This window comes from Lipophrys pholis, assembly GCF_963383615.2.
Source record: "Lipophrys pholis genome assembly, chromosome: 8".
Taxonomy (NCBI): domain Eukaryota; kingdom Metazoa; phylum Chordata; class Actinopteri; order Blenniiformes; family Blenniidae; genus Lipophrys; species Lipophrys pholis.
This window is the reverse complement of record NC_137630.1, coordinates 8,289,811-8,806,215: the sequence shown is the minus strand read 5'-3', so window position 1 is coordinate 8,806,215 and position 516,405 is coordinate 8,289,811. Positions and strand designations below refer to the sequence as shown.

The following is a 516,405-nucleotide window of genomic DNA, read 5'->3' as shown; positions in this document are numbered from 1 at the left end:
TCACCAACATCCAGATCCTCCTCCACCCCCACCCCCACTCCTGCTATTTTCTCTCTCTCTCTCTCTCTCTCTCCCTCTCTCTCTCTCTCTCTCTCTCTCTCTCTCTCTCTCTCTCTCTCTCTCTCTCTCTCTCTCTCTCTCTCTCTCTCTCTCTCTCGATGGATCCCTTCTCGCGTCATGGCTCCATGTTTCCCGACGTGGCCGTGGCGGAACAGGAGCGGACACACAGGTTTACATGATCTACACAGATATTGGAATATCTCCACCACCGGTTTACACTTAACAGATCACACATCCGAGCTTTGCAGCGGTTTTAAGTAGAAGACGAGAGTGGAGCAGGAGTGTGTGTGTGTGTGTGTGTGTGTGTGTGTGTGTGTGTGTGTGTGTGTGTGTGTGTGTGTGTGCGTGCGTGCGTGCGTGCGTGCGTGCGTGCGTGCGTGCGTGCGTGCGTGCGTGCGTGCGTGCGTGCGTGCGTGCGTGCGTGTGTGTGTGTGTCCCCTGCCGATCCCGGCAGAATGTGTGTTTGGTGTCGGATAGTGGCGGAGTGACGTTTTGGGAACGCTGGGATCCGGAGGAGGTCGGATACACGGAGCGAGGTGCTACAGGTGGAATTCCCAGTTCACTCGACAAAAGGGATTTTCACAAAAACAAGAATGTATGTATAATACTATATAAATATAAATAATACGTATAAGCTGATAGATATATGGATATATATATATATACACACACACAGTATATATATATATATATATATTTAAGAGAGCGAGACATGGTTGCGTCCATGGAAGCAAATAGCTATGAGTGTTGTATAATGTAGAGGATCTGAAGGCCCCTCCTCAGTTTGTGTGTGTGTGTGTGTGTGTGTGTGTGTGTGTGTGTGTGTGTGTGTGTGTGTGTGTGTGTGTGTGTGTGTGTGTGTGTGTGTGTGTGTGTGTGTGTGTGTGTGTGTGTCCCGTTATAAAAGACACACGCCGAGAAGCGTGCGAGGAGGCCTTGTATTTTTGCGACGTGTACAGTGTGTGAGAATATCGATGGACCACAAGGGGGTGTGAGTTCAGGCTCTGACGGGGGGTCTCGCGCAGGGAAGCTCTTCTCTGTCGGGTTTCATCTTTATTTTGGACCTGTGAAGTTTTATCAAGTGAAAATACACAACTTCATGTTTTTTGTGGATAGTAATTATCCCCAAAAAGAAAAAAGGAAAAAAAAAAAAAAGAAAAAGAAAAAAAAGAGAAATACATAAATAAATGTCTGGCTGGTTAGATTGCTGCTAAGACAGTTTGCGCCGCGCGGTCGGACAGAACCCGGCCGCCGGCGGTCGCCTCAGGGAAAAGTTTGTCTGACGATATTGTGTACTCTGTGTTTTGGGTGTGCGTTGCGTAAGCTTACAATCATGAGACAGAGATTGTTTTTTGAAGCTCTAGGCATCACTGTGATTTCTAATCATTACTAAATGACAGCATAAGGAAGCTAAACCAGAAACTTTATAGAAAATTACTACACGATTTTCATTCCTAATCTGATCGATTCAAAAGTCGCCTGATTGTACCATCCAGTAAGACGTCGGTGTTAAAGCCGGACACTTTTTCTTTTGTGCTAAAAACATTGATCCTCATCAGCCTTAAGTTTGGAGTTTTTTCAGGTCAAAGTGTGTATTCTACAGATGGTAGCAATATGAATATATATATATAGTTACAAAACAAAAACGATGGAATGAAATCCTACAGATGCTCTAAAAGCAGGGCAGCCATACCAAGCATGAGAAAGAACTTTTTTTATAGAGAAAACACAAGCCTCACTCTTTTTTCTCCTCACATTTCTATCATTTCAACACCAGCCACATAAGCGAGGTTTAGGATGTTAATTTCCGACATCACTACATATCATATCACCTTTCCGTTGACATGGTGCATGCCCCCCCCCCCCCCCCCCCCCCCACCCCCCCAGCCCCCACCCCCACCCCACCCTCTCTCACGCAGGCCTGGATCACCCCCTTGTGGACAAACTTTGTAAATACCACTTGCTAAGTCTGTACATAGTTAGAGATTAATGTAGGTAAAATACTAAGAAGATTCAACTGTTGGCGGCAAGACGCTCTGGAGATACGATGCTATATGCAATTAGGAGACGAACTCTTATGTTGTAGTTGACTGGAGTGGACAGAGGGGGCGCCGCTGCTGGAGGTACGGAGACGTGTGAGGGGATCGCCGTGTCCCGGTGCGACACCGACATCAAAACTTATCACAGATTGCGGCCATGCGCACCATTTTTTTTCTCTCATATCTTGGCACTTTGCCCAGATATTTAAAAACACACATTTGAAACACTTAAGAGACAAAGTTGACATGTGAACCGTCCAGAGTGACGAAGCATCAACCAGCGATGTTCATTTGCTCTTTCCCCTCCTTTCTACATACAAAGAAAAAAAATAAGTTGCTTTTATTTCATACAGTTTTGGTAAAGTCGCACCCTGACTGGTTTCCAGCGTTTTGGAAAATGTGCTTCTAATGCGGCTGCAGAGTATTTCAGGGGAGCCCTCAAGATTAAGTAAAGTTTTTGGAACAAAATAGCTTCAAAAATCCCCCGAATATTTTCAAACGGCCTCCCTAAAAGCATAGCGCCGACATGCAGCATCAAGCGCTTGTGATTTGACACCAGCCTCGCTGGTTGTGAATGAAATAGATGAACTTATGAAATAATTAGTGATTTAAAAAAAAACAATTTTTACATCTTATTGAGAAAAATCTCTTAAAGCAGAAGCTCTGGATGATGGTTTCTTTGAGAACCACTGGCCAGTCTCTTTAGTTCCCTGCCACAGTTATAAGCACCTTGCATTTGTGGGATGAGCAGCAGAGAGACGTCTGTGGGTTACGGCGTCGTTATCGGAGAGTGCTCGTCTCTGCTGCACATCCCGCAAATGCACGTTGCCCCGATGTGGCAGAGGGAATAAAAAAACAGAGTTTGAATAAAAACAGGGATGTCAAAGTCATTAAAAAAAAAGGAAATAATAAAATGATTGAATAATAACCTTGGATAACGAATCCAAAAGTAGATTCTTCAAAAGTGAATCACACAACAGAGAAAATCCAGAGATCTTAATAATAAGTTAGTTATTTAAAGCCTCCTTCTCTTAATGCTCTCTCAACAGCTCATACAGATGTGTACACACCGAGAACTAAAAAGCTAAACCAACGAGCCAATAAGAAATCAAACGAATTGGATCGTGCACAATAAAAACTCATCTTTCAGGCACTTTATGGAGTCGCGTGTATTTGGCAGGTGGATATAATGACTCCAGCTCAGTTCCACCGAGTCTTATTGAAAATGTTAATATTAGTAAATATTTAAGACGATGAAGTGAAGATTTACGGGTCGAGAATGAATGTAACTGTGAATCCATTAGAAACGCTCAGGAATCTTCCCCTTCCCCCAAGTATTTTGTACTTAACACCTGCATATTTAACAACAGATTAGTTTTACACTCATAGATATTTACCCTGATCGAGGTACAAATTCTCCACAGAAATGAAGCACTTTCAACATTAAGTCTTTTTTTAATTTTTTTCTTCAGGCAGGTCGTTTTTTCTTTACAAACATATCTTTGACGCGTTCGATATGTTTCGAAACACGTCAAAGGTGTGTTGTTAAAAAAAAAAAAAAACTACTTTCCTGAAAAGAAGAAACGTCATGTGACGTTTCTGACGAAGGCGGAGGAACGCCGTCGAAACCCGTCAGGGGTGTGCAGTGAAAAGCCCCACTTGTCGGATTGGACCCCATTAATCTGGAATCGACTCCAGTCAAACGTGTGTTGGAAACGTAAAGGCTTGTGGCTGTTTGACGTTTCCACGTCCCCCGGCGGCTCGGCCTCGGCCTCAGCGTCCCGTCTGTCCCGTCCAAGCTTATGGATGTATGTCTTTTCTCTCTCTGAAGTCAATCGATAAGCTTTTGACAATTATACAGTATATCTATAATATTTTCATTTTGGTGAACATCAGATTATTATTATTTTTTTTCCCCCTTCTTCTCTCTCCTGTTTTATTTAGTTGTTTTTTTTGAGATTTTTAATAGTGTCAGTTTGCTGTCTCACTAGCGCTTGGCTTGCTGCGCTGGAACCTTGTTTTGTTTTTTTCTGTTTTGTTTTTTTTAACCTGAGCGTAGAAACACATTCGCTCCCTGCCCCGCTGCCGCTCTCCAGACCCCCACCACCCCAACCCCACCCCCCCAACCCCCAAAGGGCCTTTCTGACAAACACTGTGGCCTCACTTGGACGTACCCTGTCTCTTTGTCCACCCTGGAGGGAGCGCCGCTGCGGCGGCGGCGGGGTGGAAGACGCTCCTCCTTTGGTTTTGTTTTCCCAGACGCAGGATGTCAAACACACTCAAGTGATCAGAAACTTACACTGCCTCAAGTGACTGACACAGGATTTTAGCCAATGGCAAACTGTTGCAGCAACATCGTGGGCGTGCCTCTTCATCCATCACAGCAACCATCTAACCACCTCTTCTTGTCTGCAATAGCCAATTTACAGCAGGATCTTTACTCTTCATAGCTTTAACTCAGCAGCCGGTCGAGCTCTGCTTCGGACTAAAAAAAAAAACAAACTGGTGCACCAAGGGCTGATGGGAGTGTGAGATTTCTCGAGGGGTGGGAGGGGTGGGGTTTCTCTCGTGCAAAGGGACACGTCACTTTAATGTGAAAACGCCAACTCGGGACGGGACCTTCGGGAGGAGAAGGCAGCGGCCCGCGCTGAGACGTCGCCTCTGAAACCCAAAGCGTGACTTTTAACCTTTCTCACTGCTCTCCTGTCTCGCATCGCAGCTCTTTTTATTTTCATATAACCGTTTTGTTAAAGAACCGTTGTCGCAGGACTTTGTTTTGTAACATCAACAATCATCATCTGCTTTTAAAGGGATGCCAGGGGGGAGGAGGGATTGAGGGGGGGGTTCAGAGGGGCAACACGTCCACCATGCTGCTTTGTTGGGTATCATTTCCCCTTGGATGTTGACAAGTTTAACACTCAGAGAACCCCTCAGCTGCCCCCGGGAACCCCCTTCCCCCCCCCCAGGATCCCCCTTCAGCCCAGGTCAGCAGCTCCACCTCAGTAGCCTTACTTACAGAACCTCGCTCAGCTGGAAAACATTTCAACAGATACCTCAGCCACTCACAGCTTGACGCTTCACGATAGCCTTTAAGGGAAGCAAACATGAACACACACACAGACACACACACACACACACACACACACACACACACACACACACACACACACACTACAACTCTCCTCAGCAACCGTTGCAGTGTTGTAATTTGTTTTGTTTTGTTTTTTCACCTTCAGTATACAGTTGTTGTACAAAAGGAATGTGTTGGAGTAGAAACGCAGTCGCCATGTAGGCCGGTCAGTATCCCAGTGGATCCCAATGTTTCCCAAATATTTAACCTCCGTTTCTCCCGCTTCACTCACCTCATCTCCCGCCTGGTCTCCCAGACGACGCGCCGCGTTGAACCAAACATACTACCTCTCCCTTCTGCACATATATAAATCTATTTTTTTGTTACAGCATGATTGTGTTTTAATATAAAACATCCATTTTTATTTGAACACTAACTCAGAAGGGTTCTTTTGTGTATATGTACAGTATGTTCCTTTTTATCTCTTTTCAAATGCTGGATGATTTCTTCTTCTTCTTTTTTTTTCTTTTCTTACCTCAGATCTCTTATGTAAGCCTACAAATCTTAAAAGTCATTAAATCCAGGGCCTCTCCAGTCCCGCGTTCTCACTGAAGTGTGCGAATTCTAAACACTGTGGAGTTCAGGCGACACTCACATGGCGGCTCAGGAAACTTAATGGACGAAGACAAACAGATGAGTTGAAGGAGAATTCCGACATTGTTCAGGATTGGCACGTTCGCTTTTGCAGAACGAGTCAGAGGAGATGACGAGTCCTCGTGTGATTAAAGTAGCAAAGCTTCGTATTTCTAATGATCCAGGATGTTTTCCTCACATCTCTTATTTTCTCTGCAACCACAAGACATTTGGTTTTATTATGAAAGGACTAAAGAATCAAGTGATTGAACCCTTTTTCTTCTTTTTTCAGCCGTTTCACCTTTTTTTTTTTATAATTTTTTTCCTTTTTTTGTTTTATTTGTTTATTTTTTCCTTCTTTTTCCATTTTCTTCTTTTTTACTGTTATTCTTTTTTTTCTTGTTTATTGCTTTTCCTTTTTCGCCTTCAATTTAGTTTTTTTTCTCCTTTTTCTTTTATTCTTTCTCCATTTCCTGTTTTTCTTTTATTCTTTAACTTTTTTCACTTTTTTTTTTTTTTTTTAACTTCCTGCAGCTTCTCATTTAGTCGTAGGGAAACATCAGGCATCGGCACGGACTTGTTCAAACTATCCAGCGTGAGCTCGTGATTTGAAAGGAGAGCTTTTATTGTGAAGGAGTGTGGCTGTGTTGAACGATGACAATTTGAATCTGATTCAGAGCAGGAGCTTTAGCTGTTCAACACCGTTTCCACTTCCTGCCCGCCGCTGTGTGAACGTCGCACTGACCCACGGTGATCAGAAACTTCAGCGATGGCGAACTCTTTCGAACTGGAGGCCGGCGCTCCGGGACGCCGGCAAACTACTCAACTGACAGGTGTTTGTCTCTGTAGAGCGAGAGACCAGATGTTCTCTTTCATCATGTCGGGTTTTTTTTTTAAACAGTTTTACTGCCGAATCGGTGCCACACAGTTACGAAAACAAAACCTCTGAGTGCAGCTTTCACAGATCTGGGATGAAGGTCGACTCCTTTTAACATCCAGCAGCGTAACAACCTAAACGGCTGTAAGTCCGATCTGAACTGAACACCCGCGGCGAGCTTCTGTTTCAAGTTTTCCGTGTGCTTTCTCTCGCTGCATCTTTCCGGAGACATATCGCAAGCGTTTGCAACATTGGGATCCCAATTTAGATGTCCTCCATACGAACGGCGTGTCTCTTCGTTTTTCCTTGCCGAGACTCACAAACACGCTGCCGTCTTGTTCCGACTCCCCTCGTCCTCGTAACTCGCTCGCTCAGCTTTCCAGGGGCCGCGGAAGGGTCGGCCCAGTGGGACAGACACAGCACAGATACAGAAAGACACAACATGGACGCAACAGGAAACGACACAAAGACAAAAAAGACACGGAACGATGCAAATGGACACAACGCAAACTCGGCGCCTAGTCCAAAGGACAGGACACCTTGATAAAAGACACAACATCTTGACAAAATATACACCACTAAAATAAAAACACAACATCAAGACAAAAGACACAACACCTTGACAAAAGATACGACACCTTGACAAAAGTCACAACATCTTGACAAAAAATACACCATCAAGACAAAAGTCACAACATCTTGACAAAAGACACAACACCTTGACAAAAGTCACAACATCTTGACAAACAATACACCATCAAGACAAAAGTCACAACATCTTGACAAAAAATACACCATCAAGACAAAAGACACAACATCAAGGCAAAAGACACAACATCTTGACAAAAGACACACGACCAAGATTAGGAGACACAACACCAAGACGAAAGACACAATATCTTGACAAAAGTCACAACACCAAGACAAAAGACACGCCACCAAGATTAAGAGACAAACACAAGATAAAGATACAACACAAACAATACCGATGCATAAGGACATGACACCAAGGCACAGATACACGATACAAATGTTAAAAAACACAATTACATAAGGATACGCCATGAACACTACAATACAAAAGGCCACACGCTGAGTACAATCAGACACGACAGAAGTTCTTGAGGTTTATTTTGAAAGTTTGATGGAAAGATTTTGTAAATACTGAAGCAGAGAACTTTCCACCACGGACCTACGACAGGATTAGAACGTACAGAGGTTTGTTGTTGTGAAACCTTCAGGCAACAGCCGCACTAACTCGGTCTGTTGTGTCTTTGACACCGTGGCGACCCTTCCAGGCCTCTGTGGCTTCCAGTCAAGCACGCCTTTCAAAATAAATGCTGTGAACGACACATCAAGCCTTCACCTATCGCAACACGTCAGCGAGTAACCGCTCCGACAATTATTCAACTTTTAACGACGCTTTTTAAAATAAAATCAAAAAGATTTTAAATGGACTCACGTGTCACGTTCGCCAGCGTGAAGAAGCTTAACGCCTGACAGACGAGAATCAGAAGTGAGCCCAGGTTTCTGAGCCGGGGGTTGGTGGGTGGGGGGGTGGTGGTGAGGGGGAGGGGGAGGGGCTCCAGACCCCCCCGGGGGGTCCGGAGGCACCGCCGGAGCCCCAGAAGAGCAGGCGTATGGACAGGAAGTCGACAGGAAGCAGACACCGCAGTCTCACTCTGATCGCATTTCTCTGCTACCTCTTTAAACACACGCTTTCTCATACACACTCGCACTTAATACACACACACACACACACACACACACACACACACACACACAGGCACACTTGTGTGCACTTCTTTCTCCCTCACCAGCAGTTTTTTGCCAATGATGCACTTGTGTTTTTCTGTCTAAATGCTCTGCAAAATGTGTGACGTCAAAAATGATCTGTCATCTGATTTTTTTCTTCTTTATCCGTTACTCTTTTGTTTTGTTTTGGGTTTTTTTGGTTTGTTTTTTTGTTTGTTTTTTTTCTTTCTCCCTCAACCCTCTAATCTCTATAGTCAAACCTGGATTAGCCAGGTGAACTAGAAACAAACCGATTTTTAATTCATCCAGTACATTTAGAAGAAGAAGAAAAAAAAAGTTTCATGTCTTTTAAAGAAAGGAGAAAAATAAAAAATCCTCAAATAAATAACATAAATGCACATATTGCTCAGTTGTACCTTGGTGTGCCTCGAACCCACAGCCTTATTTTGGGACAATATCAGGGGTTTTAAAACCAGAATACAGGACGATCTGTATACCACACTTTCATGGAGTTTCAGTAGCTTTTTTATTTTTGATTTGATTTGATTCCCCTCTCGCATATGTTAGCGTCTCCAGTGGTCGTGTCCCTTTTGTTTATCTGACGAACGGTAGCTCGCATGTGGGAGTGTTTCTGCTGGAATGTGGTTTATTTACTTTTATTTATTCCCCTCCAAGTTGTTCTATTAAAGTCTAGCAGGTTGAAAAAATGTCTAAGAAACCCAATGGAGAGAAGAAAAAAAATAATAATTGTTTTATATCTGTATTTAATTTAATTAATTTAAGATTTGAGAATGTCCAGCAGACTGTGACCTCCCGCAGAATTACCTCCTCCTCTTCCTCCTCGTCATCGTCACCAAAAAAGCGTAAAGATTTTTACACACTGAAGAGAATTATTAACCAAGTCCCAAGATAAGTAGTCGTTTTGTCCCTCACATGCGCACCGCCATGCAGTAAAACTCAGCAGACCTCAGATCACAAACTCCCAGAAAAACACTTTTGAATCGTGTCTCTCTTCGCCTCTTCCTTTTTCTTTTTTTCTTTGTTTTTTTCTTTTTTTCTTTTTCCTTTTCGTTCTTTCTCTTTGAAGTTGATCCATTGTACTTTGATTACATGCATTGTATGTAGTAAAAAAAAAAAAAAAAAAATACTGATAATGTTTTTTGGGGAAATCACAAATAAAACAGCTGTACATAATGATGCAAAACACTCCTGCAGTCCCCCGATTCTTCCTTTAAAAGCGCCGACATTTCACATGTAATAAAGCCAATATCATCAGCATTCTGACAGTAATAGACTATGTGTAATAACTGCAGCCAATACTGTAACAATACATTAATAACAAGCTGAAATGAGATAATCCTTCGTTTGAACCACACTGGAGGAATTTGCATTGTTACAATAAAAGAGTAGCAGAAGAATATGAACAAGTTTATGAAAGATTAAAAAACAACACTATATAAACAACATGATAACCATGACGGTATTTTATTTTCTTACATAATACTGTTAGGATACCAAAGTTGATGTCATCACGGAACAGAATGAATAAATGAATAATGTATGTTGCACACAAGGGAACAGTGATCGAATGTTAAATTGGATTTTTTTTGTGCCAATAGATTAAATAATAATAATAAAAGGTCTAATAGACGGCTCGGTTCTCATATTTTTTTATTTGAGGATAAATAATATGCAATTGCTTCGATGAGTTACATTTAAAACGGGCAAAATTGCTATTGGTCATTACTTCATTACAGCGAAAACTATCAAATACTCAGATTACTGGAGCTGGGATGTCATTTACAGTACGCAAACTTTTGTCATGCGAGTTGCACAAAAAAAACAAAAAACAAATTTGTATTATAAACATTTGTTATCAGAACGAATTGACACTTGTTTTTTAAAAATGTTTTTATAACCACTTTCAAATACTGTTTTTTTAAATCTAGATATTTTGATTGGAGGAATTATTTCGATCTCCTGGTGAGCTGGTTAGTACTTTGATTCCAGGATGAGGTCTCTACGGTCCTGCTCACTATTATTGGCACCAATAATAGTAAAATATCTCTGAATCAAGTGAAACAACTTTTTTCTGTGTTTGATTTTAAAACTATATAATTAAAAGAACAATTCAAAACAATATGACTCTTCTAATAAATTACTAATCCAAATCAGCTGTTATCATTTGTGCCCATGTGACATTGATTAACCAATGAACGCTGGTTTGTCACACGGTGAAGACTTGAAGCTGTCCGGACGTCAGCAGAGCTTTTCTCAGCAGATATCAAACCTCCAACAGGTGAAAGTTCCGTCTCCACACATCCTGAGCGTCACGTTAAGAGGTGTGCCGAGCAGAGGACCGTCAAGAACCTCCCTGCAGGAGAGGAGATGGATGAGTCTTCCAGGGTTGGTGAACATGGAAAAAAACATGTTGCTGCACGTGATGATTTTTTTTTTTTTTTCAGTTTCTGCTTAGAAAAAAAACTATTTTCTTTTGTTGAATAATTTTGCACCTCCAGTTAGAAGATTAATTTATTACACAGTTTGTACATTTCAAAAGAAAAAAAATGTTTACACATCACTGGGTCAATTTAACTCAACTGAATCTGTGGAATCAGCAATAAAAACTCAAGTTAGTATCTTTACACAAATGTATTGAAGTCAAAAATATTTGTTCAAAATACAAGATACCGTGATTCCTTTTTCATTTGGAAAGTGAATAATTTAAGTAATGTGAGCCAGTGTTTTTTAAATCCGTCCACACAACAAGAAAAGATCTTCTCTTTACTGTGTATTATTGTGTTTTTACGTTACCCATAAGCCAGCAGTGTTCCCAAGCGCCACAGAGAGGAAGCTATACAAAGAGGTACTAGTGGAAGAGGATTTTATTTTTCATGTAAAGAATTAAGGAAGTAGTTTAAACAAAGAACAACTTCTGCCAAAAGTTGCCTCCATTTTTTTATTGAAGTAGATCTATTGGACTATTTTGATCAGTGTCAATATCTCGGGTTTCTCTGAAGAAACTGTGGCACTGAAGCGACCTGCAAAGGCTTATGGGTATTTTAACTTGAAGATTGTAGGAAAATCAAATACTGAAAAATAGATGAATTTCACATAAAAGACCTTTTAAAGTTATGTCTGTAGAGCAGTTTGAACATGACTGAAACTTAGCAATGTTCAAACTGCTCAACAGACGTAAATTTAAAGGTCATAAATTTGGTTTGTTTAATGAACGTCTGAGACTTTTGGGTTAAAGATGGAAAAATGGACAGAAAAAAAAAAAAATCAGTTACGTATAAACAAACGTATATATGAAATAGTGAACGTTTATTACCTCAACGTGACGGCTGCAGATGACAGATTGTAAAGTGTCTAATTCTAATGATAACATGTAAACAAACAGATGAGTCAGATTAGGGTCCCATAAAAACACCAGACTAATTAGTTTGAATGAAATAAACTTGATGTATATCTAATTTAATAGGAGGAAATGTGATTAAGTGTTGAAGAAAATCTCAGTGGCGTCTGATTTATTGGCGATATTGTTGTTAAAGCAATGATAAAAGAAAACAGGTTGAATAGGACATAATTATTTTCTATAAACCAATAAATGTTTGTAGGTTTGTTCCTAATGTAGTGTCGGTTGTTATTCCTCAGGAAAAGGCTGGTCACTTTAATTTGCTGGACACATAATTGATGAGAAAACACTTTTACACTCGGTCATGTGGGGGAAATGAGCTCTTGCCTGCTCTGGTCACTAGGTGGCGCCATGAAGCAGCTGTTATAAGTGTACTTTACTTTCTGTGTGTGTGTGTGTGTGTGTGTGTGTGTGTGTGTGTGTGTGTGTGTGTGTGTGTGTGTGTGTGTGTGTGTGTGTGTGTGTGTGTGTGTGTGTGTGTGTGTGTGTGTGTGTGTGTGTGTGTGTGTGTGTGTGTGTGTGTGTGTGTGTGTGTGTAGAGTTTATGGCTGAAAACCGTGGAATTCCAACCACATTTGATGCAGACCTGATTAGAAACATATATACTCGTATTCAGTTGGATTTAAATCAGAATATCCCAAAATGTTTAGTGACGTGTAACAAAACTGAGGACTTCTGAGCTTTGATGACCCTGAAAATTAAAGATATACTTTATTAATTTAATGAAATATTTACCCGACATTTAAACTCTTCTAAACTGAACTTGTTGCTTCCACATCCTCCAAAAAGTGATTTAATCACACAGAGTCTGCAAGACAATTAAAAAATGTCCTCTATAGATCAGACCCCGCCCCTTTCCTCCATCGACCAATCCCTGCAAAGCAGGTTGTGTTAGTATAAGTGACGGACGGGAACGAGCCAGAAATAGATTTTCTAAAAGTTCTTTGGAGAATCCCGCAGACTGCTGCCAGTTCAGCCGTCATGCTCCCGGCGGCCCGTCGCGGTCGGACGCCTGCGTCCTCGGGCCTGAAATAAACTGCAGCGGACACGTCCACTGTACTGCGATTGTCGCGGTTTGCATAATAACGTCTCCCGCGTCAAGTTGGCCTCTGACCGCCGAGCCGAGGCTAATGGTTCCCGCCGCAGAGCGTTGATTGGCCATTAGCTCTCTGGCTTTGGCCGCTGGTATAATTGGAGGTACAGTTATGAATGAGACACAAAAGTGTTTCCGCCTCGTTAGCACACGTGTCTGAGACACAAAAGGCCCGCCGTGGCGAGAACACACATCAACAGTGCCGAGGGGTTCTGAGTCGCATCCTGCTCATGGTGGTCCGATGGTCGTTACTGTTGATCCAAGAACCCAAAACTTCACCTCAAACTGTGTTGCTCTGTAAAACCACTGCGTCGTCCACATACAAGCTGCAGTGCGTCTCCAGGTGTTTTGGTATAAATCCGCCTGACAACAGAATGAAGTAAAGTGGAACATCGTGTGACGTGGCGCCTCCTGGTGCACAAACACCGCGCCATCACCAGAAGACCACATCGCTTTTTGAGGACTTTGTGCTCGTTGTTGTTCATTCATCCTCTGGAGGAGGTAGAAAACTTTCACTGCATCATGACTGAACTCTCAGTCTCGCTGTAAAGTTCACTACTAAAACGTCACAATCAACACGAAATACATTTTCTTAACAGCGATTTTCCTTTATTGAAAAATTTCAATATTTTCTTTTCTTTCATCTTTAGGCTTTTGTTTTTAAAACGTCTTCAGACAATTCTTTCACATGCTCAGCAAAGTAGCCCTTCTGTGTGATGGTGCCTCCACCATGCTTCAGCAAAGGTATGGTGGACTTTCCTTTACGTTCATCAGTCTCTAGTCTACAGTGTTTCACATTCATCTATAGGACTGTACTCCAGAGAGACGGCGTGCGTTCTGATCTGGCGTTAACGTGCGTTTTTCAGATGATCCGATCAGAAGTGGCGAGCCCTGAAGAGGAGCTTCCACCGGATCTACTTCCTGAGGTGGTGTAAACAGACCCACTGTGGCTCATCTCCGACGAGTCATTGTGCTTTTCTTCCAGCAGAGGCGCCGTTTCATGGTGGTTCAGTGTTCGTTCTTCAGTACAGGATGAAAGTGGCACAGTCCAGCCTGAAGTGACGCCTCCCTCGTGGCTTTTAACCTGAACACACTTCACACACCGACCTTCTCCTGGGCTCCCCCTAGTGGAAAGTGGAAGAATCGAGCTTTCAGCCCGTCCGCCTGGTGAGGATCCTCGTCCACCAGCTTCTGCACTTATTTTAATGTGACTGACGTCACGTCGGACTGGCAGGGACTCATGTACTCATGTGAATTCTCAATATGGTATTCAAGCCTCTATTGCAGGACAATCACAGGCCCCGGATATCTTCAATCCTGAGTGAAGATCATTCCAACGTTGTGCGACATTCATATAAACCTCAAACTGAATTTCACTGAGATTTTTAACTTAAAGTTCATGTGCGACACACACTACCCTCTAACTTTCTGTGACTCCGAGAGAAAACTGTTGTTAATTGTCACTTGCTTTCACCCAGTAAAATGGAGTTTTAAAACTTCTCCACCGTCGCAGACTGCATATTGCGTTAATCAACACCAACAATAACGACAGTGAGGACCTCTGAACACAAACTGGACCTGGTTGGCACAGTTTCACCCAAAGCAAAGCCAAATTCTGGAGAACTGAAAGACGACGTTGGCCTCGTTTCTTGGTCCGACCCCAGGAGGGAGTCACCCCCAGTATTTCTCACTCGTCTCGTTTTCACATGGCCGCTTCCCGGCGCTGTGCAGCTTTTCCCGGTGAAGGAGGAGTGTTGCAGCGGGTGGAATTCTTGTGTCTTCAGCCAAGTGTCCGACATCCGCAGCTGTTGCAGCCGACAAATGTGGAAGGGCCCGGTATCACTTTTATATTCTGTGCTTCCAGTTTCTCACAGTTAATCAGGCCTGAGCTCACACCGCCTGTCATCTTTGCACAATAAATGTAAAATAGTGTAACGCGGGGGAAACCGCCCTGATCCACTCACGCACAACTCCTCCGAGGGAGCGACTCCCACTCCTTTTTTCATGCATCATTGAATATCGTTTCAACCACACATTCGTTTGCTGTTTCTAACTGTCTGTTACAACCTGTTTTTAATTTGGGAGTCTTTCTCTGCATTTGTGTGCGACTCCCACTGCCCTTCATTTGTGGCTTTTTGACTTGTTTTTCTTGATCCAACCCTCAAACATATTTACTTAAAACCCCAGGGTTTCTGTAGTCGATCAGACGCGCTCGCCATCTTTAGGAAATCGCACGAGATCCCATCTGAGGAAGCGATTCAGGGTGACCGTGGCCGGTTGAGAGCATCGCAACATGTTCCCAATCAGAGGTGGATTCGAGGACAGCATATGATTTCATGACGAGTTTTCCGTGTGTTTTATCTATTCTGGAGGGTCCAAACCGATTTAGAAGAGGGAACAAGTGGATCAGAAACAGGTTCATACGTTTCCTCGTGCCTCGGCCGTAACACCGATACAAAAAGCGAGCTCATCAGATATTTGGTGGTTTTTTTTTTCATTGTTTAAAATAAGGTAATCCCTAACTAAGACCCTAGTTGCAGGACATTTCCGAGGGAAAAGAGAAACCTTTCATTGCGTTGTCTGTTTACATGGCGATAATACTCGGAGCCATTGAAAACAGCTCCCACGGTGGAACTTTTTGGAAATGCTATGTCACCATGGAAACGGGAGGGAGAGCTCTCGACTGAAGCACCTTGGTATATTGCCGGCCTCCTCCACGCTTCAACAAATAACAGTAAACAGACCTGGTTTTCAAAATGTTGCCGCGTAAACGTGAATCTTTTCTGAAATAAAAACGATGCACTGTCAGTGTTGTGTGAACGGGGCCTGATCGATAGACGGAACTCTATTGTGTGTCTCTGAATTCACCTGCAGTCCAGCTTCAGTTGAACGGTTCAGGAAGAAAAGCTGCAGGATTCTGGGTTTTACTGTGTTACTGTGGAATCAGCTGATTGTGTTTGATGGACAGGCGTGAAAAGGAGAGGAGAACCCGACACCCGGGGAAGGAAGAGGTGAGGAAGACTGCAGGAATCACTGGGAGACGGGGAGGGAGAGATGTCAGGAGAAAACAAGAGGGTGGGGTGTGTAAAACAAGAAGGATCATGGGGTTTGCGGTGGGGTGGGGGGGCAGAGGGGTTGCGGTAACATTGCTGACGCACATGTGAAACATGGAGGGGAGGGAGGGAGGGATGGAAAGGAATCTCTGGCTGCGATCACCAAACCTCGAGACGAGGTCAGAAAGCCACTGGCGACATGATGCACACACACACACACACACACACACACACACACACACACACACACACACACACACACACACACACACAGTGGTACTAATAATGGTTCTAATAGCAGTTTAATGGCTGATAATCATTGATGGAGGGTAATGAAGCAGAGATGAACCCAAAATATCTCTCTCTCTCCCTCCCTCCTTGCCTCTGTGAAGACGTCTCCTTCCTTCTTTCCCCCACTGGAACAGCCATGCATGTGTGTGTTTATGAGTACATCCATTCAGACATTCACCAGTGTGATTCATGCTTTCTGTTAGTGCAGCCCTGTTTGACACTTTCTCTGAGTATTGTGCTTCACATCATCCACACATGCAGGCCAGGCTTCACCGATACTCTCATAACGTGTGTGTGTGTGTGTGTGTGTGTGTGTGTGTGTGTGTGTGTGTGTGTGTGTGTGTGTGTGTGTGTGTGTGTGTGTGTGTGTGTGTGTGTGTGTGTTCATTTTCCAAGCTGGTATGTGGATAAATAATGGATCTCACTGTTTGTCTGTACAGTATGCGTGTGTGTGTGCGTGTGTTTGTGTGTGCTTGCGTGTGCGTGCGTGCTCTGTCCAGTCGGAGCGTGGGAATGTGGTGAAGGATTTCTGTGGTATTTTTAATGTTTGTTATTAAATATTACCACAAGGGACCTGGACGAAACCCCAGACACTCCTCCTCTTGCTCTTCCTCGCCCCTCTTTCCCTCCTCTTCCTCCTCCCCCTCCCCCTCCCCCTCCCCCTCCTCCACCTTAAATAACAATGAAACCAAAAGCGGCTCACCACTTGGTTTAAATAAATCCGACACTTCAGGAAGATTGCAGCCAAACTGTGGAAGGTCTCCGAAGTCAAACTAACCGAGGTCCGGGTGAGAAGGTGAACCGCCTGATGACTAAAGCCAAACTCCAGAAACCTGAACAGCAGCAGAGCAGGGAAAGCCTCGTCATGATCAGTGTCTCTGCTACAGTCAGGATCGGACAATCATTCCGTTTTTACATCCTGGAAACAGGAAAGAGTGTCGCCTCCATGCTGGCTTGATCGCAGTCATCATGGAGTGATGAACCACCACATAGTTACGGCTAATAAATCTGAATTAGGAAAGGAAGCACGAGGTAGAAAACATATTATGAGAAAGGCAGCAGCTGAGACTCAAACACGGTGAGAACAGACACAATCATAAGCAGCAAAAACATTTTCAGTTGTTTTAAATCACACTGTGCATTAAGTGGTTCGTATATTTCCTGCTTCCATAGAGGAGGTCGTGTTTGCAATGTGCAAAGCTTTTGTAGATCTGTTTTACGTTCCATTTTATTTGCTGTCAGTTTTCTTATGTTGAATGAGTCTCACTTGGTTGTTTTCTGTCATTTTGGCCACTTCATGTTTCACCTCACCTGTTTAAGGAAAGATGTTCGGAGGCTTCCTAAAGGAGTTAGGGAACGGCGATCACATTGTTGTGACAGTCGGACCGCACTTCCACTTGGCGACGTAGTAATAATCCAACAGCGGCGACGGTTAGTGACGTCTGCCGTGGTGAAAAGACTACAAACTTCTGAAAATGAACTACAGAAAGCTCATTTCTAACTTCTAACACTTTCCCTTGTGGTTCTGACTGCTGATATAATCTCAAATATCACAAGGTTTGAATTGAAATGAAAGGAAAAGAGGCTACCAGGAACTAAAATGGCTGCCAGGTGAATAAATAACCGATCAAACTGAGAACAGCGAGAGGAGACCAATAACCAGGGAGGACAGTCCTCACACACTAATTATGTACAATTTAGGAGGAAGATTTATTCACAGACAAGAAGATATTGTAGATAATCTTAAAGAATTAACAACATCCTTTGCATGCAGTCCTTTCTCATGACACCAGATGGCGCTCAGCCCCGCCTGCCCTTTATGACCACTCATGGCTGTAAGTACTTATTTCCAGTATGTTAATGCTAAGGCATATGCTATTGAGTGCATATGGTAATGCTAGCGTGTATGTTAATCAGCATGTACGCAAAAGCTAACATGCAGGCTAACTTGCGTGTATGCTAACGGGAGTGCGTTATGCCCGGTGGTTGTGGCTGTCTTTTGACTGTGATCAGACGTGGACGCTCAAGCAACGTGTGAAGTTCTGAAGATGAGCATGTGCACTCCACTTCCTGTTTCCAGCAGGTGGCGCCACGTCCGAGTCAAATAACAAGGAGTCGGAGACGATAAAAACGTCTCGCATCTGGACTCGTCAAGTCCGACTCCAGACCTACAGCCGTGCGGTAAAATCATGTAATTCGGCACTCTCGCACGCATTAAGCATTAAACAGCCTTGAGGAGCGTGTGTGTGTGTGTGTGTGTGTGTGTGTGTGTGTGTGTGTGTGTGTGTGTGTGTGTGTGTGTGTGTGTGTGTGTGTGTGTGTGTGTGTGTGTGTGTGCGCGCGCGCGCGTGTGTGAGTGCTTGCACGTGTGTGTGAATGTGTGTGTGTGTGTGTTCTCACTCCCCCCGTCCCAACAGGCAGCCTCCATTAGCGATGAGACTCAGACGGATCCCAGCCGACGCGCACCTCCCGAACAAGTAATTGTGAATCAAGAACCGTTGAAAAGAAAGACAAAAGTAACCCCTCATTAGAAGCACAAGACCTGTAGCTACGTTTTGATGTCATTTCATTAACATTTGAGCAGGTTTAGTGGGTGAAATTTGTGCACAAAAAGTTGAACAGAATTATTGAGCAGGTGCGTCTCCTCTATCATTTAATAGTGTTTTGAAGCCGATCCGTTATTGGCCCTCAGAGGAGGCGGGATTCGGCGTTCAGAACTTTGACGGCTAATAAAAACAAAACCGCTCGACGACTCCAAATGATGTTCTGGATTATTAAGGAGGAGAGTCTCTTCTGTTATTTAATAGGTTTTTGAAGCCGATATGATATTTGCGCTCAGAGTAGCTAGTGTTTGCAAATATTATTTTGAAAGGCAAGTTGTGGACGTCCTGTCGGATTTAGGTCCGGGGTACCAGCAGGTGATTTGTAGGACTCGATGAGACAAACAATTGAGTTTTGGTTTGATCTCGCTGCGACATTCCTACGGGCCGTGGTTGCCATTTAAGTGTTTTTGGTGGCCGTTGTAGTGTTTGTAGGTGGCGCTAGAGAGCATATTTTGGTAACCTGGGGCTTCTTTTTTACATTTTCTTTTAATGTTATCCAGTGTTAATGAGCGTGCTAAATTTGTTGAGCATGTTTAGGGGGTTAAATGTATTCTCTCTCAGAGGTTGAGGGCCTCTGTTGGGTGAAGATCGTACTTTGAAAGGCAAATTGCAGACTTCCTGTTGAACTTAGGTCATGTGTATCGGCACATGATATTTTAGGTCTTGATGAGATGAACAATTGAATTTTGGTTTGAAATCTCTACGACGTTCCTACTGGCTGTGGTAGCCATTTTGGTTTTTCTAGGTGGCGCTAGATAGACATTTTAACACTGTGGGGGTTAATTTTTCCATTTCCTTAATTCTATCATCCTTAATAAAACCAACAGATTCAAAGCCTTACTTAGTGTTGTTGCCTCTGTTGTTTTAACTTTCTATTTTGGTACTTCAAAACACAATTTGTCACCTATTTAGGCTCCTATTTCCTAATTGGTCATCAATTCATCAAAAAGTGTTTTACCTGATTGGTCCATTGAATCAAAAGGAAAACAAGCATTTTATCTTGCATCATATTTAGTCAAACTTTGCTAACGAAGGATGGGTTTGTCTTGAGCACACGAGCCTCTCTTGTGAATCACGGTGGGAGTCGGAGTGGACGGAGAAAGCAGACGTTAAAACCAGATGGAGGGAGGATGAAGGAGAGTCGCAGCAGGAAAAGTCAGCAGTGTGAGTGTGAGTCCGATCCTCCTCTGCTCCTCCGAGCCATCTTGATGGAGTGACTTTCAGGGTGGGATTGGAACGATCTGCTCTCATTCTCCTGAATTAACCCCCCCCCCCCTCCCCCATGATTAAAAGTCATGAAATCATCAGTAGAAAAGTAAGCGACGGTCGTGATATTGACAAAGATCTCACTCTGTGTATAATCCCACCCTCAATAACCAATTCTGGATGATGTTCCACTTCCAAACATTATTGATTTTGGATTGATAAGCGACAAAATGTTATCAGAATAGTACAAATTGGAAACTTTTCACTTAAATGGAAGTCTGGGATCGAGGTCCTCGTATATAAGCTACAACTGTCATACCAATCCACTTATTTTTTTAATCTAATCTGTCTTTATTACCACTGCATTGCATACAAAGATGTGTTTTGATGGGATTAGCATTAGTGATTTCCTATAAATTGAACAAAGCCACTCCAGGTGATTAGATCCTCGTCGTCTTGTTTCCCCACATGAATATCAACCAAGTGTAGTTTTCTAAAACCGCCACAACAATCTACTTTTTCTTTCTTTCTTTGTATCAATAGCAGATCTTCTCATCTGCTGCTTCACTCTCACACTCTGTCCCCCTCCAGTTTCACATGTCTGGCACCACGCTCTGTTATTCTGCGATCGTAAGAAATCTGAGTTCAGCTTTTGGGTGGAGCGGAACAGATGGAAAGATTCCTAACATACAGTAAACATTTTTTTCAACTTACCAAATGCAGAACTCATTATGTTTTTTTTTTCCCCCCTTCTTCTCCGTAGCAGAGCTCCTCCGTCCGTTACCGCGTCCTTTCAACAATAAATGGACAGAAACATTCCTGCTGGATGTGACTTTATTAGATTGTTTTACTTTGATAATCCACCACATATTTCTGCTGGCTGACATGTCGGACACCTTGTGTTAGTCTGAAGCCCTACTGTCCAGTCGCAGTATCTTAATACTCGCATAAGAAAACTCCTGGAAACCACTGAAAGGTTTCTCATCGAAGTCACAGTCACAAAGTGCTTTTTTCTGATTTTATTACCTGGTGTGACAGAAGCGTCCTGGATCGTAGTTCTCGTTCACACAAAAACGTTTCAAGTGAAGTTTTGGTGTTTTGGTTTCAGAAGTTTACACGGCAACATTTGGAATACGCCGGTTGACACAGAAATGGCAGAAAACGGTGAAGTTGGTATGTCAGGCCAAGACTTGGCACTTGGCAAGACTCTAGGCTAGAAACATTAACAATGGCGAGTGTATTGACGTTAGTATGGACAGACTACCAAGTTGGATTGTCACTCCAGTGACGGTCTTCTATAAAACTACCGAGTCCCAGGAGAACCTGGACTGGGACTCATGACCTTCTGGACACCGCCATTGTTGTTACTGTCCATCTACTCGCACTAGTGAAGAAGAACTATTCACTACTGCAGTTTTTCCCCCCGTTTCCACGGAGTTGGAGTGTTGTCAAAAAGTTCCACCTCAAAAACCTTCCACATTTAAAAAAAAAATTAAAAAATTGCCATTTTCAGTTGCCCTGAGCAACATTGTTTTGAAAATGGACGCCCAAAACGCAAGAAAAGTTTTCCGTTTTCACTTGAAATATGAGAAAGTGGAGCCTTAATGTTGTAAAATCTGAGGAACTTGTCAAATGTTTTTGAAATGACTCCAGAAATCCTGAACCAAGCTGAAGTGATTGAAGATATTTGGCTTTGAGGCTGAAGTATTCTAAAGAGACTTAATTTGGTTATTGCTTTATAAGTTGGTTTTGGAAGTCTCTCTCTCTCTCTCTCTCTCTCTCTCTCTCTGTCTCTCTCTCTCTCTCTCTCTCTCTCTCTCTCTTATTCCCAGCAGCCACGGGGCTGCTGAACGTTGGGATCTCAGTGAGGGACAGATGAGGGAGCTTCCTTCGGTCTGTTCTTGTAATGAGATTATTTGATTGTGCCCAGGCGCGGTACACTCATGCCGACGGTATGTTGTTGGTCACATTTTCTTATTTATTCCTTCATTTCTTTCCTCGGCCGAGCTTGGAAGACTGCTGAACTGAATTAGGATAATTAATAAGGCAGTCCGAGTCTTCGTCCTTTGACGTGTTTTGACGGTTCTTCGTCCGTCTTTGCCAGAAACGCCATCAACGACGTCTCAATATGACGTTTGTGATTTTATGCTGTAAAAACCTTCCTGCAAAACACGTCTCGGTAGAGCGCCATCGAAACATCTCAACGGTATCGTTCAAAGATACATGTATACAAAGCAAAGGCATAATGAACTTTACTGAACCAGCCTGTTTTTTCTCAAGAATTGAATTTTCAGTAACTTGCACAACAGTGTCCCGAAAGTTTGACTCCTGACTGTCGTCCAGAGTTTCTGTGGTGCCTCAGCAGATGTTATTTGTATCCTCGGATTGCACCACATGGTTTACTTCCTGTCAAAGGCAGATACGCCGCAGATCAGAGGTCACGTAAACAAGGACTTTAAAAATACACTGCAGCTATTTTTGTGTAAATATGATGACTTCCAGTCCTTTTCTGTTGTCCAGAAGCAAGTGATGGAAATTTACCAGCGACCACGAGGCGACCCCGGCGCGTCTGGCACGGTGAACGTGTTTGTGAACATCGCAGACGGACTTTCTGGGTCATCCTGTCGCCGGGGATTTTCTCTTGTTTCTATCCGTCACTGCGACGTTCAGGATATATCTCCGGACCGCTTTGGAAACGACGAGTGTGACAAACTTTTGACGTCTCAACCCCGTCTCAACCCCGTCCCCTCCGTGTCCTTTTTTTACTGTCACCCAAGTTCCGTCTTTTCCCAACATCCTTCTGCCTCCAGGCTATCTTTTCCTCCTCTTCATCTCCTCTTTTTTTTTTTTTTTTTTTAAAGAAGCATGTGAGAGCGCAATCACGGAGACTCCAAGCTTTTCCGCACGAGCAAGCCAAATTTATCCTGGTGGTTTTCCTCGTGTTTATTTTGGGTTCTCTTGAGGGACGACATATCTGCGGGAAAACCAAACGGCCCGGAGCGGGTGCTTTCCCCTCCTGGGAGCATCATCCAGGCGCGGATAAAAATAAAACAGTCCTTTTTTCTCTCTCTCTCTCTCTCTCTCTCTCTCTATGCATGGAGATGGAATTAAGGATTGGTGAGCACCTCCCGAGGGTCCAACCCCCCCCCCCCCCCCCCCCCCCCCGCTCTAAAACACAGCAGACATCATCACTCATTTATTTCTTTGTTTCTTTTACATGTCTTCCTCTCTTCCCAGCCCGCAACAGTTTCAGTCTGGTCGGAGACACAATAGAGAAGCAGCGCTTCCATTCAAGCGAGCGCCATATTTAATGTCACTGTAATTTCTTTTAACTGTGCAATTAGCAGTGAAACATCCCATAATCAGGCAAACACTACTTTCCACTCTGTCTCCGACTTGTAAGTGACTATTAATCGCTGTCATCACTTTCAGAAAACCCTCCTTTTCTCTCGCGGCTGAACTCCGTGGCTGTCATTGTAGGACGTGTGTGTGGGTTGGGAGGAATTCTGGCCTCGGAAAGAAAGAAAGAAAAAAAAAAAAAAAAGAGAAGCCTCCTCCGCTCTGACTCCTGAGTTTGACCTGTGTTTAACGTGCTGTCTGCTCTGGCCATCTACAACTGCTGCTGCTGCTGCTGGAAGTGGCTGATCTGAAGGGGGGGGGGCGAGGGGGCGACCCGGGGAGACGGTGGTGGGCGAGCGAATCGTCTCCTTTCACGCTGCCGTCGTTGGCCTCCGTCCATCGGCTGTCGTCGATACGACGGAGGTCTTTCCCTGAGAAACCTCTGACCTTTGATAATTCATTCTTCACTTTAAGCGCTGCGACGCGAGTTTCCCAGCCAGCGCGGACTGAACGCCGGCCTCGCCATGAAGCTGTCAACACACAGAAAGGGATTTCTTTTTTTTCTTTTTTTTTTTACTACTGCGAGTTTTTCACCGGGGAGGTTAAACATCCTGTGTTGATGAAAATCCAGCAGCTGAATATTGAATATTTGAAAGTGTTCAACCCTGAACACTTCCACGTGCTTATGTTGCGACTTTAAGCTCTCCCTGAACTCTGCAGCTGGAAGCGTCTCAACGCCGCCGAGCAGCGTGAAGCGCTGGCCTCACACAGTCGGGCAAGCTCATCGCTCGCACATGACTCATCAGGCATTTTCGGAGCTTTCTATTATAGTGGCGAGATGGCTTGTGCGTGCCTGTGGAGAGCTGCATGCGTGTGTGTGTGATCATCTCTGTGAAGAGACTCGACTTGCATACAAATTGAGCGGATTTGTATGTGCGCACGTGTCATTAGGTTGTGCACGCGTCGCACACTCGAATGTGCGTACGAGGACGTGTAAATATCTGGCTTCTCGTCGGGTACACGTCTCAGTCTGCAGGATTTTAACCCCTCAGTGTAGATAAGCTGAAAATGATGACGAGTGTTTGTTCTATAAAAAGAGCTGGCAGAGAGAGATCCCCACCTGAGACGGAGGTGGAGACGTTTACGGGTCCTGGTAGGCTCAAATCGAGTCTGCACACCGTAAACATGTCACACTTAGGCACCCGTTTACACGACAGCATTTCTAAGTGGCAATGGAAAACTTTTGTTTTGAGTTTTGTTTTGAAAAATGGCTCCCAAGGTGGAACTTTCTGAATACGCTTTTTTTCTGAAACACTGCTTCCTGTGAAATACAATCCTGCTGCTGCTTTTCACTTGTGCAATAAATGCAAGTGGATGAGTATGTATGCAGGTGTGTATATGTTTACAAATATTTATGTAAGTGTATATATATAAAATAAATGCATAAAGTCTTAGATGTATATACCGTAAATGTATTTCTTTCTTTTTTTACTCTATTTTGAGATTTTGTTTAGATATTTAGGTTTGTCTCACCAAACTTTTTAGGTCTTTGTTTTATACCAGTCCAATGGCGAGTTTTTGCAACGAAATTTAATCAAAATATGCACCAGCTAGTGTATGCTCTGTTTGACAATAAAGTGGTATTCTATTCTATTCTATTCTACAGCGTATGTGCACCATGGCCATAGTAAATCATTATTCTGCACATGCACTTGGATGGACAATAACAACACACACACACACACACACACACACACCACACACACACACACACACACACACGCGCGCACACAAATTGTAGCGATATACTTTCTAACCTGTGTATACATCCACTAATTTTGTTACGAGCATAAATATAATTCCACTACACAAATACAGCGCAACCACCAACACACATTGTCAAATTATATACACTCACACAATTCTCCACACACGCGTTTTTGCAACTATAGCTTTGTTTTTTTTTCTTTCGTTTTTTTTCCTGATTCGTTTGATGAAATTACAGAACTATAGCTATAGTTTTATAATGTAAATGCAACACATATTTTAACCGTCTGTATCGATATAGTGATCTAAAACATCAAGGAATCTAATCAAGCGACCGATCTAACCTGTACCAACCTGACTTCGGTCTGCTCCTGCATGACCACATCAACTTCCTGTCGCTCAGAGTTTCACATATTGAGTTGTTGATCCGTTTGTATTGGCATGCATGACAGAGTGAAGATGTGTGACTAACGATGGAAAACACTAAACTACTTCAAAGAAATGCTTCCCCGCCTTTATTTTCTTCTGCAGAGTACCCCTAGATTGCATTTCTCCCTCTACAATCTGAGAATTGTTGAAACAATGCAGTGAAGCCAAGCACTTGCAGACACACCCACGTTTACAAGCAGGGAAACAAAACTCCTCTCCTCCCTGAGACACATACAGATATAAATATCTCTCATACTTGAGGTTTCGCATAATCACTTAAATGTGACCGTCTTGTTCATTATTGACTCGCCTGCGAGCAGCTTTATGTCCACGTCAGCGCTGACCACAGCTCTCAGCACTCAGCTGGGTCACTCTGGTTGTGGCGTGGACTCTGCTCCTCTGTCACCGAGACTAACAAGAAGCATCTGCACAAACACAAACAGATGTATGGACGGGGACGGGCATGAGGGTCCGCAGGAGAAATTCATATTGGGAACATGGTTTGGATCCTGTTGGCTATACAAATGGGTTTGTGTGAGGGCTGATTGGAACCAGAAACAAGGAGAACATAGAACCAAAAGACCTAGAATGGAGAAACACATTCAAGAGATGTGTGTGAGCCTTAAATACAGTTTGACTAAAGTGTTTAAGCAATAAGACCCAAGCTGTGATTTGATTTGACCACATACACTTGGCTGTAGCTCAAATTTGGAAGATAAGCGAAGTACTTTTCTACTACCTACTTACTTCTACTTATTTTCACTGTGCGGTCTGCTCTTCTGAATCATCATGTACACCCGGACATAAAAACTCTTTGCATCATTATTGTTATGCCAGTGAGCCAGGGTTAGTCACGGCATTAGTTTTATGTGTTTTGCATTATTGTCATCCAGTCAGAGTGCCTTTGTGTTTTATTCATTGTTTATAGATCTAGTAAAGTTGCCTCGGTTGTTGTTTCAGGTGATGTTTGGTTTGTTTGGTTGAATAATGGCTTTGGTTTGTACAGTATTTGGTTGTGAGTACGCGCTGAATATCGACATTCATAGTACAGATAGAGACGAGAAATGTTCTCACTTTACGATTCTTCATCATTCAACTGAAATGAAAGCGCCACATGTATCTCACATGGGTTACCAGAAAAGGCAGTGAAGGACAAATTGATCTGCAGTGTCAGTGAAAAATCTATCCAGCATCGTATTGTGTGGAAAGATAATCAAGAGAATTTTGACCAAGGAGAGTCATCAAATGTGTCCTTTATCACTTCTGGACTTCGAGCTCGCCAGCTCACAAAGCGAGCAGTAAGGATCTGAGACCACAGGTCTGTTATTGCTGTGACAGGTTTATTTATACCAGAGTATCTTGGGAAAGAAGCTAAAAGTCAAAAGTGAAAATAGCAGCAACTGCTCAATATAACCAAGCCAAAGAAAGTAAAGCAGTGGGGGCAACAGGGGGAGTCTGGCTGACACTCTGAATCTACCTGATGACTGAACTCTGCTCTCCAGGCTCACCCGAGGTGGGCGGACGTGTCTGACAGACCTCCTCACGGGGTGATACCATTCTAACCCAAGACTTCTCATGAAAGGAAACGACATACTTCAAAACTCGCTCAACTCTATGAATCATTCGGAAGGAATGTTCTTACTTTATACCCGGTGTTTGTGTTTTTCTGAACCTTTCAGCTGCTAGAACGTGACTGATCTGTGACTCGGATGAACATCAAGCAAAGGATTTATTAGCGTTATGTAATAACAACAACGGTGCAACACCCAAAAGGAACCTGTAGATTCTCCACTACTCTGAAAGAGTTTTTATTGTGTGGTCATGTACATTTTTATTTCATCAAATAGGATTTAAGTTTTAGAGTAAATCAGCCTGAATCACTGCCTTTCATGCCAATAGAGTCACATGGTAGGTGGAGACTCACTGGTTGGGAAGGCAGTGCTGTACTGATGAAGAGAGTTGTAGCAGACGAAAGGCACTTCAATTGTGTCGTACGATGGGGCAAGTGGTGAAAGCCTGAGAGTATTTATTGGACATGCATGGTGAAAGAACAACCAAGACCCAACAGGTCACAGCAAAGGTCTTGTGCCCTGCGCAGCAGACCAGTGGCTGGAGGCATGACAGGCCAATGGGTCTCAAAAAAGAAGAATGGGTACCACTGGAACATCAGGCACTATCGCCGCATTGACGGCCGCCCAGTACAAGACAGGCCCTGACAGAGCAACAGCCAAAAATGAAAGGATGATACTTTCACCCATCCAGGGGGGAGCGATGAAATCCCACTGCACACACATTCACAGACTTGATGATTGCGGAAATGAGAGCAAAAAAAAATCAAGAATGTAAGTCAGAAACTTCGACTTTTATTCAATCAAAAGATGATAAGAGAGCACTCACCCACCTCTGGAAAATATATGGAGCAGCTGTTTTGCTCCACATAGACCAGATGTGCTGTAGAGGGTTGGTAGGGTAGGACAGGACAGGACAGCCTTCAAGGCAGTGGACCACACCTCCAGACCCTCATGGAAGCTGATATCCCATGAGCAACAAAGCCCACCCATGGCCATAGCAATACCAGAACAAGTGCCAATGGTCCAAAACCCACAAGAACCCAGAACCCATCAGTCCCCCTGACATCCAGCCGAGGACCAATCCACACAGAAGCTTTCCTCCAGTCAAAGAAAGCCAGACCCCACAGGCCTGACCACACCTCAGACAAGTTTGGCCTCACCATCACCCTTGATTACCATGTTTTTGGTTTCTATTCCCAATGCTTACTCTAAGAGAGGTATCAGTATGCGACGTAGCCGAACCATTGGTCTTTGCCGCAGTATACTGTACAGTTTGGATATTTGCCCAGAGTACTTCAATGTTAGAACACCTCACGTTGAACACTTAAAGTTGAAGTCTTCAGTCTGTCGTCCAAGTCTCATCGCCATCCGATGAAGTGCTGACGATGCGTCGATATTGATCCAACTGTTCCATTTCCATCATTTCAGAGGCGGTTGCACAGAGCGGATGCAGACCTGATATTGAGCTCTGTCGAGTGTATTTATGTGTAAAACTACCCAGATCCCAGAGTGCGTTCTGGCCTACAGGGCTGTAATTCTGTGTGCAGTCAAAGAGTCAAGGTCCCCCGTCAAAGAGGAAATGACTTCACGAGACTCCACGGCCTCAGAAACGCCTGAGGGGAATGCCGGCATGCACACACACACACATACACACACACACACATGCACACACACCCTCACACACACACCTGCAAACCCACGCAAGCGTACATGCACAACAGGCTTTCCTCACAAATGCACAATGGCACACTGCAGGAACACGTGTATAGGTCCTTTAAATACACACCGTCTGGTCCCGTCACCTCAGAGGCTGAGTGCTGAGTGTGTTATTTGTTTTAGCGAGCCAGTGTGAGGGTTAAAAATGGAATGTTTCAGCTACATAAAACACTTCCTGTTTTGACGACTCCCTCGCTGAGCTGTTCCCCTGCCTAAACAGTCCCAGAGTGCCACATAATGAAGGCCTGACACACAGGGAAGCGTTGTGTATTTGTGTCAGAATAAACTGTCGACAACCAGTCACCGTCGTCCACTGCACAAGTACGTTGTGGACATTTTGTCCACCAGTTTGTTCGCCGACAAGAGGCCTTGTTTTTTGTTTGCGTCTCTGTACTTTGCCTGGCTCTGCTGAAAGTGCCGTGCTTCATTTGTAGTGTATCCCAGAACGCTCATATCCAACACTGTCACTTTCAGGAGATGTTCTGAAAATAGTCACGTCCCTTTCCTCGAGAGATTTTTTCTTTTTAGGGCGTATATTTTTCGGGGGAAGCCACAGCTCAGGACCAACATCTTGGTCCACCGGTCAGATTTCCGCTGGGCACCTAAGTGGGTCCCTCGTGTCAATAGAAAAGAAAAGTACTGCCAACTGTAACAGGCAAAACAGCTAAATGTGTCAACAGTGTCCCCGGTGAACCGGTGACTCATTCCCCTAAAAGTGCTAACTTAAATGACTTAAATCCTTGTTTTTACAGCTGTGATGCACATGCTAACCTACTAATAGAGTGCTTGATTTAAATGCCCATTTCTAGGGCATTCATACAAAAATCTTTTGAGAAAGAAGAAATTACATTTATGAAGGGATTATCAGAATGAGAAAGGGGGGATTTTATCTTTAAAAGATGCAATCACCTAAAAGCAATCCTGTAAAAGGTAGTTTTAGAGTTTTTTTTAAGAAAAGTACAGAAGACGGATCCTGCTCACCATTGGTTTAAATCTGAAATCGCAGAAAAAAGGGTCTTATTCTTCACACTGGCACCACTCTTTGACATTTTCAATTGAAAATGGAAAAATGTGTCATTTTGGGTGTTCGTTTACACTTTAATGCTTCCAAGGTGAAATTTTTTTTGTCAACGCTCCAACTCTGTCTCCATGTAGACACAGACAACACAACTCATGTATATACTCGACTACTTGTTCTCCCACAATAGCAATCCAACTTGGTGGTCGGGTCGTACCATGTCCAGAATGTCCAAAAAGTGCACTCACCATTGTTAATGTTTATGGCGGATTGTTCTCTGCACACATCTCTTTGTGTGGTTTCACTACGAGAACAACAAACAGCACAAAGTCACAGTCTGGCATGCTAACTCCATTGTTTTCACTGTCTCTGCTGTGCTCGAGCAAACGGACGGGAAACTTCTCTAAAATGAAAAAAAAACACAGGTTTTCACTTGAAATGTTGTCGTGTAAACGGGGCCGTAGACACGCTAACTGGTTGAACTGCTGGTGTTTTGTCCCACATGCTTATGCACAAGAGTGTAATTTAAAAAAAATTGTTTTTTAACCGCCATGGTAAGTGGCGATATGCACTTTTTCAACTTTACAGTATTTGCAGTTGACCTACAACTTCCCATATAGTCAATATTTTTATTATTATGATATCATATTATTTATATCCATGTTTTGTTACTTGAGTTACTTGGTTCCTAAATGTTCTTGTTTGAGGGGACCGTCAGCAGGGACAAGCAGGTTGAAGTTGCTGTACTCTGAAGTCCACTTGGTCCTGATGGACTTTCAGTGTCCCAGCACCATGTCTGGTCTTCTATGAGCTCCATACTGTCACCTCATCGGGACTGAGAAAGAAGACGAATAAACAATGGAACATGTTTAGGGGTTCAATCAGTCAAAATGGAGAGAGTGCTTAACACCATTAACTACACTCAGCAACTTTTAACAATTGTTCAAAATGTCTTTGCAATTGGAAAGATCCTCACCGCTGGCACCGCCACCTTTTTATGTTTCATTTTCACTTTTACATCGGTAATTATTTTAGTTTGATGAAACTACAGGTTGGAATTTAAGTTTGTGTGGTTTTTCTTCCACTATCTCTCTCACTACAAAGGACAGCTGTAAATGATCCAGACAGAGAAATGAAGACTGACTGTGGTTAGCGGAGAAGCTTTGGAGTGTTGAAAGGTGTCTAAGTGCTGGACGGTGACGAACGAGCGTTGAATAATCCTTCTGAGGCAGGAGAACATGAGTAGAAATGGTAGTAAGAAGAACAAGGAAAAGCATTTGAAATGACAGGAGCCTTCATTCCTTCTGATTCATCTGCAACTCGACTTTTTTGTTTGTAGTTTGCAGTACAATATTTTCACCAGTACACACACACACACACACACACACACACACACACACACACACACACACACACACGCTCTCTTCCTTTTCCCTCCCTTGTCTCTAATCCCTGCAGCTGTTGCTCTTACTCAGACAAAACCTTGTGTGTGTGTGTGTGTGTGTGTGTGTGTGTGTGTGTGTGTGTGTGTGTGTGTGTGTGTGTGTGTGTGTGTGTGTGTGTGTGTGTGTGTGTGGGTGTGTGGGTGTGTGGGTGTGTGGGTGTGTGGTGTGTGTGTGTGTGTGTGTGTGTGTGTTGAATTACGAAAAGCTACATTCAGAGTGAAGGAGGAGGAACAAAGAGAGAGAGAGAGAGAGAGAGAGAGAGAGAGAGAGAGAGAGAGAGAGAGAGAGAGAGAGAGAGAGAGAGAGAGAGAGAGAGAGAGAGAGAGAGAGAGAGAGAGAGAGAGAGAGAGAGAGAGAGAGAGAGAGAGAGAGAGAGAGAGAGAGAGAGAGAGAGAGAGAGAGAGAGAGAGCGAGCTGTGAATGAGAGGATGGGAGATGGAGAGGTGGAGGGGAAAATTCCCCTCCAGTTTCCCCTCCGAGAGAGGCTCCGTCTTCCCTTTCTCCCAGACCCATTGTGTTCCCTCTTCACCTCCTTCCTCCGTCCATCCATCTCCACATCCTCGGGGGTTCTGCTTTTCGGATATCACAAATCTATCAGCCACATCTGGCTCCATCGTGAATGTCAAGTGGAGAGTTGGCAGTGTGTGAATAATAGCTAAATATATAACAGGGGTATTACATCTCAGAACGGCGGCTGCGGTCTGGACAGAGGCCACTTCAGTCTTGTTCTGAGCGAACAGCCTGATAAAACATATTTGTTTCTGAACTGATGTTGCAGCGACACAAGGAGCAGCTTTTTTTCTTTGTCCAATCAGTTTTTTTTGGCTCGAAAATGTAAAAGAAAGAAACTTTAGTCACACAATTCGGCCACTTTGTACTTTTTCAAAACCACAGTGGCCCAGAAGATGAAGACCTCCAGCGCAGTTTCCAGTCAGCAGATTGTGCTCTTTGAAGGAAAATGCAATTGATTGTACATGTCAGTGGTAATTTACAACCCTTGTGCACAACTGTGCAGTCTGTGCAAACAGTTGTACATTATCTCTTGTGGTTTTGCAGAAACTTGGCCAAATCTGAGCAAAAATAGCTCGTATGACAAAAACTCAATGTGTAAATCAGGGCTCACCAACCACTGGGCCGCGGACCGGTACCGGATCATTTGGTACCGGGTCGCAAAATAAGAGTGAAAAAAACTATTTTGAAAATGTACATTTAAATTTCCGTTAGTCTGCATTGAGTTTTATTTTGAAAACGATTCACTTCTATCAGCACTTCAATCCATGCTGAACTCACAGTTTTTGTGAGGCCTTTTCATACGCCGTCGTGCCGGTCAGCGGAAAAGTTATGTCGCAGGAAAAAGAAAAGATTGTTGACACCTGGTGTAAATGATACGACATTAAAAAGATAATATGGATTTGCAGCAGGGGCGCCAAAATAACAGTATATCAGGGGCCGCATACAGCACAGTTTCATCTTGAGTGGACCAAATCAGTAAAATAGCGACATAATGACCTTAATGACCAAATTTAAACTTTAACGTTTTTCTTTGTTGTAGTGCAGTGTACACGATGAAAATGTCTATATTTTCACAAAAAAAAAAGAAATGATCGAAAATGACTATAATCTCAACATAAAACCAATTTTAATAAAACCTTCTGGTGCAAAATACAATCAAATGTCCCCCCCCAAAAAAACTTCTATAACTGTTGCATCATGTATGTTTTTACAAACTCACTCTGAGAGCACGGCTTTGAGGCTAGTTTGATAGCAACGAGGTAGCTAGCTTTTATGGTAGCATCACCGATATCTCCGCTCATGTCTCAGTGTAGTGTTGTGTCTGCTACTCTTAAAAAATTTGTTTAAAAAACATTGATGTTTTCTTTGAAATGGAAAAAGTTTCCTTGGTGGCGTGTTGGCCCGGATTGGAGCGTCCTGCGGGCCGGTTTTGGCCCACGAGCCTCATGTTTGGCACCCCTGCTTTATGGTTCATGGTTTATATTTCATGGGGATCAGCATGTTTTCAGCTAGGAGTAGCAGGTACAACACAAAGCTGACAAATGTGTCACTATGGACACTTTTAGTATCGACAAAAAGGATGCGCTCATAAAATTAAAAGTCAATTCACAAGCTGATCTACTGACTGAATATCGAATAATGTGTGTTCCAGGTCAGGCAAAAACACTGGAAGGAGGTCATACTTCAGCATACAAAGTGATTCAGCACTTCTTTTTTTTTTTTTTTTTTTGAAGTGATTCAGCACTTCTAAGAGATATTTCATCTTCCAGCTGGCTCGCCACGAGTTTTGTTCTTTTTCAGACATTATTGTAAGATATGTTGAGTGATTTGTCTCAAAGTGTTACTTCATGATGGAGCGTCTCCGAGATTGCTTTGGTTTCTTTCTAAATTCAGATTTATTTGCTGCAGTACTCTCACATGTATGAATACTTCCTCCACCAACACGCCCAGCTGCACATTGTTGTACTTGTGGGGCCTCAGCAGGCGGTTCGGTCGCTCCATGGTTACTGAACCCCGACCCAATGCAGACTTCAGCATGAGGATCCTCAAGTCATTAGGGACTAAAGGATGTAAACTCCTCATTTAAATGCTCCTGTTTGAATGTGATATTGTGGTGGTATTCTTAGCAAATCATCATCAAAACACAGAAAATTTAATTGTGATCTCGTTCAATTTAGCCCGCTTCAATGCGTTTCAGCTCCTCAACGAATGGCCCACTTCAAAGTGCTGTGCATGTCGCACATGCAAGTAATAAAGTTTGGTTCAATGCCAAACTAACTAATGTTTTTCACATTATACAATATTGTAATAATGTGGCTGTTTGAAGCCATGGACAATAAAAAAAAAAAAACCTCTTCTATTGGTAATTAGATCCTTTCTGTAAGTAATATGTCATTTTTATTTGTCTCACTTACACATACAGTGACATTAATTCTAAAAATGTGACTTTTAACGAAATTAGTTTGACATTTTTCATCTTTATCATAAATTCTTCTCACAAAAGAAAAATGTAGACGCAGTTCTTAAAGGAATCCCACCACACGCTTTACAAGCCACAGATTTATTGAACTGATTTATTCGAACATCAGACGTGAAATTGAATTTCCAACGTCACAAGAAAAACCTCCACTGATATGAATGGTATTCCCAACTTGCTAATGTGTTGCTGATGATCTAGCATGAAAAAACTAATCTAACCTATTATTTTGCATGACAAAAAAAAAGATATGCATTGACAATCTATAAACTTTTCCTTCAAGCACAAGCTTTCCTTTCAAAGGTAGAGAAGCTCATCAAAACCATCCAGTTTCCTCTTTGAACTTAGTTTGATCTATAACCAGACGAACATGTTAATAGACCAACATCTCCCACCGTTATTTTCTTTGCTGTAACACAAAGTAATGTGAAGCCGCTTAAAAGCCAAATTAGAAACATGGACTCACACATCCCCAGTTGCTTTCTTTATATTTCACAAGTTGTTTAGATAAGCTGTCATATTTAGAAGATGTTGTAGGAAATTATGTGTGACGGTTAAGTAGTTGTTATGGTTTACATTTAGTTTCTTGTGTTATTTTGAGATTCTAACTCTGTCTCTGGTTTCAGGCTTATTGGCTTCCCTCTTTGTGTCTGATTGCTGCTCTCCGCCCTGACGTGTTTCACCTGTGCCTGAGTGTGTGATTGTCTGCACCTGGTGGCTGTGGTATTTATTGGGGCTTTCCTTGTGGGTCGACCGCATGGCTTTGTTGTCTGCTTGCTCCTCCTTCGCTTTCCCTGCTGCTTCTAAAAAAAGCAAGGTCCTGTAACTTAAACGCTGGTGTCTGGCCTAATGAGTCCTTCCATAATCGGTGATCCTTGACAGTTGCACAGTGGCGAATCATTGGGTCCTGGAACCCCTTGAAGTAGCTTTAGAAATCCTATAGTCAGACCAAATGTTTATCTGCTGTGAGGAAGTTGTGATCTTGCCCACAGATATTGTTGAGCTTTAATAGTATTAAAGTTCCAATATCATACCGTTTTTTCAACAATTTCACATTAGTGTCAGAGATCCAAAAACAGTGTATTTAAAGTGTGTTTCCCCAAATCCAGCCTTGGTGCTGTATTTCAACCAGTCTAAAAGTCCCTCTACTGAGAACAGGCCGTCTCTGTGTATGTACAATCTATCCACGTCTACACTACGCCGCGCAGCATCAGGGTTGCCAGATTGGGTGGGTTTCAACCCAATTGGGATTCTTGAGGAGCCTGTTTGTGTTACTTTGTTTATTTGTTTATTTTTGTGTGCTTCTGGCATGTTCTTTATAATTCATTTAATAGTTGTACAGTTTCAACATGATTTTTTACAGAGGTTGAGATTTGAGCCAGTTTTTATTGATTGGGAGGGTTTTACTTTGTGTTTTGGCTGGAAACAGTGAGTCAGATCTGGCAACCCCGGATAAGACCCGAGTGCCATGCGTTAATGTTTACGATAGATTTAGAGTTTCACTGTGGCTCATAGAAACGCTGTTTTTCAACCATAGCACTTTGAACCACAGGCTGGCCCAGAAGGAGACGCTTGTGAAGAAGTTCAGACGGTTCGTTCAACATATTGTGTCTGAAAAGCTAATCTTCACCAGTCATCTTCAAAACCACATGTTAGCTCAACATAATGCCATTCATTTTCAAAAAGTGACGTCATCTGTACTTGCTTCTTCTCGGTTAGTCTTTCTTCAAAGCAGGATCTTAAAAGTGGTGCACAGGTGGACAACCAGTATTTGGCACGATGACATAACGTCCCAGAGCCTCTGCGGTCTCATTTAGCAACGCACCAGCAATTGCCTCTTTTTTTGGGGAAAAACATGTAGGAGTTCTAAAATGCAGGTCTTATTTCAGGCACATAATTATAAACCCATCAATGTTGGGATGAGACGACCAGAGGAACTAAAATGTAGACTTATTCCAGGTGTTGCACATGTGGCACATCATGGATTCCACAGCTTTTCAGTGAAGTCAGTCCTTTCTTTTTTTTTTTTTTTAAACGAGCACCAGACCAACAGGAAGTGGAGATTGATAAGAAACCACCAAACTAGGATTTTGAATGTGTAACTTCAAGGTTTGCAATCTTGAATACCAACTTTCAATGTGAAACAGGAAGTTCAGCACTGTTGTTGTTGTTAAAATTGTTCAAAAGTTTTAAAATGTAACCATGAAATGTTTAATGAAGAAGTTTAATGAACATGCAATGTTGTATTTAATGTTGTTTTATCTTTTTTCTAAAAGATTAATTCATAAAACAAAGCCTGTTTCTATCATGGGGTTGTCTTCTATTCATGGCCTTATTTTCATACCCGCTGCGATGTTGAAGGCAACGTAGGCAATCATCAACAGCTAGAAAATGAGAAAAGCACAAGATTACAGAAAAAAAAACATTAAAAAAGGTCCAGATCCAGACGGGTTGTCTCCAAGATGGAAGATCTCTATTCCCTCAACAGTTTTCCTTCTCAAAGACAAACAGTCAGTAAAGACACACGGAAACTTCCCGCAAGTTGCGAGAACTCAAAAAAAAACAATGCATGATATTGGAGCCCCGTTTACATTTTCAACATTTTCAAGTGAAAACTTTTAGTGCATTTTTTTGAAAACGCTCCAACTCCGTCTCCGTGGAAACAGCGGAAAATGCTACTCATCTGAAACGCGGCCATTGCTTATGCGCGCCATCGTTCTCCTGCACATGCGTGAGTAGATGGACAATAACTGTGTTTGTCTCTGGAGTGTCAGGACTTCCTGTCCATATTCTCCTGGGACTTGGGATTTGATACTCACCTGTAATAGCAGGTCTGCCCATACGAATGTCCGTGTACTCGCCATATTTATAGTGTTTCGTTCTCTGCTTGCATGTGTGTGGATTCATTACAAAAACAAACAGCACCCACTAGTGGCCTGGCATGCTCACTACATTGTTTTAAGCACTTCTGCCCTTTCTGTGGAAACAGACATCATTTTCAAAATGCTGCTGCAAAACTTTTCTAAAACAAAAACACAAAAAAATATGCGTTTTCACTTGAAATGCACTTCCATATGTCGTCAGGCCCTAAAGTGTTTGTGTTAGAAATTGGAGTCGCTAGTTAAGTAGCTGGGAAAGTTTTCTGAGAATCAAGCTGCTGTGTTAGAAATACCTCCTCGCCCTGGTTTTGCGCTGCGTAAAAAGCAGCAGAAAGAAGTTGGACACACTCAAAGTGTCACTATTTCTGTTGAGATCACCCACTGGTGTAATGACTGCAGCCACAGAGCTGCTATATAACCACATGTTATTTCAACGGCCTATATCAAACATGCACGTCACAGCCAGATGTCTGAATTCACACACACACACACACACACACACACACACACACACACACACACACACACACACACACACACACACACACACACACACACACACACACACACACACACACACACACACACACACACACACACACACACACACACACACTCAAAGCTCAGCTGGTGCATGTCCTGATTACAGTGTTGTTAGAAATAAAGCTGATACGTAATATTGAAGCAGGTTTTCTGTTTTGCTGTTCACTTCAGTTCCTGTTCCTTTCTGAGTTTTTAAAAAAAAAAAAGCATAATTTTTTTTAATGCGGTGATTTCCTACTTCACCCCTCTGTGAATGTTGTAAACAGTTGAAATGAGCGGAGAGGATGAAGTGTTTACCCTGCCTCCGTGAAGCTTGTATACAGGACTGGCAGCCTCGCGTACACACTCATGTTTGGATAACGCCCGGGTTTATTTATATTCAGGTTCGGCCATAACAACAAGCTGTTCAAACACACACAGAAATATGATGTGACGACGCCCCTCTGTGTTTTAATCTGATTGTTAGGATAATTCATCTTTACCCAAAGGTCTCATCTTTTCTGCTTTCTATTGTACACATTATGTATTTTTAAGTTAAATACGAAAAGAGCAATTTTAGTTCATTGTGTAATTGGGCTTGATTTACTAATATCCTGCAAAAACTGTGTTAAAGTATATAAGCAAATATATTTAACTTTTTGTTTGCATTTGTTTTGTGGGCGTTTACCCAGAAAAGACATCATCACATGCAAACATGTGCATTCAAATGAGTGTTTTGTGTGTTTTAAGACATATATCCAAGAGGGCAATCAGCTGGTGTAATCAAGCATATTGGATACCTCTGACAAATAAATTGATATTTGGATCATAAATAAATAAATAAATAAATAAACATATATTTTATAATAAAGACGAACAAAAGCTGTGGCGAGCCAGTTGAGGAAATGACAATAATGTCAGCATCTGTGTTCAAGGTTGTGTAGATTTGGTGTTGTATCAATATCAATATCATGCATCTTGTAGAAGACTGATTAATTAGTTTTCAGCGTTCACGCTCTGCAAATTAACAAATGACTGAATTTCAAAAAGTGTGATTTTTCACAACTTTTTCCAAAAGAATTGTGCAATAAACAACAATTAGAGCACTAATCATTTCATACCTGCTGGAATCCGGGTAGGAATCAAGGAACAATGACAAAAAAACCAACAGTTAACTAATTTCTCATTTTCTAAAGTGTTGCTGACGGGAACATGTGGTAGAAAAGCGGCTGGTGTAAGTTTGGGGGCAAGAGAAAGCACACTGGGATTTGTAAGAAAAGACAACTCTCAAACAAAACGATCAGTATCTACTGAAAACTTTGTATTAATCATGAGCATGTTGGCCTGATATCCTACTGCCCTAATATATCTTATAAAACTGCTCAAACCAATAGAGAATTGGGTAAATACCGTCTTGTAATACCAATTTGAGCCACAGGTTGATGTAGTGAGTCACTTTACTGCTAATTCTATTGAAAAGGAGCTCAAGGTAGGTTAGTGTGTGAAAAGAAAACCCTATAGTGGGACTCTATGCTCACAAGCACCACCGACTTATAGACAGGGTGACTTTCATATATATGAAGTAAAGAGCATCTTCCTTTTTGAAAACCATGTTTGCTTCACTCATGACGTCATCGAGAAATAAATGCCCCACATGCCTCATTAGAAGTAAATGTGCGGGGGTTGTATGGCTGCCTTGTTGCCCCGGTGACCACGCCCATGTGTGATTTGAACACATCCCTCCATTCATAACTCACCCTGTCACTCAAACGTTTACGGTCTCGGTGATCTGGTGCCCGGTGTCGGTTCAGCAGCAGAAAGAAGACGTGACCCGTGTTGGAGGTCTGCTGCCCGAGAGCTCAAAACCACACCACTTAACCTTTGCACACACACGCACACACTCACACACACGCATGCTCCTCACCGCATCCATTCACCGTAAAAAATCCTCCCACATGTGGATGCTATAAATTCAAACAGAGCCGTAAATTCTTGTGATGCACATTAGTGTTATAAGTAGAACTGTTCCGACTCCTCTGGGTTTGACACCAGATTTTATACGACGTTCAAGCCGTAATTCTCTCCAGAAAGACAGCTGGCACGTTAAATCGAGCGTGATATTGACGAGCCGTACACTCTGACATCTGCACCTCTGTTGTATTTTTGATAAGACTGGGCATCATTTAGGAATTACATTTCAGGAAAGGTTATTTTAATGAATCTCTCGACCTCAGGTTTCATTTCACTGAGCGTATTACTTTTGTCGTGCATGAAAATAAACGTTGAGCTGCTGTCCCTTTCTGTCCTAACGTCATTTGAAGCGTCGTCGTGGTAACCACTGGGGGCCTGTATCCTTTCGAATGGGGCGATAGAAGGATATACACGTTTTTTTTTTCCAAATATAAATATCATCTAAATACAACATGCAAATGTTTTAAATATAAGCAGATGTTTCTAATTTTTCTAGTGTGTGACTGTTCTAATAAGATCATCAGAGAACATTGATGCCAACAATTTAACGGTCAATTCCAGCCAATAAATTAATAATTTGGCTCATTGTTCATGGAATAACAACAAAAACTTGCCAATTGTGCAAGAATTTATTTAGGCTCATGTCAATGAATTATTACAGAGAGGAAGGAGCAGGAGTGATTTAAGAGAGGAATGATTTAAAATACAGTTACTGTTCATGTCCTGCCACTATTCATTTGCTTTCATATTATTAATGAAAATTCAGAACATGATATCACGAATGTATAACAGGGATAAATGGAAGACAGAATGTATAATTAAGATAATAAAAAAAAAAAAAAAAGCAATTCCTACCAGCCTTGTACATGGCATTTTCAATATTTCTATCCATGTGTTCTAAAAACGAGATTGCCATAACTGTAGTCAGTTTTCTAAAAATACACAACTACGATTACATTTCTTGGGTAGACTTTTTTCTCTGCAGTTTACTTGTGAAAAAATAAGTTTAGTGGATGAAACAGTAATGAGGATTTATTGGGGGAAACATACGATGCATCTCTCTTTAAACACGGTTGTGTTTTTTTAAAATGGTTGATTATTAGCAAGTTATTGGCTTTCTTCTTCTTCATTATCAAAAGTTGTTCACAACATATTATTTTTTAGAAATGTGCACATTGTTCATTTTTGTACTAAAAACCAAATGACAGTGATGTAACTCCAGCAAACATCCAGATTACAGAGCATTTTCTAGAACACCCTACTGGTGTTCATTCAGCAGGTTCGTTGTACGACTGCGTCAGAAAGTGTCGGTGCCGCAAAAACACGAAAATAAAAGTGTAGTTTGAATTTCAAAACAATCCGTGCAGCCAGACTTTCTCAGGGTTGACTTCAGTTAGTCAAAAACACCGTTAAGGACCTACTTCCTAAACCATGTGGCCTTTCAGCAGCTGTGAATAAAACAAGATGACAAAACAATGTGCGCAGCCTGGCGTTGGGTAGGAAGTGAGTGAGTGAGTGCTGGGAAGCCGGGGAGTATTGGATGTCAACGAACACTAACATTCTTTAAGTAGGTCGAGTAGAGAAGTGATTCTCAGCCTTTTCCATAAACCTACTGATGTAATGCTGACCTACAAAACAGCAGCAGCTGCTGGGATCAGGGGTCTGGACCCCATCACGTCTCCTCCTCCTCTTCCTCCTGCTCCTCCTCGTCCCCTCTTTGTCCTTTCCTTGCCTTTCCACGTCCTTACATCATTCTATCGTCGCGGCATTACCTCAACCAAAATGTTACCGTTGCCTAATCCCACTTTGCATTGACCACAGCAGCTTATTTGTCTTATACTTCTCCTTTTGGCTCTGCAGTTTTTCCTCTTCCGAACAAACAAACACGGATTTCTTTCCCGACTCGTGATTCTGCTGGAGCGCGGTGCGGTGTCGTGTTGGCTTGACCGTGTTGACTGAGGTTATTATCGTTGGAGATGTTTGGAAAATCTTGATTTTTTAGGTATACAGTGCGGGGCCACAGTGTTTACAGCTGGGTTTCATTGCAGTGGCTCACAGAGGAAGTCCTTCATCCAATCGAGTGGCCACAGGCTCTCTGGGTAGGAACAGCAGCAGCGAGCGGGCCAACATGTAGAAAACTTTTACCAGAGGTTACCTGCTGTTGTTCCATCTTCAGGAGTAAGAGAGTGAACTTTTCTTCTTTCTTTTTTTGAAAATCACATCCTACTTTTGTTTTTGGAGGCTCAAGGATACATACTGTATGTCTTTTCTGTACACCTGAAGCTGGACCTCAACCAAACGAAATTACCCGACACACTAATGAGACATAGTAGAAATACACCAAAAACAGAGAAGACATGAAACATATGCATGGAAGTCAAAACACACACACACAATGGTATTTATGGGTGTGTGTGTACTGCAGGGGTGTCCAAGCTCGGTCCTGGAGGGTTTAACTCTCTCCCAGTTGCAGCACACCTGATGGCTCGTTATTGGGCTTTTTCACAGCCTTGGTGATGACATCATCATTATTAGATCCAGGTATGCTGAAGCAGGGGAGAGAACTAAAACCTGCAGGACACCGGCTCTCCAGGACCGAGTTTGGACACCCCTGGTGTACTGGATTATTACGAGGTGATGTCAAAATATACTTCAAAAGCCCGAAGAAGGTCAGTAGCATTAGCAGCACAAATACCACTCTGTCATCCTCCATTGCTGTCTGTCGGTAGGGTTGGTGCAAGCAGGTAAATTAGGACATCAGCTTTTCTGCATTTTCTTCTTTTTGCTATGAAGACAGAGACGCTGTGCAGACACAACAACCCAACTCCAGGTACAAGACAATTATCTTTTTTTTTTTTCGATTTGCCCTGTGACTCCAGAGTGTACGCTGCCTTCACCCACAGTCAACTGGGATCCACTCCAGCCCTCTCGGCTCTAGACTGGATAAGCGCTACAGCTGGATGGACTTGCTCCTACCTTTGTTTACGACTTTGTTTAGCTTTTTTGTTTGGCCTTCGCCAACTGGTACATTTTGGATTTTGGCCCAAGAATTGGGGTTTTACCAACACTTCTGATGGCACCTGATTCTGATTGCCAGTATTGTCAGAGCTTTCAGTGTCTTAGTTATGGGGTAGTCAAGCCCAATTCTGCCTATCAGGACCAAGAGGGAAAACTCATGAGAATATCTTTGGATCTTTTTTTAGTTTTATAGAAAGAAAGGGACTTTTTTCAAGATATAACTAGTTATTACTGCACTGAAGTACCTAAACACGTAATTACTGCAGGTCATAATTTAGCTTTTTCAGTGAAACCTCGCCTCGTCTTTTGGATGAGTGTACCGAACCAAAGCATCCATCCATCCATCCATCTAGCCTTTCATCCATCCATCCATCTATCCATTCACCCATCCATCCATCATACCAGCTGACAATGGCGAAGGCAGTTTTCTGTGGCAACCAACATCGTTTTAGTGTAAACAAACAGCTGATGTGCCCAAAACGTTTACCTTTTTAACAGCAAATTTTGTCATTCAGGTCCTTAAAAGCACCAATTAAGCTCATATTTCTGGACAGTTTGTTGAAGGTAAAACCCCCACATGGACAGGTAGAACATGCAAACCCTGCACAGAAAGGGCTGGCCCAAACTCGGACAAACAACCTTCTTGCTGTGAGGCGAGACTGCTAACCACGAGCATATCTCCACATCTGATGGACTTTTCATCTAGTTGGACTTTTACCATTCATATCAGGCCGAAACAAAGTACAGGAACATGAATAGTGAACACATTTATCATAATAATATTTTGGGCAGGAACATATTTCTTTTAGTTGCAGTTGAAACCAGAAGTCCAGCTGACTGTGCCGAGCATTAGCATTAGCATTAGCATTATCCTAAGCTTTTTACACTGAACGTCTGTTTATCAGTAAAATGTGAAGTTGGAACTCGCCCCAGTAACATCTTATTTGTAGAAACGAGTAACGTAACTATTTTTCAAAGAGGTATTTATTAACTGTTTTCAATCACTCATGTTAGGCAAATGGCACAACACGGTCAAAAGGGTAAAGATGAATGAAATGATTCACACTGATGTGACAGTTGGCTAAATAGTAATACAGTGACTTCTCGGACAATTTTACAAAACAAAAGAGAATTGACCTCTGATTGGTCTTGCCTTTCTTTCAGAATCACCTCAGCAAAGTTCACATTCTTCACTTGGTAGAAATACATATTTCTGTCAGTGTGGATGAACATGTAAACTGCTTTTGGGAAGACCAACAACATATCACTGCAATTCATCTGTTCGCCACAATTTGTGTTGGCATACGAGCAGATATTGAACTACTCGTCTGCGATGTGTTGTTTAAACAAATACACTTCTGGATTGACGGTATCGAAACGCACATCAGGATCAAGTTATCAACATGAGAGAGCCAAAGCAACTTAAGTTATTAGCCACAAAAATAGATCCTATAAACAGGGGAAAACTTACATCATCTCTGACTTCTGCACCGCCAGCCGCCACCGTGATGAATCCATCAAGGGATTAAAAGAGAGGCCAGCACACCAGTGGAAACACAGACAGACAAACCCCATGAAATTAACCAGCACAGCCAGTCACTCTCTACACTCAAGGCCAGCACATCCTGCACCACCGGTGAAAATACCGACCGCCTTGAAACTTCAAGTTCATCACTCAGTTACATTCGCTGGAACAGGACCGGTGTGCTTTCATGTTGCCTCTTGGGCTGCGCTCGCCGTGCTCTGCTCCTGCAGCCCATCACTCTTTTATTATTCTCCATGCAATCTCAGTTCAGGGGAACCATGCAATCTCATCTTGAGTGGGCCGGACCAGAACAATAGTGCCAGAACGTTTGGCATTTAGTGCCAAAAATTGCTACAATCTCAACATAGAACCACAACAACATTTTCAAATGAAAAATGTTCATTTTTGTGTGTCCATTTAGATGACAATGGTGCTCAGAGTCACAGAAAACACAACTTTCTGAAACCCTCAAGGTGGAACCTTTTTAAAAAAACAACACCCCGACTCGGTCTCTGTGGAAATGGAGTAAAATGCAACTTTTCTGAAGCACTGCTACCGTGCGCCGCGGCCGGAGTAAATAGTTCATTTCTGCACTTGCACAAATAGATGGACAATGACAACAATGGCAGGACTCCCAGTCCATTTTCTCCTGGGGCTACGACTGTCTGCGTACTCGCCATTGTTACTGTCTATAGTGTATAGTTCTCTGCATGCATGTGTGTGGTTTCATTACAAAAACAACCACTGGTGCCTCCTGCCCTACTAACTACATTGTTTTCAGCATTTCTGCACTTTCTGTGTTGTTTTCAAAGCGTCGTTGAGAAAACAGCAAACGTTTTTTGAAACGAAAACACAAAACTGATGCATTTTTGCTTAATTCTTTGTTGCGTAAATGGAGCCTCACTGTTGTGTTGTGTCTACTGATCCTGAGAAAACTGTGTTAAATAGTCAGTGGGGGTTTTATTTTTCCAATTTGCTTGGTTTTATATTGGGCCTGTTAGGAGCCTCTTGTGGGCAGATTTTGACCCACAGGTCTTATGTTTGACACCCCTGATCTAAACTGAATGACCCACTTGATGTCAAATGAAAGTAAAACATTTTTTTTTAAAACAACTTCTCACTAGCATTGCTTCAATAATGATTTTATTGCTTAATATTTAATTAAGTATTTTACCTTTAACTGTGAAATTCTTTCAAGTCTTTAAGTGTTTTTAAAAGCGCTATACAAATAAAATGTATCATTATCATTATAATACTAACATTAAATGCAATTTGATTTCCAGAGTGAGACTAAGAATGTGATTTAAATGTTTAGTTTGCTCATCTTTCCTTCTGAAATATCATTACTCAATGTATTTAATCGGGGACATTGATTCAATTGTGCAATAAACAGAATTCAGAGGATTCCCCAACACTGACAATTGACAATCACATTTATTATAAATCTCTGCTCAGTGAATGAAAGGTACTTTATCAAATGTTTTTTTTGTTGTTTTTTTTTAACAACCATTCAGCCTCCTGTATACTGAACAGCAGCCCATCCATGACTCTGCACAAGGGGAGAAAATCCTAAAAGTTGGGATTCCCGCTGTGTATGAAGCGTCACTGCCCATCCAGTGAATGTGAATCGTACTTTTTGCTCAGGCCTCCGTCTTGTGTTTCTCCTCTCGACAGCAGGGCTGATTAGTGAGGCTTAGCAGGCGAGGCTGGTAACCAAAACAGAGGAGGGGAGGTGGAAACGCACGACACACAGCGAGCTCATAATCACTGCGTCCAACCGCTTTCCGAGACTTCTTTCAACGTACGTGTGCGTGAGTGTGAACAGGAGTCAGGGAAAAAGGTGTGTGACAGTGAATGTGTGCGTGGCTGCGGCGAAGATTTATGGTTTGAGGTTCCAGTGAAGCCGGAGAGGTGGCTGGTTTGACTCCACCAGGAGTGACGTTGCACTCAGCTGGAGGAAATGGAAGGTAACTATGGCCAGTGTGTGCGCGCATGTGTGCATGTGTGTGCGTGTGCGTGCATGTGTGTACTGTCGATATCCAACTACCCACCCCTCTAAAGAGACCTCGCCCTTGTATTCAGTCATTCTAATGACAAACACACTTTTGGAAACACACGCAGTCTTTGTCTTCATCTGCGCCTCGCACTGACGGCAACGCGCACACACTCCTTATGTTTGCCATGCATTCGACAGCGACGCGCTGCGTTTGTTTTATTTGGCCGAAATGAGACTCAGATGTGTTGAGCGAGTCCGATAAACAACCCGCAGCCAGCGAGATGCTTGATCAGAGTCCGTGGAGGAGAGCACAGAAATGACCCCTCGCTTCAAATCAAAGCAGACTCTTTTTTTCTTTTTCTTTTTTCTTTAATAAAGAAAATATTTGTCCTCGTCTCACTGCGGGACGTGCATATTGTGAGCGTGTGCTCCAGAGCGACCTGCCAGAAACAGGCCTGCAACCTATTTTTGGGCCCATATTTATAAGCTTAGGGAGGAGAGCACATGAGAGACCAACAATTCTTATCACATAAGGCTGATGAAGCGCTACAATCTGCATCTCCACCCTAATTTTTGTGATTTTGACTCATTTCTTGAGAGGCTGTAATAGAAACCTCTGCAGGGAGACCAGAACTCCAAACCTCCAACATGAGGCTCGGCTTTAAATAGTGTTCAGTGCTTTTACGACAGGACTCTGAAGCTATAAATTAAAAGTGTTGATGTAATTTAAAAAAAACAACAACTTGGTTTTCATCCCGAGCCTCAGCATGCTCTCCGTACTTTCAGGGGAACTCACAAAGAGACAGAAAAAGTGCAAATTCAGCAAATATGTCGCAATCACTTGTACTTATTCAGAGCTTTGCGATTTGAATTGTATTCAAAGTTTATTTCTGGTTAAACCCCTGTCCAGATTCGTACAGAAACCAAGTGAGAGATGCAGGTTGCAGGATGCAGATTTCCCAGCATATCTTATTCTTTGAACTTTTCAAGAAGAATTGTAAAAGAGAAAAAAAACCTGGAAAATTTTGGTATAAATTTTATGTGTGCTTGACGCTCGCTGCTGACTGGCCGTTTTTGCGGAAACTGTTTCCCTAAACCTTAACAAAAGTCATAACTTCACTATCCTCGTATTTTCCACCCATCTTGATGTGCTTTTTGTGTACATGCTCCCATTTTCACCAAAATCCTATCTGCTTTGACTGGCAAATCATTTTTTGCATAAATGTAACAAGAGAATCACTAAGAATCACATCAGCTGGAGAGCAAAGGTATGTTGTCTGGTGTTCGAGCAGCATGGCTGAGTGATCTCTGGAGTCATTCAGCTGGGCGCAATATGTTGCTGGTAGGGTCTCATCCATCCATCCATCCATCCATCCATCCATCCATCCATCCATCCATCCATCCATCCATCCATGCACCAGACAAATAATCCTTCCATTTTGACGTACCTGGTGAACCCGTAACGGGAGGCAGCCGGGTGGCATCCTAATCAGATGACCGAGCCACATCAACCGGTTCCTCTCAGTGTGGAGGAGCAGCAGTCCGACTCCGGTCTCTCCTGGATGGTTGAGCTCCTCACTCTATTACGAAGATTGACGGGCGTCACTCTTGCAACTCTCGCGTCCCAAAAAGTTCATGACGATAGGCGAGGGTAGGGATGTAGACCGACTGGTAAACAGAAAGCTTTGCTTTACAGCTCAGCTCCCTCTCCTCCACCACAGTCTGATGCAACGACTGCCTTGCTGCAGCTGCCTGTTTGAAAGTGTATTTAATAGAGTGGCTTTCACACATGTGTGCACACAAAATCATGTTGGTGCCTGTTTTTGGATCCGGCCTTCAGTGTTTGAACCAACATCTTAATTGGAGATCGCTGTCTTTTCATTTTGTTTTACTCTAAAACCTGCTTTTACTCAAACAACCACAATTAAGTTCATGTATAACATTTCTAAATGTCCTTCCGTCTACTTTACAGATTCATCCACCGCAGGGCCACTGGGGCTTGAGACAGATCCCAGGTGATTGTGGGTCACATCCTGAACAGGTCACCAGACCATCACACGTGTCCATATCCACACCTACAGGCAAATTCAGCAGATTGGAACAGAGAAAGCCCATGCAGACACACGGGGAAGATAATCTTTATTCACAATGAGCAGCTGACTGTCAAAGTTTTACGTTTTGGTGGACAAAGTTTTAATTCCAACTCAGCATTCTCAGGAATCTGAAAGATGAGTAAGATCATGGTTTGAAGATCATTATTGATCCCAGTCCTTTTTGTGTGTGTGTGTGTGTGTGTGTGTGTGTGTGTGTGTGTGTGTGTGTGTGTGTGTGTGTGTGTGTGTGTGTGTGTGTGTGTGTGTGTGTGTGTGTGTGAGCAGCTTGTTCTGTTCAACAACTATGGCCTAATCAGTTCCACACACACACACACACACACACACACACACACACACACACACACACACACACACACACACACACACACACACACACACACACACACACACACACACACACACACACACACACACACACACACACACACACACACACACACAGGTTGACCCTGAGGGGAGGAAATTGAATTAGCGGGGTGTAATGCAGCTCCTTGTGTGTGTAATCAGTGCAGACTAAAATACAGAACCATTGTAAGTCACTGCGGTCGGAGCCCGGAGAACCAGCGACCGCTGGGGAGGTGGGGGGGGGGAAGCTGCCCTTATCACTAGATATGATTACAGCTGGGGGAATGTGTGTGTGCATACGTGCGTGGTGAGATTGGCGTGGGAGTCATGGCTAACTGATTGCGTGGGGAATGTGTGTCCACATGCTTGTGATCTTGCAGAAAAAGTTGCCTTTTGTTCATCTCAATACACACACTTGTGCACGGTTGCATCCTGTGCTACAAACATTTTACCAACAGTTTTGACAAGCCATTGCCACAAATCCCCCTCAGGTCCTTCTGGATTTGGCGTTTTTACACCCTGCGGTAGTGAACAACAAAACATCAAGCATTTTCTGTCCGTCGTCTCCACTGTCATTGTTCAGCCCAGCCTGCAGCAGGCTGTGTTTTTTCCACTCTGCATGTCATTGTTTTCTTTTCTTTAGTTCCCTCTTTTCTTCGCTGTCTGTTAATTATTTTTGTGCTGGTATTTTGCCTCCTTCTTATATAGTGTTTCCTGCTATTGTCTTTCTCTACCAGGCTGGCTGCTGCCTCTGGATTTGAGCCAGCCGGTCCCTCCTCCCTTTAAATACACTCACATATCCATGACCGTGAACACACACACACACACACACACACACACACACACACACACACACACACACACACACACACACACACACACACACACACACACACACACACACACAGCTCTCCCTTCCTCCTCTTGGCACTTGTGAGAAAACACGAGAAAGTCAGTGATACGGCAAACCAACTGTGTGTGAGGGAGGGAGAGTCCACCAGTCAGCTCATAGGGGTTAATCTCTCTCTCTCTCTCTCTCTCTCTCTCTCTCTCTCTCTCTCTCTCTCTCTGTGTTGCCTTTTGTTGCAGAACCTCACTTTCTCAACACTTGGACAGAGGGAACCGATACCGTGCCTGTGTGTAATGTGTGTGTCTGTGTGTGTGTGTGTGAGAGAGAGAGAGTGTGTTGTTTGGAGCGTCCTCTTCACTCTCAATCTCTTTGGACTGAACTGTACATGAACATGACTGATGGGACTTTGTAGCACGCTGGATGTTCACGCCACAGACTGGTAAGGCAGTGCTCTGATTGGGTTGTTACTTGTGAAAGATTGCAGTGTGTGTGTGTGTGTGTGTGTGTGTGTGTGTGTGTGTGTGTGTGTGTGTGTGTGTGTGTGTGTGTGTGTGTGTGTGTGTGTGTGTGTGTATGACTGGCAAAAATGATGTCTGGAATGCAACAGGAAAACTCTAAGTGCGAGACATACACCTCTGCTTCTCCGTTTCTAAATGTCAGTGTTTTCCAGAACTATAAAAGGTGCATAACTTTCCCAGAGAGGCTTTTCTCAGTATTTTTCTCCTTTTTCCCCCAATCTCTGCTTCCCTTTCCTTATCCCCTCTCAACCTCCCTTAACTCTCTGCCCGGCCCAAACTTACTCAAGTTACCGGCTTCCTCCTGTTGTTATGAAGCCCCGTGGTTTCTGTGCAGCACTCCGAGGGCGCTCCCACGCTCTCCCAAAGAGAAAGAAAGGAAGGAAAACAGCGATAACCATTTCAGAGCCACAAAAGAAGTGGGAGAAGCATGCAGGGGGGTGAGAGCGAGCATGCACTCTCTCTCTCTCTCTCGCTCTCTCTCTCTCTCTCTCTCTCTCTCTCTCAAGAATCTACATGCATGCTTTTGTCCCTTTAACTCCCAGAACTTGGAAAAATGTGTCTGGATGGCTCCTTTTCTTTTTTTCCCCCCTTCTTCTTCTACTTCTTTTTTTGTTCTTTGGTTTGTTGGACACAAGCTGTCTCTCCTCTTCCAAAAGGTGGCGGGGTGGCCGAGGTGGTGAGAAAATTGGAAACAGAACCACCCACAGTGGAAGTGAGTCAGCCCCGGCATTTAGTGGCGTGTTGACTTTGGAAACGGCAGGGATTTCGGAGGGGTCGGGGCGCTGGAGGAATTGTCAAGGAAAAAGAAAAAGAAGATTTAAAGAAAAGAAAAAAATAGCCAGAAAGCATCATTTTGAGCATATCTTTGGATGAGGAAACTGTGAAGTAGAAGCTGAATTGTGGACAGAGGGGAGGGGAGTAGAAGCTGGAGTGTGTTTCTAAAGGGAGGGAGCGGCTTGTGTCCATCTGGGACAATCCCAAGTGCTGAAAGCTTCTCCACCCTGATCCCAAACATCTCCCCCCCCCCCCCCTTCCCTCCCTCTGTCCTTCTCGTTGCCTCTCTCGCTCGCTCCTCCTTCTCGGTAAAGTGCCAGTCTGATTGCAAAATGCATCCTACTTGTTGCATTTCTACTTCTTTTTAACAAACACAGTCTGGACAATCTTTGCTACTTTCTCCTGTGTGTGTGTGTCCCGGACTCCTCAACCACACAACTCCCACTGCCAGCATCGACTACAACAAAAAAATGCACTGCTTGTATTTGCGCGTTTGTGCATTCTGATGTAAGGGGAATGAGCATTTAAAGCCTCACCACGGCTGCATATATTATCCTACAAATACCAACGCTGCAGTGTTGCACATAGGAATTTGTGTTGTGTTCTTCCCTCTTTGCATATTTGAAGAACAACAATGTTACACACATTGCAATGGCATGATTTAAAAAAAAAAAAAAAGAGAGATGTATAATATAAGCAAAACTCATCAAAACATTGTGCAACTTGCAGTTTATGTACATTTATAGACTACAGTACTCAAGATCTTGTTGCTTGTTTGGTTGTTGTCCTGCAGCGATCACAATAGAAAATCTGAGTCAAGCAACACATTTTCTCCTCATCATCACCTATTGTAATCGTTTACTGGCTCGTTGGTGCATTCTGCAGCACCAAATCAAATCACCCACATCGAGGTCTGCCTCTCCTCTTTGTCTCGCCCTGCTCCTCTTACTCCTCATCTTCTTCCTCCTCTTCCTCCCCTCCTGTGTACCCAGCGATAAGGGAGGGGGGGGACAGCGACGGTAGCGCTTCCTCTCACCGCAGGAAGCAGGAAGTGCTGATTTCCACAGAGCTCTGCGTCACATGCACAGAAACCCCTCGTGTTTGCACGTAAAGAAGGATGCAGCTTTAGAGACATGGCATGATGAGCGAGTGTAACCTGACAATGACACCAGTATGCATCAGGGCTCTGCAGCTGTTTGGCTGGTCTTCATGGGAAAACACCTGAGGAGCTGCTCACTCTGTCTCTTTGACCTCTGGGGGTTGGTGCTCAGGTCAGAGGACGATTGGCTAATTACCCCTCTAATCACGGGTCTTGTTTTGTTATCTCCCCGTTTGGCCGGGGAGGCAGGGGGTGGCGCTGTCGAGCTTAAGAAAACACAAACAAGCATTCATCAGCTAATGGGTTCCAGTTCCTCTGTAGGGTGGGAGGGCCGAGCGGACAGAGGAGCTGGGGATGACTACATGTTGAGCCTTTTCACACATTACAGTCATAGTATGTGTATGTTTTTCAAATGTGTTTCAGCAATGGACTGACATCATCATCAAACCTATTTTCCTCAGAAGGTTGCTGTCACAGTATGTCCGTAACCTGAAGCAGTAACACTGAGAAAATTGCACTTGACTTAGGAAAACATTGGCTGCGAGCTGTCTCAAACTGACTGACTCACTTTTTTTACTTGTTCCAAGATAGTTTGAGGAGGATATTACTTTTCAGAGCGTGACGCACATGGTCCGAGCAACAGGAGCTCGCAGTGAATGAGCTTTGTGAGACTGAACGGGAGCTGAACGTTATGGAGAACAAGCAGGAAAACAGCCCACAATCTTGTGAGTCTTTCATGCAGTTTATGATCTTTAATGAAAGACATATCAAGTCCGTGAGTACACTGAAAAGAAATGGTGCTCAAGACAATAAAATGAGATGAAGCACATTTAGATGAGCATTAACACCATTGATTATTCTAGAAAGGCAAACAGTAAGATCTTTTTACTATTCATATAAAAAAAAATAAAGACTAAATAGATAGTTTATTTTCACGACAGTTAGGGTCAACAAGCAGAAAGAAAATTCCTCCAGAAGACACTGTCGGGTTATCCAGCATTGTATTGGATGTTGCTGAAGTCTTCTTTCTTTCTGAAGTCTTGAAGTGGCTCAATGAGGAAGTGGGAAGTGGGAAAGGTCCCATATCTTAGTGGGACATTTCAATCTATGAACCTCAAAACCAACTTCCTCAAAGAGATGAACACACACTGCCCAAAAAAGCTTTTTCTTATCTGATTGTCACTCGTGTAAATAGGCTTTCTGGTTATAGAAAGTTTGTGCGATGATGAACTTGTTTGTCTCTTATTTTGGACTTGCTCCGTGGCTGTTATCATCTGAACTGGTGAAAGAGGACTTCCTAACTGGTAACTATTCCAGTTCCCAGCTGCATGAATGCAGCACTAGCTACACATTTACCCTACTTCCTAAAATCTGAATAAATACTTGCCCTTATATATGATTTATATACAGTTACATATGTTTGTCTGCGTAAACCTTCCAAAACTAAACATACTTCATCATTTCTAGCTTCATACATCATCTACAAGTTGTTATTACATCATGCACAATATTATTATAGACCTGCCTTGTTTTGCAGAAAGTCTTGGCCTGCACTGAATACGTATAAACAAAGTAATGTAGACATGCATTCTCTGATTGTCATCAGTTTATCACAGTTAGTTTGGAAGAAACAGGAAGAAATGTAAAAATAAGCAAGTCTGGTCACAGCTGGTTTTTGACCTGAAGTTTCATTTAGCATTTTTTAACATTTCAAGCTGTACAAGCTTATTTCATCATTGCAGGAGCTAAATGATCACTCATTGATAATCCTGTATTGGTATCTTATAAGACACAAATAGAAGTTGCTCCATCTCATAAGTGTGGAAAACTTAATATTTTTATTCAGAGTTACACTTAAAAGTTTGACCCAGCTCTTCAGCAAAATACATGTACAGAAAAATAAGATGTAGAAGGTAAAACCACAATCCTTTCTTCACGGGTATCAGATCTCACCATCAGGTTATTGTCACCACAGTACGACGTAATGGGATTCTACTTGTGAAATTGTGAAATCAGTGACTCAAACTCTATTTTCTAAGAGAGATTTGAGCTAAATTTAGTCTAGTCTAGTCCACTAGTATGCATGCACGAATACATTTACAAATAATAAGAGCTCAATGGTTTGCTAAAGAGAGTCTGTACATGAGAGTAGTACTTAAAGATTGATGGAGAAGTGTTAGGGTACTCTTTTCCAAGAGTGGTGTCTTGAAATATTCATTTTTTCTTCCTTTTGTATACACATTATTCCTTATGTCTTGAAGTGTTTTGTTTGAAATGTGGAAGACAGAAATCAATGAGTGGCACCTGTATGATGGAGGAGTTGGAAATCAGTGAATGCAAAGTGACCTCGGTGAGAGATACTTAAAGTTTCGGGCGATTAGGGAAACATCGGAGATGTGAGCCTAAACCACGGGCGGGTCAGGGGTCGAGAGGGGTGAGGAGGTCAGGATGGGAGCCCAGCAGCTCTACTTAGAACAGGATATCCTGCGAGGAAAAGCCATCTGTCTCTCTTTCGCTCTCTCTTTCTGCGATTCCCACAGAGGGCACCGCGGCGAGGGGAGGTGTAACCTTTCACCGGAATAACCCAGAGAAAACATAGGCTCATCAGTCACCAATGACACACGGCATTTCTCCTGATTCTGATTACATAAGAGGCCATCCCGTGTTTTATAGCGTGTGATGATGTGTTCATTGTGTGTGTGTGTGGATCTGTTTTTATCCACTTCAAAGGATTCAGCAGCCAAGACAAACTCCCCTGCCGGGACAATGAAGTTTATCCTACTGTATCTTATCTTAACCAGACACACAGTGTGTAAAACTGATGAATCACCTCCTTCTGTTGTGGTTACAGTCTCACTAAAGGCTTGGAAAACACTGTCATGATACAGATACACAATATAACTTCTACCTGCCCTGCTAATTTTTTAATCGATTCACTAAACCTGTTAGCGGCTGTGCTATCCATCTTTGCCGGCCTGCAGGCAGGAAACTGTTTGGTTTTTCTAACAAATGTCTACAGTGGTTTGTAGAAACTTATCTAATGACGGGAACCAGCCAGTAATACATCATATTAGCATCAGATTCTTCAAAGCAAGATACTCTGTTTATATATATTTCAGCCAAACAAGGCTCAAAGCAGCACCTCTTCACCCAAACACTTTGTCCTCGGTCGTATTTAACAGTCAAAACTTGACTCATAAAAACAACAAAACAACACTGTACCATCACAGAAATTTAATCTTTTGGATTTGTTCAAGTGTTTATCTGCTTTATCGATACTTCACTGAAATCTGAGTCACTCTTATAAGTCTATTGGAATCTAGATACTCCACATTGTATAGTAGATCAATTATCATGTTGACTGGAGAATCTGGGCTTTTTGTACTGCTGCTTGCGGGCTAACCCCTAGCGTGCTACTTGACCTAGCAGGGAGTCGCCACACTTCAGCAGCATCTTTCTAAACTGTTTCCCTGCTTGTTGGCTTTGCCTTGGATTTGTTTGTATCCCGATCGCACATGATTTTATCCACTACAGTGTTCCTGCTGGTGCCTTTTCCAGTTGAGGTGACCTTCATCCTTGACTGCTCCAGAAAGGCAAAAGTCATGCAAAGAAGGTCAAACTGGAACTCTTCTACATCAATAGCAAAATACCTTATCATCCACTGGGCGCAATTTTGGTTTTATTACTGTCTTGGTCAAGGACACTTCCAACTTTGTCATGGAAGACAACTAACTCTACCAGCTGAGAAATATAATTTGCAAAGTATATTTAGAACTGAGAGAATCGGTACCTAGCCTAAATGGTTAGCTCAATTATTGTCATTTCTGGCCATCCTCCATCTGTTTTCGGACAATGGAGCCGATCCCAGCTGATTATGGGTTAGGGCAGGTACACCATTAACAGGTCACCAGTCGGTCACAGGCAAACGGGGAGACATACAACCACACACACATTCACTTGCATGGGCAGTTTTAGCGCCCCAAAGCTCAGACTTTGAATCAGGGACATTGTCAATGTGAGACAAGCATGCTAACAACTAACGTCCATGCAGAGAAGTTAATGCCAGTAGACCTTGGACATGTTGGCAGTCCATCACAGGGCAAACATGGCAATACACAGTCAAACACACCCATAGGAGTGCCTTGGAATCACCACTTAACATAATCGTTCAATTACATCTTTGGATTGTGTAGGAGTACCCTGAGAAAACACATGCAAACACTGAAAGAACAAAAGAGTGTGTCCCGAGTCTGTCATCGAACCAGGGTCTTCTCACTGTGAGTCAGCAGTGCAAACCACTGCAGCACCGGGTGGCCCAGGCCCACACTCAGTCGGCTGAGCACGGCTCAGGACGATATCTTTAGAGAGACAAGTCCATGCCAATGCTTTGCTTATTTATCAGAGACTGCAATTCGGTTTGTTTAAGACTCTCCAACCTTGCAGAATGACAGGTTACTAAAGTGCCAAGTAAACATCCACTTGTGCGTCCATGTGACTCCTGTTTACCCGCGCAGATTCACTTGTAATTGGGCATCCTGAGTCTAAACAAAGGGCCAAAGCTGGTAAAACGGTTTACCCCGAGGCAGACCTGTATGTGGGTGTGACAGCGTGAGTGGGATGCAGGAAATCCAGCCTGATGATGAAGAGGAGGTTATTCTTTTTGTTTTATCCTGACTGAGAGTTACTGTGGAAGGTCGTCTACTATCCCTTGGTTGGCTCTTCGATCGCCCAGTTTGCCCAGTAAATGTACTGAAGGGAAAGACGCCGAAGCCCAAGTTGCTCCAATTGCTATGTTTGTGTGATTGAATGTGCCTGAGCATGGTAAGAGTTTGGAGACTGCTCAAAGATGAAAATAAGTCCACGTCAGATAAGGAGGTATTTCTCAGCCTACTGAAGTTCCCCTCCTGCATCAGTTATGCCTAAATTGTCATTTTTCTCTCCATTACACTCGTTCGTAATCTGAATACATTCGCATATCTAAGGTGGGCGATATGGTTTTTTTTTTGTTTCCATCCAGGCACACTAACTTATTGTTTTTCCCACCGCCGGTTCATTGTGACACAGGCGAAGCCCTGAGAAAAGAAGAAACTCAGAGCGAGCGCGAGCGGCTGAAAGCGAGAGATGGGGAACGAGCGTGGAGCTATTTTTGGCCCGTCTGGGTGTTTCCTCCTCACACGCTCACGCTTCTCGGGCTTGTTGTTGTTCAGAGTGGTGGGAGTCAGAGGAGAGAGGTTATATTTGATTTGACTTTATGTGGGTTGTTTTTTTTTCAGAGTTTGCATTGCATTTTCCTGTGATTACTACAGTTTTTTCTGTTGTGTTTTGAACAACTTGCCATTCTTCCAAACATCCCGGGGGGGGGGGGGGGGGGGGGGGGGCGTTTAAAGGATCCTCCGACCTTCGTTATGCTCCCCTGATTGTGCTGACCTCAGTTTAACCAGATCAAATGACCAGAAGAGGCTGCACCTCTTTAGTTTCACCCTTTATCCCCATATTCAGTCTGGAGTTTGTGCGATACACTTTCAATACCTTGTGAAACGTTTCTTTAAGCATTGCTGCGCTTCGATTATTTTCCCCTGCGATTGCACATTCCTCATGGAAATAAGAAGTAACACTACTTGTTTACAATACAGCTCGGTCAGTGATGACTGCACACATGACACACACTCCCGCTCTGTTGTGGAGAAAGTCAGTCAACAACTCATTGTGCGTTCCCTGTGTCACCAAGGCTCTCGCTGTGGACGGGCCTTTTGTTCAGACGTCTGTTCACACAAGCATTCAAGGCGGAAACATTTAGAAAACACATCTTTAAAGAATGCACACCGACTTGGGAATGTTTAGATTTCCACCAATGACTGTTACTCATCTTGTAGTTGAATGCCACTGAATTCCCGTGCGATTGTTCTTTTTGGAGTCATGTTTTGTTGATAAATTGATTAGCATTTTAAAAATGTATTAATAAAGTATTTTTCATAAACAAATTGCCACAATCAAATGGTTGGAATTCCCTCCAAACTCATTCCAGCCATTTAAATGACGTTTAACAGGAGTTCCAGCAAGACAAACAAAAATTCAATTAACTTGCACTTTGTTTGAAGTCAATGGAAATGTCATTTTTAAATACATATATTAGCAACATAAACACAATATGAAATATCACATGTCTATTACACATTAAATGTTGATGAAATAGTACTTGTTTGCCAATTGTCACATTTTAACAATGTTTCACATTTTAGCTGAATGTTGCATGTGAGTAACACATTAGATACAAATATAATATTAACAAAAGCGTAAATATCAACGAATTATCATATATTAGCGACATATAACGTATTTGCAACATGGAACATATCAGCAACATACTTTACCAACATATCACATGTGTGCAACTAAGAAATTGGCTGAGAATGACACGATCAACTAACTTTAAATGGATAAATAGTCAATCAGAGTACAGGTACTTTAATCGGGATTGCTTTTCTTCTCAGCCTGGCAATGTGTTGTACGTTGAAGCAGACGATGTCAGGTCTGAGTTCAGTGTGGCAGTGCTTTGTTGGTCCTGTGTGGGGCGTCGCTGTCTCTGCACCTTCAGCCGCTTCGTTCTCAAACAGGCTAAATGTGTCACTCTCTGCCGCTGCACACCTCCTGCATGTTTGCTGCTTTAAATAACTCCCAAAGGTTTCTGTCTGTGTCTCGTGGTAAACAACTGACTGACACGAATCTGCCGAACACAGAGCGAGAATATGTTCTGGAATTAGAAAAAAAAAAAGTTGAATCTAGTTCAGCTGTGTGATTAACCACACCCTGAAATAGGCTCCTTCACTCTCACACACACGAATACTTGAATGCACAAACAGTTTTCATCCTCATTATATTCATCCTCTTTGTTCTTGTGTTGACTCAGCCTACTAAAGATAATGTCTCTTCCTCAGTGTGTACAACCCCCCCCCCCCCCCCCCCCCCCTTCTTTTTCTAATGTCCTCTCTCCTTCTGCTCCTTCCTTCTCTCCTCTCTTGCAGCATTCCTCACATTCCTGCTGGCTTCTTAAGGGGAAGGACCCCGCTGGCAGACCAAGGCAAAACATTATTACAGAGCTCTCCCTCCCTCTCCCTCCCTCTCACTCTTTTACTCCTCATTCCTCTCCGTTCACGTCCCTTTTCACCCTTCTGTCCCTCCCTTTATCGTTCAAATCCACATAAACTCCTTCTTTTCTCCCAGACCTGCAGTGAAATACTGAGACCACTGTCTCCCATAACTGCTGGAAATCAGGGTCATGCTATACTTATCAGACTGTCAGCACATGACTCATAAACCTTCACCACAACAAGTCCCAACTTCAAGAAGAGATTTCTCTTGTTTGGTATTTAGGACTTATTATTGGCCCCGTTTACATGACAAGTGGAAACGTACAACTTTTGTCCATATTCTCCCGGGACTTGGCCGTTTTATAGTTGCGAGTCACCCATAATACCAATCCAACTTGGTAATCTGTCCATGCAGATGTCCGTGTACACCCCACTGTTAATGCTTGTAGCATTCTGTTTTCTGCACACATGTGTGTGTTGGTTCATGACAAAAACAACCAACAGCGCCAACTCATGGGCTGGCATGCCAACTGCTATCATTTTCAGCGTTCCTGCATTACCATGTAAACGGGGCCTTTGTCTTCTCATATTTCATCCTGACCCGTCCGACCCGATCAGTCCCACAAAGAGCTTGTGGTGTCCATCTAAAAATAACACCATTTTGCATGCAAACTGGAGCATTTGACCTCATTTAAATGAGACCGATCTGCTGGAAACGTTTTTATGTTAGTTTGCTTGCGTTTGAGATGCAGTGACTGGATGGAGTGAGGAGCCTCTGCAAGTTCTTTCATATCCATAGTGTTTCTTATAAAGCTCCACCGGATATTACCAGTTATTTGATTTGATTCTATTTAAATAAGATAGTCCCTGCTGAAATACTGGTCAACAAAAGAATAACTGACATGACTATTTCAGGGATCTTTTAAAAATGTTTGTGACTTTCTAAAGAAGGTAGAAATAAACACATGGTGTTCATGGTTTTTATGCAATCAGTATACTAAACACAATAACACAAGCTGGTTTCAAGATTTTCTCAAATTCTACAAAATCATCATTCGTCTGAAAGTATCAAAGTACATTTATGTCATGAATTTACCTCAGGTAGGTTGGAAGAAATTCCCAAATATTGTCACTTGCCAAATAACGTGGCTTCATCTATTACACATAAAGTAATAATAATAAAAGATTTCTTGTGTGTGAGTATAAGTGCAATTCTAAACGCTATGGGTTCAAAACCATATATACTACGTAAGAAACCCATTGCTTCCTGATGCTCAGGGTAAAAGAGCATATATCAGAGAGTACCATAACCAAATGGTCCAAATCACAATCACTTGATTGATCGCAGAGATATTGCATGTTTGGAGTTGGTGTCCAGCTCTGGAAATCCCTGAAGTTCAATGTGAATGCTTTCCTTTCAGGATTCCGTTTTTGTTTTCTGTGAAGAATCACTTAAATGTTGTAGCAGAAACTCAATAGCTCAGCAGGTGGGAGGTAACTTTGCACAGTTGACCGCATCCTGCCTCGTGTAGGAGCTCCAAAAAAAAAAAAAAGCTTACCTACATCGGAATGGCTGCTTTTACATGTATGTGTGTTTGTTATGTATGCCAGTTGTCGTTATTAACTGCGTGTTTAAAGTTTTCTCAGTATTTCAAGAGACACACGACCAAGTGTTGATCCTCCCCCTGTGGGTGGCTGCCTGCTGCGCTGCTTTTGTGTCACCCTGTGGTTTTTGTTATTTTCAGCTCGAAACCGGATGTGATTCAGACTGCATGGTAGATTGTGTAATTGAATGGATCAACCACATACACACATGTGTGCACAGGCACACTGAACACATAGAGAAGACACACACACACACACACACACACACACACACACACACACACACACACACACACACACACACACACACACACACACACACACACACACACACACACACACACACACAGTTGTATAGTTCTGTACGCCCACGTACCGAGGGTTTCTGGGAACAGTAACCCCCCCCTGTCAGTTTATTTAAGAGGCACCTGAGGGTGAACAAGCAGCAGCACTCAAACGCTTCTTTGGTTTCAATATTGGTCTGAAACATCAGTCGTTGACCTGGCTGACGCTGAGATTTCCCCCCAAAAAAAGAATAAATCGCACGCACACATTCGAGCTGTGTGGAAAAAAAAAAAAAAACCAACAAACTCAACATCGCAAAGAAGAACGGTTGAAAGTGTGGAACAAACATTGTGACGTGCAAGAGACAACTTCTGACTCAGAAAGTTCATGAAGTTGGTGTCGCTTTAAGTCAGATGTGGACAAAAATGCAAATGCAAAATGGGATTAAGCACCTCTGCAAAGCAATATGACTAGAATGTATGGAGACGTTCAGCTTCTATGTTCACCAGGTGGTTGTGTTGTTCAGGCTGATATGAAGAATGTTAGAGAACACCAACCAATGCAATTATTTCAAAAATTGGGTTGAAAATTGGGGATTCCAACACTGGTATCTGTGTAATTTACACTTTTATACACGTTTAAAGGGCAAGTGACTGTATGTGGTTATAAAAATGTTTTCATGTTTCTTAAGAAGTAACCAATATGAGTTAATGACATTTTTAAGAAGATGACATTTCTTTGTAGCGCACATGAACCATGCAGTGTTGAAGACAAAAGCTTTATTTTGGACTTTCAGTGAGAATTTTTTCCCTTTTTTACAGATTATTTTTTTCACTACAAATTCACAAAGGCTGAATCATTTTTGCCTCGTTTCACCCTTTCAGAAACATTTCATTTAGTGCTTACTTACCTTTATTTTTTTTAAATGTCGCAAAACTAAAACAAACTTTGAAGGGTGAAAACACAATTTAAGTATTTATAGGCGTTGTCCGAAAATGGATTAAGCATCCATCCATTCATTTTCTATAATGTGTTATTACATTGAGGGTCTTCACACACACACACACACACACACACACACACACACACACACACACACACACACACACACACACACACACACACACACACACACACACACACACACACACACACACACACACACACACACACACACACACACACACACACACACACACACACACACACAAAAAGATGCATGGACAGGGAGAACACGCAAACTCCACAAGCAGACTCAAGCCCATTCAGCTTAAATTAATAGTAATGAAAATGTCGAACGTATGCATCAATAAACCAAATACGATGATCTGTGCCTTCACATGAGATAGTTTCTAAATATTTTGTCATATCCTTTAAATCACTGAGTGACAATGTCCTACAACTTTATTTGCAAATGAGGAGCTTGAATTTGAGTTACTGATTGTGTTTTTTGTATCTTTGAGGTTGGTCAGACTCTCACTCACTGGTTTATGGGCATCTGGTCAAATATGGTGTCAAAGTGGTATAAAAAAATTGATTAAAAAACCCCAGAAATGTTGGATAAGTTATCGTCTTACAAATTTTGGAAATCCCTCACATCCTGCACACATAAACCAGAGTTATATATTGCTGACTCATTTTCAGTGTGTATTGTTTGATTGCCACAAACTAATCCTGGTTAAGTTCGAAGTTACAAGAGGAAATGATCGACATTCCAAATATGGTCACAGAGTTTAGCAGATCAAAACGTCATCTAAATCCTTCAAAAAGCAAAAATGTCTGAAATGTTGTTGATGTATATTCAAAGGCTTACTTAATGTTTTCATATTAATATTCGACACATTTATATGCAATTTAGGTTTAGCAATGCAGTTAAAACTGATTAAAACAGGTTTCTTTCTTTCTTATAACTGCAATACGATTGTTGGATGATGTATTTTAACATGGCGAATATGACAAGCAGTGCGGCAGTTTGATACGTAAAGCCCCCATGTCCACCTGGTGTCAGGTTTGTTCTTTTTATTGTATTTTGGTTGATATTACACCAACAGTGAGTAAGAGACATTTTGGCAAAATATCTAAATTAATATTGTGGTTATTATTAGTCGTGTGACGCACCACAATCCTCCTCAGTCAACGCCAACACAAAGATTTAATCGTGTATTACGCGAAGTTCGTCATTTCATTATTTTTTAGTTTGGAACAGATCTGGGATTTAATAAAAAAAATTGTTTCTCCGATTGACGGAGAGAAAATTCCTTTGACGGCTGTTTAACTCATTTTTTAAATGGGGAACTTGTTGGGGTGGCTTACATCAGAGGCGCTTCTTGTTTTTTCGGAGTGATGTCTGCATTAAGGTGACGGCAGTAATGTGGGTTCAGGTTAGACCAGGTGGTCTGCAGCCTTCGTGACTAAAAGAGCCGTTTCTGTTACTTTCCACCAAATCAAATTTAACTGGAGCCGTTTGACACGTTTGACCTTTAGAATGAGGCTGACGCAGCTCCTGGAGTTTCCTATCGGGTTTTGATATATGAACGTAAACTGTGTCTTGTGTCGAGTGAAGTTTGAATGACTATTTAGGACGGTGAACATTTCATGATATTAATAGCTATTTTTTTTAACCTGATTTTAAAGAGTTCAGCCCTCCTTTTCAACAGTTTTTTCAACAGTTATGGCATTTTGTTCTTTTGGAAATCCTAGTCATTAAGTCTTAAGCTGTTTTAGCTTTTTTCTTCTTCTATTTTAATCATTAAATTTGTGCCTTTTTTTAAAAGCCAATTGTCAAAAGTCCTTTTGAAAGTGACTTTTTGTGTATAAATAAATTGAAAATAAGACAAAATCTTGATAAAAATCTTCAAGGTTTTATGGAGCCACAACAGGAGGACCAATAGCTCCATGTGGCTCCACAGCTGCAGGCTGCAGACCCCTGGGCTGGACCACGACCTTCGGGTCGTGACCAAAACGAGGCGATTGTGATGACTTTCCAAGCGTCTCACCCTTCGTGAAAGAGTGACGAGAGTGATATCCATTCAGAAAAGACTCCACCTGGAGCCACTCCTCCACATCGAGGGAGTCCGTTGAGAGGGTTTGTTCCGCCATTAGACTTGGGACGTTGAGACAAGGTCTTTCTGGGCTTCTCCGCTCCTCATGCTGCCATTGTGATCCCATCGACGAAACACAAAAACTTTTCTGAAGCAAAAACACAAAAATGACGAGGTTTCACTTGTAAGCTGGTCGTGTAAATGGGGCCCTATAGTCCGTGGGCCAGAGGCCAATATGGAACCATCTGGGTGGGCAAAGACGAGCATATATTTTCTGAAAGCGAACAGTCTCAGGTGTCTGAAAATGCATGATAACCTTGTCAGCTTGGTAGCTTTTAGAAATTACGTCTCGGCAAAGATCGGAAATGGTGAAAAAATATGGCGAACTGTGAAAATGTAAAACTGCAATAGCTCGGCATACAAAAGTGATCTTCATTTGCAATAAATGGCAACTTATAGGTTATTTCATATGGTCATGCTCTAAGGTCAAGGTCAATGTCAAAAAACACACAAAATTAAGGATATGACTTAATTTGACATGCTCCAGATACCACTACTGTAATCTTGAAGGCAAGGCTATGGGCTTTCAGGAAATGTGTAATATTTCCGATCTTTGCCGAGCTGTAATTTCTAAAAGCTACCAAGTTGAAAAGGTTATCATGTATTTTCAGACAGCTGAGACTGTTGGCGTTCAGAAAATATATGGTCGTCTTTGCCCACCCACTTTGTCAGAAATTGGCCTCTGGCCCACTGACTATTATATCTTGCTTATTTCACTACTTTACTGGTCTTAAAGTCACATTCACCTCAATTGGGAGAAATTAAAACTGAAAGACGACCACATTGTATTCCTCTGATTTACTAGATGTTTATTTATATTTTTATTGAGATTGCTCGACTGAGAGCGAGTAGCTCCGGAGTGCCAGGAGAGACTTTCACTGGTTAAAAGTGGGATGGTCCTGCATCCACAGTTAACTGCACACACAGGATGTGTTACTTCCTCATGCGCAGACATCAAGAGACAGCGGTGCGCAGGGTGGTCCAGACAACAGCGAGCGGTGATTTGTACTTGCCATGTCAAGAGAGCTGCGCGGGATTTACGGCCTTTATTCCCAGTGGAAAGCAGTAGGTGCTGCAAGCAGGAGCGAATTACAGAGCACACAGACGTATGATGGCCCCTCCAGTCTGTCATCATTACCAGGGTAAACAAATACAACCAATAATCAAAAGCATTTACACTGACATTTGGACTGTTAGTTTGACTGATTCCAACTGTAAGAGGCTGTCATGACTCAGGCTTGTTAAGATCATGTCAGCGTACAAAGGTGGTGAAAAGCCACTTACCTTTCACCACATCCCGGGTTTTATAGTAAGTGTTGGCGTCTGTTCTCAGTTGTAATGTAGTACAGTCTGTGGAGTTGATGTGTAACAGAGGATTATGGAACTTGGCAGGGATTTTGAACCAGGCAGAACTCAGATTATCAAACAACTACACAAAACGGGTTGAAACTATGAACAAATAAAGGTGAGGGGATTTGGAAACCCCAGGCTGTCGTGACTGTGTATGGTTGTAACACACAGAGAAGCTGTTTTTGCATTGGCTGAGAAAATCCCACAAATGCATGTTTCTTGTAAATATGGCACAATTTACATGGAATGTAAATAGGCTTTCCAGCATTATAGGATTTCTTGCCGGGAAGCATTGTGACAAGAAGGAAATCATCTACCAAACACACGTGTCCTTATCTTTTTGCATATTTATGGGAGAATCTCAAATATTATTGGTTACATCTTGATTTTTTTATTGTTTTTTTTTAAGTTCATGATTACCTCTTGTGCACCACACCGAGAAAACAATGATTTGTTTTTATCTTTTGATGCTTTTTTGAGTGGCGTTTGCTCTTTTGCTTTGTTTGCTCCCTGTGTGCAGGTGGATTTTCATTCCGTACTCGGTACTCTGTGCTGTTTCAGTGTGTGTGTGTGTGTGTGTGTGTGTGTGTGTGTGTGTGTGTGTGTGTGTGTGTGTGTGTGTGTGTGTGTGTGTGTGTGTGTGTTCTTTGCATTTTTTCTTTTTTTTTAATTCTCTATTTTGCCACTGAAAATGCAACTTTTTCGCCAAACCGACCCGGTCTTGTATCTGGGGACACTTAAAAAATGATCATTCGAACAGAGGATCAAGATTTACTGGACAGCAGCCAACAAAGCCATCACGAAGAACTGACTGATGACGGAGGCGCCATAGTTGAAGCTCACATAGTTGAATCCATTTAGACCAGAAACTGGGACAAATGGTTCAATTACATGCAGAAAACATTCACAAACAAAACAGAATCGATTACTCCTTAAAGACGCGGACAATAACCAACACGGCAGCCTTCCAGAGTGGAATGACTTCAGTTGAGAGTCACCCATAGTAACAATCCAAACAAACTACTAGTGGCCCAACGTGAAAACGTGGTGTCCAGCGTTTCTGACGTTTTGGTAAAGGGCGGACATCGTGATGAAAATGTTGCCCTGCAAACACGAAACTTTTCTGAAATGAAAATGCAAAAAATGATGCATTTATACTTGGAACGTTGTCGTGTAAATGGGTCCTGAAACCATGTTTTTCTGCAAGTAGAAAATATATATCTCACTCATGAACAGAGACAAACATGCAAAACAGTTTTCATGGCGTTCAGGATTTATGCGTGCTGCTTCAGTGTGCCTTTTTTTTTTTTGTCCATGCGGTGGGAATCTCCACGGAAAGGCCCGAGTGAATCCAGCGGTTCGTGTAACAGGAAGCGCCCTTTACCTTAAATGACATTTGGAAGGTGGTCTGGTGAAAACAGACTGCTGTTTTATCTATCAGTTATCCGACTCCGATCCACCGCACGGGCGCCGAGAGGACAAACCGCTCAGTACACGGCTGCGTTTGTTTTGCAACTTTGATTTTCTACCCAATAATTCTGCACCGCATGAACAATGTGCGCACAGTTTCAGTCCCATACATGACACTCTGTGTCGGTAATGGCCACGCGGTGTACTGAAAGTACGGCGCCAAATAAAGCTGTTATACAATCAGCTTAACAACATATGACATTGTTATTGAGCCTAAAGAAAGTATTCCAGCCATCTACTAAAGCTGGCTTTATTGCTAGAAAGTTCACTTGCTGGCTTTACTTGTGTGGAGAACTCAAATAAAGCATGTACATAATCCTAATGAAATCCCTATTGCAATGCTGCTCTTTAATGATTTACTGTTTACATTATATAATTCATCCGAGGGGACATGTAATGAGCACTTCATCCATTATTTCTTTTGCTCTTGAGTCAGGAGCGATTCATAATGGGACTATTTCAGTTGACACTGCGTTTTAATCAGTTGAGTTGATTGGATTAATCAATGGATCCATTCACATGTGCAGTGTAGCAATCCTTAAAAAAAAAAAAAAAAAAAATAATAATATATATATATATATATATATATATATATATATATATATATATATATATAGTTTTTTTTTTTGGTTTTTACCACTGAGGTGCAGTTACTCCCTACAATACTTAGGTCACAATTACAAACAGGCCGGTATTTATGAAAACTGACTCTTTTTGATGTACTTAACTCAACTGAGAACTTAAAGTACTCTTCTTATAATGCACACATCTTCCTCCTCAGCTGTTTGGTAAAGTCGTTTTCTAACCTATGATTATTTGAAGCAGCAAACGGTGTCGGAAAGCTAACTGTAATGTGTTTCTAAAAAATGCTAATGAATTAAACAACATTGAAATATCATGCAGGAGTGTAAAACACTTTTTAGTTCGGGGGCCACAAAAAGTCCAATTTCATCTTGAGCGGGACCGATCAGTGAAATAGAACCATCATGACCTTTACATTTAAACTTTAAAGATTTTTTTTGCTGTTGCTGTGGTGGTGCAGATGATACACAATTGAAATGCAGTTACTACAGAAAATGACTACAATCTCACCATAAAACAAATTTTAATGAGAACTTATAGTGCAAACTACCGTGAAATGTTCAAAATGACTTCTGAAGTCATTGCATTACGCATGTTGTTCTAAAGTCACCCTGACAGCATGGCTTTGAGGCTCATGCTAGTTTGATAGCAGTGATCTCAGTTTTGCAAAAGGTCAAGGAAAATTATGTAAGATGCAGAAAAAACAGGTTTATTATAACTCTAGTGATTACAATTTAGTTTGTTCAGTTCTGATTTGATATTAAACCAATATTATTTGTCCTCTTTTAAAACACAACTTAAAACCTACTTTTACTCACCAGGAGCCGATCTGATTTTATGTTTTATTGATTTAATTAAGTCCTTTTTATTCCTGTTTTAGTTGTATTCTATAGTTTTATTTCTTATTTTGTTTTATATCTCCTGAATTAAATCGTGCTCCTCGTGTAACAGCACTTTGTTTCAACCATGGTGTGGAAGCACTTTATAGTATCTCCTTCTGGGGGTCATTGGAGACCATTCAGGTGGTCCATGGGGCCCTTTGGGATGTTTTTGAGGACCTTGAGGTAGTTCTTGAGGACCTTCAGGTGGTTCTTGAGGATTTCAGGTAGTTTTTGAGGACCTTGAGGTGGTTCTTGAGGACCTTCAGGTGGTTTTTGAGGACCTTGAGGTGGTTCTTGAGGACTTCAGGTGGTTTTTGAGGACCTTCAGGTGGTTCTTGTGGACCTTCAGGTGGTCCTTGGGGGGCTCCTGATATAAATTCTCAGGGGGTTCAGAGGTTCATGACAGCAGGTGGAGCCACTTTCGTTTATTTACCACAAACTCCTTGAGGAACACAAAGTTGACAGGATGAGTTATATAAAGAGGGACAAGAAGAGAGGAGGGGGGTAAATAAAGCACAATGGCCGTGAAGGTCCTGTGGATCTATTTTTGGTGGGTCTATTTCTGTCGGCAGGGGGAGAGAGAGGCAGGAGGCGGAGGGGAGGGACCGGAGGACCGGAGGGGGGACGGACTTTCTTCTCCGGGACTCAGTGTCTTTCTGTTCCTCCCGAGAGCAGCAGCAGCAGCGGCCGTAACGGCTCTCGGTGTCTCCGTCTCCCCGCTCTGTCTCTCTCGGTCCCCCTCCCCGGAGAGGGCTCCTCTCTCTCTTCCTCGCTTTCCCGCGGGGAGCGCGTGATTCTCTCGGGATTACCTCCCGCGCGGGCGGACGCGCGGAGCGCGGCGGTGCCCGCGGGCTGTGGATCTGCGCTCGTGTCTTCCAGAGGTAGGAAACAGCTGGAGGAGGCTCGACCTGTTTGTTTGTGTTTGTATCAGAGGTAAAAGCGTGAAAAACAAACAAACAAAAAATAGTCACTTTGAACGCATATTATCACAATTAAACGCTGCTTCATATTTATTGTTTCTATGGGGAAAAATACAGAAACTTTAGATTTTTGTCTTTTTTACTTAAAAGCTTTTTGATTGACAAACCTAATATATATTTTTTGTATAATACTTGGCACTTTTGTTTGACCCATTTAGCCCAATTTTATCTTGAGGTACAGGTAAAATAGTGCCACAATACCCTTTAAATTTAAACTTTGATATTTTTGTTTGTTGTGGTGCAGAATATACAGGATGAAAATGTCTATAATCTTTGCACAAACCAAACAAAGATTAATACAGCCTCAACATAAAGCCAAGTTTAATGATATTTTCTGGTGCAAATGGTGAAATTTCCTACAAACCTCTCTAAAGTCCAAATATGAATTTGCTTGGTGGTTTGGAGCCTCTTGTGGGCCAGTTTTGGTCTTCGGTTTTTTACTCCTGTTATAAGGTATGGCATTTAGACACAAGGCAATTGACAGTGCTTTACAAGGAAATAAATGCAATACAGTAACACAAGGTGATTAAAAATCTTAACCTTAAGCGATAAAGATTATGAAAAACATTAAACCAAAGTGATTAAGAAAGGTATAAAATGGAGAATGAATAAAGTCAAAGATTTATTAGGATATCGATAGAGTTTATTGGAAAGCCTGAGTTAATAAGACCAGATTTAAATGAAGTGAGTGTGTCAGCAGGACGTTTATTCCACAGGTGAGGAGCCTAGGAACTAAAAGCTGCTTCATCTTGTTTCCTCTGACTCTGAAACACTTAGCAAATCTCCTCCTGAGGACCTCAGGGGTCTGGATGTTTCATATTCTACTATTAAATATGTGACGTATTTATGCCCGAGACCATTCAGCGCTTCATAAGAAGTAAAGTTTTGAAGTAGATCCTTTGGGACATTACCTTGTCATACATGCATTTCCGGCACATAAATGGCCCGAGGGCCACTTGCAGCCCCCCCACCTGTCCTATTGGGGCGCTCACTGTGACGTTAATGCTGCAAGGAAGAGCTGTACATGTGCAATATCGGTGTTGGCCCCTAATTTGCACAAACAGAGACGTACGTCTGCAGCTGCTTTTAACACAAATGAGCAGTTTTGTCATTTTTGGTCATTTTCGCTTTATTTTAGTTCTTCTGCCATAGGATGATGGGATTAAGTCGCTCCACAGAATAAAACATTTTGATAGTTGTGAAATAATTGCAATCACTTCTCTTTCATAATTTCAAGTTCGGTCTCTTTGAATATGCACAGCAATTAATGAATGCGTTTTGCGATGTGAATATTGCCAATGTTGATATCGCCATAACAATAAATGTGCGATCTGTTGCTCAAACCCTAATTTGATCCAAACATCAATTGGAGTTTAAATGCACTTTAAAGTGGCAAATTACTAAATGCAAGCTTTCTGATCCAGTGAGCTTAATTTACGTCCCGCTGGCAGCTTTAACATAGAACGGTAAATGACATTCGCCTGTTTTGCGGTTTTTAAATGTATTATTTTACAGAAAGCACTTACGCGCACACACTCACTCGCCACTGGGGACAGCAGATCATGCAAACATTTAACTCACATCGACTCACTTTGATATGTGCCCCGGGCGGGAAGGGGAATCGAAGACGCAGCCAGCACACATGCATAAACAGATTATATTGGAGACCTTTAAGACTCAGGTGCACTCCTTCACCACATTCTCTACCATTATGTCATGTACTCTGAGCTTTTCTGTGTTTCGTGGCGATGCAACCACAGCTGCCATATTCTTTAAATCGAGATCTGGGTCAAATATCAGAGCTGTGCTCCATATGTCGCCACAGCGGCCCGGACCGGGCCCGGCCGCAGACATCAGGTGGTGAAAACCGTTAACACACAGATTTAAAAGAGCACTTAGTCACCCTCAGCTTTTTCTTTTTTCTTTTTTAATCTGCTTCTGATGTTAAAAGTCTCTCTCTCGAGCAGTAAAAGAGTCAAACGGGGAGTTGGCATTGCGTCCATGAGCTCATGTGTGTTTGTGTTTGCTTCTTGCAGATGGACTCGGGACCTCCGGAGACTTCCTGAAGGCACACAGACAGGACGTCGTATTCCAAAAAGTGGCAGGTTGGACTTTTAACCTCCCCAGAAAAAATGTACCGAGCGGCAGCTCTTAACTGTAATAAGTAGTTGTGTTGTGGGTTGTTGGTAATATTTGAATGAAATCCTCCGAAAGAGAGGCCACGGGCCGTCGGCGCTGAAACATTTGTGTGGAAAAATGTTGCCAGTCTGCAGTCAGCCAGGCCCCGAGGACGGCATCCTGTCTTCTTTATGTGTGTTTTTTAACAGTTTGGGTGACAGCAGTTTTTCCAGCGCGCCGCTCTCTCGCTGAGCTGAAAGCTGCCGGATTGTGTGCTGTTAAAAGTACAGAACAGGTGTTGGAAAGATGTAACTCTGCCCTGCTTCTTTTTAAATGTGTGCTTTATTATGTGTCAGGCAGACCTACTGAAATGTGTGAAAAGCTCAATTTAAAATTGGTAAATCGATATTGGTATAAGCAATAACAACAAAGCCTCCTCATCGGGCCAGCATATAGTACAGTAAGGGGATTCACTTCACTTTTTGAATTTCACTTCCATTATTTTGTATATTTCGTCAAACAAGGCAGCTGAAAATACTGATTATTGTTATTTCACACAAGTGAAGCAAGCGTGCTCTCTAAACCCGAAAATACACAATGAAATCACGTCGTGTGAAGCTGTTAGATTTCACTGTATTTATCATTTCTCCTGTTTCCTGATGAATGCGTGCGTGAGATGTTGGGGTTTGACTGGCAATAAGTTGAAGTTGTGACTAAAAAAACCTCCTAATGTACGTGCTTGTGAGATGGGATTTCCCACTGCAAGTCCATCTTTTATGGACGTTGCACAGACCTGACCATATGAGATGATAGGAAAGTATCTGGATTATTAATGTTGGAAATGATCCAAAGTCTGGTTGACAAATGTGTTTTACAAAGAGAATTAAAGTTCTCAAAAGAAAACAAAGCAAAAAAAAAACCCATTTAAAATGGATTAAATAAGTTTGTTATATATGAGCTGAAACAGGTTCAAATATGAAGGTTTTATGGTGTTGATTTCTCTTTAGTGTCGTTAAATGCGGATCTGATGTGATAATTTGATATCATATGTATTTTAGTGAAATACCTCCTAAACACATTGTCAGGGGTTCCAGTTGACAGACTTCTTGTCTCACTGATTTAGTCTGACTCTGGAGGATAGACACAATAGTTATGTGCACAAAGTGCAAAAAGAAGGATTTTTATAAGAAACTGCAACATATACCAACCAGCGATCTCCTGATCGGTGTTGTGTATGTAAAACCCATCTCCACACAAACTATTAGAAAAGAAAATTCAAACATTGTTTGGTTGATGTTGGATTTCCGAATGAGTTTTTATCGTGAAAGTAGAAGTCAGATGGGTCGGCGTTTATAGGGCTGTGAGTGTCGGTTCCATTCCCTTCTTAAAAAGGTCTTTATATTAGATATCAGGCCATGTTTACATGACCATGTTTTCAAGTGAAAATGGAAAACTCTTGTTGCATTTTGACTGTTTACACAACAACGGTGGTCTGAGCCACTGAAAACGCACCTTTTCTGAAACGCTGCTGCTGCGCCTGCAATAATGAGATTCTAACTGCAGCAGATTTTTGGGGATTTGCAGTGTGAGAGACGTTCCAAAAGAAACCCAAACTGACTGTCTTCAACACAACCGTCGCCTCGGGAATTACACAAGCGCCACTCCGATAGCTGCTTTTTAAACCGCGATCAACACGTATCGCATTCGGGAGCGCTGCGTATGAGAAGGCAGTCACCGGGCCGCCGCTTTGTGAACTCTCTCCTTTGAGTTTAGATTAGCATTCTCCGCTGCCTGTGTGATCACACTGTGTAGGATTACAATGCATGACTCTCTGAATGGGAGCCGGCTCACGCTGTGCCAGGCTCCGCTGACTGTATGCTCACCAACTTTGTGCCCCGTGTGTGTGCGTGTGTGTGTGTGTGTGTGTGTGACATGTGTGTGTGTGTGTGTGTGTGTGGGTGGAAAAAAAAAAGAAAAGAAAAAAGAAAAGCCAGTGAGGTCATGGCCGCAGCCACAGGGGTCCGGTTACATGTGCGTTGTCCGGAGCAGGACAACCGACACTGGCTCTGTTTCCTTTTGTTTTCCTCTGTAATCTCTAATCCTTCCTCACACACGCACACCGATCTGCACACACGCGGCCCGGCTTCCATGCGTTTCCACCACAGAACATGGTGCCCGTGTGCCAGACGCGTCTAAATGTGTGTGTGTGTGTGGGGGGGGGGGGGGGGGGGGGGGGTCGACTGGCAGCGCGAGGTGGCAGCAGTGTGGGCCAGATGTGTATAACATGTGAAACCACCGTTTTAAAAGCCTGTCGAGCTCAAACAGCCCTTTAAACTACACAGGCTGCTATAAAAGACCTGCAGGCCACCGGGATTACATCCCACTTGTACTGCGGTGTCTTGGTGCGTCTGTAAATACCCCCAACCAAAGTTTTTCCACACATGAAAAACACAGTCTCAGTGTTTTTCTTTTTTTTTTTTTTTTTTTCAAGGGAGGGCGATATTTGAAGCACATTTTGTAATCGGAACACAAATCTAAGATGTCTGTATGACTGAACCCTCCTTCCTTTTTCAATTAAATTTTTTTTTAATATTTTGAGTACACATCTCTTAATTTTAATTTCTTACATTTCGGAAGATTTAAGCTGCCACCATTTTTGGCATAATGTCTATTTTTTTCCTGGTGTTTACGTCTGATGGGGGGTGACCCGGGGCGTCCTGGTCAGCTGCCCGATCGACCTCATCTGGTTCTACTCAATGTGGAGTAGCAGCTCTACTTTGAGTCTCTCACGGATGGTTGAACTCCTCGCTCTCTCATTTCAGCTCCGTCTATCCGCGATCTCCTCCGTTAGGTCACGACCCAAAAGTTCACGAGGGTGACGGTGGGAATGTAGCCCGACCAGTCAACAGAGAGCTTTGCTTTACAAAAAGTCTGCTCCAGCGACCACATTACATCACATTTTATACTTTTACTTCAAGATATTTCTCTTACTAACGACCTGATTTATTAGATATAGTGCAGACGAGCTTCCTATCTAAAGGGAGAACTTCCTCTACTGCACGTATCGCTCCAGTTCTGCCCATGCACCAACAGTAATCCCATCTATTCGGCTCGAGATGGTATTTGTCTTCCTGTTTACTACCCCGGTTAAAGGAATCTGTTGGCACATGCAAGTCATAAAACGAGTTATTTTCCGGCACGGTGAGTGAAAACAGCCAGGCTGGGATTACAAAAATAGGACCTTGTTTCAATCCCTGAACAAGTCTCTCCCCTTGCTTCATGAGATGCGGCGGCTTGAGGGGAAGATAACAACAAGCTTCATTGTAATCGCTGCACCGACTGCAGATCATGTATCCTCTTCCTGGTTGTGGTTTCCAAACAGAGGGGTCAGCTGATGCTGGTGCTTTGTTTCTTCTTGTCACTGCTTCCTGCTCGACTGGAGGAGACCAGAGAATGAGCAATGTCGAATCCTTTAAAGGTACAGTGTGTGAGCTGTCGCTAATGCCACGTCTGTGCATCAGGTGGCAGCAGTGAGTCACTTTGCTTGCTTTCATCCTGAGGATTTATCAGCTTGTAATGTCTAAAGTAGTTGTATTTATTATCTGCTGCTCCTTCTGTTGTTGGACTGAACTAGTCTCTAAAACGACTTATTACGGCCATCATATTGTTATTACAAGACAGGAACTCCCCGGATGTTTTCTAAGTGGCATCATATTGTTGTTTCTTCTGCTTTTTTTTTTTTCCCGCATAGTTTTGATTGTTCTTAACAAGCATTTCTTTATAGATAAAAGTGATTTTAATAAGTTCGCTGAAGCTAGCATTTACGAGAAAACAGTTCTCAATTCACGCAGGAGGACAGTGCAAAGTTTAAAAGCTACAAAGAAAATGGGTTTAAATAGTAGCAGATGTTACACAAGACTGACATCTGAAAAGTGCAACTTTTTGAAAACGGTCCGACGGTCCGGCATGCTAACATCATCATGTTCAATGTTGTCTTTTCGAAAAACCTTTCTGAAGCGAAAATGCAAAAATAATGCGTTTTCACTTGAAACGTTGTCGTGTACATGGGGCCTTAATCTCGTAACTATATTTCTACTGAAGTAGCCACTGTTTACTAAAAAAGAAAATACCATATTACCACAATGACTGCAATCTTATCATGTAGTTGTTGGGATATTTCACTGAATGTTACATTAGGACGGGTTGTCAAATATGGTTTTTAACGTTGCGATTGCACTTATCATTCTTTAAAATGTTCAACATTTTAAACTCTGCACTAAAACAAAGCTGAAGTTCAGACTTTTGGACTTGACTTAGAAACGTGTAGCTATGGTTTTTGCTTGCGTTTTACCAGTCCGGTGCACTCATGATCCCACCGAGATGAATGTATCTCCTGAGTTTTTTAGATTCTTCAGCTTGAATCTAAAATAAAACATCACAGTATACTGGACTAGTTGTACTGCTACTGTATTTTAGTGAACTGATGTATTATGGTATTGACCCCTGCACATGTATTATGGTGCTTTTGAAGTGTGCGGCTCATTAGAGCCAAGCCGAGGCGCAGACACAAGCTGTCCCGTCGCCGCGGTAGTAACGGTAGTAATAGTAGACGGCATTGAAGGAGGAGGCTATTTTTGACCAGGCTGAACAAATGGCTCAATTGTCCCTCCTCTAGGTGCATGAAATCACTTGATATGTCAGGGGGTAAGGTTATATAATACTCTCCAAGGGGCCCTGCAGGACCGTGTGTGTGTGTGTGTGTGTGTGTGTGTGTGTGTGTGTGTGTGTGTGTGTGTGTGTGTGTGTGTGCTGTTGTGTTTTTTGTTAGTTGTGAGCGTGAATGGAGCATAGAAACAGTGTATAAGTGTGAGGTAGCGCCGTCCTTAACATTTTATTAGTGTGTCAAATCAATTCATGTTATATTAACCTTTGAGCTGAAGGCTTCTCACTGTGGTCAGCCTGGGTAACAGCTCTGTTATTGCCCCTCAGCCGCAGCCGGTGAGCCCCCTCTACGGGGGTGGGGGGAGTCGGGGGGGTGGGGGCTCCCTCCTCGCTCTCGGTTTCTCACACTCACGAGCGCACGCACGATTCCAGCTGAAATTCACTGCCGTTACATTTCTGAGGCTTTATTCCTGCGGTATTTGGGAGGGGAAAGCCTTCAATTTTCACCCCCAGTCCCACCCACGGCTCCAGACCAGAAGCTTCAGATCTAAAAAAAAAAATGTTTAAAAAGTGTGACGGGGGCAAGTGTTGGATGAATTTACGATCAGAGCGTGGGCTCAAAGCTCTGCACAAATGCAGATTGACACTGTTGATAATGAATATTTCCAAAGTAATTTTTCCAATTCCTTCAAGCTGTTTTAGTGGCTCATTAGAGAAGGAGCAAGAGCAAACACACATGCTCAATCACACACTCATGCAAAGAGATTGCACTTTCAGTTGGTGTGCATTTCACAGGCGATTTGCTATGAGCCCGTTTACACAGCAGCGATTTCAAGGGAAAACGCGAAACATTTCGGGTGTTCCTTTACACGACAGCGGTGCTAAGGAGCCTCTGAAAACACAGATTTCCAATAACGCTTGGGCTCTGTCGCCGTGACTTTAGACTGTGAGAGCAAGCTGGAGGAGCTGGACTTTAAAAACACGAAAAAAAAAAAAACTTTTTGTCAAAAAGATAACTTCTTTAGTCAAGCAAAGTATTTCACATTTACTTGAAAGTCGGCATTTTCGCTCATTTTCCATGGTGTGAATTGTAAGAACTGGTGGGGGAATGTGCTGCTGCTCGACTCTCCCCGGTGTTATCTGGTTCACTTTCATGTGGTCAGCACTTCTCCCCGTCAGACGTCACATTAAACAGACGCCTTCTCTTCCTGCTCCTTCCACGCTTTGATGTTGTTTTTGTCTTTTTATGTGCGCCGGTTGCACTTTTAGTGGCGAAGTTACGCAGATGAACAGTCAGAAGGGCTCGGTGGCTGGAGTATGTCACGAGCTTGGGAAGAAAACATAACTTCTCTAAAATAGAAATAAATTCAGGCATTATGATTATTTGAAAAATACAAGGAAATTACACCCTACGTGTTAAAAAAAATGATAATTAACCAGTCTGACATCAATTTATCCCAATTAATAGCAGAACATTTTGAATTGGTGATTAAAAATCCCCAATTCGTTGCAAGGAAGTTGTACTTATTGTGAATCTTTTGACAAAAATTTCCATTTTGACTATAAATTCGACTTTGCAAAGCACACATCTAACTTTCCAAAGTACCGGTAACTTCCTAAATGATAATTTTCCATTTAATATTACATAATCCTTGTTCTTTTCCATTGTGGCTCGTGTGCAGATGTAGCATGTAGCCACAGGAAGCAGTAATGTATGAGGAGCGGATTCTCATGACTAATTAACTATTTGAAATCAAAAAAGATTTAAAAAAGTTAATGCAACTATACCAGCAGTAGTTTTATTTTAATTGAGCCAGCCTGCTCTTTGTGTAAATTAAAGTGGTGAAGGTGGAGCTGCTCTTCACCAACATGGAAATAAAGCCAGTTTAGGTGAATTTAAAGAAACTTCGCTGGCTTTTCATACAGCTGCTTTGTTTCAAATCCACTTTAAGAAATTAGAAAAATGTCAATAAAATCAATAGATGAAAAACTGTTTAAGAATCTGACCCTAGATTATGTAAATCGCAGTTATTTGAGATGACTTAATCAAACGGTTCCTGACCTGGGGTCTGTAGGTTTGTTTTTTGGGGCCTAAAAAGAATGATAGAATAGAATAGAACCTTTTTTGTTATTGTTAAGTTTACAATGATATTTGAAGCGAGAGACAGTCAGTGCAACAGTCAAAGTGAATATAATATAGCTTCAACCGAACCCTACGCGATTGTCAGACAATGGTAGGAAAGGAGAGAACAAACATGAGAATCCGAGTCAAAGCACTTCTTTAGTGATTCGACTGCATCTGTCAAAGGCCAGCGTTAACCACGTGTGTCGGTCTGGCTCCACTCCTGAACCAGACTCCTCGCTGTATTTTGATATTGTCTGGCCCGGAGCGCAGCCCGGAGGGACGATTCGGCTCGCATTCATCCCGGATCATCGAGGTGACTGAGGCTGACCTCATATCAGATGGCTTGTTGTGGGCGCAGATGTAACAGGAGCTCCTCTCATCTCGATGGACTCTTGACTTCACATCTGAACGTGTGTGTGTGTGTGTGTGTGTGTGTGTGTGTGTGTGTGTGTGTGTGTGTGTGTGTGTGTGTGTGTGTGTGTGTGTGTGTGTGTGTGTGTGTGTGTGTGTGTGTGTGTGTGTGTGTGTGAGATGAACTGTCTCCACTGACGTTTACAGCTTCAGGCTGATTTCAACAACTTGTAAGTAGTGGAGGAGGAGAACAACAACACAATACATGTTTATTTAGTGTGTGTGTGTGTGTGTGTGTGTGTGTGTGTGTGTGTGGGTGTGTGGTATTGGGGTCAAGGTTGCAGTCGAATTAAATTTGAGGTTTCAGCATTTCAGAAAAATCTTATTTCCCCCCGTTACCATGGAGACAGAGTTGGAGTGTTGTTGTTTTTTTTAAAGTTGTGTTTTCAGTGGCTCTGAGCACCGTTGTCATGTAAACAGACACTCAACTCAACGAAAGTTTTCAGTTTTCACTTGAAAATGTTGTCGTGTAAACAAAGCTTTATTCTTCCCCGTCAGCAAGATGGAGGACCCGTCAGGTGGGACCCGCTGGGTCAGGTCAATAGAAAGACCCCTGCAGAAGCAATCTGTGTTTATTTTATCAAGCCTTCGAGGTGTGTGCACTCTGTGTGTGCAAACTGATGGATTATGTCTAATCTGGTGAATGGATGGAGGGGGAGGATTCACATCTACGAGTGTGATAAAGTGAGGAAGAGAAGCACAGTTACCAAACGTAACACCAGGAAATTAAAGTATATGACCAGCTGCTGCTGGCAGTTTGTGGTCTTTATTGGTCCTTATTAACCAGATCACCACTGGCAGAATGAGCAGCAGCACTTTTTACACACAAGTAAAATGTTCAGACGTGGAGAAGCAGCTTGTTTTCAGTTAAAAAAAACAAAAGAAAACATCAATGAAGCATCACTGTAAATATTTGTGCTGCTGGAAGTAGAAACGAGACGAATTTGGAGTCCTACATTTGCGCATGGACATGTTTCCCCAATGGATTTGGATTTGTTCATGACTCCGTGTGTGTGTTTTTGGGAGCATGTGCAGGAATGTTAATGTCTTCTTCTTTTGTTGTTGGTGCAGACAGGCGAGTGTGACGACGCATATTCATGAAGCTGCCTTTCCTGGAACATGTTAACTTTTACCAGGGAAAGAACAGGAGAAATAAAGAGAAAACACTTATATTTAAATGTAAAAAAAAAAAATTTTTTTACATTTTTTAAATTCATCATAAGATGAAGTTGGCGTGAGAATGATGCAGATGTGGGAGCGCTGTTAGCAAATCCCTGATCGTCGATGTTCTGAAACCACGGAGGGAAACCGGAGCTCGTTCCCCCCGTTTGCGGATTTGGCCGTCAGCCACCTCCACGCGTTGCTTTCACTCCCCAAAATCTCCATGTGAACCGGTCACGGAGTCAAGCAGTGCAACGAGACGTCGCTTTGAAAACAAGCGAGCAGAAAAAAAAAGAAGAAAAAAAAAATGTTGCTCTGCTGAGATGCTCTGAGATTTGCAGGCAGAATTCAATGAGGTTGCTGTTCGCTGTCTCTCGGGGCCAAAAGTTCCACCTTGGCTTCAAAAAGTTGCATTTTCAGCGGCACCTACCACGTCAGCGCCAGAGCGACAAACAACAACAACAATGGACGCCCACGGAGTGCTTGCGTGAGGAAATCCCAATCCAAATCCCAATTTAGAATTTAAAAAAAGTCACTTGGCTCAGAACTCCTGGAGTGAAATCTTATAACGTCGGCCACCAGAAGTGGAAATATTTTTGGTATTGTTGCATTACGCTGTGGTCCTGACGTGAACCCCGAAATGTCGTATGAATGGAAGTCAAATCCGTCTGCGGACGCGCAATGTGGAATGTCATGACTCCCAGTTAATATTCTCCCGGTACTTTGTAGTTTTATAGTCGAGAATCACTCGGAATAACAATCCAACTTGGTCGTCTGTCCATACGAATGTCTATGTACTCGGCGTTGTTTATTGTGTTTTTTTTCTCTGTGCGCACGTGTGTGGTTTCATTACAATTTTGTTTTTTTAATCAACAGTGCCATCTTGTGGCCTGGAATGCTAACAAGAATGTTTTCAGCGTTTCTATTATTTTCAAAACGTGTTTTTTTTTTTTTCCTAAAACAAAAAAACGCAAAACGATGCGTTTCCCTCTTGGTGTATTGTAATCAAATTTGTAAATACACCTTTTCTTTGTGTGTAATTGTAAGTATGGACATGATATCTACTCCGAGTGTGTGTGACGGGTGTCGGATTACATAAACGAGGGAAAGCCTTTTGAGGTTGCTGTCGTTGACTGGCTTTATCTTGTGTTTGATTCACAGCGGAACTGGAGTTTCAATACAAATCTGACCAAATGAGAAGTGTAGTGCAGTTAACTCACCAATAAGTTGAAGCAAAAATGGATGTTCTTCGCTCCTTTTAATGATTGTAAACGTAGGATCTGCCTTGTGCGACGAACTCTGCTGTGTTGCATCACTGATTTGCTGAAAGGCATTTCCAAAATACTGGTTCCTGTCACATTCCTGATAAATGAAACGCTGCGAGTGATTGGACACTGACGGCGATGCCGCGTCACGGCACAAAGACCTCCGAGCAGCAGGATGTCTGCTGCCAATCACGACCTCTGAACTCCCGTAAAGTATAACACAGGGCAGGAAACGCTCTCATCGAGGGCCCCATTCTGCATTTCAGCAACGCCACAAAAACTCACAACTGTTTCCAGGTTCTCGTTTTGGTTGGATAAAGCATATTTCTTCAGTTCATAGTCAAACATTCAAGCAAAAAACTTTCTTTATACCTGCACGGCCCATCTATTTTTTTTTTTTTTTTTCTATTTTTATTTTTTCTACTTTAATTTGATCTTTGACAGATTTTTTTTTTCAAATTGTTTTTAACCATTGTTGAACTACACACACCATGGCTTGGGCTGTTGGTCCCGTCTTTGCATTAAACAATGTCGGTGACAACATTTTCAGTTCGATGAGGTACCAATGGCCCTCCGCCTGTGCTCATTGGACCAGATTTGCCTGCAGCAAGCTGTGAGGGTATTCCACTAATAATTGGTCAATCATAAAAATGTGACGAAATTATTCATTCAGGTTCAGGCAGCATCTGCAGAATTCTATGTTGATGAGTACAAACTGTTTCTGAGACACTGTTTCCAAGTTTCGGCCTGATGAAATACTCAGACAATTACTCACTGGACTCATAATGATGATATATGTTTTGCAGATAGTGTTGGTGTTAAACTAACTTGAACTTTTTTGAGAACAAGAGATGTTACGTTTTTACACAATGAAAAGAAGCTCATGTATTGTTTTGAGAATTTTATCACTCTCGGTGCACTTTTTCATAATTTCGTCAACTAATGGTGAAAAAAAACAACTATTTTATTTATGATATCCTGGTACTTTATTCAGCCCCCAAACAAATAAGTGTGATGATCAGCAAGCCTCGGTGTAATTTGACACCAGTCTCATCTTTTGTTTTCCTCCTCCTGCCTTTCATACGCTGTGTTGACGTGATCAGATGATCATATAAGGGAATCAGTTACAGAGTGTAGACCTGGACCAAACAGAGCGTTCACAGAAGTCACACTGTTGACACTTTTATTATGAAAGTCCAACATTGTAAAATCACCTGAAGCAAACAACACATAGTGACTCCTCTAAAAAGTTGTTGTGCTGGCCAGCTGAGATCCAATTTGTCGCTGACACTCAGCAGTCAGTTTCTTCCTCAGTTTATACTTCAAACACGCCAGAAATACAAGGCGTCGCTTTTCACCACGCCGGGAGATTTCTCTAAAGGAGTGAAACCACAGCAGGGATCGCAAAGGGCTGATGTGAGACGGGACTCTGCTCCTGAACGGTGAGACTCGACCGCCGTTCGCCAGTCAGGACTGAACACCTGGAGCCTCCTTCCTGACAGACGGAGGTATTCACATAATGAATGAGCCGCTCTGAAGTTTCCAGCTCCGGGCGAATTGCAGCGCCGAGTGGAACAGAAGATGACAGGGGCACAGCGGTTGTTTATGTAGCGCCTGTATTTGGGTTTGTGTGTCACTTATGTGACTGGATGGATTATTGACGAGGTGGAATCTGAAAGCACCTGTTCAGCTGAAGCGCAACAGGATGTAATGACTTGGATTCTTCTTTTACTATTCCACAACGGCGTCCGTAAATCTCCTGGAGACCAAAGTAGAAACCTGTAGTAACGTTGTTCAGGTGTGCTCCAGTGCATTCATTCATTCGCGATACCTGTTTTATAGTTAGTAATTGATTGGGGATTTTTAGTTACTTGTTATGACAGGAGTTACTGTGCTTCTAGGCCTCGTTTACACAATCGACTGGAATTTCTTTTTTTTTCCCCCATTTATAATAACGATGTAGTTTGCATGTCAGGCCACTAGTTTATCCGTTTTCCTTTATTTAATACCTGCACATGCAGACAGAAAACACATCAATCTTTCTTCGTTGCATTGACCCTCTGGGTGTGTGGTGCATGCGGGAAATGCGTAGTAAATGTGCACTTTGTTCGATCCGCCGTTCTTATTGTTGTCGTCGTACTTGCACAACTGCAGAAGAACGACTGAAGAAGTATTGCGCGTGCAATGCTGTGCATTTTAGCAAAGTGGCATGTCCCCCACAGAGAGAGGCGTCTTTCAGAAACACTCTGGGAGGGAGAGCATTGTTGTGCAGCAACAAACGGCAAAATAACAACGACTTGGACTATTTCCACTTGCAGTGTCGCTTCGACACAGTAGTGGAAGTGTTTCGTGCAGTAATCAGTTAATTGTCCATCACGTTTGTCATTATACTGGTTGTTTATTGCCTCACTTGTGAAAGGGAACTGCTTTAGTTAGTCATGACTGGGTGACCACAGGCTGGTTAGAAAATCAAGATCTTTTCTGCACAATATGGTGACTGAAATAAGATCAAGTCTTCTGCAGTGCGGCACGTTTCAAAGTCTATGAAAAGAGAGGTGGCTCACCTTTAGATTTGTTGCAGGTACACCCATGTGTTTAAAGAAAATGGCTTTTCTTTTGGGGCTCTTATGTTTTTGGGTGAACTGTCTCTGCGACTCCCGCATGAAAGCCTGTGAATTGTGGTACTGACACTCCTGCTCCCCAACAAGTTTAATGAGAAATACTCTGCATGGCGTCTGCCTGCCTGTTACAAGTCCAGCGGCCAAACCGAGTCCGAGTGAGGCCTCGTGCTCATAGGTTGGTTGCAAAGCGCAGCACAGATCTGTTAGCAGCAGTCATGACACCACTCAGACAACAGGACACGTCGTTCTGACCCAGCCAACGTCACACCCAACCACCAGAACTGGACGCAACCGGAATCAATAAATTGTCCCGTCTTTTCTATTCGACGTAGCTTCCACATATTAACATGGCAAATTAATATTTACCTTCCGAGGAATTCACCCCCATAGCTGCAGAGCAGGGCGGCGAATCATTGTGCGATAATGTTAAGTATCGTGAGAACAATATTATTTACGATAAATCATTCAAGAGTAGATGACGTTAACGTCTTTGTGCGCTGAGATGTGGACGTGTAAAAATGTTTGCAAACTAAATGTGATAATTTGTGATTTTCTCATTACGTCATCAGCTTGAGTTTGCGGTGCATGAATGGAAACGTCATTCACTGCACTTACCTCAGTGTTTTGCGATATGCTGATATGTCGATCATAATGCATTTTAATCGTATTTTGGAGGGCTACTTTAGAGTTTAATAGAGTTTTTTTGACTCAAGTCGTGCAGTTCAGCGTGCTGATGCGATGCCTTAGCATCTACCAGAAGTGAACTTTGACGTCACCGCACTGGAGAATATTTGGGAGATTTTGTCTGTTCAGCGCTGGAGTTTCACTGCAGCAATTAAGTGAAACGTTCCTGCAGCCTTTTTACACTCCATACTTCACTGCATGTTCGCTCGGTCAATGGCATCGATGCATTTATTTGCTGAAAATTAGGAAATATTAACGTGGAAATTTGCGTTTTGCAACACTACCCCTCGGTCACTTTTTCCCAGCAGCAGCAAGAAATTTGTTCAAATATAGTGGTTAAAAAAACCCTCAAAGGAAATAAGTCACCATGCCACAAAACACATGATAATGTTAATTCCACTTTAGCCTCGCTGAGACGACTTAACAGCGGCTGTCCAAAGACATTCAGACGCAATCAGCAAGCCGAGTGTGAAGTGAGGGGAAGGTTCTATGAATTACTTACTCATGTACTGAGCGAACTACACGTGACTGATGATTTTAAAAGTGCGAGTGGATTTTTATTTTGCCTGCACGTCACGAGAGTGCCAAATCAATCCGTGTCTTAAAAGTCTTCTCACATGAAGAAGTCATCCCGAGACACGTGGATGCTGGAGGCGCTGTCCTCACTTGGTGTTTTCTCTGGAGAGGGGTCACCCATAAGAAGCAGGAGGAGTGAGTGAGTGAGAGGAAAGAAGAAACTACATGGCCTGGATTAGATCAGACGTCCGCAGCCTTTTATCCCCCAAGTGCCAGATTGATCATAGTGAAGCCAAACACTTTAAGACACTTTTGGCCTTCAAAATAAGGCCCCATTTACGTTTTCAATTGAAAGCGGAAAACTTTTGTTGTGTTTTGTCTGGAGGTTTCGACAACGACGGTGCTCGGAGCCACTGCAAACTCAACTTTTTGAAAATGGTTGAACTTCAAAAAAAAAAAATGCTCCAACTCCGTCTCCATGGAAACGGGGTAAAATGCAATTTTTGGGAAAATGCTCAGAATCCATCTTTTCCAAAACTTTTTGAAAACTTGCTCTTGCACAACCCCAGTGAACAGTTGATGGAGTGGATGGATGATAACAACATGACTCCCAGTCGATTTTTCTCATGAGACTCAGTAGTTTTATAGATGAGAGTCACCGTAACAGCAATCCAACTTCATCGTCTGTCCATACGAATGTCCGGGTACTTGCATGTGTGTGTGGTTTCATTACAAAAACAACCAACAGTGCCATCTCATGGCCCGGCATGTGAACTACATTTTTTTCCGCGTTTCTGCCATTCCTGTGTAAACAAACAGCAATTTCAAAACTGTGTAACTGCGACACGTTTCTCAAACGAAAATTCAAAGACGACGTGTTTTCACTTCAAATGTTTTTGTGAAAACGGGGCCTTAACAAAAGTCTCATGGTGTCTTTCTTCGACGTGCTCAAATCTCATTTTTACAACTTGTTGCAACTTTAATCCACCATAAAGTTTCCAGACCTCAGGTTTAACACCACGTGGTTACAAAGACAAGATAGATGATTTATTCTTTTCTTCAGAAGTCAGATTAAAATGTTTTCTTGTAAAAGAAGAATCAGACTCTCAATTAAACTGTTTTATTACGCTCCACCTCAGCAGTTTTCCTGACGAGCACAATATATTGTAAATTTACAATGTACCTATGGACTGCAATCAGTAATGTTTTCGTGTTTGTCCTGTTGATTGCACGTTTAACCTGGTGTCGCTTCGTTATTCTTTCACTATTTTCACAAGTCTTTTGTCTAAAAATCTTTCATTCATTTCTGTTGAACTTGCCAAACTGATTCTTGTTAATATTTACATCACGTTGAAGTGTGAAGAGTCTGCATGTGCTGATAGCAAATCTTTGTTTTGCCCCTTCTTTTGAGGCACCGAGGTCTCCCAGAGTAAAGAGCATGTGATCCCAACTGTCAGTATCAAACTATTCATAGAGATCCTGTGTTGCACAAGTCTTATTTAGCAACCCTGTAGTTTTTTTTTTGGACTGAGTACACCCTCACATCCTACACCTTTATGCTTTGCTTGCTTAATAATCCCTATTTTCCTCTACACTAAGCACTGATGGGTATTAAAGTGAATCAGTTCTTAAGGAGAAATCTCCAGTAAGCCTTTTCTTGGAAAATACTTCAGAGGAAGTGATGACTTGTACAGATTCCAGATGAACACATCATTGTTTTCAGTTATTAAAGGAGTCAGCTGTAATCAGGAGTTTATTACAATAGTCACGGTCGTTGGGCAGACATGAGGAAACAAATGGCTCTTCCAACAGAAAGCAATGGAACAGATGCTTGGATGAAAGGAAGTCTTCTAATTAGGGATTATCTGTATTAATAGTGTTTATTCTGATGATATTTCAGTTTTGGTAAACTCATAAAGAAGCTTATCGGGCTAAATGGAGCGAAATCAACTTACTATCTTGCAAAAAATTGTGTTTATAATTATTAGCCAGTATGTTTGATGTGTTTTTAAATGAGGAATACAATTAGGTGACAAAAAATAAATAAATCAACGCAATCAAACTTAATTGTTGAGTGTGTCGTCTCCAAATCAGAATCTATTAATATAGATCACATGCAAAAAGTAAGACGTGTAATTGTCTCTAATCGTTCGAGATGAAAAGATCAGTCATGTGCAAAAAGTAAGTACAGGGCCAACAAATAATAGGCGTGAATGTTCTCTTCAGTTACTCAAACATCTTCTGCGCTGCACCCGTCATGCAGGTTATTCCAGCACAAAGTGCTTCAGTGTTGATTGACAAGGTGGTAATGAGACACAAGAAGTGAGGACGGAAAAACAGTGAAGACAAGACAAGAATAGAAACATAAAAAAAGAGTATGATTGAGTATTGAAATGTAGTGAAAAAAAACTAGATGAGTTTTCTAAGAGAAAAAAATAAACCATTTAACATGTCGCAGAAATAATGTCAGGTCATTAGTATAAAATATAACAAATAGAGAAATGTGGTTAAGAAAGAAAAAAATTAGTAAATGTTTATACTTTATTGACAACTGTGTTTAGTTTTGAATGTGGGTTATAAATGTATCTTTGAAGGTACGATATGGATAAAAATCAGTGCAAGTTCAGTTGACAACAACAAAACAAGTCATGGTTTTTTAGTGATTTTTGTTGATTTGCCAAAATCACTAAAGTTGCTAACTTACCAAAGCCTATCTAGTCGTGCAATGCGAGTTCACACCACCAGGTGGTGTATTGAGTTACCCACTGAAGCAGCATTAGGAATAATGAACACAATAGCTGGAGCTCCTGGTTACTACACTTGATAATCAGGTGCACACTTTCTACACACTGAACCTGACAGCAAATAAACCAAAAAGACGATCCAAAGAGGGAAATCCCTGAAAGCAGTCAACAGAAATGGCACAACATGGCCAGTCGATGTAAAATATTGGCATAAAATAAATTTAAACGTCTCTAACAATTCTTTAAAATCTCATTACAGACTTTGCAGCTTGTTACCAGTTCAACCTTTGGGATTTTTCAAGAGTTGTGCTGTCTTTAGTAAACAAATCATTCACAATTTATGAATTGAGTTGTGATTTATTTATTTTTAATTAATGGAGACATTTTGGGGTAAATATTTTTTTTCTCTAAAAGAACCTTACAATATAGTGTTTCCCAACAGATTCAAAAGATTGCTTCAAAGGAAGGCTTTGCCCCATTTCTGATTCATTTCCAAAAACATTACAGTGAAGCCAAACACTAATTTACACACCCATTCTCACGAACAGCAAAAAAGGCGAGGCCTTCAAAATACGATGACCCCAAGTTGGCAACTTTTGGCTTATTTAATGCAAATGAGACTGGTTGTGAGATTAGTTCAACATCTGTCCAATTTAATGGTGAAAGTGGTGCCACAGAATAATATCAGTGTGCATTCTTGCACGGTTGTTGTTGTTTTTGTAGAAATCCTGGCGGTCTCTCAGTGTATATACTACATGCTACATTCAGTGTTCCCAAAGTGTGTTTGGAGAATATCCATACATCCACCCATACATACACACACACACACACACACACACACACACACACACACACACACACACACACACACACACACACACACACACACACACACACACACACACACACACACACACACACACATACACATACACATACACACATACGCAGGGAGAACATGCAATCCCTGTTTCAAGGTCTTTCTTCTGAGATCCAGAATATTAAGATGGCAGAACTTTAAGTGTATTTTGTAAGTAAATCTTATTAGAAAACAATTAGAGAAACTCTTTCTTGCTGAAAGTGTGTAAAAAGACAGTCTAGTGTCGATAAAAACTACATTTAAGTGGACTTTGACCCCCATCAGCTCTCCTGAGCCTCCGACTGTGGCAGCCCAGCGCTCCTAGAAACAGAATGGCTCAAATGTGGGGAAGTAATTTCCTCAAGAGGCTTTAATGAAGTATACAAAATTCCAAATAAACAAATATACTTCTGCAAAGCCCCCCAAACAACTGAAATAGATGCAACCGCTCCAGACTGGGTTGTCAATAGTTGACTTAGTAGTTTTCCATGTTCCTATAATGGATGTTTTTGTAAGCAAGCGTGTGTTCATTACATTAGCGTGTTGCCTTCGGGGCCAGTGTTAGTCATTAATCAGAGTGGTTAATGGATGTCAGAGCACTCAGCATTCACCAATAGGTATAGGAACAGTCATTAGGACGTGTTTGAGGAGAAAAAAAAGTAGTCAGAGCGGCCACGCTGTGGCGTGTTTTTCATGGGGAGACCTATAGGGCTCATGGGCACTGCGGCAGTCACGTCACATCACGGGTAGTTTGGAGGAGAAGGGAGGAAATGGGAGTCTAAACTGAGCTCTTAAACAGGAAGCCACCCCGGTTGTCTCATTGTTGTGTTTTTATAGACTCAGCTTCCTGCCTGCTTACACCGCCCCCGTTGCTATGGCTGCGATCCCTGTTGTTTATGGGATGGACTGTAAAGATGCCAAGAGTGGCGAGAGTTGTCATGACAAGCCAAAGCGTGACATTTAAAAAAAAATTAAAAATCTGCTCAGCTCGTGGAGCAGTGGAGTCCCGTGGCGCCTTCAGGTGCCTCCGGTGGAGTTTTCCGGGATCAGATGGTCTTTCAAATCATTCATCATCTGTCATTCTGCACGTAAAAGCACTGATTTGGATTTTTTGGTTGTTTATTTTGAGCATTTCTTCCATTTTGACTTGAATTGCTGGCAGCGTTCAAACTAAGTTGGAAACACAGTAGGAAGACTTTTCTTACAGGATTCTGCAAGCAACAGTTACTGTGTGAAATCAACAGTTTGACAGAATCAACGACAGAGAGAGAGAGAGAGAGAGAGAGAAGAAAGAGAAGGAGTTAAAGAAAAAAGAGGATGTGGCTGACAGTAAAAGATGACTGGAGGGGAGTGGAGCTCTCTGTCTAATTATAGATCCTGCTGTGAGCTGGCTGAGGCAGAAGTGCTACTGGGGTTTTTCATAAGCCGGATATTTACAAGACAAACACGGGTATGTGCCTTCAACTTTATTTGTCTTTTCGTCCTCGCGTGTGCATTCACCGGAGTTTCTGCAGATGCTCAGACGTTGCGAACGGGAGGCGAACCGGGACGTCTCAAACTCGGGGGCGTGCTGTGCTGGTGTGACAAACTGTGATGATCATGTCGGGGATGAAAGGGAGAGACTGGCTGTTTTTTATGACCTGCATTAACTAACTGTCAACTGTGTTTCTGATTCGGAGGACCTCAGCTGTGCTGCTACAGTGTGTGTGTGTGTGTGTGTGTGTGTGTGTGTGTGTGTGTGTGTGTGTGTGTGTGTGTGTGTGTGTGTGTGTGTGTGTGTGTGTGTGTGTGTGTGTGTGTGTGTGTGTGTGTGTGTGTGTGTGTGTGTGTGTGTGTGTGTGTGTGTGTGTGTGTGTGTGTGCGTGTGTGTGTGTGTGACCTAACAGACAGTACTGGATGTTTATGGAAACTCAGTGAGGACTTAGGAAACCAGACCCATGCTGCATTATACATCAACCTTCCTCTGTTACTGTCAAACACACACACACACACACACACACACACACACACACACACACACAACGTAACAATAACTAATTTCTTAGCTCTAAATTATGTCTTAACCCATGAGTACATTAAACTTATCATTACTCTAATCCCCTTCGGAAAATTCCTTTTTCTGCTTTTACAGATCCTCTTTCTAGGATGTGGTTTGCAGCCACTTTGCAGCCAGTGGTGACCCGTCCACTGTGGGATTCGAACTTGTGATATTCTGATCCCAAGTCTGCTTTTATTGCCTCTACCCAACACTGCCCCTAATTTTTATAAATATATAATAATATTAATAATCATAACCATCATTATTATCATGTTGTTGTTGTTTGCTCTGAATTGCACATAAGAAACATCCTGAACGACCAACAGTTCTAAGTAGGGATACAACGGCTCTGCGCGGTTCAATACGTCCTTATGGAACACATTTGTTTTGGTTTTGAAATAAATTTAGCAATAATGCTTTCCAGGCCGCTGTGTGCATGTGTGTGTGCGTGCCTGCCCACAAGCCGAGCCAACCTGCTGCACTAAATCCCTCCGCCCGCAAGTTAAGGTCCGATCGCCGCCTCAATTTTAAACCGGGGCTTCAGTGGAGTCGGGGGAATTCTGAGACTCAGGTGGAGGTGCTCATTGGTGAGCCTGCAATGATATTTAGTTTTGAGTCTGTTCATTGTGATGAAGGCTGCCTCACAGTTGTGTGTGTAGCCCAGCATGATCAAGATGTTCTCAAACCTGGCCAAGTGGCTCGGGGACTATTTGGAACCAGAATGTGGAAGGGTCAGTTCTCTAAGGGTCAGATCAAACATTTACATCTTTATAAGCCCAGCATTTACCCCCCGACATCTGTGATGAGAAATACATCTGAATGAACATGATGAGCTGCTGTCTAAAGCTGAAGCTGTCAAAAGGGTTGCTGAAGTTTACATTCAGCTTAAAGTCAACAAAAGAAGACACAACCTGTTGCTGCACTGCTGAAAATCCAAGTACCTCAGAGGGAATACTCTCCAGCACGTGGTGGGGCAGTAAACGCTTGGGTCAGGGTCCTGGTGGACTGGTCATACAGGGCTCTTAGACTATTGATTCTCTGTGACAGTTTCTGAGCATGTGAGACACACAGGTTTAGTGCTGCCAGTGGGAAGTATGAACAGGAAAGACTCTACATTCTTGATTAAATGTACTGTCAACCTTTGGTCTCTGTTTTTTAAACAAATGCATCCATCTCATTTGTAATCCCCCCCCCTTGTCTTTTTCTCAAACTTTCACCATCTCGTTTACAACATTAACTCTCACATCTGTCTGTGCGTTTCCTCATCTACCAAACCATTACCGTAAAGACTGCAGACGCTGCGTCAGTTTAAAAAGAAGTGCCCCATCAGGTTATAAATCATAACCCTCTGTTTTGGCTGTCGGTAGCTCCGGGTCCACATGGGACAGGGTCCCGGTCCGGACTCGGACCGCGGTCCAGCTGTTAGTGACCTTCGGTCTCGCTCGTTTCAGCATCATACACCCTGATGCCACTGCAGCGTGTAGGTTCATGTACAAGTCATTGAACTGCTCAGGAAGCTGTCACAACATCAATAAATCATTGTTTGTACTAATGTGCCGCACCATGCTGGACCTTCCTCCAGTTTACTTTTGAACACCAACTTTAAAAGAAGTGGGTCTTTTTTTCTTTTTTTTTTTTACTTTTTCTTGGCTACACCAAAAACCACAAAAGTGCCAAAGCGTGACTCTAACGCTAAACAAAAAGCGTCAACTATGCGACAGATCCTCAAAATAGTGTCAAAGTCAGATGACATCGGTTCATCATAATATCCTTCTTGTTGAAGGTTCGGGGAACAAGTGGAGTTAGAATTGTGTGAAAGGTATCACGGTTTGTTTGTTTTTTCAAACAGTGGCATTTAGGACTAATCTGTTTCGTGAAAATCCATCCGTAGTATTTACTCATTGTCGCATAAGTTCGATGTAATGTATCAGGTAGCAATAGTTGCCTCGTCATGACCCACCCTGCTCTGCGCCTGATTGGCTCGTCGGCCCTCATGCTACGCAGTAAACACAGATTTAAACCAATCAAATCACTACAACGTATATCTGCGTATACCCTGGACTACTCTGGTTGCAGGTTTATATATAAGAACCCACCTACATCGCTTTCTCTTTCAAAGTGGAAGCCTTTAACTTGCACCCCTGTGAAAAGGCTTTTCCCGCCTCCAAATCCCAAAAACAACATTTGACATTTCGAGATAAGTTCAGCTGACAAGCTGAATGTTTCAAACAATGAATGTGAATGAAGAGAACATTTCTAGGTAAATACAGTCAGAGTGCCACGGATTCCTCTTTGGGGGACGTTTACAGGGTTTCCTGTTGACAGAGTTTGCTGCCATAATGTTGGGTGCTCTTGAGCTAACAGAGAGGAAGACCTAAAATGCACTTTCAGCATAAAGTTCAGATTTTTGGTTTGCTGAGAAGGAAGTGAAAAGTAGTAACTGTAGACTCTGGTATTTGATAATTGAGGTGTTTTTCTCAAAGTAACCTGGATGGAGCCTTCCGCTCTTTAGTAATTTATCAGGAAATACATTTTCCAGTATATATATTTTCAAATAAAGTCTTGACTTGCATGCGACCTTGAAATATCTATTGTTATAGTTCAGTTTTTTTCTCATTACTAACCTGTTACCACAAACCAGACTGATATTTACACTTCAAGACTATTTATTCTGCAGTACAAGATTCAACTGCATATCATACATTTCTAACATGAACGTCTCATTATTATTGAAAATACTGTGGCAAAGAATGACCAGATACAGAAAAAAACATCATGAGCATAATCTAATTACAGTCATATGAAGTTTAACTAACATGTTAAGTATGTAACCAGTGTTTGGTAAAACAATTCCTGTTGTTCACTTTTGGGGAGAAACTTCACGAACAGTTAAATTATAATTGAATCATCAGCATTTGAGTGGAATTATAGTTACTTTGACTTTTCCACACATACAGAGAAAACAATACATCATCAAGTGAGCAGAATTACTCCCTCCTTGAACATTTTCCCACAATTCCAGAGCCCTGAATATCACGTTAGATTCAGTCAATCTGGAAATTAAAAGGTTAAAATCAGGCTAATCTGTGCGCTTAGGTAAAGTCTGATAAATGTGCAGCCCAGACGCTGCATTTGTTTTCTCCACACGAACCCAGATGGTCAATCTGCAAACCTGGATCAGCAATTTTTAGAGACACACACACACACACACACACACACACACACACACACACACACACACTGATTGTGCATTCATACTTGCATTAAACCCCACTAAACACATCATGCTAATCTCATTACATAACGAGGTCAGCATGCACATACCATGCAGAGAATCTGCTCAACACACGTAGAGATTATAACATACATGCGAGCCTTCCCAGAGCTCCAGGGGGTTTTTCTGCCTCTAATTATGGTCTTAAACCATATTTTTCCCCATTTTGAGGGATCTCATTTACATCGCAGCCTTCCTTTTGTGCCTGAAGTAATAACAACTTTCAGACCCTGAGAGCAGTTGTTGCCTCTTAAAGGTGTAGTGTAATTCTGTAGCTATATTTGGATGTGTGACTAGACCCGAAGCGGAGGCGATTGTTGACTTTGTCCAGAGTGTGTCTTGTGTCACTTGTGGCACTGTGTCGTCTGTCAGTGCGCAGGGGAAAAGAAAAAAAACACTTGATCTGCATGTTTAAATCTGGTTCTTTTTTGGTATTTCTTGCTTTTTCTCTCCAGTCAGAATTAGCAGCTGTTTCTGTTTTCATTTCTCACTCTTTCAACCTCCACTTGTACTTGCTGAAAGAGAGAAACCTTTTGTGCATCCTTGCCATACCTGTAAAACCAGTCCTGACTAAGCTGTGCTCAAAATTCCAAATAAAAGAATAGACAGGGGGAGGAATCGGTGGTAAAGGGATTACCTTAAAGGCCGGGGGGGGGGGCAGAATGGACTCTCCGTCAGTCTCACACATGTGTATTATCTATGTGGAGATCATGTGTCTAATCTGGCTGATAAATCAGCACATTCCCAACGGTTTCCACCGACAGGCCAGAGGTATCGTACTGCACCCGTGGTGATTTCCATAATGACACACTGACACTCCCACACTTGCTCATAATCACATAAACACACTTGCACAAAGTAAACCCTTCGGTTTAGTTTTACCAGCTTTGTTTGAACAGGAGCTGGTTGTGTGGCGTCATTAAATTCAACTTAGAAACGTGTTTCGCTGTGAGATCCTGATGCACACAACACACAACACACACAACACACACACAACACACACACAACACACACACAACACACACACACACAGCAGCTGTGAGATTTACTTCATCGGTCCTGTAAAACTGATGATGTGTCGGCCCCTACACTCAAAACAATTATTTGTTGAGTTAATTTAACTTAGTCATGTCACACATTTCCATCTATTCAGATTAAGTAGATTGAATCTCTTTTAATCATGTTATCTGGACAACATGTATCACAATGAACCATTTAACAAAGAGAAACTCAATATGCTCATGTTAATCAAACATATTTCAAAATGAATGTCAAATTCAAAATGTGCAGATATGTTCTTTTTTCTGAGTGCAACACGTAAAAGTAATGACCTGAAACACAATACGAATGTTGATGCAAACTTAAACAGCCGGACTCTGGTGTTGTTCTATTTGAGGATTTAATCCAGTGGAAGAAGTTCAAAGGAAAAAAACCTTTTTTCTATACTTAAAGTCATACTGGCTGAGTGGGTTTTCATTTTTACAATTATACAAGAGTTCATGTAACCACTCACTGGACGGCACCGTTGCCTGGCGTCCAAAGAGATTAGGCCTGTTCAGTTTCATGTTCGGCTGCAGGACACCAAACTAAACTTTATGTCTCGGGTAGGAGACTCAGCCTGACAGTGGAGTGCTCCTTCAGTTTAAAACTATCTTGCATTTTTAACTCACTCTTTGATCCGTTTCAAAATCCTCAAAGTTAAAAGTCCACCTCAGAGTTAATTTTGTATTGTGTAGAAAATTAAAACTAACTCTCGTGAATCTTCAGATACTGATAATTTGTTATTGGTCGATATCGGCTTTCTCTTGGTTCTGTGTTTGTAATGTTGAAACACAGACAATTTGAGCTCTATTTTTAACTGAAATTGTTAATAACACCATAAATAAATGAGTCATATCTCATTGTTCTCAACAAGTTATGAAACACTATAAAATTACGCAGAACGTGTTTTTGCTGTTTATACACTCTGTGCACATGTGTGTATTTGTTTGTGTGTTGCTGTGCACTGCAGCTGTCTTTGTTTCCTTGTATGATCATGCTATGCTCCCCTTATCCTCAGAATAATAACTACATTATTCCATGCTGTCATTACAGAGAATATATACAGTTTGTGCACAAGCAGTGTGTGTTTGCCGAGCGATTCCTGTTATTCCAGCCACGGTCGGCATTCGGTCCGTCTCTCCGCGTTCGTACCTCCTAATATGGAGGAGCAGCACTGACACTGTTCACACACAGCGATGTCACATCAACCCAAACCAAGACGCTGGTGTCTGTGAAAGTCTCTTCGCTCAGCTCTTCTGGCCTTTCACCCATTTCCCGTGGTGCCGTTGGCACCGGGCCAAGAGTCGCTGAGTGACATTTACTGCAAGCGCCGCAGCACAAAGATGATGTCACGTGAAATTATTTCAAGGCCCGGCTCTGCGTGTATCTGAAGTTGGTTGGTCTGAGGCAGGTTTGTGCAATGGGCGTGTGCTCCTGTGTGCGCAGCTGTGTGTGTGAGCGCATGAATGTGTTGACACTGCACGTGCTGTGGATGTTTGTGAAGGTTGTGATGTGTGGAGGGTTTATTTAAGTGTCTGGGTAAATATATGTACACACATCTGAAGGTAAATGTGTGTCACTCTCTGCAGTGTCACCCGCAAGTGTGTGTTCACGATCATGTGTGGTTTGATGCATTTACAGTCTACAGCTGGGTTTCTGTGTTTGCTGTCAGTCGGTGTGCAGAGGCGACTGCGTGAGTGTGTCTGGTGCACCTGTGTGTGCGTGCGTGCGTGCGTGCGTGCGTGCGTGCGTGCGTGCGTGCGTGCGTGCGTGCGTGCGTGCGTGCGTGCGTCTGTGTTAGACAGAAACCATCCCCAGACTTTTCCCAAGCTGTTCCCTTCCTGGAGACTGTTTTTAGTGTCGGATGAGGCAATCGTTCCCATTGACTCAGCCGTGCAATGCAAATAACCCCAATAGCATGCAGAGAGCATGGAAATGTGTGTGTGTGTGTGTGTGTGTGTGTGTGTGTGTGTGTGTGTGTGTGTGTGTGTGTGTGTGTGTGTGTGTGTGTGTGTGTGTGTGTGTGTGTGTGTGTGTGTGTGTGTGTGTGTGTGTGTAGCAAGTGAGCAATACCTTGTGCGACACTGGTGCACGGCCGTTGGTTTTGAATAAGTACAAGTGGCTCAAAGATGACATAGAGACTCTAAAGGTCTTAGTTGGACTCAAATAAAACGAGCTTGTTTCCACCACCTATTCCCACACTTACAATCTGCAACTTAGTACAACTGTGGAGCGCATGTGCTGTATCAGCATTTCCGAAAAGTTGAGTTTTTCCCCGTTTACAGGAAGACAGAGCCGGAGCGTTTTCGAAAGGTTGCGTTTCCAGTGGCCTCGAGCTCCGTCATGGTGTAAAAAAACAAACACCAAAATGCAACAAAGTTTTCCGTTTTTCACATGAAAACATTGTTTATGTGAGTGCAGTGAAGGTTTCATGTCAGAGACGATGAGACCTGCACGTCAATGCAAATGAAGCTAATTGAAACAATCTATTTCAACATGAGTTATTTGATTCTGTGTTGAGATTCGATGAAGCACTTGAGCAGACGGGATTGGCTCTCCTCACTCGCTGAAAGCCCAAAACGATACTGCGGTTTTCTTTGCATATTCAAAGGCCAATGGAGTACGGCAACTCCATGTGGGGGATTTAATGATGCTTAGTTTCCTTTTCTCTACAGCCTCTAAATGTCACCAAGGCATATTTTACTAGGTATCTCTCACCTGTGGCCCTGAAGCCAATGCAGTGGTTCCCTCAGTGGGTTTCTGACCTTCCGACGCCTCTTCTCTCTCTCCAGATTCTTCAGTGGCGGTGCCGGTGTCGCACGCAGCCTTGTTACCCATGGACCTCAGGGTGGGAGAGCGGGGGATGCGCCCCGGTTCGGACACGGCTCTCCTCACCCCACTGCACCCGCCTCTGCTCCTCACGCCGTTCTCCGCACAGCCCCGCACCTCCTTCTCCCAACAGCAACTCCACCAGCAAATCCGGGTAATGATATGCAACATTGTCACGCTTTGATTTTTTTGACAGGTTTCGCTGTCATTTACATTTCCTGTGTTTCTTTTTATGTTACAGTTTAATATGGAGCAGAGGAGGCGAGAGCAGGAGCACCATGAGAAACAACAGGAGCTGCAGCAGCTAAAACACAAAGACAAGAGTCAACAAAGTGAGTACACACACACACACACACACACACACACACACACACACACACACACACACAATGGGCTGTCTATATGGGACTTTCCATGACATTATGCAGGGATGTGCAACTTAGATCGTGGTGAGCCCCACAAAAGTTTCAACCTCCACCAAATACTATTTAACAATGAACTGGAGTTACTAATTTTAGCTTCAAGAGGGAACTGAATGGCTGTCATTAAAACATTATGCATAGTTTGGATTATTTTCACCTTAAAATGCAATTTGTTTTTTCCCTCACATCCCCATTTGTGATAAAAAAATCTTTATCTCGTAAGATGTGAAAGGATGAGAAATACAAATCAAATGAAAATGAGTGGTCATATTGCTTTCACAAGCACTTTCTTTCTGCTTTTATATTTTTTTTTTTACCGCACATTGGCATTGACAGTGAGTGTGACTTTCACTACGTTGAAATATTAAAAGTGGAATCACCATTATAGTGAAAACAAGAACACCAAAAACTGAATACTAAAACATTGCAACATGGTTTATTTCACAATAAGGATAGAAATTGAGAAAAAGCTGGTGGTCAAGACATAAGTTGACTTGAGTTTTTAACATGTTTTGTATGAGCTACGGTTGCTATGTGTCACTTTTTTTTCCCCAGTCATCGTCTAGAAATAATAATTCAATTTCTTTGAATTTCAAGTTAATCAAATAAGTGAATTAGATCATTTGTTTCCTTATCAACCATTTTTTTCCCCACTGTGAAGCATCAATTTTGTGGGGTAGCAATCGGCCCTGCTTGCCAATTTGCTCGGCCCAGCCAATGATGTAATAATGGCCAATAACCTGAAAAAATGTAACATTTTAGATGTAATAAAGACAATAATATCAATACTTTTCATTTGATTCAGGATTTTCCCTGTTCCCGGTGAAGCAGAGCTATAGGGCCAAATATGGCCCGCAGGCCTTATGATGCCCGACTCTGGTCTAAAGCTACAGCTTGACCACACACACACATACACACACACGATCTTTGTTGGACCTTCCTCATTGATATAGGCTAACCTAACGTTAATATCGAACCCTAAGCGTTACCTCATTGTGACCTCAGCTCTTAAAACCAAACAATTAAACTCTAAAGTCATGCAAAGCATTCTGGTCCCCACAATGTTACGTTGGACCCCAGAAGTCTGCTGAGCTTTCGTTGTGTAAGCACCACATCGTACGATAAACAAGAACAGACACACACAAGTGGTGTTTTGATGCTGTTTAGGGATATTACCCTGACTTACATTCATTTCCTGCAGACTTGCCCTACACTCATCCTTAATTATAACTTGCCTTACTCGAAACCCTTCAACGTTAATCTAAGCATAACACTAGTTTAAAGCTAACATATCTTTACAGCAAAATATAGTGAAACTCTCACTATATCAGTGTGTAAATAGAGATTGGCCTTCACGACAGATGTAAATAAATGTCCACACACACTCAGGAAAACACACATCGAACTTCCACTTCAGTAACTTGTTACTACAAGTTTCCGTTGACATTCAAAGTAGTCTCTCTTTTTTTTTTTCCTCCCCCACCTGGCCTCATGTGAAACCATTTCCATGGCTTTGAAAATAATTACAGCTCACAGTCCTTAATCGTGGCCAGAGAGGAAAGTCCCAACATGAAGGGCTTGAGGTCCATGATCAGATGTGTTTGCTTTGAAATGGGAACTAAATATAACATGACAAGTGCAGCGACGACGAGCGAGTTAAATATAGTCCGGTGTCCGGGCGTATACAGTCACTGGGTCAATATTGACTCGATCACTCCCGGCACCTGCTGTCACCTCCGTGTGGCACACACACACACACTCACACACACACACAGGGATATAAGTAAACATACTCTCAGAAAACACCGCGCTCATTGTGTGTACGCTGTGTGGATTTTCTCATCCCTCTCCTGATGCTGCTCTGCCGTTCACTGGGTCCTCGTGTGGTTTTCATTGGTTCACGTCACTCGACCGACAGGCGCTGTGGCGAGTTCCCTCGTGAAGCGAAGACTTCAGGAGGTCATCCTCAAGAAGCAGAAACAGGCGGCGCTGGAAAGAACAAACTCCAACCCACTGACCGCTACTCCCGCAGCATACAGGTGAGGCAACCTACACACACACGCACACGCGTACACAAAACATTTGTAAAGCCAATCCCAGCTCACACAAGTGGGATTTATCCAATTCACCTTGAAAACACTTATAGAGAAAACATGCAAACTCTACATAAATAAGCTACACGTAACTTATGTACAAGAAATAATACAGATACAATTAAAGTAAAAGCATCCTGCATGCATTTACCTTCTGTACTGCTTCATCCAGTTTATTGTCCATTATTACTTTGTTAAGTATTGTTTTTCGGTGCCCGGCGCTACTGGGAATTTAACTTGTTGAAAACGGCTCCCAAGGTGGAACTTTTTGAAAATCCTCCATCTCCATGGAAATGAGGAAAAAAACAAGTTTGTTTTGTTTGTTTGTTTGTTTGTTTGTTTGTTTATTCCCCATTATCCTGTTCGGCAGCTTAGGCAAACAATGTTATGTGATTGAAAGCGTTTTGGTGTCAGAACAGTTTTTGCTCCTGCAACAGGAAGAGATTAGGAATCTCCTCCTGTTGCTGCCTTTATTGGAATCTGGCGTGGCTGCCAGACACGACCGTGGTATGAAAAACTACTTTTTGAACGAGACTCTCCGACTCCATCATCAAGGAAACGGGGAAACCCTTCATCATCTGTCTGTCCGTACGAATGTCCTTGTATCTCGCCATTGTTAAGGTTTATAACGGATTGTTCTCTGTATGCATGTGTGTGGTTTCATCACAAAAACAAACAACAGCACCCACTAGTGGCCCAGCATGAAAAATACGTCATTTTCAGAGTTTCTGCTGTTTCTTTGACAGTCTTTTCAAAATGTTGCTGTATAAGCGTGAAACTTTTCTGAAACAAAAATGCAAAAACGTTGCAGTTTCACTTGAAAGGCCATGTAAACAGGGTCTGAATCCTTCCCGAGAGATAAATTGTGGAGGGGAGTGCTTCAGGGATAAAAAGCCGCAGAGCATTAAACACTCATCATCTTTAAATCTGAAAGACTCACTTTTCTGGTATGAAGTGTATAAAAATTTAAAGGATCTTACTGATTTAATAACATTTCATGGTATTTTTGTCCTCGTTTCTGTTGGATACATCTTTTAAAATGAGCGTTTCATTGCTGCCATCAGGTTTTATTCACATTATTTCAGCCGAGGCGCAGGTTACGGGATGGATGTCGTGGGTTGCTTGCAATTTTGGAAAGAAAATCTGAATTAAAAAAAGTATGTATTATTGAGCAGAAGAGGAAGAGGAGAGATTATATATGTCTGGTTTGATCTGTGAGCTGCCATAGTTAAAGGAAGTGAATGGATGTTGTTGCCAAAGTTAATTCATGATTTAATGCAAATGCATAAAAATAAAATGCATAAAAGATCCGGGTAGAAATGTTAGATTTGATCTCCCCTGGTCACGGCTCATGTTCACACCAGGACAGTTTGTTAGAAAGCCTTTGTTAAAATGTGTGTTTGGGTGGTTGTTTTCTCAGAAAACAGGGCCCGGACTCCAGCGTGTCCTCCCAGGCTCTGCTCTCATCTCCGTCACAGCCTCCGCCCGAGGGTCCCGAGGGGACGCGTCTGCGCAGAGCAGGTGAATCATCGTAACACACACACACACACACACACACACACACACACACACACACACACACACACACACACACACACACACACACACACACACACACGTCTGCGAGGTGCTTGATTTATTTCAGGACGTCACTGTGACAGTTCTCCCATTGCTCTTGATTTCGTCAGCGTCCGAGCCCAATCTGAAGGTGAAACACAAGCTGAAGAAACACCTGAACACCCGCAGGAGCCCGCTCACCCGCAAGCAGAGCGCCCCGCCCACCGTCAAACACAGAGTGCCCGACACACTGGGTAACCTCAACACACACACACACACAATTATGAACTACATCTCTGCATTAAAGAGGTGAATGTGACTTTTGTTTCAGTGTTTCTCCTTCGTGGAGCCAAACTTTGTTAACTTCTGGCCGTACAGCTGCTACCAGAGGAATGTTCTTCCTCACGTTTCTCTCTTGATCAGTTCATAAAGTTGATGTGATTGCGTTCCGATGCGTTGCAGACTCGTCTCCCAGCAGCAGCAGCACGCCCGTCTCCGGCTGCAGTTCACCCAACGACAGTCTGCCCAACGAGAACGGACTGCTGCCCTCTGCAGGAGGCCTCTCCCATGAGGTGCGCGCACACACACACACACACACACACACACACACACACACACACAAAATCAAACTTGATTTCTATAGCACTTTTTATTGCGGGATGGTTCAATTCTAAGTGGCTAATGAAGCAATAATAAGAAAACACAAGAAAGGAAACAGAAAATACAAGAAAAGTAGTAGACAATGCATTTCAGTGTCACTTTAGAGCGATTATTGAAATTGAAAGAAATGAAACAGTAAAATGACAAAAGGAGGTCAAACTATGTAAAAAATAATCCTCCTGAATATTTTTAAAGCTCATAGATATACGTTAATGGAAAGGGGAAACTTGTGTTAAAATTATAATTAACTATTCTATTCTATTGTATTCTATTCTAAAAAGGAGATACAATAGAAATGTAAAACAAATCTAGTTAAAAGTAGGAAGACAACAAAAGAGCATATAATACATACAGAAAAAGAAAAATCAAAGGTAAATAATTACTTTAAGATGAATAAACTTGACATTTTGAAGAGGAAGATTCCCTTTTAAAAAGCGTTCAGAAGTTCAAAACGACAGCAGTTTCATGATTGTATTATCAAAGTTTAGCACAAGAAGAATTTTTAAAGATATTTAAAGAAGTTTTCTTCCTCTTCCCGCTGTTGCAACACCCTCCAGTATCTTGAGGGGCTGAAACACACGAGCCTTTTCAGACAAATAAAAATCCAGCTGTTCCATGTGCATGTGCTGTGCTGTAATGACATGTTTAAAACAATGACACCAGAGCAGCAGGACACAGTCTGTCAGATGTTTCTACATAATTCATTTAATCACAGAAAGGCCGAGCACAGCGTCTCTGTCACACCTGCCACAAACGTCTCACAGCTCCGGTTTCATCAGAATGATCGTTAGCGGTTTTAATATGAAGTGAATATATCTTTATCTTTGCCATGAGATTAAAACCATGGGTTGAATGTACCAACTCCTAATAATTCCGTCTTGTATTTACAGGCACAGAAGCTGCTGCTCAGAGATGGCACTTTAGCCAACTTCACCATCCAGAGTCCGTCCACACTGCCCACCATCACGCTGGGACTGCCGGCCAACTCCAGGGTAAACACTCACTTACACCTCCAGCTCAGTCCAGCTAAACCAGGCAACATTTCCCCATCCAGGAAAATCACCATTACAATCAAACTCTTTGAGAGATCAAAGTTGAAAAACTGTTAAATTTGTAAAAAAAAACATTACACAGTTTTAAGCATTCAGTTTCTCTGTGTATAAATGACATTTATAACACAAGCAGCACTCTGAAAGGGAATTAAAAAAACAAACATGAAAGTTTTCCAAAGTCAAATTCAGAAACAGAATAGTCTTTATTGTTTAACAAAATAACAACAACTTTGTAGATGCCGTCCATGAATGTGCCACAGTATAGATGCTGTATGTAAGAAGAGGTGGAAAGTTTAAAAGGGAAAAATGAAATGCAGAGTATGTGCTAGAAAATGTGCAAAAAGCACACTCATACAGCATTCGACTGTCATTATTGCACATTTTCATTTCAGGTGTAACGAGCTATTTGGTCTGATTATGGCAAAAGCTTTTTCTCAGTCTGTTAAAGTCCTGAATTTCACAACATTCACAGTGAAATGAAACAGCCGCGCGGTCAGAGCCAATCTCCTCACACAGCATGGAAAAAATTATTACGGCCCCTTTTACACTAGAATGATTTCAAATGAAGACGCATCGTTTTTGCACGTGCGTTTCTAGAACTTTCTGAGAACTTTATCCATTTACGCTGAAGTGGCAAAAAACTCAGAAAACAATGTAGTTTTCATGTTGGGCCACTAGTGGGTGCTGTTGATTGTTATTGTGACAAAACCACTCACACATGCGCGCAGAGAACAATACGATATAGACACAGACAATCGTATTGACCAACAACCAGGTTGGATTGCTATTCCGGGTAACTCAACTATAAAACTTAACTCATCCCAGGAGAGTATTGACTGAGAGTCATGACACTCTGGAGGCAAACATTGTTGTTATTGTTTGACTACTTGCACATGTGCAGAAGAAGTATTTACTACGGGCGTGATGCGAATGCGCAGTAGCAGCATTTGCGCCATTTAGATGGAGATAGAGTCATTGGGCAACTAGAAAGAAGGAGAATAAAAAGCAAGGCAACCGACTTAACTGAAGAAAACTAATGTGTGCAGAGGGAGAAAATGCAAATCCTACACAGAGAACGCCTCAAGCCCAGAATGTTTCTTTTGGTTTTTTTCCCATGCGAGTTCGAGCTCCAAGACACCATACAGCACCGAATTCCGACAGGTCGAAAATTTGGTGAAAATCTGTCATGTAGTTTTGATGTAATCCTCAAAAGCCTATAAAATGGATCGCCTCCAAATTGAAATGGACTCTTCCATAGCCTAATATTTATCTGCGGGGACAAAATACATGCAGTAGTTTTGAGGTAATGTTGCTACCAGACATACAGATAAACGGATAAGAAATATGGCAGACGTAATAAATAACTTCTCACAGATCTCGTGTCGTAGTTTACACGATAGAATTCTACTTCTGCTAAAATGTCGACGTGTGTGTGCAGGCTGAAGGAGAGCTGTCCTCTCTGAAGATGCGCCGGGTGCCCGTGGTCACCGCGGGGGGCACGCCGGTCTTCCTGCCCCTCAGCAGAGAGGATCAGGCGGGGCAGATGAACCCTCACCTACCCGTCATCATCCTGGAGGCCTCGGGGCTCGTACACACTCCGCTGCTCTCCGGTGAGACCTCTGACGAAGACTTTCTAATCCTGCAGATCGAAAATTAATCGAAAGGCGGAGCAATGTTGACTGATGGTAGCATTTCATTCCAGGTTCAAGCACCAACAACCTTAAAAAGTGTTTTTATTTTTGCACTTAACACATTTCAGAATCTAGACGTTTTTTACTTTTACTTGACTAGTTCTTTCAGTTTGACCTATATTTATACAGATAATCAACCAGAGAGACCAAGTGAAACACTCACAATGGAAAAAGTATTCCATAAATAAATACATATTTTCAAAATGAATGGACAAATAAATAATAGAAATATATGTGTGACTTTCACCAAAGTATTTTTATTTTTTTTTTAATGAAAATCTGAACTTCTACTTCAGTAAAGATTGTGACTTCGATCCATAGAGGTGGAGCTGCTTTATAAGGTTGAGTGAACTGTTAGAGCACCACCTAGTGGTCGGATTTAGAAAAATCATCTTTCTGCATGCGAAGACGGAAGATTAAGTCAGAAGACTGAGTGAGAATGACTTTAAATTATTGGTTCGATATGCATGCATTTGATCTTCTCTGCCTTCAAAGTGACATGTGGTTGAAATGTGCTTCATAATGGAAGTTATCTGTGCTAGAAATCTAGAAGTTAGTTTAATAGTGGTGAGCCTCTGCAGGAGGAGGAGAGTTTAGTGAAAGCAATTCTGAGGATGAAATGTTGAATTAGGATATTATCATCCCCCTCCAGCATCTCTTGGTTAATTTCTATGGCCTCGACACTCCAACACGTCACTGCGCGGTTTAAATCGGAGATGAAATGTTGATTTAACAGTTTCCTGTTAAGCTGATTCCGCTGCCTTGTGGCGTCGCGTTCAGTCTGGACCTGCACTGTGTGATCTGATGCTCTTTTTCTCAGTTTCAGGCCTGGACTCCGTCCCCCTGCAGTTTGCTCCCCAGGTGGACCACCTCTCTCCTGGCGGCGCCCAGCCCCACAAGCCCCTGAGCAGGACGCGCTCGGAGCCGCTGCCCCAGAGCCCCCGCAGCCTTCACACACACCTCCTGCAGCAACAGCACAACACACAGCTCCTGGAGCGGCTCAAACAGCAGACTCCCCTGGGAAAGGTGGGAACGCGCTTTGGTCACAGCCACAGTCTTTTCATCTCAGAGTTGCATGACGGTCTCTGTTTTTGTGCATCCCTGTAGCTGATGTCCAAGTCCAGCGAGAAGCCCAGGCTGCACCAGATCCCGTCGGAGGACATGGACTCGGAGGACGGGGGTGGGACGTCTCCCACCGAGCCCACCTATCACGGCAGGATGAGGGCGGAGTCTCTGAGGGAGGCGGAGCCGACGGCGTCCAAATCCCAGGAAGAGCAAATGAACCTGCAGCACGCGCTCATACTGAACCAGGTCTGCAGACTCTCCAGAAGATAGAGGGCAATTAAATCAAATTAAAGAAAAGATAAATCACAGGTTTTACAGATCATTCTTGAATTGTGGTAATTTTGAAAACATTTGAACCAGATATATATAGTTTTTCTTTGTAATGGAACAGAGTATGTGTAATGGAAATTACTATATTTTGGCCCAAAAAAATTATTACAGCTGAAAATGATAACAATCTCAGCATAAATTAAATCTTTTAATTTGAATGAAACCTTCTGGTGCAAAATACAGTGAAATGTCCAAAAAAAACAACTATAACTGTTGCATCATGCATGTTTTGACAAACTCACCCTGACAGCACGGCTTTGAGGCTAGTTTGATAGCAACGAGGTAGTTAGCGTTCATGGCAGCATCACTGATATCTCAGTGTTATGTCAGTGCTAAAAAACATGTTTTCTTTAAAATTTTTACCATTTCTTTGGTGGTTTGGTGGCCAGTTTGAAGCCTCTTGCAGGCTGGTTTTGGACCACAGGCCTTATGTTTGACACCCCTGGTTTAAGGTTGAATTATTAAACGCATGTATACATATTATTAATAATCATTTAGGGATACACACTTCTTGTGGGGTTAAAAATTTACTTTTTTTTTGAGGAGGGGGGGGGGATTCCCTCAGGGGGATGCATTTTCCCAGCATAGAACATTTTTTAACTCAAGATACTTGCTGACTAGGTAGGTACCAAAATAAAAATATTTATCTTACGACACACAAAAACATTGTAAAGTCTGTTATTGATCCACTATAGCTGAGACAAAGCTTGTGTGGAGTGGGAGTTTAGCAGAGGAGGGAGTTGAAACCACACAGGTGCAGTTCACTGGGCTGGCCTGTAGATGGCAGTGTAGCTCTGTCATCGCCAATGGGTGACGTGTGGTCATTTACAGTCTTTCAGGGAATCTGATCAGATAAACCACAAGGTCAGAGGTCAGGCTGTGTTGGGATGTATTACAAGATGAACAATGACTCTATAGATGTGGGAAGAAGAGCAAATTCGAAGGACAAATATAACAACAACTTTTGCAGTTTTTCTGATAATCAACATTAATTCTGACTTTTCTCATCATCTCCACAGTCGTTGCTATGGGAACAGCAGAAGCAGCTGCAGCAGCTGCATCGACAGATGGAAACCCTTGCCGTGCCCATGCTACGCGGCGCCGGCAGCGGGGTCGGGGGCAGCTTGGTCGTGCATCGCCCCCTGTCCCGGACCCAGTCCTCCCCGGCCTCCACCTCCCTCACTCTGCCCGAGAAGCCCCTGAGCCTGACCGCACAGGACGCCAGCAGCAAACCGCGCTTCACCACGGGTGAGTCAGACCCCGGTTAACAGCGTCACGGCGGCAAAACTTAGCAGCTTTAACCCAAATACAGAATCTCTGTATGGCGACAAACCACAATCCCATAAAATACCCAGGAAATGGTGGATGTTAGAGGTTAAAACCATCAGACGTAATGACATGTCAGAAAAAAGAAGCACTTAAGCCTTCACAGAAAGAAGAGAGGATTGTTGTGTGACTGCAACGAGATGTTTGCTGTTACTTTCGTGTCACTGCGTTCTTCTCACTGCTCCTAACAAGCTCTTTGCTCTTCTCAGGAAATGGTTCCGCCACACAAAAAGACATTAATAGCCTCTAGAATGTATTTTATGTATATGTATATATTTAAAGCACGAATGATGCAGATTTATCAATAAGTGTTCAGCAGATTGTACCGTCGCTTCACTAACGCACGGCCTCCTGGACATGTTCGTTCGGAGGTGGATCTGTGTTCTTTCATTCAAACCGCCCAGATTACTTCAAACTCCCAAGACTGTGGCATCCAGAGGATTTCTTAAGTTGGAGGTTTTCTCTGCGTGTCCTTGTGAGAAACAGAGCCATAAACTTTAATGAGTGTAATGCAACATCTTGTCTTTGTTGTAAAGTTAAAGCAAGAGAGTTCCTCCAACTATCCATCCGTTAACATGGAGTCACACTTTAGTCACTGACCCTTGTAGGTTTTACATTAATCGGAATATTTAAAGCTCTTTTTTGTTTTAGTCGTTATGATTCTAGCTAATAAATCATGCAAGTCAAAAATACAGTGTCTCAAAATATTACTAGATCTCATAAGATAGAACTGTACTAATGTTGGTCTGTGTGTGTGTGTGTGTGTGTGTGTGTGTGTGTGTGTGTGTGTGTGTGTGTGTGTGTGTGTGTGTGTGTGTGTGTGTGTGTGTGTGTGTGTGTGTGTGTCAGGTCTGGTGTACGACTCTCAGATGCTGAAGCACCAGTGTACGTGTGGTGACAACAGCAGCCACCCGGAGCATGCTGGGAGAATACAGAGCATCTGGTCCCGACTACAGGAGAGAGGACTGAGGGGGCAGTGTGAGGTACGACGCGCACACACACACACACACACACACACACACACACACACACACACACACACACACACACACACACACACACACACACACTCACACGTTGTAATGAATTGCATTATATTAACAAGTGTTCCACATTTTTGTAACAAAGAGCAAGAATAAAAAAACAACTCCCATACGAAGTCAGAATTAAGTTGTTCTGCATGTGTAACTGATGGAGGGTGCCGTATATACACGATCTGAATCTAAAGTAAAGACTGTTGTCGTGTCTCCGCAGAGCATCCGCGGCCGTAAAGCCACTCTGGAGGAGCTGCAATCCGTCCACACTGAGCGCCACGTGTTGCTTTACGGCACCAACCCCTTCAACAGACTCAAACTGGACAACCGCAAGCTGGCTGGTACGTCACACTTTTACCCTTTAGGTCTTTATATTTGAACGACGGGTAGAAGGCAGAAGGTTTGTTCACGGAAAAACGGGTGCAAACATGATACGTGCTGAAACATGATGAAAGCATGCAAAGCCGTCATTTGAAAACTCATGGTGATACTCTTAGTTAATACAAGTCACATTAATCTCATTTTTTATTTGTGTCCGTAAGAAGGCCAGAATTGCGATACAGAAGCATGTTGTCATCATCTTCTTCAGTCAGGATGAAGACATATTACCATTGCTCAGGACAATTATGATTGATTGCAATGGCCACACTGAGAATTGTTCTTATTTTCAAGCTTCTCTTATTTTCCTTTGTAAGTTTCTGAATGTTAATTGTGAGTGAATCTTCCCCAGGAATCCTCTCGCAAAGGATGTTTGTGATGCTGCCATGCGGCGGTGTGGGGGTGAGTAGTGAGAACGTACACCGCACAATCACAAGGGAAAGACAACACCGTTTCAAAGAGCAGCGAGGAGGACGAGCAGGAGAGGATTACAAGAAAAGACAGAAAATAAAGACGGGGTATTAGAGGAGGGAGAGAGAGCCGGGCCGGCCTGAAGCTGACGACGGCCTGACAGTCCGTGTCACACCGTGGCAAGTCAAACTAATGAGAACCGCGTGTCGACGGCTGGGGATGAAAGAAATGCCTCAGATTTGACTGTCCGAGCCAGATGGACAGTCATGAACCAACAGAGGAGAAAGAAAAAGGCACATATGGTGTCTGAAAGCCAAAATAAGCAGCTTTATAAAGTTACTGTCACTGTAGCACCACTGAATATTTCTATTAAATGAGTAACACTGTTGTGAAGTACCAGGTGCGTGTGTGCGTGCAGAAAACAGGATTATAATACAGAATTACAAGAAATAAAACCTGATTGTGGAGGAGAGGAAAGAAGCCCAAGGGGCTTATATGAAATCGTCCACATCAATAAAGAGTAGATAATGTAAGATAATAAAAAAAAAGAATCAAGGAGCAACAAGCAGAGGAAACTAACATACGAGTGAATAAAAACAGTCACAACATATCTACTTTGTACACTGATACTATTTGAACAGTGGATTTGTCCACAGAGTTCCAGAGTTTGGACTCAGGAAATTTGGGTTCCTCGTTGAGTCGGAGTGAATGTCTGATGATGAGAGGATAAAGTTGTGAAATGTGTTTGGAAGGTTTTGTTCATTATTGATTAATTTATTTATAAATATGCCTGTTTGTAGAGTATTGATAGATGAGATTGGTGAAAGTTAAAACTTTCCGAACTGTGTAGTTCACTCTTGACTCCTGGATTTATGAAATTATTCTTAAAAATCTCAAAAGTATTTGATGAAGTGGAGAAGGATGTGAGGCAGCCCAGACAATATTACAAAATGCAAGGCATGGAAATATTAAAGTATTTTACAGTGACGTTAGACATGAGGGTTTTTTTCTACTAAATTGAGTATTAATTTTACTTGAAAAGCCGCTAAAATCGTGATTATAAAGCAGGAGTGTCAAACATGTGGCCCAGGAGGTCAATTCAATTCATTTCAAATCAATTCAACTTTATTTATATAGCACCAAATACAACACAATCATTTCCCACTTTCACGGAGGGAAATCCCAACAATTCAGAAGCCGTAACGAGCAGCGAGTTCACATTAAGATTCAGAAAAGTTCATTACATGTGAACATTTGTCAGACTCTACTCTTTTGCACTTGTTGTCATTATAAATCATTATTTTTTTCTATAAATTGTACACATAATATAGATATATGAATATAAAGTGTAAAAAAGGTTGACAATTGAACACAAGACGTATTCTAAACAGGATTGCACGTTTGGATATTAAAACACTAATGTCAAGGTTATCTGATGATCCGAGTGCCCACAGATAGAAGCTGTTTAATAATTCAGCTCTGTGATGTCGTTCAAAATCTTTGTGATGTAACGAACTACATTTCTGTTACTACGACTCTTTTTCAATAAATTGCTTTTGACAGTTAACATCAAGAAGGAAAACACCAAAATGCCGTCCGTAGTGTTTGATGCATGGATATATCCTCCTTTTGACAGGTTGATAACGACACCATCTGGAACGAATCGCACACGTCCACGGCGTCCCGCATGGCGGCCGGCAGCGTGGTGGAGCTGGCGTTCAGAGTGGCCAAAAGAGAGCTGAAGGTGAGGAAAGACTGAACTTCAACTGTGTTTCAAAGAGCCGGACAGACGGAGGGAACGGGAGCACGAAGGCGCTCGCAGCAGTGCGTTTCTTCCCTCTGCAAGCGGAAACATTCCGTTAGAAATGTAGCAGAGAAAGCGCGCGTCGAAAGAGCCTCGAAGCCACTTCAAAGAAAAGAACTCTCTCTGTCACAACACGACCTTAAATGTCTTCCTTTTCCCTCCTTGTCGTGATTAAAACTCTGGGATACACATGACATTTTCTCCAAACACTTTAAAACTGCCAAATATAAACCTGATTGGTTGGAGTGAGGACGCGGATGCTGGCATGTTCGGAATAAAAAAGGGATCACCCCGTAAAGAAACCACTAAGCTGTGTGACATTAGGACGGATCGGGCGTCGGTCTGTTGTGAGCGGTGCACACTGTGCAGCACAACCAGCCTGCAGGCTCCTCCTCAAGCGACTGGAGGCAATGACTGGACTGGAGGCTTCGTCCTGCTCTAGTCTGATGTGTGATCATCATTAGTGGCTTTCCACTGTATTCCTTTGGTTTTGGGTTTTTTTCTTGAGTTTGAAGTGAAATTAAATGTACAAAAAAAAGGCATGAGCTGAATTTGCTTTAATAAAGTAACTACGTATTGGGAGGAATCGGGTGACACATACGTTTCGATGTCTTATAATGCATGAAAATATTGGACGCAAAGCGACATATTGTGCTTTGCTTTTATAAGAGTTTTGGAAACTGATGATAAATTCAGGAGAAATCCATTTCCACACACGTTTTAGTCCAAGCTACCTGTTAATTTCACACCCTCCATCAAACGTCAATGTAAACTGGCTGTTTTCCCTTTAGCCACCAGGTGGCAGTGTTGTGAGCTGACTGCAACCATTTCTTTCAGAGAAGAAATAGGAGGGACCGAAATCCAAATTACAAAACATAAATTCATTAAGAATTCTCCAGCTTTTTAACTACAGAACTACCTTTTTGTTTCATGTCAGCAAACGTCTGTATGGTAAATCTTCACTTTGGCTGTTGGTTTTCATGGCTGCTGAAACCTTAATTCTTCTAATTATAAGAAAAATCTGAAAATAAAATGATTGGAAATATCAACAATCCCTTTATGAGTTACTGCAAAGCCTCTAAGTGACAGAATAATGTTTTCCTCCTTCACACAGAACGGCTTCGCTGTGGTCAGACCACCTGGACACCACGCAGACCCCTCCAATCCACTGTAAGTGTGTGTGTGTGTGTGTGTGTGTGTGTGTGTGTGTGTGTGTGTGTGTGTGTCTGTGTCTGTGTCTGCGTGCGTGCGTGCGTGCGTGCGTGCGTGTATGTGTCTGTCTCAGTGTTTTCCTGTTTTCACTGCACTGTCAGCAGCTTCTTTGTAGAGGATATTTATGAAATGATAGTGGGAAGATGGATGAAAATACAGTGTGCGTGTGTGTGTGTGTGTGTGTGTGTGTGTGTGTGTGTGTGTGTGTGTGTGTGTGTGTGTGTGTGTGTGTGTGTGTGTGTGTGTGTGTGTGTGCTCATGTGTGATGTTTGCACAGCTTATCTCCTTTTTTTTCTGTGTGCACAGGCCCTTTCATGTGCTGAGTCGTGAACATTTTTGACAACATTTGCAGGACTGTACAAACATCACCTGAGAGCCAGTAAAAGAAATGATGCCAGGATTAATAGCTATCTATCTGTCAACCAAATATAAATGAAAGCAGGAAAAATCCATAGTTGTGGTGAATTCCAGCAGCAGTTGTCTTTTAATGAGCGTCTTTTACCATTGTTTTGTAAGCTTGGGCTTTTTGATTTATTACGGCTGCAATGAAGCAGCTGTTGGAGAAGTTATTTCACTGTATTTTGCATGAGAAGGTATCATGGAAATTCACTTTATGTTGAGATTTGTTAGTAGTTGTTTGGTTGTGTGAAAATATAGACATTTTCATCAGGTGCTCTATGCTCTGCACCACAACAAAGAAACATTTTAAAGTTTAAATTTAAAGGTTATTTTACCATTCCAGCCCATTCAGAATGGAATTGAGCTGAATGTGGTGATTATTCTCACAATATTCAAAACCACAATCCTGCAAAATGAAAGTAATGGTCAGTTTCCTAGTTCTATTCTAGGTTCTACAAAGTGTCTTGTTATACTTTCCTTTGTGATTTCAAGTCCTCAACAAGGTTCTGGACCCCAGGTTGAGAACCACGACTATAAAGAACCAATAATCCCATTGGGGCGCATCACTCATTCTAAGTTTAAAGAAATGTCTTGTCTATTTCTTTATATCTTCCAGTGTAATATTTGTTTCTGTTTCTATTAGGGGTTTCTGTTACTTCAACTCTGTGGCAATAGCTGCCAAGCAGCTCCAGCACAAGCTCAGTGTCAGCAAGATCCTCATTGTGGACTGGGTGAGGCATCGTGTTCTTCTCTCTTCCCTCGACTCATGAGGCCTGCTGCTCTAATGCTGCTCATACTGAATGGACATGTTGACTCTCTTTCTCCTGGCCAGGACGTTCACCACGGTAATGGCACCCAGGAGGTGTTCTACAGCGACCCCAGCGTCCTCTACGTCTCACTTCATCGCTACGATGACGGGAACTTCTTCCCCGGCAGTGGCTCGCCAGCTGAGGTGGGTCGAACTCAGGGATCTTCTAACTCAGTCGCCCCAATGAATAATATCACCCGTGACAAATCTGAACAAACCTTTGGGTTCAGGTGGGTTCTGGAGCTGGTGAGGGCTTCAACGTTAACGTGGCGTGGACGGGAGGACTGGACCCGCCCATGGGAGATGCTGAGTACCTCGCTGCGTTCAGGTAGGAGCCCAGTGCAGCTTAGTTTCCACAGCATAGCACAACCAGACGGTGAAAGTACAGGGATTAGCACCGTTACATGTTTCCCCTCCGCCAGAGACATTAGGACCCCGTTTACACGACAACGTTTCAAGTGAAAAACGGCCTCAGGTTTTTTCGCAGTTTAGTTTTAGAAGAGTTTTGTGTTTACGTGGCAAGGATTTTTTTGATGATGTCCGTTTACACGGAATTGATAGAAACGCTGAAAATGATGTATTTGGCATGCCAGGCCATGAGTTGCTGTTGTTGGTTGTTTTTGTATTGAAACCACACACACACACACACACACACACACACACACACACACACACACACACGCAGAGAACAATATGCTAGAACCATTAACGATGGTGAGAAACCAGACAATAATATGGATTGATGACTAAATTGGATTGTTATTACTATAAAACTATCAAGTCCCTGGAATATATGGACGGGTAGTCGTGACACTCTGGAAGCATATGTTGTTGTTGTTGTTGTTGTTGTTGTTGTTGTTGTTGTTGTTGTTGTTGTTGTTGTCGTTGTCGTTGTCGTTGTCGTTGTCGTTGTCGTTGTCGTTGTCGTCGTCGTCGTCGTCCATCCACTCGCACAAATCCAGTAGCGCAGTAGCAACGTTTCCAAAACGTTAAGTTTTTCCCCATATACAGAGACAGTCGGAGCATCAAAAAAGCTGCGTTTTCTTGTGTTTCCAGGAGTTGAAGCGTTTTCGAAAAAACCTGCAACAACAAGTTCTACGTTTTCACTTGAAATTGCTGTTCTGTAAACAAGGCCTAAATCTTATTCTTCTTAAGGGTCAACTGGGTGGATCCTGACCAGGCCTCTGTCTGGGAAAAATTTAATAATATCAAGATTAAAGTCAACATTGCGCTGTATATTACAAAACTCCGTGACAATAGGGGGTGATAGTGCCTTTTAATGTGAGTTGAATTTTTCTTTTTTTTTTATAAACATGCTCATTGAGCATTGCAAGACGCAGGTTCTACACATTCTGAGATGTAAACAAAAAAAGAATATATCCTTCTATGGAGACCCATTTGATGGGAAATTTTTCCAAATATTCAATTTTTATTGTGTTGGCTTAATGTAAGATTCTATTTGCTTCTATTTTTTCTTCATTTGACAAACACTTTTCGAGACCAAAAAAAGCCCAACTCATGACTGGATAGAGGATTTATTGCTTCCATCTTTGTGCCTGATTGCACAAAACACCTTCACATGTGTGTGAAGTAAAACATCTCAATACTTTCTGGTAGTAAAATGTCCTACATACTGTATTGTTAGGTGAATTCAATTACAGTACAAGTGATACCTGTGGCCTTTTTTTTTTTTTTTTTAATTAGATTTTGATCCATGAATGATGATTTTTACTATTAATGTGGGATTTGTTATTGTTTTCATGACGACAGGAGCATAAAACTTTCTAAAGGACAAAAATGAGTCATTTACTCTGTTGTTACATGCCAGTGGGAAGTAGTCCAGTACATATGGAAGAGAATAATCAGTCCAAAGTTGTGAAATGTAGCTGAAAACTCAACAAAGGGATACGTCTATTTCCCCGCCAGCACCTGCGTCCCAGCGTTTTATTGATCAGGATCAGGAGATTCGCCCTGATCACACAATCGTCTCTCATTTCCTTTCCACCGAGCCACAACAAACACGCTTGAGCTGATCAGAGGCCGGGCTCCACATCGCCTCTGACGTACTTTCTGGCCTAATTAATAATCCTTGTCATTTGGAGAGCATGTGTCTGGCGCTCCCTGTTTCCAATAACTTCAGAGGCTTTACAGTAAATGCTCTCCGCGTCGTGTGTTTGACAGATTGCGGACCGTTACTTCCTGCTGGTGGGTTGGATAATTGTCATTGGTGGGTGTTTAGCACCAATAAAGTTTCAGTCGTGTGGGCTTCGGTTGTCTGGCGCATCCAGCCCCGAGGAAACCGTGGCAACCACACGGTTACTGGAAAAAGGGGGGGGGGGGGGGGGGGGGCACGGTGGCGAGGGCGCAGACATAAAGGCGAAGGAGGGGTGTACGCACACACAAGAATGCAATATGTTTACGTGCAGTGCAAACACAACGGGCATTGTACACAAGCCAAGTACGCACAACCTCTCATGGAGCTTGCTTTGAGCTCGCTTTGAGGCGTTTTCACCACCCTGACCTCTGACCTCTGAGCTCCCTGTGGAGCACAGCGAAGAAAGACAAATTTTCCTAACATTAATAACAGAGTGAGAGAGAGCGTGTGGGGCGGGGTGGGGGAGGGGGAGGGCGTCCTCACTACTCTGTGTTTCTGAGGTGGAACAGATCAGCCTTCATCAAAGTGACATGTCCAGTCTTACCAGCACTTCGGATTCAGTCAGACGAGGTTACATCTGCAGAAATGTCCAATATTCATGCTGCTGCAATGAGAAAAACACCCAAATTGTCGCGTGCTGTATGTCCTGTAAGCAGTTTGGAGCCCCAAGCGCACTGGATTGTTTTAAAACCATTTACCAGCCGATGTCAAAATCGTTCAGACCTGTTATGATTTTTGCAGATTCAGTAGCTTCAGAATGCTGTTGGCGTCGGTACTTTGTTTTCATGGTGAGAGACCTCCCCAGAGTGTTGGACGCTGCCGAGTCTTCTGTGCTTCTGCCCGTTTGCACAGAGGGAGGTTTCCACCATCCAGAACTTGATTGATACGATAACAGGCACACAATGAATGCAGTTTGTTTCAGGACACAGTGGCGCTGAATCCCCCTCCTCTGAGTCTCTAACAGCTACATTAATACAAAGTATGCTCTCATATGGCCTTGTGTTGAGACCTGGACTCAATAGACGTTGTAAGCAGTGTTGTATTTGTTTCAGCGAGCCTGGAGCAGCAGCTGGGGAGAGTTCACCGCATCAAAAACCTGCACATCATTGTCTGCTCAGTGCTTCACAATAACTACTAATGTTAGCCGAGTCGGAATCCAGAAATTACAGCTGAACGCTATTGAAAAACACATTTCTCCCACCAAAGTAACACAAAGGGAAATAAATACACGGTGTGCAATTTGCATGGAAAGAACTTCAAAACATCAGCTGGCATTGAGGCGATGATGTTGAATAAAGAAGGATGTGAACAGAATACTTAAGTTAAGTTTCAGCCCATGAGAAGTCAGGTCACAAGACTGAGTTAAATCATTTAAACTGAAGGTGGCCAATGCACTGCCTGCGGGGTTTTAGGGAGGAGCCCACAGGCCACGATCACAAAGTAATAAGCATGAATAGAAATTGAGATTTAAAAAGGTTGATGAGCTGATCAAAATTAGTTTTCAAATCAGACTATTACCCCTCTTCTCCTTTAAGAGCCAGGTGCATGCGTATATTGGAACCTCTTTTCCAACATTGCTTGTTGGTGAGTTTAGGAACCCCTCAGCGTTCTCAGACTAGTTGAAGAATAAAGCGTTATAGAGAAGCTCAACGTGAGTGGACACACCCTTTCTTGCTGGGGCTGCATAATACATGGTAATGGAGGCATAAACATGCACAAAACACGTATAGTACAAAGACTGACTGAACATGAGCGAAGTCTGTTTCTAAACACTCTACATAAATGTTATGCAAATTCAAAACAACAATTCTAAATATGAAAAAAACAACAACAACAATTTGCATGATTTCTTCACAAAAATTGTACAAATAAAGTACCAATGAAAAAAACTTTGGATCAACTCAGAAAGAGGGAGAGCTGTGATCTGCAAGAATGAGATTAACGTCCCACATTAAGTGTTTGCGTCTATAGTAAATCATATCATTATCGATCCGCTCTATACAACATTATGTGTAAAAAAAAAAGCTCTAAACAAGAAGAAACCTGCAGGACCAGACTTTCTACACTATCAGGCTCAGAAGTGGAGACTTTCTGCTGGTCCAGTTGGGGTTAGGGGATAGAAGAAGAAAGAAATGATAGGACAGAAACATACAACAAGCAAACAGGCATAAATCAATATATTTCCACATTTTTAGTCGCCCCCAATACCCCGTCCCCCCTTCCACAAATAAAAGAAAGAAAGAAAGGAGTTGTGTGTGCCCGGACTGTGCGAGTTACTGATCTTTGCAGACCAACACTGCAGATGAACTTTCCATCTGCCCTCCAGTTGGGAGTTTTAATTATTTGCATCGCTTCTGTGTCTGGCCTCCGGAATCCAGAACAGTTAATTGTTTGAACGTAAAGAGAAAAGGTGCAGAATGAGTGGGGGCTTGTGTTGCATTCACAGAGGAGCATTAGTAATAAATTGAGCTGTTTTGAACGCAGGCTTCCTGTGGGAGTTCCTAATTATTGTTATGAATCGTGTGCCAGTGCACATAATCGCTTTTTTTCAGGCCTTAATGGGAAGCCCCTTTGCTTTTTTCTTCTTCCTTTCTTTCATGGAAAGTAATTAATAAAGTTCTCATCCAGACTGTGGAAAAAAAAAAAAACCCAAAGCCTTAAAGTTTTCGTATGGGTTGGACTTTGTGAGCCTGAGCTTTTTCACCTTATCCTTCACTCAAACCCCCCCCCACCCCCCCAACCCCCCCAACCCCCCACCCCCCATGCACTCTCAAAAAAATGTTTCCACCACCGCTACCAGCCCTCCACACACACACATTCTCACCCTCTTCCTGTCCTCCCCTGATTGATCTTTAATAAGCATCCCCTCCTCTCCCCCGCCCTCTCTGCAGCCCCTCCATCTTTCCATTAGCTTGTCGGTAGTTACCCTCTCGGAGGGGACCGCGGCTGCTTTAATGGCTCTACAGGGGAGGTGGGAGTCGGGGGTTTTTGCGGTTTTGTGTGTGTGCGTGCGTGCGTGCGTGCGTGCGTGCGTGCGTGCGTGCGTGCGTGCGTGCGTGCGTGCGTGCGTGCGTGCGTGCGTGCTCTCGATCCATTCTCACGTCGCTATGTCAGAGTTGGGCCCTCTTCTTCACAGACTGAATCGAAAGTCAACGCAAAACTGACACAATGACAAAAGAAAACTGTGTTTCTGGTTTCTGTGTTTGAGTTCGATGCGTTTTGTCTCTCCGGGTCGTCGTTTTCTCTCCGTGAGATCATGTTGTCCATCTGCATGCGGTCATGACAGCAGTATGCGTTTGGATATGCGAACGTGTGCTTTAAGATGTGTGCGTGTTTGTGTGAGTATGTGTGTATGGAGGGGGAGGGGGAGGGGGAGGGGGAGGGGGAGGGGGAGGTCCCCCCCCCCAGCAGAATAATGAAGGTAAATGGATCCCAGATGGACTTCTTTTCCTCTTTTCTCTCTGTTGTCAATGACGTGAGGAGAGTGACAAGCCTCTAATGGGAAACAGGCTCGCACGCTGCGGCTTTGAACTCCGTTGCAGAGTCGAGCCTCTCTCCACCTCCGGACAGCGCCGCTTCTCTTCCCAAACAACAATGGCATTTCGGGACGTTTTTTCATCTCTCTAAGTTCTCCTCCAGAGGAACAATCGCTCATTGTCAACACGGTTTCAGCCGAACTCTGGTTTCAGTCGTCGTGTTTAGTGATTTCTTTCGGACCAGATCATAAATATTTGTATTGTGCCGGTTAAGTGCCCGGTTTGGAAATCACCCAGTATTAGGGGCTTCCTTTGTGAGCCGCCAGATGAAATAAATCCAATTTCAGGTCAATCTGTCAGTAGCTCAGTGAGATTTGATTCAGCTGAAATGTGGGCTCCAGCTGGTTAGGACTTGAGCTGTCAGGAGTCGGATACGTATCACTTATGATTTGATGACTTATCTTGATGTAACGGCATTGTGAGCCTGGTGATTTTAGGCGATTATTAATCCAATTTTTTGTGCAGCTTAAACTGAGGAAACCAGATGCCGTAACTAAAACAGTATTTCCCTCTGCACCCACTAGGTGGTGTATCCTCCACTATTTCTTCCTGAGAGAAAGTGGGTGAGACAGGAAGTGAAGCGAAGACACACTCTCAGTAGTTGAAAAGAAACCAGACGCTAGTCCTTCAAATCTAAAAGTTCCTGTTTTCAAACAACGCTAATCATGATAGAGTTATAGTTTGGTTTTCAGCTTGTATATTTCTCTTTTCTTGCTGTGAACTTATATAATAACAACTTCACAGCAGGAAAAATAACCTCAAATAATCTACAAGAAATGAAGGAAACATTTAATGTCATGTTTAAGATTTAGACGTTTACTTAACGTTTTCAAGTGGAACTTTCGTAGCGTTTTGGGGGTCAGTTTATATGTCAACGGTGCTTGGAGCCACTGAAAAACTGAACTTTTTGACAAAGTCTTCCAATGTGGAACTTTCTGAAAACGCGACACGTGCACCGCGGCCGTAGTAAATAGTCCTCCTGCTTCTGAGTGAGAAGGATTCATTCATAACAATGCATGCTTTGTGTTATTTTTGCTCTCAGATTTTGCAGCGCTCCTGTACCTTTACTACCCCATCATCTGGATTACATGTGGAAACATTTTATTTCTCGCTTAAAGATACCGAGTGAATCAAAATGACAAAGAAAGACAGTTTCTTTAGGTGCTTCAGTGTTTTCAGCGCATTGTTCTCTGTGTGCGTTAGATGGTGTTATTCGTTTAAACGTCGTGTAAACGGGGCCTTAATCTGGATCATCGTCTTATTATCACGTTGCGCCACAAGACAGAGGAGTAAATCACTTTATTCTAGTGGTTTTCAAAGACTCAAGGGCCAAGGAGAAGCTTATTGTCTTTTAGGTTTTTGAGAAGAAATAATAAAAAGGAACATTTGGATTACAGCTTATTTTGTAGAAACACACGTTTTATCACTAAATATAACTTGAAGTGTCTTAAACATCAACGCTCAGAGACAGACAGACACTGCAGGGAAGCGCCGTATCGCAGCACACTCTAAAATATGAAAGTGACTAAAAATGATCATTTCTCCCTCTATATTCTCACAGATTCTGTAAAAAGGGTTCAATCTTACTGTGTCTTTAACAATCAAAGAAAGTTCGGCTCTAATATCTGTACAGCAGCGACACGGTTTTAGAAGTAAAGTTGTTTTGTTTGCTGCTCCTTCTTGTAAAAGTATTGTTTTTTTATGTCTCTGTTGTTCTATGTTCTATTTTTGTGTCCCATTATTGTCTCAGCCAAAGGAAACAATGGAGGCTTCAAACGTTTACGTGTCACAAAAAACACGACACATGTAATTTAATTGTGGGGTTTTTTTTGTCTACATATGTAACAGTGCGTTATATATGTCTATATACAGTATGTATATATATATATGTACATGCATGTGTAAAGTGATCTAATTTTGTGTTATTTTCAGGGTGTTGAATGGAATAAAAACTTTGTGTCCCTCCAGGTCCGTGGTGATGCCCATCGCCCAGGAGTTCTCCCCGGACGTGGTTCTGGTGTCGGCCGGCTTCGACGCGGCCGAGGGAAACCCCGCTCCTCTTGGCGGATACAAGGTCTCCGCCAAATGTAAGCACGATTCTCCACCGCCGACTGAACATTCTGTCCTGCAGGATTTGAAACCTCACAGCCTCAAATTTAGCAAGAAACAGAGAGTTGGCTTTATGGCCGTGTGGGTATTTGGCGGTATTAATAGATTATTGCAGCTTCGGTCAAGCATGCAATGAAGAAGAGGATTGAGCCGCTCTTATAGTAATTAGTGGGGAGGACCCACTCAGTAAAAATATACTGTGTTTTCATAAAATATTGGAAACTATAGAAAAACTCAGTACGATCCCCAGTGAAAAGGGTTTTCATGTTTTCATGTGTGCCTCAGGTTTTGGCTTCCTGACCCGCCAGCTGATGTCCCTGGCAGGAGGTCGTCTCGTGTTGGCCCTGGAGGGAGGCCACGATCTCACAGCGATCTGTGACGCATCGGAAGCCTGCGTCACTGCACTCCTGGGCTTACCGGTGAGGCGGATCGGAAAGCATCTACACCCACCGCTAAAGGCTTTATTTAGTTGGTTTAGTGGAGTGACGTATTTCTGCACCACGAGGATCTTCTTAAGTCTGGGTTTTGATATTAGAGTATCCACCCATTTATCCTCTAAAACTGGTGTGTCAGACACATTTTAGTCAGGAAGCAATTCGTACAATTACACAATTTCACCTTGAGTGGGCCGGACATTTTCACAAAACCAAACAATTACTAGGGAAAATGAGCGTAAACTCAACATAAAGCCAATTTAAATGAAACCGTCTGGTGCAAATGCAGTCAAATGTCCAAACATTTGTTTAAAAAATATATCTATATATTATTTTCTTTGAAATGTTTACAATTTGCTTGGTAGTTTGGCCAGATTGGAGCCTCTTGTGGGCCGTTTTTAGCCCACAGGCCTTACGTTTGACACCCCTGTTCTAAACCAACCTCAGTGTGGGTGATTCATGTTTATATGTATATATGTTAAGTCACTGCTTAACCAAGCCTTCGCTCTTAAAGAGACGTGAGATTAAAGTTGTGTGTTGACGTGTTTCCATCCTGTAGGACCCTTTGCCAGAGGACGTCCTCCTCCAGAAGCCCAGTGCGAACGCAGTCCGCTCTCTGCAGACCGTCATTCAGATACAAAGTGAGCAGATTTTTGGTTGATGAGACTTTTCTCCCTCTTCCATCAACTCCTCTGCCACGAGAAGCCCAACCTACTCAGAGTTAGCTTTGAGACCGTTGACATGCCTGTGCTGGTGTTTCAGGTCAGTACTGGCAGAATGTGAAGGCCTCCAGTGGATCCGTGGGTTTATCATACCTGGCAGCTCAGACCAGAGACTGTGAGGAGGCGGATGCCGTCAATGCGTTGGCGTCACTCTCCGTGGGAGTCCTTCCCGGCCAAAGGTACCCCAAAAACACTGATCATTGCTCATTATTAGAGTCATTATTCTGTCTGTGCTTTGACTTCTATAACATAATGTTTTACATTAGAGCTTCAATGTTTGTTTTTGATTTTGCTGAAATGTTAGAGATGGTTGGGTTGGGAATCGGGATCCACCTGCATATGGTAACATGTAGGGACGCACCGATACCACTTTCTTAAACTTCATCACTCATCCTCTCTTGTCTGCCTGCGGGTGATGTTGCTGATGACGTTATGTAAAACTCGCCGGGTTGTATCGAGGATCTTTTATGAGTAGTCCATACAGTATTTGACCCGATACTCGATACTGGTATCGGTATCGGTGTATTCCTATTATTGTGTGTTTCCTTCAGATAGGTGAGCTGTCACACAGAAACAGTTGATCTGTTAACACCGCGACCGTCCTTCATCCCAAGACTCTGCTGTTGTTTTCACTTTACTACTCCGGGCCATATTGGGAAAGCGAATGAAAGATGACAATCTGACTTGACGTTACACCCAAAGCACATCCGGGATTGATTAAAGAAGAAGCTCATTTGTTGCACATGTGCTGTAGTTTGCGTGCACAATATCCACTTTGACGATGTGGATGTGGACTCTCCCTAACACCACTAATGCTTTGGGCTTCACACTGGCATATTTAGACCTTTCCAATTCATAGCTCTTGTAAAGATTCCAACTAACCTAGTTTTGTTTTTTCCACTTTCAGCCTCCCAGATGAGCCGATGGAGCACGACAGCAACTCCATGTAGGAAACTCCAACCAATCACCTCGCAGAACTCACTTTCAGGAACCGGGCCCTCCTGCGCTGTCAGAGAACATGAAGGGGATGCATTCATGAATGCCACTGATCCCCCAGACCTGTTAGCCTTCCTCACACACACACACACACACACACACACACACACACACACACACACACACACACACACACACACACACACACACACACACACACACACACACACACACACACACACACACACACACCAACACAATGCTGAACCTCTCATATCTGCCTGTATGAACACCTCAATGCTGGCAACCACTGGGCCGAAGCCGGCAGCACTACCTGCAGCTGAGAAACCTTCTGAAACCTCACCAAAGAGCAATACAAGTCCGCGTTGATAGACTTCTCATGTTTCATGACTGACATATGTGTGATTGTGTTTGTGTGTGAGTTCTGAGGACCTTCCTCTTTAAGCACCAGCAACTGTTTGACTGCCTTCACTTTGCCTTAAAAAAAAAAAAAGAAAATGACATCAGGATCCAGAGGAAGGAGATCGGATTGTAAATTCTTTTCCCTCGTCGCTGCACCGCTTCACGTATCAGAGCTGAAGGACACAGAATGAACCCACTGTTGTGACACTGATGAACACCATCAGAGTGCATTTGATGGATATGATGCAAAAAAAAAAACCAAACAGCTTTTTAAACTTCCATAAAGAAGAGGAAGCAGTCAGGTCAATGTCTTAGCGATGATGTCATTACATGCAGTTTAACCACTAAAAGAGGGCGACAACGAACCGGAGGGGAAAGAACGAAAGACGAAGACACAACATGGACAACTGTGGTTTTCTGTAAACAAAGAAAGGACAATTGTCCTTTGTTGTTTTATTGCACTGTTCATTCCATAATGTGAACCATAAGAAATTCCAAAGCTCTGGGAAAAAAGAAAAGAAAAACAATTCCTCTTTGTTGATTATTTAATGTTTTTTTTTTTTTTTTTTTTTTTTTGGATTTTGATGAAATGTTGTTTTTTTCCCCCACAATTCATCTGAACTCTTATGTAAGATTGTCTGATTCTCATCGTGGACTCATAACAGCCGACATAGCGTGGGGTTGTATTCCTGTCCCGATGAAGTGAATCCAGGAAGTAGGCACGCTTTCTCCGAACAGGGTTTTGTTTTGTTTTTGTTTTTTTTCCTCCGCTGCTGTTCAGTGTCTTCACATGCAAACCTACACACACATTTACTCAGCAATGACAAACTCTTGACGCACCACTAGTATTGAATACTGTGTATTATTGTTTATATCTGAAACTAAAGGAGTGTTCATTCCCACGGCGGAGCCACTGAGGACCAGCGTTTTGTTGCGTACTGGCAATGCTGTTAATGCACTTAATGGACGTCACCCAAAGAAAACTGCCTTAAAACAACCTGCACTTGGCAATGGGACTGGAAGCAACACAAGGGACTCTTACTCTTTCAAGACAATGTTTTCAACCTGTGGATTTTGGGGGAAACGTCACACATGCAGTCTTTTTGTATGCCATTTGCTTTACAAGTACATTGACCAAGCCTGGTCATGAAACCTGGAAAAAAAAATCTAATTAAGGAAATAATGATTTGTGTTGGGGTTTTGATATTGGAGAATAGTTTTAGGAAGCAACTCATTTTACACTTAGAATTAGCACAGACCCCGCCACGGTAAAACAAAGAACTCATGTTGATCATTAACTTCAAGTGTTTGTTTGTTTTTGTTTTTTATCCACCCTGCTCTCGGAGTATAAAAGGGCTCTGCATTCCAAAACTAATTCAATCATGTTCCTTAGTTTGTAGGTTTTCTTTCTTCATCAACTCATCGAGCTTGTGTAAATCTTGGGTCGGTGCATATTTGGTGTGACCTGTCAGGCGACCTGATAATGGATCTACGTGGCAGCAAAAAGTATACATCGCTGTCTCTAGAGGGTCTTTAAAGGTACAGTATGGAGGAGTTCATCGATGTGAAGTGGTAGATGTGAGCTACTGTAGCGTCCAGTCGGACAACAGCTGTAATTACCCAGCTATCCCAGATCATTCAAAACCCAAATAACCCATAGCAGTATTAAAAATAGCCATAATGTGTTTAATATTCCATCTTATCCCATTTCAAAAAAGGACGGGCTAAATGCTGATGTGACTCTCTGTCCCACCATGTGGTTTATATTGGCATTGCATTGGTATTAGTTAGCTAATACCTAACTAACCCGACACTGGTGTATTGAATTAAGTATTTAAAAGTATAGTATCTTTTTTCCGAGGAAACAACTCATTGAATTCATAACTATTGAAAGACTATTGAGTCTTTGAAATCTGGCTTCTAGTCTGTCCTCAGTCCAATAAGAAGAGTGGCAGATTGAGTAGTGAATGATAATTGCTTACCAAAACGCAAACAAAATTCCAAAGAGCAGAACTGATGACACACTGGGTCACTATTGGTACACAATGCACAAAGGTGACCTTACCTAGATCTATCTTACCCCATCTTCATGGCTATTTAAATTCAAAGCACTACATACTGTACCTTTAGGATTATTTTGCAGAATCTTGACACTAAACTCTGCTGAAACAGAGAGCAATCGTTCTGTGTTTGACTACTTTGTCACTCTTTGTTTTGTTTTGATTTATTTCTTGCAGTTTTCAATACTGAGATATCCCATAGGAAAGCTTGACGGGGATTTAAAAAGACGCGTATTTTTGGCCTTTTGTCAGTAAATGCAACCAGCTGAAGTGCAGCATTCAGGTAGAAAACCATGTGATTGTTTCTTTTCACCCGACTCTGGGCATCGTCTGCCCAATAGAAGGCCTCACAGATGTTAACTTCCACTACAGGACAACAGAATATCCCAGCTGAAGATTCTCTCATTGCATAGCAAAGTTCCTGCAGTTAGTGGGAAAAAAAAAAAAAAAAGAAATGTGTGAAAGATTTGTTAAGGGTGCAATTGCTCATGTCCTTCCTGGAGTGTCTGTCGAAGTATTCTTGGCAGCATTGACACAACATGCTGTCTGTCTTATACAGCATGCCTAGCGGGAGCATGCAGTGTCTATGAAGGTGTCTATGAAGTTGTGTGTGTGTGTGTGTGTGTGTGTGTGTGTGTGTGTGTGTGTGTGTGTGTGTGTGTGTGTGTGTGTGTGTGTGTGTGTGTGTGTGTGTGTGTGTGTGTGTGTGTGTGTGTGCGTGCGTGCGTGCGTGCGTGCGTGCGTGCGTGCGTGTGTGTGTGTGTGTGTGTGTGTGTGTGTGTGTGTGTGTGTGTGCGTGTGTGCGTGCGAGAGAACGAGAGACAGAACGAGTGTGGCTGACGTTTCCATCTCGTCTGTGTCGGTCAGAAAGTGTAAATGACCTGTATCATATTCCCAACGGCTGTTTTTATTCCCGTGTCTTACATAGAGGCCGGTGTTGCCTCGACTCTTAATTCCCTTTATTAAAGATGTCGTTTCTACCTTTGTCTTAAAGAAAGACACTGTAAATAGAACCTCCAAGACCAAAATACACGTCACACGTCGTGCCTTGATGCATTCAGTAGTATGTGTATTGGTAACTTTCAACTAACTGGACTTAAAAGTAGCTGTGTATCGCCTAAACATGACTTTGAAATCTTTGTTTCATGCTATTTCTTTATTATTCTGTGTGCTATTTTTTCTTTCACATTTCTTACCATGTGTATGTATAGAAAGATTGTCTATTTTGTACTTTTTTTGTCTGTTCCTCTTGATTAAAAAATGATTTGCATTATAAGCCTGGTCTCGTCTTGCTTTTTTTTTTCTTCTAAGCATACCAATAGGAAAACTGATGTTAGTATATCCACCCATGAGTGAATTCAAAGACCGGTACAACCGCTCAGCTATTCCTTTCTCATTTTGGCTTAGTTATTAGGATGCTGAAAGAGTCCAGTGCTCACAAGGGACACCTGTTTCCATTGTTGGAGCTCAGGTTGTGGTCATCAGCATTGCGCCACTTACTGGTCTCCATCTTTGACGCCTCATAGAAGCACCTAGAAGCTTTAACTTCTTCAGCCGTTCGACCAACTGTCACTCATCTATTGGATCGGCCCACACAGACCAGTCTTTATTCCCCTTCTCTGCTTCTATGACTCTTCAACACTCGTGATTTTTTTTCTTTTTTTTTTGGTTCACAGTTTGTTTCTTCCTTGGACCACAGTAGATAGATATTGTCCAGAGTAACTGTTTAGAAGAACATTTGCCAGTTCTTATCTGGAAATAGCTCCGTTCTGCACGTGTTTGATTCCTTCCTGCTTGTGAGACACTTTAAATGTAGAAGCCTTGAGGGATGCATTCATTTGAACCATGAACACTGGAGCACGGAGAAAGCCAAGAAAGACAAAAATACTGCAATAGTCAAAATTTATTTTATAAATGATAAAAGACATCGTGACCTCGGTGCAATATATCATGTATCAAAGGCACTCAATCACACGCTGGTATTATAAAGACTGGGTTTCTTGCAAGATCACAAGTCGCAGGAGTCCAAATAGATAAGTCCGTTTCCCACGTTGCTTCTGGTGGAAACGTGACAACGAAGCCACGTTTGGAACACCGGGGCAGAAAGAGAAGCATTTCATGGGACAAAGCTGCACGTGTGGCGAAAGAAGAAGAGTAAAGCAGAGAAAGGCAAAAGAAGAGTTGCAGTTTTCATGCCTTATGGGCGGGTGGAGGTATCTGTCCTACCAGACACTGACAGGAATACAGTACCTCTTCGCTCGATCCCAATCAACCATCCTTGGAAAACCTGACCTGTTTTCATTATTAGAAAATCCACTAACTGGCTAACTCTCCATGTAATCTGTTGTCCAACTTGGGGGTGTGGAGACAGTCCCAGCCTACTCTGGGTGAAGGCCAGATACAAATCCATCACAGGCCAAACAAAGAGAGGCAGTCACACACACTTGTAATAACACTCAGCTCGGTTGGGGATAATCAACATTTTTTGAATGAGGGGATGGACTATAAAGTGATAAATAAACACTGGATGTCATTAGCACTGGTGTTGTGCAACATCGTCATCATCAAACAGTCACGTTTAACCTTTGACCCATTGAGAGCATTATTCCACTCACAACTTTCAGGGCTGGGTGTGATTCGAGCGGCCACAATGCATTTCATTGGACATGGGTTGTTAAAAAGATAACATGACGTAAGGGGCTTTTAGCTCTCGTGGCAAAAATATATGACCCTCGTTGTGTACTTGTTCGCTCTGACTTTCTGTGATTCCGGTCCGGGTGAAGCGGGTACAGATGGTGGATGGATGACCACTCTGACACCACGGAGGAGACAAGCGTCGCAAACTGCACCTGATTTCATGTCACTGTGTCCAACTCTGGCTGGACAGAGCGCGGAGGGGAAATGTTGTCCGTGGTGTAACCGCGCTCTGCATGGAGTGAAGAATTCTGGCACTGAAGCTCTGAGTCATATACAACGCTCTGGCACACGGAGGCTTTTATTTATCAGCCAATGAAACAGCAGGGCAGCTAAACCTCAAACAACCCCGGCAAGGTCATTACTGATCAGATCACACTCATTTATGCTGGAGCTCCACCACTGTCATCCGTGTGTGTGTGTGTGTGTGTGTGTGTGTGTGTGTGTGTGTGTGTTTGGGTGTGGATGTTAATTTGTGTGTGTGCATGCATGTGTTTGTGTGCGTGCATGCGTGCATGTGTGGCAGTGTCCACTTGTAAGCCTTCATATATGTCCTGAGGAGCTCATACTCGTGTTAAGGACCAAATGCAAATCACACTGTGTTTATGAGCCGTCTCGTTTTCATTGTTAACCATTTTCTTCAGTTTTGCTTTAATGGCTTTGCAGTTGAAGCTCGGAGCCACAGCAGAGATAAAACCGTGGCTCCCAGTGGCTTTAAGAACGAACTGTTCCTGGCTGACCAGGCGAAGGCACACAGACCTCTTAAAAAAAAAAAAAAAAAAAGAAAAAAGGGAAACATGAGAGACAGTTTAACAAGAGAGACAGGAGACAGAGAGGGTGTGGAGGCTGAATAAATCTGAGCATGTTTGAGGAAAAACACTAACAACAAGCACTTTAGGGAGACATTTTTTGTAGAAACAATCAAAACAACACAGATACGGTTCAACTTTGATGAGTTTTATTCCTGTTGAATTCCAGTCTGAACACACCTTTAAAATCAACATTAATCTATTGAGCTTCTCTTCTGCTTTATTTGACACGGAAAATCACACATTCACACGTAAGAGTGTTTAAGAGCCACAAATTAACCTAAAACGCATGATTTTGGATTGATGGAGGAAAACCAAAGAACCCCCCCCACACACACACACAGAGAACATGCAACTTTTAGAACGATTGTCCATAACCGATCAGGACTCGAACCGGGAACATTTGCCACTGTATAGTGGCAGAGCTTACCACTACATCTCTGCATGGCTCACCCACTGTTTCTCTCCTTTTTGATGGAACCACCCGAGGAAGCGTTTTGCATTCACATTTGTAATTTTTTTTTTTTTCTGAATTAACACAAAGGTTTTACTCCAGATTATGGAGAAGCCTCAAACTCTGTAAAAAATTCACAGCCGCTGATCTTCAACAATGTTTTAATATGATTTAAAAGTTGACACAAGCTATTCAACAACGGTTTATTGTTTCAATCTCATTCATTTGGAAAAACTCTTATTATTTATCCTTTGTAATCCTAATCCAGAGAAACTAAGTAAGTAAATTTAATATAAATTGTAATTATTCAGAAAAACTGAGACATTAATTAAACTTTTTTTTTAAATGTATCTCAATAATTTGGACAAACATGAAATGTTATTTTTGTATATTTTTTCATCAACTCACTAGAATAGAGACTAAAAGGTTATTTCCCACATGGATGTGTTTCATTAATTCAGACAAACTGAACCTTTAAGCTTTGTTTAATGTTTTGTTTAGAAAAACAGCTCGCAAAAAGTTACATTTCAATATTAATTCATCTTAATGCTGGAGAACAAAGCAAACCAATTAATTCTTTCTCATTAAGGAAAAGAGCTGTCAAATTTCAATATATTTCTCAAACATAAATGTATGTATTTAATTCAGGAAATCCCAGATCCACTCAAAACTAATCACTGGCTTATTTTTTATTTAATCATTTTTATTTGTTAATGCTGGAAAAATAAAAAATAAAGAAACACTGTGCAAAGCCATACTGATATGAAAGAGAACTGATATTTTCCTATTATTCTAATAAAACATTCATCCAAAACTGTAATTAAAAACAGCCCCACTTTTATAAATATACATATCTCATTCATTGAGAAAATGTATTTTCACTGTCTAATTTGCTGTTCATTCAACAATCTATATTTTGTATATTTTTATTTCACCGCTCCAATTTGTTTTACAGATTAAAGAAAACTTTATAGGTATGACAAAGCTCATTATTATATTTTCTTTCTTGTTCATTCTGAAAAAAAGAGCCTTGAGGTTTTTACAACATTTTCGGGGTGAACCCTTGTTAATTCAGAGCCAGTGATTTTTACCCATGTGAATGCAGTTCCCACCAGCATCAAAGTCCGTCCAGACGGAGTATGAAAGATGGTGAATGCGGGCATCAGATCAGCTTGATTGAGACGAAATGACGAACACGTTACCGTGGTGATCCCTGACAGACGCTTTTCAACCCGGCAGACACCTGATGTTGAGTACATCTGAAAAAAGAATAAATGCTAGGAACACTAATATTGTTCCCCGGGGTGGAAAACGAGACAAAAGTGGGAGAACAAGTTGAAATTTAATTCATGAGACTATACAGCAAAACGTATGTACTCCATTCCTCTGTGCTAGCCTAGCCTCTCTCATGCTACATAGAAAAACACACAGATTCCTTCCATTTTGGCCCAAAACAACATTCTTTTCAAATGTCAAGTGTCTTTTAGCATGTCGGTGAAGTTTAGCCTCACGAGACCACACTGTGCCGACTGCGGGACTCGGGTAAAAGACTTCACAAGAGCTGGAAACATTAGCAACCTCCCCGCGACATGCTAATGATAGGGTGCTGCTTTCTGCTGCATTTTGGCAATGAGGGACGAAATGATTTGTCATGGATGTGAGCTGGAACCCAAACAGCACGTCGACCCTTGTTCCCTTTCAAGTCTGTGTGTTTTATTTAAAGCTTGCAGGTGTTGTTCCTTTTTTTATGTATTTCTTTGAATCACTTTTGGCGTTTGTGAAATAAAAACTCTGTTTGATTATGTTAACTTGAATCAGAAAGCTCGATTCACGTTTTTATCAAACTCCAATACATTCGGAAAGGGGTTCTTTTTGTGCGTGCCTGCACACAACTGCACCTATGTGCAGTTTTTCGTGTATAAATCAGCTCTCACCTCCTCCATCACTCCCAGTGGGTTATGGGAGCCCAGCGGGGAGCCACATCAGCCTCCCCTTTGATGGCGACACGCATGATTCATGGCTTTTTGGAGGCCGTTTGTTTTCATTACTCCTCCTCGTCAACGTGCCGCCACTGTATCACCGTTTCGTGCAACGCAAGCGAATGTGGGCCAGAACGAGAGGAAAGAATTTTAAGAGGAGAGGTTGTTTTTTCTTTTTCTTTGGCAACAGAAGAAACAAAGGGGCTTGGGGTTTTTTTGGCGTATGGAGGAGAAACTTCAGGCAGGAGAAACGGCGGCTGCCCGTGGAAGCTTTTTTTCCACCGCTCTTCAGGTTCAGAGGTGGTCGGGGATTCATAAAATCTCTTGGAAAAGTAGGAGTTGGAAGTGTACGGAAAAGTCAAAGGTCCAACATGCCTTCATAACATCTAACTTTTGTCTTTCCACTTCTGACTCTAGTCCTCTGTCTTTCTATAGCTGCTGCTATTCTCCCATACCGTGTGCACGTCGTCTACTGTGGCTGATGGTGGGCACACCATCACCTGTCACAATGGTGACATTGGTGATTTGGCGAGTCAAAGCGAGAAAGCGGCTGAAACCAGCTGTCAAGCTTCACAACCTGAGAAAGTCGAGGGGTCGGAGGGCGTCAAGCACAATAAGCTGCGGGGTCACGCGGATGCTACGTTTCAGGACAGGGAGTCCCGGACCGTGAGGTCGAGGAACTGAATGGATGCTGAATGAAGACCAGCTGTGTTTCTCTCACCTCTCCTGATTTATGTAAACAGCACACACATGTCCTGAAAGACAGAACCTAACAAACTCACATCCAGCCCGAACGGGTTTTTGAACCGCAGCACTGACAACTGCTTTTAAACAAAGCAGAGCAGTAACGTCACAATATTCCTCTGTTACATCAGACGCACGGCTTGACGATAAGGGGAAGGTCTTGTGAAGCAGCAGTGAATTAAAAGTTTGAAAAAAAACATGAATAGTGGTAAATACAGGAGTCTACTGTTGAGCGGGCAGTTTGACCATCTCCTCAGTCTATGTAAAAATATTTCCCTGCTGTGAGGATTTCGTCATATTTAAAATCTCTTTCGAGCTAATGACCGGCAGACATCGTCGACCAGGCGCCCTCCATCCTCCAAACAGAGAAGGCATAGCTCAGTCTCTCGTGGGCCAGGTAGTTACATCCAGCGAGCTTGGCGTCCATCTCGTCACTCTGCAGAACCTGGTACAAGAAGTCAATGTAGCGCGATGCCAGCTTCAAGGTCTGGATCTTGCTGAGTTTGTCCGACGGCAACGTCGGGATAATCTTCCGCAGTGAGGCGAAAGCGTCGTTGAGGGACTGTGTCCGCTGACGCTCCCGTATGTTGGCGATGACCCTCTGTGCATGCGAGTCCTCGAGGGATGAGAGTCCTCCGGGGCTGGGACCGGGGACGGGTGACAGGGACGGGCCCGAGGACGGCGACCGGTGCAGCGGGCTCCTCTTGAGTTTTTTTGCAGTGTAGATCTGGATGTCGTTCCCTGTCTTGACTTTGCCGTCGTCTGCAGCCGTGGTGGGGCTGACCGTGAGGTGATCCTCCATGTGTGCGATCAGCTGCCGTTTTCGCCCGATGACCCCCGGCGTTGCGACAACGACCGGACAGGTGTTGGAAAGAGGTCTCCCCATGTTCTCCTCCCTGGAAACCACTCCTTCGTCAGGGTGGTCATCTTTCGACTGCTCCTCCTCTCTCATGCTTGGCCACGTTTTTCTTCAGTTTTTTTTTTTCTTTTCTTTTTTGCGGGACTGAATCCTGCTCTGAAGACCAGCTCTTCCTTCAGTTCGCCTCCCTCTCCATTTCCCCTCAGAGCGGCTTCTTTCTTTTCTGTTGGCGCTCAGAAACTCCCTCCACGATGTGCCTTCATTCAATCATCTGCTGTTCCAATTCTTTTACGGTCTCTCCACCTTGTCACATGTGAACTCAGCCCTGGGTGTTCAGATCACGGCCACCCTCCTTTGTCCACGCGGGTGGAAACCTGTCAGAGCCTCAGTGAGGGAGCGCTGCATTCGGCAAAGTACGCTCTCCTCATGTCCCGCTCCCACAGCAGCATGTGAGACAACAGCAACCTGAATCTGACTTCTTAAAGGCAGAGGAAGGCAAAGCCTCCAGCTGCCCACCCGTCTGACTCACCGATTGGTCTGTGAGGGATTTTTTTTTGTGTGTTTTTTTTTGGACAGCTGAGCTTAACACAACAGGAAGAGCAGATCCTGAACGATTGGTCGGATCAAAGAGACGAGGCGGGGATGAAGGTGTCTCGTACAGCCAACCAGATCGAACCGCTGTGACGTTTGCGCCTCCGTCTTAGAAGTTGCTCAAGTTTATAGGTTCCAGATTTCCCCCAAAGCACTACCACCACCCCTCGACTCCCGCCCTCAGCCCCTCGCTGCCATTCCCTGCGTCCCCCTCTCAGTTCGGCACAGTCATCGGTTGCTTTCAATAAAGTTCAGACAGACGGAAAAAAGAAAAGGTTCTCCAATGTTTTGGTTTCAGGTTTGAAAGTTGGACAAAGTTCATCTACATTTCCGAGCCTCATGGTGGATTTTTCTGCTTTATGACTATGAATTGATCATTCTTAACACACTTTCAACACTTTACCCTCCAGGCAGATGGATTCCTTCTTTGTTTAGTTTGTGTTTGTAACAATGCAATTACTACATATCAACCGTGAATTAAAGTGACTGACTTGTTTGTTGGGGTTTTTTTGTATGAAATATGACTTCTTTATGGAATATAAACAAAAAAAAATCTTATTTGGCAAACACTAAAATACAAAATCAGAATTTCTTGAGTAAATAATTAGATAAATTATAAGAAAATTTAAACAAAAAAAAAAAAATCTCCACAGAGGGTTTTTGTTTGCGAAACAACAAAGACGGAGTGTTTGATTTTACTGGCAGTGACTTGGCTGGAGTTCCTCAGCATAGACCTGGAGGGAGGAAAGCTTTGGCATTTAGTCAGCACTGCAGCACCGAGCTCTAATCACTGTATTAAGGAAAGAATGATCTGCGTGAATCAGAGGGAGGCCGGCGGGACAACCACTTACTTTCATCCAGGCAGACTACGTGGAGACACGCCTCGGTGCAGGTCCGATGGGGGTCTCCCACTCTCCTGGACGTCCCGCGGCCCTGCCCCGCCCCGGCAAGAGAAGAGTCTATTGTGAGCATTTAGCGTTTCTGTGATGAAGTGATTTCCTCCAGTGACGAAGCCGGAGTCGGAGTGGTCTTTGACAGTCGGGACACAGAGTTGGAAAATCTCTCCACTGAGTCGACTCATGGATGGCTCGTGTCCACAATAAGAAGAAAAACCTCTATTGTCTGACCATTCCACTTGTAAACACGCAAATGTCCGCCAACACAGACGGAGCATGTTTGTTCTAGTTTTTGTAATGTTTGCAGGGCCTGCACTTCATAACTTATTCCTAATGAACAATCGACTGCGTTACACTGAGGAAAAGTTGATTGTGACTGACTGGAACTGATGTCAATGGTTTACAAATCAAGTATTATATGTTACAACAGGATTCATGAAATAACATACAAAGAAAAAGTAAGTAAGTAGCTTTATCATTTGTTGCCAGCAAAAATGTAAAATCTGTTGATGTGCTACGTCATCAGGTGCAGGTAGCTTTATTATAACACCGCTTTATTATAACTCAGAAATAGAGTGGTGTTAAATAAATAAAATAGCGCATTATCTCATAATACGTCATTCACAATATACCATTGCTGCTTTTGTGGGTAAATAGCTGTACGATTTCACCTTTACGATTTCTAAATTGCTCGTGTTCACCTAGTTTGCTCAGGGCGCATTTACACAACAATGTTTCAAGTGAAAAGGTAAACGTTGTTGCGTTTGCCTCTGAGCAAAGTATTGCGTTTCAAATGCAATGTTTTGAGATTGATGTCGTTTTCATATTGGGCCACTAGTGGGTGCTGTTAGTTGTTTTTTGTAATGAAACCACACACCCATACGGACAAAGAACAATACACTATAAACAACATAACCATGTACACAGACATTCATATGGACAGACAACCATGTTAGATCGTTATTAGGGTGACTGTCAACTAGCAAACTACCACGTCCTAGGACAGGTCGTCATGACACTCTGGAGGCAAACATTGTTGTTATTGTTCATTGACGAGTGCAGAAGATCTATTTACTGACCGTGGTGTGCAAGTGCAGTAGCAGCGTCAAAAAAAAAGTCTAATTTCATCCCCATTTCTACTGAGATGAGTCAAAGTGTTTTCAAAAAGTTCCACTTTGGGAGGGTTTTCAAAAGGTTGCATTTTCAGTGCCTCCGAGCACTATGGTTGTATAAACGGAAACACAAAACTTGAAGACGTTGTCATGTAGACAGGGTCTTTGATTCTTTGCTGTCTTCACCCCCATACCCATATGAACACCCTATAAAACATGCATACACAGCAGTTCAGTTGTTTTGTTTTGTTTTGTTTTGTTTTGTTCTTTATTAGGTTCTCACAGTGCATGCTCGCGTTTCATTGCATAGTTCCACAAACTGTATTTGAGGTTAAAGAGTGATTTCAAGTCCATTTCAGTGTGTGTTATTCTTTGTCCTGTGATGGACCCGTGACCTGTGGAGGAAGCATCCAGCTTTCACCAATCGGCAGACGGATGGACGTACAACTGCTTGGCTTACATGCACGGAGGTAATTAGTTACAAAAGTAGTGGGAACACAGTGACATGTAAAATGAGTAACTGCTTCCACAGCTCAGTCAGACACAAGCATACATGTGGCCACATTAATACTAACACAATCAGTCTAGTGTTGAGCGACTGGAAATGTTTACATCAGAGTTATACTAAGAGTCCAGTGTGCCGACCTTGTCAGAATGGCCGAATCCTTTTCATCTTCTTCACTTTAAACAACAAACCATACGCCCACCCCCCTGTGGGGGATCGCACACCTGTGCTGGATCACTACTATTTACATATCACCGCTCTCTTAACATTGTTCCCTGCGTGCTGAAAATAAATACCTGCAAGTGATGCTGAATATGATATGTCTCGATATAAACACACGTACTGTATGTGTGTGAAGCGAGGGGAGGAGGGCGGGTCTTGTTCACAATGAGCGGTCTTGTAAGGGAATGGCCCCCCCGGAGTGTTGCTACCCCAGGAAAGAAAAAAGGAGGGGAAAGAACACCGGACCTAGTCTGTTTGAACTAAACGCTCAAATGAAGACTTAGCATAAATATTTCCACCAAGAGAAATGGGAGAATGTTATCACATGCAGAACTTACGTATACACACACACACGCACACACACACACACACACACACACACACACACACACACACACACACACACACACACACACACACACACACACACACACACACACACACACACACACACACACACACACACAGGTGCACCAGACACACACACGCATGGCACACACAATATCAGGGTTTGACAATGTGACGGGCATTGACATGTACTCTAAAAGGAGAGGATACACAAGACAGACAAGCTTTAAAACTTCATGGAGTCAGTCTAATTTTTCCATATCAGCGTTTTGATTGGAGATTATTTATGTGAAGTCCACGATCCGGCCACAAAACCAATAATTGTTGCAAAGATCGGTTGGAATTACACACGAGTCACGTGTGTTTTTCAGTTTCACTTTTGTTCCAAATCGATGAAAATCACACAAAAAAAATACATTATTATTTTTAATTAAAGCTCATAAAGACACTTACTAGTTACAGTTTGTTCTCAATTGCTTAGACACAGTTCGTGGAACAACTCAACATTTTCTCAAATCTTGACGCACAATTTTAAAAACTTGCACTCAACAGTACAAACATCTTACTTCTGGGTCCCAATCAGTTTTTACCCTCAGAAAATACACACAAGCTCACTGCATGAGTGTTTGTAAAACACAGGATGGATTAATTCAACATACTGCCACTAAAATGCCATAAATAGGATTTGTTTAAAGTATTTCCTTATTGAGCACATATCTAACATCATCATGATCTTGTCTCAGATCGGGGTCAGGCCGTAGTGTTTCATCAGCTTCACACATTATACCTTCTCTCGCCAGGCAGAGTGGGAAATATATCCTTGTGTGCCGGATCCAACCCTGGATAGATTCCAGAGAAAAATCCTCACAGGCCTTCACCATTGCCTCCAGGAGATTGTGCTATGTGTCGGGTGGCGGTCATAGACTCTCCACTGCCATGCTGGGAACGATTCCTCTATTGGATTCAGAAAAGTGGAGATGCTGGTGGAACAAGGAGCCTGAACCTGGGGTGGTCACTGAACCAGGTGTGAAGCAGGGCAGCCTGATGGAAGCTCATGTCATCCTAAGTGACAACATATTGGGCTTGCCCTGGTTGCCCTGGTTGCCCTGGTTTCTCCGGTTGCTCTGGTTGCTCTGGTTTCCCTGCCTCCCCTTCTGGTTGGAGAATGTTGCTGTGCAGCTGATCTACAAACTGAAGGAGTAGTGCAGTGTTGTATGGACCCAGTGTAACATGGCGGTGGCGGATGCCACTATTGCTAATGGCTGCACACGTGATGATGTTGCCTCCCCTCTGGCCTGGAACTTGTGCGGTTGCACACTGTCCAATTATGTTTCTCCCTCTTCCTCTTCCTCTTCCTCCTCCTCTTGCTCTTTCTCTTCATCTTCCTCTCTGTTGTCTCTCAACCTCTGCATGCTTGGGATCCATTGTTCCAAAGGACATGAACATGCCTCTCGTCTAGGCTCTATTTATTGAGCCCATTTCTGACTGCTGTGTTAACAATGTTTAGGCTGAGTTTACGTTATGATAACTTCAGTTAATTATATTGAGAGCATGTGTTTGCTGAATAAACACACCACTTTTGTGTAAGGTTTTGCAGAAAGAGTTTTGAATATTGGGACGTGTGTGGAAACAAATGAATTGTGTTTTTGGTTATGGGAATTGTGTGTGTGCTTCAGGGAATGACATAAAAGTTTGGCTTTTTGTACTACAGGAACCATGTTTTGTGTTTTAACAACTGAGAATAACTGTATTTGCAATAAGTAACTTGTGCATTATTTTCAGTCGTCCGTCCGGGAAGCAGCGCGACACTCTTCCTTTGGGTGCTTAAGAAAATTGTAACTGGTGAGATAAAAAATTTTTTTTAAATAAATCAGAGAAATAATAATAATAGTTTTGCTTTTAGCAACTTTAAAAAGATGAAAGTTAAAACTCACAATTCTTAACCAGCTTTATCCTTAATGTTTATTTTAGTGATGGATCCGTTGGGAATTTGGCTCGGAAGGGAGGGAGAGCCACTGGATTTCACTTTGACATTACTGCACATTTGTTGGCACTCTATCTTCTTTTATGAAAAGAAGGCATCAAGAAAGAGGAGACATTCCCCCATCTGTGAAGAGTCGAACTGAAGCCACGGTGTCTTTACCATTGCCTCTATCTGTGTTCCATTTATTGGCCACTTGATGGTGCAGTGCAGCAAATAAAGCTCTGTAGAGATTCAGCCGGTCAGTAAACCTCCTGAATGGAAAGCTGGACTTTTTATTGCTCTCAGATTCTTTTATCTTTACTGACAGACAGACACCATTACATGCCATTCAGCCTTGTCTTTCTCTTCCCTTAAGACTTCACTGTGTTGATCATTTTGTTGTTTGTTACTGTTGTTTGTGCTTGTTCAGACGTTCTGGCTTTGAATTCCCTTTTCAAGTCATCCTAGTTTTTCTCTTTCAGTTTCCTTCATACTACTGGGTCATGAGCAGTGTTGTAATTTTGTGTTTCAGTTTGTTCACCAGCAATCAGGCCCTGGGGTAGCTCGGCTAGTAGCGGTGGGCACTAGTAAGAAACAGGACACAAGAGCTTAATTTCCACTTTATGTTTAATATATTTAGTCACATGTCATCAATTTGTCCCATCGATCTGTTTTCAATTCAACAAATCCAAATTCTATCAAAAGAAATACACAACTTTTATCTAATGTCAATCAAGGGTGTTCAGTGCAAGGCCTGGAGGACATTTTTGATCGCAAATTCTATTAATATACTAAAAAAAAATGTGTGGCCCACTTCTAACCACTGTCAGAGGGGAATCAAGTTTATCATCTTGATATTAAAAGAATAAATAAAAAAATGGGAATACTTCAGCCATTGGGAAGTAGATCATACCCATCCCCTCCCACACAGTGACACATTGACAGATACCATCCACCATCATGCAGTCAAGACCCTTATACAATAACATCATGGCCTCCTCCATTACTGAACTGTATTTCAATGAGAGCAAAACAACACGCAGTGTGTTCTGCTAATGTTCAATAGGCTAATTATCTGGTCAGACAGCATGGACACCAATCACTCATCAGCAACCTGCAAAAAGCACAACATAGTACGATTCTACGTCAGTAAAAGACATACTTCATAAGTAAACAAAGGGAGCAGAGATTAGCAGCTCACCTCTCCACAATGCTCAAGCAAAGGAGGATGTGATAACAACCTCTCAAACAATAAATCAAAACTGTTGACATCAGCGTCGGGACAATCATCACTGCAAGCACGACAGCACCGAATTCAGCGCAGGTATAAACATACCATAATAAAAAGAAAATAGTTATTACTATACTTAAACACAATTTCAATTTCCAGCTTCTCCCTTCCCAAAGAAGGAATGAAAACATTGGTGGAAGGTAGAGCCCTGCAGGAATGGAAGCGGCACACAGAGCCATGAAGATCGCTGAAAGCCCGTTGTTGGTACATGAAATTAAAAACGCTCCTACAGCTGCTCCAACGGTCACCCCCAACCTTCCTACCAATCCACAGCGCCCTATGACTTCTCCATAGGAATCTGCTGTTGCACCAGCTGCAGCAAGAGTTACCCCGACTGCCCCGACCACCCCCATCAGAGCTCCTACAGTGGGACCTGCACCCAGCACAGGCAGAGCAGACTCTATCACAACTAGAACTGCTGCACCCGAAGTCACAGCACCAGCACACACTTTAGCTGCTCCTCCCCTTTGATAAAACACAAATAATGACATTCCTGCAGCAACCATCAGAAACTGAGAAGTTAGAACTCCAATGAAAATGTCCTCGAGAACAAGACTTCCTTTGTGTGTTTGTGACTGTGGGGCAACAATCGGTATCCTCGCTAAGCTGAACACTTCGGTTATAGCCAACATAAGTGGTAGATGGTTGGTGATAAAATGGACATATTCGTCTTCGGTCATCATTTTAAATACAGTAATTGGAATAAAAACAACCCCGAGTACTAACTTTGTTCTACACACAAGACTAATTGGAACCACAGAAAGTAAAATAGCTTGGACACCCCATGGAGTCAGGAAACACACTATGGGTACAACTGGGATATCAATCCAAAATGAAATGAACATCAATATATATGAAAGAAGCATTGTTGCTAATACTGGACAAATGAACAATGCTGTGATACTACCAGTTGAAGTAAATGCTAGAAAACCCTGGAAAGCTCCACCTAAGAGGTACCCAGTTGCAGTGATACCCATCAAACATCCTGGTCCAGCCAAAGCAAAAGCCTTCCCCATCGCTGTTTCACCATATTTTTGAATCACCAGATGATACACTGGCAGACCGACAAAGATGCCCACCACAAATGATAAGTTGGAAGTGACAAAGCCAAACACATTAGAAAGCACAGATATGTTAATCACTGGGTCACGAATAGGGAAGGAGTTGACTAATTGTTGCATCAGCATCTCGTTGTCAGCCAGAAGCTCCAGAGAGCGAAGCAGAACGACGGCTGTTCTCCCCAGCAGCAGACCTCCACCGAATCCCGACAGCAGGCCGATGCAGAAGACGGCAAAAGCTGCTGGAGGCCCTGGTGAGAAACAAGAGGTTCAAAAGTAAGAGTTTCAATCAGCGGTAGGAGACAGTCCACCCTTTAAACACTACAATCTCACCAGAGGACAAACATCGGGGTGGCAGCAGCCGTCTGTAAATCATTTATTTAAAATAAAAAAAATAAAAAAGCATTAGATAAACGTCATTATGCTTGATAAACAATTTTTTTTTAATTGATTGTGTTCACCTTGTTGTCCTGGTGGGTTCCTCTGAGGGTTCTGAAACATCACATCACAGGATTTAATAATTAAGAAAACCAGGAATCTATAATATATTACATCACACTGAATACAGACTCTCTCAATAATAATCATTAGATAGAACTCATCTTAAAAATAGGGCTATATAAAAGCTACTTAACCATTTTCTAACAATATATATACTATTTACAAAACGTTCAGGATATTCAGCTTTTGTTTGAAATTTCAAGATGAAGATAAAAAAGAAATGCACTCTAACCTTTACGGGTGAACTTAATGTGACTTTCTCTAACCTTTTGAATGCCCATGAGCACACATTGATCAACAGTATCTCGACACTGAAGCTTTAAACAGGTTTTCCAAAAGTAAGAGTTTGAATCAGCGGTAGGAGACAATCCACCCTTTAAACACTACAAACTCACCAGAGGACAAACATCGGGGTGGCAGCAGCCGTCTGTAAATCATGTATTTAAAAAAAAAAAAGCATTTAAATTTTTTTATTTGATTTCATTCAGAACAGTTTTTATTGATTGTGTGTTTTCGGTTCACCTTGTGGTCCCGGTGTTTCCCTCAGTGGGCTCTGAAACAATATATCACTTGTTGTTTAACAAGGAGCTTAACAACGAAATTCACAACGGGTGTTTGATCCATGAATGGACCAATAGATGTCCTGGTTCAATTAGAATTGGTGTTTAAACGGTCCTCCTCATTATGCTGTTCACATTTTGACATCATGAGACCAACACAACACCTAATAATTGATCTGCAGGTTCTCCACATTGAGGCTTAAAACAGGATGTTCTGGTGTGTCCACTGATCTTAGAGTGTCATCAGCAGGTTGAACAGAGTTACAGAGAGACTGAAATAGTCACGGAAAGACATGGAAGCGGACGGCTTTCAGCCACATCTCACACTGATCACCGCGTCATCATGAACAGAGCGGAAAATCAGATGTCCAAATCTTCTTTCGAAGCTGACACCAAGGAGTCAGCAGTGGAATTACCACTGGAAGTAAACTTACCTGTGTCCGAGTATTTCATGGTTTGTGCAGCAGCTGCTAAGTGACGACGGAATCAGCCTGGTTCTTTAAATTCTGCAACAGTCATTAGATGAAGGCAGAAACAGTGTGGCGGAGGCTCCAAACAGAGAAGAGTTTTTTAAAGTACTAAACTCTCAAAACTAGATTGTCGACATTCTTTTGTTATGACAAACTGAGTTGTCAGTTGAAGCGCTCCTGTGCAGCAGGATACACTTTCTTTGGTTTCTCGTTCACCTGTTACTATCCAAATGTTTTGGTTTTATATTTCCCTCTTATTTCTTCCATTTTTCTAGGGGAGTTAACCCTTCATATACTATTAATTTTGTGAATAAACATTCCAACCGTCAAATTGGTTTTATTCACAATTTTTATTTTCTTTTTTCACTTCTTAAGGCCTCAGTTTCATCTATCTGGTAAATATTTCAGAGAATTTGTGAACATCCTGGGTGTCTTTTGGTGGGGTTTTTTTTGGTGGTGGTGGTGGTGGGGGGGGGGGGGGGGGGGGTTAAAGTGTAACAGTGACTATAAAGATACAGAAAGGAGAATCAAATACAGCACGAGGTGATATACAATAGTGACTACAATAGTCTATAGAGGGTTCATAACAACATTGATCTCTGATGTCTTTATTTCATCATGTGGAAATCTTTGTGAACTTTGTGTCCATTTTTATACACACAAACATTTGGTAGATGAGGCTCTTGGACTCAACAATTAACCTTAAATGCATATTATTTAGGTTAAACTGGAATACTTAAAAAAAAACTGTGCAGGTGAAAAAGTTAAGTCAAGATTATTATTTACCATCCAGTTATCAATGTCTATCTACCTGTGGCCATTGTCCCAAATATGTTGAATACGCTTTCTTTTTCCCTGCAGTGTCAGAAAAACCAGCAGCCCAACATCAAACCAACCACAGGTGTAAATGCTAAAACTGCGCCTATCAAACATATAATAAACATCACACATAGATTGGCACATGTGAAATATGCCCATGTGGAAAGGAACAGAGTTCGAACAATGCTTAAAATGCTTCTTAACATGCACCCTGTGGTATCCTTGTGCACAAACAACACCAACGGTTTGAGACTCCAGCAGGTATTGTAGCCATGAACATCCCCGACAGATCACTTTGGGGTGAGGAAAAGTCACTATAGCTGCTGCGGCCGAGACTCCAAGCCTTCCTACACGAACCCTCCACCTTGAGAGTGCGAGTCTTATGCTCTACCACCTGAGCTAGCCGGGGGTCCCTCTCTGGTTCCGCTGTATAAAACGGCTCAATACTTTACACTGACAACAAGTAAATATTGTGCAGTTTTGTTCATGGAAACATGAATGGAAGATGAGATAAAATACGACATTTCATTCTGTAATCCTCACAGATCCACAGTATCAACTCAATTTCTCAGAAAAGCAAAAGACCTTGATTCAAGGTCACACTTAATGAATGACGGTCAATTAACTCTAAACTCATGCCACTACTATGTGGTGAGAATATTCTTTGTTAAATAAATAATTGTGTAATTATCTCAGGTCTGTTGTTCTTCAGCCAGCCACAGGTTTGGAACATGCAGAATAGAGAGATAAAATATCTTACAGTATTACTTGTTATTTTGTCTGCATGACATGGAGTTGGAATCAAGTTATAAAGTTTTTTCATTTAATAACATTCAAATTGTTAAACTGTGTTCATTGCTATTTTTATATGATATCCTTTGTCATAGAAACACTCCCACCTTTTTTTTTTTTTAACAAATCCCACTCTGTTAGTACTTATCATGGTGTTTGCAAAAAAATCCCCCTCGGCCAGATGCAGTGTAACCAAATCTCAAAACCTGACTGTAGAGATATAAAGAGGATGACTGAGCATCAGTTTATTCCCTGAAGATCGACACTTTCAGGTGAAACTAGATGCAGCAACATGTTCTCCTCATCAACTACACCAACAAACAAACTACACCACACATGCCGGATGGCCCCTTTCTTCATCAGTACTTTCTAGAACCCTGCTTCGTTTTGAGGGTTGGGCTCTTCACCCAGTGTCCACTAGTGATTCACCTTAACTCTAAATGGCCTTTTAGTGTTGAGAACAAGAGTTAGTCGAGTTGGGTTGGTAGGACATGTGCTACAGAACACCACCATGTGAGGGGTGGAGACATTGAATTGGTAATCGTTAATTCAAATCTATAGATACGGATACATACAACAGGATCAGACCGTGTTGCAGCAGGTGAAATAAAACCTCTCATTATCTCTCCATCTCCCGATGCTTTTGTGCCCCTCTGTGTCCTCCATCACGTGAATGACTGCTCTTGATTTTGAACTTGTCTCCTTCTATAGGTGTTGCTTGCTGAGGAAGAAGTATGTCATTTTTTCAGCTTTACATAAGTAAGGTGTCATGCTTCTGGCTCAACCGGCGGATTTGATTGTTTTCAAGTCCCTGAGTTACTGGTTTAATAGCCCTATACGTTTGTCAATGGGTATTTGGGCAAGACCCTGAACCCTCAAAATACTCCCAATGATCCACCGTTAAGCAAATTCCTATCTCTCTCAATTAGATTGTGAGGACGGGAAATGCCTATAAAACCAAGCAATAGACACATAAAACATTGCCACTACTAACAGAAAAATCAAAAAGACTGTACCAATAAAAGCACCGGCAATGGTGGTGGTAAAATACAACCATACTAAGAGAGTTACAGCTTTTACTGCACTTAAACAAATATTAAACCTCGACGCTGCACAATGCTTGTCTACAAACGATAACATTCCTGGGAGACAGAGTCCACCAGGAATCACAGCAGCACAAAGGACCATAAAGCTCCTTGAGAGTCCACTGTGGGTGCATGACGCTAGAAACGCTCCAACAGCTGCTCCAACGGTCACCCCCAACCTTCCTACCAATCCACAGCGCCCTATGACTTCTCCATTGGAATCTGCTTTTGCCCCAGCTGCAGCAAGAGTTACCCCGACTGCCCCTGCAACCCCCATCAGAGCGCCTATAGTGGGACCTGGACCCAGCACATGCAGAACAGACTCTATCACAGCTATAACTGCTGCGCCTGAAGCCAGAGCACCAGCACAAATTTTACCTGCTCCTCCTGTTCTGTAAGTTGCAAATAATGTCATTCCCATAGTAACCATCAGAAACTGAGAAGTTAGGACTCCAACAAAAAGGCCCTCCACTACAGCGCTGCTTGTGTCTGTTGGTGGCTGCAGGGCAATAATTGGCTGTCTTGCAATATTGAACACGTCAGTAATGATTAACATCAGAGGGAGTGGTGCATAAGTTAGTTCAAATTCATAGCCCATGCACGCAGCTCCACCCAAAATCATTGGAAACGAATCAACCACAAGAATAAGCTTCGTCTTCGACAACAATGCAGTTGGGTATATGATGACTAGAAATAATGGCGTACTCAGTGGTGATAATAGCCAGATGGTCATTGCCTTGGATTCTTCAAAGCAAAACTCCAAGATGGGAATGGCTGCTATGGTCCAGAGGCCGACGGCAACAATACCAAACCAGATAACAATATTAATGCTGGATGTTTTTAACAGAAACCACTCTAAAGCTCTACCGAGAGCACATCCTGTTGCAGTGACACCCATCAGACAAAGTGGCCCAGCCACAGTAAGAGCCTTCACTGTTGCGGTTTCACCATATTTTTTCATTACCAGCCTGTTCATGGACAATCCAAGAGGGATCCCAACAGCTAATGATCCAGTGGTAGAAAAGACACCAAACTTCTCAACCAACAGCGATATGAACATGTTGCACATGCAATCATTTTTGCTCCTTTGTGCGTCACTCTGTTTCCGTCCTGAAGGCAGGTCAAAGTCATGAATGTAGTTGTCGAGCTGGTCCATGAGGAGCTTGTTGTCGGCCAGAAGCTCCAGAGCCCGAAGCATGATGACAGCTGTTCTGCCCAGCAGCAGACCTCCAGGAACTCCCGACATCAGCCCGACGCAGAAGATGGTAACAACTGGTGGTGGCCCTGAAGACGGATGAACAGCTCTCTTAGACACCGCAGAGTATTGTCCTTTGCTGTTTTGTCCCGGAAACAACTAAACAAACAAATATCCTTCTTGGAGAATGAAGCTACCTTACCATTAGAGTGGACCAACAACATCAAACTTATTTCCCACTGCTGGTGAAACTTATGCAATCAACCTCATACTCATACTGTCAACTCTAAACTCACACTGACGCTGCATGGCATTCATCATCACACTAAGTAGTCACTTTCACAGTTAACTTCATCTCCCATTATCGCACCACACACATCTGAACTCAGCCATAACTGATACTCCCTTCATTTTAACTTCGCTGTATTCTGCCTTCACCTAAGAACACGAGCACACACAGGAGCGCTTTCAACTTACATGTGGAGAAGCATTGGGGCAATTGAGCGTCGCTGTCAAACAGAACACAAAAAAGTCATAGTAAAATATAGTTAATGGTACAATAGATGTGAAAAACATCTGCTTGCTGAATATTCTCAGTTCACCTGGAGGTCCGGGTGTTTTCCTCTGTTTCGGCCAGCATCTGGGGAGTGTCTGATAAAAATGTATAATGAATGGATTGATTTTATGTCCAAATCTGCATTTATATAAAGCTGTGTTTGGACATTAATAAAGAGTTCCATGAAGGATTAATGCAAATTCAATCCTAATAGGTATTTTCTCAGGGGCCTCCTCAACATTGCCTATCAGAAAACTTGTGGGTCCTGTCTTGAATCGCTGAATTTCCAAAACATTACGGTGAAGCCAAGTGGGCGCGCTCACTCACAACAACTCAAAATCAAAGCAACCAGCAGATTCCCAGGGCGGTTCTATATTTCAGACAGTGTTTTATTCTGCTTTCTAGTCTTTGACATGTACAATCTGCATTATGACAGACTGGAAGTTATATTAATGTCGTAGGGATGCACCCATACCACCTTTTTAAAAGCTGTGTACAAGTACGAGTACTTATCAAATCAGCATCTTGATATGCCGCACCTGTGAGGTGGGATGGATTATCTCGGCAAAGGAGAAGTGCTCACTAACACCGATTTAGACGGATTTGTGAACAATATTCGGGAGAAATAGGTCTTTTGTGTATATAGGAACTGTTTTAGATCTTTGGGTTCAGCTCATAAAAATAGGAGCAAAAACAAAAGTGTTGCATTTATATTTTTTTTCAGCGTATTTACACACGGCTCCAGGTGGATTGTAGACTATAGAACGAGTGACTGAGCTCACTGTGTCCAAACACATTGTATTCAAACTTTAATGCCCCAAATCCAGCTTTTCCTTGATTTTCATCCATTTGAATATTGGATCATACGAGCTGCATTCAGAATCTGCTGTGTCTGTGTGAGCTGGACTGGCTCCGCCCACACACGCTCATCCTGGGAAGAGGAGGAAGTACTTCTTCTCGTGGTGCCATGTGCCAGAACTTACAGTCTGTAAACTTTTGTCATGCTCGTTCATATTAAAGAATCAGCAAACCGTGGACATTACTGTGGACCTGTGGGCACATGACACCACAAGGTTGTATCAGGGAGTTTCACGAATATGGGTACTCCGTGTGTTATCGGACCCAATACCAGTATCGGTGCAAACCTATAATGTAGCGTTGTCCTATTCATTGAAGAAGAATATAATTTTCAGCACTGGCATTTCCATTCACTTCACCCTTTTTAAAAGAAAACAGAAAAAAGCTTTTCAGCCCAAACCTCAGTGGCACAGTAAAGCCTAAAAGAATCTTACCTGTGTCAGACTGAGTCATAGTTTGTGAAGCAACTCCCAGATGATGACACGGGTTAGAAAGATCCTTTAATTTCTGTGACATGGGTCTAATCAAACTAGTAAAAGCTGCCTGAAGTGACTGCTCAGGTGCAGTGCGAAACGATCTCTAAGGAGTGTTTATGGCAGATCAACACAAAACTGGAACTTCTACATTCTTGCCACATTTACTTTTATCAGTGATGATGTCTTGAGATAGAATAGAACAGAACTGGTGTCCTGCCCCGGCCCGGGGTAAGTGCGGCTGGGATGGGGGGGGGCGCGCTCCCTCGGGCATGGCACTCGTGGGGGGGCTGGGGCGCGGTGCTCCTTCTCCATTTGCTGTTGGATTGGTGGAGGTTGGGACACCGCGGTGGCCGGGTGGGGGCCCGGCCGGCGGCCTGGGGGGGCGAGAGTCATCACTCCCCCCCCGTCCCGAGTGTGTGTGTGTGTGTGTGTGCCCGTCTGCGTCTGCGTCTGCGTCTGCGTCAGGGGTGGGTGTCTGTGGGGGGTGGGTTAGGGGTTGGGTATTTCAATTAAAACCGGGGGGGAGGATCATGGGGCGGGTGGGATATGAGGCTCCTGGGGGTGTAGAGTTGACTGTCCTCCGACCGGGGCCTGCGCCGGCCTTCGCTTTCCTGGGTCTGGGGGCGGGGCTGGTCCGGGGCGCGGCGGCTGGGGCCGTCTCTGCCTTGTCGGGTTGGGGGGGGGCGGTGGGTGGGCCTGTTCCCGGGGGTGCGGCGGGACTCGCCGCCGGGGTTGGGGGGGCTCTCGACCCGCTCAGCCCGGGGGCCCTGCTCCGGCCTTTTCTCGGCTTGGCGGCTTGGGTCGGGGCCTGGGGCCCTGTGCCCTTTATCCTTCTCTTGTGGGCCCCTCTTGCCTGGGGGGGATTCCTCTCTGCATTCTCCGTCGGGTGCTTTTTGGGCGGGGACGTGGCTCTCTGGGGTGGTTCGCTGGGGTCTCCCCAGGCCTGGGGGGCTTCCGTCTGCCGGGGTGGCGGTGTCCGGGCCCGATGGCCTCGGACCCCGGGGTGTCGCCACGGGTCCCCCCACAGCAGTTCCGGTCACACCCAGTGGACAAACCACACACACACACACACACACACACACACACACACACACACACACACACACACACACACACACACACACACACACTTCCACTCCTCACGAAAGGTGCTTCTGAAGTTGCTTGTTCTCTATCATCATTTGCTCAAACTTTAAAAATCATGTTCCTCTTTTGTTGTCACCTCTTTGTTAATTCATGTTCCTGCTTCACGTTACTGTCTAGATAGAGCAGCTCAGGCTGGTTTAATCCAAAAACAGTTGGAAAATATTTGGATCAGTGTGATAACTGCAAATAATATATGTAGCACAACAAGGATATTGTATGTTATCCCCCCCCCCCCCCCCCCTCCTCCCTCAACCTTTTTTCTCTCTTTTCTCTTCTCTCTCTCTTTGAGCGTTCCCCCCTGGTCGTGTACGGCAGCCATGCCAACTTCTGACTCCGAAGGCAACAGGAGGAGACTCCAGGTCTCTCCCTGTTGCAAGACCAAAATCTGTTCTGACTCCGAAGGCTCTCAATCACATCATATTGTTGGCCCAAGCTGCCGAACAGGACAAGGGCGAAAAAAAAAAAAAAAAAAAAAAAGAATAGAACAGAACAGAACAGAACAGAACAGAACAGAACAGAATAGAATAGAATAGACTAGAATAGAATAGAATAGAATAGAAAAACGATTAATCCAGAGGGATAGTCTTTATATGTCTAATGTATTCTCGAACTCAAACACATTTTAGAATTGTGAGATATGCCAGATTTCCAAAAAGCTCCATTCTCATTGTCATCTTTACACACTAATGAGTTATTGACAATACAAGATTTTGAGCAACCCTGTAAAGAACTTTGTTCTGGGATTAATACAGTATTTTCTCTCTCACTCTCCTATCTCTATGTGCAATGTGGGACGGTTCTAGAATGTATTTGACTTCTAGAATGTTGCATGTGATTGAATGTTGCCTTTTCTATGTCTTTCTTTGATTGTTTAATTGTCAAGCATTGAAATGAACCCCCTTAAAGAGACTTCCAGAGAGTGGGCAAACGTCAATTAATCTTTTTGGTATCAGTGGAAATGTTGGATTAAAAACTGTAGTAACACTGTCCCCAGTCAATAAAAATGCTTAACGTTGTTAGTCCCATATTACCACAGAAGAACACTTGGCTCTCAGAGTGCTGCCCCCTGGAGGTTCCTCGGTTTTCTGAAGTAGAATTTGAGGCAGAGCTTTCAGCTGTCAGGCTCCTCTCATGTGGAACCAGCATTTGACTTACAAAAGCCAAAAAGTCAGTGTTGAGGTTTTTGTGATACAGAATATAGACGTAACAAGTGATATGCAGATGTCATGTAGAACATGATGTTATAAATGAGCCACAATCTTTTACCTCGTTCAAAAGAAGTCCTGTAATTAAAATAAACCCACTGTCCGCTGCTGCTGTTTCCCCCTGAAACACTCAGACCAGACCTGATCCTAACCCTTCCCCAATGAGCCAAAACTGGTGTCAGATTGTGGCTTCAGGGCCACAATCGGACACCAAAAACACAATTAAAGTTTTTGTATGAATTTCCTGGACATTGCATGGATGTCTTGTCTGGAAGTCATATGAGCGTCAATTAAAAAATAAATACATTTTAAAAAAGTGCGACTCCACTTGGAGTCAAATCCACATTAACATGCAATGGGCGGCTTATGTCTGTGTCAGTTTGGAGGAGAGCGGAGGAGCAGCCGGGTTCTATTTAATAATAAAGCAGCTTCACACACAAGAAACTCGTCCTGCTGGACGCTACAATAGTAACGCAGTGACTTGGAGTTGTCATTTTAATCTGAGTACTGGTTTGGAAATAGTGACACGTTAGATTACTCATTACATAACAGAGTAACGCATTACTAATTAACGCGTTACCAGCATCACTGGTGCTGAATATTAATAATACAGTTTATGGACATTAGCTTCAGACAGAAGCAACCACAGACCTGGATCAGCTTCCTGTTGCTGCTCCTCAGAGTCCTCAGAGTTTAAAATTGAGCAGCTGTCTGATTTAAAGGGACATTTAATGATGACGTCACAGGGTTAATGGAAGACGTGGGAAAGGCGATCACGTTGTGACAATCAGACTGCTCTTCCACTCGGTGACGTAATAATAATTCGACGGCAGCGCAGGTTAGTGACGTCTGCCGTGGTGAAAAAACAAAAACTTTCCAAAAATGGACTACAAAAATCTCATTTCCCCCTGTGCCTCTAACTGCTGATATAATCTCAAATATCACAAGGTTTGAATTGAAATCAAGGGAAAAGAGGCTGCCAGATCAATAAATATCCAATCAAACTGAGAATAGGCTGCACAAAAACTTTACTTTTCCGTGTTCGTTTCACAACATATGCATAACATTCATAGTTGAGATATGGGTTTCAGATTATTTAAAGTTGTACAAGGCATATTGTTGCATTGGTAACTTAACATGATCTGAACATTGAGGCTGCTTTCCTTAACTTATAGAGAATACAAACGGTCCTTAAACACTTCCGGGTGTTAAGGAGGATTGTGGAAAGGAAAGGAGATAGGAGGGATTATTCGGACACCACCTTAGTGTTTACTAAAGTCTAATGCTGAGCTGTTGCTGTGATTACACTTCCACACCAGTCTGGCGAATAAAGGTGATTAAAGACACTAAAAACATAACAGACACAAATCCTAGCTCTGTCTGTGTTGGATAACCAAACAGGCCATAACGATGGAGATCCTCAATAACTGTAACTTGATTTGAGGTTTCCAGATGATTTCCATCAGTTTGTGCTGACGAGCGATCTCCTCCTCGAGCTGGATGACAGTTTGTTGAAACACGGTGAATATTTCTCCAGCAGCAGCAGTTAGTCGCTCGTTGATAAACTCTCTCAACTGAACTCATTGTTGCTGCAGGAGATTAAATATTTCCTCTGTGAGACACGAGAACACAACAGAGTCTGACAAACTTCATGCAGCAGCCAAAGCTTCTTCTTCTCTGATAAACAACGCTTAGCCTCATACTGACATCTACTGGACACCGGCGGAACTGCAGGTTATTCCTCTCACCTGAAACAGTTGGAGCTCTTGTCCTGCGTATTTTACAACTCTCATTTCAACGATCATAATATGTGAGACATAAACATGAATTCAATTGTTTTGTAAGAGAGACAATGCCTTGAATTCCTGATTGGTTGTAAATTTTCCAGGATGCCAGGGCTAACTTTGAGAATCATAAGCAACCGTTCACCGTCAAAGTTATTTATAGAGTATAAAGCTCATCCACAAAATCATTCACCACAAGTTTGGGAATTTTTATTTGTCTTTGACTTTCTCATTAAAATTGGATCCCCTGTTTAAAATACATTTAACACATTTTCCAACGATTTTGACCAGTATAGATGAAACTGTCTTACAGGTGATTTTGGACAATTTACTGCTAAAACTATTTGGGTTTGAGGAATGGCTGAAATGTAATGTGTTGCGTGATGTCATGTTAATGACATCGCGATGTGCACTGATTGGAACTCTCTCTTGTTTCAGTATTACTACTGATAAAAGGAGTTTGGACGAACACCAAAACACCTTTCTTGTATGTTTCAGTCGATCGTTTCAAATACACCTTTTCGTTTTGAGAAATGGAGGACACGTCTTGGTGAATATAATCAGTTTCAAGTCAGGCTCCAGACATATTACATGTTTTTCATGCATTGTATTTCAGCAGGCATGTGTTGCAGTTAAAGAAAAAGTCTTTTTTTTTTTTTTTTTACGTAGAAAAAAAGTGAAAGATAAGAAAAAAATGTGATTGTTTAATAAACTAAAAAAATAACCTGAATAACAAAAACCAGTGGATTCATATCAACAATTGAGTTCCATTTCTTCAAAGTTCACATTTGCTCATAAAAGATTTTTATTGTCAAACTTTTGAAACACATAAAAAAAAAAAAATCAAACATTCTTCTCAGAGATTACATCATGCAACCAGGGGACAATTTGTCAACCTCTGAAGTTTAACACTGAAACCACATTTATTTAAATCATCTCATTTTTTTTGTGACAAACCAGAAACAGTCACAAACTCTGAACGGTTTATTTATGAGAGGGACAATTTGTTACACCAACAAGAAAACAAGAAACAAGAAAAGGGAAGGATTCCAAGGTCATTTCACATTTCTGCTCTGAGGATGTGGAACATTTAACCCCTCTTGCCATTTTACCCGTCAAGAGAACTGCAGTGTTTAATTATCAGCGTTGTGTACACCTTGCTCCCTCCGCCAGGGAGGAAGCTGCACTGAACGAGCTGCACAACATGATAAACAGGCATGAGAGCTACAATGCACTCACAGAAATGGGAGAGAATTTGTTGGGGAAAAAAAATCTATTTTATTACACACCAAATTAGAAGCACACAAACAAAAGTTCGACAACATTCCTGGAGCTGATGCAGACACATGGAACCAAATCACAAACGTATATTCTGGTCATGTGCAAAAATACAACCTTTTCTGGGAGAGGACACACTCAAATCTGTGGACACAAGATTCTTCAAACCGGCCAGGTCTTGTATGTGCGACACTTGAATGGCGTTATTCGAACCGAGGACCAATACCTGTTCAGGATTCTCCTGGCAGCAGCCAAAGAAAGCCATCACAACCAACTGGCTCATGATGGAGGCCCCGACTCACAAAAACTGCATTCTCACTCTGGAGAAACTTACATATAAGTTGAAAATACAAAAACTGGAACAAGTTGCTTATTTACAGGCAGAAAACAATAAACGGGAAACTCGATTATGACCCAAAATCAGGGTTTCTACAGTTTCCAACAAGTTAAATTTAAGACTTTAAGACCTTTTGAGATGACTTGGAACAGAATTTAATGCCCATTTCAAAGAATATTTCAGGGTTAGAACAAATTGCTTCCTAACGAACTGAGTGCAGTAATGTCACTTTCTTTGCAGCTTGGATTCATCTAAACACAATATGCAGCAGAAACATTTCTGACAACAAAACGGTAGTGCTGCCCCCTAGCGGCCAATTTTGTAACTATTAATCTTTCGACTAATTTTACGCTCAAACGACTAATTAAAAAAAAAAAAAAAATCAAATGGTTGATAATCATTTGTGTTCATTTTATTTTGAATACAACTCAAGGGCCAAAACATGAAAGCGTAAATTTACCATGACAAATATAAATGAACTATTACCAAATAAATACAATGAAGCAAAAAAATACAAATTTTCTAAATATATTGTGTGAACACACACACACACACACACACACACACACACACACACACACACACACACACACACACACACACACACACACACACACACACACACACACACACACACACACACACACACACACACACACACACACACACACACACACACACACACACACACACACACACACACACACACACACACACACACACGCTTATCATACAAAGACAACCATTGTTCTTCTGAAGACTTAATAAAAAGTACATATTATCTCACAGTTTCATTAATAATCAGAAGTTTGAAACACAAATTTTTAAATTTTTTTTTTTTTAGAAACAGTGGCATTATAAAACTACTCAATTTTGCGAAAATCCTTCCATAATATTTGCTCATTGTCACATAATGTCGGTATAATTTAGCAGTTGGTCGCAAATTAGAGCAGAAGGAGCACGGAGACATCGCTTCCTGACAGCCTCTACAGTTTCGATGCCAGGTTTGCTCAGAACAACACAGCCACAGCCAAAACCAAACCAGACCAACCAAAGTCCTGTGAGCTCGAACACTATGCACCCCAGGTGATTCACTCAAGGGTCCTCAAGGCTCTGAGGTGGGTGAATCCTTGAAAAGCAGCATGCCCAGATGGCGTCTCACCCAGAGGGCTTTCCCACCAAAAAGAACCAGGAGCTAGTTCAGGGCCGGTTCTTAAATGAGCACCGCCAAAGAACCGGTTCTTTTTCCATTGTCAATGGAGCCAAGTGAGAGTCACGTCATTGCGTTAGTCCTAAAACGTCGTACGTCACTGATTTCACCAGTGTAGCGCTCATACAGGAACGAGGAGACGGACTGTAACATCGGTTTCGTCCGGGTCGCTTCATCTAATTTGGCCTGAACCTCGGAAGAAGATCAAAGAGTGAGAAAACATTGCCTCTCCTCATCGCGCCATTTGTCTTTTTTCACATCCTTCTTGCTTTAGTCCGGACCCCCAGAGCGGCCATAGAGAAAAATAATAATGCGTGAATGAGCTTGGATATTGATTCAGACACATTTCTGGATGTGCCTGAATCAAATGCTTCAAGATGGAGGAATGGAGGTGGAGAACGACAGCCGTTTCCAATGGCAACCTATGTAAACACACTGATTAAAGTTCTCTTTCACATGAAGCCATTAAAAGGCTCGTTTCATGGCTAAAAAAAATCCAAGCTTTCATTTACAGTAGTCTGTAGTTTGTTTTGTAGTTGCCGATGAACCAAAAGTATCGCTTCATTGTAAAGAAGTTCTGTGGGTTAGAAAATAATAGTGGAGCGTCTCGTAGCGGAAAGCAGCTCGGCCTCATGCAGACCTCAGGCTGCGGTCAGAACGCGAAACAAGACCTGGAAGTGAAGTTAGTTACAATGTTATTGCGATGAAATGAGTGAAAAAACGACAATAGAAAACTGCTTCTAAATTCTGTATCAGACGCCGCTGACTGTGTGGCCGTGCAGGAGCTCTGCAGCACCACAGCTCCGCGATCACAGATTAAATTATCTCGTTCCCTCGGATTATTAACTTGAGAGAGCGACATATCATTCCCACGTGTTATTTTTTTCTCTAGAACCACTCCGGGGCTCCGTGTTCTCTGTAGATTTCAGAAAGCCGGTTCAGCGCGTCTTCCACCTCATAGGTAGCGATAACTCCAGCAATAACTCCGCCCCCAGCTGACGACGCGTCAGGCCCCGCTCTGGCCCAGCAACAAAGTGGGGCCAACTTAGCACTCGTTTAGCCCGATAGGCCGGGGCTTGGGCGGTGGAAAGAGAAAGAACTGGTGCTAAAAACGGCCCTGGTCCCCCAGAGTTCTAAAGCTCTGCAGAACTATCAGGTGTGTATAATGACATCTTCAACCCATCTCCAACACAAGCAGTAGACCTCTGGATTGTCAAGCCCAGCATCATGATTCCCGAGAGCAAATGCATCCACCTACATGAACTACAGACCAGTGGCACCAACTTCAGCAGCCATGAAGTCCTGACACACGTCAACAATGTGACTGGACAGCAGAGGCGCATCTGACAGAATGCCGTTTCTGGACCAAAGCTCTGAATTCAACACCATACGCCCAGGGAAGCTGAACAACCTTGGTATCCAGACTTCCACTTCCTGCAGGGCTGCTGCACTTGCCTCAGAATTATTCACCCTCTACACCAGGGGTGTCAAACTCAGATCCTCGTGGGCCGCAGCCCTGCACGTTTTCAATGTCTCCCTCCCCTGAATGTCCTGATGGTTCATCACCACATTCAGCACAAAGCCAGATAACGAGCTGATCATTGCAATCAGCTGTGTTGAAGCTGGGAGACATGCAAAACGTGCAGGGCTGCGGCCCTCGAGGCCTGGAGTTCGACACGTGTGCTCTACACCCACGACTACATGCCCACCGGGGACAACAGAGTACGCCGAGGACACTACTGCCCTGGGACAAATCACAGATACAGACGAGGCAGGATACCAGACTGAGGTCAAGAACATAATTGTCTACGAAGAGGACAATGACCTCATCCTCAGGAGGTCATCACTGATTTCAGGAAGAAGGCACCACCTCTCCATCAAAGGTCCTGCAGAGGAGATGGTGGACAGCCACATGGTCCTTGGCCCCAAACTGACAGCCAACATGAGCAGGACTGCCCACACTACTGCTTTGGGGATGAAGGCCCAACAGTGGCTTTATACAACACAGCCCAGTCACAGAGGAAGGCTCTCCAGAGGGTGGTTAAGACAGCAGAGGGGATCATTAGAGCGGAACTTCCTTCCGTGGAGCAACTATACATAGAACAATGCAAAAAAAAATAAACGAGAAAAAAATAAACCAACAAAATGATCAAAGAAACCCATCACCCGGGTCACCCTCTCCTCACACAATCTGTACAATCTGAGGAAAAAGAGGGCAGAGAGCATGTTTACACACAGGACACGCCACAGTCCGACTGATGGCAAACACAAAATAAGAAGCTGGCCTCACCGACAAAGTTCATGGTGCACATGTTCTTTTTAACTTAAACTAATCTTTAAAAACGGTTACAGTTTATCCATTGCATAACTTATTCAATGGTGTGTATATAAATCCATAATTCCTTTATGTGTATTATGTACATTGTTTAAATCAGTAACATTTCCCGTGAATTGGATAGGTTGTGATTTTGCACTCAAGCTGGACTTGCTGAACTTGAGGTCTTTCATGACTTCGTTTCTTTGTGAGTTTTCATGTGGCGAGTCCATGAACCATGTCGACTGAAACTTTTCCCACAAGTTTCACAAGAATACAGCTTCTCGCCTGTGTGAATTTTCACGTGGTGTGACAAATTTTTCTGAAAAACGAAACTTTTCCCACATGTTTCACAAGAATACGGCTTCTCACCTGTGTGAGTTCTAACGTGGCGCAACAAATTTTTCTGAGAAGCGAAACTTTTCCCACATGTTTCACAAGAAGACTCCTCGCCTGTGTGAGTCCTCGCGTGGCGTGACAAATTACTCCGCCCACCGAAACTTTTCCCACATGTTTTGCAAGAATACGGCTTCTCACCTGTGTGAGTTCTAACGTGGCGCAACAAATTTTTCTGAAAACTGAATTTTCTCCCACATGTTTCACAAGAATATGGCTTGTCACCTGTGTGAGTTCTCATATGCACCAACAAATTACTCTGTCGACTGAAAGTTCTCCCACATGTTTCACAAGAATACGGCTTCTCACCTGTGTGACTTGCCATGTGGCGAAACAAATTTTTTTCTGAACTGAAACTTTTCACACATGTTTTACAAGAAAACGGCTTCTCACCTGTGTGACTTCTCATGTGGCGGAACAAATTACTCTGTTGACTGAAACTTTTCTCACATGTTTCACAAGAATAGGGCTTCTCACCTGTGTGAGTTCTTATGTGGCTTGACAAAGTACTCTGTTGACTGAAACTTTTCCCACATGTTTCACAAGAATATGGCTTCTCGCCTGTGTGAATTCTCATGTGGCGCAAAAAACGTTTCTTTAAACTGAAACGTCTCCCACATGTTTCACAACAATACGGCTTCTCATCCGTGTGAATCTTCATGTGGACCAACAAATTACTGTGTCGGTTGTAACTTTTATCACAGAGTTTACAAGAATACGGCTTCTCAGTGAGAGTTCCTAAGTTCTGAGATACTTTTTTACGGACAATTTCACCAGATGTTTCCTCACAAAGAAGCTTTTCACCTTCAGCCTGCTTCTCTGACACAGGAACGTTGTTGTTTTTTAGCTCTTCTTGTTCCTCTTTGATCCGTGGAGGTTCTGGTTCTACTTGTTCCTCTTTGATCTGTGGAGGTTCCAGTTCTTCCTGCTTTAGACAGTTTGTATCTTGCTTAAAGATCTGCTCCTCTCTACAGTCATGGTCCTGTGGGAGCTCTGGAGGGACAAAAAAGTACAAGATCAAAGGTTAGTCACATTAGTTTGCTGCCTGAGATGAAGTGATAATGAGACGTCCTGCTTTCAAATGTTCTCAGGAGATGCCTCTAAAAAAAAAATGTCAACGTCCACAACTTCACTGGGCTGTCCATGAGGAAAGAAAGTAGTAATAGTTTCCACAACCCCGCCACCTCTGGTCCTACCAGATCCACAAGCAAGGCAGCAACGGAGCATCATGCCAACAGGCACCCCTACCAGGACAAGGAAAAGGCCACACACACCCTCACCCCCCACCTGCAGAGCCACCGGACACCCAATAGAAAATAGTAAGCTATGAGCTGGGTAAGCACAAGAAGAAGAAACACCAAAAAGCAGGGCGATGTTAGAAAGCAACAAGAGATGAAAGAAAACTGAACACAACGTCAGCCAACATGAGGATGAATCGATGGAGAACATTTACAGCTACGGGAGCACAGAAGCGCTGCGAGTTGGACTTGCCACCATCACAGAAAATATAAATGACCTCAAGGAAGAGCGCGGACAAGAGATTATTATATTTAATAACTAGAACTACACTGGGTAGAGCGCAGACTCTCACCAATGCAAACTTTGTTTGTGGAACTGAGTTAGCATCGCAAGCATGTTAGTCGTTAGCTCATATCGATGCTAAGTAGGTGAAGTAGTAACATCACTGTGTGAAGGGAGCATCTCCATGGCAACAGACGCTGATTCCCGTTAATCGCCTCCATGAGGTGCCTCTCATATGCTTTGTATGGGAAATTTTTTCGCAGTTTTAGATTTATTTAGAAACTGTTAGCCATTAACGTCGGAAAATCTCATGGATTGGTCCTTAAATGATGACAAATCATCCCCGAAAATTCATGTAATTGAGATGAGTAGTTTACAAAATTAGTAAAACGCACACATGCAAACCAATAAATAAATGCACACAACGAAAACAACCTTCTCAGCCCAACTTTCTTCAGCAAAGGTAACTAATTGAGGACTGAGGCAAAGGGAAAAATTGCCAACCTGAGACGAGACATCCATTGCAAGCTTGCGGAGAGCAGCACCGAGCTACAGCGGGTGAGCATGGGCAAGGCGCAGGAGCACATGGCCGAGATCGAAGAGTGGAAGACGGAGGCTAGTGATGTGTTGCTGGTGTTGACGGAGGAGACGCGAAAGATGCAAGTTAAAACTCACACAGGAAATCGTTATTATGGTATTGTAACACAATTTACTCAGTTACTCTCGTTCCTGGGAGAAACTAATCTGACTAATGGTGGCATAAAATGTGCTCAAGGCAAAAGGAATCAGACACCACTAGCAAAATTCTGGATCCACTGGACCAACGCATTGAAAACATATGAAAGTGCCCGGGCGGCAGCACAGGGCATGAAACTCTTCGACTTCTTTTGTTTACAAAATAAACACCATGATCAGACTGGGAGACATTGAGTCATTAAAAGCTGGACACGTCTAGACACTGAAGACGTTATAGGTGTAGAGAGGGGCCATCATCAAGGATAGAGATTCCCCATTCACCCTCCAGAAAACGAGCAAATTCCCCATGTGTGGAAGTTCCTGAAGTCTTTGGTTTGTTCTGTGTTCTTAAAGGTTCTTGTTCATGAACTGCTAAAACTGTCTGGGAGCAAATCAAAATTATGATTATGAACAGGTGATGAAAATGATTTTTTTTTTTTATGTAATTTTTTTTACAGGAAATCTGTCGAGACTCGCGCATGAAGAGTCAAAAAGGTATGGCTACAGGAACCGAGATTACAGTACAGGAAATGAGTCACAACATTAATAGGAAATACAACTCAGACGGATTATGAAAAGAAAAATTAAGATAAAGAAAGAAGGTATGATGTTGTGAAGGGAAGACTTGAAAAGGAACCAATAACATTGATAAATGTATATGCGACGCCAGAAAGTAACAAATACTCTTTCAAGTCCTTGTTTGATTCCACAGACTTAGAAACAGAGGGAATCGTTTGTCTTGGTCAGAAATCTAAATGCTGATGTGAATCATAATAGAGATGCGACGAGACTTTAAAGAACAAAAACCTATTTAATGAGATTCGTAAATATCTCATCGGACAAGATTGGAATGATCGATGTATGGCGACACCTAGATCCTTTCGAAAAAGATTTGACACATTATTCAGAAAGGGAATGATGATAGTAGCTGAAAGTGCAGAAGTAAAGTCACCGGTTTATTGTATGTTGTTAATATGTGTCAAAGTAGACCGTTTATCTTTTCCTGTATACGGTATATTTTTCTTCCTTTATTTTCTGCGACCACAGCGTGGCAGTAATGAGACACCTGAGGATTTCTGTAAACCGAGCATGTGCAATTTACGCAAGCCCGTTATTGGCGAAGAACACAAGAAGGAGGACAGGTTTGCGGTGAGGTGGTGGAGGTAACCATGGTAGTTTACCTTAGTACTTGTAACTGTCAGCTTGTAGGTAAAGATATCCTGAGAAGAGCGGACATCCTGTACTGAGCAGTGGTTCTCCTGCCCCATCTCTCACAATGCAGCGTTCATCGCATGCAGTAAAATGTAAGTGCGCACGCTCAGGCTCTGGCGGCATTTAATTAGATCACGTGATTTTTATGCCAAGTGGGGCTTGTAGCCTCAAGTCCCACTAACGTCATTTCGAGGCTCAGAGCTGATTGTCAGGCACTGATTTAAGCACTGCTTCACAGAATCGCAGCGACTCGTCACAAACACCAGCTTGTGAGCAGCTCGAGCTAACAGTTGAATGAATTAGGTCCAATATATAACGGGGTGCAAGTTCAGAGGAGAAACTGAAGGTTACTGGCAGTGAACTGTGTGATGTGATGATCAAGACCATGTACACGTTTTGCATTTATAAAACTTCACCGGTGGTCTAGCAGTAGAATCCCCGTATACAAAACAGCAGATCCGGGTTCCACTCCCGACCTTGATACATATATTTTGTTCTCTTTGTCCCTCTCCTCTTTATCCCTCTGATCTGATTTCTCAGCTCCATCCCTTAAAAAAAATTTTAATAAATGTGACCGCCATGATGTGCTGCTTTATATTGACTTTTAGTGCCATTGACACCTTGTTTCTGTGCACTGCACTCCGTGGCACGGAGGCGGTCTAAAACTTGTTTTTTTTCCTTCATAAAAAGCATAGAAAAGGAAATATAACCAGACCCGCAGATGCTGTCAGATCTTAAACCCATCCGCCACCACTAAATGTGGATTTATAGATGGTTTTATACAGCTCAAAAGAGTGACGTCGCGGGGAGGATGTTTGTGCACCAGCTGGACTCCGCCTGTGGACAGGCGCGCATGCACTTGCAGCTCGGTGTGTAGGATTTTACCAACTATAAAAGATAAGATTGAAGGGATACAGCGGCATATTTCTTCCGCGCAAGAGTATCCGCCGTGTTATTTTGCTGCCGCCAAAGCCGCTTGCGGGAGAGCGCGTTATCACCACATGACTGAATCCTGCCTGCTGATTGGCTTCTGAGGCACCTCATGCAACACTCCATTTCCGTCTGTGACTTTGCTTTTCCTTTAAGAGATAGTGTGAATACTCAATACTGTAAAATTCCACATCGTCAAAACAACATTCACAATGATATTGCAGACCATATATATCATGCACCTTTATCCCTGACTCACATTCATGTGTTCATTCACACTTTTTTATACCTATTCGATGCAACTTGATTTGAGGTTTCCAGATGATTTCAAGCAGTTTCTTCTGACGAGCAATCTCCTCCTCGTACTGGACGATAGTTGGTTGAAACAGGGTGAATATTTCCACAGCAGCAGCAGTTAGTCGCTGGGTGGTCAAGTCTCTCACAGAGTCCTGGGAATTGTCACTTTCACCATCAGTAACAGTCACCTCAACAATATCCTCCTCCTCTTTAATGTGTGGAGCTTCATGTTCCTCCTGCTGCAGACTGGAGCTCGTCTTCTGGTTACCAATGTGTTGCTGTGGACTCTCTGGAGGGAAACAAGACAAAAGTCACTGATGTGGTGGATGTCAGTGTTCTCACCAGCACATATCACTTGTGTAGTTGACACTGTAATTAGGGCCGTTACGCTGTCTATCAGTTCAAGGTGACGGTGATTATGTGTCGTGCGCACGGATTTCCAGCAGACCGATTCACCTGCACCATTTGCTCCCGTGTGACCTCAAAAAGTAAATATTATCATGATTTAGTGTTTCCTCTACATTAATTTAGGAATAAATTCATGTATGCGTAAGCAGCCTATATAAACGAGGCCCCGGGGCACTCAGCCGGGCACCGGGAGCATCATGTATCAATAGGAAGATGCTGAAACACTCCTGACAGAAATAAACAATAAGTACACACCAGTTATTTAGTGGCACGAGTCTCTTTATTCTACATTACTTGTGTTGTTTTTGAGGTTTATTTGAACCAGGAACTGAGCTAAATAAATCATTAAACAAAAAATACCAGGTATCCAGAAGGGATAAATAACGCGATGTTCAAAGGGCGGAAATAACTATAGGGGACAGGGTTAAACACAATACACGCTACAGTATTATTTATTATGTACTAATTCATTTATCTATTTATTTCCACAAGCTTTCCCTTTAGCGTCACTCAGAAACTGTGACTTTAGACTTTCAGGTTGGGGAGCGGTGGAGCGCTCACGCGAGGTGAACGGAGCATGCGTACTTGGACGCCTCATGTGAGCTTCAAGAGCCGGTAACAGCTATGAGCACGAGAAGTGCGGCGACTCGCGCCAATAGGTTCTTTTAGCCGCTATTCGCAGTCGCAACGCGGCTGCATTTCCTACAGGGCGACTAAAGTGAGTAATGTGGTACATTTATACAGATGCGGTTATAAGTAGCAGCAGCAGCAGCACCTCAGTGATACTTCGGGTTTCCTCTCTGCAGCTGGACGGCTGGAGCAAGAATGACTCAGTGAACCGTTAACGAACGTGATGATTCACCGTTCAGTCAAGTGACTCGCGGGTTTTGAATGATCAGTTTAATCTCGAACATCGCTTCCGTAAAAGCTGCACAAGCCACGGTGATGAGAGCATGCTAGCTCCGACAGAGTGAAAATACACGACTTCTTCCGTTTCCAAACCGCACAAACCAAGTTTTCTCTGTTTGTGATACAGATGTGCTCTTGAATGTTAAAGTTTTCTGCTTTAAAATCTCTCCTGTTATTTCACTGTGAACAAGAACTGCAGCTGCAGCCTCACTTCACTCTGCGAGCTTCAAAACCAATGAAACGATCCTCCACGAGTCACATTCATGTGTTCATTCAGACTTTTCCATACCTGTTCTGGGGGACTTGTTATGAAGTTTCCCGCTGATTTCCAACAATCTGAGCTGACGACGAATCTCCTCCTCGAGCTGGACGACAGTTTGTTGAAACACGGTGAATATTTCTCCAGCAGCAGCAGTTAGTCGCTGGTTGATAAACTCTCTCAAAGCCTGAAGTGAACTCATTGTTGCTGCAGGAGATGAAATATTTCCTCTGTGAGACACGAGAACACGACAGAGTCCAACAAACTCCAAGCAGCCTCCAAACCTCTTCTTCTTCTTCTACCCTCCCAAACAACGTCCAGCTTCATACTGCCCCCTTAGTGGACACAGACGGAACTGCACGTCATTCCTCTCACCTGAAATAGTTGGAGCTCTTGCATGAATGGACCGTAGCATATTTTACAACGATCAACTAATTATCATAACCCGTGAGACATAAACATGTAAGGAAATATTTTGTAAGAGAGACAATGCCTGAAATTTCTGATTGGTTGTTCATTTTCCAGAAATCCAGGAATCATTTTGGAAATCAAAAGCAACCAATCACTGTCAAAGTTATAAACTGATATAAAATGTAAAGCTCATCCCCCCCCAGATTATCATCCATCAATCGTAGATGTTTTTCCCCAAGAATTCCTAATGTTTATCGAGCAAACATTTCATAGGAAAGGATTCCTGAGATCCTTGTATTTTCATTAAGTAGCTCAGCCTAAGTTTAACTACGAGTTTCCAAAGACATCTCTCCTCTTTCGACCAGCAATGCAGATAAAGGAGTGGTACGGAATGCTTCACGATAAAGTCTTAGAGCTTTCGATTGTACTGTCTCTAGTTTGGAGAGTACTGAGGGGGCTGCTGCTCCATATTCTATGCACCCATCATCAAAAATAGCTTGAATCATTGCTCGATTGATCATAATCAGTGATTCTCCATCTGGTCAGTTCCAACCACACATCTAAAGGGGGTTAATTACCTTTTCACACTTCACACACATCTTTGCAATATGTCCACTCCATGCCCGTCTTTCGTCAAACCACATTCCTCTCCTAAGAGCCCCACTATATATTTTCAGTTTTTGGGTTGGAATCTTCACTTTGGAACTAAAAGTCTTGATTTCTGATTCATTGGTTGATATTTTAAATCCACAGTCATTATTCCATTTGACAATGTTATCCAACTCTCTTTGGGTTTGACTCAGATTATAACAGAAGTTTCTTCCCGGCTTCCAGGGGGCTCCGTCATCTGAAAATAGAGACAGACCATAATCTTTCCCGACTGTGCTAAACATTCCATTAAATGGTAAATAGATTTCACTTATATAGCTTTTCAACTGTGTGAGCAGCCCCAAAGCTCTTTACATCGTTATTCACATTCACAAACTTGCTCGTATGTTTCAGTCGATCATTTCAAATATAAACTTTGAGAAAAGGATGACATGTTTCGATGAATAGAATCAGTTTCAAGAAAGGCTGCATATTTATTACATGTATTATTCAAACATAGTATTTCAGCAGGCATGTGTTGCATGTAAGCAATAATATTTTCTCCTATCTAGTGCACAAAGTGTGGAAATTAAATTTTTTTTAATTAAAAACAAAAAGAAACACTGAATAACAAAACGCATTGCATTCATAAACGTTTTAATTGAATTTCTTGAAAGATCACATCAGCTCATAAAATACTTTTAATGTCACATTTTTAAAAACACAAAAAACATCAGTCACGTTAGAAATAATAACTTTTATGTATTCCTCTGAGATTCAAAGATTTAAACAACCAGGGGATTGTGCAGTTCAACCAAATGGAAATCACATTTATTTAAATATTCTCATTTTTTGTGACAAACCAAGAACAAAATATTTTCCTGAAGCACAATTTCAACATTGGTTAAATCAGTAATGTTTTCACCAAACTGAATGATATCTTGTGATTTTGGGCTCAAGCTGGATTTCCTGAATGAGTCATTCAAAACTTCATCAGTGTGAGTTTTCACGTGGATCAGCAATATTTCACGATGACTGAAACTTTTCCCACATTTCACAAGAATATGGCTTCTCACCTGTGTGAGTTCTCATGTGGTTCAACAAAGTACCGTGTAAACTGAAACTTTTCCCACATGTTTCACAAGAATACGGCTTCTCACCTGTGTGAGTTCTCATGTGGCACAACAAATTACTCCATTTACTGAAACTTTGTCCACATGTTTCACAAGAATACGGCTTCTCACCTGTGTGAGTTCTATTGTGGACCAACAAAATACCGTTTGTAGAGAACCGTTTCCCACATGTTTCACAAGAATATGGTTTCTCACCTGTGTGAGTTCTCATGTGGACGGATAAAGAACCATGTGCAGTGAAACTTTTCCCACATGTTTCACAAGAATACGGCTTCTCACCTGTGTGAGTTCTCATGTGGCCCAACAAAGTACTCTGTTGACTGAAACCTTTCCCACATGTTTCACAAGAATATGGCTTCTCACCTGTGTGAGTTCTTATGTGGTTCAACAAAGTACCGTGTAAACTGAAACTTTTCCCACATGTTTCACAAGAATACGGCTTCTCACCTGTGTGAGCTCTCATGTGGCACAACAAAATACTCCGTTTACTGAAACTGTGTCCACATGTTTCACAAGAATATGGCTTCTCACCTGTGTGAGTTCTTATGTGGTTCAACAAAGTACCGTGTAAACTGAAACTTTTCCCACATGTTTCACAAGAATACGGCTTCTCACCTGTGTGAGCTCTCATGTGGCACAACAAAATACTCCGTTTACTGAAACTGTGTCCACATGTTTCACAAGAATACAGCTTCTCACCTGTGTGAGTTCTGATGTGGCTCAACAAAGTACTGTGTACACTGAAACATTTCCCACATGTTTCACAAGAATGCGGCTTCTTATCTGTGTGAGTTCTCATGTGGCACAACAAATTACTCCGTTTACTGAAACTTTGTCCACATGTTTCACAAGAATACGGCTTCTCACCTGTGTGAGTTCTCATGTGGCACAATAAATTACTCCGTTTACTGAAACTTTGTCCACATGTTTCACAAGAATACGGCTTCTCACCTGTGTGAGTTCTCATGTGGCACAACAAATTACTCCGTTTACTGAAACTTTGTCCACATGTTTCACAAGAATACGGCTTCTCACCTGTGTGAGTTTTCATGTGGCGCAACAACACATGGTGTACGCTGAAACATTTCCCACATGTTTCACAAGAATACGGCTTCTCACCTGTGTGAGTTCTCATGTGGCACAACAAATTACTCCGTTTACTGAAACTTTTCCCACATGTTTCACAAGAATACGGCTTCTCACCTGTGTGAGTTTTCATGTGGCGCAACAACACATGGTGTACGCTGAAACATTTCCCACATGTTTCACAAGAATACGGCTTCTCACCTGTGTGAGTTCTCATGTGGCACAACAAATTACTCCGTTTACTGAAACTTTTCCCACATGTTTCACAAAAGTTTTTCTTCTTATCAGTGAGAGTTCTTAAGTTCTGACATAATTTACGTTTTTTACGGACAATTTCACCAGATGTTTCCTCACAAAGAAGCTTTTCACCTTCAGCCTGCTTCTCTGACACAGGAACGTTCTTGTCCTCTTTGATCTGTGGAGGTTCTGGTTCTTCTTGTTCCTCTTTCATCTGTGGAGGTTCTGGTTCTGCTTGATCCTCTTTGATCTGTGGAGATTCTGGTTCTGGTTCTTCCTGCTCTCGACAGTAGCTTGTTTCCTGTTTAAAGATCTCCTCCTCCCTACAGTCACGGTGCTGGTGAAGCTCTGGAGGGACAAAAAAGTACAAGATGAATGGCTAGTTACATTCCTTCTAAAGTTCCAGCTTAAAAAAAAAAAAAAAAGGGACTCAAGTCGATAAATTCACAACTTTCCTATAAATTTCAAAAATAGCATAGAGTCATTAAATAAATGCTTGATGTGCTTTTTCCGAAAATGTTTTGATGTCATAAGCACTTTCAAGTTGTAATTGTTTTTGCTATGTTTTGTTGGTTACATTCACAAACAGTAAGATTGTTTACAATTTTTACAGATACGCTGTGAAAGCAATATAAAGTTTAGCCATAATTTCAGACAGTGAAGGTACATTGTTAAAGTTCTGGCTATTAGTTACAGTTGAGAAGGAATATTTCCTTGGGGAGAAAGGAAGATGTTGTGTTTACTAAAGTGTAACGCTGAGCTGTTGCTGTGATTACACTTCCACACCAGAGGGGGCGCTGTGTGGTTTAGTTGAAGTAGAGAGTGGATAATAACAGTAAGTGCATTTGGAGTTACCAGTCTGGTGAATAAAGGTGATCAAAGATACTACAGCATACCAGACATAAACCAAACACAGCCATAACGATGGAGATCCTCCACGACTCACATTCATGTGTTCATTCACACTTTTCCATACCTGTTCTGTGTAACTTGATTTGAGGTTTCCAGATGATTTCCAGCAGTTTGTGCTGACGAGCAATCTCCTCCTCGTACTGGACGATAGTTGGTTGAAACAGGGTGAATATTTCCACAGCAGCAGCAGTTAGTCGCTGGGTGGTCAAGTCTCTCACAGAGTCCTGGGAATTGTCACTTTCACCATCAGTAACAGTTTCCTCAACAATATCCTCCTCCTCTTTAATGTGTGGAGCTTCATGTTCCTCCTGCTGCAGGCTGGAGCTCGTCTTCTGGTTACCAATGTGTTGCTGTGGACTCTCTGGAGGGAAACGAGACAAAAGTCACTGATGTGATGGATGTGAAGATTTTACAGTGAAGGATGGATGAGACAGGACAGGCTGCATTTAAAATACAAACATTTGGAAACAAAAAGTCTCGTTAGATTCTCTAAGCTCTGAAACGTTAGCGAGAAGTTTCCACTTTGACGTAGTTCAGACAGAATTATTTTTTCCAGCAACACATGAACGCATCAATATGTTAAAGATTTACCGTAATGTCTGTATTATAAGTGCACGCCCAAAAAAACTACACAAACAATTCACGTTGGCTGGGAGTGAATGGAAATAAATTACTTCTTCCATTTGGAAACTAGGGATGTCCCGATCACACTTTTTGGCCCCTGATACCGATCCGATTTTTCAGAATTGAGTATCGGCCAGTACTGATACTTTCTCGATCTGATACTTACATTGCTATTACAAAGATACTCAATAGTCTATTTTTGGAGAAACTAAGATGTCTGAAGCGAAAAGCACTATTGGCAGAAGCTTTGTTCAGCTAGAAATTATTGTAAAACTCACTTATTGAATCAAATTCTTCTCAGAATGACTCAAGAACTTATTTAAACTTTATTCAGTCATAACAACAAAAAACCCAATTACACTCTGCAGTCTTGTATCTTATTTATGTTAACTTAAACAACTTCACCTGGATTTTGTGGCAAATAAAAAACATTTAAAAATGAAACCCAGTGAATCAGTTTGACTAACATATAAACTATAAAAAACTACAACATAAACAGTATTCAGTAAAGCCAATCAGAAGAACCCAATTCCATTTCAAAGTGTCTTTGGCTGGTTGGGTTGAAAATAAGTTCTAAAAAAGTGCAAATACAATAATAAAAAGTAAATAAATGAATCTTAAACATAAATGCTCTTTAGCTGCAATGTAACTTCTTTATGTATTCAATTTCAGTTTAACTTAAAGGGGACATATCATGCTAAATCCACTTTTTTAGCCCTTAAATGCATTTTGTTGTATATTTAGAGTGTTTAAAAGTACAGAAAAGTTCAAAGTAGTCTCTTCAGGTGCTCCGTTGATATCTTTATATTCTGTTTTGGTCATATTTTGCGATCGGTTTCGATTTTTCTATTCTCTATTACGTTTTTTGAACAATGACGTCACAATATTCGCAGCGGAACTGCCAAATTAGGACATCGACACTTCGAGCAATCCGCCATTTTTGTTTCTCGCTGCGATTTTGTAGTCCAACCGAAGTTACGAGAGGATAAGTCGAAATGTTCGGTTGTTGGATGTAGTAACCCACAAGCTTCGTTACACCGTCTCCCAGCATCAGAACCTTTTCGAAGTGCCTGGTTGAGTTTTATTTTTCACAGAAATGTACCCACATCTGTGGGTAAGGTCATTTTTGTGTGCGCGAAGTACTTTAAGGACGACTGCTTCAGCAACCTCCGCCAGTATAAAGAAGGATTTGCCGAAAGACTTCGTCTGATTGAGCGGTCAGTTCCTTCTATCTATGGAGACGACGAACAGAGCACTTCGGTAAGCTGTATATAACGCTAAAAAGTGTGATGATAAGACGTCCCTGTCATTGTTTTGTTAGCATTAGCAGTTGCACCGTCTTCATATGTTAGCGCTGTGTGCTCGTTTTAGATTATAATGTAACTTCTGTGTTAAATAGTCGTTGTAATACAGGCAGTATTGTAGTAGTGGGCATGGATGGAGAAGTTAGTGTAAATATAGTAACACACCATTGCGTTACATCCATATGAAGACGTTGTTCTGCAGGTGCATCATCGTCATTTTCATCTCGCTCCGCCGGGTCCGACTCTGGCTCCAACATGTATGGCTGGATGGACAAATCTTCCCTTGTTGACATTTTGTAAATAATGTGTGAATATAAAGTTTCTGCGCCGCTAGATAATTGTATCTGTTCTATCAAACTACAAAGATGGCCGAACAGGGTGGCGTTGAACCGAGTGTCACCTCTGCAACCTGGAGAGGAGGAGGGGTATGAAGTGTCTCATTTGCATTTGAAGAGACCGCCCCAAAACGAGTTGCTCTCAGAAGCGCATCAGAAAAGGGGTAGAAAAGGGGCCTGTGGAGCTCTAATAATGAGGAATTCAGACCCAAGCATTGCAGTTCCGCTTTATATAGACCACAACTGTATGATTTATATGTAAAAAGGAAGGATTTAAAAGCATGATATGTCTCCTTTAAAGCAGTATGAGAGGTTTGACCAGAATTGTCACAGAACATTTACATTTCAATGTGAATTATAAACACTTAATTCCACTTCGAAGTGGTAAAACATGTTTGACAAAAGTAGTCTTAACATAGTTCTCTCAAAAACTTATTCAGAATACGATCTTTTTCCTCCCTGGCCGTCTCCCAAAAAAACCTCCGTCCAAACCTCACTATGAACACGGCTCAACACGAGGCTTCAGGGCATGTAGTACACATGCCAGGCCTTTAGGGGCGCGGTGACTCACCAAACAACAAAAACGCAGAAGAAGAAAGACCACATAGAAATTTAGAAGTAGACTCCTGTACAAAAACATATAAACCACTATATATAACTCTAGTTTTATAGGTCTGTGGCCACGCTTGACGAGCAAATCTGGTGCTTTGTTTTTTAATTATTGTTTCTAAATGAACCGTTCAAGGGATTTGCATTCCCAGAATATTTGTCAGTTGAGTCCGATATCTACCGATCGGATCGGGTCATCCCTGTTGCAAACAGCACAAACACAGCTTCCTCTATTTGTGATACAGATGTGTTGTTGAATGCTTAAATTTTCTGCTTAAAATACTCTCCCGTTATTTCACTGTGAACAAGAACTGCAGCTGCAGCCTCACTTCACTCTGCGAGCTTCAAAACCAATGAAACGATCCTCCACGAGTCACATTCATGTGTTCATTCAGACTTTTCCATACCTGTTCTGTGGAACTTGTTATGAAGTTTCCCGCTGATTTCCAACAATCTGAGCTGACGATCGATCTCCTCCTCGAGCTGGACGATAGTTTGTTGAAACACGGTGAATATTTCTCCAGCAGCAGCAGTTAGTCGCTCGTTGATAAACTCTCTCAAAGCCTGAACTGAACTCATTGTTGCTGCAGGAGATGAAATATTTCCTCTGTGAGACACGAGAACACGAAAGACTCCAACAAGCTCCAAACAGCCGCCAAAACTTCTTCTTCTTCTCTCCTAAACAACGTCCAGCTATATACTGACACCGCCTGGACACAGGGAGAACTGCAGGTTCGTCGTCTCACCCGAAATACAGTAGTTCAAGCTGTTTAATGAATGGACTGTCCTGTGGATTTTACAACTCTCAATTCAATGATCATAATCTGTGAGACATAAACATGTAATCAAACATTCATGCTTAACCTCATATAGAATGTACAGCTTATCCTCAAAATCATTCATTAATGATCTGGAAAATTTGATGTGTCCCTCACTTTCTCATGAAAATTGGTTTCCCTGTTTACAGCATATTTAATACATCTTTGGACAATGTTGACCAGTAATGACGAAACTACATAGTGATTTTGGACAATTTATGGCAAAATAACTTGGGTTTAAGGAATGGATGAAATGTAATGTGTTGTGTGCTGTCATGTTAATGTGACATCTTGACGTGCACTGATTGGAACTCTCTCTTGTTTCAGTATTTCTACTGATTAATGAGTTTGGACGAACACCAAAACACCTTTTTTGTATATTTTAGTTAATCGCTTCAAATAAACCTTTGTTTGAGAAATGGATTACATGTTTTAAGTAAATATTCAGTTTCAAGACAAGCTCCAGACATATTATATTCCATACATTTTTCAAACATTTTATTTCAGCAGGCATGTGTTGCATGCAAGTAAAAAAATTTTTTTCCTGTGTAGTGTAAAAAGAGTGAAAAGTTAAATTAACCAATTCATATTGAATCAAAAATAAATAAACACTGACTAACCCATTGGTTATATCAACAATTTATTTCAAATTCTTCAAAGTTCACATCTGGTCATAAAACATTCTGTGTCAATGTGTATTCCTCTAAGATTCATTATACAACCAGGCGATCGTTTGTCGGCCTCTGTGTAGTTCAACCAAACGGAAACTACATTTATTCAAACGTTCTCATTTTTGGTGACAAACCAGCAACAAAACATTTTCCTGAAGCACAAATTCAACACTGTTTAAATCATTAGTTTCCTTCTAACTGGATGATTCCTTGTGATTTTGGGCTCAAGCTGGACTCCCTGAATGAGATCTCCCACGGAGTCTTGCATGACTTTGGCTGCATTAACACTGTCAGAGTAATGTGACACTATTCACATTTCTTGCTCTTATGTGGCACAGATCAGATCTGCTTCTGGACAACGTAAACATTCACATGTGGAAATAAATCAGATTTGTACCAGATATGTACCAATGTGACGGCTGTGTAAATAGGGCTGATCAGATTTTGTACACATGGCATCTCTAATGTCATCAATCCGCTATCACCTAGCCTATTTTGTCACATTGTGAATGCGCGGTAAATAAATGAGGAACACGGAGGAAATTGCAGCTCAGTGGTCAGTTGAGGTCACATGTCTTCTCGGTGTTTGGAAAGAGGATGAAATAGATGCAGAAGATGCACTTTGGGCCGTTTTCCACTTCTCTTCTTCAAACTCCCAGCAATGTTTGATGAACGTCTCAGGCACCGCGACATTAGCGTCAAACATACGCCACCATGCATGGTTCAGAAGTAGCTGGAAGTTTTTTATGTTGAGACGGTGGGGGGTGTCGGCAGCTGTTCAACTAAAAACGTTTTTAATAGTAATTTAACTCAGTTTTAAAAGCAAGCATTCAGTAAAGTAACTAAGTTACTTTTCAAGAGTAACTAGTAATCAGTAATCACATTATTTTGGCGTGTGTGCAAGAGCATTCAGCGTCGATGTGAAAATCACTCAGAGGAGGCGGGGTTTAGTAGCGGTCTCACCAATCACCGATCAACACCAGAGTGACTGACATTAAATTAAACCAATCGACGTCATTTCATGTCCGAGACTTGGGGCAACTTTTAAATGGCCCCGAGCTCGGTGATTTGGATAAAGTCTGTTCTGGTTTGTTCTTGCGTGTTTCTACGAGATGTTGAGGAGAATGCAACAAGCCGTGAGTCTCTGATTATTGACTCTGTTACATCTCTTCTAATTTACCTGGTTGAAAGGAGAAATTTGGCTGAAAACCTAAAGGTCAGGTTCAACTTTGTCTGTTATAGTTATTCTTAAATGCACACAAATAGAAATGTGTTCTGAATTGTGCAATTGTGTTTAGGTTTGTTAATGTTTATAAAAGTTTAGATATGCTCATATTTATTAATGAGGTTTGTTTCAAAGCATCCTAAAAACCTTTGGATAAAGGTTTTTAAACTTGAAAAGTTTTGCTTTGTTGTGTACGTGTACGTGATGGAATTGTCTGGAATTTTGAAAAATCCAACAGAGTAAAATGAAAATTACTACAAACTCAACATTAAGCCAAATTTAATGAAACATTCTAGGGCAAAATACAGTGAAATGTAAAAAAAAACCCAACAACCTATAAATCCCACATAACCACCATTTTGGGGACTGGATTGAAACAATTTGTGGGCCGGTTTTTGCCCACGGGCCTCATGTTTGACTCCCTGTAAAGTGAAAGTGACACTTAAAAGGAGTCAGTGCAGAACAGTGCTGTGGGCGGGCTGCCAGCCGTCCACTCATTAAGGGGTGTTAACAGTTAAAACCTCTCCGTGCGAGACGATTTGTCCACTCAGTACAGGGTGTCCACTCTTATCTGGTCCCCTTGTCTGAGGTTTAACTGTACACATATTTTAGACTGCTTTTAGCAAGCCGTGCACTATTTCTTTTGGCCGTCTTTGGCCATCCAAATGATGGCTGGACAGCTCGCTACCTACAATTGTGCCTGTTCCCAATAGACGCGCACCCCCGAGGCATGCACTTGCGCATCTATTAGGAACTATACGGTAGATTACACACGCGTTGCTTTCCCGGTAACCATTATCTTCACAGCAAACTGTAAGCATAGGTTGCACACAGATGACACTTCAGTCGCATACTGTAACGTAAATCTCTGCCTAGCCCTCTTTAGTTGTAAGTGGAGACAGAATTTTTCTAAATCTCCACTGAGGACATGGTTTTGGAAATCCTCCTTTGCGGTGACTCTTAGCTGAGTTTATGTGTAAATGCAAGGCCCAAACGCAGACCAGTATTACCGTGTCGTGAAATACCTGTAAACGTGGCCTAAAACTGTTGTCTCAAATTCTGCTAACACAACATCTCATCTGTGAGTTCTTGTGTGGCGCAACATAGTACTGCGTACACTGAAACTTTTCCCACATGTTTCACAAGAATACGGCTTCTCACCTGTGTGAGTTCTCTTGTGGCGCACCAATGCAGAGTTTACACTGAAACTTTTCCCACATGTTTCACAAGAATATAGCTTCTCACCTGTGTGAGTTCTCATGTGAACCAATAATTTATTATGTTGAACGAAACCTTTCCCACATGTTTCACAAGAATGCGGCTTTTCACCTGTGTGAGTTATCCTGTGGCTCAAGAAAGTACTGTGTATACTGAAACGTTTCCCACATGTTTCACAAGAATATGGTTTCTCACCTGTGTGAGTTCTCATGTGGACCAACAAATGACTCCGTCTACTGAAACGTTTCCCACATGTTTCACAAGAATATGGTTTCTCACCTGTGTGAGTTCTCATGTGGCCCAACAAATAACTCCGTCTACTGAAACGTTTCCGACATGTTTCACAAGAATACGGCTTCTCACCTGTGTGAGTTCTCGTGTGGCGCAACAAAGTACAGTGTAAACTGAAACGTTTCCCACATGTTCCACAAGAATACGGCTTCTCACCTGTGTGAGTTCTCGTGTGGCGCAACAAAGTACAGTGCAAACTGAAACTTTTCCCACACGATTCACAAGAATATGGTTTCTCACCTGTGTGAGTTCTCATATGGACTAAGAATTCACTCTGTCGGTTGTAACTTTTCCCACATGTTTCACAAATTTTTTTCTTCTTATCAGTGAGAGTTCTTATGTTCCGACATAATTTACGTTTTTTACGGACAATTTCACCAGATGCTTCCTCACAAAGAAGCTTTTCACCTTCAGTCTGCTTCTCTGACACAGGAACGTTCTCCAAACTCACTTTTTCACTATGAAATATGTTGATTTCTGACAATTCTTCTTGCTCCTCTTTGATCTGTGGGGGTCCTGGTTCTTGTTCCTCTTTGATCTGTGGAGGTTCTGGTTTTTCCTGCTCAAGACAGGAGCTTGTTTCCTGTTTAAAGATCTTCTCCTCTCTACAGTCATGGTGCTGGTGAAGCTCTGGAGGGACAAAAAAGTACAAGATCAAAGGTCAGTTACATTACTTCTACAGTTCCATCTAAAAAACAAAACAAAACTGGGACTCAAGCCATGAAATTTAAAACTTTCCTTTAAATTTCAAAAATATCATACAGTCATTATATTAATGCTTGATGTGCTTTTTTCGAAAATGTTTTGGTGTCATAAGCACTTTAAGTTGCCATTATAGCTCTTACTTTTGGTCCAACATGATGACTTATCATTGTTTTTGCTATGTTATATTCGTTGTATTCATAAAGAGTAAAATTGTTTACAATCTTTACAGATACGCTGTGAAAGAAATATAAAGTTTAACTGACAGTGAATGTACATTGTTAAAGTTCTGGCTATTAGTTACAGTTGAAAAGGAATATTTCCTTGGGGAGAAAGGGAGCCGTGTTTATTAAAGTGTAATGCTGAGCTGTTGCTGTGATTACACTTCCTCACCAGAGGGGGCGACGTGTGGTTTAGTTGAAGTAGAGAGTGGAGAAGAACTGAGTATATTTTGAGTTACCAGTCGGGTGAATAAAGGTGATGAAAGATAATAAAACATAACAGACACAAATCTTGCTTTTGTCTGTGGTGGATAAACCAAACACAGCCATAACAATGGAGATCCTCCACGACTCACATTCATGTGTTCATTCACACTTTTCCATACCTGTTCTGTGTAACTTGACTTGAGGTTTCCAGATGATTTCAAGCAGTTTGTGGTGACGAGCAATCTCCTCCTCGTACTGGACGATAGTTGGTTGAAACAGGGTGAATATTTCCACAGCAGCAGCAGTTAGTCGCTGGGTGGTCAAGTCTCTCACAGAGTCCTGGGAATTGTCACTTTCACCATCAGTAACAGTCACCTCAACAATATCCTCCTCCTCTTTAATGTGTGGAGCTTCATGTTCCTCCTGCTGTAGACTGGAGCTCGTCTGGTTACCAATGTGTTGCTGTGGACTCTCTGCAGGGAAACAAGACAACGGTCACTGATATGGTGGATGTGAAGATTTTACAGTTAAGTATGGATGAGTCAGGACAGGCTACATTTAAAATACAAACATCTGGAAACAAAAACTCTGTTCATTTCAAGAAAACTGACAATACCTGTGGGGGCTATAAAATAAATGAGAAAAGTGTCTGGATACAACATTAGATTCTCTGAACTCTGAAACGTTAGTGGTAACTTTCCACTTTGACGTGGTTCAGACAGTATTGTTTTTTCCAGTAACACATGAACGCATCAATATTCTAAAGATTTACCGTAATGTCTCAATTATTGCCGCGCAAAGAAAAAAACTACACAAACCAGTCACGTTTGCTCAGGCTGATTTTAAATAAATAACTTATTCTATTTTAAATACAGCACAAGCACCACTTCCTCTGTTTGTGACACAGATGTGTTGTTGAATGCTTAAGGTTTCTGCTTTAAAATCCCTCCTGTTATTTCACTGTGAACAAGAACTGCAGCTGCAGCCTCATTTCAGCATGCTGGCTTCAAAACAAATAAAACGATCCTCCGCGAGTCACATTCATGTGTTCTTTCAAACTTTTCCATACCTGTTCTGTGGAACTTGATTTGAGGTTTCTCGATGATTTCCAGCAATGTGAGCTGACGACGAATCTCCTCCTCGTACTGGACGATAGTTTGTTGAAACACGGTGAATATTTCTCCAGCAGCAGCAGTTAGTCGCTTGTTGATAAACTCTCTCAAAGCCTGAACTGAACTCATTGTTGCTGCAGGAGATACAATATTTCCTCTGTGAGACACGAGAGCACAACAGAGTCCGACATGCTCCATGCTGCCTCCAAAGCTTCTTCTTCTCTGATAAACAACGTTCAGTTTCATACTGACACCTACTGGACACATGGGGAAACGCAGGCTGGCCGTCTCACCTGAAAGCGTTGGGACTCTTTTACAAACGCACTGTCCTGTGGATTTTACAACTCTCAGTTCAATGATCATAATCTGATACATAAACATGTCATGAAATATGTAAGTACATTTTCCATACACATGACAGAAATAATTTTGGGAACCATAACCAACCACTGCCAAAATTAGAAAGTCACATAGAATGTAAAGCTCATCCTAAAAATCATTTTTGGATGAAATAATAATTTGACAATTTTTCTTGTCAATTGTGACCAGTATAGATGGAATTATCTTAATGGTGATTTTGGGCAATTTATGGCAAAATAACCTGGATTTGAGGAGTGGATGTAATGTAATGTAATGTGTTGTGTGAATTCATGTCATGTTAAGTGACATCCTCGTGTGCACTGATTGGAACTCTCGTTTCAAGATTACAACTGAGAAAAGAGTTTGGAAAAAAAATATATCTTGCTGGTATATTTTAGTCAATTTTTTAAAATAAACCTTTTATTTGAGAAACTCGGCAGCTCCTCGTCTTCTGGAGTCTTATTATCCATCTGAAGCTACAGCCAGAGCTACATTCAGAGCGAGTTGTACAGCGACATCCAGAGCTTCCATCCAGACATCAAAGAATCATTGAACTCAATGACGAAAGAAGCGTCCAGTATGAAAGAAATTGTTGCAGAACTTAAGGGACTCAAAAAACTGTTGAGTGAAAGAGATGCAATCATAACACAGCTTCAGCAACACGTGGATGATCTGGAACAATATTCCAGGAAAGATATCTGGCCTGGAAACAAAGCATCGTTCATATGCAAAAGTTGTGGATCATCAAGGAGCGACAGGGAGAAAATGCTCCACCTGTGGTGGAGCTGTGACTTTTTGTCAGCCTGGCGTGTACTGAAGAGAAATCTAGGATTGTTCTTGTTTTCTTCTATTAAGAAGGAGTAGTAGGCATTTCGGGTTTTGCAAAGGGATTTTTTATAGATTAACAAACTCTCTCTCCAGGCTGTTCGAAATACTTCCGAGTTGAGTACCATTTCTTCTCCAATTTTCGTGCTGATTCCTTTAAAGTTCGCAAATTATCATTAAACCATGGAGCTATCCTCCTCTGAGTTGTTGCTTTTATCTTCAAGGGAGCAATGGAATCAAGTGCGGAGCGAAGTAGGGCTGCTGTTCCATCTACAACCAAGTCAACCTGGGTAGGGCTGATGGTGTGACAGCTGTTTACTGCTAGATCCATGGATAGAATTGAAATCAAAATTGATGGGAGTACTTCCCTGAATCTAGCTACAGCATTGTCTGATGGATATCTCTTATATTTCAATTTATTTTCAGGGGCTATAAAGCCAGTTAATGTCAATTTGAATGATATCAGAAAGTGATCTGACAATAGAGGGTTGAGGGGAAAATCAGATCTGTAACATTTCTTAATGACTTTGTGGTGCTATTTTGCTTTATTTTGTGATTGTATCTAAATACTGTACAAATGGGTAGATGATCACTAATATCAGTCATCAAAATCCTGCTCATAACAAGTTCTTCATTTCTATTTGTACACATGTTGTCTATTACATGCTGTATGCTGTATCTATTTCAATCAATCCCTTTATTTTTACCTAAAGATTTTTTTGACACTTTAGATAAAATGTTTGGTTCGTTTATTTGGGGTGCGGGGTCTCCGAGGGTCCGGAGATCGTTATTCCAAAGATGCAAGTTCAGCAGTGGACTTGCCTTACCGAACTTTGAATTTTATTATTGGGCAACACACATTCATAAAATCCATTTTTGGATTGATTGTCCTCATTTAATTTGGTGCGAACTGGAAAATCAATCGTGTTCTAATGCATCGTCTCTGCCTGCTCTTATATGCTCCTCTCTTCCATTTAAAGTCTCAAAATATGTTAAAAGCCCTGTTGTGCTCAATATCTTAAAGATTTGGTTTCAGTTCAGGAAATATTTCAAATTTCATGTGGTATCTCCTCTGGGTCCATTGTGTAGTAATCACCTGTTATCCCCCTCACATATGGATTCCGCTTTCTCAGCATGGCGTAACAAAGGTATACATTGTTTCCTTGATATGTATTCAGATAGTACTTTCAATAGTTTTGCCAATTTGTCATCACAATATGATTTGCCCTCAAACCATCTGTTTAGGTACTTCCAAGTAAGACATTTTATTTCTAACTCTTTTCCTGCTTTTCCCGCTGTACCCAGGTATGGGAAGATCTACTCACATTTAAGACGCCAAGTACAGGGGTTATCTCAGTAATGTATAACCGAATACTGAACCTCCGGGATCACTCCAACTCAAAAACGAGAGCTGCATGGGAGGAGGAGATGGGTCTTCAAATTGATGAAGATTGGTGGGATGGGGTGGTGAGTAGGTCAGGCAAGGTCTCATCTTGTGCACGGCTGCCACTTATCGAGTTTAGGGTGATACACAGGGTTCATTTTTCAAAATTAAAGTTGTCTAAAATCATCCCAGAGTTAGAGGACAAACGCGACCGTTGCTCAAACTCAGTGTCATTTGAGTCACATGTTTTTCTTTTGCCCACGCCTGCATAACTACTGGTCCAGTTATTTTCATATAATGTCCACCATAATGGGAGTTGATTTACAACCCTGCCTATTTATTGCTATTTTCGACATGCCTGTTAAGCCAACACAACTAAATCTGGCTCAAAGAGAAATTATAAATTTTACTTCTTCAATTGTCAAACGCCGCCTCTTCCTTCAGTGGAAATCCCCCAACCCTCCCTCTGTATCACAGTGGATTACAGAAATCATGTTCTTCCTTAAACTTGAGAAGATTAAATACACAATGAGAGGGTGTACTGATGACTATACCATATTTAAATTACTGTGTGGAAATTTGGCATGTAAAACTTATACACAGCCACTGTTCATTTTATTAAAAAAAAAAAAAAGAGAGCTCTGAAAACAATGTTTAATATTAGATATATTCATCAAACCCACTATGATTCAAATGTAAGTCACTAAAATGTTATGATATAATTATAATATATAATAATATATAATATTTGCCAGGTTTTGTATAAAGCCAAGAAAGAAATATTGCCAATGAACACCCAAGAAAGGTTTGAAAAAAGAAACCTTCCAAAGCAATGGAAGGAACTGTCACAGTGATAGGAATTACTTTATGGAACGCATAATTGTACATTGTAAATACTGTACAAAAAATGTACAAAAAGATCTCTAAAACTGTAAATGTTTAGAAAGTTGGACATTAACAAAATAACAGACGGATGTAAAATGATTGTAAGTTAACAAAGGAGCAGATATAAGACTGATTCTCTTCTGCTCCTCTTCATTCAGACTGTGCTGGAAGTTTTGTAGTGGGAGTGTTTTTTTTTTATTTTTTTATTATTACTTTTGAATGAAAAAAAAAAATCAATTTAAATGAAACATTCTGGTGCAAAATACAGCGAAATGTCCAAAAAACAAACAAAATAACCACTATGCTTGGTGGTTTTGGGGGCTGGATTGAGGTATTTTAGGGGCCGGTTTTTGCCCACAGGCCTCATGTTTGACTCCATTGAGGTAAAGTGAAAGTGACACTTAAGAGGAGTCACAGTGCAGCACCGTGCTGCGGGCAGGCTTCCAGCTGTCCACTCATTAAGGGGTCCATCCATCCATCCATTTTCTCCCGCTTTTCTGTTTCCGGGTCGCGGGGGTGGCAGTCTGAGCACTGTCACCCAGATCACATTGCACCGATTAAGAACCTTTTCTGCGGTTGGTGAGCCCACGGGAAGTCATTAAGGGGTGTTAACAGCTAAAACCTCTCTGCAAGACAATTTGTCCACTTTTATCTGGTCCCTTCATCTGAGGTTTGACTGTACACATATTATAGACTGCGTCGAGAAAGTCGTGTATTATTTTTTGGGCTGTCTTTTTCTAAAAATTTATGTCCAAATTACAGCAGGACAGCTCGCTGCCTAAAACTATGCACGTTCCCAATAGACGCACAGAGGCTTGCACTTGCACATCTATTAGGAACTATAATCGGTTTCACAAGCGTTGCTTTCACGAGACACATTTTCTTCACTGCAAACGCTAAACACGGGTCGCACACGGATGACTCTTCAGTCCCATATTGTAACGTAAATCTCTGCCTAACCCTCTTTTGTAAACTGAGAAAGGCTTTTTCTAAATCTCCACTGTGGCCGTGGTTTCAGAAATCCTTGTTTGTGGCGACTCGTAGCTGCGTTTATATGTAAATGCAAAGCCCAAACACAGACCAATACCACCATGTTGTAAATACGTGCAAACGTGGCCTGAAACTGTTGTCTCAAATTCTACTAATACGGCATCTCACTTATGAGTTCTCATGTGGACCAATAACTTACAGTGCTTAATAAAACATTTCCCACATGTTTCACAAGAATACGGTTTCTCACCTGTGTGAGTTCTCATGTGGTTCAAAAAAGTATAACGGCGACTGAAACTTTTCCCACATGTTCCACAAGAATATGGCTTCTCACCTGTATGAGTTCTCATGTGGACCACCAAATTACTCTGATGATTGAAACTTTTTCCACATGTTTCACAAGAATATGGCTTCTCACCTGTGTGAGTTCTCATGTGGCGTGACAAATTATTCCGTTGAATGAAACTTTTCCCACATGTTTCACAAGAATGTGGCTTCTCACCTGTGTGAGTTCTTATGTGGACCAATAACTTACTCTGCTTAATGAAGCTTTTCCCACACGTTTCACAAGAATGTGGCTTCTTAGCTGTGTGAGTTCTCATGTGGCTCAACAAAGTACTGAGTAAACTGAACTGTTTCACACATGTTTTACAAGAATACGGCTTCTCACCTGTGTGAGTTCTCATGTGGCTCAGCAAATTACAGTGTTCACTGAAACACTTCCCACATGTTTCACAAGAATATGGCTTCTCACCTGTGTGAATTCTCATGTGGACTAATAATTCACTCTGTCGGTTGTAACTTTTACCACAAGTTTCACAGTTGTATTTCTTATCGGTGACAGTTCTTAAGTTCTGACATAATTTAAGTTTTTTACGGACAATTTCACCAGATGTTTTCTCACAAAGAAGCTTTTCACCTTCAGTCTGCTTCTCTGACACAGGAACGTTCTCCACTCTCACTATTTCACGATGAAATATGTTGATTTCTTTCAAATCTTCTTGTTCCTCTTTGATCTGAGGAGGTTCTGGTTCTTCTTGTTCCTCTTTGATCTGTGGAGGTTCTGGTTCTTCTTGTTCCTCTTTGATCTGTGGAGGTTCTGGTTCTTTCTGCTCTAGACAGGAGCTTGTTTCCTGTTTAAAGATCTGCTCCTCCCTACAGTCAGGGTGCTGGTGGAGCTCTGGAGGGACAAAAAAGTACAAGATCAAAGGTTAGTTGCGTTACTTCTACAGTCCCAGCTTTGAAAAAACTGTCACTTATAAAGTTAAATTGAAAACTCCAATTCAAATTTCATAAACATCGTTCAGTCATTAGATTATTTCTTGATGTGCACTTTTAGCTGCTGAACAGCTGGTGGATTAACAAAGACTTTTTGGCATTAACTTTCTCTCATAGTGGCACAACCACCTCTAGGGTCTGGACCACCACCTCTGCAGCTGGATGAAGGACTTCCTTTCCAACAGACCACAGAATGTGAGACTTGGAGACCTTGGTTCTGTTTCTTGAAAAAAACTGGCTGAAAAGACCAAAGAGTAGGATACATATTAAAGACATACAAACTCCACACAGAAAGGACCCGGCCGGAATTTGAACCCGGGACCTTCTCGCTGTGAGGCGAGAGCATTTACCGTGGAGTCGGGACGTGGTGAGTGGAACATGTATTGTCATATCACATCAGATCTCCCGTCTTTATTCTGTCGTCTCCCACTGTTAACTGATATGGACACATTCACGTCACCTTGATAATCATTGTTGGCGTCTCATCTTCAGATTCCTCTGAAACTGTTGCTCTTTTGATCATCAAGATATGGAGCAAATCTCTCAAATGTGACTTCACAGCTTTCCCACAAACACTCTCCTACTCTTGTTCTTCTTTAAAGAAGTCTTCAACTTCCACTGAACAGTCTATGTTAGAGAATATTTTTCTTTCTTCGCTGTGCTCTGCGTTCATCACTGTGTTTTGAGCCTGGTTTTCGGTGAGAGTTCTCGCCGTGATGTCACAGCCAAGATGGCAAAGGTTGAGAAAACTCGCCTTTTGTTGCTCGAGAAGCAAGAGTTAAATTCACTTCATTTTCGTAGTTGTTTAGTAAAGGATGAAAGCAGTATGACAATAATGTTTTCCTATTGCTTTTTTCGAACATGTTTTAGTGTCATAAGCACTTTAAGTTGTAATTGTTTTTGTTATGTTTTGTTAGTTAAATTCATAAACAGTAAGGTTGTTTACAATCTTTACAGATACGCTGTGAAAGAAATATAAAGTTTAACCATCATTTCAGACAGTGAAGGTACATTGTTAAAGTTCTGGCTATTAGTTACAGTTGAAAAGGAATATTTCCTTGGGGAGAAAGGACTGTTTACTGTTTACTAAAGTGTTATGCTGAGCTGTTGCTGTGATTACACTGCCACACCAGAGGGGGCGGCGTGTGGTTTACTTGAAGTAGAGAGTGGAGAAGAACTGAGTATATTTGAAGTTACCAGTCTGTTGAATAAAGGTGATTAAAGGTACTAAAACATAACAGACACAAATCCTGCTTCTGTCTGTGGTGGATAAACCAAACACAGCTATAACGATGGAGATCCTCCACGACTCACATTCATGAGTTCATTAACAATTTTCCATACCTGTTCTGTGTAACTTGATTTGAGGTTTCCAGATGATTTCCAGCAGTTTGTGGTGACGAGCAATCTCCTCCTCGTACTGGACGATAGTTGGTTGAAACAGGGTGAATATTTCCACAGCAGCAGCAGTTAGTCGCTGGGTGGTCAAGTCTCTCACAGAGTCCTGGGAATTGTCACTTTCACCATCAGTAACAGTTTCCTCAACAATATCCTCCTCCTCTTTAATGTGTGGAGCTTCATGTTCCTCCTGCTGCAGACTGGAGCTCGTCTTCTGGGTACCAATGTGTTGCTGTGGACTCTCTGGAGGGAAACGAGACAAAAGTCACTGATGTGGTGAATGTGAAGATTTTACAGTGATGGATGGATGAAAATGGACAGGCTGCATTTAAAATACAAACATTTGAGACAAACTGTCTGCTCATTTCAAGAAAACAGTAGCTGTGGGGTTTATAAAATAAATGACAAAGGTGTCTGGATACAACATTAGATTCTCTAAGCTCTGAAACGTTAGTGGGAAGTTTCCACTTGAACGTGGTTCACACAGAATTGTTTTATTCCAACAACACCTGAACGCATCTAATATATTCTAAAGATTTACCGATATTTCTCCATTATTAGCGCGCACAGAAGAAAATACACAAACCAGTCCCATTAGCTCAGACTGAATGTAAATAAATGACTTCTTGTTTGCTAACAGTTAAAACACTGCTTCCTCTGTTTGTGATACAGATGTGTTGTTGAATGCTGAAGTTTTCTGCTTTAAAATCTCTCGTTATTTCACTGTGAACTAGAACTGCAGCTGCATCCTCATTTCAGTCTGCGAGCTTCAAAACCAATGAAACGATCCTCCACGAGTCACATTCATGTGTTCATTCAGACTTTTCCATACCTGTTCTGTGGAACTTGATTTGAGGTTTCTCGATGATTTCCAACAATCTGAGCTGACGACGAATCTCCTCCTCGTACTGGACGACAGTTTGTTGAAACACGGTGAATATTTCTCCAGCAGCAGCAGTTAGTCGCTGGTTGATAAACTCTCTCAAAGCCTGAACTGAACTCATTGTTGCTGCAGGAGATGAAATATTTCCTCTGTGAGATACGAGAACACAACAGAGTCCAACAAGCTTCATGCAGCCGCCAAAGCTTCTTCTTCTCTGATAAACAACGTTCAGCCTCATACTGACACCTATTGGACACATGGTGAACTGCAGGTTAGTCGTCTCACCTGGAAGCGTTGGGGCTCCTTTACGAACGTACTGTCCTGTGCATTTTGCAACTTGTAATTTAATGACCATAATCTGAGACATAAACTTGTCATGAAATATGTATGCAAATTTTCCAGACACATGACAGAAATAATTGTGGGAATCATAACCAACCACTGCCAAAATTAGAAAGTCATTTAGAGGCACTAAATGAAAATCTTACGCAACAGAAGTGGGATGCAGTTTATGTAAAAGATGTCAACGCAGCATATAACTCTTTCAATGAAAAAGTAATAGAGTTGTATGATAAAAACTATAAAATCATATATTACCTCAAGAAAAAGGAAGATAAACCACAGATCACAAAAGGGATTATAATTGCTTGTAAAAAGGACCATCTCAACCGATGTTTTATAAAAACTAAAATAAAAGAAGCAGAAAACCGATATAAGAAGTATAAAAGTAAATTAATATGGATCATCAGAAAAAGAAAAAAAGAATATTATTGTGAAAAACTAAATGGGAACAGAAATAACATGAAGGCTACATGGAGAACAATTAACAATTTTATTAAAGAAAACAAACTCAAAAGCGCATACCCAAATTATTTTGTCAAGGATAATCTTGAAATATAAGAGAAAAAAATTACAAATCAGTATTGTATATATTTTGCAAGTGTAGGATCGACAATTGCACAAAAAATACACTAAATAATACATAAAACAGAAAATATAATTATATATTGTAAACAGTATATTTCCTGATAATGTGGAAAAGGATGATGAGGTTCAGACATGATGATCATGATAAAACATATTTGAAGTAAGCAAGTAAATTTTATTTATAAAGCGCTTTTCACAGATAAAATCACAAGGTGCTGTACAACAAGGTGAAACTAAAACAATAGCAGCAACATCACACAGTGGATAATAAAACATATGTGACTTTAAAACACCAGGAGCCACATAATAAAATAAAATAAAAGTTAAAAGACAATTTAACTGGCCGTTATTCTCGAAAATTGACCGTCCAAATGATGGCTGGACAGCTCGCTGCTTAAAACTATGCATGTTTCCAATAGACGCGCCCCCATGCACTTGCGCATCTACTGTATTAGGAACTATACAGTAGGTTACACAAGCATTGCTTTCAAGGGACCCTTTATCTTCACAGCAAACTGAAAACATGGGTCGCGCACAGATGACACTTCAGTCACATATTGTAACGTAAATCTCTGTTGACCCCTCTTTAGTTGCAGACAGAGTTTTTCTAAATCTCCCCTGTGGCCGTGGTTTCAGAAATCCTTGTTTGTGGTGACTCGTGGCTGCGTTTATATGTAAATGCAAGGCCCAAACGCAGACCAATATCACCGTGTTGTAAATACGTGTAAACGTGGCCTGAAACTTTTGTCTCAAATTCTACTAATGCAACATCTCATCTGTGAGTTCTCATGTGGGTCGACAATGAACTACTCTGACTGAAACTGCTTCCACATGTTTCACAAAAATATGGCTTGTCACCTGTGTGAGTTCTCATGTGGCCCAACAAAGTACTCTGTTGACTGAAACTTTTCCCACATGTTTCACAAGAATATGGCTTCTCACCTGTGTGAGTTCTTATGTGGTTCAACAAAGTACCGTGTAAACTGAACCGCTTCCCACATGTTCCACAAGAATGTGGCTTCTCACCTGTGTGAGTTCTCATGTGGACCACCAAATTACTCTGTTGACTGAAACTTTTCCCACATGTTTCACAAGAATACGGCTTCTTACCTGTGTGAGTTCTCATGTGGCTCAGCAAAGTACACTGTATACTGAAACTTTTGCCACATAATTCACAAGAATACGGCTTCTCACCCGTGTGAGTTCTCATGTGGCGCAACAAAGTAAAGTGTACCCTGAAACTTTTCCCACATGTTTCACAAGAATACGGCTTCTCACCTGTGTGAGTTCTCATGTGGACCAACAAATAACTCTGTTGACTGAAACTGTTACTGCAGATTTCACAAATGTTTTTCTTCTCATCAGTGAGAGTTCTTAAGTTCTGACATAATTTACGTTTTTTACAGACAATTTCACCAGATGTTTCCTCACAAAGAAGCTTTTCACCTTCAGCCTGCTTCTCTGACACAGGAACGTTCTCCACACTCACTATTTCACTATGAAATGTGTTGATGTTTTTCAGCTCTAAGTTTATAGTTGATTCTGAGTCCAAATGTTTTTTCACATCGTGGCCTTCAGAGTCATGAGAGAGGAGCTGCTCAGTGTCCGGTACTTCTTCTGGTTCACTCTGGTAACTTTGCTCGTTAATAGAACGAATCCACAAGGTCTCACTTTCAAACTTCAGTACAAGTTGTTCTCCCTCCTGGCTGGTACCAAGTTCCTCATGCTCATCATTCTGTGGAGGTTCTGGTTCTTCTTGTTCCTCTTTGATCGGTGGAGGTTCTTCTTCCTGCTCTCAACTGTAGCTTGTTTCCTGTTTAAAGATCTCCTCCTCCCTACAGTCACGGTGCTGGTGAAGCTCTGGAGGGACAAAAAAGTACAAGATCAAAGCTCAGTTACATTACTTCTACAGTTCCAGCTTAAAAAAAAACTGTCACTTAAGAAGTTCAATTGAAAACTTTAATTCAACTTACAAAAACATTGTTCAGTCAGATTATTTCTTGATGTGCACTATTGGCTGTTGTTTAATAACGGATGACTGCAGTATGACAAAAATATATTATAATGGGAATACCTGTTTGTTCTATTGCTTTTTTCAAGCATGTTTAGGTGTCATGAGCACTTTAAGTTGCCATTATAGCTCTTACTTTTGGTTTAAAAATGAAAACTAATCATTGTCTTTTCTATGTTATGTTAGTTACATTCATAAACAGTAAGATTGTTTACAATCTGTACAGATATGCTGTGAAAGAAATATTTGAAGTTCTGGCTATTAGTTACAGTTGAAAAGGAATATTTCCTAAGGGAGAAAGGGAGATGTTGTGTTTACTAAAGTGTTATGCTGAGCTGTTGCTGTGATTACACAGTTATCAGTCTGGTGACTAAAGGTGATTAAAAATACTAAAACATAACAGACACAAATCCTGCTTCTGTCTGTGGTGGATAAACCAAACACTGCCATAACTCTGGAGATCCTCCACGACTCACATTCATGTGTTCATTCACACTTTTCCATACCTGTTCTGTGTAACTTGATTTGAGGTTTCCAGATGATTCCCAGCAGTTTGTGCTGACGAGCAATCTCCTCCTCGTACTGGACGATAGTTGGTTGAAACAGGGTGAATATTTCCACAGCAGCAGCAGTTAGTCGCTGGGTGGTCAAGTCTCTCACAGAGTCCTGGGAATTGTCACTTTCACCATCAGTAACAGTTTCCTCAACAATATCCTCCTCCTCTTTAATGTGTGGAGCTTCATGTTCCTCCTGCTGCAGGCTGGAGCTCGTCTTCTGGTTACCAATGTGTTGCTGTGGACTCTCTGGAGGGAAACAAGACAAAAGTCACCGATGTGGTGGATGTGAAGATTTTACAGTGAAGGATGGATGAGACAGGACAGGCTGCATTTAAAATACAAACATTTGGAAACAAAAACTCTGCTCATTTCAAGAAAACTGACAGTAGCTGTGGGGTTTATAAAATAAATGAGAAAAGTGTCTGGATACAACATTAGATTCTCTGAGCTCTGAAACGTTAGTGGGAAGTTTCCACTTTGATGTGGTTCAGATAGATTAGTTTTTTCCAGCAACACCTGAACGCATCAATATTCTAAAGATTTACCGTAATTTCTCCATTAGTAGCGCGCACAGAAAAAAACTACACAAACCAGTCACAATAGCTCAGACTGAATGTAAATAAATTACTTCTTCTATTTGAAAACACTGCTTCCTGTTTGTGATACAGATGCTCAGTTGAATGCTGAAGTTCTCTGCATTAAAATCTCTCCTGCGCAGCCTGAGACCGTCTTGTGACGGTGCTCTTATGCAGATGTGAGTGCCATCAATGACACCAACAGCACCAGGGAAGCCCGCTACGTCCATGAATGCCCGTTTGTTTGCCTGCAACGAGTGAGCATCCAACGGAAAGCAAATAAATTGCGCAACAATGTGGGGCTGTGAAAACGCTGCAAAGGTCTGGCTGATCACTCTGCTGACAGAGGGTTGGGACAGAACCAAGTCATCACCGCTGCATCTTCCCTGTAGCGAGGTATCTTAATGTTATCACCTTCATCTCGGGCGTTATTGCGTTGCTTCATTGTGTCGGTGAAGTAAGCTCATCCCTGACGAGGTCGACAACAAACATTATTCCTGCACGATCGAGCCGGCAGCGTGCCATTAAATCGTTGTCGTTAAACCAACGGAGAACGTATTTCCTTCTTTCCGCCATCTTGTCTGTTTAAGAAACTCTTACGTAGGCTTCTTAAAAGTCCTCCTCACTACTTTTAGGTTTTAGGTTTTTCACCTTGGGAGCACTCTTGACATGAAATAATTTTTGTTGAAGAAATGCTTCCTTATCTTAGGAAGGAAAAATTCTAAGAAAAATCTTAAATTTCAAGGAAATCTAAGATTTCTTTTTTAGTGACGCCACTAAGAGCGACTTTTTGCCATAGGATGCTTTGTGAATACGGGCACAGGTGTATCATCAATAGGCTTAATAGCTAAATAATAGCTTAATAGCTTAATGAATGTAAATATTCTATTGAGAACCACTGGGCAGGTGAAATACTTATGTCTATATACTGTGTGTGTGTGTGTGTGTGTGTGTGTGTGTGTGTGTGTGTGTGTGTGTGTGTGTGTGTGTGTGTGTGTGTGTGTGTGTGTGTGTGTGTGTGTGTGTGTGTGTGTATAATACTATACATTTTTAATACAGAAAGATTTTTGTAAAGTAGAACTACGGAGTATTTGATAAGTTTTACTTCTTCATGCCCATACACATATGAGGTATGTACTTGTCTGTATGTTTATATGTGTGTGGGTATACTTAAATATGAATTATCTATTTTCTCTGAATATATTTTCATCAGGTATAATTTATTTATATTATCATCATAGGCTGTGTATATATGTATTTGTATGTGTGTATATGGATACTGGTAAGTATGTGATTGTACACATGTGACGTGCCGTATGCCTGAAATTAATTCAAATTAAATCTAGATTTTGCTGATTGATAACTTGTCTGTTGCATGTATCTTATATATGGGTTTATAATGTATTCATATAATTTTTTCAACTTATTAAAATGACTGAGTAGTGCAGTAATCCTTCTGCTTCATATGTGTGTGTGTGTGCGTGTGCTGTGTTTTAGAAGAATCAGAACATTCTATTATTTAGTCCACTATAAACATCAAAATACACCAAAACATGTGTCCTGTATCAGAACTACATGATGTTTGCAGGAAAGAAAACCAGATGAAGATCAGTTTAGTATTCATAGAGTTATGATGGATTAAAGTCGCTGACAGTTCATTACTCCTGCCAAGCAGATGAGCGGACGACCGGACCAAGATGGCGGCGCCTGCGCTCGCCAGCGCCAAGAGATGGTAGCGCTCGATGCGGCGTCTACTCTTTATTATGTCGATGGAAAGAACTACAAGTTTCCGAAAATGGACTACAAAAAGCGCATTTGGGTTTAATATGATTAAAAGTTGTTCAAGGCACATTATTGCTTTGGTAACTTACATGACCTGCTCCCTTTTTCCGACATCATGAGTTTCCCTGAACGCTCGGATGAGCGACACGCTCATCCGTGGACTATCTTTAAATGTTGTCGCCGCTAGGACTTGTGGGGCAGCATGAGCTCGCCTCCTTTGCGAAAGGATGCATCAGTGGTTCCTAAGCTAAAGGAGGCTCTAAAGGAAGCAACGAGCCTCCTTTCCTTTGCTTATTGAGAATTCGGACAGTCTTTATCATGGCCGCTACACAAAACACTTTCGGGGTTAAGGAAAAGTTGATTGATCAAGAGATAGGAGGGACAATTCGGACGTACCCTACGTGAACATAAATGACTTATTTGAAAACAGCCCAAACACCACTTTCGCTGTTTGTGATACAGATGTGTTGTTGAATGCTTTAAAATCTCTCAAGTGGTCATTTTCACTGTGAATAAGAACTGCAGCCTCATTTCAGTCTGCCAGCTTGTAACGATCCTCCGTGACTCACATTCATGTGTTCATTCACACTTTTCCATACCTGTTCTGTGGAACTTCATTCGAGGTTTCCCGATGATTTCCAGCAATGTGAGCTGACGACGAATCTCCTCCTCGTACTGGACGACAGTTTGTTGAAACACGGTGAATATTTCTCCAGCAGCAGCAGTTAGTCGCTCGTTGATAAACTCTCTCAAAGCCTGAACTGAACTCATTGTTGCTGCAGGAGATGAAATGTTTCCTGTGAAACGGAGTCCAACAAGCTCCAAGCAGCCCCAAACCTCTTCTTCTTCTTCTATCTCAAACAACGTTCAGCGTCATACTGACATCTACTGGAAACAGGGGGAACTGCAGGTTAGTCGTCTCAACTGAAAGCGTTGGGGCTCTTTTACAAATGCACCGTCCTGTGCATTTTACAACTTCCAATTCAATTATCATAATCTGAGACATAAACTTGTGAATAAATATGTATACAAATTTCCCAGACACATGCCAGGAATAATTTTGGGAACCATAATCAACCACTACCAAAATTAGAAAGTCATATAGAATGTAAAGCTCATCGTCAAAATCATTTCTGGACCAACTAATATAGATGAAACTATCTTAATAGTGATTTTGGACAATTTACGACAAAACAACTTGGATTTGAGGAATGGATGTAACTTAATGTGGCGTGTGATGTCATGTTAAGTGACATCCTGGTGTGCTCTGATTGGAACATTCTCTTGTTTCAAGATTACAACTGAGAAAGGAGTTTGGAAAAAAAAACATCTTGCTCATATGTTTTAGTCAATTGTTTAAAATAAACCTTTTAATTGAGAAACTCGGCGGCTCCTCGTCTTCCGGCCTGGCCTGGGCGTGCTGGTATGGAGTGACTTGGAGAACTGCTCCGACCCGCAGCAGTCTGATTATACCTCCAGAGCTCATTGTGCGGCTACATCCAAATCTACATCCAGACATCAAAGAATCATTGAACTCAACGGCGAAGGAAGCGTCCAGTATAAAATAATTTGTTGCAGAACTCAAGAGACTCAAAAAACTGATGAGCGAAACAGATGCAATCATAACGCAGCTTCAACAATGCGTGGATGATCCGGAACAATATTCCAGGAAAGACCATGTGATGATATCTGGCCTGGAAACATCGTTCATATGCAAGAGTTGTGGATCAAGAAGGAGCGACAGGAGAAGATGCTCCACCAGAGGAGCTTCGTACTCTTGAACAAGTCGTGGACTTCTTTCAGTAAAAGGACTCACCATCCAACCAGACACTATATCAGCATGTCACACTATTCCACACAAAAACCTTAAGGTCAAGCCATCAGTCATAATAAGGTTTGCGAACAGGAAACACAAAACTGATCTTTTGAGACAAGCTAAGAAGCTGAAAGGTACAAAGGTCTATGTCAATGAGCATTTGACGAAATAAAAAAATGCAGACATTGCAAAAGAAGCAAGACTGCTAAAAAAAGCCAAATCATATTGTAGCGACATGAACAAAGAAGGAACAAATGCAGTGCAAGTACAAAGTATAAATGATCTCACAAAATATAAACCATCAGATTAGTAACATAATGTCCTTGTTTGTTCAGAAAACAATAATGTGACATTGTCAGGAAAATTAAAAACTGAAATGAATTTTGAAAAGAAAACATGGAAGAGGAAGACAAAATCTATGACATTGATACACGTGTAAATAAAAATATATTTAATGTTGCAAACACCTGTGAATATTCTAATGAAGCATTCAATGAGAAAAACATAGAAGATGATACTATATCCATTATCCACTTAAATAGATGTCAAGTACATTTTCAAAAATAGACTATAAAAATAAATTTTGTATTATATGGTTTACATATATGAGTGAGGTTCAGATGGAGGGATATGATCTCTATCCATTAAACAGAAAAACGAGAGGAGGAGGAGTTGCGTTGTTTATAAATTCAAATCTGAAATGTAAGCTGATTAATGAGATGACTGATAGAAGATATAGTAATAGAAATGATGACTGTGGAAATAATATCTACAACAGCAAAGAAGACATTGGTAAGTGGTGTTTCTAAACCACCGGAGTCTTGTGCAGAGTTGTTCATCGATAGAATAAACTTAAGATTTGAGAGGACAAAAAATAAGAAGCAAATCATATGCAGAGTTTTTAATGTCAATTTAGAAAATTAGAATGAACAGAAAACAACTGACTTCTTGAAATTCAATGAACAGCATGGTCATTTTCCCTCTGATAACAAAACCAACCACAATTACATGTCAAAGTGCCACTGTAATAGACAACATATTTACAAATAGAAAAGAAGAACTTATGAGCAGGATATTGATGACTGATATTAGTGATCATCTACCCCTTTTTACAGTATTTAGATACAATCACAAAATAAAGCAAAATAGCACCACAAAGGCCAGATGAAACAGATCATTGAAAGCCCTAGAGGCACGAAATGAAGATCTTCAAAAACAGAAGTGGGATGCAGTTTATGAAAAAGATGTCAACTCAGCATATAACTCTTTCATAGAAAAAGTAACAGAGTTGTATAATAAAAACTGTAAAATCATATATTACCTCAAGAAAAAGGAGGATAAACCATGGGTCACAAAAGGGATTAAAATTGCTTGTAAAAAGAAGGATCATCTCTACCACTGTTTTATAAAAACTAAAATAAAAGAATTCTTTTTTTTATTAAACAAAACAAAATCAAAAACACATCCCCAAATTATTTTGTCAAGGATAATCTTGAAATATCAGAAGAGAAAAAAATTACAAATAAGTACTGAAAATATTTTGCAAGTGCAGGATCTACAATTGCAGAAGAAATACACGAAATGATACATAAAACAGAAAATACAATTATAATGTAAACAGTATATTTCCTGATGTGGAAAAAGATGATGAGGTTTAGACATGATCATAGTAGCTGCGTTTATATGTAAATGCAAAGCCCAAACGCAGACCAATATCACAGTGTTGTAAATACGTGTAAACGTGGCCTGAAACTGTTAAATTCCACTAATACAGCATCTCACTTGTGAGTTCTCATGTGGACCAATAACTTCCAGTGCGTAATGAAACATTTCCCACATGTTTCACAAGAATACGGTTTCTCACCTGTGTGGGTTCTCACGTGGACCAAAAAAGTATCATGCCGACTGAAACTTTTTCCACATGTTCCACAAGAATACGGTTTCTCACCTGTATGATTTCTCATATGGACCACCAAATGACTCCGACAAGTGAAACTTTTCCCACATGTTTCACAAGAATGTGGCTTCTCACCTGTGTGAGTTCTCATGTGGCTCAGCAAATTACAGTGTGCACTGAAACACTTCCCACATGTTTCACAAGAATACGGCTTCTCACCTGTGTGAGTTCTTATGTGGACCAATAACTTACTTTGCGAAATGAAGCTTTTCCCACACGTTTCACAAGAATGTGGCTTCTCACCTGTGTGAGTTCTCATGTGGCTCAACAAAGTACTGAGTAATTTGAACCGTTTCACACATGTTTTACAAGAATATGGCCTCTCACCTGTGTGAGTTCTCATGTGGCTCAGCAAATTACAGTGTACACTGAAACGCTTCCCACAAGTTTCACAAGAATATGGCTTCTCACCCGTGTGAGTTCTCATGTGGCTCAGCAAATTACAGTGTACACTGAAACGCTTCCCACATGTTTCACAACAATACGGCTTCTCACCTGAGTGAGTTCTCATGTGGCGCAACAAAGTACAGTAAGCACCGAAACTTTTCCCACATGTTTCACAACAATACGGCTTCTCACCTGTGTGAATTCTCATGTGGACTAAGAAATCACTCTGTCGGATGAAACTTTTCCCACATGTTTCACAAATGTTTTTCTTCTTATCAGTGAGAGTTTTTAAGTTCCGACATAATTTACGTTTTTTACAAACAATTTCACCAGATTTTTCCTCACAAAGAAGCTTTTTACCTTCAGTCTGCTTCTCTGACACAGGAACGTTCTTGTCCTCTTTGAACTGTCGAGGTTCTAGTTCTTCTTGTTCCTCTTTGATCTGTGGAGGTTCTGGTTCTTCTTGTTCCTCTTTGATCTGTGGAGGTTCTGGATACTCTTGTTCCTCTTTGATCTGTGGAGGTTCTGGTTCTTCCTGCTCTAGACAGTAGCTTGTTTCCTGTTTAAAGATCTGTTCCTCCCAACAGTCATGGTGCTGGTGAAGCTCTGGAGGGACAAAAAAGTACAAGATCAAAAGGTCAGTTACATTACTTCTATAGTTCCAACTACAAAAAAACAAACAAAAAAAAACCTGACAAAAATGTTTATAATGTGAATATTTGTTTGTTTTATTGCTTTTTTGGAACATGTTTTGGTGTCATCAGCACTTTAAATTACCATTATAGCTCTTACTTTTAGTTTAAAAATGACGACTTATCATTGTTGTTGCTATGTTATGTTAGTTAAATTCATAAACAGTAAGGTTGTTTACAATCTTTACAGATACGCTGTGAATGAAATAAAGTTTGACCATCATTTCAGACAGTGAATGTACATTGTTAAAGTTATGGCTATTAGTTACAGTTGAAAAGGAATATTTCCTTGGGGAGAAAGGAAGATGTTGTGTTTACTAAAGTGTAATGCTGAGCTGTTGCTAGTATTATACTTCCACACCAGAGGGGGCGCTGTGTGGTTTACTTGAAGTCGAGAGTGGAGAAGAACAGTGAGTGTATTTGGAGTTACCAGTCTGGTGAATAAAGGTGATTGAAGATACTAAAACATATCAGACATAAATCCTGCTTCTGTCTGTGGTGGATAAACCAAACACTGCCATAACGATGGAGATCCTCCACGACTCACATTCATGTGTTCATTCACACTTTTCCATACCTGTTCTGTGTAACTTGATTTGAGGTTTCCAGATGATTTCCAGCAGTTTGTGGTGACGAGCAATCTCCTCCTCGTACTGGACGATAGTTGGTTGAAACAGGGTGAATATTTCCACAGCAGCAGCAGTTAGTCGCTGGGTGGTCAAGTCTCTCACAGAGTCCTGGGAATTGTCACTTTCACCATCAGTAACAGTTTCCTCAACAATATCCTCCTCCTCTTTAATGTGTGGAGCTTCATGTTCCTCCTGCTGCAGACTGGAGCTCGTCTTCTGGTTACCAATGTGTTGCTGTGGACTCTCTGGAGGGAAACAAGACAAAAGTCACTGATGTGGTGAATGTGAAGATTTTACAGTGATGGATGGATGAAAATGGACAGGCTGCATTTAAAATACAAACATTTGAGACAAACTGTCTGCTCATTTCAAGAAAACAGTAGCTGTGGGGTTTATAAAATAAATGACAAAGGTGTCTGGATACAACATTAGATTCTCTAAGCTCTGAAACGTTAGTGGGAAGTTTCCACTTGAACGTGGTTCACACAGAATTGTTTTATTCCAACAACACCTGAACGCATCTAATATATTCTAAAGATTTACCGTAATTTCTCCATTATTAGCGCGCACAGAAGAAAATACACAAACCAGTCACATTAGCGCATACTGAGGGTACGTCCGGGAAAGTCCCTCCTATCTCCTTATCTATCGACTTTACCTTAACCCTGTATATGACGTCACGGGGTTAAGGAAATGTGTTAGAAGTTTTCCAAAAGGAGGAGCAGTCGGACCGCGCTTTCATTGAGTGATGTCATAATTATGCGACGGCGGCGCAAGTAAGTGACTTCCGCTGTAGGTACCAGATCTGTCCGGGCTACCAGATCTGTCCGGGGCGGGGTTTGAACCCGCGCACGGTGATGACGTTTTACATTATGATTGGCTATGATGGCTTCTCATTTTAACTGGCTGTTTTTCCCGTCACAGTATGAAGCTACATTAGCTTTATCTATCTATCTATCTATCTATCTATCTATCTATCTATCTATCTATGATCCAGCCCGTAATGTAGTTTGTTTATATGGAGTTGCCATAGATCATATTGTGTGTGACCTCTTTGACAGGCGCAGGCACGAACTCCGCCCCGGACCGATCTAGTAGCCTGAGCGCATGCGCAAGCCCCGCCCCTGACAGATCTGGTACCTACACCGCCATGGTGGGGGAAAGAACGGCAAGTTTCCGAAAATGGACAACAAAAAGCGCATTTCGGTTTTACATGATTTAAAGTCCGACATCATGAGTTTCCCTGAACGCTCGGATGAGCGGGTCCCTTTAAATGTTGTCGCCGCTAGGACTTGTGGGGCAGCATGAGCTCGCCTCCTTTGCGAAAGGATGCATCAGTGGTTCCTAAGCTAAAGGAGGCTCTAAAGGAAGCAACGAGCCTCCTTTCCTTTGCTTATTGAGAATTTGGACGGTGACTTCTTCGATTTGAAAACAGCACAGACACCACTTCCTCTGTGTGTGATACAGATGTGTTGTTGAATGCTTAAGTCTTCTGCTTTAATGTCTCCTGTTATTTCACTGTGAACAAGAACTGCAGCTGCAGCCTCATTTCAGTCTGCGAGCTTCAAAACCAATGAAACGATCCTACACGAGTCACATTCATGTGTTCATTCACACTTTTCCATACCTGTTCTTGGGAACTTGATTTGAGGTTTCTCGATGATTTGCAACAATCTGAGCTGACGACGAATCTCCTCCTCGAGCTGGACGATAGTTTGTTGAAACACGGTGAATATTTCTCCAGCAGCAGCAGTTAGTCGCTGGTTGATAAACTCTCTCAAAGCCTGAACTGAACTCATTGTTGCTGCAGGAGATGAAATATTTCCTCTGTGAGACACGAGAACAAACACAACAGAGTCCATGTGGCCTCAAAAGCTTCTTCTTTTCTGATAAAACAACGTTTAGCCTCATACTGACGCCTACTGGAGACAGGAGGAACTGCATGTTCTTCTTCTTCTTCTTCTCATAGACATAATAAAGACTAGGCGCCTCATGACTGGGAAGCGACACGTCAACAGCGCCGCCATCTTGGACCGGTGGTGGTGGAGGCAGGGGTGAATGAACATCGACGATGGAAAGAGGTACTCCTCAATCTCTAAGTAGAACTATAAGTTGAATTTTGAACCGATTTCCAAACAGTTAGATTTTTTAAAAACGTCATACATGTAACTACTTTGTTTGTGTGCATTGATGTGCAGTATACACTTTTAGTGTGTGTTAATCTGCACTTGACACTTTGTTTTACTGGGCTGTCATTCATGTGTAATTTATTGACAGTCTTTTGTAATTGCTGTGAAATAGGTGCAGTCAATAAATTCAGAATTTCTTCAGTGAGACAGATATCGTGATGTATTGTAGATGAAATGTCCAGCCATATGCCTAGAAGAAACGCTGTATTGTAATAATACTGTTACCGTGGGCCAACAGGTTACTGGCTATACTCAGCCGTAGTAATCGTTATAATAATAATATCAATAATAATATAAGAATCCAGTAACTATAATACAATAATAAAAACTATAATAATAATAAACAGCAATAGGTAATTATAATAAGGTAATATAATATATAGCAATAATAGCACAATGAGAATACTAGTAAATATAAAATAAAATAATAATATGAGAATATAATAATTGTAAGCATAGCAATGACAATAATACTGTAGTAGTACAATTATACAATAGTAATTGTCAAATGCAATGTATAGCCATAGCCCTAAGCAATAATGTCAATAATAACCTGATCAGATCTGAACGTTTTCTGGGTTTCCTTTGTTCTATTTACGTCCCCATGTCCCAGCTCAGTCACCAGGGAGGAGCTCGGAGTAGAGCCACTGCTCCTCCACATCGAGAGGAGCCAGCTGAGGTGGCTCGGACATCTGTTTCGGATGCCCCGCTCCCTAGAGAGGTGTTCCGGGCATGTCCCTCCGGTTGGAGGCCTCGGGGCAGACCTAGGACACGCTGGAGAGACTATGTCTCTCGGCTGGCCTGGGAACGCCTTGGGGTCCCACCGGAAGAGCTGGAAGAAGTGTCTGGGGCGAGGGAAGTCTGGGCATCCTTGCTTAGACTGCTGCCTCCGTGACCCGGCCCCGGATAAGCAGAAGAAAATGGATGGATGGATGGATATTTACGCCCCTCTCTCTCTCTCTCTCTCTCTCTCTCTCTCTATATATATATATCATGTCTGACTCTTGTTATAAACAAACTCCATGAAAATTGCTTGAGAATTGACTGATTTATGACAACTTTAATAGTGTAAGCGCATCATTCCTCTATAGATGTAATGAGCTGCAGGAGCGATTGCCACCGGTCCAAGATGGCCGCCCTGTAAACGCAACGCTCTCGAGGGCGGCGGCAGTAAATGAGGCGTCTACTCTTTATTATGTTTTCTTCTTCTTCTCTTGCATTTTGGGCAGGCTGGGCGCCATCTAGCGCATTGCTGCCTTTCCACTTGTATTTCTTTGCTGTATCCATCATGTAGAATCCAAGAGCACCTTAGATCCTGAGGTGTAGATTGCTACTGCAAATAAATTCCCACAGCGCCGCCGCTACTTCGTTCCTCTGTAATTCTGGACCCAGTATTGTCTTTATTGAAAAGGTTGTTAAGCCAATTTCCCCAAGTCTTTTGAAGAGACGTATTCTTTCATGCTTGTACATATCGCAGTTCATCAGAATGTGCTGAACAGTCTCGTCACTTCCACACTCACACAGACCTTTTTTTTTTTTCCAGTAACAGCCAGATCCGGGGCCAGACCAAAGTGTCCTAAAACTATCTTCTTGCGCTCTAGACCAGGAAGTTGCGCTTTCAAAATAAAAGCGCCAACACAAAAAACAGGAAGTTGACATTAGCAGAGTTTTAAAAAAATTAACTCGGGGGTATTTATACAGATAATGTAAACAGTATATTTCCTGATGTAACCCATCTTTCACCTTGTGAGTAGATAGGGCCCTGAGCTCTTTTGTATTATTTTAGAAAACTCAGTAAATCATGATATTAGATTGGGTTAATGGAAAACTGAAAACACAATGAAACAGTAGCAATAGACTGAGTGTAAGTGATGAATGTTTGTGGATTTTAAACCCTTGAAATCCAGTTTCATCAAACAATGTAATACAGGAATCATATTAAAAAGTGACCAAATAATGTCTTACTTTATTAAAAACAAAAACTAAAATTATGATCACCAATAAACAACACAAAAGGCTCGGCTAAACCAGCATAATAAAAGTTCTTCAAATCAAAATAATCCGGCAAAATGTAAACACGGGTTGCACACAGATGACACTTCAGTCGCATACTGTCACGTAAATCTCTGCCAATCCCTCTTCAGTTGTAAATGGAGACAGAGAGTTTTTCTAAATCTCCACTGTGGCCGTGGTTTCAGAAATCCTTGTTTGTGGCGACTCGTAGATGCGTTTATATGTAAATGCAAGGCCCAAACGCAGACCAATACCACCGTGTTGTAAATACGTGTAAATGTGGCCCGAAACTTTTGTCTCAAATTCCACTAATACGGCATCTCACATGTGAGTTCTCATGTGGCTCGACAATGTACTATTCAGACTGAAACCTCTTCCACATGTTTCACAACAATATGGCTTCTCACCTGTGTGAGTTCTCATGTGGTTCAACAAAGTACTGTGTAAACTGAACCGCTTCCCACATGTTCCACAAGAATGTGGCTTCTCACTGTGAGTTCTCATGTGGACCATCAAATTACTCTGTTTACTGAAACATTTTCCACATGTTTCACAAGAATGTGGCTTCTCTCCTGTGTGAGTTCTCATGTGTTCCAACAAACTACTCTGTTGACTGAAGCTTTTCCCACATGTTTCACAAGAATACGGCTTTTCACCTGTGTGAGTTCTAATGTGGACCAATAACTTACTCTGTGCAGTGAAACTTTTCCCACATGTTTCACAAGAATGTGGCTTCTCACCCGTGTGAGTTCTCATGTGGACCAACACATTACTCTTTTGAGTGAAACATTTCCCACATGTTTCACAAGAATATGGTTTCTCACCTGTGTGAGTTCTCATGTGAACCAACAAATAACTCCGTTGACTGAAACTTTTCCCACATGTTTCACAAAAGTTTTTCTTCTTATCAGTGACAGTTCTTAAGTTCTGACATAATTTACGTTTTTTACGGACAATTTCACCAGATGTTTCCTCACAAAGAAGCTTTTCACCTTCAGCCTGCTTCTCTGACACAGGAACGTTCTCCACACTCACTATTTCACTATGAAATGTGTTGATGTTTTTCAGCTCTACGTTTATAGTTGATTCTGAGTCCAAATGTTTTTTCACATCGTGGACTTCAGAGTCATGAGAGAGGAGCTGCTCAGTGTCCGGTACTTCTTCTGGTTCACTCTGGTAACTTTGCTCGTCAATAGAACGAATCCACAAGGTCTCACTTTCAAACTTCAGTACAAGTTGTTCTCCCTCCTGGCTGGTACCAAGTTCCTCATGCTCATCATTCTGTGGAGGTTCTGGTTCTTCTTGTTCCTCTTTGATCGGTGGAGGTTCTGGTTCTTCTTGTTCCTCTTTGATCCGTGGAGGTTCTGGTTCTTCCTGCTCTAGACAGTGGCTTGTTTCCTGTTTAACGATCTGCTCCTCATGGTGCTGGTGAAGCTCTGGAGGGACAAAAAAACGGTCAATCAAGAAGTTCAATTGAAAACATTGCTTTAAATTTCAAAAATAGCATAGAATCATTATATTATTTCTTGATGTGCACTTTTAGCTGCTGAACAGCTGGTGGATTAACACTTTTTTGCTTCTCTCATAACTTCCTCTCATATTGGCACAACCATCTCTGGGGTCTGGACCACCATGTGAGTAAATGTGTTGACAATATTGTGAGAGTGTATATTTCCAGTTGTTATACGTTTACAGCGTTGTGACTGTCGTTCTACTTGTATATTATTACGGAATAAGAAACGGCTTTGAGGCTTCCAGCTTACCTGTTATGCAGTATGTAGTTTACCTTCAGCTTATATTCATCTTACTAATCAATAGTACTGATATGTGTAATATATCAGAAGCGATTTGTGTTGTTATTGACAAAGGTATTCCTGTTTTGTTGTTTTTTTAGAACTTTTTATCTACCCTATTTTTTCTCGCTTAACATAGAACACAATCTGAGACAAGACCAGTGATGCAAAACACAAACAAAAGAAAATAAAAATGGACAAAACAGATTACATATATTGCATACATTGCTGCAAATTTCCATTATGATCCACATGATACAGTTTAATTATAAAGAGAAACACACATAATAAACAAATAAGAATAAATAAATAAATACATAAATGAATAATCAAAAATGGGACTTTCCTCTTCTTTCAGGGCCTGTCTCCCCAACTTGAAGTTCAACGATAACAGCTCAGGTTTTTCACCTTGTCAGGTATTTTCCAACCATTCTCCATCTCCGTAGTTGTTGCAAATTTTATCCCAATATCCGTGTTCTATTATGGTGTTAGTTTCCAGTTGCCATTTTTCTTTAATATTATAAGTATTCTCTCCACAATTTGACACGAGCCTTTTATAAAGATGGGAAACATGTTTCCAGGAATGAAGTCATTTTTCCGCGATGTTAATAAAATATTGTTCTATACTGTTTGGGTTTTTGCCAATTCGTTCTTTATCTTTATGATTCATCATGTAGTGCCTAATTTGCAAATATCTGTAAAAGACGTTGGCAGAAGGTCAAATTGTTCCTGCAGTTGGGCAAAGGACTTTACGTGTACGTCTTCAAATAAGCGATTAAAAATAATGAGACCTTTTGCCGCCAATCTCTTGAAGCCATGGTCCAAAACTGAAGGTGGAAAATCAACATTGCCCACTATTGGCATAACTCGGGCAATAGAGCCGCTATCTTTAAACAACTTTTTAACTTTTATAGTATCTTTTATCCATTAATTTCCAATATTCATTCTATTGACATATTTCATATCCAAAAATGGTAGGACTGACAATGATACATCCTTAACTTCACCCTGTTCTATTTGGTTTCACTTTGTCTCCGCCTCTCCACTGATCCGAGTCACAACCGCTGTTAACTGAGCTGCCCAATAATAAAGTTTCAGGTTAGGCAATGCCAAGCCTCCTTTATTTTTTAGGTAAATTAAGAATTTTAAGTCTAATTCTGGGTCTCTTGTCTTGCCATATAAATTGAGAAATTAATACTTTTATGGGCAGCGATTGGAATAAGAACAGGAGACGAGGAAGCACATTCATCCTTACGGTTTCGACTCTACCAAACAGAGACAGGAGGAGGACTTCCCAACGGGTCAATCACTCCTTACGCATTTAAGTAACTTATTATAGTTTGGTTCAAAAAGTTTTGTGGTTTGAGGTGTTATAATAATTCCTAGGTATCTAAATCCCCGTTCAGACCAGTGAAATGACACTGTCGTTCAGTTGATTTGGCCATGTCCCTGTTCCTGTCTCTTGGTCACGTTTGAATCTTGGGACACAGGCTGCTGTTGTGGGAGCTCAAGTTCATGCAGATCCTGCGGTAACGGAGCGTCATGTTCAGAAACTCTTCAGACGAAAGCAATAGACATTTTTCACGACAACCGGAAGTAGCGTCAAGGAGCTCGGTCACTTCCTGTTTGTGCCGGTCTCATTGAAAATGGACCTTACCTTTTCACCCACGCTCCTGAACTTGCCAGCGTTATCATTCGCTGATGCGGAGGCCATCGCAGCAGCAAATACACAAACAAATAAACTTGAAAAGGGGTATAAGTTCTTCCATGAAGAATATATCCACAGCTATCAAGGTAAGAAAAGACGTAGTTCAGTGAGCTAACCGCTAGCTACAACATATGATGTACATAAACATGGTGATTAAGAAGCCTCATCTAGTCTGCTAAATTATTTGAGGTATTTATTAGAGGCATGATCTACACTTTTAAATGATATTTTAACATTCTGATGTGTTTGCTATTATAATATGGGAAAGGTATGATGATGCCAGATGTTCACCTTGACCCTGCTTTGCTTCTGCATGCTTCTAGTATCAGATATTGTGGAGGGACAGGTAGTGGTCAGAGCTAGATGCTTCAGGTCCATGAGGAAACATGAGGAACCTCACAGACTGCAGGTTGAAACAGTCAGAGAGTCGCTGGGCTCATGTTCAGTAGTTTGACTTCCTGTTCTTCAGCTGTCATAGATGAGAGCTGAAGAACTTTCATGTACGATGGAAAACTCCTGTATGACTGAGAGCTTACTATTTCTCTTCTGCTGCTCTTGATTCTATTACTTGATTAAAGCTAATTATGTTTTAACAAGTATTCATTTCTATATATGTGCTAAAAACACTTATCTGTTTTAGATCTCACTGGGTGTTGACAAGCTGAGTTGTTCTCTTATTCCTGTAGTTGTGCAGCTGGTAAAGGCTTTTACAACCATGTAGTTGAACTCCTTTATCAGACTGAACACTACTCCCAGCTCCAGCTGCCAACGCTTCCTCCTGCACTGACCTGCACAAGTCATCTATAAAGATGCCACAGACCAAGAACACAGGTAAAAAAAGAAAAAAAAAAAGTGGAACCATTTTCCTTTTTGTAATATCATTTAGTATGTGACAATCTCCTTAGTAGTTTTAACAATTTAAGTAAAAACCTTAAAGGAGACATATCATGCTTTTAAATCCTTCCTTTTTACATATAAATCATACAGTTGTGGTCTATACAACGCAAAACTGCAATGCTTGGGTCTGAATTCCTCATTATTAGAGCTCCACAGGCCCCTTTTCAACCCCTTTTCTGATGTGCTTCTGAGAGCAACTCGTTTTGGGGCGGTCTCTTCAAATGCAAATGAGACACTTCATACCCCTCCTCCTCTCCAGGTTGCAGAGGTGACACTCGGTTCAACGTCACCCTGTTCGGCCATCGTTGTAGTTTGATAGAACAGATACAATTATCTAGCGGCGCAGAAACTTTATATTCACACATTATTTACAAAATGTCAACAACGGAAGATTTGTCCATCCAGCCATACATGTTGGAGCCAGAGTCGGACCCGGCGGAGCGAGATGAAAATGACGATGATGCACCTGAAGAACAACGTCTTCATATGGATATAACGCAATGGTGTGTTACTATATTTACACTAACTTCTCCATCCATGCCCACTACTACAATACTGCCTGTATTACAACGACTATTTAACACAGAAGTTACATTATAAGCTAAAACGAGCACACAGCGCTAACATATGAAGACGGTGCAACTGCTAATGCTAACAAAACAATGACAGGGACGTCTTATCATCACACTTTTTAGCGTTATATACAGCTTACCGAAGTGCTCTGTTCGTCGTCTCCATAGATAGAAGGAACTGACCGCTCAATCAGACCAAGTCTTTCGGCAAATCCTTCTTTATACTGGCGGAGGTTGTTGAAGCAGTCGTCCTTAAAGTGCTTCGCGCACACAAAAATGACCTTACCCACAGATGTGGGTACATTTCTGTGAAAAATAAAACTCAACCAGGCACTTCAAAAAGGTTCTGATGCTGGGAGACGGTGTAACGAAGCTTGTGGGTTACTACATCCAACAACCGAACATTTCGACTTATCCTCTCGTAACTTCGGTTGGACTACAAAATCGCAGCGAGAAACAAAAATGGCGGATTGCTCGAAATGTCGATGTCCTAATTTGGCAGTTCCGCTGAGAATACTGTGACGTCATTGTTCAAAAAACGTAATAGAGAATAGAAAAATCGAAACCGATCGCAAAATATGACCAAAACAGAATATAAAGATATCAACGGAGCACCTGAAGAGACTACTTTGAACTTTTCTGTACTTCTAAACACTCTAAATATACAACAACATGCATTTAAGGGCTAAAAAAGTGGATTTAGCATGATATGTCCCCTTTAAGTCTCGCAAATCTATCCCCCCATGTCCCACGAAATTGCTCACCTGTCCCTTTATTTGTTTATTTCTTGTAAGGGGATCCATCCTGAACCTGCCAGTGAGGTGGTGGTGGGAAACTGATGTGTGCAGTCCACGGTGTACAGAGCTTACCCAGGTGTCATTTATTGGTTGGTAATGTTTTTATGCTTGTAATATTTCGTTTGTCATAACTTACTGTGATTATGTCACTCATATGTTTGTAGGACCACTTCCTGATGCCGACATCCTGGCATCAGGAGAAAAACTATGCCACCTGGAGTCCCAACCACTCATAGCTCTCGTTTTAGATTTCCTCTCAACTTCAGGATGGCCACACAAGTCTGAGGCGTTCACACACATACTACTGGCAGAGACAGGGTCACCGGATTGGAATGGTGCGACTTTGTCACTGACACGTTTATAACAATAACTGTTGAGGGAGTGTGGCTTGATAAAATCGTTCATTGACCAGATGTAATCAAAACTGGACATGTTTTACTTCAACACCATTAATGTGTAAAGACCCTTTTGTCACTTTGCGTTTTGAACATTAAATCTCAAGTTGTGTGAATCACTGTAAATAGTGTCTAGCATGTCAGCAATAAGCTGCTCCTTCATGCCCACAGCCACCCTGAACAAGAACATTAAACCTCATCAATCAGAGGCATTCTGGGGCAGGGCTGAGTTCAGGCGTCATCTTCAACTGTCTGTGCTCTGGTCCAGTATATGAGGCGGGATGCAGATGGAGCAATGGACTCCCAGCAGATCCGGAATACACTCTCAGATGGCAATTTGGTGTAGAACCGGATTTGCTCATCAGAAACACCATAGCGACTAAAAAGTGTGGGAGACAAATCCACTTTCTCCAGTCAGGCTCCCAACTCCTTAATAAATTCAAGAGCTTCACCACCCCCACAATCCACGCCCACTATAGTAGATCCTTATCTCTGGAAACCATAAAAATTAGGGTTGTGGTTAGGTGGTGGCCTACATGCCACGAGCTAGATTAGAGTTAAATTGGCTTTCAAAATAAACCCCCCCCACATTTTTCAAAATAAAAGTCCTTATTTCAAATTTAAATTTGATCAATATTTAAAAGGTCCAGAGGCCATGATTAGGCCGACCCCAATGGGCCAGAGGCTAGAGTGCAAGGTCCCGACCAAGGTTACTTTTCATAGTTGTTTAGTAACAGATGACAGCAGTATGACAAAAATATTTTATAAGGTGAATACCTTCTATTGCTTTTTTTCAAACATGTTTTGGTGTCATAAGCACTTTAAGTTGCCTTAATAGCTCTTACTTTTGGCTTAAAAATGACAACATATCATTGTTTTTGCTACGCTACGTTTACAGACACGCTGTGAAAGACATTTAGAGTTTAACAATCATTTCAGACAGTGACTGTACATTGTTCTGGCTACTATTTACAGTTGAGAAGGAAGTAGAGAGTGGAGAACAGTAAGTGTATTTGGAATTACCAGTCTGGTGAATAAAGGTGATTTAAGATACTAAAACATAACAGACAGAAATTCTGCTTCTGTCTGTGGTGGATAAACCAAACGCAGCCATAACGCTGGAGATCCTCCACGACTCACATTCAAGTGTTCATTCACACTTTTCCATACCTGTTCTGTGTAACTTGATTTGAGGTTTCCAGATGATTTCAAGCAGTTTCTTCTGACGAGCAATCTCCTCCTCGTACTGGACGATAGTTGGTTGAAACAGGATGAATATTTCCACAGCAGCAGCAGTTAGTCGCTGGGTGGTCAAGTCTCTCACAGAGCCGTGAGAATTGTCACTTTCACCATCAGTAACAGTTTCCTCAACAATATCCTCCTCCTCTTTAATGTGTGGAGCTTCATGTTCCTCCTGCTGCAGACTGGGGCTCGTCTTCTGGTTACCAATGTGTTGCTGTGGACTCTCTGGAGGGAAACAAGACAAAAGTCACTGATGTGGTGGATGTGAAGATTTTACAGAGAAGGATGGATGAGACAGGACAGGCTGCATTTAAAATACAAACATTTAGAAACAAAAAGTCTGCTCATTTCAAGAAAACTGACAGTAGCTGTGGTGTTTATAAAATAAATGACAACGGTGTCTGGATATAACATTCGTTTCTCTAAGCTCTGAAACGTTATCGGGAAGTTTCCACTTTAACGTGGTTCAGACAGAATAGTTTTTTCCAGCAACACCTGAACGCATCAATATTCTAAAGATTTACCGTAATTTCTCCATTAGTAGCGCGCACAGAAAAAACTACACAAACCAGTCACAATAGCTCAGACTGAATGTAAATAAATGACTTCTTCTGTTCATCTGTTTGTGATACAGATGTGTTGTTGAAAGCTGAAGATTTCTGCTTTAAAATCTCTCCTGTTATTTCACTGTGAACTAGAACTGCAGCTGCAGCCTCATTTCAGTCTGCGAGCTTCAAAACAAATGAAACGATCCTCCACGAGTCACATTCATGTGTTCATTCAAACCTTTCCATACCTGTTCTGTGGAACTTGATTTGAGGTTTCTCGATGTTTTCCAACAATCTGAGCTGACGACGAATCTCCTCCTCGTACTGGACGATAGTTTGTTGAAACACGGTGAATATTTCTCCAGCAGCAGCAGTTAGTCGCTGGTTGATAAACTCTCTCAAAGCCTGAACTGAACTCATTGTTGCTGCAGGAGATGAAATATTTCCTCTGTGAGACACGAGAACATAAGTGTTCGAAAAGCTCCAAACAGCCTCCAGATCTTCTTCTTCTTCTCTCATAAACAACGTTCAACGTCATACTGACACCTACTGGAGACAGGGGGAACTGCAGGTTAGTAGTCTCAACTGAAATACAGTTGTTCGAGATTTATGAATGGACTGTCCTGCGCATTTTACAACTCTCAATTCAATGATCATATTATGTGAGACAAACACGTAATCAAATCATTCATGCATTTTTTTTTAGAAACATGTCATGAATAATTTTGGGAATCTTAACCAACCGCTGCCAAAATTAAACTTATATAGAATGTCAAGCTCCTCCAAAAAAAATCATTCAATAATGATTTAGAAAATTTGATGTCGCTCACTTCCTCATTAATATTGGTTCCCCTGTTTACAGCATATTTAACACATCTTGCAACAATTGTGACCAGTATAGATGAAACTATCTTAATGTTGATTTTGGAAAATTTATGTCAAAATAACTTGGATCTATAAAAGTCATCGGCTTATCAAAGTCATTGCACACTTGTCCCAGAATTTAGACACGATTTGATACCATTTTTGTGTACCTGCTCCAAACGGTGCGGGACTAGTGTCGCGCCGAAATTAGCGCTTTGGAAGAATAATAATATTATTAATAAAAAATCAAAAAAACGGCAGCCTCGGGATAGTAATATTTGCACGTTGCCTCTTAAAGAGACAAGCACAAATAATAAATGATACAGAATCAGACCAGTGTGACATCAGTTTGGGGGGGGGCCGCCATACTTGGGCCATTATTGTTCATATTATAAATGAATGACTTTAGAAAAGCATTGCATAGATGACAGAGTGTTTTATTTGCTGCTGACACCACCTTATTTTACTCAGGGAAATATATACAGGAGACAACAGAAGTAGTAAACGAAGAACTCAAAAGAATAGAACATCGGTTTGATCAAAATAAATTAGTTCTCAATGTTAAAAAAACTAAATATATAATATTCAATGACAAAAAAACTGTGTTAATGCATCAATAAAAATAGACAGGATGGACATTCAAAGGGTTAAAGAAACAAAATTCTTAGGAGTCACCATTGACGAGGACCTCAAATGGAAGTCACATATAAATCAAATATTCATTCATTTTCTTCCGCTTATCCGTTTCCGGGTTGCGGGGGTGACAGTCTGAGCACTGTCACCAGATCACAATGCACCGATTAAGAACCTTCCTGCAGGTGGTGAGTCCACAGGAAGGTCACACCTGGCGTGGGACACGAACCCACTACCCTGAGATTGTGAGTCTCATGCTCTACCAACTGAGCTAGCTGGGGGACTAGGATAAATGGTTAAATCCATCACAATGTTCCATAATGACAGATTTTCTCTTAATATATCTTCTTTACTCACTTTATACAACACAATTACTATACCATATTTAGCTTACTGTGTGGAAATTTGGGCTTCGACATGTAAAACGTATACACAGCCACTGTTCATTTGATAAAAAAAATGGCTCTGAAAACCATGTTTAATATTCAATATATTCATCAAACCCACCATTATTCAAATGTAAGTCAATAAAATGTGATGATATAGTTATATTTTCCAGGTTTCGTATAAAGCCAAGAAACAAATATTGCCAATGAACACCCAAGAAAGGTTTGAAAAAAGAAAAAGTCACTATAATTTGAAAGGAACAGACATCTTTAAAAAACTCAGGTTTAATTCCAAAGCAATGGAAGGAACTGTCACAGTGACATTAGTTTATGGAATGCAGTTCAGAAAGAAGCAAAAGAGTCAGGAACTCTCCTGGAATTCAAGAAACACATCCAAGCTACAATGTTAAAAAATTCAGAAAATTAGATTTGGACATAAATAATGTGAAATATTTGATTTGAACAAACATGAAAACAATAGTTTTGTAATTTTATATTGTAAATCATATAAGACTGGTTCTCTTCTGCTCCTCTTCATTCAGACTGTGTTGGAAGTCTTTTTTTTTTTTTTAATTATTACTTTTGAATAGAAAAAAAAAAGTCAACTTAAATGAAACATTCTGGAGCAAAATACAGTGAAATGTCCAAACAAACTAACAAACTATAATTCCTACATAACCACCATGCTTGGTGGTTTTGGGAAGCATTTTGCAGGCCGGGTTTTGCCCAAGGGCCTCATGTTTGAGTCCCTGTAAGGTGAAAGTAACACTTAAGAGGAGTCCCAGTGCAGCACTGTGCTGCAGGCAGGCTGCCAGCTGTCCACCTCTCTGCAAGACAATTTGTCCACTCTTATCTGGTCCCTTCATCTGAGGTTCGACTGTAAACATATTTTAGACTGCGTTGAGAAAGCCGTGCACCATTCTTTTGGTGGTGTTTTTCTAAAAATTTATGTCCAAATGACAGCTGGACAGCTCGCTGCCTAAAACTATGCATGTTCCCAATAGAGGCGCAGAGGCTTGCGCTTGTACATCTATTAGGAACTATATGGTAGGTTACTCAAGCATTGCTTTCGCGAGACCCATTATCTTCACTGCAAACACTAAACACGGGTCGCACACAGATGACACTTCAGTCGCATATTGTAACGTAAATCTCTCCCTAACCCTCTTTAGTTGCAAAGCGAGAAAGATTTTTTCTAAATCTCCACTGTGGCCGTGGTTTCAGGAATCCTTGTTTGTGGTGTCTCGTAGCTGCGTTTATATGTAAATGCAAGGCCCAAACGCAGACCAATACCACCATGTTGTAAATACGTGTAAACATGGCTTGAAACTTTTGTCTCAAATTCCACTAATGCAACATCTCATCTCAGTTCTCATGTGGCTCGACAATATACTACTCTGACTGACACCTTTTCCACATGTTTCACAAGAATATGCCTTCTCACTTGTGTGAGTTATCATGTGGACCAACAAATTACTCCGATTACTGAAACTTTTCCCACATGTTTCACAAGAATAAAACTTCTCATCTGTGTGAGTTCTCATGTGCTTCGACACCGCATTCCATCGACTGAAACCTTTCCCACATGTTTCACAAGAATATGGCTTCTCACCTGTGTGAGTTCTCTTGTGGACCAATAAGGCACCCTTCGTATTAAAACTTTTCCCACATGTTTCACAAGAATATGGTTTCTCACCTGTGTGAATTCTCTTGTGGACCACTAACTTACTACTCGTAATGAAACGTTTCCCACACGTTTCACAAGAATATGGCTTCTCACCTCTGTGAGCTCTCATGTGGTCCAAGAAAGAATTCCCGGACCCAAAACGTTTCCCACATGTTTCACAAGAATACGGCTTCTCACCTGTGTGAGTTCTCATGTGGCGCACCAAACCACTGCGAAAAGTGAACCTTTTCCCACATGTTTCACAAGAATATGGTTTCTCACCTGTGTGAGTTCTCATGTGGCTCAAGATACCCCCCCTTTCACTGAATCTTTTCCCACATGTTTCACAAGAATATGGTTTCTCACCTGTGTGAGTTCTCACATGGACCAACAAAGTACTACATCGGCTGAAACTTTTCCCACATGTTTCACAAGAATATGGTTTCTCACCTGTGTGAGTTCTGATGTGGGCCAACAAATTACTACATCGGCTGAAACCTTTCCCACATGTTTCACAAGAATACGGCTTCTCAATCTGAGGAGGTTCTGATTGTTGTAGTTTCTCTTCGATCTGTGGAGGTTCCGGTTCTTCTTGTTCCTCTTTGATCAGTGGAGGTTCCGGTTCTTCTTGTTCCTCTTTGATCAATGGAGTTTCTGGTTCTTCCTGCTCTAGACAGTTGCTTGTTTCCTGTTTAAAGATCTGCTCCTCCCTACAGTCAGGGTGCTGGTGGAGCTCTGGAGGGACAAAAAAGTACAAGATCAAAGGTTAGTTACATTACTTCTCCAGTCCCAGCTTTGAAAAAACTGTCACTTAAGAAGTTAAATTGAAAACTCCAATTCAAATTTCATAAACATCGTTCAGTCGTTAGATTATTTCTTGATGTGCACTTTTAGCTGCTGAACACCTGGTGGATTAACAAAGACTTTTTTGCATTCACTTTCTCTCTTAGTGGCACTTGGGGTCTGCAGCGAATTTTTTTGACCAGACACTGGTCCAGTAATCATGCAGTTTTTACTGCACCGAAGCACATTTTACTGGACCGAAGTAAAGTCTGATGAAAATATTTAACTACTCCCCAAGTTATTGTTTATTTGCAAAGCTATAAAGAATAAGACTTGTTTATGGTAATATGAAGTTTTGGAAGCAGTAGGGAAGCACCGATCCACGTTTTTTCATTTCCGATCTGATCCCGATATACAAATTTGTATATCTGCCGATACGATTCTGATACCAGAGCTCTGTTTGCTTTAATATTATTATTTTCATTATTGTTGACTTTAAATGAGGCTGTAATAAACTCCTCTCTACAGGCAAGTATGAAATGCACAAATGTATGCATGTATTCTCTCAAAAGGCAACTTGAGGTTAGTATCAGGTCAGAAAAGGAAGCAGAACAAACTATTTTTGTTACATTTGGACAATGTGGGGGTCTGCGTGATATCATCATCTCATAATAAACTAGTCCTATCTTTAAAACCTCAGAATCACTTTATTAATCCCTGCGGAAATTCTTTAGCAACGCAGCACAAACAGCGGTGTTTTTAACACAACACGAATGATTGGGACTATTTGCTGGGAGTTTAGCGTGGAGTAGGACGCAGCTTTACGGAGGTGAGAATGGACTGCTACAGCGTGGAGGAGCTGCTTTTCATTGTTTTGATGCTGCAGTGAGCGCCGTTCTCCTCTGCGAGCTGGCGTTTTAAAACGGTGACGTCTGTCGGCAGAGCGACCGCCTGGCTGAACTACGGCTTTGCAAACATCTATGTCGCTGTGTTGCTTTGCGGTGTTTTGAGCATAAAATCCATCCAAAGAGCGACATGTTGTCATGAAAAGTTGGATAGCACAGTGCTACTTCTCCAGCCTGCTAGCTGGCTGCAAACTGTGGAATGGATTTACTGACTAACTACTTCGCATCTCATTGAGACTCTCCTCCCTTCAGGAAATCCAGTCCACAGTTTGCAACCAGCGAGCAGAGCAGCTGACAGGGAAACACTTGTGGAGTCATTTCAGCAACAGTTAAGCAAAGACAAGGCATCATGGATCCGAAATCTCCGCAGGTTGGATCGGAAATTTCTAATTTTGCATTAGTCCCACGGACTAGCCATCGGAAATGTGTAGCAGTCCGTAGAAATATGTACTCGTCTCGGACTGGCGTTAAGATCGACCCCTGGGTAAATAAAAAATTCGGACATGAGACCGGTTTTAAGAGGATATTAACTGGACCAAGGGCATTTTTATCGGTAATGACCGACTGTCCGACGTATTTCGCGATCACAGGGTCTGGACCACCACCTCTGCAGCTGGATGAAGGACTTCCTTTCCAACAGACCACGGAATGCGAGACTTGGAGACCTTGGATCTGTTTTTTGAAAAAACCTGTCTGAAAAGATCAGACCTGAGAGCACACTGGACAGCGTCTGTTCAGCACTGCTCTCTGACAGGATCAGAGTCATGAGGCCACGGACTGAGAGACTAACTTTTCTTGCTGGGTGTATACTTACAGACCTCAGCATGATCAATGCAAAAAAACATTTAATATCAATAGATAAGACAAATGTTGTGAACCTTAACATTACAAAGGATAAAATGACATATTAAAGATTTACAAACTCCACACAGAAAGGACCCGGCTGGAATTTGCTGTGAGGCGAGAGCGTTCGCCGTGGAGTCGGGACGTGGTGAGTGGAACATGTATTGTCATATCACATCAGATCTCCCGTCTTTATTCTGTCGTCTCCCACTGTTAACTGATATGGACACATTCACGTCACCTTGACGATCATTGTTGCCGTCTCATCTTCAGATTCCTCTGAAACTGTTGCTCTTTTGATCATCAAGATATGGAGCAAATCTCTCAAATGTGACTTCACAGCTTTCCCACAAACACTCTCCTACTCTTGTTCTTCTTTAAAGAAGTCTTCAACTTCCACTGAACAGTCTGATATGTTAGAGAATATTTCTCTTTCTTCGCTGTGCTCTGCGTTCATCACTGTGTTTTGAGCCTGGTTTTCGGTGAGTTTTCTCACCGTGATGTCACAGCCAAGATGGCAAAGGTTAAGAAAACTCGCCTTTTGTTGCTCGAGAAGCAAGAGTTAAATTCACTTGATTTTAGTTGTTTAGTAACGGATGAAAGCAGTATGACAATAATGTTTTATAATGTATAACTTGTTTGTCCTATTGCTTTTTTCGAACATGTTTTAGTGTCATAAGCACTTTAAGTTGTAATTGTTTCTGCTACGTTTTGTTAGTTAAATTCATAAACAGTAAGGTTGTTTACAATCTTTACAGATACGCTGTGAAAGAAATATAAAGTTTAACCATCATTTCAGACAGTGAAGGTACATTGTTAAAGTTCTGGCTATTAGTTACAGTTGAAAAGGAATATTTCCTTAGGGAGAAAGGACTGTTTACTGTTTACTAAAGTGTTATGCTGAGCTGTTGCTGTGATTACACTGCCACACCAGAGGGGGCGACATGTGGTTTACTTGAAGTAGAGAGTGGAGAAGAACTGAGTATATTTGAAGTTACCAGTCTGTTGAATAAAGGTGATTAAAGGTACTAAAACATAACAGACACAAATCCTGCTTCTGTCTGTGGTGGATAAACCAAACACAGCTATAACGATGGAGATCCTCCACGACTCACATTCATGAGTTCATTCACACTTTTCCATACCTGTTCTGTGTAACTTGATTTGAGGTTTCCAGATGATTTCCAGCAGTTTGTGGTGACGAGCAATCTCCTCCTCGTACTGGACAATAGTTGGTTGAAACAGGGTGAATATTTCCACAGCAGTAGCAGTTAGTCGCTGGGTGGTCAAGTCTCTCACAGAGTCCTGGGAATTGTCACTTTCACCATCAGTAACAGTTTCCTCAACAATATCCTCCTCCTCTTTAATGTGTGGAGCTTCATGTTCCTCCTGCTGCAGGCTGGAGCTCGTCTTCTGGTTACCAATGTGTTGCTGTGGACTCTCTGGAGGGAAACAAGACAAAGGTCACTGACGTGGTGGATGTGAAGATTTTACAGTGAAGGATGGATGAGACAGGACAGGCTACATTTAAAATACAAACATTTGAGACAAACAGTCTGCTCATTTCAAGAAAACTGACAGTAGCTGTGGGGTTTATAAAATAAATGAGAAGTCTCTGGAAACATTAGATTCGCTGAGCTCTGAAACGTTCGTGGGAAGTTTCCACTTTAACGTGGTTCAGACAGAATAGTTTTTTCCAGCAACACCTGAACGCATCAATATTCGAAAGATTTACCGTAATGTCTCTATAGTAGCGCGCACAGAAAAATACACAAACCAGTCACGTTAGTTGAGACTGGGCGTAAATAAATGACTTCTTGCTTGCTAACAGCTAAAACACCGCTTCCTCTGTTTGTGATACAGATGTGTTGTTGAATGCTGTAATGTTCTGCTTTAAAATCTGTCCTGTTATTTCACTGTGAACAAGAACAGCAGCTGCAGCCTCACTTCTCTCTGCGAGCTTCAAAACAAATGAAACGATCCTCCACGAGTCACATTCATGTGTTCATTCACACTTTTCCATACCTGTTCTGTGGAACTTCATTCGAGGTTTCTCGATGATTTGCAGCAATCTGAGCTGACGACGAATCTCCTCCTCGTACTGAACGATAGTTTGTTGAAACACGGTGAATATTTCTCCAGCAGCAGCAGTTAGTCGCTGGTTGATAAACTCTCTCAAAGCCTGAACTGAACTCATTGTTGCTGCAGGAGATGAAATATTTCCTCTGTGAGACACGAGAACACGACAGAGACCGACAAGCTCCATGTCGCCTCCAAAGCTTCTTCTTCTCTGATGAACAACGTTTTGCCTCACACTGACGCCTACCGGACACAGGAGGAACTGCTGGCTGGCCGTCTCACCCGAAAGCGTTGGGACTCTTTTTACAAACGCACTGTCCTGTGCATTTTACAACACTTAATTTAATGGCCATAATCTGAGACATAAACGTGTCACGAAATATGTATGCAAATTTTCCAGACACATTCCAGAAATAATTTTGGGAATCATAACCAACCACTACTAAAATTCGAAAGTCATATAGAATGTAGAGCTCATCCTCAAAATCATTTGTGGTTGAACAAATAATTTATATATTTTTCTTGTCAGTTGTGACCAGTATACATGAAACTATCTTAATAGTGATTTTAGAGAATTCTCTCTTGTTTCAAGATGAGAAAGGAGTTTGGAAAAAAATGTTTCAAATAAACCTTTTACTTGACGAACTCGGCGGCTCCTCATCTTACAGCCTGGCCTGGGCGTGCTGGCAGGGAGCGACCCGGAGAACTGCTCCGACCCGCAGCAGTCCAATTATACATCCAGAGCTAATTGTGCGGCTACATCCAGACATCAAAGAATCATTGAACTCAATGACAAAAGAAACGTCCAGTATAAAAGAATTTGTTGCAGAACTTAAGGGACTCAAAAAACTGTTGAGTGAAACAGATGCAATCATAACACAGCTTCAAAAACTCGGGATGATCCGGAACAATATTCCAGGAAAGACCATGTGATGATATCTGGCCTGGAAACATCGTTCATATGCAAGAGTTGTGGATCAACAAGTAGTGACAGGAGAAGATGCTCAACCAGAGGAGCTTTGTACTCTTAAACAACAAGTCCTGGACGTCTTTCAGAAAAAAGTTATCAACATCCAACCAGACACTATATCAGCATGTCACACTATTCCACACAAAAACCTTAAGGTCAAGCCATCAGTCATAATAAGGTTTGCGAACAGGAAACACAAAACTGATCTTTTGAGACAAGCTAAGAAGCTGAAAGGTACAAAGGTCTATGTCAATGAGCATTTGACGAAATAAAAAATGCAGACATTGCAAAAGAAGCAAGACTGCTAAAAAAGCCAAATCATATTGTAGCGACATGAACAAAGAAGGAACAAATACAGTGCAAGTACAAAGTATAAATGATCTCACAAAATATAAAACATCAGATTAGTAACATAATTAAAGAAAATTAAAATCTGAAATGAATTTCAGATTTTCAGATTCATTTCACAAAAAATGATTTCTGCCCACGGCCCTCATGTTTGACTCCATTGGGCTAAAGTAAGAGAGTCAGAGTGCAGCACCGTGCTGCAGGCAGGCTGCCAGCTGTCCACTCATTAAGGGTGTTAACAGTTAAAACCTGAGAATCTGAGATTCGACTGCACACATATTTTAGACTGCGTTGAGAAAGCCGTGGACTATTTTTTTGGCTGTCTTTTTCGAAAAATTATCGTTCAAACTACAGCTGGACAGCTTGCTGCCTAAAACAATGCATGTTCTCAATAGATATGCAGAGGCATGCACTTGCGCATCTATTATGAATTATACGGTAGGGCACATACACGTTGCTTTCGGACCCACTGTCTTCACAGCAAACTGTAAACACTAGTGTCACACACAGATGACACTTCAGTTGCATAGTGAAACATAAATCTCTGTCGACCCTTCTTTAGTTGCAGACAGAGCTTTTCTAAATCTCCACTGTGGCCGTGGTTTCAGAGATTATCGCTTGCGGTGACTCGTAGCTGCGTTTATATGTAAATGCAAGGCCCAAACACAGACCAATATCACTGTGTTGTAAATACGTGTAAACGTGGCCTGAAACTGCTCTAATTCCACTAATACGGCATCTCACTTGTGAGTTCTCATGTGGACCAATAATATCCAGTGCGTAATGAAACATTTCCGACGTTTCACAAGAATATGGCTTCTCACCCGTGTGAGTTCTCATGTGGTTCAACAAAGTACCCTGTACACTGAACCATTTCCCACATGTTTCCCAAGAGTATGGCTTCTCACCTGTTAACCTTCTGAATCTACATTTGAAAGTTTTGTTTTGTTGTGTATGTGTACATGATAAAATTGTCCATAATAGTCATCAAACAGTTTGCAATGAAAATTTCAACAATTTCAACAAAAAGTCAATTTTAATGAAACATTCTGGTGCAAAAAAATACAGTGAAATGTAAAAAAACAAAGACAAAAAAACTCCTATAAATCCTATGTAACCACCATGCTTGGTGGTTTTGGGGGCTGGATTGGAGCATTTTGCAGGCCGGTTTGACTCCTTTGGTGTAAAGTGACACTTAAGAGGTGTTACAGTGCAGCACAGTGCTGCGGGCGGGCTGCCAGCTGTCCACTCATTAAGGGGTGTTTACAGTGAAAACCTCTCAGTGAAAGACGATTTGTCCGCTCAGTACAGGGTGTCCGCTCTTATCTGGTCCCCTCATCTGAGGCTCGACTGTACACATATTTTAGACTGCGTTGAGTCGCACACACCCGACACTTCAGTCACATACTGTAATGTAAATCTCTGCCTAAGCCTCTTTAGTTGCAAATGGAGACACGGTTTTTCTAAATCTTCACTGTGTCCGTGGTTTCAGGAATCCTTGTTTGTGGTGACTCATAGCTGCGTTTATATGTAAATGCAAGGCCCAAGCGCAGACCAATATCACTGTTGTAAATACATGTAAATGTGGCCTGAAACTTTTGTCTCAAATTCCACTAATGCAACATCTCATCTGTGAGTTCTCATGTGGATCCACAATGTATTACTCTGACTGAAACCTTTTCCACATGTTTCACAACAATACGGCTTCTCACCTGTGTGAGTTCTCATGTGGACCAACAACTTATTATGTTGAATGAAACCTTTCCCACATGTTTCACAAGAATGTGGCTTCTCACCTGTGTGAGTTCTCATGTGGACCAACAAATTACTCTGTCGACTGCAACTTTTCCCACATATTTCACAAGAATATGGCTTCTCACCTGTGTGAGTTCTTATGTGGACCAATAACTTACTTTGTGTAATGAAGCTTTTCTGACACGTTTCACAAGAATACGGCTTCTCACCTGTGTGAGTTCTTATGTGGATCAATAACTTACTTTGTGTAAGGAACCGTTTCTCACATGTTTCACAAGAATACGGCTTCTCACCTCTGTGAGTTCGCATGTGCTGATACAAAGTAGTCCGTCTGCCGTAAGTTTTCCCACATGTTTCACAAGAAAACGGCTTCTCACCTGTGTGAGTTATCATGTGGGCCAACAAAGAATCGTTTACAACGAAACTTTTCCCACATGTTTCACAAGAATATGGCTTCTCACCTGTGTGAGTTCTCATGTGGCTCAACAAAGAAGAGCGTACACTGAAACTTTTCCCACATGTTTCACAAGAATACGGCTTCTCATCTGTGTGAGTTCTCCTGTGGCGCAACAAAGTACAGTATACCCTGAAATTTTTCCCACATGTTTCACAAGAATACGGCTTCTCACCTGTGTGAATTCTTATGTGGCGCAACAAAATACAGTGTACACTGAAAGTTTTCCCACATGTTTCACAAGAATATGGCTTCTCACCTGAGTGAGTTCTCATGTGGACTAATAATTCACACGGTCGGTTGTACTTTTTACCACACACTTCGCAAGTTTTTTTCTTCTTATCAGAGAGAGGTTCTAAGTTCTGACATAATTTACGTTTTTTACAGTCAATTGCACCAGATGTTTCCTCACAAAGAAGCTTTTCACCTTCAGCCTGCTTCTCTGACACGGGAACGTTCTTGTGCTCTGTGATCTGTGGAGGTTCTGGTTCTTCTTGTTCCTCTTTGATTTGTGGAGGTTCTGGTTCTGCTTGTTCCTCTTTGATCTGTGGAGATTCTGGTTCTTCTTGTTCCTCTTTGATCTGTGGAGGTTCTGGTTCTTCTTGTTCCTCTTTGATCTGTGGAGGTTCTGGTTCTTCCTGCTGTCGACAGAAGCTTGTTCCCTGTTTAAAGAGCTGCTCCTCTCTACAGTCATGGTGGTGGTGGAGCTCTGGAGGGACAAAAAAGTACAAGGTCAAAGGTTAGCTACATTACTTCTTCAATTCCAGCAAAAAAAAAATTAAAAAATCAAACCGTGAAATTAAAAACTTTCAAAGTTTCAAAATAGCACGTAGTCGTTACATCATTGCTTGATGTTCACCTTTAGCTCTTGAACAACTGATGGATTAAGGATAAATTGTTTGGATGACATTTTTCTGGGAGATATATGTTCACCAGGACTGTTCCGTAGCCATGGGTACCTTTCACATTTCAACTGGTATAGTACCAATACCAGTGTAACCAGTGTAGTATTGTATATGGACCCCCTGGAAAATGGACCCAGGGTCCATATTCCGCAGCGGAATATGAAACCCCCTACAAAAATTTCCTTATAATAAATGCTCTTGACTAGGAAACGGACGCCCCACACAAGCCCACCTCCAAAAAAACACATTTATAAACATTTGATTGTATTTTTATGAGTGCTGTCAATCGATTAAAAACAATTACTAATTAACTGCACAATTTTCTGTAATTAATTGCAATTAATCGCATTTTTTTCAACTTAAGCCTGAAGCTTGTAATCGATATTTATGGAAAATCATGGAATTAATGTAGACTCACATGGACAAGTATATTTCGGTTATTTATATACAAGCATATTCCAATGCTTGCTTTTAGCTTTGATTGAACTCGTTCTATCCAAGTTAAGCTAAAACACAAATATCCACAAAGAGATAATATAACAAAACTCAGACTTAGTGCAGGTCGAACAATTTGAGAATTTGAATATTTATAGAAAAATGTTGTGAACTTGCTACATGATCAAAGTTGCAACAATATACAGGTACATCTTTGAATACAATTTGAATATCATGAAAATTTCAAATATCTTATGTCACTCATTTTAGAAAGTCAAACCAGGCTCATGACACAGAGTGAAATATTTCAAGCCTTTATTTCTTGAAATGTTGATGATTATGGCTTACAGATAGTGAAAACCCAAAATTCAGTGTCTCAGAAAATTTGAATATTGTGGAAAGGTTCACTTTTGGAAAGTCATGGTGTCACACCCGAATCAGCAATACCATGGAGAAGTCATTTGACTTTTCTTCCTCTAGATACCAAAGAACAGTCAATTGACTCACAGACTTTCAGCTAACACCTCACCCTCAGCTGTTTGTTATGTAAACAAGGCTAATACTGGTGCACCACAGGAGGGGGAGCCAGGGGCAGATCAGTAGGGCATGTTTTGTTTTTTTCTTTGCTGAGGTTTGTTGTATGTGCCATGAGTAATATACAAAAAAACAACTGTGATTTATTTACAATGCTTTTATTGTACTTTCGCTAAACAAAACAAATAAAACAAATGCCACACATATTTACAATTTTAAAAAGCATGCATTATTAGGATCGTGTGTGTGTGTGTGTGTGTGTGTGTGTGTGTGTGTGTGTGTGTGTGTGTGTGTGTGTGTGTGTGTGTGTGTGTGTGTGTGTGTGTGTGTGTGTGTGTGTGTGTGTGTGTGTGTGTGTGTTGAGCGTGACTGGCATTTCATCACTCATTCAGGAGTCTGCTTGGTCGGCACATACCTGGCATTGCCATGGTATCTCCCTTTTACATTGGCCACATGTGTATTTGTAGCATTCAACACATCGTACTGTGGCGCGATTGTTCTTGCATCGATGGTTGACCTGACACTGAGCCCTTTTACCAGGGCTAGGTGTGGGAGGTTGTTGCTGAAGCTTTTGCTCCTTGCATGCTTTCTTTGCACCCACATGAGAGTTAGCCAACTCTGTTGCTAGCTGCACCAGGAAGTCAACCCGTCTCTCCTCCCTCCCGGAGCATTCTTGATAAAGCACGTGTGCATTTAGTGCAGCCATGTCAATCATGTTGTAGAACACGGCGACTGGCCATCTCCGTGTTCCTGTGCGCACACTGTACTCTCTGACCATCTGGTCCATCACATCCACGCCGCACTTTGTGGTGTTGTATTGGGTGATGGTGTTTGGCTTCCTTTTGGTGGTATCCTCAGTCTCAACCATGCTGTGCATGCTGCTGAGAACGTAGACGGTCTTCTTCCGTTTTGGTGCATATACTGTCAGCGTGGCACCAGTGGTTGAAAACACCTAAAAATAAAAATAAATTGTCATTTCCACAGCACTTTTACACACTTGGAGGTGTTGGTGAAACAAAGACCTGCAACATACCTGAGTGGTGAATTCATTGCGATCCGTCTGTCTCGCTGACTGAGGAATTTCCCGGCGAATCTTGTTGACTGTGCCGAGGATGGTGGTTTTCCGGCTAAGCAGTCGTCTTGCAAGTGACAGTGATGTAAAGAAATTGTCAGTGGTAACAGCTCTGCCCTTGTCCATGAATGGTTCCATCAGCCTCATCACTACACTCTCGGACAGTCTCTCCCCACTTGGTTGACTGGGGTCCTTGCCAAGATATGGGAGGACATTGCAGATGTACTTGGATTTCAAGTCACACGCCACCCAAAATTTGATCCCAAACTTGTCAGGTTTTGTTGCAATATACTGCAGAAAAGAGCAGCGAGTCTTTGATGGGAAAAGTTGTTCATCTATAGTGATGTGTCGACCAGGGTTGTAGGATGCTATGCAGTTGGTGACAAACGATCCCCACACATTGGAAATTGCAGCAAACTTATCAGTCTCCGCTCGTTCACTCCGCGTGAACATGTCATCAAAGCGTAGGTGTCGCATGATGTCTTGGAAGCGGTTTCGGGGCATAATTGCAATGATCCGCGGATTTCCCAGGTTTGCTGACCAGCTGTCACACAGTGATGGAACCTTGGTCACCCCCCGCAAAATCATGATGGCAATAAATGCCATTAGTTCAGGGAGGGCCATGAACCAATCCACCTGCTCTGTTTGCCGTGCATGCTGAATAGTCCATTCTTGAATGGTACGAAGCATGTCCAGAGTGATAAAACAGAGGAAGCTCTGAAGGCGACTCCCGATACTTTTTCTGGCCTTAGCCGTTGGCTCTCCATCTGCAGCGTACGGTTTTATTGAGGTGAAGTTGAGAGGTGTCCCCACCTGTTCTTCACGCCACACTGTGCCGTCTTTTGCCGTCTCGGTCGGCTCACTCCCCATCCGAGCTCTCTTTTGTGGTAGCGGAGCAGTCTCCTCATCTGCATTGTGAACAAATTCAAATTATGAGCAATGGGAAAGTCAAATGATATCACAAATTCATGCATAGATGCTAATAATAATTCCAATACATCTGAAATACACTTCTTCTGGATCTGAATATTGTCTAAAATGTCTTCCTAAATAAAAAGATACAACAGCAGAAAAAATATCTTGCGCTTCAGATGGAAAAGTAGAACCAAACAACTGGAAGAAGGCCCACACTCAGAAGCAAAATGTTTGAAATGGAATCTGAAATAGGAAATAATATGAATTGAAAATAGGATGTTTGGGAAATCTAACCTGACAGCTCAGAGTCCGAACTCGGCTGAAGGATTACGTCGTCTTCATCCGAGTGAGAATCTTTTGCTCCGTTCAGGATCATTTCCAACGCCTGTTGAGTGTTGAGTCTTCTCTGCATCTTTATCCCTTGGAGAGGAGGTTCATCCACCACAAATGTTTTGAGGTCAATGAAGTGGTAGGCTATGAGTGAGGTATTTATCTAACTCAACACAAAAGATGCTGAGATAGGTCTAATTTGAGAGCAAGCCACATACAATAGGCTAATCAACGATCTCTTTTTGTGCTGCAATCAGTCAATTGAGCCACAAACAATAGAAAACTGCATTTTTTTTGTTACCATTTGATTAGCCTTTATTGAAATCAGGAGAACCACATTGAGATTACTCACCTCTTTTAATACATAAAAAAGTTTGCTGTGTCTTATATTAATTCTAAATACAAAAATATTCTTAAAACAAATAAATAGCACAAAAGACAAATAGATGGAAACAATAAAAAGTACAGTCGCAGAGAAAGACAAAACTATAAAAGCCACCAAATACTTAAATATAAGTTAGCTAAAACAAGAACAAGGTTAGGTATGTGTTTACATGTGCTGTAAAACGGCCCTAAACTTGCCCAGCATGACAAACTGAGTTTTAAATTTTTTTCTGTACAGCATTCCATAAACATGGAGCAGAATACATAAAGGCTTTTTTTCCCCAGTTTATAATGGATGGTCGGAACTGTGTGTAAAAACAAGTCTTTAGACCTCAGACTGTAGTTATTCCTGGGACACATTATAGGTTATCACACACGCAAATATTCTACAATTTATTGCTGAGATTTATTGAGTGTGCTAAAAGAAGCTCTGAGCTTTGCCCATCCCCAAACACTCCAAAACATCCAAGGTGTGAAAAATTCCAATGCACCTCCCCCATGTTGGGACCTCTCTATGCAAGTCAGATTCTCATTTTCACTCCCCTGCTGATCCTCAGGTAATGTCCTTTCATTTGTAAATAGAGTCATTTGACTTAGAGCTGGGACTTAGAGGAAGTCTGAAAAATCATGGGTCTCCTAGTGTTAAATGGTCTCAGTCTGGGTCGGTAGGCTACACAATCATGGGAAAGACTGCTGACTTGACAGAGGTCCACAAGACAGTCATTGACACCCTCCACAAGGACGGTAAGCCACAAAAGGTCATTGCGAAAGAAGCTGGTTCTTCACAGAGTGCTGTATCCAAGCATGTTCATAGAAGGTTGAGTAGAAGGAAAAAGTGTGGTAGGAAAAGGTGCACCATTCAAGAATTTGGGGGAGCTTCACAGGGAGTGGACTGAGGCTGGAGTCAGTGCATCAAGAGCCACTACGCACAGACCAATCCGAGACATGGGATACAAATGTGGAATTCCTGGTGTCAAGCCACTCCTGAACAACGTCAAAAGTGTCTTACCAGGGCTGTGGAGAAAAAGAACTGTTCAGTGGTCTAAAGTCCTTTTTTCAGATGAAAATAAATTTTGCATATCATTTGGAAATCAAGGTCCCAGAATCTGGAGGAAGAGTGGAGAGCCTCAGAATCCACGTTGCTAGTCCAGTGTGACGTTTCCGCAGTCTGTGATGATTTGGGCTGCCATGTCATCTGCTGGTGTCGCTCCACTGGGTTTTCTGAAGTCCACAGTCAACGCAGCCATCTACCAGGAAACTTTAGAGCACTTCATGCTTCCTTTTGCTGACAAGCTTTATGGAGATGCAGATTTCATTTTCCAGCTTGACACCTGCCCACACTGCCAAAGGTACCAAAAGCTGGTTCAATGACCGTGGTGTTACTGTGCTTGATTGGCCAGCAAACTGGCCTGACCTGAACTCCAGAGAGAATCTCTGGGCTCTGGTCAAGAGGAAGGTGACAGACACCAGACCCAACAAAGCAGATGAGCTGAAGGCTGCTATCAAAGCAACCTGGGCTTCCATTACGCCAGAGCAGTGCCACAGGTTGATCGCCTCCATGCCACGCCACATTGACGCAGTAATTCATGCAAAAGGAGGCACAACCAAGTATTGAGTTCATAGACATGAACAAAATATCAAGAAAAGAAAGTAGAAATAACTTGTATCCCTGTTTGATTTGTAAATTAGACATGAGCTCCAATACATCTGCCTGAACAGCCTCATAAAGCCACTGCTTCCTTTTGTTTTGGTCTGGGATCATTTCCAGCATGTCAGCAGCAACACAGTCAAATCAAAGGTGCCGATCCCGTGATGCTCAGTGCTGAAAACGGTGCTCATCCACTGGGAAATAGCCGATCAAATAAAATAACATATTTGAATGAAATCTTGGGTGGGGGTGGGGGGGGGGGGGGATACTCCCTTGAGGACAAACTAGAACCTAATAACTTGCCAGACAGTGTCACGACCACCAGACTACAGTGGCTGCATGTGAAAAGCACAGTCGTATCAAATTCTGGACAGTGAATTACTCAGTTTGATCTGTTCCATGCAACCATCGCTTCAAATTTAATTTTCCCTCTGTTGAAGTCCGACACTGAAGCAAATCGGCTTCTGTGAGTCAAATCTTGTGTTCTCAGTGTCGATATGGAAGGCTTTATGCTTTCTATTATCTTTAAAACCAATTCTTCAGTCCTCCTCTTCAGCTCCACCTTTTTTTCTGTACGTCTTAAAAATTTGGAGGCACACGGAGCGGTGACATGCCGCATGAACGGGGCTGCACGGAGAGGGTCGACTCCTGCTACTACAGGGAGAACTGGCTCGAAGCGGCCAAGCGTTCATATTGACGTCGCTTATTGATCCTTCGATGTCTGCTCTTCCCATCATTGTGAAGCACAATTCACCAAGCGTTTTGTTCACCCACTAATAGGAGATGTGAGCTGGGATTGGACCGTCGTGAGACAGGTTAGTTTTAACCCATTGATGATGTGTTGTTGTAATAGTAATCCTTCTGCGAGGGCAGGATGCACCCTAGACTGGTTGCCAGTCCATCAAAGAGTAAACATACATAGACAGACACCACACACACTCACATTCACACCTCGGGGCAATTTAGGGTCACCAATTCACCTCACATGCATGTTTGAAAGAAATGGGCTACCCAGAGGAAACACGGGGAGAACATACAAACTCCACACAAAATAACTGTCAACTAATTCATCAAGTCGTTGGTTCATAACAGTTTCTTTACTGTAAGCAGCCCGTTTTTGTGAATTTCAACCATTGTTTTCTAGCAGCTACCACAGTGTGGCAGTAATGAGTTGTGGTGTCTGTAATCTACCAGCACAGAAGGAGCCAACAGCCAATAGTAGGCCTTGTTTTGCATCACATGCGCAACAGCACAGTCAACGCTTTCAGCAAGATGGCGGAGGCAGTTGGTGAAAGGTCCAAGAAACAGGAGAAAAGAGATGCATGAGAAGAGAAAACTTCAGGAAAAAAGTCATCTAAAGTGTGGGAGCACTTCACACTAAATCCACAAGAAAGCCGTGTGACCGCAAACTGAGAGAAGGTTGAGACGGCAGTTTAAATTTGTGTGCATTTATTTCTCATTAAGCATTAATCAAGCTCATTTTGTCCCTTTAGAGCAGTTTTAAAGAAATTATATGAATAAAATGAACAATTCTCTTGTGTTTTGCTTTTTCCTTCATGAAATAATTTTTTTACAACTTCCCTCGGCAAACAAAGGCAAAAATGTTGAGCTAAGACAATATAAAAACAACTAATTGAATTATTGTAAAAAAGAATGCACAAATCAAACAATTAGCAAAATAACTGTCAGTTGCAGCCCTTGATGTGATTTCACTTGAAACGTCACGTAAACAGGACCTTAGTTAGACTGCAGGTACCTTAAGTGGACATTATATTCTTTATTTTTGCTTAAGAAATACTTGACTTAAGATTGTTTTTACGATGTTATGTTAGTTACATTCGTAAACAGTAAGATTGTTTACAATGTTTATAGATACGCTGTGAAAGACATTCAGAATTTAACAATCATCTCAGACAGTAAATGTGCATTGTTAAAGTTCTGGCTACTATTTACAGTTGACAAGGAATATTTCCTTGGGGAGAAAGGGAGATGTTGTGTTTACTAAAGTGTAATGCTGAGCTATTGCGAGTATTATACTTCCACACCAGAGGGGGCGCTGTGTGGTTGAGATTGAAGTAGAGAAAAACAGTGAGTGTATTTGGAGTTACCAGTCTGGTGAATAACGGTGATTATAGATACTAAAACATAACAGACACAAATCCTGCTCCTGTCTGTGGTGGATAAGCCAAACACAGCCATAACAATGGAGATCCTCCACGAGTCAGATTCATGTGTTCATTCACACTTTTCCATACCTGTTCTGTGTAACTTGATTTGAGGTTTCCAGATGATTTCCAGCAGTTTGTGCTGACGAGCAATCTCCTCCTCGTACTGGACGATAGTTGGTTGAAACAAGGTGAATATTTCCACAGCAGCAGCAGTTAGTCGCTGGGTGGTCAAGTCTCTCACAGAGTCGTGGGAATTGTCACTTTCACCATCAGTAACAGTCACCTCAACAATATCCTCCTCCTCTTTAATGTGTGGAGCTTCATGTTCCTCCTGCTGCAGACTGGCGCTCGTCTTCTGGTTACCAATGTGTTGCTGTGGACTCTCTGGAGGGAAACAAGACAAAAGTCACTGATGTGGTGGATGTGAATTAATGAGAAAAGTGTCTGGATACAATATGAGATTCTTAATGGGAAAACTTAGAGGAAAGTTTCCACTTGGATGTGATTCAGACAGATTGGTTTATTCCAGCAGCACCTGACCCTATCAATATTTTGAAGATTTACCATAATGTCTCTCGTATAAGTGCACACAGAAAAAATGACACAAGCCAGTCATGTTAGCATATTAGCTCAGACTCAGTATAAATAAATCACTTCTTCCATTTCCAAACAACACCAATGCCGTGATCTGTTTGTGATACAGATGCTCACTTGAATGCTTAAGTTTTCTGCTTTAAAATCTGTCGTTATATTCACTGTTATTTTCACCAACTATGTAACTATAAAATTATGTTTTAAAATCCGCCGGCTACTTTTCGCAAAATAAACACACGATCAAGTTTTAAAATCCGCCGGCGACTTCACACTGTATAAAGTTTCCGCTAAAATGTCGAGAAATGGCGGCGCACTTCTAGTTTGCGGACGAACTTCCGGTATACAGGGAGAAATGGCGGCGCTCTCGCTCTCTTGTTTGCGGTAACGTGGTTTCAGAGGTATTTTTTTCCAGCAACACCAGAACGCACCAGTATTCCAAAGATTAACCGTAATGTCTCAATTACTGGCGCGCACAGAAAAAAACTACACAAACTACTCAAGTTTAGCACGTTAGCTCAGACGGAGTGTAAGTCAAGGACTTCTTCCGTTTCCGATGCAGATGCTCAAGTTGAACGTAAACGTTTTGTTTTACAATCTCGTTATTTACACTGTGAACCAGAACTGCAGCCTCATTTCAGTCTGCTGGATTCAAAACAAATGTAACGATCCTCCACCAGTCACATTCATGTGTTCATTCAGACTTTTCCATACCTGTTCTGTGGAACTTGATTTGAGGTTTCTCGATGTTTTCCAGCAATGTGAGCTGACGACGAATCTCCTCCTCGTACTGGACGACAGTTTGTTGAAACACGGTGAATATTTCTCCAGCAGCAGCAGTTAGTCGCTCGTTGATAAACTCTCTCAAAGCCTGAACTGAACTCATTGTTGCTGCAGGAGATGAAATATTTCCACTGTGAGACACGAGACCAAAACGGAGTCCAACAAGCTCCAAACAGCCTCCAAAACGTCGTCTTCTTCTCTCATAAACAACATTCAGCTTCACACTGACACCTACTGGACACATGGGAAAACGCAAGTTATTCATCCATCCATCCATCCAACCATCCATTTTCTCCCACTTATCCGTTTCCAGGTCGCGGGGGTCACCCAGATCACATTGCACTGATTAAGAACATTTCCTGCGGGTGTTGAGCCCACGGGAAGGCAGGTTATTCATCTCATCTGAAATACAGTATTTCAAGCTGATTTATGAATGGACTGTCTCATGTATTTTACAACTCTCAATTTAATGATCATAGTCTGTGAGACAAAAACATGTTTTCAGATATTTTTTAAGAGAGACCATGAATGGAATTTCTGATTGGCTGTGAATTTTCCAAACACATGTCAGTAATACTTTTGGGAATCATAAGTCACCATTCACCATCAAAGTTAGAAACTTATAAAGAATTCATAGCTCATCCACAAAATCGTTCACTAATAATTTGCAAATATTAGGTGTCTTTGACTTTCTCATTAAAATTGGCATTCCTCTTTAAAAGCACATTGAACATATTTTGAAACAATTTTGACGAGTATAGATGAAACTATCTTAATGGTGATTTTGGACAATTTGTGGCAAAATAACTTGGATATGAGGAATGGCTGAAATGTAATGTGTTGAGTGACGTCATCCTGGTGTGTACTGATTGGAACTCTTCTTGTTTCAGGATTACTACTGATAAGAGTTGGATGACCACGAAAACAACTTGCTTGTATGTTTGCCAATCGTTTCAAAATAAACCATTTGTTTGAGAAATAGCTGACGTGTTTGATGAATATAATTTTTTTTCAAGACAAGCTCAAGACGTATTATATTCCATACAGGTTTCAAACATTTTATGAGTATAATTATTCTATCATAACAGGAATGTGTTGCATGTAAGAAAAACATTTTTTCTGCTATGGAGCATAAAAACTGTGGAAAGTTAACCAATTCATGTTGAATAAAGAACAAAAAACACTGAACGACAAAAAACATTGGATTATATCAATTTACTTCAATTTCTACAAAGCTCACATATAAACATAAAATATTTTTCAATGTCACATTTTTGAAAACACAATAAGCATCTTTCATGTTATAAATAACAATCAAATGCATTTCTCCAAGAATCATTATACAACTGAGGAATCGTTTGTCAGCCTCTGTGTAGTTCAACGAAATGGAAATCACATTTATTTAAATCTTCTCTTTTTTTGTAACAAACCAAGAACTAAACATTTTCCAGAAGCGGTCTCAACATGTTTAAATCAGTAACGTTTCCTTTAAACCCGATGATTCCTTGTGATTTGGGGCTCAAGCTGGACTTCCTGAATGAGATCTCCAACAGTGTCTTTCATGACTTCAAGTCTTCGGCTGCATAAACACGGCCAGAGAAATGTGACACAATTCCGAGTTCTGATGTGGCACAGATCAGATCTACTCTTGGACAACACAGAAAGGAAAAAGTCACATGCATTCTGACATTTTAAAATTGGATACATGCCTCATTCATATGTGGAAATAAATCTAATTTGTAGCAGATATGTACCAATGTGACTGCACTGTAGATCGTGCCGGTCAGATTTTCAACACATTGCATCTCTAATCTCATCAAATCTGCCATCATCTAGCTTATTTTGTCACATGACAGTGAATGCAGAGTAAATACATGAGGGACATGGAGGCAGTGGTCAGTTGAGGTCACATGTCTTCTCAGTGTTTGGAAAGAGGATGAAATAAATGCAGAATAAGCATAAGATAAATTTTGGGCTGTTTTCCTCTTCTCTGCCTAAAACTCCTGGCAATGGTTGTTGAACTTCTCAGGCACCGCAACATTAGTATTAAACATCTGTCATCATTCATGGTTCAGAAGTAGCTTGAGGTTTGTAAACAATATAAGTATGCATGTGCAATGTTTCTGAAAGTGTATGCAAGTGTAATTCACAGAATAAGTCACTTTATAAAATGGAACCGCACAAAAAATAAAATAAATTAAAAAAAATCTGATGGAGGATTTACAGTGTAAATAGTGAGATTTTAGGTGGCGCAACAAATTACTCTGACTGAAAACTTTCTTAAATTCCATGGGAATACGGCTTCTCAACTGCGTGAGCTCTCATGTGGGCCCACAAATGACTCCGTCTCCTGAATATTTTCCCACATTTTTCACAAGGAGATGGCTTCTCAACTATGTGAGTTCGCTTGTGGCCCGACAATGTACTTCTGTCACTGAAACATCTTCCACATGTTTCACAAGAATATGGCTTCTCACCTGTGTGAGTTCTCTTGTGGCTCGACAATGTACTTCTGTGACTGAAACATCTTCCACATGTTTCACAAGAATATGGCTTCTCACCTGTGTGAGTTCTCATGTGGCACAACAACGTACTGTGTTGAGCGAAACATTTCCCACATGTTTCACAAGAATACGGCTTCTCACCTTTGTGAAATCTCATGTGGACTGACAAATTTCTTTGTTTCCTGAAACATTTCCCACATGTTTCACAGGAATACGCTTTCTCACCTGTATGAGTTCTCATGTGGCGCGACAAATTACTCCGTAAAGTGAAAACTTTCCCACATGTTTCACAAGAATATTGCTTCTCATCTGTGTGAGATTTCATGTGGTCCAACAAATAACTCTGTCTCCCGAAACCTTTCCCACATATTTCACAAGGATACGGCTTCTCACCTGTGTGAGTTCTCAAGTGGACCAACATTTGATGGCGTTGAATGAAACCTTTGCCACATGTTTCACAAGAATACGGCTTCTCACCTGTGTGAGTTTTCATGTGGCGCAACAACACATGGTGTACGCTGAAACATTTCCCACATGTTTCACAAGAATACGGCTTCTCACCTGTGTGAGTTCTCATGTGGACCAATAACTTAAACCGAGTAAAGAAACTTTTCCCACATGTTTCACAAGAATACGGCTTCTCACCTGTGTGAGTTCTCATGTGGACCCACAAATGACTCCGACTCCCGAAACGTTTCCCACATGTTTCACAAGGATACGGCTTCTCACCTGTATGAGTTCTCATGTGGTCCAACAAATAACTCCGTCTCCCAAAACGTTTCCCACATGTTTCACAGGGATACGGCTTCTCACCTGTGTGAGTTCTCATGTGGACCAATAACTTACTCCGTTGAATGAAACTTTTCCCACATGTTTCACAAGGATACGGCTTCTCACCTTTGTGAGTTTGCATGTGGACGAATAATTCACGTTGTCGGTTATAACTTTTACCACAGATTTCACAAATCTTTTTCTGCTCATCCGTGAGAGTTCTTAAGTTCTGACATAATTTACGTTTTTTATAGACAACTTCACCTGATTTTTCCTCGCAAAGACGTTTTGCAACTTCAGTCTGCTTCTCTGACACAGAAACATTCTTGTCCTCTTTGATCTGTGGAGGTTCTGGTTGTTCTTGTTCCTCTTTGATCTGTGGAGGTGCCGGTTCTTCTTGTTCCTCTTTGATCTGTGGAGGTTCTGGTTCTTCTTGTTCCTCTTTGATCTGTGGAGGTGCCGGTTCTTCCTGCTCTAGACAGTTGCTTGTTTCCTGTTTAAAGATCTGCTCCTCCCTACAGTCAGGGTGCTGGTGGAGCTCTGGAGGGACAAAAAAGTACAAGATCAAAGGTTAGTTGAATTACTTCTACAGGTCAAGCTTTAAAAATACTGTCACTCACTCACTGTCGTTAGATTATTTCTTGATGTGCACTTTTAGCTGCTGAACAGCTGGTGGATTAACAAAGACTTTTTGGCATTAACTTTCTCTCATAGTGGCACAACCACCTCTGGGGTCTGGACCACCACCTCTGCAGCTGGATGGAGGACTTCCTTTCCAACAGACCACAGAATGTGAGACTTGGAGACCTTGGTTCTGTTTCTTGAAACAAATTGGCTGAAAAGATCAGACCTGACAGCACACTGGACAGCGTCTGTTCAGCACTGCTCTCTGACAGCATGAATCTTGTTTACCAGTAAAAATCCATACAAGCCTTATTGTTTAAGCTGCTGGGTTCAAAGTGTGTGAAAAAAGGAGCTGCTGACAGTCCGGAAATTACGAAAAGTTCCGGTACGCTAGAAAAAAAGTGCCGGTACGCTGAGGGGTAAAATTTAAAAGTGCCCGCACTGTTGCAACCAATAAAATACGTCTATCTTACCAGCAGCTCTCTCCAAATGTTTTTTCCATACCTGTTCTGTGTAACTTGATTTGAGGTTGCCAGATGATTTCCAGCAGTTTGTGGTGACGAGCAATCTCCTCCTCGTACTGGACGATAGTTGGTTGAAACAGGGTGAATATTTCCACAGCAGCAGCAGTTAGTCGCTGGGTGGTCAAGTCTCTCACAGAGTCCTGGGAATTGTCACTTTCACCATCAGTAACAGTTTCCTCAACAATATCCTCCTCCTCTTTAATGTGTGGAGCTTCATGTTCCTCCTGCTGCAGGCTGGAGCTCATCTGGTTACCAATGTGTTGCTGTGGACTCTCTGCAGTGAAACAAGACAAAAGTCACTGATGTGGATGTCAGGATATTACAGTGACGGATTGATGAGACAGGACGGGCTACATTTAAAATACAAACATTTAGATATAAAAATCAGCTCATTTCAAGAAAACTGACAGTAGCTGTGGGGTTTATAAAATAAATGAGAAAAATATCTGGACAGAACATTAGATTCTCCGAGCTCTGAAATGTTAGTGCAGGGGTGTCTAAACTCAGTCCTGGAGGGCCGGTGTCCTGCATGTTTTAGTTCTCTCCCTGCTTCAGCGTACCTGAATGTAATGATGATGTCATCACCAAGAAAAAGCCCAATAAGAAGCCCCTCATTGCAATCAGGTCTGCTATAACTCAAGTTATGTTACCCACATTCTTTTCAACTAAATGTACTTAAAAAGAGAAATAATCAAGCAACCGATAATGGATATGAGTTGCAGTAATGTTTATTGAAAGAGCCAGAGTGAACATGAATAGTGTCGCCATGCCAAGCCAATAATAATGGAATGTGACCGTCTGTTTACAACACTCCATGTCAAGTTGTGACCTGCGTTGAGGCCTGTCACGATATCAAATTTTGCTGGACCATAAATTGTCCCAGAAATTATTGCGATAAATGAAAATATTGCCGTTTTGATACCATTTTTCCACTAATATATTAATAATGGTATAATAATGCAAGTATACCCTTTTATAGATAAATAAACTTTCATTTCATAAGAATATTTAAAATTGGAATTGTATTTTGAAAAAAGACATTGTAAATATCCAAAATAAATAATCAAAACAACCTCTCTCTCCGCTTACTCCTCATGAGGCTCTCATGCTGCACTCGCCCCGCCTCCCCACACCAAAGTGATTGACAGGCAGTGTTGGGAAAGTTCAGTTTCTACATGAACTAGTTCAAAGTTCAGTTCACAAATTTTAATATGAACTAGTTCAGTTCATAGTTACAAAAATAAACTAGTTCATAATTCTTTGTTTTCAATAAGTTGCTGCGAGTCGAGTCGTCCACCGTTCCAAGCATGTTAAAAAAAAAAAAAAAAAAAGGCGAGGCTTGTCGTACGGAAAGTACGGTAACCATACGAAGATAGTATTAATCGTGGAGACAGAGTCTCATGTAGTGCTGCTGTCTTTCATTTGTTTTTTTCGTGATGCTTCGCATTTTGATGACGTTTGCGGCGGTGCGACGCTGGTGGCAGCTGTTGCCAGATTGGCTGTTTTCCCCCTACATGTTTAGGCCCGTTTACAGTGTGCCCCAACCGGGTTTTCCACGGGAAGGCTCAGAAATCTGGCAACTCTCTAAAACAACATTAAACTGGTAAATGAAAAATTATCGAGCCTGGCAAACTTATCGAGCTCATTCTTAATTATCGCGCAATTAATTGATTTATTGATTATCGCAACTGGCCTACCTGCGTTATAGCCCCGCCCCCTTCGTGACGTCTCAAGACCCCAATGTTGCCGCCTCAGTATTATCAGTAACTCTGAAATGAGCTGCAGCAGCTGAATGACACACACAGACTCACATGTTCATCAAACAAGGACATACACTCACAGAAGGTCATATCTTTTAAACTTTATTGTGAATGTGCTTAACAGGCGTTCGCCAGGACAGCTATCAAGCTCCGTCGGGTTTCTAACACCTGCTATTGTAATGAGTAAAGGCCCCTGCATACTCCCTTTTTGAAGCCATAAGAACAAGAAAATTCGGCAGTGACGCCAGCCGCTGAAAAAAAAGGTTTTTCGGCAGGAATGTTCATACTCCGATAAGAAGCTGCCTAACTCGGAGGCCACGCCCCCTCACTGCAGCCACACGTCTGTGATGCGGCGTTTAAACTTTTCACCTGCACAGTTTATTTCTCGCCTCCAGTGCTTTCAGAAATACATTTCTCTGAACTTTTTCAGTGATAAAAGAGAGCGTTTTTGTCCAAGCGCCATGTTAATCCGGTAATAACTACAGAAGCTGACCGCTGTTCGTGCGTTCAGGTGCGTCATGTAAAAGCCTGCACTCCGACATTTTAACGAGCTGCGGCGCTTGAACTGGAAAGCATGCGCAGCACACGGCAGTGCAGATGTTTCGGCAGTGCGGCTCCCACATAGTTCGGCCAGGGTGGTTGGCACAGCCGAAACAAATTTCTTCGGCTCTAGGGAGCTGGAAGAAGGAAATGACGTAATTTCCTTCGGCCAGCTCCTTCTGAAAAAGTTATCGGAGGATGAACATTCCTGCCGAAAAACATTTTTTTCAGCAGCTGGCTGACGTCACTGCCGAATTTTCTTCTTGTACTTATGGGTTCAAAAAGGGAGTATGCAGGGGCCTTAACAACTGACGCTAAAGGAACTTAAAATGGTCACCTGTTAATATGAAACACCGGCCCTCAAGGACCTAGCTTGGACACCCTTGCGTTCGTGGGAAGTTTCCACTTTGACGCGGTTAAATTTTTTTTTTTCCAGTAAAACTTGAACATATCAATATTCCAAGGGTTTACCGTAATGTCTGTGTTCTAAGCGCGCAAAAAAAGACACTAACCAGTTTTGTTAGCGTATGAGCTCAGACTGAGTGTAAATAAATCACCTTTCTCCGTTTCCAAACAGTACAAACACCGTTCCCCCTGTTTGTGATACAGATGCTCTGTTGAATGATCCTCCATTTCTTCTCCATACCTGTTCTGTGTAACTTGATTTGAGGTTTCCCGATGATTTCCAACAATCTGAGCTGACGACGAATCTCCTCCTCGTACTGGACGATAGTTTGTTGAAACACGGTGAATATTTCTCCAGCAGCAGCAGTTAGTCGCTCGTTGATAAACTCTCTCAAAGCCTGAACTGAACTCATCGTTGCTGCAGGAGATGAAATATTTGCTTTGTGAGACAAGAAAACACAACAGAGCCCAACAAGCTCCATGCAGCCGGCAAAATTTCTTCTTCTCTCATTAACAACGTTCAGCGTCATACTGACACCTACTGGACACATGGGGAATAGAAAATCCAGTGTATAGACATAATAAAGAGTAGACGCCTCATGACTGCTGTCGCCCACTAGAGCGATGCGTTAATTGTGCATTAACACACACTAAACAAAGTGTATACTGCACATCAATGCACACAAACAAAGTGCATACTGCACATTAACACACACCAAACAAAGTGTATACTGCACATTAACACACACTAAGCAAAGTAGCTACATGTATGACGTTTTAAAAAATCGAACAGTTTGGAAATCGGTTTAAAATTCAACTTATAGTTCTACTTAGAGATTGAGGAGTACCTCTTTCCATCATCGATGTTCATTCACCCCTGCCTCCACCACCACCGGTCCAAGATGGCGGCGCTGTTGACGTGTCCCTCCCCAGTCGCTGAGGCGTCTACTCTTTATTAGTTCTATGAGTATAGGCCCCAGTCTTGTGAATAAAGATGATTCAAAATACTAAAACATAACAGACACCAATCCTGCTTCTGTCTGTGGTGGATAAACCAAACACTTTACGGCTTATTATTTTCAGAAATCCATTTCTGAAAACCGTATTTCTGGAGACCGCATCTTAGCCAGATGCTTGTTGAGTTTGCGCTCTGTGCAGCTGCCAATGTTTAAGTGTTTGTGGCAAACACATGAACATTTATGTGTTTATGGCAAATATACTGATATATCTTACGTTTCTCTGTCAAAAACACTTCAAATAATCCACCCAAATGTGTCAAATATACTTTGAAATATTGGGTTAGGGAGGAACATAAGTATTTGAACACCCTGCAATATTGCAAGTTCTCCCACTTTGAAATTGTGGATTTCAAGATTTTGAGCAACAACCTCCTTCCCTCAGTCAGAACATTGAAGATGGGTCATGGCTTCCAACATGACAATGACCCAAAGCACACAGCCAGGATAACCAAGGAGTGGCTCTCTAAGTAGCATATCAAGGTTCTGGAGTGGCCGAGCCAGTCTCCAGACCTAAATCCAAAATAAAAACTTTGAAGGGAGCTGAAACTCAGTGTTGCTCAGCGACAGCCCCGAAACCTGACAGATCGAGAGAAGTCCTGCGTGGAGGAGTGGGCCAACATCCCTGTTGCAGTGTGTGCAACCCTGGTCAAGAACTACAGGAAACATTTGACCTTTGCAATTGCAAACAAGGGATTCTATACCAAATGTTAACACTGATTTTCTCAGGTGTTTAAATACTTATATGGCGCAGGAAAATCCAAATAAATTATTCCAAAAAATCATACAATGTGATTTCCTGAATTTTTTGCCTGCGGTTCCATCACAGCTAATCTTAGGCCGTAGAGAGAGAATGACTTCACACAGAGAATAACACACAGGCACACAGTGTTTATCTTCTTAAACAAAGTTATTTCAAAGTTCCAATCACACACAAACATTTAAATTTACCCCCAAAAGAACAAATAAGAAATTAAAAGAACATAAAATCTGGCCACAAGAAAGAGTTGCTGCAGCTTTGATCCCTTAATTTAGTTGTCCACAACTTTAACTCAGTACGAAAGTCACTTTTAGTAGGAGCCTTCTATGGAGCTGGAACCAGGTCAAAAGGTTTGTTCCTTTGAAAAAAAAAATGTGATTGAAAATTTTTTTTTAATTAAAAACACTGTATTCAAAACAAAAATAAGTGTATGAAACGTTTTTTCACTTTCAGATCATATTTTTTCAGGTTCAAACTTTTGGCCCTGTTCTGGCATGGGGGCGTGGCTTTCACTGAGAGGGGCGTGGCTTTCACTGAGAGGGGTGTGGGATTGTGAGTGAGATTGGGAGTTACAGTGTTGCAGATTGTGTTGCCTTCAGGAACAGTGGGTACTTTGAAATATGTAACTCAATACTCTCTATACACTGTATTCACCCGATAGCTGTAAATAACGTTATGCTGAGGAGACAGATCACTTTTACAGGCGAGTTTGGACAATTCTTAGCAATTGTCAATAAATTAAAAAAAGTTAAATATTACAGATTAATTTTAACATCCATGCTTAAAGAAACAATATTTCCCATTTCCACACAAGATTGTGAATGCAGCGCAGTATTGCTGATTATGATGGTGTCCTCGTCGGACCAACCTGCTGGCGTGCAGTGAAGAAATACAGATACAAATATAAATAGCAAAAGGGACAGTGGAAATCATCCTAAGTATCGTAATGCTGAGTAACATTCAGGAAGACGTTTTTAGGTGTCAATGCAGCAAGTAAGGATAAGCTTTGTATGAACTGGCTTCATACTATCATACTATCACCAAAATTATATATAAAGTAAAAAAAGTTTTCATACACTTATCTTTTATTTTGAATAGTGTTTTTAATTTTTCAAAATTGAAGCTCAAACCTTGAACATTCAGCTTCAAAAATTTTTTTCTTCAAATAAACAAACCTTTTGGCCTGGATCCAGCTCCATAGCCTTCTCCATCACAAGTGATGGAAAGCTCTTACTACAGCAGAATGTACAAGATCCAAGTCTTCGTTGAGAGTTTAGAGTCCAAGTACGTAGTCCACGCCCACAGTCCGCCCTGGCCATGGGAATTGGTGCGGAGCGGGTGAACATAGCGGTTCAAGGATACGACGTTTCACCGGTGACGTCTCACGTGGATCAACATACTATTCTGAATGAAACTTTTCCCACGTTTCACAAGAAAGTGGCTTCTCACCTGTGTGAGTTCTCATGTGGACCCAAAAAGTATGATGCCGACTGAAACTTCTCCCACATGTTTGACAAGAATACGAATTCCCACCTGTGTGAGTTCTCATGTGGTTCAACAAAGTATCGTGTGCACTGAAACTTTTGCCACATGTTTCACAAGAATACGGCTTCTCACCTGTGTGAGTTCTCATGTGGCGGAACAATGTAGAATGTACACTGAAGCTTTTCCCACATATTTCACAAGAATACGGCTTCTCACCTGTGTGAGTTCTCAAGTGGACCAATAACTTACTCTGTTGAATGAAACCTTTCCCACATGTTTCACAAGAATATATCTTTTCACCTGTGTGAGTTGTCATGTGGACCAATAACTTACTCTGTTGAATGAAGTTTTTCCCACATGTTTCACAAGAATAAAGCTTCTCACCTTTGTGAGTTCTCATGTGGTTCAACAAAGTACCATGAACACTGAAACTTTTCCCACATGTTTCACAAGAATAAGGTTTCTCACCTGTGTGAGTTTTTATGTGGCGCAACAGAGTACAGTGTACACTAAAGCTTTTCCCACACGATTCACAAGAATACGGCCTCTCACCTGTGTGAGTTCTCATGTGAACCAATAACCTGTTTTGTTGAATGAAACTTTTCCCACATGTTTCACAAGAATACAGCTTCTCACCAGTGTGAGTTCTCATGTGGCCCGACAAAGTACAGCTTGCACTGAAACTTTTTCCACATGTTGTACAAGAAAATTGCTTCTCACCTTTGTGAGTTCTCATGTGGTTCAACAAAGTACCAGGTACGCTGAAACTTTTCCCACATGTTTCACAAGAATACGGCTTCTCACCTGTGTGAGTTCTCATGTGGCGCAACAAAGTACAGTGTACACTGAAGCTTTTCCCACACGATTCACAAGAATATGGCTTCTCACCTGTGTGAGTTCTCATGTGGACCAATAACTTACTCCGTTGAATGAAACTTTTCCCACATGTTTCACAAGAATGCAGCTTCTCACCTGTGTGAGTTCTCATGTGTCCCGACAAAGTACAGCTCGCACTGAAACTTTTTCCACATTTTGTACAAAAAAAACGCGTCTTACTTGTGTGAGTTCTCAGGTGGACTAAGAATTCACTCTGTCGGTTGTAACTTTTACCACAGATTTCACAAATGTTTTTTTTCTTATCAGTGAGAGTTCTTAAGTTCTGACATAATTTATGTTTTTTACAGACAATTTCACCAGATGTTTCCTCACAAAGAAGCTTTTCACCTTCAGGCTGCTTCTCCACACTCACTATGTCACCATGAAATCGGTTGATTTTTTGCAGCACTTCTTGACCCTCTTTGGTCTGTGGAAGTTCTGGTTCTTCTTGTTCCTCTTTGATCTGTGGAGGTTCTGGTTCTTCTTGTTCCTCTTTGATCTGTGGAGGTTCTGGTTCTTCTTGTTCCTCTTTGATCTGTGGAGGTTCTGGTTCTTCTTGTTCCTCTTTGATCTGTGGAGGTTCTGGTTCTTCTTGTTTCTCTTTGATCTGTGGAGGGTCTGGCTTTTCCTGCTCTAGACAGTAGCTTGTTTCCTGTTTAAAGGTCTGCTCCTCCAGACAGTCATGATGCTGGTGGAGCTCTGGAGGGACAAAAAAGTACAAGATCAAAGGCCAGTTACATTACTTCTATAGTTCCAGCTGAAGAGAGCTGAAGGTGGACATGTAACAGAAGGCTAAAATTAGGGCTGAAACCACTAATCAACTTCATCAGTTAAACTTCCATCCATTCATCTTTTATCTAGCTTATCCTCTTCAGGGTTGCTGGAGCTGATCCCATTACTGGGATCGACTCCTGCAGGCAGAACTGGCTTGTGGCGGCCAAGCATTCATAGTGACGTAGCCTATTGATCCTTCGATGTCGGCTCTTCCTATCATCGTAAAGCACAATTCACCAAGCGTTTTGTTCACCCACTAATAGGAGATGTGAGCTGGGATTAGACCGTCGTGAGACACGTTAGTTTTACCCCACTGATGATGTGTTGTTGTAATAGTAATCCTTCTGCGAAGGCAGGATGCACCCTGGACAGGTCGCCAGTCCATCAAAGAGTAAACATACATAGACAGACACCACACACACTCACATTCACACCTCGGGGCAATTTAGGGTCAACTCCACACAAAATAGTTGTCCACTACTTCATCAATTTGTTGGTTCATAACAGTTTCTTTACTATAAGCAGCCAGTTTTTTTGTTTTTTGTTTTTAACACTTCAACCAATGTTTTCTAGCAGCTACCACAGTGTGGCAGTAATGAGTCGCGGTGTCTGTAATCTACCAGCACAGAAGGAGCCAACAGCCAATAGTAGGCCTTGTTTTGCATCACATGCGCAACAGCACAGTCAACGCTTTCAGCAAGATGGCGGAGGCAGTTGGTGAAAGGTCCAAGAAACAGGAGAAAAGAGATGCATGAGAAGAGAAAACTTCAGGAAAAAAGTCATCTAAAGTGTGGGAGCACTTCACACTAAATCCACAAGAAAGACGTGTGACCGCAAACTGAGAGAAGGTTGAGACGGCAGTTTAAATTTGTGTCCATTTATTTCTCATTAAGCATTAATCAAGCTCATTGTGTCCCATTTGAGCCGTTTTAAAGAAATTATATGAATAAAATGAACAATTCTCTTGTGTTTTCCTTTTTCTTCATGAAATACTTTTTTTTTTTTTAAACTGCCATTGGCAAACAAAGGCAAAAATGTTGAGCTAAGACCATATAAAAACAACTAATTGAATTATTGTAAAAATTAATACACAAATTAATCAATTAGCAAAATAACTGTCAGTTGCAGCCCTTGATGTGATTTCACTTGAAACGTCACGTAAACGCGACCTTAGTTAGACTGCAGGTACCTTAAGTTGACATTATATTCTTTATTTTTGCTTAAGAAATACTCGACTTAAGATTGTTTTTACTATGTTATGTCAGTCACATTCGTAAACAGTAAGATGACAAGGAATATTTCCTTGGGGAGAAAGGGAGATGTGTTTACTAAATGGTAATGCTGAGCTGTTGCTGTGATTACACTTCCTCACCAGAGGGGGCGCTGTGTGCTTGAGTTGAAGTAGAGAATGGAGAAGAACAGGGAGTGTATTTGGAGTTACCAGTCTGGGCCCGGTTGTTGAAAACTGGGTTATCGTTTCACCAGCCCTTAAATACGTTTAACCGACCGTAAACTTTAACAGCACTTTGTTGTTCAAAACTGGGTTAACTTTAACCGGGTGTTATCTTGACGTTAAAGTTAACTGGACCTCCGCTAACTTTTTAACAGCGTGGTTCATTCTCACCATGGCGTTCACTGGCAGCGCTGTGTTCATGATGCCAGTTCAACAAAGGAAGGATAGGGTGCACCGTTGACTTAACTTTGATATCAGTCATTACTGTAATGAAGAGTTACGCCTCTATGGAGCTCCGGAGTGGCCATATTAAAAAAAAAGATTTTTTTATAAATTATATATATCAAAAGCGTGGAAATTAGATAATAATTAGTAACCTAAAATTAATAACTCGAGACACTGACTTACTATCAGGTTCGCTCATATTATAATTTATCACCAATGCCGCTTCCATCCCGTCATATTTGCTGTAATGGAGCTTTGAGATCAAATAATGCGGACCACATTAGATAGTGGTGTTTTCTAACCAAAGCATATGAAATACAGACATGATAAACTCACCTTGGTCGAAATAAAGAGGATCTAATTCTAAGCAGCTCCAAATCACGTATTCCCTCTTTACCATAAATAAATGAGGCTGGTGCTTATTTTACAACATTTGGGCATTTCATTGTGAATTTCTGCTCCTTTCACTTTATTTCTGGACGTGTCTGAATCAAACGCTTCAACATGGAGGAATGGAGGTGTAGAATGATAGCACGAAGCTCCACAGCCGTTTCCAATAGCAACCTACATAAACACAGGCTGATCGACAATAAAAGTTCTCTTTCACATGAAGCGCCATTAAAAGGCACATTTAATGGCAAAAAACGAATCCAAGCTTTCATTTACAGTAGTATGTAGTTGTTTAGTCGTTACTAATGAACCAAAAGTATTGCTTTATTATAAAGAGGTACTGTGGAGCATCTCAAAGCGGAGAGCAACGCAGCCTCATACAGACCTCTCCCTTCATGAATCTCGCGGCCAGAGATTAAATGATCTCGTTCCCTCGCTTTATTAATTTGAGGAAATGACTTATTATCTCGTTCCCGCACGTTATTATTATTTTTTCTCTATGGCCATAGTCTACTTTCTATATCGTTCTCACAGGTCAAAATTTTAAAAAGATGCGTCATCCGATCATCCAGCTCAGTTTTCATGTTCCACTTTAATATCCTGGCAGCAGCGTAGTTTGTCATGTTTTATGGTCGTTTTACAGACCAGATAAAAACACTGCGCTGCCGTCCACCACAACGTTTAAGACAAAACACGGAAGCACAGAGACTTGAAAATGGGCGGAGCCTTGGGCGTAGTGGCGTCAGGGACATTAACCACTGTTGTTAACCTAACAGTTAACTTAGACAGTGACGTTAACTAACGGGATGACTAACCATGTTTTACATAACGTATATTTAACAGTTGGTTAGCTAACGGCGGGTTAAGGATTTAACCAGCGTTTAGGGCTTAACCCGTGGTGAACATAACTGAGTTTTGAACAACCGGACCCTGGTGAATAAAGGTGATTAAAGATACTAAAACACAGCAGACATAAATCCTGCTTCTGTCTGTGGTGGATAAACCAAACACTGCCATAACGCTGGAGATCCTCCACGACTCACATTCATGTGTTCATTCACACTTTTCCATACCTGTTCTGTGTAACTGGATTTGAGGTTTCCAGATGATTTCCAGCAGTTTGTGGTGACGAGCAATCTCCTCCTCGTACTGGACGATAGTTGGTTGAAACAGGGTGAATAATTCCACAGCAGCAGCAGTTAGTCGCTGGGTGGTCAAGTCTCTCACAGAGTCCTGGGAATTGTCACTTTCACCATCAGTAACATTTTCCTCAACAATATCCTCCTCCTCTTTAATGTGTGAAGCTTCATGTTCCTCCTGCTGCAGACTGGAGCTCGTCTTCTGGTTACCAATGTGTTGCTGTGGACTCTCTGCAGGGAAACAAGACAAAGTCACTGATGTGGTGGACGTGAGTTAATGACAAAGGTGTCTGGATACAACATTAGATTCTCTGATCTCTGAAACGTCATTGAGAAGTTTCCACTTTGTCGTGGTTCAGACAGAAATGTTTTTTTCAGTAACACCTGAACGCATCAATATTCTAAAGATTTACCGTAATGTCGCAATTATGAGCGCGCACAGAAAAAAACTACACAAGCCAGTCATGTTAGCTCAGACTGGGTGTAAATAAATCACTTCTGCACTTCACTCCGTTTGCAAACAGCACAAACACCGTTTCCTTTGTCTGCGATACAGATGCTCCGTTGAATGTTGAGGTTTTCTGCTTTAAAATCTCTCAAGTGTTATTTACACTGTGAAAGAACTGCAGCCTCACTTCACTCTGCGAGCTTCAAAACCAATGAAACGATCCTACACGAGTCACATTCATGTGTTCATTCAGACTTTTCCATACCTGTTCTGTGGAACTTGATTTGAGGTTTCCCGATGATTTCCAACAATCTGAGCTGACGACGAATCTCCTCCTCGTACTGGACGACAGTTTGTTGAAACACGGTGAATATTTCTCCAGCAGCAGCAGTTAGTCGCTGGTTGATAAACTCTCTCAAAGCCTGAACTGAACTCATTGTTGCTGCAGGAGATGAAATATTTCCTCTGTGAGATACGAAAACATCACAGAATCCAAGAAGCTCTCAGCAGCCTCCAAAACTACTTCTTCTCTCATAAACAACGGTCAGCTTCACACTGACACCTACTGGAGGCAGGCGGAACTGCAGGTTAGTCGTCCGACCTGAAATCCTGCACATTAACACACACGCGTTTATGAATGGACTGTCCTGTGTATTTTACAACTCTCAATTCAATGATCATAGTCTGTGAGACAAAAACATGGATTAAAATGTTTGGCAAGAGTGACAATGCCTGGGATTTCTGATTGGTTGTAGATCTTCCAGAAATATGCCAAGAATAAATTTGGGAATCATAACCAACCAGTCAGTCAAAGTTAGAAAACTCTGACTTTCCCATCAAAATTGGTTTATGTTTAAAGCACATATAACACATTTTGAAACAATTTTGTATAGATGAAACTATCGTAATGGAGATTTTGGACAATTTATGGCAAAATAACTTGGATTTGAGGAATGGATGAAATGTAATGTGTTGTGTGATGTCATTTTAAGTGACATCCTGTTGTGTACTGATTGGAACTCTGAGGATTACAAGTGAGAAAAGAGATTGGATGAACACGAAAACAACTCAATCACATCTGGTTATAAAAGACTTTTAATGTAAAATTCTTGAAAATAAAACACACAAATAGCAGTCGTGTTAGAAATAAAAATTAAATGTATTTCTCTAAGACTCATGAAAAAAATATATATATTGCATGTATGCAAAATATTTTCATCGATACAGTGTAAAAGAGTGAAATAAAATGAACTAATTCATGTTAAAAGAAAAAACTCAATAAAAACCATTGGATTATGTCAACAATTTACTTCAAAGTTCGCATCAGCTCCAAAAAGATTTTTAACATCACATTTTGTCGTGTTCAAAGTGAAAATCAAATGTATTTCTCCAAGAATCATTATACAACTAAGGAATCGTTTGTCAGCTTCTGTGTAGTTCAACGAAATGAAAATCACATTTAGTTAAATCTTCTCTTTTTTTGTAGCAGATATGTACCAATGTGACTGCACTCTAGATCGTGCTGGTCACATTGCATCTCTAATCTCATCAAATCTGCCATCATCTAGCTTATTTTGTCACATGAATAGTGAATGCAGAGTAAATACACGAGGAACATGGAGGCAATGGTCAGTTGAGGTCACATGTCTTCTCAGTGTTTGGAAAGAGGATGTAATAAATGCAGAATAAGCACAAGATAAATTTTGGGCTGTTTTCCTCTTCTCTGCCGAAAACTCCTGGCAATGGTTGTTGAACTTCTCAGGCACCGCAACATCTTAGTGTAAATAGTGAGATTTTAGGTGGCACAACAAATTACTCTGTTGACTGAAAACTTTCTTAAATTCCATGGGAATGCGGCTTCTCAACTTTGTGAACTCTCATGTGGGCCCACAAATGACTCCGTCTCCTGAAAATTTTCCCACATTTTTCACAAGGAGATGGCTTCTCAACTATGTGAGTTCTCTTGTGACCCGACAATGTACTTCTGTCACTGAAACATCTTCCACATGTTTCACAAGAATATGGCTTCTCACCTGTGTGAGTTCTCTTGTGGCCCGACAATGTACTTCTCTGACTGAAACATCTTCCACATGTTTCACAAGAATATGGCTTCGCACCTGTGTGAGAATTCATGTGGACCAACAAATGACACCGTCTACTGAAACGTTTCCCACATGTTTCACAACAATACGGCTTCTCACCTGTGTGGGTTCTCATGTGGTCCAACACATAACTCTGTCTCCCGAAACTTTTCCCACATATTTCACAAGGATACGGCTTCTCACCTGTGTGAGTTCTCAAGTGGAACAACATTTGATGGTGTTGAATGAAACCTTTGCCACATGTTTCACAAGAATACGGCTTCTCACCTGTGTGAGTTTTCATGTGGCGCAACAACACATGGCGTACGCTGAAACATTTCCCACATGTTTCACAAGAATACGGCTTCTCACCTTTGTGAAATCTCATGTGGACTAACAAATTTCTTTGTTTCCTGAAACATTTCCCACATGTTTCACAGGAATACGCGTTCTCACCTGTGTGAGTTCTCAAGTGGAACAACATATGATGGTGTTGAATGAAACCTTTGCCACATGTTTCACAAGAATACGGCTTCTCACCTGTGTGAGTTTTCATGTGGCGCAACAACGCATGGCGTACGCTGAAACATTTCCCACATGTTTCACAAGTATACGGCTTCTCACCTGTGTGAGTTCTCATGTGGACCAATAACTTATACCGAGTTAAGAAACTTTTCCCACATGTTTCACAAGAATACGGCTTCTCACCTGTGTGAGTTTTCATGTGGCGCAACAACACAGAGTGTACGCTGAAACATTTCCCACATGTTTCACAAGAATACGGCTTCTCACCTGTGTGAGTTCTCATGTGGACCAATAACGGAAACCGAGTAAAGAAACTTTTCCCACATGTTTCACAAGAATACGGCTTCTCACCTGTGTGAGTTCTCATGTGGACCCACAAATGACTCTGTCTCCTGAAACATCTCCCACATGTTTCACAAGGATACGGCTTCTCACCTGTGTGAGTTCTCATGTGGACCAATAAGTTACACCGAGTAACGAAACTTTTCCCACATGTTTCACAAGGATACGGCTTCTCACCTTTGTGAGTTTGCATGTGGACGAATAATTCACGTTGTCGGTTGTAACTTTTACCACAGATTTCACAAATCTTTTTCTGCTCATCCGTGAGAGTTCTTAAGTTCTGACATAATTTTCGTTTTTTATAGACAACTTCACCAGATTTTTCCTCGCAAAGACGTTTTGCAACTTGAGTCTGCCTCTCTGACACAGAAACGTTCTTGTCCTCTGTGATCTGTGGAGGTTCTGGTTCTTCTTGTTCCTCTTTGATCTGTGGAGGTTCTGGTTCTTCTTGTTCCTGTTTGATCTGTGGAGGTTCTGGTTCTTCTTGTTCCTCTTTGATCGGTGGAGGTTCTGGTTCTTCTTGTTCCTCTTTGATCTGTGGAGGTTCTGGTTCTTCTTGTTCCTGTTTGATCTGTGGAGGTGCCGGTTCTTCTTGTTCCTGTTTGATCTGTGGAGGTTCTGGTTCTTCTTGTTCCTGTTTGATCTGTGGAGGTGCCGGTTCTTCTTGTTCCTCTTTGATCTGTGGAGGTGCCGGTTCTTCCTGCTCTAGGCAGGAGCTTGTTTCCTGTTTAAAGATCTGCTCCTCCCTACAGTCAGGGTGCTGGTGGAGCTCTGGAGGGACAAAAAAGTACAAGATCAAAGGTTAGTTGCGTTACTTCTACAGGTCAAGCTTTAAGAAAACTGTCACTCATAAAGTTAAATGAAAACTTTAATTAAAATTTCAAAAACATCGTTCAGTCGTTAGATTATTTCTTGATGTGCACTTTTAGCTGCTGAACAGCTGGTGGATTAACAAAGACTTTTTGGCATTAACTTTCTCTCATAGTGGCACAACCACCTCTGGGGTCTGGACCACCACCTCTGCAGCTGGATGAAGGACTTCCTTTCCAACAGACCACAGAATGTGAGACTTGGAGACCTTGGATCTGTTTTTTGAAACAAATTGGCTGAAAAGATCAGACCTGACAGCACACTGGACAGCGTCTGTTCAGCACTGCTCTCTGACAGCATGAATCTTGTTTACCAGTAAAAATCCATACAAGCCTTATTTTTTAAGCTGCTGGGTTCAAAGTGTGTGAAAAAAGGAGCTGCTGACAGTCCGGACATTACGAAAAGTTCCGGTACGCTAGAAAAAAAAGTGCCGGTACGCTGAGGGGTAAAATTTAAAAGTACCCGCACTGTTGCAACCAATATAATACGTCTATCTTACCAGCAGCGCTCTCCAAATGTTTTCATTCACGTTTCACAACGTTTTCAGGGCCAGATCTCGTTCAAACGTCACGCAAAAATGGCCGCGCCCAGCGATGGTGTGATCCGTTGGTGATACCAAGTGATGTTTGCCGAAATAAACTTCAAAATATCGTCAAAAAAAAAAATCACTCGCTCGTTCGGACAAGGTGGGTTGATGATTCACTTGCCCGAGCGAAGCTCTTACTTGCCCGAGACGTTCGGGCAAGCCTTAATGTTGAGCCCTGATATGAACACATTCCCGTCGCCTTGACAATCATTGTTGGCGTCTCATCTTTAGATTCCTCGGAATCTGATACTCTTTTGATCATCATGATATGGAGCAAATCTCTCAAATCAGAGTTCCCGCGGTCCCACAAACACTCTCCTACTCTTGTTCTTTTAAGTCTTCAACTTCCACTGAACAGTCTGATATGTCAGAGAATATTTTTCTTTCTTCGCTTTGCTCTGCGCCCATCACTGTGTTTTGAGCCTGATTGCTGGTGTCGGTACCAGAGCTGTTCGAGGCGGGGGTTGATGACGTGGCTCATTATGATTTGCTGTGATGAGGGATGGGGCCGATCCAATCCAGTATCAGTATCGGGTTCCGATACCACCATAATTAGGGATGGGAATTAATACGATTTTTCCGATTCCGATTCTATTTTCGATTATGTTCTATATTGATTTTTTTATTGATTTATTTTTTCTAAAGGAGAATTAGCAGGTAGATTACTAGGGGTCAGAATTGATAAGATTTTATCAATCCTCCTAAATATTCCTGAGTATTATTTTGAGGGGGAAAAGGGTAGTTTTACACAGTCTTCTGCACCAAAAGGAACAATTTTATTTTTTCCAAACATGAAACTTGAATTATAATTTTTCCCTTAAAAAAGAACAGTCAAATGTGTATTTGCCTTCATTGGATGCCCCCTGGAATTTACACTTTTTCAAATTTTGCGCTGTTGACAAGCTAACCCTCTCTGGGAGGTCGGAGACTGGAGAGGAACGTGGAAGTGACCTACCAGGAGGAACGAGTTCTCTCGGTATCCAGGGAATGCTGTGTTTTCATATTGTGTTGGTGCTTTTTTTGAGGGGATATTCAACACAGAATGATGTAATACATCGACATACAGTAGTTATCCTCTACTAGATTGTGTATGTCTACACAGCAGACATACTCTAGTCAATCGTTTACTACCGTATATGGTGTGAAAACTAAAGGATCACACATATAGTGAAGATCTACTAGCATATGTCTATGCTGTCGTCTTGTTGGAGCAGACATTCACTACACGGGACAGATTGACGGCAGAGTTAATTTATTAAAGGTCCCTCATTAGTCCTCAGACAGGACATTTCTTCACCAAATGGACCGTCTTCAGCAGCCACACAGTGTGGTGCTCAGGAGGAGGTGATGGAGGCCGTGGGCCATAATTCACGGATCGGACATTTCCGATCCAACCTGCGAAGATTTCCGATCCATGAAGTCTCGTCTGTGCTTTACTGTTGCTGAAATGACTCCACAAGTGTTTCCCTGCCAGCTGCTCTGTTCGCTGGCTGCAAAATGTGGAATGGATTTCCCGAAAGGAGGCGGGTCTCAATGAGACGCGGAGTAATGGGTCAGGAAATCCATTCCACAGTTTGCATCCAGCTAGCAGGCAAACGTAGCAGCACTGTGCTATCCAACCTTTCATGACAACATGTCCGCTGTTTGGACGTATTTTTCTCTCAAAACACTACAAAGCAACACAGCAACGTGCAATGTTTGCAAAGCCGTTGCACAGTGAGGCGCCGCTCTGCAGCCAGACGTCACCGATTGAAAACGCCAGCTTGTCGAGGAAAACGGCACTGACAGCGACATCCAGACAATGAAAAGCAGCTCCTCCACGCTGTGGCAGGCGATTTACACCTCTGTAAAGCTGCATCCCACGCCACCGAAAACCCCCCGAAAATAGTCCCAATCATTAGTGCTGGAAACACTGCTGTTGGTGCTGCGTTGCTAAATAATTTCCCCAGGGATTAATACAGTGATTCTGAGGTTTTAAAGATAAAACAAGTTCGTTATGAGATGATGACGTCACGCAGACCCCCACATTGTCCAAATGGAACAAAAATTATTTGTACTGCTTCCTTTGCTGTCCTTATTTGTAGAATATAAAACCTCCAGACCTCAGAGGTCCTCAGGAAGAAGTGTACTCAGTGTTCCTAGAGTCAGAAACACACAAGCTGAAACAGTTTTTAGTTCCTACGCTCCTCACCTGTAGAACAAACTTCCTGAACACCTGAAGACTGCCGACACACTCACTTCTTTTAAATCAGGACTTAAAATATTCATATTTGCACAGACTTTTGAATAAAAAATAGTTTTCACTCACTATATTATTTGATAAATCTCTTACTTTATCTATTCTACTTTTTATGTGGTTTTGAAAACTTTTTATGCCGTTTTTAAATCCCCTGAACTGACCACAACCGCTGAGTATGGCGAGAGAGTGTATTCCTAATTTAAACTAACTCAAACAACTAAGACACCCGGTTCATTTGGATGAATGACTCATAAACCCTTGAGTCAGTTTAAGTAGTCAGATTTCCCAATAGTATCCTGAAGTATCCTGTTTTGTGCCTCTCCCTTTTACATTTTCCTACTAAGTACTGCAAGTAATAATCAGTTGTGCTTTTCGCTGCCTGCCACTGGATTTTCCGGAAATTCCATTAGTCATGAAGTAAATGACTAGTAGTTATGCATTCTCAGTACCAGTGATGCCGGTAACGCCTTACTCCCATATGACCACTTTTTTCAGTAGCGAGTCCTCTCACGCGTTTCTATTTCCAAACCAGTAATCAGATTAAAGTGACTTATCCCAGTTACTGTGCGTTACTATTGTCGCATCCCGCAGGACGAGTTTCTTCCCTGCAAAGCCGCTTTGTTATTACACAGAACTGACCCGCTCCTCCATTTCCTCCAAACTGACACAGACACACGCAGCGCGTGCAGTCTGACCTGACCCGCCCCCTTCTCCACTCTCAGCCAATCACAGGCCAATTCGCTCTAACGGTGCGGTGCATTCAGGTAACACAAAAGAATGGGAACAAACTAACGTCATCAATAAACCTTAACTTCGCAATCAGCCCCCCCCTTTTTTCAATCAATCAGTCAATCAAGCAATACCAGAAATAGTAAAATTCTGAGTCAGATATAAAAACAACAAAGATTGAAGGTCAAAGTTTCTATATGTATCAGCAGGAGGCCAGGCAGTGATCAGAACTGAGTTTTTGGTACAACTGGTTGTGAATTTTATGTCAAGATCGCTTTACTGATGACTTGTACTTTCAAAAACAAGTCATCAGTAAACTAACCAAGTTACTTTTTAAAGGAGTAACTGGTAATCAGTAATCACATTACTTTTTAAAGGTAACTTTGGCAACACTGCTCAATACTGAATGTCTGCTCCAACACTCTTTTCAATCAAGGCTTAAGACTTTTCTGTTTGCTGCTGGGTTTTAATGGAGCGCTTATGTGGCTGTAAAGAAGATTTTAATAATGGGTTACTGATACTCCACAATCTTTGCGTTTTATTAAGATGTGTTGTATCTTAATAAGGCTAAAATAATGTCACTTTGTTATTTGACAAATGTTGTTACGGCTATCAGGCGGTGTCTCCCCTCCTCCTGCGCAGGTGCCTTCCTGGGATCGGCTCAGCATCCCGAGGAGCCAGTTGGAAGATCATAAATACCAGATAAAATGAGTGGTATCCAGGACTAAAGATAAATATTGACTGCAATTTATTAATCCCTGAAGGGAGATTCAGGGCATGATGATAGATTTATTTTTAGACGTTGATATTTTCCCATTTGGTGTAAAAATGGTCCCAGACCACAGCAAACACTTCCGTTAATAATGACAACCACACAAAGATGACTACACGCACACGAGCGAAAACAATCTTTTTTCAACACGGAGTTCTCAAAAAACATTCCGTCCACACGTCACTATGAACACGGCTCAACGCGAGGCTTCAGGGCATGTAGTACATATGCTAGGTCTTTAGGGGCGCTGTGACTCAACAAATACACAAAAAACGCAGAAAAAGACGGAGCACATAGAAATCTAGAAGTAGACTCCTGCTCATAAACTTCTATATAACTCCAAGTTCTATAGGTCTATGGCCCTGCTCTTCCTCCTGCTCACGTCAGTAGCTTCTGCAGCTCGACCGGCGCTTGTAGTCCGTGACTGTTGTGGTTATTAGATGACATTGCAGACCTATCATTGTTTTTGCTATGTTATGTTAGTTACATTCATAAACAGAAAGATTGTTTACTATCTTTACAGATACACTGTGAAAGACATTTAGAGTTGGAACAATCATTTCAGACAGTGAATGTACATTGTTAAAGTTCTGGCTACTATTTACAGTTGAGAAGGAATATTTCCTTAGGGAGAAAGGGAGATGTTGTGTTTACTTAAAGTGGAATGCTGAGCTGTTGCTGTGATTACACTTCCACACCAGAGGGGGCGCTGTGTGGTTTAGTTGAAGTAGAGAGTGGATAATAACAGTAAGTGCATTTGGAGTTACCAGTCTGGTGAATAAAGGTGATTAAAGATACTACAGCATACCAGACATAAACCAAACGCAGCCATAACGATGGAGATCCTCCACGACTCACATTCATGAGTTCATTAACAATTTTCCATACCTGTTCTGTGTAACTGGATTTGAGGTTGCCAGATGATTTCAAGCAGTTTGTGGTGACGAGCAATCTCCTCCTCGTACTGGACGATAGTTGGTTGAAACAGGGTGAATATTTCCACAGCAGCAGCAGTTAGTCGCTGGGTGGTCAAGTCTCTCACAGAGTCCTGGGAATTGTCACTTTCACCATCAGTAACAGGTTCCTCAACAATATCCTCCTCCTCTTTAAAGTGTGGAGCTTCATGTTCCTCCTGCTGCAGACTGGAGCTCGTCTTCTGGGTACCAATGTGTTGCTGTGGACTGTCTGCAGGGAAACAAGACAAAAGTCACTGATGTGATGGACGTGAAGATTTTACAGTGAAGGATGGATGAGACAGGACAGGCTGCATTTAAAATACAAACATTTGGAAAACTGACAGTAGCTGTGGGGTTTATAAAATAAATGCGAAAAATGTCTGGACGGAACATTAGATTCTCCGAGCTCTGAAACGTTAGTGCAGGGGTGTCCAAACTCAGTCCTGGAGGGCCGGTGTCCTGCATGTATTAGTTGTTTCCCTGCTTCAGCGTACCTGAATGTAATGATGGCGTCATCACCAAGGTTGTGAAAAAGCCCAATAAGAAGCCCCTCATTGCAATCAGGTGTGCCATAATTCAGGTCAAAACTTAAGTCATAGACGTATGAGGCTGCCGGTTATAGCTTAGCCATATTCTTTTCTACTCAAAACACTTAAAAAGAAATATAATCAAGCAACTGACAGTGGATATGAGTTGTAGAAATGTTTATTGAAAGAGCCACTGTGGACATGAATAGTGTCGCCATGCCAGGCCAATAATAATGGAATGTGACCTTTTGTTTACAAACACTCCATGTCAAGTTGTGACCTGCATTATACCCTCGCCCCTTTCGTGACGTCTCAAGACCCCAATGTTGCCGCCTCAGTATTATCAGTAACTCTGAAATGAGCTGCAGCAGCTGAATGACACACATAGTCTCACATGTTCATCAAACAAGGACATACACTCACAGAAGGTAATATACTTTGAAACTTTATTGTGAATGTGCTTAACAGGCGTTCGCCAAAACAGCTATGACCCTCCGTCGGGTTTTCAACATCTGTTGTTGCTCGCAGTAACAACTGACGCTAAAGGAACTCGGTCACCAGTTAAAATTGTCACCTGTTCATATGAAACACCGGCCCTCAATGACCGAGCTTGGACACCCCTGTGTTAGTGTGAAGTTTCCACTTTGACTGCGGTAAAAAGATTTTTTCCAGTAACACTTGAACGCATCAATATTCGTAAGGTTTACCGTAGTGTGTGTTCTAAGCGCGCACAGAAATAAATTACACCAACCAGTCATGTTAGCATATGAGCCCAGACTGAGTGTAAATAAATCACTTCTTCCGTTTCCAAACAGCACAAACACCGTTTCCCCTGTTTGTGATACAGATGCTCTTTTGAATGCTGATCCATTTCTGCCCCATACCTTTTCTGTGGAACTTGATTTGAGGTTTCCCAATGATTTCCAACAATCTGAGCTGACGACGAATCTCCTCCTCGTACTGGACGACAGTTTGTTGAAACACGGTGAATATTTCTCCAGCAGCAGCAGTTAGTCGCTGGTTGATAAACTCTCTCAAAGCCTGAACTGAACTCATTGTTGCTGCAGGAGATGAAATGTTTCCTCTGTGAGACACGAGAACACAACAGTTTGACAGACTCCAAGTCACCGCCACAACTACTTCTTCTCTTATTAATAACGTTCAGCCTCATACTGACACCTACTGGACACATGGGGAACTGCAGGTTATTCATCGCATCTGAAATACAGTAGTTCAAGCTGTTTTATGACTCGACTGTCTCTTGTATTTTACAACTCTCAATTTAATGATCATAGTGGTCTGTGAGGTATAAACATTTAATCAATTATGTATGTATAATGTATGTATTTATGCCAGGATTAACTATTTTGGGAATCAACCAAACAATCACTGCCAAAATGATAAAGTTGTATTGAATGTACAGCTCATCCACAAAATCATTCACTAATATTTTGGCAATTTTGCTTGTCTTTGACTTTCTCTTTAAAATACATTTTCCTGTTTACAACATACTTAGCACATTTTGCAACAATTTTGACCAGTATGGATACGACTTTCTTGATGGTGATTCCGGTGTGCACTGATTGGAACTCTCTCTTGTTTCAATATTACAGCTGATAAATGAGTTTGGATGAACACCCAAACATCTTACTTGTATGTTTTAGTCGAGTGTTTCAAATAAACTTTTTGTTTGAGAAATGAATGACATGTTTTAATGAATTTAATCAGTTTCAAGACAGACTCTAGACATATTATATTACATAAAAGTTTCAAACATTTTATTTCAGCAGGCATATGTTGCATGTCAGCAAAAATATTTTCTCCCACGTAGTGTAAAGAGTGAAAAGTTAAATGAAATTACTTTATTCATGTTAAATAAATAAAAATGAATAACAAAACCCACTGGATTATATCAACAATTTACTACAATTTCTTCAAAGTTCACATCTGGTCATAAAAGATTTTCAATGTCACATTTTAAAAACATACAAAAAGCATCAGTCGTGTTAGAAATTAAAATGAAATGCATTTCTCGATGATTCATCATACAACCAGGGAATCATTTGTCAGCCTTTGTGTAGTTCAACCAAATGGAAACCACATTTAGTTAAATCTTAGTCAGTCTCAACAGCAGTTAAACCAGTAATGTTTCCTTTAACCTGAACCTTGTGATTTTGGGCTCAAGCTGGACTTTCTGAATGAGATCTCTGGGCTTTTCCACCGGAAAGAACCAGGTGGTAGTTCAGAGCCGGGGCCAGACTAAGCAACAGCTCTTTGTCTTTCCACCTCCAAATCCCCGGCCTACCAGGGGCTAAAGGGGTACTATGCTGGCCCCACTTTGCTGCTGGGCCAGAGCGGGGCCTGATACGACATCAGCTGGGGGTGGAGTTATCGCTGGAGTTATCGCTACCTACGAGGCGGAAGAGAGGTTGAACCGGCTTTCTGTAAACTACTGTGAACACGGAGCCCCGGAGTGGTTATAGAGAAAAAATTTAAAATAACGCGTGGGAACGATATAATAAGTCGCTCCTTCAAGTTAATAATACGAGGGAACGACATAATTTAATCCACGCCCTGGCTCTTGAGAGTACTGCCGTGCTCCTCCACCGTCAGTCAGCTGCGTCGGATCTGTAATTTAGAAGCAGTTTTTCATTGTCGTTTATTTCACACTTTTCATGGTAACATCATTGTAACTAACTTCAGTTCCAGGTCTTGTTTCGCGATCTGACCGCAGCCTGAGGTCTGCATGAGGCTGCGTTGCACTACGAGACGCCCCACTATTATTTTCTAACCCACAAAACTTCTTTTTAATGAAGCAATACTTTTGGTTCATCAGCAACTACAAAACAAACTACAGACTACTGTAAATGAAAGCTTAAGATTTTTTTTAGCCATGAAATGAGCCTTTTAATGATTTCATGTGAAAGAGAACTTTCATCTGCGTGTGTTTACGTAGGTTGCCATTGGAAACGGCTGCAGAGCTGCGTTCTATCATTCTACACCTCCATTCCTCCTGATGAAGCATTTGATTCAGACACATCCAGAAATGAAGTGAAAGGAGCAGAAATTCACTTTGTAATGTTGAAAAATAAGACCCAAGCTTTCACACTTTATTTATTTTTTTACCCCTATGGGCACACATCTTGATTTGAAGATTTGGCTATGATTTCCTATTTAATAGGTGGTGCCCTGTGTTCAGGGAATCATAACATATGCACGTGTGATGTTTCTGACATTGTAAGAATAACTGCGAGAATCAAATATGGGTCACTTGATAAAACACATTACTGCAATAACAAAAATAAAAATATTGATTTTTTTATACATAGATAATTTTGACCGTGGTAGTTTTTGTGAAATAATTTTGTTTCTGTGTGCAAAGTACTCATGTTAGTTTCCAAAATAAAGCTTGGATATTTGGAAAAGTTGTGTTAAAAATTCATGGATCTATTCTTCATTTACACTGACCCGCAAATACGCCTGGTTCAGAGCTATTATGAGAAAGACAAACCTGTAGGGGGCAGTGTAATGAGAAGCATGAAGCCATGATAGCCAATCAGAGACCTGGAAAATACACGTCGCCACAAATGGCTGGAGTCACTTACGTTATTTTTTTTTTTTACAGAGCAAGGTTTGTTTGTTTGTACCAATAAAGAAGCAAAGCTGATCCTAAATGTGACAGTAGAATACAACGGAAAATGTAAAAACAAGTGTTTCTGGATATACACAAAAACTACAAAAATAAAACTCATGGTCTGGAATCATCACAGTTACAGCGTGTTGTCCTGGGTCGAAGGTAAAGACCTTACATTTACACAAAAACAACTAATTAGTCTTAGGTCGTAGAGAATGAATGACTCCACACAGAAAACAACACACAGGCAAAGTATTTATCTTCATAAACAAAATTGTTATTTCAATGTTCCAATCACATAGAAACATTTAAATTTCCCCCAAAATTAAAATGAAAATAAAATAAAATGTGGCCAGAATAAAGAGCTGCTGCAGCGTTGATCCATTAATTTAGTTGTTCACAACTCAGTAGTAAAGTCACTTTTTGTAGTGGCCTTCTCCGTCACGAGCGAAGAAAAAGATCTTACAAGAGCAGAACGTACGAGATCCAAGTCCTTATTGAGACTTTAGATACCAAGTCCATAGTTCACGCTCACCGTTCTTCCTGAAGAAACAAATTGGAGGGTGGACATAGCGCCTCCTCATGTCCGTCTCCCTCTATTGCAGTAAATAAAAGTTTCAGACACCACGCCGGAAAATCCCCTGGTCTGGACCTAATTTCCTTATTTCACAGAATACTAACCTGACGTATGTCTCACTCTGCAGCAATCATGGAGAGCAATTTTTCTAAAGAATCGTAAGTGTGCATCACAGTGCAGCGAGGCCGCCATCTTAATTACAACAGGCTGAACTTAACCACGCTTCCTTCACAATTCATTAAAGCACCTTCTGTAGAACTTTTAAAACATCTGAACAATCTATACACAACAGCAGTTAGTATACATTTTATATAGTGAACCCTCACGCCCTTCCTGAGACAAACAGTGTGGCCAAAACCTTCAAACAGGATAAAAGACTTGACAGAAGACAGTGTATATGACCTTACCTATTACAGTAAATAAGTTTCAGAAACCACGCTGCATTTCTCGACGGCTGTCAAGTGTCGCAAAAACAACAACTTAGATATATACATATACAAAAAATAAAAGACATATACAAAAAGCAAGTTCATATTACCTTGATTACTTATTTAATACAGAAAAGATCCTACTAATATATCCTACTAATATAATCAAATGAACTTGTGCATGACATATGAAACGCATGAATTTCTAGGTAGAAATTTGAGGTAGGTTACACAAGCATTGCTTGCACAGGACCCATAACCAGCAAACTGTAAACATGGGTCACACGAAGATGGCGCTTCTGTTGCATATTGTGACGGAAATCTCCACCTACCCTTCTTTAGATGCAGAGACAGTTTTTCTAAGGCCACGTTTACACGCATCCAGGTTTTTCAAAAACCTATCTCCCCCTCTATGTTTACAAAAAAAATATTCATTGACATCGACCTGCATGTGCACCCGGTTCAAAGCTACTATGAACTATGATGCCAAACCTGTAGGGGGCAGTGTTACGAGAAGCATGATGCCAAGACAGCCAGTCAGAATCCTCGAAAAAACATGACTTCACAAATTGTGACGTAAATCTCCTCCTACCCCTCTTTAGATGCAAACCGAGACAGTTTTTCTAAAAGTCCACTGTGGCTTTCACAAATCATCAAAACAACAAATGCGAGGCCCCAATGCAAACAAATATCACCATGTTGTAAATACCCGGGTACGTATAAACGTGGCCTGAAACCTTTTGTCACAAATTCCACTACTGCGGCATCTCACCTGTGAGTTCTCATGTGGACCATTAACTTGCTCGGTGTAATGAAACCTTTCCCACATGTTTCACAAGAATGTGGCCTCTCACCTGTGTGAGTTTTCATGTGGAGCAACAAATTACCCCGTTTACTGAAACTTTTCCCACATGTTTCACAAGAATACGGCTTCTCCCCTGTGTGCGTTCTCATGTGGACCAATAACTTACTCTGTGTAATGAAACTTTTCCCACACGATTCACAAGAATATGGTTTCTCACCTGTGTGAATTCTCATGTGGATCAACAAAGAACAGTGTACACTGAAACTTCTTCCACATGTTTCACAAGAATATGGTTTCTCATCTGTGTGAGTTCTCATGTGAACCACCACTTTATTCTGTTCACTGAAACTTTTCCCACATATTTGACAAGAATACGGCTTCTCACTTGTGTGAGCTCTCGTGTGGACCAATAACTTATTATGTTGATTGAAACACTTCCCACATGTTTCACAAGAAAATGGCTTCTCACCTGTGTGAGTTCTCATGTGGACCAACAAATTACTCTGTTGACTGCAACTTTTCCCACATATTTCACAAGAATATGGTTTCTCACCTGTGTGAATTCTCATGTGGATCAACAAAGAACAGTGTACACTGAAACTTCTTCCACATGTTTCACAAGAATATGGTTTCTCATCTGTGTGAGTTCTCATGTGAACCACCACTTTATTCTGTTCACTGAAACTTTTCCCACATATTTGACAAGAATACGGCTTCTCACTTGTGTGAGCTCTCGTGTGGACCAATAACTTATTATGTTGATTGAAACACTTCCCACATGTTTCACAAGAAAATGGCTTCTCACCTGTGTGAGTTCTCATGTGGACCAACAAATTACTCTGTTGACTGCAACTTTTCCCACATATTTCACAAGAATATGGCTTCTCACCTGTGTGAGTTCTCATGTGGCTCAACAAAGAAGAGCGTACACTGAAACTTTTCCCACATGTTTCACAAGGATACGGTTTCTCACCTGTGTGAGTTCTCATGTGGCGCAGCAGAGTACTGTGTAAACGGAAACTTTTCCCACATGTTTCACAAGAATGTGACTTTTCATCTGTGTGAGTTCTCATGTGGACAGACAAAGTACTCTGTCGACTGAAACTTTTCCCACATGTTTCACAAGAATACGGCTTCTCACCTGTGTGAGTTCTCATGTGGACCAATAACTTACTCGGTTCAATGAAATTTTTCCCACATGTTTCACAAGTATACAGCTTCTTACCTGTGTGAATTCTCATGTGGACTAAGAATTCACTCTGTCTATTGAAAGTTTTACTACAGATTTCGCAAAAGTTTTTCTTCTCATCAGTGACAGTTCTTAAGTTCTGACATAATTTCTGTTTTTTACAGACAATTTCACCAGATGTTTTCTCACAGAGAAGCTTTTCACCTTCAGCCTGCTTCTCTGACACAGGAACGTTCTCCACACTCACTATTTCACTATGAAATATGTTGATGTTTTTCAGCTCTAAGTTTATTGTTGATTCTGAGTCCATAGGTTTTTTCACATCGTGGACTTTAGAGTCATGAGAGAGGAGCTGCTCAGTGTCCGGTACTTCTTCTGGTTCACTCTGGTAACTTTGCTCCTCAATAGAACGAATCCACAAGGTCTCACTTTCAAACTTCAGTGCAAGTTGTTCTCCCTCCTGGCTGGTACCAAGTTCCTCATGCTCATCATTCTGTGTAGGTTCTGAAATACGGTCACTATGAAATACGTAAATTGTTTGCAGCGCTTCTTGTTCTTCTTTGATCTGTGGAGGTTCTGGTTCTTGTTCCTCTTTGATCTGTGGAGGTTCTGGTTCTTGTTCCTCTTTGATCTGTGGAGGTTCTGGTTCTTTTTGTTCCTCTTTAATCTGAGGAGGTTCTGATTCTTCTTGTTCCTCTTTGATCTGTGGAGGTTCTGGTTCTTGTTCCTCTTTGATCTGTGGAGGTTCTGGTTCTTGTTCCTCTTTGATCTGTGGAGGTTCTGGTTCTTCTTGTTCCTCTTTGATCTGTGGAGGTCGTGGTTCTTCGTGGTCTAGACAGGAGCTTGTTTCCTGTTTAAAGATCTTCTCCTCTCTACAGTCATGGTGCTGGTGGAGTACTGGAGGGACAAAAGGTTCAAGATTAAAGGTTAGTTACATTACTTCCTCAGTTCCAACTTTAAAAAAAACTGGAACTGAAGCAGTGAAATTGAAAACTTTTTACATATGCACAGGCCATATTCAGGTTTTTATTTGCTATATTTCTCGCTTCACTTTAAAACAGATTATTTTGTGCAAACCCATCAAAGACAATTCTGATTAAAAAATAGCTTAAATTAGAGGTTTTAATGTAACAAAATGGGTAAAAAGAAAGGGGGTGAATACTTTAGCAAGGCACTGTAGAGCTTCTGCTCATGCCTGAGTAACATACATAGCGGCCTCCGGAGTGGCATGACTCCCAGTCCGTATTCGATCTTTATAATAGACATTGATAGTTTTATCGTTGACATTCAGTTGTCATAGCATCCAATTTGTCATCTGCCCCTACGGATGTTGGGTACTATTGATTGGGGGTAACGTTGATAGCATATTGTTCTCTGCGCGCATATATACAGTATGTCACAAAAGTGAGTACACCCCTCACATTTCTGCAAATATTTAATTATATCTTTTCATTGGACAACACTGAAGAAATAACACTTTGCTACACTGTAAAGTAGTCAATGTACAGCTTGTACAACAGTGTACATTTAGTGTCCCCTCAAAGTACCTCAATACAAAGCCATTAATGGCTAAACTGTTGGAAACAAAAGCGAATACACCCCTAAATGTAAATGTCCAAATTGGGCAAAAATAGCCATTTTCCCTCCCGGGTGTCATGTGACTCGTTAGTGTTACAAGGTCTCAGGTTTGAATGGGGAGCAGGTGTGTTAAATTTGGTGTCATCGCTCTCTCACACTCATACTGGTCACTGGAAGTTCAACATGGCACCTCATTGCAACAAACTCTCTGAGAATTTGAAAAAAAGAATTTTGAAGGTGTAGGGGGTTAGTCTGCTGGTACTCAGACCATACGCCGCACACTGCATTAAATTAGTCTGCATGGCTGTCATCCCAGAAGGAAGCCTCTTCTAAAGATGATGCACAAGAAAGCTTGCAGACAGTTTGCTGAAGACAAGCAGACTAAGGACACGGATTGCTGGAACCATGTCTGGTGGTCTGATGAGACCAGGATAAACTTATTTGGTTCAGATAGTGCCAAGCGTGTGTTGCGGAAACCAGGTGAGGAGTAGAAAGACAAATGTGTCTTGCCTACAGTTAAACACGGTGGCGGGAGTATCATGGTCTGGGGCTGCATGAGCTTCCGTCACTGGGGAGTAACAGTTCATTGAGGGAACATGAATGCCAACATGTACTGTGACATCCTGAAGCAGCCCATGATGCCCTCCCTATGGAAACTGTGCTGCAGGGGAGTTTTCCAAGACGATAACGACCCCAAACACACCACCAAGACAACCGCTGCCTCGCTAAAGAGGTTGAGGGTGAAGATGATGGACTGGCCAAGCTTGTCTCCAGACCTAAACCCTATTGAGCGTCTGTGGGGGAAGCCTCAAACGGAAGGTGGAGGAGCACAAGGTCTCCAACATCCACCAGCTTCGTGACGTTGTCATGGAGGAGTGGAAGACGATTCCAGTGCCGACCTGCGACGCTCTGGTGAACTCCAGGCCCAAGAGGGTTAAGGCAGTGGTGGAAAATAATGGTGGCCACACAAAATATTGGACACCTTGGGCCCATTTTGGACATTTTCATTTAGGGGTGTATTCACTTTTGTTGCCAACAGTTCAGACATTAATGGCTGTGTATTGAATTATTTTTAGGGGACAGTAAATTTACACTGTTACACAAGCTGTACACTGACTACTTTACATTGTAGCAAAGTGTCACTTCTACAGTGTTGTCCAATGAAAAGATACAATAAAATATTTGGAGACATGTGAAGGGTGTACTCACTTTTGTGACATACTGTATATACTGTATATATGAAAAGTGCCACCTTGTGGCCTGGCATGATAACTACATTGTTTTCTGCGTCTGTGCCGTTGTTGTATAAATGCAAAAATGTTCTGAAAAGAACGTGTAAACGTGGCTCTTGTCTCCTCCAGCAACGTCCTCAACGACACCCCCAGGGGCTGGGTCATCGGTCCACTTTAAAACTCTTAAACCACGTGACTGCACTCCCATTCATTGCACTAAACATATATACAAATTTACTATTTTTGAGAACAAGTAATGACGAGACGGCCTACAGAGAGGCAGTCCAGGTCCTCACATCCTGGTGTCTGGAACAATGACTTGCTCCTGAACACCGGCAAGACATAGGGACTTGTTTCTGACTTTAGAAGACAAAGGACAGGAAAACAATACATACCAGCCTGGTGATCGGTGATTTCCAGCAGTTTGTACTGACGAGCAATCTCCTCCTCGTACTGGACGATTGTTTGTTGAAACAGGGTGAATATTTCCACAGCAGCAGCAGTTAGTCGCTGGGTGGTCAAGTCTCTCACAGAGTCCTGGGAATTGTCACTTTCACCATCAGTAACAGTCACCTCAACAATATCCTCCTCCTCTTTAATGTGTGGAGCTTCATGTTCCTCCTGCTGCAGGCTGGAGCTCGTCTTCTGGTTACCAATGTGTTGCTCTGGAGGGAAACAAGACAAAAGTCACAGTTGTGAATATTTTACAGTGATGGATGAATGAGGCAGGACAGGCTACATTTAAAATACAAACATTAAAAACACTTTTTGAGGGCAGGGCAAAAATTAAAATCAACTAACAATGGTCTGTAACTGACAGCCTGAAAAGGTAAATCATCCCTTGTCCACATGTTTAAAAAACAAAACAAAAAAAACCTGGATAAAAACTTCTGGCCACAGCCCTTAATGGACCCCCTTTGTAGAGATTCGAGTCAGCTCCCTTTGTCACCTCCTGGATTGAATCAGGTCATCATCACCTGTCCACATTATGGACTTCTGGACCAACAGCAAAGGCAGCTGATTCCAGGTTCTGTGGTCACTGATATGTTAAAATAAGGAATAATGTGTATTGATTATCTTTAATTAATTGTTAAATCTATAGTACCTGTATACGATGGTGCTGAGGACTGGATCTCTTCAATGCAGCCTGGACCATTTGTTTTTTTTAAATCAAATTTTGATGGTCGTGTGTGATGATTGGTTTGATGATGCCTGTTAAAGTATTTCAGGTTATTTTGTAACACGCTGATGGAGACTTGGATCCCAGTAGTCAGACTGGCATGTTTTGTTTTAAATATATTTGATTCAGATTTGATGCGTGTAGGGAGGTGATATATGTTATGTGCTGATATAAGGTAAGTAGGCGTACAGGCTTGTAGTAATGGATGTAATTTGAGTATATGCGCCTGAATGCGACTGCTTTTCCATACCTGTTCTGTGGAACTTGATTTGAGGTTTCTCGATGTTTTCCAACAATCTGAGCTGACGACGAATCTCCTCCTCGCACTGAACGATAGTTTGTTGAAACACGGTGAATATTTCTCCAGCAGCAGCAGTTAGTCGCTCGTTGATAAACTCTCTCAAAGCCTGAACCGAACTCATTGTTGCTGCAGGAGATTTCCTCTATGAGAAACGAGAGCGCCACAGAGTCCAACAAGCTCCAAACAGCCTCCAAAACTTCTTCTTCTCTCATAAACAACGCTCAGCTTCATCCTGACACCTACTGGAAAGATGGGAAACTGCAGGTTATTCGTCACATCTGAAATAGTTGGGAGCTCTTTCATGAATGAACTGCACTGCGTATTTTACAACTCTCAATTAAATGATCATAATCTGTGGGACAAAAACATGTATTCAATTGTTTTGTAAGAGAGACAATGCCTTGAATTCCTGACTGGTTGTAAAAGTTCCAAAAAGATGCCAGGAATAATTTTGGGAATCATAATCAACCTATCACTGCCAAAATTAGAAATGTATATAGAATGTAAAGCTCATTCACACAATCCAAACAAATTTGACCAGTATAGATGAAACAATTTATGGCAAAATAACCTGGATTTGATGAATGGATGAAATGTAATGTGTTGTGTGATGTCATGTTAATGTGACATCCTGGTGTGCACTGATTGGAACTCTGTCATTTGAGGATTACAACTGATAAATGAGTTTGAATGAACACCAAAACATCTTGCTTGTACGATTCAGTCTATTGTTTCAAAGAAACCTATAGTTTGAGAAATGGATGACATGTTTTAATGAATACAATCAGTCCCAAGACAGGCTCCAGACATATTAAATTCAATAAATTTTTCAAACATAGCATTTCAGCAGGTATGTTTTGCATGTAAGCAAAATCATGTTCTCCTATGTAGCATGAAAGGAGTCAACAGTTAAATTAACTAATCCATGTTAGATTAAAAAGAAAAAAGAAAACACTGAATGACAAAATCCATTCGGATTGATGTCAAGATTTTACTTTAATTTCTTCAAAGTTCACATCTGCTCATAAAAGATTTTGATGTCACATTTTTCAAAACACACAAAAGCAATTGTTCTAGAAATAAAAATGAATTGTATTTTTCTAAGATTCATTATGCAGCCAGGGAACCGTTTGTCACCCTTTGTGGAGCGCAACCAAATGAAAAACCACATTTTAATCTTCAAATTTTTTGTGACAAACCAATAACATTTTCCTGAAGCAGTCTCAACTGTGTTTAAACCAGTAATGTTTCCTTAATGGAATAAAGTTCATCGACAACTTCAACCCGTTCTGGATCTGTAAGGACCGCTTCAGATCAGATGGGATTCATCCGAATATCACTGGATCCAGACTGCTCGGGATGATACGCTCAAACAGGAGCATGACGATGACCACCAAGGACGCTGGCGCAAACAGAGACTCAGCCTCCACCCCTCCTCTCTCCTGTGCTCTTGTGAAATCTTCCTGTCGAGCAATATTTGCAACCATCTACAGACCACCCAAATACAATGCAAACTTCTTTCACGACTTTAGCAAACTGCTGTCTGCTGCATGTATTGATTATGAGTCAGTTGTGGGAATGGGTGATTTTAATATTCATTGTGATAATCCAGAAGATAACAGCGCTAAGGAACTCCTGAACATCCTCGAAAATTTCAGATTTTTCCAGCATGTGACAAATTCCACACACAACAAGGGTCACATCTTAGACTTGGTTATTTCCAAAGGCCTAAACATTCCTGAGGTTGTGGTGAAAGATGTGGCTGTTTCTATCTGAGTACAAGTACAAGAGTCTTCAGCCAGACATTCACCTATGATGCTCTTAGGATATCTGCCCCTAAGTTGCCTTTCAATACACCATGTTCAACATTCTAAATACTTAACAGATTTTTAAGCGTTCGATGTAAAGTATTTACAATATACACAAAAAAATAACACACACGATAAAAAAAAAGAAAGATAACCATAAATTTTCATATTTGCTCAAATCAAATATCTAATATCTCATGTTACTTATATTCAAATCTAATGTCCGTACTTTTTTTAACATTGCTGATTTTACGTGTTTCTTGAATTCCAGGGGAGTTCCTGATTCTTTGACGTCTTTCTGAAGTGCGTTCCATAAACTGATTCCTGTCGCTGTGACAGTTCGTTCCATTACTCTAGAGTTAAAGCTGGGTTTTTTATTTTTTTATTTAAAGATGTCTGTTCCTTTCAAATAATAGTGACTCTCTTTTTTCAAACCTCTCTTGGGTGTTCATTGGGAATATTGTTTTATTGGCTTTATACAAAACCTGAAGAATGTCATAATCAACTATATAAACAGGTCAAACCCCAAATTTCCACACAGTAATTTAAATATGGTATAGTCATTGTGTTGTATAAAGTGAGGAAAGAAGATCTGACTTTATGTAACACCGTCACCATCAGCGCCTCACTGACCCACCAACAGCATCAGGTGAGGCGTGAACTCGGGTCAGTGAACTCTCTGAGACCTGTACCAGGTTATTCAACCTGTCCCTGTCCACAGCCACCGTCCCTGCCTGTTTCAAATCAGTCACCATTGTCCCTGTCCCCAAAAACAACCTCACACATCAGTCTGAACAACTTCACGCTCGTTGCTCTCATCACGGGTGATGAAGTGCTCTGAGAGGCTGGTCTCCCGTCATAACAAGGACGACCCCCCCCCTCAATATTCGACCCCATCAGTTTGCCTACAGGACAAACCGATCCACCGAAGACGTCATCACCCACCTGGAAAAACCTGGAACGTATGTCATTGATTACAGTTCAGCTTTCAATACAAATATCCTGGACATGATCATAAACTGCTGGACCTGCACCTCCCCCCCGCCACATGCGCATGGATAAAGGACTTCCTCACTGAAGGACCACAGGCAGTGAAACTGGGCTCCCACCTGTCCTCCACCCTCACCCTGACCACCGGCTCTCCACAAGGCTGCTTACTGAGCCCTCTCCTGTACGTCCTGTACACACATGACTGTGTATCTTCCCATCCGTCCACCTCCATTATCAAATGTGTAGACGGCACCACCCTGGTCGGATTCATCACAGGACGGGACGAGACGGCCTACAGAGAGGAGGGGGAATATCTGCCCAGTTGGTTTTCAACCAACAACCTGCCGTTGAACACCGCAAAAACAAAGGAGGTCATTGGAGACTTCCGCAAGACCAGTGGAAAACGCCCCCACTCTACATCAATGGGGATGTAGTGGAGACACTGACCTCCTTCAGATTCCTGCGAGTCCACATCTCAGAGGACCTGACCTGGTCTACAAACACTGAGGCCGTGACGGCGAAAGGCCAGCAGAGGTTACACTTCCTAAAGATTTATCAGGAAGAACAAACTGAATCAGAGGCTGCTGGTGTCCTACCAATCCACCACCGAGAGTGTACTCACGAACTGCATCACTGCCTGGTACGCGGAGCTCGGCTGCGGACAGGCAAACCCTGCAGAGGGTCATAAACACAGCACAGAAAATCATCGTCTGCCCTCTCTGGAGGATATTGCCAGCTCCAGATGCCTGAGAAGGACTACGGTTACCCTTTTAACACATTTAAACTTCTATTAATGTATTTATATTATGAGTACTTTGATTACATGTACTATCTATTTTATGTGTACCTTTCCACATTTTATTTTTTGATCCACAAGAGAGCAGCATCTATAATTTCATTATAGATGCTGCAATCTAAAATAATCATTATATTATGCATATAATGAAAGTTAAGTCTATTTATCTAATCTATTTAATCCGGCTTCTCACCTGTGTGAGTTCTTATGTGAACTAACAAATTTTTCTTCAAACAGAAACGTTTCCCACATGTTTCACAAGAATAGGGCTTCTCATCTGTGTGAGTTCTCATGTGGCGCAACAAAAGACTCCGTGTATTTAAACTTTTTCCACACGTTTCACAAGAATGCGGCTTCTCATTTGTGTGAGTTCTCATGTGGACAAATAAATGAGTCTGTTGGCTGAAACCTTTCCCACATGTTTCACAAGAATATGGCTTCTCACCTGTGTGAGTTCTCATGTGCCGCAACAAGTTTTTGTTTAAACTGAAACTTTTCCCACATGTTTCACAAGAATATGGCTTCTCACCTGTGTGAGTTCTCATGTGGACAAATAAATGACTCTGTTGGCTGAAACTTTTCCCACATGTTTCACAAGAATATGGCTTCTCACCTGTGTGACTCCTCATGTGGCGCCACAAAGAACTGTACTGACTGAAACGTTCCAAACATGTTTCACAAGAATACGGCTTCTCACTTGTGTGAGTTCTCATGTGGACCAACATATGATTCTGTGTAATGAAACTTTTCCCACATGTTTCACAAGAATATGGCTTCTCACCTGTGTGAGTTCTCATGTGGACTAACAAATTGTCCTGTCGGTTGTAACTTTTACCACAGATTTCACAAACTGTTTTCTTCTTATCAGTGAGAGTTCTTAAGTTCTTACATGATTTACGTTTTTTACGGACAATTTCACCAGATGTTTCCTCACAAAGAAGCTTTTCACCTTCAGCCTGCTTCTCTGACACAGGAATGTTCTTGTCCTCTGTGATCTGTGGAGGTTCTGGTTTTTGTTGTTCCTTTTCGATCTGTGGAGGTTCTGGTTCTTCTTGTTCGTCTTTGATATGTGTAGGTTCTGGTTCTTGTTGTTCCTCATTGATCTGTGGAAGTTCTGGTTCTTGTTGTTCTTCTTTGATCTGTGGAGGTTCTGGGTCTTCTTGTTCCTCATTGATATGTGGAGGTTCTGGTTCTTGTTGTTCCTCTTTGATATGTGGAAGTTCTGGTTCTTGTTGTTCCTCATTGAACTGTGGAGGTTCTGGTTCTTGTTGTTCCTCTTTGATCTGTGGAGGTTCTGGGTCTTCTTGTTCCTCTTTGATATGTGGAGGTTCTGGTTCTTGTTGTTCCTCTTTGATCTGTGGAGGTTCTGGTTCTTGTTGTTCCTCATTGATATGTGGAGGTTCTGGTTCTTGTTGTTCCTCTTTGATATGTGGAGGTTCTGGTTCTTCTTGTTCCTCTTTGATCTGTGGAGGTTCTGGTTCTTCTTGTTCTTCTTTGATCTGTGGAGGTTCTGGTTCTTCCTGCTCTAGACAGTGGCTTGTTTCCTGTTTAAAGATCTGCTCCTCCCTACAGTCATGGTGCTGGTGGAGCTCTGGAGGGACAAAAAAAGTACAAGATCAAAGGTTAGTTACATTACTTCCTCAGTTCCAACTTTAAAAAAACTAGGACTCAAGCGGTGAAATTGAAAACTTTCATTCAAAGTTCAAAAATATCACCCAGTTGTTACATTATTGCGTGATGTTTACCTTTAGCTACTGAACAGCTGGTGGATTAACGATTACTTTTTGAAGGTGGTATATTCACTGAACTTATAGGCATAACATTCTGTTTTACTTGCTACCTGAGATGGAGTGATAAGGGACATTCTGCTTTTCAATGTTCTCACTAAATGCCCCTACAAAAAACTTCAATGTCCATAACTTCATTGGGCAGTCCATGTTGGAAAACAGTAGTAATACTAATAGTATTAGTAATAGTAATAGTAATAGTAACAGTAACAGTAGTAATAGATAGCATACAGAGTCTGTTTTGCATCCAGCTCTCTGACAGGATTCATCATGAGGCCAAGGACTGGGAGACACTTTTCTTGGGTTTATACAGGTGTGGCATATCAAAGGTGCTGATCAGACAGTATGATTATTGTACAGGTGTGCCTGAGGCTGGCCGCAATAAAAGGCCACTATAAAATGAGCAATTATATCTCACAATACAATGCCAGAGATGTCACAAGTTTTGAGGGAGTGAGCAAGAAATTACCAAGGGACTGAATGTGCATTTCTCTGCCATAAGACCTCTCCCAAAGGCTTTTCAGAGATTTTGCCTCACAACCGCAGCCCATGTGTAACAACCCCAGCCCAGGACCTCCACACCCAGCATGTTCACCTCCATGATCGTCTGAGACCAGCCGCCCGGACAGCTGCTGGTACAATCGGTTTGCATAACCAAAGAATTTGTGTACAAACTGTCATATACCGTCTGAGGGAAGCTCATCTGCATGTCCGCTGTCCTCATCGGGTCTCCACCTGACTGCAGTTCGTTGTCCAAACTACTTTCAGTGTGCAAATTGGCTTTCACTTTGGAGAGGTGCTCTCTTCACAGATGAATCCCTGTTTTCAGTGTACAGGACAGACAGCAGACATCGTGTATGGCTTCGTGTGAGTGAGCAGTTTGCTGGTGTCAACGTTGTGAATGGTCTGGCCCATGGCGGCGGTGGAGTCATGGTCTGTGCAGGCGTATGTTATTGACAATTGGCACAGGTACATTTTATTGATGGCATGTTGCAGCATGATAATCATGGCCCAGGATCTATTCTGTACACAATTCCTGGAAGCTGAAAACATATTGGAGAGGAGCGAGCCAACATTCCACAGTCCACAATCAATCCCCTGATTAACTCTTTGTGAAGGAGACGCGTTGCACTGCGAGAGGCAAATGGTGGTCACACCAAATATAATGAAACTGCACATTTTAGACTGTCCTTTTATTGTGACCTGCCAAAGACACACCTGTGCAATAATCATACTGTCTCATCAGCGTCCTGATATGCCACACCTGTGAGGTGGATAGATTATCTCAGCAAAGGAGAGGTGATATTAGAATACAGATTTGGACCCATTTGTTAACAATATTTGAGAGAAAATGGTATTTTGTGTACATAGAAAATGTATTTAATGCATGGGTTTTATATAGCGCTGTTCAGGACACTCAACGACGCCGTACATTGCATTATTCATTCACTCCATACTGGATGCTGGTAAACTAGCTAGGGTAGCCACAGCTGCCCTGGGGCAGACTGCCAAACGTGGCCATCGGCCCCTCCGACCACCACCAACCACTCTCTCTCATGCTGCATTCACCCATTCACGAATTTGAAAAGTATGTTGGAGTTCAGCTCATGAAAAATAGGAGAAAAAAAACTATTGTGCTCATATTTTTGTTCAATGGCTGTTTAAGATTAAGATCTGACTGATGAAGGAAATGATTGAATTTTTGTTTTGTTTACAACCATATTGCACAGTATCTCAGTTACTTTCCTACTGGTTGATGTTTTTTTATTTATTTGGGAGGTTCGGAAACTGACTCTGCAGTTCTGAGTTTCGATCTCTTAATTTACTGAGTTTACTCAATAAATTAATAAGATACCACACAAACACACACACACGCATTTCTTTATTTATATAACCCCCCCCCCCCCCGCCAAAAAATAATAATAAAAATAAATCACTTGTTTCAGTGTGAGGGTGATTCTCTAACCGCTCTACACTCTGTTGCGTTACCAATATTATAAAGAAACTACCATTTCACAAAAAAAAAAAAACGTAATGCTGTGCATAAAATGTGCTCTAATGTGAGCACACGGGTCGATTCAGGAAGGAATTAATACAGTAACAAACAAAAAAATTCTAATCTGGGCTGGAAGACTCTCCCAACTTAAATTATATCAAATCATTCCTGCCTCAATGTCAATGAGGTTTGGAAATAACGGATTGTCTGTTATTTCCAAACCCCATTCCAAATATGGTTGCTCGTAGCTGCTTCAGGTGGGAAGAGACAGTAGAAACTCAGGGTTTCCTCTACAAAACCTGCCAGCGAGCAAGTTGTGTTCACAGAGTCTGTTACCGTGGTGACTGACCTCGAGCTTAATTAATCTCTCTTTCTGGAGTGGAAAACTCAGAGTTTCTCTCATTTCAGGGTTAACATGCTCTGAGTTTTCACAAAACCCGCTTTCTGGAAAACCCCCCAGGTGGTTGTCGGTTGTCATGAATACGACAGACCGTGTGTGTTGTCATGGAGACGAAGTGCACCTCACGCACAGACAGAGTGCAGCAGTGAGAGGAAGAAAACAACACTCCAATGGGTGTTGTAGGGCTCGAACTAATGGTTGCTGTTTGAGAATCTAGAGACGAATTTAAAAAAATATCACCCCGAGAGTGCCATCGGGAACTCATGGAATTACTGTGAAGGTTTCATGTGTGTGCGATCATGTATATAGGAGTGAGTTCAGACAAATATTTAACATACATTTCAGACGGTGAATTTGCAGAGTTCTAGTTATTATTTACAGTTGCGAAAGAATATTTCATTGGGAAAAAAGGAAATTGTTGTGTTACTAAAGTGTAATGCTGAGCTGTTGTTATGATTACACTTTCAACCAGAGGGGGCGCTGTTTGGTTTAGTTGTAAAAATAAAACATTAACCAAACACAGCCATAACGATGGAGATCCTCCACGACTCACATTCATGTGTTCATTCACACTTTTCCATACCTGTTCTGTGTAACTGGATTTGAGGTTTCCAGATGATTTCCAGCAGTTTGTGGTGACGAGCAATCTCCTCCTCGTACTGGACGACAGTTGGTTGAAACAGGGTGAATATTTCCACAGCAGCAGCAGTTAGTCGCTGGGTGGTCAAGTCTCTCACAGAGTCCTGGGAATTGTCACTTTCACCATCAGTAACAGTTTCCTCAACAATATCCTCCTCCTCTTTAATGTGTGGAGCTTCATGTTCCTCCTGCTGCAGACTGGAGCTCGTCTTCTGGTTACCAATGTGTTGCTGTGGACTGTCTGCAGGGAAACAAGACAAAATAATAATTTATTTATTTTTTACCCAATAAATAAATAGCTTTATAAATGTGTATCATACAAGCTGCAAAAACCACAGTCACTTTAGCTCTGGCTGAGTGTGATTTATTTACATGTTTGAGGACACACCTGTTCTATGGAACTTGTTATGAAGTTTCCCGCTGATTTCCAACAATCTGAGCTGACGACGGATCTCCTCCTCGAGCTGGACGACAGTTTGTTGAAACACGGTGAATATTTCTCCAGCAGCAGCAGTTAGTCGCTGGTTGATAAACTCTCTCAAAGCCTGAACTGAACTCATTGTTGCTGCAGGAGATACAATATTTCCTCTGTGAGACACTAGAGCAAAGTCCACAGCCTCCAAAGCCTCTTCTTCGCTCTCAAACAACGTTTAGCTTCATACTGACACCTACTGGACACAGGTGAAACTGCAGGTTTGCGGTCCCACCTGAACAAGTTCGAATTATTTTATGAATGGACTGTCCTGGGTATTTTACAACTATCATTTTAAGGATCATAATCTGTGAGATATAAACATGTAACCAAATATTTTTGAAAGAGAGACAATGCCTGGGATTTCTGAATGGTTGTACATTGTCCAGACAGATGCCAGGACTAATTTATGGAATCACAAGCAACCTGTCATCGTTAGTTAGACACACTTATGGAACGTAAAGCTTATCCACAAAAGCTTCCATCAATGATTTGGAAATTTTCATGCGTCACTGACTTTCTCTTTAAAATTGGTTTTGCTTGTTTACAACACATCTAACACATTTTGCAAAGGTTTTGACCAATATAGATTATGCTGTCTGAATTGGGTTGATACAACAATTTACCGGCAGAATAACTTGGATTTGAAGAATGGATGAAGTATAATGTTTTATGTGATGTCATGTTAAGTGACATCCTGATGTGCAATCATTGGAACTATCTCTTCTTTCAGGATTGCAACTGATAAAAGAGTTTGGATGAACACCAAAACATCTTGTTTGTGCAACCAACGAAATCAGAAAACAGGACAATCCATTCATAAAAGAGCTCCATTTCAGGTGAGACGAATCACTTGCAGTTCCCAAAATGTCCAGTAGGTGTCAGTATGAGGTTTAATTTTTTTTTACAAGAGAAGAAGAAGCTTTGCGCTGTTTGGATCTTGCTGGAATCTGTTGTTTCCTCGTGTCTCACAGAGGAAATATTCCATCTCCTGCAGCAACAATGAGTTCAGTTCAGGCTTTGAGAGAGTTTATCAACGAGCGACTAACTGCTGCTGCTGGAGAAATATTCACCGTGTTTCAACAAACTATCGTCCAGTACGAGGAGGAGATTCGTCGTCAGCACAAACTGCTTGAAATCATCTGGAAACCTCAAATCAAGTTGCACAGAACAGGTATGGAAAAGTCTGAATGAGCACATGAATGTGACTCGTGGAGGATCTCCATCGTTATGGCTGTGGTTCATTTTAAGCACCAGACTGGTAAATACATAGACATGATGAATGAGCTCTGACTTCCGGTAGTGGCAAAACAACAACAAGGAGACAATATAGTGAAGGTTGCTGAACAAATCACTTTTCAAAGGGTTCATCCATCACATTTCTTGTGTTTATATATATATGTGGAAAATAATCTGTACCCATGATAGCATTTGTTCATTTTACGGTTTTATATCGAAGCATATTAAAGCGATTGTCATATCGTTGACGAAATAAATGAACTGGCTTTCATAAACTTTTAATTTTATTTTTCTTTATTTGTGTTTCTTTATGTAAGGCGTCTTTGCCTGCCCCAAAAAGCGCTATGTTACTTTGGTCTATTATTATTATTAAAATAAATGATTAATGACTCTGAACTGTTTAAGAGTCAGAGGTAGATGGGCAGAGCATCATTGAACTGCTTATGACAGTATTTAGTCCTGTAATGCACAGAGGTCAGGGCACTTCAAGCATTCAAATTGTCCAAAAAGGCATTTGTTGTATGGTTGTATGAGGCTATTGTGAAGCCTCTTTGTGGAGTGATACTAATATTTATACACGTGTGTATTTATTGTTACATGAATATATGTATATGTCTATCATATAGTGCATGCAAATGATCTTTTACATGAATAACAAGTATATTACACATTATTGACTTATTTTGACCTTTTTGGGATGTATTTAGCAATTTCAAAGACTGACACAATATAATAGCAATATATATATATATATATATCATATAGAAGATGAATGGTATTGTTAATACCCAAGTTTAATTATTATTTTATATAAATAACAATACATTTAAATTTAAATAGACATCAGCTTTTATGAGAGGTTTTCCCTGTGTCATATGTGTATTTCAGCTGCTTTGATTGTCATAAAGGCAATAAATGTGTTTGTGTTCATTTTTCATTGTTTATGTGTTAAATTGCAGTTAATATGATGACAATAAATGTGAGGTGTGAATCCTAATTGCACTGAACCTGAGCTTCTGGCTCATTTTTGATGTATTAATAGAGCTGTCGAGAGCCAGGTGGGTTGTAAAGACATTGTTGCTGTACTTTCTCTCATTGTAACGGTGCTGGCTGTGACTTTTTGCCACTACCAGAAGCCAGCACCCATTTGCCATGGCGGCACTGGCCAGTCATATTGACTGTGCAGTCTAGAGTTTATATACATCTATGGGTAACTCAAAATACACTCATTATTCTTCTCCACTCTCTACTTCAACTCAACCACACGGCGCCCCCACTGGTGTGGAAGTGTAATCACAGCAACAGCAAGCTGGTTTGCCTTTCAAGAGAAGAAGATAGTTTGGCGTTAGTCTCTCCAGGGATCATCAGAGATAGGGATGAATGATAACTATCTTAACTCTGTGTGTGCGTGTGCGTGTGCGTGTGCGCGTGTGCGTGTGTGTGTGTGTGTGTGTCTTTATATCCATATATGACAGCAAAGGTACCTCAGGATTGATTATTAATCCTTTAGTAGCCTCCAACGGTCCCTCTCTCTCCTCCATACCTTTATTGAATTTCAGAGTTCATCTCCTCGTAGTTTCACTTGATGTAAAACAGTCAGTCTTGTCCGTCAGTTCTCCACTCCAGGTGCTGGGATACTTTTGTTCCGAATATTATCCATAGCTATTGCGGTGTCAATGAATTCCATTTCCTTGTTATAAAAAAAATATCCCGTAGTGGACTCTAGGAATTCTGCTCCCGTCGTCGTGAAGTTGTCCCCCCCCCCGTTGCGCGGTCCCACCACAGAGAGTGCGCTGAAAATGTCGACGGGGTTATGAACAAGTAGCCGAGCTGCTGGCCGCGACTCAGGCAGCCGTCTGAGTAAAGCCTTGAGCCTCCTTTCTCTGGGCCACAACTTAAACTTTCTCATTCTAAACAGCAGTGTGACAAACTGCTGTTCTTGGCTAGAAAATGCATCCTGATGAATATGGTAAAGGATAAACCACCAGCCGTTACACATTGGTATAGAGAGAGATTTCGGGTCCTCTGTCATGAAAGGATTACTTCTGAGAGGTGATGTCAGGTATTTCACAGACATGTGGTCTCCTCTGTTCAGCTATTTACCCAAAGAATTGACTGAACTTGTGAGGAGGGGGACGGTATTACATGAGGTGGCCAAACCCATAGGGAGCTGACAAATAAGTATCCTCCTCCTCTATCATTGTGTGCTCTACTATCAATATAATTCAGCTGGCTTTGTGTCTCGCTATCAGGTACATATTAAGGTTGGCTGCAAAGGATCTTTGAAAACTGATCACAATACGTATGACTATGGCTTCAGGGTGGGGGTGGGGGGATAGCTAGATCTCAACTTGTATTTATAGTATGACATAGTGCGGTGGCTGTATTTCTTTTTTTTTGTCACTTACCCATTTATTTTCATTTTCTCTCAACTGCAAATTGATCTAAACCATTAATATGCCCTTAGTTGTTTTGGTTTGTTTTTCTTCCTTTATCGTTTTGCAGTGTGATACAATGGCATGATGTGCAATTTTATGTTATTTTGTTCATTTGTGAATTTCAAAAAACTACAAAACTGTTTTTTTTTTTTTAAAAAGGGAGAGAACAGCAGCATCCAGCTCCTGCTGAATCTCCTCTCCTGTTACTGAGAGGAGAGTCTGCACCTCGTTAGACCGTGATGCTGTTCAGCGCAATGACGTTTCAATAAACCAAGTTAACAAAACAACCAGTGTGTGCAAAGCGGCGTATGTAATCAACAATAGGAGGGTTTACAGCCGATTAAATATTTTTGATATTGTGGGCAAGTTGCAGGATGTGAACAGAATGAATGAACAGTGAACAGAATGCTGGGTGAATATGATGGAAGATAAGTGAATATACCACCTAGAAAAAGTTAATCCAAAAAATTCATTATTATTCCACCAGCCGTTGTAATGTAACGACTGTTTGCTCTTTTTGAAATTGGAAAGGTTTTCAATTTCACCGCTTCAGTCCCAGTTTTTTTTAAAGCTGGAACTGGAGAAGTAATGTAACTAACCATTTATCTTGTACTTTTTTGTCCCTCCAGAGCTCCACCAGCACCGTGACTGTAGAGAGGAGCAGATCGTTAAACAGGAAACAAGCTACTGTCTAGAGCAGGAAGCCCCAGAACCTCCACAGATCAAAGAGCAACAAGAAGAACCGGAACCTCCACAGATTAAAGAGGAACAAGAAGAACCGGATCCTCCACAGATCAAAGAGGAACAAGAAGAACCGGAACCTCCACAGATCAAAGAGGAACAAGAAGAACCGGAACCTCCACAGATCAGAGAGGAAGAAGAAGAACCAGAACCTCCACAGATCGAAGAGGAACAAGAAGAATTAAAAAAATTCAGCATATTTCATAGTGAAATAGTGAGAGTGGAGAACGTTCCTGTGTCAGAGAAGCAGGCTGAAGGTGAAAAGCTTTTTTGTGAGGAAACATCTGGTGAAATTGTCCGTAAAAAACGTAAATTATGTAGGAACTTAAAAACTCTCACTGATAAGAAGAAAAACATTTGTGAAATCTGTGGTAAAAGTTGCAACCGACAGAGCGAATTCTTAGTCCACATGAGAATTCACACAGGTGAGAAGCCGTATTCTTGTGAAACATGCGGGAAAAGTTTTAGACAGTGCAGTTCTTTGTGCCACCACATCAGAACTCACACAGGTGAGAAGCCGTATTCTTGTGATACATGTGGGAAAAGTTTCAGTTTAAAGAAAAACTTGATGCGCCACGTGAGAACTCACACAGGTGAGAAGCCATATTCTTGTGAAACATGTGGGACAAGTTTCAGCCAACGGTGTCATTTGATGCGCCACAAGAGAACTCACACAGGTGAGAAGCCGTATTCTTGTGAAACATGTGAGAAAAGATTCATTTCAAAGGAAAATTTGATAGTTCACATGAGAACTCACCGGTGAGAAGCTGTATTAGATAAAATAAATAGATGACTTTATTTGTCATTACATGCATAACATTATGAAATTATAGATGCTGCTCTTTCGTGGATCAATAAACGAAATGTGCAAAAGTACACATAAAATAGATAGTACATGCAATAAAAAAGCTCATAATATAGATACTTTAATGGAAGTTGAAACGTGTTAAAAAGGTAGCCATAGTCCTTCTCAGGCATCTGGAGCTGGTGAGAAGAGGGCAGCCAATATTCTTCTGTGCTGTTTCTTTGTCCCTCCAGAGCTCCCAAAGCACCATGACTGTAGGAAGGAGCAGCTCTTTAAACAGGAAACAAACTACTGTCTAGAACAGGAAGAACTGGAACCTCCACAGCTCAAAGAGGAACAAGAAGAGCTGCAAAAAAGTCTACACATTTCATAGTGACCTTGTGGACAATGTTCCTGTGTCAGAGGAGCAAGCGGAATGTGAACAGCTTCTCTGTGAGGAAACATTTGGTGAAATTGTCTGTATAAAGCAGAAATTATATCATAATTAGAACTGTATAAATCAAATTGTCATGTTTATGTTTTGGCTCACATGAGAATTTACACAGGAGAGAAATCCCACCTCTGTGTCACATAATTCATTACTGATGTGTGCTCTCACAGGGACATGGCGTTCTCTATAGGCCCGTGAGAATTCTCATTCAGGAGACCCAGCTTGTGCTCGAGTTCACAAGGCATCATTTAGTTCAAAGACAACATCGATAATTGAGACAATATTGTGCCTGTGCTTCATCATACTAACGGCTTCAACAGTGAACATACAAGAACGCTTGTAATGCCTTGCTTTAGAGTGGATTTCGTCTTGACATTCATTTAGTCAACACAGAGGGGTGTGATCGCCCACCTCACTCTAACCCACGGTGCCACAGTCAACACAAAAGTCCAACTACATAAGAAATCCAAAAAAGATATAAGACCGACAAAAGAACAATAACCAGCAGCAACCATGGCAACGGCCCAACAAAGTCCCAGGAGGCATTTCCGATGTGAACTTTGAATTAAAGTATAATGTTGATATGAATAAAATGTTTTTTCTTATATTCAGGTTTGTTTCGTTTTTATTTAACATGAATGAGTTCAATTTAACTTTTTACGCAACATAGGAAAAGATTGCTGAAACACAATGTTTGAAAACTTTTATGGAATATAATGTCTGGTGGCTGTCTTGAAATTGATTATATTAATCAAAAGGAAATTGTTTTTGTGTTCATCCAAACTCCTTTATCAATTGTAATACTGAAACAAGAGAGAGTTCCAATCAGTGCACACCAGGATGTTATTTAACATGACATCACTCAACACATACATTTCATACATTCTCAAAGCCATGTTATTCTGCCAGTAAAAAAAAAGAAATGAATGTTCCAAAATGTTTAAAATGTGCTGTATACAGGGAAACTAATTTTTATGAAAATGTTAGAGACACATCAAATTTACCGAATCATATGAATGATTTTATAGAGGAGCTTTAGATTCTATATAAGTTTCTAACTTTGATGGTGATTGGTTGCTTTTGATTCCTAAATTATTTCTGGCGTACTTCGGGAAAACGTACAACCAATCAAAAATTCCAGAAAGTGGTCTCTTTAAAAATATATGATTACATGTTTATGTTTCACAGAATATGATCATTGAAAATTGAGAGTTGTAAAATACGCAGTACAGTCCATTCATAAAACAGCTCTAACTATTTCAGGTGAGACGACTAACCTGCAGTTCCCCCTGTGTCCAGTAGGTGTCAGTATGTTACTTAACTTTTGTGAGAGAAGAAGAAGTTCTGGCGGCTGTTTGGAGCCTGGCGTACTCTGTTGTGTTCTCGTATCTCACAGAGGAAATATTTCATCTCCTGCAGCAACAATGAGTTCAGTTCAGGCTTTGAGAGAGTTTATCAACCAGCGACTAACTGCTGCTGCTGGAGAAATATTCACCGTGTTTCAACAAACTATCGTCCAGTACGAGGAGGAGATTCGTCGTCAGCTCAGATTGTTGGAAATCATCGGGAAACCTCAAATCAAGTTACACAGAACAGGTATGGAAAAGTCTGAATGAACACATGAATGTGAGTCATGGTGGATCTCCATGTTTATGGCTGCTTGATTCATCCGCCACAGACAGAAGCAGGATCTGTCTGTTATGTTTTTCGTATTTTTATAGACTAGTAATTCCGAGTACATTCATTATTCTACTACATTATCTACTTCAACTCAACCACCCAGCGCCCCCTCTGGTATGGAAGTGTAATCACAGCATTTTACTTTAGTAAACACTAAATCACAGGAGTGTTAAACTTAAAAGGAAAGAAATGTGGAAATATAAAGAGAATCAATAATACAAAAAATATACAAAGGTAGTCACATTATTTTTTTATCCTGTCTTTGCGTATTTAATTTTTGTCAATGCTTCTCCTGTTTTGTCTGTCTTTTCCATTTCCTTTTTGTCATTGCATTTACTCAATGAGTCAAGCCGTCTGGAAAAGACAAAAGCAATACAATGCAAATCAGCAAGGGCTGTGGGTGGGTCTTTCTGTTCAGGGTGACTAGTCGATTTATTTCCTTTTTAAATTTGGTACTCCTGTGATTTCATACATCAATAGTAAACAGTGAACAGAATGTTCTGCAAATAGGAGAGAAGATAAGTGGATATTCCACCTTGAAAAAACTAATCCCTAAAAAGTAATCTTTAATCCATCAACTGCTTAAGGTGCACATCAAACAATAATGTAACGACTGTTTGCTATTTTTGAAATTGGAAAGAACGTTTTCATTTTCACCGCTTCAGTACCAGATTTTTAAAGCTGGAACTGTAGAAGTAATGTAACTAACCATTGATCTTTTACATTTTTGTCCCTCCAGAGCTCCACCAGCACCCTGACTGTAGAGAGAAGCTGTTCTTTAAACAGGAAACAAGCTACTGTCTGGAGCAGGAAGAACCAGAACCTCCACAGATCAAAAAGGAACAAGAAGAACCAGAACCTCCACAGATCAAAAAGGAACCAGAAGCGCCGCAAAAATTTTACATATTTCATAGTGAACGTGTGGAGAACGTTCCTGTGTCAGAGAAACAGGCTGAAGGTGAAAAGCTTCTTTGCGAGGAAACATCTGGTGAAATTGTCTGTAAAAAATCTAAATTATATCGGAACTTAAGAACTCGCTCTGAAAAGAAGAAGGTAATCTGTGAAATTTGTGTTAAAAGTTACAGCCGGCGGGATAGTTTGTTGGTTCACATGAGAACTCACACAGGTGAGAAGCCGTATTCTTGTGAAACATGTGGGAAAAGCTTCAGTGTACATTCTACATGGTTGTGCCACATGAGAACTCACACAGCTGAGAAGCCATTTTCTTGTGAAACATGTGGGGGACGTTTTACTAAACGAAGTAGTTATTTTGCCCACATGAGAACTCACACTGGTGAGAAGCCATATTGTTGTCAAACATGTGGGAGAAGTTTCAGTGTAAACAGCACTTTGTTGTGCCACATGCGATCTCACACAGGTGAGAAGCCGTATTCCTGTAAAACATGTGGGAAAAACTTTGGTTATCGTAGTTCATTGCTGAAACACAAGAAAACTCACACAGAGATGAAGACATAAAAGACTCTTGGAGATTTAATTCCCGGAAGTCCAGCTTGAGCCCAAAATCATAAGCAGTTGGGCCTTGTTCACACTGCAGGGATGTGTGACCCAATTCAGATTTTTCACTTACAGGTGACCCATATTTGGGGAACCAAATTCTTTTACCCTTTAACTTTGTTTATTTCGTACATTTTGTGCTTATGGCATGTTTTCCATAACACATATAAAAGATTTATGGTTTTAACATGATTACTACATAAGCTGAGATTTGGGCTGATTTTTATGAGGTGTCTGGTTTTTACGTTGTTTCGGCTGGAAACAGTGAGCCACATCTGGCAACCCAGGCGCTGACTGGCGTGCCATGCGTGAATAGCGTGCTCAGTGTAACTTCACGCTGTCTTCTGTGCATGTGATCTGGTGTCCAAAACCGTTTGGGCCGATCACACAGCAGTCTGATGGCGGTCACCTTAAAAATGTAATGTGAATGATAGTGCCAAAAAAAAACCCGGATCCCAGCAAAACATCGTAATTGTGCATCAAGACCTGCAATGTGAACGTAGCCTAAGGTCTACAGCAAACATAACGCGCACACACACACATTTAATTTTTGATATTCCAGTATCCTATAGTTTTCGTAAAGCACTGACAAAGGAGGCTGTATTGGCTTAAAGTGTATCGATCCACATTGTTTTATAACAAGGAGACGCAAAGTTGTATATTACAATTCAGACAGAACAGTGTGGCACACACACACACACACACACACACACACACACACACACACACACACACACACACACACACACACACACACACACACCACACGTCCAACCAGCCAGCGACTCACTTGTGCTAGCCATTTTTAGTATGACTTCTCAAAGTCACAGCTTTCTTCTGTTTGGCACGTGGCTAATTCACATAAATGCACAGGGCTGACTGGCTCCTCTTGACAGGAAATAATTGTGAATAAATGTTTTGAATTTTGAATACTGGACATGGTGAGCTTAAAAATATTTTAGTGACCAATAGTGACAAGCAAAAAAAGTTTTGTGTGGGGGGGGGGGGGGGGGATCTGAGACACTCTTTCAAATTTAGCTTTTGAGGATTTCAGAGGGTCTTATAGATTAATTGGGAGTGTCGGGTCCATAATGATTCCTAGAGAAGTACGTTTCATTTGTTTTTGTAACATGACTGATGTTTTTTGTGTGTTTTGAAAAATGTGACATTGAAATTCTTTTATGAGCAGATGTGAACGTTGAAGGAAAACAAGTAAAATGTCATGAATCCAATTGCTTTTGTTATTCGGTGTTTTTGATTTAACTTGAAATATTCATTCATTTAACTTTTCAGTCTTTGCCCTAAACATGCCCAATCTCATGAAAATTTGCACACACGTCAGAAGTGGTGAAAAACTTTGTGGTTACTGCACATGTGTCTGGTAAAAAAAAATTATTGGAGGATTGGATTGAACGTTGGACCCTCAGAACTTTCAGCTGAAATCATTTTCCCCTGTTGCCATCCCTGTGTCTGTTATAAAATATTATTATATTGGTGGACAACAGACAATACCCTTGTTGATGCTATATTTATTATTCACAGTTATCACATCGATCAAATACTTTCCAACTGTTGTTAGATTAAACCAGCCTGAGCAGCACACTATAGATATTAACATGGTTTTTGAGCAGGTACATAAATTAGTAAAATAGCAACAACAAATACAGAAGTACATGACTTTGACAGATGAACAGATGATGGGGGGAAAAAACAAGCAGCAGCAGCACTGCTAAATATTTCCACAATGTTTGACGTTGACCCTTATTTGAATTGTACATCAAGTATTTGGCTTAATACCAAGGTTTGTATTGATTAACTTCCCTTCTTGTGGAAGGAATGAGTAGATAAAGGATTGGCACCTCACAGGATCTACATATATTGTGGGAATGTAGTTAACTCATTGTAGGATCGATCACAACACTATGAGGTGGGTTGAAGTCATATTTGCAAATCTTGCCATGCTTTGATGGGTGTTGGATCATATTATCGGGACCCAAAAGCAGCAGATTAAGTCAAAAATGATTTTCAAGATTTTTGGGGGGAGGACTGGATACTTGTAAATATTACAAGCTGCCATTCAGCTTCAGTGAGAATAAAGCTCTTTTCTCCCGGAAAGGTTAATGAGAAAGAGACTTAGGAGTTTCTCTTGATGACGGACTGGTAGAAAACATGTGTGCATGGTTGTACGCTATCAAGAGCCCTAAGAGTGAGACTGATGCAGTTCAAACTATCACATCACTTCTGTTGGACACCACGTAGATTATTTGGGTTTTTAAGATTCAACATTTTGCTGAAAATGTAAACAATTTGATGGTAATTCATGTGATGTGGTCTTGTTCACAAGTCCAGCTGTTTTGGATGAAGATACATAACTACATGCTTAACTACATCAGTATTGGTGTGATTTTGTAACTATGGTGTCATTACCTGTATATATATTATTATATTATATTATATACCTTCCACTGTCCGCTGTTCCACTGGCTTTTACAGCAATAGGTAATTTAAGGTGAGGAAATCACCACTGCATGCTTGTACTTAAATTCCCTACTGTCGTGATATAATATCACTGTAGCAGGAACTTATATTAATTCATAAACTCTGTTTTGGTTGTTTTATTTATGCATGCATGTACTTGTTTATGTTTGATCAGCGCTGTTTAAGCTCGTCTGGGCCTTTCGTGGTAACTGTAACTGTGATATGTCATCCACAAGGTTATCGTCTGGTTCTAGAACACCTTTTAGTTCAGGGGCCACAAACAGCCAGGTAAAATAGTGTCTTTAAAACCTTTAAATTTAAACTTTTACGTTTTTCTTTGGCGCAGAGTGTAAGTTTTGTTTCACAATTACTACCAACAATTACGACAATTTCAACATAAATCCAATTTTAATGGTGCATAATACAGTGAAATGTCCCAGAAACATCTGTTATAGCTGTTGCATTATGCATGTCTTGACAAATCCACCCTTATAATATGGCTTGCCCTGGTTTAAGGTAAAAAGTATTCAATGCATGTATACACATTGTTAATCATTATATGGAGACATGCAGATGTTTTGGCCTTCTGGCAGAGAGCATCAGCACCATTAAAGATCAAGGGGTCAGGGGGATGCATTTTCACAGTATAGAACATTTTTGATCTGAACATACTTGCAGACTAAACTGAAAACTTTAAAGCATTATAAAGTCTGCAATTATCCAATTTAGCTGAGACAAAGCCTATTCAATGTAGCATGGCTCGGAACAGTTAATAATGAGCGACATTGGGCTAATTCTGCAGGTCCAAATGTCACTGGTGATTAAGTTGCTGGTGTTGTACAGACTATCTTTCACCACCTCTTGGTATTTAGGCAGATCATAGTTTACAGTCTGTCTTACATTTGTCATTCTCATTAATATCAAAGAATTTCCAAACCACTGATTCACGGAGTTGTTGTGTCAGTGCTCTTTGTACAAGTGTGAGCACCCCGTGCAGTATCGGACATCCCTCATAAGTGGTACAGAAGATAGATGGATGGATGGATGGATGGAATAGAATAGAATAGAATAGATTTGATAATTTTTTTGTATGTTCAGGACTTGCAGAGAAATAAAAAAAAACATTTCTTTCAGATGGTGTTAGTTACCACACATCTAAAGATCATTAAAATACAATATAAAAAAAGATAACATTATAAAATGAATATCAATATGGGCAGAATATGGATATTCCATATTCCAGCCATAGTGAAACATGACCTCACACGTGTCACCTATTCTTAAGATTATTTTTTTCAGGTCAATGTTTTCTTTGAAAGGTTTTAAATAGGCTCAGTGGTTTCCTGTGCCTGATAGGAGGCTCTTGCGGGCCGGTTCTGGCCCACGGGCCTGGTGTTTGACTCTTCCTCCTCATGTGGACTCTCCCGTCACTCCCAGATCAGATGCTGAGGCAACTCAGTCACATGTCAATGAGCTCTTGAAGGTGAAACTGCCTGACCAATGGGAGCCTCGCAGTGAAGCTGACAGCCAATCAGAAACGACGCGCGTCCAGGAGGCAGCGTGCAGCTCAGTCGCTCTTTAAAACTGGACTCCACGGAGTTTTTTTAAGTTTTACTTTAAAACTAGCTCACCTGCAGGGAGACAGCGGAACCTTTTTACTTCTAAACTGCACCCAAACAACGAGTAAGTACTCACGGTCCTGTCACTACCGGCTTCTGTTGATAACGCCGCTTCTTTGTGAGGCATTTCTGTGGCTGTCTAACGGAGTTGTCATGAGTGGAAATTTACCGCGAGTCGGTGAATAAAATAGCATGATTACAACCGGCTTCAGTAATGAAGGAAACCTGCTGTGAGGCCCCGTTTTCTTCATCATTTCAGCCTCGTTTTGAGTCGCTCCATCTCTACTCCATAGTGTGACTGGCAGTTCTGATGACGTTATCATAAACAAAGTTTTATTATTCATCTGATACAGATTGATTAGGCCCGTTTGGAATCTCTCTCTCTCTCTCTCTCTCTCTCTCTCTCTCTCTCTCTCTCTCTCTCTCTCTCTCTCTCTCTCTCTCTCTCTCTAACTCTCTCTCTCTCTCTCGTAGCTGAGATATCACTGATGCTGCCATGAAAGATAGCTCACTATCATGAGCCTCTAAGCCCTGCGTGAGTTTGTCAAAAACGTTGAATCACATCACAGCTGTCGCAGAGTTTCTTAAGAACATTTCACTGTATTCTGCACCACGAGGTCCCATTAAAATTGGCTTTATGTTGATTGTTGTAAATTTTTTGTCATTAATTGTTTTGGTTTTGTGCGAACAAGGTAAAACTTTGCTTTTTGTTACCTCAGTGCAACATGAAAACTCCACAAACGATCCACGACGAACTTCCTGAGATACATATAGATATGCTACGCATGCTTCTTTGTCATGATCATATAATTAACTAAGTGACGTGACAAATGGACCTGGACACTTTCCTCGGCCAGCTGATCCACATATTGGGCACAGCTGCCCTAAGTGAAGGAATATTTTTTTATCTCATATTGCATGTTTTTAACGTCGAGCTTTCACGGCAGCATCACCAGTATGTCAGTTTGGGTCTCAGTGTTGTGCTGTGTCCGCCACTCTTAAGAAATCTGAAAAGAAAAGTACAAAACAGTGTTTTCTTTGAAATTTTCACCATTTGATTGGTGGTTTGTTGGGCCAGATTGAAGCCTCTTGCGAGGCGGTTTTGGCCCAAGAGCCATATGTTTGACACCCGTGTCACAGACAAAGACAAAATGCCCAACGTGATACCATACCATGAACTTTCGTACTATGAGGACTGAGAAGGTCAGTTTATGCTCATTGAGCAGCAACAGCAGCTCATCCAAACATGGCTTTGCATTCAGTCTTCATCCCTTTGCTTATTTCTGTGGTGGAGTCGAGGAAATCTGATGAGGACATCGGTGAGCCTGCAGATTCTCTGAGAGATCCTTTTTAAAAGGGGAGGGTGCAGCGAAGGCAGTGAAACAGGGTAGCCGGTATTGTAGCTCACAACGAACCATGCTCTCGCTCCTTCAACGTGAGAGTTTTCAGTTATAGCTTTCCTGTTATACTAGAGTTGAACACGTAACATACAAGTGTGTGCATTCGCTGCAGAAAGCTTGTGCAGCAATGATGACTCTTGTTTTCAGCTTAGAATGACAGCGCTTTCCTGCTTGTCTTTATCAGTCTTAAAACAGAAAGAAAAAAAAAGAAACAAACACAAGGTGGTGGAAGCTAAACCCGATTGCTTTCTTTCCAACGGAGGATTCATGGAAATCCCAAAAGTTGTCGGAAACCTCCCCCCCCTTCTTTATATAAGTGCTAAAAGAATGTCTGAGCAGATGCTGGGATATCTGTGAGTCTCGTAGCTGTGTACATGAACTGAACAGGGGTCACTGGGTGGGCACCGCCTATTAAAGGAAATGCTGGTGCAATACATCTTCAGCGTGTTGACTGCAGATGGGAGAAAGACAAACAAGAGCAGTAAGACTTCACCCTCGCCGTCATTTAGTTTTGCTCATGTTCGTCGTACACTCTGTGTGATCAAATAGTATTTTGTTATCAATGAAGGAAACGCCGTTCTTTAAATTACATAGAGCTTTTGCGTTTCCTGCCCGAACCAGGGTTTGGTTCAAGAGAGTCTCCACCCCTGAGCCTGGTTCTGCACGTTTCTTCCTGTTAAAGGGGAGTTTTTCCTTCCCACCGTCGCTGATGCGCACTCATGTAGAATTGCTGTGTTTTTCTCTGTATAAGAGCCTTGAAGTGACTGCGTCGTAGAAACCACCTGAGACCTTTTTCCAGACGTTGCTTTGTGAAGTTGTCTTTGGGAAGGTGGGTGTGAGCAGAGGAACTGGAATTTACTTTCATTTTGGTCTGCTTTATATATAACCTCTGTCCTTATGGCTAAAGAATTTCCCTTTGGTAAAACGCTGCGGTTTCAGTTTTCTTCAGCGCCGAGAACCGCTGAAGAGTTTGCAATTTGTGCGTGACTCCTGCTGTAAAGTGAGAGATATTGATTGTTTCTTTTATTATTGCGCTTACAGAATTCTGAGAGCCACTCTGGCATGTTTTGTCATCTTGCTTGAGACACACCATGGATCCAGCAAGCATTGGTGAGTTGAAACACACTGCGAGGAGCTGAATGTCAGACTTGAACAGTAGTTTATAATTTCTCAGTCATGCTTTCTAATACCGCTGATCATATTTTAAAACAAATCAGTCATGAGCAAATGCTCTTCCTTCTTTAAAATCTCTTTGTTCTCTTTCTATCAGACATCCCTGAGGAGCTTGAGGTTCCAGAGGAAGACACCGGCACCACCAGGTGAATTAAAGACTTGGGGATGCACCAACACCGATACCAGTGTCGTGTCAAAAACAGTGACGTCACGTGTCAGTGGTTTGGAGATTGTTTAATATGACAAACGTAGGACAAGACTCTAAACTCTGATCTGCCAAATAGAACAGGTAGTGCAAATAAATAAATAGTGCAACAGCAGACTACAACTACAGACTAATAAACACCAGTAATAGTAACAATCTGATAATAAACCATGAATCAGATATAAATACAACAAAGAATGAAGGTCAAAGGTTAAAATATGTATCAACAGGAGGCCAGGCAGTGATCAACAGTTTTTTGCAATACCGGATGTCATTATAATGTTGAGACGTGGGGGGTGTTGGCAGGTGTTGTAAGTGACTAAGAAAGTTACTTGTAATCTAACTTAAATTACTTTTAAAAACAAGTAATCAGTAAAGTAACTAAATTACTTTTAAAGGAGTAATCAGTAAACAGATTACTTTTTCAAGGTAACTGTGGCAACACTGTCCGTACATCACCAGCAGTTTATTCACCAGACACATTTGTACCAGCAGCCCGATGTTGCTCGTTCGTTTAACTGCTCAGTACGTAACTCCGGGTTGTGCTACATGCTACATGCTAAAGAGTCTGGGCTCACACACCAGCGATGCTACATGCTAAACATCATTAAAGTATGACTGATACACTCATTAACAGCGAGCTCAGTCCCTCGGCTACAGTCTACAGTACTGTAGAGTGTTGGCTGCTGGAGGTGTGTGTAGCGTCGATGCTTATTCGCAATTCAGTTGCATATAGAATATGAATCAGGTTTATTGGAATTTAATAAGGGCTTGTATCGGTACTCGGGATTGGCAAGTAGCTAAAGGTTTAATACTCGTACTTGTAATGGCCCTTTAAAAAAGTGGTATCGGTACATTTCTACTAAAAACTAAATTTCATGTATGAAAAACAGTGCTTGTCTGGTTTGGTAACTGAATGTACTTTTGTGTGTGTTTTCAGACATGGACTGCATTCCTGTCTGCACTTCTGTAAGTTTCAAGTGTTTGTTCCTGAGCTTCCATAACACAGTGATGCACGCACGTACGCACACACACAGCAGATCTTGCATGGGCAGGCAGAGGAATAAACAATGTGAGAGGAGAAACTTCCTTGTTACTAGAAGAAGTCTCAAGCAGAAAAATACAAAGAGTTGGTGGAGTATGGAGGTATTATTGGTGAAAAAGGTTTGTGTACTTGTAAAAGGGAATTTGTAGTCGTGTACCGTGAGTTGTGTACCTGCAGAATTATTTTGTGTACCTGTAGATTTGTTTTGTGTACCTGTAGAATTCTTTTCTCTCCACAAATACAACACGCCACTTACAAGTCACAAATTCTTAATTACAGGTGCACAAATCCTGTTTTACGAGTCACAGATTAAAAATGCTGTCATGCTGATATTTTTCCTCCAATTGTTGCAGTACATCTGGTGAAAAACATATTTGTGCACAGTGGTGGATTTGGCTATGAGTTATGTGGGCAGTCGCCCAGGGCGCAATCTGTGAAGGGGTGCACCACCCACGAGAGGCGCGGGTGTCCGCCCAGTGCGTTAAACAAGCCAGCTCCGCGACTGCGTAAATATGTAAGGCTCCACACACACCCCAGTCATTCTTTCATCAGCCGATAAACAGTTCACATGCTCCAGATTGTGCCACATCCAGAGAAATGCCATAGACTTGGGCAGAGAGGAGGATGCGGCAGGGAAGCGAATGCTGTCACGCCGTATAACGCATCAACACGCATCACAACTAATCCACACGCTCCGTTGCGAACTTCAGCGAGCCTTGTTATTCTTGGAAGATTTTTTTGGCAGTCAAAGACGTTCCATGAATATCAGGAATTTCCCACACTGATACACCCATTTAACAACCTTATTGAGATGGGGAAATGATATTCGTAATTCATCGTGCCAATATGTAAACACACCTGTACAGCTGACTGAAATGAGATTAGTTTCCTTTCAGTTCAGGAGTAGAGTGAGGATGGCTCGTTCGGGCCTTTATGTCTTCCAAGACATGCGTAAGCGCAAGCTGATTGCTACAATTCAGTGTCGCAGGCTACTTACACAACGTTTTCAAGTGAAAATGCCAAACCTTCATTGTGTTTTGCTGAGAAGATTGTTTCAGGTGATTCTTTATTTATTTTCTTTTAAAATTTTGGAGTTCAGAAACAAAAAACACTGGTAAAGACCCTTAAAGCATGCCTGAATACATCTGAGTATTAAATGTTTAAGTTTGACGTAAGTTGTTATTAGAGCTTAGTGGAGCAGCGGGGAAGTTGTTCGAAGATTATTTTCATTCTTTGTAGATAGAAGTGGAACATTTCTCAGTAGTCCCCTTAAAATCAGTGTTTAATACACTTTTTGTGTGCATTTAGGCGGAAGTCATTGATAGGATGGGAGAGATCCAAAGCTATTACATGACAATATTTTCAAGTGAAAGTGGAAAATTTTCATTGCATTTTGAGTGTCTGTTTACACAACAGCTGTGCTCAAAGTTGTTGAAAACGGCTGCCAAGGTCGAATTTTTTGAAAGCGCTCCAATTCCGTCTCCATGGAAATAGGGGGGAAACACAACTTTTTGAAAACACTCGGGGTTCATTATGGGGTTATTATTGTTGCAAAACTATTTGTCTATGCGTATGGAGAGTTGTCTGTCCGTACCTCAGTCTCTCTGTCTGAAGTTAGAGTTATCAATGTGTGAAAGAATTTGTCAATGTGAACTTGAATCTGCAAAAGTTGTTTCAAAAGTTGTCTGTCTATGCCCTATCCCCCAGGCTCATTGGGGACAACTTACATTTTTACATACACCTGGAATATGATATTTATAGAAGGCACAGCAATCGCCTCACTAATTATAAAAAGTGCAAAATTATTGCTATGTACTGACAGCATGCGGTCGGGATTCCATCGTTGTCTGCACCCCGTCCCCAATGTCGCATACGCTCAATGAGCAAAACAGCCAATTGTGAAACCACGCGACTCGTAACTGGTGAGTTGTCTGTATTTTCAGCACTTGCAATCGAATGCGTAGACTTTAGCTTTTTTTTTTACACATTTGAAAACTATTTACAGACAGACAACTGTTGCAGATTCAGGTTCACATTGACAAATTCTTTTCCACATTGACAACTCTAACTTCAGACAGACAGATTGAGGTACAGACAGACAACTCTCCATACGCATAGACAAATAGTTTTGCTACAATAATACCCCCATAGTCCGTCTTCTGCACATGTGCGAGTAGATGCACAAAAAGAACAATGTTTGCCTCCCGACTGTCATGTATTGTCTGTAGTCCCCTGGCACTTTCAGTTCAAGAGTTGAGAGTCACTGGAATAACAGTCCAACTTGGTCGTCTGTCCGTACGAATGTCTGTGTACTCGCCACTGTTGTTGTTTACAGGGCATTGCTCTCGACATGCACACGCGTGATTTCCTTACAAAAACAAATAACAGCACCCACTCGCGGCCTTACTTCAAAACTACCTCAGAGTTTCTGCCATTTCCGTGTAAACAGACATTGTTCTGAAAACGTTGCAGTGTAAACACGACACTTTTCTGAAATGTCATCCTGTAAAATAGGCGTGCTTGTGCGTAGACGTTTCTCGTAAGGACTTATTAACACTTACATTAAAGAGCTTCTGACACCATATTCCATGTTGATTTGCCAGTGAAAGGCAAAATTGCCTTGATCAGATGCCCCCTGGAATGTTTACACATTTACCGTTTTTTGAATTTTGCACTGTTGAAAAGCAAACCTTCTCCGAGAGGTCAGGGCCTGGAGAGGAACGCGGAAGTGACTGTTGTGGTGCTCTTGTTTTTGTTTTTTTTCGAGGGATTTTCAACACAGAAAGATCTGATACATAGACATATTGTAGTAGACCACAACTAGATTGTTTGTCTACACAGTAGACATACTCTAGTAGATCGAATATATTGTGTGGACTAAGGGCTTTACACATTGAACGATCTACTAGCATATGTCTACGCTTTAGAACGGAGCAGACATTCACTACACGGGACAGACTGACGACAGAGTTGATTTATTACTGTATTAGTCCCTCATTAATCCTCCGGCGTGAAATGTCTTCAACAAATTGATGGAGGCCGGGGGTCTCGCTCAGGGAGTCACAGTGCAGGTTATTTGAACTGTGGAAGTAAAACGGAGTATCGTAGGGAACCTGCACACTCACAAGGGGAGAACATACACACTCCACATAGAAAGGCTCCTGCCGGGATCTGAACAGGAACCTTTTTTGTTTTTTTTTAACTGAGACCTTCTGGCTGTGAAGCGAGAGGCTTAATGTGGAGTCACTGTGGAGTCAGGACATCGTGAGTGGAACATGTATTATCACATCACATCAGATCTACAGTCTTTGTTGTCTCCCACAGTAACTGATATGGACGCATTCTTGTCGCCTTGACGATCGTTATTGGCGTCTTGTCTTCAGATTGTCTGAATCTGCCGTAGTTGCTGGGTTGATCGTCAATATTCCCCAAAATCTGTTGAGTCTGACCTCCAACGATCCCGCAAACACTCTCTCATACTCTTCTTCTCTAAAAAGATTGAGGAGGTTGAGAAAGCTCGATGGGCGGAGATTGAGAATCACGACTTAATTTCACTTGTTTTTAGTTCTTTACTAGCGGATGACGGCAGTACGACAAAAACTTTTTATAATGAAAATACTTTTTTTTTTTTTATCGCTTTTTAAAAAAAAAAAACGTTTTTGGTGTCATAAGCTCTTTAAAATCCTGTTGTGCGTAGTAACAAAAAAAAAAATAAATAAATAAATAAATGAAATAAAATAAAAATCCTGTTGTGCGTAGTAACTTACTCAACGTAGATCAATCAGAGTATGGGTGAATAGCCCCTGGGGGTGGGAAGTTGGCTCCAACCATGCCTGGCCGAGCCTTCGCTCTTCCTGGTCTGGGGGAGGTACTGGTCCGGGGCATGGCGGCTGGGGCCATCTCTGCCCTGCCGGGTTGGGGGGGGAGTGGATGGACCGGCTCCCGGGGGTGCGGCGGGCTTCGCCGCCAGGATTGGGGGTCTCTCGGCTTGGCAGCTTGTGCCCTGTGCCCTGTGCCCTGTGCCCTTTATCCTTCTCTTGTGGGCTCTTCTTGCCTGGGGGGGATTCCTCTCTGCATTCTCCATCTGGTGCTTTCTGGGCTGGGGCGTGGCTCTCTGAGATGGTTCGCTGGGGCCTCCCCGGGTCTGGGGGGGCTGCCGTCCGCTGGGGTGGCGGTACATGCCCCCCCACAACAGTTCCGGCTACATCCAGTGGACAAACCACACACACACACACACACACACACACACACACACACACACACACACACACACACACACACACACATTTCCACTCCTCATGAAATGTGTTGCTGAAGTTGCTTGTTTTCTGTCATCCTTTGCTCAAACTCTCAAACTCATGTTCCTCTTTTGTTGTTGCCTCTTTGTTAATTCATGTTCCTGCTTCATGTTACTGTCTAGATAGAGCTGCTCAGGCTGGTTTAATCTAATAACAGTTGGAAAGTATTTGGATAAGTGTGATAACCGCTAATAATATATGTAGCACGAACAAGGCTATTGTATGTTATCCCCCACCCAATCTCTCATCTATTCTCTCTCTCTTTGAGCGTTCCTCCCGGGTCGTGTACGGCAGCCATGCCAACTTCTAATAAAGGCAGCAACAGGAAGAGAGTCCAGGTTTCTTTCTGTTGCAAGAGCAAAAACTGTTCTGACACCGGAAGGCTCTCAATCACATCATATTTTTTGCCCAAGCTGCCGAACAGGCCAAGGGGGGAAAAAAAAAAAAAAAAAGAGTATGGGTGAAGAAGCATTTTTATTGGGACTGTTTCCTACAAATGTGTAGATGAAACGTAACTGTTGTCGGTGTCATTCAGTGTCTAATGAGATCTGTCTGTCTGTCTTCAGTCCTGTCGGGAGTCACCATGTTCTTCTTCGGAATGATGTTAGGAGTTCCTGGCGGTCTGCTGCTGGGAAGAGTCGCGGTCGTTGTGCTTCGGTCCTTGGAGCTTCTGGCTGAAGACAAGCTTCTCATGGATCACTTAGAAAACTACATGAACACCATCAAGGACTATGATATTTACATATCTGAGAAAATGAACATGGCACCCAGGAGTGATAATGTCCACATGTTCAATGTGTTCATATCCATTTTGGCCGAGGAGTTTGGTGGCCTCATCGGGATCTTTTCTTCATTTATAGGGCTGGCTGTTGGATCGTCCATGTATAAGCTGATGATGAAGGAATCTGATCAAAGCGATCGAGGGAAGGCCTTTTCTGTGGCTGGGCCACTTTGTCTGATGGTTACCAGTGCAGTGGGATGTCTTCTTGGTCTTCTGTTGCACATGTATCTTTCCATCACTTTGACTGTCATCATATGTTTCTTTTTTGTCCAGTTTGCGATGGGGTATTTTTTCATTCGCATGCAGTATTGTGGTGGATGCGGTATCTTGTTAAGCATGCTTACAATCTGTATCTTCTCTCCACTGAATACGCCCATGGTCGTGTGCCTGATGTTTCTCCTCACTTTTGTGTTCCAGTCAAAGTTGAATCTGTCTTTGGCATTGATTTCAAAGACGTCACCCATGAGGACCTTTGCAAAGTCGTGCGGCTTCGACTTAATCATCACACCGATATCCCCTTTTCTGATCATAACTGATGTGTTTAACTTTGCAAGAAAGCCCATTGTCATCTTGCAGCAAGCAAACGCAACGAGCACAAGCAGCGCTGCAGTGGAGGGCATTTTTGTCGGCGTTCTGTCCACTCTCTTCCTGATGGCTGCTATAGGAGTGTCGCTATTCTCTTTTGGGGAAATTAAAGGAGAATATAAAATCTGTGCTGGTGCTGTGACTTCAGGTGCAGCAGTTATGGCTGTGATAGAGCCTGCTGTGCCAGTGCTGGGTGCAGGTCCCACTATAGGAGCCCTGATGGGGGTGGCAGGGACAGTCGGGGTGACTCTTGCTGCTGCTAGGGAAACAGTATTTCGTTTTGGACAAGAGATCGACATGTTTAAAATTGTGGGAGTGCTTGGAGTGACAGCTGGGGCGGTTGTAGGAGCATTTCTAACTTCATCTACCCACAGTGGGCTGTCAGCTCTCTACCTGTGTCTGTCTACTGCAACAATTCCCATTACACTATTCCTAGCTTGGATGAAGATGATCCTGAAGAGAGGACATGCATGGCCAGTAATTAAAATATGTGTTTACTTGCTATCGGGGGTGCTTTCTGCAGTTTGGGTATATTTCACCATCCCCATTCAAGGTGTAGTAACTTTGATCGCTTATTGTATTGTTTCTAATGCAGCAGGTTTTGTGCTTTATTGGATTTCTGGTGTTTTTGATTTCTGGGGTCTCAGTTTCTTGAGGTATCAGGGAAAATATGAGAGTGGCCCATCTTCTCCAGAGGACCAGAGTAGTAACCAGATAAATCAAATCATACACTTCTTTTCATTGCACAACATGGCAACAGGAAAACTGGACATTATGGAAAACGTGTACACCGAAGCCGGCAGCAAGCTGGTTCACTTAACCCAAGGTCTTCGGCAACGACTGCGTTCATCTGGAGGCAACAGAGCTTCTGACTCCATGTAACATAGACGTGGCCAGTGCCAAACTTATCCTGCAGTTTTCTGCAGATGAATTTTGTTACAGCAAAAAGCCAAAAAGCAGCGTTCAGCTGCGTCACACATCAAAGAAGTCGATCTGACCTGGAGTTGAGAAGATGGTGTTTGAAACATATATTTTAATGTTGTTTGCAACATTTTTCGGTCTTTTCTGTGGTATGTCTTCAGTTTTTGTTTGATGATTTGTTGGGGTAGATATCATCCTAAGTCAAAGGGCTTCCCATTGTCTCAGAGGCGGGAGCAAAAGACAAGTCCAATATATTCATGATTTGTTTCTATCATCTACCTTGGCTAAAACCTAAATGCACACTGAATGTATGACAATCGTTGAAACTAAGCTTTAATTGTGTTTAGACGGTATTAGCTGCAGAAATACTCATGAAGCACGTCTGAGCTCCTCGCTCCATTCCTGGCATTACAACTCTGCAGTGTGATTCAAAACCCGATAACAAAGAGACACGAGTCTCAATGAGAGCACCAGAGCAATTGTTGAGCCTTTCTAAAATCCTTCTGCAGGTTTGTTGAATCTCAGATATAAAGACTGTGAGTCACTGACATACATTTTGTAAAGGTGAATGATTTTGTGCTTTACAAACAAATGTGTGTAATGGCGCTGAATGAACCAGAGAGAAAAATGTATCTATGTATTTTAATTTATGTTTCCAGACAGAGTCAGTGACCAGCCTGAAACTATGTTTCTACTTTGAATAAAGATAGCAGGAAAACAATTCACAGACTTTTGTTTTTATTAAGTATATTTCTGATCACTAAAGAAGAATTTACTTGTCAAGTCAACTAACAAAGAACAACACTCTTAGCACAATTGATAGCTATTTGTTCTGAATAATGTCCACAACAAGATGCATGTTTTAAGAGTCATTTTATTGCTTTAATCACAATGTTCATGTTTTTCAATTCTTACTAAACATATTCCTTTAACTTCTGCAAGTGTTTACCTTGTTTAAATGGCGACGCCAGACTGTTACCAACGGCTTCCATTTTTCTGTGCAGGTTAATGACAAAAGTGGTTAAAACTCTAACAAATGGATAGTTCTGGTTCAGATGTGTAGCCTAACCGTCACAGTATGAACTAGTTTTGATCATATTTCAAACTGCCTGAACTTTTCTGGGTTCGTGTCTAGATTTGTGAGGTTCATCACATATTGAGCAGAGACGCCCTTCATCATCAACGGTTTAGGGAGGACATTTGCAATTTGGAATTTTAAAACGGTTTGCCATTTCTCTGCAAACTGACCTATGTTCAAGCTGGCAATAAGATCTCATATCCTTTTAGCTGAAGTGTTTTGTTTTTCAAGCTTCAGCTTGTTGAAAGCCTGTCGACACATGGATTTGAACCTGGTCACATACTTTGAGTGAAAGCCCAGCCCAATGAACCACCAGTGGCAATGTATGTTTTCATAGATTCACCCAATGAACCGATTTTAAAGTTGTTTGCACAGTGCATGCACTTCTCTGCTTTATTTTAAGGGTGTTACCCTCATGGGTTTTTTCAGTGTATTATATTTGTGTCTGTGAGCGCCTTGTCCAGCACAGTTACCGATCATCATCCTGTTCTCAGTGAAAAGGAGTTCTTAAAGAGACATTGGTGTTCAAGTGCTGATTTGTGAACGTCAAAGCTGTGTAACGATTTTGCTGTGACTAAAATTTTAATCACTATAATTCATTTGGATCAGACAGCTGTGCAGTGCTGTTCCGTATGTGGTCACCAGGGGGCGCCAGCTGTAAGACACGTCTGAAATACCACGGCCTGCTTGTTTATTGAACACAAACATGAACGTTTTGTGCGTTTTCCTGGAATAAAGAATGAATAAGAGATGATTGGGAAAAATAACATTCACATTCAGCAGGTTCACATGGAAAAATGACACAACTATACCATAATTACATGCACTTAAGTACAAAAGACCGTATGGAAAGTAGATGTGTGGAAAGTAGATGTGGGTTTTCATTTATTATAGTGAGACTATAGTTCAGTTGCTTGCTTTAAGAGACACATTCTCTCTCTCTCTCTCTCTCTCTCTCTCTCTCTCTCTCTCGCTCTCTCTCTCTCTGTATATATATATATATATATACATTTTAATTCAGGATCGATACCATCATTAATATTACAGTCGTAGAAACTCTTCAAATTTCACAATGACAAATGCCTCATGTGGGCCCACATGCTGTGAAACAAGGACACAGGATACGGCACCTGCAGGTATTGGTTATTTTGGAAACAGTGTTAGTCACCACTTTCAAATGACTGGGTGGCTACTTTTACACAAGGTTATTCACCTTCACTGACATGCTATTGATTGTATTATTTTTGCACTTGTTCTTTGCTTCCTAGTTGACCTTGACGTCCAAATTGAGAGGACACACGAGTTGCCTCGATAAACCGTAAACAGACTTAAAGAGGTGGAGAAGTTTCCTCCTTCACTGGTTGAAGACAACAGCAGACTTCAGAGCTTTACTGTGTGTTTGATTCAGCAACCTTCATTTACTGTACATGGGAGTCATAAAAACATTACTGTTCAGCCTATGCAGCACAGGCCCAAAGATACAGAGTACCAAAATCTGACAAGTATATTAAATAAACATAACATGCAAAATATAACATACAAAACATAAACAAGACATTAAAAAGTCTCAAAGAGACAAAAAAATTACCACAGATGACGACAAGAAAATGCTAAATCACCACAGAGAAAAAGGAAAAGGCAGTCAATGACCACAAAAAAGTCAGATAAACTGAAAGCAAAGCTACCAAATAAAGTAACAGAATGGATACGCAATGAAATACAAACAATCATGTGAACACAGAGAATAACCACGAATAAACATTAATCAACCACAAAGATGGAAAATGATCACAAAGTAACAGCATGATTGGAAAAGGGACAGATGAACTTGACGGCACACAAAGTAGCAAAAGTAAAAAAGAAAAAAGACAATAAAAATTTTTTATTCAAAATCATCACTTAAATGTCAATGAGACACACTAAAATGTGAAAACACGCTGGGATCGCATAGAAATACCAAACAGAGATAGAAAATTACCAGAAAGGGACAAAAAAAAAATCAATGTAAACACACCAAATGTAACCGCAAATATCAACAATTTACCACAAAGAATCAAAGACGACCACTATTTATTTCTTGTTATTATGACTTATTCACAAAATTATCAAAACATGTAAAGAAAAATATCATTGTTCACCAATTTGACCCCTGGATGTTTCATGTTGAAGTTCACTGGCGCCCTCCTAGGGTAGGCCTGCCTCACTCCGTGAAAACCACTGCAATATAGTCACTATAGAGCCCCATTTACATCCACATGGTTTTAAGTGAAAACGCATAATTTTTGCAATTTCATTTAGTCGTATCAAACTAAGAAAGCTCAGGAGAATATGGACTGGAAGTTATGACACTCCATTGTTGATATTGTCCATCTACTCAAGCGTGTGCAGGAGAACTATTGACATCGACAACGGATTTTGTTGCCCTGAATGAAATTGTCTAGTTGAATTGCACAAGTTGACCACAATGCACTCATATAAAGTGATTTTTTTGAGCTGATTGACAGTAAAATCTAAGAAAAAGTAATACTAACTTAACTTGTGCAACTTTTTTTTTTTTTTTATCGCATGCTGCATTTACACATGACCTAAAAACAATGGTTTTCAGTGAAGAAGAACTTTGACCTGCTTGTCGGTTTGCTTTGAGAACTTGCATATTTTTACAATCAACAGCAGCCCCTATGCTGGCACTAATTCCCATCAGCACAGACAACCGGGCCTCTGTGAGAGGAATGTTGTCCTGTGCATGTTTGTGGATGCACCTCCTCCCGTCACTCCGGTTTGGTGCGTACAGGAACACATACCTGCTGCCACTGCAGACTCACCTGGAGGTTCCGTCGAGGAGAGGAGCGCACGAGAGGCAGCGGGATGCCAGGCAACTTTTATTAAGAAAAAGCAGGACGAGAGAAATTACAAAGAAGAAGAGAAGCCATTGATCTCATCACCTTCTGTCATGTCTTTGTCGAGACCAGAGGACCTGCTCAACTACGAGCTGACCTGTCCCATCTGCCTCCAGCTCTACTCCGATCCGGTGGTTCTCCCCTGTGGGCACAACTACTGTCGAGCTTGCATCTACAAGTCCACCGACTTCACGGGGGTGAACAGCAATGTGCTCCCACGCTGCCCGGAGTGCCGCACTGAGTACCAGGGTGTGGGTTCCCTGCAGAACAACTTCAAACTCTCCGGCATCATTCAGAGTTACCAAGCCGCCGTGCCACTGCAGGACCGGCGGGCCAGCGACAGCGAGCCGGGTGCGTCGACGGGGAAACTCTGCGACCACTGCATAGACAACCAGACTCCTGCGGTGAAGACCTGCCTGAACTGCGACGCCTCGCTCTGCTTGAGGCACCTTCAGAAGCATCTGGAGAAGGAGACGTTCAGGTCCCACAGGGTGGTGGGGCCAGACGACGAGCCGGGGGTCGACTGCTGCCTCGTCCATAGGCGGCCCCTCGAGTACTTCTGCTCAAACGACATGACCTCCCTGTGTTCTTCATGTTTTGTGGCGGGCCTCCACAAGAACCATGACGTTCTCACCTTCAGTGTGGCCGAAGAGGAGATGAGACGAGCTCTGGAGAACTGCAACAAGGTAGTGCTGTTTTGAGCCATTGTGTTTGTTTGCTCCTCACTTGAACATTAACTCGCTATACAGAGAATACGGAGAACCAAAGGATTTTGTGGGGTAATAGTATTTGATAGGTTATAGTTCCATGTAACATTGAAAACATTGACAAGAACTGAATTCAATCGGTTTCCTGAAAGTCAAGCATACAATTTGACGTACCAGGAAAATACCACAATTTTATCAAAATATCGGAAGGAATCATCCAAAGGGAAAGAAAAAAGAATATTACAAAAGTGTTTATGAAGAATACAAACCTGAAGCACCAGCTTTGAATTAAGTCGTTGACAGCAATCTGGCTCCCTGCCAATTGTCTTTAACACATGCAATGACTGACAGGAACAGTTTACTCACGCCTCACATATTGCGTGAAAGCTCTTTATCCCAGGTGGTTGATTCCAATTTAGGAGTTTTAGTGCAGATTACAACTGCCCAAAGTCTCCCTATGAGTTTAATTCATTCAGACACATGGAAAAGGTTCAGCCATTGCATGTTGGCCAGAAGCTGCTAAGAAGAGAATCCATGATGAAATTCTTTTGTGGTAAAGACAAAAGATTGAAGGAATGCTGTTTACAGGTGGTTTCCAGCAGGCTTCACCTGACAGAGAACCTCCTGCAGAGGACGGCGGAGGAGCAGGGAGCTTCTGAGGCAGTGGAAGACAAGCTGGTCAACAGGGCTGTCATGCTCATGGACAGCATGGCTGCAGTAGTGGAAAGGTAACAATCTACATGTGACACCACCTTTCAGACGCCATGAAACATTATTTTCTCAGGCAGCGTTCACAGGAAGGGTCTGAACCAAAGTACCAGTTCTCCAAAAACTCAACTCTTTGTATAATTTAAGAAGACACTGAAATAGAGCAGGGACTCTTCTATCACAGACATCAATTACAATCTGAGGCCCTGTTTACACGACAGCGTTTTCAAGTGAAGAGAAAACTTTCTTTGCATTTGTTGGAGGGCTGTTTTCACAACAACGGTGCTCGGAGCCACTGAATACGCAACTTTTAGAGAGGTAGAAGGTTTCAAAAATGCTCCAAGCAACTTTTTGAAAATGCTCGGGGCTCAGTCTCCTCGCAGACCCTGGAAATGCTATTACTGTGCACCACGGCCGTAGAAAATAGGTCTTCTGCACATGTGCGAGCAGTAGGACAGCAATGGCGGCCTAATCCAACTTCGTCGTCTGTCCATCTGAATGTTCATGTAATTGCCATTGTTAATGTTTATAGCACCCACTCATAGCCCAACATGCTGACCACATCTTTTTCAGTGTATCTGTCCTTTCTGTATAAAACGGGCATCATTTTCTAAATGTTGCCATGTAAACGCGAAACTTTTCTGCAAGAATAACGCTAAAATGATACGTTGGGTCTGAGATTGTTTCAGTCCAAGTAATACGGCTTTCCTCCAAAGACCTGCTCATGAACTTGAGCATAGGTGTACGTGCATGTGGGCCATGGACTGGCCACCTCCTCAGAGCGTATCTTGTCTTTTCAGTGTGAGCTGGGAAGGGATCCAGCCCAAGAAAATATAAGATGAGTGAAGTAATGAATGGATGCTGGATGGAAATATTTTACCATACATACACGTTTGCTCCCAACGTTGGCTGCAGTCTCACAAAACTGCCATGAAGTGAATGGCAGTTATAATGACATACAAGTACCAGAAATATTACAAAACAATTCCTAGGTTATGTAAGACCGTTGAATTGCGTAATGCTCTTACTAAGAGATTTAATACAGGGTTTCTCGATGGTGCTCTCCCTGTGTGAATCCTGTGCCATCTGGGTGACAACAGGCTTTTGTAGAGGCATGAAAAACAGACTCATGAAGTGACGAAAATGAAAGTCAAACCACAGCACACCCACAGTTCTCAACAGTGCATCTCGTCTGTCTGCATTTTTAGATTTCTGGTAAACCTTTTGTTTGACAGTAACACTGGCTGTTCATAATTTTTGAGGAAACACTACGATTCGGACAGTTGTTTGTCAATTTTTTTTTTAAGCGTTAAGCATTGTTTGATTGTAAAAAAAAAACCCAAAAAACAAAAACAAAGATTCTGTTTCAGTGAGTATAATTTGTGAAAGTGTGCAAACACAAGACAATGAAAAATAAGCACATCAAGGACTGGAGAGGTCTAAACAAACCATAGACAGAACATGACGGTTTCTGGTATACGTTTTTATCGCTCAGACCTCTGTGGTACAGTGTTTCGGCACAGCAGAGCCCGGAACTACCATGCTAAGCTAACTGCTTTGATAACAATAATGACAAGCTCATACATATTCAATATTTATTCAGAATATACCTTAGAAATACTAAATGATATGTGTAACTTTGACCCGCCCTACTCGAATCGGTGCTTCTAGACATGGCTGATTCGCTTGTTGGAAGAACTCATTAGATGACTGTACCCACTTCCTAGAAGCGTATTGTTCACACCAGTAGTTGGCAGGCTGAAGCATTCCAATGGGCACAAATTGTGCCATGAAAATTACTAGCAAAATATCACACCACCAGCAACAGCCTGTAATGTTGATGCAGGATGTTATGCTGTTTTTATCTAAATCTGGCCTCATGATCTCAATCTTGTACCAGTCAGGCAGGCTGATATTTATCCTGTAGGAGCCGTTGCTACAGTTTTTAGCTGTCTGGAGTGAACCATCTTTGGTTTTCTGGTGCTGTGAATCATCTACTCTATGTGTTGTTGTACTATAATGTAATGGTACCTTCACACCAGGGACTTGATTCGATTGGGCTGGGAATGCCTTCACACTTTCATTTGCTTTGGTGCACTTCCTCCCTGGAATTTCCGCAGTGAACCAAACTGCTGCGACAAGGTCATGCAGTTATAAAAGCTGTCCTCCTGGACAAATGCTGAAAAGGAATTTAAAAAGCACGGGGAAGAAGAGAATCCAGCTCATTTATTGACAACAAAAAATGAAAATCTGCTCGCTTTACACTCCTTCCGAAAAAAAACCCAGGCCAGCAAACAAAGGTACAATTTAAAAACATAATTAGCCTTGTGGGTAGCCACACGGAACAGCAATATACAGTCATCTTACCATATATTGATAAGTGTCTTCGCCTTGTCATTACTGCCCAAGAAACATTTTCTTATTTTCTCTTTGTATTCCTGAGCTTCTATGGACCAGCTTAGTTTTTCCTGCTCAAATGCTCAATATCACTGTCCTGGGTTCACTTCCCGTACTTGTCCTCCCAGGTAGTCCGGAGGCATTTCCAAGACTGTGAATGAACTGCACCAGAGTCCAACTGCAAGTAAACCGAGACTCATGTTTGCCAGCATACCATATCTGCTTGTTCTATCCGCAGACTATCTGATAAAGTCGGCTTGAATTGGAATGATCTTCTGCATGTCTTGAGTTCTTGTTCCCTTCTGTCATCCGAAACCATTCTCCTATGAATTCTGACATCAATAAGATGTAGTGCAGAATGTGTTAAAAGCAAAAACTCAGAGAGAACCAGATGTGAAAAGGGTCCATTACAGAATAAGTGGGCAAGGTATGGTACACAAGGATCCAAAACATCAGGCAAACATATTAAAGAATTGAACCCAGGGAGGACAAAGCACGGTCGAGAACAAGGCTGAACTCAGAAGACAGGACGATTCGTACAAAACAGGTGGTAGAAGGGAAAAACCGGCAAGGATAACACTTTGCTTACATGCACACAATGAGTGAAGAGTAGTGACACAGAGTTGACGGTAATCAAGGAGGAGCAACCAGCAAACAAGGTCAGGCAGTGGGTGGATAGGACGAGAAACCTGAAACAAAAGGCGGTAGCAATGAATTGAAGCGTATATGATATAAAATGACATCCACAATGGCACACCCAAAGAACTGAAACTCGCCGTATGCTTTGATTTTGTCTGACCTTTCTCTGTAAAATACTTGCTTGTAAGAAAGCAAAACAGCAAGATACTCAACAACAATGTCATACAAATCACTTCCTTACTTATTCCTCTTTGTTTTCTTCATTCCCACAAGCACTTGCCATCTGACTCTACTTTGTGGAGTTTCTTTTGCTTCGCGCCACGTAAGCAATCCCTTCTCCGACTCAGACGTTCTTGTGCGTCTCCAAGTTTGTCGGGGTCTCCCTTGTGTGATTCCCCTGTGGGTTCCCCTCAAGGGCCCTCTTGACCGCATATCCATCTGGCCTCCATAACGTGTGGCCTCATTACTTCCTTTACCAAACAATGGTGTCAGGGAGTGAAACGAGACGAGGCTAAACGAGATGCTGGTCTAGGCAGAAGATAAAAACAAGACCAGTAAGTCAGTGAACCCTCTTTTAATCATGGTTTTCAGATACAAAGAGCGTCTGAGCGTGCTTTTGGAGGAGGAGCGAGGGCAGCGCAGGAAAAGCTGGCAGCTCAGTGTGACGGCGCTGGAGGAGCAACAGCAGCAGCTGATGGAGGCTCACAGGAGTGCTGCACAGACCCTGAAAGAGATGGACACAAGTGCCTTCATTCAAAGGTATGACATGAAACTGTAGTCGAGTAATTCACAAACTCTTTTTGCTTTGTGTGGTCTGGAGGCCATGTGCAACCCCTTTGGTTGTCTCTGCCTGGCCTATGTGACGCCATTCAAAAATTAATCAAAGAAAAAATTGGCATCAAATTTTGCATGCAATATGGCTGCTTTCCTTTTTTTGTTGTTGAAGCCTTGTTTTTTTTCCCCGCTGTAAATAAATCCTACTTGTATACTTTGCTTCACCTATTTTTACTGTGTTAGCTGGTGAAGCTAACATCATGGCTAAATCGGGGGTTGATCAAGGCAGACTCAGGCCACGTATCCAGGTATTTAAAAAACTGTAATATTTCTCTGCATTTGGGCCTTAAATGCAGCTATGAGTCATGGTCGTGAGAACTCTGGCCACATTGAAGATGTAGAAAAATTCTGTTTGCATCTAAAGGTGGGGATAGGCGGAGCTTTTCCAGGATTCTGATGGGCTGTTATGGCTTCATGCTTCTCATTACACTGCCCCCTACAGGTTTGCCATGCTCATTGCAGCCCTGAACAAGGTGTCTATGCTTCCATGTCAATTAAGATTTTTTTGTAAGCATAGTGGGGGAAATATCTTTTTTTACAAAAACCCGGCCACGTGTAAACGTGGCCTGATGTAGACAGTAGAGATGGTTTTTAGGGGATTAAAATACTCAAATACAGAAGTCAATGGCTGGAAGGATTATATTTGAATTTTTCCAATAACAGACAAAACTTGCAAATGAAAGAACTGCCTGACTCAGAGTATATTGGTTGCCTATTAAAACCATATAATATACTGCTTTAAATGTTTTCTAGTATCTTCAATGGCCCCTTTGTAAAAAAACAAAACAAAAAAACCCCACCTGGAACACAGGAAAATTATAGGAAGGCTAATGCCATCCTTTCCGAAAGCTCCCGTCTCCTGCGTGATGCTGAGTTCCATTTCTTTTTGGTGATTGGCTTCCTCGTATGAAAGAAATACAAACACTCCTTTGCCCTAAAGCAATTTCCCTTCTGAATTCAAGACAGGGTAGGAGGAGTCACATCTAAATCAATATTATGTGGCTTCTCACAGGTAGGCAGGAATTTATAGTATGCACCGAAGGCCCTTTAATGATTTACAATTTTAGAATTGATTGGCTGCTTGGGTCGACGGATTTAAATTTATTTTACAATTCTATTTAATCGCTGCCACTGACGTGGTTTCAGCACACTGTTATCCTATGGAATTACAGGCGTGCCAAAATTAAAAGGAAATAAATGTGGGAATATAAAGAGAATCAATAATCCCAAAAATATACAAAAGTAGTCATATTCTTTTTCTATCTTGTCTTTGCATATTCCATTTTGTCAATGCTTCTCCTGTTTTGTCTTTGTCTTTTCCATTTGCTTTTTGTCATTGCATTTACTCGATGAGTCAAGCCGTCTGGAAAAGACAAAAGCAATACAATGCAAATCAGCAAGGGCTGTGGGCGGGTCTCTCTGTTCAGGGTGACTGAACTTTAATGCAATGACAAAAAGCGAATGGAAAAGACAAAGACAAAACAGGAGAAAGCATTGAAAAAATGGAATAAGCAAAGACAAGATAGAAAAAGAATATGACTACCTTTGTATATTTTTTGTATTATTGATTCTCTTTATATTTCCATTTATTTCCTTTTAATTTTGGCACTCCTGTGATTCCATATTATCCGTCACTCTTGGATTTATAAATGATGTATGCCATGCATGTATGTGTGTTCTTTATGTTTTATATTTCGAGACGCAAATAAAAAGTGAAGAACCTCTTTGTGTCTCCAGGTTTATACGGATTGAACAAAAGCTGAGAGACGTCGTCACGCTCACTATTCCCTCCACGGTCCCCTCAAAGGCTTTGGTAAACACCAAGCATCTCCAGGTGGGACTCAAAACCCAAGACTTCCGCTGTGAAATGACCCGCCTCATAGAATCTCTTCACATCCTCCTCAACCCCCTGGAGCTCACCTTCAATGTCTCCACTGCCCACCCATCACTGCTGGTGTCCAATGACCGGCGCACCATCAAATACAGCTCAGTCAAGCAGGTGTACGTGGAGAACTCGGAGCGATTCACGAGCGCACCTCAGGTCCTGTGCAGCCAGAGCTTCCAGAGCGGCCAGCATGTCTGGCTGGTCGAAGTGGGGCCTCAAACCATGTGGTCGCTCGGTGTGTGTTACAAGAGCATCCCCCGCCGCGGCGACCACAGCCGCCTGGGCCACAACTCCGTTTCCTGGAGGATGCAGTGGAAAAATGGCAAGCTGACGGTGTGCCAGTCCTCCTGTAACGTGGCTCTGGGGGAAGTGATCAGTCAGCCAATCAAGATCGAGGTGGCGCTCGACTATGAAGGCGGGACGCTGGCGTTCCACAGCGTGAAAGAGCGCAGGGAGCACCTCCACACATTCAGGGCCGTGTTCAAGGAGCCTGTGTACCCCGTGTTCAGTATTCATTCAAACACACCAGAGTCCTGGATCACTCTGCACAGTGGCATTTAAACACTATTCTATTTTGCTTGCAATGGCATTAGCCTTGAACTTACGTTTTACCTTCATTCTTTCTTTAAAATAGCATCAAAAATTAGGTTTAGGCTTTTGAAATCAGCCTTTTGTTTATCCTATGCTAAATATACCTAATTATATACAACAGTTCAACCTTTTTGTGACCAATTTGTGCATAACATGATTTATTTTAAACCATCATTGTGAATTGAAAGAAATATAGATAAGGGTTGTTACTCTGAATAGTTGTTGGGACGGGTGTTATTTTTTAAGGATTACTAGTGTTTGGACCATTTGGACCACTAAGGCCAAACATCTCCTGATTCCAGTCGGTCCACCTTGTTGATGCATTGATCTTGAAAATACAAAACAAATATTGCAAGTGATATTGTTTTATTAAATCACTCTGTAGAAATGGTGAAATATGAGTAATTGTGGTCGGTTTGCAAGAGACTTGATTGTATAATTCCACATAATGGTGTATCTTTAAACTGACTTGCAAATCTTGTAGTTTTCAATGTACAAATATTTTAAAGAGTTCTGGGATATGATGATCAGCTGCCTGAAAACAGCTAAAGTCAACTTATAAAATGTAATTCCATAAATGAAACATTTATCATGCTTCTATTTGAATATCTATCAAAATATCGTGTAGATGGTGTAATTGTTTTCTGTGTACTGTATATGTGTGAACCCTAACTACAAATAAACTTACATCATTAATCTGTGTGTGTGTGTGTGTGTGTGTGTGTGTGTGTGTGTGTGTGTGTGTGTGTGTGTGTGTGTGTGTTTGGCTCTGGCAGGCCATCATTTAAGGCTGTCTCAGGATGACTCCCGGATTGCCAGGTTTGTTTATAAATCCGTAAAAGTAAACGACGCTCCTTTTCGAACTGACTGCAGGCATTTAATTATTTCATAAATCAGGTTATCAATTATCAAATTCAATTCTTTGTTTTAATAATCGGTTACTAAGACAAAAGCCCATGGGTTTTTTACTACCGCGCGGATGGGGGATGCTTTAACAACTACCTGGCAACCCGCATCTAATCTGTCACATTGTGTCATCGGACAGGACACTAACATTATTTCATGTTGGTGGTTTTATTCTACACACGGTCCCCTCAAACACTGCCACTTCTCATCAGGAGACATGGGCTCAGGAGAGAGCACGACCAGGAAAGTGTCCTTCGGTGTGGATGATGAGGACAGGGTCAGGATCCTCCGCGGAGTCAAGGTAATGCTAATTTAGCTTAGCGTTTGATAAGCCGTGCTCACTTTAATGTCACGCCCCGAGCTGGCCGGCTGTTTCTACACCAGAAGTGGACCCGTCGGTGTATTCCCGGGTCGTATACCGCCTAAAGGGAGCAGCTGCTGATGTGAGGGAGGAGGTGGAGGGATGCAGGGGCCAGGACAGGTTGATGAACGAGCCGCAACAAGCGCCCGTGTCTTTACACTGTCAAACTCCAGTCAGAAACATGTGCAAACAGAAACACGTCTTGTTTAATCGCAAAATAAGCACATGTACCAAATAATTAACAACAATAATTGACCCGCACGGACTTTGGATAGATTCGGCTTGCACATTCTTCACAAATAAGGAATAGTTTTTAAATAGAAATACACATTTATCTGCTGCTTTATGGCGTCTGCTAGCAGGGTTAGCAATAATGCGCTCAACTGGCAATCGACAGGTAAACTCTGATTTTAAGTTTACCAAGTGTTGATTTAAAAATGTCAGCCGGCCGAAGGATGTCAGGTCAATAAAAGGACTGATCAGCACGAATGTCGTGACTACGTGAGAAGTAGTTGTTGATGAAAAAAGTTTTATTCTTTAAATTTGTTAATTTCAAACAGGGTTTGGTGGCTCTTGACAGTGCTGCCTTCACGTGCTGGAGTGCGTGTCGGAATCTTCAACGTAGGCGTGTAAATCATAACATTAAGGAGCACCTTTGTAAAATGAAATGAAAATAAAGACATATATTAACACACACTTCCTACTGATACGTTGTCTACATTTGATATTTTGTCAGCCAACAACCTGAAAAGACTATTACCAGACTTTTCGGCGTTTATAACAATTCGTAGGCAATAATTATTATATTTCCCACAGTAGGTGAAAGCACCATAATACCTACAAACGCAAACTGTCAAACTTTTACTTCAAATCAAGAGTTTGTTGTTATCTTATTAGTGGATAAGGAATATAATTAACCCTTTTCTGTTTTTGTAAAAGCTCAAGGGCAAAAGAAAGAAACCAATGAAGAATCTTAACTTTAAATCCTTTGTTTTTGCGGTTGTGGTGCCTGCTGTGAGTCATAGAAATGTTGAGTCAGTGAAGGCTGCCTGCGCTTTTTTTTTTTGTTTAACTCTTTGTTTGAACGCACATATTTTACTGCCTTGTGTTTCTCCTGAGGCCAAAGTACTGTCCTGTTTTGTTCTGTCACAAAAATGAATCGCTTATGAATTAAAGTAATATGCATTTTATGCTTTATAGCAGAATATCAAGCCATGGCATGAGTTCCATTTTTTTTTTGCTTTTTCTAATGTTTACTTCTTCTTTGTGAGCAGCTGTCGGAGGATGTTCTTGAGAGGATGCGAGGAGTAGCCAACATTGCCCCAGAGCGCACACCGTCACCAACATCCAGCCCTCAGAAAGACACAGGTAACACGCGCGCACACACACACACACACACACACACACACACACACACACACACACACACACACACACACACACACACACACACACACACACACACACACACACACACACACACACACACACACACACACACACACACACACACACACACACACACACAGAGGAGTTTTTCATTCATTGTGCAAAGTATGGCAGTATTCGATGTAGCAGGCTGATACTGAATGAAAAATACAGTAAAAATAACTTATTTCAATAAAATGTTCACGTTTTCTATATTAAACTTCTAAATGGTTTCCAGCCTGAGGAATAGACAAAAAAAATCCACTTATATTTCTGAAAACAAGAAAGCCTTCCATGTTAAGAATAATTTCACCAGCAAACATAAACATCCTTTTCGGAGTGAAAAAACCCCCCCATTAGTTTTAGACAATGGTTTTTTTTTATTAAGAGGTGCCTTTAGCAATGGCAGTGAGGGTGTTTTTTATGCTGCATCTTTTTTTTAGATACAGAAGAAACATTGATTTTGAAGGTTTACATTTTAAATTTCTTGCATATGGATCCACATCCTTTTTGAAATACAACAAAAAATTGCAGACATGCACTTGAATCCCTTTCAGTATTGCAAATATTCAATGCAATGCGACTTTTTGTAATTTGAAACCAGCTTTTTTGTCTTGTAAAGTTACTCTGCAGCAAATATACCTTTACTGATATTTACTCATCAGGAATCTATACCAATTCTATTAAAAAAAACAAAAAAATGAAGCAAACCAAGCCATTAAACTTTCCTCCAACAGCGATGAGGTCACTGACATGCAGGGATTTGTAATTTGACACCTGCCCCGTCATTCGACTACCTGAAATCTGACAAACTCTGAACATTCCCACCATGAGACACAACTGGAAAACACAAAGTGAGACCAGACTTTGGGGGTTTTGGAGAACAAGGTGCTTCGTTTCATTTTATGGAGGATCTTGGTGGGATTTTTTCATCATTTACTCTGAGGGTGAAATTCTGAAATTGAAATTGTTCCACTGCTTGTTGCAGATTGGTGAATCTCAGCGTGCGGTGGTAACTACTTTTCCAGCCTGTAATTGCCAATGTCCCCACTTTATCAGGGGGAGATTTTGGCTTGGCGAATGACAATAAATGAGTTTAGGAGGTTTCATTCTGTCATTCATATTTAACACAGTGCCGCAGCTATATTGGAATTCACACTGTGTGAATATAGTGTATCTGCAGCACATGTTTGATGCAGCTGTTCGAAATATTAGTAACAGTAGTTTCCTCTGTCTTTCTCTCTGCTGACTCAGGTACGTCTCGCTCAGGCTCGCTACCCCAGAAGAGTCCGCAGCACCGAGCCCCCCCGACCCCCCCGCCGGGGAAGCCCGCCTCCAACGCCAAGGAAGAACAGAAGAGGTGGGTCAGACTTCTTTTACACAGAGGATTGACATCTATGCACACCGGGACACACCCCTGTGATGAAGCCACATGAAGTCACCATCATCCTTTAGAACGGAGAGTCAAACATAAGGCCTGTGGCACGAAGAGGCGAATTGTAGGAATTCCAATGAAACCTTCCACTTTCCGTCATAGTTTTCTGAAGAGTAGTAGGCATAAAACAACACTAAGGCCGGTTTACATGACAACATTTTCAGGTGGAAACGGAACACCTTTGTTACGTTTTTGAGTGTCAGTTTACCCAACAATTACGCACGGAGCCACTGAAAATGCAACTTGTTGAAAACGGCTCCCAAGGTGGGACTTTTCAAGAACACGTTGACTCGGTCTCCATGGAAACGCAATGTCTCTGAGAAGCTGCTACTACATGTGGGCACCACGTCCGTAGTAATTAGTACTTCTGCACATGCGTGGGTATATGGACAAGAACAATGGGGACCTTCAGAGTGTCATGCCTCCCAGTACATATTCTTCTGGGACTTGTTAGTTTTGTAGTCGAGAGTCGCCCGGAAAAGCAATTCAACTTTGTCGTCTGTCCTTATGAATGTCTGTGTACTCTCATTGCTATTGTTTATAGCTTATTGTTTTTTCGCGTGTGTATGTTTTCATTACAAAAACTACCAACAGCGCCAACTCCTGCCTCGGCATGTTAAATACATAGTTTTCAGTGTTTCTCTGTGTTTCCATAATATATATAAATATATATATATACTATATAACGCTGTTATGTTGGAAGTATGACATCAGTCAATAGGACTGGGGTCAGCAACTTTTATGACACCAACTTTTGTTTTTTTTAACTTTAATGAGGCAGACAGCTTCTAAAGTGCCATATATAGTTTTGATAAAGGTTCTGAAACTGTATCCTTTGTTGCATTTGCATGACGTTTCAATTACAATTCAGCATGGTGAACATTTAATCTCACCTGATTTTGTACCTGATTTTAACAGCATAAGTCCTCATTTTCAAATTTCTTTTGTTTTTGTTGACTCTTTCTAAAGCAGTTTTGCACATTTAGAAACTCGTCATTTCAGGGTTGTTTTTTTTGGGCCGTTTTATCTTTTTCAACTTCCCGTGGGCTCACCACCTGCAGGAAGGTTCTTAATCGGTGCAATGTGATCTGGGTGACAGTGTCCTTTTTAAAAGACTGGTGTGGTAAGTTAAATATTTATTCACACATAGTTTTGTGAAAGCTTCATGGAGCCCCTACAGAGAGGCTAAAGAACCACATGTCGCTCCAGGTTGCAAACCCCTGGACTATAGGATTTAATTATTCCATCACATGTGCATCAAAGAGGATGATGACCCCCACAAATATATTGATCTTTGAAAATCCCCTTTTTATGTGGCTTTTTTATCTTGATCTCAGATTTCTGAGAAAATAAGTTTTCATTTTATTGCATAAATATGTGACAACACTGCAGCATCACTGGCACTCTAACTAAACTAAGGGTGAAAATAGTTTACTGTCTTACTTGTATTCAAAGGTGTTGCTGTTTGAAATGTGGCATGATGCTGCCACCATGTGGATGAGTGCGGTTATAGCATTTAGCCTGAAATCAGAAGTATGAGTTGCAAGAACGATTATTTATTTATTTATTTTTGTGTGTTTAAGGTTCGAGCGGCAGCAGAAAATGCTGAACGACGAGCTGGCTAAAGTGGCACAAAGAGAGAGGGAGGAGGCGACAAAAGCCATGAGCAGGGAGAGGGTGCACACACGCAAGGAGGCTGAGAAGGTCAAACAGCTGGTGAGCGTGCACACACACACACACACACACACACACACACACACACACACACACACACACACACACACACACACACACACACACACACACACACACACACACACACACACAGACGCTTTGCTCCTCAGTGAGTCTGAAAAGGCTGCAGAGTTTGTCTTCCTTTCGGATGGTTTCAGGACTCTGCAGATAGAAGTGGAATATTTCTCAGTGGTCCTTTAAAAATTTTTGTCTAATACACTTTATCTGTGAGTTTAGGAAGAAGTTAATGAATGCACGGGTTACATCTAATGATGAAAAATTTGTGTCAGTAAGAAGAACAGAATGTAATAATTTGCAAATCTCCTATATTTTATTTTCATTATTAGAACATTGACGACAAACATTTTGCCAGTTCAGAGAACATGTGAGCAACATTTTGACCATTATTTTTTTTTATGTGTCGCTGGCCCTAAATTCAATGTGTGGCAAGAAAAGAGTGAAAAAGTAATGTATAAATATCCCTCCAAAACAAATTCGGCTGCTGAGGTGGTGAAGCTGATCCCAGTCCTGCAGAGGGCAGAAATGGACAGCCACACATACTGTTATTCATACCAAGAGGCAGTCTGGGGGATATCTTTCTACTGTGGGAGGAAACCAGGATCAGAGTCCATGGACTCTGGAAAGCATAAAAACACAACAAACACCATTTACAAAAAAATGATTCTGTTGCTGAAGGTTGTCCTGTTGCTGATCAGGATATCATGGAGGGCGAGAGACATTGTTCAGGATGGTCCTCAGTTTGGACTGGATCCTCCTCTCTTAGGCCAACTGTGCAGAGTCCATCTCCATCCCCACCACGTCACTGGCCTTTCTGATGAGCTTGTTGAGCCAGTTGGTGTCGGCCACCATCAGCCTGCTGCCCCAGCATGCAACAACAACTAAGTAGAGAAGTAGTTCCCCACCACCATACCCTGGCCATTATAGACCCAAAATATTCATGATGATACACCTTTAATGTGAACGCTCAAATTTAGTAGTTTCGTGATGAATTAATTGCTTGACTCAACTATTTTTAAAACATACAAAAATGTTATACCCCTTAAAATCAAGAGGGCATCCTGAGCTGCAGATAGTTCTGCTGCCAACCAAGTTGGCGTCTTACATGTAGAGACGGACGGAGTTTCATCATCATCTACAGTCATTGTGTTCTATGGTCTGCAGATTCAGATAAACAGGAGACATCTCTATTCTTCAGGGAAAATGTGGCCCTCGGACGGCGCTGCATTAAGACCCGGCATGATTTCTTTTACGGATATCACTGCAATGGCTCATGAGCACTTTTCAGAAGTCACTTTGAACACAGTCCAATGTGCAATCCACAAATGTTAAAGCTGGGAAAAAAGAAACTCTATGTGACACACCGACATATTCTGTGAAGCTCATTTAAAAAGGTCTGTGTCAAAATGGAAACCGGTTCCAGCTTGTTATTAGCAGACAGTTCAAACGTCTGCTTCTCTGATGGTGGCAGGGTTCATTACTGCCTATGGATGCAGCAACTTACACATCTGCAAAAGGCTCCAGCAATGCCGGTGAAGTACACAGAGGTTTTAGAGTGGCACCTGCTGACATCCAGACTTCCAGTCCGTCCAGGAAAGTCTTCCATCGGCTGTGGCCACTGTTGACCTGCGGGAGGAGCTGTTGTAGTCTTCATGCGGCGCCGAGGTGCCTATTGACTTCTGGTCTGGCACTTTTCACTGAACACTTTGAGGTTTTACACGAACACAAGCGATAAAGCAGAGTAAAAGCGGATTAATTTGAGTGTCTCTCAGTCGAGGGTGGAAGATAAGTTTAAGTAGGGTCAAGTCACGATTCAGTCTGCTGAGTTTTTCTGCGCCTGAATCACACGCTGGAGCATTTTTGCGCGGACGTAAATTGGTTCTTGGGATTGTGTTTGTAATTTCCATGGTGATACTTCCACATCCTCCCTCTTGCTCGTCCTCCTATTTTCGGCCATTACATCCCTGTTCTTCCTCCTATCTCCCCCGACTCGCTGCGTTCCATTTGCCTCATTTCTTTCTTCCCTCACTCCAACCCCTGCCCTCTATCTCTCACTGTCTTTCTCACGCTCTCACTCTTTTATCCCTGTGCATCACTCCCTCCTTCCCCACGTTGGAACATGTATTATCGACGGAGTGCAAGCAGTAAATTGCACCCTGAGAGCTTCCAGGAGCTGGAGTTAGGAGCTGTGTGTGTGGGTGGGTGGGGGGGGGGGGGGGGGGGGGGGGGGAGAGAAGGGAGAGGTTGTTGCCCGTTTCACGTGACTTCTCCTCACCCCGCCTTCCACCCATGTAGAGATGTGCTGTAGCGCCGGCCTTATCTCCACTCCGGCATGCTCCCACCGCTAATAGGAAGCTGCTGGAGGGACATCGTGAGCAGAATGACCGGCTGGGCTGTAAAAGACCTCCTGATGCTCAGAGCTCCTAGTAATTGCCCCCACCCCCCACCCCCTTGTGCTATGAATACATATATGCATAAAAACGTCAAGTGCAGATGGATTTACTCACATTTTGTTTTTAGCTGGAATGAGATTTTTTTTTCTTCCCCCCCTGTGGTGGAATCAGAGGGGCATGATCAACCATCATCTACAGCTCTTTGTAGTCTACAACCCACGCAAAATCACCATATAGCCAAACAAATTAAAGGACTGTTATTTGGCGGTGTTGCGCGTATGTTTGAGAGCTGCATGACACCTACACAGTCAGAGCTGTGCACTGCATTTGTATTCTGAAAACTCTTGGAATGGAGACACAATTTGGAAATACTACAATGTAATGCCAACACCCGGTTAAAATCCGACTCAGCCATCGTCTAGACTTGCTTAATACAAATATAAGATCGTGTTGGGTAAAGCAGATCTCTGAAGACGTTCGGAGAAACGCAGGGTACAACAATCTCAGTCTATCACAAGGCTGATGCTTATTCACACACACACACACACACACACACACACACACACACACACACACACACACACACACACACCCACACCCACACCCACACCCACACCCACACCCACACACACACACACACACACACACACACACACACACACACACACACACACACACACATCCCAAAAGAGATCTCTATCACCAGTAAGCCTGACACAGATGTTTTTGGATTGTGGGCGACCACACAGGGAAAATAAGCAGAAAGGCCTCAAACATGGTTCATAGGAGGATCATAGGATTAGGGCCTGACTTATATGGAGTTTTTGGGGCTGATTCGTATGGAATAAGGAATTTCGATAACTGACATATTGGCTGATTCAATCTTTTTTAGTTTTGGGGTCCAAATACTTTGATTAGTCATGACATATGTTGATTTTGTCACTATGGTGACGACGGTGACGTCTGGTCAATGTGGCAGCAGCGATAAAAGCATTACAGCCGACTTAACGCTCACCCACGGTACTTTAAGGCTGTAAACAGTTAGAATTATTTTCCTTGCCTCCAAGGTCTTTAAGCCTCGACTTGCCAAAGTTGCAATATAGTGACAGGGTACTTTACTTGATAAAACTCTCCCTAACTCTACACCTAGCGCCAGATCTTGTTACAACAATCTACTGCTACCTGGCTAACATACAGGGTTTTAAAATCTGGCGACACTAATAGGTTTGTTTCTATTCTTTTTTTTTTCTCTCGATAAAACAAGTGGTAAGGCTGATAGAGAGACCGCAGGTAGGATCAGGGTGAGCGAGAGTAAAGATAAAGACTGAATTACTGCAGAAATGCTGAGTTTTTTCACTCTTCATAGAGTGATTTATCACGCATTCGCTGATTCTGACTCTGAAGGGGGATTTGTTTCTCCTGAGCTGGAGGATCGTTCCTCCACTTACCAGTTACTGGGCTACTTTTTGTTGTCGATTTTAGTTTCCCGGCAGTGCAAAAATAGTTTTGTCGTTGTTCGTTTTGAAGAAAGGTTCAATAAAATTCATTTAGTTCATTCAGTATTTTATATTTATTTTGAGATCATTTTCATTGTTTTTTTAATAGAGTCATAAGACTTTTTAAAATAAAGATAACCAATGGATCATTCAAAAAAGATCATCTATAGATTATTCATTAGAAAAATAATTGTTTGGTGCAGGCCTAGAATCTTGACATTTTTTTATTAAAAAAATATGAAATGCCTGCTTTTGAACATGCAGCATATGAAAACTTTGGACATGAAATAAATATTATGTGCAACAAGGCATTAAACCTCCGGGAAATAAAATAATCATGCACACAATTACAATCCTTTTTTTAAACAGGGTTAGGGTTAGGGTCAACATTTCTTCATTGGCTCCTTTGGGGGCTCATCGATGTTACCAGTAATAGTGGTGAACACACTATGGTGGACAGGAGAGGTACATCCTACCAAGGCCTGACAGTCCTGTGTACCCGGACACTTTCTTTGATTGTGCAATTTGACCCGTTGCTTCCTCATAAACATCATCATGTTAACCTATGACGTGCTGCCTTTTGTTGGTTGTGTTTTTTGCAACTTGCTTGTTTGATCCCTGGCTGAACGGAGATGCACGAATATTACAGACCAATCGTAATGATAACCTTCTGCTTGTCCATTTTTACTAACTTTTACCTCTTGTTCAATTGCCCCTATGCAGTATATCCCACTTTTTTAGCTGGTGCCATTGTGGCGACAATGAGTGAACAAAAGCCATGATGATACAAGCAGAACTCGTAATGTCATTTACTTCAATCCTGTTCATGATTGTTTGAGAGTAAATATCTCACAGAAGATTAATCATCAGCTTAAAGACTCGCTACTCAAGAAATGCGAAACGCCTGTGCCACGCCCACTTGTGCCCTTTTAATGACTACAGGTGTAATTTTTTTTCTATGTCCCATTATCTGGTTGTTGCTATCACTACAAATGTGGAGCAGGAGCGAACTGACACAGACCCCAAAACAGAGTTTCTAGTCCGGTCTACTTGCACTTTAGTTCATGGTTTATTTGAAGAAAGCAAAAGATGAATATCTTTGTCCTAGTCGTCTGTCTGCTGGTTTGTTCGTTGGTTTGCTCAGAACTGTGTGCCTTCCTCCTACCCCTTTCTTCCGCTTCCTGTCTCCTATGCCCTCTACACATACAACTCGTGTCTAATTACTGCCACCAAGTGTCCAAATCCTGAAACAAAAAATATCTAATTAAACTAAATAACCTGCCAACAATAAGCATAAATGGCTTCTACAATATTTTCAATAGTGTGTTTGGAGTGGATCACCTGCTTTTGAATACTGGCTACCTTGGTTGGTGTCATGGATACACAGTTGGCCAGCTGTTCGGGTGCGAACCAGCTTACATTTGGCAGGTGGCCCGTTTTAATTTCACCAGAGAAAGTTTGAAGACATGACAGTGATGCAATATCGTAGAGAGCAGATAGGAGAGGGGGGGGAGAAAAAAAGGATGAGGAAGACTGAACATATGAGAAGATGAGAAATGGGAGCTGACAGCTGATTAAGCATTTACTAAGTAATTGGGAGCAAGAAGGATGTGAGGATGAAAAAGAAGTGACTGAACATTTTGTGAAGGGTTAGGATGAGGAATGAAGAGAAGGCGGGAATGAATGGGAGTGAAAGAGAAGATGACACACGTTTCCTGTGGAATTGAACTGAAGGGAATGAACCGGCGGCTGAAAAAGGAGTTCTTCACAAGCGATTTAACATTTCCTGGGGGACTGGGGTGGAGGGGGAAGAGAGGGAAGGAGCCACTGTTTGTAAGGTTTCCTTCTTCCTCAAACAGAATGAAATGCCGAATACAGATGATGGTGCATAAAAATGGCGTTGCAGGATGACTAAACATTTTGCTCCATTGAGGGAAGTTTAACAAGGATGACAGGAAGGATGAGCGGGGACGATAGGAGGAGTTGACAAAATACATTCTCTGAAGGACATGGAGAAGAGCAAGGAAAGGCAGAGGGATGAAACCGTATTGGTATCGAAGATGAAAATGATCAAAAGAAGAGTGAAAAAATGTTATATATAATCACTTCTTGCCAACCACGAAATGAAATGAATAAGAAATGTATGTAAAATGAGCAGATATATAACCAAATGTCCATCAGTATATTTGGTTTCATTTAATTTCAATGGATTCTCTGTCCAGTGTGTAAACTTCAGCTCCAGAATCATTTGGGCTTCTGCGAGAGAAACGGCAGATATTACTATTTCCTCTGCCAGCTGTGTGTCTGGTTTACAATCACAGATCCTGTTATCGCGACAACTTTTCACCTGAAAAGCCTTATTTTTGAGTTTTCGTTTCAAAAATGTCTTGAAAACGATGTCCGTTTACACTTAAACGGCAGAAATGCTGAAAACTATGTAGTTTTCATGGCCACTAGAGCGTGCTGTTGGTTGTTTTTGTAATGAGCATTTATATGGGGAGACAAAAAAAGTGGATTTCTTTTACGGGTTGCTCTACTATATAACTACCAATTCCTAGGAGAATACGGACTGGGAGTCATGACACTCTGGAGGAAAACGTTGTTGTTGTCCAACTGTTTGCACATGTGCAGGAGGACTATTGACTATAGCTGTCGTGCACATGTGCAGTAAGAACATTTCCTCTGTCTTCACTGGAACATTTTCGCGACTTCCCGACCACAAAGACAGCCAGAAGCTACGGAGCGCTGTTACTGAACATGTGCACCACCGCCGTGGTAATTAGTTCTTCTGCTCATGTGCGAGTCACAAACATGGGGCTTCTCTCGGAAGCGGCATGACTCCTAGTTTGTATTCTAGTTTTCTCGTCAATATTGATATTGAGACTTACCCCTAATAGCATTCAATGCGTCATCTGTCCATAAGAATGTCGGGTACTCTCCATATTGTTAATGTTTATTGCATATTGTTCTCTGCACACGTGTCTGGTTTCATTACAAAAGCAGCAACAGCGTCTACTAGTGGCTCGACATACTAATCACTTCGTTGTCAGTGTATCTGCCGCCGTCGCGTAATCGCACGCTTTCAAAGTGTTGTCACTTGGAACGTTGTATAAACTGGGCCTAAGCAAAGGTTCTTGTCTTTGTGAGTCTCCAACTGATACACCTGTATTGTTTTGTGTCCAGTGCCCATGAATGCACTCATGGATGTATTGGATTTAAAAGAGTTTTGGTTATGAGTATGGATGAGACATTGCTGTTTTGAGGCAATGGAAAGTGATCGTGCTATTGACCCAGTTGAACCAAGTGATAAGTCGATGGATTGTCATTCTTTTTCCTAATTTAAGGATTAAGACAGTTTTTTTTCCTCTATAAAAAGAACTTTTACTTTTCTGCATTGATCCATCCATCCATCCATCCATCCATCCATCCATCCATCCATCCATCCATCCATCCATCCATCCATCCATCCATCCAGCCCATACGGGCTTGTTGACTTGTTGACCAATATGTTCGAAAAAATAAACTTGCACAGCCAGTAATGATTATTACTTTATTATGATTAAAGTACTTTTTTTTTTTTTTTAAAGAAAATCCGAAACGCACTTTTGTTTTATATGTAGTTTAGTTTAAGAAACCAGCTTCTCATTTGGTCAGTGTGATTATTTTTATGGTAGGTTTATTTCTACAATTACAACCTACAAAATAAGAAAAAAACATTTAGAAAAATTTAGTAGTGATAATTGTGGCCTCTGGTTAAAGAATTTAAAAACAGATATTTTGATCAGCCAGAATACGAAAGGTACTGAACAAATGCAATGTGCAACTGTGATCCAATTATTTTAGAAGAAAATGGACTTTACATGGGGTTCTGCGTCTTGCTCAGGGACACGTTGACATTTGGACAGGGTGAGAAGGGCGATTAACCCCCCCCCCACTGACTGAGCCACAGCCACCGTTCAACCAGGGTGAAAAAGGCTTTGACCTCTGCAACTTTATCCATTTTGTGCACAAAATCAGTTCTTTCTTAATACAACTTAAACCTGTTGCAACATGGGCACATTACCACTCTTGATTAAGAATCGGACCAAAATGGGTAAGGACTCATTTATAACTGAAGACCTGTCGAATTTCAAACCGTTGGTAGTGCAGAAGAAGAAAGCCGATGATGGGACAGAATTAAGGCGCCATTTTATATAAAACATTTTTATTCTATTGCACTGTATTAATCAGTACTGGGAGCCACTGAATATGTAACATTTTGAAAATGGCTCCCAAGGTGGAACTTTTTGAAAATGCACCGAGTGCATCGCTGTGTAAATGGGGGTTAACGCAACTTTGTGAATATGCACCATCAGGGTGTGGATGGTGGAAACGCTGCTACTGTCCCTCCACACCACGGTCGTAGTCAGTAGTTCTTCTGCAGATGGGGGAGTGGAAGGACACTAATAACAATGGCGGCAGCAAAAGTGTCATGGCTCCCAGTCCATCTTCTTCTGGGACTTATGGTTTTAAAGTTAAGAGCCACCTGCAATAACAAGCCAACATTGTTGTCTGTCTGTACGAATGTCTGTGTGCTTATCATTGTTAATGTTTATAGCTTATTGTTCTCTCCATGTGTGTGGTTTCATCACAAAACCGAACAACAGCACCCCCTTTTTGCCCAACATGAAAACCATATATTTTTCAGGAATTCTGCTATTTCTGTGTAAATGAACATCGTTTTGAAAACGTTGCAGTGTAAACGCAAAACTTTTCTAAACGCAAAAACTACAGAGAAGAGATACAGAGAAGAGGACAAAATACAAGGTGTCGAGTTCAACCTCGACTAAATAACGGACGAAGTCGCAAGGAGAGGGGAGAAAACGGTGCCACAGGTGACTCGGTGCTTCCTGTCTCTTTGTGTGTGGGTGCAGCTCTGAGTCACAAGTCCGACAGAGATGTGTGGCGTCTGCTCTTCAGTCGCCTCTTTCTCCTCTCCGCCTTTCATTCCCTCCCTCATTTCCTCCTGCCTTTTGTCTTCGTCCCAGTCAACGGCCCGATCCCTCCATTCCTCCGGCCCCCGTTCTTCACCCCTCAGCCACAGCCCTCACCCGTTGCAGTGCGCGCCATGAATAGTCTTTGTTAACGACAAATCTTCTGCAGATTAATTTCAGACTGAGTGAGGGGAACGGGAGAATGGGAAGAAAGGACGCCCGTAGAACTAAAGGGCTAAAAGGGATTTTCTCTTTTTATAATGTATTAATGGCCATTTGGAGCCTGTTGAAAGCAAAAAGAGGTTATAAGTCACATTTGCATATGGTGAATTTCTCTCTCTGTCTCTGTGCTCCCGCAGAACAATTAGGGAGCCTATTTTATTAGCTGCCCTTTAACTTCCTCTGATGGAGCTTTGGCTGATACAAAATGCCATCCGTGCTTTCCTCATTCTTTGAACACGCCTGTAAAACACGTGTGAATCAGCAGCATCTTACTTGGATTTAATGTAACAGAGGAGGGGAAAGAAAGATCAGTTGGTTAACGTTTTTTTTTTTATGTTGATTTACATTTTTTTTTTTTTTCCAGTTTTTGTTTCAAAAGGTGTATTAAACCTGTGCTGTCAGAGGTCATTACCTTGAACCAAATTACAATGAGTTTTTCATTTTCAAACCAAACAAGTGCATTAAGCCTGCTACACACTGTGCAATCTTAATTCAATTCAACTTTACTTATATAGCACCAAATAAAACACAGCAATGTGAGTCAGCGTGATTGCGCAAGAAAAATAAATAGTGAGCGTAAAAGAAACTCACCAAGTTTTTCGTTACATCCCATAAAAATTTATTTTGACATGTTTTGCCATTGTAACTGCCAAGCTTCTATTTGGATTTCGCGTCAGTGTTGCGCAAATCAGTACATCATTTCATACTGCATTTCTATTGGTTAGTTAGTTAACGTAGGTCGCAGCAGCGGTCACCATCACCCCAATTTTCTGACACTGTCTGAATTTGATCACGAGTTGTCTTTTGTGGCACAACCATGACAATGACTGTCTTTGAACCGGTGTGACGTAGGACCACTGATTCAGAGCCAAAACCAAAGATATCGCCATGATTCTCTTTCGTTCGGGCCGGGCGAAGATCACACAGTGTGTAGTGGGCATAAAAAACTAAATGCTAATAACTCACTGGTTGTGGAGTCATATTCATATTTTAAGCTATAAAAAGTCAATACTGAGCAGAATTACAGAGTGGGAAGTGGCATTTGACCAATCTGATCGTTTATCGTTAAGGGTTGCTACAGTTTTTCTTTCTTAAAGCCATCAAACTTTCCAGAGGTGCAAAGCTTTGGCTGAGTTGTCAGGTTTTGTTGATATTCAATATCATTGGTAATAATAATCCATTTTGTGCAAGAGGCTGAAAATTAGGAACTAATTTCATTGAAGGGTAACTTTGTTGGGAAAGTCTTTCTTCGGAATTGTCTATTTGTAAATTATACCTGTCTCAATTGATATAATCTGAATGTGATTGACTCTTAAAAGAAACAGCAAAGATAAGCAATGAACTTGCAGGATGCAGCAGACAGATCTTTATAAAGGTGCATGTAAACCAATGCATCACAGGTGGTGTGGATGAATGCTGATGGTAATGTTCATGCTACTGACTGTCGGGCATCTTTCATGTTGCTGTCAGGAGGACTCACTTGATAAACAAGGTACTGAAACCCAAACAGGAGTTAAGTGAAATGGTAACAAAGCGGATCCTCACTGGAAGTTACAGCTTTAGTTAATGCTGAAGCTATTCGCCAGCTTGGTCAAGCAGGACAAGGATGGTCAGAAAGGATTCATCTCTTCAACTGTTTTAAAGCAGAATGTAATGAGTTATTGTCTCGTTTTTGCCGTAACAATCATATTGGTAGAAGTTGTGGTATAGCAGATTGTACTATTAAGGGAGTCAAATTCTCTGCTTTGTTGTTATTTGATTAAAATTTTGATGCATTTTGTGATGGTCCAACCACAAAACTCGACTATTCTTTATAGGTATGAATCATCCAAGCCTCGGGTGTAAAACTAATTTTATGTCGGGGGGCAACTGCCTCAGTGACGTTTGTCTTTTGTGCCATGTTTGCTGCTCTCTCTAGAATAGTGCGATTCCCATTCAAATGAATAAGGAGTCACTTTTAATAAAAAAAAAAAAAAAAAAAGTCAAGGTTTCCTTAGTGGGTTTGTAGCCGGTAATTCTACCCCTACAATGGTTCCCAGAGTGTTAAGCAGTGATTGTGAAAAATGGGTCTGAGTGAGTTTGGCAAAGGCCAAAGTGTAATGACTTCACGACTTCGTCAGAGCATCTCCAGAACCACAGATGGTGTGGGAAGGTACTGCTCTGCAAAAGTCAGCATCGATTAAAAGTGGCAAACCAAAAAGAGGGTTCCTGAATGCCCATCCGTCCTCACAGCTGCAAACTTGTAACTTCACAAATTCAGTGGTTTATTGTAGTTCCGTCCATGTCAGAGCTGTTTTTGCAGCAAGGCATGGACCTAACATTATACGTATGTCAGAATGTTTTGGCTCAACAGAAGTTGACACTGCATTGTGTTTCCATCTTTTAGTCCAACCTACAGTCTTTCTGACCTATTCAAGGAACCACACAAGCATGAACACATAATGAGTGGCTTTTCGCTTTAGAAACAAATACTAAGACTTTATAAGCATTATTCTGTTGAGGCAATAATTTCAGATTTTTCTTAAGCAAGGAACTAAAGGTTAGAGCATAATTCATCTCAGGATAAGTCATTTAAATGGGAAAGCGCTTGAAAATGCCTGAATTCACCAATTCTTCCATTGGGCACTAGATGGCAACAAAAGCATATCCCATCTTCTACTGACTTTCCACATAGGTGAGAAGGTCTGCATTCCTCTTCATCTTTACTACTTTTATACCCATCCTACACAGAACCAAGGCCAATACCAAGTCTGAAATCACCTCAATGCAAAGCCAAATGTTAGTGCACAGGACCCCTTTAGCAACTAGTTCTCACCAGTCACTTCTACGACACACTTTCGTCACTCCCAACATTTACATTCTTTTCAAATTGGACAAAAAGTGGCATCTTGACAGGAAAATTTTGCTCAATTTATTGATTGCTCAAATTATTTTGCTGAAGGAAGTAGACAAAAACATTTTTAGTATTTGCTTGGAGAGATTAAACCTACAAAGTTGGTCAAGAGGTTTATCAAAGCAAAACCAGTGTCGGTTTACATGCTTGGAGTTCCTGAAAACAGCTCCCAAGGTGAATCTTTTTGAAAGTGCTCTGTCTCCACGTAAACAGCAAAAACGACGCTTTTCTGAAACGCTGGTACTACACATGTTCAAGTCCTCTAATAAATTGAACATTCTCTACATCATCATCTGGATCACATGTGGAGACACATTTCTTACACACCGATCCCGAGTGGATCAAAATGACAAAAACAGTTTAAAGGTGCTTCAATTTTTACAGCGCACTGTTCTCTGCGTGCATACACAGGGGTTTTATTATACAAAAACAGCACCCACTAGTGGCCCAACTTGAAAACTGCAGTGTTTCCAGTGAGTTTGCCGTGGTTTTCAAAATGTTTCTGTCTAAAAGTGAAACTTTTCCAAAATGAAAATTCAAAAATAATGTGTTTTCACTTGAAAAACTGCCAAAAGATGTGATAGGTCACCTCCAGAATTAAGAGGAAGAGACTTCATTCGTAATAGTGTGGACAAGCTACAAGACGTTGAGTTCAGCCTCGACTAAAGAACGAATGAATATGTGAGGAGTGGGGAGAAAAGCCTGAATAATGCTGTGTTTCAGGTATCAGTTCAGGTGTGCTACAGAAGACGTGAAGAGATGGATGAATTGTAGGTGGTGCTGTTACCCGATGTTTCACTGCTAAAAGTAGTGAGTCTACAGTCCCATCTGGAGTTCAGACCAGGGAACAAATTTCCATTTTGTTGTGTACTGCCTTATAGTTTTGCTTTGTTCCAAACGAATGTTCAATGAGTTATTGATAGCTGTTGTGAAGTTTTTTTAACCAAGACGTTCAATCTTGGTTTGGCTGTAGTTGTTGTCGTTATTATATAATCATTCATCATATTTGATCATCAAACTATTGGAAACCTTTTGTGCTTGTGAGCATGCAAGGCAGTTTTGGTACACCTTGTTGAGGTCTGCTTCAAACCTCACTTGCACTGCACCAGAGTACAAGATTCATATTCACACCTGCTGTCTTTAAATTCAACCGGGTTGACTGAAATATGACTAAAGGGTTTTGTGTGTCATTGGTGAGTTAGTGGCCAAAACAAGAGAGACTGAAATGAATCTGTAACACGAGTCCAGAATGAAGGTAAGCGGAATTTTCAGTAAGAAAGTCAGCTGTTAAAAATTCCAAACAATGAAAATACTACACACAGATTGCCAATCTCCTCTCTGAAATATCCACATTTTGAAACAACTCAAACTATTGTCCAGAAAAGTCAACCTGACCAAACACAATCTGAGGTTCTTACTGATTATCGGGTGGTTTTCTGACATTGAGACACTTCTCCCAAGCAAGAATACGTCGACATCCCTGGTTTTTTTTTTTTCCCTTTCTCTCATTCTCTGGAATGAGCCAGATGTTGGCTCTGATTGGCCAAACCTGCCTCGCTTGTTTATAGCTAAAACTATGTAATCAGTTGGAGATTCTCTGCTGATGGAGCGACAGTTTTGCTTCTCTCCCTACACACTCAGGAAACTCATTGAGACTTTGCTTATGGTTGCAAGAGAAACAGCTGTGTTTATACACACACACACACACACACACACACACACACACACACACACACACACACACACACACACACACACACACACACACACACACACACACACACACACACACACACACACACACACACACACACACACACACACACACAGAGGAGTGAACCAGACTGAGGCAGATGGGACATGCTTCATTATAGCAATACATATGAGCTGGTGAATTGCTCGGTGTTTTATCATGTACCCCTCTGACTGCTTATTTAGTCAGACATATGGTAACACACTGCTATTATGTCGTTTAGATGAGTGGGAAAAAAAAAAAGGTTAAATGAGTTGTGCAGCAGGCAGGTTTTGTCTTGAATATCAATGCTTTCACATGCTTCAAGCTATTTCAACATTATCACTGAATGCATACCGAAGTGTCACATCTTGCATGGAAAACTGTTTCGCAAAGACACTTTTTAACCAACTGAGGTGCCAAAATTAAAGTAGCTCCATTTTCTCATGGGTTTTCAAGATCTATGTTCCAGGTATTTGTTGGAACTAGCCACATTTTACAGGATATGTTGGCTACTTGTTTCTTCCTCACATTGAATCTAAGATGCCAAAAATAGTGTTTTGTAGAGTTTTTCCCATCTGCTGCAAAATGTTTGGATATTTAAGATAATCTTTGTTAAAATAATGGGCATTTTGGGGGCAGGACCTCCTCCAATAAAGTGAGTAAAGGTTCTTCAATTACAAAAGTTTCCCTTAAATTTGGTTGAGCAGCTGCAACTCCTCCAAGATGATTTGAATAACTCAGATAAAAGTTGTCAAAGATGAGGCCCCTGGTCCATAACTGGCTCACAAGAGCTTCAATCCAGCTCCAGCAAGAAAATTGTCAAAGAAAACATTGATTTAAAAAAAAAAAAAAAAAAAAAGAATTCCTTAAGGGCAGTTGGCACAACACAACACTGAGACCCGAGCTGAGATATCGGAGCTGTTGCCATGAAAGATGGCAACCTTGTTGCTCGTAAACTAGCATTCGTCTCAAAGCCATGCAGTCAGGGTGAGTTTGTAAAAACACTTGAAATGCAAAAGCTCTACTAGTAGTTTTTGGACATTTCACAGCATTTTACACTCGAAGGTATCATTAAAATTGGCTTTATGTTGAGATTGTAACAAACAAAAATGTTCAAGTTTTAACTTAAAAGTTATTATTGCACTGTTTTACTGGTCCGGCCCACTCAAGATGAAGTTGGGCTGTATGTGACGCTATACTGGAAAGTGTTGGACACCCCTGACTTAGAGGGATAAGTTACTTTATGAATGTGGCCTTGATGGTAGTTAGGTAAGGTAGTTGCAATTATTTGTGTATATATTGATTACCACACCTGTTTAACCCTGTCTTTTCATCTGAAAGTACTATAAATGTACCGTCATATTCAACAGATTTTTTTCCCTCTTGTTTTAAGATAAAAGAGCATTTCACTTGTAATGTTGATGTGCTAACTTCCTGTAGTGATAGTCTTTAATGGAAAAACAATGAATTTCTCCATATTTTTGTTTCATGATATTGAAAATGCTCTTGACAAAAGAACGTTGCAACCGAAATCCTTGAGGAATTCTTTCCACAGTATTAAAGGTATATATATATATATATATTTATAGCTCATGAACAGTTAAGGTAAGAAGCACTGGCTGACGAAAGGGATGGATAGAAAGGAGGTCGCTCAGGAAAGCAAGGAGATGGAAGAAGTGGAAGGATCCTGGAAGCGGAGAGTGATGGCCTGGATAGAGGAGGAGGAGGAGGGGGAGGAAAAGGAGGAGGCTGAGGTACTGATAAGCCTGCGGTTGTATCAGTAATTGTAATCTGCAGGAACTGACATGGTTGTGCATGTAAAGCTATTAGTTTGTCTGCGTGCTCACAAGCTGGCTGCAGGGGCAATTCGTGAAGTAAGATAAGCTGAATAAGGAGGCAGAGTAAGTTTGGATTAGTCCAACAAACTATACAATTAAATAACAGGTGCATTGTTATCCTGTCATTAAATGCTTAGTATACGTATAAACCAACTAATTTAGCCACTTTAAGAGCTGGTAACACAATGCTGGCGCTGTTGTATTTATTCTGCCCAATATGAAAATATCTCTCATTAAAAAAGCAGCAGGTTAGAATCCACTCTTCCTGCTCTGCTGCATGTCATGTGTTTGTATTTCTTTGTCTGTTTTCTGAGATAATGTAAATTCAAATTTGAAAGATTTAAATCTTTGAACCCCAAATGGATGGGTGAATGTGTTCCCACAAAAATCAGGCTGCCGTCTTCAACGTAGAAGGAAAGCCGTTGAATAGCATGCATCATGCGCATCATGTTTTCCTCCTTGAGCGAAGCGGCAAACAGGAAGCTTGTGAGAGGAAGGAAGGTGGAGATAGAGGAGGAGAAGGGGCTAGTTGCCCATTTCATCTCCTCCTTCTGCGTCTGGCTGGTAATTATCAGTCGGATTATTATTGAGTGCTAATTTATTGTCTCGCTGGGAGCTATGTGTTAAATAAACGTGGCGGAGTAAATAAAGCGAGGGGGAGAAAGAGGGAACGGGCAAACAGGCTGCCGCTGCTATCAGATGGCGACACAGCACAGGGGCTGCTCACAGTCAGGGAAAGAGTGAGTGTATTTTTATATAAGCCTCTCCCAGACGTACTCATGAGCCCAAACACTAGTAGTTCTTGCCCATGTGCTGTGCTGACAATCCATTGGACTGTTAACAGTGCGTGTGTTGAGGCACTCTTCACGTGCTCCTCTTGTACTGGATCACGAAGCTGGCCCACAGTAGCTGATGTCCTCTGACACACTGGCTAAGAGCTCAACCAGCTACCATCTGTTGTTCCCACAGCTCAACCTCAGAACCTGCAGCATGGCACGAGCGCTGTAGAGCCGGGAAAAATATCGCCTTTAATTGATTTATGAAGAGTGGCACATCGGACATTTCAGTATTATTGTGTTTGAGGTTGATTGGTGACTCAAATAGTCTCCCATGTGAGTTTGTCCTGTGGTCTGTCCCAGTCGTGCCCTGCGTTCACCCATAGTCAGCTTGGATTGACCCCAATGCCCCACGATCGTAGCTTGGATTTAGTGGAATAAGAGATGGCTGTTGTGGTGCCTACTTCTGGTTATGAGGGTCTGATAACCAGTCATCTGCTTCATTGAACCTTGGGTCGTGTGTAGTGGGAGCTCGGTGGCTGTAAGAGGTTCACAGGGTACAGCCAGGACATTTCACACACATTACCTGGCTAAGGAGCCTTTCACATTGGGATAGTCCAGGACTCGGTTCACTTGGGAGAGAATGGAGCCGAGAATTTTCACAACTTCATGTGGTTCAGGTGGCGTTCACGTTCACATTTGAAACCGGACAAAAACCGTGCCAAAATTAAAACAGCTGCTAGTTTGGGGAGGTGCTGTCGCCTGAAACAAACACTGACCAGAGAGGAAGTAAAAAACAAACACGGCTCATTGATTGTTCCGGACCGAAACTGGAAGTCCCGCCGCTTAAACCCGTGGTGGTGAGTCTAGTGAGCTCATGGCTAATGGGTAGCCACAAACAATTGCATTATTTAGTCTTCAGACCAGATATCAATGCCCGGCTTTTTCATTACTTCTTCCTCACTAATACTTCTTCACCACTCCATGTCTGGCCGCAAGATATTTTCCAACTTTTTCTTTCTGCGCCTAATTCTTCTGATTCGCATGGCTCGCTTTGTTTGTTTACTACCCAGAAGGCATTGCGCACCCCACTCATGTCCTCTCTCCCCACCCACTAGAAAGATCGTTTGTAGAGGAACCGAGACCCATGTTTTCAAGGGGACCAGATATCTCTTTTTTTGCTCCGGTTCAGAGTTCTCATTGCCCAAACGAAACTGAAGAGAACTCTGGTCCAGGTCAAAAAGGGGAATGTGAGCACGCCCAAAGAGAGAAAGACAATCACAATATTGCGGGTCCCCAATTAACCTGAGAGATGTCTGTGGATTATGATAAGAACCTAAAGAATACCTTCACATACACAGGGAGAACATGCTGAAGGAAAGGCACAAACCAACTTCTTTTGGTTCTTTGGTCTTCTTTTAGTGTTACTGTGAGACTTTACCTGACCTGCTAACATTGTTTGTTTACCAAGTAAAATAGCTGAATCTCTTTTTAAGGTAAACTCAATTTGAAACCGTTAGCAAGAGGAAGATGCTCTATATCCTATACGTTGCACTTTTTGAAAGAAACAGATATATGAAGTAGTGAAAGTGAAATGAAGCAGCTTCAATAAAGCTGAGAAAGACTACTAACATGGTGGCAGCTCTTAGAAAGCCAAGCTAGTTTAATTTAAGCCACTACATGAGTAATTTATCTCAGCTTTAATGATACAGCTTCCTAGTTGCCTGAGAACTGTGTTAATTCAGGATACATAAGGATTTTCTTCTCTCAGTAAACCAGAATTTGGGGCAAATGGTAACAAAGTTGATCATAACTTGAGAGAACAGTGTCTGAAAATTCTAATACTGAAGCCAACAGTTTTCTCACTGAACAGGAGAGAGACCTTGTCAAAGGGTATAAAAATTAATCTTTTGAACTGGCTCACTGTTTAAAGCTTTGTTCTCGATCTCCTGCAGTTTTAATAATAGTCTGATAAGAATACTTAAACCTACAACTCATTAACTGGACGGATTTGATGCTCTGTCACCCCCAGTCTTCTGCTCTAAAAGGGCAAATCAATGAAAATCAATGTAGAGTATACTGGTTCAACTTGCCATTCTTGTCTTAACTCTGCTCTTTATTAATTGAGTTTATAGTAATAGACCAACGTGTCATAGCTGTCTATAATAGGAAACTCAGCTATCACCTCTAATGAACGGCCCTACTGCATTCTGGAAGCCTGTGCGACGTGGGCAGCTGTAGCCAACTGCTGGAGGACACAAGAAATGGCCAAGCAGCAGTGAAACAGCACTGACTGCTTTCACATGTGCCTCAAAACTCATCAGTCTGGTTAAAAAGTCCTACTTAAAGATGATTAGGATGGTGGTGGAACGTCAAAATATACTGAAAAAGATCAAGATTTGTTCCTGGCCATTTCACAAAGTGACACTGCGTGTTTATTCTAGACTTGTTAGCCAACCAAATTCTATATTTCTTGATTGAATTCAGGGTTGCGAGGTGCACTAGCTGGTCCCAGCTGACCATGACGAAGGCAGGATGAAACCCTGATGAAACAGAGAGACAGTTGGTCACACTCACATCTACACCCATGTTCATTTAATTGTCACCATTTAACCTCGTGTATGTTTTTGGGTTTTGGGATATGAAAACCCATGTCAAAGTATGAAGCAGTTAGGTTTGATGAGTCCCTATTTTTGCAGTATAAATTCCATGAGCCAGTCCTGTGTCAGACTTCACATTCATCCAGAGGACAAATAAGGAGGGTAAGCTGCAGAAGCTGATTGTTAAAAGGGCAGCTGTTTATAGACTTCTGGATCACAGCAAATTCATGGGTAGTTGATGAGGAGGGCGAAGTGTATGAGGAAAAGGTCACAGGCTGCAGAGTTGCTGCTTGGAAAACAGTCAAACAAAGCCAAGTCAAGAAGGTGGAGGAACTTTGCAATGAGTGGAGGCTTAAGTCATAGCCTCATCACATTTGAGTTCAAAGAATGACCAACATTCTCAGCACAAACACTCCTTAACCAGAGGCAGAGCTAGAACAGTCTTACTTGGCCTCGGCAGTAAAAGACTGGATTTGGACACTGGAATAGTGGAGAGGCTCCCAGTCCAAGGTGTTTTAACTCCTGTAGAGTCTAGTCAGTGAGGATTTGGACCGTCATCTGTTGCGGCTGCTCAACAGTGTTTTGACTCGTCCAAAGTCTCCAAAACAGTTTTGTAGCTCTTCCTGTCTGTTGAAAACTTCATGGAGATGTTGTGCTCCCCGTCCAACAAATCTCCTCAGAACTGTTTTGCTGATGTTGGTATCTCTGAGCTGTGCCTGGCTGACTGGCCTGATCTGAACCCTGCAGGGACTCTGTGGGCTGCTGTCCAGATGAAGATTAGAGGCACCAGGGCAATCCAGATGGGTTGAAGACTCTTATCATAGCAATTCATAATACCTCGGCAGGTCCATGTGCCATGACTTGAAATATTTTTTTCACGCCCCTGCTGCAGTAGTTGTAAAAACATACATTCTGTTTACATATACATATATAATATGTTAATATCACTCACGTTTTTCACAATTTTTTTTAATGCAACATAAACCACAGTTTCAAAATCTGAACTTGTTTATGGTCTTTGTTCACAGTACACAGGTCTGTCAGGTTAGATCTGCTAGTGGTAATCTGCATTCCAGTACTACCTGCTTCAGGGTTGAGTTGCTCGTGAGCCTCCAACTGGGGACAGTGAGGTGGGTGGCAAGACACCCTGATGGATTTAGGAGCTCTATCAAGAGCTATCAAGTGGCGTTGGCTGGGAGGAGCAAATGACAACAATACTTAGTTTTGGATAGATGGAGTTTGAAGCCTTGTTTGGTCCTCCATCTAGGACAAGGAAGGTCTTGATGTAACGCCTACAACCCGAGGACCTCGCGGTCACCATCCAGCATGCTAGGCCGTGGCAAAATAACCTTGGGTGTAAAAGGGTGGGGACATTTCTAGTTTCCATTTTTACAAAACTCATCCCAAAGGACATGTCCACACACGTCAACTGTTCACGACAGAAACCGACTTGTCAATCCCACATTGGCTTATTCAGTCACGAGTGCCCCCACAGCCGATGGAAACTACCACCTTCATAATATCCGTAAAAAATCCAATCAATCCAATGAAACTGCCTGGGAAACATAGAAAACCTGTATTTGAAGTTGTCCTGATGTTAAACTTACTATGCTATCACTAGTCCAGCCTTCTGGAGCTGGAATTCGGCTGAATGTGGCCTTTGAACTGAAAAGATTTTGACGCCCTCGTGTCAAGCTGTTAGCTGACAAAAAAAAATCAAGACTGTTAAAAAAAACTAAAAGTAGCTGCAGGTAACGAGGGCAACTGTGGGAACCGCATCAACTTTTCTCCAAGATTCCTCCCGTCAGAAGTTTCCAACACAAATCTCTTCTTCCTCAGTGTTAAGACTGTGATTTTTGTTTTGCCTTCTGTCGTCTTTTTTTTTTTTTTTTTATCCCTTCCTGTTTGTTACCTGTAAAAACCTGTTTTCTCTTCTCCCATCATCAACCTTCCCTCACTTTCCCCTGGTTGATTTTTCTGTCTCACACATTTACACACTTCCCTCGCCTCTGTGTGGATGCGTCACACCTCTGGCTGTGTACTCAATTGATTCATATGCAGAAATTTTCCCGGAGAGGGAAAACTGACGATGATACATTTGTAAGCTAATCTTCTGTTTTTGCTTGTGGCTTGCAGCTGCTGTTTTCAATTACTCTCCCTGCTAATAACTGTTTGTTTTCCGGCACTTATTTACATTTCCTATGTATCTGACCTTCCACTTATCTTGAGTATTTTTTTCTCTCCCCATTTTCATCACGTCAGACATATGAATCATTTCTAATTCAGCCATTTAGGCTACTTTTTGAGACATATTCCCCATACGCCATTGTAGGTCTGCCCTAAAACGCATATGGATTTATGTAAATTCCTATATTTTCAGCGCATAATATCTCTTTTAACTGTGACTGAAGTGAAACACCTTTGGCGATAATGATTCCACCTTTCATCTAAAGCACAGCTCTCCGTATCCCTGTGATTTTACACGACTTTGCGGCTGAGGATCTCAGCAAATTTAATTTCTTTTGTGGTTGTTTTGATACATATAAAGTAATTGTGATTCAGATTCAGTATTGGAGAGACAAAATATAAGAAGAAAAAAAAAAACATTTTACAAAATGAACAAATGGACAGCTCTAGCACTCTTTTTAACAGTGAGATTGAAATGGCTTGGCAGGGGTGTAATTGCGAGAACACTCCTTTGTACTGGTGAATTTAGTGAAATCAATTTCTTTGTCAAACTTGAACAAAACAAGCGTTGCCGCTTTGTTCCCTGGGCAATTTTGGAGCATCTTTGTAGAGGATACAACTAATATAGAGTTTAATAAAACACATTCTCATTAGAACAGAATGGAACTTGGAAAAATTAAAACACATTAAAACAGACATGAGTAATTGGCAGTCCGTGGGCTACATGCAGCCCCCTTCCCCATTCTTTGCAAGCCAAAAATGAATACATGCCTGGTTTCACAGGTAACGAGAGGAGAAGAGGAATTTTGGAACATCTTTTCACATGGCAATACTTGGTGATTGCAGTTTTGTTTTTCTTTTTGTTCATCCTTTCATGGAAAGTGAATGCCGTGTTCCACATATTTGATTTGTTACCAGTCTTTAGCTGGTTGCCTTTCTTGAAACAACCAGAGCCATTGTAAGGTGAGGGCCTTGTTCAGGAACCCACAGTTATGGCCTGTTGGAATTTAACTAGCTTACTTATCGAAAATCCAGGCCACCACTGACCCAGCAAATAAGTCACAATTTACATTACTGAATTCAACATTGTATGGAACAATTCCCAGGTAATCCCAGTTTAGTGGATGTGGATACTGAGTCTGTAAGATCTTCATTTGGATATTACTAAATACCTGACAACATACAGAACCAACTCTGTGTGTATGCTATTCTGACAAGATGTGCCAGAACTTCCAATGTAGATTGAAATCAATTGGGGAAATAAGAATTAGTCAAAGACCAGCAATGACAGGAAGACAAATTGTCTACTAATGCTTGAAAGAAGCCTTGGTGTCAAGACCACATTTTCAAGGTCTTGGTCTTGACTCTGTCTCGGTGTCTTAAAGATTTGTGGTTGCATTGCGATGTTCTGATTTTGAACTGGACTAAATCTTTAAAGTCTTGGTCTTGCCTTAGGTCCTGTCCACACGAACCAAATTTGTCTTTTTTCTCCCTGTAGTTCTTAAAAGGTTTCTAATCCACACGAGAAACATCTGCGTTCACGCGACACCATAAAAACTGCTCAAAGTGATGTAGTACATATGCCAGGACTATAGGTGGCATTGTAATGCTGCCACAAAAACACACCAAAAAACTGAGAGGAAGCCACAGAGCATGCAAAAACGGAGAAATCAACAAATCCAACATATCGCTTTATTAAAGCAACTAGCAGCTCAATCTGGAGCATGTATTTCGCAATTGTTGTTGTTAAGTGACGTCGCCGAGAGGGCTGGGGGGTTATCTGGTCGAGAAGTGCGGCAATGACATTTTTTTAGCAAATGTGCGTCTTGCCCATCCACACATCAAACCCGAGGTGGCATTATTAAAATTTTCAGACTTCTCAAACGCCACGCCATGTGGATGATCGTGTGGACAGGGCCTTAGTTTTGGGATGCTCTGGTCTTTGTTTTGTCTCGGTCACAGGGTTAGTCGGTCTTGACCACAACACCGCCGTCTACACTTATAAGAAAACCAACAATAAGAGCCACATGTAATCAGTGGCTCAGTAGGGAAACGGACAGAATAAACAGGAGCATGTGCGCTTCAGTCAGTATGTGCGTCTTGGTGTTCCTATGTGGAGATGCTGTGTGTAAAGTCACGGCTGGCTGGCTGTTATCTACCGTAGACTCACAGGTCCCTGGAGGTACACCGGAGGAGTCATCTGATTCACTTGCAGTTTCTTCTCTGACTGCAAATTAAAATGGGACATACACGGAGAGGCGCAGATAGGAAGGAGAGTTTTTTCTTCCTCCTCCCCCTTTTTTTTTTTTTTTTTAATTAAATCTGTTCTGTTTCTGCTTAATCCCCGCCAAACAGATACTTGTCTAACATATAAAATGAACACATGAGCAATTTTCAGTCTCTTCCTTTCACCTGCATTAACATGCACCAGCTGCAGCTTTTCAGCCTGACAGTGGGAGCGTCTCTCACATCAGAAGCCCCCTCGCTCTTTGTCTCTCCTCAGTTAAGGTCTGTTTATGAAACACAGACGATTGGCTGTGATTTGATTTGGCGTTCAGCAGCCCTGATAATTATGATGAATCTTCCCCTCGCTGTGCTGTGCGCGTGCAGACACTCTTCACCTCCGTTTGTGCTGTTCTTGCTGCTTTTCAGAGCCACTGTGCTCTCAGTCAGACCTGCGATTCGAGAGCTGAAAAACACATTGATTGGCGTTAATTTACTCGGAGCACCAGATGTGTAGGATTTAGTACATTAAGGTACTTCCAATAGCGACAGCCTGTCACTCTCAGTGATACTTTACAGTGATTACGTATTTCTACATTTTGAGTTCCCTTACGTGACAAAAGCGCCCATCTGGCGTTAAAATCAGCTTAATGAACTATGTGTGCTTTAGTAGTGTACGTAAAGTTATGAATATCACTCAGTGGTGACACTATTGGGGTATTTAGGAAGGTTCCGATTGAAAGAAACATTTCTAAAAAGCATCGTGCTAAATTCCCATTTCATCAACTTTTTTTTGTTTTTGTTGTAAACACAACCATTCAGAATAGCCTGATATTATGTTGCTCTTAATGCTGCCGAAATAGTTTGACTATGTGAAACATTTAAAGGTGGCCTGTTGTATTAAGCACCAAGAGGTTGGCAACAATCGTCAAGAATCCAAAGTTAAGGATTAGTGTGAAACCAAAAACCAAAACACTAAATGGTATTGTATTATAACTGAAACACGAATATATTGCATTAAGTAAAAAAAAAGTTGTGTTTGGTTGATGATTTTTTGTTGTTGTAAAAAGACGTCTTGGCAATAATCCGGTAACAAGATTTAACACGTTTTAATGGGTGCAAATCATCAACTCAGTTCTGCTGCTCATCCCACTAATGCATGGTCATTGCAATTTGTGCATCATTTGAAAGGGAACAGAACAGGCATTTCAATATTATAATATTTAAGAATTATTATAAAAAGAAATAAATGACCAAACCCATTTTCACTTAACTTTTGTGCGTAGTTGTAATTGGGTATAATATTGCGATAACATGTCTTGTATAATATGAAACTTTTCACATTGTGGCAATGAAATTCACAGTAAGTATGTTAATTAAAAATAACATCAACTCATTTTTACCCTGACAAGCCAGTTACGGACCAAATAAAAACAAAACATACTTGATGTTGGAATTGATTCGAACAGCTAACACATTGTACTTTTTTTTTTCCCTTTTCTTTTTTTTTTTTTACTTTTATAACTATCAGCAACAATGCCAACAACGCCACCAGATCTGAAAACACCGGCTTGGTGTTTACTCCACTTCATAGAGTAGGGAGTATTGCAATAATCAAATTGTTGAAATTAATTACAACAAATCCCTTGTTGATAAGATTTTAAGTGTCTGTGTTGTGACGTGTCTTAGAGGAGATCATATCTCCACCTTTGTATGAGAAAACTCACAGATGAACAGGAAGATTCTGCGTGTGGTTTCTCGGAGAGATGCTTTCACTCATCAGGCCAGATCTGGCTATGGGATTGGTTTTTCCCATCCTGGTTTTACAGGGCTTTATTAGTATGAGATTTTGTTCAAATATAATAATAGATTACCGTTACCGCCTTATAATATGACACCATTGCACTTTTTTTGTTAGTTTCTGCTGTTACAGTATCACACTTTTGTAAATTGCCGTTATTGTCATAAAAAAACGAATCCAATAACTAACTATTCTGTATGCAGTTCTGCCAAGCTGCTATTCAAGCTTACAAACATCAAGAAAGCCCAGCCACAATGAGTCCCCAGTCATCCTGTCAATTCCTTGAACTTTTTGATTATATTCCTCAACCTGTGAGAGTGTAGGTTTCTTTAACCTCATGAAATATGCCACTTCATTTCGTATGAAAAACACTTTTATGAAGGCAAAGACTCATTGAGATCATTCTCAAAAGCAATTCATTGCTTTTGCTTGCTCCACTTCAGTTCACAGGTAGTTCTTGCGGTTATGTCTTCCTTAGGTAAATGATGGTCATGCACCAAGTAGATTAGGATCCGAGGTCCAGCAGAATGCTATGAAAACAATGGAGACCATGCCCCTTGGGTTCTCCCTGTACCACATATTCGACTTTGCTTTTCAGCAAACAAGCATTTGTCAATTAGTGTCAATCTTCGAGGCCAACCTCCAGCTTTTATTTCAGCACCAGGAGCTTGGTAGTGTGTGTACAGAAGCCGAGAGACTCTGAATCCAACACAGCACATTTGGCTTTATTAATTTCTCTGGGAGTTAAGTCTACGTGAAAGCTTGGATCTTCATAAGTACTATGACATGATAAATATTCCTTCATATTCATTACAAAACAACCCCCTGCATTGTTTATGACCATATGAATATTCAAGCTTATTGTCAGCAAATCTTTCCAAAATTTGCAAATGGAGGCAGAATGTACCTGAGGCCCCATTTCCACCATGTTTTCGAGTGGGAACCAAAACTTTCTTTCTGTCTGTTTACACGACAACGGTGCTTGGAGTCACTGAAAATTGAAATTTTGGGAAAATGTTCCATCTCCATGTAAAAGTTGAAAACTGAACTTTTCGAAAATGCTACAACTGCACATGGACGCTGCTGTCACAGTAAATAGTTGTGTCCATGGACATGAAGTATTCATTCCTAACAATAAATGCCATGTGTGCTGTCCACTCATTTAACAGCGCTTCTCAAATGAAGTGTACATTTACAACAAAAACATCTGGATCACATGTGGAGTAACAGTTTATTTCTTACAAAGGAAGTACGTGTGGTGTGGACCAAAACAACGAAGAAAGACACTTTTAAAGGAGCTTCAATGTTTACAGAGTACTGCTCCCTGCGTTTATATAAAGGAGTTTTTATTATATAAAAACAGCACCGACTCGTGGCCCCGCATGAAATCAACATAATTTTCGGCATTTCTTCCGTTTCCTTAGTAGTCGGATATCGTTTTCAAAACATTGCTGTCCAAAGGCGAAACTTTTTGAAAAAGAAAATTCAAAAACAATGCATTTTTTAGTTTTTTTTGCCAAACGTTCAGATGGTTAAGTTTATATAAATATAAAAGTTCAGCCACCACAATGTCTTTTTATTTATTTAAACATTTTTTAAGCCTTCACCCCCTTGTGGATTTGGACATTTCTGACCCTTTTGCCCACTGAATGACTGATATTCCTTGGATTACCCTTGCTAGATAATAATCACTGCATACCTGTATCACCCGACAAGACCTCCAACTGACAATTTGTCTTTTTTTCCAACGCCATACCCACCCTCATGTTTGTCCATTTCTCCTGCTTCCAACATAACAATGATTATCCACCCGATGTTTTATGTGTCCCATCCTTTTGATAGGAAGTGGAAGAAGACAGTAGCTGTTACTTATACAGACCTCAGGCATTAGACACAATTCTGGACTAAAGTTATTTTATTGGTGGCTTTCAGATCAGGTACTCTGGTGCCTTTACACCCAAAATCCATAGAAAATAATGTGACAGACTGAAGAACAAAAAAAACCCAAAACAACCTAAACAGTTTAGCTTGTGGGGGACTTTTGATCTACGTTTTGATGGCAAAAGTTTGATAGTCTTCACATAAATAATGAGAGGGCTCTGATGTAACACTGCCAAGCAGACTGCGTTCTCTTCATATGAGCTGTTTCAAACGCGATTGGCCCAGAATTTGTCGAGCAGACATGGAGCCTGTTTTTAAGTTTTAATGGGCAATCAACATGTGAAGCTTCATTCTTGCCGGGGTAGCGCTGCTCTGTTTGACAGCATGTAACTGGTGCATCTCTATTCAATGGTTCATTCTGAAATAGTTTTTAGAGTTTACTTGATGCGATCGTATATGTTTGATGGGCTGTTCAAGGAAAAGTGCATCATGTAGCTGCTCATATTCTTGCATAAATTCACATCATAAAATATGCATCTTTAGTATTTTCGAGTCAGTTTCATAACATTTGGTTTGCAAAAATCAACATGAAGGAAAGTTTTGTGAGTGTTTTACAAATTGGACCTTTCAACCTTGAGTGGAAGATTGTTGGTCTCCTAAGACTGCACACTCATTAAAAAGATGATTTTGCCTATTGATATTTTTGGATCTTCCAGCTTCACCGTTCGGAATGAAGCATGCCAACCCTTTGACAGGCCAATGTTGTTTTTGCTTTCATGTTTCGGGAAATTGCTTGGGAAGGTTTGCCTCTCAGTTTTCATAAAAAGAGAGATTCATCACCAGTTTTTTTTCCCCCTCAAGAAACCAAGGTAAAAATGCAGCTCATTCTTATGGAAACTTTCAGTGTATGTCGAAAGAAAGTGTTCAGGGAAGGAGATAGAGTGTCATATTGCTAGTTTTAAAGGGTTTATTTTTGGTATTTTGTGCCCTAGTTGGTCAGTCACAGTAGAGAAGAACTTACCTAGTCGAGTGCAGTAAACCGTAAAGGTTTGTCATTAACAGGACGCAAACTGGCAACTTGCTTCTCTGAATGGAACTTTGGATTTTGGGTTTTCTTGTAATTTTAGAATAAAAAGCATTGAGTGGTTGAGTCTTGAGTCCTTGGAGGGATCTCTATCAGTCAGTGTAGATCCTTTCTTTCACTATTATATTATAGTGGGGCTATACACTCACTGGCAACCATATAAGATACGCCTGTTTGTCTGCTTGTTAACACAAATAGTATTTTTTTTTTCCATGTGCCAAAGCTGTTCATAATTACTGGTAGAGAGTGATCAAAATGGTCAATTCCAAGGTAAAAGCTCCACTTGACACCTAGATATTATGAAATGTATGTATTATGTATAAGGAATTACATGTCAATGGAAGTGGCATCGAAAAAAAAAATGCATTGTTTGTACACATTTCCAAGCTGGAGTAAAATTAGGTGGGAACGGCACAATGTTGCCAATTTTGGTCAAATGAACCTCCCTAAAAAATAGTATTAAAAGCAAATGTAACCACACACACACACACACACACACACACACACACACACACACACACACACACACACACACACACACACACACACACACACACACACACACACACACACACACACACACTTCATTCTTGACTCAACATTTATTGTGTTTTTCCTGATCATGATGTCGCCACAGATGGAAAATATAACCACACTGTCCAACATACCAAAACATTTATGCACACAACACATGCAAGTTATTCCGTGCCTTTCAAGCGCGGTCAATGCGCTGTCAATTGATTTTCTTGCTTTTGTGTGATGCTATAATATCAGATGACTGAACAGAAATGAGATCCGTCATCAACACAAGAAATTTCTTTTGAAAATGACGTGATTCTCTGTGCTTCTCGCGTGTGAATTTCCTGTCTGGCTCGACCTCCTCCGCACACCTGGATACTGCTTATCAAGTGCCGATCTTTGACCTGCTTCTGGAACATACAGTATCTGAATCACACAGTGGTGGAAACAGAAAGTGTTGTCTAGATCCGAGACAATGACCATGGATCACTCTAACTGCAACAATGGATCTGCACTTTGGGGGTTAACTGTACGTTTGCCACGACTCTGTTATCATCCCTTCAAATGCCAACGTACAGTCAGAAAATTTTGCGAGGCTCTTGTGCCCAATGGGGATCTGTCAGATTCTCTTTTATCGTTGTCGTTCCTGTTAAATACATTTCCACATGGCTGACTTTTGCTCCTCCTTCATTGATTACCTGCTCTTCTGAGAGGTTTGTGTCAGTTGGTATCTCACTGTTTGAAGTAATTCTTTTGATTTTCTGACGAGTACCTGTGCACAGTATTGCACACTCGATGCTGCTGTCGGTGTGTTTGCGAAGTTTTAGGCCCCGCTTACACAACATTTTCAAGTGAAAATGCAACACTTTTATTGTGTTTTGGGTATCTGTTTACAATGGTGCACAGAGCCACTGAAAAGGCCACTGAAAACGCTTCGACATGGAAATGGGGGGGGGTGCTATTTTTCAAACTCTCAAGCTACTGCGCATGCGCATACGCCGTAGTAAATAGTTCTTCTGCACATGAGTAAGTAGATGGACATTAACGATGTTTTCCTCAAGTGTCATAACTCCCAGTCCATATTCTCCCGGGGTCTTGGCAGTTTTATTGTCAAGTCACCTGTAAAGCAATCCAACTTCCAACTTGGTTATTTATCCATACAAATGTATTCATGCTAACTACACTGTTTTCAGTGTTTCCCCTGTGTCCGTATAAATGGAGATCTTTTCCAAAACTTTGCTGTGTAAACGCCAAAGCGATGCATTTTCACTTGAAATGTTATATAAACGGGGCTCAACCTTAATTGTCTAAATTTAGCGTAAATTTCTCGCATAACTGATTACAGTTATTAATTGCAGAAATGTTACCGCCTCTGGTCGCTGCTAACCCCAACCCTGTGCTGTGTTTGAGCTGTAGATCTTTACTGTTTGTGCTTTTTCTCTCTTCCCTACATCTTTCTTTTTTTCTTTCTTTACCCTGCTTTGCTTTTGTTCTACCCCCACTGCCCTTCTCCATTCTCTCTGTCCCTCAATGCCTCCAGTCTGCAGATGAGATAGAAGAGATGGTAAGCTTTTATACAACCTCCACAAGTCGCCCATTGTTTGGCTCATCTGAGTTTTGCCTTCTTTTAAAAGTACATACTAGATAGTTGTGAAAGTAAAATACCTCCAAACTGCCATGTTTGAGCATAAAACTCCACCTTGAATCAACTGAAGTGAAAGCCGACTGAAACCTCTCTGTTGGTCCCTCCATTGTATTTCTTTCCCATCCATTCGTCTTCTTTTCTTTGCTGCTTCTTCCTACATGGCCATTGGATAAATGTTTTGCACATTACAGCTCATGAACAGGATTTTTTTTCTTTCTCTATTATCACCTTGTGTCCCCCCCCCCCCGTCTCTCCTTTCCATCCACTCATCCTCTCGCTCTCACCCGCTTCCACATGTGCATGTTTTTTTATGAGCATATGTGCACGCCTGGCTGTCATCTTCAGTGCTTCATAACTGCTTGAAAATAACACGATCGCAGGCAAGACGGGGGTGTGTGTCTGTGTGTGGCGCAGACATGAGCGCAGTGGATTGATGGGTACAGATGGATAGATGGCTCGGTGAGTTGAAAGATCCAGGTGGAAAGCAGGTTTGATTTCAGGGTTGTGGCTTTCTGTTTCTGCCAGGGGAATTCTTATTTTATTTTTTTGTATTTTCTAGACTTTATGGCAGCAACCCAGAGCGAAAAAAAAAAAACTGACAGAGATTTAGAGGGTGTGTGTATGGCCAACAAAAATCTGTTTGTACAGGCAAGTTGTTTGGATTGGATTCACTACATTTCCCATGAAAGAACACATTCAGATTTTGGTTGCAAAGTTCATTCTGAGGTTATAGTAAGATAATTGGCTCGGTAAAAAAAAAAAAAGTACAGTAAAATAAATAGCTTATTTTCATATGTTCAACAATGTCACTTATGGACAATTTGTAATCTTATAACACAAATTAAACGTTAAATGAGAAGAGATTTACTAATGAGAGCTCGGAAGTTGAGCCATGTCCAGCTCCGAGAGTCAGCTCTCTGGGTGAACATGCAATTAACTCATAAATCAAAAGCAATGAAGCAAAGACAAATAATCAAATTATCAATAAATAAAACAATGCTTCAAGGGATCAACTATCACATTTCTTTGTTTGGTGATAGTGTATTTAGTGATGCTGCGAGGCAGTGTTGTTATCAGATCATTTTTCTTTCCAGAGAAAAAAATCAGTGCAACAGGAAGTCAAACTAAACTGCATTTACAGTAGTGCTTCCAGGTAGTGCACGGGACTAACGATGGCCGATGGCAAGGCAGGACAGATTGACCTAAATAGCACCATTCAGACACAAGGCAATTCACAGTGCTTCACAAGGAAATAAAGGAAATATATTAAAACAGCAATGAAGAGTTAATGAAGATAAAGGTCATAAAATAAGTAAAATCTATTGTTGATTAGAAAGTGTTTTAAGGCCTGAATGAGAAGAAGTGAGTGTGTCAGCAGGAAGTTTGTTCCACAGGTGAGGATCATAGGAACGTGTTCACATTCCCCGAGTTCTCTTAAGGGAAAAAACATTTCGTTTGGGCGACGTGAACACGCCCAGGAACTCTGAACCGGATCTCACGAGCGATCTCTGGTCCCTTTGAAAACATGGGTCTTTGTTCGTTTACAAATGATCTTTCTAGCGGTTGGGGTGAGAGAATGGGGGTAGAGGATGTGACGTAGTGCGCAATGCATTCTGGGTAGTAAACAAACAAAGCTAACCGCGTCAATCAGAAGAAGCAGAAGCAGAAAGAAAAGAATTGGGAAATATCTTGCGGGCAGACGTTGAGTAGTGAGGAAGAAGTAGAGAGAAAGTAGTACCAGTTAGCCACAAGCTAATGATCCTAGCCACCACGGGTTAAAGCGGAGGGACTTCCGCTTTCAGTCTGGACTATCAATGAGCCGTGCTTCTTCTTTACTTCCTCTCTGGTCAGTGTTTGTTTTAGGCGCCCCCGAATGGGCAGCTGTTGTAATTGCGTGACATTTTGATCCGGTCTCAAAAGTGAGTGTGAATGCCACCCGAACCAAATTAAGGTGTGGAATTTCTCAGCCTCGGATGTTAATTGTATCAATTTAACATTTTTCTTTATTTCAGAATTTTGAAATTGAAAAGACGACAGTAAATGTGCTAAAAAAAACAAAAACACAGTTAATTGAATAGAGTAGAATAAGAATGTACTTGTCATTATGTGGATGGTTGTCACGGGTTCAACAATAAGAATCTGTTTGTTCCTTTCCCCTTAATGTAATGGTAAGGCTTTAGGTTAAAGTATTCAGAAAATTTTTTGTGATAACGTGATACAAGACCAACTGGAGACAATTTTATGGACACATCACAGTCTTGATTTCAAAGTACATCTGTTTCTTTGATGGTTAAAGTAAATTTGTGACACCCTGTCTCCACTTTGGCAAGTGAAACCAATTACCAGCCTTTAAAGTAAAACTCTGTTCTGCCAGCCAAAACATGCAGTTGAGGAAATTGATAATGCAATCTGCTGGTTAAATCAATTCACTTTGAGATTCCGGGTCAATTTTGGATTAAATTGGAGACCGTGGTGTTCTGTTTCCTCTCAAATTCAATGATGGTCTGGCTCGTACACTAAGGTGGAGAAGAAAGCCAAGATGCTGGGTGGTAGAGGATTGGAGCCATCTGCCAGGCCAAACTTGCACCTTTACTGCCGAGAAAAGGGAAATAAAGTCAATTAAGAAAAGCCACAAAACACCATGTCCTCATCATCATCCCAGTATAGCCACATAGAACTATGTTGGCACCCTTCATCTTGTCCTAATTGACCGCGCTTTATATCATTGCCGGGTTGTGGAGTAAAATTTCACTTAATTAAATGGCTTTCGAGCTAAAAATAGAATATAAAGCAAATGCAAAGTATATTTCTTTACTAATCTGCTTCACTCTAGTGAGAAAATCCTGTTTCCTGTTTAATCCAATGTGTGTGTGTGTGTGTGTGTGTGTGTGTGTGTGTGTGTGTGTGTGTGTGTGTGTGTGTGTGTGTGTGTGTGTGTGTGTGTGTGTGTGTGTGTGTGTGTGTGTGTGTGTGTGTGTGTGTGTGTGTGTGTGTGTGTGTGTGTGTGTGTGTGTGTGTGTGTGTGTGTGTGTGTGTGTGTGTGTGTGTGTGTGTGTGTGTGTGTGTGTGTGTGTGTGTGTGTGTGTGTGTGTGTGTGTGTTCTCATGCAGGCTCAGCAGCTCCAGAAGAAAGACTTGCAGCTAACAGCACTGGATGCCTTCTACAAGGAGCAGCTGGCACAACTGGAGAAGAGGGTACACACACACACACACACACACACACACACACACACACACACACACACACACACACACACTCTTAATTTTTGTGATTCTAATGTTCAATATCTGTTAAAAATGTTTACACTTAAGTGTAAAGTTTTATGATTTTTTTTTTTTTAAATGTGTGGTTGAATCTTTTCTCTTGCTGTTTTACCTTGCATACCGTAGTAACCCTTACATTCAATGCTTCATGACTCCCTCTGCTTGGTAGGAGCTTCTTTATGAAATTCGGATTTGACCTTGGAGAATAGCAGGCTCCACTTTGACTGTTACAACTGTAAAAACTAGAACATAACGTGCTCAGGCTACACCGTAAGGACCGTTGGAATAAAATAGAAATACCTAAAGATGTAGAGCAGGGACGTCAAAGATTTCTTCCTGTGGGACGATATCGCAAAGTGTAAAAATCACAAATTGTTTCAATGAGGTCAGTATCTCCACGTTCGCACAGTCTTTCCTTGAAGGGCTCATTAGTACTGTTGTCTTCTAAGTTCCTTTTACTGATTGCACATGAGCTATACTGCACATCACTGCCCCAACAGGTCGACAGTGGTATTACTCTGTATGTCTTGCATCTGCAAACTTCCCGGAAACAAACCAAATTCCATCATGTTAGAAATGTAAAAAAGCTTTGTCCGTATCATCTACGTATTCGCATCAAACATAATTAGTAATTCCTCTGCACTCTTTTTTTTCTTTCTTTTTAACGTTTAGATGCTCTATCAAATTGGTTGTAGTGTATGAAGTTCTGATACTCCTGAACAACTGGTATGGTAGATTTTGTGGTTATTGGACTGAGAAAAAAAAAAAGAAAGAAATTATGAGCTGAGTGGCTCATTTTAGGAGTCGCTGATCAATATAAAAAATGCTAAAATTGACTCTGATCTGACACTGCCAAGTCTATCATGACATCCCTGCTCGTAACTTAAATAACGTGTGCAGAGACAAATTTTGGACTACGACGAAGATTTTCTGCCATTTTGGAACTCCTTTGCAACTCCTGTTTGTGCTTTGTGTCAAATCTTAAAGATTTGATAGCCTAAAACTTTAGCCTGTTCCAGAAGCCACAATAAGCTGATAGTGTCATCAGCTTTTTTTTTTTGTTTGGTAAATGTGACGTTTGGGATTTTTGTATCCAGGCGTCCCCAATCCTGCTCAGTCAGGCCATCCACTAAAGCTGGCGGACAACAAGGTCTTTGTGTCATTTCTTTTATCTCCTTTCGTTTGGCAATTCGCTGGCTGTCCGGTTTGAATAACAGACGAACAAACACACGTGGGCTTAAATCACCCACAGCACAAAATCTGTATTCTAATTACCACGCAGTCTGCCTAACTAAACATTTATTACCTCAACGAATGGCCTCCACACAAACTTGAGGCATGCGCGCACACACACAGGTCTCGGTGTCAGATGCCCAGCTATTTGTGTTAGTCTCATTAGTAACAGGTTGGGTTTGCAGAGGGAGCAGGAGACTGGCAGGCTGGCATACGGGTGGCACAAGCTGTGTTTACCGTTGAGCTTAGGATGTTTGAAGACAGACCTCCGTGTGTGAGTACGTGCATGCGCGCGAGAGAGCGGCAGTTCTTATAGGCTGCATATTCAGGTGCACGCGTACAGTGTATGTAAATTTCTCCGTCTATCTGCAGGCTTCTTGTGTTTGCACACTGCAACAGACGCCACATAATACCCAGGTCTGTTTGCTCAAACTGTTCCCAGTGCTGGAGGACCGGGTTGCAGCTGAACGTGCCGAGACGACACGGCACGCCAAAACTTTTAACAGTGCTCATTTCAGTTATGTCACCCTTTACATTAACATACGTCGTGGATGTAGTACAGCTCCATCCAGCTACATATTGGATTGTATGCTCAGAGATAAAGATTTGGATTATCTTGTCACTCAAATACTTGACAATTTCTACACGTCAAATTCTGATATGGTGAATTCTTTCAGACACATTCCTTCAGTTTCAAAAGTACAATTAAAATAGTGTAAGTCCTGTCTTGCAGCACCACTGTTGTGCAGTCGGTGGCGATAGTGAGTCAGTCGAGATTCAAATCCACCTTAGTTCCTGATCAGCTTTTAATATTTGCTATCGGTTTGTGAACAAAGCCGGCTTTATTACTCAAAACATTAACATCACAACTCATGAAATGGATTTGTTATTATATTGAGATCAGATTGCAAAACTTGGTAAAACTTTGCTTGAAAACTTTACATTTGAGGTAACGCTGTTATCTGCTATGTGGCACGAGCAGCAGTAAACTTAAAAATGTTAACTTTAGATTTGTGTTGTACTTGGCTGGTCATACTGATTTATATTTCTAAATAAAGTGGTGCATACCACCTGGAACCTCTAGAAGTCACTGTATATCAACAGAAAGCTGCTACAAGTACCACAGAAAAACCTCCATTACTACTGTATTTGACTGATAGTGCAAGGAAAATGTCTCCAAGCATTATGGAATGACTTGAGAAAAGCAGAGAAACTGTTACTAGGATGAAGAAAACAAAGAAGGCTGATCATGGGTTAAAAGCACCACGGCCAGAGCTCAGGAACCAATCCACAGAAGGTTCTGGAAAAGAAGCTGCTGCACCAGGATTGTCGACGGTGCAGTTACATCTGGACATAATGAGAGAAAATGTGACTCATCGTCTGGTAGACACGCATTTCTGCTTCGATAATACAAACACAGCTCATCTTTTTGGAGTGTCCACATAGGTTTTATAAACTGGGACCAATGAGTCATTGCGTGAACATGACGTAAACGAGTTGTCTGCTTCATCTTGCTTTCTTATGAACTACAGTCAAACCAGACCAGATTTGGATATTGTACAGACTGCGTGACATATACTGCTCTTCAGAAGATCCCGTTGCTTTGAATGCAAAGTGTAGGATCTTTCCCATCTCCACACGAAGTACGTTTTTACTGACGTCTACTCACTTAGAATCCGAATCAGAAAGATTTTATTGCCAGGTATTATAAAAGTGTAATATTTTACAGTACGGGGAATTTTCTTTGGCGTGAGGGGCAAAACACAAAAGTAAACAGAAAATCAGAAAGTGCAAGAGTCAGAAAAGAGGTAGTCATCTAATTAAATTAAATATGTCAACAATATCATGTGTTGGTGGTTGATGGGGGAGCCAATTCGGGGGAGTTGGGCCACTATTCATTAGATTGCGGTGAGAAAGGAGTTGTTTTTGTGGTGTGAGGTCCTGATTCTGATGGACCAGAGCCTTTTGCCAGAGGGGAGGCCCTGAAAAAGTTTGTGTCCAGGATGAGAGAGGTCAGCTGAAGATGGCTGCCCACCTCCGGGTCCTGGAGATGTACAGCTTCTTAATTTGTGGATTGTCGTCTTCAAGGAGTGCAATTAGTATCACTATTAACTAAAGAAAACTCACTACATCACACACCGATTCTAATACAGGTAAAGTTGTCACTCCACCACAGCTTTCTCAGTTTTTGATGAGGCCCTTTGGGAAAAGTTATCACTCCTGACGTAGATTGCGACGTCTTGTGGAACAAAGTGGTATTACAGGACGGGGCACTTTGGACCTATTTGGCAAGTTTACCAACTTCGGTAGAAATCAAGAAACCAGAACTTAAGTACACAAAAGCAAAGCTATATTTTGAATTGTTTTGGATCTCTTGCAGCCATTTTGCCTTTAGTTATTTTGTTATAAGTTTACCTACGTTTTTGTGTTTTAAAACTTTTTTGAGTAAGTCCTTGTTAGCCTGTGTATTGTGACTTTTTGTCTTTAAGATGATTTGACTGATTTTCTGAGTATAATTTTTTGGAGATTATCAATCATAGTATAGGCTTTCCCTTTACTACAATGCTGCCCAATGCGCAGTAGACCTTTACTCCTTCTGTTGGTTGTATAGATCTCCACTTACCGGGTTAATCTATCTGATAAAGCTGCATCTGCCATTTCCTTTTCTCCAAAATGTCAACAGCATTCATGAAAATCAGATGTAACATTTAGGGAAAATAGAAGCATACTTTTTGTTCACTCCACAAGAACCTTTCTTTATTATCTCTTTAATTCTTTGTCTTTTCCTCTTTGTTTGCCACTCCGGCGGTCTTACTCTCTCCCTCTCTTTCACACATACTCCTGTCATAGTGGAGTATAGTTGGAAGCCGGTGGAAATAGAGCGTACAGAAGGAGATAATAATCCTCCTCCAACTCTGACAGGTTGCTTGACAGGCTGTCAGCAGGGGCCTCTATGTAGCGCTCCAGAAATATCTACACACACTCACACAGCTTTACTCCAAATGATGCCTGTGGCACTACCTTTATTCCTGTCCAAGCAGCAAGACAAAGGAGGATTTTTGAGACACGCACATTTGTATAGCAAAATACCCCTCACTCTGACCCCAGCCTAATGTAAAGCTTTGTGTGTCAGACTTTTGTTTAGCTGGTTCACAATTGTTTACTTGGAGGTTCAGTCTAACATGACTCCTACCTCATCCTCTTTCCCACTGCATGATGGCATACACAGGCATACGCACATTGGCAGATTTAGTCCAAATAATGACACTGGCTGTATTCCAGTCCAAACGGTAAGATTTTAAAGATTTACACATTTGTGTAGTAGCGGTGAGAGATAGCTGGAGGATTTGCTGGGAGGTGTCTTGATTGATGTTACATACAACATTAAGTGTTTACTTTATTAAAGACGCTACAATCCCGATGCATCAGAGAACAAACCACGTGTAAAGAAAACAAAAAAAACCAACAGCTAAGAACAGTAGTGGGCTAACAGATTTCATGATGAAACAGAAGAGCGTGATGTTTGGAATGGTAGATGGAAAGTTTCAGAATAAAAACTGTGATTGGAAGTGTTATAGTTGAGTCACCATTATAGCAATCCAACTTTATCGTCGGTCCGTAAGAATGTCTAGTTATTGTTAAGGTTTATAGCGTATTGTTCTCTGCGCGCATGTGTGCATGGTTTCATTACATAAACAAACAGCAGCACCCACGAATGGCTCAATATGACAACGGCATCATTTCGAGCCTCCCTGTGGTTTATGTGTAAATCATTTAAAAAATGCTGCCGTGTAAACGCAAACCTTTTTCCTAAATGAAAACACAAAAACGATGCGTTTTCATTTCAGATGTTGTTGTCTAAATGGGGCCTCAATTGACATGAGTTTTAATGTGTGTATGGCTGAAATTTGTGTCTGTGTGTGTCTTCTCTGTGATGGGCTTTTCACCAAAAAGAACCAGATACTGGTTCAGGGCCGGTGCCAGAGCCAGTTCTTAAATGAGCACTGCCAAAGAAACGGTTGTTTTTCCATTGTGAACGGAGCCAAGTGAGAGCCACGTCATTGCGTCACTCCAAAACGTCGTACGTCACTGATTTCACCAATCAAAGAGGCTCTGTAGATTTCAAAATGCCGATTCAGCGTCTCTTCCGCCTTGTAGGTAGCGATAACGCCGCCCCTAGCTGATGACGTGTCTGGCCCCACTCTGGCCCAGCCACGAAGTGGGGCCAGCTCAGCACCCGTTTAGACCCTGATAGGCAGTGGTAATACAACAACTGGTGCTAGATATGGCCCAGTCCCCGAACTAGCACCTTGTCGGTTTGGTGGGAAAGCCCCCATAGTGATCCACTAAACTGTGCCTAAGAACGCTTACATGAATTTCCTGGAGGTTTAATTGAGCATTACCTTTAACTACTTCTAGTTAAACCCTTAGGGACCATGTCTTCAAAATTTTATTCACTCCTTTACATTAAGTGGGCTACTTCTTCCCGCAATATGGAGGTTTCCACTTACTTATATTCCCACCATATAGGCAATTATAAAACAAATGCACTCGCACAGGATTTGTATGTGTCCCAGAATCAATGGGACTCTGCCAAAGATTTGATCAGCCCTTTAGTTATTTATTTATTTACTGAAGTACCATATTAAAAAGTCCACTTTTCTGCTGCGCTGCACTTTTTTATGGAAATACATACACTCTTGGCCTCGTGTAGACCAAGTCAAAGTTTAACACTTTCATCGTGCGTGCAGCTATCTTCTCAATATGCTGCAGCAAAAGCTTTGGATCTGCTTATTAGTTTAGCTTGTTAGCAGCGTTTCCACTGGAGGCTGTGCCCATCTAGAGATGAAGATATGAATTTCATAATAACTTAATGTTACTAAACATTTCAGGGTTGTGGGTAACATGCCATTCGCCTCATTATTATTGTTTTCTTTTTGGGTGGACAAAAAGTGCTTGTGTGTGTTTCTCACTCATGGTAAACAACTTGCAATATTTATTAAAGTAAGTAAGATGCCAAATGAAGGCACTGTGAGTCTGCACTATAATTCTACACTGGATTCTTCAATAATATGGTTGAAAAAGTATCGTGAACTGTATTTTCTATCCTTTGCCTACTGTGTAGCTCTTGGGGAATTAAAGCATGTTCAGTGAATACCCGAAGGCCTATTAAACGCTGATCAGTACGAAAGCAGAAGGATTTTTCTATACATGCAAAGTAGCGTTGCACAATATATCGCAAACTTGTAGAAAAGTTCAATTCACAAAAATCTTAAACATTTTAATGGATGGACAGACAAACAACAAACCTCAAGGTAGAAAGACATTAACAAAACACAACTTTTCAGAAACGCTGCTACTGTGCATGCGCACCACACCTGCATGAGTAGATAATCAATAACAACAATATTTTCCTCCAGAGTGTCATGACTCCCAGTCCATATTCTACTGGGACTTGGTAGTTTTATAGTTGAGTCACCCGAAATAACAGTCCAACTTGGTCGTCTGTCCATACGAATGTCCGATAACTCCAATTGTTTATCTTAATAGCGAATTGTTTGCTGCGTTTTTGCGTGTGTGGTTTCGTTACAAAAACAACCAACAGCACCCACTCGTGGCCTAACATGAAATCTGCATTTTTGCCATTTGTGTGTTAACGGAAATCATTTTCAAAACGTTGCTGTTTACTTTCCTGAAACGAAATTGCAAAAACACTGCATTTTCACTTGAAATGTTGTCGCGCAAACGGGGCCTGAGGAGGATGATAGAAGGATAGTGATGGTTGGAGGTGGCACTGATGTTATTGATAAAGACGCACAATTGGAATCAGCATGGTTGGCAATAATGTATTTAAACAGCTCAAGAAAACACACAATTACTCTTTGAACCATTCTGCCACTTTTTGTTTGCTTGTAATCATCACTGTTGAATGGCGGTAGGCGTCCCTGCTGTTTGTTTGTATCTGTAAAGTTGCAATGCAAAATAAGTAGATAGGTATGGATAGAGCCTTCTGTACGTCTTCTGTTATCATTACTAGAGTTTTTTATTTTTTTATTTCCAGAGAGCTTATGGATGAGTTGCAAAAGTAGTAATACTTCTGATGATCTGTGGGGGCAGTGTTGTGCATTGTTCATGTGTGACCAGCGAAAGGTACAAATAAGACGACCTAACTTGGAAGACAACAGAAATTTAAATCCCTGTATGACTCTAGAAATATATTGAATCTTACATTTCGTCACCTTCTTAAAATAATTGCCTAAGTCATTTTTTGAGAAAAAACTTTTTTTTGCCTAAATCAACTTCTTATGACGCCAACGTCCTCAGTTAAACAGATCATAATCTGTTGTCATTATCTTGTTGAGTTAAAGAATTTAAAAAATATCATACATTTAACATATGGCTCAGTTTTTTGTGTTTCCTGAAAAACTTGAAACAATGACTTTGGCAATTATTTTAAGAAGGCGACGATTTGTTGGGTCTCGCTGTAAAAAGCACCTAGAAATTACTGTGTTGGATTTTGGGCTGTACAAATAAAGTTGAATTGAATACAAGCAAATCAACAAGCAAGCAACATTACCTCAGGTGGATATCTTACAAAGAAGCTTCAAATGACTTTGCATGACAACATTTGAAACACACGTAGACATTTACAGTGCGTATCCTGGAGGTGGACAGAATTATGGACAATACAAATGCAGACTTTGAGTGTATACTTATTCATATCTCACATTGGACATGAATGAGTTTCAAGGAGCTACAGAGGGAGTAATTCGCTTTCTTGCTGTGCACGGCTTCTTGTTGTCTGAAATTAGAATGTTGCATATAATTGTAATTGATTTTTATGGATGGTCTATTACTTACTGTATCTGTTTCTACTGTACATGTGTTCATCAAAATCCAAAAATCCATAATTTACAACATCTCTTTGTGTGGCGTACCAGTGTGACCTATAGCATAGCTTTAAAAAAAAAAAAAAAATTACATTTTCATGCCCCTTCCTCCAGCAACACCTGTTTCACAATAAAAAGTTCCTGCTTAATTAGACAGCATCCTTCATACCGTGGTTATGGTAATGGCCATTATCCTCCAAACATTCTCCAAACAGCTATACGTTATGACTCGTTTAGGTCCCTAAGTATTATTGCAAATTAATACAAGCAGTACTAGTAAGATGGTAGCACAAAAAAGGCCATTCAGTGTAATTTAGGCCAGACTGTATCCAGATTATCTGCAAAACCTCATCTGACTTCAAAGTAGACTAAAGAATTGAAGACTTAATGTGGAGTAATACCTGGACACAGTCATGCTGTCACCTGTGTGTACCCCGGGGTCGCAGCTAATAATAGCAGTTCTAAGTCGGAATGATTCACCGGTCATGTGTTCCATTAGAGGCTTCGAAAACCCTCCAGGAGCTACAATACTAGACAAGATTATTAGACATGAAGACAAAAGAATAGTGCTCAGATTGAAGGGGTTCCACAGATTTAAGCAGGACAGAGAACAAGACGCAGTAGTCAAACACACACAGGCCCACGTGGAGCTTCGGGTCAACAACGTGAAACATGAGAAATTCCTCTGTGTTGTTCAGTGAACACTGCAGCCGCTGTCAGGTCAGAGTCCGATGTAGTGGGAGTGTGTGTGTGTGTGTGGGTTAAAAGACTCTTACAGTTTGATCTAAGACTCGGGAGTTTGTGAGTTGCACTTTTTGTTTTGCCACCTACCAGCGTATCCGTATGTGTGCATTGTTTTATCACAAAGTGAACTCGCGTTCGTCTGTGCACGTTTTTAGCCCATATGCAACAACCTCACTGAAACCCAACCGCAGCCTGTGCGAGAGGCTCCACGTCCTTAAACGAGGCCCGCAAGTTCACATCTCCCATTTTCAGGAGTGGCTTTAACAAAACAGCAATGCCTTAATGAGGCAGCGGTGATAGAAATAAACAGAAGGAAAAAATAACTCTACCTAATTGCCTTTGAGCTCACCCTCGACTCCGACGTTCTCCGAGCACCAAATTTAAGAGACGTGTTCCCATAGTTACAGGGTAGCTGTAAACATGTGTAGACAGCTGGGGAAATTAGCAGCAATCATCATCAGCGGGGAAGCAAAAATCTGTTTGGCTATTCATGACTGATGACTGCAAAGTACAGCTGTCGCCACCTTTTCACAGCTCGTTGGCTCGCCGAGGATTTGGCTGCACTGACCCCCCCCCCCCCCCGGGGGAATTCTGCTAATATTTTGGAATTTTGGAAGCTGGATGGACATCTTTGTAAACAAAAAGGCCCTTATTCATTCAACTTCCCTCCTTCCTATTCCCCTTAACCCGCATCACATCAATTTGGGCCAAGTACGTGGAGATTAGCGAAATGAAAAGATGCTCCAGTTGTATATGACTTAAGATTGGAGATTAGACTGATGCATGAAAAGTCAGGGAGTGAAAAAGTCCACGAGACTAATGTACAAAAAGGGTAAGCAGTTATTAAAACATTAAGGTTGCCTTTTACTTGTACCGACAGCCTTCGACAGTGAGTGGCACAGGTTGAAAGCCGTATAACATGTATTCAATCAGAACCGGTGTGTGAAATTTGCTTGTTTTTAAGAAAATGTTGTACTCCAACATGTAAGTTCTACATTGGCTTTTTAAAAGGAACTTTTACGTTTGTGTTGTTGGCTTGTACTTGCATTGTTGGCTCTTGCATTTGTGTCGTGTTTGTTTCTTATGTTTGTGAATTTCACAAACATAAGGAACTTTTACGTTTGTGTTGTTGGCTTGTACTTGCATTGTTGGCTCTTGCATTTGTGTCGTGTTTGTTTCTTATGTTTGTGAATTTCACATTTCTGAAGTTGATCTTGCATTGAGATAAACCTTCTCAGCCGCCTTAAAAAAACCCGAATGCAGTCGTAGCTTGAAGAAAAGCTTTGAAGAGTGATGGTATCAAATAGATTTTTGTACTTATTTCTGGGTTGTCTGGGTTTTTTTTTTTTTCCAGGAAGTATTTTTTTTCAATTGCAGTGTTAACTATGGTTCATGATTTTGTACGTCTTCTAAAGTAATGATGGTAATGACTGAGTGTATGTGGGAGTGTATTTGATCTGTATAAAAAGATCAGGGGGTATCTTTGAATGACTTAAAAAGGAAGTGTTGAACAGAGGGAACAGGGCTGTGGTGACACTTCAGTACAAAAATGTCAGATTACTGAAGATAGTGCTGCTGGATCAAAACTCTACGGTAAACGGACCTTATTGCACTTGGGTTGCCATGGCAACGAAAAAAATACCACACATTTCTCCATTTTTGAGAATGATAAAATGATAATTTGTCCTGAAATGAAAGTGAGTTGTTGTGTTGTTGATGTTTTTCATGTTCTTTTACTTTACATGTTGATACTGGAACTGATCCCAGAGTGTGTGGGCAACCCTGAGCTTTAGAAGATAAAATTATATAAACATGTCCATATCCAGGAAGTGAAACTCACTCGCAGCCTGTTCTCAGCTCATATTTTTATGGCCTCTTCAGCAAAATGCTCCCAAATGGACGTAAGGCTAGCTGCACCTGTAAATGCACCTATAGCCAAGTGCAAAGTGCAGCTCGTAAGGTGCAATGATGTAATAATAGAGTAAAATCCTTTCATGACAGCAGCATGTCACACATAACTTAACAGCATCTTTACTGTCAAAAATATTAACATACGTCCTATTGTTATTGTAGATCAGTCACCAAACCTGAAGAGTCTTACTGTGGGGAAAGGAATTGTTGTGGCGGAACCAGATGCTACCATACCAATGCACCAGACACATCAGAAAACAAATGGTGTGGAAATTGGCTCAACACAGCTGTATGTGTGTGTGTGTATAAATGCACATAACCCATGATCTCTGCCTTTCCATATTTTTATTCTTACAATATTGCTCATTGACACATCAGCAATAATATTTTTGCTAAACAACAAAAAAGCATGATGGTCACAGTACTAATTAAACTTAAATGGTTGAAATGGCTAAAGCAGTCAAAATGGCTGCAACACATTTAAAGGCTAAAATAGCCTAAATAAGTAAAACTGGCTCAAACTGGGAAAAACACCTTCGATGGTTAAAAAAACAAAACAACCCGGAAATGTGTAAAACTATTGTAACTGATAAAATAGCAGAAATGCCTATATTATGGCTAAAGCAGCTTTACAGTTAAACAGGTGTCATTGCCAAGAAGGTTACAACAAAAGAAATATCAACAACTTCAACTGCTACAATTGCTAAAATGGCTATAAATGCTATAATGGCTAATACTGCTAAAACGATTTCCAATGTCTAAAACCATTTCAGTGGTTAAAACAGCTATAATGGCTCAAATAGCTATAGCTACATGAATGTCTAAAACGACTACAATGGCTAAAACAGCTACAGCGGCTAAAACTATTTCAACACCTGAAATGACTAAAACTGCTGAAATAACTAAAACGGCAAAAAAAATAAATAAATAAAAAGACATTGTTAAAAACTGTTGAAATGGCTACAAAATCAAAGCAATGGGTCCAACCGCTACAATGACTAAAACCAGTGAAATAGTTACACTGATTAAAATGGCAAAAAATCGGAAAAGCTTATTCCGCTTAAAGCGCTACCAGCGGGCCGTAACGGTCGCAGACGTCTGTCCTGAATCTCACCCGATTCTCTGACGGCTCCACGGACGGGACAGAGGACAGTGCGCCGCTCCATCCACACGGCGGTTCAATCAGTCCTCACACACACCGCCGGGGTCCTGGCACGTTGCAGTGCGCTTAAGGTCCAGTCCAACAGAACACACAGCTCCTCCGGGATAATTTCAGGGCTACAGCGAATGTTTGAAATCAGTAATACATAAGGAGCACTTGTGAGGACAGTTCCTCCGGAATCACTGCAGATGCCACACAAATGGTAAAATTGCAGCACTTCTCGGCGCAAAGGCAGACGTATTGATATGCAAATGTTATTAATTGCATGTGTATGTTAATTGATTGCAAACTGCGTGGAGAGTTGCACTCTGAAAGCGATGTGTACAGCAGCAATGCAAATCCACTGTGATCTAAATTTGACTTGAACATAAGTACACATATGGCATTTCTGTAGGAACTGCAAATCAATATTTGTGCTGCACCTGGACTCTTTCATACTTTTGTATAACTATCAGAAAAGGATAATGAACACACCCCGAGGTACACTTTGAAAAAATTTAAATTTGATGATTAATTTGCACATTTAATTCTTTCACCTTCCTCCCACAGGCCATATGATGCTTAGGCTGTATTTGCAAGGCTGCACAATGAACTATTTACAAATTTTTATTTGTCAGAAACAAGTGAAATGTTTGCGTAAATTGAAAGAAACCACAGTCTCCGAGCACAAAAAAACCCAAAACAATCAAAGTGGTCCACAATAATCTGTTAATTAAAAATAGGAGATTCTTACAGTGACTGCTGCCCACAGCTACTGTATGGAACGCTCAGTTCATTAAATCCCTGCAGCCATCTGAAGCAGCAGGACGGATATGTTGATTAATCTACAGCCTCCAATTTGAGATGCCACGCCGGCCCACGTTTGTCTTTACCGCATCCGCTGTGTTTATCTTTCCCCAACTACAATCAAACGCAACCAGGCTGCGAGAAAATCACCACACACACACACACACACACACACACACACACACACACACACACACACACACACACACACACACACACCAGTTTACTCTAAAGACAGATCCTCTGCCCATTAATGTTCCCGAATGATTCAGGATTATATCTAAATTTCTTCATCTTATTTTGAGGCTCAACATGTAGAAGAATGTAATATATATATATATATATATGTATGTAACAAGAAAGATATGTACAACAATTAAATTGTTAAAATTAGACATTGTTATTTTGGTTGTTATGCCAAAGTTTGATGTGCACATCTTCCATCTCATGTGCTTAAACCAACAGTGTTTAACACTACAGTTGGAAACCTTTCTCAATGTTGACTCTGTAATTTAACTTCAGCCTCAAGTTGATCTTTTTGTATACCATAAAACCACTTTGCAAGTCTACATACAAATAATGTGAAACTATTTAAATGGCAAAGTATCAGAAGTATCAATATTTTGAGTTTTCAGCCCCAAATCCTAATACCGCATACATCTGCTTTGGAGCAATAATCATGTTTAAAAAAAAAAATAATAATAATCACAATTTGTGTAGTTGTTATTCCTACATAAACTGAAGATTCTCTGTACGCAAATTGAGGCTGAAAATTCAGAACCAATTTTAAACTGATAAAAACATAAATATGCTAGAGAAACTTCGATCACTTAACTAAAGAGTACAATAAAGGAACATAAAAATCAGGGCTTAGCTTGTAATGTTGGCAAGCTTTCCAATTCTCTGTATTTTCCATACAAACCGAGCTCTTGAGGTTATCATTGCTGAATCACTCTATTGGTAACAAACCTGTATGAAGGCCTGGCAGCGCCTGTTGATGTCATCTCAGTCGTTTGTATTTATTTAAACTATTCCACTATAATAACATGCGGTTGTTGATGCATTTTCTTCACATTTTCCTTCAATGTTTGATTATTATGATCGGCAGTAAGGGATTTTCACGTATTTATTAGGTCGTGCTTGGCAAAGTAATCCGTTGTGCTTGACAACGGGCAGGCAACAACAATTTCTTTTTAGCATTCTTAGCCACACTTCAGTAAAAAAAAAATGTCATTGGTGTAGTAATATCTTAAAGTAAATAGAAAGACCAGTCCAACAGCCACTTGTAATATCTCCAATATGAGCATTTCAAGTGGTTCTAGCATCACTTGCAGTTTCATGATATACAACCATTTTTATAGGACGTCAAAAAATAAACAGACGATGAAGTAGGGTGGGTTTACTTCAGCTCCTGGTGGAAAGGCAGGTGTGCTAAAGCCTAATTTATACTCCAATCGCAAACCTTCTTCATAGAGCCTCTGCGTTCCCCATCGCGCACTCCAACAATGTCTGAATACGCGTCGAAGCAGCACAGGACACCAGGGCAAAGTACCCGCCTGTCATTGGTCCACTCTGCGACGTCAGGTTGAGGAACTCTGCACGTGATCCAGATGATCGTGTAGTAAGTGTACACTTTAGGGGCAGGGCAAAAATTCTGGATTTGGTGGCGTCCACAACGCTTCACACACCTCTGATAATAGCCAGCTTGTTGCTCACCGGCGAAATTTGCAGCGTCACCGACAGTCCTTGCGTCAAACTGGTTCATCTGACCGGAGAATAAACATTACCAATGGGTTTCATGCGGTTTTGTGACCGATCTACTACCGACCGAAGTACTTCGCCACTTCACTACTTCACCACTTCACTACTAAAGGAATTGCATTGAGGCTACACACTGCCCGATGCGTACTGTCAACACAATAGTATATATTCGCTTTAAAGCAACAAGAGAGAAATGCTTGTTAAATTTCCTGCCATGAAAAAACACCTCATCTCCGTGAGGTTCTGTATCTGTGGAATTCAGTTTTTGTCCTAACTGTTCTCATAAACGTGCTTATAGCTTCTGTAAGTCGGACTGCGACGTGTTCCATCGATGGTTTTTAATGGGATTTTTTTTAAAAATTCTGACATTTTTATATTTATTTTTGTAAACCTCTTAAAAAAAAACGAGTTGCAAGTCTGTAAAGCAGACTGTAAAGCAGGTAAAACAGGATCAGCAGACACTTGATACTTTCAGATAAAGACAAAAAAACCAAAACAAACAACAACAAACCAACAACCCCTTAAGATTACTGTTGTAGTGCCCACAGCCTTCACTGTCTTCGGCCGTTCTGATTTGTGCGTCACACATGCTCACGTATCCATCGTAAGTCATCAAGACAAACAGTAGAGTTTCCCATCGCTCCCTCCTCTCTGTTATCCTGACCCAGCAGCTCCTTTATTCTTCTTTCACACCCCTCCTCCCCTCCCCTCCCCGTGCTGGTTAAATATTTGGGGGTGGATCCCCGGGCACTGAAGGACCTAAGCTGGGAGGATCAGCAGAGGAGAGGCTGCAGTTGTTGTGGATTAGCTGCTTGTTTTATCATAATGCCGCTGCCTGCTCGCTCAGGCTTCACAAGCTGCAAAGTCAGAAATCACGATTATTTTAAAAATGTTTGAGTAATGCAGTGCACCGCCGCTGAGCTTTAGATTCACTAAATAGACGCTGATGAGTACACAACCCCCCGACTTTTTGCCACATACTTGGACGTTTCATACTAAGGGAATGAGTCTAAAATGAAATGAGAAGTGAGGAAGCCTGTGTTTGAACACTCAAAGTTTTCAGTCTGGAGGAGAGGAAATGAATGGAAGTCTTCGAGAGATGAGGGATACATGACCGTACAGAGGGTTTAGGTGTTAGTATGTGGTATGCCAGTTTAAATATAAATTATGACAATACCGGCAGGTTTGCATAAAAAGGAGGAAACTGCTTATCGGCCAGTGTTAAAAAGTGATAAAATTATCTGCCTACTGAACCCTGAACCTTTCTAATTAACAGGCTAGATCTCTTCTGTTTACTGAAGTTTAAGTGTAAAAAGAGCGATTTGTGGTCTCACTGGTGCTGAGTGCAGTATTTTATTTTTTTTTTTGTTCCCTCTTTCCCCAAGCTGTCAAATTATCACCATAAAAGTTTTACTTTAATGATGTGTTAAAAGCTTTATACGGCGAGCGAGTGCGTTTCGTCTGCTCTCTTCTGGGGTCTCCACAGCAAGTCTTGTGCATGTTTGATTTGGCAGTAGAAGCTTTCCGATGGTTGCCCTTCAGTATGGAACCTTTTAAATGATGGGTTAAGGAACTTACAGCTGTGACCCATCTGCAGTGGAACCAGCAAACATCTGGTTACAAGTTGTTTTACCTAAACTCTAAACCACCACTCTCCATTAAATCTTTATATAGAAAGCTTCTTAAAGACTCAAATTTCCTATAGGGCCCCATTTAAATGACAATATATATATATATATTTTTTAAGTGTTTTTAAAGATGGCGTAGTAACAAGTTATTCTGCACATGAGTGAGTACATTGGCAATAACAACATTGGCAGCCTCCAAGTGTCTTGACTCCCAGTCCATATTCTTCTGGGTAGTTTTAGGGTTGACAGTCACACGTTGGCAATTCAAACTTGGTCGTCTGTCGATACGAATGTCTGTTTACTCTCCATTGCTCATGTTTATAGCGTATTGTTCTTTGTGCAGATGTGTGTGTGGTTCAATTACAAAAACAAACGGCACCATTCACGAGTGGCCCAACATGAAAATTACACTGTTGGAAGCGTTTCTGCCATTTACGCATAAACGGACAAAGTTTTCAAAGCATTTCTCTTGGAGCGTTAACGTGTAAATGGGGCCTCAGAACTACTTGCTGTGTTTACATCGTGACTTTTTTCTCACTCTGAGTGAATCCTCTCTGATTGAGGGATCAGATTGACCTGTTTACATGGACCATAAACATTTTTACGCCACCACCTCAGATCTGATTGTTTTGGTTTCTTTTTCAGTCAGACTTTCCAATCCAATCATAAGTATTTACATGACGTGTCAATGGGACTCATGTTTAATCACATTACATATTATAATGGTTCATGTAACTGCAGATTGCCATGCTTCTTTATGGTACAAAATACATCCAAATGAACTCATTATACTTAAACATTTACTAACAACTATTGTGGTTTTTTTGTATTTTCTTCTCTCTTGTGTGTGTAAATGTCTTTAGAATCTGGAAAGATATCGGGAGAGCAAAGAGCAGTTCCACGAAGCTGCCTCAAAGACGGAAGCAAACATCAGGTGAGACACACACACACACACACACACACACACACACACACACACACACACACACACACACACACACACACACACACACACACACACACACACACACACACACACACACACACACACACTCAGCCTTTATTAAAACTATAATTTACACCCAATTCCACTAATCCCGAAACAAAGGGTTGTACTCCACACTTGGCACAAAACATGTTTTAGCTTTCGTCAACTCCGGTCTCTGGTTTAAGTTTTTGTCCCAGTCTGCAGATGTTGGTCCTCGAGAGTCTTACTGTTACACACTCAAGTTGTTCACAGTCTAGTGTGATAGTGGAGATAAAAACCCAGCATAGCAGCATTCACTGTGTCGTTTAGTTAAAAGTTCAACCTAAATGTATGAACTTTGCTTTACTTGAGATGATTATTTTGTCATAACAAAACTCTTTATTTCTCAGACAGGAGCAGATGTCATTTGTTACCTATGCTTGAAAATTTCTCGTCTATTGCTTATTGCTTATCTGCCCTGCCATTTGATAATGCTTTGATAATGGTTCATTGTTTTCTGGATCTTTAAGGGAAACAGAACGAGAATTGTGACTGTTTTGATCCACACACCACGCTGAAAAAGGAATGGTTAAACACTAATGGTTAAATAGGATACGTTCGGTTGAGATTATCGGGGCAGCTGTAGTTTGGTTGGTGGAGTGGTTGTCTCTCTGTCGGAAGGTTACAGGTTTGATTCCCCATCTCTCCCTGTTCACATGTCGTAGTGTCTGCCATGCAAAGTTGAGCACTTTGCATGGCAGCTGCTACCATTGGTGTATCCGTGCATGTGTGAATGAGTGAATGTGATTAAGAGTGTAAAGAGCTTTGGGGTGGAAAGGCACTATATAAGTGAAATCCACTTCAATTCGTATGGAAAAATAGCAATATTGAACTTCAAATGCATCAACATCATTATCATCATCAGCATCATCTCTGGGCTTTGAAATAAGGCACCAAGCATATTATTTGCTATAGATTCACATAATGTAAATAAGCTCTCTTAACATGGCTAAAGGCTATTTGCATAATCCCATGAGCCGCAGACGTTCACCAGTTCACACATATGGACGTGCATGCACTCAAAGGAATAGGGGAAGATAGCAATCTTGTCCTTTCCGAATTTTTCAACCAGTTAAATGCAAACATTCTCCTGAGCCCACTGAGTAATGTGATAAATGTTTTAAATTGGCCACTTTAATTGAGCCAAATTTCACAATGCCCTATTTTCCCATCCTCTCTCCTCACTGTGGACTTGTAATGAGCCACAGTCGGGGAAAAGACAGCTAATTATTGCCACAGCAGTCTGTAAAGGTGTAATTTGCATCGGAGTCTAGACCTTGATTTGCTGCTAAATGGCAATTGACAGCAAAACTAAGAGATGCAGCCATCAGTGGGTAAGGACGAAATAACAAAAAAATCTTTATGTACTGTCCGTCCTTCACTGTGTTCTTGGCCCTGAGGCGGGGATTTAGCTTGTGGCTGGTGTTTGTGTTGTAAAAGCTTATCTGTGTTTTTCCCAATATAGGCATGATTTTCAATTTCAAATGACTATTAATGATTAAAATGTGTCTTGTTGCCAATGCGGTTCCAGTGTGACTGCCAGATTTTGAGAAACGCCAACATGTCTTTGATCTTCAGCAGTGATGTAGACCAGGTGATCTTACCTCTGGGGAATATTTTACAGTAATACCTCTAATCCCCTGCTCGTCAGGATGTTTTGTGTGTGGAAGGGCGAAGGAGGGTATTCCAAATCCTGGAGTGTTTTATCAGAGGAGATAAAAACGACGCCAGCTTCCTGTATGGAGCCACTTTTATGGTCAATTATATGCAGTTCTTACTGGTTTTAGAAAGTGGATTAGACTCTCATTCATGCTATAAGCTAGTCTAACCCTGACCTCCGGGGAATTCGGTAGTGTTGCTTAAATGAGTGGATTAAGCCGTGAGAGGAAAAAGGTATGTTTGTGTGTCTCCTAAATGAATGGGGAGGATTTAATGACAACCTGCGTACATCACTGAATCCAATGTTTCAATGGAAAGGAACTGTGGTTAATTTTGTTATTAGCACCTGTGTGGTTTCCTCTATGACAACATACAACTACCTGCTTTGAAAATTGAGTGCATTTTATCATAACCATTTGCCAGAACTCTGTTTCCCAACCAGGATCTGGCCGGGGTTTAGAGGGGGACTTAAGGCTTTGCCTTTTGTGTGGTTGTCAAAGTTAGATTCACACATGCCAAACAAAGCCATCATGCCATTGTCTTGAAGTCCAACAGTTCAATCCCCATATCACCCTGAACATGTGTCAAAATGTCCTTGCGCAAGATACAGAACCATAAGTTTCCCCCAATTTTGCACCTTGTGTGTCAGCGATCGCTACTGGGTTGTAAATGATTATGGCAGTAAATGCGGAGATGTGACTTATCGTGTAAAGCGCAACACAAATACAAAAGCTACAAAAACTGGAAACACAACCGCAAAAGTCACATCACAAATGCAGAAGGTGCAAAACATGCAACAAGAGTGCAAAAGCTGCAAGACAAATTCAAAAGCAATAATAGAAATGCAAAAGTCACAAGACAAATGCAGAAACAGCTGCACAAGTAGAAAAGCTGCAACATAAATGCAGAATGAGAAACAGAACTGTTGTTTTGGTGCGTAACAGGTACTTAAAACATTTCACAGCACATTCTACTATGCAGAATTGTTTGTGACAAATAAAAGACTTAACTGGACTATGTTGGGATGTTTTGAGGACGTCACACCGAATACTTCACCACTGAAACCTGTGACAAACACGGATGAATTGACACAGTGTAAAGATGGGTTGTACTTTGGAAGTCGATAACAGTTTGAAGTCGTTAAAGTGGACAGAAAGCTGCAGCAGAAAGTGCCATACAGAAACATTTTCAGGTTCCCAAACTATTGAGCCATCTATGAAAAACTTTAGATGGACCTTAAAGTTTCTTATTCAAAAGTATTTGGGAGAAGTTTTTTCCCAGTGCAGTGCTGTAGAACAAAGCCACTGTAAAATAAGATGTGGATGACTCCTGCCCCCTCCACGCCGTACTCTGAGCGAGTATGTGTGTATACATGCTGGTATGTGTGTGCATGTGTTAATCCTGTTTAATCCTTGGAGCACAAACGTGGCTTTGGCTGGCAGCACTCTGGCCCTGTGCTCTCTGGCTTCTTCCACCGTGTCATCGTCCGGTCTGTGTGTGTCTTTGTGTGTGTGTGTTTCTGTGTGTGGCTGTGTGAGAGGGGAAAAGGAACGAGGAAGAAGAGAGCAAGACGAAAGCCTGCAACCTGTAGCACACTAAAATGTCATATTCAGTGGAGCATAATAGAGCAGCCTCAGTAACTTTCCCATCATTCTTTCTGCCTCTCTCTGTTTCCCCTCGCCTTCTTTGTTAGACCCCTCAGACTTGCCAGTTACAAATGTATGTATTTTCTTTCATCCTTTAGAAGTTTTGTGCACACCAGATTTCAAAAAGTTATTCCCTCATTTAAAAGGACAGTTTTTGAGTGAATTACATGCTTTGCTTCTCCTGCAACCAACTATTTCATGGGAAGAAGGAAGTCGATGTATAAAAATGTCAGATATCAATCAAGCAATCATGAAAAAACAAACCATAATCACTATTGGTAGTAGTAATCACCAGTAGCCATGAGCGAGGCTAAACAAGGCCCAAACATTTATTTTTCTAGCTATTATTTATTTTGAGCTATAAAAAAAGAAAGAAAGAAAGAAAGAAAGAAAACAAAAATAATCTTGAAATGATGGCAACAAAAAAACCCCACAAAAATCTACCTATTCTTTGGTTTGCAGTAGGTAAATACTAAGAAATAGGAAATTTTCAAATTCCAAGTTGGGAAAAAACACCCAAATGTTACACTTTCTACTTGAAAAATGAGAGACATATCTCTAATTAGTAGCACTTGGGCTTCTACATGAAGATTATGGTTCATGATTGACATACTCTTCTTACCCACTTTTAGTCAGGTGCGTCCATATTAGCCAGGCTTTGTTAGCCGAGCCTTCTAGGTTTCCGAGCTCCAAAATAAATAGCAACACTGAAGTTGATGTGCTGAAATAATATCAACCTCAGTAGTATCATTGTATTTGTGGGTTCGCTGTCGTGATGATGACAAGGTCAGTTCTGTAGGTCATACAGGAACTGACTTGTTAGCCTTTTGTCTGTCAAGTTGCCCCTCCGAAACTGTGTATGTGCACTATGACCATAGTAAGATGGACAATAATAACAATGGCTGCCTCCAGAGTGTCAAGACTCCCGGTCCTTATTCCCCTGGGAGTTGGTAGCTTTATAGTAGAGTCACTGTATTAGCAATCCAACTTAATCGTCTGTCCACACAAATGTCCACGTACTCGCCACTGTTAATGTTTATAGTTTATTGTTCTCTGTGCGTATGTGTGTGGTTTCATTACAAAAACAACAAACGGCACACACCAGTGGACCAAAATGAAAACGACATCATTTTCAGTGTTTCTGCCATTTCCGTGTAAATGGACGTTTTCAAAATGATGCAGAGTGAATGCAAAACTTTTCTCAAACGAAAATGATACGTTTTCACTTGAAACCTTATCGTGTAAACGGGGCTCAAGTCCCACGTGATGGTTTTCGAATCAATGTCATATATCCAGCTCATCTTGTTTACCAATACTTGAACACCCTATTCCCAAATATTCACTCAAATCCTCTTCAGAAGGCCCCAGGCTGGACAACATTGCTGTGAATTTAAGTGGTTAAGTGCCACTAACTTAGGTGCTACCAGCATGTCCTGGGACCACTAAGTCTTATCCAGTGGTTCTTTCACGAAATCAGTGCAGTAAACAGAAAACAGCTGGAAGAATCAGAGTATAAATAGACCCTGAGTTCCTGAGGTGTCACCAAAACTCAGTTGAGACACTTTATTGATTTGTAACAATTTTATTAATCGATTTAATCAATCTGTTGAGCTTCTCTTCTTTCTGTACTGCCACTGCAGCCTTCTTGTAAGCTAGTAAGATGATGGGTGGACAGATAAATGAATGGAAAACTTCGCATTCACACAGGAACTCGCAGTAACCATGAATTTGGCCAGAGCATTGATTGATTCAACAAACCGCTCAGGTTCTGAACAATGCAAGTATACAGCTATAATCTTTGTTATAGCAGCCACGGTACCTTTCAGTCTACACTAATAAATCTCCCATTGATTTTTGTATGTAGGAACACGCAAAAGCTTCAGCAGGTGATCATTTACTATGCCTGACTGAGAGTCACTGAAAGTCGAAGTCATATAGGCTTTTTTTTTCGTCAGAGTCAGTTAATAGCTCTGGAGTGAATGAAAACAGATTTGTGCTATAGTTCATAGCACCGCAGGTTTATTGCTGGAGTTTCACATGTGCACCCTCTATTCATCAGCGCCATAAAAAAACGAAGACAATCTCTTCGCAATAGATTTTGGCTGCAGGCTGCCGTTGTGGAAGTGGCAGGATCGCTACACTCAACATACATCCACTTTGCAAAAGATATTTTACCAGTTGCTCACTTGACAGGTTCCACAAAGTTTTGCACTGAAGAAGCAAACAAACGTGTGGATGCTAACAGTTGTCTTTTTAGTCGAGACACATTTTGTGCTTGAAAGTGTGAAGAAAGCAGTCAAGGTACTCTTGCAGAGTTTCCCGTATTAGGATGAGAAAGACAGTTGGAGGCAGACGAGACAAGAATCCCACGTCAGTTCGCTCAGGTTGTTTTCCAAGGCATTTTTAACAAGGCCTGCTGTCTGTTACAGCAGTACTCAGACTAGTCTTAATAGCCACCCTTTGTCAGATATCTCCCGGCCTACGAAGATCACTCAGCAGTAAGACTGGGGAAACAGTGACAAGCTCAAGCAGGAGTCCAAACTGAACAGTAGAGTACTGGACTGTTGACGTACTGGGAGACAATAAACAATGAAAAACGCTGTCTGATTGACCAAACTTAAAACAATTTTGAAGCAAACCTGGTTTGAACTGAAGGGGTAAACTATCAAAGCAATTGTCTCATGGAAATGGTAAAGTGGAGTATGCGGGAGATTGAGATGGTTGTCAATTGAATTGTTGAGATTTTGATGAGTCTTAGGCCTCGTTTACATAACTATGTTTTCAAGTGAAAATTCAAAACAACTCCATGTGGAAGGCATAGACGCTGTTATTGTGCTGTGGTAAATGGTACACATGTGCGAGTAGATAATAACATGACAATAACAACAATGGCGGCCTCCATAGTGTCATGACTCCCATTCCATATTCTCCTGAGGAGTTTCAGAGTTGAGAGTCACCCGAAATGGCAATCCAACTTCCTTGTCTGTCCATAAAAATACTTGTGTACTTGCCATTGTCAATGTTTATAGCGTATTGTTGTCTACACGCATATGTGTGTGTGTGTGTGTGTGTGTGTGTGTGTGTGTGTGTGTGTGTGTGTGTGTGTGTGTGTGAGATTTCATTACAAAAACAAATGGCATCCACTAGCGACCCAACATGAAAACTGCATCATTTTCAGAGTTTCTGTCGTTTCCATTTAAATGGACATCATTTTGAAAATGTTGCCATGTAAACACAAAACTTATCTGAAAAGAAAATGCAAAAACTATGTGTTTCACTTGAAAGACGTTGTGTAAATGGTTTCTACATTGGAGAGCAACAGAGAAAAGGTGATTTTTATAGTTTGGGCTCGGGCCGTTCTGGTCACATCTGGCCTCCTGGTTATAGAACTTCTAAACTCCTAAACTTGCATAGAGACAATACATGCTTCTTTTTTTTTAATTCCCAAGAAAGTCTCATGTTTGTCATCTTTTTCTTGTAAAAATACCAGATATGACACAACCCTGAGATCCACCACTGACCACTTGATTGCAGAAAGATGTTGCAGTGAAAGCAAACCACCTCTTCGCCAGAGAAATTACATTGACATCTGAGCCATACTGTGCTCACTGAAGTCTGCAGAAAAGACTGCCTGAGAGGTGACAGTCTGAAGAGAGTCACTAGAGCAAAAAGGCTTTCTCATCCTGCTTCTTAAAAGAACGTTGAGGTTCTTCATACTAGGTGTGTCCTTGTCAGAGTGTCCTCCTTCTTCTTGTAACAAATGTCTCTAATATCACCACCATTGTCCTGTGCAACCACATTTAAACACTTCAGGTTTTATTTAGTCTGGCTCTTGTTCTTAAGTCAGTTTACTGTAATTTCCAGACTACTGAGCAATTTAAAAAAGAAAAAAAGAAAGGTCGGAGTTACATGATGCACCTGAACGCATCACCCATGTGTCGCTGGCATGAAGCTCGTTAACCCGTAAAAGTCCATAAATTAGCCCCATCATGATTAAAGCCACAGGGTTCAAAGTGTGTCAAAAAAGTAGCAGCTTATAGTCCAGAAATTACGGTATTTAAAAACCTGAATAAGTCTAAATAATACCATACTCTATCCTGCTGGGATCACTACCTTACCGTGGTGGAATAGTTTGTCTCTCATCTCAGCTGGACTGTTATACACCTGGTAGGGCGGCCCGTGCTGGACAGGTCGAAGGGTAGAGACCCGACGAAGAGTGGTCCTCTGGTCTTCCAGCTTGGGGGTTGGGCAGTGGGCTAATAACCCGCTCCTATAAAACTTGTGTTTTACAGAAACTGAAACCAGCTTTGCCTCCGCAGCCTTCTGTGGCGAACCCTTAGGTACAGGATGTTAAAAAATAAGAACTTCTTGTTTGATGAAAAGTTAAAAGTCTTATTAGCCCAAAAAGTTACGTTTATTCAACAAGAAGTGTAGTAAAAAAAAAAAAACTTTTAATATAATATACTTTTACACATTTGTTCTGTGTGATTATTCTTGCTTGTGTGTTCTTCAATCAACTCGTGTCTTAATGGATTTTTAAATTTTTTTCGGTGATCCGTGCGTTTAAACACAGTGATGTCTTGCGATGTTGTTCCTACCAGACTTGAATAGAAATCAGTCAAGCAAAATGTGGCTCAGGGAAATATTTGGTGTGGTGTATTTCTGTCAGAACCTCTGCAGCAACGTGGAAAGAAAATATGTTTACCGGTTGAGGTTCGACAAAGGACTGAGGAGAAATGAGAAGCTTTGAGAGCAACGAGGCTCTCCGCCTTCACTTCAGCGCTTCGAGAGACAAAGTGAAGTCTGAGCATTGTGTATCGAGGGTCCTCTCCGGTTGCAGGGGTGATAGGAGAGAAGAGACGGGAGAGGATGAGTGAAGGAGTGCACAGATACAAGATAGGGCAGACGAGGATGTGTGCCCTCAGTCAATTGAAAAGCTGTCAGGGTGCAGGTGCATACAAGCTACAAGCTGCAGATAAGAGGCAACCCTTTCTCTCTAGCTGTTTTTGCTCCTCACCTCTACACCCCCCCCACCCCCCCTCTTTCTCCCCCACTCTTGTTATCATCTCCCTGCTACACCACCGCACCGGTATTAATCAAACCGGTACTGGTAAAGCAGCCTGTTCACGAATTCTGACCCTCTAACATGCCAAATGCCATGTCCTGCTTCAGTAGATAAGGATGGGCCTGTTTACCTCACCATCTCTCAGCGTCTTGAAGCTATAATATGGAACTTTTCTACACTAAAAACCCCAAATCTGAGGTAATTATTGTTACCTGTCTACCTCCATTATCATAAATATTTTCAGCTTTGTTTAAAACGGACAAGTCAGTCTTGACAGCTTCAGTGGTTTGTTTTGGGAGCTCGTTCCCATGTTGTCAGCCTAATTATATTTTTGGTTACACTTTGTGGAATACATCTCAGATAAATGATAACACTAACGCATCATGGCGTTTTATACTAATATGTATTAGTGAACTTTGTTGTGACCCGAATATCTAGTTTAAGTGGTTTGATAATTAACAGTGATAGCCTCGAGTTACAAACTGAACAATGCTCTCAATTAAAACAAAAATCAAGAACTGGAATCTTTTTATAAACTTATGAATTTGTTAAAAAAAATATATATAATAAATGTAATGAGAATAACAGTAAGCAATCCATTCTGAAAAGCCTTTTGTGATAGCTGTATTTTTTTTCTGTGACTCATCAGTTTTCTCTCCACAGTTGACTTTCCCTTCTTGTTAGGTCTGTTACATCAGGGTCAAACATTTGACAAGCCAGTCACAAGAATCGAAGCAGGAAAGCAGAAAATACCCATATTTGAAGAGAAAGCACTCTTTTCAAAAAGTTTTATTGTTGCATCCTTCGATACTTGTGTTCATATTTCGGGAGTCAACGTGGACAAAAGTGAAATATATACCTGTAAAGTGTACCTGAGTACAGCAGCAAAGTATTTATACCTGCGTTACTTCCCACCACTTGGAATAATGCAGTCAGCACTGTAACTCACAAAGCCACACACCGTCCGGATCCTGCAGAGTCAATTTTCTCACGTAATGGCAGATTTTCCTTCATTTTCCTTCCTCGGACGCATCTTCCCTGTAAGATGCTAACAAGATTTTTTAATTACTGGTCTAAAACACAGTACAGATACCGGCACTTTGTAGTTGGCAGGACAGAAATAAAATAGCGCAGAGGACAAACAATGCTTCACATGTATAGCCAAAGCCATTAAGAAAAACACAAAAACATCACTCTTAACTCCGAGGGAGGCATGGTGTAGAGGCGATAAAAGCATCTTCCTTATCAGTCTCGTAGCTTTGCCAGAGGCTTTTGTAGTTGCTGGTGTGTTTTGTGTCTTTCCCGTTTTCCAATTTCTCGCCTTTCATTTCTCTGCCTCTCTTTGTCTTGGTAAGCCGCGTGGTCCACAAGTCTGAGGCCTCCGCGTTCCCGCACGCCTCCGCCTTTGGGCTGCCGGAGATTAAAAATAATGGGCAGCGCCATTAATTAAGCAACTAATCTCGCTGTTTATGTTTTGTCATATTTACCAACTCGCAGATGCATGCAAAAACTTACAAAAAAAAAAAAGACTCCTTCCACACATGGCGAAAACCACATGGCTCCAGAAGCTATCCTGAATGAGGATTTAACAAAAAGAAGAAGAAAAAAAACCTTTCCCACAACTCTTCCTCTACCCGTGATGTTTCCTCTATTTTTATTTATTTTTGTAAGCTCTCAGTTAATATTGTTGATTTAAGACCTCACCTTCAATTTGGTGGAGCATGTGGACAGAGCTTTAGCTTCCGCTGCAGCCGAACCAATTTTCTGCTTCAAGCGCCTTTAATAAACCACGTAGCACTATCGGGAGGCTTTGGCTTCCCTGATGAAGGCCATTTATTTCCAAATTAAAGGGGAGTTCCTTATCTTGCGTGGCCCTCAAACGGAGGGGGAGATAAAGATGGCGCGCTTCTACGGTTGTACCCTCTGTGTCGTTAATGTGCCAAGAGAAGAACGGGAGGAGGGGGAGGGGAGTGAAAGAGTTGGAGGAATACGAAAAGAGGGAGGAAGCGATTTCAAGAGCAAGATAAAGCGTCGTACGATGCGTGAGGTGGAGCAATCTGATAGGCAGTTATCCTTTTCATCGTCAGTGAATGCGTCGTCCAGTCGCTTTCATCGTTTTATCTCCTTTGCTTTCCTTTGTGTTTTACACTTCTTCTCTCTTCCCTCTGTTCATTTCCCTCCATAACCTCCGTCACCCGCACCCGGGAGAACTCTGTGGTTACATCCATGATACTATTCGCCAAAGTGTGCCTCTGTGCCGGTTTCGCCGTAAATGAAACGACGGGGTCAACCCATCTCTTTCGCCAGTCAAAGCTTGTAATTCGGCTTTCAATTAAACCTGGAGAAACCTCACGGAGAAACGTGCCGGAGTAGTGAACGCGCGCCGCTCGGTGTTTACGGTGTGCTACAAACGTGTGAGTGAGCGTCCGTGCCTGCGTGGGCGCACGCGAAACTCGCCCGTTTCCGCTTCAATCAATCAGAATCTATCACGGCGAGGCGCCGAGGCAAGCCAGCCTGTCATAGTTACCAATCACACAGACAGACAGGCGCAAGACAAATTATAACACAGCCCACATATCAAATTAAGCACGGCTAATTCAATCTCTCGAAGCACACTTTTCTGCTGGATTTGATCAGAATGATCCTACCCACTCAATTAGCTGTGATCTCGCGCTAATTGCGTGATCCGTGATGAAGCACGTCGCGCGCGGCCCACAGGTTGTTAAACAAGTTGGGTGGGCGAGAGCAGATGTGAATTGTTTTTCATCTCTGTTTCGCTTTCTTATAATCAGATCTCATCATACTCATTTCATTTTCTTTTTTCTTTTTTTTTTTTTTTGCCTTTGTTCTTCAAGACACAAAATCCCGAGAAAAAAAAGTTACAGGCTGCTTTATTATGTTCACTATATATGCCGTGTCGTGCCTATAATTTACATTTGAATCGACTTTTAGATATGATACACTGTCACTAACAGTCTTAGCCCTAACTCTAACCATAGTGCCAAGTTTTTTTGTTTAGAGAATCATTTTTTTCGCCAACAGTTTTTCCACCATATATTCTAACTGTAATGTAAACAATTCAGATAAAAACTACCTATATGATAAGCTGTCAAACCAGTCACATCAAGTGTTATAGGTAAGACACGCTCAAGCTATATACTATATACAGGTTCACAGATAATTAAAAAGCCTAAGCAAATTCTATGGATTCTTCAAAGATGTATATTTTAATTTGAAGTATACCATTCATCAAAGGTTTACTACTTGGTGTGCATGACAGTTCATCGCTGCTTTATTGGACAGTAAAAACCCAAATATGCTCCTATAGTGCATGTGAACTTGTACATGCATTCCCAAAAGTAGTGGTAGTAGTACTGTCACGCTCCCATCCGTCTCTTTTGTGGGTGTGGTTGTTTATCATTGTATTCAGTAGAGGGCAGTGCGGGATAACTTTGGAAAAACTGCAAAAAAAAAAAAGTATTTGTGTCCTTATTAGTATTTAGGATTTAGTCTGTATTGATGCTTTGCCTTAAGTTGTCCACTTTGTGTGTGAAAACTTTACACATCTATACTGCACAACAGTGCCCCCACAGATCATCAGTGGTCTCACTCTGCATGCTACACATTCATAAGCTTTCTGGAAACGTAGCCAATTCCACACGTAATGTACGTATCAGATTGTGTGTTTTGCACCAAGCATATTCCAAAGTAAAAGAGAGAGCGCCATAAAATGCTGTGTCCATATATAAATATATGTGATTGACAACTTTTGTACCGCTGCCACATGTAATTTCAGGTTTTTACACATCCTTAATACTGGTTTTCTAATTCCAGAACGACACTTTTTTTTTCTGTTGTTTTTTTGTTGTTGTTGTTTTACAAGCACAATAATTCCATCTTTCTGTGTCCTCGTACGTTGCAGAGCTCGTAACACGGAGCCACTGTGTTCCGGCCTGCAGGCCCAGATTCTGTCCTGCTACAAGACCAGCGGAGACCGGAGCCTGGGCTGTTCGGACCTGGCCAGAGAATACATGCAGTGCATCAACGCTGCAAAGAAGGTGAACACTTTCATTCGGTACAGGACGCTCGAATTATGACGCCTGCCTTCATACTTTAATAACAACTTTGTTTTAAAAGTGTTCGCGACAACAACAATAACCTATTTCACATGGCCTCACGAAGGATGTTTGGGACATGACAATTCAGTCTGAGTGGCGGCTTTTGAAGTTTTCAGCAGAGAGACATTTATTTTGTGTGTGTGTGTGTGTGTTTTTTTTTTTTTTTACAACAGCTCTGTCTGATGTAAAACAAAGCAATTCCTCATCTTCTCCGCATGTTCTCCAGATTATTCAGAAGCAGATCGGAGCCAAAAGAGAGAGGAGAAGAACTCAGATTGATAGGATTCGGAGTGCTGTCACTTCAGGTTTTTTTTTACACGCAGAAAGCTTGTCATTAAAAACAGCTTTCAGAGTGAATATCTGATGTAAAAACGCTGAAATCCCAGTTCCCCAACAAGTTTCATACCCATATTTCTTTTCTAACAATACTGAAAATGACACCTTTTGAAAAACAAAGATGCTTTTTTTTGTGTTTTTTTTTTTCGTTTCTTTTTACAGGCTGCTACGAAATGAGTCCTCATTCGGGACTTCACCTTGTCACTGTGCTAATTTTAGGTCGTTTGCAGGCACAATATTGTTTAGAAGTGAAGGAGAAGAAGTAGAGCTGGAAAAGTCAGCTTAAAGACAGCTATGTTTCCCCACACACCATTAATGACATTATTTCATGTTTTAAATACTCATTAACTCACATTTATACATATGTATGTCATCATCATAATTGTGGGGATGGAATTAAAAGATTTATTTAAGTTTTTTATTTAGGATTTAAGTTTATTATACCCATTGGTTTTTTTTGTAAGTTATCCACCTCAAATCCTAATCTTTTAACGTCACAGCGAAGAGGAGGACATGCTGTGGTATGAATCATATGTTTCCTGATCATCCTATATTATTTAATTTCAACCTTGTGGTAGTTTATCAAGAATGACGTATTTCAGAATTCATCACATTGTGTGTATAAACAGCATAACAAAGGAGGTATAAACAAGGGAGAGCTGATTACCAGCCAGCTTCAATGGTGGAAAAGCTTTCAGCAAACGAATTGTTTACACAAAGACTTCACTGGAGAATGAAAATTTAGAAAAATTTGACCCCGTTTACACAACAATGTTTCAAGTGGAAGTGCATTTTCGCAGTTTCATTTCAGAAAAGTTTCGTGTTTACGTGGGAACATTTTTAAAACGATTCATGGCAACGGCAGAATCGCTGAAACAGTGGCGAGTACACAGACAGTTGTATTGACCGACAACAAAGTTGCATTGTTATGGCGGGTCAAAACGTTGCGTTTTCCGTGGCTCCGAGCATCATTGTCATATAAATGGACTCCCAAAACACAACGAAAGTTTTCCGTTTTTGCTTAAAAACGTTGTGTAAATGGGCCTTAGTGAGATGATATACCCTGTTTTGAATGGCAAGCAGTATCCTGAGTAGCACTACCATTGCATCCTCTGCCTGAAGCCTTCCTCTGGACATGTTTCTTGTCTTTGCGTAGGCATCCTGAGTTAGAAAGTCTTCTTCAGCATCTTCTTGGAATCCCAGAAATCCACACCAGAGCTGTGACCTTTACACTCTCGCTTGTGCTCGACTGGACTCACCATTGTAACACAAGCCAAAGATGAGGTCCTGTGTGCATCACTGCAGCAGCTACAAATCTGCAGGAAAAGAGGAGGAGGAGAAGCTGGAGGACAAAGTAGTGGAAGCCCACACTTCCAAAGTTTGTGCAGCAGAGTGTATATAGCTGCTCATCATGCCCCCGTGTTGCTCTGGCTCATGCTGGTCTCTGCTCAGGAGTGCCGAGGCTTCTCCTGGAATACAGCAATGCAACGTGTGATAATCAGCTCGCCGAGCTTGGATTCCTCTGCTGTGGCGTCAACACGTGTAGAGCTGCATGTGTTTGAACCTTCACGTTTCCTCCCATAGCAACAAGCTAACATGCGCACACACACACACACACACACACACACACACACACACACACACACACACACACACACACACACACACACACACACACACACACACACACACACACACACACACACACACACACACACACACACACACACACACACATCGTATATATAACCAGAGCGACGCTCGTGTGTTTATATGTGTATAACAACAAGCAAGTAGTCTTATAAGAATCGACACTGTGTGTGTGAGAGTGAGAGCGAGAAAGTTCCCCCTTTGTATTAGCTGGTGTGAGATAACGAGCAGTGAAAGGAAGACTCTTTGAAGACAGTCTTTAAAAGACTACAGCAGATCATACACAATACGACGTGTGTGTGTGTGTGTGTGTGTGTGTGTGTGTGTGTGTGTGTGTGTGTGTGTGTGTGTGTGTGTGTGTGTGTGTGTGTGTGTGTGTGTGTGTGTGTGTGTGTGTGTGTGTGTGTGTGTGTGTGTGTGTGTGTGTGTGTGTGTGTGTGTGTGTGTGTGTGTGTGTGTCACGTTGCAGCCCGCTTTAACCTACACATCAATGTCTTTCCTCTTGATTGGCCCCCGAGGCATCTGCCTGACTTTCACCCTGTAAATTTGAAAGTTTAAAAAGTTCTTCCTCCGTTTTGTGCCTTTAAAAGCCGTCACAGTTAGTTTTGTTATCACCCGTAACTTTTTTTTTTTTTTTTTGTTCCCTTCCAATGGAGTTCAAGCTTCAGACGTCATGAACTTCAGGAGTGTCATTAACTGTATGGACCAAGGTAACCCGTAGTACCATTTAACTCCACAGTCAAGCAGTAGTACCAGGGTTAGCGAGGCAGTGCGTGTGTTTCAGAAAAGTTGTGTTTTCTCGCCGTTTCCACGGAGACGGAGTCAGAGTCAGAGAGTCTTTGAAAAGCATTTTCAGCGGCTCCGAGCACTGCTGTCGTGTAAACGAACACTCAAAACACACAACAGAGGTTTTCAATTTTCATTTGAAAACGTAAACGGGGCCTTAAAAGTCGACCTCTCCGTTATAGACAGGCTTATCTTAGCTTTACACGGGTTTGTCAAATGTCTGTCCCCTGGCTTCAAAATGAGAGGTTTTGAACCTCTCCCGCAGCGGTGCATTCAGGGCCTGCTTCAGTCACGATGCATTCAGGATTCTTTAAAATACAGCCCAATAAAAACGATGAAATCCAAAATGGTTTTATATATATAAAAAAAGAAATTACCATCACAGGATTTAAAAAAGCATGCACATAAATTAAGCATTAGTGATAAGTGGTGGGATTTCAAGAGAGTTTTATAATAACGGGTACCGGTATATTTAAGTCAAGTTAGCTGATTAGAGACATGAGTGCAACCACGTTTTTCTTTTTTTTCCATATAAACATTAAACTTATTGAAGTGTAAATGAGTCCAGCAAAGTGGAGGAAATATAGGCTGGTGTAATGATTTGACTGCATGTTTATCATATTAAACCTCTCCTACATCTCTTCTATTCAATTCAGTTTTATTTAACTAGAGCCAGTTAGGAATTTTTCAAGTAATTTGGATCTAAATAAAACATAGAGAAACCCAATTATCTCTGCAATCCCACTTCTGTACAGAACAGTGCAAAGACAACTCAGATAGTAAGAAAGGATAGAAATAAAAAATGCTTATTCCCACTCTTCTTTTGAACAGGGTACACTGCAATCTGCTTGATTATTTTCTTCCTATCCTTAGTTTTTCACCGTTATGCACGTCAAATGAAATATTTTACAGTTTTTTTTCCCTGTTCTGTACTTGAAATAAATCAAATTAAAAATATCTCTATATTTGGTCAGTTCCAGCTTTTTCTTGTGAAGCTCATCACTTTCCAAATAAAAACACATTTGACAAAGGACGCGAGTACCATGTGTTTGGATTGTGAAGTTTAGCCAATTTCAAGTTTACATATTTTGTGTGTGTTTTTAAGATACAAATGTAAAAAAGTAGGTCTTAAAATATCCTTTAACTTAACCTTAATGCCCCAATAAAGGGATAAGAAAGGCTGATTACTGATAAAATATGCAGTCAGTCCCACAAAGCAACAGAGGTTACATTTCACTGCATATTTAGTCAAATCAGCTTTGATAAAAACATGAAATAACGGAGGGTCTGCGAAAAGACTTTTCATTCCTGAGCTTTTAACAGAGTGAAAGACTTGATTGGAACCGAGTTTGGGCCTGATCCTGTTTCGTCGTCCCACAGAAGCGACTGTGATGTGTTTTGATCAGTGTCGCAGCGGGTCAGTGGACAGGGCTGCCTATCGCAGACGTCGCCCCGCTGGGCGCCAACCGCCAACTCTCCGTCTTTGTGTGTGTGTGTGTGTGTGCGCGCGCGTGTATGTGTGCGTGTTCACGCGAGTGTGTTTGATGGCAAATGAGGGGAGGATCCCACAGAGAACGGAGGAAGACGGCGCAGACAACTTCCAGTCATTATCCTCTGGGAGAGCCGAGTCTGACGCAGCCACGCACCGCCCAGGGATCCTCCAGTCATTTATCTGCACGCACGCATGCATACCAAAACAATGCGCCCGGTGGGATTCCCAACTCTTCACAAGCGTACAGCAAAAAAGGAGGAGGAGGACACAGTGTTAAAAAAAAAAAAAAAAAAAAGGTATGAAAGACATTTTGAAAAGTCATCTGGACAAACCTCGGCAGATACAAACTCAGAGGGAAAAAGGAGGCATTAGCAGAGAAAACCAGAGGAGAGTTAATTCAGTCTGTTGCTGCGGTGATGCGTGTGCAGCTGCTGCAAAGGAGGTCAACTAAGACCTGTGAAACTTTAAATGCTGTTATTTTCCCGTTAAAACAAAGAGCAGGTGCTGAGGCAGACTCGCACATACACATCCGAAGCCCTGCTGGGGATCACAGGCGTGCACAGGCTTAGACTGACCAAGTTAAAAGCTGCCCGTCGGACTGGAAAGAGCAGGAGGAGATCAGACTGCCGACTCCTCTTCACTTTGAAAAAGTTGCAGCGGAAATTAAACACGCAATAATGGAAATAACTTTTATTTTACATTGATAAGACTTCACAACATTTATTGTTCCAAGGTTCTTCACCAGCGGACCAAATTAGATCACAATAAAAAAATACTGAAATTAAAAATCATGCCAAGCACACACTGAGGACCGTGTTTTCAAGTGAAAATGAAAAACTCTTGTTGCATTTTGAGTGTTCGTTTACCCAACAACGGTGCTTGCAGTCACCAAAACGCACCTTTGTGAAACGCTCCGACTCCGTCTCCGTATAAAAGGAGGAGAACCGCTGCTTTTCGGAAACGCTGCGATTGCACATGCACGAGGGGATGGATAATAGCAACAGTTTTCGGCCTCCAGAGTGTCATGACTCGCAGCGTGTCGCCACGGACAAGGCTCTGAACCCCCAGCAGGTTTAACCCGGAAGGGGTGAGACTAGAACCAAATCAAATGTGCAGATCACATGATCAGCAGGCGGAACACATTGATTGGGTCACTCAGATCCGGCCTCCGGTTTTGGCACAAACAGCATCTTGATTTAAAAACAAATCTTTCATATGAAAATAAAACGTTCACAATGATGTCTTAAATCACTCTCGAGTCATCAGAAGTGTCTCCAACAGTTTGATCACTAAATTATTCTCAGAATCTTTTTTCGCAGCCTACTTTTTTTTTTTTTTTCTTCTGTTGACACGCGTCAATGAATTTCCTTTTTAGCCTCCCGAGTGGGGCACTCACGTCGAGTAAAAATTCCTGCAATTATGTTTTTGAATCGCACGTGCTCATCACAAAGCAAAAAGCGCAGACCATTTCAAGATGGCAGTACCTCCACAACAATAGCCGAAGCAGCAGTAATAGTTGCTTACTTTGTAATGAAAGTGTAATTGGAGCTGGAGGGAACATTGGAAGGAGCTGTGGTTGGAGTCAATGCGACGGAGCCTCCGGTGGAACTGGATGGGGACAGTATAGCGTTTTTTTGTTGTTGTTTTTTTCTCCAAACACTGTTGTGGCTCATAATGGCCGTGCCTGTTGTGCTGGAGCATGTGCCTCGTTTCCACGGTGTGCTTAGTGTGATGGTGCGTTTCCCCGTGGATAGCAGACTAGAAGATAAAGGTGGAAAAGAAAATTGTTTCATCAACTTTTGATAAGTCCATTCTCCACCAAAGACCCTGTTGACAATGCTGATAATAAATCTGTATCTGTTGTCGATCTGAATGCACACTGGCTTTCGCAAAGCCAGTGAATCACAGCAGTATAAAACCTAATATTGATTTCTTTTCTCTTTTTTTTCCTTTTACCTTCAGCTTTATTGTTGATTGAACAGGACTCATGCCGGCACAAAGATCACAGCGGCTCAGTCACTGCTGTTAGATAACAATATAGACAAACTGAGGAAAAACTCAAAAGGAGAGGCCGCGGACAATGAGTCGCACTGGAAAAACAACAACTAAAAAGAATACAATCTGTCGACACACAGGGTTTTAGAGACCGCCAGATAAAGGTGGTAGATGTGAAAGGCCAGTGAGAAATAAACAGAACGAACTAGAAAGGCATTTGGAGGTGGAAAAATGAAGAAAAGAAGAAAAACTGAAAGACGTTGTGAAGTGGAAGATCAGGATTCTTGTAGGCAAGATTAACTAACCCGAGACCGAGACCTTGAAAACTTGGTCTTAAGACCATCTTGAGTGCTACAAGATTAAAAATCGGACCAGATGTTGGTAGCTAGAAGCTTGAGCATTGGTTTTAAATTAAAGTTTTTCATTTGATTATTTTTTTTAATTATTATTTTTGGGGAGTTACAGATCTGCAAGGAGATTACATTTTCCTCAGCTCCACAGGCGATCCACAGCTCAGGCGGAACAATCTGACCACAGGACAACTTTTAGTCTGAATTCCACAAATTGGACTTTTTATAGAACAGTGGCAAGAAAAAGCCATTGTTCAAACAAAGCCAGAAGAATTCCCCTTTGCCACAAGCCATGTTGGAAGCAGCAAACCCTGGACACACCATCCCCATTGTGAAACATGGTGGTGGCAGCATCATGCTGTGGGGCTGCTTTTCTTCCGGACGGACAGGGAGGCAGCGGTACTTTGACACATCACTGTAAATGCGTCGGTTTTCCTGCCAGATGATTGGACGATTCGTTATTTGCATGAATGAGTAGTTGGCTGGTTACAGTATTTTTCAATAACAACATTTAACAAGAAGTCATAAACAAACAGGATTTAACAGAAAAATTCAAAACGGGAAAATAATATTAGCTAAAGCAAGAAAATAAAACTTGATTAAAGGAGGACGGTCATCAGAGGTGGAGGCAGATGATTGTAAGGAGAGTTGACGAGAGGCGGAAAGTATTGGGGTAAGATCCGAGAGAGAAGAAAAGATGGTGAGAGGAAGGTGAAGATGGAGAAAGGAAAGGTGGAGCAGAAAATCATGAAGAAATTAGTAGAGAGAGAGAGACAGAGAGACAGAGAGAGAGAGCGCCTCAGCAGTCAGCACTAATGAAGAAGAATGAGGGGTTTTAGCTGCTTGCTAGACCTGCTGCTGACCACTCACACACACACACACACACACACACACACACACACACACACACACACACACACACACACACACACACACACACACACGCACACAATTTCCCAGCTGCTCACACGTTTTCACTTAAGCATGCACTCCTCAAGTTTTGACACAGAATTTATCAGGCGAGCAAGCGCCCGAGCTCCATTCACCTCATTGCCATGCGTGAATAGATATTACAAAGTGTCTGCTGGCTTTCTATAGACCAGGCCTAATTAACAACCACAGTTTCTCTCAGTTTTTGTATTTGTTCACAGAGAAATCATCTTAGATTAGAAACTCCGGCAAAGGAGTGCCACATCCGGCTTCTAAATTAGTGTAGGTTGCTTCTAATTGGGGCTAAAGTCTCTGCAGTGTTTTCAGATCTCCTTTCAAAACGGCAGAACTTTTCCACAAAGTTGACGTACCGTGGAGCAGACGGTGCTTTTTATTCTCTTCACTCTCGTGTTTGTGCCTCTGTAACTTCTTGCCCACTAGAGAAAACCATATTAAAACCTTGCATCTGGTGGATGTTAAATCCCTGCAAATTGCACAGTCTTTTCAAAAAGGTGACATTCATTTGGAGCACTTTTAGTTTTTTTTCCCTCCCCCATTGACTTCTTCCCTATGTGCAGTTGGTTGTAGATCTATTTGTGCCTCATTAGTTGGGACTGCCTACAGACCAACAAAAGGAAGAAAAAAAAAAAATCTCAAGGAAACCTTGAACTTTCTCCACCGCGGCTTGCGTTTGAATAAAACTTGACAAAGATGCGACAGAACGCAGTGCAGTGTGACGTGACAGTGGTTTGTTGACCAAAAGTTTGACTAGCGGTGTGTTTTTTCCCCCCTCCATCTGTAAATGGAGATCCTGCAATTGTGGGGAGTGAAAACCCTAAATCTTGTCTAATCTTATGTTATATTGTCAGAATTCCTTTGTACCCATTCTTTTTGGCGCATTTCTACTACAAGCCCAGATCGACGGAAGTCAGACTTCAAGGGAATGTAACACCTGGATTCATATGATGGTCAGAATATGCTTATGATCACCTGTTTGGAACATCCATGCACACATTCTGCACTGCTAAAGCAGGAAAAGTAGATTTATGCATGCTCAAACTCTTTATTTTTTACACAAGCTTTACAATCGTTTAAGTACTCTTTTGAGTAGTCTGGTTTTCTGAATTGTAAAACTGGCGTGGATTTGAGCTTCTCAGTTTGAGAACATTCCAGAGATTGTTGGGCACAGCAGCTCCTGTCACCTCCTGAAACTCAACACATTTGGCTCTCTCACTGAGGCGTCTCACGCCGATAGAATGCAACAGGTCTTTCGGTGTAAATACACGGGGGAACGCAATATGGCGTCTTAGGAGCTGAAGGCTCACACATGCATGCAGAGAACAAGAGGCCATAAACATTAACAATGGCGAGAACACAGACATTTGAATGTACAGACGACGAAGTTGGATTGATATTACTGGTGACTCTGAACTACAAAACTACCAAGTCTCAGGAGAATATGGACTGGAAGTCATGACACTCTGGAGGCCGCCATTGTTGTTATTGTCCCTCTATTTAATATGGCCGTAGTGTGCATCCACCATAGGAGTGTTTTCAAAAACGTTTTGTCTTCCACCGTTTGGTGGCAATGAAGTCGGTGTGTTTTCCAAAAAAAATCCCACCTTGTAAATATCGGTTCCTCAACATACGTGTGTGTACCGTCTGCGCCATATATCATCCAATACGACGATCTGTATGGTTCTTGATTCCAACGGTTTTGCATCCCGTGGGTTTTGAACTGAGACCACTTCTGAGTTTGTGCAGTCGATGTATTTTTGCCTGTTTACATGTAAGCTGTAGCTTTTCCCCGTGAACTCGCAATATCTGTACACATAAATAAAACCGAGGTCGTTACCGAAGCATGACCCAGCCAGTCAACAGTCCAGGGGTGATTGTGATTCGCTGATTGTGTCGCAATTACACCAACGGCTGATTGTGAACATGGAAACACGCTGACTTTTAAAGGTGGAGGGTGGTTTGTCCGCGGAAGGTCCGCACACATGTCGCGCTGTTGCCGTATGCAAATGTTTGGCTTTCTAACCGAGTGCGAGCCGTCATGATTTATTTCAAGCATGGCTGATTTTTATGAGCTGAATTTGTACAAGTGTTGACTGCAAACATAATGAAGACTGCTGGTAGCTGGAGAGAGAAGACGGGGGTGGGGGGTGGGGGGGATAACACAAACAAACAGCAAAAGTAAAGTAACAGCAAAGTAATTTAATGGGTTCTGCTACGCTAATGCATGCACTTGGAGTTCTTTGATTGGCCTGTTGCACGTTCGGAAAATTTCAGGCATTTTATCAAGTCCGGCGGAGCATTTTCCTCACCGTTTGTTTCATGTCCGCCTGAATTCTCTGGAACATTTTCTTTCTCCTCGCCAAAGTGTCTCCAAGTGTGTGTATAAAAACGTATATCTGTCTTGCACCTTTTACCCTCTCTGGTTACTTTAAATGCGCGTACGCACCTTGCATCATCTAATGTTATCGCCCGCTGTTTATAGAAAAGTTGCTTTATTTTAATTTGGTTGATACAAATGTTTGTTGGTTTGTTTTTGCTTTCGTCTCCTTTTTTTTAATCTATCTTTAAAGGATTTCCATTCATCTGTCAATTTAGTTTCTAAGCCTCTGCTTCTTTTAAACCAACACCTTTCATCTCGCTCCTTCATCTGTCTGCTCTCCTTGTTTTTTCCCTTCTGTTTCTTCCCCGCTCTCTTTGTCTTTCTTGTTTTATTCCGTCTTGTCTCCTATCTGTTTGGCTTTTTCTACAAAAAACTCTCCCTTTTATTTATTTTTTTCCCCCAGCCTGCATCCTTCATTTCTCTCTCTCCGCTCCACAGTTGACTTATTGATTTCATTTTCATACTGTTGGCAGTTGTCCCCCCGTCATAAACCATCAGCGATGCCTCCTTTCAAGCCGGCATTGATCACCGCGCCGCCAATCACAACCGATCTCCAGCAAGCGTCATTATCTGCTTCTCGCTCTTTCTCTTTTGTTGTCCGCCTGTCTTGTGTGGTGCGCTCCGTGGGCTATATTTTTTTAATCTAGCTGCTCAAGACTCTGGTAAAATAACAGCCCTTTACATTTAGGTGTTTAGGTGGTGATTTATGCTGCTGCCTTTATATTTTTCTTCCCTCCCTCAGACATTGGCATGCTGTGAAAAACACCTCGTTCAGTCGGGAAGCGAGGCCCTTTCGAAGAAAACTGCCATCACCTAACTTTCATGTTCAATCACAACCTCACTCACTTTTCAAAGGAAAAACAACATATTTAGTCACCATGTTTGTGGGAAAACAAAAATCAATTCAATTGTAATTAGTCCAACTTGACCATAGTTTTGCGTTAATGTAGGCTGACTTTTAAAGCTGTCGATGAAGTAAGATTGCGATTTTTAAAGGTTTTCCCGATGGTATGACGACAGCAGTGGACGAGAACCTTCGGGGTTTATGCGTTCGGACCATTTCAAAGCTTTGACGGTGACCCTACACCAAAAACAGTACCAGTAAAGAAGAAGAAAAAGAAACAAACCTTATTAATCCTCTTAGAAATATTCCTTTTTCCACATTTATCCATCGGTGGATGCATTGGGAAGCCACCTTATGGCGCTCGAGGGAGTTGATGGGGGTCAAGGGTCACTCTCAGGGACCTACAGTAGTGACCTGTCTGCCATGGGATTCAAACTTGGGAACTTCTGATCGCAAGTCCTCTTTTCTAACCTCTAGAGACACTGAGGATTGATTCCAAGCCTCACACATGCAAACATTCATCCTCTATGAATTCAACGAAACCAAAATGTAATCTGGTTTAATACAATGAAATCCAAATGTACTGTTTCGGCTTGCTGTTAAGAGGAGTTATTACAGTTGAAAAGAACGGTTATTTCTTTTCTCTATACGTAGAATGACTGTTGGTGCTGGATGATGATGGGTATTTGGACTTCTTTGTGGTGTTTGTATTTTCTCCCTCCATTGGTTTTCTGTGCGCAAGACAGTTTTCTACCACCGTCCAAACGCACGTTAACTGGCGTCTCCAGTCTTTCGGTGTTGCACTGTCCTGAGTTGGTGTCGTAGATGTACCGTCCCTTGGCCAATGTCAGCTGGGATGACCTGCAGCACCAAGCTGCATAAAGGAGTATAGAAGATGGATTCATTTAAATGTAAAATATATTAACATAGGCCCATCAAGCCAAGTATCAGTAGTTCTTAATGTTGGAAATGTAATGATAATTTTAATGTGGACTCTTATTCCACTTTTAAGCTACTCGCAGTGAGATAGCATATTGCCGAACTGAACCTGTTGAATCCTGCATAGAAGCTTTGGAATGTGGTAGAACGGGAGATCTACATATGAATCTGCTGAAGCCATGCAGTGTAATCATGTGAACATTTGCCAAAATGTTAAATGGCTTTAGCATTGTTCAATCGGTGCCAAGAAGAGTATGGACCAAAATAGATCGTCTCTGTACACAACGGGAGCTAATAAAGTGGCGGGTTATTTAATTAAGAGGTACAGTGTGGAAATTGTGTTGATCGTAGTGCTAATTTGTGTTTGGATGCTATGGCAACAGAGTTATTGAAACTTTAGTGCCACTAAAGTCTGAGTCTGTTGACTGGGATGAGATGGGATTGGATTGGGATCAGACTGGATAGAATATAATGAAATCGATTCAAATGGGATTAAAACAGATTTCATTGAATACAACTGGATTATAGTTGGATCGGATTGAAGAAATGCACGGATTTGATTACGGCCGGATAGCTTTTTATGGAATTGGACTGGATTGAATTGATTTAGACTTTATTAGATTCACTCAGATCGGATCACATGTTACAGTGTGAGGGTGACAAGCTTCTCTGGTCATCTATCTATTATCCTCCTAATTCAGTTTACTTAGCTGCTGCTTTGCCCCTGTACAGACAACAAAGGTACATATTTCTTTCCTCTAAGTCCTTGTTCTGTCTTACTTTGAAGTTCCTCATACTTTCGTGACTCTCGCTTCTATCTGTCACACCTCGCTCCCCTTTCCCTGCCTTTTGTTGCCCTGCAACGAGCAATCGAACAGCACATCAAACTGAACGCGCAGCCTCCGCTTCCTCTTTCATCTCTCCGGTGGCCCCCGGTGGCCCTCAGACGCCTCAATGCTTTTAAAGCAGGGAAGGGTAGGTGGGGTGTAAACCGAGAGGGCAGATGGTGGCGGGGTGGGAAGTGCAGTTTGAGGTCGCTAACAATTACCTGATGAGAGAGGCATTTTTTTTTGCCAGCTTTTGTAACCACACGCTTGCTGCAGCCTGACCTTTCCCCATGCCGCCACTTCTGTCGGCTTGCACCATCAGACCCCCTACTGCCTCTTTCTACATTCTCCCTCAGGGAGGAGGGGGGGGGTCCCGATAATATTCCAACACAGCTCTATATTGTGTTCTCTTGAAAGCCACCTGGGCAGCATAAGCAATTGACACTCTAAGTAGTTTTATTTTTAAAAGAATTTTTAGGAGAGGGGACAAACCACAGCAATATTCTGGTCAGTGTTTCTTCACCCCCTCTTGTGCGTGCTTTGGAGGAAGTTTGGTGGACCTCAGACCACCAACTGGGATAAGAGGGGACAACCGCAGGGTTTTTGTCACCTCAAACACCCTGCGGATGTGGAACAGTCCACTTTCTACCAGCTTCTCTTTTTTTGGCCCTGTTGTCACTCAATCTGTCAACCCTCACCCACCCCCCTCTCCCCCCACCCACCCCACTTCCTCTTTTTCTTTATGATTTGAATGCTGCCTTTCCTTTGTGATTGCTCTCCAATTCACACCCAGTACTCCTGAGAAGATCGATGTTTTTTTTTTTTTTCTCTCTTCTTCTCTGGCCTTTTTGTAAATAAATAAATGCCAGTGTGTTATTGTTTGCACCCAGAGCTACGTTGACAAGTTGACTTTCATGAGAAACTTTGAAAATTGCTTTTTTTTTTTTTTTTCTCCCCCCGCATCGTCGTATAGTGCAGGCATTTCAATGTCTTTGTCTTGCAAATGTTCCAAAGACAGCTTATTATTTGTCTTTTCCAAAGCAAGGACCTGTGAACTCTTCGTCTGTGGCGTTTCTTCTGGTCTCATGAATATCACATCTTTTTCTGCGTGTCTTGCTGACTTGCAATTAGCCCGCGTGTGGGACCTTTTCAGTTTAGGTTGGCTTCGTACATTATAGATTTTGTGCAATCTGAGGACGTTTGTGCAGATGGTGGCAAACTCATTTTACCCTCTTCTACTCACTCCTTTATCAAGCATCTACCTCAAAACAAAGTATAGTCAAGAACTGCAGAAGAGAGGGTTTTTTTTGACTCGACGAAACTTCTGCCAGAACTCAGAGCAAGCAAGTCGGAACAAAGATTATTGGACACTGCAAACAATAAACACTGGGGGAAAAGTCGCGAACAAATCAATGTGACTAGCTTCAATTGAAGATCTGAGTTTGTACTTTCTGTTTTGTGCTTGTGGAGTTATCTATCCAGTGCTAAGTGGGGCCCATTTATAGGCAGTTTGTTTAACTTTGATGTGATCAATACCTAAACTCTCTTAAATTACTTAATTTGCGTACTTACTTAGGTAGACGCACTGCAAAGGAAGAAGCTGCTTTATCACAATGTGGGGTTTTTTGACATGTCAGAGCAAATTTGGCCACACTTACCTTATTTCATTGCTTGAGCATCGATTGGCTAAAGGATGCTTTCGGGAAAACTCCAACTCATGGGCCAACGGCGGGGTTGTAATGTTTTTTCTTTTGTTTTTTTAACTCTTATTTAGATGTTTATACATGCATTTTTATAGTTAATCTCCATTTTTTGCCAATATTTAGCTGGTTTTTCAAGCCACACCAACTTTTTCTGCGTTCGAATACTGTTTTCATCGCCCTGTGGCGTGCAGTTTGTCCACTTTGTTCTTGTGGTTTAACAAGACATCTGTAGTTTTTCATCAGTAATAGTATCAGTACGGCTCAAAAGTAAGGATTGATTCAAGACAGTTTGATTTATTGAGTGTGTGTGTGTGCGTGCGTGCGTGTGTGTGTGTGTGTGTGTGTGTGAATGTCTGACTTGCATGCAAGGGGGTAACGCAGCCTCCAGACCGGGGCCCATGTGTTCACAGCAGTGAGTCAATATCTGCTCACAGGTATTTCAGATGCTTCAAAACAGCCAGCACATCCAGTGCATAACAGAGTTGCTGAGTGTTTACACACCCAGTGACTTCACTGCCAGATTCACTGAACTCAAGAGCGGATAAGTGTGGAGTTGTTTTCGCTGCGAACCAAAGTTCTGCAGTAGCCGTTTTTATAAGATTTTAGTTTTGATGGATAAAATTGCAGGCAATTAGATACTTAAATTTTATTTAGGAAATTAGGACTGAAGACAGCTGCAATATAGCAAACTGTAGATGTGTGTTAGATCTGAACCGATCTGATGAGGGTGTTTCCTTTTCATTAAACCTGTAAAACTATTCCCACACAGTTTTACAAGCGGCAGCAATCTAGAGAAATTCTGTTTAACAAATATTTTTCCGTTTTCTTTGTAGTATCCATGATAGCAGAAGAAATATGCGATTAAAACACAAAATCCAGGTTTGTTCCGCTCAAACATTGAAGGGGGGGGAATGGAGAACCATTGGCCCCCATGAGTTCATGTTCATCAAACATTAGTGAAAATGACAGCTGAAGCTCAGACTGGCAAACGATTTCTATGCAGCAAGTTTAATTTCACAAGGAGGGCCGCAATCAAGTATTTAGAACTAAGCTTGACTTCATTTTGTGCATGAGTAGCCCTGCAATATGTCATTACTAATCATCATGACTGAATGAGTATTAAGGTCTCTCCTCTGCTTGTATCACTGTGGTACATCTTTGGACGTTTGGCTAATGGGAGCGTTTTCTCCTCCAGTTTCAGTATTTTGGATGGAAGTAGAGGTGAGGTGATGGTTTGGGCAGCCTGAAATGAACTCTGTTAGGGCAGCCAGTTTCCTCTACATTCCCCTCCATCTCCATCCCTCCATCCCTCAGCAGCTGAGTGGTCAGGCCTATCAACTGCAGAGTCTCAGACTATCACCTGGGAGCCCCAATTGCCTGCCAGTCATCAGATAAAATGGATTTCCAATTGAGTCAAGGCTCCCGGGCTGGGCTCTGCAAAATGGGGAGCAGTCAGACTTCTTCTTGTGCTCTTCTGCCACTCCTTTCCTTTTTTTTCTTTTTTAAATTTGTTTTTCTCTTTCTATCACCTACAGTGTTCTGCCCGTCGTTACTTTTCTTCCCCTCCTTTTCATCAGTTTTTTCACTCCTTCAGTGTGATCTGCTGGCTAAAGGCACCTAAAGTGAAAATACGCTCATTGTAAAAGCTCACAACACCAGTGAGTTGTCTGGTAGGCAGTGTGATGTCACCTCGGCCACTATTCACCGTCGTTGAGGTTTTTTTTTTTTTTCTGTGGAGGGATCTTCAATTAGACCAACAGGTGAGAAATCCATCAGTTTTGTCCAGGTGAGTCGTGTGGTGCTACAAGTTGTTGTTTAGTTTTCTTAACAGTGGAAGTGCACTGATCACCTTTTCAGGGATTCCTTTAACTGCAGCGCTTAGTTGGTTTTCTTCTATAAAAGATTGTTATTAAGATGACTTTGAGTCGAATGTATGGACGCCTGGATGGATCTAGTCCTGACAAGTCTACACAAACACTGCTGGTGGTTTTCACGTTTACTGACAGTGAGTGCACTATAAGTGGTTTCTTTATTCTAATACACACTTGCAAAAGAGATTATTAATCTCAGTGTGTTTCTCCTGAATAAATAATGGCAAATGAATGAAATACTGTTCCCATTCCAATTCTTTGAGTTTCAATCACGTCTGAATTTTTAAAAGCGCATATGGAGTTTCAAGTCTCAATTTTCCCAGCCCATTCTGACCTAAGCTCATCACTCTTTGCTATAAAGGTTTATTTTTTAATATCAACCCTGCCTTTGAAGAGTTGGTGTATTTTTTTGCATACAATTATTGACTGTTTATGATTAAAAATAAATTCAAAAGACTCGACATGAATTCATAGAGCTTTTGAATGGAAAAGCCTAAAGCAGTGTATATTTCTTACAACAACATTTCCAAAAACCTCCACAATTGTCTCTAAACTGTCTTCTTTGCGGGCATTTCTCATGTTGTTGGCATTCCGTCACTCATCCTCAGATGGGGACATTGTGGGTGTTAACAGTCCAGCAGGAGGAGGGGAAAGAGAGTCTAAAGGCGCAGAGGGTTCGAGTTGATTCGAGCCACGAAAGATGCAACCTCCAGGAAGGCAGCCCATCGCTCCCGTGATGACGGGTTGGTTGAGCTACCGAGAAGGTGGAAGACTGCATCATTTGTTCTGTCCTTTCTTCTCTGCCTTGAGCACAGAGTGCAGCAGCCACTCCACCACTGTTGTGCAATGGTGGAGCGGTAGTTGTAGGGCACTAGAGACTCTTTTTCGTCTCGAGGCTGCCCTCAGGTGAAATGTCTGAGACAAAATAGTTTGGAATGTGTTCATTAGTTGTTGTTTGTGTTTAGTTTATTGTGGGGTGACAAGGATGTTATGTGTGGAGTACACTGGCCAGTGACTGCGAGCAGCTCAGTGATCTAATGGTGGTGGAGAAGCCAAATTGGTGCTCTGCTACTGTATTCTATACTTGCTTTATTCAATCCAGGGTTGCAGGGTGCTGGAGCAAATCACAGCCGACTTTGGGCAACCAAGACTGGTCACAGTCCATCACAATCAGGCAATTTTAGAGCAACCAATTATCCTCAAACACAAGGTTTTTGGAGAAAACTGGACTACCCAGCGAAAACCCACGCATACACCGGGAGAACATGCAAATTCAACACAAAAAGGACCCCAACCAGACTCAAAGCAGGCATCGCACCATGAAGAAACTAACTACCACACCAACATTCAGCAGAGGTTCAACTCTCATTCTAATATATTTGGAAAACCTCCAAAGAGGTCTTTTTTCATTCGCTGTCTCTTTCATATACATAGATTTCCATATTATAAGAGTTTCTTTATTTTACTTTGAGGTCAAGAGATTTAAGATATATAATTTGAGGTATTTGATCTGCTGTTACGAAGTCAATGACAGGTGGTGCACAGTTCGGTACATGCTTCAAGAGGTGGTTACTATCCTCATAATTAATCATTGGCATGTCCTGGGTGTGGGGTCGAATTTGTGAAAGTGCCACCCTTCAATCCCCCTAAAAACTCTGCATCGCTGCATCTTGCCATTGCTGTTATTAAAAATTTATCAAGCCTTCGTAAAGATGCAGGTTTACGTGCAGGACTGACAAATAACCTGTTTCAGATTATCTGTCTGAGATGAAGAGACGTGTTCAATACTGTATTAACTTATTGTCTGCAGTTAGTTTCTATTGTGCATTGCCCCTACTGTGGAAAAGCAACTGATCCCTTAGCCACTTCTCAGTGTGCATATAATTATTATGTGTCATAAGAATAACGGAAAGAAAGTGCTCCAATGGTTCGAGACTTATTTTCATTAATCAACAGCGTAACTGCTTTCCTTTGCGTCAAGAAAGCAACATACCAACCAATCTGCCTGAGAAGTGAGCGTTTCATGGTACTACTCTTTGTACTGGCTGAACTGTGGAAGTTGGCCAGAGATAAATGGATGATAGAGGGAGATAAAGTGAAAAGATGCCAACATGAAAAAGAAACACACAAATAGGAGGAGAAGGAGAGGCGAGCAGAGGAAACCGGTGGGATTGGATGAGAAGACAGAAGAGAGGAGTTGTATTGATCCCCCCCCTGCTCTGCGAGTCTCGCTGTGGTTTTAATGGTTTGAGTTTCACAGCTGGAGTGAACTCTGTGTTGCTGAGAACAGATGCCACGCGCTCTCCACACACGTGCCTGTACAGTACAGACGCACACACACACACCGCCGTCCCCGCTGGCTTCAGGTCAATGCACCCCAGCCTTCAGTCAATTGAGCTCATTGCGCCGTTCCACATGGGCTCGCCCTGCTCGCCCTCCTCGCCCTCCTCACCCTCCTCACCCGCCGCTGTCCAGCCTTTGAGGCCGAGTCGGCCCGACCTGGATCAATGTTTGTTTGTTTGTTGTTGTTTTTTTCTTTTTTGCCCGGGCAAACTGACGCGACCTCACTAAAGATTTCGAGTTTGCTTATTTTGTTGACAAGGATTGAATTAATTCCTGTAACTCTGGCATCAAAAAAAACAAACTTAAGAATCATCCGAAGATACAAAGTTGAACATAAATTAAACAGACAAACAGTTTGTAATGTCATAGCAAAGCAATACTCAACGTTTAGCCCAAAGCTAATTTCTCAAACAGTTTATAGCCTCACAAAGCAGCTGGCTTGGACTTAGAATGGTACTTTGCAGAGTACCCATCCAAACAACTGATGTTTCTATTGCATAAAGATGACAACCTGTTGCTTTTTTAAAAAAAAATTTATTTTACCCAGTATACTAGAATTTCAGTATAAAGCTTTATCCTTTCAAAATTTACTTTGAAAAAACACCGGGAGTGTAGTGAGTGATGCTAATGCAACATTCAAACATTTGGAGACCATTAAAAAAAGTAGTTTTTTTTCCATTAGACCGTTCAAGATGTTCAACATGAGTCTTGAGCTGCAATGTCCAACAGCATCCAGCTGATGTTTCTCTGTAAGAAAAGTGTCAAATCAAACCTCAGATGAGTTCCTTCTTCAGTACAACTCAGGAGCCGCATGTTAGATCTAGACGACCCTCTCATATTAAGATAATAAAGGTCACAGATAAAGACGAGCATCTTGCGCTTCTATAAGTCGAGGCCTTGATTTGAGCCTGTTTAGGTGAGATAAAAGAGGAAGTGATGTGAGACCTTTAGCTGGACCGGGTCAGCAGCCGTGCAGTAGCGTTCTGGATCAGGGACGGCTCGTCGAGGCATGCGAGCAGGGAGCTGCTGTGATGTCGCTGGCGTGAAATGAAAGCATCGATACAACGGACCCGTGTTTGCTGATGTTTCTCAAATGAAAGAACCTGGATTCTCATGATCTTCCCTTTACAGAGCACATGGCGAGAAACGCCCATATAATTCCTGCGCAGCTGTTTGATAGATACATGATATAATAGTGAAAACCCATCCTGCTCAATATATTGTATGCACAACCACGTGTTTTCACCATTAGATAAATGACCAGTCACCTTCCATTGAATACTCCTACTATTACTCTCTTGGTCTTGTCGAGACCGCCTGTTGTCGTGTCCTTGCCATACCATACTTTTCTTTTCAAGTTTAGAGAAACAAGCCGGTGGGCAAAGCTGCAGTGTAATTGGCTGATTTTCACTGCAGTTTGTCGACGTTTGAAGGTGTTAATTCATGGCGGCCGTTTCTGGTGCGAGCACACAAGGTCAAGCAGCTCGAGATCTCAGTGTCAGACCTGTTGTCTTCTTTCTGAGACAAGGTGTTGCTTGGGTTTCAAGGCCCTCATTGATCTTCGGTTGAAGGATGGAGGTAGCAGTCTTTGGATCAATTGCTGGGAGCTTTTTTCCAGAATAGAAGGCAGCCGGGCCTGATGGGCTGCCGCTACAGGATCTTGGAGGTGAAAGTGTCTTCTGAGAGGAACCGAAGCGCTATCACCTTCAAAAGAAATTCCACTTGTGTAATGGTGTTGGGATTATACTGGCTATCATGTCCGCCGTCACTTACACTCATTCTGCTTAGTGAAAAACAAAATAATTGTGGGTTTTGCGCCTTAACGTGGATAGTGGGCAATTTAAACTTCCACATTCTCCTCCAATACGAGTTCAGGTAATGAGGACCATCTCCTGCCCTTCAGGTGTGTTTAGTGTGCAGTGGATGATTTGCACCTTGCAGCTCTTCCATCCATTATGGCAGCCTCGAGGCTTTCAGTGCGGATTGGGCTGATGTGGAACAGCAGCAGCAGCATCTATTTATTTGACTCTTTCATGGTCGAAAACATTATTTTCCTCTGTTGTGCAATATACAGATGGAAATTTGTGCTTGTTTAAGGTAGCATACAATGATTTTAGGAATGCTACTTTTAATAACATCTGGACTTATCTTTATTGGAAATCTAATTGTCTATTCGTGATTGAAATGATGACTAATGATGGCATTTTTCATTGGTTTTGCTTCCTGAGGTTTGTGGCAAATGTGCAGATAATGCCTGATTTACTAGGAGTGGTCCAAGGCCCCATCTACACGACAACGCTTCAATTTTGTCTTTCAGAAAAGTTTCTTGTCTACACAGCAACGGTTTGAAAATGCATAAAGGCTGACGCCTTTGTAGTTTTCATGTCGGGCCACTAGTGGTTGCTGTTGTTTGTTTTTATAATGAAACCGGACAATAACGCGAGAAACATTAACAATAGCGAGAACACGGACGTTCGTATAGACAGATGAGAAGGTTTGATTGCTATTGCAGGCGACTCCTAATTATAAAACCACCAAGTCCCAGGAGAATATGGACTGGGAGTCATGACACTCTGGAGGCCAACACTGTCCATCTAGTCGCGCAGAACAAGTACTTATCAAGACCACAGTGCACAAGCGTAGCGGCAGCTTTTCAGATAAGTTGCGTTTTGCTTGCCTGCACGTAGAGTTTTCCAAAAGTTGCGTTTACCAGCATTTTCAAAAAGTTCCACCTTGGAAACCGTTTTCAAAAAATTGCATTTTCAGTGACTCTGAGCGCCGTTGTCATGTAAACAGACACCTGACACGCAAAAAAGGTTTCTTCACCTGAAAACGTTGTGTAAGCAGGGCCTCAGTGCTTTGCTGTCATTGAAGTGGACGTTCTGCTGAGTTCCCACACAAAGGTTTGGTGTTCTCAACGGATTGTATTTGCTTCATTCGATCCTTGAAACACTGTCACATTTTCTTTATTTACTCTGGAAATTTGGGTTTTATAAACGCAGAGAAATTCGCACGTCATCGCTTGTCTTTTCAGGAATACTTCTCATTGTGGTGTTGCTGGAAACGTGTCAGAACAACGGAGCAGACACTGCTGCCTTTTTAGCCGTTTCAGTGATGATAGTAAATGCGCAACATGGCCTTTTCCACCTGCGCATGTAACCAAAGGACAAGTGATCTCGTCTGAAAGGCACGACTGCAGCTCGACATAATGTCAAAACACTTGAAAATGACTAATGACAAAGTCAGCAGTACCAACTTTCCTCTCTGAGGAGGTTCACAGATGAAGAAACTCTCGACTTGTTTGTCTCCCCTTGTCCTTTGTTATGAGGAGTTTCAATGTGAAAACAGTCTGACAGTTTCAGCTCCCTCCATTCCAGATAAACTCTACTGTTAGCACGTCTGACCTTTCGGTTAATAGTGGCAAAGTGCACTCAAAACTTGGGCCGTCTTTCTACTTATGGGCCTCTCAAAGGTCAGAAGGTGTGGCAGCCGTGCAAATGGACTAATTCCCTCCGGGGTTTTTTTCACTTTGTCTTTCAGAACCTGCTGATCAACCACGGATGAAGAGTGTGAGGAAAAGGGTATAAGCGTTTGTTCGACGTAGGCACTAAAGGCGACGCTTGTTGCCGTTTTGATTTACGAGAGTTGAATTTGCTGTTGGCATGCCTTGTTTTTACAACCTGCTTCTTTTTTTTTTTTCTTTTTTTTTTTGTTTGCTATTTATTTGCAGTGTCATGTGTTAAAATTCAGATATTGTTCTGCGCTGCCGCTTTCTAAAGAGAGGCTTTTGAAATGAAGCAGAAACGAGCGAGTTCCTTTCGGTGGCAGTTTGAGTCGGTGCACTTTCACATCAGTCAGGAGATCAGCGTGAAGAAGTTCTAGTATTTCGGATGCATTCAAGCTCACTGCGAGATGCTCCTGTGAGGCGTTCAGGGTCAGTCCGCCATCTCCTGAATGCACGAGTCAGTCTTTACGTCCAAACCTCCACTGCTTTTGAAGGTATGTAATGAAAGTGAGCTGAATGGAGAGCGCAAGGCCCGGCCGAGGTTTAATCTCTGACTGAAAGAACCGATTCAGTTGTTTTTCTTTTACACTTCGATGGTTTTGTATTCTTTTTAAAACAGCACAGGACTCAGCTCAGGTAATCCTGGCCATGACTTCAGTTTCATATGACCTGCCACGTATTATATGATTTTATTAAACCGTTCATATCCTGTGACTCATGTTTCTGTACTCTTTATTTCAAATGGAAAACTTTGCAACGTCTTTGGCTGCCCATGTAATCGTGTGCTTTTTTCACTTTTAAGATCTCAAGTACATTTTCTTTTTTTTCGAAACAATCATGCACAACTTACTTTGAATGTTCGCAAAACTTACAACTGGAACTGAAGGTTATAGCTCAACTTTTCTTTCTTTCTTTCTTTCTTTCTTTCTTTCTTTCTTTCTTTCTTTTTTAAAGAAGCACTTGTATTGGTTAGTTGTCTGATTTTCTCCCACAATCCAAAGAAAACTAGTGAATTTAACTTGACTTTCGATATTTCTCTGTTGAACTGGTGGTGGGCGATGTTCCCGACCTTTCACCCAATATCAGCTGGGATTATTTTCAACTCCCTCAATCATAATTTAGTTAATTCAGATATTGACGATAAATGTATGAATGGATTCAATTAACTCTTTTCTCGGAAAGTAAACAGACACGGTCACTTCTGGCTCCTTGTTTCTTTAAAACACATAACTTTGGATGACATCCAGTAAGAATTATAGCCTATTTAAAGTTTTTGTTTTTTTCCATTTCACTATAAATTGTGAAAAGCAATGTCATTTTTACCAGTTTTTCACTTTTTTTTTGTTTTAATCAAAACATTGATTTATTTATTTTTAGAATATCTGTAAAGTTGCAAACCCCCAATAAATTGTTACGACTTCAGTATCTTCTTCTAGATTTATTACTGTATATCTTGGTGCTTCCTTTCAAACATGGCTTGAAAAGTGGTGAATAATGAACTGGTTGTTTAGGCAACTTACTTTAAGCGCTTGAAATTGCTATGAAGCCTTGACTTGTTATTTCCTTATATTGTCACCTGCACGTGATGCTGGTGTCAAATTACAAGCACACGACTACATATCGGCACTGAATTAGCCCACTTCAGACAGTATACTGTGACTTTTCTTTGACCACATTGATTGATATTAAATGCATATACAGTATATTACAATAAAGTTGGTTTAGTTTTTATGACAGAAGGCCACTTTTAGACATTAAATAGAATTTCCACATTCTCTCAAATATCTGTCACACAGAGGAAGAGGCCAGATAAAGAGCTTCCCCCACTCGCAATACCATCTTAATTCTGACTTCACTAGACCATTGGTGCTTGGAAGACTGCGGAATTTCATAAAACAGCAGGAGGTGTGTTGGTAAAGACACACAGCTTTTTAAACAAGACCTGGCGTTAAAGGGGCCGCATTATGAAAATTTCACTTTCTAATTGTTCAGTAAGTACTATGCGTCCCCATTACCTGGGGATGAGGCCCCATAAGTGACAAAGGTCTGTCATCTCTCTTACTCGCTCCAACAAGCAAATCAGAAATCGGACCCTGATCTACATCATAGAGGGATTTGACCAATCACAGCCTCGGAAAGGCTCTCTCTTTGACCCTCCCACCGGCAGTGCAGCGCTAAACATGGCAGTCTCTTCATCTGACTGGATAAAGCCGGGACCTGTGCCAACTGTCCGTTGCTCAACTACAAACCTGGCAGCTGTAAGTTATTTGATTTTCTTTTGCTTTCATGTGCAGCTAGGGACTTAGTATGATAGTCCTTGTAGCATTAGCACTGCAGCTAATGTAGCTAAGTTTGTGTTCTTGATGAATATCAGGAGACATTCGAAATGTGTGATGTGCTGCTTAAAACATGCAGTTATATGTGGAGCAACAGGTTGAATAAATTCAGTGTGAATATCTGAGACAGTTCGCTTCACAGTTAGCAGTAGCTACTGTTAGCTGCTTGGTAGTAACTACTGGCAAAACATACGATCAAACTGCAGAGTCTGAAATTCTTCAGGAGCTTCTCCTCCTGGCTCAGACTGGTTCAAACTGGTTTGGTTTGGTTCGGTTTGGATTTGGGGCAATAAACTTTGAGTACAATGTTTTTGGATGTATGAGACGTGTGTGAAATTCTTTAAAAAGGGTATGATATGAGACCTTAAACATTTATTTTGGGTGATCCGATCACATGTGGCAAGTCCTGACGTCGACATTTTACGCCTCTCCGGCTCACCACCATTGTTTTATTACCTCTACGTCGCGTCCACTACATGGCCAGCTGTGCAGTTATGAGTCGTCCAGTTTAAGACTGTATATCTCAGACCAGCGCATTCTCAAACGAAAACAAAGCTCACACTGACCTTTACGTATGACCAATTGTCCTGTGACTCCACCGTCGTGTTCACACTAGATGGTCAGACGTGTCCCAGGATATGTTGCATTTATTTCCATTGCTTTTAATCTGCCATGCAGCCTGTTGAGATTACACAGCTCGTTACCACAACTGAATTTTGACAGTTTTTTTTTTTTTTTTTTAAAGGGGTTTCTTCTTTTTAGGCTTCAGATTTAAGCTTTTTCTTTAGTCGAGAGCAATTTAGTCATCAGGAATGAGTTTGATCTCTCTAAAATATTTCCTTTTTTACAATATTACACACCACATAAGGGAAATAATGGCGATTCTTTTTTAATCAAGGTAATAATGTAAAATACAGATGATTAAGAATAAAAATGGTTTGTGCAGGATTAACAAAAATCCTGGTTCGTGAAGGAGGCGTTCTATGTTGAGTACATATTAAGGTACATATATGTACCATGCAATGTAGAAAATAATAAAACAATTGGGGGTAAAAACCTGACTGTAATAAATATAACCCAAATTCATAAAAAGTTGGAATGGTATGTAAAATCCAAATGAAAACAGTTTTTTTTGTAATGTATTTTTCCCCCCCACAATAGAACATAAACAGCATATTCATTGTTGTGAGTAAGACGTTTTAGCGTTTCATGAATAAAATAGGAGCTGCCTTTATATCAGCTGGCAGCAACACATTTCAGAAACATTGAAAAGAGCCATGCTACTTTTATTTAGCGCCCTTTCTTTTTGGAACAGGCTGCTCATTCCACATATACCCGTCCCAACTCATAATGGAGATGGTTGGTTTTGAACTACTACTGAAATGCATTAAACCCCCCCCCCCCAGTCTACCACGTTTAAAACAGACACGATCATAAACGATGCAAATGTTTTCAGACACTGTAAATCACATTGATTGTGATATATTGCACAAGCTCCTCCCAGTACTTTGTACTATAAGGTGCCAAATACCACAGTCATTTCAACACACGTGTCTAATATTCCATATTCATCAAGGAAAATGTGCTAAAACGTTTGTTATTGTGCAATATCAAGTTTTAAATGCTCTGATCCGCTGTTGGCAACGCAGGAAGTTTCCTCTCATCACGATCAAGGCTTTATATAACTGCATAGCAATTAAATGGATATAGAGTTTGAATGAGAAACTATCCGAAATCAAATATCGGACATTTTTGTGAACTTTCTTCTAACAATTAAATGTTAAGCCTTTTCCGTAGCCGTCGGGAAGTAAAGTGTCAGTAATTAAAATGAGAGAGACCATTGTCCTCAGACCCGACCTGCCTCGAACGCAGTGAAATGATGTTGGACTGAAAGAAGGAAAATGTTTTTCATGGGCGAAAAAGAAATGTGAGGCTGCGGCGGAGGAATAAAAAAAAAAAAAAAAAAGAAATCCTTGTGTTGAGCAACGGCGAGGTGTACCCAGGTGTGCAATAATGTGTTTGATTGACTTAATGGAACAAGTTTGACTCAAGTGGCTACGATTCCTCTGCTCTGGGTAATGCTTCCTGAGTCTCGGCTCTAAAAATCTGTAGTGAGGCTGCGGTAATTGGCTTGGAGCGTGGCGCTGAGGCTGCCAGCGCTCTGCTGCTATGCACCTCACACACACACACACACACACGCACACGAGCGGCCAATCTTAATAAAAGAAATGACACGGGGGTGGTGGTGGGGATGTGGTCACACAGATGTTGCTACGGTAACGGCGACGAGCGAGGCCCGTGAGCGTGTTAGAAAGGAGAAGTGAGGAAGACGACGTTCGACGCATTCAAATGCGCGCTCGCTCTCTCCCTGTTGATCCCGTGTCATACCCAATTACCACTGCGGTGAGGGGGAAAATGAGGTGGTGGTGGGGGTGTGTGTGTGTGTGTGTGGGGGGGGGGGGGTTGTTGGATGAACACAGAGGGGGGAATGTTTCAGAGAGGTAAACACCCACGCTTGTCATTACAAGGAAAAAGGTTATGGCCAAAAAATAAATAAATAAAAATCTGCAGGAAGACACATTGCAGATATCAACACATTGGAAACGGGCATTTTACTAATAGAATAGTTCTATACAAAAGAAAGTGTGTGGATTGTACAGTATTATTATCTACATTAACGTGTACATGTTTTTGGCTTAAAGCCAAATGAGAATACAAATATTTCATGTTTGCAAGAATCTAATGTAACCAGTGTTAGTTCAAAAGTAATGTTTGTAATTCATTATGAGATTAATGAAGTTCCAGAGCTGCCCGACTCCAAGGAGCTGCAAGGCTGCTGTTGGTATTACTGTAAATGGACTTTATTTAGAGAGCGCTTCTCCACCGCTTGAGCCGTTCCCAAAGCCCTTTACACTGCTAATCACATTCACACACACATTCACACATGGAGACGGCCGCCATTCAAGGCGCTCAGTCCCTTCCGTCGGGAGCAGTTTGGGGTTCAGTGTCTTGCTCAAGGACTCTTCATGTGTGTACTTAGGGGGAGATGGGGAATAGAACCTGCAAGATGCCATCTCCAGGGAGAAGTAGCATTGTTACTCTTTCGCCAACCTTCTGTTCACTGGATCAATGGCACCTCATCGGTCCTGATCAAACTCAGGTCCTCCTGACTCAATTGTCCAACTGTAAGTAGCATTAGCATTAGCATTAGCCGGCACCCACAATAGTCCTGATGCCTGAGCAGCATTAAGAAAGACATTACTTTGTTTTTGCTGCATTGGATCATCTCTCATGTCTCTTCACGTTTAAGAAAGAACTAAAGAAAAGCCCCTTTTAACACTTTTTCCAAGGAGAATCTCATCCTCTTTTTCTGTTATTTCATTTAATTTCTTACAATGTTAATCACTTTTCTAATTGTAAAAGTGCGAGAAAAGTGTCAATTATTATGACTGTAGCTTGTAGTAAAAACATTAATAGTAGATAATGAGGCAGGTGTCAAATTACCAACACGTTCTCCTGCATTCAGTAATGTCCGGCAAATTTAGTGGATATTTGTGAATAATCCTTGATAACAAGCTTTTCTGAACATGAAAACAAAACACTAAGATTAGTTTTTTAATTAGTTTCCTTTAAAGGTTCTTACACTAAGAAGTCTTCTGGTAAATAATGTTTTTTTTTTTTCTCTCATCACTTTTAATCTTTTCATATCTATATATCTCGAAATATAAAACACAGAATGTTGTATTTAATATTAAAAATGCTTTTATAATCTCATTTTGAGTAGCTCTTGTTATTTTAGTTTATGTTTGTCATACTTTATTCACCAAAGTAATTAAAAAGAAGTGGGAACCATGGAGACGTCACGGCAAGAAAGTTTTGACATTAAGAAAAATAAACTGACGTTAAATGTCAATATAATTCTAATTTGCTTGTAAGATTGTATGAGATGGTTTTTCTTTTTCTTTTGGGGTGATGGTAACGATGTTCCCACATGTTGGCCTTTGGCCACATTTGGTTTATTCAGATGAAGATACAATATAAACTCCGGGCCCGAGGCTTGAAGACGTATGGTCGCCCATGGCATTTCCGTTCGTTATGTATTATAGGGAGTAAATTAAAACCGGGAAATATACTTAACCACTTGGTTATTTGCCAGTCTCCATTATGAAGAATTCACCCTTTCAGTATACACTGCTGGGTTTGTGCTGCGCAGTGGCATCGGAAGGGGGGGGTTGGATTCCTCAAAATTACATTTGAAAATGTGAAATAAAGTCCCATTAATATTAATAAGAATAGCTGTGTCTGCCAGAGTTTAGTTTCACTGTAAGTTAGAGACCAGAGAGAGAGGGTCCACTGAATTTTTTTTTTTATAGGCAGTCTGGATGAACTCCAGGGACAAAAACAAGGGGATCAGTGATGCAACGCAAAGCTTGGCGAAGGGAGCAAAGGGGAAAAACAAAAATCAATCATTAAAGAAGGGATAAGCAACGTTTTTCATCTTAAACTTGCTTTTAGAACTAAATGTTATGAGAACGCATTTAAATAAATACGCTATATTAGATATCTTCTTCATACTGTTCTTTATATTTTTTATTGTGTTGTTGTATTCTGTGAATTTACGTGTGTCTCAATGGTGCTTTGTGACTAAACACACCTTACCATTAGTGCTGCTATCTCAGATAGAATAACTTCTTATTCTTCCATGCGTGACGATGGCACTCAGAATGGCCGTATCACGGACAGAGTTGTGTTCAAACGAAGACTTGACAACTTACAGTTAAAAAAAATAAATACTATTTCACTTTGGCGTCTTTTTAATAACTGCTTTTACCACAAAACCTTAGGAGTTACCCTTACAGATGAATGTTTTATATTGGTATTGTATTGATATTGTATCTCTCATATATGTATCATACCAAATTGCATTGGTACCAAATCGGTGATGTATAGATACTGTATTGGTACCGCTTTGGTACTGTATCGGTATTGTATTGGTAGCGTATCTGTATTATATTGGTATCATATCAGTATGGCATCAGTATCATATTGGTATTGTACCTGTGTGGCATCTGTATCATGTTGGTACCAAATCAGTATCGTATAGGTATTGTATTGGTATCGCATTGCCATTGTGTCAGTATCGTACCATATTGGTACCATGTCGTATGATATCAGTATAATTCTGCCACTGTATCTGTATCATATTGGCATCGTATCAGTATCATATCAGTATAGTTCTGGTACTGTATCTGTTTTTATTGGTACCATCTCTGTATCGTATCGGTATGACATCAGTATCATATTGGTATTGTATCAGTATCATATTGTTACCCTATCGGTACCATATATGTATAAAATTGCGACAAAATTGATATTGTATCGGTAACAAAGACACCAATCATGGTTTTACTTGGGATTGGATCAGATGGCGGATCAGTGGCGTCGCACATCACTAGTTTTGAAAGGAAACAAGGTATAAACCAAAATGCATTACTCAGTGTGAGACAGAGTACATGCTAAGTTTGATCATCGAGTTGATTGCATGACTTTTACTCTTGTTGCCGTAGAATTGGAGGCCCAGCTTTACTTGTGTTTGTGAAGTACAATTTATTTGATTTGTCATGTCCTGTCTGCTGGTGAAGTGACTCTGAGAGAAGATTGGGTTTGATCCGTGCCCACTGTGATCAGAATGGTTGAGCAGAAGGAGGGATATGTAGACCAAAAGGAGGGGACATGCCAGTCTGCACATTTCTTTTCAGTTTAATGAAAGCATGGCCCCTGGAGATATAACTTCCTGTTTTGAGAGGGCCCTAAACTCAGAATTGCCAAGTAGTATCAATAAACTGTTCAAAAACGAGTTTTACGTCCAATTTCTTAAAAAAAATAAAAACTTTGTTCTACAGTTTTCTCACTGAATGTAAAAATAGGAAAGTAAAAATCATTGTGTTGGGTTTTGGGGATTATATTCAATTGTCTAAGGAGTCTTTAACACATACAATCATAAAAACAGAGCAGTCAAACAAGTGCTTTGTCTATTTTCTTTCCAATTCTTTGGGTGGGGGGAGGGGTGAGGGGATTCGCGAATGTTAAGTTAATGTAAAGATCAGAAAAGTAAAAAGGATTGAGTTACTGATGGGCGAAAGATAAAATAAATACATTTGAAGAAGAACGAGAGCCATTGCGATCGTTTCATAGAGTTTAGTGGCAGCCAGTGTAGAGATTCCTGTGATAAAGAAACACAAACCGACACAGTGAGTTATAGACCTCATTCAGGGGCTTCAGGTTCATATCTGATGCACACGATGTGATAGTTTAGGCTCTCTTGAATGTTTGAGTACATAAAACGGAAGCAGAGGAAATTCAGTGTTAATAATCGAGAACGACGCTCCGCTCTGTTTTATATTTGGATACAGAAAGATGGTTGCATTTCTTCCAGCCCCTTTTGGCTTCTCGCCCATTTGAAATGCAAGACGCCTCCCCCAGCCCCCAACCTACACACACACACACACACACACACGCACACACACACTTCTATTCACCTGCCACAGGGGAAATCAATGAGTCTTTCTGTTATCTCCCCCCTCCATCAGATTATCAGAAACACTGACATCTATTAGCCCGACACTCCATCTGCTCAACACTTGTGCACGCGCTCTGGAGAGGCCTTCCTCGCTACCCCGCCGCCGATTAAAGACTTCCACCCTTCTAATGCCATTAAAAGGATGAGAAGAGGAAGGTGGCTGAGGGGAGGGGAGGGGAGGGGGAGGGGGGGGGGGGGGAGCGGAGCGAACCGGGGGCAGGCGGAGAGCGGTCTGCTTAACCTCGGCTGTCTTGACGGAGCGGGCGAACGTTCGCTGCGAGAATGATTTAATCCCTCTGTAGTAGCCTGGATTAATCCTGCGATTTATCACTGCCTCTCTTTCTTTGGGCCTTGCTGTCAGTTCCTCTTCCCTCTCGTTCCTTTCTTCATCCCCTTTTTCTTTCTCTGTAATGCGTCTGGTACTGAGTGGCTTAATGCTGTTTAATGTGGTGGCTTCCCTTTATCTGCCCATTGTCATTATTCTCTCTTAGGGACAAAAGGGGCTCCAATAGTGGAGCCTCCACGGAGTTAAAATGGTCCTGACATCAGTGTTGGTTAAAAATGAAGGCTTTGTGAATCCAAGAAGAAGTGCTGTGGTATTTCATAGGCTTCTTGTGAAAGATTTCAGCAATGCCAATTTTGTGCACTGGGTGTCAGTGGTGAGTCATTTCTAGTTCAGTTGAGTTGATTTTTAACAACTTAGTGCTTGATCTACTGAGATCCTGTATAGAAAAGGTCTACATTGGGCATTGACCTGCACACACTTTCAGTTTGTGTTCTTTTTGCCGGCTGATCAAAGAAGCAGAACACAATGAGCGACATAACGTACAAATGAGGGTATTGAATTGAAGTTTATGTGCTATATGCCTGCTACAAACAATTGTTGACAGAAAAAGTTGACAGCGAGCTAAACTGTACGACCTGAATGTAACAAACTTTGGGCATGACAGTGTGCAGATTGCACAATGAAAACAAGCTGAATCGCAGTGACGATGTGCGTGGGTCGGCGTGATTGGACAAGAATAAAATGTCATCCATTCACAAAAAAAGAAACTAGCGAAAAATGAGCGGAGCCTTGCCCTTGTGACATTCACGTGCTTGGGGAGAAATCCCCGAAAGGTTTTTGTTTGCATCCCCTCGTACATTTCTGCATTTTGCCACTGTAGTCGTAAAACATCTATTTGGGTTTAGCGCCAGTGTCGTGCTGATCAGTTCGTCATGTCATACTGCATTTCTAACGGTTAGATCGTTGACGTAGGTCGCAGCAGGAGTCACCATCACCCCAAATTTCTTGAACGAGTCTCACAGTGCGACATAAGACCACCGATTTAGAGTCAAGACCAAAGATATCGCAACGATTATTTCAAGATTGTGATCTGCTAGAAATGATATTGCTTCCATTTTCCATTCAACTTAGAGGGATCGCACGCAGGGATAAAATCATTGTCAGGTTTAGGCTACGGACATTTATTAAATCTGCAAGAAAGAAGAAGACAACAAGAATGAGCTTTTGATTACTCGAGGAGAAATGGCTAGGAGTGTGCCCAAGTACACCTCCTATCCACTCTGCTCCCAGGCCATTTCTCCTGCATTTTTATTCCATTCAACAAAGGGGAGGGTTTACAGGAAACATATCATAGAAACAAACATTCTGTGAGCTTTAACAGTTGTATCGACTATGAGTACAATCAAAGGACATCCCCCGCGCATGGGACCTCGAGAAGGCAGCTGTGTGGATAGCGCGGCTCATCCTGCTTATCAGCTTTGGTCAGGTTGACCTGCTCAGAAAATATGATTAGTGAGCAGTGCCTCAGAGGCGCTGTTTAAGAAAGAACACAAGGAATATAACTGAACTTGAACATGAATATAATTAAGCACGGATATGGCAACTATATATAAAATTACTCTAACAATCATATTGCACGTTGTACATTTATCTATATCTTAAACTTCCTGATTTTGCGTCATCTGACAGACACACCTGATATTCAATATTCACGACGACAAACATGCTCAAACGTGATCCTCAGTGCGCCCTGTTAGTAGATGAGGTGATGGCTCGTTGGAGTGCGTTGTCTTTTAATTGACGATTGCAGGTTAAATTCTTTAAAATTATAGTGAAGCTTTTTAGATAGCCATGGGTAAATCAGGGGGAGGAAAAAAGTGCTATATCACAAAACTTTATATACCGTTTATATCAACCTGTGAGTGTGCTCAAGATCACGCTTACTCCTGTTTTTTTTTTTTACCGTCAAAGCTTTAATAGTTCCTGAGACATATGCCTAGTATTTTGCACAAATACAGTCTGCAGTGGTGCTCTCAGAGTGAGTTAGCAGCTACAGCAACTCTTAAATATATTAGTGTCAGATAAGCTGCAAGTCCTAATTTTGCACACACTATGTGACAATTACCCTCTCACTACACCACCTAGTGGTATAAATTGGTATTACAAACAGAAAGGGATTTGATCATTTGTTTGAAAAATTATGCGACTGTTGTTTTCTTGCTTCAATATGTACTGTATTCATACGTTAAACAGTAACACAAATATGTGATTCTCAGGTAATGTTTATCAAAGTTATTGTCTTTGCTTAGCTCGTCTGCTTGCTGTTGTATATGCAAACATCCACAATTGGTGCGTTAAAGAATTGCTGTCAACTGTATTCAGTCGATATAAGCATTAGGATCAAATGTAAAACTCAAAACCTGGTTAACCCCGACAGCAGTAAATATGAGTAGAGAATGCTGCCTAATATTGGCCTAATTGTAATCAATACGTTCAGTAAATGATAAAAGATAAGTCAAGATGTCAAGAAGTTCCATTGACTTTGAAGCTAGCACTAAAAGCACAAGTGGTCACTAGAAAGAAAATATAAATTGCTATGTTGAATATATATGTTTAGCCAAATACTGAGTTTATTGTTGGTTTTAGTTGTAAGTTAAATCATATATATTCATATGCTTTATTTGTACGTACATATATTTCTCCAGTATAAATAACACTAAACACATTATTACTTGTTATTTTGCCATCAGAGTTCCCATTTGAACTATTATTGTAGTGATTGCTGATGAATGACCTCAAACACAACTGTACTGACACGTTGTTTGTATTAAGCCGTGCATGTAAAAATATACTAAATACATTTTGGCTGAACACATTCAGACTCTGACTCCACCGGGAACAAAAAAATAAATAAGTGTATGAAGGTTGAAGCAGACAAAAAGAAATCCCTCTAGTGGACCGGCCAGTCTTTTCGAGGGCAGACTTAACAGTCTGCCTCAACCTGTAATTGTGGGTCACTTCAATGCTTAGAAGCCTTTTAAGACAGGTGACATGCGTCCCTCCCTCGAGCCTCTCCACAATCGGATCTGGGGCTGTTGGAGATGTTGTTTGTGACGGACACGTGGGCCAACGAGGGGAGACCGCTCCTCGGTCCACCATCCTTGTTAAATTTGAACAAACGGACTTCCACTCACCCACTGTCAAAACATTTGCTCTCTCGGCTGCTGTCAGGTGGCTCACATTAAATGGCATCTGCCTTGTTATACGGTTCAGACTTGTTGCCTCCTTATTAAATGCATTTTTTTATTTTTTATTTTTTTCTGCGAATGATAGAATGACATGAGCTCAGTCCACCGGCTTTGTTAAACTTGGCCTGGAGAGCGTCTCTGGGTGAGGATGCTTTTCCCAAAGTGGCCACAGCACATAATTCAGTGCATTTCATCCATCCATCCATCCATCCATCCATCCATCCATCCATCCATCCATCCATCCATCCATCCATCCATCCATCCATCCATCCATCCATCCATCCATCCATCCATCCATCCACCCGTCCAGAGTGCCAGTGCTAGAACCAATCCCAGCTAAGTATGGGCGAGGGCAGGTCACCAGTCCATCAGTCCTAGAAACCCATACCTGATAAAGTCGTCAGTCACTCCATCATAGCACTCTTCAGTTTCGGTTATGTGTAAATACTTGGTTGTTATTGTAAATATTACAGTAAGTGGCTTAAGGAATACATTATTCCCCTGCTCTCTCTGTGAGCTTCTTAACTGTCAAGAGTAATACACTTGAATCACTGTAACTCATTACATTGGTCACTGGGTCAATCTGCCACTTGGAACTACTTTACTTTTCATCATACACATAAATCATCTCAATTTGTATAATAATTTATCAGAATCTTTGAAAAACCCCGACTGTAGTGCTGATAATATTATTCTGTCTTCAGTACTCGGGGTGCGTGTGCACGTCTCTCAAAGACTACCAGGACCAACTATTATTCTTTTTGATGTGTGTGTGCGTTGGCGTGTATAGAGAAACATGCCTGGGTCTTTACATGTACCAGTGTGATCAGGTTTCACAGGGATAATGGTGCAGGAGCTTCATGGAAGGGCGATAATGACTGCAGTCCGTGTCCACCATGATGACCCGTGGGGCTCCACCTCATTACAGCCACATCTTACTTTGCATTGCATCACGTGCGTTGTGGGTGTATAGGTGCATGTGTGTGAAGCCAGGTTCTACACCTTGTTAGTAAAAGCAGAAAGAACAAAGTCGGTTGAAATCATATTTTAATTAAAGGCAACTCACTGTTGGTGGGTCTAGTTTAGTTCTGGATTTAGAAACGCAATGAGTTGGATGACCACCTCCAATTATTTCAATTTCTGTGGATTAAAGACTGTAAATTAACTTTTCACCCTCTAAATGTTAGATAGGACACAGAGAGGCAGACGCTGAAGCATGGTCTGGACTTTTAGAGAGAAAAGAAACATATAATTAGCTTATGAAATACCAGGGGACGTACCCAAGCCAGTTGGCACCGAACTAACGGTGTCTGACGAGTCGGCGTGTTTGGCCGGAGCTTTTGGATGCCGAACAGTGCGTGGTGTTGAATTAACAATGTTTGATGGGCCCAGAGCGGCGTGTTGTCAGGGAAAAAGTCCAAGTCAAAACACATGGGGAGTGTTTTTAGGTATTTTGCCCTGGTGGATCTCCAATCTCTCTTTTCTGTTGTGTCAGGCATCTTGTAGGCCTTGTATTGGATTCCGGTCTAAAAGTCAAGAAGTATCTTATAACCCAAATCCTTTTAACACTCCATTATGTCAGTTTAGCTTTAAAATGAGCTAGACATTTTTTTTTTTAACGCGTTAATTTCTTAGTATATAATAGAGGTTCGGCTCAAGTTTGTCTCCAATGGGAGAAATTCGACTTGGATGAAAAAGAATCCTGCTTATACAAAGATGTTCTAAGTAACAAAAAAACAAAGCAAAAAAAAAAGCACAGATTGTTAGTGAATAAAACACGTCAACAAGCCACGTCTCCAGCCTTGATCTTCTCTCGTGCAATGTCTGGCATGATCGAAGGAAACCAACAGTTACCGACATTTGTTGTATTTGCATATGTTACAATTATGTTTGCTAATAGAGAAACGTGATACTGGATATTTACCCAAATCCGATACGCCGATATATTTAAAAGAAGATATTGCAGATTACAATGCGGATACCAATTTAATCCGGAGTCGGCGGATGCGTCGGTGTGTCGAAGTCATGTGTCCACAAGAACTGTCAATTTCCCGCTTCCCGTTCAATGTCTTCGTGAAACGCACCACTGTGCATGTTGAGCTGCGTTGCATCAGAGGTGTCCTGAGGTCATTTGCATAACGTTGAATCCAGCCAACTTTATGCAAATAAGGCGCAGGGAGCGGAGGTCCGACGCACCGTGCAACTTTCGTAAGACATCTGAACTAGCACGAGTGGAACCACAACGAGGACGGATTCAGCAACTGCGCAGCCGATGTCTCACCTCGAATGTTTTCAGTCCTACTTTTCACTGAACTGTTTCATGAATAAAAGAGAAAGTTTGTGACCGAGCCGCCATCTTGATTTGGTTTGAACTCCAGGAGCCGACAGCCCCCGAGACGACGCGTTCAGGCGCAGCACGAAACTCCGAGCCGTGCTACATGCTACATGCTAAAGAGTTTCGGGGCTCACACGCCAGCGATGCTACATGCTAAACATGACTAAAATATGCATGAGACACTCATTAACAGCGAGCTGGCGTGTGTGTACGCAGCACACAGCGTAGATGGACGCTACGCCCTGCGTTGTGACGATATTGTGCATGCTGAGTTGTTAATCCATTTCACTTGAGATGCTTCACTTAAACTTGTAGCATCAGTATTGTTACTGGACATTGCAAAGCCCCCCCCCCCCCCCCCCTCCCTATCAGTTCAGTAACATCACTGAATGCAGCATTTTAAAAAGGCAAAGAAGTGAAAAATGGAGAAAGATTAACTGATGTGTTGGAAGTATCGCTAACATGTGGACAATTACAAAAACTATGGAATTTAAATCACAGTAATACTATTGGTTTAAGTCCCATCTGTGGGATTGACCTGGAGGTCTCAACAACAAGAAGACGACAAATGAGTCAAGTCAATAGATCAAAAGGTTCTATTTCTGCATTTCTCCATTCATTCCTGAAATGAAAAGAAGCTTGCATGTTTCATCGGAGATGTTGTTTCTTATCAGTTAAAAACTGCTCTTGATCACAGACACAAAAACACTTTGTTGAGTCCCCAAAATCAATGAAAAGAAAAAACAGATCACGGCTGTAACACCAAATAAGAGACATTATATTCCAGCACCTGCGTGAGGCACTTTGTGTCCACAAAACAGGATTTTGAGACGCAGTCTTTATGATAGCAAATTAATTGTTCAGATTTTTAATTTATTTTCAGTTTAGCAGAAGAAAAAAAGAAAAGAAAAGAAAGCTGATTGAATCTCACAGTCATGGTTTATTCCTGCAACACATGTGTTATTTTTTTTCTTTGAAGGACAGGTTACGAACGCTGGTTTTTCCTCCTGAACATGTAAAAAGCAGCGATTTGGCTGAGACGTCCCGCGTTACTGTTAAAACTCCACTCTTTCGTCTTTTCCCTCGTTTGAGTCACAGTTTGCACATTAGATAAATGAAAGGCATGAGACCGATGTGGAAATAACTGAAAAGTCCTTTCATTTGAAAGAAGAACGCAGCATTGGTGGAAATACTCTTGAAATCTGCAAATATCACGACTTTTTTTTTTTTTATACTTCCTTTTCCCTTCTGAGGCTTTTTCAATGTGTGCTTTGTTTGATTCCTGTTTGTTTTTAACACAGGCTCAGCAGATTTTAAGTTTCTACTCCCTTTGGTGTTTACATGGCGATGTTTTGAAAACGATGTCCGTGCCATTGATGGGAGCAGTTTTCAAAAAGTTCCAACCACTACTGTCATGTAAACAGATGCCCAAAACACAACAAAAGTTTTTGTGTTTTCACGTGTAAACGGGGCCGAATTTGACAAATTTTGCCGCATATGATTACAAGTCTCATTGCATTATCTGTAGATAATGGACGCGCATCCATGACTCAACGTTAGCTTGGATAAAACTAACTCGTTTAAAAACTTTTATAGAAGATGAGCCTTTTAGCGACACAATGATATTGACTTACAAGTTGGATGATGGTAATGTTAGTTATCTGTAATGAGCAATACATTAACCTGTCACTCCGAAGAAGGTTGAGTGTTTTTTTTTCATCGCAGCTTGCGCGTGGGTCCCATCCCACAACAGACTGACTTTAACCAAGTTATAACACGTCTCTCGCACCTGGACTGCTTGGACGTGTGAGCGTGTTATCCGTCTTTCACTCTTGTCAAACATCATCAAGCTCCAAACGGTTGTAGCTCCATCACAATGTGACATGTGTCTGTACAGCTGCTCGCCGCATCGCGCTTGTCAGTCTCCGGAGGCCTTTTTTTTTTTTTTTTTTTCAAAATCCTGCAAAACACTGGGACGCAGCGCGGGGTAGCAGGAAGGTCGAGAAAGGACTGAGGCGAGAGGAGGCTTGAGAGGAAGGCGAGAGAAATCTCGCGTTTCGCTGTAATCACAAATTCACAGAGAGCATGCATTAGAGCCTTCAGAGTTCCCCGCGTTCCTCGGCTGAGGAAGGACTTCAACCCCGACGTGATAATTGAAAGGTTCAGCGCACCTTTACTCATGCACTGTGACACATGGATTGCCGGCAGATCAATAGGAGACGGGTCTCTACATAAATGAAGGTGTTAAAACACTCACATTCCCTCCTTAGAGGCTTTATCAGACTGGATCAAAGATGTAGCGCCGCTGTCTTTCTGCCCTGCAGATATGCCTCGGGAACTCTTCTGTTATTTGTTTTGATGTTTTATGATTCTTGCAGATATATATATATATATATATATATATATATATTTTTTTTTTTCCAGGCAACAGTGGACAATACAATCCATATGTCTGGTCCCCATTATGGAGGCTTAATAAATGCCCGATGTCAAACACTGCTGAAGAATTTCATCATCTGGAGAATCGTCTCGTCAGTCTGGGAAAAATCCTTGACTGGCGCAATGTTTCTGTCAGTCTCAAGCATGTGACCCGGAGAACGCCGCTCGCAGCTGCTTTGCCTTTTCTGCTCTCTGTTAAATCAGAAATGGATCGATGACTCCGATTCCCTGATGCATGCGACATGTATAGAAAATGTGCATTATCTGTTGGTGACATTCGAGATGTCGTCAGCTTCAGTGTCACTCTTTTGCCTTTCCACAAAGGCCCCAGATCACTGGCTCCCATCTTGAATGAGGAAATAGGGGATTTTTTTTCCAGGAAAGTGTCTCCTAAAAAAAGTGTAACATAAAAAAAAAATTGCACATTAATAATGAAGACTTGGTGTAGGATGCAGCAGAGACTCTCATTATCAACAGTCTAAGGTTTGATGTCCACAGATTTAATGATGCTTCCTTTTGATCCTGAAATACGTCTCTCTTCCTTCTTTTTAATGAGAACTCTATTAAATGTGTTCACGCATAAAAGCGGCAACTAACTGACCCTGTGACCCCTACGTAGCATTTGACTTGTTATCCAACCGCAGCTTTTAAAGAACTGGTTTAATCTGATGATTTTCAGTTAGCACAGAGGACTGAGATCGTGCGGGGGGGACTGATGTCCTACGTGTTGCTACCGGCAACCACAGAGATGTATGAATTAACTGTCGACCAGAAGCCTTGACACCAACAGTCATCAAGTCTTTTGAAAAAGTGATGAAGCCAATGCCGCAGGTGGGAGGAGTTTTTTTTTTCTCCTTTTCTTTTTAAGGACACACACACACACACACACACACACACACACACACACACACTGGATATTTCATTTTATACAAGTCTTTCATGCCTCTTCATGAAGGCTACCTACATGTCATTGCATTAATAGAGAAATTGCACGTTTGCTTCACTGAAGCAGACACCAGTGGTTTGATGTGCTGTCACCTACTAGATAAACCTGGGACGAATTACAAGTCTAATTCTTGTTCAAATCTTTATGACAAAGAGGCGATGTTGATTAAGACATAATGCTACAACACTCCGTGGATTGAAGTTTCCCTGTTGTGGTCTGCAAACATTAATCATTCCCGGCTATGTTCGCCCACTTATTGTACCAATCTGCGCAATGGAGGGACCCCTAGTGGGCACATTAGTTATGACAAAGAAATTGTGGTGTGGTGGAGTGAGACTCAGTCCTAATTTCTACGATAATGTTTAAAGTGAAAATGCATAGTTTTTGTGTTTTGTTTCCTAAAAGATTTACGTTTTGAAAACAATGTGTTTACATGGAAACAGCAGAAACTGTGAATGTGATGTAGTTTTCCTGTAGGGCCACTAGTGGGTGCTGTTGTTTGTTTTGAACTAAAACCACACACACACACACACGCACGCACGCACGCACGCACGCACACACACACACAGAGCACAATAGACTCAACATAACATAACACTAATACCTGTTAACCGTAGCTTTTGGTGAAATTTATAAATTGTGTCTTTCACTTTGAAATGTAGGAATGATTAGTGAGTTCAGTGTTCAACTAAGGGTTGATACTCCGAGTGAGATGAAATCATGTATGGCAGATACCCTCGAATCTCCCACAAGGCTGGTGGCAGATATGCTCACTTCCATAACTGGATCCAAGGTGTTCCTCACCTCACTCGTCCATTTTTTTAAGTTTCACTTACCTGACTATGATATGCACTATGTATCTGGCTACACTATGCTCACCGGTTGAGGTAAACAGAGGTGCCTGCGCTCTGCAGTGATTGGTTGCCAGGTAAAGATGACTGAGCGCCGATGCTCACGCCAGTAATAAAACCTTGTTTGATTGCAGCACATTACCAGTCATTTCTTGCTTCCTCCTGTTTATCTTTCAGCGGACAAAGAAACCTATGAAATACCAGATTTGGTGTCTTATGAATGTAATACTTAAGAATAAAAGGGGTGTATTGTTTACAGACGTCTGGAAGAGCTTTATTTGTGTTTTTTGCAACCTTATGTTGAACAAAATTATTAGGTCTAAGTGACATTTTAACCCAAACATCAACTAGGTTCCAAAGTTCAACTCACCCCCAGAGACGTATTAGCAATCGTTTCTCATTGGTTTATAAGTATATTTTTTTTTATTAAAGCCAAAGCTTCTTGAATTTGTTCAATTTTGGTGAGAATCCAGAAAATACCTTTAAAAATATGCATATGCTCCATCAGCTAGGCTCGCTAGTCTGGTCTGCTTGGAGATAGGCCTCTCTTGGAAATGAATATTTTGTCCAATAATAAAAAGAACCAACATTGGTTTGTCTTTTTGCATGCGTAGCAATCTGAGAGGTATCGAATTGGTCCTTCGTATCAACACAACAACTTCTCCACAGTGCCCAACATCGCTAGTTAACCTTTCAAGTGTTTTCTGAATTTTGTCATTGATTCTCTGATTTGAGTTTGAAGGAAAATAGTCAGTGGGTTGTGACCTAGCCACTAGGTGTCGCTAAGTCACATCACACATGAATGCAAAATTCCCTTTCTAAAGGTTTTCCAACAGGAATATGCGTCGTCATACCTGGGAGTGACGCAACAGAAGTGAAGAAAGTATGTCCTCTCTCTCCCTGGCTTGTGTTGCTCCAACCAGCCAATCAGAAATCAAACCCTATATCGTGTCATCGGGGGTTCAGCCAATCCCAACCAAGGTAGGCCCTCCCTTTGACCCTCCCACAATTAGGCAGCTCTGCTGTGGCACATGGCCCCACGAGAGTAAGTACTTCCTCCTCTTCCCAAGATGGGCATGTGGGGGCGGAGCCAGTCCAGCTCACACAGACACAGCAGATTCTGAATGCAGCTCCTATGAGCCAATATTTAAATGGAGGAAAATCAAGGAAAAGCTGAGTTTGGGTCAATAAACTTTGAAAAAAATGTTTTTGGACCAACAAGACTATGTAAAGTGTTGGAAAGCTGTGTAATATGACTCCTTTACAACATACTAACATCTCATAATAAATTATTAATATGTGTTTTTATTTTGGTTGAACCTGCTCCATGGCGCTCGCCTAAAAACAGAGCATGACATTGTTACTACTGGGAAAACCTTTATATTTATCCTATAAGATAAATTGGTTTAGCTGGGTCCGATTTAACAAGAAGATAGTGGAATATAGCCTCTGCATACCTGCACCCTAAAAAAAAAAAAAAATCAATTATTAACAAGCAGCCAGGAGCCAAAACACCTATTTATTTGCTACCAGCCAGTCTCATGCTCCCTGAAACTGCCCCCTGGACATGTCATTATTTACCCAATTATACCAAGACTGCATTTTTTATTTCACTATATCCACAGCTTTCAAACCAAGCCCTACTTAATGATGTATGACAGTTTCTGGGCTGGCTCCCGCAACGGTGACTTGATTGGCAGAGAAGCACTTGACACAACACCGACAGGAATATCACTCCTGTTCACCTTTCGCCGGCAATCCCCAGTTTTATCGCTCAATTTCTTTGTTTGTTTGTTTGGTTTCTGATGTTCTCCTCACTCAACATGTGTGATCGTATGAAATCTGCGGGGGAAACTATATGTCCATTGTGGGCTTGTTCATAAGTTGTCCCGTTTTAGTGAGCGTTAACTAGACGCTCGAGGTATGGTAAATTTTTCACATTTGGCCTTGATGCTGCAGTTAAGCAGTTAATCATGCTGGGATTCACTTAGTTAAAAATCACATTTCAGACAAATATTCTACATTAAATTTCTGGCATTAAAAGAAAAAACCCTGTGGGAAGAATGGCTTTACGATTTCCACACTGGCCTTCTAAATTTGTGTGGGCCGACTTAATTGGGGCTAAGTCCTATCAAAACCTAGAAGTGTTTTTCTAGACTAACTAGAGGTTGCCACGGCGACACACCAGTGGGTAAGAGAGGTCGAAAACACAATTGGAGAAATAAGACAATTTCTTTCAAGCTGGAGACACAAAACCAACTTCAAAAACTCAATAATGAGCATCTTTTTTTTGTTCTTGTTTGTAAACATGTTTTGGAAAATTTTGAATTTTGAAAGTTAATGTGATGCCGTGACTGTTTTCTCATCTGTTTCAAAGTGTACCGGCATTAAGTCAAGACAAAAAGGCTGGAAATCACCCAGAGGAAAGCGCTGGAGATGAGGCCACCAGTGTGTCCAGTGTTGAACCAGTTATTTCAAAATAGGAGCAATTATACCTAGAAGTTATTAAAAACAAGTTATATTCCTGCATCTATGATTAACAAAAAAATGTGGTTGATGCTTTAAATGGAAATCAAAGTGCAGCGCGATCGGATAACCTCACTAAACTAGAAGTAATAACAGATTTTACCAGTAAAAAATGTTGGCCTACCGTGAAAAAATATCAATTAAAAAAATTACTGGAGTACTTTCCAACCTACTGAGCTAATTAGCTGTGACGTGGCTGGCTATAAAAAGAACACTTTAAGGAGGAAGAGTTTCTCGGAGGTAAAACTTCCGCAATATGCAAAAAGTCTACCTAAACAATTTTTAAACATTTGAGGCAAACAGTATGTAAAAAACACAATGATGCCCCCATTGACAGTTGTTCATGTATGAGACGAGTCTGTAGAAAGTTAATAGAAAAGAAAATTAAAGTTTCTGACTAATTCAGGCCACGTTTACACTGGGTGCAACTTTTTGAAAAAAGTTCTGAAGGTGGAAATAGGGTCAAACGCAACTTTTTGAAAATGCTTCGACTCCGTCTGGGTGGAAAAGGGGTAAAACACAAAGTTTTTGAAAACCCTCCGTAGAATCGGAGGCAACCGCAACTTTAGGAAAACGCTCCGACGCCATGTAAACGAAGGAAAACTCAACTTTTCAGACACTCTGCTGCTGTCTTCTGCCCATACAAATATCCGTGTTCTCGCCATCGTCAACGTTTCTCACATACTGATCTCTGCGAGCATGTGTGTGTGTGGCTTCATTATAAAAACGACCAACAGTGCCACCTCGTGGCCTGCAATGCTCACTACACGTTAGCCGTTTCTGCTGCTTACGTGTAAAACGGACATTGTTTTCAAAAGATTGTCACATAAAGACAAAACTTTTTTGAAACAAAAACAAAGAATTGATGCATTTTCACATGGAATGTTGTTGTGTAAACGGGGCTCAAGTTTCTTCGAGGTTTGTAGCTGATGGATGTCCGGTGACGATTTGCAATTTCCTGTCAAACTGGCAAAAAGTGACTTTCTGTCGTCTCTTTTCTTGTTCTGTGTTGAACTGTCTTCAACTCTCTTCACAAAGATATGGCTGTTCTATTTCAATGGTGAACATAGTTTCTCTACAAAAGAACTTAACATATGCGTACATGTGAATACATTGTCGGAACGATCGGTAACGTAACCTTTTTTTTAATGGTTTATGAAGGATGAGCCACTGTTTGCAGCCCAACTACGTCAAAAGATTTTCTTTCTTTGGGTGACAGTATGTGACCTTTGCAGTGAAGTAGCGCCAGGACACGACGCTCAATCACCGAGATGTGAACACGGAGCAATGGCGACCGTCGTAGAGAGCAACTGCAATAATGAAAAAGGTTAACAGCCGAGTGAGTGCCTTTACACTCAAGGTTTTTCTTATTCCTCCTCGTAAAAACTGCAAGCACAGATTCAGAGAGCACTCCTCTATAAGTCTGCCGTAAGCCTCGTCACATAATCCAGCCAAAGTGGAGCAAAACCCAGCTGATAATTTCCAGTGTTGGAGGAATGCAATTTTTCTTTCCCCTCCCGAAGAACTTTATTGAGTCCGAAGTAAAGGAATATATTGGTTTTTCCACTCAGAGGCTCAGGCGCAGCCAGACTTTACATTGCGCTCTGTGATTGGATCTTGCAGCACACATCAGATCTGTTGGCAAACAGCCTCTCCGCAGAGCTTTAAACATCGCAGCAACAACAGAACATCCTTTTTTTTCTTTCCCGCTCTGAGGTGCATTGTCCCACAGCTGAAATGAATCTTTTAATTATTTTGCATGGAAGTCCTTGGTCTGGTCCGCTGTTGAATTATTGAACATGCTCGGGCCTTTTCTGCTTATGAGGAGCGTAAGCTGAAAATCTCCAGATCATCGCTGCTTTCATCCCATTAGTTCCACTGATGCTATGAAAATGAGTGGGCAGCTGAGACCGAGGGGCGTCGCCGATGGAAATCAGCATTCGTTTTTCGCCGTGCGTTCGCCAACAGCTGGAAGTGCAGCTTGATTCTCTTGCAGATTCTGTGAGGTGCAAAGTTTCCAGGCAGGAACTCCAGCAGCAAGTGTCATGTTTTGCTGTCAGAATCAAAGAGTAAATTGAAGCACTTTAGTGTTTTCTCACTTAACAACACCTCTGGCATTGCACCGCCGCCACACACAATGTTTTCAGGAGGGTTTTTTTTTTTGCCGCTGCAAACGAGCATCCTATCTATTTTTGTTCTGTTTTGTTGTGTTTTTGTTTTTCCTCCGATTTCACTTTATTACAGCGTTATCTATTTATTACAACTCCAGAAAAAGTTAGGAAGTTGTGTGAAAAGAGGAGGCAGCCGTTTGCAGATCGTGTAAAGCCCAACTTCTAAAATTCAGTTGCTACCATAAACCCAGAGCACATGCTGGGCTTTGCACATTTACATTGGTCATTCCAAACTAGTTCAAAACTCAGCTAAATATCACTTGAAGGACAAATTCAAAACCAGTCCAAAACCAGCTTCATACCAGTTTAAAATGAGAACTTCGAACCAGTTAGAAAACCGCTCAAGACAAGTCAAAAAACCAGGTTCAACTCAACTCGTACGGGAGAATATCACATCTCCCCTCAGTGGAATTGATCTGTGGGGTAGAAGCGGCCGGCCAGGTAAACATGCAAGACGTGATTGGAAAACCAGGATAGTGGATCCAGGCAGCCACCAAGAACACCCCCCCCCCATGTTTACCAAGCCTGGAAGCAGAATAACAACCACAAGCTGGCCACTGGGGGGACTCGGCAACTCAAACCCCCAGAGGAGGGGGAGGTGGGGAGAGGAAGCAGAAGCCTGACGAACATGAGTCAAACCGTCCGTCAGTCTGGTGAAATCTCACCATCAAACCCCACAAGGTTTGACTGCAGCGAGTCCATGAGTCCATATCAGTGCCTGCACTTTGACGTTTATGAACTCATTTGTACCTAAATAATACCGTCAACGACCAGGAAGTGTGTGAACCACTTGCCTCTTTGGAATTCCTTTCATACATAACATGTTCGCTGAGAGCATTCATTCTTTCTTTCTTTTTCCAAATGTCGTATAAAGAGGTACAAAACAATTATTAAAATCACTTATATTTAATTTACAAACAAAAACAAGTTGAAATATACAGTGTAAATTGTATGCAATTTGAACGGTATCACGTGTCTAACGATGCCTCCTGGTCCAAAATACAGTGAAATATCATCAAACCAAGTCAATCTTTGTGCGGAACCTAGTTTTTCCATGTTTTTTGCAAATTTGATGCTGATGATGCTTTACTTTTCTTCATCACGCAGTCTAATGGTCCGGTTTGGTCCCTATCCACGACACCACGTGTCATGTGAAATGTGAAACCCTTTAAGCTGCCCTTACGTGCAGAAAAGTAGCTGTATGAATAAAACCTGACTGACTGATGATAAAAGTGAAGGTGCCTGATTCCCGTTTTATGAGTGGTGTGACTCACAGTGGAGGCCTGCACACAGTGAAACCAACGATAGATGGCAGCCTTGGCTTCGGTTTACTGCTCACACACACACACACACACACACACACACACACACACACACACACACACACACACACACACACACACACACACACACACACACACACACACACACACACACACACACACGCACACACACACACACACACACACACGCACACACACACACTGAAGCTCGTCGAGCTGCATTTCTCTGTCTCTCACTGCCTACCTGACAGACTCCTGTGCTCAAAGGAAGAGGAAGAAAGCATCAAAGAGGAATGATTGAAGAGGACTTAAAGAATTTAACCTCAAGGTAAAAACAGAACAAGAAAAAAGTAATCAGAGTTCATTCAAAGCTGATTAACGGGAGTCTTTATCCACTCTGAACGCCTGAGACGTGCATGTGCAGCATCCTGGAGGCAACCTGGAGGCGACGGGCCGATCATTAATCACACAAGGTTGAATTCACAAGATGAAATTACTCAGAATCAAACCTTGACTTTAATTTAAAATTGATCGATTTGGATTCTTCCAAATTAAATATGTAAATATTTTTTTTTCAGGGTTGACTTTTTGTCTTGAATTAAACCTTCAGCCCAGATGCCTTCAACCTTCTGCTGCGTGTATTATTCCTCCCCTTGGTGTGTGGTGACGAAAGGGTGGAGGCGGAGGACAAGAGATGGGAAGAAGAGGCGAAGGTGGAGAGGTTTGACCGAGGAGAAAGACGGAAGAGGATTAGAATGTGCACCAAGTGAAGCTAAAATGTAGAAAATGATTGAAAATTGATTAAAAAAGCAGTTTCGAAACGATGAAAAAGAAAGATGAATAGGAAGGAGGAAGGAAGAAGGAGGAAGATAATCAGCTGTAATGTGACATACCTGCTGGTGAACAATTTAGTTTTGTATTTGTGGCTATTATTGTATTTTCACCACTAAGTGACTAAGAATTATGCCTGATAAATAAACCTGGGAAAGAGTTGTGTGTAAGATGACATTGAACAAAGGTTGGGTGGAAACTTGGACTTCTGTGGAGGTCCAGGGCTGAATATCAATCAAATTTTGTTAAATATTATGAGATGTTTTTTTTTTTTTAATGACATATTTGAACCTAAATACAGTAACTTAGTGATATAAGGTCCCTTTATAGCTAAGAATCACTACATTATTCAAAAATCATTCTTTTTTGCAATGATGTCACAGTTTGAGGGGGAAACGTGTGAGTTTGTTTCATGGTATTGGGAAGAAATTGGTGTTTTTGGGTGTCCATCCAAAAATTATTTTAAGAGGAGGGGGAGGGTCGGGGGGTTCTTAAGAGTAATATATTTCCTTTTCTCATTTCATTTTTGAACTGACAAATTAGATAGATCATAGAATAGAATAGAATGGAATGCCTTCTATTGTCACTTGTACTAGGTACAGTGAGATTAAAGAGATAGGTCCATATAATTAATACCACCTGTGTGGATTCTGCAGATATAATTCCTCAGCATCTTGGAAAGGAAAATCCTCCTCTCTGCTTCAGCATTTCAACGCACCAGGATGAGTCAGAAAATGACGAACCAATCAGAAGTTACCTTTCAAAACGTATATACCACATGGTATCAATTGACCAATCACGTTTACTCGTTACTGGGCATAATACAAAACCGGAAGTCAGTTGCGAGTTGTGTACTCGAGATGACAATTCGCTGTATTTCTGGGGAAAAAATATGAATTCAGGCAAAATTAGACGGTGACAAATAGTTATGGCCATTATACACATATTTCAGACGGCTTTCAGAAACACGTCCGCAATTTTTTTTGACCCTCACAACAAAATGAAGGTTTTCAATTTTCTCCTGAAAACGCTAATGTAAATGGGGCTGCAGAGCTCTCCACACAACACCAACGATTTTAACTGTAATCAGCCTTTGCAATAGCGCCTATCCATATTACATTAGCTTCCCTTTCAAAAAACGTTCTACATTTTGCATTTTTTCTGCTTCAGCTGCTTTTTTATGCTCGTATTTGCTTCTTAATGTCATGGCCTCCATAAAACTACTTATATCAAGAATAGCGACCATTGAGATTTTAAAGCATCTTCCTTCAACTAATTGAACTATCACAGTAAGATATAAGGTAAGAAATATTTGCTCCAATGTCAGACTTTTTATCGTTTTCAGATAAAAAGTTCACAATACATTAATTGGGGCTTGCTATTTTACTGTTATTTACAAATTCTGATTGCATAATTGGTTGTTTCTGTATTTTATCAGTTATTTTCACATAATTATAAATTTTTTAATTTTAATTTTAAAAATTCCTTCAGTCTATTCAAATACCAATGAAACTATTGGAATAATTTTATGGCTTTTATTGATTTATTTTCTTTAGTTTTTGCTTCAGTAAACATATTTCAAATTAGATTTACCCTCTTGACATTAATGAAACTTAATAATTTTTCTCACAATGGCATGCAGACGGAAGATGACGCTGATTACATGACTAGTGAGTAACTTTCTGACTTCATTAGATAAATAATTTGCAAATCAAATAAGTAGTTTTTTGAGTAAATATTTTCCAGTAAGTTACTCTGGATAAAACAGGAGGGTGGTGGGAGGTAAAGGGGAGCTTCACTCCTCTGTGTCTGTCATGCTTATGAAACACCAAGTGATGACCGCTGTGATTCACTACTGCTGGCTGCAAACCAGCCAGTGTGTGTGTGTGTGTGTGTGTGTGTGTGTGTGTGTGTGTGTGTGTGTGTGTGTGTGTGTGTGTGTGCGTGTGTGTGTGTGTGTGTGTGTGTGTGTGTGTGTGTGTGTGTGTGTGCAGAGGGGGCTCCTTTTAACAGCAGATTTGCTCTGACATGATTCATGGCGACCTGCCTCCAGGGGGGGGCATGAGGGACACGCGGGAGCTCGTGAGCCACTTTCAAAATGCTTCGAGTTCACGAAAATGAGAAGAGAATTTTTATGTTGGATTTTAAAGTCCCGAGTCGTCGTCTTGCCGCCGCACCACCCACCCCCATTTTTTTGTGCTAAACACAATCAGAGGTGCAGTAAATGTTATGATGTGTAGTTGTGGCAGGGGTTGAAGACACACACACACACACACACACACACACACACACACACACACACACACACACACACACACACACACACACACACACACACACACACATACACGGGGGTGGGGTGGGGTGGGAAATGTGTATATTGAGGAGGAAACACAGTGCTGTCATCTCCCATCCACATCCACAGCAGTGGACCCCGAGCCACACAGCCAAGCAGCCACTAATGGAGGCTTGATTGACAGGTAGGGACACACGGACCATCGCTGTGACTCACTCACTCTCCCAAAGCCGTGTGTGTGTGTGTGTGTGTGTGTGTGTGTGTGTGTGTGTGTGTGTGTGTGTGTGTGTGTGTGTGTGTGTGTGTGTGTGTGTGTGTGTGTGGCTAATGGAGCCAGTGGCTGCAGGTACACAGCAGAATGGATGAGAACATCAGGGGGTGTTGTCTGCCGGTGTCCTCACTGCAGCCTCATGCACTTTGGTAGAAATGTACGAAGGTTTTAGGAAAGAGTTCGTCCTGCCTTCTTTTGGTGTTTGAGTCGGGTCCATTCTGCCCATTTCGTCTCTCTAATCACACAGTTTGAGTTCAGTTTAATCATTGCTAAGACCTAAATGTTGCATGCAGGATTCAACTATAATTCATGTACAAATAAGTGATTTATTTCCCTCGTGTCCTCCGACTTGTTGAAAGCTTACGATTTTCCGTGGCAGCAGCCTTGCTGATGGAAATTTGTTCTCGGTAGCAGGTGAAGTTTACAATGCATGAACCTTTTTTTTTTTTTTCTCTCCCCAAATCTATTTTCCTTAATAATAAATTCAGATTACCCAGGGCGATAACATAAAAAAAAAAAAAAATGTTACCATGCCAACAATATACCTTCTGCAGAAAGTCAATGGTGGAGAAACTGGAAGGTTAGAGTTTGTGTGAGACACTGATTGGTGTGTGAGCTCCTTGTATAGCAGCCATATTCATTATTAGGTGAATCTGTGAGTCATCAATCACAATGAGACTGTTGAACAGATCAAAATGCACCAAATCAACAATAACAGTCCCAGTCAAAGCTATAAGTGAATGGGATAGGGTTTAAAAGTTTTTCATACATTCTTAATAGCTTGCTTTATTGTAGTTCTTGGTAAGGATATATTGTATTTCTTTTGTGAATAGCCTCGTATCTGATTGTTGTTGTATGAATAAATTTGCCTCGCTTTACATTGTGTCACTAGGACAGTATACTTTGATGTAGTGACTCTCAACTGGTGGATCACGACCCAAAAAGGGGTTTCTGGTGTTTCCTATGGGTTGAAATAGAGCGCTAAACACAGCATAAGAAAATAAAGAGCTAAAAATGTCAAATCGCAAAAACTGGAAAAAAAATAACCCATGAGAACTTGTGTGAAGGAAATATAAACAAAAAGCCTAGAATTGCTGGAAATGGCTGAAAGGGAGAATCTGGTAGATTCGATTGGTAAAATAAAAAATGGTCCAAAACAATTGAAAAGGACAAACCAATTCCAAATGACAAAATTGTTTAAAACACTAAAACGATGTGCAGGAATGCTTAAAGAAAAGAAGGCAAAATGACCAAAATTTTAACATTTTGATAAAAGGTGAAACTACTATATGAAACCACTGCTACAAAAATAGCTAACAAACTCATAAGATGTTTTCTGTTCCTTAATAAAACTTCAACTTCAAAGACACAGCAAATGCGCTGCTTTATCTTCATTTTAAAAGTTAAACATGCTTTGCGCCTCCAGATAAAAATGTCTTGGTGGAAAGTGACAAAAATTGCTCTTTTGATGAAAAAAACAACAACAAAATGGCAGTCATGACGATCACCTGGAAATGTGATCATTGTTCCATTTTCATTTTAGAAAAGTTCCACAATTGCACAGCAACATTCTGAAACTGATTGCCATATGCATGAATGTCACATAAGCTGAAAACACTGTAGTTTGCATCCCAGGCCAGTAGTGGGTGCTGTCCTTATAACAACCATCCATGTATGCACACAGAGAACAGTACAACGTAAACACTTAACCTGGTTTCTCTTCATCCACCCAGATTCTACAGCAGAACGAAACGTGACCCCATGTAAGCAGATGGAAATGCACACTTTGTTGCAGAGGAGTTGTTAAATTAAGAAATGTGAGCAGTTCCAATACTACTTGGGAATCCTCCAATGAAAAACTATTGACTATACGTGTGAATGTGAGCATGCGGGGGTTGTTTGTCTCTGTGATGGACAAACAGCCTTTCCAGGGTGTTACCTGCCTCCTCCCATAGTTACCCGTGATCAGCTCCAGTAAACCCTGAACCACCCTGAGCAGGACAAAGTGGAATAGAAGATAGCCGAACGGATGAATGCGTGACAAAAAGGTTCTCAAGGAGTGATGATGGCCGAAACCACTGAGGTGGGCTTCGGTAAAAATACTTTGTTCTGGTACGACGCTACTTCGAAGACGCTGACCAGGTGTGGAAGCCCAGAGACCCCCAAAATTTAACCCATATCTGAGTACTTAGAGTCAGTAGAGGGTTTGATGGCTGCCATGACCCTTATAAGCAACCCGCTACAAGACAGGTGAAATTAAAGGTGGTGCCTGTACCTGAAGGCAAAGACACGGGGAAAGAAAAAGGTCATCTGATCGTCTCTACTCTTTTCTTGACACGTTTCTGTTTGAGAAAGGCTCCGAACGGCCTCGCTACCGGGGTCGTCTGGGCCCTGGTGTGATCAGACCAAGTCCAGCTAGTGGCTACGGCTTTGAAGAGCAGCCTAATAATGCAACCTCTTGTTTGGGCCCCGCAGCTGCTGTTGTTTGTCTTGGCAGCCATCAGAGGTTGAGGAAGAAAGCGGAGCCGTGAGGTTTTAAAACGTCCCCGAGTCACATTTTGTGCTCCTAGTGTGTGTGTGTGTGTGTGTGTGTGTGTGTGTGTGTGTGTGTGTGTGTGTGTGTGTGTGCACGCGTGTGAATTTTGAAGCTTTGACTTGTCAGAGTGCTGCATAGTAAGTGATGGATTTGGCTGGAGCCTGCGGCGGCCACGTCACGGATTAGAATTATTTTTTATTTTTTTAGTCAAACGCCAGTTTTGACCGAAAACTTTCGGGGTATTTTCACGGCGTTCCATAAATCCTGTGGTCTCCCTCTTAAAATTAACTGATCCGCAGTCTGTTTCTGTGGCGTTTGCGCCGTTTTCCCTTCCTCTCAGCCTTTTCCTGCACTACGTTGAGGGTCACTCTGGTGTAAATGAGAGCATTGTTCCAGAAGGGGAAGGCTGGCTTTGCGGAGAGGATTATCTGTCGGTGTTGAGCTGTGGGATTCAGTTTCTTCTGGCGTATGAGTCGGTCAGCGAGCTGCATCACTAAGCTTGTTATTATTGTTTTGGGAGAAGGAGACTTCAGAGTTCTGAGGGGAGGAAAACATGGAAAGGAAGCAAGGAATTAAGAAGGATATAAAAAGTCGGGAAGGGAGAGAGGAAGCAGTAAAATAGAAAATGAAAGTAAACCGTGCAAAGTTCCCGGCTAAATTACAATTTTTTTTTACTTTTATTTCCAGCTTTCAGTATGAGGACGGAAGGACAAAGATGAGCAACTGCAGAGGGAGAGAAAAACCACTGCATCTGCAGAAACTGTTGTCGGACACAGGTTTTAATGGGGAGGAGGGAAAATGCTGAGGCGCAGGGTTTTTCTTTTCCTTCTACAAATGAAAGTGGAATGAGAAAGTTGAGGAAAAAGCTCAGTTATCTCCTTCTGAGCAGCAGATGAGCGCGGACCGTCGCACAGAGCTACATGACTCCTCCAAGGGCTGAGAGCTTCACGAGATAGAAGACTGAGTTCAAGTGTTACACAACCCACTATACAGTATTCACCCTCTCTGACACTGCGTCAGGTACTTTCTCGTATGGAGCTTTATATCTTCTCCAACGCAAGGAATTGCTTGTGAATTCCAGTACAATCTTCAAAATATCTGTTATTATGATGAAAGTCTGCACGATCTAGACGTAGAGTCGTACCAAAGCTTTTTTTTTCTCCCTCTTGAGTTTTATCTCTTGGATAAAAAAAGCTTTAAAAAAGAAAAAAGGCACAATGACTAAAATGGGAAAGAAATGCTAAAATGGCTAGAATTGTTGAAAGGGGAAAAAAAACAAGCTTCAAAATGAATAAAAGAAAAACAAGTAAAAAAACTCCTCAGTAAAGAGATAAAATGCTTAAAATGACTAAAATGTCCTTCCTTCCTGTGGCCATCAGACTCTATAACTCCTCCCTGTAATCAGTGTGTGCTGTGTTTTGGTTAATTTCATGCTTTCTGTGCTTATATTATTCACAATTAAGCCTTGTAGATAGTAATATTTGAAAATTGCTCCTGTACCTATACCTGTACCTGTACCTGTACCTGAACCTGTACCTGACTCACCTCACTCTTCTTCACTACATGTGCTTGTTTATGCCCCCTGTATTTGGCCCATTGCTTCTATCTGCACCCCTAAACTGTTGACCTGTTGACTCTGAACTGTGAACTAGTTTCTATTATGATCTTATCAATTGAATATTGGATGCTTATTTGTTATAAGCATGCCAGCTATAGCTGACTCCCAAGTCACAGTCACACATATTTCAATTGTTGAGGGAACAAACATGATTGGCAATACTAATATCAACATCAACAACATTTTCACAGCAAAGAATATTTTATTCTTCAATGAAAAACATGAATTATGTACAGATATCCAAATATGTGTCAACATTTTGGAAATGAAAAATTAGATAGATCATAGGTCCCTGGGATTAATACCACCTGTGTGGATTCTGCAGATATAATTCCACAACATCTTGGAAAGGAAATTCCTCCAAAGGGATACGGCACTTTGAAATTCAGATTAGTTGGTCCAGTAGCTCTATAGATAAGCAGCAAGGCAGCCGTGTCTTCATTCAAATCTGGACAGCAAAACTCCTCTGCTTCATTATTGAAGGCATCAAGATGAATGAGAGAATTACGAACCAATCAGAAGTTGCCTTTCAAGAGGTATAAACCACATGGTATCAATTGACCAATTGATACCATTACGCACATTACTGGGCGTAATGCAAAACTGCAAGTTGGTTGCTCGTTGTCTACTTGAGCCATATATTTGCCGTATTTTGGCCGATTTAGACAAAATCAGACAGTGACGAGCAGTGCTGGCCATTATACATATATTTTAGACGGCTTTGAGCAACCCGTATACAATTTTTTCGTCATTTTTTTCCAAAATTTGACCATCCAAGTCAACCAAGAAAGTGCTGTAGCAACATACTTTGCAAAGAAAAATACAGACATAATATCCACCTTTATGTATATACACGGGGTAATATGGCAGGGATGCACAGATTTGATTGCACGGATATAGCATTACTTTCATATCTCATTTTGGAATTGTTGTGACCTGTTGATCAATAAGGAAGGATAGAAGCATTAGTCCCATGGTACGATGGAATAACAAGGAATGGAAAAACCAGGCTGCATGAAGGATCATTTTATTATTCACTCCCACATATTAGTCGGATAGCAACAATAATAACAGCTATAAAATACTTGTTTCACCAGGCTTAGTTGGTCGTACGAGGATGAAAGGAACTTCAGTGGAATGTGGATTTATAGGCCGTACTCCATAAGGTAAGGAAGGATCAGAGAAATAGAAGAAGAACAGGGATTGCATGTTCTCCCTGAGCGTCCGTGGATGGATGGATGGATGTGTAACCAAGATTAAAATCCACAAATTTGGCCCAGCGTTGTATTTCCCCACACTCCTTTAAGTCAGTGAAAGCACCATGACAGTCACGTGATTTCAATCACCCAATCACATCCCAACAAAGTCCTACATAAGCTGCCCTGGCTTCTTCCTCCTCAGTGGTGTGGGAGAGCAGCCACAGGAAGAGCAGCCACAGGAAGAGCAGCCAAAGGAAGAGCAGCCACAGGTCAGTGGTTCCAACCAATTTTACGTTTATTCACACATTTTGCACGTTTTTCTTCTGAAATGTCACGGCGGTGCTGCTAGCATGCTAATGCTAACATGAGGGCTCATGACTTTGTCAATGTCCGTTGATTTAGTTTTTATTGTCCATGCGATATGCTAGCATGCAATTGATTAGCATGCCTCAGTCAGCTCTTTTTGCCCACAGTCTGTGCAGCTTGTTCTTTATTTATTTATTTTCTCCCACCTTGTCGGACTGTACTGCCATCGTGCACATTAAACTCTGGACATTTTGTGCTGTTGGATCGCTCCTCTTGAACTAATATCTCACGCGGACATTTGCCACTCTAATCAGTTTTCTCTTGGTTGATGTTGTTGAAATTGAGCTGTGCACTTTGACAAATGCCGCTACTCTTGTAAATATTTGGTTTATTTTTATTTTGTTCACCTTATTCACTCAATGTATTTCCACTACAACTTAATTTTTTGGTTCATTGTCTTCATTTACTGCTCCTGCCCTCCAGCAGCCGAGCTAAGACTTCTGCTGTTTGCCCAGTGGTTATTAACAATCCTCTCTTGTAATAACCCCTTAACTACCTGGTATCAACTAAATACATGCTACAGATGGGTGGATAGATTACAAACCTATATTCGACATATAAAGCCTCTTTACAGTCATATGCAACAGTTACAAATTAATTTTACCCTTTGAACACCAACAACCATGCTACAGTCAACGTCATCCGAAATCACCGTTCTTCCCTAGTCTCAAGCTCACTTTGAACTTCAGCAGCTCATCTTTACCGTGTCCACATGTCTAAATACACGGATTTGGGATTGGTAAGACTAGAGTACCACCTTCAGGACAAAAGATTGGATAAAAACTACCTGAATCTGAGTGACTGTATTGGTAAATTAAGAGAAAAAGAAGCGAAAATACAACGGTTGTTTTTGGTGTCTGAAGCATAAATGCATTTAGTCTCATGGAAAAAGCACAACAAGATGGGACAGATATAAAAAAAAACTGTAGTAGGTGAGAAAATCAACTGCAATCAATTAACGGAAACGTAATTATCAAGGTTTGTCAATTTAATACTTTTCCAGTTTTACTAATTATAGGAACTGACTTTGTATCTTACAAAATAGCATTGTGTTAGTGCTGTTCATTTCTGTTACCGTCCATCATGCTAAATAAAGCAATCAACTTTTTTCTGCGGAACTGCCCCGATGTAGTTCCCAAAGCTAAATGTTCTTGATGTGTCAATGTGTGCGCGTTCATTCTAATGACAGATAATGTTTAGCCATGTGCCTCAAGCAAAACCTTAGCTCTCCTCCGAATACATGCTCTCTTTCACGTGGCCGCTACCAACCAAACACCTGAAACACACCAATGCTTTCCCTGCTGAAAACTTGTCCCTTCCCGAAATGCATGCGTGCTTAATGTTTGCTGGCCGGCCTGCTGGTGGATTCCTCGGGCCCGTCCCCCCTGCCTGTCAACGCTTTGACTGAGGCTGCTTCAGGTACTGTACTGCACTGTGCTGACACTGATGGTTTGGTTGTGCACATCCCATGCACTCAGGCTGAAAACTCAACCTGGCATTTTCCTGGAGCTGGATCGGAGGCGGGGGAGACGGAGCACTCCCGTACTGACAGGCAGATCCACAGCCCCGTTACTTATGACACAATTTTATCAAGGAAACTGCTGTAAGGAGCTGATGCTGCTTGGAAACAATTAGAGCCAGATTTATTTCCTGTCTTCACACCGAACCACCGGTGTCTATAATTTTCTGAGTGTTGCTTCCTTCATTCTGGTTTGATGTGACCTAAAAACAGTCACTTCGTGATGGATTTATAGCTGAGTCTACTCCAGTCAAAGGTAGAAGCTACAGTCATCATGACTATTTTTAAAATCCAGTCCTTTTTATTAATTATGTAAACTGTGAGGATCCACTATAGCAGTATCAACCTTTTTCCCCTAGAGGCCCAGCAAGACTCCACACAAGGTTGTGGACCCTCTGTCAGATCTCATGACAGTGAAGCCAAACACTGGTGGACACGCCTACACTCACCAAACCAGTCTGCTCTGGATTGCAGGTCAAGGGAGCCGAAACTGGCCGGCCAGTAGGTCTATTCCAGTTTTCCAGCCTGTGGAGTTTCAAAAAGCCCAAATTGAAGGACATGTTTCTTTGACTGTATTTTGCACCAGGCAGCCTTGTTGAAAAGGGTTTTATGTTGCCGCTGCACTTATTACTTTTTAACATTGTACAAAGGGAGACGCATGAGATTCCAAATCTCACGTTGTCTCTCATGTTCCAAGTTCTGTTTACACAACAATATTCACAAACTGTTTTAAAGCTGTTGCATTTTGGTTGTCCGTTTAAATGACGATGGTTGGATTGACTGAAAACACAACTTTTTGAAAACGGCTCCCAGGTGGAACATTTTGAATAAAACCTCTGTAAACGGAGGAAAACTCAACTTTTCTGAAACGCTGCTTCTGCTCATGCGCACCACGGCCATGGTAAATCGTTTTGAACGACTGCATCTCTCCACCTAACCTTTACCCAGCGCTTTAATAAAGACACCCTTTAATCCCTGTGGTCTTTACAGTCTTCCCCACATTGATCCATGACATGTTTCATACTTTATTGGTCCAACAAATTGGGCTGAGTGTGTCTGAAATGGCTTTGACTGTTCCCTGTTCTGGGTGTTATCTTATTGTGGTTTTCTTCGACAGCTTGTGGCTCCATCATGACATCAGATGCTACAAGCAAGGCGTCATTCTGAACCGAATGTAAGTGTTACGACTAAAAACTCCTGAAGTAGCATTTTGAGGCAGAGTCTTTTTGAAGCAGGAGTGCACAAAGGTTGATCAACCTGTGGAAAAACTCAATATAGTTATCTGAAAAACAACGAAAAAGAGAAATTGTTCATGTGAATAAAATGTGTCTTTGTGTTCTTCACATCTTTGATTGGAGGACGTATTATGGTCTCATTTTGCTGACTCCTCATCTTTGTATTCAACCAAATCCAATGTTCATCTCTCTGCTATATAGTCTTGACGGTGTCCTCAGATCACCCTATATCGTCGATATCCTCACACCCATAGCATCCCATTGCTATCTTCTTCCCCATCCTTTCATCCCCTCCGCCTCTTTCTTCTTCCTCTTCCTGCACACCGTCTCTCTCTCTAGTATTAATCACAGCATCTCCGTCTCGCCACCGGGGAAATCTCCATCGCAACTCTTCACTTCATCTGGAATTAATGCAAGTTGTCGGAGAAGGATGGGAGATTCCGAGCTGCCAAGAGTGGAGAGTCGGGTCATGAGGAGAGGATGCAGGCGGAGAGAAGTGAATAAACTCCTTACGTTGGCTATTTGTATGCAAGGTGTGTTACCCTCTCGAGGAAAAATAACCCATGCAAAATTCAAAAACTAGCGATGCTTTATGTGACACACGGCGGCTACACGGAGCCATTTAATTCTCGTGATTTGTATTTTCCGTGGCTGGAAGGCATTTGACTTCCAGTGAGAACCAGAGTTGGTGTGCAAAGAGGACTGGAAGCAGAGGAAATTGGTTACAGAGTGTGAAAATAAGAGCTCAAAGAGGGAACGAAAGACGATAAATGCAATAAAAAGCCCGGTCGAGGTAGATTAGAGTAGAAAATGAAGGTTTTGGGTCGTAGTCCGGACCCAGCCTAAGCATATTTTCAGTGGAGCTAAATCCGTCTTTTTCCTCACGAGCATCAAACCTTCTAACTGAAACTCAAGTATCTTTTTTTTTTTTTTTTTTTTTTTTTAATTTCTTTGGAGAACTTTTCTTGTTTCCTGTGGTGGATTGATCGTCACCACAGGAAATGACAACAAACACAGTCATCTATTCATGTTTCCAAGTGCTTTTCTCTGTAGTACCTTCTGTCCTCAAATGGCACCGTTAAATATAATGTGAAATATGGTTTAAAAAAAAAAAAAAAGATTTTCAAACCAGGGAAGGGACTTTGAGCCAACAGCATTCTCATATATCAGCCTTCTTTTGGCAAAAACAAGTCCTGTTAGTCTCACACACGTCGAGCTGATGCTACACTGATGTCTCATTTTAGAACAACATGACGAAAATGTAAGAGACTAAGACTCAGAGGTGATTTAAAAACAGGCTCAGGACTGGTTTTTTTTTACCTTATGGCTGATTGTAACAGCGTAAGCTTCAGTTTGTCTCAAGCAAAAAATACTTATTGACAGGCTTACAGCATATGGTAATAACCAGGATATTAAATTCTTCAAAAACTAAATATTGCATAAAGATCAATTCCTATCGGAGTGGAATATTTTTGGAAAAAGACAAAATGACTAAGTCCTCCCATGTCGAGTTAATAAATAAGAAGCTGGGATAAGCTGTTGGAATTTGGCTTTGTCTAACGGTACATCTATCTTCTGTAACTGTGTCATCCAAATTAAGCTCATGTGAGCCGAAGGCCATGAGGAGGATCGAAAGAAGACGTCTGTCACAAGACAAATACAACAAGATGGACAATTACTCAAACACAAAGGAATACATTTGCACTCATATGAATAAATTTTAAGTAAATACTGAGAACTTTTGTTGAGAACTTAGGTAGTTCAGAGCCACTGAAAATGCAACTTTTTTAAAAGCAGCTGGAGGAAGCAGCAGGTGGAACTCTTTGAAGAGACCTCTTCTCCTTGGAAGTTGGGGGGAAAATGCAACTTTTGGGAAACACTCCTATTGTGCATGTGCACCACGGCGGTAGTGAATAGTTTTTGTGCACATGCGCGAGTAGATGGACACTAACAACAATGGTGGCCTCCAGAGAGACACATGCAGAGATCAGTATGCTATAAACATTGACAATGTTTGTGTGGTTTTATGATATAAAAACAATAACACCCACGAGTGGCCTTGCATGAAAACTACATTGTTTTCCACATTTGTGCCATTTTTTTTGTGTAAACGGACATCGTTTTCAAAACGCTTAAACATGAAAATATTCTAAAATGGAAACGCAAAAACGATGCGTTTACATCGACTCGATCCAGTACAATGTCGTAGTAACACCGAGCTCAGCCTTTGTCTGTGTACTGTGTGTGCTGCTAAAATAGCAGTTATTCCTCTGACCTCTTCTTGACACGTGATACGAGTTGGTGACAGATTGTAAACTTGAGACAATAAAAAGTGGTTTCACTATCAGCAGAACCTTAGTTTAGACTAAAAGGTGCAGGCTCGTCTCTTGGTTGTCCCTTTTGAAAGACACTAAGCAGGTGCAACATATAGCTACATGTGGATATTTATTGTTCGACACACATATGAACAAACATCCCATCATTCATGTTTTACTTAAACATCTTCCAGAACAGAAGTTTGCAAATGTCTTTACCATTTTGTTTTGTTTTTACTTTTCATTTCCTATACACTATTGCCTTTTTCTAAATTTGCCCTTGTAATGCACAGAGGTGCAATCGCTCCTGAAGGCAATGGGGGGATGACAGTACTGGAGTTAATTTACTCTATCCGCAAAATAGTTCTTTAAAAGGCTAAGAATAGCCCCGAAGCCCCACTTCGCATTTATCCAGCAATTTCCTACAACTTTCTCATCTCGATTAGGCTGAACTGAAACCAACGCCAGTTGTTATTGTGTGAAAGGCCACTTCACCTTCATAGTGCTAACATAGGTAGATAAGACACAACTATGAGTCACAAAACCACCCAGAGAAAGACACAAGGAGAACATGCAGAACATTCCCAGAAAGTGCAAAATCAAATCTTGGTTCTCTTGCTTTGAAATATAACCACACTGAAAGAGTTTGCTATGTCAAAAAGTAGACTTGTATAGTATGCACAGTGTAAAAAAAAAAACATGGCTCAGAGTGATAATCAATGACTTTTAGAGATGGTGGTCAGTGGATTCTGTTATCTCCAGAGGGTCGCTCAGGTGTTCACACGTTTCAAATTCAGAAAGAGTTGCAAACAGATGTGTTCATGTCGCTCTCTAATTGGGTAGCCCACATGCATTTTTCAAAACAAATTGTTGAACTACTCCTTTTGAAGCCAAACAATTCATGGGGGTTGAGATGGCAGTGGAGTTTGGCAGCTCTCATGAAAGATGCAATCTCCGAGTCCCGGGTTCAAACAAACAAAGAGTGGAACATAGCCTACAGTATATTAGGATTCTGCTAATGTTGCAGCTTGTGCTGTCTTGCTTCAGGCTGTTGCTTGAAGGCTTTGCCGGCTGCAGAGTCTCTCAGTCTGTCCGTCTGTCTGCAGCCCCCAGCCGGCAAGAACTAAGTTTGACCCACATCATCAGGAACAGAAGATGAATAATGAATTACGCAGACAGCCAACTAGCCATCCGCAGAGACGCGCAGCCAACCTTTCCGCCTGTCAGGAGGCTTGTCAGCCGGTCGGACCGCCGCGCAGCTGGCCACCGAATCAACAAGCGAGCCTGTTGGTCAGTCGTTCAGCCGTGCTGCCCGCAAGGCTGGAATTCAGCCAACCAATGACACCCCCCCCCCAACCCAATCAGCCAGCCATCCAGCCGGACATCCAACCTCGCAGTCATCATACCCCGCCAACTGCCCACCCCCCACCCCCTCCCGCCCGCCACTGCCATCAGCCAGTCCAACCGGGATCTTCATCAGCACCATTCACTTCACCCTTTGCTCGGTCTTCCTCACTTGTTGTTCACCCGCCCCTCCACCACCATCATCGACTGACCCCTCCGCCACCGACTGACCCCTCCACCCTCCGCCCAGCCGGCGCGCCCGTCCGTTCCCCTCGTTCTCCTCTTGCTCGTGTGGAAAAAGGGCAGGCCTGTCAGAAGAGTTTAGCCACAAAGCGTTGTTTCCTCCCAGGCACCGACAGGGTCAACTGACCTCGGCTGTGTATTTACTGTGAGCAAGAGATTCATTGCAGAATGATCTCACAGCGGCTGAGTGTTTGACAATTTCATTTTTCTTGTATTTCCTCAAATCAAAACACTGAAATTAACTTAAACGTGACGGGGTTGAAACTGGTCGAAGTGAATTGAAAAGGTCTCCATCTTGAATTTCCTGGGTGCGAAGACGCCACTCAGTCTCACGCCACTTTTCATCCTTCAAGTGTTTTGATCAAGTCATGGAATTATTATTGTAATCCGTTTATTTTAAAACCTAAATTTTCAGTTCATCATTATAATTTAACATGTCAGCATGCCACAAGTCGCATCACATACAGTTTCTGGGTGCTGTTTCCAGGTGATATCATGGGAGCCACGACTTTTTTTTTTTTTTTTTTGCGGAAACATGTTTAATCTTCATCATACATGGATATTTTTAGGTTCTCTTAACGGTACCAAGAAGAATTCAACACTACACACATAATTCCCATGTGACGTACCGTTTATTTTCCGTCTGTCGCACAACCTAGCAACCAACAACTTCACCGAACCTGCTCACATGTCGTACTTAACTGTTTGATTGAAAAGACAGATTTAAAAATAAAGCATTTTCATCCATGTAAATATTGACTTTCATGACGAGTGCTACAGTTTAGGATTTTGTATAATCTGTGTAAATACTTCTCACTTATAGAATGGACATCAGTTATTCATGTCTAATATTCAGGTATTTGCTGTTCTGTAACAAATCTAGTTCAAATAACAGATTGGACCAATTTGCAGAAAAATGGACGACTCTTCAAATGGACGGGAGCAGTAACAATAATTTTACTCAACAGATTAAGTGTAACACTCGGCCAAGTTTTGTAATATCAACGACATAATGACACCACTCAGATTTCATTATTATGGTTTTATTCTCATCGTAATATACTATTGACGCAGTGATATGCAATATAATATTGTTATGATGCTGTTTCGTATCGTGCTTTTGAAAAACATTATTATTCTCATCACATTTCCTTCCATCTATCATCCATCCATCCATTTTTCTTCTTTTCAGTCACTGTTCAGATTGTTCCCTATTGAATTGCTTTGGAATGAAAAGCATCTTTCCTTTGGCGAATCTTCTGAATCTTGGTATTTTGAAAATGTTCTTGGTCGTTTGTCGATAAAATTATTTTATAAGTTCTGAAAGAACTGTAAAGATATTCAATGTTGTGTGACGTTTAGAACATTTACGACAAGCATCAGCATATTATCTAAACACCCAAATACTTAAAGCATGCCTGTTTTTAAAGGAGCGCGTGTGGTGCTAAGGTTGACCAGTTTTCTGCTCTGGATTCTCAACCAAAGATATAAAACATTTAATCACAAAGAAAACCATAAGACGACACTTGTAGAATCTAGGGCAGACAATCGAAATGGTCTATTTCTCTTGTTCTGAAGGCTTCTGCTTTTGCATGTTGGTAAGAGTGGGTGTGTCTATGTTTGGCTTCACGGTAATGTTCTGGCACAATGAACTGGATGATTCACAACTATTAAACTATCAAGTCCCAGGAGAATACCGACTGGGAGTCATGACACTCTGGAGACAAACATTGCTCTTCTTGTCCATCTGTTTGTCCATGTGCAGAAGAAATATTTACTCCAGCCATAGTGCACACACACATACACACAGTAACAGCATTTTCAAAAAGTGGCATTTTCAGTGGCTCTGAGCACCGTCGTCGTACAAACGCGTTTCAAAACGCAACAACAGTTTTCAGTTTTCTCTTAAAAATGTTCTTGTGTAAATGGGACCAAATAGGCGGAGGCCTCGGGTGATTAAACTCTTTGGGTGTTTTTATTCATTGTTAATGCACCATAAGACCAATGGCGAGGCTCATTTATTACTGTGACTAATCATTACACTTCCATTATAAAACCTTCTTGTATTTTGTTTTGCCCAATCTTTCTTTTGTTTGTGTTTTTGCTCCATGGATAAGAGGGAGGATGCGACGTTCTAGGACTGCCAACAAAAAAAATACATCAACCCTCCAGCTCTCTGCTGCAGTTCATCTATCAGGGAAGATGTTGCCACAGAATCTGACAGCAATCTATGTAATAGCTGTCAAGAATTTATTGTCGACCAAAGCGGTGGAACAAATGTGTGACTGACCGACCGACTGACAGAAACACTGCTGTTCCTCTAGTCTTCTTTGCAGCCGCTGCTATAAATAGGATGAAGCCCAATAATTAAGTGGTTTGGCTATTTGGAATGTAGTTCTGAAGCTTAGACATGTTGAGGATTTCAAGAAGGAAAAAAAATAAATAAATAAATAAAAAATATATAAGCTATATATTAGTGCTGTCTAAAATAACGGGTAAATTCAATTAATTGATTTGAAACGTTTAATTGTTAAATTTTTTTACCGAATTAACGCTGTTTTGTTTACTTCTGGTTTTTTTTTCTCTACCTTACCGGAGCAGCATGTGCAGCGCCTCTGGATGCAGCACCCTCACAACAGAGCAGCAAGTGGAATAATATAGAAAGTTTCACTTTAAAAAGTTACCTGTCGGCTGATTGAGAAAGTGAAAGTCATTAGCTTTACTTTGAAAAGCCGAATTTAACGGCCACAGAAATAATACTGCAGCAAAACAGAAGGTTGCCATGTTGGCTGACCAGGAGCCACCAAACTGTTAAAACTGGAGGACATACTAGCAGGTAAAATATTGATTTCTCCTCTTTCTCTCTTTCCTTGGCTCTCCTGTATACTGTGTGTGTCCTGCTCTCTCACTCTTTCTCTCTCTCGTGCGCGCGCTCGAGTGTGCTCATGTGTGTGCGTCTGTGTGTGTGTGTATGTTACAGTATATTATTACCACTTTGTTCATGTAATAAGTTCACAACTTTGTTTGTAGAAATATTCAAATTCTCTAAGTGGTGGACCTGCACTCAAACAAAACCCAGACTTAATTTAGATGTGTATTCATTTTTTGATTTATGTTTTTATTATTTTGCTAATCTTGGAGAGGAACTGTTTCACGTAAAGGTGGGATTTATATAGGTTTTACTTCTTCCTACCAAATTTCAGACATGTTCAATTAGATATTTGTGATTGGAATTCTATTGTGGGCCGGCCAGATTCCGGATCGGGCCAAATTCCAATCTGAGTTTCGACACATATCCAAACATGACAAGTTTGAGAAATGAAGTACTTGAAGAACACTAAAGGACAGCTGGCTTAGCGTCTGAAAAAGACTTTTGATGCTGCTGTATCATGACTGACTATAATGTAATTATGAAGATGACAAGTCCTTTACGCGGTGGAAACAAGGCTGATGCGTGATTCTGTCCCATGTGCAATTGATTCTGTGCACCGCGCCGTGCCGGGATGCGAACCCGAGCTCAAGTCAAGCACGTCCCGGCTAAATTGCATAAGAGGCTGAGCCGCCTTCCGGGCAAATTAAGCCCCTGTGTCGCTCTGGCCGCTGACTGTCCCAATCCTCCGCTGCCTTATTCTGTCGTCTCCGTCCTCCGCCCTGCACTTTCTGTCCTTTCCTACAGCATGTGCTCACGCAGCCGAGCCCAGCCCGGCTGAGCCGGCCGGGTCCGCCTGCTCGCCCTGATAGTTAAAGCTTTAATAAAAACACCGTTTGGAGGATGAGAATTGAATTTCATACTTGGACGCCCCGACACTACATGTGTTTCTTTTAAATAAAGAAAGGAGAGCGAGTGGAAAGAGAGAGAGAAAGAGAGCGAGAGAGCGGAGCTGCGCACTGCCGCTCGGCCAAACGGTAGATATGCCGAGGCTTTTCTCATTTCTCTCCACATTCCTGCTTCCTTAAGCTCAGCCGTGCGCCCGCTCTTCCGGTGGGGGAGCCGGAGGGGACATCTGGCTTGTCAATCACAACCGTTCCACACCTTTTCAAGATAAAGCAGAAGGCTTCAAGTCCTTTCACAAACCGGCTCTCAGATTTATTTCCTCCCTCGTTGTCTCCCGCTCTCAGCCAATATGACTTTCCCAGATACTGGCGGTGGGTAAGTGTTCCCCGCCGACGCGCGGCTGATTGTGATTGACGGAATTCAGTCGGGTTAAGTGGTTGTATTTTCAGCTCCACATTTGTGCTTCGAGTACACGCAGTAACAACTTCATACGTGAGACAAGTGACTCGCGGCTCTTCTCAGTGTTCGTTCCCAGGGACGTTAATAACTTTGAAATCTGCCCTCGTACCTTTCATCACACACTCATCTACCTCCAGAGCAATAACCACAGTCAATGTTGCCATTGCGCTGGTTTTTAAACAGTTTTCTTCAACATATTCAGCAACAAGTGTCACAAATCTACGGTTCTCTATTTCAGGGAAAACATATGGGACCTTCATTATGGCAACCGCAACAAACTTTATGTTAATGATAATATGTTTAATGTATTAAATGCATTGCTTGGCTTCAGTCAGAAAACAAATATCAAACTGAATTTGAAAGGAAATGCAGTTCCACTCATATCTTATGTGATTTCATTAGGCGAAAGTAATCATCTTTATGTTATAATCAAGTGACATAAAAAGAAATTTCCTTTCCATTTGTCACTTGTGTGTGACATTTTGTCGTCTGCTTTTACCCGTCCCAAAGGATCAGGAAGTCAGTGTGAGATCATTCAGGGGTTTGAGTGCTCAAGAACCCTCAGAGGACTAGTTGATATCACTTTTAAACTACCCAACATTTAGTGACAAGCTTGCTTTAATTCTCTTTTGACTACCGCCACCTCCAAACATCAAATCTGCACCTGTTATGTTAATGCACATTTCATTACGGTAATATTTCTTGTCACTACTTAATGCTGTAACAGTTGACATTCTTCAGTTGGAGTCCTGCAGCGCTCCGTTACTATTTCACTAAACTTCTGTTCAGTTGGAGGAGACCCTCATTAATTCTGAGCTAAAACATCTGAATGTCAGTTTTAATAAGAATTGGCCTGTAGTCACAGTACCTGTAAGGCATGAGTAGCCTTCAATAAGCATTAACCTGCCTTTCTTGTCAAAGCAGTGAGATTCTATTTCAGACCCCGTTAACATGACAACGTTTCAAGTGAAAACATGATGTAGTTAACACGTAGGGCCACTAGGAGGTTCGTTTTTTGTAATAAAACCATACGCACATCTGCAGATGTTTCCATTAACAATAACAGTTCAGACATTTACATAGACAGACGATGAAGTTGGATTGCAATTGCTGCTGACTCTCAACTATGAAACCAAAATTCATGCCACTGAAGGCTGCCATAGTTTTTATTGTTCATCTTCTCACTCGTTTGCAGTGGCAGCGTTTTCAAAAAGTTGCGTTTTCAGTGGCTCCGAGCACCCAGCTGTCATGTAAAATGGACTCCCACCACAGTACGAGTGTGTTTTCCGTTTTGACTTGAAAACGTTGTCGTGGAAACGGGGCCTCAATCTTTAATCAAATCCTGAGACTGAGTGTGTCTGGGTATTTCTATTCAGGCTGCTTAATATATCCTGCATGCTTTTATATTTCTCATATTAACGTTCAGTTGTGATGTGCCCAGATTTAACAGGAAAAAAAAGCTGAAAAAAAGTGGGGTTTTTATAATCTATACCCAGGGACCAGTGGGTGTTACAGTAACCTCGGTGTAGGTTGATGAAGCTTTGCCAAATAGACTCTTGTGACTTTCGGCAGCCATGACGAAGGAATGCGGCATCTGTCATAGCTGGGGTGAAAAAAGAAAGACAATTGTTTCAATAAACAAACACAACAAGAAGAAAAAAAATCATTTGTTCTCTTGTCATTTCCATTTGGAGATCTGTGAAAAATCCATTTCCAGGCCGTGTCTGGCGGGATAACTACGTGTCAGGAACGTTCTCGAGCGCCTCGGATGCTCCTGCCGGCTGGGTTTGTACTTCTGCAGATTGGATTGGTGCAGATGCAGTTGCAGCAAAAGGCAAAACATCGAAGTTTGAACCAAATTACTGGAGAAGACAGCAGCCTCCAAAGGAGATCAGTGGTGTCAGTTTGCATTTACTTTGTTAAAGATTTGTAATGATTATAACGCTGGAGCTGGGTAACTCTCTGCCCTCTTGAAATAACTTAAAGGAGTCAAACCTCTTGGAACGCTGCTTCGTTGACTGAATCTGGTGTGTAAATAATCATGATGTTGACCTCAGACCCCTGTAACTGACCCAGTGTTGATTTCTCTACTCTGCCTGACAAGAGCTCACTGCATCCCGAACACATGCCGGTCAAAGAACGCAAGATCAGTCTGCTGCTCCTCCTGCAGGGAGCTGCCCTCACATATCAAACCAGGCACAAACATAACTAAAGGAGATATACTATTTCAGTTAAAAAAAAAAAAGAAGCTTTGCAGGCTCTCCCAAACATGTCCAAGACACCTCAATAACAAGCACCATAATCACAAGTATTGGCAGGAAAATAAGTCAGACCCTCTGTGCAGATATTCTGTCGGATATTGTGTACTCCAGTCGTTGTGCGTTATGCATCACAGATGGAAGAGCAAGAGGAATCGCTCAGTTTGAGCTGCAGCAACAACAACAACTGGGTGAAGTTATAGGTTGCATCATTTCAAATAACCTGAACTCAAAAGATTCGGTCGCCTTCTGCTTTAAGTTTTACTCTTTACTCAATTTAAGAACCATGCGATTGGCTGTGCATGGGCACAAATGATATCAGTATCAACAGTATCAGCTGATACTGGATTGATGAGATAATCGGTGGCTTTTGAAATTTGGGATGATGATCACCCTCACAAAGACTGGAACCACTTCAATAGCCCACTTTCCTCAGAGGTGGAGACTTTCTACAGAATCAGACTCAGAGGTGGCAGCTTTCTGGTGTTCTGGTTGGGGTTAGGGGTAGAAAGAGAGAAAGGCACTGAGACAGACTGCATGAAAACAATAGAGTTATGACAAAGTCGGTTACAGATTATGGGGAGGAGTTACAGACCCTGGTTTGTTTAGCGGGTGGGGATTGTTGGGAGGAGCTCCAGACCCTGGTTTGGTCCGGGGGTGACCCGGCAGGAGCGTCAGGCCACGGGCGTTCAGTTCCACTGTCAGAGATCCTGCATTCCTACGACCGGAAAGCAAATTGACCACAATCAAAAATGACAATGGGAAGCAAAAACTACTGATGCTATTAACAATTTAATGATCCACAAGTGAGCTGGAATTCCTGCCGTTAAGAGACGGCTAAAAGGAGGACGGAAATGAAGAAAAATGCCTGGTGTGCGTGCGTGCGTGCGTGCGTGCGTGCGTGCGTGCGTGCCTGTGGCAGATATCATGGGGGCATGTGGGCCCTAATCGAAAATGGCAGCGTTGTCTCCCATTCCATTTGAAATGTAGTGCAGAAAGACAGTTTTTAAAGTTGCATGCTGTCTCAGTCAGGAGAAAACCTCTTAGCAGAGCACCACGTGCACACGCACACGCACACCCGAGCATCTCAGGCAGTCCCATCCAATGCTGACCAAGCCGTCATGGAAAAAAATGAATAAATGGATGACATGTGGCATTATTTTGAAGACATGGAGGGAGGGGGGGCTACCTAGGAGAAGAGAGTGGGGGAGAAAAAAGATTACGAGATAGAAACAAGAGTGAGCGATTGTCAAAAGAGGGGATGGAGGAGGAGGAAACTGGTGACAAATTGCAAATGCTCCCTAGCAGCTCTGACTGACAGACCAATCATCTTGCCAGCGCATCTCGAGGCAATGCCTGGCTGACTGTTATTAATTGAAATGTGATTGGAGGATAGAGGTGGTGGAGGGGTTTGGCCACCGTGCTCACATCTAATCCGCATCAGAGCAATTAATAAAGCACCCGCTCCCCTCCCACCCTTCCTCTCATCAGCGCTGATATTTCCAATGGTGACTAGAAATTAAAAAAGCAGGAAGAAATAATTGAAAAGGGATAATTCCGCATGGAGCGCTGGGGGGGCGAGTGATGGAATTGGTAAAGGAGGGATTAATTTGTGCAGCCATTCACTGGTCGGCCCAGGAGGGTTTTTCTTCTTCTTCTTTTGGGCAAATTCCTGGGGGATTTTTTTTAATGGCCAAAATCTCCTGACTCACTTTCATTCATTGCATGTCCAAAGCAAAGCAGAGAGAGGATAGAAAAAGGAGAGACAGTCTCCAGGTTTATTAACCTTCTTCTTTCATCATGCTTTAAATTGGCAGCTGGTGTTAGCAGAAGTACTTTGCTAGATTATGTTAACTTCAGGTCCCAAAGTAAGGGCTATACTTTTGCCTTCTGCAAAATGTTAATAGATTATCTTGTACTAATTTGATCAGGCAGGTTATTTGGCTGCTGGATGCGTAAGTCGAAGGAGTTTTATAAAGTACAGGATGCATGAGATTATCACAATACAGCCTTGGTATGTGCTTTGAGTTTGTAAAGATCTTCTTGGAGACATACAGTGATTGGAATAATTTAATATTTCATAAAAAATAAATTGTTAATTGTTTTTAAGGATATTTCACTGGTCAGTTTTCAGTAAATACACTTTATTGTCACAAAAAAAGACATTAAAACCATTACGTGAGATATGTTTAAAACAAAATCTGGAAAAGTGTAAAACTGATCAAAACTACTTCTATTTTTAATGATGTGTAGCGTCGAAATAGGTTGCACTTGTCACTGAAAAGAATTATACAATGGTGTTGACACATTCACTAAGTCCTACTATGTGATGTGTTACTACCAACAAAGATGGGCAACACAAATCAGTTTAATGATCGCTGTCAATAAATACGATATCACAGTGTTTTATAATTGATCGCACTTTCCAAAGAGAAACATCCATTGGTCGTCTTATGGACGTCTTTTCCAAGTCAAAGAGAAATCACGAGACTATTCACCTTGTGAAGAAAGGCCAGAGGCCAAGGAGCACAGCAGAGCTGCTCTGCTGCTTTACTCTCCACAGCCCGAGACGCAGCTAAAAACTCCGCCATCACCCAGTGCAGGCTGAGACCTGACATATTCCTGATCTCTGAGACAACAAAGCAACTCATCCTGCTGGGGGAGGATGGAGGAGGCTCACGAGAGGAAGATGGAGAAGTACCAGGAGCTGGTGGAGGACTGTAGGAGGAATGGCTGGAGGATCAGGTGAATATCAGCGGAAGTGGGCAGTCAGGGATTTGCCGGCCAGTCTCTGAGTTAGGCCTTTGACTCCGAACCGGAGAACAGCCACTGTGGAGGCTGTGGAGGAGAAAGCATCCAGGTGGCTCTGGCTGAAGACGGGTGAGCAGTGAGCGCAGTAGAACGCCACTTCGACACAGGCTGAGTCGGGTCGCCTGGAGGAGAATGTCTGTTGTAAGACACCAAACACCCAGGGATTGCAGGAAACGACACAGTTGATGTGTCCGAGGTTGTGGATCAGGAGATGTTTCTATATTCTTGCATCAGCTGCCAATCACCTTGAGTCTCTGATAACATGAACAAGGTTGTGTAGGAAGCTTGGAGCTTTCTGCTGCAGTCTGCTGGCGTGCTCCCGAAGCGAAACTTCTCAGCGTCATTGACAATTTTTGGCAGGCAAATGGGATCCAATTCTAAAGTGACCCATATCTGATCTGTTTTGTGAAAGTGTGAACGTTGCAATTCCGATTTTTGCACACTGGACACAGGCCTGGGTCATATGTGGTAGCAAATCAGATACATATCTGATGTCTGTCTGACGACGACCACGGTCTGAAAGGTCAAGACGCATGTATGCGACTTTCACGTCATTGACGTGAGACAGAGATTTAGTGTCTTGTTTTGAGAGTTGCGAGGACAGACGCTGACAGATGCATTCAAACGTCTCCCTTGACAAGTTGTGGATGAACTCTGCGTCACGGGATCTCCTCGTGTCACAGTCCCACCGCTCCGGACTCCGACTCCGCATCCACTTGACATTAAGTCGCCGTAACATTAAAAACTGAGGTCTCTTCTTTTCTCAATCTTCTTCCTCTTTCCCTCGTCATTTTGGTCCCCCTGCTGCATCCCCGCAAACATAATCACTGTGTGACAGACTTGAAAAGAGATGCTGGATTTGACTGTTTTATCTCTTTGTCATGGAAAACTGACTGACAACTAAGTTGTTTATTTATTTATTTATTTATTTATTTATTTATTTATTTATTTATTTATTTATTTATTATTTCAGTCTCAAGTAATTGCAGACATTTTGAGAAAAAAATTGAGCCCGTTGCAAACAGCAATGTCTCGCATTGGTTTGTCCTCCACTGCAGCCTCTGGCATCCTGGGAGCCCTGTTTCTTATACGACGCTTCAGAAGACTCAAATCCCTTTCTCTGTTCCAGGTAGGAAGTTGACGAGATTAGGTGAGAGGGCAACCTCACCGTGAGTGGCAGCTTTTATTGCAGCACAATTTATTAGATGTATTATTTTTCCCTTAGAAAACAAATCTTTTTTGTCAGTTTCACCCTGACATTCTCCATCTCGCGGAGAGCACTTGTTCCGTGTAGGCACGCAAATGCGTGAGCACACCTATTGCTGCCATCTCAATAAAAATGACTCCTCTATTGAGCATCGGCTGTCATTATAAGCAAAGCTGCATTATTGTGAGCCTCCGTATAGCAGCGCGTTGGAAAAAGAGGCTCTGAAAGGACTGCCGCACTACATAGAAAAGCCATAGAAAACTTAAGGTCTTCGTTCTTTCAGTGCAACCTTGGCCCTTTATATTCAGCGAAAAACTCCAACTCCGAGACCTCAGAATCTGTCTGTCATTTGAAAGTAGTTTTGAAAAAGATGTGAAGGAAAGTAATGCTGGATGGAGCTCAATGGGCACCAACGCTTCACAGGCTTTCAGAGTTTGTTTTGGTCTTTTAAAGCACTGCTACTATCAGGAGATTTTTATTTTTTATTTTTATCGATTTAATAGAGGGAAAAAAAAACCTCTTTTTATTCTGAACAGGAAAGGACTAAGTATATTAATACATTAACTTTCAGAGTGATCATAGTCGCTAATTGCCGATGCTCACCACCGATGCAGCGTGGAGTGAAAACTGAGATTTTAGGGATCATTTGTCTACAGGCCCTGTTTACACCAAGTGAAAATGCAAAACGTTTTAGTTTGTGATTCTCAACTACGAAATTACCAAGAACCAGCAGAATATAGAATGACACACGTTTTCAAAGAATTCCACCTTGGAAGCCGTTTTCTAAAAGTCGAGTTTTCAGTGGCTTCGAGCATCATTGTCGTGTAAACGGACAACCGAAACGCAATGAAAATATTTTGTTTTCACAACTAAAGGGAGCCTAATAGTCTCTTAATTTACATTTCTTTACCTTAAAAAAACAAACATTAAGGTAAAAATAACCCCCACAATTGTCGAGTTCTGTGGGTGGGCTGTGTTCCCAGCGAACGAGCCGGTGTCTTCGGGGTGGGAAGATTGGTGAATACTCAAACCTGTGAAGACTGAAAGTCTCTGAGCGGGTCACACTGTTTCACCCGATGCTTCACAGCCGAAGATTCATCGGAGCAGTTCATGTCTCTCAGTAACAGGCTGTTAGAAAAATGTGACACCTACACTGGCAAATGAAAAGACGGATAGTTAAACTCAGTACTGTGACTTGGAGCACTGGGCAGGTTTCACTGTGGGAAATTTTTGTCTCGTCGAATCGAGATTTATCAAGTGTCTTTAAAAAAAAAAAACACCCCAACAATACATGTATTGTACAGGCTGCAAACGTATCGGCAAAATACATGTGCTGCAGCCTTGAGTGGCTGCAGCCAATCTCACAGGGACAATGGGTGTCGTGTGGAGATAAGAACAGATTGGAACACAATGTTGTGCGCAGAGAAGAATGTGATCCATGTTGGTTTGGTTATTTGTATCGTTATTTACAGTCCTAGGTTTGATTGTTTTGCAGGTTTCTGGTCTTTGTAGTCTTCATATTTAGATTCCACAACTTCTGCGGAGTGGCACCAGACCTCTCAGCTCTTCAATCCGTCCCGTCGGTTTGGTGCATTCAGCGTTCAAAATGGCTCACGCTAAGTTTCCTAAATTTCTTTTCGGTTTGCATGTGTGAAAACTACAGACCTGATATCGCTTGAATATATGCAGAAGCTGATCTACTAACTGGAGACACTGAGTATATTATCTGACAGACCTGGACCGATGCAGGCAGTTTTGTTATTTTGAACAATCCACATAACTTTGCTATATTGTAAGGTGGGAGGTAAATAACCTGGCAGAGGCTTACGAGGACAGAACACTGGCGGGAGGCAGCTGCAAGTTTAAAGCCCATTATTATTGGGAGTCTTTCTTCCAACCCGCGACAGAACAACGGGGAAAAATCCTTCCACAAGCAAGGAAAACACATAAGAAGACAAAAGTAACAGCAAAACAATCTTGTCTGTGCTCTGAAGTTCTGTTGTGGCCTTCACAGCCAGCCGTTTCCCTCAAACACACCTCCTCCTTGCTGCTACTTGGAGACCATTGAATCCACCTCCCCCATCAGTTCACAGCAGAAAGAACATGTAGAACATCTGAAAATGTAACTGAAGCTGTTGAGAAAATGCCTCTTATATACTGTAGACTCTACACTTCACAACACCAGTTACTTATTTGAAGATTGTGATGAGTGAATCGAATATTCCCGGCTGTGTACAAATACAGAGAGAACGGTGAGAGCTTGTCTGAAGAAGGAAAATGTGTCGGAGACTGTAATGAGTCAGGCCTGTCTGTGCGCCCCCTGCTAAGTCTGAGACCTGCTACTCTGAATGCAGGGCCGGGTGCCCGTCTTGGATTAATCGCAGGGACTGACTGGAGGAAATCGATGAGCTAAATGCTGGCATTTGGCCACAACACAGACAGACAAACTGGCCTGTGAGCAGAAGCCAAGAAGTGACTCCTTCACTGTAATATTGGGACCAAAAAAAAACAAAAAAAAAACTGAGATCAGTGAGTGATTTTTCTGTGGGCGGAAGCCTCTCCGGTGGATGCTGGTTTTATGATGACAGCACTCACATGGAGACATTACATTGAAAGCAATCTACACATGGGCTAAATGTTTCCGTGTTGTCTTCTTCCCTCTTCTTTTCATTTTCTTGGACTTGTTCAATTCTCCCTGCAGACTGACAGAGGATATTGGCAAAGTGTTTTCTCCGGCGCTTCCATGCTTTTAAACCCTTAAACATAGGCACAGACAAACCCAACCGACCTAATTGTTTCACGTTTTCCCTCCATTTTAAACCCTGTTTTTACTCTTTACATCCGTATTGTTTTCTCTCTCTCTCTCTCTCTCTCTCTCTCTCTCTCTCTCTCTCTCTCTCTCTCTCTCTCTCTCACTTGTTCAGTGTTGTTTCCATTTGAACAGCCTCTGTAGCAGAACATATATAAAACAATCATGCCTGTATGATTCAATTCTATCTCTTTCTCTATTTATTAGTGTCCATGTTCTTCTCTGCTGCTCTTCTTTGTCTTCTGATCTTAACATCATTCAAGTTAAACTCTGTCTGGCAGAATTAAGTTCAGGGAGCCTGTGTCATTGGTGACATTTAGTAAATCACCTGACAATTATCAACCAATCGTGAACAGCAAATCATCCAGGAATTTAATCTTCTGAGCTGAATCACTACGCGAAAAGGGTTTTGTATCATCATGAACCATGCTGAATCTTAATTTTGGATTTTGCTTTTTGGTTCACTGATTGTACTAGTGACAACAAATGAGCCCTCCAGTGGTTGATGTCATTATGACGAGAACTTTTCGTTTCGGAAAATGTTCCCGTTCACACAGCAATGTTAAAACGATGTCCGTTTACACAGAAAAGCTGAAAATGATGTAGTTAGCATGCCAGGCCACAGTGCTGTTTGGTTGCTTTAGTAATGAAGCCACTCACGTGCAGAGAACAATACACGATAAACATTAACAATATTTAGGACACAGACATTCGTATGGAAAGACGACAAAGTTGGATCGCTATTCCAGGTGACTGTCGATTATAAAACTACCAAGTCCCAGGAGAATATGTTATTGTCCTTCTACTCACGCATGTGCAGAGCAGCTACTCACTGTGTGAACATACGGTGTAGCAGCGTTTCTTGCCCTCTCCGCCTATGTGGAGACAGAATCGGCGAATTATCAGGAAATTGTGTTTTCCTTTGTTTCCACGGAAACGGATTTGGAGTGTTGTCAAAAAGCTGCATTTTCACCCTTTTCCACGTAGACGGACTCGAAGCGTATTTTGAAAAGTTCCACCTTGGCAACCAGTTTCAAAAAGTTGGCCAGTGGGGTAACATGAAAACATAGACCCAGCGTGTGCATAAGGAACCACAGCACTGATGCCACAATTAAAAATGGCATTATTGCTGTTTTGAAATTAGAAAATCTTAATTCTGTGTGCCTGCCCCTTTAAGAAGATTAAAAGATTACTATGCTAGGCACTTCTTTACTTAGATTTATTTTTTTCCTTCCAGATTTTCAGTGCATAACTAGATGTTAGGTGAGGTAATAGTGTGTTTTGACTTTTGTCAACGATTCGACAAATAATTTTTGCAAAAATCGCAAATGAATGCAAAAACTTTGCCAGTCAAATTGAATGGGATTTGGGCAAAAAAAGGGAGGAACTACACAGAAAGCACTTATAGACGTGTGAAAAATTCAGGAATACTGTGCTCTGAGTTTTTTTTTTCAAATTTGGCAAACCTCTCCCACAAAAAAAAGCAAACAATTTGCCAGTTAAAGCGAATGGGATCCGGGTGAAACACACAAACTGGAGGAGATACGAGTCAGCAGCGAGCAGCAGGTGCAGATAAAACGTCATCTGAAATGTTCTACTTTATTTTACCTCTGTTTCAGTTATTCAGTTGACCATAAGACGTCCCCGTCCGGTAAATACAAACAAATATATATTGTTTTTAGCATTTAAGCCTTTTCTGTTGCTTCATCCTTTTCCCGCTCTTTGCTCAGCTTGTCCTTCTCTGTTCCTTTTTATGTCTATACTTTCTTTCTTCTTATTTTCACAACCTCTTCCTCCTCCTGCCGTTCATCTTTTATTCAGCCCCTTTCTGCTGTTTTTCCTCCTATTCCACTCCTCTCTCGTTCTGCCTCTCATCCACCTCTTTCCCACCTATCTTCTTCACATCCTCCTCTCCTCTCCTCTCCTCTCCTCTCCTCTCCTCCCTGCCCCCTCCATCTCCGGGTCTCACTCGTCGTCATTTATGCCTCCTCGGTGAGTGCTATTACAGCATCACTTTGCATTTAGATAACCATCGCCTCGCCGCCCCAAATTGGTCCAGAGCAGGAGGAGGGGGATAAAGAAAAAGGGGGGGGGGGGGGGGGGGGGGGGGGGGGGGTATTGGAGTTCAAGCTGAATCCTTCCAGGAGAAATAATTGCAGATATTGGAGCCCCCGTGGAAGGTGGCACATGGGGAAAATTTTAGGTTGAGGAAATACAGACTAGCAATTTCACCACCAGCAATTATGATCCACAGTGTTTTCTTCTCTTGACACGAGCCCTCTCACCCCCCCCCCCCCCCCCCCACCCCCACCCCCACCCCCATCTACACACATTCATTTGGCGCCGGCGTCCTTTTCCCACCCTCACGACAAAGTTACATTATATTATGTGTGTCATGACAACCGTTCCAATTTTCGAAGCAAGGAGCTGAAAAAGAATTGGGATTTAAGTGCCGCTGATGTGGCTGTTGACTGCAGCCTGCAGGAGCTTTCAACAGGTGTAATCTTTACCTGATACACACCGAAGGCTCTGCTCCTGTTGGGTTTGCTTCAACGTCACGTCCATCGGTGTGAGGTGAGCCAATGTTACATTAGATTCATTCTAACTTGATTCCTTTAGCGCAAGAATTCCTCCATATCATCATTTGATCCACATATTGAACTTTAACGATGCAATGAAGCTGCTGCTTAGATGTGGTGAGAAGAAAGTCGTCGACTTTTCGGATGGTATTTATTTCTTATTCAAGTAGTTCTTTGCCTTCAAAGCCGACAAATCCAAACAGGATGGACATCAGACGATCTTTCTTGTCTCTGCTTGATTTGTTGTCCTTACTGAAGACGGTGTACTTTGAAAAACTCAAAACTCTCATGGTGAGACACTGTAGGTTCGTGGCTTCATCTCGACTCCGTGGAAGACCACGAGGATGGTTTCAGGAGCGGCGTAACGAAGCAGCGGCGATCTTCTGCCCCAGAAATGTCCGTAGGAAGCGAATTGGAGCTTCTTGAAGAATAACTTTGTGAGCAAGTGCGATCATGTGACATCTCAAAATGGGGATTGACCGTCGCATCCATTGGGATTATACACAAGCTTTGCTGATTTTCAATGGACATGGTCTTTCAGAGTAAAAGCACCCAAAGAGGCAAAGGCACACTGCTGAAGATCTGTCGATCCATTCATTTTCAGGATAACACTTTGGCTGGGGTTAATCTAGAAACACAACTATATAGATATTTATTTTAATAAAAGGGATTATTTTTGAGTATTCTCTGTGAAGTTGTCACTGAAACGTACGTTGGACTAAAAGAAAAATCAAAAGCTGAGGACTTGAAATAAAGATATGGTCGACTTAATTTTGTGCATATTTGAAAATACAATTTATTAACCACGGACACGCTGAGGCCCTGTTTATATGACCAATTGAAAACGCATAATTTTTGCATTTTCTTTTGAGAAAAGTTTTGTTTTTACAACAATGCCCGTTTACATGGGAACAGCAGAAATGCTTTGGAAACAGCAGATCCAAATTAGTTAGCACGTTGGGACATGAGGTGGCGCTGTTGATTCTTTCTGTAATTCAACACTCACAATACGCAGAAAACCACACAGATATTCGTATGGACAGACGGCCATGTTGGATTGCTATTACGATGACTCAGCCCTTTTACGCCTTGAACCACAGTGAGAGTTTCCCCTGTTTGCATCCAGACTCGAGGCTTTTCTGTGCATGTTCTTCCTTTATGTGTGTGTTTTTACTCTAAAATTATAAAGAAAATAATCACATGATACAGTTAGTTTGACTGTTCTCGAGTTATTACATTGTCTCTCTCTGAAATTCATGCACGAATGAGTGAGGTAGGGAAAGAGCTGAGAAGAGTCAAATGTTGTTGGAAAACAGAAAAGGATCCATTAAAAAAAGAAAAAATGAAAAGAAGCTGAAATGCCGTGGATGAACAGCGTCGACAATCCAGCTCAGTTTCCCTGTGGTTCACTTGAAACAATATGAACAAAAGACAGTCACCTCGCTCTTTCTTTGGCTTTTATTTCCTGGCATCCTTTGACACGTGCACACACACACACACACACACACACACACACACACACACACACACACACACACACACACACACACACACACACACACACACACACACACACACACACACACACACACACACACACACACACACACACACACACACAGTTAGCCGTAGCATTAGCTGCTTCCTTGGCTGTAATTACAGACGTTTCCAGAGAAGACAAAAAAGGAAGCTGGTGGAAAGCATGGCCTTTTATCAGTGTGTGTGTGTGTGTGTGTGTGTGTGTGTGTGTGTGTGTGTGTGTGTGTGATAGAGATCAAGAAGGACAAAACAACAGCGAAGAATCCTGGTCATCATTTGAAAAGAGTCGCCCACGACTCCTTTTCTCCTCTCTTTTTTTTTTTTTTCACTCCCACTCCTCTTTTTTCCCCTCCATCCACTCTTCTCTCTCTGTAATTGGTGTTGCGTTTTCAGTGGGAATTTAACATCACAAGGACGTCTCCTTTTGTCAGTGATCACAAAAAAATGAATGTATATATAAAAATAATTACAAAAATTAATTTGCCTGATCTCAACCAATGATAGTTTACTCTTAAACACCAAAATTAAGAGAGCCGGTCTGATTTGTTTTGAAAAGAATGAAGGAAAAACTCAAAGTTTTCTTTCTTATTTTTGATGCCTAATTAGCTTCTTTTTCCGGCGCCTCTCTGTGGAGATTTTAATTATGATCTGGCATCAGTCTGCATTCATGGGATGAAATGGATGCTGTTGATCAAGGCCCTGTTGGAAGGGGGGGGGGCAGAGAGAGAGTTTTCCCTGCCACCACCCCGGCTGGACTAGATGAGGGACATATTCAGCTTCCACCAAGATACGAACTTAAAAAAAAAAGTCACAACACAGCGTTTATAGAAACGTCTGCTTGGCTGCTTACTATTGTTAGTTGGTGTAATGATTCATCTGCTGGCAGCTGATGAAAGAGTTCCCATTTGCTAAGCACTGAATGTTTGATTTATCTTTTTCTTTATCGGAAATAAACTTTCAAATAAACAAATAATAGAACACTACATTCAGCCTGCACAAATATAAATATACACAGAGTCAGCGGTGGGCATACTGGGGCCCGAAGCCATATATATATATATATATATATATATGCAGTAAACCAGAACGTGTATGCAGTTATAAATGTAAATATACATTTTATACCGCTATTGACACGATGGCTTATGGCTTATTTCTTAACATAACTTGCTTATAGGGATGGCACAGATCACATTCTAATCAGCCAGTCGCACGGCTCAATGAATTCAGGCATGTAGACACGTTGAAGTTCGAACAGATCACTAGAGGATGATGGATGATGAAGAAAGGTGACGTAAGTGACTTGAACACGGCATGGTGGCTGGTCTGAGGATTCCACAAACTGCTGATCTGCGGCTTTCATTCCAGAGAATGGTCTGAAAAAGAGAAAATATCCAGTGAGCGGCAGTTCTCTGGGATTAATGACTTGATGCCAGAGGTCAGAGGAGAATGGACGGTCAAGATAACGGTGATTCAATAAATCTCTGGTTCCAGCTCACAGTGTGCAGAGGAGCATCTGTGAACCTTGAAGCTGATGGTCTACAGCAGGAGACAAGCGCGCCGGGTGCCTCTGCTGACAGCTGATCAGTGTTAATTAGTAATGCGTAATGCTGTTATGACCACTTTATTCAGTAACGAGTAATCTAACGCGTTACTATTTCCAAACCAGTAATCAATTTAAAGTTACTTCTCCAAGTCACTGTGCGTCACTATCATACCGTCCAGCAGGTCGAGTTTCTTCTCTGCAAAGCCGCTTTGTTATTAAACAGAACTGACCTAAAAAGGTGACATAGAGCAGGTAGTGCAAATGAATAAATAGATAAATAGTTCAACTACAGACTACAACTACATCTCCAGGTATTTAAATACCAATAATAGTAAAAATCTGTTAATAGAACAATGAGTCAGATATAAATACAACGAAGAATGAAGGTCAAAGGTTAAATATGTATAAAGATGGTGCAGGAGGCCAGGCGGTGATCAGAACAGAGTTTTTGGTCATTTGTATGTTGAAATCGGGGGAGGCGTTTTGTCAGCAGCTGCTGAAAGTAACTAAAAAGTTATTGGTAATCTAACTTAGTTATTTTTTAAAGGAGTAACTAGTAATCAGTAATTGGATTGATTTTTCAAGGTAACCGTGGCAACACTGCAGCTGACACCAGGAACCTGAGGCTACCGTTTCCTCAGGACCAGCAGAGCGACCACCGGACAATGATCTGGTGAGTCTCTATTTCAGTCGCCACATTTAGATGTTAGAGTCACAATTCTGTGTAAACAACATGAAAGCTGGGATCCATCCTGCCTGGGTACACTTTGGACTAAGGCTGCAACTAACGATTAATTTGGTACTTGATTAATCTGTTGATTATTTGTACGAATATACGATTAATCACTTTTTTTTTTTTTTTTAAAACAAACATTTTTGTTGATCCTTTATTTACCCACGTGAGTGAATTGTGCATTTTACAGCATGTTTATTGAGGACCGTGTTGAATTCGTACCACCAAATAAAGCTGTGTGTGTGTGTGTGTGTGTGTGTGTGTGTGTGTGTGTGTGTGTGTGTGTGTGTGTGTGTGTGTGTGTGTGTGTGTTTACACAATATGCCTTATTTCTTCTTTCTTCTTGCAAGAAAGCATGAAAAGGGAATCATTTCAGTTTTAAGACCAATTTTTTGTTTTATCTCCTGGCCCAAAAAATTAAATCACCCAAAAAGGTCAAACAGTTAAAATAGATGAGATTGCTAATATGGCTTAAATCAGTTTAAAATCCGTTAAAATTCTAAACACCGATTGGGAAAGAAAAAACCAATACAGAAACTGCTAAAATAGGTCAAACGACGACAACACCCATCAGAGCTAAAAATCACGAAACAGCTGGAATTGCTCAGAAAAGAAAAGAAAACAACTAAAAAGACTGAGATGTTCAAAACTGCCTCAGCGAGTGTCGTAAAGACCAACTAACCCAAGACCCTTGAAAACGACCACTCTTGAGCTTGAAATACTAGAAAATATCTGAAGGGAAAAAGAAGCAAAATGGCTCAAGCAGAACTTGAAAAAAAGCTAAAAACTTAATAAAACTTTAACAACACAAGATACAGTTTTAGTCTATACGGCTATCATTCTACTTTTTAAAGTGTACTTTCCTGCTTTGAAATGTTTATGTGGTGAAAAATAGCAAAAGCAGCTCTTCTGGTCATAAAGGCTGCAGACCCCTGCTATGTTTGAAATCTGTTTTAGCTCTTACTTTTGATTTTTATGAATGATTGTAGCTGTAACATTAAACCCAAAAGCTTTCCAGGACCGGTATTGTACGGTGTCGTTGTGGAATTGTGACTGGGGAAAAGGAAATAATGCTTTAGCTTGAAGGTAAATACACAGACGTATACATTAGAGATGTGGTGGCGAGCCATTGTACCCCTGGGGTTCTAATTTGTTCACGAGTGAAGGCGATCTATATCTCCCTTCATTCAGCTTCATAGAAAAGCTTGTGGGGGACGCCGGATATTATCAGCAATGCTAATTCACTGTCATGTTTTTCAGCGGTGTGCTGGTAAAAAAAAAAAAAGCACCTGACAGTGCGCCCTCCAGTCAGCGAGCCATTCCAGACACAGCTCATATTTTCCCTCCTTTCCCCCGCTCCCTCCGTCTCGTAACTTAAAAAGAAACTGAACTGCGTTTTATTGTCGCCTAAAGAGGTGTAAACGTCTGCGTGACAACACATCGAGCAAGTTTCTAATCTGCAGCGAAAGCGTTTTAACAACCAAAGACACGGCCTTAAACCTTTAATGTGATGCAGATTTTGATTTACAAAGATCCCATCTGTGCACACTGCGGTAAGAAAAACAACAACAAGAAAACAGCAATAGATGACTGGGATGTATCCAGGATGAGACATGAACTCATCAAGCCTCATAAGGATGTTCTCACGCACGCACGCACGCACGCACACCCACACACACACACACAGACAAGCACGTGCACGCCGACGGTAACCGGAGCGGCGGCGTATCATCTGTGTAACCACATCCTGTTGCCTCAGCGTGGAGAGAAGCTACCGGACACCCCGGGGTCCTGTGTGAAAACTCCCCAGTCATCACGGATCTCTGCAGGAATATCAACATTTAATATGCACAAGGGGAGCGCAGAGGTCACTGCAGAGCACAGCAGGAAGACGGACCGCACACATTCTTGCAGATAAACTGCAATGATGGCGCTCGAGCACGCCCATGGAGTGATTTTTTCTTTCTTTTCTTTTCTTTTCTTACTGATTACTAGTTACTCCCTTAAAACACAACTCGGCTACTTCACTGATTACTTGTTTTTTAAAGTATGTCAGATTACAGGTAACTTTTTAGTTACTTTTGACAGCTGCTGACATCACCTCTCACAGTCTCAACATATAAATGACAACTGATTTTGCCAAAAGCTCTGTTCTGATCACCGCCTGGCTTCCTGCACCATGTTTATACATATTTAACCTTTGACCTTCATTCTTTGTTGTATTTATATCTGACTCATGGTTTTATTGTCACATTTTTACTACTACTGGTACTTATTTACCCGGAGATGCCGTTGTAGTCTGTTGTTGAACTATTTATCTATTTATTTATTTGCACTACCTGCTCTATGTGACCTTTTAATTTCTGTTGGGTCTGATTCTTTTATGTTACCTGAACATATTAAAATATTATATTTAAAATATATAAAGTAAATGAAATGTTTACTTTAAAATCTGCTTTCTTGAAAAATACTTGGTTGTTTAAAGTTAAAATATAGCTTCATCTGTAAAAATTTAAAATGTGTGTTAGTTGTTGCTGCGGAAACATTTTCAATGTTTACGTGTTTAGCGTGTGAGATTTGAGTCATATCACGTCTGGGCACTGGGGGCAGGAGCGAGTTACTCAGAGTTTCAGCAGTTTGCAATCTGTTCATGAAAAAAAGCTTCTTTCGTGCTTCTGATTGAAAAAACATCTACAGCAGGTCAATTATCATTAATAAAGCATCACATATGAACTTAGAGGAAACAGGTATTTGTTCAATACTATCTTAAGTGTATTTTGTAGAATTCTGTGTCCCCCTGAGGAACAGGTCGTGCTCCTGACATCTACTGGATGTGAAAATAAGCCATAGCTACTGATAAAAAAAAAACAACCCATCACTTTTAATTGAATGGTTTGGACATTAATGAAATAAGTTACTACCGACTGTGACACTGGCTGGGCTGACAGATAAGCTTTGTCAGCCCAATTGTACTTCAGGATTTGCAATTCGCACAAAAATGCTTCAGAGTCAGTGTTGAAACAAGGGCCCAAGGCAAACCCCAGGCAATCTGGGCCGGGGCACAGCTGCCCTACAGCTCAACCCCCGGTCCATTCAGAACACATACTAATAGAGACAAGAATCTCCTGGAACAGGGAGGAGGTTTGTTCCAGTGTTTCCTTCAAAATCATCGATGTCCTGCATTTCACAATTTCAATTCATCCAGATGAAATATTGATGGGTAAGATAAAGTGGAGAACATGCAAACTCCACACAGGGGGCTTTTCCACCGGAAAGAACCCGGTGCTAGTTTGAAGACTTAGTTCTTTGTCTTTCCACCTCCAAAGCCCCGGCCTACCAGGGGCTAAAGGGGTGCTACGCTGGCCCCACTCCGTTGCTGGGCCAGAGCGGGGCCTGATACGATATCAGCTGGGGGCGGAGTTATCCCTGGAGTTGTCGCTACCTACGAGGCGGAAGAGAGGTTGAACCGGCTTTCTGTAAACTACTGTGAACACGGAGCCCCGGAATGGTTATAGAGAAAACTATTTTAATAACACGTGGGAACGATATAAGTCGTTCCCTCAAGTTAATAATACGAGGGAGCGAGATAATTTAATCCGTGATCTCGAGAGTACTGCCGTGCTCCTCCACTGTCAGTCAACTGCGTCAGATCTATAATTTAGAAGCAGTTTTTAATTGTCGTTTTTTTCAGGCTTTTCATGGTAACATCATTGTAACTAACTTCACTTCCAGGTCTTGTTTCGCGATCTGACCGCAGCCTGAGGTCTGCATGAGGCTGCGTTGTGCTACGAGACGCCCCACTATTATTTTCTAACCCACAGAACTTCTTTTTAATGACACAATACTTTTGGTTCATCAGCAACTACAAAACAATCTACAGACTACTGTAAATGAAAGCTTGGATATTTTTGCCATAAAATGAGCCTTTTAATGGCTTCATGTGAAAGAGAACTTTCATCTGCGTGTGTTTACGTAGGTTGCCATTGGAAACTGCTTTAGAGCTGCGCTCTATCATTCTCCACTTCCATTCCTCCTGATGAAGCGTTTGAAGCAACACATCCAGAAATAAAGTAACATTTTGAAAAATAAGACCCAAGCTCATTCACACGTTATTTATTTTTTTCTCTCTATGGCCACTCCGGGGGCTCCAGGCTAAAACAAGACGGACGATAAAACACCAATAGAGATGCGAAGAGACTCGCTCTTTGGTCTGCATCTGAGGATCAGGCCAGACTAGATGGAGCGATCCAATCCGAGCATTATTATCCGTCTCCTGGTTCTTGTATGAGCGCTGTCAGTGCTAAATTGGTGAAATCAGTGACGTATCATGTTTTGGAGTGACGCAATGACGTGGCTCTCACTTGGCTCCGTTAACGGTGGAAAAACAACCGGTTCTTTGGCGGTGCTCCTTTAAGAACTGGCTCTGGCACCGGCCCTGAACCAGCTCCTGGTTCTTTTTGGTGGAAAAGCCCTCTCGGACAGGGTCTCTAAGCCTTCAACCTGTTGGAGAGTGCAGGAGGTGAACCCAGAAATACAAATAGAATACACTATAACAGAATCAATGTGAGGATGGGAGTTTTTCCACTGTTGTTCAGTCTTCTTGATAAAATAATGCAGATTTTAACTTAAAAAGTGTCCATGGTCAGACATGAGCATATTGAGGAAACTACCAGTTTAGAATTTACTTCTTAAACCAGTAATTCATTTTAATGTCACTCTTATTTTTCAGATATTAGAAGGACTCTGGCTCTTATTTTTTTTTTCCTTCCTCTCGCTGAACAGAGAAGAAAAAGATGTTCTGGAAATGAAAAGCCGCTGTAAATTAGCCACAGCAGCCTGTGGTCTTTGGTGAAATAACAGACAAGGCCAGCGCTGCCGATAGAGATGATTTGTCAAGTTTCAAGGGAGCTGACCTTCAGCATCAAGCAGTATTGAATAGAAGCGGGCGGCGCGCGCGTGCGTGCGCTCTCTGCATAAATGGGGCCGCACGCGGGCACTTTCCATAATGCGCGCGTTACACACACACACACACACACACACACACACACACACACACACACACACACACACACACACACACACACACACACACACACGCACACACACGAAAAGCAGCGCAGAGGGACTGTGCGTAATGTGTTACAGGATGACAGGACCCAATCAATCACGGTGAAAACAGGTGCGTCTTTTTATCCAGACTGTATCAAAGGAGCTGATTCAAGTAAAAACAACCGTCATGGTGTTATTCGTGGTCTTGAACCGAGAGTGGAAGGAGCGAGGAGTGCGGGGCTGCAAGGACTGTGGCGGGTCCGATGCTGCCACCTGTGCGCGCCGCGGAGAAGCGCGTCTGACGAGCCGCTGTGGCGCAATTGCGCAGCCAGGGGGCGCAGTACTGTCACTAACCTCTCTCTCTCTCTCTCTCTCTCTCTCTCTCTCCCTCTCTCTCTCTCTCTCTCTCTCTCTCTCTCTCTCTCTCTCTCTCTCTCTCTCTCTCTCTCTCTCTCTCTCTCTCTCTCTCTCTCTCTCTCAGTCTGTACCAGGGGATGTCGGAGTCTAAGCTGCAGCTCTGCCTCTCATTCATGCTGAGCGCTGCTCTCCTGTGCGCACGGATCTGCAGAGCTGAGCTTTGGAACCGGTGCTACCCGCTGCTGATGGAATGGAAACGTCTTCAGCTGCAACTCTGTGACACTCTAAGATAATAAGAGAATAAAGCATGCCAAGAAGGACGGATCTGAAGGACGCTAAGATAAGTAAGTACAGGCAAACTTTTTGGCGGTTTGTTAATTATCTTGGGAGTGTTTTTCTCTCTCTCTCTCTCTCTCTTCCCATCCGACGTGTGGATGACATTCCTGTCCTCCTCCAAACCTCTTCTTCTTTTCCTTTCCCTGTCATCTCCTTCTTGCCTCCCTCTCTTTCCAACATCTCACTCTGTGCTGCAAAAGACAAATCAGAGGGTCTGTTTCATGGCGTTGCGCACAAAAAGCGGAGCGGCCAGAACGCGCGCGCAGGCTGCGGATGGACTATCTCCAACATGTCAGCCTTATCTTTTTCTTTTCTTTTTTCTTTCGCAAAACATTTATCTTCGTCCTCTCTCCCGTTGTGGCGGAATTGCTCAAGTTGAAGGTGAAGGATTGCTCCGCTTCCCCGGTTGCGGATTTCCTCGGGTGCAAAGTGGCTGCATGAATAGGCTGTTTAGTGCAGAGCTCCACTCTCCACGGGGGTGTTGGGTGTTCTTTTTAATCTCCCACATTGCCCGAGCCTTTGACGGTAGCTACATGGTACATTTCAGAGCGCCGGGAGCAATACAGGAATGTTGTCGCAATAACCGCGGTGATGCTACCAGACGAGCATCAGCCTCCGCTGTGCGCCACAGGCACGCGATCATTGGACTGTGGGATTTGTGGCTGTTGTGATGTGTGGCGATAGATCAACTTGGGAGCACACTTTGCGCTCGTCGTGCGCGTGCACGAGTGAGCGTGACAGTGTGCGCGTCTGCAAGTGTGTCTGCTTTGGGTGCAAAATGTAAATGTTTGCATGTGTGCAAAGAAAGAGGGCTTGTTGGGTTTATTTCATTTTATTTTTATTCTTTCTAACCATACATGTGTGCACACGCACACACACACGTCTTCCCGTTGGAGTCACATCAACGTGCTCTGACAGTTTTGTGTCACCTTATGAATTTTTGACTTGAGATGCGTAGGTGAGGCAGACGGGCTGATTTAGAGAGACTACGGGCATCAAGCCACTGGTTTGGCTGCCAAGCACACTGAACAGGAGGAAGAAATCTCTTAGGTTGTTTGTGTGTGTGTGTGTGTGTGTGTGTGTGTGTGTGTGTGTGTGTGTGTGCGTGCGTGCGTGCGTCTTCTTCATGCATATTCTCAAACTCCTCATCTATCTTCTCGTCTCTCTTATCTCTCTCAAGGGTGAACTTGTGAGGACGTGTGTGAAGATGTGTGAGCTTCGGAGGAGATGCAAAGAGAGCAAGACTTCTCCCATTCCTCCTCCCTCGCTCTTTCTCTTTAGGTGTGTGTCATGATGCGCCTGTGCTGGGACCGGTTGATAAGGCACAAGCCCCGAACATCGCCTCCACTTTGCGGCTGAACCGTGACATCCAGAGTGACTTGCCACGCGTGGTTGTGCCGACATCATGAGGGGTGGGGGCTGGGGTGGGGGGGTTGGTTTACATCACTTCCCGTTTTCCACCTGCTTGCAAGACACACGGTGGCTCTTCAAGCCCGGAATGAGTCACAGCCAGACTCGGGCGACAGAGCAATGCTTGCTTTGAGCTGCCTGTAACCTAATTACCTCATTTATTCTTGGAGTCTTTTTCATTATTAATTTGTTCTTAGAGGATTCTCAGACCCTTCCAGCTTCTTATGCATGCATCTACCTTTCCATGTAGTGCTCACCTCACCAGCGTTACCTCAAGAAACTTCCTGGATGCCACTTTCCAAGTGCCAGTGGTGGTCCATTCGCACATTAAGATCAGGTGCATTGGACTATTAAGAAGTCTAAGTTTAAATGATTCGGATTATAAAGGTTGTGATGCAGTATTTACAGATGTGGCAGGAGGTAGTTCTCTTTTCAAATCTGTGCTTTGAGCATGTTTTTATATCTCCTGGCTCCTGCAGGGGGTATAGGGGTGAGCCGCCTCAGGCTTGGTAATAGACAAAGCTTAATTTATTCTTAATGAAGCATATTATATGTGGAGGTGGACTCTGCGGCTGGATCTGGATGAAAAGTGTGAGAAATACATTTCTAAGTGACGACTTGTTGAGTTTTGTCTGCAGTAAATGAATGACAGTCAGTGGAAGTATATGTGTGTGAGGATGAAGAGGGTCAGGTGAGGGTAGTGTGGGAGCTGGTGTCTTTGCTCGCACCCCCCCCTGACAATGTGATCGGCGGTCCGTCTTGTGGCTTCGGAGGTGCTTCACGCTCGGAGCTCTGGTGATAAATTAGGCCAGGAGGAGACGGACAATAAAGCCGACTGATAAAGCAGCTCATTCAGTCTCAAGGAAGGCTGCGCTCTCACAGCATGTCTGTGGGATGTAATGAAAACGACATTTAGCTGAGAGTTTTTTTTTTCTTTTTCTTTTTCTTTTTCTTTCTTTCCCGCTGTATTCGGAGCGCCTTTGGAGAGCTAACATTTAAATACTGTACGGGCGGCCCTCAGCGGGAGCTGAAGTGGCGACCCAGCAGTGTTTGAGTCTCGCTGACTCCCGTCGAGCTGCTGGCGACTCGGCTGACAAATAAACTGAAATGAGAAAACACCAGTTCAAGTCGAGCAAACAGTGGTTGTTGTTGCTCCAGTCACTTCTCTTTGGAAAATATCAGATAAAGTCAGGGTAGATATGTCGAGAAAGTATCTTTTTTTTTTGTGTGTGTGTGGAACATTCCCTACAAGTTACATACTTGATTCAACCAATTGGAACACGTTCTCTCACTCTGCCGGTTACATTCATTTCCTTCCGTCGTTGTGAGACAGTATTCTAAAGCAAAGCACAGCATGCATCAGGATTTTCAGAGACTGATTGGAGTGAATCACTTTGAGGTGAGAAAATAATTTCCGCGAGGGACCAAATGAAAGATTTTAGCTGGCGAAGCCCAAGACATAGGTTTAACTGAGTAAAAAAACTCAGCATTCTGTATAAAGCTCATATGCTTTAGTTGTCATAATCATAAGCTCTGCATGTAAAGTTAGAAACTATCACGATTTTTGTACGCTTCAAAATAAAAGCAGTCGTGTTGCATCCATCCTGTATATTAATGAGTGAGGCTTCAAAGTTACAGGATACAGAGATGCTGTCGGTGAGTTCAGAGCCAGACAGAAAGACGCACAGACGAGACTACGGCTGGTCATCACATTTCAGCAGTTGTTGGGAAATGCTGTGACTTTGAGGAGGACGCTTAATTGCTCAGCAGCAAATCTGCAAGCGATGATGCCACCATGCGTCTGCCAGGCGCTGCTTTACAGGGAATTTGATGGTTCAGATTGGATGATGGAGAGGAGCTACATTTGAGCCCTACTGGGGGCAAAAGGTAAATTTAAGAGGTCTAAAGGTTAAAGCAAGAATACAGATGATCTGATTTGCAATGTAAGAGAGAAGAGCAACGTAATCTGCTAGGCAGACAGGAAGGAATCATTCAAAATTTCACTTTCTGCTGTCCATATGCTCAAATGTGTGGCTTCAATAATCCTGTGCTATAGTCTGTGATGGAGGAATGCACAGTGCATGTAGGGGGCGTGGGCTCAGCAGCCCTGCAGAAAGCTGTGAATGAGGAATGGCATAGACGTTCAACTGTAATTGCATGAAATGTGGTTGTTTGAGTCAGGATTATCCTATATTATATTTTCCTCAACCATATTTAAGAGCCAAACTTTTCGTCACAGTTTGTGCTTTATTCCCATAAATTTGCGTTTATTCCTGTAGGAATCTTCCAACATTGAAAATTATGGAAATTTTGCGACCCGGGAAGCTTTATCTCTGGTTTAAAGCCAGCACAAGTTTTGAGAGGATACAATTGTTTGGACTGTCTGTGGTCAAGAAGGGAACAGTGTCTGTGGTGTTGTGGGACGTGCAGAGATACTGAAGGTCCCTAAAGGAGCCGTGGTATCGCAAATCAGACTATTCGTCAGTCGTCAAAGTCTTCGTAATTGATGAGATACACTGTGGATCGGAGGGGAACAGTTGATTCCTCAACAGCAAGTTGTTAAGCCACCATGCATCTATCATTCACTGGTGCATAGGAAATGTGATTGGACGGATTGCATGATGCAAGAAGAGTTTTTGTATTAGAGGAGCCCTGATGGCATCACAAAAGGTAGAAAGATGAGTGTATGGTTGAGAGAATCGAAGCAAAGCAAACCAAAGTGTGCCTTTCAGAGAGCCTACATTTTGAATGGATAAGAGAGGAGCACTTGTGAGAACAGGGTAAACTGCAGAGTTTTATATAATTCAAAGTCCTCATCGTGAAATTATGAAAATCACAACTAATTACGGCTCTTCATTTGTAGACAGAACGAAATCAAACATCAGCCAAAGTTTGATCGTCACGATAAGAGACACCATGCTCCGTTACCACAGGGGATTAATCCGTTTGTCTCTCGCTGGTAATGAAAAGGAGGGGAAACATGACAGAGAAGTTGGTTGTTGTTTAGCTCTGAATTAAAGAGGCTGAGCAAAGGATCGAGAAAAAAAAAAAAAACAGAGAGAGGGATGGAGGGAATGTGATGGAGCTTTCAAGTTCCCGGCATCTTTTTGATGCAGCCTCCGCAGTGAAAGGCCACGGCAGATCAAACAGGGCAGGCAGATTGAAATAGTTCCTCTTGTAAAGGCGCGGAAGCGATGCTGCGGTGGAGCACAGAGGTGACAGGTAACCGAGAGACGGAAGTGGCAAGCGCTTTTTTACCCACAGCCCCGATCCAAATGCCGACTTCTCCGGTCCCAAGTGGGATTCGCGATGAGCTTTTAATTTTGGATTGTCGTTAGCGCCCATGTATGAGGTTTTCAAGCGAGACAAACGACGTTTGTGCGACTGGGCGGTGGGGAGTCTTTTCTCATCCTGGTGTGAGCAAGGAAAATTCTGCTGTTTTGTCAGCAATTATAAGAATTTCAGCAACCCATTTTCCTCTTCTGCAGCAGACCATGGAGCTTGTATTTCTTGTCCCAAATGGCCAATTTCTGCCTTATGTTCTGTGCTGTCTGAACAGTTGAGGCAGCAAAATAACCTCTCTCTCTGTGTGTGTGTGTGTGTGTGTGTGTGTGTGTGTGTGTGTGTGTGTGTGTGTGTGTGTGTGTGTGTGTGTGTGTGTGTGTGTGTGTGTGTGTGTGTGTGTGTGTGTGTGTGTGTGTGTGTGTGTGTGTGCGTGCGTGCGTGTGTGTGTGCCCCACCAGTATCTCGATGTGCAGCCAAACATATTCAGTAAACTTCCTGTTCCTCCGCAACATCAGTCCAATCAGCAAATCCCCATATTTTTTCTTACACACTCATACATGCACGCACAAGCATGGATATCCTCCCGTTTAGCCGCCGCCATCTCTCCTCGTGTATATTTAGTGCTGGGCCAAGGTCAAAGTCAGAGAGCTTCCTTCTTGTTTTTTCCGTACATGGCTTTCAGATGCAGATCTGTCTTGTGTTATCTGTGCCTCTGGTTCGACCCCCCCCGCCACCCCAATCCCCCCCCCCCCCCCCACCCCCGGCCATGGGGAGGTGTGGGAGGGAGGTACAGAAGGGAAATGCTAAGAAGGAGCAAAAGGGGAAGGATGACAGAAGGAAGAATAAGGCAACAGCTAGAGTACAACTCTGAGGAATCATGCCCTGCATACATAATTTCCATTTATTTGGTTTACACCTCCTGAGTTCGGCCCTCAGAAAACTACTACCACCACCACCACCACCACCACCACCACCACCAACTCCCACTTCCCATGTACACAGAGCTGGACTGAATGAGGTAACGCCTCGGTATCAGGGTACATTTCTTGGCAAGACCAAAATACGCTTTAAAAGTCAATAGTCATTCGATGCAAAGATACATTGTTGTCTGCCTCCTCAGCGTGCAGAACTCGCTCAGCAGCGTTTTTACTTCCCTCTCAAGTTTTATTGTTGTCTTTGGAGGGAAAGCCGATCAAGGTTCCAGGTTCTGCTCTCGACCCTGTTAAGATGCGTTCTGATGAGACACCTGGGGCAAAGAGTTAAAAGGGGCACAAAAATGGAGACGGGAGGGCCCAAAAAGAGGGCTTATGGTGGTCCTCCGGAGGTGAGCGAATGTTGGAAAGTGGTTATATACAGCTGCTAGAGGCTCAACCGAGAAGAGGGAGGTGAAATGAGCGGATGAAAGAGGCTGAAGAAATTGGAATGCTTTGAGGGTGAGGAGGTCAAACGGGAAGGTAACGGCAGATGTTCCATTTCTCTCTCTTCCACTTTGAAGCACTTGTGTAGGTAAAGACGTGCAGGGTCGCAACATAGAAAACACCAATGAAACCACACCAAAAACAACTGAAATGTGAGATCAGGAAACATCCTAAGGACATTAAAGAATCTTTTCATACTCGATGTTTCTGTTCTGTCATACGTCGAGCAGTATGACGATGAACAAAGGCATCTGGCAGCACGTAGCAGTATGTAATGCAATCTAACAAATGCTTGAAATACACAGAAATGTAGCCGGTGACACATATTTCTGGCCCACGTTTAAACGGATGTAGGGTTAGAGAGAAAAATATTGGCAGAGGGAAAACAACTGAACATCAGTCGAGCAAATTCACAGAGTACAAAAAAAAAAAAAAAACAACCGAGGCGAGGTTTAAAGATGAGGAATGGGAGAAAATGAGAGAGGGAGAAAAGGGGGGAACTGGAGGCAGCGAGGCAGAGACCGAGCGACGGTTTTCCTGACAATGTGTCTCAGATGAGAGGACTCGAAGGAGGAGGAGGCGGAGGGAGAGGGCAGGAGAAACAAAAGCGCCGAGGTTAAGGTTGTGCAATTCTAATTCGACTCTCTCTGGAAGTGATTAGGAATTCAAAGAAGTGAAGAGAGAGAAGGGGACGAAGAAGGAAAGGAGTGACTGGTGACTCGCTGGATGAATCAGGCGTTTCCCATCACTGCCGAGTTTGACGACTTGGCTTCGTCTCTCCGACCGTTATTGGCCGGCCGATCCGGCAAAGTGTCACTTCAGTACAGTTTTTAGTTTTCACTCTACTTCGCTGACCTTCTCACAATGAAAAGCTAAATCATTATATTGTCTAACTCGGACTAAATACCTAAACAAGATCGGGTCATGCGGCCCGTTGGGAGCAATTCTGCTTTGGGAGTTTATCACTTCATTGGCCAGACGCTGAAATACTTGACATGGCTGAAATAAAGATGGAAAAGACAGCATCTGCTAGAAAGTGTAAAATCGACTGAAGTCTTGTGTATTTTTTTGATTTTGTAACTTAAATCTCTTCTGAATTAGATCATTATAGTTGCATCTTGAATTCCTACAAAAGAACCACCGATATCAAATCACATAAATATTTAATAATGTACTCTGTGACTGTGGTTAACAATTTTAGTAAACGAGGAAGATGCCAGATATGGTCTCCTGCCCTAAAGAGGGTTAATGAATGATCATCAGACTTTGGACGTGACCTTCCACAACTTTTAACTCTAATAGCTGACCACATGGTGCTGTCTCCGGTTGGTGTATTGGTCAGTGATGTCGGGATAGTTTGACCTGATGAAGCGGCTAAAATTGTGTAATGCGTGGTGACCTTCACTGGTTCTGTCAGTTGGAAAGTTGAACCATTATTATCTGAACTGCAGATTCAATGCTGACCAAAGGTATATTAGTAATTATATTGTCACTTTTGTGAGAAAGTCGTAATTTCAAAAGAAAAATGTCAAGAACACTCCAAAGTTATACAGTTAATATCGACGTTTGAAAGACATCCATTGTATTTGTTGCTATTTAAGTACATATGGTTGTCAGAACATTCTAAGAATCATATGATACACTCAGATATAGTAGGTTGATATATTGCCTAAAGACTATAGAGTTTCACTTGATGCTCAGTTTTGTCTTCTGGTTCAGTAATTGGGTTCTACTTTTCGGGCAAGTGGGTTTTTAAAAACCATGGGGTTGGTAGAGTAGTTGTCTCAATTCGAATGTTGCTATTTAGCTTTAACATGATTTGACGGCGTTCTTCCGTCTTCATCAGAAAAGCCACCGTCATTGTCTGAATAGAACAAAGAAAAATACTTAAATGACGTAATCGGGTGCTTGTTGGCCAGGTGTGTTAATACTAGAATCAACATGGTCTGACGGCCTGCCTCACTCCTTATGGCCGAAGAATGATCTGAATCGTATTCAAATGTAATCTAATATTCTAATTTTGAGAGATATCGGAGGGTGTCTGTGAAATAAAAGGGTTGGCACGGTTCTGATTGCTCAAAAATGGGATATTTATTCCTTCATCCATGAGCTACCATTAGATTCCATCAACTGGTTCAGTGAGTCAATCACCTCATTAGGGTAAAAGAATATTACAAACCAGGTTTAGAGGATGCCAATATTATTCTGTGTTGGTACAAGTGAGGCTATCCTGGCTGTGTTCTGTGCAAAACGTGGCTTAACACTTATTTGTTCAAGGTACTATTTACCCATTTGTTACTTGAAAAAATGTCCAGTTTCTAATCTGTGGACAAAGGAGTTAGAAATAGTCTATTCAACACAATTATGCAGTTCCGTCACATTATAGTCAAGGGGGCATTATTGATTGCAAAGTCTGCACCTTTTCTGGGGCTAATGTTAAATTCATAATCATCTTTTCTCCCTGTAGTCAGGCAGCAGAAGACGAGTTCCAAGTGGTACTGACCTATTTCTGGGTAAACTAAATGGCTACAAGTCACATTTTATAGGACAGGAAGTTCAGCCTTTACTGGATTTAACTGCCTTCAAACAAACAAAACAAATAACAGTCACAGATTATTGACAAGCCACCACTCAGTGGGAGCTGATAAGTGAGAAAAGATGGTGTGGTGAAATCATTTTCATTAAAAGCGATGGCTCTCTTTTCTGTTTGGTCTCTCCTGCTGTGAGAAATGCAACAATCCAGAGTTTCGCCATCGCTGATTTCCACTGTGGGGGCCAAACAATGCTCGCCACGACTCCCAAGACAGAAAGGAAAGGACAAAGGAAAGAAAGAAAAAAAGGAACATTGGAGCGTTTCATTATGTTGCGAACAAAAACAATTTGCCAGCTGTGGGAGAACTATAAGGTAAACAGACACTGTCATCGATCTTGTGTTTCTGAGGGTTTTGAGAGGCGTCCTGGCAGGTCTCTCTCCCCCCCGCCGCTGCCGCGCTGCCGCCTCTTGGCACTGCTGTGAGGAAACTGCGGGGAAATGACAAGGATATGACAGTCAGTGTAGAAATGCTGAGTCAGTCAGTGCAATGACCCCCCCCCCCCCCCCCCCCCCCATCCACCCCCTACCCCACCCCATCCACTGCACACATGCCCCACACGCACACACACACTCATCTCATTTTGTTAAGTGCTTAGTCAAACACCGACCTGCTCGTTCAGGAGAGGGTCGGCTGTGACGTTGCGTCCGTTGGCGATCATATGCGTGTTGGAGAAATCGGATCAGCCTCCTGCTTGTGGCCTCCGGGTTGAGCTTTCTTGCCCAAGGACACTCCACCTGGCGTCCTTGCATCCTTATGAAGAATCCATAAGTAGATATGAAAGTTGGCACTTGAGTGCTTCAAACTCTGCTTGCGTAATTGCTTTTGCACCAAACTGGGCGCTGGGCAATGACGTGGTCTCTTTCGGGGGAACGAGGTCCGTGATGCATAAAGGCTGTCACGGCTGGTCTGAGGTCTGAAGTGGACGATTGTCTAGTTTGAAAACTGCCGTCACAAGAAGAAATAAAATGCCCAGGTGCCTCGGATGTATCAGAATTCTGCTCGCCCGTGATGGATGAACTTCTCGCTCAGTCTGAGAAATGAACTCTCTCTCCTCTCCATTTCTGCCAATCCGGCTCCGTTTCCTCTCCACTTTTCGTCTTACACGCGATTCTGCCAGCTTTGACTTACCCTGCATTCTGTCTTGAAAGACGGATATGGCTGATAAGACACAGAAACAGCCTTAGCGTTGATAGTAAATGCTTCCACTCCCCCGCAACCGAGTAAACCGCAGGGTCAAAACCATGTTGAAAACCATTTAAGGCACCTTGAGGTTTTTTCTGTTTGAGAGCGACGGCACTCAGGTTTATCCTCGGCCGGCAAGATTGCCCCGCATATCGCTACCTTTTATACGGCGGTGATGCATGGGGAACCGCTTTAAGGCAATGCAGATGGGCAATTTGGCTTTTTAACAGACGTGGAGCGTTGCAAATGGGCAGAAATAGAAGAGAAAGTGTTGAGTTCGGTGGAGGCAGTGGTGACACAACCACAGGAGAAGCTTTTGTCTAGTGAGATGAATTTACTCAATAACCTCTGCCTAATGGGGCTGTCTATTATTTTCTGTTTTTGTGCCTGTCTCTGCTGGCTCTCTCTTCTCTTCTCTCCACAGCTCAGGTATTGTATGCCATTACTTTGTCTGCTATTCTTTTGCCATCTCTTTATTCTTTGCTCGCCTCGTGCTCACTAGTTTTTTCATTTATTTTTTTATTTTTTTATTCATCCTTTAAAGCACAGACGGAGACACTCTATGTATTTAATTGTAAATGGTGAAATAATATTAGGCTGGTTTATTTAAGTTCTTTTCACGGTTTTTCTCTCTGCAGCAGCAGGTGTTTTTGTGTGATTTTCCCATTTATTCAGCTCATCAGACTTGCTAGTTTTGTGAAGCGCAACCTCATTCGCACCTCGCTGTATGGTGGTATTAAAACACCCTAACCCTGTTATTCATTATATCAGGTTAAATAAGGTACAACACTGTGCTCGATTCATCTGTACTGCAGGTGGGGGCAAAATGTATCTGCTATAATACTCATAAGTACACCTTTTGTAAATTGTGCCCTTCTTAATAAAGAAAAAAATGATTATTCAAACCAACTTTGAGATATCTCTGCAGCTCATAGGTTTGTGTCTGGACATCCTAAATAAAATGAGTAGACATTTAAGCATTGTGCAGAGCTGCATTATGCTTGTCACTATGAGATAGACCTTCAAATGTTGTGCTGAGCGTTTACAGATCTTTAGAGTCTGAACTTGTGGTGTTCCTCAGGGATCTTTCCCTGGACCCCTGCTTTTTGTCACCAACGTGTTTATTTTTTTTGATATATCTTAAACTGACTTTTGGTGCAGCTTTGCTTTTATTGTCCCTTGTACTACTACTACTAGATTCTTACAGGGTTCTGTTTTTTTCTTACAATCAGTATCACAATCTAAGCGGAAGCTTTTCTAGCTGCTGGTCTTTTGTTGCCCCAAAATGCAGTTAATGTATATTAAATACACTCGGTTGCTTTACTTTAACTACTTCCTGTTTCATCTATTCTTCATCTGGACTTCATTAGCATCCAGACATCAGGCTGTTCTGTCTAATTATTTTACCATGGTTCCTTGATGTCAGTATTTGTCACAGTGTTGAGGGTTGGTTGGCTGGATGCAGATGGTCTGTGAATTGAGACTGTGAACAGTGTATGGTGTGTGTTGTATTACCACTGGGACAAGAGGAATAATTCAAAGGTTGGTCCATCAATAAACGTGTACACATTCCTTCTGATGTGAAGCATACTCCAACAAGGTTTTATGGTCATTTCTTTGAGTGTAATAGCGTTTCAAGGTTCTTATATCGTGTAGCTGCAGAAGCTCAGTCAGCATGTTGACCCCCCCCCCCCCCAATCCCAAGGTTGGAGTTTGGGTATCAATCTTTACCTATCACCATTTGTGTGTGAGTGCAGTGAACGATTATGTGAACCATTATGCGGCTGCTGAAGCTGTGAAAACGTACTAAAATATGTGTCGTTCATGTGTTTTGTCCTATTTCGGTTTTAGAAGTTCCTTTGTCAAGTTGTGGCCTTTGGCCATGAACCGGTTCCATTTGGGTTTCAACTATTCATTCATCACAAAGGACTAAAAAAAAAAGAAGGAGAAACTAAACAAATTGTGGTTGGATTTTTACAACCACATGATGGATTGTAGTAATTCCAGTGATCCCTGTGTCTAAAGCTCGCAAAACCCAGAAGGTCTGACTTGTGGTTTTGGCTGAAAGCTGATAAGATTCATCCAACTCGTCTTTGTTTATTGATTTGATTTAGACCCTCAGATGTAGTTGGACTTTTCTCAATGCTGAAAAACCAAAAAAATAAACAAAACTTGGGCTATTTAATCTTAAAAGTTTGTTACTTTTGCAACAATTTGGGCTTTTGAAGGGACTATTCTTGTTTAAGTAGCAGAACCCTCCCCTTTGTTTTAACAGACAAAACTAACGGGTAATAGTCATTCGATCTTTCACCTTCAGATGAGTAATAGCTGATGGGCCTGTGCTATGCTTGGCTCCTCCAACTGAGATGTCATGGCAAAAGTTGGTGAAAACAAAACAGTGAAATTGGCCAGAAGAGGAGTCAGTTTCCCAGCATGGTGGTTTTCCATGCCAGCTCATCCCGGCCCCGCCACCTTCCCGTGGCTGCTGTCTTCTGTTGTCTCCAGCTCAATTTATTATTCTTAACTCGTTTTTAGCCTAATATTGGTTTACAGATAACAGCTGCACATTGTTAAAATGAAATCAGTAAATCTGAGATGTCCTGAAGATACTCGGAGTCTAACGCATTCATCACTGTTCAGCCATCTTTTTATTTTTTATTTTTTGACTCCATGTGGTTGTACGTTGGCTTCCATTCAGCCGGGGTGTCGTGTCTGACTCCCTCCGTCTCTCGCCGACTGGTGCTGTTGGTTTAAGAGATCTCAGCAGCCTGACTAGAGGAGGCCTGGTTGCAGGCGGCTCCTTCTCCCTAATGAGAGAAATGGATCCGTTTGCTGCTTGCACACATTTCTACGCTCGCTTGTTGTGCATGTGCACGTGTGCACTCGCAGCGGCGCGCGCTGGAAGCGTTTTCAGAGTCTTTGTATGTGGTTTTGTGAAATTGCTTGCATGAAATATTCTGTGTGTGTTTGAGTCAGCGTGTTTCTGCGTGTGGCTGTGGGGTTTGTTTTTGAACATTTTTGTGTGTGTGTGCGTGTGTGTGCGCGTGTGTGTGTGTGTGTGCGAGAGAGATTCATGCACACAGTTTCAAATTCTTTCCTCTTGTGAAACCGAGGAAACTGAACAGTTTATGTGGCTGTTGAACACAACATTTCATTTTCCCACTGTGTGCTGATGTAGCTGACTGGCTTCCCTGTGTGTGTGTGTGTGTGTGTGTGTGTGTGTGTGTGTGTGTGTGTCCCTGGAGGATTCCATCTCCATGTTTCCTGCACCTGTGATGGAGCGGAGTGGGTGTATCGGAGGTTAATCGCACCGCTCATATGCTCAGTTTATAGTCAGATCTGCCTTGTCACTCTCCTATAAAATCAATCACTCTCGTGCTGCTAATGAGCTGCGCCTGTAACTATTATTCTTTATTTGTGCAATGAACTAATGGATCCTGTAGTCTAATTGACAAAAATGATGAAAAATGCTCCTCACAACGTCAGGTGACATCGCCAGCTTATGGGTCACCAACACAGGGAAAACTGATTAATTGACTAGCAGTTTCAGCACAACACAGATCAGCCACAACATTATGACCACGGAAAGGAGAATATTCCACCTGCCTGTTAGTGGGTGGGAGATATTAGGCAGCATGGGAGTAGTTGGTCCTCAAGTTGGACCAGGATTAGAAGACATCTTGGTCCGTCAAGGACTCAGGGAGTCCATGACAAACAACATTAGGAAACTGGTCATAATGTTTTGGCTTACTGGTGTCTGTGGCATATTTACACACACTATGGTTGCACGAAAGAAATCCAGTCATGGCATGTTAAATCTGAAGTACTGACTTTTCCTTCTCCTTTGTGATGGTAGGAGGTTTTTGTAACATTGGTTTGCATGTGTGTCGTAAGATAACAGACAAACAAAATCACATTTGGAATAATTCCTATACAACATATGCAACTAAATGTGGATTTAAAAAAAAAACTAAAGATATACACCTAAAATAACATTCATATTCAATTTTCAGAATTTATTTTTATTTATTTTATATCCCTTGTGTAGCTTTCTGAAGACAAAGCAGCTGCAATATTAAAGGAAAAGCAGCTCTGGTGTGATTTATGGCTGAAATCAGTCACTTGACTGTCTGCTCAGAGGTTTACCACCCGGCTCGGTGTGACTGTTGTATGTCAATGTGCTCTTTATGCGCGCAGCATCCCCTGCCACTGTCGCCCTGTGTGATGAGTCTATTCCCCTACGCGTCTGATGTTTTTGCCACAGCTGCTGCGGAGATTACTCTCGAGGCTGCCGGAGAGGGAGAGGGGGGAATAAGAAAAGGAGAAAAAGCATGAAAGAGTGTGAACTGACCATAAAGCACTGCCACTCTGAGGGGATTAGAAGGGGTTAAACTGCAGGGCGCGATAAAGACGGGCATGTCTCTGTCGCACAATTGGTTTGCTGCTGTGTGTGTGTGTGTGTGTGTGTGTGTGTGTGTGTGTGTGTGTGTGTTCGTGAGATGTACAACTTGCATGACCTAGAGGGACCACACTGTCACCCTCGCAGACGTGCATGCGGATGCTCATGCTTCTGGATACGTATGTTGCGCGCGTATATATATTTTGTTTTTGTTTGAAGAAGCATGTGCATGACCTATAACCACCGCGGGGGCAGCCAGGCAGTTCCAGAGCTGAGCAGCAGGGGATTACTGATTGGCTTTTCTCTGTGTGCTGATGCTGAGAAGCAGGGGGGGTAGAGGGGGGGGGGAGTTGCATGGAGAGAAATGCAGAGAGAGGAGGGAAGTGTGTGTGTGTGTGTGTGTGTGTGTGTGTGTGTGTGTGTGTGTGTGTGTGTGTGTGTGTGTGTGTGTGTGTGTGTGTGTGCGCGCGCGCGCGCAGGGGAGGAATGGCTGCCTTAAGTCTGTCGTTTTAACAGTGACTTATAGGGTTGTAACGTACAGCTGGAGTACGGTTACATGAGAAAATCCTCCTTCCATGACTTACGTTTTATGTTCCAGGAGAAACAATAAAGAAATAAACTCATTCTTGTCGTAAATTAAAGGCCCTGGATGCGGAAGTTCAGCCCTGTTAATACCCATCAGGATTGAATTTCCTTTCCAGACTTTGCTACAGAAGACAGATATTTTTCTACAGTCGCTTTTTTCAAAACATCAATATACCACTGTCAAATTAGATCTGAAACCTTGTTAGGGCCACTATAAACTAGAGAAACAGATGGTAGGTAGCCTCTGTCTTGTGTCGTTAAACCTGACACTCTCCTTAAGTTAAAGCCACACGGTCTTGTAAATAAAAGTGTTTAGTATAGTAAAGTCAATATTAAACACCTTTTGGAACGCTTCGTTAATAATCCCCTGGAAAACTAATCAACGTTGCTGTTTTGGTCATGCCATCAAGAGTGTTTTAGAGAATCCACAACCACCAGTTTGCTATTGCGGATGTTTCTTAGTACTACAGTACGAACCAGCTGCTGTGAAAAGAGCCTGATGAAGATTAAGGACGTGCGAGTGAATATCAACACCAGGGTGCAAAATGGACTTGAATTCATTTGATTGGACTTGATTCACCCCGACTGGAATTTACTTTGAGTTTGGCTCAGCTTGATTTGACTTGATTTACTGGCTTTGATCCAGTTTGACTTGACTTGGTTAGACTTGCCCCGACTCGGCTTGATTGACTTGATGCTATTTCACTTGGTCTGAATTCATTTGACCCGACTTCAAATGATTGATTTGACTTGTTCTGACTTAATTTGACCTGATAGGAATTAGTTTGACTTGACTTGAAAATGTCTTGACTTGTTTGATCTGACTTGACTTTGACTTCACTTGGTTTGACCCCATTCGACTCATTCCGACTTCAGACATCCCGACTTGGCTTGATTCAATCTGACTTGAACTGACTCAACGTGAGTTGACTGAACCCCGACTCAGCTTTTTCTTGACTCATTCACTGACGTCATTGTTGGCGTCAAGGCGCACCTGAAGTTTCTGACACCAAACCTTGTACCATAGAGCGACTTTGCAGATATTATCACACATTTACGCCAGAGTGATGCCATAAGGTAGCTGTTTTACAATATCTATATGTATAGACTGCCAGAAATTCTCAACATTTAAGAGAAAATGTTGGAACGAGTAGACGGTCTGTGGGAAGCCTGAACATGGAAGGATTACAGGCGATGACCCAGATTTTTGTTTTTCACCGTATCAAATTTCTGGGTGAAGAAATGCTCCTGAACATCAATTTACATAATCTGAGTCGCAAGCTCATCATTGGAAAAACAAAATCTCAATTGCTCAACTTCAGATCTGCTCCAAATGTTCTCTTATTGTTGGATCGCTTTATCATTTTTGGGTCCTCGGCAGAAACCTCTAGCATAATCTGAGATCTCGAATACATATTTCATAGTTTTATGCCTCTTAATCCAAACACTGTACCTGAACGCCTCCTGTGTAGAAGCACACGGCCTCTCAGCTGAATCTGCTTCTCATTTCGCTGAGCCGTCATGAAAAACACACACTCCTCATAGATGGTAAATTGAGATTTTATTGTTTGGCATGTGCGATTGCCATGATACGCCACGTTTTACTGCAGATTCCCGGCTTTATTATAAGTTTTTATGTTCCCTTCGAGCTTTCTCACCGTATCACAGAAAAAGCAGCTCGGCTCTTCGAAGCGGAAAGACCTCATGTCGGTTCGTGTTGTAATTGTATACACATGGAGCCGCACAGTTTACACTCCTGCCACCAGTCTTCAGCTTTTTCCCGTAATTGACAGTTGGACATCATTAACGTGAAGAATTGCGTGCACCGGCGACGGCAGTAAATAAGAAGAAAGGAGCGCTTTTTAATCAAATTTTACATACGTTTGTTCTGCGCTCAACAGATTTCTCGGCCTAAAGCACACAGCAACACACCAATCCAAGGAGTTGGAATTCACGTTTTCCCTGATTCCTACTCATACATTTTTTTATTCCAATTGAATAATCCTGTAACTCCTGATAATTTTACTACAGTGAAAGGGAAGATTTGGAATTGGACGAATTACTGAAGAATTGATTATTATGACGTCTCCTGTATTATTAGCGGGGGTTAAAGATAGTATCAGTTTAATTAAAGCTTTAAAACTGGGAAACTAATATAAAGGCGATAAAAGGATCTTAATACTTGTAACACGGAGGCCGGTTTCTTGTAGTTTTAAAATAACCAGCACCGGTCAAAATATGCTATTTATTGCCTTTTGGTTTAGCCTTTGACAGTCATTTATTTTCATGTTGAGTCCGGTATTCAACCTGAAAGTCTCGAGTTTCACTCTCTGTGATTGAGAGATGGAGGCCAATAAATAATGAGCAAGTAAAAATATAAATCTTAGTAAAACAGTCTTTGAACGTATTTCTTTAGTTGTAATTAATGGATAGAAAAATATTTATATCAGAACATGAAAAATGTTATACGTTGCAGGCTGTGGACAGAACAACCATAAACAATGGTATCTTTAGATTTATAAGTCACAAGAAGTCTCAAGGCCCCATTCACGTGACAGTGGTTCAAGTGAAAACACATTTGCACAGATGGGAGAACGCGCCATGAACATTAACGACGGTGAATACAGAGACATTTGCATGGACGGACGACGAAGTCGGATTGAGGGCCGCCATTGTTGCTTTTGTCCATCTACTGAGCATGTGCAGAACAACCCTTCACTACAGTTGTGGTGCGTGTGCGCAGTCGCAGCGTTTCGGGAAAAGCTGCATCTTCCTCTGTTTCCACAGAGATCGAGTCGGAGCGTTTTCGAAAAGTCCCACCTCGGGAACAGTCGTCCAAAAGTGAAGTTTTCAGTGGCTCCGGGCACTGTTGTCGTGTAAACGGATCGAAGGGGCCTGAGATTCAACCGACGTGTGCTCCTTGGCTGCGCAGTGTGACTTAAGAGTTATTCATACAAGTTTCACACTCCAGGCGTGAGAGTTGACAGCTTTTGATTGACTTTTTTTTATATTCCGAAGTGCATTTATTTGATGTGCTCTGTCTGCACGGCGGGTAAAGCCCCCCTCCATCTCTTTTTGAATGGGTTCCCCTCCCTAAAGGGGGGGCGGGAGGACTTTTCCCCCCCTGGCAAATCACATCTTGTCAGTATGACAATCAAGTTTTTGATCCATGTTGTTTTGTTTAAGATGTCGGCGCGATCAGCTCGCAGGGTTTTTGCTGCACTCCTGCTTTCACTCTGTGTTTTCTTTTTGTTGTTTTCTTTCTGCAGCCCCGTTAGAGTTCTGGAAATGATTACCGTGCCAGACAGACCAATCAGATAACGCCGCTGCGGCGGCTGCGGGAGGTCACCGGCGGGGCCGAGAGGTCGCATTCCTTCCTCTCTGATTAGACCCACTCTTCACACTGCTGCACCGTAAACTGTAGCAGCTGCGCCGGCGCACCGAGAAGCGGCCGAGGCCCGCGTCGTTTCGCGCCTGTCGTAATTGCTTCAAGAAGGCGTCCCGGGTGATGTCATATTGAGTCACCCAACGGGTCTCCGGTGCGATGTGTGCCGTCGTTGTTGTGCGGCGGGGACGCAGAGGAAGATCTGGAGTGGATTCCGAATTTGTTTCACGTGCAGCTGTTCCGAAATCCGTTTCCCCGCTGCCAGGCTGAAGCAAACCGAGGCAGCGCCAGGCTAAGCTTGAACATGGCTAATGGAGCCATGGATTTTTATGTGTTTGTCCTGGTTCAGCGTTTCTGGCACTTTGCTTCACGCTTGGAGTCTCGCTGCATTTTTTCCACATTTTGCAGGCTGGAAAAAAAAAATAAAAAAAGAGGCTACAGGGCCAGAGCATGGGCTTCATACCCCTCCACACACACACACACACACACACACACACACACACACACACACACACACACACACACACACACACACACACACACACACACACACACACACACACATACGTTTCCATACAAGCCCGTGCCCCAGGTTGACCCCTTCACACAGACGCTTGCACAAATGTCCACTTTAAGTCGGTTTTTCTTTTGTTTAGTTTTTCTCTCACACGAAGTGAGTTTAAGTCTCATTTCACTCAACTCACCGACCCAGCATTACCAGAACGCCCTACAAGCATCGGGATTGTTGACATTGGTGTGTTATGTCTTCGCATTTACATGCGCCGATGTCTTGTTTATGTGAATAGTGCGCCTGCTGGCGAAAGACCCCGTCAGCCACAATGACACGGTGAAGGGGATTACTACTCGAGTATATCAGCCCCAACATCTGGTCCTCTCCCCGCGAGTGTGAGTGAGTCGCAGGCTCGGTGTTACCCCCACTCCAGAGGTCCTTCAGGGAAAATGAATGGGGCTGACGTGCTGAGAGGAGCCAGCGCAGGCAGATTAACAGATTTTTATCGCCGTAAATGGAACTTGTTTTCACAATCTTTTGGAGCTTTGCTTTTCTTTTTCACACAGTCACGCAGGCATAATTAGTATGCGTCACATGAACGGCGCTCGTTTCTCCCCCGTTTTCACGGCCTCTCGCTGTTCGGGGAGGAGAGTCTTCTCGGCAGATGTTACTGGGTTTCAGTGTGTTGCACTTGTTTGAAGGGTTGAACGGAGGTCACAGATATCTTGTGTTGGTGAAACAGTACGAACGCTTACATTTTGATTGCTTTTTTGTGAATTTCCGAGAAAGATTTCATTCCGTTTGTGAGCTTGGTTCCTCTCTGAGCAAAGGCTCGACTTTCAGAAATGAAAAATTTCTCCCCCCCCAAAAAAAGTTTTTCCCCCACATTTTTTTTTCTCTTTTTTTTCCATGCACTCTTAGGCCCTGTTGACACAACAATGTTTCACATGACAACACCTAATCCGCAAAAAAAAAAGTGGGGGCGTTTACACTGCAGCAGCGGACACAGAGACAACGATGTAGTTAGTATGCCGGGCCACTGGAGGGCGCTGTTGCTTGATTTTGTTATGAAACTACACAGACGTGTGTGCAGAGAACAAAACACAAAAAACGAGAAGAAAATGGAGAGAACCCGACATTTGCATGGACTGATGACACATCGGATGCTATCAGGGGTGAGTCTCAACTATTAAATTACTGATCTGGAAGATAAAACTAGAATATAGACCGCGGGTCGTACCACTGCGTGGCCGCCATGTTTGTTTACAACTGAAGGAGCAGGATGGAGGGGGAGAGATGTGCATGTGCAGTAACAGGCTCTGTAACCGCCGGGCAGTCTCTGCAGGAGGGATTTGCGCCGTGAAAGAATCTTTCCACCTTTGGAGCCGGATTAAAAACTTTGCGGATACAGTGCATCCGCAAACTGGTGTCGTGTAAACGGACCCCCCCAAAAGTGAAGAAAGTTTTGCGGATACACTCGAATTCGTTGTCGTGTAAACGGGGCCTTAAGTACCTGAGGGTCAGCTGCCAGTTCATGTATTATGCGTGTATGTATGATGCATTATCCCGCAAGAGTCTCTAATCCGGCCAAACTACCAAGCAAATTGTAAACATTTAAGAGAAAACATTGACCTTTTGTAATTTTTTTATAAAATCAAATACAAAAATGTCAGTTTGGTCTATAAATGTTAAATTCTTATATCCCCTGACATTTGCAAATCACCTTTGGACATGGAAAGTCTTTATTCCAGAGGAAAGTATCTCCAAATATCTTCCGGTGATGCTCAGAAAGCTGCTGAAACACTGTCACGCTGCCTGATATGGCCACTTTCGTTTTTCTTCTTGTTGTCATATTGCTGTTCCCTATTATTCCTGCATTTCTTGTGATTCAAGGCAAGCAAACGTAGGGCCAAACGGCCCTGGCAACCTGACAACACAGCATTTAAGTTGCAGCGAAGTCGTTGAATTTGCTAATAGTTCTAAGTGCTTTGTGATGGGAATGTTCAAAAAGCAAACAAACAAATTGAGCTTGTGAGAAGATAGTGGGCCGCTGCCAAGTTCTAGGGAGTGGAGGAAAAAAAAGAAAGGAAAGAAAGTAGCATGAATTGACTGAAAAGAGGCCAAAACTCCTGAAATATGGGATGCAAGGCTTTTTGACGGAAGCTATCGCTTCTCCAGCACTGGCACCATCCTCACATATATGTTCCTCAAAAATGGAACGTGGCCTCTCTTTCTCTGCCAATAAGTCCTGGCAAATAAAACTAATACTTGTTTTCAGATTAGTAATACAAACGTTTGAAAAAGAAAAGTGAGAAAAAGACAAAGCTATCGTGGCGCAGAAGCGTGGTGTTACTGAAAGATTTATAACCACAAACGTTTTATAAGCTACTGAACTTCCACTCTTGAATTTTAATGACTGAATCTGTGTTTGAATAAAATCATAGTTCTGAATATTATTTTACTCGGTTTTTTTTGTTTGTTTTTTGGCTTTGATTCAAGTTCTGAGGGTCAACAATAACAACTGGTCACCTTGATGACTCAAAACTAATGTACAAGTTCTTATTTTTGCATTCGCTTGTGTTTATTTCTTGGCTTTAGCGGCTGTATGTTGGCTCAGCAAATGATATATCTTGTGTTTTTACAACACACACACTCACTCACATCTTTGTTTAACTCGAGCTTGCTGCCAATCTGCTGTTTCTAGAAAGCAATGAGTCAGAATATTAGCTTCATGCTTTGACTCAGTGGGTGAGTTGCTCCGAGAAAGAAAAAAAAAAAAAGAAGAAGATTCTTAGAATAGGTTTTGTTTTGACTGGGCATTTTTATTCCAAGAGTCTTTCACCTGTAGGTGCTGCTTTGTTGCAATGCTTTTTTTTTTTTTTTATATATACCTGTAGCATCATTATGTGAGATAAAGCACAAATCCTTGTATTGGAAGCGGAACATAGACTTTATGGCGACCTCTAGTGGACGTTGTGATTATGATGAGAGCAATGTCAGGAGGTAATCAAGTCCGTGGAAGGATAAAGTCCATGTCAAGAGTGAGAATGATAGGAGGAGGACACTGTGGTGAGAAGTTTCACTCAGGAGAATCGTGTTTAAGTGCTCTGAGGAAATGTGCATCGTTTTGTGTATTAATTTAAGATCTTTCATGGACGGGTCTTTTCTTTTATCTGTAACTCCCTTAAATTTCATAGGACTTCAAAAAGTTTCCTGCAGGGAAATGGAAAGCCACAGGCTAAATACTTGAGTTCACTGTCATTTAAAGTGGCAGAGGTCATGAAATGTGGTTATCCTGAAAGTATTTCAAAAACGCTGATGTGAAAAGTCCCAGCGTAACTTTCGTTTCCAATCTGACATTACATAAAAAGTAATAAATGTAGAAGATTGTCTCTTATAAAAAGTCAGATTTTATGGCTTCTTCAAAGCCCTAGCGACTTGTCAGGAAGGACTCTGTCGGTAACAAACCTTTTGAACTCCTTTGAAAATCTTCTCCCAGCCTCCTCCGGGGGTCCCGCCTCCCAGGTTAAGGGCGAGATAGCCTGTTTACAGTATTGGATTGCTGCCTTGGAGCAGATCCACAGAGATGCTATCCCCTCCGTCTCCGTCTCCGTCTCTGTCGCTCTTCTCTCTCCCAGCCGGGCCTTTCCATGCTCTCACGCCCTCCCTGACCCTCAGGCCCGGGGGTGTCCCTTCCACATGCCTGAAGGAAGAAACTGTTAAACAGCGGTATTGGGCGGACGCAGACCGTAACATGGTCCGGCGGAATATTTATCCAGCAGCGGCGCGTCTCAGTGTGTTGGTGACTGATATGAGCAACCCTCACATTTCACTGGTGAGCACTGTTTTCATTTTTCCAGTTTGACTCCTGGCATGAACTGCGCTGACCGGTCAATGTGAGCGGCGCCTGGGGTGTGTGCCTTCCCACGCTGACCCTCATGTTACAGCCTTTGCGGTAGAATTACTTCGGAAAACACTTAAAGGAAAAAAAAAACCAACAGAAAGTTCTTACTTCAGCTCAACCTTTTGCAATTAAGCTGTGATTTTAAATCGGTTTCATTTTGATTTTTGATGATTGAATTTGGACATTTATGATCGTTGGAACTCAGTTTGGACCTCTTTTTTTTTTTTCTTTTTTTTTTTACTTGTGTCAGTAACTGCATCGTGAAAAAAACAGTATTAGTATTGTTAAAAAGGGCAAGTAACGATAACAACTGAAACCCTATAATTTAGCAGAGCGTGGTTGGTTGCGCTTGAATTTTTTTCTTTTCCACAGTGAAAGAAAAGTGAAGGCGAGTTCCAGTACATCACTGCTTTCAACCGGGGCAGCAAACATATGTGCTTGATTATTTATGAACCCCTATGGGCGTATGGCTGCCAAAATCTACACCGCACCGCTGCACCCAGCTGAAATATTGCTTTAAGGTTAACAGGAGCAAATCATGAATATCTAAAGCTATGTTAGAGGAGTGCAACAAGCTGCGGGGCGCCGCTCGCGTCCCCTTCAGCTGAGGTAAACTCGCTGCAGTCGCCCAGAGGGGCTGCAGGGGCTTTTGGGTTAAGACGCTATGCTATGTTAACAAGGGCAACCGCAGCGCGCCATTGTGTCGAGAAATGAAGTGCTTGTCGGGGGAATTTGATTAGTTTGCACAAGGGTTTCCAACCAAGTCCATATGTTGCTGTTTAGACGAGTGAAATCTGTTTATGACAGCAGGGATACAGAAACCAGGATTTGTTTAAGGCTCTGTTTGCATAATGTGTATGAAGTGTTTGTATACTGTTGCATTTCTTCTCTCAACAACTTTATGGTGTGGTGGTATGGAGTCTTTATTTTCCTTTATTGCTAAAAAATATTGGCAGGAAACTTGTATTATGACACTTAATCAAGTACAGGAGGTAATAGTCAATGTTCCATATATTGATTAATGTAAGAAAAGTTATATATTGCTATTTTTATGAAAGTCGTGGTAGAATATTACAAAGACTCGCTTCTTGATTTCAACGTCGTCCTATTATCACCTGAAGTTAAGCTGGGTTTATTCAAGAAAATAAGAACGGTTTAGACTGGAATTTAGACTAAGCGGCGCTCACGGCTTTAGCACTAAAATCAGGAAATGATGACGGAGTCATTTCTGTCATTAACCCTCAAATTTGCATCCTCCTATACGAACTAGCCCTGCTTAGACGACGTTTCAAGTGAAAACGCAGCGTTTTTACATTTTCGTTTGGGAAAGGCTTCGTGTTTACACGTCAGTGTTTTGAAAACAATGTCGGTTTACATGCGATTAAAAGAAATGCTAAAAAAGATGTAGTTAGCACGTCAGGCTATGATAAACATTAACAACAATTGGATTGTTATTATGGACGACTGTCAACTATAAAACCACCAAGTCCCGCGGAGAATATGAACTGGGAGTCCTTACACCGTGGAGGAAAAGGTTGTTGTTATTGTCCATCTAACTATTTAAAATGGCCGCCGCAGTGTGCATGCGCAGCATCAGCAGCAGCAGCATTTCAGAAAAATTTGCGTTATCCCCCGTTTACATGGAGATGGAGTCGGGAGCGTTATTAGAAAAGTTCCACCTTGGGAGCCGTTTCCAAAAAGTGCCATTGCCCGTGGCTCAGAGCACCGATGTCACGTAAACCGACCCTAAAACACCACGAAAGTTTTCCGTTCTGAACAAACTAAAACATGCAAAGTCTACCAAAACCCTGAAAGAGTACACGTCAAAACGTCATACATTGGTACAACAACAATCACTCGCTACAAATAGTAGAGAGAACATCTTTGTTGAACATCTTGTACTTTTGTATCTTTATAGACTTGTTCTCGGAGGCAGTTTTTACTGGACCATCCGTTACCAGAGCATACGCTGGGTTCTTGCCAGTGCTCTCCGATGCTGCCCACTGGGCCTAAATTGACCCCCTACCAAGACTAAGACTTGAATTTTTCTTTTGTGCAGCAGGTTTTTAATTAAAGTAACAATGAACATGGCAGCGTTCCACCACTTGTGGTTTGGTGCAGATGCCTCTGACAGCACTTCCTCATAAATGTGGCGATCCTGCTCTTATCTTTCTCTGTGTCTCTTCCCGATTGTAACAGCGCAGTAGAATCCGTCTCCTAACAAGTATGTTTTGGGTTTCAGTCGGTCCGAGCAGGATTATGGACGCATACTTCCACGTGAACGTCTGCTCTTGTCACGACAAGTCATTAGCCTGCAAAAACACCAGCGTGATACTTTATTAGTCCTTGTAGGAAAATTACCCTTTCATATGCCCACGGGAAGGTCAGAGGTCAGGTTCAGCTCCAGAGCAGCAGCTGAGGCTCCGGTGGGGACACGGGCCCCGACACACATTCATCCACCGAGTGTCTGACGGCTGCTTCAAATTGGATTACACAGTTGTAGGCTTAACTATCTTCCACATCTCTATCAGTTCCGCTTTCATTCTGTCAAATAAAATACTGTATGGGCTTGGAGAACAGGCACACAATGGGTAAATCAACCCCCCCCCCCCCCCCCCCCCCCCCCCACACACACACACACACACACACACACATCCAGTCCCTCCCCCGAAAGTCTGAAGCGGTGCTGGAACGCTGTCAGATCCTGGACCTGATAATCACAACCAGATTGAGGGACTCGGCGATCCCGTCCAATCGCAGCGAGGCCAATGCGACGCCTCAAGAATTCCCCCCTCCCCTCTGTAACCTCGTGTCAAGAACGCAAATCCAAATTTGATTAGTAGGCGAATTAGAGTGGACTTTTTATTGTTTTTAGTAAGAGGTGCCTGGAGTAATAAGGAACTGGGCTCCAGTCTCCCGTCTTAATGAATTTTGCCTCATAGGGAAAAGATGTCCGAGGTGGATTCGGTGTCATATGGAACTCCGGCCTATTGTGCTTCGGTCCAAATGGAAATGAGGAACTTGCAGGTGGTGAAGGTGTTGCAGGAAGACAGAATACATCATGTGTTGCGCTAAGAAACATGTCCGGAGAATTGAATTATGGTATAATTGAGTTTTTCCAGCATTGTGATGTGGAGCCCCTGGTTCCTCCCTGAGGGACTCCTGAGGCTTTTAGGGACCGCTTTGACAAGCGCCGCATCCGAATATATTATGACAGGAAGTGTGTGTGTGTGTGTGTGTGTGGGGGGGGTTGTTCTCTGTGGACACTGATCATACGAGATCGCTCATTCGATTGAGAGAAGGAATTTTTGTGGACTGAAGTCTCTCGATTGATTTTCTTCTCAGACAAAAAAAAAAAAAGTCCCACTGATCCTAGAGAGAGTTCAAAAGTGTTTGGACTTGGTTTAAACCAGCATATATGAATGTGTATTAAAGACTCACCGCTCGGTTATGAAGGAAAGCTTTTATCTGGAAAGACACAATTTGGTTGAACGTTATAGTTTGACTTCCTCGAATTCGTCGTACCTCTTATATTACTGTGAAAAAGCCCTTTGAGTTCATTCTGCAAACACGAGTGTGAGCGCTAATGAAACAAATGTATTCACACTGGTGAGAAATCTAATCAAAATGTCACACCGGGATCGTTCCAGGTTAAAAGCGTCTGCGTCTCATTGAGGTTCTCTTCCTCGCGGCGCCACAAACCAACCTACAAATGTTATTCAGATGTGGAAACGGTGGAGGGCACATATCCGAGGGTTTTAGTAATACAAGCGTTGAAATGTCAATCTTGAGACTCGTGTGGAAGCAGTTATATGACTAACTAAGCTGCAGTAAACTGTCCTCCCTGTTGTTTCTTCATTATAAGAGATGATATCCTAAATTAACATTTTACATATTTAGGTTCGATTTGAGTCATTTCATTACTGTGTTATTATTTTTGTTCGGTTTTTTTGGAGTTCGAGACATGGTTTTTTAGACCTCGTCTGTTTACACAACAACGCAAAATGTTTGTTGCGTTTTGGATGTCCGTTTACACAATAATGGCCGTCGGAGCCGCCAACAAGCGAAAAATAAAAGGTTCCATTTTCACTTAGTTGCTCTCACGCACTTGTGCTAATGTGTTTCTAGAAATGCCTTGGGAAATAAATACCAGCCCAAATACATTTTACAACAAGAGCAATCAGAGATTTCTGACCTCAGGGGGAAATGACACATAGTCCACATCCAGATTAACTGCTTTTATTCATTTTTTTTAGTTTGGTGATCATGTGATTTTATTTCATAATCTAAAAGAACACAAGACACAAGACAATATATTCCAAATTGAAAATTTTCTATTGTAACAGTTATTTTGACCTGGATCGCCACCGGAATTGAAAGTGTTTCTCCTTTGATCAAAACGCATCCGTGAACCAATTTTCATTAAGATTCGCTCATTATTTTTTGAGATATCTTGTTAACAGACCGATAAACGTGGGTGATTTTATAACCTCCTTGGCGACGGTAATAAAGGGCAAAAGCAACTATTATCCACTTCTAACGATTTATGCAAACCAAGTGATTTTAACTGGTTTGGATTTGGATTTGTTCGCCTAACGGGGACAAAGACGAGGAAAAACAAGGTTGGATTTAACAAAGAGGAGGATGAGGAAGAGGAGGTGCGGGATCGGACGGGTTAAATACGTCGGCTTTAGATGAGCTCTTCCTCCATCTGATCCGGACCGCTCTGTGCACTTTAATAAGCACTTTCATTTATATTAAAGATGCAAATGTAGCCTTTATGGAGAGATTGATATGCATTGAGGAAAACACGTGTGCGTTTTTGTGTGGGTGTGTTTTTGTTTGTGTGTGTGTGTACGTGCCACTTTATTGGGGCCTCTCTGTTCATTAGCCCAGTGTAATTGTGTTAGCAGTGTCGCTGGCAGGGCGGGAAGAAAATATGTGTGTGTAAAGGTCACGTCAGAGGAGAGATGACATACGGACGGGAGGGCGACGACGCTCAGGCGCACATTTAGCCATCGACCGAAACGCACGGAACTCTGCGATGAAGACGGCTCTGGCTGCGTGCGCGAGTGTGTTTGGATGGTTCTTCTAGCCCTAAGGTATGCATATGTCTTCATGTGTGTAGGAGGAGGTCTGTGTAGGTGTGTGAGTGGCTGATTCAAGTGGCAGTGTTTAATCAAGTGTGATATTCCTCCTCTAAGCTTGGCATCTGCAACGCAGGCAACGAAAAGAGCAGATAAATTATCTCCTGTGGTGTGTTGCGTGCACATGGGATTTTTTTATTTATTTATTTATTATGTGTGCGACTTCCATCCTGCTTGATTTTGCAGGAATATATAGCATCCGATTACATTATAAGATGAGGAGGAACAAAAAAAAAAAAAAAAAAAAAACCTGTCAGAAGAATGTGCGAGAGAAATCTCGCACTTAACACATGCAGGCTTTGAAGAGAGGATTAGACGCATAAATAGCAACATAAATGACAGCGGGAGCACATATATACAGAAACCTTCCCCCCCAAATAACTTTTGTTTTTCCAGTTTGTGGGCGTGAGAGCACCCTTATGTGATCCAGAGTGCTCGTTTCAGCCGCACGAAGTGAAATACAATAACTTTCTAGTTTCGGTAAGTAATTGGCACATTATAGCAGTTAGCATCCTGCCTACCTCTGTGCTGTGGGTGTATAAGTGCATCTCTTTAGTGCGCGTCTGCACTCAAACAATGCAGCATCCTCGCCACGGTTGCTTCTTAAATACTGTAATAATAAAAATATGCGTTTGTCGGTACCTGTAGGGAAATAATCTTTTATTTTGGTGTGAGGTAATAGTCAGCTGCAGAGCAGGACTTGAAGATTTACTGTTATGCCTGGAGAGCTTTGCACAGGACTGCTTTATGGCAGAGTTTTGCATGGCTGCAAGAGGCTTTATGAAGCTGAAGTTTCCCCAACAGTGGAGGCGCTTCCACAGGGGAGAGGGAGTGGGAGGTTAAAGAGACAAGTGCATGCAGTCAATCTGAGAGGGAAACGTTAGAAAGCCAAGATCGGCCGCATTTGAGGGTGAAAGAGAACTTTAATATTCAAACTGCGTGGAGATCAGTGACAATTGACATTGAAAATCATAATTTTTGTTTGTATCTGTTTTTTGTCAATAGTGCTTTTTAGGGTTACGGGGTCTTGGAGCCATTACCCTTACATGCATGTTTTTGGAGTGTGGGAATAAACCCATAGGAAACCCACGCATACACGGGGAGAACATGCAGACTCCACACAGAAAGTCCAGGGCAGTATTTGAACCCCAGACCTTCTCAGTGCGAGCGCTTACCACTGCATCACCATGTGGCCACCGGTTCAGTAATTCTTCAACCAACATATCAGTAATGCTTCCTTTTTGTCTACCTGCTTTTCACTTCAACTGATAAATATTAATATTCCAAATGCACTTATTGGTAATAATATAAAAATGATTAAATCCAAATAAAAAAATAAAAAATGAAATGGTTTATTGTTCCATACGTGTAGAGAAAGTTATACTGAAAGCTTGAAAACAGCTCTAACCCCTTGAAGTCAAAGATAAAAGAGATACAACTGCATTTAAAAAAAAAAACATAAAAGGCAAATAAAAACGGCTTGAAAGTGCTAAAAAGAAAAAAGGAAGAAAAAGGGTGTCACAGCCAAAATAGCCAAATCAAAAAGCTGAAGCAGCTCCAACCACTTGACCTTGTAATAAGTCCAGTCATGGCCAACGACTGGTCGTCATCTCTGTTTCAGTGGTCATTTTTCAAAGATAAATACATAGTTGGTTTCACGTTTTAGAGGAAATCCATTAAACAGCATTTGGTATATTTTATTTGTAGAGTTTCCTGTTGGTCTTTCAGCCCCCGTGCCTCCGTGTTACTTTACTCTTTGTCAGAATCTGGCCTCAGTTATAAATGGTCCCTGTTGTGCTTGAAGATATTCATGAAACTACGAATCAGTTTGACTCTTGAAATGAAAAGTAACGGCTACGTCTCCGGTGTGTCACACAGATAAAGAAACGTTTTGCAACTTTCTGCAACAAATCAGTCGAATTGCTGTAAATCGTGCGTAGGTGAGAATTTATTTTCAGTATCGGACCGAAAACATTTTCTTTCCTGACAGACCTCATTCACTTCACCGCAAAATCTGTCCCCCATCTCACAGCAATTTTCCCAAACAGACATTTTAGCTCCATAAAGGACGTCCAAATGGTAGTTAGCGACCTGACAAAGTGGTTGATGAAGTAGGCAATTACCAAAATTTGCCAGTATTTGGCTTGCTGTTAATTTTTCATGGAAGTAACCGACTTCGCAGCCAAAAAGCTTTTCATCATGATTATCTGCCACAGTAGTTATTTTAACCTCTTGGTGCCTCTTTGAACGACTGAAGTGCATCGACTGTGTTGAAAACGGCGTTTATTAGGCGGAGCGGTCCAGCTGGTTCAATTGGCCGTCACAGGAGTTTAGAAATCAAGTAGTGGAAATATATATGAAAAAAAAAAAAAAAAAGCCTTTCTAAATTCAATATATATCATATTTCTATTGACTTGGTGATATTGGTGATTAGCGCCCTTGGTTTCCACGCATTCGACTGTTATTCACCAGAGCAGCGGGATCCCGTTGGGAATGTGTGCTGACTTTACAGAGCTCGTAGACTTGAAATGAAGAATCAGCCTCCACAGTGTGCAGGGCCAACTTTAGCTGTAAACCACTGGAGCTGTCAATACAGTCGAATTCAGCTCTGCTCTCACAGGACAGTAGCAGTAAAAGACTGAGGCACGAGTTTGATTCCACGGTAAATTTGCCCCTACAGAACGACAGCTTAAAACATCTCTGTGGCCACGGTGGGTGTGAGGCTAAGGTCGCAGAGGCTGTAAATGCTCAAACTGTGGCAGACCAAAAAAAAAGAAACCAGCATGCGCACTCAGCAAACGGAGTCCAGCACGCCAACATCAATCGGCTTCAGCTCACAAGACTTCGGTTGTGGCTCTCTGAGAACTGAAATCAGTAATAATCCAAGGGCATGACGGAACCAAAGAGTTGTACAGAGTCAGTAATCATGTAGATTTTCCACGGAGTCGTACAATCCAGACCAAAAAAACCATGGAGGCTTTAGACTGTGTTGGACTTTATTCCATTATGGCTCTAATGAGTACTTTCGTATCGGTGGCACATCAAGTTACAGACTGTTTGCCATCAATCAGGCGCACGAGGAACTGCTGGAAACGATCTCATAACAACATGTGGGCCCATAAACTTGTGAAACCTCAGAAAAGGGGGAGAAGAAAAAAAAATATCATCAAATGTTATCTAGGGTTTGACTTGCAGGCATTTTTCTGACAGAAAACTTGTCTTAACACTGGGGTATCGTAAAAGTGTGGGTGTTTTGTAGCCAGTGAAGATTTGGAGCTTGAACTAGATAGAGAAATAAGTCAACATGTACTGCCGGGGTTCAGAGTTTTGCGTAAACACTTGACCTGTCCTGGGTCCATCATACCCTCCACATCATGTCAACTGAGGTAGTCACCAGTGCTTGTGGCCAAATGAAGCTGGTTTATGGACAAGAAGTAGGCAGAGTCCTGCATGGTTTTGATTTGTCCCCTCTTCAAAACACCTGATTGTAACGGCGGGTTCTCTTTATGAAGACAGGGTGAGAAGATTCATGCTGGTTGGACCAGAAAGACATTGAAAATATGCATTTCGGACCTGGAGTGCACCTTTGGTACAAACAAAAATGTAGGACTATTTGAGCTTCTAAAATGTTCCATGTGTAACTATATCGTGACGTCGCGTAGCTTCGTTCGGTCTTGTACCACGTTGCCTCAAAGGACCAGAAGAAGGCTGGGAAGGATGAATTTAATGGGAACGTCTCTCAGCTTTATGGAACTCAACGCTCAAAAGTTCTAGCTCCTGTTTTTTCATACGCTTTTCAGTTGCGTTGGTGTTTATTCTCAATGAAGAAGGTGTAAAGCGTGCAAACCTTGTGGAGTCAGCAAGGAGCTGGAGAACACAGGGGAGCATTCAGTTGCCAATTAGCAGAATCGTTCTCACGGGGGTTGGTTGAGGCCAAAAACATGCCCAGAAGGAAAGGTTTCATGGGATTTCTGTCCGCGAGAAGACCAAATAAAACAGTGACGATGTTGCGGTTTCAACTCATTTCATCTCGCTCCTGAATAGCCAAGAAGTTGGTTATTTATGGCGGCGGGAATCAGTCCTGAAAAAAGTTAACTTATGCACAATAATTTCTCAAACTGTAGCATTTGTTAGTATTATATTTTCAAGGAAGAGGAAGAATGCAAATCAAGTAAATTGTCTCATATAACAAAAATTGTGCATCTGTGATTTAAAAATAATTTGTTTTCTATATATCATGACTCTGCATGTAAATGTTATGTTTATAATGAATTTCATGCAGAAACTCAAAGACAAATGGACAAATCCTGATGGGAGGAAATGAAGGGTGACGCTCGCTTTTAATCTGGTTCACAAAAACTTATTAGACTTTTCAGCACTCTTTTTTATTAAAATTAATTTTTATGTCTTTTAGAAATGCAACACATTTTTCTAAGTATATAAATCTGGTTATACACCATCAGGAAAGCTATTAGAAGTCTCGTGATGAGTACATTTGTGGTTGATTTCATTATGGACATCATTATTTAACAAAACAATGATTTAAAAAAAAAAAAGATTTGCTTGTTTGTCTAATCAGATTCATGAATAAATGGAAGAATAAATGAATGAATTATATATTTTTGGTCATAGTTCAACACGGAAAATTCAAACACATTAATTGACCAATAAAAGAAAAAGGCTTATTTATGCCTAGCCTATAAAGTCTATGGAATAACTAAAGCACGGGTTGGTAAATATATTGCTTGTGATCATGTTCAGTGTGAATAATCTCCACTTTCCTGATCATGACTCAACACGTCCAAAAGCTCATGACAATAAAATGGTGAAAAGTCTAGCCAGTGATTTTGTTTCTGCCTCCAGATGTGAAACTACAGCAGACAACTGCCTCTCTGTCGATCTACCAGCAGCATTAAGGAATTCTCTGTCATTGTTTTTGTCTTGTCTTCTCCATGCATGTATGCAGAAATGCACTCAAATAGTCATTTTCTCCTCCCAGATCCTAAATGAACAGACTGCGCAGTTTTTTTTTTCTCTTCCTTTCTTTCTTGTCTTCCATCTCTCTTTTCTGTCTCGCTCGCTCTCTCCTTCATTGCTCTCCCTCCCTCTCATTTTCTTAAACTGCAAAATTGCTGTTCTGCGGTTGGGAGCCAGCTTCGATTATCTACGCCAAATTCCCTGATAAAGAACTGTGTTTCTGGGCCTATTCAAGCACTTAAAGCCCCTCTAAATGGCTTTAGCTGCAGGGTCCCCTCTTTGGAGAACGCACACACACACACACACACACACACACACACACACACACACACACACACACACACACACACACACACACACACACACACACACACACACACACACACACACACACACACTCCTTTGCAGTGATTTCAACAGCCATCATGGGAATGATCCAACTGCAGAGTAATTTCTCTTTTTTAAGGTTTGTCAGCACATACAAATATCCACCTCTCTCTCTCTCTCTCTCTCTCTCTCTCTCTCTCTCTCTCACCCGTTCCTCCTCACTCACAACATCTGTTCATATGCGCCTGTTGGACAATTAGTGTGTGTGTGTGTGTGCACAATAAAAAAATCTTTGGGAGGATTTATTTGGGTGTTCGGAGGAAGTCCCTGGAATAAAGAACAGTATGTGTCAGTTGCCCTGACAGCGATGTGGTCAAGCTCCCCGTGTGCCGAACCATAAGTGGGTCGTTTACCTATTTTCTATGTGTAATGGACTTGTAATATTATTTAAACGTCCAGCAGAAGGGACTGGACACTCTTACTTGATGGCTCTTTCCAGCTGAGAGGACGACATTCTGCACCGTCCTCCTAATAGGTGCTAAAATCACTGCAATCAAACAGTGTACTAACCCACCTGCTCTCTCATGTTCAGTTAACCTTTGGCTAAGCTCCGCCCCCGAAAGCAAACAAAGTAGAAGCATTCAACTACCAACTGCTCTGTAAAGACGCATTAGAGCTGGAGACACTTTTGATGTTTTTCGGGTTTTTTAAGTCATTTAAGACACAAAACTGTTAAAACGATCTGCCTTGGGCTCATGCCACAGCGACACGAGGAATCCTGAAATGATAAACAACGCTGAGGGATTCGAACCTGCAAACGTCCAGTCCCAAGTCTGCTTTGCCAACCTCTAGGCCACCACTGCCTCCACTGCCACTTCATGGCTTGGCTTTATTGAACAGTAACAAAATCCATTGACCGGCCCCAAACTTGCTGTTCCATTACCTGAACACAAAGCTGTGTGTCTCTTCCCAAATTTTACTCAGTCTAATCTAACTCTTCTTCTTGATTTGCCCAAGATCACTTTCCCTCATGGCAGCGTTTTACAAATCAGGACAAGCATCCAGCACGGTGGCAATAAATCACTCCTCTATCTTCAGGCTTGGTAAACAGCTTAATGCTTAATTGCTACGTGCTAATTAAGGTTTTTGTCCCATGAGGATGGCCCCATAGTCAATAATGGTTCATCTCCATTCTGCATGGATTCTTCAGTCTTCACTTGTATTGTCCAAACATAGAAACACATGGCCCGGCTTCATCTTCACTGTCTTGCTGGAGTTGGTATGAATTGAGTCTGACAGATGTGGGCGCTGGATGAGTCATGTAACTCAGCTTGCAGGAACGTGAGTAAGACTTATGTACCTTTAACAAGATATGAGCTACTTCTGGGACAGTGACTGTAACGGGATGCTCTATTTTATCTCGACTAATAATAGTGAAGCCCGAAAATGGATGAGGGGAACGTTTTCCCACTTTCTGAACGAATGTGTCTCTTCATCAAACAAAGTATCGTCAGTACAGATACTGTAGGTGCACATTACCCTTGAGCTCTCGTCTCACTAAACAACCTTACTAACTGTCATGGCTGCAAAAAAAAAAAACTGAGGGGGGAAAAAAATTCAGCTATTTTTGTTTGTTTGTACTTTGGTGAGAGTAGTTTGAATAGCTGCTGCGCTTCAACCCTCCACCTCTTTATTTAGAGGAGAGAGTGCTAGAAAACTAGTGTTGGGCAAACACTCTAACACAAATACCGGGCAGCGGTTGATGGATCTAAATATTAGGTGGTGGCACACTCACCACTGCTGTGGACAAAAAATGGCTGTTGACATTTCTGCAGATAAAGAATCCCAAACAAAAGCCATCAACTTTCCTACAACACTGATAAATTGTGAATTCTAAGCTGTGGCTGTGGAGTAGATTGTGTTTGTAACCGTCATGTTAAAACTCAAAAGAGAGAGAACCCCCCACACACACACACACTCCAGAGGGGACAAAAACAACTCAAAGTAATAAATGCAGATTCATCTTATAAAACACCACTTTGTTCCTTAATTGAAATCGTACTAAAACAAAAACGTTACAATCCATTTTTAAATGCCTTAACATTATTATTATTGGAGATTTTTTCAAAGACAATCTCAACAGCACAAATATAAATATATATATATTTTTTTAAATCTAGCTGAATCCACTTTCGTATTAAGTACTGAATCACAATATTTCTCAATTAAAAAAAAAAAAAAAAAATCATATCGCATTTCACTTGACAAGTGTCACTGAGGAGTATAAAGTGTTTGAGAATATGTATTTTTTTTTATGTATAACGTATGAAAAGACCCCTGGTTGCCTGGTACTGCTTGGTAGAAATAATGTATCAGCATGACTGCCATATTGGATGAGGATAAGCTCCCTTGCATTCACTTCTATTGAGTAAGGAAGTCTTGATCCATTAAAATACAAATGCTGCCTGATTAGGCTTGTATGAGGATGCTTAAATGGTGTTCTGGATTGTAGCTGCATACCGTGTGGAAATCTGTTGAAATTTCAGCGATTTATAATAGATTGCAATGGTCGCAAATCGGCTCCTCATCCAATATGGCGGCCTTGTTGAATATATGACATGGATGACCCCGGAAGGTGAGCAAGATCACATATGAACAGCAGTTTTTCTTCGCCCCCTTAATTATATTGGTCATATTTTAGTCTGGTCCGGTACACGTCACGCCAGTGTTTAATAGTGTAAATACTGTATGTATATACTGTATTTACACTATTAATACAAATACAAGGCGACCCTTAATTTTACAAAGCTCATAGAAAAAAAAAAAGGTTTCGTAGACCAAATCCTGTTTTTATAAAGACTATTTTAATTTAAAAACATGGAATTTAACAGCCGTTAACAGTTGTAAATGCCAGGAAAAGGACTTGGATTGGTGAGTATCTGCCCATGTGTACATCTCTGACTCTGCCTCCTCTACAATGTTCATTTTATACCAATTTATGTCATTCATCTATTGACAATCATTTTGGTTGCCAGCTGTGTTTGATTGTTGCCACTCACTCCTCCATGAGCCTGAGCTGGTGGCTCTTCTTTGGGTCACCGTGTTGTGCATTAATGGGAGCGTTAACAGCCCAATGAGAATACTACGGTGGCCCAGAAGGGTCAAAAACACAACACACCAACAAAAGTCACAGCACAACAACAAAAGCTGCAACACGACAACAAAGAGCCGCAGCACAACAACAAAAGCTGCAACACGACAACAAAGAGTCGTAACACAACAAAAGCCACAACACAACAACAAAAGCCACAACACAACCACAAAGAGTTGCAACACAACAACAAAGAGCCGCAACACAACAACAAAGAGCTGCAACACGACAACAAAGAGTCATAACACAACAAAAGCCACAACACAACAACAAAATCCGCAACACAACAACAAAGAGCCGCAACACAACAACAAAAGCCACAACACAACCACAAAAGCTGCAACACGACAACAAAGAGTCGTAACACAACAAAAGCCACAACACAACAACAAAAGCCGCAACACAACAACAAAAGCCTCAACACAACAACAAAAGCCACAACACAACAACAAAGTGCCACAACACAACAAAGAGCCACAACACAACAATTAAAACGCCACATCGGAAGGACGCAGCAGTCGGAGAACTTTTGTTGTTGTGTTGTGGCTTATGTTGTTGAATTGCGACTCTTTGTTGTTGTGTTGCAGCTTTTGTTGTTGTGTTGTGACTTTTGTTGGTGTGTTGTGTTGTTGGCCCTTCTGGGCCACCGTAGAATACTAATCTATTCACAAACAAGGCCAATAAAAACAAAACACAAACAAATGTATACTAAAAGTGATGGAAACCACAAACGATAACCTTAAAATGTGATTCAAAGTCAATATATTCCCTTAGATCTGGTTTAGTATTATGCTGCGGTGCCATTACAGACACAAGGTTGCCGTGAGTCACTTTAGATTTAATTTAATCTAAATGTGGCTCATGCGATTCGTACAATAAAGCTCATGAATCTAAAGTAAACAACAGTTGTCAGGATTTCATTATATCTGAGAAATCTTTCACTCCGGAGAGTTTGGAGACTTAAGTGAGGATATTGTCGAGGAGCGTCAGTCAGATTAAGACCGATTAAGGCTTATCCACTCCTTTTCTGAGTGATGGCTGAGCTGCACCTGTCAGCTCACTAAACAAACACAAGTTTTTGAGTCCGCATTAGTTTGTACATCTGTACACCAATGCCTGTGTGGAGTTGTGTTTGTTGGTCCCCACAGAGACAAGAAGGACAGACTCCTGAAATCACACGCACCTGTCAGGTCCAAAGTACCATGTTATAAGTAATGACTCAAAGCACAGTATCTTCGAATAAGACTGTAGCAGAGGTTCAATTCAATTCAAATTCATTTCTGTTGTGCCAAATACAACACAGTCATTTCAAGGGGCTTTTACAGAGATAAACCCAACAACACGACAATAGGTTGAGCAGACCACTTCCACCACCAACGCTCTAGGGTTGTAACGCTGCTCTCATAGGTCAGGTGTACTTCCACAGCCATATCACACAATACACGTGCCTTGATAACATGAGGAAGTTTTGAGTGAAAACAGTTTCCTTCATCAACGTCATGAACAATAATAATACAACTGATGGTTGATGGTGAGCAGCGAAGGTTTCATATTATGTCAGTGAATGGACCCAATGAGTTTAAATATTCACACACGAGTGTTTTTGGCATGCACATATGGGTCTGCAGTTTGTAACTGAAGTTGCTCTCTTGCCTGTCTCCTCCCACTAATCCCTTTTGTTGTGTTGAACCACAAAGAATCATCTCTTGCTGAATGACTGCTGTTTAAATGAGCCGTGTTTGAAGTGCGATGCTCTGTTGTTGTGTGTGTGTGTGTGTGTGTGTGTGTGTGTGTGTGTGTGTGTGTGTGTGTGTGTGTGTTGGTGTGAGCATGCTTGCAGCTGCCTGTGGGGTCAGTGTGTCAGTAGTGGAATGCAACTGTAAATGAACCACTGTGTCCGCACCGCATGGTGGAGCAACCCACATGTGCACACACACACACACACACACACACACACACACACACACACACACGCATGTGCAGAATTACTCGTGGGGCCCACTCGTTGACATATTGCATTCCCGAGCCCGTTCGCTTAATCATCTAAAATAAAGTATCCAAACCTAAACAGATTAAACCTGAAGCTTCGTTTTAACCCATAAAGTCGTGTCCATCTAAAAGTTTTTGGTCCGCTCGATGTAGATCAGATCCCACAAAGCATTCTCAATCCTGATTCCCTCTGTTCCTCACGCCTCACTCACACAGTCAACTTTTTTGGATTCTCACACAAGTAAAGGTCACGACCTCCTTGGCATCCGCGTCATCTCTTTATTTCAGCCCAGAATATAACAAATAAATGACAGAATGCAATTAAAAGACACCATCCTGTGCCATTCAAGTCAAGCAGGCCTGGCAACGACGGTAGAATTAGGCTCTTTCCTCATGACTGACTGAAAAATAAAGGAAACTTTGTATTTCTTGGCCTACTTTCGCTTCCGTTTTGGCAAAGTGACACCAGTAACAGTACGCAGAATTAGCAATAAACAGTCCCTGCTGGCAGTTCACCCATAGACGTACCAAAAACTATCACTGCGCTGCTTTGATATGCAGGAAAAAAGCAAGTTGAGAGGATTCTCACGCAAGATTTGGAGCCGCGAGATGACGCTTCTTCTTAGCGCTGCCAGACGCAGCACAACTTTTCAGAAACCAACATCAAAACCTTGAAACGTGAAGGTATTTTTTCTCCCCCCCCCCCCTTTTTTATATTCACATCTCAAGTCCCTCATCCTCTCCTCTCCGCCTTGTCTTCTCTTGCATCTCCTTCTGCCTGTTAAAAATCCAGGAGAGGAGAAGGAGGAGGGTGTGAGCCGACTACAGTCTGCAGCATTAGCGCTTGTCAATATTACGCCTTTCGGAAAATGGATTACAAATAGAAATCTCCTCACGTTCAAGTGTGTGCCCACTTCCTGCCGCCGCTCTCACATCCGTGTCTGTCCGTCGTCCTCATCTGACCCAGGCTGCGATCTTTGCTACCATCTGTCGCACCGAGCCTCGAGTTCAGGGAAACAAATAGATTTGTGTTCGGGCTCGGCATGATGATGTGTTAACATCAATTTATTAATGTTGACATTTATCCATTGCTCATGGGCGGGGCGGGGTTAATGTCATGCTGCATTGTAATTATTGTGATCGTTTAGGGTGGGCTTAAGACCGCCGTTCAGCTTCGGAATTACAACCCAACGTAAGTGGCAGTGACGGGAAAGTTGAGAATCTTTCAGGAGTTTTTTTTTTCCAACGTTGATAAAACCAAATTCATCTATAACCACTGCAAGGTTGATATTTCCTACGACTTTAGTAGTTTGAATAACGCTTGAATGCAGTATACAGGAATGTGCACATGCATGCGAGGATCTCTAACCCTGTGCCGCCCATCACAGCAGGAAGTCGGTGCTTCATCATGAGGTTCATGTTTGAGTTCATTTTTTTGTGATTCATCGGTCAAGAATGACATTTTCTACTGAGTGACATCGAGATGAAGGTGGGAAACAATGCAGGATAGATGAAACCAGCAGATGGCGGTATTGCAACTTTATGGATGTAAACTGCCGTTTAACCCAAAAGAAGAAGAAGGAGTGACATCACTCAACATCGACGTTCAGAACAAAGGGAGAGTGCGACAAAAACCAAGGAAACTGAAGCTTCAATCAGAGGTTAAATGTAAATAACCCTGTGAACGTCTCCCTGCGTTGTTCACGTCACCTGTGATCAAGAACACGATAAGTCTGCTTGTGCTCCTGAAGTTCACTGATTTACGACAGCAGACGTCACCAATTCAGTTCACGTCTATTCATATAGAGCCAAATACCACACGGTCGCCTCAAGGTACTTTTACAGAGAAAACCCAACAATAAGTATAAGAGACGATGGAAAGGAAAAAGAGGTGGCGACTTTCTGCTGTTTCAGTTCAATTCTACTTCCAAATATCCCGCTACTACCTGCTGAACATCACAGCGCCTCCACAGGAACATGTGCTGTGGAAAATATCAGAGTTTAACTGTGTCTAATTTACTTTAATGGACCATAATAACATGTGAGCGCCGCCATTCGACTTTCTAGAAACGAATGTAACTTCAGCTGAATGTAAAACAGCGCACAATAATAAGAACATGATCAGCAATTTATTAATAATTCTTGTAGAAACGACTTACAATCAGCTCTGTAGCGAGCAGTATATATCATTTCTTCTCCCGAACAAAGCCTGTGAACATTTTGTCTTTAGTTTTATTCATAGTTAGTTATTCCATTGAGAAGTCAGTGTAACTAAATGTGATGAGACGTCTTTTGATCATGTTCCTACTCTGAATGTGGTTGTTTTTTTTTTTGGCTGACACAAATTACTTTTTTCTTCTTCTTTTTTTTTTTTTTTTACCCTGAAAAGGCGGCTCTGAAAATCTGTCTGTTTGGGAGCACAAACCTCCGACTGGAATAACAGTGAAAGTTCTCTTACTGCTAAGTGAGACTGAAGTTGGGTCAAGGCGAAATAAGATTTAAAGAAAAAAAACAACAAAAAAAACATTGTTCTTCTTTTGGGGGAAATTTACTGATTGTTAGAGATTGCATGTCCGTAGGCAGTTTAGATCTAAAGTGTTTGTGGTTTGTTATGGCGGATTCTTTTTTTTTTTTTTTAAGTCACTGTGGCTGCATTTTTCCTGTTTTTGAAGAGATTTTTTTTGTCTCGTAGTAAATGCATCATTTCCTAAGGCCCCTTTTACACCTTTCAAGTGAAAGACGTTTTTCCGCATTTACATGGCAGCATTTTGAAAGCGATATCTGTTTGCACTGAAGTGGCAGAAATGCTTCCCTTTTGGCCAGGAGTTGGCGCTGTTGGTTAAATGGACAGACAACGAGGCTGGATTGGTAGTAGCCGTGTTTCTGCCCTCAACAATGGGACGGGCCCCCGAGCGTTTCCAGAAAGTCTCGTTTTCGCACGTTTAACCATCATTTTTGAAAAGTTCCACCTTGGGTGTTTCCATGAAGTGACGTTTTCGGTGGCTCCGACTACCATTGTCATGTAGCATTGCCATGTAAACGCAAAACTTTTCTGAAAGTAAAACGCAAAAACGATGCGTTTTCACTTGAAACGTTATTCATGTATAATTGAAGTAATTGTTTGTACGATCGTCTGTGCCTCCATGCAGACATGTTTGTGGTAGTTTTGCATCGCGCCATGAACATTTCGTTCTTGTGGTATGGATTTGTGTTTGTTTAAGGGAGTTCTTGTTCTTCACTTTGCGTTCACCATATTTTTTCCTTCTTTTAATCGGAGGTACATGGCTGTTTGTGTGACTTTTGCTGTTCATTGTGGTAACGTAGTTTTGTGTCTGTTGATGGGAGTTTCATCTTTTTGTCTTGGTTTTACGTCTCTTATCTGTTCATTTTTGAAAATGTGGTGTCATTTTTGGGGGAGTTTGGTGTTCATTCGTTGTAGTTTTGCATCTTTACTGTGGATATTTAATATTTTTTTTTATGATGATTTCACTCCTGTTGTGTTAGTTTTTTGTGTGTTTGTCCTTGTTTACCATTTCTCCTTTGTTCATTCAGACCTCCTCATGCTTGTCATGTCTCTTTTTGAGGTAGATTTGTGGTTTATCTCAGCCTCTCTCCATGTTTTTGTGCTTCTTGTTCTTTCTAGCGTTTTCTTTTGCCACCTTGGATGACTGGGTTTGGACCCAGGAGGCCAGATCAGTAATCTCTCCATGTGGGAGCCACTCACATTTTACCCTGCACCCTTTGCACTTAGCCTGATTCAACTTTGACCTGTTTTTCCTCACACTGGAGGAGCCAGAAGAAAGTCTCTGCAGTTGAAGCTACACTCTACTTTGCCTTGACATCCAGTTTCAACAACCCTTTCCCTCAGATTCTTACATTACTGGCTGCAAAGTGACTGAGCACGCTTTGAAAAGGTCGGCTGCAATCAGGGTTAAAAGTCATGTGCAAAAACAACTTCCAGCACAAGGTGTAAAATAGCTTGAACTTTCCAGAGCGGCCTTAAAACCTGTTTAAGCCGCAGCAACACGATTATAGCAGTGATTATACGTAGAAATCCAAACCTCTAGGCTCACCAGCTTTAATCAACAGGGTAATAAATGTAGGTCAGAGCTCCAAGTACTTCAATCCAACTCATGTCTGGAACAATTTCTCTCTTCACTGCACTTTGTCCCGAGAAACAAGTGTTTAAGATGGAAAGCGCATCAGTGTAAATGTTTAGATTTTGCGCGTGCAGCGTACAGTGAGACCTCATTATGCATGCTTTGTGTGTAGACGAGGGTCTGCCCGTGTGTTTGACCAGTAAATAAGATGGAGGGCGGCCGCACGGCTCCCACCCCAGCGCGCGCTGAGAAAAACCCGCAGGCGTGCACAGAGTGAGGCCAGCAGGCGTCGACGTGAGCTCCATGCCAAGGGAAGCGACATGTATAAATTTGCCTAAGTGTCGGGCCAAGGTCTGCGGCTGCGTGTGCAATCGATGTGCCGGCGGTAATAAATCAGCTCGGGACTGACCCGCACGCCTACCACGGCTTCATCCGATGTGGCAGGTGGGCTTCACGATGGCCCCGACACACATGCACACTGAGATGAAGGTCTGCATAATCACCAGTCTGCCTCCCTTGAATCAGAGAGGAGCTGATTAGTCATAGAGCAGTCACTGATGTGATATATGAAGGGACGACGTTCGGTCGTATTTTACTTTTTAAAGGTGTTATTTTGCATGTGAGTGACAAGTTGAATTATTGGTGTGCAACAGAGAGGTCAAACTCGCCCATTTTGATCTGGAGGGGCCCAGATCAGTGAAATGACAGCATAACCTTTTGTTTTAGTGCAAATAAATACAAAGAGAATTGATTAATTATTAATGGCCAATGGCCAAAAACCATGTTTTCTATTTGCAATAGAGTGTTGATAATTTTTATAAACTTTTGATTGTTTTCTCCAAATGCCAGCGTTAAAAGAATGATGAATGGATGCACAGTGCATGGAAACAGAATGACTTGCAGTTCACTCTGTCTTTAGAGATATGTCTATTGTGCGTGTCAATATTCTGATAATGTCACTTTTGACAAATATTGTGATTCCAGAGTTTTTATCAAATACTGGCCGTTTCGCGGGTCTGCTTACACGACAACGGTGCTCAGAGCCACTGGACACGCACATTTCTGAAAATCGTTGCCGAGGTGAAACATTTCGGAAACGCTCCGTCTCCTTGGAAACAGGGGAAAACGTGACTCTTTGAAAACGCTACAACTCCCTCTCTGAATAGACGGAGGAAACGCAGCTTTTCTGAAATTCGAGGCTCCTGCTTATGCGCATCACAGCCGTAGTAAATGGTTCCTCTACACGTGTGTAAAAGCAAAAAGGATGTGTTTTCACTCGAAAACGCCATGAATGGGGCTTTAGATTTCCACATGTTAAAGAAAACCATGCAAGACTCTCTAGAACCTGAAAAACGGTCCGATTTATATTCTTTTTCATTGTGTGTGTTGGTAACAGTGTGCATGCTCGTGTTTGGCGTCACCGTTATGATTTTCAAATCAGACACTGGAGACAGGGTGCGCAGCCTGGAGTTCAACCAGGGGAACTCCAGGGATGAGAAGTTGGGAATTAATGTTCTAGGACCTTCTGAATGCAATGATGTGCTACAAACTTCATAGTATTCTCATCGTTATTGACTGATATTGCAACTGTAATGGCGCTCATACTTCAATATACATACAGTAGGTGTGCACACATACTGTTCCGATCATTATTTTCCCTTTGTTTTTAACGTCAGATATTAAAGTGCGGTGAATCATTCAGTTTCGACCCCCCAAAAAAAAAAGTGAGCAACAGGCACATGCTGCAAAATGTGACCATTAATTCATGAAACTGAGGACAGTTAAAATAGACCTTCTTCGTAAACTAAGTGAAATATTAACTGTAAGCATGCCTGTTGTATGAGAATTGCTTGGCAGGACACGGCACCGTGTTGTTCTCTATGGTGTGTCTGTGTCTTACATGGCAGCCGTCTCCGTCCTGTGTGAGGTGGAGGGGGTTAAGTGCTTTAGACTGTTTAAACGGTAAAATAGCTCTATAAACGTTTAGTCCATTTACTTTTTACTAGTCGTTGATGCTCTCTAATAGCCGTCCTGACTTTTGTTGCTGACTTACAAACTATGCTGTGTTAAAGGAGTAATAAAACACACTGTTACCATGGAAAGTGTTAGACTGCAGGAAGCAACACATCGCCAAGACTTTTTTTTTCATTCGTTTTGTGGAGTGTAGCTGGATTTTGGGACATTGCAGTAAAACTACCACTCCCATCTCATTTTTAATTTTTTTATTTTAAATGGATAACGAAACGATCAGGTTGTTTTGAGCAAAAAGCCAGTGAGCTCGCCATTAGCATATTCTGTCCCGTTTTGTGCATTCACAGTGTCCTCACTCATGAACACCGTTTCCTCCCTTTGATCTAATCCAGACATTAAAGAAACACTTTGGAATAACTAACTTGTTTGTTCACCTCTCAATGTCTTCCTCTTCCCTCTCATCTTTGTCCCAGTTTAGTCAAACAGCTCCAGCGGCTGCTTAAGCTTTACTGCCAGAGAGTTTTCATTTATTTATAGATTTTTTTTTATAAAAATCCATGTTGGTAGAAAAAGGCATTTAGGTTATTAAACTGCAAATGTTTTGGGCTCTATATTGGTGTGGGTGTGCATGCGGGTGCTGATAAGTTGTGAAAGTGCGTGGGCGGTGCCTGATTGTCTGTTGGCAGGTCCGTCTTGTGCCAGAGAAAGTTTACGAGCGAGTGTGTCGGGACGCGGTGAAGTCATTAGGATCAGGGAGTGTTTGAAAAGTGCTGAGAGCCAAGTGCTGTACGTGTGTGTTGTACATTTGCATTGTGTGTGTGTGTGTGTGTGTGTGTGTGTGTGTGTGTGTGTGTGTGTGTGTGTGTGTGTGTGTGTGTGTGTGTGTGTGTGTGTGTCCCTGCCGTGTTAACAGTGGCTGCATTGTACTGGCGGGATGGCCATCGGCATCGTCATCTGGGCTACTGTAATCATGGCCCGTCTGCAGATGAAAGACTCTATTGACGAGAAGTGTCTGAGAGAAGAGCAGAGAGAGAGAGAGCGAGAGAGGAATGTAATGAACGGGAGGAATAAAGAGCAGCGGCAGAAACAAGAGACAAGAATAGTTTGCTGACCAAACTCCATCAAGAGACAAGCCTCTGCCTTGTGCTCCGTCACATATGAACCAATGACAAGAATGTTGGACGGAATAGTTTGTGGGCAGCCTGGGAAGCTCAACTCAGCTTTTTATGGCCTGTTAGTGCTTGTTTGACAGACATCACACATCGAGGGAGATGACATGTAATATTGACACGTTGTGCACCAGATGGTGTCTGCTGTATCCGGCGAAACTTACTGAGTCTGCCTCTTCTTTATGTCTTCCTGCAAGTATCTACAGCAGGGGTGTCAAACGCATTATACTTCAGGCACCACATACATTCCAATCTCATCTTGACAGGTAAAATAGTGGCATAATAACCTTTAAGCTGAAACTTTTCTTTGTTGTGGTGGCAGAGTCCACATAATGAATGTGTCTTTTTTTTGCAAAAACCAAACAATTACTAGCGGAAATGACTACAATTGGAACATAAAGCCCATTTTAATGATACTTTCTGGTGCAAAATGCAGTAAAATGTCCAAAATACTCCATTCAAAGTCCAAAAATCATTTTTACAGTTTGCCTGGTGGTTTGGTTGATCATATTGTGGGGCTTTTGTTTGACACCCCTGATCTACAGAGTTTGTATGGGCATTTCTTTACAATGCCCGAGCAGATTGAACAGAAAAACATCATGTTTCAGTGTCATTTAATGCAAGTGCTCCATCTGAAGCATGAAGGTCAAGAGCTGAGCACATGTCACTCAGGTTTTGACATCTGTACACAAACAATGTCGTTCAGTTGCACTCAAAGCTCGGCGCAAAGGCTACACGTGTTGTATAAGTGTCCACAAACTCACACACTGTGCTGCAGTGTTCAGGGCCTGTCATCCATGTTTCCCGTGTGTAATTTGCTCAACTTTTGACTTGCCTGCACAACAGACACGTCAAATTTGTGTTTTCACTCTTGTTTTGGATAAAGGCATTTTAGTCAAATTCAGGATGATTTAGAACTATTACAACACTTTAGGTAAGAAAAAAGACCCTTCCCTACTGAGTCCACAGAAGCAAATGCCTGAACCATCTCAACCAATTTGCAGGAGTAGCGACTCGACTTTGAGTCTCTTCCAGATGGTTGAGCCTCGAACCCTATCATGTAGTGTCATGACCCGAAGTTCATGACCGCCGGTGAGGGTGGGGATGGAGGCTGACCAGTAAACAGAGATCAGATCTGTGCTCAAGAGCTCCACCTGCTCTCCATCACAACGGTGCAGCAACTGCATTATTGTGGCTGCCTCTCCGAATCCGTGGCCAATCTCACGACCCCAGATACTTACTTCTATTGTTAATGCAGGCCCAACAGCAAAATCGACGATGGCAAGAAAGGACTGGATGTGTTTTGTCTCAACAAGCAATTTGAGGGGCCGCGCCACTGGTCAGAGCTAATATATCATGGTCAAGATTCATAGTTTTCACTCAGCAGATCTCTAGTTTAGACAATCGAGGAATCACTCAGAATGAGTCAGAATGTGTTTCCTAACCACCTTAGACATTAATAAAGACAGGTAGATGAATATATTAGGAAGTAGTCTGTATTTTTTACTTATACCAGCTCCGCTGTTTTCATATTGAAGTAGTATGAAGCCAAATAGATTCTCTCATCTACTCCCCCACTCTGGACCACTCCGTCCTCCTCATCCATTTTTTTATTTTTTTTTAAGAACATTGCCTGCATGTCTATCCGGGAGATGTATTTTATTATCCTCAATGCAGCCTTGCTTGTAATTTATGGATGTTCACCTGGGATCACACTGCAGCAT

General features: G+C 41.7%; 19 protein-coding genes and 3 long non-coding RNA genes across 29 annotated transcripts; 5 read left to right on the top strand and 17 right to left on the bottom strand.

Annotated features, from left to right (window-relative positions):
- Nucleotides 1-49,916: 49,916 nt before the first annotated feature.
- hdac7a (histone deacetylase 7a) lies at nucleotides 49,917-124,477 on the top strand. 3 transcript variants are annotated; one of them, XM_080469790.1, is made up of 26 exons: nucleotides 49,917-50,031; nucleotides 71,362-71,430; nucleotides 97,637-97,827; nucleotides 97,915-98,005; nucleotides 100,014-100,134; nucleotides 101,609-101,709; nucleotides 101,877-101,999; nucleotides 102,208-102,317; nucleotides 103,296-103,397; nucleotides 104,896-105,067; nucleotides 105,969-106,174; nucleotides 106,256-106,459; nucleotides 107,563-107,791; nucleotides 108,719-108,852; nucleotides 109,124-109,244; nucleotides 109,634-109,683; nucleotides 111,329-111,436; nucleotides 112,611-112,666; nucleotides 113,751-113,838; nucleotides 113,940-114,059; nucleotides 114,146-114,243; nucleotides 121,575-121,693; nucleotides 122,001-122,134; nucleotides 122,709-122,790; nucleotides 122,912-123,050; nucleotides 123,779-124,477. In XM_080469790.1, exons 1-26 carry the CDS (start codon nucleotides 50,013-50,015, stop codon nucleotides 123,819-123,821), a joined length of 3,030 nt encoding a protein of 1,009 aa, XP_080325916.1. In that variant the 5' UTR covers nucleotides 49,917-50,012; the 3' UTR covers nucleotides 123,822-124,477. The 3 variants fall into 3 exon arrangements, with proteins under 3 accessions (XP_080325916.1, XP_080325918.1, XP_080325917.1); XM_080469792.1 differs by lacking the exon at nucleotides 49,917-50,031 and adding an exon at nucleotides 69,074-69,226; XM_080469791.1 differs by lacking the exons at nucleotides 49,917-50,031; nucleotides 71,362-71,430 and adding an exon at nucleotides 89,918-89,941.
- Nucleotides 124,478-129,927: 5,450 nt separating this feature from the next.
- Nucleotides 129,928-134,279, bottom strand: LOC308113371 (twist-related protein 2-like). Its single transcript, XM_080469627.1, has one exon. It carries the CDS (start codon nucleotides 133,920-133,922, stop codon nucleotides 133,287-133,289), a length of 636 nt encoding a protein of 211 aa, XP_080325753.1. The 5' UTR covers nucleotides 133,923-134,279; the 3' UTR covers nucleotides 129,928-133,286.
- A 5,798-nt stretch (nucleotides 134,280-140,077) lies between these two features.
- LOC308113021 lies at nucleotides 140,078-143,453 on the bottom strand. Its single transcript, XR_013935523.1, has 6 exons — nucleotides 143,311-143,453; nucleotides 142,839-142,869; nucleotides 142,712-142,743; nucleotides 142,277-142,307; nucleotides 142,149-142,180; nucleotides 140,078-142,066 (listed from the first exon to the last, which is right to left on the bottom strand). It is a non-coding gene; the product is annotated as an uncharacterized lncRNA (long non-coding RNA).
- Nucleotides 143,454-147,002: 3,549 nt separating this feature from the next.
- On the bottom strand, nucleotides 147,003-165,362 carry LOC308113623 (uncharacterized protein; the record flags this gene model as incomplete). Its single annotated transcript, XM_080470017.1, has 5 exons — nucleotides 165,099-165,362; nucleotides 163,485-163,781; nucleotides 159,107-159,790; nucleotides 147,141-147,326; nucleotides 147,003-147,010 (listed from the first exon to the last, which is right to left on the bottom strand). Exons 1-5 carry the CDS (start codon nucleotides 165,268-165,270, stop codon nucleotides 147,003-147,005), a joined length of 1,347 nt encoding a protein of 448 aa, XP_080326143.1. The 5' UTR covers nucleotides 165,271-165,362.
- Nucleotides 165,363-166,540: 1,178 nt separating this feature from the next.
- Nucleotides 166,541-172,977, bottom strand: LOC308112746 (uncharacterized protein). The gene is made up of 4 exons (XM_080468487.1): nucleotides 172,715-172,977; nucleotides 169,500-169,796; nucleotides 167,858-168,871; nucleotides 166,541-167,688 (listed from the first exon to the last, which is right to left on the bottom strand). Exons 1-4 carry the CDS (start codon nucleotides 172,884-172,886, stop codon nucleotides 167,660-167,662), a joined length of 1,512 nt encoding a protein of 503 aa, XP_080324613.1. The 5' UTR covers nucleotides 172,887-172,977; the 3' UTR covers nucleotides 166,541-167,659.
- Nucleotides 172,978-173,750: 773 nt separating this feature from the next.
- LOC308113022 lies at nucleotides 173,751-178,996 on the bottom strand. The gene is made up of 3 exons (XR_013935524.1): nucleotides 178,730-178,996; nucleotides 177,840-178,133; nucleotides 173,751-177,160 (listed from the first exon to the last, which is right to left on the bottom strand). It is a non-coding gene; the product is annotated as an uncharacterized lncRNA (long non-coding RNA).
- A 3,435-nt stretch (nucleotides 178,997-182,431) lies between these two features.
- Nucleotides 182,432-186,985, bottom strand: LOC308113444 (uncharacterized protein). The gene is made up of 3 exons (XM_080469742.1): nucleotides 186,725-186,985; nucleotides 185,839-186,135; nucleotides 182,432-184,396 (listed from the first exon to the last, which is right to left on the bottom strand). The coding sequence occupies exons 1-3, from the start codon at nucleotides 186,963-186,965 to the stop codon at nucleotides 183,381-183,383; spliced, it is 1,554 nt and encodes a 517-aa protein (XP_080325868.1). The 5' UTR covers nucleotides 186,966-186,985; the 3' UTR covers nucleotides 182,432-183,380.
- Nucleotides 186,986-187,593: 608 nt separating this feature from the next.
- LOC308113445 (uncharacterized protein) lies at nucleotides 187,594-193,479 on the bottom strand. Its single transcript, XM_080469743.1, has 3 exons — nucleotides 193,227-193,479; nucleotides 190,220-190,516; nucleotides 187,594-189,562 (listed from the first exon to the last, which is right to left on the bottom strand). The coding sequence occupies exons 1-3, from the start codon at nucleotides 193,396-193,398 to the stop codon at nucleotides 189,498-189,500; spliced, it is 534 nt and encodes a 177-aa protein (XP_080325869.1). The 5' UTR covers nucleotides 193,399-193,479; the 3' UTR covers nucleotides 187,594-189,497.
- Nucleotides 193,480-195,330: 1,851 nt separating this feature from the next.
- LOC308113446 lies at nucleotides 195,331-200,029 on the bottom strand. The gene is made up of 3 exons (XR_013935558.1): nucleotides 199,736-200,029; nucleotides 198,057-198,353; nucleotides 195,331-197,393 (listed from the first exon to the last, which is right to left on the bottom strand). It is a non-coding gene; the product is annotated as an uncharacterized lncRNA (long non-coding RNA).
- Nucleotides 200,030-201,328: 1,299 nt separating this feature from the next.
- Nucleotides 201,329-210,773, bottom strand: LOC308113443 (uncharacterized protein). The gene is made up of 3 exons (XM_080469741.1): nucleotides 210,511-210,773; nucleotides 209,643-209,939; nucleotides 201,329-203,746 (listed from the first exon to the last, which is right to left on the bottom strand). Exons 1-3 carry the CDS (start codon nucleotides 210,680-210,682, stop codon nucleotides 202,632-202,634), a joined length of 1,584 nt encoding a protein of 527 aa, XP_080325867.1. The 5' UTR covers nucleotides 210,683-210,773; the 3' UTR covers nucleotides 201,329-202,631.
- Nucleotides 210,774-211,554: 781 nt separating this feature from the next.
- LOC308113429 (uncharacterized protein) lies at nucleotides 211,555-218,628 on the bottom strand. Its single transcript, XM_080469719.1, has 3 exons — nucleotides 218,368-218,628; nucleotides 217,488-217,784; nucleotides 211,555-214,546 (listed from the first exon to the last, which is right to left on the bottom strand). The coding sequence occupies exons 1-3, from the start codon at nucleotides 218,606-218,608 to the stop codon at nucleotides 213,483-213,485; spliced, it is 1,602 nt and encodes a 533-aa protein (XP_080325845.1). The 5' UTR covers nucleotides 218,609-218,628; the 3' UTR covers nucleotides 211,555-213,482.
- Nucleotides 218,629-220,752: 2,124 nt separating this feature from the next.
- On the bottom strand, nucleotides 220,753-231,936 carry LOC308113426 (piggyBac transposable element-derived protein 3-like). Of its 3 annotated transcripts, none has more exons than XM_080469716.1 (5): nucleotides 231,645-231,915; nucleotides 230,427-230,723; nucleotides 226,104-226,229; nucleotides 225,708-225,802; nucleotides 220,759-222,657 (listed from the first exon to the last, which is right to left on the bottom strand). In XM_080469716.1, the coding sequence occupies exons 1-5, from the start codon at nucleotides 231,814-231,816 to the stop codon at nucleotides 222,304-222,306; spliced, it is 1,044 nt and encodes a 347-aa protein (XP_080325842.1). In that variant the 5' UTR covers nucleotides 231,817-231,915; the 3' UTR covers nucleotides 220,759-222,303. The 3 variants fall into 3 exon arrangements, with proteins under 3 accessions (XP_080325841.1, XP_080325842.1, XP_080325840.1); XM_080469714.1 differs by lacking the exon at nucleotides 220,759-222,657 and adding an exon at nucleotides 223,972-224,774 and having other exon boundaries at nucleotides 224,856-225,802; nucleotides 231,645-231,936; XM_080469715.1 differs by lacking the exons at nucleotides 225,708-225,802; nucleotides 226,104-226,229 and having other exon boundaries at nucleotides 220,753-222,657.
- A 984-nt stretch (nucleotides 231,937-232,920) lies between these two features.
- On the bottom strand, nucleotides 232,921-239,347 carry LOC308113427 (uncharacterized protein). The gene is made up of 3 exons (XM_080469717.1): nucleotides 239,083-239,347; nucleotides 236,117-236,410; nucleotides 232,921-235,528 (listed from the first exon to the last, which is right to left on the bottom strand). The coding sequence occupies exons 1-3, from the start codon at nucleotides 239,321-239,323 to the stop codon at nucleotides 233,994-233,996; spliced, it is 2,070 nt and encodes a 689-aa protein (XP_080325843.1). The 5' UTR covers nucleotides 239,324-239,347; the 3' UTR covers nucleotides 232,921-233,993.
- Nucleotides 239,348-240,739: 1,392 nt separating this feature from the next.
- Nucleotides 240,740-242,922, bottom strand: LOC308113734 (uncharacterized protein; the record flags this gene model as incomplete). Its single annotated transcript, XM_080470180.1, has 1 exon — nucleotides 240,740-242,922. The coding sequence occupies one exon, from the start codon at nucleotides 242,920-242,922 to the stop codon at nucleotides 242,017-242,019; it is 906 nt and encodes a 301-aa protein (XP_080326306.1). The 3' UTR covers nucleotides 240,740-242,016.
- LOC308113621 (uncharacterized protein) lies at nucleotides 242,919-247,971 on the bottom strand (the record flags this gene model as incomplete). The annotated part of the gene is made up of 4 exons (XM_080470015.1): nucleotides 247,673-247,971; nucleotides 246,894-247,190; nucleotides 243,159-243,677; nucleotides 242,919-242,953 (listed from the first exon to the last, which is right to left on the bottom strand). Exons 1-4 carry the CDS (start codon nucleotides 247,842-247,844, stop codon nucleotides 242,919-242,921), a joined length of 1,023 nt encoding a protein of 340 aa, XP_080326141.1. The 5' UTR covers nucleotides 247,845-247,971.
- Nucleotides 247,972-248,491: 520 nt separating this feature from the next.
- LOC308113535 (uncharacterized protein) lies at nucleotides 248,492-258,181 on the bottom strand. The gene is made up of 3 exons (XM_080469908.1): nucleotides 257,919-258,181; nucleotides 256,440-256,736; nucleotides 248,492-251,126 (listed from the first exon to the last, which is right to left on the bottom strand). The coding sequence occupies exons 1-3, from the start codon at nucleotides 258,088-258,090 to the stop codon at nucleotides 249,244-249,246; spliced, it is 2,352 nt and encodes a 783-aa protein (XP_080326034.1). The 5' UTR covers nucleotides 258,091-258,181; the 3' UTR covers nucleotides 248,492-249,243.
- A 1,225-nt stretch (nucleotides 258,182-259,406) lies between these two features.
- Nucleotides 259,407-263,047, bottom strand: LOC308113620 (uncharacterized protein; the record flags this gene model as incomplete). Its single annotated transcript, XM_080470014.1, has 3 exons — nucleotides 259,407-259,486; nucleotides 262,528-262,742; nucleotides 262,854-263,047. The coding sequence occupies 3 exons, from the start codon at nucleotides 263,045-263,047 to the stop codon at nucleotides 259,407-259,409; spliced, it is 489 nt and encodes a 162-aa protein (XP_080326140.1).
- Nucleotides 263,048-263,052: 5 nt separating this feature from the next.
- On the bottom strand, nucleotides 263,053-263,635 carry LOC308113619 (uncharacterized protein; the record flags this gene model as incomplete). Its single annotated transcript, XM_080470013.1, has 3 exons — nucleotides 263,053-263,078; nucleotides 263,200-263,330; nucleotides 263,562-263,635. The coding sequence occupies 3 exons, from the start codon at nucleotides 263,633-263,635 to the stop codon at nucleotides 263,053-263,055; spliced, it is 231 nt and encodes a 76-aa protein (XP_080326139.1).
- A 14,135-nt stretch (nucleotides 263,636-277,770) lies between these two features.
- On the top strand, nucleotides 277,771-283,105 carry LOC308113569 (uncharacterized protein). Its single transcript, XM_080469957.1, has 2 exons — nucleotides 277,771-278,020; nucleotides 281,153-283,105. The coding sequence occupies exons 1-2, from the start codon at nucleotides 277,849-277,851 to the stop codon at nucleotides 282,025-282,027; spliced, it is 1,047 nt and encodes a 348-aa protein (XP_080326083.1). The 5' UTR covers nucleotides 277,771-277,848; the 3' UTR covers nucleotides 282,028-283,105.
- Nucleotides 283,106-289,714: 6,609 nt separating this feature from the next.
- On the top strand, nucleotides 289,715-300,913 carry LOC308113733 (uncharacterized protein). 3 transcript variants are annotated; one of them, XM_080470179.1, is made up of 5 exons: nucleotides 289,715-289,855; nucleotides 292,233-292,301; nucleotides 292,462-292,510; nucleotides 293,510-293,538; nucleotides 298,479-300,913. In XM_080470179.1, the coding sequence occupies exons 2-5, from the start codon at nucleotides 292,283-292,285 to the stop codon at nucleotides 300,158-300,160; spliced, it is 1,779 nt and encodes a 592-aa protein (XP_080326305.1). In that variant the 5' UTR covers nucleotides 289,715-289,855; nucleotides 292,233-292,282; the 3' UTR covers nucleotides 300,161-300,913. The 3 variants fall into 3 exon arrangements, with proteins under 3 accessions (XP_080326305.1, XP_080326303.1, XP_080326304.1); XM_080470177.1 differs by lacking the exon at nucleotides 289,715-289,855 and adding an exon at nucleotides 291,625-291,672; XM_080470178.1 differs by lacking the exon at nucleotides 289,715-289,855 and adding an exon at nucleotides 291,888-292,020.
- A 3,157-nt stretch (nucleotides 300,914-304,070) lies between these two features.
- On the top strand, nucleotides 304,071-312,636 carry LOC308113880 (E3 ubiquitin/ISG15 ligase TRIM25). Its single transcript, XM_080470419.1, has 4 exons — nucleotides 304,071-304,860; nucleotides 305,470-305,609; nucleotides 309,217-309,384; nucleotides 311,197-312,636. The coding sequence occupies exons 1-4, from the start codon at nucleotides 304,228-304,230 to the stop codon at nucleotides 311,903-311,905; spliced, it is 1,650 nt and encodes a 549-aa protein (XP_080326545.1). The 5' UTR covers nucleotides 304,071-304,227; the 3' UTR covers nucleotides 311,906-312,636.
- Nucleotides 312,637-312,916: 280 nt separating this feature from the next.
- On the top strand, nucleotides 312,917-404,366 carry chchd6a (coiled-coil-helix-coiled-coil-helix domain containing 6a). 2 transcript variants are annotated; one of them, XM_080470134.1, is made up of 9 exons: nucleotides 312,942-313,142; nucleotides 314,477-314,570; nucleotides 315,885-315,990; nucleotides 317,649-317,781; nucleotides 347,979-348,002; nucleotides 351,194-351,277; nucleotides 368,325-368,395; nucleotides 380,781-380,916; nucleotides 402,981-404,366. In XM_080470134.1, the coding sequence occupies exons 1-9, from the start codon at nucleotides 313,059-313,061 to the stop codon at nucleotides 403,002-403,004; spliced, it is 756 nt and encodes a 251-aa protein (XP_080326260.1). In that variant the 5' UTR covers nucleotides 312,942-313,058; the 3' UTR covers nucleotides 403,005-404,366. The 2 variants fall into 2 exon arrangements, with proteins under 2 accessions (XP_080326261.1, XP_080326260.1); XM_080470135.1 differs by lacking the exon at nucleotides 347,979-348,002 and having other exon boundaries at nucleotides 312,917-313,142.
- The last annotated feature ends 112,039 nt before the right edge of the window (nucleotides 404,367-516,405 follow it).

Excerpts from the sequence above, each read along its gene's own strand:
- hdac7a (XM_080469790.1), top strand. Across the intron at positions 101,710-101,876 it reads GACGCGTCTGCGCAGAGCAG|CGTCCGAGCCCAATCTGAAG; the intron begins GTGAATCATCGT and ends TGATTTCGTCAG. Across the intron at positions 106,175-106,255 it reads AGCAGACTCCCCTGGGAAAG|CTGATGTCCAAGTCCAGCGA; the intron begins GTGGGAACGCGC and ends GCATCCCTGTAG.
- LOC308113371 (XM_080469627.1), bottom strand. The coding sequence starts at position 133,922 with ATGAGAGAGGAGGAGCAGTCGAAAGATGACCACCCTGACGAAGGAGTG.
- LOC308112746 (XM_080468487.1), bottom strand. The coding sequence starts at position 172,886 with ATGAGTTCAGTTCAGGCTTTGAGAGAGTTTATCAACGAGCGACTAACT. Across the intron at positions 168,872-169,499 it reads AATCAAGTTACACAGAACAG|AGCTTCACCAGCACCGTGAC; the intron begins GTATGGAAAAGT and ends TTGTCCCTCCAG. Across the intron at positions 167,689-167,857 it reads AACATGTGGACACAGTTTCA|TAAACGGAGTATTTTGTTGT; the intron begins GTAAACGGAGTA and ends ACACAGTTTCAG.
- LOC308113444 (XM_080469742.1), bottom strand. The coding sequence starts at position 186,965 with ATGAAGCTTGTTGGACTCTGTTGTGTTCTCGTATCTCACAGAGGAAAT. Across the intron at positions 186,136-186,724 it reads AATCAAGTTCCACAGAACAG|AGAGTCCACAGCAACACATT; the intron begins GTATGGAAAAGT and ends GTTTCCCTCCAG. Across the intron at positions 184,397-185,838 it reads AATCAAGTTACACAGAACAG|AGCTCCACCAGCACCCTGAC; the intron begins GTATGGAAAATT and ends TTGTCCCTCCAG.
- LOC308113445 (XM_080469743.1), bottom strand. The coding sequence starts at position 193,398 with ATGAGTTCAGTTCAGGCTTTGAGAGAGTTTATCAACGAGCGACTAACT. Across the intron at positions 190,517-193,226 it reads AATGAAGTTCCACAGAACAG|AGAGTCCACAGCAACACATT; the intron begins GTATGGAAAAGT and ends GTTTCCCTCCAG. Across the intron at positions 189,563-190,219 it reads AATCAAGTTACACAGAACAG|AGCTTCACCAGCACCGTGAC; the intron begins GTATGGAAAAGT and ends TTGTCCCTCCAG.
- LOC308113443 (XM_080469741.1), bottom strand. The coding sequence starts at position 210,682 with ATGAGTTCAGTTCAGGCTTTGAGAGAGTTTATCAACCAGCGACTAACT. Across the intron at positions 209,940-210,510 it reads AATCAAGTTCCACAGAACAG|AGAGTCCACAGCAACACATT; the intron begins GTATGGAAAGGT and ends GTTTCCCTCCAG. Across the intron at positions 203,747-209,642 it reads AATCAAGTTACACAGAACAG|AGCTTCACCAGCACCATGAG; the intron begins GTATGGAAAAGT and ends TTGTCCCTCCAG.
- LOC308113429 (XM_080469719.1), bottom strand. The coding sequence starts at position 218,608 with ATGGAGCTTGTCGGTCTCTGTCGTGTTCTCGTGTCTCACAGAGGAAAT. Across the intron at positions 217,785-218,367 it reads AATGAAGTTCCACAGAACAG|AGAGTCCACAGCAACACATT; the intron begins GTATGGAAAAGT and ends GTTTCCCTCCAG. Across the intron at positions 214,547-217,487 it reads AATCAAGTTACACAGAACAG|AGCTCCACCAGCACCCTGAC; the intron begins GTATGGAAAAGT and ends TTGTCCCTCCAG.
- LOC308113426 (XM_080469714.1), bottom strand. The coding sequence starts at position 231,816 with ATGAGTTCAGTTCAGGCTTTGAGAGAGTTTATCAACGAGCGACTAACT. Across the intron at positions 226,230-230,426 it reads AATCAAGTTACACAGAACAG|GGATAAAGATGCAGAGAAGA; the intron begins GTATGGAAAAGT and ends CTCCTCTCCAAG. Across the intron at positions 224,775-224,855 it reads GCAATGAATTCACCACTCAG|GTGTTTTCAACCACTGGTGC; the intron begins GTATGTTGCAGG and ends TTTTATTTTTAG.
- LOC308113427 (XM_080469717.1), bottom strand. The coding sequence starts at position 239,323 with ATGGAGCTTGTTGGGCTCTGTTGTGTTTTCTTGTCTCACAAAGCAAAT. Across the intron at positions 236,411-239,082 it reads AATCAAGTTACACAGAACAG|AGAGTCCACAGCAACACATT; the intron begins GTATGGAGAAGA and ends GTTTCACTGCAG. Across the intron at positions 235,529-236,116 it reads AATCAAGTTACACAGAACAG|AGCTCCACCAGCACCCTGAC; the intron begins GTATGGAAAAAA and ends TTGTCCCTCCAG.
- LOC308113535 (XM_080469908.1), bottom strand. The coding sequence starts at position 258,090 with ATGAGTTCAGTTCAGGCTTTGAGAGAGTTTATCAACCAGCGACTAACT. Across the intron at positions 256,737-257,918 it reads AATCAAGTTCCACAGAAAAG|ACAGTCCACAGCAACACATT; the intron begins GTATGGGGCAGA and ends GTTTCCCTGCAG. Across the intron at positions 251,127-256,439 it reads AATCCAGTTACACAGAACAG|AGCTCCACCAGCACCCTGAC; the intron begins GTATGGAAAATT and ends TTGTCCCTCCAG.
- LOC308113569 (XM_080469957.1), top strand. The coding sequence starts at position 277,849 with ATGAGTTCAGTTCAGGCTTTGAGAGAGTTTATCAACGAGCGACTAACT. Across the intron at positions 278,021-281,152 it reads AATCAAGTTGCACAGAACAG|AGCTCCACCAGCACCGTGAC; the intron begins GTATGGAAAAGT and ends TTGTCCCTCCAG.
- LOC308113733 (XM_080470179.1), top strand. Across the intron at positions 292,511-293,509 it reads GAAGACACCGGCACCACCAG|ACATGGACTGCATTCCTGTC; the intron begins GTGAATTAAAGA and ends GTGTGTTTTCAG. Across the intron at positions 293,539-298,478 it reads GCATTCCTGTCTGCACTTCT|TCCTGTCGGGAGTCACCATG; the intron begins GTAAGTTTCAAG and ends GTCTGTCTTCAG.
- LOC308113880 (XM_080470419.1), top strand. The coding sequence starts at position 304,228 with ATGTCTTTGTCGAGACCAGAGGACCTGCTCAACTACGAGCTGACCTGT. Across the intron at positions 305,610-309,216 it reads ATGGCTGCAGTAGTGGAAAG|ATACAAAGAGCGTCTGAGCG; the intron begins GTAACAATCTAC and ends CATGGTTTTCAG. Across the intron at positions 309,385-311,196 it reads ACAAGTGCCTTCATTCAAAG|GTTTATACGGATTGAACAAA; the intron begins GTATGACATGAA and ends TTGTGTCTCCAG.
- chchd6a (XM_080470134.1), top strand. The coding sequence starts at position 313,059 with ATGGGCTCAGGAGAGAGCACGACCAGGAAAGTGTCCTTCGGTGTGGAT. Across the intron at positions 314,571-315,884 it reads CAGCCCTCAGAAAGACACAG|GTACGTCTCGCTCAGGCTCG; the intron begins GTAACACGCGCG and ends CTGCTGACTCAG. Across the intron at positions 380,917-402,980 it reads GCATCAACGCTGCAAAGAAG|AACCTGCTGATCAACCACGG; the intron begins GTGAACACTTTC and ends TTTGTCTTTCAG.